At 47.3% G+C, this 492,444-nt stretch overlaps 1 protein-coding gene, 1 non-coding gene and 1 pseudogene across 5 annotated transcripts; all 3 read left to right on the top strand.

The window, feature by feature from the left end:
- The first annotated feature begins 10,126 nt into the window (after positions 1-10,126).
- On the top strand, positions 10,127-10,233 carry LOC133047915 (U6 spliceosomal RNA). The gene has a single exon (XR_009690917.1). It is a non-coding gene; the product is annotated as a U6 spliceosomal RNA (small nuclear RNA).
- Positions 10,234-68,817: 58,584 nt separating this feature from the next.
- Positions 68,818-68,901, top strand: LOC133047856 (U6 spliceosomal RNA; annotated as a pseudogene).
- A 34,117-nt stretch (positions 68,902-103,018) lies between these two features.
- Positions 103,019-403,360, top strand: ZBTB7C (zinc finger and BTB domain containing 7C). Of its 4 annotated transcripts, none has more exons than XM_061130872.1 (4): positions 103,019-103,190; positions 247,994-248,055; positions 388,466-389,668; positions 400,849-403,360. In XM_061130872.1, exons 3-4 carry the CDS (start codon positions 388,482-388,484, stop codon positions 401,498-401,500), a joined length of 1,839 nt encoding a protein of 612 aa, XP_060986855.1. In that variant the 5' UTR covers positions 103,019-103,190; positions 247,994-248,055; positions 388,466-388,481; the 3' UTR covers positions 401,501-403,360. The 4 variants fall into 4 exon arrangements, with proteins under 4 accessions (XP_060986855.1, XP_060986856.1, XP_060986858.1 ...); XM_061130874.1 differs by lacking the exons at positions 103,019-103,190; positions 247,994-248,055 and adding exons at positions 364,135-364,178; positions 372,861-372,922; XM_061130873.1 differs by lacking the exon at positions 103,019-103,190 and having other exon boundaries at positions 247,927-248,055.
- The last annotated feature ends 89,084 nt before the right edge of the window (positions 403,361-492,444 follow it).

Here is a 492,444-nt window from a genome sequence, read left to right as displayed (position 1 = left end):
CTCCAGGAGATCTTCCTGACCCAGGGTTCGCACTTGTGTCTCCTGCATTGGCAGGCAGATTCTTTACCACTGAGCCCCAAGGGAACCCATGGAGTCTACATCAAACTGTTTTCTGAAATCATCCCCTCTGTGTCCACTGCTGACACTGTCGTCCGTGCAGAGCAGGTTCTATAACTTGTGGGTTCAGTGTAAAATGCAGGGTCCCAGCTGGGAGTGGGGAATCAGTCTGCCTTCCTATGGGCCTCCACCTGCCCAACCCATAGGTAGATGGGCAAACCCTAAAAGAGAACAGCCAAAGAGAAGCTGGGTACCAGCGTTGAAGGTGAGCGAGGGCCCCCTGCTGAGCCGCCCCGAGATGTGCCACAGCACGGCCAGCCCAGGGCAGTGATGGTCACTGCCTTGTCCTGTCTGGAGAGGCCAAGGGGCCTGCGCTCAACCTTGAGCTTGACTTGGTTTTGGCTGGGGAGTGGAGGGCAATATAGAACATGACCCCTCTTCCTCCCCCACCAATGTGATGGGGTCAAGTGATGAGGGTGTGGAGGGTGAAACTGAGCGGAGCCTGAGATGCCAGGGTCATGGGGTGCGTGGTGAAGAACCCACCCTGGGAGGCAGCAGGAGGTGGGATTTCACAAGAACAGAAGCCCCAAGTCCTCAGCACATTCTTGGTTGTTTGTGGACTGTCCCACAGATTCAAGGGGGAAAAGATCAAGAATTTCAAGATGGTACGCTTGGAGCACTAAACCCCTCATGCAGGGCCCTTTTGAGTGGAGGGCCCCGGGTGACTGTTCTGGTCGCTTGCCCATGAAGCCCCCCTGCCCTGCATGCATGCCCTAAAACATAGACCCACAGAAGTTATCTAGGAGTGGTGCCCACCCCCTGATGGCATTTGAAAATGTGTCAGGTGCATAGTGTAACCATAGTGACCAGGGGGCGCTTATGGAATTTAGAGGGCAGGGATCGGAGATGCTGGATGTCCCACTATGCCTGGAACAGTCCTGAGCCAAATGACAGTGGTGCTCCCAACAGAAGCACGGCCCGGGATGCTGCTGTAGCCTCTGGTGCACTGTTACGTCCACCCCGGGTTCCTGTTCCAGGCCCCTTGCCTTATTTGCTTCGTAGCTGTTCATCCCGAGTCTCCTCTGGTCTAACCCTGGGAAGCTGAGCCCACGGCTCCTCTATGTCTCCTTTCCTTAGAGTCCTTGTTTCGTTTCATTGTAGTTGCTGACTCAGACGCCGTCTCCTCATGGCTGCAACCACATGGAGGCTTCAGTGGAGAGGAAAGAGCCCTGGACTAGAGGCGGGCTGCCCCAGCTCCAGCGCCGTCCTTGCCACCCACGACCTGGGAGGACCTGGTGAGTCATTTCCTCTCCTGAATCCCCAGCTCTATTCTGCCATCATTAGAGAGCCCTCAAGTGATTCTCTGAAAACAACCCTTCAACTGGCACCATAAGCTTGATAAACGACGCCACATCCTTGCCTTCATTTGCTCTGTCTTTTTGCCTGTCCAGTCTTGAACTGAGGGCATAAATCATCTTTCCTTTCTCCAGGACACACATACCTCTAGGTGGAGAAAGGAGATGGTAAAGAGACAGGGCCACAGATTAGCATTCCTACCTGTCCTTTCTTTTAGGATTGTGGTTAAAATATATGTAACATAAATTTTGCTATTTTAACCATTTTAAAGTGTACAATTCAGTGGCATTAAGTACCTTCTCCATGCTGTATGTACTTGCCACATCCATGTCTGGAACCAAAAAATAACTCCTTATTTCTCCCTCTCCATAGTCCCTGGCAACCACAATTCCACTTTCTGTTGGCATGAACTTGCCTGCTCTAGGAAACTTATATCGCCGGAATCATATCGTACTGGTTCTTTTGTCTCTGACATACTTCATTTTGCATAAGGCCTTCAGGCTTCATCCATGCTGCAGCATGGGTCAGAATTTCCTTCCACTTAACAGCTGGATAATAATTCCATTGTATGTACAGACCACATTGTATTTATCCATTCATCTGCTGATGGACATTTGGGTTGCTCATCTGCTCTTTTTAGAGAAAAGTGTTTCTGGATGACCCTGTTTGAATCTAGGGGAGTCCAGAGAAGAACAAGGGTTGACTCCAAGTGGATGGGATCTCACAGGGGTGATGGAAGCTGGGAGGAGGCAGGAGGACAGAGGCATCGATCTGGGGGGCTCCAGGACAAAGGGCCTCGGCTTCAGGATGCAAAAGGGGAAGGGAGTTGTTGCAAGTGGAGGGAGTGGGTTATGCACAGAGACCAAGGATGTCGTGGGCCAGGCTCAGTGAGGGATGAGGGGGATGAGGAAGGAGGTGAATACGTCAAGGGAAATAAGTGGAGAGATGTGATAGCAACTCTCTTGCCCTTGGTTAAAAAAGGAAGGGCAGGAGGGAGAGAGAATGAGAATAGAAGAGAAGTAAGAGGGAAAAGGAGGAACGTCCCTGGTGGTCTGGTGGCTAAGATTCTGAGCTCCTGACGCAGGGGGCCCAGGTTCCATCTCTGGTCAGGGGACTAGATCCCACATGCTGCAACTAAGACCCAGCGCAGCCAAATAAAGAAATAATTTTGAGAAAAAGAGGGAAAAGGAGACAATATTTCTCTCAAGTGGCCAATATGGGTGGAGAGGAAGGAACCAGGGCATGGGAACTGAACTGTCAATAGGAGGCTCAGGACAGGACCAGGTCCTACTCTGCAGGGCCCAGGGCAAAATGCAAATGCAGTTAAAGGTACTGAAATGCAAAGCTTTTTCCTTTCTTCTGTGCTCTCTCTCAATTCATTTTTATTTTTGAATTTGCTATTTCATGTCATCATAAGAGAAACATTTAAGTGATTAGTATGACTTTTGCTATTCATCTTTATATTGTGCCAGTTTTTAGTCATTTGCTCATTCATCATCTTTTAATTGGGATCAAATATACATAATGTAGCACTTACCATTTTAACCATTTAAGTGCACAGTTCAGTGGCCTTCAGGACATTCACAGTGTTGCACAGCCAACACCATCATTCACTGTGAACATCTTTCATCTTACAAAGCTGAAACTCTGTACCCCTGAATACTAGCTCCTGACTGCTCTCCTCCCAGACCCTAGCAACACCGCTCTACCCTCTGTCTCTATGAGTTTAACATCTCTGGGTTCCTCGCTCATCCACGGGTGAACGTGGGTTAGACACATGGGTTATCTCCACCTTTTGACTATTGTGAATACACAAAGCTGGTTTTAAACGTAAATATAAAAGCATTTGGGGGCTTCCCTGGTAGTTCAGCTTGTAACGAATCTGCCTGCAATGCAGGAGAACCTGGTTCGATTCCTGGGTTAGAAAGATCCCCTGGAGAAGGGATAGGCTGCGTACTCCAGTATTTTTGGGCTTCCCTGGTGGCTCAGATGGTAAAGAATTTGCCTGCAATGCAGACCTGGGTTTGATCCCTAGGTTGGGAAGATCCCCTGGAGGGGGACATGGCAACCCTTGCCAGTATTCTTGCCTGGAGAATCCCCATGGGCAGAGGAGACTGGTGAACTACAGTCCATGGGGTTGCAAAAGAGTTGGACACGACTGAACTTGTCAGTCCTTTAAGTCCTTTAAGGAAGGACTTAAAGAGAAAGGAATTTGGGTTGCCTTTTCTTTGTATGTCATTGTTTTCAGCAGAATTGGTTGACTAATATAGAGATGTAACGTGGAAAAAAAAAATGGATATGATTTGTTCTTTGGTCATTTGTGTTTCTTAGAATTGCCATTGTTGTCTTTCTGTATTTGAAGCAAGTTCTGGCTCGAATGGAAAGAGTGGCCTCTCAGGGCTGTTGTAGCCATGCAGACATGGCATGTGAGCACAGAATTCCCACGGGCCCGTGATACATGGGAGTTCAGCCAGACACAGAGAGGGGACCAGCTGAGCGTGTCACGGAGCTGCGCAGTGGGTCCAGCTGACACTGCATGTATATGGGAGCAAAGAGCAGCGGACACAGACTTAGCATATCTCCTCTCTCATGCCCCGTCTCCATCACCCCGTAGGTTGCTACTTATAACACACAAGTTCAAAAACAAAGTTACTAAGAGTGTCAGGACAGCTACAGCAGAACATTGAACCAAGTGTGAAATCTGTTATGAACTGCACGCATCCAGTGCCCATGATGCTGGTCCTGGGGAGGATCCGGTAGATGACATAGTCTAAAGGAAAAAAGGCAGAGAAAGGCTGGAGGAAAACAGTGGCCAAGGCTTTCTTGAAGAGCCCCAAATAGAAACAGTGAAAAGCAGGAAGACAAGCAAAATGAAATGATAGCCAACAGTTTGCAGTAAATAATGGAGGCAGAAATACTTCCAAAATTATATGGAAGTACTCAAAATCTGTGCTTCCTAAGGCCATTCAGTGTGGTCATGCCCCACAAAGCTCAGTAAACCCTGAGTCTGTCAGGGCTTTGTTCCTGAGCCCAGGAGTGCTGAAGAGGGGATAGGGTTATGTTGAGTATTTTTTGTTTAACAAATGTGTATGTAAGTTATATTTCTCATTACACACACGTGTGTATGCATGCATGGTCGCTTCAGTTGTGTCCAATTCTTTGTGACCTGATGGACTGTAGCCCGTCCTCAGGATGCTCCAGGCAGGAATACTGGAGTGGGTTGCCATGCCTTCCTCCAAGGGATCTTTCTGACCCAGGGATTGAACCTGGCTCTCTTATATCTCCTATATTGGCAGGCAGGTTCTTTACCACTGAGCCACCTGGGAAGCCCCTTGACAACCTATGGAGACTGCTTAAAGCTCTAGATAGTTGCAGAGAAAAGTACTTGGGAGGCATGGGCTGTGTTTTCTACCTCTTTTGCATAACTGGTGATACTTGGTTAAGACACATACTAGGTTGTTGGTAAATTTCTTACTGAAGGGCTGCGTACGGTTAGGGGAGGAATTTGGAGTGAACCTGGTGGGTGGTCCTGCTTATTTTACCTACATTTAAAGTTAGTTTTGTCTGCAGAACTACAATGCTATTCTCACAGAATTATTACTAATTCCTTCATGTAGGCCAAATAAACATTCTGTGTTGGAATTTCTCCTATTGTCTCTTATCTTCTTTCATTTTTGTGATTTTTCTTGTTTGTTGAGATGTAATCTGCAGATGGGAAAATGCACAAATTTCAGGTGTACACCTTGACAGAATTTTACATGGATGTGTATCATCAGAGCCAAAGTATATTCCAAAGTGGCCAGATTTACACTCTGCCAGCAGTGTGTGAGATTTGAAGTTGCTTCACATTCTCACTAACAGTATTATCAGTATTTTAATTTTAGTCATTTCTATTGGGAGGGGCAAAGTGTAGATGTATCTCTGATGCATAATGATGTCGAGAGTGCCTTTCTGTATGTCTATTCTGCATGTTCATTATTTTATAAAAAACATTGGCTTGTTAACCTTTTTCATATTGATGATGGAGCTCTTTATATGTTCTGCATATTAGTCAGAATATATACATATCTTCTCCCAATTCGGCCAACCCTTTCACTCTATTTTATCCTATCTTTTGATTAAAAAATATTCTTAACTCAATAAAGTAAAATTTATCAATGTATCCTTTTATGGTTGGTGTTTTTTGTGCTTTATTAAGAAAAATTTGTCTCCTTGAATAAAATGAAAAAACTCTTAACATTTTTCTCTAGAATTAATGTTTGTGTGTGATGTGAGGTAGTTTGCATAATTTGTGAGGCAGAAGTCAAGGTTAATTTTTACATATGGAAATCCACTTGGCCTAGCGTTATCTTTCCACCACCCAGTATTAATAGTAGTAATGCCTCCGTCATAAAGCAAGTTAATGGTTGTGGAGAACTGTTTCTTGGCTGTCTGTTTTACTCATCTGTTTATCTGTAGTTTTACCTATAGCATGCTGTTAGTTACTATAGAATTATATTAATTCTTGCTATCTAGTACCCCTAATTCTAGGTAATCACTGACCTGCTTCCTTTCACTATAGTTTGCTTTTTCTAAAAGTGTATATAAAGGGAATGATGTAGCATGCATTCTTTTGCTTCCCACCTCTTTCACTCAGCAGAATGTTTGTGAGATTCATCAATTTTGTTGCCTGTTTCAGTCATATGTTCCTTTTAATTGCAGAATAGTATTTCATTGCATGGATATACAGACATTTGCTTATTCTTTCACCTGTTGATGGACAGTTGTTTTTTCTAATTTTTTGCTATTACAAATAAAGGAGTTACAAACATTTATATACAAAAAAAGTACATAAAGTTGGTTTTGACTAAAAGATCACAGAAATACAAATGATATATTAAAACATTAGGAAGTACAGTTTGCTCTGTGTTCTTGCAAAAACTACCTATAATACATGTTTTTTGTTAAATGTTCACTCTGAAAAAATTATTGAGTGAATGAATGTAAAAGTGAAGTGATAAGAGGAGATAGCAACTCTGTCAATAATTAGGGTCTAAGTTTCCTCAGCTTTAAAATAAGCTTGAAACTGTTTTGTGCATTCCAATTTAAAATTCTATGATCCAGTTAATATTCATAAACTCAATTAAGACAGTCACAGCTTGATAAGAGGCAACAAAGCACAATTATGTAAACTGGTGATTCATTTGCTGCTGCTGCTGCTGCTAAGTCATGTCCGATTCTGTGTGACCCCATAGACGGCAGCCCACCAGGCTCCCCCATCCCTGGGATTCATTTGCTACCAGATGTTAAACCAAACAGTGGGTGGCGCACTTTCCTGCAAACAGAAGAAGTGGCAGGTAGAGAGTAGACACATTAATTCATTTGATCAGGAATTACTAAATGCCTATGGGAGTCAACCCGCTTGGCATGCTGTGTGTTAAAGTAACTTGAAGTTATTAATGTGAAGACAAGCTGGGGACAAGGCCTTATTGGACATGATGACATTAAGATTCCTGTAAGATTACAGGAGAGACTCAAGTGTCCAGAGAAGGAGTGGCCTCCCTGTGAGCCAGAGGGAGGGTCAAGATTACCTAATTCCTGCTTGTCTACAGCCAGAGTGGGTTTATCTTCTTCTTCTTCACTCTGTGGGAAAGATTATGGAAATTTCAAACCAACTATTCACTCAGCAAAATACTTCTTGACTACCTATTAAAAGCCAGGCGTGAAAAAAAAAAAAAAAAAAAAGCCAGGCATGGTGCTAGGCACTGGAGATACAAAGGTGAACAAACGTAGTCCTGTCCCCAAACTGCTCAGATGGTGATTGGAGACCATTGTGGGGATGGAGGGCAATGCAGTGTGGCAGTCTTGGTTGGCAGACATAGTTGCCTGGTACTTGGCTGCCACCCACTGCAGCTGCCTTTTCTAAAGAGTGATGGTAAGTTTTCTATTGGTTTGCATATGGCCTCAGCATCCTTCTTGACACAGCAATCAGGTAATCACTACCCATCAATCAGAATTGGCACAAAAGATGGAACCTATTTGCTTCTGAGGCAACGAAGGCTATAATAACACCACACACACTTGCTATGGGCGCCCAGTTCAGTTTAGTTCAATTCAGTCGCTCAGTCGTGTCCGACTCTTTGCGACCCCATGAACCGCAGCATGCCAGGCCTCCCTGTCCATCACCAACTCCCAGAGTCCACCCAAACCCATGTCCATTGAGTAGGTGGTGTCATCCAACCATCTCATCCTCTGTCATCCCCTTCTGCTCCTGCCCTCAATCTTTCCCAGCATCAGGGTCTTTTCCAGTGAGTCAGCTCTTCGCATCAGGTGGCCAAAGTATTGGAGTTTCAGCTTCAACATCAGTCCTTCCAATGAACACCCAGGACTAATCTCCTTTAAGATGGACTGGTTGGATCTCCTTGCAGTCCAAGGGACTCTCAAGAGTCTTCTCCAACACCACAGTTCAAAAGCATCAATTCTTCTCTGCTCAGCTTTCTTTATAGACCAACTCTCACATCCATATATGACCACTGGAAAAACCATAGCCTTGACTAGACGGACCTTTGTTGACAAGTGATGTCTCTGCTTTTTAATACGCTGTCTGGGCCCAGAGAAGCAATTAATTAGTGCTTTTGGGTGAAATTTGGGTAAGAAGTCACTGAGTGAATGACAAATCAACTGGGCCTCAAAGACTGAATAGATTACTGTCGGTTGAAGACTTCCAGGCCTCCTTTCACTCTGTGCACTGTGGATGACTTATTTTGCAACTGGGAGAGAAGGTAATAGCCCCTGGGAAACATGACTTCCTTTTTGGTAAAGGTGGGGCCTATTCAGGGTTCCTTAGATTGGGGCCCTGATGGGAGTAGCAGACTCCTAGGAGGGGATGGAACCTTGAGGTGTAGTGTGGCTGAACCAGCCTGTTGGAGAAAGTCCAGGTTGTTGGCCCAGCCATTGGGTTTTCTTTGGCAGAAGAATGTCCAGCCTCTTCATGTAGCTGGTGCCAAGCAGGCTAGGCATAGTGAGCTCATGGTGTTTCATGAATCCTGGAGCTGGAGACTGAGGGTGGAGGGAAGTGGAGGGCTGGAGATAGTTCTAATGGCTCCAGGCTTGCAGCAGGCAGGGCTTTGGCCCAATGGAGACAGGAAATCTTCTGAGCTTTCAGACATTGTGTCATATGAATGTTTATTTGGGAAGAGGAAGCCATCCAGGGAGCACTGGTGCCCATCACCAGCTCCTGGGAGAGAAACCCAGCTGGTGCATGCGTTACACCCCCCACCACGTGCCCATGGAACACATAGACACACAGACGCTTGTACCCTCATCACCCACCCCCCTGCCCCCCACCTGTGCACACAGGTGAAGTGAGTTTGCCCATATTCAATGAGAAATAACAGAGCTCACCCGGATTGTGCCACAAGGGGCCTGACTCTCTGGGGCAAGTCCTCTCCTGCCAATCTTTGGTTTTCCCATCTGTAAAATGAAGAAGGGAAAACCTCTTCAACCTCCTGAGAAAACAGAGAGAGAAGAGCTGTGTAGAGCAGAACAACTCCAGCCAAACGATGAGTAATCTTTGTCCTCATGACCACACAGCGGACTCCCTTCTTTATATTCGGCCACCTATCAAGTCCTGTGGAGTCTTTCGGGTATCTAACAATCATCACCTCCTCTCTGTCCCCAGTACCTCTGATCTAATTTACATCTTAGTTACGGGCACCTGACCCACTGTGCTAGCCATCTCACATCTCCCTGCCTCGGTGCACCGCTCACGTTGCTCTAAGGATGGCTCCGGTTAGATACTTCCTGTCCCCCGGTCTTTCAGACCTCCTCCTGGCCTCCTTGCCTTCAATCTCAAATTCCTCCTTGATCTTAAATTACCCAGTCTCCCAGTGGTATCTTCTATTTTTGCCATATCAGTCTTCTATACTACAGCTACACCATACTCCTCCTTTCTTGAGCAACTTTGCAGATTCTTAACTGTACATTTCCATTTATTCTGGGATGTGCTTTTTTTTTTTTTAAGTACTCATCATATCCATGTATTTGGAAAAAAGCAGTGTAAGTTCCAGATTCATTAAAGATATATATGTGAAACCATAAACACATGGGGAGAAAATATGGGTGAACATTTGTACATCCTTTGTAATCAGAAAGGTGTTTCTAATATGACAAAGTCATAGAGTAGATAATGTCTTAATCAAGTTGCAGGAAGTGAATAAATAATCAGAGTTTAAAATGTCTATACATCAAAATAAGGCTTTGCTGGTGGCTCAGTGGTAAAGAATCTGCCTGCCAATGCCGGAGACTCGGGCTTGATCCCAGTGAAGCCTGTGGGTCCTAGAGCGCGTGCTCTGGCAACAGGAGAAGCTATCACAAAAAGAAGCCAGCTCGCTGAAACTAGGCAGGAGCCCCTGCTTGCCACAACTAGTGAAAAGCCCACGCAGCAATGAAGACCCAGCACAGCCAAAAATAAGTCACTAAGAACCAAACAAACTTCTATACATCACAACAAGCCACAACAGAAATGCGTAGAAAGGGTTTGGGAAGTCATTAACACATTAGTCAATGTGGTTATTTCTGGGGAGAAAAGTAAATTTCTTCTGTTTTGTGGATGTGATGGTAGATTGAATTTTTTAACCTGGTATAATTGTGATCGTTAGAAATGTACAGAGATGATATATTCCTTTGTAATCGAGAATATTAAAGACATCAATACCAACAAAATTTAAAAGCTGTGCTCACTTTAGCGGCACATGTACTAAAATTGGAACAATACAGAGAAGATTAGCATGGCCCCCATGCAAGGATGACACACTAATTCATGAAGTGTTTCATATTTTTTTAAAAGAGCTAATGGAAAAGTGGTAAAAATATCTGTAATATATGAGCCAGTCAAGGGATGAATATCCTCACTATGTGAAGAGCTGTTACAAAAACAGAGGGGAAAATGAACAACTCATTAGGAAATGGGCCAAGTGCACAAATAAGCAATTAACAAAAGGAAAAATGTTTATGGCCAAAAATCTTATGGAAAAATATCAGCCCCATTAATAATTTAAAAATTTAAATTAAAACAAGAAGTTTGGCAAAGATATCTAGATTGATACATTAAAAGAAAAATAATTGATCTTTGCCAAGCTTCCTGTTTTAATCTACATTTTGAAATTATTAATTAGGCTGATATTTTCCCATTTATTTACTCTCTATATAGTGAACTCTTAGACACTCTTAGGTACTGCAGGAATGCACACTGGTATGTTATTTTGGCAGGCAATTTGACAATAGTTATCTAATCTTTAGGGCTTCCCAGGTGGCGCTAGTGGTAAAGAATCTGCCTGCCAATGCACGAGATGCAAGAGACGTGGGTTTGGTCCCTGGGTCAGGAAGACCCCTTGGAGTAGGACATGGCACCCCAGTCCAGTATTCTTGCCTGGGAGATTCCATGGTTAGAGGAGCCTCGTGGGCTACAGTCCTCTAACCGTAGGCCACAGAGAGTCAGACACGACCGAGTGACTGAGCACATACACGCATCTAATCTTACAAATGTGTATATATTTTGACCCAGTAATTTCATTTCCCACATTTATTCTCAAGAAATAATTAAGAACAATCCAAGTGGGACCACATCAATGCATTGTCATTAAAGTGGCAAAAATTAAAGTTAAGAGAGAATGTTAAAAGCAGCAAGGGAAAGGCAACAAGTCACATACAAGGTTATCAGTTGATTTTTCAGCAGAAACTCAGCAGACCAGAAAGGAGTGGCATGATATATTTAAGGTGATTAAAGGGAAAATTCTACAACCAAGAATACTTTACCAGGCAAAGCTCTTATTCAGATTTATGGGAGAGATCAAAAGTTTTACAGATAAGCAAAAACTAAAAAGTTCAATCCTACCAAATTAGCTTTACAAGGAATGTTAAAGAGACTTCTCTAAGTGGAAAATAAAAGGCCACAACTAGAAACGTGAAAATTATGAAAAGAAAAATCTTATAGGTAAGGGCAAATGTAAAGGTAGTAAATCAATCATGTACAAAGCTAGTAGGAAGGTTAAATGAAGAAAGTAAAATCATTTGTATCTACAATGAACAGTTGAGGAATACACAAAACAAAAAGATGCAAAATATGGTGTCAAAAAAACAGTGATCACAAGGAGATAACAATTGAAATGCAGGTTTGTTAAAATGCATTGAAGCTAAGTGATTAGCAACTTAAAACAATCGCACATGCACACACACATATATATAGACTACTATGTATAAACTTCATGGTAATCAGAAGCCAAAAATCTATAATACACACACAGAAAAGAAAAAGGAATCCAAACGTAACACAAAAATAGTCATCAAATCAAAAGGGAAGAAAGTAAAAGAAGAAAGGAACAGAAAAGAACTACAAAAGCAACTCCAAAATACTTTATAAAATGTCAGTAAGCATATATATCTCAAAAGTTACTTTAAATGTAAATTGACTCAATACCCCAGTCAAAAGACATATGGTGGCTGAATGAAAGCAAGACAAGTACATATACTACCTAAAAGAAAGTCACTTCAGATTTAGAGACACAAACAGACTGAAAATGAGGGAATAGAAAAAAGTATTCCATGTAAAGGTAAATTTATAAAAATTGGAGTAGCAATACTTAAATCAGCTGAAATAAAATTTAAAATAAAGACTATAAAAGGGACAAAGAAGGACACCATGTAATGATCAAAGGATCAATTTAAGAAGATATAACAATTCTAAATATATATGGACTCAACATAGGACTACTTAGTATGTAAGGCAAATATTAATGGATGTAGGAGAAACCAACTGAAACACAATAATAGTAAAGGACTTTAACATTCCACTGAAATTGATGGACAGGTCACCCAGATAGAAAAACAACAAGGAAAAAGTGGCCTTAAATGACACATTTTATCAGATGGATTAATAGATACATAAAGAACATTCTAGATACATATAGAACATTCCAGCCAAAAGCAGCAGAATACACATTTGTATCAAGTACATATGGAACATTCTTAAGGATATGTTAGGTCACAAAACAAGCCTCAATAAATTTATGAAAACTGAAATCATATTATGCATCTTTTCCAACCGCAACACTTATAGAAATCAACTATAATAAAAAAACTGCAAAAAATGCAAACACATGGAGGCTAAACAATATGTTACTAAACAATGGATGGATCACTGAAGAAGTCAAAGAGGAAATTAAAAAATAGCTGGAGACAAATGAAAACAAAAACACAATAGTGTGAATCTATGCGACACAGCAAAAGCAGTGTAAGAAGGAAGTTTATAATGATCCAAGCTTACCTCAGGAAATAAGAGAAATCTGAAATAAACAACCTAAGTTTATAGCTAAAGAAAGTGGAAAAAGCAGAACAAACAATACCCAAAGTTAGTAGAAGGACATAAATTACAAAAATCAGAGCAGAAATAAATGAATTAGAGACTAAAAAAAGAAAAAGAAAAAAAAAAACCTACCAGTGAAACTAAGAGCTGGTTCTCAGAAAAGATAAAAAAAAAAAGTGATAAATCTTTAGCCAGACTCATAAAGAAAAAAAGAGAAAGGGCCCAAATCACAACAAACTGTGGAAAATTCTTAAAGAGATGGGAATACCAGACCACCTGACCTTCCTCCTGAGAAATCTGTATGCAGGTCAAGAAGCAACAGTTAGAACTGGACATGGAACAACAGACTGGTTGCAAATCGGGAAAGGAGTACGTCAAGGCTATATATCGTCAGCCTGCTTCTATGCAGAGTACATCATGCAAAGTGCCAGGCTGGATGTAGCACAAGATGGAATCAAGATTGCCGGGAGAAATATCAATAACCTCAGATATGCAGATGACACTACCCTTATGGCAGAAAGCAAAAAACTAAAGAACCTCTTAAGAGGAGAGTGAAAAAGTTGGCTTAAAACTCAACATTCAGAAAACTAAGATCATGGCATCTGGTCCCATCACTTCACGGAAAATAGATGGGGAAACAATGGAAACAGTGAGAGACTTAATTTTTTTGGGCTCCAAAATTACTACAGATGGTGACTGAAGCCATGAATTAAAAGACACTTGCTCCTTGGAAGAAAGCCTTGATCAACCTAGACCACATATTAAAAACCAGAGACATTACTTTGCCAACAAAGGTCCATCTAGTCCAAGTTATGGTTTTTCCAGTAGTTATGTGTGGATGTCAGAATTGGACTATAAAGAAAGCTGAGCAGTGAAGAATTGATGCTTTTGAACTGTGGTATTGGAGAAGAGTCTTGAGAGTCCCTTGGACTGCAAGGAGATCCAACCACTCCATCCTAAAGGAAATCAGTCCTGAATATTCATTGGAAGGACTGATGCTGAGGCTGACGCTCCAATACTTTGGCCACCTGATGCAAAGAACTGACTCACTGGAAATGACCCTGATGCTGGGAAAGATTGAAGACAGGAGGAGAAGGGGACGACAGAGGATGAAATGATTGGATGGCATCACCAACTCGATGGACATGAGGTTGAACAAGCTCTGGGAGTTGGTAATGGACAGGGAAACCTGGCATGCTGTAGTCCATGGGGTCGCAAAGAGTTGGACACGACTGAATGACTAAACTGAACTCAGAAATGAAAAAAAAAAGAGAAGTTACAATTGAAATCATACAAATGCAGAAAATCATATGAAATTACTACAAACAACTATATACCAATAAAATGGACAACCCAGTAGAAATGGACAAATATTCAGAAATGTGCAATCATCCAGGACTGAATCAGGAAGAAACAAAATATGAACAGATCAATTATCAGTTAAAAAAAATTGAACCAGCAATTAAAAAAACTCCCAAGAAGCTAAAGTTCAGGACCAGAGGACTTCTCAGGTGAATTCTACTAAATATTTAGAGAAAAGTTAACTCCTATCTTTCTCAAAATATTTTAAAAAATTGCAGAGGAAGGAATACTTTCAGACTCATTCTGTGAGTCCAGCATCACCCTAGTACTAAAACCAAACAAAGATATCACACAAAAAAAGAAAACTACAGGCCAATATCAGTGATGAGCATAGATTTAAAAAAATTCTCAAAAAATACATCAGGAAGCTAAATCCAGTAATACATAAAAAGATCATACATCATGATCAAAAGAGATTTAACTTAGGGGTGCAAGAATGGTTCAATATCTACATATCAAAAATGTGATACATCAAATTAACAAACTGAAGAATAAAGTCATATGATTATTTCAACAGAGGTAGAGAAAGCCTTTGACAAAATTCAATATTTATTTACTATAAAACCTCTCCAGAAAGTGGGCATTGAGGGAACATACCTCAGTATAATAAAGACCATGTATGGTAAGCCCAGTTGACATCACAGTCAATAGTGAAAAGCCAAAAGTATTTCCTCAAAGATCAAGAAAAAGACAAGGATGCCCACTCTCACCACTTTTATTTAACATAGTATTGGAAGTTCTAGCCACAGTTATCACATAAGAAAAAGAAATAAAAGGAATCCACACTGGAAAGGAAATATTAAAACTGACACTATCTGCAAATGTTGTGTTGCGTTGTATGCCCAGTCATGTCTGACTCTTTGTGACCCCATGGATGTAGCCCACCAGGCTCCCCTGTCCATGGAATTTTCTAGGCAAGAATACTGGAGTGGGTTGCCATTTCCTACACCAGGGAATCTTTCTGATCCAGGGATCAAACCCACTTCTCTTAGGTCTCCTGAATTGGCAGGCAGATTCTTTATCACTGTGCCCCCTGAGAAGATCCTCCTCCAGGGTCTCTTCCTGACCCAGGGTTCAGGAAAAGTGGACAGATACATGTAAAAGAATGAAATTGTAGCATTATCTAATACCATATACACAAAATTTCAAAATGGATTAAAGACCTAAATGTAAAACTGGATACTATAAAACTCTTAGAAGAAAAACATAAGTAGAACACTATTTGACAGAAACTGTAGCAGTATTTATTTGGGTCTATCTCCTGAAGCAAAGGAAATAGAAGTGAAAATAAACAAATGGGACCAAGTTAAACTTAAAACCTTTGCATAGTTGAGGAAACTATTGATAATATGAAAGGACAACCTACTGAGTGGAAGAAAAATTTGCAAATGATATGACCACAGGGGGTTAAAACCCAAAAATACAAACAGCTTACACAACTCAATCTCAAAAAAACACAGAACCTGACTTTAAAATGGGCAGAGGGACTAAACAGATATTTTTCCAAAGAAAACATATAGATGACCCACAGGCACATGAAAATATGCTGAACTTTGCTAATCATCAGAGACACGCAAGTCAAAACCATGATGAGCTATCACCTCATACCTGTGAGAATGGTCATCCTCAAAAAGACCACAAGTGTTGTTGGCAAGGATGTGGTAAAAGGGAACCCTTATATACTGTTTTTGGGAGTGTAAATTGGTGCAGCCAGTATGAGCCATCAATTCCAATCCTGGGTATACATATATATATGCAAGAAAATGAAAAAACTAATTTAAAAAGATGAATGCATCTCAAAATTGACAGCAGTCTGATTTATAATAGCCAAGATATGGAAGTAACCTAAGTATCAACAGATGAATGAATAAAGAACTTCTGGTTTACACACACACACACACACACACACACAAATAAATACATGCACACATACACACACAGTGGAAAACTACTCAACCATAAAAAAGAATGAGATTTTGACATTTGCAACAACATGACTGGACCTGGAGGATATCATGCTTAGTGAAATAAGTCAGTCATAGAAAGACAAATACTGTAGGTTATTACTTATGTCTGGAATCTAAAAAATGAGATAAACTAGTAAATATAACAAATAAGAAAGAGACTTACAGATATCAACTAGTGGTTACCAGTGGAGAGAGGGAAGGGAGGAAGGGCAAGGTAGGGGTAGGGGTTTAATAGGTACAAACTACCACATACAAAAAAAATAAGCTGCAAGAATATGTTATTTGACATATAGCCAATATATATAGAAATATAGCCAATATTTTATAGCTATAAATGGAGTGTCATCCACAAGACCACTAAGTTGTACAGTTAAAACTTAATATATTTTTAAAAATTTCTTGTATTTTAAAAAATTAATTAATTAAACTTTTTGGCTGTGCTGGGTCTTTGTTGCTGTGTGTGGGCTTTCTCTAGATGCAGGAGGGTGACCTACTCTCTGGTTACAACGTGTCAGCTTCTCACTGAGGTGGCATCTCTTGTTGGCAGCAAGAGCTCTAGGGTGCACCAGCTTCGGTCGTTGCAGTTTGAGGGCCCTAGAGTGCAGGCTTCGTAGCTATGGAGCACAGCTTAGTTCCAGCATGTGGAATCTTACTGGACCAGGGATTGAACCAATGTCCCCAGCATTGGCAGGCAGATTCTTAACCACTGGACCACCTGAGAAGTCCAAAACTAATATAATATTGTTAATCAACTATACCTCAATTTTAAAAAGTAATAAGTAAGGATATGCACAAAGATAAAGCTCTAAGGATGTTCACTGTAGGGTTGCTTGTAATAGTAAAAGCTGTGGATCAGACAAATTAAAACAAACAATTTTTAATCATAAAAGTATTGACTAGATGAATGTTTGTTGATTTCTAAAGAGGCAATAAATATTGCCAAACAAAAAAGCAATTTATAAATAATATGTGTAATATGAATTCACTTGTGTGAAGCACCTAACAAATACACACAGAACACTGAAATGAATCTGGAATAAAATCAGTCCTAGCCTTCAACCAGAAAAAAACATTTTTTTTACCTAATACTTACTAAAGAACGGCAAGACAGTTAATTGAGCTACTGTAGTGGGGAACAGAGAATTCAATACAGAACTGAGCTTAACTCCAAGCACAGCAGAGAGCTGGGGATGTAGACACGGGGTCAGTGGGTGGGAAATGACTAATAGTAACTTGATTACATATTAAGAGTAAGGGCATTCTTGCTAAACTGGCCTAATGGGCTTCTTGTTAAAGGCAGACCAAGGACTTAGATATCAAGGATGGGGGATGAAGGACTTGATTAGATATCAAGGATGATCAGATATCAAGGCTTAGCAAGATTCTTGGCTAAAACTGGACTCAGCGGACCAAGGTCAAGGCTTCATTGAGAAGAGGGCTCAGAGGAGCCTGACTAAAGATTGGTCAAGGAGGGAGTCCTTGCAGGCCCACGTGAATGAGATCCTGCTCCATCCTTGAGCTTCAGAAGGCCCTGGGCTTTGGAGTGTCTTCACTGAGATTGTCAGAATTCCTACCTGGGCCTGGGATCAGCTAGGCACATTGCCCCCAGCCCAGCCCAGAACCTGTGAGTGCTCCAGACCCTGTGTCTCCCCTTCAAGCACATTTTGACGCTTCTGTCCCAGGCATGGGAAGGGCTCCAGGACTTATGTCTGGAGTCATCCCTGCTAAGCCCAGACTCTGGTTCTGGGAGGGTGGCCTGATGATGGATAGCTACCCCTGACCACTGTAGTATTTGTTTTGTGGATTCATGGGAGATTGGGTCCCCCAAAAGGTGCAGACATGCTGATTTGGAGTGACCCATATAGATACAGGAGGAGTTTAGGGCCCTGGGCAACTGATGGTCCACTGCTGGCTGTTCGGCTTGAGCCACGTGTAGGGGTTGGCACACAGCTCTCATTCTTATGTAATCAGGCCATGGTCCTGCTGCTGATCTATATACCCAAGGGTTGCAGGTCTGGTGGCAGGCATCCTTGACCCCAGATGTCCCTACCCTGGCACGCAGACCAGTCACCCAGCACCTGCAGGAGGGCCTTGCCATGGGTCAGCCTGTCCTCCAGCAGCAGCAGTGGCCATTTCCTCTGATGGCTTTTGAGACCACTTTTCCCAATGCCTATGGGCTTTTCTCATCAATGTCCTCTCTTACCTCCAGCTGATGTGGTATGATGTCACGTCTTTTCAGGATGTATGAAAACATGCTGGACAAGGGTTGAACATTTCTTGCATAAATATTCCTCGCTTCTTGCTCCACCCACAGGCTCCTCATGTATCCTTCCCACTGGGATCAGTCTTTAGAAAGCAGGACTATTCGTTTCCTAGGACTGTTGTGACAAATTATCATAAACTTAGTGTTTTATTCTCATACAGTTCTGGACTCCAGAGCCTTGAAATCAAGATGTCAGCAGATTTGGTTCCTCCTGGAGACATTGAGTGAGAGTCTGATTCATGCTTCTCTCTCAGCTTCTGGGTTGCCAGCAATCCTTGGTGTTCCTTGGTTTACAGATGGGTTGTTCCAATCTCTGCCTCCGTCTTCACATGGCGTTATCCTCTGTGTGTGTGTGTCTGTGTCTCCAAATTTCCCTTTCCTTATAAGAATACCCTTTACTAGATTTTTGGGGCTTCCCTGGTAGCTCAAATGGTAAAGTGTCTGCCTGCGATGTGGGAGACCTGGGTTCGATCCCTTGGTCGGGAAGATTCCCTGGAGAAGGAAATGGCAACCCACTCCAGTACTCCTACCTGGAAAATTCCATGGACGGAGGAGCCTGGTAGACTACAGTCCATGGGATCGCAAAGAGTTGGACACGACTGAGCAACTTCACTCCACTTTACCAGATTTACGGCCCACCCTAATCCCATGTGAAGTGAAGTGAAGTGAAGGGGAGTCGCTCAGTTGTGTCAGACTCTTTGCGGCCCCATGGACAGTAGCCTACCCCAGGCTCTTCCGTCCATGGGATTTTCCAGGCAAGAATACTGGAGTGGGTTGCCATTTCCTTCTCCAGGGAATCTTCCTGACCCAGGGATCGAACTCAGGTCTCCTGCATTGTAGACAGACGCTTTACCATCTGAGCCACCAGGGAAGTCCAATCCCATGTGACCTCACCTTAACTTGATTACACCCGTAAAAGCACCTTATTTCTAAATAAGGTCACAGTCACAGAATCCCACTTCTGACAACACTGAACTGGGGCTTCCTGTGTAGCTCAGTCAGTAAAGCATCTGCCTGCAATGCAGGAGGCCTGGGTTCAATTCCTGGGTCAGGAAGATCCCCTGGAGAAGGAAATGGCAACCCACTCCAGTATTCTTGTTTGGAGAATCCCATGGACAGAGGAGCCTGGTGGGCTACAGTTCATGGGATCGCAAGAGTCGGACATGACTTAACACTGTCTTTCTTTCTTTTTCACAGGTTCCAGGTGGTCTGAATTATAAGAGGACACTATTCAACCCAGCATATGGGGATCTGGTCAATATTCAAATAGGTCACGTTCTTGGAATGCAGTGGTTATAACCTAAAGACTTTAAGAGAAAACAATGGGTGGAAGATGTGTTGTTTTATGTTTATACTGCTACTGCTGCTGCTAAGTCGCTTCAGTTGTGTCTGACTCTGTGTGACCCCATAGGTGGCAGCCCACCCGGCTCCTCTGTCCACGGGATTCTCTAGGCAAGAATACTGGAGTGGGTTGCCATTTCCTTCTCCAATGTTTATACTATGTAATCCCAAATGGTAAACTTAGCATGATCTGGAAATGAGTGATGGCTCACATTTTCCAGCATAGGCTGGGTAAGAGGTCCTCATCAACAAAGCACAGAAATAACTTTTGAGAGTAGTTGGAATCCAACGTTCACAGACTGCAGGGTGAATGATGCAATGTCATGAGTCAGTGTTGTAGCGGAACTGCCGAGGCAAGAAGAGCTGTGGCCTTCAATACAAATAGTTCTGAGGAGCCCGGTGTCCTGAGCAACTATGTGTTGATACATTTTCTCAAAGTGGGAGCTAGGAAATTAACTGAGAACAGTGCACTTGGCAATAGTGAACAGGAAAGAAAATGAAAAAGTGGTTTTGGGATGTGAACAGGAAGAGGTAATAGTTGGACATTATGAAGAACTTTTATATGCACCGATGAGACAATAAACAAATACCTCTTCTTTATCCATTATAATAAATCTCCATCATTAAATCACTATACTTCATGTGGGCCATGAATTTTGTAATTCATTTTTAAAATAAAATTGTTTATGTAGACAGGCCATGGACTGGGAAAGGTCAGTTTTCATCCCAATCCCAAAGAAGGGCAAAGCCAAAGAAGGTTCAAATTACCGCACAGTTGTGCTCATTTCAGATGCCAGCAAGGTAATGCTCAAAATCCTTCAAGCTAGGCTTCAACAGTACATGAACCTAGAACTCGCAGATGTACAAGCTGGATTTTAAAAAGGCAGAAGAACCAGAGGTCAAATTGCCAATATTTGTTGGGTCAGAGAAAAAGCAAGGGAATTCCAGAAAAACATCTACTGCTTCGTTGACGACGCTTAAAGCCTTTGACTGTGTAGATCACAGCAAACCATGAAAAATTCTTAAAGCGGTGGGAATATCAGACCACCTTACCTGCCTCCTGAGAAACTGATATGCAGGTCAAGAAGCAACAGTTAGAACTGGACATGAAACAATGGACTGGTTCAGAATTGGGAAAGGATTATGACAAGGCTGTGTATTGTCACCCTGCTTATGGAGAGTACACCATGTGAAATGCCAGGTTGGATGAAGCACAAGCTGGAATCAAGATTGCCAGGAGAAATATCAACAACCTAGGTTACTTCCATGCAATATCTAGATTGCTTCCATGTCCTAACTATTGTAAGTGGTGCTGCAATGAACATTGGGGTACATGTGTCTTTTTCAATTATGTTTCCTCAGGGTATATGCCCAGTAGTGGGATTTCTGGGTCATATAGTAGTTTTATTTCTAGTTTTTAAAGGAATCTCCATATTGTTCTCCATAGTGACTGTGTTAGCTTACATTCCCGCCAACAGTGCAAGAGGGTTCCCTTTTCTCCACATCTTCTCCGACAGTAATTCTTAATGTTATTTTTGTTACTTTGCTGAAAATCTGAAATGATCTCAAAATAAAAAATTAGAGAGAGAGTGTGTATGTGAATCTAAAGAGACTGAATCAAATGCCACCCTCTCCAGGAAGTTCCTCTCAAACAAGATTGCATTTTGTCCCACCTATCTTGTGGTAAAATAGACTATTGGTGGTGGTTTAGTTTCTAAGTTGTGTCCCAACGTTTGTGACCTGATGGACTAGCCTGCCAGGCTTCTCTGTCCATGGGATTCTCCAGGCAAGAATACTGGAGTAGGTTGCCATTTCCTTCTCTAGGGGATCTTCCCAACCCAGGGATAGAATCCACGTCTCCTGTGTCTCCTGCACTGCAGGCAGATTCTTTACCAATTGTTTTCTTGCAATTCTCTTTAGCCCGATTTCCTTACAGGCTCTTTCCTCTTTCTTCTCTAGAGGCAGCACCACAGAATAAGTTGCCGATTGGATTCCTGAACTTACAAACCTGGGTTCCAAAGTTGCCTCTGCTACTTCCCAGCTTCAGAACCTTGCTCATTACCATTGCTATTGATTTCAGACTTCTCATCTATGGTGGGTGTGTGTGCTCAGTCGTGTCTGACTCTCTGTGACCCTTTGGACTATAGCCCACCAGGCTCCTCTCTCCATGGGATTTTCCAGGCAAGAATACTGGAGTGAGTTGCCATTTCCTCCTCCAGGCGATCTTCCCAACCCAGGGATCGAACCCACGTCTCCTGTGTCTCCTGCATTGAGGGCAGATTCTTTACCACTGATCCACTGGGGAAGCCTCTCATCTATAAATGGTCATAACAGAATGCATCACGCACAGTTGTCCTGAGGAACACATAACAATGCAAGGAGCACTATAAATGTTAATTCCTGCCTTTTCTTTTCTCTTGAATCAGCCTCTTAACCACCCTTGGGATACAGATAAATCAGTTCAGTTCAGTTCAGTTGCTCAGTCGTGTCCGACTCTTTGTGACCCTATGGACTGCAGCATGCCAGGCCTCCCTGTTCATCACCAACTCCCGGAGTTTACCCAAACTCATGCCCATTGAGTTGGTGATGCCATCCAACCATCTCATGCTCTGTCATGTCCTTCTCCTCCTGCCTTCAATCTTTCCCAGCATCAGGGTCTTTTCAAATGAGTCAGCTCTTCACATCAGGTGGTCAAAGTATTGGAGTTTCAGCTTCAACATCAGTCCTTCCAATGAACACCCAGGGCTGATCTTTTTTTAGGATGGACTGGTTGGATCTCCTTGCAGTCCAAGGGACTCTCAAGAATCTTCTCCAACACCACAGTTCAAAAGCATCAATTCTTCTCCGCTCAGCTTTCTTTATAGTCCAATTCTTACATCCATACATGACTACTGGAAAAACCATAGCCTTGACTAGACAGACCTTTGTTGACAAAGTAATGTCTCTGCTTTTTAATATGCTATCTAGGTTGGTCATGACTTTCCTTCCAAGGAGTAAGCATCTTTTAATTTCATGGCTGCAGTCACCATCTGCAGTGATTTTGGAGCCCAACAAAATAAAGTCTGCCACTCTTTCCCCATCTATTTGCCATGAAGGGATGGGACCAGATGCTATGGTCTTAGTTTTCTGAATGTTGAGCTTTAAGCCAACTTTTCCACTCTCCTCTTTCACTTTGATCAAGATTCTCTTTAGTTCTTCTTTACTTTCTGCCATAAGGGTGGTGTCATCTGCATATCTGAGGTTATTGATATTTCTCCTGGCAATCTTTATTCCAGCTTGTGCTTCATCCAGCCCAGCATTTCTCATGATGTACTCTGCATATAAGTTAAATAAGCAGGGTGACAATATACAGCCTTGGTGTACTCCTTTCCTGGTTTGGAACCAGTCTGTTGTTCCATGTCTAGTTCTAACTGTTACTTCCTGACCTGCATACAGATTTCTCAAGAGGCAGGTCAGATGGTCTGGTATTCCCATCTCTTTCAGAATTTTCCACAGTTTATTGTGATCCACACAGTCAAAGGCTTTGGCATAGTCAATAAAGCAGAAATAGATGTTTTTCTGGAACTCTCTTGCTTTTTCGATGATCCAGCAGATGTTGGCAATTTGATCTCTGGTTCCTCTGCCTTTTCTAAGTCCAACTTGAACATCTGGAAGTTCATGGTTCACATACTGTTGAAGCCTGGCTTGGAGAATTTTGAGCATTACTTTACTAGCCTATGAGATGATTGCAATTGTGCAGTAGTTTGAGCATTCTTTGGGATTGCCTTTCTTAGGGATTGGAATGAAAACTGACCTTTTCCAGTCCTGTGGTCATTGCTGAGTTTTCCAAACTTGCTGGCATATTGAGTGCAGCACTTTCACAGCATCATCTTTTAGGATTTGAACACACAGCACAGATAAATATATGAACCCAATTCTCAGATAATTTCTGAAAAAATTTATTCCAGTAATAATATTGACAGTTTACAATGTATTCCTCTGTGCTTGATCCACAGTAGCTCCTTAAAGAATGTCATCCACGAGGTAACACTTGCCCACACCTTTTCTCACCCGGTCATTCTAACGTCCCTAAGGTGAAGAAGAGTTCCTACTTGTATCTCTGCTCTACATATTTGGAAATGGATGCACTGAGGAATTGAATAAGTTGCTTTTCTACATTACATGGCCGATAAAGAGAAGAGTCTGGCACGAGCCAGTGAATCCTATTATGTATGGCAAAATTGACAGTTCCACTTCTGTACAGACAAGTAAATCGCAAATGAGTCTCACAAAGTGTACTTGATTTCTGTCTGTGCACGTTACCCTGCTTACTCTACCATTCTGAAATGACTTTGTGTTCATTAATCTTTTAATGAGCACCTATCAAGTGTGAAGTGTACAGAGGATACCAAGGTGGGTAAGGAGCTTGAAGTCTTGTTGGAAAAAAGACAACTGAATAAAAATTGTGAACGCAGTGTAACAGCTGTTCCATTTAAAAATATTCCGTATTATCACTAATGCAGACCAGTCACATCCTGATTGCCCTTAAATTTATAAAATGTTTGCCTGTGGTGATTAGGTTCAGAAGCCCTGTAGCTCACTGTCCAGAACACGGACCCTTCCTCCATAGCTCATGACATGAAAAGCCATTCAGTGATCCCCATCTGAACATCTGCTCTGAGCCAGCTGTACCCAGAGAAGGGAGGAGAACCTTTCTGATTTAGAGGCACTTCTAATTTAGTACCCACATCCCTCTTTTTCTTAAACAAAACATCCCTTTCACTGCCATGGCTGCCCTCACCCCCTGGACTGAATTCCTATTGTCTGTAGGTGTCTCACAGGGCTCACATCTCCCAGGTTCACCCTAAATGCACCCCCATGCTTCTGGCTTTAGCTTGACCATATCAGCTGGGTCAATAGCCTTCCAAATGGCTGAAGACCCTTTAATGAAAGGAAGTGAGGCAGACAACCTAATTTAGCAGGGAGACAGACAAGCTAATTTGGGAGGGCAAGGGCTCCCAGGGCTGCTTAAAGCAAGGATGTTATTTTGCTTTAGCTACTTGGAAGTCTGACATCTTGCATCTAAAGTTCTTAGTTTCCACGACAGACTTCTTTAGATTTCTTCAAACTGCCTTTGAACAGTTTGGATAAGCTGGTTGTTCAAACTGTCAAATGAATGACATTTTCTTATTAGGAAAAGCCAGGCCTCTGGCCAGTGTAGGCTGCACACAGCCCTACGTATCAGCTCTTCCTTTCATGTTTTTGCCTGGCTTTCCGCTGTCACATCCCATTCCAGAGCCTTTCCCCCTTTTTTTTTTATTACACCAAAGTGGTACCATGCAATGTGCATTTATTACACGAATGAATGAAACGAGGACAATTCCTCGCGAGCAACACTGGTAAGAAGCGCCAAGCAAAAGGTTCATTATTTTCGTGAATTCTGTGAAGGATGTCATCGAGTATCTTCAATAGATAGTCAGACGCTCCGCAGACAGCAGGAGTCCGATGGTCCGCTCATTCGTCTCTGGATAGGATGAGAACAGGAGGGCGGGATATGCTTTCTCGTCTCTCCTGGGCGCCAAGCACGGCTCAGGAAAGCGCAGCTCCTCAAAGACTCTGAGGACAGATAACTTCGCCGCCCCTGAAGGAGGAGGTCCGGAGAGGATCGACTGAGCTCCGAGGGTACAGTTGCAGACATCCCGCCTGCCAAAGCGAGCAGGGGTTTCTATGTTAGCCGGGAGTGAGGAAGGCGGGGTGGTAAAAAGGCAGAGCGTCCGTGTACCCCAGCCTGCGAGTGGTCAGAAGGTCTGCTCCAGAGTCGCCACGCCGTCGCTCCGGGACCAAGACCCCCTCCTCTGTCTTCGGATGGGCCCTTCGCGCTGTCCATCACCGCTCGCCGCCTCGCTGCCTTTCGCACCCAGATTCTCCGGCTGGTACCCTATTCGCGGAGGCGGGCCTCGGAGAGACGAGGGTGGAGCCAAGTCCTCCCAGGGCCCGCCCCTTGGCTGCGAAGCCGGCTGATTGGATGCTTCGGAAGGCCCGCCCCCCAGGCAGTCCAGGGGAGGGACCGGCGGCCCGAAGCCGGTCCCAGGCCAACGCGGTACAGCGTGCGGGGTACACTGGCTGGCGAGGGGTGGTGGTGGGGGTGCTCCCCACGCCCGAGCGCCTTCTAGGGCGGGGAGGCCCGCAGGGATTTGGGAGCCCTGGAGGGCTGCGTGCCTGTGGTTTCTCGTTGTCGGAGAGGTGTCTTTCTGAGCTCGCTGGAATTCGGAGAGCATTAGGGAAACTTCAAGCCCCCCACGCCTTGCTCCCTAAGACTTTCGGTTGGAAAAGCAGCTGCTGAGTTGTTTTATTTCCTCCCCCACCCCCACAATCGGACTCTGTAAAAATAGCCTTGCGCCGGGGCCACCGAGCCAAGCTCCGCCGCCCCGCTGTCCCGGGCCGGGTGTGGACCTAAAAATACCCGGCGGCCTGGAGCCTGTGCTCCGGGTGCGGGAGGGTCCGGCCGGGCCGCAGAGGGCGTCTGGAGACCGGAGAAACGGCGGGCGCCTGGCCCCTCGCCTCGGCCGGGGCTGTCCCTTTAAATCCTGGAGGAGGCAAAGAGAAAAAAAGGAAAGAAAGAGAAAAGACGAGGAGCCCCAAGCGGAGGGTGGCTCTGCCCGGCCCCCCACTCCGCCCCCCGCGCCGCGTCCTGACTGCCGCCCGCCGCCCCTGCGGGTCCAGAGCGCCCCGCCCGCCGCCACAGTTACTGTCAAAATAGAAATTAATTGGAGCCGAGGAGGAGGTTGGGACGCTGCAAGTGCATGTGTGGCAGGGCGGGGAGGGGGCGCAGGGGAGGGGGCGGGAGCCGGCGGGGGGCGACCGCAGACATCCGGGCCCTTTAGCCCAGTGCGCACCCCGAGCCGGAGGCGCGGACAGCGCGGGCGCGGGGCGCGGGACGCGGGGCGCGGGGCTGACAGCCGCGGAGGCGCGGGAGGCGGGGCGCCGGGAGGGCGGAGGCGCGGCGCGGGGAGGGAGGAGCTGCCGCGCGCCCGCCACCGCCGCTCGGCTCCACACCGCGGGCGCAGCCCGGCCACGAGACTCTGACAGCCGCGCGGCCCGCGCTGCTTCGGCGCGCAGGGACAGACGGACCGCAGCGGCGGCGAAGGAGGACGCGAGGACCGCGGCCCGGCGCCAAGTGCGGGAGACGCGCGGGTCGGGCGGCGCGCAGAGGTGAGTGGCTTCGCGTACCGAGCTGGGGCATCGCCTGCGAGGGTCGCGATCTTCCCCGCACCTCGCTTGTGCCGAGGCGGGTCGGGGGGTCGCGGGGCTCCCAGAGGGGTGGCTCTACATCGCTGGCGCCGGGGAGTGATCTCCCGAGCTGTTGCTAGGAGGCCGGCGGTCCGCGCGCCCCGGGGCGCCGGCGGGGGCAGGGGCGCCCTCGGCGCGGCGGGTAGGAGGCGGGGGGCTGCGGTGGCTATTCAGGGGCTCCGTGCGGCAGCCATGCAACGGGAGGAGGCGGGAGGAGGGGGGGGAGGGAGGAGGGGAGAGCCAGCGGAGAGCGAGCCAGCGAGCGGGCGCCGCGCCTCCTGGCTGGCACCGCGGCCCGGAGCGAAGTGGCGCGCGGGGCTGGAAGGGAACTTCTGCGGGCGCATGCTGTCCCGGGCTCGGCGGCGCCTTCGGGCTCGGGCGGGGCGGGCCTGTCGACAGCCACAGGTGGTTTCTGCCAAAAGTTTTACCGCACTTCTGCCGGGAAGGCGCGGGAACGTTTTGGAGAGTGGCGGTTTCCTGAGACTCTGGCACTCGCATTGAGCTCTTACCTTAAAGATTAGGAAAGGGACTGGGAAACCTGGGACCCCGCATCTCACGATGCGCCTCCAGGACTTCGTAGAGACGCCTGCTCGAGGTGGTGTCTTTGCAGGACCCTGAAACCCATGCTGCTGTCCATTTGGGAAGTTGCGGGAAATGGGCGCACGCAACGGTTCCTCCGCGTCTGGGAAAAGTTAAGCGAGGGCCAGTCCGCTATCTGTTGCCCGCAGAGGTCAGCCCAAAGTCTCTTCCCAGAGACGCGCAAAGGAGCCCGGTACGCCTTCGCTCCTGGCCTGGCTCATCTCCTGCTCCTGTGAGAGCTAACCGTCTTCCGGCCGCTGTGTTGCTTTGTTATTAGGGCTGCTGCTCTGATTTCTTTAAGAAGAGGGCCAGGAGGAACCCAAGAAAAGCGGAGCGGCAACAACTCTCGTTTCCTTTTAATCCAGCCGCGATGGCTGGTACCCAAGCCGAAGTGTGGAGGGTCCGGGACCGAGGGGAAGCAGGAGTTGGTGGCGTGTACTGCCTGCCCAGGGAGCCTCGCTGGATTGGGGTTTCTGGGGCCTCTGGGACAGAAAGAGGGATGACGGTGGGAAGGGAAGACCCTCAGAAGAGGAAGCTGTGCCTTGGTCGGCTCTGGGAGAGAGGCTCCTCAAGAAGTCCAGTGGTTTGGCCCTGTTCCTCATTGGCCAGGTTGCTGAATCCAGGGCAGCGAGGTTAGCACCACCCGGGTAGGTCCGTTCCTGGCCTGAAAGAAATCATTATCCCCAAAGAGTCTGATACCCGCGTGTTGCAAGTCCGTACAGAACTGCATGGGAGTTGGAAACACTCAGTCCTTCATTCTGGCTGGTCCCGTTCCCACTCTCTGTTCCCCCCAGCCCCACCAAGTACCTGAGCAGAAAGCACGCCCTTTGCTGTGAAGGAAGTCACAGGATTTTGGAGCTGAAAGAGGCCCTAGAAATATTAAGAGCGCTCATTTTTGCAGATGAGCAGACTCAGGCTCAGGGAAGGAGAGTGACCTGCTACAGTGTTAGAGGCTGGGGGAGGCTAGAAATGACATCAACCTCCCAGAACAGGGTGGAGAGAGTTCCTTCAGCAAGGCCTTGTAGAGCCTGAGATCAGAAATGCCACCCCCACACCCCAAGCCCGTCATGGGCTCATTATCTGGTACTTTCTATATCCATGTTTGCCAGCTAATTTCCTGCCCCCTGTCCTTGGCTTAAAAAAAATCAGAACTGTCACTGCAGATTTCCACTCTGACACTATCCCAACTTTCCCTGCTCCCTCCTCACCCCAGATTCCTCCAACTCCTTTTGTAACATAATGTGGCTTGATTAGCCAAGATGAGTTTGCAGCTTGTCTCACTGCGAAGCACCCACTTTCCGTAGGATGCCAGAACTCTGTTTTCCTGGTAATTAGGTTTTACAGATATTTTTGAAAGGGAGCCCAATTCTGGATCAATTACACTTGGACACAAATGCTGTGCTGTTGTGGATACTAAATGAGAAAGATGAGCAATTATCTGGGGGTGTTGGAATAAATGTTGTTATGAGTATTTGACACAGCTATTAGACATCAATGAGTGGATTTTCAGTAAATGTTTTTTACGCTGTATTTTATTGAGAAAACAAAGTGTCTTAATTAAAAAGAACTGCAAGTTGGCCACTTAAATTTTAGCCACTTGTTTCTTACCAGTGTGTATGGGCGGGAAGGATTTGAGTGGTAAACATTTAAGAGGACTTTCTTCTCCCCAGACCTAAACATTCTAGGGCCATACTTATTCTTCAGACTAAAAATGTCATGTACAGCCCAGCAGAACCATATTAAATCAAAAAAATTCTGGATGTGCTGTGTGTCAATCTGTATTTGTCAGAAATGACTTGCAAGAGAGAATGTTTTGTAAGTTTTATGCTTTCAAGGGCATGAAATATCAAGAATTCAAGGCTAATGCAATGTCACTGAGCATAATTCTTCTCTCATGAACAGAAAAGAATCAGTGTCCCCAGAGTTGTGCTTGGGGCTCCTGTAGAGGACACCAGGAGTGTTTAGACCGTGTCTTTTCACTTTTACTGCATGCTAACCTCATAGGTGCCTCATCGTTCAGAGTTCAGCTTTTATTCATCTTACAGTGGGGACACTGAGGCAGAGAGAGGGGAGAATGTTATCCCTGTAACTCCATTCACTGCATTAACATACACTGAGTGTGCAGCTTGGGGTTTCTGGGCTGACCTGGGTGAAAAGAAAAAGTGAAAAGTGAAAGTGTTAGTCACTCAGCCAGGTCCGACTCTTTGTGACTCCATGGACTGCAGACCACCAGGCTCCTCTGTCCATGGGGTTCTCCAGAAAAAAATACTGGGGTGGATAGCCTTTCCCTTCTCCAGGGGATCTTCCCGACCCAGGGATTGAACCTGGGTCTCCCGAATTGCAGATAGACTCTTTACCAACTGAGCCACCAGGGAAGCCTCTGGTGGTGAAAGACCGGGGTGAAAGAGGCTCCCTGATCATATAGAGAGCCCCTCGCCTCTCTCCAGCCCTGCAATTCCCAAGGGGTGTAAGAGTGTGGCAGGGTTACAGTGATAATTCATAGGTGGCCACTTGCTCCCGAGGGGCCCTGAAGGTCTTGGTTCCCCACCCCCACTGTGGGTGAGCTGATTCCCTCCCTCTTCCAGCAGGCTGTGGGAACTTGGGCGAGGAGGGACCAGCTGGCCGAGGCTGGGGCGGGGGTGTGGGATCTGTGCTGTGGACGGCTGAAGGAGTCCAGGCTATTTATAACCCTCCTCCCCTCCTGGGAGGAAAAGACTCAAGGGTCTGGAACCAGGCTCGGCACCGACTTCTCCCCTGGATAGCTGTGCCCGCTGGGAGAGAACCTGCCGCCCACTGCCTGGCGGGTGTTGGGAGTGACCCCTGACCTGTGTGGAGGGGCACTGTAGGGCTTCTGGCAGCTTTCAGCTGTTCCGGGGGACCTGGGATACAAGCATTTCCTAGAGCTATGGTGTGGCCACTTTTTCTCAGGCACCCCCTATTTGCACAAAATGAGGCACATTCCAGAAACCTCGAAGGGCGGAGCTTAAGAACTCGCTCAGGTCGGGGGTAACTGGCTTCTGCAAATAAGGGCAACAACGAGTTTTATGCCGAGAAGATTCTGAAAGCAACAAATTAGACACGGCCCTCTCTGACCATGCGCTGTGGCATTTCTGTGCACTGCTGATTAAGGGGGTCGGAGTGTTTTTCCTCCCCTTGACCCCTTCCCCAGACGGGTCCCCAGTGGTCGCCATCCCCTCCCAGTCTTCGAGCCAACCCCAAACACCTGTGTCTTCAAAGACATGGTACCTGCCACCCCACCAATTACAACTTCATTCCTGAGACTGGGCGTATCTTCTCCCTGGGTCAGTGGAGGGAGGAATGGGGCTGGGGGCTAGCAGAGGAAGCAGGCGGGACACTGAGCTCATCTCTCTGTTCGTTCATCCCTCGGAGTGAATGAGTCCACCCTTCAGAACCAAGTCGGGCGCTCACAGCAGGTTTTACCAGGCAGCCCACCTGGAGAGGTGGGTGCCGGGCAGCTCCGGCTGACGGTGGTGCCCTGCAAGCCTGGGGCAGCTTTTGGGAGCCGGGCTTATGTTGTTCATCTTCACACCCTCAGCGCCCACCCCAAGGCCTGGGCACGGAAGTGTTTGCTGAACCACGCTGAGGGCTGGGCCTGGTGGACAGGCTTGCTCCTTTGCTGCCCTCCACTGTGCTCCTTGGTGCTGTGGAGGGGGTGTCAGGAGGACCAGGACGGGGAAGCAGAGTGTGGCTGAGAAGAGAGGGGGTTCCATAGACATTTTGAGAGCCCCGAGTCAAGCTGATTGGCCCTCCGCGATGATGGGAACCCAGTCATCAATTCAACTGACAGCCATTCAGTCCTTCTCTATGGGCACTCATGGCGCAACCCAGCCTCACGGACCCTCATGGAGCCGCAGGGGGAATCTCCTGTAGTGGGGTAGGGGGGCCACTCGTGTGTCCCCCTCCTGTGGGCTCTCTGGGGTCTGGCCCCTGCCTTCCTCTCTGACCATCCCCCCGCCTCCACCCCGTACTCCAGCCACCTAGCTCTTTTTTGTTCCTTCAACACACGGAGCTCATGCATTTCTCTTTGGCTGTTCTCCTTGTCTACAGGGCCCTTCCTGTAGATCTGCCTACAGCTGGCTTTAACCTTGTCATTAGATCTCAACTGAAAGAGCCCAGTAATGGATTCTTTATAGCGCCCCAATCTGTCTGGGGCATAATCTTGGTTCTCCTTTGGTCTACTGTCTGCCTCCCCCACTGGAATATAAGCTTCATGAAGACAAGGAGCTTGTCTGATTTGCTCCCCAGGTATTCCCAATGGCAGAACAGTGCCTGGCAGTGGCTGAGAAAATAGTTGGAGAATAGGTGGTAAAATAGCATTAGTGCTAGAAGGTATACGAAGATGAATCAGCCAGGGGCCCTGCACTGGGAATCCCTTTAGCTTAGAGGCAGATATAAACCTTGTTCATACTCACCCTGATGTGTGGCAGGAAGGGAAGGTGGCATTCAAGAGGTACAGCCCAGGAGGCCTGTGGTCAAGCTGCATTAATCCTGATTTGACAAGGATGGTTGGCTTAGGCGGAGGGGTCTTCTTTCCAATGGTATGAACTCGGGCAACTGACCCACCTCCAGCACTGAAGTTCCTCTCATTTACTGACTGCCACCCCTCTCTCTCTTCTATTTATTTACTTCTTTGGTGAGCAAGAGTTCCAAGCATAATGCCATCCTTGGAGAGTCAGGAATGTTGTGTTTTTCCACCAGCTCCATTCATCTGCAGCCTTCTCAGAACAGCTGTGGACAGCTGGCTGCCAGCGTGGATGTGGGGAGAGCTTCTCTTCAGGGCCAAGGGGGTATACACAGCCCTGCAGGAATGGGGAATTTCATTTGTGTTTCACACCCTGCTGATCTCCAAACCCCACTGAAATGGTGCCTATAAAAACATACATGAGGAAATTAAAAAACTATTAGCATTCAGTTTGCTGCTTATTTTCTGATTATAAAAGCAATAGGGTCATGATAGAAAATTTGGAAAATATGGAAAGGTATAAAATTAAAACAGAAAACTGCTTACAGCACCCTGATTTTAGAATATTTCCTTCCAGTCTTTTTTCTGTATTCACCAGCACACGTGGAGACCTACTTACATATAAATATAGTTAGGATTGAGTGTTATTTCTACAGCTTTGAAAATCCACATAGTTTTTTAGTAAACAGAAAGGTTTCTTTTTCTTGGAAGTTTGGGAGTGATTCACACTCCCACTGAATCACCGATACTTAGAAGAAAATGGATTTTCCAGGTCTCCTTACTGACTGAGAACATTTCAGTAGGCTTTACCATCCACAGTTTGAATTAGGAAATCAGTACCCTTCTGCCCCACTCCTAACACTGGATATAGTTAGAGAGACGTGGTTGTGGTTTAGTTGCTCAGTCGTGTCTGACTCTTTGCAATCCCATGGGCTGTAGCCCACCAGGCTCCTCTGCCCATGGGTTTCCCCAGGCAAGTATACTGGAGTGAGTTGCCATTTACTTCTCCAGGGGATCTTCCCAACCCAGGCCCAACCCAGGGTTTGAATCTGTGTCTTTTGCATTGCAGGCAGATTCTTCACCGCTCAGCCAGGCAAGTCTGGCTAGAAAGGTATTTCTCATTAAGTACCTCCTCTGATACCTTGTTAAGGGCCACTTGTATCAGTGTTGCAAGCTGTCCCTTACTGAGGGTTCTATTACATTTACTAATGCCACAGTGTTCTTTAGAAACATATTTTTATGGTTGTGTTGCATTCCTTCAAGTAATGTATCATATTTTATTTACCATTACAAAACACAAACCATACCCAACGCCCATTAGCTAATCATTCCTTGACCTGCAAACAACAGCAGCAGAACCTTGAGAAACATGAACCAGGATGGTTGGATTAGCGTGTTTAGGGCAGCACTGTTTGGGGGAAACCCTCGGAAGCCCAGCACTGTCACTGCTATGCTTACGGTCCAAAGAATGCCTGGTGGGCAGTGGATGCTCAAGATACATTTTCTGAATGAGTTAAATGCAGAATACTTCCTGAGAGAGCTGAGACCCTGGTTAGGTCTGTCGATGTCAAGGCTTCTTCTGAGAATGAGTTTTGCGGGGGAGGGAGTTCAGGACCCTGAGGAAGAGCATCACCTTCTGGAAAGCAGAGTAGGAAGGGGCAGCTCTCTGACTAACAGTTTTGATGGATTTTTGGAAGAGATGAAGTTTAGATGGAGTCTTGATATAGGAGCCTAGAGACACTTAATTCTGTGAGACAGGAACTGGAGGGCACCCTGGCAGGAGGAAACTCAAGGTCAAGAGAGCCTCAAGGTCAAGAGAACCCCAAGGTCAAGAATGTGGGAACAGGTTGTTAGCCTAGGATGTGGGGTGTTGCCCATCCAGAGAGTAGCTGGAGACATAGATTCTTCCAACCAGCACCTCATCAGGAGCCCAGAACCTACTCCCAGGGGAGGAGGGGGTCCCTGGGGACCACGGGGCTTCCAACCCTGCCTTCAGGCAGGTATTGTCCCCATCCTGCAGGTGAGAAAGCCGAGACAGGTTCAGGGATGGTGAGGAGCATGGGTGTAGAGCTGATCAGACCGGAATCCTATGGCTTGGCCACGTTCCCCTGGTCACTTTGGGCATGTTACTTAACCTCTCTAAGTCTTAGTTTCCTCATCTAGGAAACAGAGATAAACCACTCCATAGGGCTGCTGAGAAAATGGGATGAGACAATGCACATATAGCACTCGGCACAGTTCCTGACCAAGAAGAGGGGTCCCCACGTGGGAGTCACAGTTATTGACTTGGGAGGAGACCAAGGATTCATGTTGAAGAGGATTCAAGACTTTATTTTCTTCTCCTCCACCTCCTCTTCCTCTCCAAGCTACCACTATACTTGAAGGCATAAAAATCCTCCAAGACAGATGACTGTTGGGAAGCCAGTGCTCAGGTAGAATTACTGTCACTTGCAGGGCGACAGGATCTCTCTTCTACTTCCTGCAGAAGGGGAGAAACACTCCTTGTAATCACTGTGGAGACTCAGGCTCAGTGTCAGCGTGGTGTCTGGGGCACACTATCTATCAGGAATGCCTGGCATGGCTGGTCTTTAGAATAGAAAATGGCTGGGCAGAGACTCGGACATGGGACAGGTCAGTTTTGACGACTGGGATAAACGGCTTGTAACCTAGAGCAGCACAGTCTAGTGAAGATATAATGTGAGTCCCGCAGGTAATTAAAAATTTCTAGCAGTCACATTTTAATGTTTTTTTCTTTTTGGAGGGGGGAGGGTTTTTTTGTTTGTTTTTGGTTGCACCATATGGCATCTTAGTTCCCTGACCAGGGATCGAAGCCTTGCTCCCTGCACTGGAAGCATGGAGTCTTAACCACTGGGACCTCCAGGGAAGTCTCACATTTTAAAGAAGTAAAAAGAAACGGGTAAATGAATTTTGGTAAAGTCTTTTGTTTAACTCAATATATCCAAGATATTACCATTTCAACATCTGACACCAGTCACATTTCATGGGGTCTGTAGTCCCCTGGAGACAGGGCGGGGAGCCTGGGGAACAGGTTGTAGGGTCAGTCTGGGGGAGCTGGGGCTACCTGGGGGGCTCTGCATGGCCAGAGGAGGCCGCGTGTCACAAGCTATCCTCTGGGAGGAAATGTGTGAAAAGCAAGCAAATTCGGGAAGGAGTGAAGGGCTCTGAGACTTTTTACCCCGGCCCTTGGAGGGCGAACTGTGTATTCTTGGGACCTGTTGTGCTGTGGACCTCAATTTTCTCATCCTCAAAAGTGCGATTGTATTATCTCAGAGCCATTCTGGCTCTGGTTTCCCTCATCCCTGCAGAAAAGGCATGGAAAGCAAATTTAGCCACTTTGTAAGTTTGAAGTGGGTGGAGGTGGGGCTTGGAGAGAAAGTTTGGGCAACAGAGAATACTGCTGGGCCCCATGTTTAAAAGCATCTCGTTAGAAAGTTCTGTCTGAACAGTTTAGAGAGACGTACACATCTCTCTAAGCCTCTGCCAGAGTGGACAATATCTAGTCACTGCCGTCAAGTTGCATTTGTTTAAAAAGTATGTTTTGGGCATGGAGGGGAGCCTCTGTTAACTGTGTTATTTTTAAAAAGTGGCATGTTGTCATTGTCTTTAAATCCTGAAGCTGCGCGTTGTTCCTGTTCGTCCCAGATGGCTGTGAATGGCAGCCATAAAGGAGGGGAGGGGCCCTGCAGGAAATATTAGAACAAAAAAGGAAATATTTCAGCTCTGTCATAAATGGGCACGTGGCCTGTCCAGAGAGGATGTGGGAAGAGAGAGGAAAAAAGCAGCAGGTGTGTTTGGAGGGAAGGGTGTGTCCGCAAATGTATTTTAAGCTCTTGGAGTCAGAGGCACTGGTTTCATCACATTCTGGGGAGGAGGGATTTGAGGTTTTTATCTGCCTGCCACAGGCTTCGGCGAGGGGAAGGAAACTCTCTCTCCTTTTTAAGGAGTGTCTCCTCTTTTTAAATTAGATTGTCAGTGAGTAACTAGCTGCGTCTACCTGGGGACTCCGTCTTCCCACAGGGGAGCGGGCCTGTGTGCTCTAAGAGCTGGTCCGAGCAAACCCATTCTCCGAGGAGGAAGGTGAGGGGGTCCGAGGCCCTGCCCCTCTCTGAGGTCCCCCAGGAAAGTGGACAGGAGCGCAGACCAGTGCCAGCGGCTGCCACGCGTCCTTTTGGCCACACAAGGGTGCTGCCTCGGTTTTTGTTTTCTCCGTAGTTAACAGATGACTCAGCCGGACTGCCTTGAACCTTTTTTAAATGGGGATTTCTCTTTTATGTTTTTCTAAAGTAGATTTTTTATTACTTTTCCACCCATTGTTTGCTTTGAATTTCTAATTTAATTTTTTCGAATAGGTCAATACTTACATGGTTTAAAATTCAAAAGGTACAAAAGGGTATTCAAAGTGAACTGTCTTTCTCTCACCCCATCTCTTAGTCCCCTTATCCCTAGGCAACCACTTCTACTGGTCTCTTCAGTTTAGAAATGGTGAATGCACATACTGGAAAATACGTATATGTGTATGTGTGTGTGTATGCATGTGCATGTGTATTTAAAATTTTTTTTTATATAAATGGAAGCATACCATATACATTATTATTTCACTTTACATTTACTGAATAGTAAATTTTGACTAGTTAAGAACTTTTTTGTTCTTTTTTACTTGTTTATTTTGACTGCATAAATTACATTATATGGCTGTACCTTGTTATCTAACCAGGCCCTGGTGGATGGATATTTTGGTTGTTTCCAGTCTTTTGCTTATTTAATAATCTTGGGCTTTACCCAATGGTTTTTTTTTTTTTTTTTAATGAAAGCAAACCTTGAGTTTTCTGAATACAGGCAAATTGATAGCATTCTAGGCTTGCTGATATATTGTTCACAAGGTACTTCAAAGAACAAAATTGCTTAATTGTTTAAAGATGAAGAGCAGAATAAACTTTTTTTTCATCAGTCTTCCTGGGAAACAAATTCTGTGATCGACATTATTTAGCTAACGTTTCTTGAGTTCCTACTTTGTGCTGTGTCCTGGGCACTGGGCCAGGCAGTGGGTGGGGGGGCACAAAAGAAGGAGGCTTACAGGATAGCACTCTTGTTCTGGGCCTGGGGTTGAAGTAGGGGTGATTGATGGAGGGAAAGAACTGTTAAAGCAGCACTCTGGGGGCAGCCTTGATGGAGCGGATGTAGGCGCCGTAGAGGGAAGGTTGGGCCCTTTGACTGGAAGTTGGGGCATGGTTTCAAGGAGGGGCTCTGGGCTGACTGGCTGCCTGTGAGCAGCGAGGGTTCCTGCCCAAGCTTGTGGACTGTAGCCAGGCTCCTCTGTCCATGGAATTCTCCAGGCCAGAATACTGGAGTGGGTAGCTATTCCCTTCTCCAGGGGATCTTCCCAACCCAGGGATGGAGCCCAGGTCTCCCGTGTTGCAGGCAGATTCTTTACCAGCTGAGCCACCAGCGAAGCCCAAGCTTGTGGCCCCGTGTCCTTGGTCCTGCTCACCTGCCTCTCTAAGTCACCATCCATCTGCAGGGTCCTCCATAAGGCAGGGTCTGGGACGCTGGCTCAGCCAGGAAGACTGTGTCCTCACTGGGCTTCTTCTGACCTTGAGGAGCTTTGAAACCCCTGTTTATCCCAGGAAAACAGAGAGGTCTGCAGTCTGGAGAGCAAGGGCTGTCCCTGAGGCCAGTCCCTTCTCAGCAAATGGGCAGAGATGGCAGAGCAGCCTGCAGACAGAAGGGATTGGGACTAACGGAGGGGAAATCAACCCCATTGTGTTGAAGGAGGCACCCTCGACCAGCTTGAACTGGAGCCCTCGTGGGCTGTCCCTGTGTGTTTCCAGCTTTGGGCTCCCCTCCTGGATTGAGGGCATCTCCTTTCAGCAGCACTGGCCCCAGTCCTTTCAGCCTGTTCTCTAGGGAGCTCAGAATATTTACCGGAAGCAGCCTGAAGGTAAACCTTTATCAGCAGACTTGAAGGCAACCAACTAAAGTGGCTGAAGAGGTCCAGACTGGCCCTAGAAACTGCCCATCACAAAGAATTTTTGGTTGTGTAGATGTGCGGGTGGGATGAGGGAGGGAAACTGGGATCCCACAGAGAAAACAAGCTGCCTTGGAGCCCCCACTGTGTCTTCAGGGCTTCCTTGTTGGCTTAGACAGTTAAGAACTCATCTGCAATGTAAGAGAACTGGGTTCGATTCCTAGGTTGGGAAGATCCCCTGGAGGAGGGCATGGCATCCCACTCCAGTATTCTTGCCTGGAGAATCCCCATGGACAGAGAGAGGAGCCTGGCGGGCTACAGTCCATGAGGTCTCAAAGAGTTGGTCACAATTGAGCGACTAAGGACAGCACAAGCTCTGCAGAGCATCAGAAGAAGCCCGAGACATGGTATCCCTCAAGGATCTGAAAACCTGGCTGGGAAAATGATGATGTATGTAAGATAGACACAGGCTTAATGCTGAAGAGCTAAGTGATGCAGTCTGTCTTGTAAGAACTGTAAGGCTTTACGGAAAAGAGAGGTTGTCAGCCTGGAGTCGACAGGATGTGAGACATGAGATGAACCTCAGAAAGGGAGCGTGGTAGGAGGATGGACACTGACGTCAGTTTAGTGACTGCTCCACGGCAAACACTGCCCGGGTGTGGTACACCCATTCCGCCCCACAGCAATGTACATTTGGCATTATTATTCCCATTTAACAGAGCTCAGATTTCAGAGCCCATCTTCTGTCTACTGCACCTAAATTGACACTGAGATTCCCAGAGCTTATTCAGGGAGAAACAGCCTGTGCACAGGAATGGTGGTGGGACCCATGTACCCTGTGTCATGTTCTGCCAAGAAGTTGCCTGGAGAATCCCATGGATGGAGGAGCCTGGCAGGCTACAGTCCATAGGGTTGCAAAGAGTCAGAGACCACCGAAGCAACTTAGCATGCATGTGCATGCATGGCACCGTTGTTAAAAATGCAACTACCAGCACGAAGGAATATCAAGCCACTGGGCTCAGGTTTTCAGACATCCCGGAGGTGTGCGTTTGTCTGTTTTCTCATTTGGTAGATTCATGGTTCTGTATTTCAGCTTCTGTGAGAGTCACATGACTTGCTAAGGACTTTGTGACTCACCGTGAAGGATGAGAATTCCACTTTCATTACACTCTTTGTTTGGGCTGTGGGCCTAGTAGTATGTGGGGTTGGAGTGGTGACCGGACAGGAGCAGAGGAAGGGATATGAGGGCTGGTAAATCCTGGCTAATGGTTAGGCTGTGTGATGTGCTGGAAAGCTTCAAGGACCTCATTTCAAGGCCCACGTTTTCATAAGATCCTCCAGTAGATTTCTATCCATCTTTGTAATCTCAGGGTTCTCTGTCCTGGTACTAACATAAATAGAAACCACTTGAACACAAAAGCCTGCCTGTTGTTTTTCTGACTGCCTTTAGCACTGGGAATGAATGAAGTCTTAGTAGGTTTGAATCTCACCTGAAGAAGTTATGGCCATCTTTTTAGACTTCTTGCCCTGACTCTTATAGACTGTGGAAGGCACCCCGAGGGAAGGAAAACATTTCCTGTTTCTGGCTTAGCTCTGATGTAGGATGTGCTTGTGCCCATTTTGCAAATCATCTCGTAAGTCAGATTTCAGCTCTTTTCTGAGAACTTGGAATCTGTGCTCACAAGCTGGGTGGTACGGATGAGAAAGCAGAGGGCGAGATCCCAGTCCCTCTCCTGGCCAGCCATGGGGACACCGATGAGTGTGTGATTGTCTTTGTCTACCTGGAGCCCTGGCATGTTTTCCTAAGGTTCTTTCCTAAGGGCGTGGGACTGGTGAGAAAGATTGTAAAAGTGAATTATTTGATAAACTGATATTTCCACTTACATGATGGAAAACTAAATCACGCTATGTTTTATTTCCATTGCTTTGCCAGAAACTCCTCATGACAGATTCCGATGCACCAGACTGAGCCACCTTGCTGAGCATCACTTATTTGCAGAAGTCATTAGAAGCCATTGTGTAACCAGAGGCTTTTCTGTTCCTTCCTTACAATTTTCAAGATCCTGCGTTTGTATAGCCCTGACAGCACCATTCTGTTTTGGGAATTTGTTACCTCTTTTCAGATTCTGGAGTGCACTTCCCGAGTTTTCTGTTCTTTACTCGGGCATGGCTATTATGTAGGTCTTGAGTCCAGGTCTGAGGTAGTCACACCACAAAAGGACACATCTTTGTACCAGGACTCTGCCTTGGGATACCGGAGTGACCTGGTACCTCTTCCCGCCTAACTTATGGACAAGCTAACATTTTCACCATTGTAAATTGTGACATTCCTGGGGACAGTAGCACTTGCCACAGTGGTAAAGCATTTCAAAACAACACACACACACCTCTCTCTCTCCTCCCATCCCTTCTTCCCGCTTCTCCCCCTCACCTTTCTCTTTCCCTTCTTAATTGGAAAGCGCCCAGCATACTGGCTCTCACAGAGCCCAGAACTCAATAAATAGTATCGATTACTACTAATATCATAATTATCATATTCAAAAGGAAACCATAGCCCACAGTCCCTTTGTGGTCACGCTCGAGGGTCAGAAATCTCTCGTAGCCTGGTGACCCATTCCATTGTTGTTGTTGTTTTAAATTTTTTTTTTATATTCCATCCTTCATATATACACACACAGCACATTAAGAGTCTGTTCATTCTTGGGATGTATGCGAAATTCCTATTCCTGTCAGGAGAATTTATGTGTGGTTTTAGAGGGGATAATCGACCAGTTAGTATGTGCGCACTGATTTTATACACATACGCGTTGCCGTTTACAGCACACATTATAACATCTTCAGTCTCTGCCAAGAATGTGTATTTCTTAGCCCCGTGCATTTGCATATTATGGGTTCATAATTTCAAATAGCTGTAAAGATCTCTACAGAAAAATGTAGTCACTGTACTCTGATGTTCTAAATCTCAATGTAGTAGTAGAACCGGGCTAATTTTTGCCCCTGCTAATGTACCAGCCCTATAATTTTCTCTCTCTCTCTCTCCTCACACACACACACACCTCTGGCTTTACTTCTCAGCAAGGATTTAATAGATGGAAGCTGAGTTATGCTGCCTATTTCCTAGACTTCATTACCTTTCCAAAATATATCGTATACTTGGCACAATGTACTGTGGTCTTATTACAGATGATTAAAAAGAAAAGATTTGTCAAAATAAATGAAGCCACTGCATCTAATCTTCCCCTGGTTTGGATCCCTCGCTGCTCACCCCTCACCCCACCCCGCACCTTCAGTCGTCTGCCGTGTGTCTGGCTTAGCTGCGCTTCTGACACGGCAGAGAGCTCTTCACAAATTGCCCTTTCAAGCTAATATCACCGGAAAATCCAGCCACCCACACCCACCCTCTAATCAGTCATTAGAGAATCTGCCAGTGGCAGCCTTGATTTGACCAAACAAAATAGAGCAGAAGGAAGAAAAGAAACCTACATGTTTTTAAGATCTTAAAAGTAGAAGGCTCTTGAATTTTAAAAACAGTCAAGTGGAGATTTTCTTTTTGAAGTTCAGGAAAAAAAAAGGACGCCAAGTTGAAATCTGTTGTTGTTCAGTTGCTAAGTCAGCTCTGACTCTTTTGTGATCCCATAGACTGTAGCCTGCCAGGCTTCCTTCTGTCCATGGGGTTTCCTAGGCAGGAATACTGGAGTGGGTCACCATTTCCTTCTCCAGGGGATCTTCCCGACCCAGGGATTGAACCCGAGACTTCTGTATTGTAGGCGGATTCTTTTCCACTGACCCACCAGGGAAGTCCTAAATTGAGGTCCGTTATGCCCCATTTCAGTGTCGGGGGAGTTAAATAGCTGAGCCTTAGGCATCTTCCAGTGCCATGGTTGCAACAGAAATGCTGAAGAAGTTCACGGTCATGGGACTGACCTGGGCCATGGAACTGGCCGGGGCTGGGAAGGAAGTCCAGTGACTTTATTCATTGTCTGGTCTGTTTTGCCCTTTTGATGTCCAGTCAAAAAGTAAATGCTGCCCTGAAGACTGGGCACTGTATGCCCTTCAGAATATCTAGAAGGGTTCCAGCTTCCTTGAGTCAAAAAGAAAGTGTTAGTCACTCAGTTGGGTCCAACTCTTTGTGACTCCATGGACTGTGGTCCACCAGGTTCCTCTGTCCATGGGATTCTCCAGGCAAGAATACTGGAGTGGGTTGCCATTCCCTTCTCCAGGGGATCTTCCTGACCCAGGGATTGAACCCAGGCCTCCTGCATTGCAGGCAGATTCCTTGAGCAAGGGGCATCATTTTCCAGGTGCTGAAATGACAGTGTCTGTAACTCAGGTGCTGAGGTTGCTGACCTCAGGGTGCTTATGATCACCTTTCTGCCTCTTGGGTTCTGCCTTCTGTGGCTTATTGTTACTCAGGAATGTCTGCTTTATTCCTGTGTGTGTCTCTGTGTGTGTGCCTGTGTGTGTTCATCTTGAAGATGTCCTGATGGAAACTTTCTTTAGTTTTGATTCAGAGTTTAATTGCAGAAGAATTAAATGAAAACTTAACTTTATAAAAATTCTCTTTTAGAAACATTTTAACAGCTTTATTGAGGTATAATTTATATGCCATAGAATTCACTTTGTTTTAGGTTTACCATGCAGTGATTAATTTTTAACAACATACATATATATCCTACATACACACACACACACACACACACACACACACACACACACACACACATGTATGTCAGGGAGTGTTATATGTGTGTACATACATACACATATATGTACATGTATGTATATACACGTATATGTATGTGTATACATATATACACATACACATATGTATGTGTATGCATGTGTGTATACACATATGCATGCATGTACATATGTATGTGTATGCATGTATACATATGTATACATGTATGTGTATGTATATATATGTATATATATTTGTGTATATGTGATGTCAGGGTTGTTAGTGGGGCAGAGATTGTGGAAGGAGGGGGAAAAGGGAAGGAATCTTTTGTCCTCTGCAGCCCATGCGCTTGTGTCCCCTCCCCTTATCATCTCTACAGAAGGAGCCATGTGGGCAGGAAGTGTGGAGGGCAGAGCAGGCTCACAGGGGGCACACTCTGGGCAGCGCTCCTCCTGATTCCTCTTGGTCCCACCCTGGCAGGTGGGGCTCTTCAGCCCTTGGACAACAACTGTTCCTCCCTGGTCATTAACAGTTCACAAGTGCCGAGGTATTGTCACATCAAAAGCATATTCATTAGCACATTTGGCTAACGCTGTTTCCTGTTCGCACTCACAGACTGCTGCAGCGGATTTCGGAGGTCACCCAGGCCCGTGCCCCTATAGACACACAACCAAATACTGCCTCTCGGGCTGAAGGATGTGGTCCAGGGACACTCACCAGTCAGCCTAGACCTGGGGCCGGATCCTGGGCTCGCAACTGTCCAGGACAGTGGCCCCACCTTTTCATTGCACTGCTCTGTCGGAATGGCCTAACGTGGACAGGGCAAGTGGGCAGGAGCGCGGGTGGCAGTGGGTCATCCAAGGCCCATTTATCTCCTTATAGGCGTCTCATGTTCCACCTCCCCAGCCCTGCTCCAGAGCTGTCTTTTGCTGCTTTAAAGTGTCTCGGTCAGGACGCCCTGCTGTCCTTTTCCATCACCTCTCATCATCTAGGAATCCTGAAAGGAGCAGAGGTCAAGTGAAGAACCTGCTCCCTCAGACCTTTATTCCAGAAGCAGCAATCCTTTGATTATATCTGACAAATCCAAACGAAGAGATTAGGCCAAACAGAAACAGCCATAGCTTGAACTTGGACTTCTGTGTAGAAACCACTGTTGTGTATCCTGGTTGCTTTTTGTTGGTGTGTATGTGTGTTTTAAAAGAAAGTTCTCAGAAAATGATGTTTGGGGGGGGGGGTAGAAAAAAGAGCATTTCATCTTGAAGAATTCAGAGCTGTGCAAAAAAAAAAGCGAGTGAAGAAACCAATTGTATGTAGATGCAAGTAGCTATTAGATACCCAATGTGTAGTGGAAAGGGGAGATCTTATGCTTTGAAAGGCGAACAGTCCCTCCCTCTGATTCAAGGGAATTCGCCCTGCTAGGGTGCTTACTTAGAGGCTTTCCCTTTCAGCCTTTGCCAGCTGGTATGGAGCCGAAAGCCAACTAATGGGGCAGAAAGCCAAGCTTTCCCTTGTGCTGAAGCCAGAGGGGGAGAAGTAGGTAGACAGCGAACTTGAAGAGAGGAGCAAAATCGTGACAGCTAAACAGTGGCATTTCCAGCCGGACAGTGGAATGCTTGAACCTGTAGGAACTAGATGAGCCAAGAGGACAGGGGTGTCTGAGAGCAGGGATTCTCTAATGGGGGTCCCCAGATCTACTGGGAGCTGGTGAGAAATGCAGATTTTCAGGCCCCACCCCACTAAGACCAACTGAATGAGAATTTCTATGCGTGAGCCCAGTGATCTGGAGTTTAACCAGCTTTCCTGGAGGTTTTAATGCACTCTCCAGTTTGAGAATCATAGCTGTGGGAAGAGTGAGGGGTATGTTAAGCCGTGATGGATGGATAACAGCTGAGGGTCAGAGTACTGGTTCTGCATTATTTTGTCAATGTCATAATTGGTTAAGTCATGTCCAGTTAATTTAATAAGGAATTTTATTATCCTCTAGAATACAGAGTTGACTGAATTGCATATCAAAAATCCAATAAATTGGACATTATACTTTGCCTTATAACACGTTAAGCTTAAAATATTTCCATGCATTTCTAATAAAATTTTATTACATGTGCTTCAAAAACAACCCCCAAATCTAATGAGCTTCGCTCAGAAAGAGCATAAAAGAGAACCCAAGAAACAGATTGACTGGTGCTACCTCCTGGCTCTGCCATTTAGCAGTCATGGGAAGTTGAACCTGTTACTTAAGATTTCTGAGCCTCTTTTTTCTTGTGGAGTCAAATCAGGGTGGAAAATTACCTACTTCACGGAGTTGTTGAGAGTAAAGGAGGCTGAGAGTCACCATGCAGGCAGAGTCTAGCGCAGGGCCTTACCACGCAGAGGACTTCCTTCCCTGGTCAGGTGCCCTTTGCCTTCATGTGGTGGCAGTCACCCAGATGACCATGACCTAGCTTCTCAGGCACTTAACGCTAACATTGGAAGAGATTTGGATGATCCAGTCCACTCAGTTCATTTTATTGATGAGGCAATGGAAGCTGGGAGACTTTAAGTTACATAACAAGTTATTTGCAGAAGGAAGGCTGGAGCCCCTGTCTGCTGTAGCCTAGCTTACTGACTTTCTTGACCAGGACATTTGTCCTCACACACTGACCTTGTATCGCATGAAGGTGAGTGTGAGGGCCAGAGAAGGGGTCCTTTGGTCAACTGTAAAGGACTCTGGGCAGAGGAGAAGGAGCCCAAAGGCTGCCAGCTCTCACTCAGGTTGCCCGTCTTGCTTGCCACTCCTGCCTCGGTTTTCCAGGCGTGGAGAGCAAAGTATGAGTGCAGACCCATGGCCTGCCAGGGACTCTGGACCTTGGAGATGGTGGATTGCATGTCTATCCCTGGAGAAGTGAAGTCTCAGAACGGGCGGGTCTAGGAGTGGGCTTGGAACTTGCTGTGACTGTGAGGTTGTTGGAAGGTTTTAAGCAGGTAAGTGCTATGTGGTGATTATAATTTTTTTAATTTTAATTTTTGATTTTTACAATGTTGGGTTGGCTTCTGCCATACAACAACACGAATCAGCCATAACTATACCTATTGTGATTATAATTTTTAAAAAAATCACCAGCAGTTACTAAAAATTGGTCTCTAAGCATCACTCTTGGACTGTGATGGGGCATGATAGTGGGAGGGGCTTTTACTTTTCATTTTATTTATTACTCTTTGTTACTCTTTGACTTTTTTTGACCATGTCTTACTTTTATGATGTGTTTATGCATTAAAAAACTAATTTAAAAAAATGAAGTTCTCTTCTAGATGAAGGGAAAATAAATTTTATGGAGACTATCTAGTGCTTTGGAAAAGATGAAAGAGATAAATTGCTTAGCAAAAAAAAGACACTATTTTTTGACAAGAAAAATGTATCTATGTATAGAAAAAGTCTAGAATAATGAATATTAAAATATTATTAAGATTAACATTTTGGGGGACTTTCCTGGTGGTCTAGTGGTTAAGACTTCATCTTCCAATGCAGGGGTGCTGGTTTGATCTCTGGTTGAGAAGCTAAGTAAGATCCCATATGCCTTGTGGCCAAAAAAAAAAAAAAACAAAAACAAAAAACCCCAAAAACAAAACACAAAACAGAAGCAATATTATAACAAATTCAATAAAGACTTTAATAAATAGTCGATATAAAATAAATCTTTAAAAAGATTAACACTTTTTGTTTTAGCTTGTGTTTTCTGATTTTTCTAGTATGAACATATATTACTTTTGTAATTAAAAAGCCATTGATTTAGTGAAAACACCAAAAGGTGACAGTGTCTTTGATCAACCTGGTGGATTTTCCTTTAGTAAGTATTCGCAGGACAGGCCCACCCTTCCTGTGGTTGTCCATAGTTTCACCTGACATCAGTGATGGGGTCTTTAAATACATCAACAACACTTTTCTGCTGGAAATCTGACTCCAGCTCACTAAGCGTAGGTCTCTCCTGATGTGGAGATGGGATTCTAGAGAAACCTGTGTATAGAGAATCAGAGAGCTCCCATTCACCCATTTAGTGGCTCATTCAGAAATATGTGTCAAGGGTTTTATGAGTGTCAGGCCCTGTGCTGGGCTCTGCAAGGTCAGTAGGCATGAGGCAGCATGGCTGCTTGCTTTCCCCAGCTCTCTCCTTTTCTGTATTGATCCAGTTCTTTGTTTTTTTTTTTTTTATCAGGAGAGTCTCCCTGCTTGCGAATGCAGCTCCAGCTGGCCTCTTCAGATTGGGGTGTGGATCTGGGTGGTCTGGATGATGGAAGCTGTGAGGCCACTCAGGGGGAATACCTGGTGGGGGGGGCAGTCCTGACATCACTACCATTTATTAATATTTTCTCTGTGCTAAGTGCTCACACATATTTTCAATCTTTACAACAACCCTTTGGATGCAAGAAAACCAAGCATCAGGGAAGTGACCGGCCTGGCTCAGGATCATACTCTGGGAAGCTGCCTGATCAGGATTTGAATCTGCATCTTTCCATCTGTCTCTGAGTCCCACTGTCTCCACCCTTCTCTTTTAAGACCTAATCTGTAGAGGTGCGGCCAGCCCCCAGGAGTGCACAAGATCAACAGGCAGGCCAACATACAAACACACATAAACATGTACACACGGGGCGCTGAATATCTCTGGGAATTTGTAAATGATAAAATGTGGTTTTGCCACGTGTAGTTAACCTGCTGCTTTCAGCCTAAAGTCTCCACATTAATCAGACTGTGGGGAAATTATTTAGAAAGTGTGATGACTCAGACAGGGTTGGGCTGCAGTGTAACTTGGTCCAAATAAAGACTAGAGGCAGGAGGAGGCCAGATGAATCCTGTAAACAAGATGAGAGGGGATGGCATTTGATCTCTCGGAGAACATCTTTTGTAAGTAATGATGTGCTTGTCTAACAATCCCTTTGTACCTACTGGTTCTAGATCAGTTATACTAACTGCAGTCATGTGAAATGTGCTAAGGTGCCCAAGTGTTTCTGTCTTCTAGCTCTGACTTTTATGATATTAATGTCTGTCAGTCTAAATGAAATAAGATATTTAAAATCAGTTTGCTAAAGCCAGCTTCTCTCAAGGATTTCCCATTATAGAAGAAAGTAAACAAGCACTGCTATATTTTACAGACACTTAAAAAAAATCAGTTACTCAGCAACAGTTTATTTGTTCTTTCTGTGTCCTGACACACTGCTAGGTGTTGATAATATAATATGCTATACTTGATCTTACGGACATCTTCCCTCAGGAGGGAGAAGACATGAACATCTATTGAAACAAGATGAGAAAATATACGACAGCATCAGAAATTGCTGGCAGACTATTTGGTATTGCAGGTATTCACAAGGACAGCAGGGAGGGTGGCCAATAATGGCAGTTTTGTGGTTGAGGTTTTGAAGCATGGCTGGGATTTTTGACTAGAAGGAAGAAGCAGTCTTAGAAAACAAACATGCACCTCACTAGAACTGACTCAAATATGATCCTTTTTATGGCTGAGTAATATTCCCTTGTACATATATACCACAACTTCTTTATCCAGTCATTTGTCAATTGTCATCTAAGTTGTTTCCATGTCCTACCTATTGAAAATAGTGCTGCAGTGAACACTGGGGATACATGTGTCTTTTTCAACTATGGTTTTCTCAGGGTATATGCCCAGTAGTGGGATTGCAGGATCATATGGTAGTTTTATTCCTAATTTTTTTTTAAGGGATCTTCTTACTGTCCTCCATAGTGGCTGTATCAATTTATATTCTCACCAACAGTGCAAAAGCCCATAATACAGAATAAGAAATATCGTATATTAATGCATGTGTATGGAATCATGAAAAATGGTACTGATGAACCTATTTTCAGGGCAGAATTAGGGACATAGATACAGATTTTAGATGCAGCAGGGGAAGGACAGGGTGGGACAAATTGAGAGAGTAGCATTGAAACATATACATTATCATATGTAAAATAGAGAGCTAATGGGAAGTTGTTGTATAATACAAGGAGTTCAAAGTGGTACTCTGACAACTTAGAGGGATGGGATGGGGTGGGGGGTGAGGAGCAGGTTTAAGAGGGAGGGAACGAATGTATACTTATGGCTGATTCAGACTGTTGTATGGCAGAAGTCAGCACAATTGTAAAGCAATTGTCTTCCAATTAAAAATAAAAACAAACATGTATAACTAATTAGACCAGTATTTTAGGTGAAAACCATGCTTTCTTTCTCTTTGTCAATTGGTACTCATGATATTGATACTCTGTAAGCTGGTTTGTTTGGCAACTTTCTGAAGTTCAGAAAGAGATTTCCTGGAGGAGGCAGCTGGCCATAAGTGATACAACAGTGAGACCCCTGAGTTATCTGTGGATTTCAGGTGAACAAGTTTTCCATAATTTTTGCTACAACTGCCTATTAGAAATAAAAACCCATTCATTTTGGGCATTCATTAAAATGAGGGCTGATTTTTTTTTTTTTAACCATGGCTAGACCTAGAGATTGTCATACTGAGTGGAGTAAGTCAGACAGAGAAGGAGAAATATCATATGACATCACTTATATTTGGAGCCTAAAAGGAAATGATACAAATGAGCTTACTTGTAAAACAGTAAAATACTCACAGACTTAGAGAAGGAACTTATGGTTACCATGGGGGAAGGATGGGAAAAGAGATAGTTAGGGAGTTTGGGATGGACATGTGCACACCGCTAGAGTTAAAATGGATAGCCAACAAGGACCAACTGTATAGCAGAGAGAACTGCTCAATGTCGTGTGGCAGCCTGGAAGGGAAGGGGGTTTGGGGGAGCATGGAAACATGTATATGTATGTCTGAGTCACTTGCTGTCCACTTGAAACTACGACATTGTTAATCAGCTACCCTCCAATAGAAAATAAAAAGGAAATGAGGGCTGGCTTGGTGGGTGGATTTAATACATTTCACTTCGGTCTCCTCTCTAATTCAGACAGTGGGTCTTCCCAGCATGCTCTTTGGTACACCTTATCTTTCTACCAGAAGACGTCCAGTAAATCCAGATTTCTGACTTCCAAATCCACGCTTGACTAGGCTCTCCAGTCTCATTTTCTCTCTGCCTTTGCACGCACTGACCCCAGCTACTCTGCTGTCCCTGCCATGACAGGGAATTTCATGCCCCCTTCTGGTTTTGCTCGTTATAGCCCCTCAACCTGGGATGTTCTTCACTTCTCTATTAAAATCCAACTCATCTTTAAAAATTTACCATACATGCCACCCCCTCTAAAAAGTCTTCCTGGATCGTCCCATGGGAACTAATAGCTCCCACTGCACAGTGGGCTAAAACAGGAGAAAGAGACTAGAGAAGCCGTGTGCTGGGGACCCAGAATGGTTCGGAAGATTTGACAAGGAGAGGCTCTCGAGAGTTCTGGGAGGTTTGGGGAGGAGAGAAAGAACACCTTGAAAGATGATTCTGCGGGTTACCACTTGGTGTCCAGTATCTTTCTTTGAGCTGAAGCAGGACAAGACCGGAATCCCCATTCAGTTACTGTAGGTTGCTGGATTTTGCATCTTTGACGAGTCCTCGCTGAGACTGGGTAATGTGGAGCCCCTGGATTTATTCAGGTTACCGGTTGCATTCTCCCAGCACATCTGTACACAGGCTGTATCTCACCATCCTACACTCAAGGTTCTTTCGTGGGTTTTCTGCTCTTCTGTGACTTGGGTTTTCCAGAAGAGCTCTGATTTGTGGCTTGGAAAATATGATGACTCTGGGGACACCGAACCTCTTCAACTTAGATTGCATTCCCCTCTTTGCCAGGCATCTCTGCCCCTCTGCAGCACCGAACCGGCCAGGGTAAAGATTTGTTGAATGGGTGAGAGAAATAGACCTTGAATCCAAGTTCGCCTGGATGTTAGGGAGGTACATTTTCTTCCCTTGTGGGCTCAGCCTTTACACTCTTTCCTTCTCTCCGTCTCTCCTCTCCACCTTCTCATATCTAGTCTACAAGATGCTTGCTATTGCTGGTGGGTGAGGGCAGGGTTCTTTGATCAAGCACACCAGCTGTAACTGTCCTTGGGGTAGATGGAGAAGTCCTCTCCATCAGAGTTCAACCTGCGATGTGTTAACCAGAGGGTGTGGCCTCTGCTTAGGAGACACCTCTTCCTGATTGCATTAGGCAGGGGCTGGGATGGCAGGAATAATGGGCAGAGTCAGAAAAGAGTGAGGGTTAAGAACCTTGCCTTCTAGTTCAAGCATCCTATAAGGTTCTGTGACTCAACCATAAGGGGTTAAAAAGAGCATACTTGTGGGAGCTCGGGGGTGGGGGAAGGGGAGAACCTCCTCAAGCATCAGGGCAGCTGAAAGGCCACTCTGAGGGAGCTTTGTAGAGACACATGGGCTGTGTGTCTGCCACACTGGCTGCCTGCAGCATTACCGTGTGGGCTGGCGAGGAGTGAGGAGCAAGCAATACTGTGCATGTTTGAAACCACAAATCACGACTCTGCAAATATCAAGGGTTTCCTGTGTATTCTGAAAAGCTAGCTGGAAGAGGTTAAAGGGACTTTTTGTCTGCTTCGGTACGTCCATCTCTGCCCTCCTACCTTCCACTCCCAATGGTAAGTGCTTTCTGGGCAGGCCTACCTTTGTGTAGGGCCCATTTAACACCCTTTACAATAAATAGCACATGCATTTGGCATCGTAATGGGGCCTTCCACCCCCTCTGGCTCTACCTCAGGATGGGATCTGTTACTGCTGGGCTGTGCAAAACCAGTTGGCTAGGATAGGAACTGAAACCCTGACCATAGCCCCTCGTCCTGATGTTCTAATCCAGTGACCCCCACCCCCTCACCAGCCTCAAGAGGTTGTCAGTTGCTTCCTAATTGCCGCACAGGGCACTGTGGGTATACCAGGGTCTACAAATGTCTCAAAGACCTATTAAAAAGGTTTGAGACCTGAAAAGAAATATTCTTTGCAAGTTGAAAAGAGATCTGCAATCCAAAAAATAGTAAGCATGAAATAAAACATCTCCAAAACATATATGAGGTCTGCCGTGACTCACCTCAGCTGTGTGGTCATGGTGGCCACCCCACTCACCCAAGGACGTGCGTGCGTTTGATCAGGCGGCTGCAATGAGGCTGCAGCTGACATATCCCAGTGATGTGATGTGATGTGTCTGTGATGCCTTCTGCCACATCTTCCCCAATTCCGCTCCCGGCTTCCTGGCCACACCCTCCGGGTTCCAGCAGCTTCTCTTCTGGGAATGTGGTGACAGGGAGCAGGGGCCATGCTCCTTTTCCCACTTGGTTAAAGACTCACCCAGAGTGTTTTCAGTCCCCCAGTTCCCTGTGTGCGGGAGCTCCAGAGACCATCTGGCTGGTTTCAGGGCAGGTGATCTGTCCCAAGGCCGAACTGGTCAAACACAGGTCATCAGACTGAGACAATGGGGAAGGTTCATTCTATCCTATCAGGCAGCGGAGGACTTGTCCTGGGGTGGGTGGGCGTGGCAGGAAGCTAAAACCACTTATCAAGCCTTGTTTCCTATTTCTATCCTTCTTCCCTTTACCTCCCTCTTCGCAGTACTTGCCAAATCTTACTGAGTTCACCATCTTTTTGCCTTCTGTCTTTGTCCCATCGGCTCCACTTCTGTTTTTAGTGTTCTAGTGCAGGCCCTTGTGATTTAAAATGAGGTACCGCAAAAAGGACTGAGGCCTCAGATAGATCTTTCTTTCCCACTAGTTCTGACCCCTAAGATTATTCAGCCCTCTGGATTATCTTCCTGATACCTGAGCTTCAAGTCCAGTCCCTTCATCAGAGTGTGAGACCTTTGCAAGCCTGGCTCCCAGAACTTCCTTCCAGCCTCATCCAAATACTACAACTCTGGTGACAGTCTGCTGTTTGCTGTTCCTACCACATGCAAAACTCTTCTATATGCCTTTCTAACCCTCCCCCCTTTTCTGGTGCCTTAGAAAAATATTAAAAAAAAATTTTTTTTAGACCATTCAAACAGCAGAGTATAAAAAGAAATGCAATGAAAAGTATTCTACTATCCTTTAAGCCTCATTAGTTTTTAGAAGATTCTAGTTGAAATAGCATTTTACTAAAGTTTTTGTTTTGGAGGTCTAAAAGGAGTTATTAATGAAAGGAAATTCTATATTGATCTGAGCCTGCTGAGTGTGAGGGCTGATAGATGAATGACTCACGGTCTTCTGAGACTAATGCAATTATATCCACTTTTGATTATGTTACAGAAGTCCATTGGGATGTAATACCTACATAAAGTTCACATCTGGCCTAGCTAACTTAAGGAGAAAACATTGGGTCAAATTTGAATTCCTGCTAAACAGTGATTAAAGTATTTTCACATCTCTACTTTCACACCTTTCAAGATGCAGAATATACCTCGAGTAAAGAATGGGGGAAAAGAATGTTAGCACTTGGTCAGCTGCATATTTTATCATTTTGGGCAAATTTTAATTTAAATGTTATTTGTAGAACTGAACTGAACTGAATACTTAATATGGCAAGTCACCTGCATAGCAATAACAACAATGTGTTTTCAAGTCAGTCATGTGATTTCTGAACTATATTCTGTTATTGGTTTTGGTGTTATTATCCTTCTTTTGTAGCTTGGATAACGCAGAGTTAGTTGAAAGAAAGTAAAGGATATTTAGGTTTCACTTAGGTAGGAGGGAGTGTCATCACAGAGGATGTATGATACCAGGTGGTGGGTTTTGAAGGGGCGTTGATACAATAGTAGCTGTCAGTGATTTCACTTACTTTGTTTAAAGTGAAGAGATTTATGTACTCTCTTATCATCAAAAACAGAGTGAAAAGTAACCACAGCACAGTTAGATTAGCAATTAAGAGCTGCTTGGCCTCCTTGTTATTTGTCATCTTTCAGTTATTTTTACCAAATGGTTTTACAAATTTGTTATAAAAAATAACAGTCCCCTGTTCCCTTACCTCCATTTCCTCCTCTCTAGAGGCAACTATCTTCAGTTCTTTCTCTTAAATTATTACACTTATGCCCATATTTCTAAACAACATGCATAAATGGCCACTTCTGTTTTTTCGGTTTTAGGCATTCTCTATTGGCTTCCTGCTACTAGAAGGTGAAAATTTAGCTCTTTTGCTGCACTTGCCCTCCAGGTGTATAAATATATTTGTCATTTGTATTACTGTTACCAATTGAATCATATGTCTGTTCACATTGTCATGTGACTGGCTTACTTATGGGTGAATAATAAAATTGACATTGAGGTTGGCCATATGATTAGCTTGATCAATGGAATGTGAATGGAAGTGATGTATTCCACTTCTGATCAGAAGTTTAGGAGCCATTGCATGGTGTGGGTGGTTACTTTTCCCCTCTGCCAGGAAAATGGACATGTCTCATTAAGGGGCTAATTCTTTAGCCTAGATCCTGTAGTGAAGGAGACGTGTGGTATAGTCATAGCTGACCCACAGTTGTGCTTCAGTGTTACATGAGTGAGAATGCTTGGAAACCTTTGAGACTTATCTTGTCACTGCAATATACCCTAGTAAAATCTGACTGACACCCCTCCCTTATCTTCCTAAAATATTTATATCATAAATATTGACTGTTTACATTGTTATGATTATGTAAGTGCTCTTTCCAGGTGATGCATTTAGTATTTCTGTGATGCTGCTCCTTTCTTGAATCATTCTTTGTTTTCCTAAAGTTGATCAGTGCATTATTTTTCATTTGTTTATGATTTCATATTTTTATTACTAATTAAATTCTCAAACCCCATCTGTTGTTTAAATCTCTTCTCAGAATGTTTTTTTTTTTTCCATTCAGAAATCCCTGTTTGTATCTCTGAAGGGCTTCAAAATGGACTGGTTGATCTCTGTGCCTGGTGCATAGCTATCATCTTAGGATTACCTTGAGATTCCCTTTGACTTTCTCTTGTGTTGGATTTTCTGTTTCCCATATTCCATGGCTTACTGTTTCTTGGTTTACACCCCTGTATTGGTAGATCACATCCTCTGGTAACTCCCTAAAAAGAGGTATATGGGATATAAATTATTTGAAACTTTGTATGACTGCAAGTATATTTATGCAGTCATCACACTTGATTACAGTTTGGCTGGGTATAGAATTCTAGTTAGAAAATCATTTTCCTTCAGAATTTTGAAGATATTTTCCAATTTTCTTTTAGGTTTCTGAAACTATTCTGATACCTGATCTTTTACATGCCCTGTTTTTTTTTGTTTTTTTCTTTCTGGAAGGTCATAGGGGTTTAAAATTTTTTTTGAAGTTTAAAAATTTAAACTTTAAAATTTTTGAAGTTTAAAAAGTTTAGGGGTTTTAAAAGTTTTTTTGTATAAAATTAAAAACCTTTTAATTTTATAACAGTTTTAGATTTACAGAATTACTGTGAAGATAGTATAGTGAGTTCCCATGTACTCCATACTTAGTTGTCTTTGTCTTGAACATCTTCTAGTAGTATGGTACATTTGTCCACATTAAGTAACTGATTTGGATATACTGTCTTTTACTAAATACCATTCTTCATCACATTTCTTTAGTTTTCTTCTAAAGTCACTTCCTCTTCTAGGATCTCATATGTGATAACACATTACACTGAATTATCATATCTACTTAGTTGCCATATCTGACAGTTTCTAAGACATTTTTGCTGACCTTGAGAGTTTTCGGGAGCATTGGTCATATAGTTTTGCAAAATGTCCCTTAATTGGGATATATCTGAACTTTTTCTCATGATTATAGTGGAGTAATGTGTTTTGGGGAAGATCACAGAAGTAAAGTGTCACTTTTATCACATTAAATCAAGGCTACATACTATCAATATAACTTACTATTGATTTTAACTTTGATCATCTGACTTGAGATAGTGTTTGTCAAGTTTCTCCATTTTAAAGTAACTCTTCTTTTTTTCTTCCTTTCCATAATTTTCTCTTTGAACGAAAGTCACTATGCATAGTCCATTCTTAAGAAATAGGGAGTTACATTAATAAATTATTTAAAATTTTCCCACATAGGAGATTTATTTTTTCTCTTCAGTTTACTCAATAAATTATTTATTTATATTACTATGGACTTATTTTATACTTTGGGTTATGACCCAGTACTACTTTATTTTGTTGCTTAAATTGTTCCAGTTTTTGCCATTGGGAACTCTTTCTGTTGGCTCTTGTATTCCTCTGGCATTCCCCCACTACTATGTGTGTCCTAGCAGTTTATTAATACTCTGGCACTACAAGATGCTCTAGGCTCATTTTGTGTATTTTCTGCCTCAGTCTTAGAACCATCCACTTCTCTAAGGAGACCTAGCTCCTTTTATTGAAGAATGGTATTGGAAACTAAGATCTGGGCACTAGTGTGATCATTGCTTCAGTGGTGTCATTTCTTCTGGGCCTTCTCAGATAATAGAGCAAGGAGATCACATGCTCAGTTGCTCAGTCATGTCCAACTCTTTGTGACCCCATAGGCTGTAGCTTGCCAGACTCCACTGTCCATGGAATTTTCCAGGCAAACATACTGGAGTGGATTGCCATTTCCTTCTCCAGGGGATCTTCCTGACCAGGGATCGAACCCACGTCTCCTATGTCTCTTGCATTGACAGGCAGATTCTTTACCACTGCGCCACCTGGGAAGCCTATATATATATATATATATGTGTGTGTGTGTGTGTGTGTGTGTGTGTGTGTATTTCATATATCTGTATCTATCTATATAGATAGGTATAATAAACTGAGTATATATACATACATATATATATGTATATATATGTATATATCTATAAATGTTTCTGTATTAGGTAAACATGAGTTCATAGTGATGTCTCCAATACTAATCCATTACCACATGGATCATTCTGCTGCTGCTAAGTCACTTCAGTCGTCTCCGACTCTGTGTGACCCCATAGATGTCAGCCCACCAGGCTCCCCCGTCCCTGGGATTCCCAGGCAAGAACACTGGAGTGGGTTGCCATTTCCTTCTCCAATGCATGAAAGTGAAAAGTGAAAGTGAAGTTGCTCAGTCGTGTCTGACTCTTAGCGACCCCATGGACTACAGCCTACCAGGCTCCTCCATCCATGGGATTTTCCAGGCAAGAGTACTGGAGTGGGGTGCCATTGCCTTCTCCGATGAATCATTCTAACCTTTGCTTATTTTAACTGTCCATTCAAATAGTGAGAAACCTGGCTCCCACCATATGCCATTCATTTATTTAATATTTAGTTCCTTTATACATGTGTAATAATTTCAGAGTTGTCAACCTATATTCTTGTGGGAAATAACTATCAGTTACAGTTCTTATGTACAGAACATGTGTACAGAGTCCAGTTCTTATGTACAGAAGAAGATCACAGAAGTGAAGTGTCAATGTCATCACATTAAAGCAAGGCTACATACTAGCAGTATGACTTATTACTGATTTTCCTTTAGTTTTATAGTTTAAGGAACTTTAGTTCCTTAGTTTCCTTTAGTTTTATGTACTTTGCTTATATTCAAAGTGACTTAGGTCAGCATTTTATTTCCCACCCCCTTCAGTTAACTCGTTTTTATATGTAATGCTTTTAGATTCTAGTGTCATATTCTGAATTCTACCCTAGGATATCTCCTTTTTCTCATGTATTAAAATTTCATCTCTGTGCTGTAATGTTCTGTGGATTTTGACAAATGCTTGATGTCTTGTTTTCACCATTACAGTATTGTACAGAATAGTTTCACCATCATAAATATCTCTTGCGTGTCACATGTTTTACCCTCTTTCCCCTGACCCCTTGGTAATCACTGATCTGTTTACTGTCCTATAGTTTTGCCTTTCCAGAATGTCATATAATTGAAATCATGCAGTATGTCGCTTTTTCAAGTTGGTTCTTTCATTTAGCAATATACATTTAAGATTCATCCATACCTTCTTGAGGCTTGGTAGCTCATTTCTTATTGTTGCTGAGTAATATCTCATTCTATGAATGTGCTACAGATTGTTTATCCATTCAGTTATTGAAAGACATCTTGATTGCTTCCAAGTTTTGGCAATTAAAAAAAATTTTTTTAATTATTTACTTATTTAGTTTCATGGGGTCTTATTTGCAAGCCTGCAGAATCTTCACTGAGGCGTTTGAACTCATAGCTGTGTCATCTAAAATGGGGTCTAGTTCCCTGACCAGGGATCGAACCCAGGCCTCCTGCATTGGGAGCACAGAGTCTTAGCCACTGGACCACCAGGGGAGTCCCCACTTTTTGGCAGTTTGAATAAAGCTGCCATAAGCATTCACATACAGGTTTTTATGTGGGCAAAATTTTTCAGATAAGTTGGGGTACACCTAAGAGGATTATAATATGATTGTATGGTAACATTATATTTCGCTTTGTAAAATAGTTGCCAAAATGTCTTCCCTAGTGACTGTATCATCTTGTATTTTCTGCACCAACCACTGAGTTCTTATTGTTCCACCTTATTGACAACAGTTGGTATGGTCAGTTTCGGGGTTTTAACCATTCTAGGGTATGTAGTGATATTTCATTGTTGTTTCGATTTACAACTTACTCATCACAAATGTTGCTGAGGATCTTTTCATACACTTCTTTGCCATCCGTATGTCTTCTTTGGTGAGGTATCTGTTTGCCCATTTTTAAACTGGCTTGTTTGTCTTCTCATTATTAAGTTTTAAGAGTTGTTGTTGTTGTTTTGGTATATTTTGGTATAGAAGTATTGGTATTGGGTTTCCATGTTGGCTCAGTGGTAAAGAATCTGCTTGCCAATGCAGGAGACGTGGGTTCAGTCCCTGATCCAGGAAGATCCCACATGATAAGGAGCAACTAGGCCCATGAGCCATAACTATTGAGCCTGTGCTCTAAAGCCGAGGAATCACAACTACTGAGTCCATGTATTGCAACTACTGAAGCCCGTGCACCTAAAAGCGTGTGCTCTGCAACAAGAGAAGCGACTGTGATGAGATGCCGTGAGCCACTGGAGAGTAGCCCCCGCTCACTGCAGCTAGAGAAAAGCCTTCACAGAAATGAAGACCCAGCACAACCAAAATAAGTGAAAAAAATTATATATATAAGAAGTATTGGTATTACAAGTTATTATTTGATATTACAAGTCCTTTCTCAGATATATGTTTTGCAGATATTTTCTCCCTTGTCTGAGGAGACATTGGGAGAAAGACAAGCAATCTGGGGGTTTTCTTTCATGGATCACTAATTTTTAAATGGAAGAAAGTTCAACTTAGCAATTGTTTTCCTTTCAAATATCTGTGCTTTTCAAAACTTTTGCTATTGGTGTCGTATTTTAAAGCTCACCAGCAAACCCAAGTTCATGGAGATTTTCTGTTGTGTTTTCAACAAGAAGTTTTATAGTTTCACATTTTAAATTTAAGTCTGTGATTAATTTTGACTTTTCACGTGAGGTGTAAAGTCTATTTCATTTGGAGAGTGGACCTTCTGAACTGGATTTCTAGTTATCTTTTCTTCTTTCTATCTCTTTGTCTTTTTACTTTATAGGACGTTTTCTCAACTTTACCTTCCAACCCTCTATTGGGATTTAATTTGTTATATTTTTAATTCATAGGAATTCCTTTTATGTTGTTATTCTTTAAATGTTTTTATAGCAACCTATTTTATGATTCCAGTATTACCTCTTTGAAGAAGTTCATGATAGAATTTTGACACTTTATTCAGTTATCTGGCTATTCTTGCTTATCTGCACACATTTAAGAATTGCAATGCAGGTGGGATTTGATGACCATGGGTTTCACTGGAGAAAAATCTGGCTGGACCTTTCTCTTATGGCGTGTTAAGTGTTATGCGGTATTTATTTTTATTTTTTAAACTGAAGTATTGTTGACATACAATATTATATTAATTTCAGATATCCAACAGAGTGATTCAACACTTGTATACATTATGAATCAATTACCATGCTAAGTCTAGTAACCACTGTCACCATACAAATTTATTGCAATATTATTGACTATATTCCCTATTCAGTACACTACACTCCTGTGACTTGTTTATTTTACAACTGGAAGTTTGTACACCTTAATCATCTTCACCTGTTTCACCCAACCCTCATCCCCCTGCCTTCTGGTGACCACCAGTTTGTTCTCTGTATCTATGAGTCTGTTACTCTTTTGTTTCAGATTCCACATATAAGTAAGATCATATGGTATTTGTCTTTCTCTGTCTAACTTATTTCACTTAGCATGATACCCTCTAGGACCATTCATATTGTCACAAATGGGAACATTCCATTCGATTTTATGGGTAATATTCCATTGTATTAATATATGGATCATATATCAATGATCATATATATATATATATATATATAATATCTTCTTTATCCATTCATCTATAGATGAACTCTCAGGTTCCCCTATATCTTGGCTATTGTGAATAATGCTGCCGTGAACATTGGGGTGCATGTATCTTTTTGAGTTAATGTTTTCAGAAGTGAACTTGCTGGATCATACTGTAGTTCTATTTTTAATTTTTTGATGAACCTCCATACTATTTTGCATACTGGCTGTAGCAGTTGATATTCCCACCAACAGTACACAAGGGTTCTCTTTTCACCACAACCTTGGCAGCTCTTGTTTTTTATTGTCGTTTTGATGCTAGCCATTCTGACAGGTGTGAGGTGATGTCTCAGTGTGGTTTTCATTTGCATGTCCCTGATGAGTAGTGATGTTGAGCATCTTTTCATGTGTCTTTTGGCCATCTGTGTGTCTTCCTTGGAGAAATGTCTCTTCACGTCCTCTGCCCATTTCTTAATCATAGTGTTTATTTATTTTTTTATATTGAGTTGTATGAGATGAAGTCCTTCTTAAATCAAGATGTCTTTTTTTTTTTTGTAGTCAAGTTGGGGTCCTCAGAAGGCTCATCTTGCCTCTTGCCTGGAGAGTAGCATCCTGAGGGTTGGTGCTCTGAGTTCCTAGGGGAGAAGGGGCATCAGTAACCAGAATGCACGTGAATGTTCTTTAATTCCTCTGTTTTCAGCAAAGCAGGTATATGTCTTCAATTCTGCCTGGTGTATTCCAGTCCAGAAAGCCTCTGTTTATTTCAAAATATAGACCTCCATTTTCTTCTGGGCTGGGCAAAGGGCCATTGCTAGTCAGGGAAAGAACCTGGGACTCTAACTGTTCCCCAAACAGGTTGCCAACCAGCCTTCCTTGTTTTATCCCTCACTCCTTCTCTCCTCCTTCTTTTTCTTCCCCCCAGCTAGGAATTGAATCTATGCCCCCAGCAGTGGAAGTGTGGAGTCTTAACTACTGAACTGCCAGGGAAGTCTTTTCCTGCTTTCAAGAGCATTGGTACCACCAGTTTCTGAACTCTTAAGGGGCTTTTGCTGTTTAAATTGGGTTGGTACTCAGTTTCCCCAACAGCTGACTTAGAACTCAGCTTCTAGGGATTCCCAGGCCGTTCACCACTTGTTCATCTGATTTCCGGCTTCCAAAATTTTGTTACAGAAACAGACTTACAGACTTAGAGAACGAATTTATGGTTACCAGGGAGGAAGTATAGGGGGATAGTTAAGGAGTTTGGATTGATATGTACACACTGATATGTTTAAAATGGATAATCACCAAGAACCTACTGTATAGCACATGGAACTCTATTCAATATTATGTAGCAACCTAAATGGAAGAGAGCTTGAAAAGAACAGATCCATGTACATGTATAACTGAATCACTTTGCTGCACGTCTGAAACCATCACGACATTGTTAATCAACCATGTGTGTATTAGTCTCTCAGTCATGTCTGTCTGACTCTTTCTGACCCCATGGACTATAGCCCACCACGCTCTTCTGTCCGTGGGGTTCTCCAGGCAAGAGTATTGGAGTGGGTTGCCATGCCTTTCTCCAGGGGATCTTCCCCACCCAGGGATCGAACCCAGGTCTCCCACATTGCAGGCAGATTCTCTACCATTTGAGCTACCTGGGAAGCCTAATCCACTATATTCTAATATAAATATGTTTAACATCTTACATTTTACAAAATATGTTTAATAAAGTTTTACAAAATATGTTTAACATCTAAAAAAAACAAACCCAGTTCTGTTACTTTTTTCTCCTCTTTGGTTCTTCCCATCTTTGTCTGTTTATACTAACTTAAAAAAAAAAAAAGATGATTCCAGTAGGGTTTGGGGAGGAAGCAGAAGTAATAGATGCGTATGTGTAACTCGCCATATTTACCTGGTAAGGCTGACATTCAAGCCCAGCATCTGCTCTGATTTGGCCGGGATTAGGCCATAGCATTTGTTACAGATTTTAATATTATCCCTGTCCAGACGTGGTTTCTCCTAGTCATCCTTTCGGGTGAGTTCAGATGTCATCCTCCGTGCCCTGCTTTATTGTGTTCTTCCTTCCACCCCCACCCCCAAGAAAACTTGGCCATCTCTTCTCCTGAGCTCACATAGACTTTGCATTCATTGCTCTCACTGCATTTTCTGATGATAATGTGTATATCTGCTTCGCCCTTTGGGGCCAGGAGCTTTGGAGGGAGTGGGAGGGGGCACCTCTTGTTTGTCTTCAGAGCTCCATCACCGATCCACTACTCAGACACCGAAAGAATTACCAAATGTTTGGTGCATGAACAAAAGTGAAACCAGGTGATTAGTGGGGTGATGCTCTGGGGGTGGGCTTGGCTGGAGGCACCCCCCATCCCCTGTGACCTGCATGCAGGGCTGGAGTGGGATCCCAGGCTGGGTGTCTGAGGGCTTCATCTCAGCCCTCTTTCAGGCCTTGGATTCATTCTTTCTTTTTCTCAGCCCTGACCTTTTTCCTGGAGACTTTATCCATGTGCCTGAGTTTGCGAATAGAAATATTGAGAACACAGTGGGGCTGGGAGGCGCCGCTGCATAACGATCTCTTCCCTTTTCAGCGTTCCTGTGCACCGTGCTGGGTGGGGGCCTGGTGCAGTCAGGAGGTGTCGTTACCCTGTAACTGACGCGCAGGGCAGTTGTCTCCCTGAGGCAGGCCCAGAGCATCAGCAGGATGACAGCAACATGTACAGAGCCCGGCCCCCTCGCTGGACAGACCTTAGAGTGACACAAGGCCGGGAGTGAAGCTGAGAGGGGTTCTACGCCCCACACGGCAGCGGTGCAGAGTGGCAGCCTCTGGGGCTGCAGGCCCTGGGCTCTGCCGGCCTCCCCAGGCCGGGGCTGCTCTCCCCGACTCTGATAGAGGTTGGTGGGGGGCACCCAGATTGTCACGGCTGACTGACAGCCCTGCTTCTAGCAATGGCGCCTGGCCTTGGGCTGATTTCAGGCAACCAGGGGCCTTTCCTCGGCCCCAGATGTCATGCCCCTAAATGGTAATTAACCAAGTGCAGCTGAGTCACTTGGGACACCAGAGTTTCGCAAATGAAATGCCTTTTCGGTCACACCTGCAGAGAGAGACTAGAAAGGCCTGGAAGCCTCTCCACAATGATTCCCTCTACATCATTGTCCTAGTCATAGACTCGAGGACTCTTTTGATACTCAGCTTAGAAGTAGGGTAATAAACGATGACTTCTTTGGGTCAAGACATTACCCTGTTTAAAATACAAGGAGCCTTAAGAACGCATTGAACCAGTAGCCATCACTTAACGTGGATTAGTTTAATGTACTCATTAAACTGCTAGAACTAGAGATTTTAGACTGCTTCAGCTTCAGAGCTTCTCAAAGTGTGCTTCCCAGACCAGCAACATCAACATCCCTGGGGAACTTGTTAGAAATGCAAAGCATCCGGTCCCAGCCCAGAAGTGCAGAATCAGAAACTCTGGGGTTGGGCCTCAGTCACCTGTGTTTTACCTGCCCTCCAGGTGATTCTGATGCACACTTCAGTCAGAGAAACCCTGCTCTTCAAGATTAGGAAAGTTTAAGAAAGCCCCAGATGGTGAGGAACTTGCCTGGGGTCACTAAGCTAGTTGATGGCAGAGCTGTCATTTTCAAATGACAATTGGTTGCCAGGATCTGGGGAGGAATTAACATTTATGGAGGGCTCTCTCTGTGCAAGTCTCATAGCAGGAGTGCTATGCTTATTGCAATCCTGAAAACTGTCCCCAGGTTGTAGAGGAAGAAGTCAGTAGGGGACAGAGACAGGATTTCAATCCTGATCTTTTTGTTGTTTGTCTTCTGCAATTACACTTGTTTTGTGGGTACATGTGCTCACATGTAGATGGTGGAGATCCTGCTGGGTAGGGGTGAGGCACTCTAAGTGGTCCCGTTGGCATTCTGAGGATGCTCTCCTCTTGAGAGTGCTTCCTACTTAGTCCCTTCCCAGCTTCGTTTCTGGCTGGGTCCTGACTCTAGTCTGGAGCAACAGGATGAGGGGGCAACAGGCCCCCTACCCCCAGCCTTTCTCACCCACTGTGTTTCCAGCTCGGCCTGGAAATTTGACTTCCTAGTTGAGCTCCTGCTTTTAAGGGTCGTTGCTGTTCAGGGGAGGCCAGAGCCTTACCAGTGTGACCAGCACACCAGGCAAAGGGTCTGGGGTGAGGGAGGGGTTTCCCACATCTGGGATGGGAAGCCAGGCTCCTCCTGAGTTAGAGCCCAGGGCAGAGAAGACTCTGAGTGGGGTGGGAGGGGGAGCACAGGCGAAGCCAAACAGAAGAGGAAATTAAAGAGGCTTGAGCCTCCCTCCAGCTTCCTTAGCTGCATTTTTGGCAGGGATTGGCAAAGCTGGCCTGTCTGTAAATTTCCAGTCTGTCTGCTCATTGTCTTGCCCAGAAATACCAGATAAAAGAGACTGTGGAATGAGGAGTGAGGAGCTTGGGTCCCGCCCTCAGGATATTCCACCAACATTAACTCTCTTTCAGGCCAGCACCCAACTCTCGCCTGGTCGTTGTGATGGGCGTTGTGATGGGTGGATTAGTGGAGGGACAGGGGAGGCATGTCTCCATAGCATTCCTCACTGCTGGCTGGATGTCTGTCCCACTGACTTTCTTGTGCCTGAAATTCCTCGGTGAGCACCGTTCCATTGAGTGTCCCGTGGTCTCATATTAAAGTAGAATGCCCAAGAAAGTGTAATACTTCATACCTTGCTGGTGGATGACTTACTAGGTTCTAGTTAAATGGGTAAGGGGTCGGGGGAAATGGACCAGGTGATCTGAGTGGAGGCTTCTGGGAAAGAGAGGGACTACAGGAAGAGCACGTAGGATGGCCAAAATGGCTTCGCTGTGCTCAGATCCACGTCACCTGGTGCTGCGAGAGGCTCGAGATGACAGAGAGGGGACTGCCTTCGCCAGGGACATTGAGGCAGTGGGGGACAGAGCCAGCCAGACCTGGCCTGTTAGAGCTCTTTCTAGAGCCCAGGGTAATTATGGGTCATTTTATTCCTCACTCCAAGCCTCTTCTTTTCATGAAGAGCTCCTACAACTTGTTTAAATCTCTCTCTCAAGGAGAGGCGATCTTCCCCAGGAATTTGCACTTAAGCTCTGTTTGTGTGCTCATTAACCGTCTTCTGAAGGAATGGATGCTGAGGAAGGCTCTAGGAAAACAAAGATGGGGAGAACACTCCCCTTGTCATTGTGACGTTCACAGCCCAGTGGGCAGCGCCCAAAGTCAAACACAAAAGCTGAGATACAGGGCGAGCAAGGGACTGTCTGGGAGCTGGAGAGGGGGTGCCTCCGGTGAGAAAGAAGCGGCCCCCAGCTCTTCCATGGAAAGCTGGAGTTGGGCGCTGCTTGAGCTGGGAGTTGAAGAGTGAGGAGGAGTTTGCTAAGCAGATGGAGGGGTGGGAGTGGAGAGAGGTAAGGGCATTCCTCTTAGAGGGGACATCTTGGGGGGAAGGGGCATAGCTCTTCCAGAACCTGCAGATATGGTTGAATCACAGTTACTGTAAGAGTGTGTTTAGGGGAGGGCTAAGAGACAGTCCAGATATGGGGTCTGGGCCAGGCCATAAAACGCATTGAGCATGGCTACGCTAATGAGTTTGGACTTGTATCCCGAGGGCAATGGCTCCCCATTGGAAAGTTTGTTAGTCAATCAATGCTAACTGTCCAATAAGCAACCCCTACACGTTAATGGCTCACCCTTAAAGGTGTGATTCTACTCCAGTGATGTCTGCTGAGACCTACAGAGTCACAGTGGGAGAAAAGAGAAAGGTAGAGAAAGCATGCTGACTCCTAGCACTCCCAGCCTGGAAGTGACATGTAGAGTTCCACTCTTACCCTGTTCAGTTTGGCCAGAACCAGGCACATGGCTCCAGCCTAACTGCAAAGGAGTCTGGGAAATGCTGGGAGGCACAGGCATGCCAGGAGAGTGCTATGGTCTGAGGTGTGATTTGGGAGGTTCACTGTGGCTGCAGATTAAAGGGCTGCAAGCTTGGAAACAGTGCAGAAGGCTCTTCTAATTGTCTGGTGACAAGACTCTCCCTGCTCCCAAATCTCTGCAGACTGCAGCCAGCTGAGCCTTCAGCTGGGAAGAAAGATGAGTGGAGACAGCCACGAGGGAGGCAGATGGCTTGGGGGTGATGGGAGGTCAGCGATGGGCCTGTTGATGGATGCAAGGGGTAGGCACAGATAGGGCTGCAGGGCTCACGTTGGGCCTGACTGGGCCGGGGATGTTATTCGCGTCTTCAGAGTTCAGGGCCTCCTGCCTCCTAACCCTTCATTCACAGCTCTCTGGAACTCCTTACTTATTATTTGTGGGGTGAGTGAGCACGTGGTGAATGGAGCCATGGGTGGGCGGGAAGGGGCTTGGAGAAAGAAGGGAGTTGGATGGAAACATCCCTGGGAAAGAGTGGCCTTGAATGGCCTGTTTTCCAGTGTGATGGCATTTCTCTAGGGTTCCTGAGCTTCAGTGCCACCTCTGACGTGTAGTGCACACTGCCACTTTGGAAGGACTGCTAGGTATTTTCAGAGGAAGCGTTTGCTCGTTAACGTCTGCGTATCTGTGCTCATTTTAAACCCAGTGCCTGGGTGTGTCCCCACTGCCGTCTTTCACTGGTGATACCGTGGTGACAGCAGGCCTCCTGCCCTGCCTTTGCTCTCCTGGTTGCCCTGTCGGATGTCAGGCTCTCGTGCCAACCTAAGGAACAGATGTCCCAAAGCTGGTAGCAAGGAGGAGACCTGAGTTCTGGTTTGAACTAGGCAGCTAACTTTCTGGATGATCTTGCAAAGTCATCCTGTATTTCTGGGCTTCAGTTTCTTCTGTTGGGTGGGCATGGAAATTTTAAATGAAAGATTTTCAAGCTCTGCCATTTCCAGTTTTACAGGATGGAAGCTGAATATCCCAAGGGCTGAGAAGGGATACCAGGAGGCTTCTTGGGAGATTCCAGAAGGTGGTCTGGGCTTGGGAGAGCTCACTGGTTGTTCCTGAGGCTGCAGAAAATGGTGGTGTGGGTCTCATGTGTAGGCCTCTGCCTTCTCTTGCCTCTCTGGGGAATGAACCTCTTTGAGGAGTGGGTGAGAGCCACAGACCATTTCTGCAGAAAAGCCTGTGGTGTGCACAGAACCATTCACCATACATATGTCCTCTTTTATGTTTAATTTCCGGGGCTCATGACCTCCCTAAAATGCAGCTTGGCTACCTGCCAACCTTTATCTGCTTCGTGGGTTCTTGGTTCATTTTACAAATTCAGTGTTTGCTCCTAGGCCAAGCTGGGGAAGAGCTTCAGGAGTCAAAGGAAAGGCTTCAGAGGTGTTTTCTCTGACCTCACAAATGACTGGATGAGGCTGGTCCAAAGAGAGGCAGAAAGTCAGTGCAAATGTAGATGGTGATAACTGGAGGCACTTAATAGATGGGGTGTCTGTGTGTGTTTGTCTGAGAGAGAGGGGGAGAGAGAGGGAGAAAAGGAGAATGTGTATATATTGGCATTCTTGCCTTGATAACACATCTTCTGGGAGGGATTCTCTAGTCTTTTGTAATTAAGCTTTTCATTTTGAGATAATTAGAGATTCATATGCAGTTATAATAGAGAAGGCAATGGCACCCCACTCCAGTACTCTTGCCTGGAAAATCCCATGGATGGAGGAGCCTGGTAGGCTGAAGTCCATGGGGTCGCTAAGAGTCAGACATGACTGGGCGACTTCACTTTCACCTTTCACTTTCATGCATTGGAGAAGGAGATGGCAACCCACTCCAGTGTTCTTGCCTGGAGAATCCCAGGGACAGGGGAGCCTGGTGGGCTGCCGTCTATGGGGTCGCACAGAGTCGGACATGACTGAAGTGACTTAGCAGCTGCAGCAGCATGTAGTTATAAAAAATAATACAGAGGAATCCCTTGTGTATCAACCTAGTTTTCTCCATTGGCAATATCTTATAAAATTATAATACAGAATCACAATTAGGATATTGATACAATCAAGAAGCAGAATATTTCCGTCACTACATGGGTCTCTCCTGTTCCCCTTTCATAGCCACGTCCACTTCCCTTCTCTACCCGATTCTCTGCTTAACCTCTGAAAACTAATAAACTGTTCTTCATTTCCATAATTTTATCATTTCAAGAATGTTATGTAAATTTAATAATATAGTGTAAGTGCAACTCTCTGAGACTGACTTTTTTCACTCAGTGTAATTCCCTGGAGATTCATCCAAGCTGGTACATTTACCAGGAGTTTGTTCCTTTTTATTACTGAGTAGTGATCCATGGTATGGATGAACCACAATTAGCTTAACAATTCACCCATTTCAAGGACATCTGGATTCCTCTTTGACTCACAGATTATTTAGAAGTGCACTGATTTTGTTTCCAAGTGTTTAGAGGTTTTCCTGTTATCTTGCTGTTATGCTTTCTAGTTTGATTCCCTTGAGGTCAGAGAACACACTCTATATGAAATAGAAAATGAATTCTGTATGAAAATTCAGTTCTTTTGAACTTATTTAGATTTGTTTTATGGCCTAGGATATAGTCTATCTTGGTATATGTTCTTTGAGCACTTGAGAAAAATGTACATTCTGCTATTACTGGGTAGAGTATTCTGGAAATGTTGATTAGATTTTGTTGGCTGATGATGTTTTTGAGTTGTTCTGTATCCTTGCTGATTGCCTAGTTATTTTATTAATTTTTGAGAGAGGAATGTTGAAATCTGAAAATGTAAGTGTGGATTTATGTTTTTATTCTTTTCAGTTCTATCAGGTTTTGCTTCACATATTTTGTATCTCTGTTGTTTGATGCATGTGATTTTAGGATTGCTATGTCTTCTTGGTGGATTAACCTTTTATCATTATATTATATTCCTCTCTGTATTCACTTCAGCAGCAAGTATGCTAAAATTGGAACAATACAGAGAACAAGGATGACACACAAATTTGTGAAGTGTTCCATGTTTTTGTTAATATGATTGTGATCATTCTATCTATAATAGTGTCAATAATAAAAATAAAGTTAAAAATACTCCTCTCTGTCTCTGGTAATTTCCCCCCTGAAGTCTAATTTATCTCCTATTGATATAACCATTTTTCTTTCTTTTGATTAATGTCTATATGATATATACATTTGCATCTTTTTATTTTCAACCTACCTATATCATTTTACTCAAAGTGAATGTCTTATTGACAGAATAGTGATTCATGTTTTTAAACTGGTATCTTTAGATTATTCACATTTAATGTAATTATTTATATTTTATGCAATTTTATATTTTTTGTTTGTTCTGTCTTTCATTTTTATTTTCTTTTCCCCTTCTCTTTCATGTGCTACCTAAGCATTTTTAAACATTCCAATTTGACTTACCTATAATATTTTTCAGTTTATATTGTTTGTATAGTCTTTTTAGTGATATGTACATTATGTGTACATGACTTAACATGTCATTCTGGTGTCGTCATTTTACCAATTTGAGCAAAATATAGAAACTTTACCTTCCTTTATGTCTTTTTAACCTTCTCCTGATTATAAGGTGATAGTCTGAAATATTTCCTCTACATATATTTAAAACCACATCAGTGTTATAATTTTTGCTTCAACCATCAAATATCACTTAGAAATTTAAGAGGAGGAATAAATCAGTTTTGTATTTACCTACACTTTTGCTTATGTTCTTCTTTCATGATATTCAAAGATTTCTTCAATCATTTCTTTTTTTCTTTTTTTTTCCTAAAGAACTTCCTTTAGCCACTCTTTTAGGGGATAGGTCCATTGGCAACAAATTATCTTAGTTTTCTTTCATCTCAGAATAAATTTATTTCCCCTTCATCCCTAAAGGATATTTTCATTGGATATAGGATTCTGGGTTGATAGTTCTTTTCACACTTGAAAAATGTTGTTCTGCTTATTTGGGTCTCTGTGGTTTCTGGCGAGAAATCTGCCATCATTCTAATTGTTTCCCCATATTGGTAGGTGTAATTTTTCTAGTGCAGTTTTCAAGATTTTTTTCTGTGTCTTTGTTTTTAGAAGTTTGACTGTGATGTGTCTTGATGTGGATTTATTTCAGATTATTTCATTTAAAAATTCTTTCATCTTCTTGAATCTGTGACTTTCTCTAAATTTGAGGGATTTTTATTATTGGGCACTTTTTCAGCCCACTCTTTTTCTCCTTTTGGACTTCAGTTATAAGAATGTTAGTCTTTTTGTTGTTTTACTATAGATGCCTGAGGCTTTGTTTGTTTGCTTTTTCAGTCTGTTTTCTGTTTTTTAGTTTGGGTAATTTTTTTTGCTCTGTATTGCAGTTCATTGATTCTTTCCTCTGTTCTCTCCATTCTGCTACTGAATCCGTTAATTGAATTTGGCATTTCAGTTAATGTATTTTTCAGTTCTAAAGTTTTCTTTGGTTCTTATTTATATCTTATATTTCCTTGTTAGGTTTTTGCATTGGTTTCAAACGTGTTCATAGTTGCTTGTTGAAACTTTTTTTTTTTGGTCATGCCACATAGCATGTGGGATCTTAGTTCCCTAACCAGGGATGAAACCTGTGGCCCCTGCATTGGAAGCTTGGAGTCTTAACCACTGACTTCCAGGGAAGTCTCTGGGACATTTTTTATAATGGCTTCTTTAATATCTTTGCCAGATAATTCTGACATGTCTGTCATTTTGGAGTTGGCATCTACTGAATGTATTTTATTCAGTTTAAGATTTTCCTGGTTCTTTATGATAAGTGATTTTAAAAATTGAAATGTGAAAATTTTGGGTAATATATTTTGAGACCTTAGATCCTACTTAAGCCTTTCACTCTGGCTATTTTTTTTAAAAAACATGCTCCAGAGGGGAGTTTGGGAGCACGGCCTTATTACTGCCAGGTGGAAGTTGAAGTTCACTTGACCTCCACAAATTCCTTTCTGGATTGGAGGGGTTGGGATGCCTAGTTACTGGTCCCCTTGTGACCTCCAGTGATACCACAGGGGTTGAGAGTGGTCTTTTATGCTGAGCAGTAATAAAAGGTCTTGACTTTCCAGTAAACCTCCTCTGACACTACTCCAGCAAGGAGGGGTTGGGATGTGTCGTTACTGCTGGGTGGGAGTGGGAGTCCAGAAGCATGGATGGGGGTGGGACCACAATTTTTTCTGCAGTGTTTGGCTGGATTAAAGCAATTACTGTGTACCAGTTTGTCTTTCTCAGCTGCCCCTTTCCTAGCCTTTTGGCTAGAAAGAGCACGCTTTTGTGGGAATTTTTCCGTCTATGCCCATTGATATTTCCAAGTTGCCGGCATCTTCAGCTCCAAATCTGGGCTACATGAGGCCAAAAGAAAACCCACCATCCAGCAGCCTTACCTTCTTGTCTTCCTGAGGCCCCCAGGTTCCAAGGTCCCCAGCCAGTTGCTCTTCTTTATCTTTCAGTTTCATGTTGCGTTTGTTTTATGTATGAAATTCAGGGTTTTTAGTTGTACTTAGGGGGATGTATAGGGTAAAGTGTGTTTATTCTGTCTTCCCAGAAATGGAAATCCTCTCTACTTCCTTTCCTTTATTACTTTTTAGGATTATTGAGAATGTGGTATTATGTGTTTGGGAAAGTTTTAAACAGTACAAAATGGATGGGTGAAGATTCCCCTTTCAATTCCTGTCTCTTGGAGCGGCCATATGAGTCTTCTACCGCAGACTGTCACTGTCACCAGTACTTGTACATCCTTTTCAGGAGAGTCTGTGTGTTTCTCCTTCTATACTTGGTAGTGACACCAATTTAAACTCCATTAACCATGAGAGAGCAGTTATATACACTCTGGTTCTGTAGCTCTGTGTATATCTAAGCGTATTTGCCAACCTAATATGTGAAAAACTGGATTGCATTGTAGTTTTAATTTGCATTTCCTGCCATTTGTGAGGATGTGCATCATTTCAGATGTATAAAATGCATTCGTGTTCCCTGCTTTGTGGACAGACGATTTAATTTCTTCTTTATTGTACATTTCTCTACTGGGTTCCTTCCTAGAGACTTGCACATGTTTGCACATGCACATTATTTATGTAGCATTAGCCCAATGTCTGTCAGCTATGTTGCCAATATTTTGTTCTTATTTTTTCTGTTTTCTTTTGACTTTATTGTATTTTGTGGTATTAGATACTTTAAAAAGTTTGAACTCAGGTATAGCATTTTATTTTTAGCATTTTAAAAAATGGCATTTGGATTTGGGTCATGTTTTTAAAGTTGTTCCTCGTTCAAGATTATTACAGATACTCTTCCATACTTTTCTTCTAACTCTTTTCATAGTTTCATCTTTTGTTAATGTCCTTGATCTTTGGGATCCTTTTTTTCCCTCCAAATCATTCCTGAGTTGTCTCAACACAATTATTTGAAAAGTCTATCATTTCCCCAGTGGTTTGAAATGCCACCTTGATTTTCTGCAGGTCTTCTCTGTGTAGATGCTTATCTGCTTTGTCAGCAAATTACTGATGATGGCTGGTGGTCTGGGGTGTCTGTGCTGAGGTCCTCTTGGAGCCCTCTGCAAGGAGAGAAACACTTCTGGAGAGGGTTAAGGAACAAGCATGTCTGATTCTCCCCACCTCGGACTGCTGTGTGATTTGACCTCATGAAAACGGGCTGAGCCTGTTTCAGGGTCATTTTCCAACCATCTTGCCCCATGATGGTAGGAGTTCGCCTCTGTCTGCTCCTCTTGTGAATCACTTGTCCTGCTCCTTTCTTAAATATCTGCTACATCCACCCCTCATCCCTATTCCCCTCTTCTACCCTGGACATCTGTTCACTTCAGGCCTTCACCATTATAGCCTATTTTTTGAGAACCTGCCTAAATGTTTGTTTTAGTTATCTTTTGCTACCAAACAAATCAGTGCAAAGTTAGTTGCTTGAAACAGCGCACATTTATTATCTCATAGGCTTATTATTTCTGTGAACCATAAATCCTGACACATCTGAGCTAAGTCCTGGCCTTAAGGGCTCTCATGAAACTGCAGTCAAGGTGTCCCCCAGGACTGGGTTCTAATCAGGAGACTCAGTGGGGGAAGAATCCATTTCCTTTTTCATGTGGTTGTTGTAGCTGTGGGATTCATGGACGCTTGCTTCACAAAGCTAGAAAGGGAGAAAGAGTGTCTCTAGTGTCCAGCTACTATCAAAATGGAGCAAAATAATGTATTGTGATCACCAAAGTGACATCCCATCATCTTTGCCAGATTGCACTGGTTAGAAGTCAGTCGTGGGTCCCACCCACACTCAAAGGTATGATCATCTGCAGGCAGGTCTCGTGGGATGCCCTTGGAATCTGTCCTCCACATGGGTAGTTTTCTACTCTAATCCACACTTCACTGTGGAGCCAGTTTAGTTTTCCTAAAGCACATCCCCTACCTTACTAGTCTTCTGCTTAAACGTCTGCATTAGTTAAAATTCAGATTTTCTTATATTAGCATTTAAGTTTCTCTCCAAGGGCTATCTGGCAGTTATCTATCAAAATGGCCAGTGTGCAAAGCCTTTGACCCAGACTGTATCCCAGATCTCTACCCCCACGTGAGTGCAGGAATGAACACACAAATGTAATCACTGTGGAGTTGTTGGAAATAACAAAAGATTGGAAACAATCCAAATGGGAGGGGCTGGGTGAATACTTCACTGTACATCCAATCAGTGGAATGCTACACAGCCATAAGATGAAGGAGGCAGCCCTTTATAAATTCAGGTAGTGTGATCTATACCAGTGATTCTCAGAGTATGATTCCTTGACCAGCAGTATCACCTGGGAGCTTAATGGAAATGTATGACCTCAGGTCCCACCCTGGACCGACTGAATGACAGACCCTGAAGTGAGGCCCCACAATCTATGTTTTAGCAAGCCAGTGGGTCATTATGATACACACTCCATTTTGAGAAGTACTGGTTTACAATATATAAAATTAAATGGAAAAGGTAGAAAGGTATTTTATATATATATATATATATAGTGCTACTATTTGTGCATGAAAGGCAAAAGAGGTATCTATTTTCTTGTGTATGCATAAAATATCTCTGTGAGGGTACATAAGAAACTGCTAACATTGGTTGCCTTTGAGATGGGGAATAGGATAGCTGGGGGCAGGGATGGGAAAGTGACTTTTCACTGTACATCCTTTTGTACCTTTTGAATTCAAACCATTTAATGTGTTGAAAGAAAAGTGAAGTCACTCATTCGTGTCCGACTCTTTGCAACCCCATGGACTGTAGCCCACCAGGCTCCTCCATCCATGGAATTTTCCAGGCAAGAATACTGGAGTGGGTTGCCATTTCCTTCTCCAGGAGATCTTCCCGACCCAGGGACTGAACCCCAGTCTCCCGCATTGTAGGCAGACGCTTTACCACCTGAGCCACCAGGGAAGCCCTTATGTAAAATATTAAAATACAAAGGCCACATCCCTCAGGCCTCAGTTTACTTCCTTAGCTTTCTCTCTCGCCTCTCACGTGGCCTGTTCACACAAGCCAAACTTGCCTCTTCACTCTCCCCTGGGTTAGGGTCACATTTCCTGGCCGTCGGCCTTTGCTTTCTTCTCTTCCCCCAACTGGAACTCCCTTTATCTTCTCTGCACAATCAAAGCCAACTCAAAGGTCAGGCCCAGATGGTGCCTCCTTTGAGGGTTTGCCTGACCCCTGCCCTGCAGGCAGGATTAATTGGCCCTTCTCTCTGGCTTCCTCAGCCCTCTCTGCTGCCCACTGCCCAGCTGTCTGCTTTAATAGATGGGTGACTCTCTGCAGGAAGGGACCGGGCCTCACATGCCATTGTGTCCTCAACGTCCAGCACAGCCTGCAAGTTGGTACCTAAGAAGCTTTTAGTGAATAACTGAGTGAATGATGGACATGGAGATGGGGGCATAGGGACACAGGGTGGCCTTGACAGTAGACAGACCTAAGAGTGGGGATTGTCCAGGGAGGAGAGGAATGAATCTGGGCAGGAAAGTTGGGGAGAGACTGCAGGGAGAAGCTGCTGGTGACTGGGCTTTCCACCAGCTTCGGCTGGGGGCTAAGCCATCATTGGGCCTTGAAGGGTGGGGTGAGGTGCCCTTCACCTGGGGGCTCATGGGATTTGATTCATTTTATTGGAGGGGGGAGTTCTTTTAAAAGGCAGGATGTGTGTCTTAAAAAGACCTTACACAGACTGGCAGAAGGGCCAGTTGCCCTCCTAAAAGGATTATTCTGACTTCAGCCAAGTCGAGGTAAAGCTACTTTTCAGTATTAAAAAGAATATGCCCCCCACCCCCACGCCACACTCTCCCTAACCTCCCTCCATCTTGAGAAAGCATCTGACATTTCCTGCACATTTTAACTTTCTAACCAAATAATGAAATAATCACATTGGCTTCTCAGTCACAGGATTCATTTTCTCTCATTCCTGGGCTTCAAAATTCATCTCATATTTTAATCTGTTTTGAGCTCTTTTCAATTGCCTTGGAGATAGAGCCAAAGGTTTCCTGAACTCCTGTTGCCTGCAGTTGTTTGGTTTCGGTTCCTGTGGGGTATTTTCTTTAATAATGTGGCCTGTCTTGCAGCAGTGGCAGGAATTCTAGGGGAGTCAGGCCTAGACCTCACACTTCATGGCTCCCTGACAGTCAGTGAATGCCCCTATTCCAACTCTGAGCATCTCATTTTCTGTCCTCCTCTTGCATGGCACTCTCCCTTCTCAACTGTATCCATGTTTAAAAGCCCAGCCTCAGGTAGAAATTGTCTCCTGATTACTCTAGGCTGCATGGTCCTTCCCTCTGGTAAGCATTAAATAAACATGAAAAACACAATAGCAATAACAAGCAGCATTTTGGAGCCCAAATATCTTTTATTTAGTGCACCTTCTGGGCACTGTTATGGATTAATTCATTTGACCCCACACTGCCCTCTAAGGTAGTATTAGTTTTAGTGTCTCCATTATTTTGATGAGTTGCTGTTTAGTCACTCAGTTATGACCGACTCTTTGCAGCCCCATGGACTGTAGCCCGCTAGGCTCCTCTGTCCTTGGGATTTTCCAGGCAAGAATACTGGTCTGGGTTGCCATTTCCTTCTCCAGGGGATCTTCTTGACCCAAGGATCAAAACTCTTGCACTGCAGGTGCAAGAGCCCTGAGCCACCAGGATAGACTGAGGTTAAGAGAGATCCGATGACTTGCCCAAGAGCTGGAACACCCTGAAGGTCAGTTTCAACCAGTTGAACTCTTGGTTTTCCTGTTTCCTGTGTGCATATTATAGCTTCCCAACCAGACAGCAGGCCATTGGGGTGGGCGCTGCACCCTTCCGGATGCTGGGTGAGGTGATGTCATTGTGAATACTTGGGGGTTGTCAGAGCTCCGTCTTATGAGAGACAAGAAAGGGCTCTGATTTGGAGCAGGAGGCAGGGGGCTGTCTGTACCTTTTTTAGAGCCATTTGGGGTGGTGGGCAGAGTTACTTGAGAACTTACCCAAGCTTCTTATTTTAGTTAGAGATGTAAGGGAACTTGGTGATACAGGTGACAAGACTTCCACTTGGGGCTGTGAAACAGTATGTGTTGCAGGATTGTTAGAGAGAGTTGGGCGCCCATCAAGGAATACCCTGTGACTCCAGGGAGAGATGGGCTCACTAGCAAGGGTCCCCCCTTAGGAATACAAGAAAGACCCCTATGTGGGAAGACCTTGGCGATGGGGAGGGACCAGTGTCAGCTCTCTGTCCCAGAGGTTCCTCTTGGGCAGTGGGGTCTGGTGCTCCAGTTGGGTTGTTTTTGTTCCATAAAGATGACAACCCCAGGCAGGCATTTCACATCTTCAAGCCTCAGTTATCTCACCTGTAAAAGGGGAGAAAATACCCAAACCTGCCTTTCTTGTGGGACAGCATTCGAAAAGGCAAATGGGAACATGCCCATCAGGGGCAAAAGTTTCATGGCAGGTAGAGCTGGAAGACATGGCTTCCAGCCATGTCTTACATGGCTGGCGACAGTTTCTCTCTGTGTCTCTCCTCCTGACATTGTCTGATGGGCCTGTGTCCAGACTTTGAATCTATCTAGCTTTAGCTTTCTGTCCCAGGCACCTCGAATAAATCATCTGGGGCTGTATTTTCCTCCACATGAGGATTCTGAGTCCTACCTGGGCAGCTGAATCCCTTGGATGCTTCTGATTACCGCCCCCTCCCACCTCCCACCCCCAAAGAGGTTCTGATCCCATGATCCCAGATGCATCCTGGGCTTAGTATTTCTTAAGAGCTTCCCCCAAATCCCAGCGTGCCCCTGCTTTGAGACCTGCTTTCCACATAATGCAGCACAGGGCGTGAATGAAGGCACAAGAGAGGAGAGAGGATTCATCAGAATCTCAACATTCCTAGTAAAAATTTTTTGAAAATCATGTTTAGTAGATGCTGTGATATGTTTTGGAGGAGGAAATGGCAGCCCACTCCAGTGTTCTCGCCTGGGAAATCCCATGGACAGAGGGGCCTGGCGGGCTATAGTCCATGGGGTTGCAAGGAGTCAGACATGACTTAGTGACTAAACAATGACAACAACTTGATATGTTTTAAGCCTGATTCTGGATGTATTTTTGCAAGGTTAGATAAAATTAAATGAGTACATCGAAATTGTATATTTAGCAAAAGACTGTGCGGGTGTGTTAGCATGAATCCCCTGTGGGATCTGAGAGCTGGGACTCTGAAGTTGCTGGGACACCAGGGTAAGCAGCAGACCGGAGCCAGGAAGCCAGGTTACCAATGCCGGCCTCATCACTCTCTTACACTGTGAGTCTGAGGAAGCGTCCTCTTGTGTCTCATGGGACTATTCATGCCTATCTCACAGAGTCATTGTGCAGGATGAGTTAGATCATTCATGAATACTTTCTGAGAAACTAAGACCTCTATAGGAATGAAAATATAGCATGAACGCCATTGTGTTCTGTATTTTGTCACCTATGAGTCTCTGGACATCATTCCTTAGGAGGGCTGCCTGACATGGGGAGACCAGATGTCCCAAATTTGTGGTCTCCCGCACCGGTTTACCCCACCATGTGCATTCCAGACCTCATCCACTCCTGGCACCATTTACCAGCCCTTCCCCTCCCCAGTTCCCGTCTTCAAATTCCATCACCCTCCACTGGCTTCTTCCCCTTCGGGGAGAAAACTATTCCTCCATCCTGTGGTAAAAAGAAAACACACCTGGGACCCTCGGGGCCCTTCTTCCTTCCCCCTTTACCATACAACTAGGTTTCTAGGACATGTAAGTCATGGCGAGACCTCCCTTTTCCTCTCAGAGGTCACGCATTTCCCATGGCCGCCAGCCACTCCATCCTTGTCTACCTGATGTCTCTGCTGTAGATGCGCTGTGGACCCTTTGGGACCCTTTATGACCCTTTATGTGGACTCTTTACATGTGCCCTTTATGACACATTCTCCTTCCTCTAGCTCCCTCACATACCCCCTTCACCCTCACCCTCACCCTCAACTTTGCCTTAAGATCACCTAATTTTAGGGATTCCACTTCTGAAATACTTCTCACACCTTTAGACTCCCCTCAGTGCCCACCACTACTGCCTTGGTTCAGCCCTCCTCTCACCTGGACTGTCTCTCACCCGGGCTATTGCTCCAGCCTCTTAAGGCGTCCTGACCTCCCGCCCGTCTGCCTCTGTGCTCGAGAGTCAATTCACTACAAAGCCCTCTGTACTATGCTAAGTCACTTCAGTCATGTCTGACTCTGCAACCCAATGGGCTGCAGCCCGCCAGGCTCCTCGGTCCATGGGATTCTCCAGGCAAGAATACCGGAGAGGGTTGCCATGCCCTCCTCCAGGGGCTCCTTCCCGAGTCTCTGGTGACTCTGCATTGGCAGGTGGGTTCTTTACCACTGGGGAGTTTCCCTGGTGGCTCAAATGGTAAAATCATCTGCTTGCAATGCTGGAAACATGGGTTCAACCCCTGGGTCGGGAAGATCCCCTGGAGAAGGAAACGGCAACCCACTCCAGTACTCTTGCCCGGGAAATTCCATGGATGGAGGAACCTCGTAGGCTACCTTCATGGGGTTGCAAAGAGTCGGATACGACTGAGCGACTTCGCTTCTTTACCACTAGCACCACCTGGGAAGCCCCTTGTGCTGTGGCCCTTGCCTACATCTCTTCCCACTCTTCCTTTCACATTTGCATTCATTCCTCAGATCTGTCCTGGTGTGTCATGGCTCTGGGATTTTCCATATTTCGTAATATATCCCCGTAAAACCTTCCTGGCCTACCACTACCCCAAACCTCATGCTGGAGAAATGTTCATCTTATAAATCCCAGCTTAACTGTCAGATCCCTCAAGGAGCCTCGCCTGATCCTCTGCTACCTCCCCCTGCGGGCTCAGCCTCACCTCAAGCCCTGAGCCCCCGCTGCTCAGCCTTGCTGCTCTCAGCCTCTCCTCACTCTGCATTAAGCACACAGCGTGTGCTCCTCAGACCTGGGAGCTCCTCGAGAGACAGCTCCGTGCCTGGCGCTCTCTCTTTCGAACTCTTGCTCTCAGATTTGCAGAGTCTGGGGCAGAGCTGGCACTTGACAAACGTTTGTATTACAATCGAGTTGACTGACATGCAAGGGACAACTGGAAGCATCTTGACAAGCCACAGTGACTTTGGAATACCCAAGGAATGGCTTGGGTATTGTGCCTGTATTCCAATATTTGGCAAAGTAGTTATCCTCACCTGGGATCGATTCATTGATTCACAGTTTTTGAGGGTCGTCTTGACTTGTCCACTCTCCACCACAATCTGCTCTATGCAGACAGCAGGGAGCTTCCTCCAGAAAGGCCCCATTCTGAACAATTCCAGGTACCCGCATCCTGGGATGGTATGACTGGACCTGTGGAAGCAGCCACAGCACTGCAGCTCTGAGCCAGGGAGCAACTCCAGTGTTCTGTGCGCGTTTCTGGATTCTTTTTCCGCGTCTGCATCCCCTGATGATGAGGCCCCTCCAGAAGGGCAGAGGTCTCTTCCCCTGCCCCTCCCCCACCTCCACCTCAATACAGATTGGTTTTTTTTTTGCTCCTGTTTCCTACCACCCATGGCTTCCTTTCCAAGGTCTCTCCCACCCTTCTCTCTTGGGGGAAAAAAAGGAAAGGATGGCTGGTTAGAGTCACAAAGCATCCTCACAGAACTGACGCCATCAGCTTTTGATGGGTTTCAAGGGGCCGCACTTGCAGGGCAGGCCTTCTCTGGCCTCCTTTTGTATCCTTGAACTGTTGTTAAACTCATTCTTGAAATTTTCCTTTGTACATTCTGCCTGACTCACTCTCGCAGTCCTATATGGTGTCCCGTCATGTTGCCATCTCTAGAAAACCTTTAATTTCAACTGCCTGTTACAGCTAAAAGTGTGTTATGTTATAGAGTGGAGTGTTGTTATATACTGTGAGATTGTGATATTATATATTGTAATAATGTCTGTTCCCTGTCATTTTCTTTGAAAATCACATTTCAATCATCTTCAGAGATTTTTCTTTCTAAACTGGCTTGGAAAGCTTTCCTTTATCCTGGAGTGAAAATGACAAAGACCAGAAGAAAGCTTGGCTTCTCGCAGGGGAGGGAAAGGCATGAAGCTCGGGTGTAAGAATGTCAGGCACCAGCCCTGGGGGGCCGTGGGTGTGTGTTTGTGGGTGGGTGGTCATCAGCTCTCTGTCTCTGCCCTGGATTGTCCGTCCTGTCCCCCTTGTTGTGGGGTGGGGTCGTGAGTTCTGGCCAGTAGAGTGTGGACAGTGTGCTGGATTTCACCTCCCAGTTGGAGCATTTAATGACCAGCTCAAGGCACTGCAGGACAGGAGGGTTGGCCACATTCGAGAGCGTGGCTCCTGCCGCAGCCTGGAACCCTGAGTGGTGGTGATAAGCCTGATCTGCAGTGGATGGTTGTTGTTACCACAGCATGACCTGGTTTAGCCAGACTGGCCCAGCAACTGGTTCTATGCCTAGAACAGTCATGCTCTGTGACAACAATGTAAACTGTGTGTCATGTGATTTGGGCAAATATGAAAATGAAAAGGGTGAAATATAGACATCTCTGTCCCAGGAGCGTAAAACACACTTCCGCTGTCTCAGGCCACGGAGATGTTGGGGGCTGTTTGTACTGCCGGCCTCTCTGACTGAGGCAGGAAGGCGGCGAGGACCAGGGCTCCAGGGGTTGGTGAGGGCACCGTTTGAGTGCCAGTCAGACCTGCCCCGGAGCCCCGGCAGCTCAGATTTCAGCAGACAGTCAACTCCGTGCCGTGGGGGGTGGGGGTGGGGGGCAAGGCTTGTCCTGTGTCCCGCGTTCTCGGGGGGCATCTGTGGGGATCCTCTGTGAGCCAGAGGCTGAGCGGGCGTGTTTTCTCCTTGGAGCTCTTCTTTGTCTCGGCTTCATTGTCACCTTTCCTGTGTGACAGCGTCAGGGCTCTGGAGAGGCAGAGGTGAGAAAGTGTGAGCGCTGTGTCCCGCTTCCCAGCTGTGCTTCTCGGAGCAGAAGCCACAAGGAGGGGAGACCTGTCCCTCGGACCCGGCGCCCTCCTCCTCTGTATCCCCCACCCCTGTTGCTCTGGCCTCCTCTCTGAGCAGCTCTTCAAGTGGCTGTTGCTTCCCCACAGAGTGTGTATGTTCTCTAGCCCTCCTGGGACAGATCTTCTAGGGTGTTTCAAGGTGACAATCTGGTGATCCGGTGGATTCATTTCAGTACATACGCTGCTGCTGAGTGCGGGCTGCCTGGGCGGGTCAGCGTTCCTGGACCAGTTATTGATGCTTCCTGTGCCCAGCTCTGAGCACAGTACTAAGGGGTGGGAGCAGGGCCCGGGGAACTCAAGACTGTGGCCTGGCGCTGCCCCTAGACCCTTGCAGTTTAACTGGGGAGGCAAGGCTGAGCCAGCGGAGGGTTCAGAAGTGTGTGTTAGGAACTCTGGTGGAGATCCAGGCCATGAGAGGGGGCCGAGGGGATGGCGAGAATGCTCCATGGTCTGGGATGGTCCGGGAGGCCCCAAGTCACTGTCCTGGGGCTCAAGTTTCCCCATCTGTCCAGGAACGAGGGCGGGTTTGTGTTTAGATTGTCTGATGATAAGATTTTCCAGGAAAGCCGGTTCAGCACCGGCCCCCCTGCTACAGATTCGGAGTCTGTGCGTCTGGAGTGGGGCTGGGAACCTGGCTCTTTATTTCCTGTCTGACCTCCCTTCTCCACCCCAGTTCTGCCTGGGAGCTGGAATGTTGGGGGTTTAGCGGGGGCAGGCTGTGAAAGGTGTGGGGGACTTCCAGGGGGGTCTTGGAGATGCCGAGCTCCGGGTTGGGAAAGTACTTACCGCAGCTGGGACGGGTCACTTGGTGGGGGAGATGAGGACATTGTTCAACTCTAGTCGGTTGATGAATAATTTGCCCACCTAGGTAGCTGCACCGGGGAGGGTTTGTTGACCAGGGTGCCCTTTGGAGGAGGGCTGGAGGCAGCCTGTCTGCCGCTGCGGCTTGTGTTTAGCCTGGACGTGACAATGTGTCAGGCTGCTGGGGAGGCTCTCTGAGCCAGCTGGTTCTGATTCTTTAGACCAAACTTGGGAGTTGGGTCCCCACGAGGGACCAATGAAACGGGTAGCCCCGAGTGGGCCCGAACCTGTCCGAGTTGGAAAACGCTGCTAATCAATTCAGCAAACCCAGCAGGGTGCGCAGAGGACCCCGTTCCTGGGTGGTTCTCAGACTTCCTGCGTGTCCTGAATTGCCTGGCGGGCTTGCTAAAAAGTGTGCTGGGCCCACCTCCAGAGTGTCTGACATTGGCTTGGGGGGGGGGGGGGGGTTGGGGGGTTGGGCGAGAATTTGCATTCCTAAATTTGTGTTGCCAGGTGCTGGTTGCTGCTCCCAGGATCACACTTTGAAAACCAATGCCAAATTCTCAACCCACTAGCCTGGGAGTGGGGGTGGTTTCTACAGACTCAGGACCCAGTTGCTCCCTCCTCCCCAGGGCATTTATACTCCAATCGGGGACCCAGTCCCACCCACCCAGATCAAGGGAAGAGGAGATAGTGAGTGTCAAAGCACTGAAGTGATTCCAAGGTGATGGGGGCACCAAGAAGGTTGGGGAGAGGGAGTGTGCCGTGGGGGAGAGAGGCGTCCTCAGCAGGGAGGTGGTGAAGGCGGGCAGACCCGGAGGACTGTGCTGGGCCCTGCACATGTGTGACCTGGGAAGGCAGTGGCGCCCCCTGGAGTTGTGCCTTGTGGTTGCTCTGACAAATGAGAGGGTCCCTGGAGCTGGGCCAGTATGTAGAGGCACAACCTGGGAAGCCCAGAGTAGGTCAGGGGCCAGCAGAGAAGCCAAAGGCTGAGTGGATTCCTACTAGGGGCAGGAAGGGGGAGCCGGCAGTGGAAGATCTGAAGGGCTCGGGTGAGGAGTTCAGACTTTATTCCATGATGAACTGGACACGGATCAACAGTAGTTTGGCTCCCTAAAGCAGACATCTGGAAATTGAGTCTTAACTTTTGAAAAACAGATTTTTTAGTAGTAGAAGCTCATGGCAAGTCCGTGTGACATGATTTCAAGGCTGAATTGCAGAGCTTTCTCTGTCATTTCCTCTCCCTACTCATCCTGCCCCCTGTTTCTTCCTCACTGTCCTTGAAATTTCACTATTAGAGATTATATCCTTTTGTTCAAAACATCACTCTCTCCAAGAGGCTCATGTTAGCTCAGTCGGTAGGGTCGGGAAGATCCTCTGGAGAAGGAAATGGCAATGCACTCCAGTATTCTCGCCTGGAGAATCCCATGGACAGAGGTGCCTGGCAGGCTACAGTCCATGAGGTCTCAAGAGTCAGACACGACTTAGCAACTAAACCACTATCACCACCACATTTTAGGTCCCCTTAGAAGAGGTTGACACGGCAGTCCTTTTCTCCAAGAATCAATGGCAAGGGACATAGGACAGGTTAACTTTGATGGGTGTGGAGGCAGAGACATAGTATAAAGTCCAGGTGTGATCAGAGAGGAAGCAGGAGACACAGCGGGTTTAGGGAAAGTACCGTGAGGCTTTCCCTAGAGAATGGCAATGAGAGCGTTCTCTGGGTGCTATGAGGCAGGAGGCCCAGATGCTGACAGCATGGGAAGGCGTCAGCGTGCTTGGCAGGCTCACAGTGCATGCGCCCACGCTCAGTTGCTTCAGTCATGTCCAACTCTTTGCAGTCCTGTGGACCATAGCCTGCCTGGCTCCTCTGTCCATGGGATTCTCCAGGCAAGAATACTGGTGTGGGTTGCCATACCCTCCTCCCAGGGGATCTTCCCGACCCAGGGATTGAACCTGTGTCTTCTGCTTTGCAGGTGGATTCTTTACCCACTGAGCCACCTGGGAAGCCTGGACTCTCAATAGCTCTATCCAATTTCTTTGGTCCCCCTATCTCCTCTCCTTTATGTGGAACATTGAGAGGAATGTACTACATTTCAGACCTAACCCTGACATACTAGCCTTCTCCTCGCCTGCTTAACTGGAGAGAAGGACTGAAATTGGTGTCAGATTTGCAGTCAGGAAGGAGGAAATAGCTGTGTTTCTCAAGTCATGTTTCCAAGTCCATTGGATACCTATGCTCTGGGTGGGAAGAGCAAATACTAGTTGTATTTGGGGATGACGAGAAGTTGAGGAAATCTCAGGTGAGTCCTTTTGCCAGAGGATTAATTGCCTCCTTATTTTCCTATTCCAAAGTCAGGTTTTTCCAAGTAAGATGGTCTGTAAGTGGGAACAGCGTATATAGTGCATATAAAGCTCCAGCAAGAACCTGTCATGAGCAAAGTCATTAATTGTGTTCATGTTGAGATTGATTATGTCAGCTGAACACACCTGTTTGTAGAAAGTTGGAGTTTTGCTCACAGGTGTGACTTACACAGGTGTATTTCCAGGCAGTCCCATCCCTAGACACTGCTTTTATAGAATGCCTGTATCTGACAACTGGAGTCTCATTTCTGCTACCAATTGACTGTCTTTTCTCCTACCTAATTCACTGAAGGAAGGAAGATTTGGAAGGCCCAGAAAGTGGCTTGAAGCGCAGATAAAGCCCTTTTTGTGGGGCCAGGGAACACAAGAGGCCCAGCACTGTGCATCTGTCTCCATCTCTCTCCCACCCATGCTGTGATGGAAAATGCAGGCATGGCCGTTTGAGACTGAGCACTTCCAGGCTGTGTGACGGCAGTGGGCAGGTCATGCAGCCATTAATGCTGACCTGAAGTATCATAGAACTGAGAAGATGTCCATGAAGCCCCTTGGACCGTGCTGGGTGCCCTTTCTTTGCACCTGGCTCTGTCCTGCTCCCTGTGTTGTCACAAAGGCCTGGTCCTTCGAGAAAGGCCTGAGTGCATTTCCTGGAAGCACCTAGATTAGGTCGTTAAGTGGTTTTAGCATCAAAGTTACAGATTTGGTGTAAACTGGGGGACAGGTACTCTTCTGTAGCCCTGCAGAGGGTCAGAAGCTGAGCCCAGTCTGTGGCCTGCCTACCTGCCCAACACTTCTGGTTACAGAGAGCCTGAAGAAGTTCTTTTCAGTCAGCAAAGCTAGGAGAAGTGGCAGTATTAAAGGAGGAGGAGGGTTTCTGAACAGCAGAGGCTGTGCTTTTAGGCAATGCTGGGTGCCTCTGTGGTGAACAGAACACTGCTTGGAGTTAGAAGACTTGGACACCACTGTCAGCTATGCCCCTTGTGGTCTATGTGATCATGGGTTTGAGCTCTCTGCACCTCAGTTTTCACATCTGTACATTGAGTATGACTATCTTTTCCTGACTTCCAGGGTAGCTTTGAGGATCAGGAGGTATAGGATAGGAAGCTCTGTGCAGACAGCAAGACACAGCAAAGGCACAGGATTATTGTTATATCAGTTTCTATTTCTGTATTGCTTTTAGGCTTCCAGAGAACTTTCTCATCTTTTCTTTTACTTAATGTACAACAGCTGTGTGAGGTGGGCAGGGCTGATGAGAGGACTGTCATATACAGATGTCTAAGGCTGTTTGAGGGCTTCCCAGGTGGCGCTAGTGTTAAAGAACCTGCCTGCCAATGTAGGAGACATAAGAGATGTGAGTTTGATCCCTGAGTCGGGAAGATCCCTTGGAGGAGGGCATGACAACCCACTCCAGTATTCCTGCCTAGAGAATCCCTCGGCCAGAGGAGCCTGGCAGGCTGCATCCATAGGATCGCAGAGTTAGACACGATTGAAGTGACTTAGTATACGGCACACACAAGTCTGGCTGATGGTTTGTCAGAGGTACCCCGAGAGCGTGAGGGTGAGGAAAGCCCGGACCCCAGTTCCCCAGACACAGTGGTCAAAGCTTTTTAGTTTACCTCCTATGTTGACATCACTTTGCTCACTTGTTTACACATCGCTTCTGTCTTTAACTTTGGTCTCTTCTGCTCTTCTCTGAAGTTTAGCTCCTCGCGTGACACTCTCTGAGGCGTGTTTTTATCTCCTGACATGCTACCAGATCCTGGCCTGGGGCTTCCTAGCAGAGGGGACCCTTGAGCTGGACCTGGCAGGCCAAGTAGAGGTCAAATAGAGGTGAGGGAGGGGGCTGGGCAGAGGGTGGGGCCCTAGCCCCCCAACCTCGGGCCTGCCAGGGCCCCTCAGGCTCACCTGTAGGGGTCAGCCCTCGGTTCTGTCTCCTCCAGACTCCCTCCTGCTCTGCCAGACAGAAATCCGCCAGTGGGTAGCATCCTGGGTCCTGTGCCCCAGCCTGAGCTTGTCCTGCTGCAGAGGTGGAGCCAGGCTGGGGCTGGCAGAAGGAAGGGGAAACGGTTCCCAAGCCCAGTGACTGCTGCTGTGAAATCTTAATCATTTTCATCAAAGTTGCCATTTAGCTTGTCTTTAGATCAAAACTGACTTAACATATATTGTGCCATTTGATTTAAAGCAACATCTCTGCCAGGAATGGATGAAGGGCAGGAAAATAATGTCTCTCAGGATGCAGCTGGGAGTCCGGAAACCCCAAACCACGTGTCATGTCCTCTTAGATCACAGTCCTGCTTGAGAGCCCCTCCTTAAGCAGAAGTAAGATGCTCTCTGCACTGGGGAAGCCCTTTGGCTCCCAACCTGGTGGGATGTCCATGCGGGAGGAGCAGTTTGTTAGGTGGGAGATGCACAAAGCCACTCCTTTATGTCCAAGGAACTTGTGGCCCTCTTTTGCTGGCTGCTGGTTTTATCCTCCTCGCCAGTCCCTCCCCCCATCACCAACAAGAGTCTGAGAGCTTGTGAGCAGCAGTGATGCCCAAGGGCTTCCTGAGTCCATACCTGGAGTGAGCCCCATGGTCAACAAGAAGGAAATGTGACCCATGGCTTCTGTGGCAAATCAAGTTTACATCTCACACCAGTATATGGTAGGAGGTGGGCCATGTATGCGTACATGTCAGCTGGTTCAAATCTATGGGGGAAATATTAACGGGAAGAAGTAGGTCGTGAATGGTTGGGATGGGAGGAGAACTACATTCTATAGCCCCTTGTGTCATTTCAATTGTGAATGCCGTGAAGGTATTTCTGTTTGTGGTGGGTGGAATAATGGTCCCCAAAGATGTCCACCCCCAACCCCCCAGGACCTGTACGTGGCTTAAGAGTCTTTGCAGATGTGGTTAAGGCTATGACCTTGAGATGGAGAGAGGAGCCCGAATTATCCAGGTGGGCCCAGTCGAAACACATGAGTTCCCCAACAATGAGGTACCATGCCTGGCTGCAGTCAGAGAGGGAGACGTGACAATGGAAGAACAGTGAGAAAGATGCCACACTGCTGGCTTTGAAGACAGAGGGAGGGACTCACAAGCCAAGGAATGCAGGCAGCTTCACAAAGCTTCAAAATGTGAGGGAACGGATCTTCCCTTAAAGCCTCCAGGGTGGAACACAGCCCAGCTGACACGTTGGTTTTAGCTCGATGACACCCATGTCAGGTTTCTGGCCTTCAAACTGTAAGATAATAAACTTGTGTTAAGTTGCAGAGTTTGTAATCATTTATTGTGGTGTTCATGGAAAACTAATATGTACTCAAACCAATGAATAAAACAGTTTTGGCTAGAAGCCCACAGTCTAGTTGGAGGGGACATGCACAAAGGAAACAGCTTTCAGTGCTCTGCTGGGTGGCGCAGACTAAATACTGTGGAACCCATCACTCCTGGAGGACTGTGGGAGTACCTAGGATGGCAGGCTCTATGCTACATGCAGGGACCAGTGAAAAAGACCTGGCTGCTGCCCTGGGCTAGCTTCATGGGAAATTCTGCCGTATCCCCTGCTCCTGAAAACTGGCCTCCAGGACGAGTGCAGCATGTGCCTTCCCCCACCCCTGTGGCCTGCTGCGCAGGGTATTCTAGGTGCTTTGTTATCTTGGGCCCGATGGACTGGACTTTCCCTCCTTCCCCTGCTTCCTGCCAGTCATCCTGCCTTGAATACCTCCAGGGTGGGAGAACCCACCACCTTGAGACTTGTCTGTGCTCTGAGCTTTCCTCCTAAAGCACTCACCGTGGGCACCATTTATTCAGCATCACTGAGGACTGGATGACTCTGGGTTTCTGCTTTGGGAGGTGGGTATTCTGCCTTCCCTCATGAGACCATGCGTGCCCTCATGCATCTGCTGTAGCGTTAATTTGTTGCCCACTCATCATCTTGACAAGACCAAATACACTCCAGGGACACACTAAAACCTGTTGGATGAAGCAGCTATGCAGTGCATCAGGCGGGGCCAGGCAGGCATTAGGAAGGACGCAAGAAACAAAAAAGGATGGAGCCTTGGTCTTTGAGCCAACCCCGGTGGCTCAGCGGTAAAGAATCCACCTGCAGTGCAGGAGACGCAGAAGATATGAGTTCGATCCCTGGGTCACAAAGATTCCCTGGAGGAGGGCATGGCAACCTACTCCAGTCTTCTTGCCTGGAGAATCCCATGGACAGAGGAGCCTGGCGGGCTATGGTCCATAGGGTCATAGAGAGTAGAACACGACTGAAGAGACTTAGCGCCGTCACATGCATTAAGAGAAAATGTATCATTGTTCTATTCTTCTGGTTCCTCTGTCCACACCCATTTTATACAGGAAATGAAGGGAACCCTGACTTCCTCCTCTAGTCCTCCCCCCCCTATCACATGTTGCCAGAATGCTGTTCATCTTCCATTCGAAGAAGCTGCCACACTCAAGGCTGCATCGAAAGACCCCTGCAGACCCAGCTGCCCTGTCCCTGCTTCCTTCTGCCCGCAGTGTCCAGTGTCCTGGGACCTGTCTTTGCCTTTCAAGGCTCCCTCTCCTGGCCGATGTCTGTGTGTGTCTGAGCAGAGGTGGCCACGGGCACACCAGGTGACACATGTACACGCGGTCACTCTTGGAAACCTGCCCTCCCTGAGGGAGTGATCTTGCCACACACCTCAGGCTCTGCAGGAGACTTAGAGCAGTGCATTCACGCTGGGAACACATGAGATGCAGTGTTTCATGTGGGGAGACGGCAGGGTCCCCTAGAGCAAAGCCCACTGGAGCCACCACCGTCCTTGCACTAAGAATCTGAGAGGGTCGGCGGGCATGTGAAGAGACTGAGGGGGCACGTCTGGGAGCCAGGCAGTTGAAAGGATTTGTTTTTTGTTTTTCTAATTTTGCCTTTATTTTTTTTTCCATTTATTTTTATTAGTTGGAGGCTAATTACTTTACAATATTGTAGTGGTTTTTGCCATACATTGACATGAATCAGCCAAGGATTTACATGTGTTCCCCATCCTGAACCCCCCTCCCACCTCCGTCCCCATCCCATCCCTCTGGGTCTTTCCAGTGCACCAGCCCTGAACACTTGTCTCATGCATCCAACCTGGGCTGGCGATCTGTTTCACACTTGATAATATACATGTCTCGATGCTGTTCTCTCAGATCATCCGACTCTCGCCTTCTCCCATAGAATCCAAAAGTCTGTTCTGTACATCCGTGTCTCTTTTTCTGTCTTGCATATAGGGTTATTGTTACCATCTTTCTAAATTCCATATATATGCGTTAGTATACTGTATTGGTGTTTATCTTTCTGGCTTACTTCACTCTGTATAATGGGCTCCAGTTTTATCCATCTCTTTAGAACTGATTCGAATGTATTCTTTTTAATGGCTGAGTAATATTCCATTGTGTATATGTACCAGAGCTTTCTTATCCATTCGTCTGCTGATGGGCATCTAGGTTGCTTCCATGTCCTGGCTGTTATAAACAGTGCTGCGATGAACACTGGGGTGCACGTGTCTCTTTCAGATCTGGTTTCTTCAGTGTGTATGCCCAGGAGTGGGATTGCTGGGTCATGTGGCAGTTCCATTTCCACTTTTTAAAGGAATCTCCACACTGTTCTCCATAGTGGCTGTACTAGTTTGCATTCCCACCAACAGTGTAAGAGGGTTCCCTTTTCTCCACACCCTCTCCAGCATTAATTGCTTGTAGACTTTTGGATAGCAGCCATTCTGACTGGTGTGTAATGGTACCTCATTGAGGTTTTGATTTGCATTTCTCTGATAATGAGTGATGTTGAGCATCTCTTCATGTGTTTGTTGAAAGGATTTGAATTCAGACTCCTTGGTTGTTGACTCTTTCTAAGCCTCAGTTTGGTCATTCGTAGAAGACAGAGCTGGACTCAGACATGGAATGACACGGGGATGTACAGAGTTGGGGTTCAGTTTTAAACCTGCGCTTGCCTTCTGATCTGGTCCCAGTGGTAACGTCAGCTCCGACAGTATATGGTCCTCCCCTTTGGGAAGACCAGATGCCAAAGCAGAAATGGGTGCCGGGGTGGGGTCGCGGTGAGGACTGACTTGACTTGTCCCTGGGGGAGGCCTGGCTCTTGGTGGTGGTTATTATTTTGCAAGGTTCATGCTGTTTTACCGTCTTGGCTCATTTCCTTACTGCCATGCTGCTCCCTGGGTCAGACTCAGCAGGGCTGTGGTCTGCAGAGGCCCTTTCTCAGACACCTTCCAGGAAGCATCTTGGGTCCGGTCTGTTTGGCAGGCAGGGCTGGATACCTGCCATGACGCTAGCACTCCTTCTCAGCCTCCTCAGCTCCTCCATCTTTACCCAGGTTATTCATCACCTCAGCTTCCTTCCTAGCAGCCTCCCACATCAACCTGCAGGCCTCCTCTGCCCCATTTCCTGCCCTTTTCTTGCCAACTTCAGCGTTTAGTAAACCGTCTCCCACCTTGGTCTCAAAGTGGCTTTCTTTAGTGTTTATTTTTTTCTAGAAGCTTCCCCCTTCCTCAGCCTGGCTTTTCCATAAGCTTTCAGAACTGCCCACCTCCAGGCTTGAAAACTCTGAAATTCCCTTTTCCAACCAGAACCTCCAGGCTCTCGCTGGTGTCCTCCCGAAAATGAGTGACATGGGCACCCAGTCATGCACGGAGCCGAAAGTGCACATGTTCAGGGGGTGTGACAGGTGGGTGATAAATGTGGAGCTGACGGGCCCAGGTGGGAAGCTGGGTGTGTGCTGGGACAGTAAGAGCTTGTTGGTGCATATCTGCTCTGACCTGGGACGGAGGGACAAAGACAGAGGGCCTCGAGGTTTTGCGGCTGCCTTGTAGAGGGGTGGGGGTGGGGAAGGAAGAGGAGGCGGGGCCAGGGAAGGAGGGGCGTGGCCAAGGATGGCTGTACCAGAGGTTTCTGGTCTAGGGATGAACCAGCATCTGGTCTAGTGCCCATTGATGGCTTCCTCTGAAAAGAAAGCCTCATTTGGGGAAATTATAACATCACTTATGAGAAGCTGCAAGACAAGGGCATGTTGAAACTTGAGGATCAGTTTGGAGAAAGGAGTGACCCTAGGGATGTACGGAGTTGGGATTGAATTCTAAACCTGAGCTTGCCTTCTAGTCTGGCCCGTGTGGAAATGATAGCAACTCCGATGATCTCTAAATGCCCCCTCTGGGAAAACCAGCCAACGAAGCAGCAATAAGTGCTGGTTTACGTGTGCAGTCAAGCCACAGATATTAATACTTCAGTTATTTGGAACTCTGCCTGCTCTCACCTCTGCTTTCCAGGACATGGATCGCAGAGTGAGGGACAAGTGCCTCTAATCAGTGAAATGGCTGAAGCCATGGCTCCTTATCCTGAGACCACCACTCCACCTGACCCCTGGCTCAGAGCTCCATGGTCGCCCAGCCCATGGGGCTGCACTTTAGAAGTGAGGAAGCTTCTTAAGGCAGCCGTCATTCCTAGCAGGTAGTATGACCTCTGGGAACCTTACTGTGGGGAGGGGCAGATAGAGGAAGAGAGAAAACTGGAACAGTAGGGACAAATCTCCTGACATAGGAGAGCCATCTCATAGAGATGCCAGAGGGCCCTGAAGACAAGGTTATGTTATTTTAGCACCTTGGCCACTGTGAGTGCTTTGTGGAACAAAGGTGGGGAGAGATGTACACAGACAAATGTCAGGTTTTCTTCCTTGCCGCAAAATGAAGAGAAGCGTATAAACATTTTTTGAAAAAAAAAAAAAAAAAAAGCAACTTGGTGCAGTAGGGCTAAAATGAAACACATTTTGTTGCTTAAAGGGATGATGTTTAGTTGTCTAGAAATCCTTGTATGTGAAATATCTTGTTTGTATTGCTAGAAGAACTGTAAACGGTTATTCCTGCTGGTTTGATGGCGTATTCGGACCAAAAGAGACCATGAGATTCTATAAATCCATTTTTAAAATTTAATTTTATTTATTTATTTTTGACCGTGCTGGGTCTTTGTTGCTGCACGGGCTTTTCTTTAACTGTGGCAAGTGGGGGCTACTCTCTAGTTGTGGGGCCCAGGCTTCTCATTGCGGCGGCTTCTCTTATTGCAGAGCACAGGCTTTGGGATGTGCAAGCTTCAGTAGTTGCAGCATGTGGCTCGGTAGTGTGGTGCATGGGCTTAGTTGCTCTGTGGCATGTGGGATCTTCCCGGATCAGGGATCAAACCTGTCTCTCCTGCACCAGCAGGTGGATTCTTTCCCAAGACCCACCAGGGAGGCCTCCTATGAACTCACTTTTTAAATGTTTATAGGTTCAGAGATGTGAAGGGGGTCTACCCAAGATTCCATAGCCAGATGGTGGCAGAACTGGGCCTTGAACTTGGTTCACTAGAGTGCAAAATAGATTCAGGGTTCTGGAGAGCAGGCCTGTGTTCAGACACTGTACCTCTGGCAGAAGCAGCGAGATCAAGGCTGGGACCCCTTCCAGCCTCCCAGAGGTTAGAGCTAAGGCCTAGATGGGAGGCTGGGGGCCTGAAACAGCTGCCCAAGGGCAAATTGAGGAGGTACTGCATAGAATGGGACAGGGTCTGGGTCACTGGGTGGGAGTGTTGGTAAGCCAGGAGAGCTGGGTAGAGGTACACAGATAGCCTGGGGGTAGGGTGCTGGGAATGGTGTGAACACGCCCCAAACATAAGTGAGCCCTGAGCATCCCTGGGCTGGACAGTTTGACTCCTCCTCTAGAACGGCCTGCCTCCAGGCTTGTCAGAAAATGGTTTGAAAGGCAGCCTACAGCCCTGAAGTGCAAAACAAAGAAGAAAATGCCAGGCACACCTTGTGATCTTGTGGGAAAGAGCTCCTAGAGTCTGGATTTTGCTTTCTTTCTATTTTTTTGTAAGAGAGGCCGAGAGGGCTCAGAATCCGGCCTGTCCAATGCAAACCCGGGGAAGCATCTTACTGCACATCTCTCCACAGACTTTCAATTTTTACTCTTAATAACTGTAAGCTCGGGGTTACCAGGGTCTCCCTGTTGCTATAGTGAGAGGTGGCAACACCAGCCTTCCAAAGAGCTGGACCCTTGACTTAGAGGAAGAACAGAATCTGGGTTGCTTTATTTTTGGTTTTGACTGAGGTTTAATGCACCATTTTCTTGCCCTCCCAGTGATGGCAGTTTGTGCTCAAAATATATCAAACCTCAATAACAGAATAACTGAAGATTTGGGGGAGTGGACATCTGAGAGTGTATGGAAGGTAAATTTTAAATTACAAAAATGATAAAACTTCACCAAGAACATCTAGAAAATGACAAAGAAATGAAAATACATGTGGTTATAATACCGTAACACAGCCTTCACTGTCCTGAGCTGTCATCTTACAATCAGTTTTCTTAAATGTGCATTTGGCAGAGTTGAAGATGTAGTGTGTGTGTGTGTGTGTGTGTGTGTGTGTGAATAATGGGCAGTCAGCTTTTTCAGTTAACATGTCATAGGCATCTTTTGTGCTGCTGTGTTATCTCAATAAGCATCATTTTTATCGGTTGGGTAATATCACATCATTTTGTAAAACACTCTTCTACTTTTCATCTTATTGGTCTCCCTCATGCCATCTCTGTTACAATTTTACTCCTTCTCTGATTTGGATAACTGGCCTGGCTTATCCCTGTCTCCATCCCCCCTACACACACACACACACACACACACACACACACACACACAGACACACACACTAAGATTTCTTCCATTCTACAGCCTTGCTAATCAAAGGGTGGTCCCAGACCAGTGGCATGGACATCCCCTGGGAGCTTGTTAGAAATACAGAATCTCAGACCTAAACTGGGACCCACCAAATCTGAACCTGCATCTCTATTCTGACAAGATCCCCAGGTGATTCCTAAGCACATTGAAGCTTGAGAAGCACTGAGCTGAAACACATTCCCCTGTTCCAGGAAAGAATCCTGGCCAGATGCACAGCCTGCAGAGAGCAGGCCAAATGGAGAGTGAGTGGGGAAAGGCCAGGAGGACAGGGTGGGCAGCTGTGCGCCAGGAACCTCAGAGAGATCACAAGAAGGAAGGAGGCCTGTGAAGGAAAATCTATGGAAGATGCAAGATTGAAAATCGAGAGCTCAGTGGGCTAGGAGGGGCAGGAACACAATAACCAGCCCCAGCTCACTTCCACTTTGTAGGGGAAGAAGCTGAGGCACAGAGAAATGAAGCTGCTTGCCCACAGTCAGCAGTGAATAGGTGGTTGAGCTGGAAGACCAACCTCATTCCAGAGCCCACACTCTTAACTGCTCTGCAGTGCTGTGGAGGGTAAACGACAGGAGGAAGAAAAGAATGAAAACTTGTTAAGCTCCCACAATGAGCTGGGGAGTTTTTCACTTCCTTACATTTAACTTTCTTACATATATACTTACATATAGACTTCTCTGGTGGCTCAGACAGTAAAGCGTCTGCCTACAATGTGGGAGATCCAGGTTCAATCCCTGGGTCGGGAAGATCCTCTGGAGAAGGAAATGGCAACCCACTCTGGTACTCTTGCCTGGAAAATCCCATGGATGGGGGAGCCTGGTAGGCTACAGTCCATGGGGTCGCAAAGAGTTGGACACGCATGAGCGACTAAACTTTAAACTTTACATATAACAATCACGACAGCCTTTGTTTTTTCAGACGTTTGTTTATTTTTGGCTGCACTGGGTTTTGATTGCTGTGCATGGGCTTTCTCGAGTTGCAGCGAGCAGGGCTGCTCTCTAGTTGCAGTGTGTGGGCTTCTCACTGCAGTGGCCTCTCTTGTTGCAGAGCCTGGGTTCTAGGGCGCAGGTTTCAGCAACTGTGGAGCACAGGCTTAGTTTACCTATGGCATGTGGAATCTTCCTAGACCAGGGATGGAACCCATGTCCCCTACATTGGCAGGTGGATTCTTAACTACTGGACGACCAGGGAAGTCCCATTACAATAGCTTTTGGAGGTGGGTATTCATACCCCATGTTACAGACGTGGAGGTCTGTTTGTACCAGTGATGAACAGTTCCTGAGTTCACATAGTTACTAATAGCTGAAGTCAGGATTTGAGCCTAGGACATTTTGGGTCCCACTGCGAGACTCTTTCCAGCTTGCAAACTTCATTCACAAGGTGTGACGCTGGTTTCTCCACTCAGAACAGCTTCTTTCCTTCCCCTTCTCTCTTGATTTTATTTTTTTAGCCTTGATAAAAGCTTAACTTAAAAAATTTTTATTGGAGTATAGATGATTTACAGTGTTATGTCAGTTTCTTCTGTACAGTAAAGTGAATCACTTATACATACATCCACTCTTTTTAAAGATTGTTTTCCCATATATGTCATTACAGAGGATTGAATAGAGTTTCCTATGCTGTACAGTAGGCCCTTATTAGTTATCTATTTTGTATGTAGTAGTGTGTATACATCTGTCTCCCAATCTCCAATCTCCCAACTTATCCCCCATCCTTTCCCTCCCGGTAACCTAAGTTTGTTTTCTACATCTGGACTCTGTTTCTGTTCTGTAAATAAGTTCATTTGTACCATTTTTTAAAAGATCCTACATTTAAGTGATGTCATTATATTTGTCATTCTCTGTCTGACTTACTTCACTCAGTATGACCATCTCTAGGTCCGTACAAGTTGCTGCAAATGGCATTATTTTATTCTTTTTTATGGTTGAGTAATGTTTCATTGTGTATATGTACCACATTTTTTTTCCCCCATTCTTCTGCTGGTGGACATTTAGGTTGCTTCCATGTTCTGTGTTGCTGGTTATTGTAAATAGGGCTGCAGTGAACACTGGGGTACACATATCCTTTCAAATTATGGTTTTCTCCAGATATTATACCCAGGAGTGGAATTGCTGGACCATATGATAGCTCTATTTTTAGTTTTTTAAGGACCCTTCATACTGTTCTCCATAGTAGCTGTACCAATTTGCATTCCCACCAGCAGTGTAGCAGGGTTCCTTTTTCTCCACATCCTCTCCAGTTGGTAGAGTTATTGATGATGGCCATTCTGATCAGTGTGAGGTAATACCTCACTCTAGGTTTGATTTGCATTTCTCTAATAATTCAAGATGTTGAGCATCTTTTCATGTGCTTTTTGGCCATCTGTATGTCTTCTTTGGAGGAATACCTATTTAAATCTTCTGCCTATTTTTTTGATTAGGTTTGGTTTTTTTTTTTTTTTTTTAAATATTGAGCTGCATGAGTTGTTTGTTTAATTTGGAGATTAATCCCTTATAGGTTACTTCATTTGCAGATATTTTCTCCCAGTCTGTAGGCTGTCTTTTTGTTTTGTTTCTGGTTTGTTTCCTTTGCTGTGCAAAAGCTCTCAAGTTTAGTTACGTCCCATTTGTTTATTTTTGTTTTTATTTTCATTACTTTAAGAGGTGGATAAAAGAAGATCTTGCTTTGATTTATGTCAGAGAATGTTCTGCCTGTGTTTTCCTCTAAGAGTTTTATAATATCCAGGCTTACATTGAGGTCTTTAATCCATTTTCAGTTTATTTTTGTGCATTGTGTTAGGGAGCATTGTAATTTCAGCCTTTTATATGTCACTGTCCAGCACTGCTTCCTGAAGAGACTGTCTTCTCTCCATTGTATATTCTTGCCTCTTTTGTCAGAGATTAGGTGACCATAGGTGCATGGGTTTATCTCTGGGCTTTCTGTACTGTTCCAGTGATCTACATTTCTGTTTTTGTGCTAGCACCATACTGTTTTGATTACTGTAGCTTTGTGGTATGGTCTAAAGTCAGAGAGCCTGGTTCCTCCAGCTCTGTTTTTCTTTCTCAAGATTGCTTCAACTATTTGGGGCCTTCTGTGTCTCCATACAGATTGTAGCTTTTTTTGTTTCTAATTCTGTGAAAAATGCCATTGGTAATTTAATAGGGGTTGCATTGAATCTGTAGATTGCTTTGAGTAGTATAATCATCTTGACAACATTGATTCTTCCAATTAGAGAATATGGTATACCTCTCCATGTCTTTGTGTCATTTTTTATTTCTTTTATCTGTTTCTTAGAGTTTTCTGAGTGCAGTTCTCTTGCCTCCTTATGTAGGTTTATTCCTAGTTATTTTATTCTTGTGATGTGATGGTAAATAGGATTGTTTCCTTAATTTCTTTTTCTGATCTTTCATTGTTAGTGTATAAGAATGCAGGAGATTTCTGTGTTTTAATTTTGTATCCTGCAATTTCACCAAATTCATTGATAAGCTCTAATAGTTTTCTGGTAGCATCTTTAGAATTTCTGTGTATAGTATCATGTCATCTGCAAACAGTGATAGTTTTATTTCTCCTTTTCCAATTTGGGTTTCATTTGTCCCTTGATTTTAAAACTGCACCCCAGGTCAGGGGCACATTCCTCTTGCCTGTTCATAATGGGAACAAACACAGGGCAAGTTTTAGATGTTTTTCCAAACCTTAAACTTGTGAAATGCTTACAGCTAGAAGGTACCTGGTTGAGCATTTAATCCAACTGCCTCATTTTACAGTTAATGAAATTGTAGCCCAGAGAGCTCAAGTGGCTTATTTGAGGTCAGACAGCCATCAAGTTATAGATCTGAGACTCTCACTCATGCTCCATTTGTGACTCTGAGCTGAATTTGCCTCTGGTGTCCTGTGTGTTGAGGGGTCTGTTCACCACCGAGCCTGCCAGCACTGAGCTGTCAGCTTGCTAGGTCAGTGCAAGTTCAGCCTTTAGCTTAGGCAGGAGGATGCAATAGATGAACCTCCATTAAAAAAAGAGAAAAAACCCAAAGCTAACTAACTAATAAAAATAATATCTGCTTGTTAAAAATCCAAGCAACGTGTCTGCAAACACTTAAAAAGCAGCCCCTCCCAGTCCTCCGCAGCCCACTCCCCAGGGGTAACCACTCAGTGCTGCCTCCAATGGCTTCTTAATTCCCTGCCAGCCCCTGGGTTTTATAGGATCCATGCCACAGCAAGGCTATTTTTAACAAGCATCCTAGGCTTCAGGGGGTTGAGAAGAGGGAAAGAAAAAAAATATTCTATTTGTGTATTTTTAATCCATGTGCATTTGAGCAAGCAGTGGCTTTCCTGTGCCTGCCGCCAAGGGTTTTGGGCAATTGATTAGACTTTCTGGGTGCAGGGCAATCCTGTCTCTCTCCCTAACAAGGCTGGAAGGCCAGGGAGAGGTTCAGGTGATGTTTCTGGGACTGATGGCTGTCTCAGCTGGCTGCCTCCTGCTCCTGCCTGCCTCCAGCCCCTCTCCTTCCCGGCAGCCTTGACAGTCCTGGCTGGGTCTCCCAGAGCAGTGGAGGCCTGGGAACCTGACTCTTTGTGCCAGCTCATATTTAGAAATGTCTCCAGCCAGAGGTTGGCATCTGTCCCACTTGGGCTCTGGGCAGGGGGTACAGTCACATGTGCTGCCTTCGGGTGGGCAGATTCTGAGTGGGCAATGGCCTGCTCTGAATATAAACACACTCCTTTTATGCTGAGTAGCTGGCATCTGAGCCTGTGCTCCTGGGCACTGGGTGAAGGCGAGAGCTGGTAGCCGGATGGGCGACAAGGAGATGGAAGAAAGATGTCACAAGGCTTGAACTGGGCAAAATGGTGGTGGAGGAGGAGTCTCAGCTCCCTACCCCCCACCTCCAGGACCCCCCCCCCGCCCAGTTTTATGCACTCATTTTACAGGTGCCCAGAACATTGCCTGAGTAGGGAACCTGCAGCCCCACGGGGGTGGGGAGCAGAGTAGGCCAGACAGTGCCCCCCATCTGGGCCTCACTTTCTGCCTTGTGAGTTCCCCAGTCTGCTGAGGGGCGATCCTGGGAGGCCGTGGGGGTGGGGACCAAAGTGAGGCTGGATGTGGGGCTGCCTATGGGCTCCCTGTCTGTGAGCTCCCAGCCCTTCAGCCTCTCCAGATGGCACCTGCAAAAATGTGACCCCGGGTGACCGCGAACATTCTACAATTTCTTGCTCACCCTGCTTTCTTTCCCATGATCGTGCATGACAATGTATGAAATAGACCAACCAAGCCCAGTCTTAAATAGTGCCCCTTGGGTTACGATCAGCATGTCTCAGCCCTGTCAAAGCTCTCCTTTCTTTTAAACAGTTTCTTTAGGAAGGGGCATTCTGGTTCATTCACTGAGACCTTAGGTACTTAATGAACATGGGTGAAGTGCTACCTGCAGCCCGCCAGCAGCGGATGGAGGCTTTGAGACCTCATACGTGGCACCGCTCCACCCCTCCGTGGGCCCGCCCTGCGGATCACGGTGGCTTGCTTACCGCATTCAGCTCTCTGGAGAGGAGCCTGCCTTCCTGCAGCTGAACCTGCAGAGAGAACACAAATGCAGCAGCAGAATTTCCCTCTTACATGCCTGTGTGCTTCAGTCGTGTCTGACTCTTTCTGAACCTATGGACTGTAGCCCGCCAGGCCCCTCTGTCCATGGGATTGTCCAGGCAAGTATACTGGAGTGGGTTGCCATGCCCTCCTTCAGGGGATCTTGCCAACCCAGGGATCAAACCCTGTGTCTCTGATGCCTAGTCAGTGCCAAGTGTGGAAGCCCCTAGCATTCCCCACCTCGATCTGCTCCATCTTTCCTTCCTCTTCCCACATCTCAGGGGAAGGAAGCTCCAAGCAGTGGTCAAGAAGGCTGAACAGACATTTTCTTTATGTCTCCACAATAGCTGAATGAATGAATGAATGAGTGGATAAGCAAATGAGCAAATGAATGGAGGAACAAATGGAAGCTCCATCTCTGCTCCAAAGGAACTTCGAATTCGAAGGGGAAGAACCATGCCTGCCTGTAGCACGGTAGCGCTGTGGGACTGAAGGGGTCCCTGGGGATTGGACTCACCCCCGCCCCCTCCACTCTTCTTTTTATGGGAAAGGAAGTGCAGGGCTGCCATGCGGCAGACCTCAGAGGTCAGAGGATGGCGAAATCGCCCAGGGTGAGTGAGATCTGGAATTGAGTGCAAGGCTGCCCTACTTTCCCTCTGCTGCTGCCCTGAGTGTCCCTCGTCCTTGGGAAAAATTGCCTTTTCATATGGTTGGGAGGGGATGGCACAATTTTTCTTTGAGGGTTAATTGTTTTGCTGACAGCACAGATAATTAGGAGTGAGAATCCCGGAGCGAGGGCGACAGCACCATCTGCTGTGAATATGTTTCAGCCCCACCTTGCAGGAGGGCTCGAGAGCGCTCCTGTCCCCACCCTCCCACCCCCAGCAAAAATTGATCGTGCTCTGGCTGTTTGCTTCAGGAACTGCAGCTACCAGGTGATCCTGTAGCCCGCTGGGCAAGCTGGTGCCCAGCTTCGAAAGGGTGGGCTTCTCCCCGCTCCCCCAGGGCATCTGGCATGCGTGCACAGTAGGGCTCACTTCTTACTAGGTAGAACAAGGACCCCGCCCCTGCCCCGGGCTGCCGGAGACACAGAGCGGTACCCCCAGGAGATGACTTTCTGTTCTTCCTGTAGCCTGATGTCTTGAGTTCTGGTCCTCTGCTGAGGAAGGTGGGCATGTGGGTCTGCAGTGAGCTCGTGGCTGACATTGGTGTTTGGGCCATTTTTTCTGTTTAATTCCATGGATTTGCCCCCTATCCTGGGTTTCCTGGCCTTTGACCTGTGCTGCTTGTTCTAGAAGGAGCTCAAACTGCCTTGTGTTGTGGGATAAGAATTCCCTAGGTGTGACTTCCTCCAGGAGAAACAGAGCAGCTTTGGCATCAAGCTGAGAATCCCATCATCCAGGAGCATCTGAGATCTTTCTTTGCAGGGGGTAGAACTTCGGGTAGTTTGTTTTTTTTTCCCATTTTAATTATTTAGGAATATATCACGTAAACAAAAGAGCACTGACCTGTTCATATGCTTTTTGAAGGTAATACCAATAACTGCTTAGTTCTTTCAAAGGGGCATCTTACCCCCAGTGCTGCCTTGTGCAGAAATGTCTCGGGGCCAGAGCTGCAGAGTCGGGTCCCCTGGAGCCTCAAGGTTGGCACTCTGCCCCTCCTCCACCCCAAGCTGTGGCTATTTATCACAGCAGCTTCCTCTTCTCCTGAGCTGCTCCTGTCAGCTAGGAGCCCCCACATTCCTTCCTTCCCTATTTATCGCTTTGGTCTCTGTGCTGTCTTCACCTAGACCCGCCTCGCAGGGGAGAGACCACAGGCCTGACCCTTCTCCTGTGTTCATCTCTTCTCCCCAACCCCCCATGCCTTTGTTCCCCTCCCCCTCCCCACTCCTACTGACCCCCGCCCCCTGACACGGTAGGAAATTAACTCAGGTCTTAAGAGCTTGCTGGAAAGAATGATAACTGGGGGTCAGAAATTCTAGCCTTGACTCTTGCTACCTTCCTGTGTGATCTTTAGTGAGACGCTCAGCCTTTCTGTGCTTTTGTTTCCTTATCTCCAAAGTAACCTTTAAAGAGGATCCCTTCACATCACTACTGTGAAACCAAATGGGTGTCATGGATGCAAAAGCAGCTGGCAGGGTATAAATTATGATACGTGTGTAAGACATTGTTGTTAGGCTGAGAGCATCCCAGGGACTCCAGGGCCCTGCCTTCCTACCCTCATCCCTGTCCATGGTGCTTCCTCTTACCTGCAGCGTTGGTGGCCCTGGCGGATGCTCTCCACCTGCCGCAGCCCATTCTCTGCAGTGGGTCCACTGAGGCCCAGAGGAGCCCAAGGTTGGCGTGGAGCTCGGAGTCACAGCTGTCTGGGCAGCGCCCCCAGGAGCTGGAGGTCATGCCTGGTCAGAGGTCCAGGGATACAGCCAGTGTGGCCCCAGTCTCCAGAGTCCAGAAGGTCTGCACGCCAGGGCATGGCTGCTTCTAGCTGGAGGCCCTGACCACCTGCCCCCACCCCCCCACGCCAGAGGGTGAGCTGTGGTCTTGGCTATGAAATGAGGTCACTCAGTGGGGCAGTGTCTGTGTCCCTCTGCAGCGAGGTTTGCAGAGTACCCTTGTCTCTGACTCTGAGCAAAGGACTGTGAAAGGAGGCTGCAGGTTGGTGGCCTTCCCGGAGCCCCCAAACCCACAGCACACTGGAAGCCATCCAGGGATCTGGGCTACAAGAGTTGAAGACTATCCCTGGTAGACATAGTCTTGTTCTTTGTGGGTTTCATTGGTGGAGGGAAGACACTCAGGTCCTTCTTCTTTCTCAGGCAGTGGGGTCTTTTGGTGGGGAGGAGCTGAACTCTGAATGGTGGGTAGGATGATTTCAGGCAGGTGAAATAAACTATGCAGAGGTAAGAAGATAAGAACAAATGTGTGTGTGTTTGGGGGGAGGCATGCATGCTGGTAGGTAGGGTTGGTGGGTGGGACATTGGCAGTGAAGACCCTTGCTGAGGTAGTCTATACAGTCATCTGGAGTTATAAGACCTAATAATAAAAGAGAAAGAGAGAAAGAAGGATGGCTGGAAAGTTCTAGAACAGTTAAAACTTGGACCTGTGTCTCTGGCCCTGGTAGGTCATCGGGCCTCTGTTCTTCCTGCAGGTCCCCACTCTGAAGCAGCTGGGCGCTCAGAAGGCCACACCACCCCCAAGGAGCAGGCCCAGCCAGGAGAAGGTAAGGGATGGCGTGGAGCCCTCCAGAGCCTGCAGAGTGAGCACCATCTGCAGCGCGTTGGACCTGGAGCCTCCAAGGCAGGACTGCGTCACCAGGGAGACTCAAGAGGAATTGATACTTCGGCCCCCAGTGACATGTACACGGTGTAATGACAGGTAATGAACCTGAGGTTCATCAATCCTTTCTGAATGATGTGGCAGGTAGGAGAATATATCAGCCTGGAGTAGACATACAGTGTCAACTCTTGGGAAGATAACTATGCAAACAGAGCAGAGTAAGGCCTGATAAGATGATAGATGGATGCTTTATAGTTATTAGTTTCTGCCCCAAGCGCTTGCTGGAGTTAGCACCAGAAGATTTAGCATCAGGCAGTTTCACTTACTATACCTTGTAGGAAGGCCTGATGCCATTATGGATGTATCACCTCCTGTTTTAAGACCTCAGAGTAACAAATCAAGGAGTCATTATTTCCCATAGCTCCTTTGGGAAGCAGCAGGGTATGGATTCTGGTGGGGAAACAGAGGCAGCAAGACAGGCAGGAGCTCTTTCCTGTATCAGTGATACCTGAGGGACAGACCTGGGTTGGATCAGATTTCTTGAATGACGTGAGGTGATGGGTTGGTATTTCTTGTTAAAAAGGAAGTAGGGACTTTTTGGCTTCCTTCAGCACTCCAAAGATGCCAGGGCAAGTAGCAGATGATCAAGGCTGGCTAGGAGAGGTCATGAGTAGGGGTCTAGAGAGCTCAGGAAAGGGCTGACCGACACTCTGGGTCTAGCAAGTAATTGGAGGAGGTCAGCCATAGCAGAAAACATTGAGAAGGTCCTCAGAGCCTAGTGGGCAAAGCCCTGAGGCTGGAAGGAGCAGGATCCAGTGGGATGGAGACCCCAAAGATGAGTTCTGATCTGATGGAGGGCCTGTTCCCATTGGTCATTTGGTGGAGAACCTGTTCCCACTGGCCATTTGGCCACTGTATCATACCGGGTATTACTCTGGCCATTTCCACCATGGGTGAACAACAGGCTAGGGTGGGAGCAAAAATAGCTTGGGGCCTTGGGAAACTGACCAGGGCAGGGGGAGAAGGCCAGTGGCCTGGGGCAGGAGGCCCAAGGGGGTGGGGCAAATTCCATTCCTGTGCAGGCCAGTGTCAGGGTCCATGAGGCTAGCCAAAGGGTGGGGAGGGGCAGAGTATTAGGACTTCTGGGTGGCCTTGTTCTAAATCAGGCAGAAAGAATAAGATGAAGAAGGAATCCAGAAAACAACCCAATTCTAGGAAATGGATCAGCTTCAGGCACCAGGCAAGCCCGGGACTTGACTTCTGTCTATATGAACAAATGGAAGGGGAGTTGAGCTTTGGTGGGGGTCCCAGCAAGGATAGTCAGGGGTCTGGCTAGGCCCAGGGGTACTTTGCTAGGGAGCTGTCGTCTTCATAATTTCCTGGGGCTAGCTGTGTCCTCAGGCACCCTAGACCGTAGGGTACTGGCCCTGGGCTATGCTCAGACCCCCGTCTCTCAGTGGAAGAGATGGTCTGTGCATTTTCAGCTTGGCTGGGGACCTGGGCAGGGCTAAATCTGCAGGGCCTTGTGATGGGAAGTAATGGGGGCAGAAGGAGGCAGAAAAAGCCCAGCCCTGCAGGTGGGTGTGTGTGTGTGTTAAGTCGCTTTGGTTGTGTCCAACCGTTTGTGACCCTATGGACTGTATGCAGCCCGACAGGCTCCTCTGTCCATGGGATTCTCCAGGGAAGAATACTGGAGTGGGTAGCCATGCCCTCCTTTAGGGGATCTTCAGGTGGGTGGGTGAGGAGTTCTCATGTGTACAGCCTTAAGAAGGTAAGGGGCAAAATACATTCTGATTAAGTCAAGAAAGAACAGCAGATTGAATCTATCAGAAGGTTCTTAACCTAGTTTCCCAGTGTTTACCAAGTACCTGTTTTGCACTCTGCACCATGCTAGTGCCAGACAAACAAAGATGCATGAGGTGTGTCTGCTCCCAGGGGAGGGAATAAAGCGCAGAAGGGAAAGCATGGGAGTAGAGACAGATCCCGGATTCTGGGAGCCTTGGGCTCCTGTCTTCAAAATGGGTGCAAGACTTCCTCACTCATAGGCTGGTTGGGAGAATTAAATAAAACGAGACATGCACAGCACTTAGCACTGCAGCTGGCACCATAATAAGTGATCAATCATTCAGTTTGCTTCCATTGTTCTGCTCTTGGAGGAGCTCACGGTCTGCAGGCAGGAGGGAGTAAAGAGGCCTGGGAGAAATGCATCAGAATTCCCAGGGCTTCCAACTGGGAAGCGAACTGGTTTGAAGCCGGACACGACCGAGCGACTTAACACGCTTGAGGCCTGGGCTTTGAAAACCTGGTTCTCAGCATTCCTCTGGTCATGGAAAATGTGGTTTAAGGTGGATCCAAACACTCAGAAATGGTGACTGTGTGCGAGTGCTTTGGCAGTGGCTGGGCCCGGAGATGCTTTCTGGGCACTGAGTAGGGTACAGGGTGGGAGGGGTACATCCAGGAATTTACGGAAACGTTGAGAAGAGAGGACGTTCTCAGAACACTTGGAGAGTCTTGCCTTCTCGGCTTCCAGCACTGCCCTCGGGAGTGGGGCAGGGTGAGATGGGTACAGAAACTGAGACAAGACTTGGGACCTGGAGAGGGACTGCCCAGAGAGACCGAGCATGAGCCACACACACGGTCGTAAACTTGAAGCAAGTGAAATTAATTGTAATAATGTCTCCTTGAACTCAATGTGTTCAAAGTATTATCATTGTAACATGGAGTGAATATAAAGATTAGTAACAAGATAGTTCATGTTCTTCTTTCTGAAGATAGTCTTTGAGGTCCAGAGTGCATTTGGTACTTCCAGTGTATCTCGGTTTGGACCAGCCACATTGCAAGTGTTCAATAGCACCTGTGGCTTGTGGCTACTGTACTGGTCAACCCATGTCTAGAATTCAGAGCATCTTGTTCAGGGGCCAGGTGTATCCTGAGCTAAACAGCAGGATCTACTATTCTGTCCTCTTCTCATGATACTCTGACATGAATTCTTAGGGAAACTGGCTTGAAGAATCATAGGTGTCTTGAATTACTTGTGCTGGATGGGAACATATGTCCTGGCCTGGCTGTGGACCTCGCTAGCTAGCCTCGGGACACCACCACTTCCAGGTCCGGGGCCGACCCCCGGCAGTTCCCAAAGCTCCCTGAGCTTCAGAACCTGCGTTGGGAGTGGCACTGAGAAGGTCTGTTTTACTGGGTAACTGTGATGACTAAAGAAAATGATGATTACTCGGTGACATTTCAGGCCAAGAAATAAGCTTTTTATTTTGAGGACTGATGCTGAAGCTGAAACTCTAATCCTTTGGCCACGTGACGCAAAGAACTGACTCATTGGAAAAGACCCTCATGCTAGGAAAGATTGAAGGCGGGAGGAGAAGGGGACGATGGCATCGTCGACTTGATAGACGTGAGTTTGAGTAAACTCTGGGAGTTGATGATGGACAGGGAGGTCTGGCATGCTGCGGTCCATGGGGTCGCAAAGAGTCGGACACGACTGAGCGACTGAACTGAACTGAAATTAAATGAAAACCAAGTGGTGTTCTCCCTATGGGCTAAGTTTGGCAAAAGTTTCCTAGTAGGATTTTCTATAGTTCTGTCCCTAACCTTTCTGTTGTATAAGGGCCATGCGTTTTCACAGGGCAGGACAAAGGGGCAGGGATGAGCCTGCACCTTTGCCCAGGGTGGCGTGGCGGCCGCCTGTGGCCCTCCTTGTCCAGAGCCGTGTAGTCGGTCACCTGGAGGGGGCAGGCCCTGCAGACAGCTTGCAGCTCTATGTCAATTCTGTCGTAGGGAATTCTGGGGTCCCCAGACTTCTAATTTTAGAGTGCAGACACTTCTGTGGTGCTGTGTTTCAGCAGGCTGAGGGTTGCTGGCCACCCCAGGACCCATTACCTAAGCCATCCCAAGTGTCTTGGAAGCTGACCCAGGCACCCTACTCCAAAATCTGCCTGTCCTTCTTCCCGTCTCTCCCGTCTCCCAGTCTCTGCCTTTGAAACAAAGATCCGTCCCTACCTCACCTGCCTCCTTTCTTTCCATGGCCGTAAAAATACAGGTTATTCTCCTTTAGGGCCAGAGAGCCAGGGTCATAGATATGGCTGCTCTTTCAGGGCTTGGAGGGGTATTTTCCTTTATTACTCTGTGAATGACATCTACTCCAGGCACTGGTTTCCAGCAGCAGCTGAAAACAGTCATTTCTCTGTATGTGAGTTCACACAGCACCCTGGCACAGGTCACTGGCATAGGGCTAGCACTCCACAAAACCAAATTCCCCTAAACCCAGCCTCGTCTGAACACTGGGTTACATAATTCCTGCCTTTGGGGTTTTTCTGAGACACAAATGAGATAGTATGTGTGAAAGTCCTTTGTAAAGTTATAAAATGTTATTGAGACTCTTAATTCCCTCCTTGGGGTGTTTTCTTGTTTGAGAGCTGGGTGTGTTCTAACCATGCCCTCCCACTCAGCATCATGAGGGAGGCTGGGTCAGCATCACGCACTGTCCTCTCGCCCGCAGGCCCAAGAGAGTGCTCCCCACCTGCTCCTCCCCACAGCAAAGGCGCTTGTGAACCAACCTGTGGTCTCCTGTGTGTCAGGGGCAGGTTTCCCTGGCATCTTAATTTGCCTTCAGCCTAGTGTGTGGGGTCTTTAACTCGTTTCCCCAAGTGTGGAATCTATCCTCAGTTATTTGGAATGTTCACCTTCTGTCCTTCCTGGGCCTGAGGGGAGAGAGACCTGGAACCAAGGAAGTTCCGTAGGGTCCTCTTCACCTACCTGGCTTGGGTTTGGTGAGGATTCTGCGATGGGGAAGGAGGTTTGAAGAGGGTATCTGTTGGCAGGTCCACTGTCCTCAGGGCTGATATGGAGGGAGCAGGACCAGGAGGTGCAGGTCGGTGATGCAAAGAGTAACCGGGTGTCAGCCGTGCTGGAATCAGGGCAAAGTCTGCAGATGAGTGGGAATTCTCCAGCCCTGCGGACTGAAGCAGCATTTTCAAGGTTGGGTCAACATCTGATAGTCTGTGGTTGCGTCAGTGGTCCTTGGATGCTCACCGCAGTCATCTGTGGGTCCCCTACTGCATCCTCACTAGACATGCGCTTCCTCCCCCAGGGGCAGCTGGCTTCTGCTTCCTGCTTCTCTCCTGGGGCCTGAGCTCTCCCCGCTGTCAGGAATCCTGAAGGAGTCTCCAAAGCAGTGTCACGGTGACTTAGCATCTGTTTTAAAAGGTAATCAATCTATGGCATATGTAGGGGACAGCAACGATGGGGTGTCATAAAATCAAGCACCTGGAGATAGAGAAATAGTCTAGATTCTTTCTAAGTTTGCTCGTGACCCTCTGCACACCTCTCAACTTCTCCAGGCCTTAATGCTCCTATCTGTTAAATGGGCATGAGAAAGTGCGCCGCAACGATTTAATGTTGTTGCCAAAAAAGGAAGAGGCACTGTGACTCTTAATCACCAAAGATTTGAGAATATTATGGCAACCCCCCCTTTTCCTCACCAAGCCTAGCAGTGTGTAATTCTCTTCAAAATTAGTCTCTTTATTGCTTCCTGGGGGCCCATTGGGAACGGCTTCTGATACATCACCTTAAAACATTGCAGCCGGGAGAGGCAGAAAGCCACGTTGTCCTTGACTGACAACCTTCATATGAGTACTTTAACAGTTTTAATTTTTCATGATTCCTCTGATAAAAATAGTGCCTGACTAAAAACAAATACATTTGTATTTTCCATCTCCTTAATTAGTTTCTAATTTGGGGGTTCTTATTAGCTTAAAATCATCTCACTGAAATGGTCCTTGGATGATAAAAAATGTGAAAACCACAATCAATTCTAGAGAGATCTTGCTATTTAATTATGCTGATTGGAGCACTAGAGACCCCTGGCAAAAACGAACCTCTCAGAATAAGCTTGATTTGTGTAATTTGGTTTTTAAAATTTTTGGATGCATATTTATCAAGTTCAACTGTGTGTTCTTGTTCTCCTTGAAACTCTGACTCATCTTCTAAGGGATGGGCGGAGGAATCCATGGGCTGTGGAGACCCTGGGACTCCAGCTAAGTCCGTGGAGTTGCTGCTAAGGCCTGGCCTGAAGGGAACTCCAGCTTGTCTGGTCATTTAAAAGTGTCTTTTCTTTAAAAAAAAAGGGGGGGGGGGTCAAAGGTCACCCAGAAATAGCCTAGGGAAGGATAAGCTGATAAGCGTTTTGGAGTTTGATGGTAGAGAGAATCCCCCATGAAATCTCGCGTTAGAGATTATCTAGAACCAAATTCTAGAATGTGATATGACTTTGCAGCTTCTGGGAGGACCAACTTGCTCAAAAAAGCGTTCTCCAGCATCCAAACCCATGGATCAATGCTAGCTTTGCTAAAAGTAGGCAACCAGCTGCTACGTAATGGAAGGGACACAGAGCACCCAGCACATTTCCCACCATCAAACCGCTCCTGCCTGTGACTCGAATGACCAGCTTATGCAGGAACTGGAGGGATTTGGGAGAGCCCGGCACTGGGAGGGCGTCCCCAGATCCAGACCGAGAGGGCTCCTTAGGACAATGCCCCAACTTCTCCAAGAAGAGGTCAAGGGGAAGTAAAAGGGGGGCGTGAGGGAATTGTTACAGATTTAAAGTCGTTTAATAGACATATTGATGGAGCACACTGTGTGGATCGAGTTTGAATCCTGACCAAGTCCACCTTGATTCTCTCTGAGAGAATCAGTGTTCTCTCAATAGGAGGTTATTCTAGTCTCTCAAATAGGAGATTAGAGACGGGCTGGGAGTTAGAGATCCAGGAATTACTGTTAATTATTTTAGGGTGTGTGATACTGTGGCAATGTTACATACTGAAGTATTTACAGATGATGTCTGGGATTGTCTCTAAAACATTTTAGATTTAAAAGAATGAAGCAAAAACAGATTGTTGAATATTGTTGAAGCTGGTTTGGTGGTTGGTGATGGGTACGTGGGGATTTATTGTGCTTTTCTATTTTCTGTGTATTTGAAATGTTCAATAATAAAAAGTAAAATAATAATGTCCTTATTGACTGGCTGAACCCTGAAATTTCACCATTAGAGCTTTATTCATCTAACTGAAGCCTTTCTTTCTCTATAATGTATAGCTTCTCCTAGAACATGATTTATACCCTTTAGAAAAATAACAGTGGTTAATAGAACATTTCCCCAGTTTGGGATTTTGTAGGTATCCCATGCAAAAGGGTTCCAGGTAAGGTAAATTTGGAGAAGGTAGTATTGAACAAAGCCAAACAGGTTTCTTCAGAGCCTTGATTATACTGTGAAAGTGTTAGTCTCTCTTTGTGATTCCATGGATGGTAGCCTGCCAGGTGCCACTGGAGTGTACAGACATTCCCTTCTGCAGGGGATCTTCCTGACCTGGGGACTGAACCCAGGTCTTCTGCACTGCAGGCAGATTCTTTAGCAACTGAGCCACCAAGGAAGCCCTGACTGTACTGTGAAAGTATGTTAATACATGCTGTGTCTTGAGTGGGGGTAGGCTATAGCAATGCTGCGTTCCCTTCAATAATACATCACGTGCTTCAGAGCAGATAGCAACTTTCAGCTCCTCTAATGAAAATCAGGAAGGTCAGAAACCTGGGTTCGAGAGCTGTTTCTGTTTACTAGCTGGTGATTGGTCAATCACTCAAACTTTCTGAGCCTCAGTTTTCTTACCTAATAGAATGAGCTTTATATCACCTGCCATTTATGTTCCAAGAGTATGAAAAGGCTTCATATAGAATAAAGCCCAACACCAAAGGTTAAAATGTATGATTATTGTTTGGTGCCATTTTCTGAAACTTGATCCACAAATGTTTGTTTGGAGGCTCATGGCTCTGTGTACAGGTGTGGTCTAATATCACCTAAAAGTATAGACTATCCTGGGTGTCATGTGCCTCCAAAGGTAGAGAAAATTTAAAAACAAGTTCTCTGCCCTTTGGGAGCTCACGATGAAACTGGGGGAGGGGGAGTGACAGTGCTGAGATACACAGTGACAGGGCAAAGTCATCTAGCCATAGGGAAAGATGAAAGGTTCAGGTTCGGAGGAAATGGGGCATCACTCTTGGCTGATGTAGTCTTTGAAGGCCACCTGGAGGAGGTGGCACTTGACCTGAGTCTGAAGCCTGGCAATGTTCGGACGGGCCATGCCTTTGTTGTTTGTGGATCTTTCCTTTGGAATACTTGCCTGTCTTCCGCCTCCACGTGTCTACAGGCTTCAGCTGAGCAGTCTTATCTGACTTGGGGGCCCAAGTCTTCCGTGTCCAGACATGGGGTCATGCTCCCCCTGTCCGGCCTTCCACCCACTCCCATCCTCTTCTCCTCTCCATCTCCGCCCCTTTCTTCTGTCTTCCCAGCAGAGCTTAGAGCAGCCGGGATTACTCATCCCGTCCACGCTCACTCACTCCTATCTTTTCAGTAAAAAAAAAAAAAAAAAGAAAAATCAACTATGGAAACAAAGCAATAAATTATGATTCAGAGATACCCTAGCTTCTTGTGGAAATGTTTATTATCATCAGCAAATCATTCCTTAGGGCACAGAGAGACGACGGCCTGAGTGGAATCATGCAAAAGGTGGGCAGCAATTGCTCCAGTAAAGTTGAAGGATTTGAGGCACCCCGGGAGCCAGTCCAGTTTCTTGGGTGCAGAGAGCTGGGAGGGGTGGCTCTGACTCCTCCCGGCGGGTATGCATGGTGTTACTTGGGATGGATAGCCATCAAAGACACTTGTTAGCCAAGAGCCCACACTGTCCTTTCACTTGCACAGCAGAAATGAATGAAAAGGTCCTAGAAAGGGATGGGGCTGTGCTGGATGCTTCAGCACGAGGGGGCCTAGCTCTGTGCCACTCGAGGGTTCAGAGACAGCCTGGCCTTGTCCTCCAGAGTCCTGCGTGGACAGAGCTCAGCCCACTGCCGGCACATTTGAAGGCTCAGAAAGCTATTGTTAGTATTGGTATCTGGGGAAGGACCTACTCAGTGCCTGGCATGAAATCGGCCCCACTGTGGATCTTCCCTGCAACCGTACACCTCAGCTGCAGGCCTGCGGCGCTGGGTTCTGGCTCTGCCACTTGGGTCAGGGGACCTAGCCTCCCTGAGCCTCAGTGGCCTCAAGGGTAGGATGGGGCGACCACGCCTCCCTCCCTCCCAGGACGGTCTGTAGGATGAAATGAAATGACCCAGAGAGAGCGCTTGGCCTCCCCTTCTTCTACACTGAGCAGTAATAAGACACAGGACAAGTTGCCCCAGGCCCCAGTTTCCTCATCTATTAACTGGAAATAGTTAGATTGCCTGTGCTGACGACATCATTTCACTCTGAAGATAGTTTAATGGGCGATGAATGTAAAAACAGTGCAAGAAATATAAAGAGTCAAACATTTAGAAAAATGTGTTCATGTGTATTCACACATGCAAACCCACATGTACAAAGTGTCCCTTTTCAAAGGACAAAAATCTCAGAGTGGCAAAGTGTGACCACAGGTGGTCTGGGGTGGGCGGGAGGTGAAACGTAGCACACGACTCCAGACTGGTTTGTCTTGTGCTTTTTGGCCGTTCCACTTTACCAGAGGCCTTTGGTCCAATTTTCTGGACATTGCTGCCCCCAGCAGAGCGGGCTGTGGGAGAAGTGTGTGGGACCAAGCCTGGCAGGCCTGGCGTCCAGCTCGGCTTTGGAAGTGCCCTCTGGGACCCTGAGCAAGTCATGGAATTGCTTCCTCAGACACAAAGCAAAGATTAAAAACTGCCAGCCACACGACATCAAGAGGCTCCAAAGGGATGATTGAGTTAAAGCCTTTCTAAGTTGTGAAGCAGTGATGACCAAAGAAGAGGCCACCTTCCTTATGCCTGTCTGCCGGCCTTCCTAGCCCAGTGCACCATAGATTCAATAACACTTGTTAATTGATTACTAGGCATCTTGCCATTGCAGCTGCTTTGGGGAGGCAGTGGCAATTATTTTTGTGTTAGAGAAATACTCCTTGAAGAAGCTTCCCCTGACCCTGACCTTCTGCTGCTTTTCTGGGTCAGGGGGAATATCTTCTCCCTGCTCTGGTGGATAACAGTCAGGTGGCCGTTGGTGCTGAGACCAGCCTTCCATTTACCCACTTATTCTAACTCACTTTGTAACTCAGCACTCACTCTGGGCATTGATTTACAGCTAATGGTTCCTCTTTAAATGAGTACTTGCCTGGAATCTTTCATGAGTCAATGGAGGTGTTATTGACCTGGCAGCCAGGTAATGAGTCCTGGAGTGCCAAGTATTTTTTTTTTTTTTTTTGCCAATATTACCCCTGTTTCCCCCTACCAGTCACATAAAGAACCCTCCACAAATACACACTAATTTTATTTTCAGACTGCAAGGCATAAAGAATGTAGGGCTGAGTCAGGAGATAGGAGCTCTCAGCGGAGCTTTGATGTTAACTCACTGTGTGATGTTGAGGACGTCCCTTGACCTCTCTGGGCCTCAGTTTCCCATCTGTGGGATGGTGCAGGGCTGGGAGGGGAGTTCTTCCACTGAATCTCTGACTAGATCCACCAGACCAGCGATGTATGCAGTGAATGGAGAGATCTAGGTTTGGACTGTTGTTGTTCAGTTGCCACGTAGTGTTTTGACTCTTCATGACCCCATGGACTGCAGCATGCCAGGCTTCTCTGTTCTTCACTATTTCCTGGAGTTTCCTCAAATTCATGTCCATTGAGTTGGTGATGCTATATAACCATCTCATCTGCTGCTGCCCTCTTCTCCTCCTGCCCTCAATCTTTCCCAACATCAGGGTCTTTTCCAATGAGCCAGCTCTTCGCATTAGGTGGCCAAAGTATTGGAGCTTCAGCATCAGTCCTTCCAGTGAATATTCAGGGTTGATTTCCTTTAGGATTGACTAATTTGATCTCCTTGCTGTTTGGATTACAAAAATAATAATTGCTTTGTATAAGAAAATGGGGCTTCCCTGGTGGCTCAGAGGTTAAAGTGTCTGCCTGCAGTGTGGGAGACCTGGGTTCGATCCCTGGGTTGGGAAGAGCCCCTGGAGAAGGAAATGGAAACCCACTCCAGTATTCTTGCCTGGGAAATCCATGGACGGAGGAGCCTGGTGGCCTACAGTCCATGGGGTTGCAAAGAGTAGGACATGACTGAGTGATTACACTATAAGAAAATGAAACAATATACCCGTGTTTGAGTAAGTGAGGGAAATTGTGAGATACCCCCACCCCACCCCAGAGATCATCACTATCAACAGTTCAGAGAAGTTTCACATCCATATCACTGTCTGTATTTATATTGTTGCCATGGATTTGGAAAAATAGATTCATATTACAGAAAGATGGGATCAAGCTATATATTATGTTCTGCAGCTTGTGTTTTTACTTAATATAATCTTTTAAAAACTGCCCATACACATCACTCTAGTTTTTTATACTATTGTCTAATATAATATGGATATAATTTATTAATAGGCTAAAATTAATTTCACTTCCTTGGTGGACGTCTTGGTGGTTGGCAGTACATTTTAATGGGTGTGATGGCTGGCTGCCCCCTCCTACTCTGGGAGGGGTTAGAGGGGAGCCTGGGAGGGGAAGGGCTCGCTTACACAGCCTAAGCCACCATCCTAAACTGAGGGTGCTATCCTCTCTGCAGAATTCTTCTCCAACAAATACTATGGCTGAGCAGGGCCAGGGCACAGGCATCCACCCCAGAGTGGGGGGAACCAGGGCCATGCTGGGGACACACCGAGGAAGGCCTGGAGGGCTTCAATTCTAATTCTAATTGAATTAGAATATTTGAATAGGTGAAGCATTTTCTACAGTTCAGAAATCAAACTGACTGATGCCCACAGGTATGCACCAAGATTGCATGCTCCCCCTGTCGCCCTCTATAGGCCATTTATATAACTTCTAGGTTTATTTTTTGTGTTTTCCTTATGCTAAAATGGAGAAATTTCAGTAGATTCTTGGCTTACCACTTTACCATACAAAAGATAGCCTACTGTATATTGTGCACCTTGCTCTTTTTTATTTCCTTAAATGTAGTTGAAATTTCTCCATATTAGTACACAGAGCAAATGCTTCATTTCTTAAAATAGCTGTGTAGTATTCCACAGGATACATGGACAGTTTTTTTTTGAACCAGCCCCCTATAGAGGGGCACTTGGATCATTTCCAGTTTTCTTTTTGCTGTTAAAGACAATTCTGCAATCTGATGTCAGTCTGAACTATTTTATTGCATGTGTGTGTTTTAAATTGCAAACCGCCCCGAATCTTTTCTAGACATAGGTAAAGTATGCATTGTTTATAAACAGATAAGCCAATAAGACTTTGTTCCCTGAGTCCTGTGCCATTGCTCTGTCTTCCAAGCAACTGTCCCCCAGCCCCCTAGCATCCCCTAGTCCCCAAAACATCCGCCAAGATGCAGTGTCCTTTGCCTGCCGACTTGGACAGTTAGAAATAATCTTTGCTCTCATTTCCTCTGGTGGTTTCAATGAAGACTCAACCTAGGGCCCGAGAGACTGGGAATCTCTAGAAAGGTTTCTTGAGGTCCTTAGTGCAGTGGAAGAGGCATCCTGACAGGTTAGATGGTATGGATTAAGGTCCTGGATCAGCCATTGATGGACCGAGTACAAGTGGATGGATTCTGTACAAGTCCCCTCCCTCACGCACAGCAAAGGGCCCAAACTCCATGCCTTTCCTCACATGTTGTGGTTCTAGGAGCAGCCTAATGGCATTAAGTACAGTTTTAAAATCCTCAGGTCCTGGATAGCAGTCAAGTGTCACTTTCTCCTCGAGGGGCCTTGTATGGGTGATTCATCACCATCCTCAGTGGCTAGAGCAGTTTCTTTAACGTGACATCAAAGCTTAGATGACGATGGCTTGTACATGATAATAAAATGATGCCCACCTACAGATTCCCGTTACTCAGAAGTACATTCACTGGGCTACAGGTTTGTGAAGACCTTTCACTGCTAGTGCATGAAAAAGGGATATTTCACACACGGTTCACATTAGTACTGTGATCTAGCTTCCGAGTGAGTAAGAATCAGTGCAACAGCCACCTGCCACCTGAGAGCCCATGTCTATTATATTACAAGCTGCCATGGCCCCACCTTTCACTGCGATCTTATCTGATCTGATAAGGTAATAGTAATAATAGCTTACATTTTCATTATATGGACTCTTCCCCCCAGGGCTTGGCCACCTGCAGTGTCTTTTCTGTGGTCTGTTCCCATCTGGGGTGAGTCCTAGGTGGGTGGGGGCCTCACACTGAGCCTTGTCCCAGGAAGGAGGTTCTGGGCATCATTTTTCAGTGACTCAGTTGGCAGCTCAGTCAGTCACTCAGTCCAGTGTTGCTGTGTTTCAGTTCAGTTCAGTTCAGTCGCTCAGTCGTGTCCGACTCTTTGCGACCCCATGAATCGCAGCACACCAGGCCTCCCTGTCCATCACCAACTCCCGGAGTTTACTCAAACTCATGTCCATTGAATCAGTGATGCCATCCAACCATCTCATCCTCTGTCGTCCCCTTCTCCTCCTGCCCCCAATCCCTCCCAGCATCAGAGTCTTTTCCAATGAGCCAACTCTTCGCATGAGGTGGCCAAAGTGTTGGAGTTTCAGCTTTAGCATCTGTCCTTCCAATGAATACCCAGGACTGATCTCCTTTAGGATGGACTGGTTGGATCTCCTTGCAGTCCAAGGGACTCTCAAGAGTCTTCTCCAACACCACAGTTCAAAAGCATCAATTTTTCGGCTCTCAGCTTTCTTTATAGTCCAACTCTCACATCCATACGTGACCACTAGAAAAACCATAGCCTTGACTAGATGGACCTTTGTTGGCAAAGTAATGTTTCTGCTTTGTAATATGCTATCTAGGTTGGTTGTAACTTTCCTTCTAGGGTGCCCACACGGACCTCCTGACCTGGGCCCCACGCCCTGGGTTCCCTCCTCCTATAAAGAGCATCACGGTCCTCCACACCTCCTGCTTCAGCCCTCCCTGTGCCCCTGTGACCTCCATGGTCAGTTCTGGAGTCTGCCAATCCCTCCATTCCCATCACCCTCCCCGGACTCGCCCAGAAATCCAACTCATCTGCTCAGATATGCTCATCTGACCTGACAGCACCCTGCTTAGACCCCCTAAGTGCCTCTTGCTGCTTCTAGGATAAGGGTTGTTGTTCAGTCTCTAAGTCATGTCCAACTCTTTGCAACTCCGTGGAGTGCAGCTCGCCAGGCTTCCCTGTCCTGCATCATCTCCCAGAGCTTGCTCAAACTCATGTCCCTTGTATCGGTGATGCCATCCAACCATCTCAACCTCTGTCCTGCCCCTTCTCCTCCTGCCTGCAGTCTTTCCCAGCATCAAGGTCTTTTCCAAAGATTTGGCTCTTTGCATCAGGAGGCGCTTCAGTCTCAGCGTCAGTCCTTCCAATGAATATTCAGGGTTGATTTCCTTTAGGATGAACTGGTTGGAGCTCCTTGCAGTCCAAGGGACTCTCAAGCATCTTCTCCAGCACCACAGTTTGAAAACATCAATTTCAGATTCTTAGCAGGGCCCACAGGTCCCGCTCACTCATCTGCTTTCTCCTCCCACGCGCCCCCCTGCCCCGCCTCTTCTCTTGGTTTCTAGGACAAGCCATGCTCTTTTCTGCTTCACGTGGCACACACCTGCTTTCTGGGCACTGGCGTCCCTCCCCTTCATGGTTTTACCCCTTGCACACCCATCAGAGAGCAGCTAGGCTGTCCCTTTGCTGACCCTCTGGGCTGGGTCAGCCCCTCCTTAACCGTTATCAAGGTTGTAAGTAAATGCCCAACAGGCTTTTAAAATCTGCCTCCTCCCTGGAGGATAAACACCACAGTGCACAGATATAGAAGGAGTGGAATGATTGAGGGAAGGTGTGAGCAAGCTGTGTCCTGGAGGGCAGGGACAGGGGATGCAGTGAATACAGGATGTCCAGTGGATGTTATCTTTATTGAGACAACATCCAAAGAATGATACAGTCGTGGACCTGCAGGGGACTTTAGAGGTGGTCTCAGGTCCAGGGTGTACAGACTGTGGAGAAGACCACAGGCTCTGGAGTCAAGCTGCCTTCCTTCTTGCTCTTCAGCAAGTTGCTTAACTACTCTGAGCCTCAACTTTGTCATCGGTAAATTAGGGATAATACCTTTTCCAGAAGAACATTGTGAGGATTAAGTGAAAATTAAATGAGAAAACCTGTGCAAAGTGCTTAGCACAGTGCCAGTCCTGGGCACATATTGTCCATTATTATTATTACAGAAGAGAACATCGAAGCCCAGAGAGGTTGGGTTAGAGGTCTCCTGACAAGGTCACCCCGCTTGGTTTTCTGGACTGGCCACTGGACTGAGCTGTCAGAAGCATGGGCCCAGTCCTTGCCCTCCGGAGGTTCTCGGTCAGATTGCCAATGACACAGTGGTTCTCAATGGAGCCGTTTTGACAGTAAGGTCTGCAGACATTTTTTGTTGTCACAGATGTGGGGAGGGTAGGTCCCCCTGGCACTTAGTGCGTAAAGAATGGGGATGCTGCTACACATCCTATGGTGCATCCTCCTCCTCAACAAAGAAACCCAAAATGTCAGTAGTGTGGAGTTTGAAGAATCCTAGGACAGCCTTTAGAGGAGGGCCCCAGGGTGGTAAGTCCATCAGAAACTGACCTGATGAAAGGCACCCTCTCTAGAAAGAGCAGGAGGTACCTTTAAGCCTGTATTCAGGGAAGAAAGCTCCCTTGTTTGGGGCTGAGCAGGGATGGAAGGCTGCAGATGGAACTTAGAGGCAGGTAAGGGTCAAAAGAACTACCTGGGGACTTCTCTGGTGGTTCAGTGGTTAAGAATCTACCTTGTAATGCAGGGGACGTGGGTTCGATCCCTGGTCGGGAAACTAAGATCCCACCATCTTAGCCTGTGGGACGCAGCTACTGAGCACGCGCACTAGGGAGCCGGTGTGCGGCAGCTGGAGAATCACTGTGCCGCAAGGGAAGATTCTGCCTGATGCAACGAAGACCTAGTGTCCCGCAGCTAAGACCTGATGTAGCAAAATAAAGAACGAAAGCAAGAATTGCAATTGACTTTAAAATGAAAGAGAGAGATGTGCTGCTTGGAACAAAGAGAAAATATAACAGGGACAGTCTGATCTTATGTGTAAGGGGTTCGGGCTGTTTCTCTGAGTGGCTCTTTGCCTGAACCCTACAGACACTGATACCCGCCTTCCCCTGTTTGTTTTCCAAAGGGCCTTTGGCTTTTGTGAGGTTTCCAGCTCTTGTGCAGAGATGTGGCTCCTGCTGGGGCAGATTTGAGCCCAGACTTTGCAGGGCTCCCCATCTGCCAGCGGCTCTGCGAGCAGGCTGCTGATTCCGGCTGCCCTTGGGAGGTGTGAGGACTCAGGGTAAGTGTAAATCACACTCCATCCAGTTTCCCCACCCCCAGCCCAGCACTATTTTCACCTAGGAAAAGTCTAATAAAAATGCATTCCAAGTCCTATTCCTAAAGGAGGAAGGATGGGGAGGAGCAGGGGAGGGAAGCCAGTCCAGCACAACCTTGATTAAATGAATCTGAGCTGCAGGGCTTTTCTGGCCTTAGAAGCAGCCCCAGGGCCCCTGGAAGCAGGTAGTCCTGGGTATGCGCTCCATGCTCCAGGCGTGTGGGGCAGCCTGGATCCCAGCCTACCCTGAGAGGTAGGGGAGTGCTGTCTGCTCATCTTGGGGTTGATCAGGCTGCAGAGGGGCCTCACCTCAGTGGAGGATGCACCAGCTGGGGATTTGCATAGGAGAGCAGGGGGCAGGAAAGAGGTTCATGAGCATGAAGCACTGTAGGGATCAGGGCAGGAAACCAGACCAGTCCTCTCGAGCAGTGATTTGCAACCCTGGCTGCAGGTTTGAATCACCTGGAAGCTCTGGCTACCCCTTGGACGGATGACAGTAGTCTCTGGGGGTGGGACTCAGGTGATTTCAGTGGGAGCCATGGATTCAAAGCTTCCCTGGGCTCTGACACTGGCCACATTGAGACTCAAAATGAGGGCCCATGGAAACCCTGGTTGGGTTGCAGGGGAAGGCCTCGTCATGGGGGGAAAATCGTGGGACCGACAGACTCTGGGTGGAGAACCAGAGTCACCTGGCTAGCCACACAGATGACCAAGATTTCCAGCTGCAAGAGGGTTTGGGAAAGAGTGTGATGACCCAGAGGAGGCGGCTGCCCAGAGCCAGGGTCTGAGGAGCAGGGCCTCTGCAGGGCAGCAGGATGCTATGTAACCAACTGTAGAGTTGATCGTAGATGTTGCATCGTGGATATTTGGATGTGTATCTGGTCTTTGCTGCCGGCCTTGGAGGTCACAGGAGAGCAGCGGCTGGGTCATCACTGTGTCACGATTTGGTCACTTCTCACCTGCTCCCCTGTGACCTCTCAGGCCCCAGCATCCTCATCTCTGACATGGATGATCACAGTTGCTTCCTGATTAGGGTCCTAGCCTCTGTCCCCAGCAGTCTAGCCAGAGGGATCCTTTGAAATGTGTCAGTGGGCTCCTCCTTGTCTCAGAAACTTCCAGTGTCTCCCCACGTCACTCAAGGTCCAAGTCCTCGGAGTGAGCTGCAGGGCCCCCATTTCCCCTCCTGACCCCTCCAGCCACTGGCCTCCTCCCCGTCCTGGGCCCTCTCGCCTCAAGGCCTTTGCCTGAGATGTCCCCTTGGCCTGGAGTTCAGCCCCCAGACATCTGCAGGCCCCCCTCCTCCCCCTTCTTCAGGCCTTTGCTTGAATGTCGCTTGCTTTGTGAAGTCTTCCTGGACCACCTGCTTCCTGTCTCCTGGATTTTCATTTCTCTCCATACCTCTTCTATGCTGACACTATATATTTTGTTTAATGTCTATTTCCCTACACTAGAATGTGATGTCTGATAGGGCGGAGATTTTATCATTATTATTATTACATTTGCTGGTGCAAACCCAGACCTGGAATAGTATTTAGCCAGCCATGGATGCCCAGTATATTTATTTTCTTCCTTGTGGACCACTGATGCTTAAACCTGGTTTAATCACAATCTTTGGCTGATAACATTCCCTCTGTTAGTCCAGGCATGGTCTGATTTTATTTAATTATGTAGTTATTTAGTTTTTTTTTTTTTAGTTTATGTAATAAGCATCCAAGAACTCATCACTCAAAGCAAAGCAAGGATTTGACAAATCTACATCCAGACTTAAGATCCTGCCTCAGGCCTTCCCACACGAGGTCATCACCTTCCTTAATCTTTATCATTCTGCTTTTCTTTTTACTAATTCCATTGCATCTAATCTATGTGTATTCCTAATAAATATATTTTACTGTAGTTATTTTTAGCCTATTCAAAACTTATTATGTTGTATATAATCTTCAAAGTCCTTCTCACTTAATATTATATTGTTAAGATCCACTTACATTGTTGCATGTGCTGTGGTTTATTCCTTTTGACAACAAAAAGTATTGATGGAATGAATATCTGACTATGTCTCTCCATGGGGCTTCCCTGGTGGCTCAGATGGTAAATGACCTGCCTGCAATGCAGGAGACCTGGGTTCTATTCCTGGGTCAGGAAGATCCCATGGAGAAGGGAATGGCAACCCACTCTAGTATTCTTGCCTGGGAAGTCCCATGGACAGAGGAGCCTGGTGGGCTACAGTCCATGGGGTCACAAGAAGTTGAGTACGACTGAGTGACTAAACTACACACACACACACACACACACACACACACACACACACAATAGTGCCAGGTTCCTAATAACACTAACATTTCTGGAGTGTGTACAAGGCACTCTGCTAAGTGCTTTATTAACCCCACTAAACAGATGCAAAACTGACACACAAGAGGTGAGCAACTGGCGTGAGGTCACACTCAAATGGCTCAAGGGGTGGAGGCAGGATTTGAACTTGTATCGTGTGCCTCTAGAGGCCTCACTGCTGCCCCTACACCAGGTCATCTCTCAGTAAACAAGGGGGTGAGCTCACACTTATCACTGCTGCCAGCCCTTTAGGAACCCCATTTAATGACTCACTTACAAATCGACATTCCACACACACACACACACACGCACGCACGCGTTCTGGAATTGCTCACAAATGCTTGTTAATTGACAGGCAGTTTTTAAGAGGAGAAATAGACTTCTGATGCTTACCAAGATTCGTCTGTCTGTTTCTGCCTCTTTCAATTCATCTCTTCTGTATTAAAGGAAAGCACCACTGGCCCTTGTGTTTACAGGACCTGGGGGGAGGGATGCTCAGGACCTATTAACAGGCTGAGCCCTTGGGCTTGGATCCCAGGAGAGGAGAGCAGGCTGGGGCTGTGCCCTTGGTCCGTGGGGGGAAGGCACCTGCTCAGGGCAGAGTTTATCTCTTCCCACACCAGGACCCTGGGGGACTGCAGGCGCCTCCCTCAGCTGGGCATGCAATGACCTGAATGGGCAAGGGCTGGCTGACCCTGTCAGGGGTTTCCAGCCATCCACTCCTCTTCTTGGCACTAGGAGCACCCACTCAGGGGTAAGATCTTTTCACATTAGGAGCAAATGGAGGGCTAGGCATAGGATTGAGCCAACAATAGAGGCCGTTCCCAGAACGACTGCCCCTGCCCTGGGGTACACACAGCAGGGTCAAGGTCAGGTAGATGAATGGACATTGTGCCAGCTTCCGTTCTGTACCCAGTGTTGGGCTCAAGTGAGCCAGGTTTGACCACAGGGAGGATGGGCCCCAGACTTTACCCTTCCAGATGAAGAATGGCCTGGCCAGCATGGCAGCGTTTGTGCAGGCCTGTAGCTGGTCTGGAACGGGCTGCCTGGGCCTCGCCTCGTGGATCAGCCTAGGGAAGGCAGAGGGGCCTCTCCAGGAACCAGAGAAGTGGAGGAAGATGGAAGCCTCACGCAGCGAGGATGTGTGAAGCAGGTGGTTCCAGACCAGCCTGGAGGGAGGCGGGAAGGAAGGAAAGTGTGTTGTGACATGTTCTACTCCCTGGTGTCCACAGGGGGCGACAGAGAGCAGAGACAGATAGCTGGGCTCCCCTGATAATAAGGTCACCCCCAGCCTCAGTTTCTTCTAAGCACCTGTAGGCCCGGAAGCCTGGAAGTTGAGTGCAGGTGTATGGCACTTCGGAAGAGGGTGGGGCCTCGTGCTGGTGCCCGTGCACCTTGGTGAGACCACCTGGGGTGGGTGGCGAGGAGGGAGGCAGTCTTCCAGGAGAGGGGAGGGACCGACTGAGCTCAGCATGCCCTCTCACCACCCAGGCTGCACACTGGCATCGCCCCGGAACTTCTCAAACATGGAGGCCCCCCCCCCCCCCCAGACCCGTGGAATCAGAACGGATCAGTCTGTTTTAAAGCCTCCCCAGATGATTTCCTCTTCATCCAGGATCGAGAACCACCGGGTCAGACACTCCGCTGGCACTTTGATTGCAGGTTTCTTTTCGGTAGCTGTAGGGGCTGGGATGTTGACTCACTTCGTCTGTACGATGGTGATGGTAGCAGAGAGTGCTGACCTCGGGGCTGCTGCGAGGATGAATGGAAACACTGTGTATTAAGCTTGGCACGTGGCTGTCACCTAGCAGGAGACTATACCATCAGCTCACAGCACCAGTGCTTTGCAGATGGGCTCTGCACTTGGCATCTTCAGAGCTGGACCTTCAGGGGCATCTTCATCTGGGGTCCCCAGGGGACACAGGACTTTTGGGGAGATATTGTGTTTCTGGAATCTAAAGTCTGGGTGGAGCTGGCCTAGTGGCTTCGGTCAAAACAATAGACACTGACTTGTATCAGTTCCTGCGTTCAGAAATGATGATGTCGCCTGCTCCCTAAAGGGGTTAACCTTGGTCATGATGTCCAGCTAGGGACAGGGCTTTAGCCAAACGTTTTGGACAGGCCAACGTTTGTGGAGTGTCTTTTATGTGCTATGTGTGTGTATGAGCTCAGTCATGTCTGACTCTTTGTGACCCCATGGACTTAGCCCAACAGGCTCCCCTGCCCATGGACTTTTGCAGGCAAGAATACTGGAGTGGGTTGCCATTTCCTGCTCCAGGGGATCTTTCTGACCCAGGGATCAAATCTTGAGTCTCTTGCATCTCCTACATTGGTAGGCAGATTCTTTACCACTGTGTTATCTTTGTGCAATATGTGTTCACATTTATTGCTTTACACAATTCTCACAGCAACTGTGTATGATGGATACACATATCCTCATTTTGCAGAGGGAGAAACTGAGACCCAGAGAGGCCTGGCACCTTGCTCAAGGTCACACAGGAGTACCAGGTCTCTTGACTTTTTACCATATCACAGCCACCTCCTGGCAGGTATAACCTGTGGCTTCCTGCCTAGGCAGACACCCATGCCTGACTTTAGTCAACTCCTGTTTCTGGACCCAGACATGGAAGGGTCATTCTTTGGACAATTCTGATTCTACTTCATCTGCGAGGAAGGGAATAAATGAGTACAGGAGTGTTTCTGGAGTCCCAGTGCCAGCACTGTATGTCCCCGGTGGTTGGTGGTGGCAGCCAAGGTGTGGGTGGGAAGGATGGAGAGTCCATTGTTAGGTCTTTAGGACTGGACAATCAGGGATGTGAGCTTCCCGGCGCAAGAGGGGTGGGGTCAGCGGGGGTGGCTGATCCTCCCTGAGGGGGCTGGGCTGGGGGCTTTAGGCACTTAGGTTGTCCTCAAAGCTTCCCCTCCATCCACAAGACCTGTCTCCAAGAGTTTGTTCATCGACTTCTTTCCATTCTGTGTTACACTCTGGAGGAGGAGGTCATGAAGCTAATTGAGCCCCACTAAGTGTCAGAGCTGGACAGAAGTTCACCCAGCCTGGACTCTGGACCGCTGGATGGAGCAGAGTGGGGATCAAGCTCTGCAGCACCCACCCCGAGAGGCTGACCCCTCAGGCCCATTAGGAGCTGCCGTTCCACTGGGAGTATGGGATTTGGGGCTGGTTCCAGTCTACCTTCTTACTTCCCACTTTGCTTAAAGCAGGAAGTGTCTTCTTAGGGGTCCAAGGCTTAGTAAAAGGCACAGAGTGGGCTCCTGCACTAAGATAGGGATCTTTGCACCAAGCAAGGCAGGGCTGGGGGCTGGGGGCTGGGGAGGAGAAGAAAATGGCATGACCTTGGACACCATGGGCCCTGGTGAGGATAGCCTCCACTCCATTATAAATCTGAATTCCTGGTCCTCACCAAATTATAGAGAACCTTTGGTTGTTTCCTTGCATCCTGACAGGGTGGTTAATTTTCAGAAGTCCCTGAATCCTATGAGCCTCGTTCAGTATTGCTGGTCCAGATTTTCCCCCAGCAAATTTCCAGCTGTGGACAAGTGCCGGGTGTTTTTCTCAGCTCCCCGGTACCTGTTGATGCAGAAGTCTCTGGGTTCCGACTGTCTCCACTCTGCTGGCTTCTGCAACCACACACATTTTGTCGCAGCTCTAATTGGTGCTCTTGGAGGCATTCCCCAGACAGATGATTTGGTGGTGTTGACAGACCCAGAAGAGAACAAGAGAAGGTTCCCTGTGCCCGGTCACCATGTCCTCCAGAGAGGACTTCGGTCATCCCAAGCGGCTGTGTAGATTCCAGGCAAGGAGGGGGAGCTGAGGGAACCGTACCACTAACAGCCCTGTCAGGACTCTTCCGTTGGCTGCAAATAGTGCCTGCCCGCCTGCCTACGTGTGAAATCCCAGGAGAATGGCTCATTAAAAAGGAGGGCCAGCGCTTTGTGTGGCCTGTAGGCTGAACCCTTCTTCCAGCCATCAGGGGTCTCTGGAGGGGTGGGCTGACTTGGAGAAAAGGGGGCAACTGTGGGCTCTTCTTCCTCCAGCCTCCAAGGAAGCTCAGCTGGAGACACCTTTCTGATCGGGGACCCAGTGCTGCCCCTACCTGCCACCACCCATCATCCCCTGAACTAGTTCCAGCGACTCTCAGCAAACTTGGTCATTATTTGTAGTGACCCTCCCACCTGCTTGTCTCTCCTCTCCCCCCAACACTGGGCTCCATGAAAAGGGTTGCCAGATAAAATATGTGATGCCCAACTAAATTTGAGTTTCAGGTACACAATGGAAAAAAATATTGCACAGGACATGCTTGTACTAAAAACTCATTTATCATTTATCTAAAATTCAAATTGAAGTGAAATTCAAATTCAGATTTAATCTTGAATTTTTGTTTGCTCAATCTGGCAACTTCACCCACAAAGACATCTCCTAACAAGGGGGCTGGGTCCAAGAGGGGTGATGTATGTATTCTGTGACTTCCAGTCTCTGTGGGACCAGCTCTACTTACCGAGGCCCTGGAGACAGTATTCTTAATAAGATGTAGGCTTCCAGTGCCACTAGTGGTAAATAAAGAAACTGCCTGCCAGTGCAGGAGACATAAGAGACACAGGTTTGATCCCTGGGTCGGGAAGATCCCCTGGAGGAGGGCATGGAAACCCACTCCAATATTCTTGCCTAGAGAATTCCATGGACAGAGGAGCCTGGTGGGCTACAGTCCATGGGGTCGCAAAGAGTCAGACACGATGGAAGCGACTTAGCACGCATGTACCATTCAGTAAGTCTGGAGGAGGGCTGAGGCTCTGCAGTTCTAACAGACTTCCAGTCCAGTGCTGTTGGTCCAAGGACTATACTTCGAGTAACAAGGAAAAAGAGCAGTGATTGCAGGCTAACCACAGGTTCATGGGGAAGTGAGGGGAGGTGGAGTGGGAGATGGGGGTTTGAAAACATTGCTGCTTGGAGTTTAGTCCTCAATTCAGAGTTAATTTATCTGGCTCAGGACCCAAGCAAGGGACTTTAACTTTTGTGTGTGTGTGTGTGTGGTAAAAAGTGTAACAAATTTTACCATCTTAACTGTTTGTAAGTGTACAGTTCATAGTGTTAAGTATATTCACTTTATTGTGAAACAGCTCTCTAGAACTCTTTCATCTTGCAAATCTGACACTCGTGTCTATTAAACAACAACACCCCATTCCCCTTTCCCTCCAGCCCTTGGTAGCCACTTTCTGTTTTTATGAATTTGACTGCTTTTAGATGCCTCATATATAGTAATACAATCTTTGTCTTTTTGTGACTGGTTTATTTCAATTAGCATAATGTCCTCAAGATTCATGCATGTTGTAGCATGTGATAGAGGATTTCCTTCCTTTTTAAAGCTGAATAACATTCCACTGTGTGTATGGATCACATTTTACTTATCCACTTATCCATTGGTGGACATTTGGGTTGCTTCTGGCTCTTTGCTATTGTGAATAATGCTGCTAGGAACACGGATGTGCAACTTTCTCTTTGAGATCCTGCTTTCAGTTCTTTTGGGTACATAACTCAGAAATGAGATCACTCAATTATATGGTAGTTCTATTTTAAATGTTTGTAAATTAATGAATTTGAGGAATTCGCCATCCTCTTTTTCATAGTAGTTGTACCATTTTACAGTCAACCAATGATGCAGAAGGGTTGCCATTTTTTCCATATCCTCTCCCCAGGTGAGTCGAATTCCCAGGCAGGCTTGAGAGTCACTTCCCTGGGCTCATTCTTGGCAGATTCTCTCTGAGTTTTCCTAGGTATAAGATGAATTCATTCCACTTTAGGGGGTCCTGTTCCTGTGAATGGTGCCACAGCTGGTCTGGGAAAGAGAAACCCTGTCTTTGGATTCACAGAGTGAGTACTGTGTGACTTTGGGCAAGTCATTTAACCTCTCTGAGCCTCAGGTCCACACCTATAAAAGGATAGGGGAGTATTAACTATAACACAGGGAGGATCAGATGGACCATCCTTGCAAGAGCTTCTTGGATTCATAAACAGCCATGGGAATGTCAGATGAGATGACAGTAGGAACTGAGTGAAGAAACTCAAGCATCTGTGGTTGGGAAGGCTCACATGGAGACAGCTAACGCTTACTGAGGCACCCCTGCCCCATGGCATCATTGGCAGAGCTTCCCTGTTCACCGTCACCCCAGCATCTCACCCAGTCCTGGCTTTGTGTCTAACACACAGCTGAGCAATGATGTCTGAGATACTGTCCTGGCAGCCTGTGGCAGATGAACTCCTAGAGACAGGGAGAGTAACATGATCAGAGCTGACCGTTATGGAGTACTTATGTGCCAGGCGCTCAGGTGAGCTCTTAATTTTTTAATTCTCCCAGCATTGCTGTGAGGTGGGTGCTGTTATTACCTTTGCTGTTCATATGAGGCACAGAGCATTTAAGTAGCCTGCCCAAAGTTCCATGGTTAGAAAGCAGCAGAGCTGGGATTTGAATCTAGGCAGTCTGAGTCCAGAAAATAGGCTGGTGAACATTGACCTTTATAAATAAAGAGCCACAGGTGTGTAAAACCATGATATAAAGAATCATCACTTGGCTGCCTGCTGGAGGAGCAGAACTGAGTGGTGACCCGGTGGGTAACATGATTCATTGTGGCGTGGGGTGACCAGGCAAGACCAGGAGGACAAGCGTTCTGGGGCAGGGTCAGGGCTGGGAAGGGTGGGATGGACATCCACTGCCTAGACAGCCTCAGGGAGGTGCTATCTGGGATCTGGGATGAGCCTGAGGGTCGGGCAGGGAAGTGGGCCAGCTGGTTGCAAGACCCAGGAGGGACTGGGGCTCCAGGATGCGGCCAAAGCCTGGGCATGTGGGTTGGATGCTACCTGAGAGCTCCTTCGATGCCCCTGACAAGGGTCAGGTCAGGAGGTCAGACCTGGCTCTGTAGAGGAGGAAGTCCTGATGCCATCCTTGAGCAACGGGCAGAAGCTGGACAAGCAGATGGGAGGTTACTGATGCCCTAAGAAGATGGGCGAACTGAGGCAGAAGTACAGAGATTCTTGCCTTGACCTGGAAGACTAACTCATTGGGGAAGTTCAGGAGTCAAAGCAAGCTTCTTGGGAAGAAATCTTTGGTCCAAGTTGGCTGCTTTTTCTACTTGTCTTATTGATGAAGAAAAATCAGAATAAAGGCAAATATTAATGAATAATTTTTCTGTACATAAGCCTTGCATGCCTTTTGGATCCCTTCTGCTCCCTGGCTTTCCCTGCAAGGTACCAGCTAAGACCACAGATTTGGTGTCAGTCACAGGTTAGTTCGAGTCCCATCCCAATCACTGCATAGCTGTGTGTTCTTGGGCAACTTACTTGACCTCTCTGAACCTCAATTTTCTCATCTGTTGTATAGGGGTTGTCTTGAGCATTGTAGGATATTTAGCAGTATCCCTGATCCCTCTCTTCTAGATGCCAGTAACACCATCCCAACTCCTGAGTTGGTGACAGGCAAAAATGTCTTCAGCAATTGCCAGATGTCCCCTGGAGGCAAAATTGCCCACAACTGGCAACTGCTGTCATAGTCCCTGGCTCCATTTTAGGCAGGAAAGTGTGAAATTCCATTTACTCTTTTTTGATTCATTTATTTGATAGTCATTTACCATGCAGCTGCTATGTGATGGACATGGGGAGGGAGGTTCAGTGGTGAGCCAGGCAGTTCACGTGTCCTCAGTGGCTCCCGCCGTGGGGAGGGCGTGGCTGCTGCCGGAACACACTGATGACATGTGTAATCCTGGGTTTTTCTTTGGAAAACAGGGGCAGGAGGGCAGGGAGGTGGTCAGAGATATCTCTGGGCTTGACCTGCAGGTGCCAGAACTTTTTCCTTTCCTGTTGTTGATGGAATGAATCTGGGAACCATTATTAAAGGTTGTTTATGACATAACTGAGGGCCCAAATTGGCTGAAAAGATGTGCACTAATTTATCATACCGGGGGCAGGCAGTTCCTTCGTGCTGACACTTGGAGCCAGGCATGTGAGGCCTGCTGCTGTGTCTCCTAGAAACAGCAGTGCTGTAGAGAGAGGTGGGCTTACCAGGTCACCCCACAGAATGAGTTGCTGCTACCAGCCCGAGTTGCCGAGTGTGATGTGCCCACACCTTGGTCTCCCCGGAGACCCGGGCTGGGTGGGAAGCAGAGGAAGAGAAACTCATGGTCTTTGAGGCCCAAAAACCTGTTTTGAAAGAAAACTCGGGGAAAGTAATTTGCCTGCCCAAGCTTGTAGGCTTGGGCGGACAGCACCTTTCCTAGGCCTTCTGAAATAATGCTGCTTGCCATCCTTTGAAGAAAAAAAGAAACGAAAGAGAAAAAAGTCTGACCCTCGCTTAGAAGAAAGAAAGAAAGGCTGTGTGTCCCAACAGTAGCCTTTCTTTGGGAGTCTTGGACGTAGCTCTTTTTTCAACTTGAATCTATTTCTTATAATTCTGGTTTTAAAATCCAGAACTTCATGAACAGTCTGGAAAACAGAAAGTGGCAGGAATGATTTTCCTTTGTTTGGAGGGAGTGGCAAGAATGGGAGGAGAAGGGGACAACAGAGGATGCGATGGTTGGATGACATCACTGACTCTATGGACATGAGTTTAGGCAAGCTCTGGGAGCTGGTGATGGATAGGGAAGGCTGGTGGGCTGCAGTCCATGGGGTTGCAAAGAGTCAGACATGACTGAGGGACTGAACTGAACTGAACTGAAAAAAACCTCCTAGTAATAATGACAACAGCTGTGATTAAAGAAAGGCAATGGTGGTGGAAAGTAGCAGCGGCGTTTTGAGTGCCTGCTGTGTGCCAGGTTGCTTTGCTTTGCAGCTCATTGCAGATCCTTGCAAGACAGGTCTCACTGTCCCAGGTCTGAGCTGGGAGACGGAAGTCCAAGGTTGCCCATCTGGCACGTGGTGAAGCCAGGATGCAGATCCTAGTCTAGGAAGAAATGAGAAAAACCAGTATAATGTAGTGAATTTTTAACTCTAAGATTAAATTAATCTCTCTTCAAAGGGTTGTCCCTTATTCTGAGATTTACATCCTTCCAGTATTTTTGGTAATAAAATGCACTATCTTGTATTCATTTAGCTATGCCACATGGCTTATGGAATCTTAGTTCCCTGACCAGGGATTGAACTTGGGCCCTCAGCAGGGAGAACACGGAGTCCTAAGTATTGGACCACCAGGAGTTTCCCAATGCACTATCTTTCATAGCTATGGAGACAGTAGATGTTGCCTACATGAAAATTTGGTACTCTCCCCTTAAAATCTTTATTTCCCAGGTTTGTGAAATTTCTAAGTCTGTTCAGTTTGGAAGGTGGTGCTCTGCCAGGAACAAACCTAGCTACCATTTTCTCTGAGGAGCAGCCACTGTCCCCACTTCTGTGCTTCTCTGCCTTCCTTAGATTTTTGCTTAGGGTTGTGGATTTGTCAGAGAGGGAGAGTGAGGAGGAGGAGAAAGCAGGAAAAATGATAAGTGACAACCCTTAGGGCAGTAGTGATTTTCTAAGAAAAGATCGTAATTCTGTTGAAAATTGCTGGAGAAGAGTGCGGTCCAAGTAGGCATATGCAAATTATATGCAAATCACACACAGCCCTCCTATTTTATAACCTGGATGTCCCCCTTGGGAAAATGCTAATGGAGACTAGTGGTCTCTGGCAAGCCTCTCTTGCTGATCTCCAGGAGTCTGGCCCTAATTAACAAGTATTTTCTTGGCAATGTGGGGCTCCAATGATCTTAATTTTCATCCTCTTTCCCCTTCCCTCATCTTCATAGCCTATGGCCGAGCCTCAGAGGGCTCTTCTAATTCAATGGCACATGTTGTAGGGAACATGGCCAAAGTCCTGACCTGGAAAGTTCTAGAATCCTCAGTAGACCTTACTTTTTATAGGGTTCCTGGGGTCCCAGCCCAGCTGACTGTGAGGGAAGGGGCTGCTTTAAGCATTGGCTGGCAGACGTGAGCACGCATCAGAATGATGTGGAGTGCTTGTTTAAAATACGCATTGCTGGACTCTACCCCAGGGTTACAGATTCACAAGGTCTGGGATGGGCTGGAAAACTGGCATTTTCATTAAGTTACCAGACCACAGACCTAACTATGACTGGCCTAGGGTGACTCAAAATGTGGTCCCCGGGTAACAGGTTGTTACCAGTCTGTCTAGAAATTAAGAATGAATATTTAGAAACTTTTCTTGAAATGTGATATTGCTACAACATCTAAGCACATGATTTTTTTTCTATTAATTCATTTTTATTTTACTTCCTGAAATTATTGGTCTCTGATAGATTAAGAGTTAAAAAAAAAAAAAAAAAGGCAAGTCTTTTGCCACAGATAGCAATTTGGGAACTCTGGCCAAGAGGGGCAAGGCACTCTGGGGGCAGTCCCTGGCTGGCAGGAGAACTGGAGTGCCCATCCAGAAACTGAGGCTCTGGGCAGGCTGGGCATGCAGTGGACTAGCTCCAGAAGTGTTTGCCAATGTGTTGGGGGTGGTGGGAGGCTGGGGGAAGGACAGGGTGTTGGTTGTCATGGTGACTGGTGGGGTGGGGGAGAAAACTGGCATATAGTGGCTGAGGGCTGGGCATGGGCACTGCGGAGACTTGTCCTGCCCTAAATGCCAGTTGAACCCCTGTAGAAAAACAATGGCGAGGGTGGAGTTAAGCAGCTGGCCCCACTCCAGACCCCTTGCCCTCTCTTGGGGATGGGTGGACCCGGGGGCAGGGAGTGGGGAGGGGGCTGCACTGGTCAGAACCGGCTCAACCAGAGTGCCTTTGTTTGCACACAGTAACTATGTGTGCGTGTGCGTGCATGGCCTTTCACAGATGGCAACGATACATTGGTTGGTGTCTCACAGGTACCTCTTGCTTCAGGCAAAACCAGCATCCAAAAGCTTCAATGTAGAAAAGGGGTAGGTTGGCGGAGGGTTTAAAGATTAACTGTAGGAGACTCTGCTACATAAATAATTGTACCAAAAAATGTAGTCTCCACACGGCATCCCTTACAGCCATTTGCGTAAAGTAAGGGATACCTGTTCTTACAGAGGAAGATGGCAGAATCTAAAGGTGGGTACGACTTTAGATGGTAACTTGTAAATTGCTTGGAAGGCTCTAACGGCAATAAAGGCCACCATAATAAGCAGTTGCAGCTGGATGGGATCCGGCCTGAGTCTGGGACTTGGCAGCCTGTTTCATCGTTGCCCCTCACCAGCCCCCTAGCCTGGGGCTGGTCCTTTTCAGCCAGGAGAGAAAGTTTTGTGATTCTGGCCTGCTGTCTTTGTAGATAGTATTTGACATTTTATGGTGACAGTGTGAGAAGTAATTAGTTGTCTTGTGCCTTTGGGTGTGCGAGGAGGCCACTGGCTCTCCAGGCTCGGAGTCATAGAGTGCGGAGCCTGAAGGGGGCTTAGCATTCGTCAACCCCTCATTTTATAGGGTGGAAACTGAGGCCCTGGAGGCCCTGAATCCGCCCCAAGTGGAGCTTGTGTTAAGGCAGGCAGTGGGCCTATTGTTGGAGGCTTACCATGTAATTAATGGGGTTTGGAGCAATTACAGGGACAGTAAAGCCCCTCGTTTGTTTCTTGTGCCAGGCCTGAGATTCCTTAGGAGGGTGGAGCGGGAGGGTGGAGGGAAGGTGGTAAGAAGGTGGCAGATAGTTGGCAGATCAGCTCTTGCCAGGCCTGCTCCGTGGAACCGCTGGCTTACGTTTTTATACTGTGCACCTCGGAGGATTCCGGCACACCGTGTATATCAGCCCAAGATGCCCCACCTAGTTTTTCTCTGGGGCTAATTCTTGTTGGCTTTTAATGTTGGGCCGTAAGGAGCCTGCTTTTCTATTTCTTTTTTTTTTTCAAGTGAACACCAAGTAGGAAATCGTGAACGTTGTCATCATTCTAGGATGGGGGTTCCTGCCCCTTCCTGGGCCCCGGGGACAGTTGTTGAGGCAGAGCTGGAAGTCACTGACTGGGGAACGGAGTGGGGACCTGGGGTGATGAGAAGATCAGCACAGCTGAACGCTTGCAAGCTGTGGGATTCCGTGTCAGGCCCCTGAATTCACCCATTCATTCAATAAGTATTTACTGAGCATCTATTATTTCCCTTGTGGCTCAGCTGGTAAAGAATCTGCCTGCAATGTGGGAGACCTGGGTTTAATCCCTGGGTTGGGAAGATCCCCTGGAGAAGGGAACGGCTACCCACTCCAGTATTCTGGCCTGGAGAATTCCATGGACTGTATAGTCCATGGGGTCACAAAAGTCAGACACGACTGAGCGACTTTCACTTTGCCTACTTTGCCCTGATTCCTGGAGGTTGCTGGTCTTCTGCAAACTCCCCCTGCCATGACCTGGAGCCTGAAGAGTGGGGGTTAATGGCCACCCATGGAAAGGGTCAGTGGGAGACCCTGGGAGGCCGGAGTGCCCAGGGAAGGCTGAAAAGAGGGGGCATCTTTCAGGAGTCACCCAACAGCATGCCCACGAAGAGAGCTGTCTGTGCAACAGAGGGTGCTGTCTTTAAATAAATTTCTTGTGAAAATGTGTTTTTGAGTTGTTGTCCCCACAGGGCCAGTGTTCAAACTTGGCTTTCTGTTGGAACTACTGTTTGTTCACAGAAATTTTAAGTGGTGAAAACCTTGGCGCTGCAACCATGGTGACACCCCGGAGCTCAGGTTCTAGTTTTCTTCTTTCTAGAATGTGTTCCTGAGAGTTTCTTTTTCAAAAACGTGGCTGACGTGGGGACTCCATAGCATCATGGTTTTCTTATTTGCTATCTGTGGATTGGTCATCCATGCCTGTGCCACTGTGTGCTGGGAGCCTGGACCGGTGACCTCTGGGCCTCAGTTTCTCTATCTTAGGAGGCTGCGAGCACTTGTGATGGGGGACGTGGCCTGGCCTGCGGTCCCTCTTATAACTCACTTTGTGTGTCCCCACTCATTTGAGTATTAGCTCCTCCTGGCTTCCAATGAAACACACAGTATGGTTTCACATTTCCCACGTGTCGGTGTTCTCCTCACTCGCATCACCAGGAGGGGTGCACCGCCTCCTCCTCTGCCTTGTCCTGTCTCATGGTGCCAGGCACACGGAAGGTGCCCTGCAGACACTCAGCTAATTGAGCAGTCTGTCTGTAAAGCCACGGTCTGAGGGGTATTTCCGAGGGTAACCTTTTTAGTTTGCCCACAGAGCCACCACACTCCCATCCTCTGAGCCAGGAGCATTCGGGGCGGGTCTGTCCTGCTTGAATCTGAGATTCCCCAGCAGGTCTTTTACGGTTTCGTTTTGGAACCGTAAGCTTCAGCCTCTTTAGATGGTCTCAGGCAGTGACGGCCAGGTCACCCAGCAACAGCCATTCAGATAATTACACGGGTTTCAAATTGTTCACCACTTTACGTCCTCAAAGCAATTTCAGAATCAATTTGAGGTTTGACAGGGAGCCGGTGGAGGCCTTGCCGCCCCGGGATGGTGCGCGGGGCCTGCTTAGCGCTTGTTATCATTCCAGCGGCAGGATCCGAGCACCTGGGGAGCAGGCCGCTGTCCTCTCTTGCAACTCGGGGAAGAAAAATCAATCAATCAATCAATGAGCGCGCACCTAATTAAAGGTAACAAAGGCTCTGGGCTCTTCCTCCCTCCCCGCGCTGTCAGGCCTGCAGAGCGCCAGAAGGAAAACCAGCCTTGTCTCAAGCAGGATTCAAATGAAGTCCCGGTGTCAGAAATCAATCTAGCAAGACTATCTTTTTTTTAACAACAGGTCCCTACCCCATACTGGAGTGGAGAACCCCTTCCGAGGTGCAGCCTTAACATGGGTCTAGATAGCTCCTCAGCTCTCAGTAGAATAAGGACCCTAGGCCGCCCCTGTTTCGTGAGCAAGGCACCCTGACCCCTCGTGCGCTGGAGAACAGTAGGAGAGGCAGCCTGGCATACCCTCTGTGCCAGCAGGCCCTGCACACGGGGGCCGCAGAGTGTGGTGGTCAAGGTGTGGGCTCCAGGGACCAATGGCTTGGGTTCCTTCCTGGCTCTGCCACTCAGCACTGCAACCCCCACCCTGGCTGGGGAACCCAAAGCTGGTTGCCCCAGGATCTTCATCTGCAAAATGGGAGCAGTCATAGCTCCCATCCCTGGAACTGTGGAAGGATTGCACAAGTTACTCTGTGTGAAAACAACACCTAGCCCAGACTAAAGTCTTGCTATTCTTATCACAGAACCACTTTCCTAACCAGCGACCGGTAAAGCCACTCTTTACTTTGCAAGGAGAAAGATAAGTTTATTTTTGGTTCTACTTTGCAATAGGAAGATATAGGCCCAGAGGTGAATTAACCCAGGTCACAAAGCAAAGTGGATGTGGAGAGAGCCTGGGATCGAGGCCCGGTCACCCCCTGGTCCCAGTCTCTCTGGGGTCTGGTCTCCAACCTTCTAAGGAACCTTGCTGAGATCTTTCACCCCAATCTCTAGTCTCGTGGCCAATATAAACTCGAAACATCAGCCCTGTGTTAAATTTTGTATTTTAACTTCTTATGCAGTAGGAATGAACTTGCAGAATTTCAAGAACTTCTCTTGGGTCAGCCAGGTATTTGGGGAGGGCCCTGCTGTCTCAGGGCTTTCTGAAGTGGCTCAGTGGTAAAGAACCCGCCTGCCAGTGCAGGAGGTATGAGTTCAATCCCTGGGTCGGGAAGATCCCTTGGAGCAGGAAATGGCAACCCACTCCAGTAATCTTGCCTGGAGAATCCCATGGACAGAGGAGCCTGGCGGGCTGCAGTCCATGGGGTTGCAAAGAGTCGGACGTACTGAACTGAGCACAGCACACTGTGGTCACACCATGTGGCATTATCTATTCAGTCTGTACTTCCCACCGACCCTGCCTTGCAGATCCTTGGGATTAAAAGGATCATCAGAACGTCTGAGACCTTGTCCAAGGCAGGCTGCGAGTCTATGGTCATTACCTTTTGTTTGGGAAACCTGAGAGTTGACTGTTAGGGCTAGCTTATCTTCTCCCCCTCCTCCAGTCTAATGAGAGAGCAGGTCATGAGCTAGATGCAAGCTGTGTCACTGGGTACCCGGAAGTCAGGAAATTCAAAGACAGGTTTCCACAGTGGTTGTGGATTGGTCCTGTTGCTCAGGTGCAGGTTGAGGGCCTCCAGTGATAGGAAAGGTGAAGGTGAGGGGTGGAAGCTTTGGTGAGCTGGGTTATGTGTGCCGTCCTGCTAGCACAACACTGCTTTTGTTCTCCCATTTCTTGCATCATTCCCAGCACCAGTGAACATGAAGGGAACACTAAGCTCTAAAAACAAGACACTGTGCTTGGCTTGTGGGCTCTGGGGTTACCCAGGGAAGTGGATCCTGACGCACCCAGACCAGAGGGTACATTCACAGGTTGAATCTGCAGACAGAACAGTGAACAATAGTGGTTCTCGGACACCGGCCGGGGTCAGAGCTTTCCTGGGACTTGGTGTCGCTCTCAGCAAACTGGAAGTCAGTTTTGCAGTGTGGTTTCTGGAAAGGGCCTTTGTGGAGGGATGTCGAGAGGTTCAAGTTCATATTCAAGCATCCCCATCCAGCCTAGCCACTGCTAGTTTACCAGCGATAAGGCAGACATCGATCTGGCCGGACTTCACCAGCTCCCTGTTATTGAACATGCAGCGAAGAGAAAAATTATTATTTTACATGCTGGCATTAGTGCTCTCCTAGGGCAGAAACTGCTTTCACTTAAGAACTACCTTGATAGGTCATTTGGGTGAGAGATGAGGCCTTGAGGCCATGAGCAGAAAGAGAAAAAATAGAGAAGTCCTCTATAAATACAAGCAGAAATTGTGGGAGAGGGAGAGAGGGAGGGTCCAGGTTGGAGGCTGGGACTGAGTTCAGGGAAGTGGCGGAGGGAATGTCAGAGAACAAGAGATGTCTGCTCTTTAGTTTCACATTCCTGGTGACAGTGACAGGGTTAGTCCCTCAGTCGTGTCCGACTCTCTGCGACCCCCTGGACTGTAGCCCACCAGGCTCCTCTGTCCGTGGGATTCTCCAGGCGAGAATACTGGAGTGGGTTGCCGTGCCCTTCTCCAGGAGATCTTCCCGACCCAGAGATTGAACCTGGGTCTCCTGCACTGCAGGCAGATTCTTTACCTTCTGAGCCCCCAGGAGAGCCCATGGCCCTCCCCTCCTCCTCTCAGCTTTGTCTCCATTGGTGTCTGCTCCTCGATGACCGGTGTGTGTGCTGAGAGCGGCTGGGCCTCCTGCGTGGGGACGACAGGACAGAGAGTCCTCAGTTGGCAGAGGAGGGGGAGGAATTCTGTTACAGATCTGTGTGGGGATAACGAGGAGTCAAGGGGGGCAGGTCAAGAGATGGCAGAGGGAGCCCATCTTTGCGAGATGGGATGAAAGCTGCTTTTCAGATGTTTTCTGAAGCATTGGCTCTTTATTCCCTTAGGGCCTGTCCGTCAGGGTGCTGGCTGGTCTCCAGGAGGGTCGCTGGGGCCTTCCTCTCAGCTGGGGGCCACAGCGAGCACTTCCCATTGCTGTCCGCATCCCCGCACACCACCCCAGTTCTCCTAAGCCAGCAAAGACAGAGAAATCAAAACAGAGCCTCACCACGCAAAACCAGTGTAAGCTGAGATCTGCTAGAAAACAGCCAAGGCTTCTCACCCGGCATCATCCCGGTCAGTCTCTTTTCCCACAGTCTCCAGGAGAGCCGGCTGTCCAGTCTCTGCTCAGATGTTCCCAGGACCAGGGCTTACTGGCCTGTAGGGCAGACTGTCCCACTCTCAGACAGCTCGCTGTCACAGGGTTCTTTGTGAGATTCAGGCACATTCTGTACACCCTCCTGACCCCCACCTCCCCGCGCACCTCCCCAGCTGCTCATCATGTCTCGGCACTCAGACCCGCCTTCTGCATAGACATGGCTCCCTGTGGCTGCGACCAGCTACCGTGTCCTTAGAGTCCTTTTCTGGCTCAATCCCTCATGTCCCTCCCCCTTCCTCATCTGTCTTGGGTGTCTGGGTGCCCAGCAACAGACTGGTAATAGCATTCCTTGCTCAGGACAGGTAAGTAACCTTATCAGGTCCTTGGAGGGCATTGCAGTGGATGGTCACGAACGTGATTTTTTTTTTTTTTTCAATTTTCTGAAAACTTCCTAAAAGATAGGCTGTGCCCAGCCTGCGCCCTCTCTGAGGTGTGTCCTCAGCTCAGGAACATCACTGTTTGTGACAACATCAGCTGTCCCGTGGGCTCCTGACCTGTCCCTGGCCTGGCGATGCCCCTCTCCCCACCTCGCTGTGCTGCTCTGGGCTCCCTCTGCCCATCTGCCAATTTACAACAGCCTTCCAGGGCTAGAGGGTGGACAGAGCAGGCATTGCTTAAATCTTATGGCTTGAAAGAAACTGGGGTGGCTTCCCCTACCTCTGCCCCTGCCCCCCAACATTTTCACCCCCCTATTTCCTTTCTGGATGTCACTCATCCCTCGGAATTGTTCCTGATCCTGCCCCACCCTCCTCCAGCCCTGCATCTCTCAGGGCGCCTGCGTGCGAAGTCACTTCAGTCGTGTCCAACTCTTTGCGACACCAAGGACTGTAGTCTGCCAGGCTCCTCTGTCCATGGGATTCTCTAGGTGAGAATCCTGGAGTCAGTTGCCATTTCTTTCTCTAGGAGATCTTCCTCACCCAGGGATGGAACCCTGGGCCTCTTATGTTTCTGCATTGGCAGGAGGATTCTTGACCACTTGCTACACGGCTTCAATCCCTGGTCTCTTTCAGGAAGCCTTCCTGCTTAATATCTGCCTGGAGCGTAGAAAGAGCCCTGCCTTGGGGCTGTAAGACCAGTGTTCTCGTCCTGGCCCTTCCGCTCACCAGTGGTGTGGGCTCAGGACTTCAGTAGCATCAGCTGGAAAATGAGATTGAGTTAGATGTCCAGCTCTGACAGCGTATGGTTTCTCCTCGGGGCAGAAACATCTGGTTTTCTCTGCTGGAGCCCATATACTCCCTGCCGGTAAAATCCCATTTCATGAAGTAGACGGGAGTCCAGGTGAAGAGGACGGACATAAACCTGAAACTTGTGAAATATCGAGCCGTGGATCTGCAACTGGCCTGCACAGTCAGTATCACCGCGGGGGCTTTTAAAACATCCGATGCTCAGGCCCCACCCCCGGAGAGTCTGATTCCCTTGGACTGGGTAGGGCTCGTCTTTGTTTGCAAAGCTCCTCAGGTGACCCTGAAGTCTAGCAGAGTGAGGGGCCCTGTTCAGGGCCTGCTGCCAGCTCTGCTGCTTGAAGTGTGGTTGTGGACCCAGCAGTGCCGGGGGTGGTTAGACGTGCAGAGTCTCGGGCCCCACTCTAGACTCCCAACCAGAAGGTGCATAATAGCAAGGTTCCAGGAGACTCCTACGCTGTTTAATGTTTGAGGAGCACGGCTTTCACCCCATAAGTGGTCTTTGAGGATTCCCTTTGCCTATAACACGGGCTTCCCTTGTGGCTCAGCTGGTAAAGAATCCGCCTGCAATATGGGAGGCCTGGGTTCCCTGGGTTGAGAAGATCCCCTGGAGAAGGGAAAGGCTACCCACTCCAGCGTTCTGGCCTGGAGAATTCCATGGACTGTATAGTCCATGGGGTCCCAAAGAGTCAGACACGACTGAGCGACTTTCACTTTGCCTATAATATATACGTTACTTTTTTTCATTGGGTTGGCCAAAAAGTTCATTCAGGGTTTTCTGTAATAGCTTATGGGAAACCTGAAAGAACTTTTTGGCCAACCCAATAAAAGCAGCCATAAGTCCATTCTGGGTGTGGGTGTGGTTTTGGCATAAAAAATTTGTATCCAACGTCAGTTAATATTGATGTATTATATCTATAGATACACTACCTATGCTCTATTTTCAGTTTTCAAAGGAACCGAGCTCTCTTCCCCTTCCCCCAGGGTCTTTGCACATACTGTGTTCTGTCTGGTGTTTCCTGTCCTCCTTCTAGACTCTGTCATCCTCCTTCTTGCCCAGCTGACTCCTCCTCACCCACAGCTGGACCTAGTGGGACCTTTTTGTCGGATCCACATCCTTGTCCACCCCGATCTCCCATCTCATCCATCTCTCTTCCTGTCTTTGTTGAGCCCAGCAATGACACCCCTCGAGTGGTCCGGTTGGTGGTGGTGGTGGGGAAATGCAGCCTGGTGGCGAGGAGATCCAGCTTCAGGATCCGCTTTATGTCTTCACCTCTTTTGTTATGTTCCTCATTTTCCTCATGCTTTTGTGAGTGTCCACCTCGTGGGGATCAAATAGGGTAAAGGATGCTAAGATGCTTTCTGAAGTATGAAGGATCTACAGATTATATAAATCATGATCATTCTCATCAGTGTTGATGCCAGGGAGTGGATGCTCCAGGGAGCGGTGAGAATGTGATGAGTGAGGAAAACACAGACCCTTTGCTCTGTGACAGTGGAGATGCATTTCTGTCCCCAGGAGTGCTGAGCACTAAGTGCTTAACGGAGGTCGCTCTGCAAAGGCCCCGGAGAACCTCGCCCTCTTCCGAGTTCCCTCTCCCCCCATTCCCATTGCCAGTGGTCGCTCTCCCTGGGGCAGGGCCTCTGGGGGACTGAGCACCCTTGTCTGTGCCTTTAGAGGAGGGTAGAGGGGCAGCTGGAAGAGGGGAGCCAGGAAGGCCTCTGTGTCCTCAGAAACCACATGGCAGTTCTGAACTACTCAGCCCAATCTGCAGAGCAGAAATGCACACGTGGACAGAATGACTTCTTTTGTTCTTCTGCTCTTCTTTCCTGAGGGCAGCTTCTGATAAGGGCCCAAGTGCTGGAGGACAGATCTTCAGAGCTCAGGAAGGACCTGGAGACCTGGGCGCAAGCAGGGGAAAGGGGCCCAGACAGGACCAGCGACTGGGAGTTCCTCACTCCCACCCTGGCCCACTCTCACTGCGGCCTGGCCCTGCTCAGGGACGCGGGTGCCCCTGAGGGCTGTGATGGAACCAGCCTGTTGGGCACCTTGGGCCATGACTCCTTGTCTCTGGGTCTCAGTTGCCTTGTTTGCAGATGATGAATGTGGGGCTAGGATGGTCTTCAGAGTGCCCCGGCTCTGAGTGGTGAGGGTGCAGCGCTGGTCTGGGTCATCAGCCGAGTGTGGACCGTGGAGATTCCCTGCAGGTGGGGTTCCCAGTCTGGAGGTGGCTGCGAGGGTAGGAGGAGGGCCTTAAACAACCAGGTGTAGGACGCTGGGCAGCCCTCCCAGCCCCAGCCATCTCCCCCAGGGAAGAAAGGCCAGTGCCCTCAGAGGGACGAACAACGGCAGGTCTGTCCCCAGCTCCGGGTTATAGCAAGACAGACAAGGCAGCCTCATCCCCCAGCTCTTCCCTTGATAGTGGAGCACTTTGTGACAATAAAGAAAAGAGATGGAGTTTGCATTTCGTGGCTTACCAGAGGTATATAATGTGCGACACCAGCCATACCAAAATTAAGGCACATATTTTCATTCAGGACCACCTCTGAAGCAGCGGAAAGCCCGACTCAACCCAAGTAACATTTTATCCTCGTAATGAGCGTGTAAACAGAGGAGGATTCATGAAGTTAATGTTTCTGCCTTCCTGCAGGGACATTAGCAGGCATTGATTTTCGGCTGTGATATATGCCACTTGCAATGGCTTCTGACTGAAGGGGACAGTGCTATTTGGGAGTCCGCGAGGTTTAAAACGTCCACGATTGCCTGGTCCCTCAGCAATGCCAAGTGCTGCTCTAATAGCCCCTCATTTGTTGGAGTAACAGGGAAGTGACTGTGAATGCCTGCCGTGTCCAGACGGACTGTGGGCTGGCTCTCAAACCACCGAGCACATCCCTATCCCAGAAGGGATTTCCTTAAGTAGGAGGGTGAGCCCAGGCAGAGGGACAAGCAGGGAAGTAGGAGACTGTAAACGGCAAGTGCCTGATAGAGCTTCTCTCTGGGTGGGGGTCGGGGGGGATGGAGTTGTGAGGAATAGGATCAGGGACATGACTGCAGGCCTCCTACCACAGGTGCAGCATCTTATTTCTAAAAACAAAACCCAAAGGCAAACACAGCATGATAATAAGTTGTGATGATGCTGTTGTTCAGTTGCTAAGTCATGTCCAATTCCTTTGCAATCCCATGGATTGTACCCCGCCAGGCTCTTCTGCATATGGGATTTCCCAGACAAGAACACTGGGGTGGGTAGCCATTCCCTTCTCCAGGGGATCTTCCCGACTCAATAGATCAAACCCAAGTCTTCTGCATTGGCAGGCAGATTCTTTAGCACTGCACCGCCTGGGAAGCCCTGTGATGATGCTAGTGGTGGGTTCAAGGATGTTTGTTATATGACGCACTACTTATCAGTTTATTTGGAATATTTTTATGATCAAGTAAAAATGTAGAAGAAAAAAGCAAGGTACAGAGTAGTTTGTGTAGTAAACCGCTATCTGTGAAGAAAAGATTTCCCTTGGGACTATGCCGGCAGACTGCAGGGTGTCCCTCAGAGGACGTAGGCAACAGAGGTCCCTTCTGCGCACATTAAAGGAGAGAAGCTTTTTTTTTTGCTTTCTGGATGTTGTGTGTGCTCAGTTGCTTAGTCCATTCCAGGCTTCTCTGTCCATGGGATTCTCCAGGCAAGAATACTGGAGTGGGTTGCCATTCCCTTCTCCAGCGGAATCTTCCCATTCCAGGGATCGAACCCGAGTCTCCTGCTTGGCAGGCAGATTCCTAACCACTGAGCCAGCTGGGAAGCCCCTGGATGTTGTATTATGCCCTTTAATACCTAATTTTAAAAAATAATATGATTATATCCCCTAGTTAAGAAAAGACTAATATGCAGGGGAGAGGGGAAAAATAGAAGAAATTTTAAAGGAAAAAAAAGAAAGGAAAGTGATTCATGAGATGCTGTAACTCAGCCTGTGCGCTCATCAGGGAGGTTTACCTGAGACCCGTAGAGGCTTCCTGGTGAGGAGCCCCTGGCCTGCAGCTTCTTGAGGGCACAGGAAGGCAGCTTGGAGCAAGAGACTGTCTGCCAGGCTGCACAGGGCACATGGGAAACCCTCTTCCCGCTCCTGCCCTGCAACAGCCCTGGGCCCCCCAGGAATCCACCAGGCTACTGCTGGGCTGGTGGTCTAGCATGGAGCTTAGAACGGAGTAGGGGAGGGAGGGAGGGGGGTGGTAAGGTCCGGGTGACAGGTTCTCTTAGGAAGGAGTCCCAGCCCCAGCGGGGTCCTTGGTTGGAGGGAGCTCACTGACCTGGACACAGCTTCCTTTCTGGGCACTATCTGCTGGGTGCCAGTGGAGGGAACGGATCAATGCAGCTCAGCAGATGTGACTGACACCTGATCCCCAGGCTGTGACCCCCAACTGGCCCAGTGCAGCACCCCTCCCTGGGATTTTCAGGTATTCAGAAGTGGATCCCTTTCCCACCCGCCTCGCCCCACCTAGCCCCTCAGCCCTTGACTTTTTCCTGCACCTGCTGGCAGAGTTGGGGCTCAGAGGAGTGGTCAGATGGGGTGGGGCATTTCTTTGGGAGTGGTCTCAAGCCTGCCATCTAGAATTTAACTTCCTCCTGGATTCGAGACTGCTTTAGGCCTCTTGAACCATTCCAACCCCAAACTGGGCCAAGTGCCTGGAAGGAACTCCAGGAAGATTTGTTGAATTGAACTTGATCACTGAGAGCAGCTGACTCCCTCGAGCAAAATCAGTGTAGCCTGAATCTTCCTGGGCTTGGGTCCCAGAAGGCGAGCAGGGAAGGGAAAAACTTCTACTGGCGGCCATCACTGAATCCCCCCACCCCACCACCTCCTCACTTACACAGAGGAAGCGTCCTGGAAGGAGCAGTGGACTGGAGGGAGCCTGGGTCCCTTTTAGTCACACAGGACACTGAAAATTGTCCCCCACACTGGAGTGGGGGGAATGGTGATAGCCATCATGCAGGACAACTGCTTTGGCCCCTGGACCTGCCGAGTCAGGGTCTCCTGAGAGCTTATTGGGATGCATATTCTCAGGACCCACCCTGGACCTGAAGGAACATGGCTGGGGCCCAGTGCGCTGTGTTTGCCAAGCCTGCAGGTCGTCCTGAAGACTCCACATCCAGTGGAGTCTGAGACCTGGGCTTCTCCCCAGTGGAGGAGGAGGGCAGGGCCAAGTTGGGTTGAGAGAGTTTCCTGAGTGAGGCTGACCTTTACACTCAACCCTAGAACACCGTTTCATCTGCCAGTTTCACCATGAGGAGCAGGACGCCTGAACCACGATGTTTCCCACTGCCGTCCTGTGACAAGCTTGTGGTGGGTGGAGACCAGGTCTACGGTCTGCATTCCTATTCAAAGCTGGCTTAAGTAGTATCAGTGAAAACCATGATGGTTAATGCCAGGGTGATGAGTGAAGGGGACATTACAGACTCTGAAGGGAAGGGTCCGAGTTGAAAATCTGGAAACCAATAGCTCACTCAACAGACCTGTGGAGCAAAGATAACCTTTCCTGCCACACTCACGGAGCTGCTCTGAGATCAGCTGAAATAACTGCCTTGTGGGCACTGAAGGGGGGGGGTCAAAGGCTCTGCGTGGGGACACACAATGACCAGGGAAAGGCCAGCCTTGCGGAAGCCAGAACCCAGGCAGGTCAGCGGAACGTTTGCCCTGATGGGAGGGCCTCCTCGGTGGAGAGTTGGCAGGGAGCTGAGTCCATCTCAGCAGGCGGAGAGCCATCTGCCTCGCACAACCTCGTTGCAAGTGGCCTTGCTCCGGGCTGCACCCAGCTCCTCGGAGGAGCAGGGACAACTGGGAATTGTGCTGCCTTCCCAGCACCCGCACCGGAGGAGCTGGCCTGGGGCTCCTGTCAAGGGGATCGGCGTGTGGAGGCCTATGTTATAATGTGAACCAACCTAGGAACAGCAAAAACCCACCTGGGAACAGGGCCTTCGGGGGTGGAGGGAAGTGTGCAGGATTAATTTAATTAAGTCCTGCTTTGGGGACCAGGCTAAATTTAGCCGCTGCCTAGGCTGCTGGTTTGACTCCTTCCTGCCACTCCCTCCCATCTGCCCATCGTGAGTCCTGCAGGTGATTAATTCAGAATTCCAGCCTGGGATGCGCAGACGGCATGTGTGTGCAGATTGCTTAGCCCCTGCCCCAGCCTCTGCTAAGGTTTTCTCCTGGGTCCCAGGGGCTGGTACATGCTGAAACACCGGAGCAACGCCCACCCTTCTCCAGGAGGTGGACGCTTTGTCCCTTCTAATGACTCCTGCAGTGGCCGTAGCTCCTTGCCAAGAAAGCACAGCTACCAGGGGCCTGACTCTCTAGCTTGTTTCATGTCATTGTTCTCAGGGGAGCTGAAAATGTGGATAAATGGTAGTAGTGTTCTGGACAGAATGACTGATACTGCTTCACTGGTGTGCCTGCCTCTCTTAGGGGGTAGGCGAGAGGGCCTTTTGCTACCATTTTCCTTCCAATTCTACACTCTTCCCCTTTAATGATTCACACTTGGTCTCTTTAATCTTCCGACTATTTTTTCTCCTGATTACCCTCCTCTTTATTTGGGGCCATTCTGAAGTTTATTAATATCTCCACCAGATTGAAAAGGAGCGTCAAAAAGAGAAGGAGATGAGATGGGAGGTGATGTGACTACTAATAAATACCAAATGATGATTTATGGCTTAGAACTTCTTTTGTTCATTTACCAAATTGTTATTGAGGGTCTACAGGCATTTGGGGCTTCCCAGGTGGTGCTAGTGGTAAAGAACCCACCTGCCAATATAGGAGACATAAGAGACGTGGGTTCGATCCCTGGGTCAGGAAGACCCCCGGAGGAGGGCATGGCAACCCACTCCAGTATTCTTGCCAGGAGAACCCCATGGACAGAGAAATCTGGTAGGCTACAGTCCATGGGGTCACAAAGAGTCAAACGCGACTGAAGCGATTTAGCGCGCGTTCACACACACACACACACACACACACACACACACACACAGGCATTTGGAAAAGACCCTGATGCTGGGAAAGATTGAGGGCAGGAGGAGAAGGGGGCAACAGAGATGGTTGGATGGCATCACCAACTCAATGGACATGAGTTTGAGAAACTCCCAGAGATAGTGACGGACAGGGAAGCCTAGAATGCTGCAGTCCATGGGGTCACAAAGAGTGAACACGACTTACTGACTGAACAACAGCAGGTATTGTGCTAACACGGAAGCTGCAGTACTGAGCCAGATACACTTCCTACCTGCAAGGAGTTGGCCATCTAGTGAGGTTAGACACGAGGAAAGTCAGTTACAGCTGGGTGATATGTCAGCGTAGTGCCAGTGTCAACACAGTGCCAGCCTCTGGGTGAAGGATCAGTAATTAGCAGCAGGCTTGGTAGTAGCAGTTGATTTCAATGCTTCATGCCATGAGCTAGGCGCAGTGGTTGAAGTCACTAGAGAGCTTTCTTTTTTCCCACTTTACTGTTTTTCATATAGCTTCTTGGGCTCTTTTCTCCAGTCCCTGTATCAAATCTTGAGTAGGTCCCCTCGAATTTCTGGTCACAGCCAGGTAAAAGAGCTTCATTTTCAAATATTGAAAGTCACCCCATTTTAAAACTCTAACCTCCATCTCTTATTGCGTGTTCAGTTCCAGCCTCCTTGTCTACCCCGCCTCCCCTTAGGTCCCCGCCCGGGTTTGGCATCTGCACGGATGGTTATCTTTTCTCTCTGCTTCCCCCTCCTCTTCCTTCATGCCAGCTGCTGTTTCTGGTCTCCCCAAGATTGGCACAGGAGGAGGGGGGTTTGGGAGGATAAGTCAGAGTCCTCTGTAGCTGATTCTGGTATAAAACTGGGCCCCTCTGGGAAGTGGTGCCTGAATATAGGCTGTTTCTCTTCTACCTGATTTGAGGGGTGTGAGCAGCTTGGAGACGCAGTGGCTCGTGGTTAAAAGCTTTGGAGTCAGACAGGCCTCGTCCCAAACCTCATTCTGTCCTCACTAGAGGTATGACCTTGGGTAAGTGACTTAAGCTCTCCAGTCCTTAGAATGAAATGATATGCCTGCTTCCCAGAAGGATTATGGACGTGCTTGGTGATGGATGTACAATGATGGAGACATTGTGAGTGTGTACATAGCAGGTGGTATCGAGTTTTCAGAGGCTGAATACCCTTTCTAGAGTTTTCCATAGCAGAGGTCTGGCATCCTCAGGTCTGAGTTAGCCCTGCCCCCAGACTCCAGCAGCCTTGACCAGTGCCCCCTCACTGCTGTTTTCCCTTTCCAGCCCCCTCCTCACCCACACAGGGAGACCACTCATTCGTCAAGAGCACTGGAAAATAACTTTGACCGCAGTGATCAGAATGGCAGTGGTAATGGAATGGCGCCATATTTTGACTAGTCCTAGGTCTATGAATATAAAGGATTGTAGAGCCCTTTCCACATCTGGAGTGCCACCTAGACATTAGGATGGTTTCTGCAACAACCAGGTCCAGAAGCCACTGTCCCAGTGAGTGAGGAGGCCATAGGTCTCAGGAGAATGGGTTTCATCCAACTTTCTCCTTGGGTGTTTTTTTTGGGGCTGTTGTGGTAGCTTCTGAGTAGCTATCAGATTTTAATCCCCTGGGAGAAGAAGCCTCTTTATGGGAATAGATGTTGTCGTTCACAAAATCCAGGTCAACCAGACAGAGGGAGATTTGATGGTCTTTGCTTTTCCATTCTTGGAAGTCAACTCCCCAGCTCCCCTTGTTACCTCTCTCCCTGAGTTTGTGGGGCCACCTAGAAGTGCAGTTGACAGCAGCTGGTGTAGGAGATGGCCATTTCTATACAAGTTTGGCTAATTTCTGGCCTAAGGCTGCTAAAAATACCCTGTTTGAGGACCAAGATACTTTTGAACCAAAGCCTTAAACTTGGTGGCAGTATGCTCTTACTAACGCTGGCTGGACCATCGGTCTGAGGGCTCCGGTCTATTTTTTCCTGAAAGCAGGAGGTTCTGTAGTGACTACTGTAGAATTCAGGCTTGGGAGATGATATCAGACAGCCAAGGTTTTTGACCCTCCAAAAGGATAAATAATACTTGAGGAGCCTCTCGTTTTAGAGGGTCTGGAGAATGTTCTTTTCACAATTTCTACAAAGTGATAAACATGATATGTTGGTTTGGGCCAGGGATTTTGATATTTTCAGCCACTCTTTCCAGACGCCTACATGGAGGCAGAGGAGGGCACCCCCAGTAAGGAAGGTGGCAGGGGAGGGGCGTGAGAGCCCAGTGGCACCCCTGCATGTTTTTGCCTTTGCCCCCCTGGCTGCAGCCCCCTGGAACATGGGGGAGGGGTGTCTCATTGCAAGCACTCCCTGCAAAGAGAAGATGGGAACTTGCTTTCCCTCAGTGGGAAGAGCTCACAGGCCTGGGAGATGTTGACTTACGATTCAGCTCGGGACACGTTCATTTTCTTTTAACGATAGACCCTGCCACCTGCCCAGGGAAGGAAGTACAGGCTGTCCCCAGTGTCCCCCTGTGTATTCCTAATGACCATCACAGACACCTCAGGGGAGCAGTTGTACTCAGCAGTCCAGGGTAATTAGGGTCTGCCCTGCAGCAAGTGAATCAGAGAGCAGGGCACACTCTCCACGCATGCCACCACCTGGCTTGGAGGTTGCAAACCCCGTCTACCCACGGGAGTCATTGCCTGCCTTCTCCCTCACACAGAGGTTTGTTACTCTCAAGGGCTTGGGCAGCCCAAAGGGAACAAGGTTGGACAGATTTCCCAAGGGCCCTGGCACTGGCCTTTGAACCTTGGAGCACACAGCCCCAGCCAGAAGCCATTCACAGTCCTGTGGATGGTTTAGGTCTCTTTCCTCCACCTTGTGAAAATATTGATAGTTATCATTCATTGAGCATCCACTACATGTTAAGTTCTCTAAACGAATGATCTCTTTGAAAGCACACAACAGCCCCATAAGGAGGTACTAGCATAACTATTATAACCCTATTTTCACAAGTGTGGAAACTGAGCCTTAGTGAGATTAGGTGACCGAAGCACATGAATCATCTCTTGATACTGCTGTATAGACATCAGGTCCATTCATTTTCACTGCTGTATAATATTTCATTGTTTGATATCACATTGTATCTGTCTTGGATGGTAACTACTGTTAACAGTTAGTGTACACACTTCTAGCACTTTTTCTATGCTCAAACATGCACATAGGTCCACGTAAGGCTGGATCCATAGCTATGTGTATATGTATATGTGCTAGAATGTAAATTCCACTTAGGTAGGAATTTTTTGCTTTTTTTGATTGTTATTGTCTGCAATGCAGGAGACCCAGGTTCACTTCTTGAGTCAGAAAGGTCTCCTGGAGAAGGAAATAGCAACCCACTCCAGTATCCTTGCCTGGAAAATCCCAGGGACAGAGGAGCCTGGCAGGCTATAGTTCATGCATTTGCAAAGAGTTGGACATGGCTGAATGACTGTCAGTTTCATTGTATCCTTAGCACTTAAAACCAGCAGCAAGTGAATCAGAGAGCAGGACACATTCTCCACGCATGCCACCACCTGGCTTGGAGGTTGCAAACCCCGTCTACCCACCGGAGTCATTGCCCGCCTTCTCCCCCACACAGAACCTTGTTACTCTCAGGGGCTTCATATCATATGAATCAATCACATGAATGATTTGCATATGTAAATACATAATTATGTTTTGTGCTGTTTAAAAAATCATACTCCATCTTCTATAGGTTTCTGCTTGGTTTTCTTTGCTTAACTGAGTAATTTTCCCTGACAGTACACATAGACCTGCTTCATTCTTTTCCATTGCTGCATAACACTTCATAGGTCATCAGACCATTCTCTTGTTGAAGGACATTTAGTTGCATCTGTTTCTTTTGCTGTTCCAATGCTGTGATTAATATCCTTGAACTCTCCTGACACACAAGTGTGAGAGACTAGAAATGCAGAACATACCTGAAAGTGAATTAGCTGGGTCTTAGGAGACACATGTCTTCATTTACTTATTTGTATAGCACTCATTTGCCCTTCAGTGCTTTTTTTATAGGTATGAGGTAAAATTTATTTCTTGAAAGACTTTGTAAAAATCATGTGTCCAAGCTTTTACAAAATTGAAGGAAGGAATAGACAAAAACAAAACAAAAAACCCTGGTGACATGAACTAAAACAAGAAATAGAAAAGAATGAGTTGATCCCTGGATAAACTACTAATCTTGGGGAAAAGTATTTTCTTATAATTCTGCGTGAAATAGAAAAGTAGTAGCTTACATATGACAATAGTTATTAGAAACCTTTAACACAAGAGGCAAGAACTGGTCCACACACTCTGCTAGGATAGATTATTTCCTAAATTGTTATGAGGCTTAGGCAAAGAAACTCTCTTGTGTCTCAACAGAAGTCTTGGACTCATCATTGAGAAAATATCCATCAGCCCAGTTCCAGTTCTTTTTTAAAAAACAAAACCTAATTACACTCCTAGTAACAATATGTGAACATCCCTACTTACCCTCATCAATGGCTGGTACTATGCAGCTGGTAGGAAGTGGCATCACAGTGTTGGACATGACTCAGATCATGAACTTCTTATTGCAAATTTCAGACTTAAATTGAAGAAAGTAGGGAAAACCACTAGACCATTCAGGTATGACCTAAATCAAATCCCTTACGATTATATAGTGGAAGTGAGAAATAGATTCAAGGGATTAGATCGGATAGACACAGAGTGCCTGAAGAACTATGGACAGAGGGTTCGTGACATTGTACAGGAGGCAGGGGTCAAGACCATCCCCAAGAAAAAGAAGTGCAAAAATGGAAAATGGTTGTCTGAGGAGGTCTTACAAATAGCTGTCAAAAGAAGAGAAGCAAAAGACATAGGAGAAAAGGAAATATATACCCATTTGAATGCAGAGTTACAAAGAATAGCCAGGAGAGATAAGAAAGCCTTCCTCAACAATCAATGCAAAGAAATAGAGGAAAACAATAGAATGGGAAAGATTAGAGATCTCTTCAAGAAAATTAGAGATACCACGGGAAAATTTCATGCAAAGATGGGCTCAATACAGGACAGAAATGGTATGGACCTAACAGAAGCAGAAGATATTAAGAAGAGGTAACAAGAATACACAGAAGAACTATACAAAAAAGATCTTCACGAGCCAGATAATCACGATGGTGTGATCACTCACCTAGAGCCAAGCATCCTGGAATGCGAAGTCAAGTGGGCCTTAGGAAGCATCACTACAAACAAAGTTAGTGGAGGCGATGGAATTCCAGTTGAGGTATTTCAAATCCTAAAAGATGATGCTGTGAAAGTGCTGTACTCAATATGCCAGCAAATTTGGAAACTCAGCAGTGGCCACAGGACTGAAAAAGGTCAGTTTTCATTCCAATCCCAAAGAAAGGCAATGACAAAGAATGCTCAAACTACCGCACAATTGCACTCATCTCACACGCTAGTAAAGTAATGCTCAAAATTCTCCAAGCCAGGCTTCAACAGTATGTGAACCAAGAACTTCCAGATGTTCAAGCTGGACCTAGAAAAGGCAGAAGAACCAGAGGTCAAATTGCCAACATCCGTTGGATCTTCAAAAAAGCAAGAGAGTTCCAGAAAAACTTCTACTTCTGCTTTATTGACTATGCCAAAGCATTTGACTGTGTGGATCATAATCAACTGTGGAAAATTCTGAAAGAGATGGGAATACCAGACTGCCTGACCTGCCTCTTGAGAAATCTGTATGCAGGTCAGGAAATAGCAGTTAGAACTGGGACATGGAACAACAGACTGGTTCCAAATCGGTAAAGGAGTGTGTCAAGGCTGTATAATGTCACCCTGCTTATTTAACTTACATGCAGAGTACATCATGAGAAACGCTGGGCTGGATGAAGCACAAGTGGAATCAAGATCGCTGGGAGAAATATAAATAACATCAGATATGCAGATGACACCACCCTTATGGCAGAAAGTGAAGGACTAAAGAGCCTCTTGATGAAAGTGAAAGAGGAGAGTGAAAAAGTTGGCTTAAAACTCAACATTCAGAGAACTAAGATCATGGCATCTGGTCACATCACTTCATGGCAAATAGATGGGGAAACAATGGAAACAGTTAGACACTATTTTTGGGACTCCAAAATCACTGCAGATGGTGACTGCAGCCATGAAATTAAAAGACACTTGCTCCTTGGAAGAAAAATTATGACTAACCCAGACAGCATATTAAAAAGTAGAGACATTATTTTGCCAACAAAGGTCTGTCTAGACAAAGCTATGGTTTTTCCAGTAGTTATGTATGGATATGAGAGTTGGACCATAAAGAAAGCTGAGTGCTGAAAAAAGCTGATGCTTTTGAACTGTGGTATTGGAGAAGACTCTTAAGAGTCCCTTGGACTGCAAGGAGATCCAACTAGTCCATCCTAAAGGAAATTAGTCCTGAATATTCATTGGAAGGACTGATGCTGAAGCTGAAATTCCAATACTTGGCCAACTGATGTGAAGAACTGACTCATTTGAAAAGACCCTGATGCTGGGAAAGATTGAAGGAGGGAGAAGGGGGAGACAGAGGATGAGCTGGTTGGATGGCATCACCGACTCATGTCAATGGTCATGAGTTTGAGTAAACTCTGAGAGTTGGTGATGGACAGGGAGGCCTGGCGTGCTGCAGTCCATGGGATCCCAGAGTTGGACATGACTGAGCGACTGAACTGAACTGATGCAATGGGTGAGGAGTGGCATCACAGTGCCTTGATTGGCCAGTGAAGTTCAATCAACAGTTTCCACTTTTTTATTTTTGTTGTTCAGTGGCCAAAGTTGTTTCTAACTCTTCATAGCCCTGTGGACTGCGGCATACCAGGCTTTCCTGTCCTTCACCATCTCCCTGAGTTTGCCCAAGTTCATGTCCATTGAGTCAGTGATGTTGTCCAACCATCTCATCCTCTGTTGCCCTCTTATCCTTCTGCCTTCAATCTTTCCCAGCAAGAGGGTCTTTTCCAATGAGTCAACTTTTCGCATAGGTGGCCAAAGTGTTGGAGCTTCAACATCAGTCCTTCGAATGAATATTCAGTGTTGATTTCCTTTAGGACTGACTGGTTTGATCTTGCAGTCCAAGGGACTCTCAAGAGTCTTCACCAGCACCACAGTTTGAAAGCGTCAATTCTTCAGTGCTCTGCCTTCTTTATGGTCCAGCTCTCACATCTGTACATGACTACTGGAAAGACCATAGCTTTGACTGTAATATCCAGTGATATGTATCTTTTAAACATTTCTTTTTTCAAGTACATAGTCAAACAATTGATGTATATATTGATCTTTTAACTAGCAACCTCCCTATCTTTTTAATTCTAACACAGTGCTGTCAGTTCTTTTCGATCTCCGTAGAGGATTATGTCATTCAAATAGTGGTAGCTTTGTTTCTTACTTTCCAATTTGTACGGTCTTTATTTCTTTTTCTTGCCGTAATGCACTTAGCTAGGGATGTCCAGTGCAGGGTTGAGAAGAGGCAGAGGTCATAGACAGCCTTGTGTGGTTCCTGATATTAAAGGGGATGCTCCCAGGATGTCACCATTAAGTGTCATGGTTGCAGTATTAGATGGCCTTTATCAGGTTAGGGAAGCTCCTTCAGCTCTTGGCTTGCTAAGATTTTATTCAGAAATAACTGTTAGCATTTTATCACATGATTTCCCCCCTCTTCTGAGATGATTATATGATTACTCTCTTTTAATCCATTACTCTGGCAAATTACACTAGCAGTTTCTCTCTTGTTAAGCTACTTTTCCCAATTCCTTGCAAAAATTTAACTTGATATATAGATATATAATGATATTTATTTTAAAAATATATTTCTATATTTGATTTATTATCATTTTTATCCTTTTTTGCATCTTTATTCATGAATGGAATTGGCCTGTAATTTTCCTTTTTCAGATTTTCCCAGCCTGAAGTTTTCATTGGCCTCACAAAATGGGTTAAAAATAGGCTTTTTTTTTTTTTTACATTTAAGATTATATAGATGTGAAATGGTTTAGTCATTGCATGTTAGATAGGACTTGCCTGTAAAACCATATGGGCCTCTTGTTTTCTTTGTGGGAAGATTTAAAGTTACTTATTCAGTATTTACTGATTATAAGACATGTCAGATTTTCCATTTGTTCTAAAATTCATTTTTGTAGTTATAGTCTTCTAGGAATTTGTCTATTTTACTTAAATTTTCAAATCTATTGACTTAAAGTTCTTCATTATTTTCCTTTGATCTTTCAAAATCCTTCCAGTATCTGAAGTTAGCTGCCCCATACTTTCTTTCTTGATGTTAATTGATTTTATTCTTCTCTTTCCACTTTTCTATTCAGTTTCACGAAGTCTTTTAAAGCGACATCTATTTGCTTTGTTAATTTTCTCTTTTGTATCTTTGTTTTCTGTTTTGTTGATTTCCTATTTTTCTATTCGTCTCTATACATTCTTTGGTTTTATTCTGTTGATTTTTCTAATTTATTTCTTTATTAATTGACTTCTTTTTATAATATAAGAACTTAAGACTCTATACTTCTCTCTAGTGCTGAGAGCTAAGTTGCTTCAGTTGTGTCTGACTCTTTAGAACCTTGTGGACCATAGTCCACCAGGCTTCTCTGTCCATGGAATTATCCAGACAGGAATACTGGAGTGGGTTGCCATGCCCTCCTCCAGGGGATCTTCCCCACCCAGGGACTGAACCCTCGTCTCTTCTGCCTTCTACCTCGGCAGCTGGATTCTTTACCGCTTAGCACCACGTGGAAAGCCCCATACTTCTCTCTACATACCGCTTTATCTGCATCTCATAAATCTGATAGAAGTATTTTTATTATCGTTCAGGTCTATGTATTTAAAAACTTTTTATTATAATTTTCTATTTTTAATATGATTTTTAATATTTGTATTTTAGTTTACTTTTGTAACTGATTTCTAATTTAATGACAGGAAGATCAAAGAACATGGACTGGTCTTTAGAATCATTTGAAATTGCTTTATATCTCATCAGTTTCTAAAATTGTTCTGTGTGAGCCCAAGTTGTTCTCTAATTTGAAGACTTTGAATTTAAAAAACTTGTTAATTAATCAAAGTTAAAAGTCCAGAACTTCTCTATTCTTGCTTATTGTATCTGTTTGGTATGTCAGTTACTATAAGAAGAGTTTTAAAATTTCCCACTTTAATGCTGTGTTTGGCTCATTTCTTTTTGTACATTAAAAATTTTTTTCTACACATATTTTGAGGCTATTTTATGAAATATGAATTTAGAATTATTATTATATTTTCCTGAGAGTCGAAAGTTTTATTTAGAAATACCTTCATTGACCTATTTGTTGGTGGTGATCACTCTCACTTTAAGTTTTTTTTGATAATGTCTTCATTTCATCTCCATTCTTAAAAGATACTTTTTCTGGATGCACAATTTTATGGTCTAGTCATTTCGGCACTTTGAGGATGATTTCTATTATTTTTCTTCCATTGTTTTATGTCTGGGTACCTTGGTGGATTCTGCGTGCTGCAGTCCATGCCATTGCAAAGAGTCAGACACGACCTAGTGACTGAACAGCAACAACCGTGGTGGACCCAGCTGACAAAGAAGTAATGTGCAATCCTCCCCTCTTCCCTGAAATACCCCCCGCCCGGCCCCATCTCCGCCTCCTGACACACACATAGACATGCACTTGATCTTAATGTCCTACACCTGGATGGTCAGGATAACAACAACCACAACCCTACAAAACAGTATTACTGAGCCTCGGCTTCAAACCAGGAGTCATGAAGGGCAGTCTCTTCTGTAAAATGAGAGCTACAAGTACTTGTTTATCAACTCAGGGAATCCTTAAAGACATGTACATCTTCCAAGTGCCAGGAGTGAATAAACAAAAAATTCACCCATGAGAAAGTGGAATCCCAAGCTGATATCATACTCAAAACAATTAAAATTCTCTCATTAAAGAGAAACCCTTGCATTGAAAAAAGAATTTTCTTTTTTAAAGAAAGGACAAAATCCAGGTATCTGCAAGTTATAAGACACACATACAATTTAATGACACACAAAAATTAAGAGCCAAGAGTTGGAAGGGAATAAACAGTACAGATGATGAAATAAAGCTGGTATTGCAATTGTGTAACAATGTAAAAAGTAAGGAGAAAAACATAGATAGAGAAGATCATTGTGTAATGATAAAAGGGACAGTCCACTAAGACAATCATGAATTCTTATGTGCCAGACAACATAGCCCCCCAGAAAGGGAAGCAGAAACTGAAAGAATGGGAAAGAGAAAAAGACAAATTCATAGTCATTGTAGGAGATTTTTAGCACATCCTGTAGAAATAGAAGATATAAACTTGTAAGGTTATGAAAGGTTCAAACAGGACAAGTAACAGGCCTCAACCAGTGGATCTATATATAAAACCCTGCATCTTACAAATGGAAACTATGCTTTCTTTTCAGTCACACATTTATAGAAACTGATCATGGACAAGGCCACTAAAGAAGTCAGCATCACACAGACCACATTCTCTACCACCATACAATGCAACAAGAATTCAGTGATAAAAAGCGCTTCCCTCCACCTGTCATGGATGCTGGCGCCATGAGCAAGGCTCAGAGGAGGGCAGGGTAACCTACAGGCAGGATGAAGGCTGGAGGGCATGATATTTCTTAATAGAACTGGACAGCATGTGTGTGCCCCTTTTGTTCATGACATGAAGGATTACCTGATGATGATATTTATAGCCTACATCTTCAGGGCATGCTCAGTGGTCTCCTTCGCAGCTGACTGTCTCAGGGTGAGGTAGCCAGGAGAGCTCTTATTATACTCATTTTACACATGAAGGAACAGATAAATAGAGAGACAAACTCACCTACCAAGACACTGAACATTTTTTTAAAAAGCAAATTGTGGAGCTGAGGCTGAATTCGTGCCTCCTAACTTCAGATAGGTTGCTCTCCGCAAACAGCATGAGCTGTGGTTGATTCACATTCAGCTTCAAATCTCACCAAACTAAGGTTCTTGAGAGCAGGCCCTAAACCTATTCAGTACTCTGCCATGCCTGGTGATGGAAGATTGCAGTACCTGCTTGTTGAATGAATGCAGAATTAAATTATTAATTTCTACACGGGTATTTGATTTTATTTATTTCCAAATAGTTCATGTAATAAATATCCATTGTTGGGAATTTGGGGGGAAAAGGGAGAAAGAAGAAATTAAAATCTCCCATAATCCTTTCATTAAATATTTTATAAAACATATTTTGGTGGCTGCACAATAAGTATATACATATTCCACATTTAGGCTTTCCCTAAATTTTCCCTATTATAAATAATCCTGTGACAGGTACTACTGCACATTTTCATTATTTCCTGAAGATAAATTCCTAGAATTGAAATTACTAAGTCAAAAGAAATGTAGTTTTTAAAGGTTTTGATGAATATTTCCAGATTCCCTTCCTTAAAGTTAAACTAATTCGCATACTCCAGTGTAAGAAAGTTTCCATTTCTGTGCACCCTCATCAATATTATTTCTCCTTTTTCCTCCTTTTAAAATAAACTTTCTATTGAAGTTTTACATACATAGAAAAGTATGCAGATACCATAGTTTATAGCTCAAACCAGTATCTAGATCATGACCTAGCACGTTATCAGGATCCCAGAAGCCACCTTCCAGTCATTTTCATGCTACCAAGGGTAACCACTCTCCTTAGTCTTGAACTTTGTATTTATATAAGTGGAATTGTGTAGTATGAATCTTTTGTGTCTGTCTTATTTCACTCAACATTATGTTTGGGAATTCATCCATATGCCTATGTGTAGTTGCAGTTTGTTCTTTCTTGTTTCTGAATTGTATTTTATTATGTGACTGTATCATCATGAATCCAACTTACTGTAGATGGGTATTTGGATAGCTTCTAGGTTGAGACTATTACAGTCAGCACTTCCATGATCACTCTTAAACATGTCTTCTGGTGAATGATCATAAGCATTTCTGTTAACTATATTCCTAGGACTAGGATTACTGGGTCATAACACTGTATGTGTGCTAAGTCGCTTCAGTCTTGTCCGACTCTTTGCGACCCTATAGACTGTAGCCCTCCAGGCTCTTCTGTCCCTGGCATTCTCCAGGCAAGAACACTGGAGTGGGTTGCTGTGCCCTCCTCCAGGGGATCTTCCCGACCCAGGGATGGACTCCATACCTGTTAAGTCTCCTGCCTTGGCAGCCGGATTGTTTACCACTAGCACCACCTGGATCCCAACACTTAGTACTTTTAACTTAAAAAACTGCCTAGTAAAAATAAAGCTTAAATAAGCAAATAATACCTAGTGGAGAAATTTCAGACCATCTGGGTGCTGAGTGTGATTTGGGCCTGGAGTCTTTTCCTAGATTTCTTCTATCATGCCTTGTTGGCACTGCTGGCCCAAGTATCAGTTCAGTTCAGTTCAGTCACTCAATCGTGTCCGACTCTTTGCGACCCCATGAATCGCAGCATGCCAGTCCTCGCTGTCCATCACCAACTTCCGGAGTTTACTCAAACTCATGTCCATCGAGTCGGTGATGCCATCCAACCATCTCATCCTCTGTCGTCCCCTTCTCCTTCTGCCCCCAATCCCTCCCAGCATCAGGGTCTTTTCCAAAGAGTCAACTCTTCGCATGAGGTGGCCAAAGTGTTGGAGTTTCAGCTTCAGCATCAGTCCTTCCAATGAACACCCAGGACTGATCTCATTTAGGATGGACTGGTTGGATATCCTTGCAGTCTAAGGGACTCTCAAGAGTCTTCTCCAACACTACAGTTCAAAAGCATCAATTTTTCGGTGCTCAGCTTTCTTCACAGTCCAACTCTCACATCCATACGTGACCACTGGAAAAACCACAGCCTTGACTAGATGGACCTTTGTAGGCAAAGTCATATCTCTGCTTTTCAATATGCTATCCAGGTTGGTCATAACTTTCCTTCCAAGGAGTAAGCGTCTTTTAATTTCATGGCTGCAATCACCATCTGCAGTGATTTTGGAGTCCAAAAAAATAAAGTCTGACACTGCTTCCACTGTTTCCTCATCTATTGCCCATGAAGTGATGGGATCAGATGCCATGATCTTAGGTTTCCGCATGTTGAGCTTTAAGCCAACTTTTTCACTCTCCTCTTTCACTTTCATCAAGAGGCTTTTTTCCCCCCCATTTATTTTTATTAGTTGGAGGCTAATTACTTTACAATATTGTAGTGGTTTTTGTCATACATTGACATGAATCAGCCATGGATTTACATGTATTCCCCATCCCGATCCCCCCTCCCACCTCCCTCTCCACCCGATTCCTCTGGGTCTTCCCAGTGCACCAGGCCCGAGCACTTGTCTCATGCATCCAACCTGGGCTGGTGATCTGTTTCACCCTAGATAAAATTTTGGACTTAAGAGGCTTTTTAGTTCCTCTTCACTTTCTGCCATAAGGGTGGTGTCATCTGCATATCTGAGGTTATTGATATTTCTCCTGGCAATCTTGACTCTAGCTTATGCTTCTTCCAGCCCAGCATTTCTCAAGATGTACTCTGCATATAAGTTAAATAAGCAGGGTGACAATATACAGCCTTGACGTACTCCTTTACCTATTTGGAACCAGTCTGTTGGTCCATGTCCATTTCTAACTGTTGCTTCCTGACCTGCATATAGGTTTCTCAAGAGGTGGGTCAGGTGGTCTGGTATTCCTATCTCTTTCAGAATTTTCCACAGTTTATTGTGGTCCACACAGTCAAAGGCTTTGGCATAGTCAATAAAGCAGAAATAGATGTTTTTCTGGAACTCTCTTGCTTTTTCGATGATCCAGCGGATGTTGGCAATTTGATCTCTGGTTCCTCTGCCTTTTCTAAAACCAGCTTGAACATCTGGAAGTTCACGGTTCATGTATTGCTGAAGCCTGGCTTGGAGAATTTTGAGCATTACTTTACTAGCATGTGAGATGAGTGCAATTGTGCGATAGTTTGAGCATTCTTTGGCATTGCCTTTCTTTGGGACTGGAATGAAAACTGACCTTTTTCAGTCCTGTGGCCACTGCTGAGTTTTCCAAATTTGCTGGCATATTGATTACAGCACTTTCACAGCATCATCTTTCAGGATTTGAAATAGCTCAACTGGAATTCCATCACATCCACTAGCTTTGTTCATAGTGATGCTTTCTAAGGCCCATTTGACTTCGCATTCCAGGATGCCTGGCTCTAGGTGAGTGATCACACCATCGTGATTATCCGGCTCATGAAGATCTTTTTTGTACAGTTATTCTGTGTATTCTTGCCACCTCTTCTTAATATCTTCTGCTTCTGTTAGGTCCATACCATTTCTGTTCCTTATCGAACCCATCTTTGCATGAAATGTTCCTTGGTATCTCTAATTTTCTTGAAGAGATATCTAGTCTTTCCCAGGCCCAAGTATGCATAACTCTCAATAAATAGACTCTTGGGTTGAGGCTCATATGTAGAAATGGAGATATTTGTAAATGTGGTCAGAGTTGGGGGTGGAGCTCATCACATAGATATGCAGGTGACTGTTAACAGAGATTGGGGTGTTCCTTTTGGGGACTTTCTGTTCCAGGTATATTTGGGTGGATTGGAGCAGACTATGTAAGGTGTGAGAAGCCAAGACAAAATGTTGGGGAGTTTATTAAATAGGCAGTGGGTTGTCATAGAAGGCTTTTGGGCAGGTGAGTGCCTTCACAGAAGCAATGTTTTGGAAACATACTGGAAGGTAGCCCGAATCCAATTAATGCCCTTTGCAATGGCACTGCGAGAGGAACTGTGGGACTTCAGGGAGGGGAGCAAAGAGTGTCCTCACCTCTGAGTGAAGCCACAGGAGCCCAGGAACCGTCCCAAGGCCACACTGAAGTGGGCTGCCACCCTCTCTGGGTTCCGCTATGCCTAAACCGCCTTTTCTGCCTAAACCTGCTTTTCTGGCTTGCCCCAACACCCTCTAGCAAGTGCTCTGACTCTGTCCTCCTGCAGGGTGGGAGCTTCCTGGGGCAAAGACCAAGTGTGCCCAGAATACCCTTCTATTCCCAGCACCTAGTATGGTACCTGGCACATAATAGATGCTCAATAAACCTTTGTGTAACGAGGAACATTCCTCTGTGTCATACCTGCGTTCCCCCCTCTTCCAGGCCCTTTCCAGTGACTCACATCTGCTTGTCTCTCAGTCCTGGATTTTCTCCTAGCCACTGCCTTAAGAATTTCTCTGTTGTCTTTCTTCAGGGCTCTTGAACTCTGTGCGAGGTGAGGGTGTCAAGGTAAAATCAGCGCAGAACCCTTCCAAGAGTTCATTTCTCCCTTCCTTCCTACTTCTGTGAACACGGGCCTGGCTCAACAGCCCAGCACTCGCAATGTCTGTGTTTTGTGCTGCCCCCTGCCCCCATGAAGCTAGAGTAGGGAGGCTACCTGAGGCTCAGGACGGAGGTTGCCTTCATTCTAGCAGCTGCCAAGTGCCGGCTATTTGGGGGGAGTCACCCCTGGTCTTCCCACCACCCCCCTACAAAATGCAGGCGGTGCTGTTATCAGAAGATAGAACATGCTGGGCTCCAGGTGGTCTTTTGTCTTCACTTTGTTTAGGTGCTTTTTTCTCCAGTGGAGCTTGGACGTGATTCACTGGCGATAAACACTGCCACGTCTTGCTGGATCCGCCTGCAGCCAGATGTGAGGGATGCTGGCCCTGTCACAAGCTTTGTGTGGAATCAGCGTGGCCTCTTTTTTCTTTCCTTTTTTTGCCATGTTGACCATGAAATGACTTCGGGGAGGCAGGGAGCCTGAAGCATAGAGGCAGGCTGATCTGCCAGCCGTCACTTCGGACTGGAGAGAGACCAAGACCTGTGAGGGCTGGATGTTCTGGATTTCCTTCTAGGGCATTCTTTTATAACAGTGGAGTGGGAGCCGCTCACTCAGAAAGCAGTCATCGGTCTGTGTTGTGAGGAGGGGGGGTGGGTGGGGGCCGTGTCTCTGAAGGGCTGCCCTCTGGCCCTGGGATGGGTCACACCATGGACTTCTTCCCTCTGAGCACACACACGTGATGATGTGTGGGCCCCCGGTCCCCTTTCCAGGCAGGTATAAGGGCTCTGTCAGTCTCAAATCACTTCTGCTGTTCACAGCAAGATTCTCCAGTTGATGTATTTTAAAAAAAACCAAAAGCATAAACAAATTCAAAACCACAACCCATTAGAGTTCCTCAGGGACCGCCTGTGAAGAACTTGTTGGCAGCAGAGGACAGTTGATTGGTACCTACTGCTCCATGGCAAAGCAGCCCCAGATACAGTGGCTTAAAGCAAGCATTGCTCACGGCTCTATGGTCGGGAATTGGGGCAGGACTCCATAACGAAAGCTCTTCCTTCCTCTGTTTGGGCCGCTCAGTTGGAGCTGAGGATCCAAGACGGCACCCCTCCCTGGTCTGGTGCCCTCACGCTGGCTCTTGGTTGCAGCCTTGGGTCTTCTTCATGTGGCCTGTTTCTCTTCTGATGGTCTCCATTCTCCAGGACCTCTCCCTCTGTAGCAGAACAGCCTATCTACTTTACACAATGATGGGGACCCACCTCTGGGAAAGTGGAAGCTGCCAGCCGCTTCAAGCCCAGAAGGTCACTTCCACCACATTTTTTCTGTGTGCCAAAACACAGCACAGGGCCAGTCCAGATTAAGGGGTAGGGAAATATCGCCCACCTCTCAACAGGAGGTTGTCATGGCCATCTTTGGAAATTACCCATCAGGGGGAGACACCTAAAGATGACTTCCTGTAGCCATCGGCACATGTGAGTCCATATCCTTTTCCCTGCCCAACTCCTGCTCTGCCTGGCCCCCGGTGTCCTGAAGGAGAAGAAGCTGTCACCTGGCAGAAAGGAGGTTGATTTAAAAAAGAAAAAAGGCTCGTATGCTAGTTTTGTGATTATAAATTGTGGAAGCAACCTCCAGAATTGCCAGGGAGCAGGGCGGAGCCCAAACACCCCTTTCCCACATTCAGGCGTGTCCTCACCTCAGCCACTATTGTTCTTAGTTTCGCAGCCATAAAACTTGCACCTCACATATTTGTTAAACAGCTTATCGGGAGTTCTAGCCTTTCTCAGAGGAGCTGTAAACTTTAATTTCTCAAGATATAAGTAGAATCACTGTTTATTTTGCACTTTGATTTGAGGCAGAAAATCTTAAGCTTGCGAACATACCTGAGCCCTGTTAGGGTCGTTTACAAAGCTGGAGGAAAAAAAAGAGAGAATAGGAATAAGAAGGGCTGTTTTTCGTGAGGCACAGGAAGAGTTTTCCCAACATGAGAATCCTGGAAGTCACCTCGGGTTATAAAAATCCGAGGGTTTTTTTTTTGTTGTTGTTGTTCTGGTGATCCTGTACCTGGCCATGGTTGCTGCTGTTTTTTTTTTTTTTATCATCTGCCCTATCCTTGTCCAGTTCCTCCAATCTCATCTGTCCTTCACACCTCCTTCCTCTGTATTCTGAGTCCAGTTCCAGGATCTCATACCTGAGATGTTTCCAGAAGCAAATTTCCAAAATTGAATTGGCCTCTGTGGAGAGAAAACAGATCTGTTTGTCCCTGTTGCTTAATGTTCTCACCATAATGCTGCTTACAGATGACTGGAATTTGAAAGACTTCTGTTTTTATTCATTTTAAACATGGTATCCTTAAGAACCGAGGGCAGAAATCCAAGGCTCACAAGGGGTGCTGCCACTATGTGCAGTTTACTTGCTTCTTGGAAGATGGTGCCAAGCATTCTTTCAGGTCGTTTAAAGCTAGGAAAGCACGTCAAATGTAGGGGAAAGAAAGTATTAAATACACTCCCCCCACCCCCTCTTTGTATATATAATATAGTGTGGCTTGGGGGTCAGGTTACCCGAGTGTGGTGACCCCAGCTCCATCAAAAAGGAACCCTGTAATCTTGGGCAAGTCCCTTGACCTCTCTGGGCTTCAACTTTTGAGCTTTAAGTCAGTGATTTGATTCATTTTAACAAACTCTGGGTCAGGCATTGTTCTGGGCATCAAGCTTAGAGACCGAGCAAGGCTGTGTCCCGCCTGCAGGAATTCAGCGTAATGACTTCTGAAGCTCTGAGATATTCAGCATTTCCCAAATAAATGTACGCCCTGATGCTACACTTAGTAATACAAATAACCCTGGTCGTACAGTGGGAAAGCCACACAGAGAAAGGGTCTGTTGCCTTCCAGCAAAGCGTCCATGTAGGAAGACTATCACGGTATTAGTCATTAGCATTCATCTATGTTTTTGCAAGATTTGTTTATGAAAGCACTCTACCAGTTCTGCTAGGGCTGGTTTGCTATCAGTTAATTAATTGGTTAATTTTCCATTGCTAGAGACCAGACTTTTCTTTTAATTAAGTTACTCTTTTGCTAACTTGTGACTCTTTTCCAGCAATAAGTACTCCTTATAATTAGGAAGGATAACTTGGGTTTCAAGTTGGAGATGACAAGGGCCCCAGAGCAAGTCTCTGTGAAAGGAAAGGTTAGTGAATAGACAGCGTGTAATGAGAGCCAGGGGTGCGTGGTGTGGTGGGCGGTAGTGAGGTGGGGGATGGTGAGGACAGTTTTGCAAATAGTTTCTCGGCCAGGACAAGAGCAGATGCCTAAGAACTTAAACACCCAAAGACAAGAGTCAGGGTCCTTACTTGCTGGCTCCCACTCTTTGCCTTCTTGCCAAGGGTCCAATGACTGTGACTTAGACTTGGAGGGAGAGGAGATGGTGGCCTGGACCACATCAGTGTTAGGAGAACGGAGACAAGCGGAAGGAACTGAGATTTACTTTAGAGGCACACTCAACAGACTTCACTGATGGGTTGGGTGTCAACAGTGGTGAAGGTGGATAGACGGGCTGAGGAGGAAGGGGACGAGTCAGGGATAACACCCCAGAGTTTTTTGATTGATCTACTGTGAGGACCATGATGATACTTACAAAAAGGCTGGGAAGGTCTGGGTGAAGTATCAGCATATTTGTTGTTGTTGTTCAGTCACTTGGTTGTGTCCAACTATTTGCCACCGCACGGACTGCAGCATGCCAGGCCTCCCTGTCCTTCACCATCTCCCGGAGCTTTCTCAAACTCAAGGCCATTCAGTCAGTGATGCAACCCAGCCATCTCATCCTCTGTCATCCCCTTCTTCTCCCGCCTTCAATCTTTCCCAGCATCAGGGTCTTTTCAAATGAGTCGGCTCTTCACATCAGATGGCCAAAGTATTGGAGTTTCAGCTTCAGCATCAGTCCTTCCAATGAACATTCAGGATGATTTCCTTTAGGATTGACTGGTTTGATCTCCTTGCGAGTCCAAGGACTCTCAAGAGTTTTCTCCAACACCACAGTTCAAAAGCATCAATTCTTCGGTGCTCTGCGGAGCTTGGAATGCCAGGTGAATCACACAGCTGGAGTTGGTGAAACCAGCAACTGGTTGCAACACTTACAAAAAAGGTCAGGTGGAGATGGCGATGTCCGTGAACCTTTGAACCTAACTTGCTATTATAATGCTGTTTCTGTGATAAAATAAGATTTAAGTTCAAAATACCCAATTTAAGAAATACAGCTTGGAGAATAACTGTTTGGAAACTGGGGAGTAACTGTACACCTTTTTACCCAGGGGCCATCTGGGATTGTTAAGAGGTAGTTTGGTGTAGTAGAAAAGTGTCAGATTGAGTCCTAAAACACTAGTTCTTGATCCAGCACTAATCCACATGTACTAATACCCCATGTAACTAAGAACAATTTACCCTGATGCTTTGCCCATCTGCTTCACACACTGATCATGAGACAGATGGGTGGAGGTGTTATGAAAAGGACAACATGCCATGGAATTTACAGAAATGATCATTTTATGCAGGATACAATGTGTGTTTCTTCAGGGGACAGCAGTGACAAAGTGGATTATTTCCTTTTTTGATAGTTTCAATGTTCTCCTATCTTAACAGTAACACCTGCTTATCATTCTAAAAATGGAAAATACATGAAAATAGAAAGAAGAAAATTACCTGTGTTTTCACAACTCTGAGAAAACCATTCACTATTCTGGCATATTTCCTATCAGTAATATTTTTATGGAGGTTTTAAAAATTAGACATTATTTCAAGAATGTAGAAATGTACAGAGAAATTACATAACTGTTATCCATGTACCATGAACCATAATTAATGAATCTTAATATTTCTGCCATATTTGATTTGAATCCTTTCCCTTTTTAGAAATAATATGTTGTAGATAACCATTGACACCCCATTTTCACCTTTTCCTTTCAATTCTTTTCCCTTTTTCCTAAAATATAACAGCTATTGTATACTTTTAACTAATCTGAATGTGAAATGAAATTTCATTGTTGTTTCAAACTTCACTGGTAGCAATCTCACTTTTTGCCACTTACAAGTAAACTGTTTGAAGGGTCTTTATCCTTTTCCTACTGATTCCTACTGCCAAGTTTGCCTCTATCTATGAGTTTCTTTCTTGGATTGCTATTTCTTTTTGGCTTAATTGTCCATTCCTGTAATAATAATATATAAGTCTATTAGAGGACAAACTTATGATTACCAGGGGGAAGGGTGGGAGGAAAGGATAATTAAGGAGTTGGGGATCAACATGTATAGACTGCTATATTTGAAACAGATAACCAACAAGGTCCTACTGTATAGAGTAGGAAACTCTGCTCATTTTTGTGTGGTAGCCTGGATGGAGGAGAGTTTGGGGGAGAATGGCTGAATCCCTTTGCTGTCCACCTGAAACTCAGCATTGTTAACTGGCTATACCCCAGTGTAAAATAAAAGGTTTAAAGAAGAAGTAACATGTAAGTCTATTACTTTGTTTTCTAACAAGTCTTGATATAACAATAGAGCAAGTCTTTCCAATTTTTTTTCAAAATTCTCTTAGCAATTCTTGGCCCTGTATATTTCTGTGTGAGTTTTGTGACCTCTGTCACAGAGCACAAAAAACCTTGATGGTAATTTTGAAAAATTGAAATACAATTTATGAACAATTAAATTTCACTCTTTTAAAAGTGTAGAATTCAGTGGTTTTTTAAAATATATTCACAAAGTTGCAAAATCATCTCTACTATCTAATTCCAGAACATTTTATCACCCCAAAAGAAACCCCACACCTATTAGCAATCACTTCTCTTCCCCCACCGCTTGCTCCCAGGAAACCACTAATCTCCTTTTTGTCTCTGTGGGTTTGCCTGTTCTCCACACTTCATATAAATAGAATCATACAGCATTTCACTTTGCATAATGTTTTTAAGGTTCATCCATGCTGTAGCAGGAGTCATACTTCATTTCTTTTTTATGGCCAGATAACATCTCATTGTATGGATATACCTACCATATAGGTTTATCCATTCATCAGTTGATAGACATTTAGGCTGTTTTCACTTTTGACTTGTTATGAATAATGCTACTATGAACATTTGTGTGCAAGTTTTTGTGTCAACATATGTTTTCATTTCTCTTGGCTATAGACCTAGTAGTGAAATTACTGGGTCATATGGTAATTCTATGTTTAACCTTTTGAGAAGCTTCCAGACTGCTTCCCAGAGTGGTTGCACCATTTTACATTCTATTTGGTGTGAAGTGGTAACCTTCACGGCATTTTGACTGAAACTGCATTGGTTTCCAGATTGATTTGTGAAGAATTAGCCCCACAATGTTGAATGTTCTCATCACTGGGCCTGGCATGTTTTTCTCCAACTGATCAGATCTTCTTTCATGCCTTTCCTATCATCTTGCTAACTTTTGGCTTTTGGTGCCTCAGGAACAATGATAGCTTCTTAAATAATGAGATTTTTGTCTCCCCCCCCCACCCCTGCCCCAGTTAGTATGCTTTGTTTTTCTTGTCTTGTTTTACTGGATAAGACTTCAGATTTAGTGATGAACGATAGTGGCACAAGTGGTAGTGGCAGCCTTGTTAGGTTCCTGACTGTAATACATGTAAACTTTCACTGTTACATATGATGTTTACCGTTAGGTTTTTTTTTTACCCATAATTTTTTTTTTTTTCAAACAATATAATTTTATTTTATTTTTTTTTTAATTGTTGAAACATTTATTTTAGAATAAAGTAGTATTTGCATAGGCTTTGCTAGGCTAGTTTTTCATTGTCGTTCTAGCTACAGCAAATGCTCTTTCTCCAAATTAGGCCAAATTAGAAACAAAAGAAAAATTCTGGGAAAACAACATTTAACAAAATTAACCTTGGTCAGCAGATACATTCAGACTGCAAATATATGGGAAAATGCAGTTAAAATACCTAGGTAGATCACAGTGAAAACCACAAAGTATGATGTGTTTATTTGAAATAAACATTGCATTGTTTGTTGTGCTATCATATTTTGTTTTGGCCTTTTAGCTTTTAAAGATATTTAGTGCTGAAATTTTAAAAAGGCTTATGACAAATGAAAGAAAATTTTATGGCAAATAAATGTAACTCATTGTCCTGAACTTTCTTCCTCTTCCTTCTTACATGTCTTGATCAATACAAATTCTTCTTTTCTAGGGGCAACACCTCTCTAAGGTAAGACTACACAACATGTTATAACTTTTTAAAGAAATACTTTCATCAGATTAAAGAAGTTCTTTTCTCTTCCTTTTTGCTTAGTTATCATGAATAGGTATGGAATTTTATCAAAAGCTTTTGTTTCAGCATTTACTAAGCTGATCTTACTTTTTTCCCTCTTAATCTGATAATGTGGCATATTATATTAATAAATAGATAGTGAACATTCTTATACTTATAAGAATCTGTGGTTGACCCTGATATAATTTTTATTCACTGCTAAATTAGATTTGAGAATATGTTAATTAGGATTTTTGTATCTATTTTCATAAGTGATACAGACCTGTAATTTTCTTTTAGTGTTCTACCCTGCAGTTTATTAAGGTTATACCAACATTATAAAATAATTTTAATAGTTTCTCTCTCTTATTTAATTCTTTGAAGCCATTTACTTTGGATGGAGATTAGCTATTTCATGAAGATTTGGCAAAACTTGCCTACGATGCCTTCTTTGACCTCTGACTTTGAGGGGACAGTCACAGATTTCTGATTCAGTTCAGTTCTTTTGTGGTCATGTATGCTTACAGATTTCCTTCTTCTTGAATCAGTTATGATTATTTATCATTTTTTGAAAAGAATGTGTTTTTCTAACTTAGTTAATCTTTTCTCTTTTGATTTATGAAATATCTACTGTTTTTCACAACAAATCCTCATTTAAATCGTATTATGATTTTTTGTATGTCTTTTCCTTTTGTTCATTCTTGCCAAAGATTTGTCTTCCAAAGAACTAGCTTTAGGTTTTAGTAATTTGTTTTCTACTTCATTACTATGTATTTTTATATTTATTATTTCCACTGTTTCTTTGTGTTTAATTTATATTTCCTTTACTAACTTTTTGAAGTGAACCTTTAACTCAGTTATATTTATCCCTTCTTTATCACCTGTTTGTCTAAATTTATAGTGTCATATCAGTTATCTTATTATTTGACTAGAATGTATTTTTTTATCACTTTATTATCAATTTCTTCATCTTGCTTTGTTTCAAGTGGTCCTTTTTGGGTTTCTTAGATGGCAATAGTGGTAAAGAACCCGCCTGCCAATGCAGGAGACATAAGAAATGTGAATTTGATCCCTGGGTCCAGGAAGATCCCCTGGAAGAGGGCATGGCAATCCACTCCAGTATTCTTGTCTGGAGAGTCCCATGGAGAGAGGAGCCTGGCGGGCTACAGTCCATTGGGTTGCAAAGAGTTGGACATGACTGAGCAACTTAGCACAACACACAACAGTATTTGGCAGGACTTTTTTCTCTTTCTACCCAGTATGAGAATTTCTTTTAATAGGTGATTTTAATCCATTTTATATTTCATTTACTGATATTTTTATTACCTTTTCCCCCATATGTATGTATGTGTGTTTTAATATATATATTTTTGTTTGCTTTTCTCTTTTTCTCTTTCTTTTCTCTTGTTAGACTCATCACATTTTTGCTATTTAGTTTTCCTCTGCTACTAGTTCAAAAGCTATAGGTTGAGTGGATTTGAGGTTTTTTATTTTTAAGAGATAACCCTTTACCTTTACATCATGCAATCTTAAGTATATAGTATTTTCTAACAAAACCTAAAGTTATTCAGTCTCTTTCTATGTCTCTTGAACAAGAAAAGGCCCTTCATTGAGTTTAACTACACTTGGAATGTTCTCTCCTTTCTGAACTTTGCTACTATTGTCTAGAAATTTAGCGCCCTTTTCTTTCAACTACACACAAAATCAGTAATTTAAAACAACAAATAAATAAGTCAAACCACCTTTTTTCAATTGCTGTGGTTACCATTTAATTTGTTTTGCATTCTGCTCACTTTCCTTCTGCTGAAATATGTCCTCAAGTGGTTTTTTCAGTGAGGGTCTGTGTGATCAACTGATTCTCTTAGTCTTTGTATATATGAAAAAAAATTCTACTTCTTTCTTTTTTTTTTCTGCTTTCTTTCTTTCTGTTGAATTTTTATTTAGCTGGGTATAGAATGTTAGAATAAAATTTCTGTTTTTCTCATTTATTGATAGTATTACTCATTGACTCCTGATAGCTATTATTAGATTATTAGATATCTATTGTTAGAAAGCAGACCTGAGTGGGTCTGCTTTCCTTCATAATTATGTTTCCTTCACAAGTTAACTATATGATAGCTTTAAAGGTTTTTCTCTTCATCTTATGCCTCACTTTTGCCACTTCACGTCTAAATGAGAATTTATATGTACATACCCTGCTTATGACTTTCATTTATTTATTTTTTTTGCTTATGACTTTTAAATAACTTATTAAAAGTGTTTTTTAATCTGACAACTATGATATTGAAAACTGCTTTTTTCATCTGGTAATTCTAGTTGCTTCAGATTTAGGAAACTCTTAGCCATCATCTTTGTAAATATTGCTTTTCAACTGTTCATTCTATTTGCCTCTTCAGAATGCCTATATATTAGACTGATTTGTCTTTATATTTAGAAAAATTTTAATCACTCTCCATATTTCCTTCTGGATAAATTCCCTAATGGTTTCTTCTAAAAAGTAATGTTACAGATGAACTTACTCACAAAACAGAAACAGACTCACAGACTTAGAGAATGAATTTATGGTTGCCGGGGGGAAGGATGAGGGGGAGGGATAGTTGGGGAGTTTGGGATGGACATGTGCACACAGCTGTATTTACGATGGATTACCAACAGCACCTACTGTATAGCACATGGAACTCTGCTCAATGTTACATGGCAGCCTGGATGGGAGGGGAGTTTGTGGGAGAATGGATACCTGTATATGTATGGCTGAGTCCCTTCACTGTTCACCTCAACTATCACAACATTGCTTATCAGCTATATTCCAATATAAAATAAAAAGTTTAAAAAATATATATATATATATTCTAATTTACTAATTTTCATTGTAATAATGTCCAATATGGATTTCATAATTCATTATACTTTATTTCCATGCCCCTAGTTTTAATTATCAGCAATTATTGAATCTTTTCCATATAGAGCTAGTTTTAGTTTATTTTTATCTGCTATTTTTGGTAATTCTTTTCTTTTTATGATTGTTATTCTCTATTTGAGGTTACTAAAACATGCTGTTTAAAATTTGTTTTTCAGATCTTTCTATTATTTTTATTTCATCTTGAGTCAGTTTATCTCTCAATTGTGGATTTTGTCAGTTGTCTCTCTCAGCATTTTTTTTCTCTCTTTGTTTTCATTGACAAGCTATTTTTCGTCCTTTTCCAGTGCTCACTCTTCTCTGTTTAGTAACTTTGTCTTTGCCCCTACTAAGTTACAGAGCCTCCGGTGCAGTCTTAGACCTATACTGACCTTTACTACAGATCACTCACTGAGCCTGCCTCAGATCCTGCAGTAAGGCTGTGTTTGAGTCTTAGAATTTCCTGAAGCACTTAGCTTCGTGTGAAATGTAGAACCTGAGAGTGAGCAGAGCCATCTCTGAAGAGCTGCCTCTGTGAGCATGAGATGAGCGCCTGCCCCTGGTTTTGAGCGATGACTTTTGCCCCTTGACTTGTATAAGGAGTTTTTACCATAGAGGCTGAATTTCTGGTAGCTTCTTCTTGCTGCTAGACCCCATGTCAAACAGGCCACTGCATCAGCCCTTCTCACTACATGCTTTCCTGTTTCACCTCTAAACCCTGCTTTTGAATATGGCTCTTAATTTTTGCTTAAAATATTTTAGGGGGTGTTATCAGGGTGACTTTACACAAAGCATGAACTTACAACATCCTCTTGAGTGGAATCATTGCCAGATATTTTCCAATGTCTTTTCTATACATAGAGGTAATACTGTAGATAAAGTTGGTTTGGTTTAGTTGCTTTTACTTATACTATATTATGGGCATAACCTTAGGTCATTATATACTCTTTGTAAATACTCATCATATAGTCATTGTTCTCTGCTTGTTTAAGAAGTTTTTCTTTACAGATAATTTTTAAAGCTTCTAGGTAGGCTTATTTGTAATGTGTTCATATGTAGATGAAACCTAGGAATTTTGTCCAGTTTGGCTCCTTGCCCATGAGAACCAAGGTAATCCTCTGGCCAGCATGGAGGAGGGAGCCTCTATGATCACAAATGCTCCAAAATCACAGGGTTCTCTTTAAGAATTTCCCCCGAGCTGCCTAACTAATGGGGAGGAGGGGAAGCTCTGAACCCCTGAAGCTGACTTTGGAGACCACTATAAGATTTAAGGACAATAGTTGCTCTTTCCTCATCAGCTTTGGACCAACCTAATGAATCTTCAGTGCAAACCAGAGGCCTCCAGGACAGAGGCTCAGAAGGAAATCACCCTAGGAATAAAATATTGCCAGAACCATCTACCCTTCGAAGTGACTTCTGCCTTAGTGTTGTGGGCTTCCTTCCCTCAGCTCCCAGGAGTCCTCTGAAAGTCTTTGGATGTGGTCCTGGCTCATGTGTGCCCATGATCTCAGCTGTCCCTGTAATCTGTGAGTTGAACATCCTTATTGTGGATTCCATACTTTGATCATGGTCCTTTTGGCCTGCTCTCGCTATCTCAGTGCACATGGTGCGGAAGGTCCATGCTGAACTCTTTCTAAACAGGGACTTTTTCTTATCTACCTCTTCATTCTCAGCTTCCAGCCTGGTGCCTGATTATATTTATCTGTATAATTTTATATATCAATATTCATGTCTAGTTCTATATTCATCTCTTTTTATACCCATACCTACATCTATATCTATACAGTAAGTCCCCTCCAAACACACAAGTTTCCTTCTGAGAGTATGTTCAAAGGTCCAGTTTGTTCATAAGTCTAAGATTCTCCAGGCGAGAATACTGGAGTGGGTTGCCATGCCCTCCTCCAGGGGATCTTCCCGACCCAGCGATCGAACCCACATCTCTTGTGTCTCCTGCATTGGCATGCGGGTTCTTTACCACTAGCACTACCTGGAAAGCCCATCTATTTCTACACCTATACCTATATCATCTATATCTATATCTGTCTTGATAAGCACTCCTTCCTTGACTTAACTTAGTCAGTCTCCTCCAAGCCCTCTTCTCAACTAGGCCTTGACTTTGACCTGCCCAGACGAGTTTTAGCAAGTATATGCAGCATACTTTTAAGCCAGTGTATGCACCCATTCTTCTTTTTAAATTTTTATTTCCCTATTTATTTTTGGCTGCACTGGGTCCTCGTTGCTGTGTGCAAGCTTTCTCTAGTTGCAGTGATCCAGGGCTACTCTCCAGCTGTGGTGCACAGGCTTCTCCTGTGGTGGCTTCTCTTCTTGCAGAGCATGCGCTCTAGGGCACGTGGGCTTCAGTAGTTACGTCATGTATGCTCAGTAGTTGTGACACACGGGCTTGGTTGCCCCGAGGTATATGGAATCTCCCTGAACCAGAGCTCGAACCCGTGTCCCCTGAGTTGGCAGGCAGATTCTCAACTAGGGAAGACCATGAGGAAAGTTCCTCCACCCACTTGGATTTTGATTATCCTTACTAGTTGATCAAGTTCCTCATCTCCCACTTTTAATAGCAAAGGTAGAGAGCTCCCCTGTGCTTGATATCAAATCACATTTCTCTTAGTAATTTCCATCCACTGACCCCTTCACTCTACTTCTTGGCTATGGATCCCCAGATCTCTTTGCTCAATTCAGAGTTGAGTTTAGCTCTATACTAAAGTCTCTCCCCTTCAGTACAGTAGCTCAACTAAAGTCTGTCTTGCCATTTTTAATGTGTCAAAGTGCAGACTTTTTTCCTTTAGTCTTCTATACCCATATTGTGAATAAATTGCTAAGTGAATGAGGTGAACTTGGAGCAATCCTCGTAGCTGTGAGAAGTATCTTATTGGACTTTGAAATTCAGTGCCTGAAACAAGTATGTGGCTTGTTATTCTCCAAATACTTCACCTCAAACTTGCCCTTGTCCACTTATGGACATCATCTCTTAAAAATGCTGTACACAGTTGCTGAAATGGCTGATATGTTTTGAATGCAGGCCTATGGAGAGTGCTTGCATTTGCATACGTGAGATAGAGATATTTAGAAGCTAGAAATCTAAAAGACCTTCCCACCAGCAAACCGCACCATGATGGGCTCAGAGGAGCTTTTGGAAAGAAGCCAGCATGAGTGGGAGTGTGAAGGAGAATTTGGTCTTCCTTCGTTCCTCTGGGCTTGGTTACCATACTGATAAAAAAAGAAGACCTAGTTGCAAAAAGACTTTGCTGTCAGAACAAAATGCGTTTTGAATTGTGTAAACTCCAGCTGAGGGTGTTGTGCCAAGCCACACTTTATTCCTGCTGATCAGGTTTAGTTGAATAGATCTGTTGAGGGGGCCTGTTGTCAAGCAGTGCATGTGTGGTTTATCTAATGGGATGAAAGGTTGTCAGGGATCGGTCAGTTGTTGACAGTGAAGAGGCAGGGAAAAGAAAAGGAAAAGTGTTCCCATCCTGTGGCGTCCATGGTGCTGAGGGGGTATCTGATGGGTTTGGCCAGAAGGAAATGGCCTTGTGCCTTGATCAAATTTGACGTCTTTAGAAATTAATCATGTACCATAGAAGCAGGTACCAGGATATTCACTGCAGCCTTATTTGAAGCATCGAAAAATGGAAAATAACCTCAAATAATCTAAATGTCTCTCAGAAAATGAATGGTTATACAGTAAACTACCATGCAGTCCTTTACAAGAGTGAGGTGGATCTCATTAGACAAAACAGTAGTTTGCAAGCATCATTAACCCGATGCCCTTTTTTATACCAAATGTCTTGGAGTCTGAATGAAATTCATGGATACATATAAGTAAATATACCTACACAGAGGATTTAAAAAAATCCATTCTTTAAACCTAACTGTAACATAAGAAAGAGATGAAAGTACCTTCTCATAAAATTGTGTGTATTTCACCGTCGATGCTCAGGCAGGACTAGACTAGGAAACAGAGTGAAGTGGTCAGAAGTTTGCCCCACGTGTAGAGCCACAGACCGTCCTGAAGCAGGGGTGAGATTTATTTCAAAATGGTGAATAACTCCTGCTAAAATTATGAAAAAACCAAAGTAGTTTCTCTACAGTGCTAGGATGTAGGGCAAGACTTGGCTGTGTAGGACTGTGGGTGCACTGCACCCATACTGCCAAACATCTAGAGTGTGGCAGTACCCTTGTTAGGAACCTTGGGCACCTAACACCTGCTCATTCTATAAATGAAGAGACCAGTGTGCAGAGAGAGGAAGGGACTTGCCTGCGGTTAAAAGCAGAATGGGGACTGGAACCTAAGCCCTTTAAATCGTACTTATTTATTAAGTGCCTCCTGAATGTCTTCTGCACTGCCATGACTCAGTCTTGGGAAGAACACTAGTCTTGGGATCAGAAGTCCTGGGGATTAGTGAGTCCTAGTCCTGACAGACCACTTAAACCCCTCTGAGCATTGTTTCATTTTTTTTTTTCTGAATCATTTCTTTACTTTGAAGGAATCTCAAACTATAAAGAGTTACAAATATAGAACAAAACTTCCTCCAAGCCAGACCATGAGTAAGTTGTCACCTGAGGCCCCCCCCACCCCGAATATATTAGTGCATATATCCTGCAAACAAGGACCTTCTCCTACAGGACCACAAGCGAGCCACAAAATCAGGAAATTAAGTCTTGATATGTGGCTATTATCTTCAGACCCCCATCAGACTTTGCTCATTGTCTCCATAATGACCTCTTAGGAAAAGATCCAGTTTGTAATCACGCTTGGCATCTCTAACAGTGTGGGACTGTTTCTCGGTCATTCCCTTACTCCATGGTTTGGATGCTTTGGGCGAATACAGGCCGGTTATTCTGGAAATACCCCACATGGAGACTTTGTCTGATGTTGGCACGCTTAGATTCAAGAGGTACATCTCTGACAGGACCACTGCAAAAGTGATGCCACGTCTTTCTATCACCAACTTTAAGTGAGATCTTAGCAAACACTATTCATTTACTGCAGCCTCACCATGGGCAGTACCTGGCTAAGTGTCTCATCTGCAGGATGTCATTTAGTTCTCAGTGTTCTAGAGACAAGCAAACAGTGGCCCCAAGAGGATCAGTAACTTGATAATCAGAGATGAACCAAAACTTAAATTCAAGTCTTCAATTTCCAGGAATATATTGACTAATGTCAGAGAGAACCAGAGTCAGAGCCAGACGCTAGTTCAAGTGGTTAAGACAGATTTTATTCAGAGGCTATTATAGTAGGGAAAAGAGACTTTCCTATAGAATGGAGCTCAGCTGCAAATTTGACAAGGACAAGTGGGAGTGCCCCACCAAGGAGTGAAGGTGAGTGGATGGAAAATGACTGAGGGAGGACATCAAGGGTAGGGGGATTTTTGCTAAACTGACTTCATAGGATTCTTGCCGTGGGCTCATGCAGGCTTATCAAGGGCAGGGCCAAGGTTGAGGCCTGGTCACGAAGAGCGCTCAGAGGAGCCTTGACTGAAGTCTGGCAAGAAGACTCTTTGTCCCTATACACTGGCCTTATCGAATAACTTGCATTGTGTTGTATGTTTATATTTTTGATTTACCTACACATTCATTTTCTTACTTGCTCAAGTCAGTTAATGATCAATACGCCCTTTTAACAGATAGACTCAGGCTCAGAGAAGCTATAAGCTTTAGTGCATCAACGGCAGGGCTTGAACTGGGCCCAAACCTCCTCAGTTGTCAGGGCAGGGACCATCCTTCAATTGGCTTTGGCAATGAAACTGGGCAAGAATAAACTCGGCAGGTTTTAGCCAGTTGGGATTGAGAGTCTGGGCACAGCAGAGCACAGCAGATCAGTTGAGCAAAAGACAAGGATGAGTTGAGAATGAAAATGTGGGCTCCCAGCCTCAGGAGCCTGGGGCAGCCAGGCTCAACCCAGCGTGGTTTTGGATGTGCTGAAGAGCTGGGTGGAGAGGAGGTCCCTTTCTCCTCCCAAAGTGCCTGTAGGCAGTGCGAGGATGCAGGAGGTGGGGCTCACACTAGGATTCCGCTTAGTGCTTCTGGGACCCTGTAGTCAATTAGACCTCCCCTCTGTGAATGGAGATTACTGGCACCCTGCAGAGAAATTCTGTAGTCTCAGAACTTGTCAGGCTTCCCGCAGACGTCCACATTTGCATTGGCATCATTCCCCTTGCTGTACCGCCTTCTCTAGGTTCCAGCCTATGGCCTTGTCCTGTCCTTGCTCCATCTCGGGATCCCAGATGCTTGTCACAGGTTGCGGAGCCCCCAGGAAGGATGAGCAAGTAGCCCTTAGTCTCAGAAAATGGTTCCAGACTAGCAGTGTCAGCACCAACTGGTAGCTTGTTGGAAATGCAGATTCCTTTTAAGTTCCATCCCAGTCCCAGTGAATCAGAAATTCTGGGGTGGGGCCCAGGAGTCTGTGTTTTTATTTTAACAGGCACTGCAGGTTATTCCAATGCGGGTTCAAGTTCGAGCCCTGGCACATTAGAGAGAAGGGGACAGAGACCATGTGCCTTAAATAGGAGCCCAGAGATGGGCTTCCATTCTCCCAGTCGCTACCTTGGAGGAACTGTCTCCGCTTTACCATTTCCGGAGATCCCTAGTATTTTGTCCTTGAAGGACACACAGACATGGCAGGACCTTGTGTCCTTGTGAGGTGCAATTGGGGTGGGGGCTGCATTTTGGACCAAGAACCTTTTAGCACCCTAAGACAGACTGGCAGGAATTCTTCCACTTAGAAAAGAGGTTAGAGATTTTCTGTTTATTCGCTAAAACATCGCTCCTGCTTTGGAAAAACACAACAAAAGAAAACAAAAAACTGGTACCATTTTGCATTGCTGGATCAGACGGGAGTTCCATAGTCCCAGGAGCTGGAGGTCCTGGTACCGCCAGACAGCTTACCCTGAATTCGTCCATTTCTAGGATGGTGACAGCCACTGTACTGCTTTCCTTGGAGTTCTGGACCCTCAGGGATCCTCAAACACCACCCTCGGGTTCCTATGAGTTATCATTCAAGTTGGAATGAAGTGAGAGAAAGACCATTTTATAATGCTTCATATGTCCAATTAAAAGATTATTTTTTTATTTGGAGATTCTGTCCTTCCTACTTTGGGGAGTTAAAGTGTCTTTTAGGAAACAATAGTGTTACTGGGTGGTTTACAGAAGACAGAGTAGACACTAGGTGGGTTTTAACGTTGCAACTCGGGCCAATCTGGCACCCCTATGTCAGCACTCCTATTTTTGTTTTTTATGCTCATTAATTTAATCTGAAAGTATACAGTCTCCGGCCCTAGTCCAGTCTTCCCGTTCCCTGCTCCACCAGACAGGTTACGTGAGATGCCCAGGTCACACAGCCGTGTCTAGAAGGCAGGTATCTCCTCCCACGGTCCCCTCTCCAGAGAGGAGGCGCGCACCCTCTCTGAGCCCTCCGAGAGGTTTACCCTTTCTGTCTGCCGCCTTCTCACCTGCACCCTGCTGTCCCTTCCACTCCCTTCGTGGTTGTCAGGGTGAATTGAATTGAGATAACTGGTGGATAAATCCTTTACGAAGTCAAAGTCGTCGCCCTTTCTGCTCACTCACAGGCACAAGCCTTCGGGAAGCGCCTGCCACACGAAGCAGTTAGTCACAGTCCCCGTGTGAGCACACCAGTTGGTGGGGGGCTGGCCGGGTTAGGGGAGGGCGATGCCAGGGATACTGTTGCCATGGTGACTTGGTGGTAGCCCTCCCCAGCCAGCTTCCCTAATCCCAACCCCTGCAGCCAAGCTTTGCGAAGCCCTGCTTTCCAGCACATGGAAAAGCTGTTGCTCCACCTCTGTGAAGCCAGGCTTGTGTCTGACAGCTGGAACCCAGCCACTCGGAAGGTCCTGGGTCTCGCCGGGCTGGGGGACCCAGGCGAGCCTTGCTGGCTCCGTGAGGCTGTGCGGTGACACAGATCCAGCTGTGTGAAGTGACAGGCGGCGAGTGCTCCTTCCTTTGTTTCTCTCTGATTTATCCCAGTTTTGTTCTTAAAGGTGGTTTGGTTCTTGGTCATTTTCAACAATGAGCAGCTCAGCCTTATTCGCCCTATGATTACAGCTCAGCCTTTGACGGTAATTGATGTTAGCCAGGCTGGCTAATGTTATATCTTACAAAGATTGGCTCATTAATTGACTGTAGAGATGTCACCCACACACCGGAGGTATTAGCAGTCATCAACATACAGGAGTGCTGATTCAGCAACGGCGGAGCTGCAGTTTCTCTTCAGTTCTTGAGGCCGAAACCCAGCAGTGGGATTCTAAAGCTACAGGCACAGATATCTATAGGGGTTTGAATATGTTTGCCTAAATAGTTCCCCCTCAAATATTTTATCAGATCTTAATGCTGCTAGCCACTGATGAATGTTCCCATTTCTCCACAGTCCTACCAGCACTTGATTTATTAATTCCATTTTTTTTGTGTGTGCTAATTTATAGGAATGAAGTGATGTACTATTACTTTGCGTTTGAGGGGGCTTGAGTGGTTTAATTTGCTTAGCTTTGATTGCTAATTTATTCTATATGTTTATTATTTGTATTTCCTCCAGTGTATTATCTATTTATGTCCTTTGCTCTGCTTGGTAGAGTTTTTATTGTCACCCTGGAGCCTCGTGGACTGAACAGACTCAGTTCCCCAGCATCCAGAGCACCGATAGCCCCGTCAAACTGCCATGCTGCTCATGCCCCGAGGCTCTGCTGCAGAAGGCAGAGGGGCGCCCAGCGAGGACAGGGAGGGTATTTTAAGAGTGTCATTGCGCTCAGCTGCATACATCCATTAAATCCACTTCTGATGGTCCTTTATTTTCCCTCTGAAAAAAATGCAGGGGCGACTAGGTTTCCTCTGAGTCTGTTCCAGTCCACTCATCCTTGGCTCTGTTCAGTGGGCGGACGCAGAGGTGAACGTGGAATGATGCTGTCCTCGGGGTGCATGGACGTGACCTGCCCCCCCAGCTTTCTGTGTTGGAACTGTGTATGTGGTGCTGCTTGCTGGGGACCCAGAGGGCAGGGAAAGGCCATGTGAACTGCTGCCCTCTGGCCATGGAGGGTAGCCCTGAAGAACAGGTAAGACTTGGCCAGCTGGAGAGACCATGAAAAGGACTTGCTAGGTGGAGGAAAGCTTCCCCAAGCACAGGTGGTTGTGGGTTGGTAAGGAATCAAGTCAGGCCCGAAGATGGGCTTCCCATGGGAGCTGGGACAACTCTAGGCTGGGGAAGAGGAATGGGTCTGGCCACACAGGGGTGATCCATGAGTGGGGCACTGAAGGCTTTGTGGTCCATGTGTTGGAAGAGAATTGGGAAGGCGCCATCAAGGTCTCCAGGGGGACCAGCAAAGGCTCTGGGCTTGTAGTTTCAACATTAGCAGATACTGGCTGCCGGGTGTTGTCAAGCTTTGGGAGTGGTCCAGAATGTACTCTGTGGTCTTGGCCTTGACAGAGCCTAGGAACCACCCAGTCCAGTCCCATATCCCGGGAAATAAAAGCTAGTGATGTCCAGTGAGAGGGACCTGAGTTCTGCCTGGCGTGCTTGTACTGGGTTCATGGTTATATGTTTATGGGTCCCTGTCTGTTGGGTATGTCCAAGGGAAAAGGAAGGCTGAGGAGTGTTTTTGTGTGTGCTGGTAATTTGAGGTTCCCATATATGACGTGGTTCTGTAGCACTCACCCTGAAACTCTAATGATGCCATTTTCTCACATTTTCACATGGCCCACATGATCCAGGTATTGCCTGATGTTTCTGTTAGAGGGTTTCACATGGATGAGCGTCACCTCCTCAGTGAGCGAGTAAGTGCAGGTCCCTCATAGTGTTCTCCTCAGAGTCCCCACAGGGCCTGCCTGGAAGGTAGAAACTTAGCAGATGTGCAAAATCCACCTATTGCTTGATTACGGGCCACCTCTCAGGGCCTCTCACCCTTCGCCTTCACTCTTCTGAGGGACTAGAAGCGTGATTGACCGTCTGGAGCCCGAGAGCGGGCACCAGGACCACACCCAGCTCTGCCGTCCTCTAGCTCTGCAGCCTGGAGCTGGCCGCTGTGTCCTCCTGAGCTTCAGCTTCCTCGACGGTAAGCTGAGAGTGGCTGTCAGATGGGAGGAAGGCTGCCTCAGGGGCCTTTGTGTTCTCACGCTCTTGCATACGCTTGTGTGACTTTCCTGGGATAAGAATCCTAGCCCCGTGACCAGAACCCCCCAGACGGTGCCAAAGGACAGAGAAAATGGCGTTTGTTCCCTCTGCATTTCCCTTCTGCCCCTCTTGCTTTGCCCACCCCCTCACAGAACCCAAGATGGCATTGGTCCAGGTTATCCTGTCCAGACCACCCACTCCCAAGAAAACAGATCTCAAGGATGATTCGGCAGAGGCAGAGCGGATTTATGCCCCAAGTTCCTTTTCCTGACCTGCACATCCTGCTAAAGGGAGTGCTTGGGGAGGCCCGTGGCACCCAAGCTGAAGCCACCTGGCATCACTTCCCAAGGAGAAGTGGCAATGAGAGCTCGAGGTCCACGTGAAAGCTTTGTGTCCATGACGTGACAATGCTCTGTGATGCTGGGAATGGATCTAAGGAGAGGACTCCTGGTAGACCTCTTGGGTGGGACTCTGAAAGTGAAAATGTTAGTTTCTCAGTTGTGTCCCATCCTTTGCGACCCCATGGACTGTAGCCCACCAGGCTCTTCTGTCCATGGGATTCTCAGACCAGAATACTGGAGTGGGTTGCCATTCCCTTCTCCAGGGGATCTTCTAACCCAGGGATCGAACCCAAGTCTCCTGCACTGCAGGCAGATTGGGTGGGACTCTAGGGTGGGAATAGGAAGCATCCTTCAAATGAACTTTTATTTTGCAAGACCCTGTCCTATGAGAAATCAGATCTCTGAAGCCTGTGACTTAGTGCTGTCTTTCCTACGCAGTTCTGGCCACTCTGGGCCATTATTATTGTTGTCTTTGTTGAGTCGCTAAGTCGTGTCCTAATCTTTGTGACCCTATGGACTATAGCCCACCAGGACTCTCTGTCCATGGGATTTCCCAGGCAAGAATACTGGAGTGGGTTGCTATTTCCTTCTCCAGGGAATCTTCCCCACCCAGGAATCGAATGTGTGTCTACTGCATTGGCAGGAGGATTCTTTATCATTGAGTCAACAGGGAATTCTGGGCCATCATTACACACCATGGCAATAATCATCACCATGATAATAACAACACTACATTGGTTCAGTCTCTTAACTTGGAAATAAATAAGCCAGCTGATCTAGTGTGAGCTCCAACTCCAGTCTCCCTACCCCATCATCACTTAATAATGATTATGGAGCCTCCCCTGGGCAAACAGTGCCCTGCCCAGCACATGAGATATTAAATCCACCTAGAAGCAGGATATAATAATGCTGACCCCGCAGGGATGTTCCAAGAATTAATTCCTGTGGGCTCTCCATTCCACTCTTCTCTGACATATTCAATCTTAGGAACCCAAGAGTTGGTGACGTTTATACCATGAATTAAGACATTCTGCTGTTGCCCCTGGAACTCTTCATTACGATCCTGAGTCGATCAATGGCAGAGAGGAATACTATTTATTAGTTAAGTGGATGCTATTGAATTCTTAATTTAAGTGGCTTTTAATTCAGTGTTTTACTTGCTGTCCTTCATTTTGCCCTTGCTCATACGAATTTGCCCATTAAAGCCCAGTGTGAGGCCACACTGCTGCTTTTTATCATGATTTTGTTTTTCGGGAGAGCAGTTTTCAGCTGGGAAGAAGGCAAGATTCTTGGAGTGGACTGAGAGGTCAGACCTCTGAACCTAGAACAGACTTCTCTGCTATCTGCTGGGAGGAAGTGGGCAATCAGGGAGTGGGGTGAGTGAGTCAAAACTGCCTTCCAGATAAGGGTCTGCCATTAATGTGGCCTTCACTGATGTTTCTCGCTTTGGTTTTCCTAGCTAAAAAACTTTACTGACCTTCTTTCACTCAGAGATGAGTCAGAGAAATAGTAAGTGGGAGGTGTGGAGCATCTCCCAGACCAGAAGGAAGCTCAGACTGGCTCCTGCGTGGTGGCTGTCCAGGTCTGGCTTGACCCTCTTCTGCTGGATACCCAGTGATAGCTGATGATGGCCATTCCTTGTTGCAGTGTGTGTTGTGGTTCGTACCAGTTTTTTTACAGGTTAATTAATTAATTTGGCTGTGCTGAGTCTTAGCCGTGGCATGTGGGATCTTTAGCGGCAGCATGCAAGATCTTTTTAGTTGCAGTATACAAACTCTTGGTTGTGGCTATGGGATCTCGTGCCCCAATCAGGGAACGAACCTAGGACCCCTGCATGGGGAGCATGGAGTCTTAGCCTCTGGACCACCAGGGAAGTCCCTTAGCAGCTTTATTGAGATATAACAGGAACAAAATAAATTGCACGTTTAAGTGTATAGTTTTATACATTTTGGCTTATGTATACACCTGTGACATCAGTAGTGTAATGAAAATAATGAACTTGTCCTTCACCCCAAAAGTTTTCTGAGGCCCCTTTGTAATCCTGCCCTCCCACACTTTCCTGTCCCCAGGGAAGAGGGGATGCTCTGTGATAGATTTGCTTTCTCTCACTATACAGTATTTGCATTTTCTAGAATTTTATATAAATAGAATCAGAGAGTATGTACTTTTTTTTTTTCTGGTTTCTTTCACCCAGTGCAATTATTTTGAGATTAATCCATGTTGTGGCATGTATCAATAGTTTATTCATTTTTATTGCTCACTAGTATCACACTATATGGATATATTGTAGTTGTTTATCATCTGATGCACATTTGAGGTGTTTCCAGTTCTTGGCTATTTTAAATACAGTTCTATGAACATTCATGTGTGAATATTTGTGTAGGCATGTGCTTTACTTTCTCATGGAGAGAAATAATGTAATGACTGCATTACAGAGGTAAGTGTATCTTTAACTTTTAAAGAAATTGTCCAAGCTGTTTTCCAAAGTGGTTATACCATTTTCCACTCCCTCCAGGAGTGTCTGAGTGTTCTAGTCATCTCACATCCTCCAAAACACTTGGCATTCTCAGTTTCTTTCTTTTTTTTAAATTTTAGTCATTTTAATGATTGTAGTGTGGCACCTTATTGGTTTTAATTTGTATTTCCCTTATAAGTGATGATAGTGGTTATCTTTCCATGTGCTATTTGACATTCATATATTTTCTCTGATGCAGTGTCTGTTTAAAATTTTTCATATTCTGGAGGAGCTAGTTTTTGTCCTTATTACTGAGTTTGGGGAGATTTTTTATTCCAGGTAACAAGATCTTTATTAGAAAAACAAGTTGAAAACATTTCCCAAGTCTGCAGCTTATCTTTTCATTCTCTTAACAATGTCTTACAAATATCAGAAATTTTAAATTTTGGTAAAGTCCAAGATTTCAATTGTTTCTTTTCTAGATAGTACCTTTGGTGTCATGTCTAAGGCATCTTAGCCTAACTAAAGGTTACAAAGATTTTCTCCTCTGGTTTTCTCTAGAGATGTTGTAGTCTTACATTTAGGACTGTGAAACATTCTGAGTTAGTTTTCGAGTTAACTTTTGTACATGGTGTAAGGTGTCTATCAAAGTGCTTCTTTTTTGCATGTGAGTATCTAATTGTTCCATCGTAATTTGTTGACAAGACTATCCTTTCCCTACTGAATTATCTTTGTACTTTTGTCAAAAATCAGTTGTTCATATATGTATAGGTCTATTTTTAGACTTTCTGCTATGTTCCAATGATCAATTTATCTATCTTTGTGCCAATAGGAAACTGTCTTAATTATTGTATCTTTCTAAGTCTTGAAATCAGATAGTGTCAGTTCTCTAACTTTGTTCTTTTTCAAAATTATTTTGGCTATTCTAGGTCTTTTGCATTTTCACATAAACTTTAGAATTTGCATGTTAATCACCTGCTGTGTTAATCACCATGTAGGATTGCCTTGAATCTATATATCAATTTTGTGAGAATTGACATATTAATAGTCTTCCTATGTATGGTATATTTCTCCATTTATTTAGATTTTTAATTTCTGTAAGCAATGTTTTGTAGTTTTCAGTGTATGGATTTTATACATCTGTTGTCATATTTATTCTGAAGTGTGTCATATGTTTTTATATGTTGTATAAGTAGGATTAGTGTTTAATTTCACTTCCAATTATTTGAAATACAATTGATATAGAGGGAGAATGTAGAAATACGATTATATTAGTATATAGAAATACAGTAGATATTTATATGTCAACCTTGCATTTTATAAACTTGTTTAGCTTTTTAATTAGTTCAGGTAGCTGTTTTGTAGATCCTATTGGATTTTCTACATAGACAGTGATGTTGTCTGTGAATAAAAGTAGCTTTCATTCTTCCATTTCAATTGAGATGTTTTAAATTTCTTTTTGCACTGGCTATAACCTTCAGAAATCTTGAATAGAAGTGGTGAAAGTGGACACCTTTGATTGGTTCTGATCTTAGGGGGACAATATTCAGTTAGTCACCACTAAGTAGAATGTTAGCTATAGGTTTGTTTGTCTTGTAGATGCCCTTAGTAGGTTCAGTCCAAGTTTACTGATAGTTTTAATTTTTTTTTAAGGACATGTGGTAGAGGTTTGTCTCATGCTGTGTCTATTCAGATGATCAAGTGGTTTTTCTTTTTTAGTTTGTTAATATGATGACTTACACTGATTTTTGAATGTTAAATCAACCTTGTCATCTGAGATAAAGGCTTCCCATGTGGTGCTAGTGGTAAAGAAGCCGCCTGCCAAATGCAGACATAAGAGATGCGGGTTCAATCCCTGGATAAGGAAGATCCCCTGGAGGAGGGCATGGCAACCCACTCCAGTATTCTTGCCTGGAGAATCCCATGGACAGAGGAGCCTGGTGGGCTATAGTACATAAAGTTGCAAATAATTGAGCATGACTAAGCACGGGCACAGGCACAATCTGAGAGCAATACCTCTTGGTCATGATGCATTATCTTTTTAATATTCTGTTGAATTCTCTTTGCTGAAATTTTGTTAACAGTCTCGGTATCTTGTTGATGTGGGACACTGGTCTGTACTTTTCTTTAGCATCTCAGTCTGGTTTCGGTATAAGGATAATGCTGCCTCATACAACGAGTTGGGAAGTATTTCCTTCTCTTCAGTTTCCTGGCAGAGTTTGTGTAGAATTGATGTAATTTCTTCTTTAAATGCTGTGTAAAATTCACCAGTGAAACCATCTGGGGCTAGAACTTTCTTTATGGAGAGGTTTTTAACTTTAAGTTTAATTACCTTAATAGATTTGGGCTCCAAAATCACTACAGATGGTGACTGCAGCCATGAAATTAAAAGACTCTTACTCCTTGGGAGGAAAGTTATGACCAACCTAGACAGCATATTAAAAAGCAGAGACATTACTTTGCCAACAAAGGTCCGTCTAGTCAAGGCTACAGTTTTTCCAGTAGTCAGGTATGGATGTCAGAGTTGGACTGTAAAGAAAGCTGAGCACCAAAGAATTGATGCTTTTGAACTATAGTGTTGGAGAAGACTCTTGAGAGTCCCTTGGACTGCAAGGGGATCCAACTAGTCCATCCTAAAGGCGATCAGTCCTGGATGTTCATTGGAAGGGCTGATGCTGAAGCTGAAACTCCAATACTTTGGCTACCTGATGTGAAAAGCTGGCTCATTTGAAAAGACCCTGATGCTGGGAAAGATTGAGGGCAGGAGGAGAAGGGGACGACAGAGGATGAAATGCTTGGATGGCATCACCGACTCAATAGACATGAGTTTGAGTAAACTCCGGGAGTTGGTGATGGACAGGGAGGTCTGGTGTGCTGCAGTTCATGGGGTCACAAAGAGTCAGACACGACTGAGCGACTGAACTGAATTGAATAGATACATTGGCAATTAAGGATACCTCTTTCTTCTTCAGATTCTGCTTCATGTTTTCTTTTCTTTTTTTTGACTTGAGGTATAGTTGATTTACAGTGTTGTGTTAGTGTCAGGTGTAGAGCGGCTTCAGGTTTTTTGAGGCTCTATGATGATTATTTTTTCACTTATTACCACTGGTTTATTATAAAAGATACAACTCAGGACCAGTCACATGGGAAGAGATGCTTAGGGAAGGAATGTGGAGACAGGTGCAGAGCTTCTTTGCCCTCTTGACACTGACCGATGTCTCTTGGTGGGACACAATTACCCCTGATTGAGAACCACTGTTGAGGCTCTGTTATTAACTGTGCAATGATCCAGGATTGCTGTGTCCTCTGATAAACTGATTTTTTTTTTATCATGATGAAATAAACTTGTTTAGTAATAGTCGGTTTTAAAATGTACTTTGTCTAATATTAATATAGCTACCCCAGACTTTCTTTTAATTAGTATTAGCATGGTATATCTTCTTTCATCTTTTAACTTTTGTTTATTTATTTTTAAAGTGGATTTGTTTAGGCAGCATATAGTTTAATCTTTTATTAGCTCTTTTAATAATCTCTGCCTATAGTGTTTTTTTTAGCCCCTTTATTAATCTCTGCCTATAGTGTTTGGACCAATTATATTTAATGGGATTATTGACAATTAGGTTTAAATCCATCATTATATTTGTTTTCTACTCTTCCCAACCCAGAGAAGGGAAAGGCTACCCACTCCAGTATTCTTGCCTGGAGAATATAGTCCATGGGTCACAAAGAGTCAGACACAACTCAGCAACTTTGATTTTCACTCTTCCCATCTCTTCATTTCATTTTTCCTGCTTTCCTTTGGATTACTTTTTATGGTTTCTTTTTATCTCTGTTGTTAACTTCTTCTCTATAACTCTTTGCTTTGTTACTTTAATGGTTCCTCTCAAGTTTACAAAATCTTTAACATCATACCCTACCTTCAAATATTATTATACCACTTCATATATAGTATACAAACCTTACAATAGTACATATCTACTTCTCCTGGCCTTTATGCTAATGTCATGCATTTTATTTTTGTGTGCATTTTATAACATATTGTTGGGTTGGGCCAACAGTCCATATAGTTTTCTGTAACATTGCTACTTTTTGTATAAATACTCAATTATTTTTTAAAAATACGGTTATAAATGCAGTGACCTTTCAGAGCACTCTAACCAGTGCCCTGTGAACCACGTTGCTGGTCAGTCACTCAGTCGTGTCTGACTTTGCGACGCCATGGACTGCAGCATGCCAGGCTTCCCTGTCCTTCACCATCTCCCAGAGTTTGCTCAAACTCATGTCCGTTGAGTCAGTGATGCCATCCAATCATTTCATCCTCTGTCGCCTCCTTCTCCTCCTGCCTTCAATCTTGCCCAGCATCAGGGTCTTTTCCAGTGAGTTGGCTCTTTGCATCCAGGTGGCCAAAGTATTGGAGCTTCAGCTTCAGTGTCAGTCCTTCCAATGAATATTCAGGGTTGATTTCCTTTAGGATTGACTGGTTTGATCTCTTTGCAGTCTAAGGGACTCTCAAGAGTCTTCCTCAACACCACAGTTCAAAAAGTATCAATTCTTCAGCACTCAGCCTTCTTCATGGTCCAACTTTCACATCCATACATGACTATTGGAAAAACCATAGCTTTGACTATATGGACTTTTGCTGGCAAAATAATGTCTCTGCTTTTTAATACACTGTCCAGGCTTGTCATAGGTTTTCTTCCAAGGAGCAAGCGTCTTTTTATTTCATGGCTGCAGTCACCATCTGCAGTGATTTTGGAGCCCAAGAAAATAAAGTCTCACTGTTTCCATTGTTTCCCCATCCATTTGCCATGAAGTGTTGGGACCAGGTGCCTTGATTCCAATCTGGCCAATGGGAATAACACTACTCTTGCTCCAGTGAGTGTCAGATACCGTTACCTCTAATTCTTTTGGGTGGTTCGTCCCCTGGCTTTGAATGTTTTCCTCACATACGTGTACTGATCAGCCCTCATGCCTACTTGATGGGAACTCTCTGCAGATCTCTGGGGTTTTTTTCTCTCTGTGTGTAACTCTACTTTCGATACTCAAGCCTATGACCTTTAACTGCCTTGGTCTCCTTGGATTCCAGCTCTGTCTCCTCAGCTCAGGGGGAACACCAAGCTCTGCCTCAGTTCCGCCTTCTTGCTCAGTGGCCTGGCTACTCTCTCAAGGCTGTAATTGGGCAATTGGATGATTCATGTCACCTTCATTGCTTGATGTCCAATGTCTTAAAGCTATCGTTATATGTATTTTGATTATTTCAGGCAGGCAGGCCAGTCTGGTCCCTGCTTCTCCATATTGTCTGGAAGTAGAAGTCTTCCCTGGGCTTTGATTACTTTTGAAAACATTTTTGCATTTTTCTTATTTTATCCTGACTCTACCCTTGTCATGTGAGGTATTTCTTATTCTCACTTTAGGGATAAGGAAACTGAGGACTGGAGAGAAAAAGTTGCTTTCTGAGTGTTATGTATAGAGTCAGTGGCAAGAGAGGGAAGTCTGAATGTTTCTGGCATTCTATTATACTTTCTGTACAGATTGTTCCAATTCATGACTCCTCTGCAGTGCATTGTTAGCACATAGTCTGATGAAGAAATAGTAGCTCAGGAAAGTGAAGAAATTTTGCCCAAGCTCCACAGCTTAAAATAAGTTTTGAACCTACAATTGAATCCAGAGTTGGTAGTGGTTTATAATACAGTGGCCCCCATTCTTCTGAATATTAAGTGTTCTTTTCACTTATTTTTAAAGGTTTATTTGTTCTTGCATTAATTTATTATCTTAACAAACATTTATTGGCTATCTTTTACATATCACTTACAATGTTAAGTTCTAGATAAAAATATAGGTAAAAACAAGCGTGGTTGTCCCTGCCTCCCAGCTCCTTAACTATAGTTGGGAAATTAAAAAAGAATACAAATAAATGCTATAAACTATTTTATTTAATAGGTTTGTTACTTTTCTCCCAGACATTTTAGTTTTGAACACGTATCACAGTTTTAGTTCAAGCAGGTCACAAGGAAAGAGGCTTAAGCAGGTCAATTCTAGATTGTCCCACAGAAAAATTTTATAGGAAAACGAAATGATTAGGTTATCACCCTTAGACTGGATACAAGAAAAAAGGATTGTTTCCAGATCATTAAGTTCTGACTGACAGTCAGCTGAGTGGGTGGGTAACTGGCTTCCCAGAAGAGGTCTTAATCTCATTAAAGTTTATCAGAAAATTGCTTAAGCATTTTATCAAAGCTAATTTCTTCCCAGAAGGAGGCTGGGAATTACATCATGCGAAAAGGTTCTGTCCCATCGCAGGTTTGGGACTTTGTTTCTTTATTAGGAATGTGTACAGAACAGAGTGAAGGAGATGAGGGTTGGGTGAATTCCAATTGGGGGCAACACCACAATGATCGCTAACCTTGTGTGAGTGGTTATTATATGCCAGGCACTATTCCCTTTGCTTGGCAGATATTAACTCATTTAATTCTTATTATTCCCAAATTACAGAGAAGGAAAGTAAAGCACATAGTTTAAGTAACTTGCTCAAGTTCTCACAACTAGGATGTGATTTTTTTAAAATACGTCAAGAAGGTGTCATAAAAAAGTTTGGGGAATCTGTTCTCCAGGTGGGTTGATGAGGAGGAAAGCATTCCAAGCAGACCTGACCACCACCACACCCATTCTGTGCCATCAAGCCATGCTTGTCATCAGAGATGCAGAGGGTCTAAGCTCATGGGTCTGCTTGCCCCACATGCCGGATAACCAGGACATCCACTTGAATTTGTGCCTTGTGGTTAGAAGGTGGCTGACTCAAGTCCCAGCTGTGTTTTCAGACCACGTGTTGTGGTTTGGGCAGAGTGGAGACCTCCTTCCACCTAGAAGCTCTTATAAGCAAAACTGCTGGCCAGGGCAAAAACACTTAAATTTAGCTCATCTGGTCTTCCGTAGGTGACATGAGTGGTGATGAAGGTCATTTTCGCTCTAGCCTGAGTGTTCGTTTTTGTTTGTTTGACATACCTCTGCATCTTTGCCATTAGAGCCCACTTCAGAAAGGTAATAGTGCAAGCTCAGTCGTGTCCGATGACCCCATGGACAGTAACCCGCCAGGCTGCTCTGTCCATGGAATTTTCCAGGCAAGAGTACTAGAGTGGGTTGTCATTCCCTACTCCAGGAGATCTTCCTGACCCAGGGATGGAACTCACATCTCTTGCGTCGCCTGCAGTGGCAGGCGGATTCTTTACCGCTGAGCCACCGTGCAGAGAGGGAGTGTTGAAAGTTGTGAAAAGAGGGATCCAACTATTGTAGTGTAAATACAAGTAAAGATAATAAAGTTTTACACGAATATAAATTGCTAGTTCCTGCAGGTTTGTCCCAGGCACAGGAAGAGCCTTTCAGAATCTAACTTGTTAGAAATTACAGAAGCTTCTGAGTGGAAATTTAAAGAGATCATTAAAAAAAATAGTATTACTTATAACTCACTATAAAATTCCACTAACCTCAATCCAACTACTGTATTATTTTTTCATATTATCTCCTAAATGTACATACACGCTGGGCATTTTGTCCATGGTACATACCTACTATTTTGTATTCTGCTTGTTTTCAGTGACCAGTGGATCATAAACATTTTTCATGTTTCTGCATAATTATCATTTTAATGGTCACATAATATTCCATTGTGCTGAGGTACTGTAATTTATTAACTCATTCCCTTTAATGTTGGCCATTTATATTTTCAGTTTGGGGCTTTTATAGATAACACTGCAGTGAGCATCTTCTTGCAAATAGCTTTTTGCAGCTGTTGAATTTCCATAGGAATAATTCCTAATAGAGGAATTACTGGTAGAGGACAGGGACATCTGTATGGCTCTTTCTCTGTGTTCTGAATTGCTTTCCAAAAATACTATTTAAAACAGTGTCGTCACTCTGGAATGCACCTATTAGTTTCATCTCAGCTACAATAGTGTTAGCAAAAGCATTTTTTTGGCTAATTTGACTGATAAAATGTTATTCCAATTTGCTTTAATTTACATTCTTTGCTTACTAATGAAGATTACTCTTTCTCCATGTGTTTGTTAATGTTGTATTGAATATCTGTGAATTATGTGTTCAATTATCTGTTATGGTTTTGGTGTTTTCTTATAAATTTAAATTGGCTTTTTATAGACTATCAGTATTGATTATTTTTGCCTTGTCAATTCAAAATTTACCACCAGTTTGTTGTCTTCTTTTTAACTTCAGTTTTCATTATAGAGAAGCTTTAATGTATGGGAATAGTCAATCTCTTCATCTGTGAGTACTTTTTATTTTTCCAAAGAAGGGATCTTTTGAGTATTTTATATGTATTTCATTTAATCATTTATTCAGCACAGAATTATCTAGTGCCTTTCATGGGCCAGATATTTTTTTAGACTCCAAGGGTATGAAATTCCCATCTTATATATGGCCATTATATTCTGGTGAGGGGAAAGACAGTAAGCAAATACATAACTGGTATGTCAGGTAGCAATAAATCTTAAGAAGTAAGTGAAGAATGATAAGGGAAAGATTTAGTGCTCAGGAAAGGCCGCTCACAGTGACATTTGACCACTATAAATAGGTATCATTTGAGCAGAGACCTGAATAAGTGACAGTGGGAACAGCAAGTGCAAAGGCCCTGAGATGGGGGACATACATAGCTTATTGAGGAAACAGGGAAGCCCTGTGTTTGGAGTGGAGAAATGTGGGAGAGAATGGGGGAAAACGAGGTTGGCCCCAGATGACATGGGGCTCTTGTAAGGACATTAGATTCAATCTGAATGAGATGGGAAGCCACTCAAGTTGAGAGAGCATGGTAGGGATAAGTTAACCTGACTTAACAGCTTAACAGGATCACTAGGTATTTTTGTATTTGAATCATTTTGGCTGATTTAATTTTCTAGGTATATAGTCACATCATATACAAGCAATATTTTTGTCTCTTCCTTTTCAGTAGTTATTTCCCTTATGCTGTCTTTCTCTCTTTTTTGACAAGAACTTTCAAGGCAATGTTAAATAATTACATTTTTATTAATGATTTTGATAACATGATATAGTAGGCATCTTTATATGTTTGGAATTTAGAGAAATTAATTATAATTTCGTTTAAATATAGATGCTGTGTATTATTCTCATTCTGAAAGTTTTCTTAGAAATGATGGTTGAATTCTATAAAATATCTTTTAGCTATGTATGAAAATTACAGGATGTGTTTCCTATTTAGCATCTTGATATGATGTAACATATTGATTGAGCCCCTCGTGTGAAGCAATTCTAGCCTGCAGCCTTAGGATAACCCTACTCATCATGGTGTAATCTTAGTATATTGAGTGTACAGCTGTTCTTTCAAGACTGTCCTATCTGTGCTCAGAGTCAGCTCAGCCTGGCACCCTCCATCTCTGACTCAGTCCTGGCCCTGACCATGGTTGAGGGGAGTCCTGAGCCAGAGATAGCCAGACAGAGACTGGGGGAGTAGAAACCTGAAATGCACATCCTAAAGTGAGACATGGTGTTCCATCCTTCATTTTAATTTTATCAAACTAGGTATATCCAGAGTTTAAAAGAATCAACTAGTTCAGTGACTTCTTACAAAAAATAACAGTCCTCTCCCCATGCTACCTCATTTCCCAGAGACAACCCCTTCTTCCTTTGCCTGCTGTATTTCTTTCAAAATTTTAATTTACCTGTCTCTAAGTAATATGCTGTTAGTTCTAGAAGGTCTTGTAGGTCTTCATATGACTGTTCAACTTCAGCTTCTTAGGCGTCAGTGGTTGAGGCATAGATTTAGGTTACTGTGATGCTGAATGGTCTGCCTTGGAAATGAGCCAAGATCAGTCTGTCATTTTTGAGACTGCACCCAAGTACTGCATTTGGGACTCTTTTGTTGACTATAAGGGCTACTCCATTTCTCCTAAGGGATTCTTGCCCACAGTAGTAGATATAATAGTCATCTGAATTAAATTCTCCCATTCCTGTCCATTTTAGTTCACTGATTCCTAAGATGTCGATGTTCAGTCTTGCCATTTCCTACATGACCATGTCCAACTTACCTTGATTCATGAACCTAACATTCCAAGTTCCTATGCAATATTGTTCTTTACAATATTGGACTTTACTTTCACCACCAGACACATCCACAGCTGAGTGTCAAGAAAGAAGTTCCTGCTTTGGCCCAGGTGCTTCGTTCTTACTGGAGCCATTAGTAACCGCCCTCTGCTCTTCCCTAGTAGCATATTGGATGCCTTCTGACCTGGAGCTCATCTTCCGGCATCATGTCTTTCTGCCTTTTTCATACTGTCCATGGGGTTTGCCATTTCCTTCTCCAGTGGGTCACGTTTTGTCAGAACTCTTCACTATGACCCGTGGGTCTTGAGTGGCCCTGCACAGAATGGCTCATAGATTCACTGAGTTATGCCAACCCCTTTGCCACGACAAGGTTGTGATCCATGAAGAGGTTAGGACAGAGGAGTCTGGTGTGCTACAGTTCATGGGATCACAAAGAGACGGGCACAACTTAACAACTAAAAAATAATAAGTAATATGCTTACATTGCTACTTTTTCATTTTTTAATTTTAAATATTATTATTTATTGACTTTCACTGTAGAAGATGATGATGTAGTTCTCTCTACCCTAGATCAACAGTGAAACACATATTTGCTCTACCTGCATCCTTAGTTCATAATTGTGGTTAGATCAATATACACTGTTTATATTATTGTGGTGATGTATGCTGGTTACACCTGAGCTATGTAATATATTATATGATTCCCTTTTGGAACAACTTTTTAGTTTTCTCTGGACTTAATGATTGTCTTTAGTTTTGTTTATGTGTTTGTTTGCTTAGTTTTCTATGTATTTGTCATTAATTCAGCCCAAAATGTTCCCTTAGCTGAATAAATACCTTTCCAGTCCTTCAAAATAAACAAACAAAAGAGTAATCTATCAATTTCCCTTGTGGCTCAGTTGGTAAAGAATCACCTGAAATGCGGGATACTTGGGTTCGATCCCTGGGTTGGGAAAATCCCCTGGAGAAGGGAAAGGCTACCCACTCCAATATTCTGGCCTGGAGAATTCCATGGACTGTATAGTCCATGGGGTCGCAAAGAGTCAGACACGACTGAGTGACTTGCACTGTCAATTTCATCTACTTATAGAAATTTCTTTGCAGACATTGGACCTGTTCCATTCTTGTCTGGTTGCTCTCTGATACACAGCTATAACTCTGGGATCCTCATGCACCATCTTTTTAAGGAGTCCCTTACCCTTTCCTGTTTGAACTCCTATTTCCTGAATCTAATTTCGTCTTCCTTCTTGGTATGCTCCCTTGTTTTGATAGAATGCATCCTTTAGCAGCTTCATGAGAAAAGGTGCTTGAGGTACTTCCTTCTTCTTTTCTTCCATCTTTTTTATTTAAATTTTTTTACTCTTAAACATAATTAATCACATAAAAAATTCTTAAAATTTGTACATGGAGTTTAACACATAATTATAATGCAAACACCCAAGAAACCACCATCCATATCAAGAAACACTAGGAACTCCTTTCCTCCCCTGAGAGATAACTATTAGCCTTATTTTCGTGGTAATAATTTCCTTGGTTTTCTTTTGCCAAGGATGTTTTCATCCTAGTCATTTGAATTTGCCTGGTTTTGAACCAAATAAAAATGGAATCATTATATGAATAGAGATGCAAAAATTCTCAACAAAATATTAGCAAACCAAATCCAAAAATTTGTGAAAAAGATCATATGCTGCAATCAAGTTGGATTCATCCCAGGGTCACAGGGATGGTTCAACATATGCCAATCAATCAATGTGATACATCACATCAACAAAAGAAAGAACAAAAACCATATGATCACCTCAGTAGATGCAGAAAAAGCATTTGATAAAATCCAATATCCATTCATTATAAAAGCTCTTATCAAAATGGGTACAGAGGGAACTTATCTCAGCATAATAAAAGCTATTTATGACAAAACCACAGCCAACATAATACACAATGATAAAAAGCTAAAAGCTTTCCCACTGAAATCTGGAACAAGAACGAGGATCCCACTCTCACCACGTCTATTCAACATAGTGTTGGAGGTCCTAGTCAGAGCAATCAGACAAGAAAAAGAAATAAAAGGTATCCAAATTGGAAGAGAAGAGGTAAAATTGCCATTATATGCAGATGACATGATACTATATATAGAAAACCCTAAAGATTCCACACAGAAGCTACTAGAACTGATGGATGAATTCAGCAAGGTGGCAGGATACAAGGTTAACATACAGAAATCCGTTGCATTTCTTTATACTAACAATGAAATATCAGAAAGGGAAAGTAAAAAAAAAAAAAATCTCTTTAAAAATTGCACTAAAAAAGACAGAAGTATAAGGAAAAAATAAATAAGTTCACCCTTATAAGTGGAAAATTTAAGCACACTTCTCTCAATAGTTGATAAAATAGGCCAAAAAGTTAATAACCTAATGGAAGACTTGAAAAAATTAATCAACATGCTTAAAAGTTAATCAACATGCTTGATATAGTGGCTGTATACAGAAAGTGGCTGTATACAGAACCCTGTGCTCAACACTTGAGAATACATATATTTCTCAAGCACACATGAGTAATTCACCAAGCCAAACTTGTATGAGGTCACAAAACAAAGGTCAGTCCATCATGAAAAAGCAATATGTGGAAAAAGTGTATGATGTACTACTAACTCTTATGTTAGCAGGTAAATAAACATATGTATATACCTGTATTCACGTGATGTGAAAGACCTGACTCATTTGAAAAGACCCTGATGCTGGGAAAGATCGAAGGCGGGAGGAGAAGGGGATGACAGAGGATGAGATGGTTGGATGACATCACTGACTTGATGGACATGAGTTTGAGCAAGCTCTGGGAGTTGGTGATGGAAAGGGAAGCCTGGCATGCTGCAGTCCACGACTGAGCAACTGAACTGAACTGATACGTATTAGCAGGCATAAAGTATTTCTGGAAGACTTAACAAAAAACTTCACAGATTTTTTTTTTTTTTCCTGAGGAAGAAGACGGGTTAGGATTAGACAGAGACCTAATTTTCATCATGTATATGTTTATTTTTTAATTTTTTCTAACTTTAGTGTGTCTTCCTTTTTATTAGAATCATAAATTAAAAATATATTTAGGTAGTTGTAAGAGAAAGTTTTAAGAAAATGCAGTTTTTACAAAACAATTTGCTGCCATATACAGTAAACTGCTGTAAGCTTAAGGAAAGACCAGTTTGCTGTGGCTGGCTGGAGTTGCAGGAAACTCCAGGAAGAAGAGATTTTTACTGGATCTTGAGATCTGGGTAACATTCGAATTGGGAGAGAGAGGTAGGACACTCTAAACCTCTGGAGGCAGTTCCACTGAGACTCGTGTATTGTGATCAATGACCCTGGAAACTGACACATGGAAGGGACCCTCACTGGCACAGATTGCTATTAGAAGCCATAGAATGGAGACAATGGCCAAGGTGGATGAAGCTGATGCAACAATCCTCAAAGGAAAAGCTAAACCCACGTGGGAGTTCCAAGGTGGCAAGTCCAATAAATGGACTGCTGTTTCTTCTGAGCCCACAAGCATCGTTCCTTCTCTCTGCAGTTGTTAAGATAATTGACATTTCCCTTTATAGAAGAAGCACAGGTGAACATCAGCCTCTCCCAGAAACCATGAAGACTCTTTTGAAGATGACACCTAGACCTTGATTTTCAAAGCTATCCATTTGGTTGTGCCTGGGCTTCTGAGTACAGATAAATGTTTCACAAGTATCCTTAACTACTAGAAAGTATGGGGGAAAGCAGGTGGCATCCAGCCAGTTAGGACAAGGCTGCTAATATAGGTGGCGAAATAGTGCTGGCTGTTTCCAGTGCAGCTATCTTCCCATTAGAATATCCATGGGGATCGAGGAAGGGAAGGAAGGGGGTTTTATCTTTATTAGAGCTTCTCTGTATTAGAACTTCCATCCTGGCATTCAAAGTCCTTCACAATCTGTTTTTCTTTCCCATTCAGCATTCCCCACTGCCCCCACCTCCTGTCTCACTTCTTTGCCCACATGCCTTGGGTTGTGTTTATTATTGTGCCATTGTTTATACCCCCTACACCCAACCAGTCAGCTAGGGTGGGGAGTGGTGGAGGTGTACAAATGATAACAGCATTAACCTGTTCTCGATTTATTTTACATCTTTACTGGGATGCTGGAATAAGACTTGAGAGGTACACACATGTGAAACTGGTAAGAATTGTAATTGGTTCATGATTGGGAGAAAGCATGGACTTTCCTGATAGCTCAGTTGGTAAGGAATCTACCTGCAATGCAGGAGACCCCAGTTCAGTTCCTGGGTCAGGAAGATCCACTGGAGAAGCCTAGGCTACCCACTCCAGTATTCTGGCCTGGAGAATTCCATGGACTGTATAGTCCTTGGGGTCGCAAAGAGTCAGACACAAGTGAGTGACTTTTACTCTCACTCTCCCTGGGAGAAAGAGTGGGAAGTCCCACTGAATTAAGTAGGAGGCAGGAGACCTGAATTTTAGTTTCAGTTCAGCCACTGACTTAGTATGTTTCTAATCATGGCAGAGTGAGTCATAAGGCCAGTTCATATTCAAGGGGATTAGACCCCCTCTTGACAAACAAAACAAAACAAAACAAAAAAAACACTTTCCTTGGAAGAAAAGTTATGAGCAACCTAGAAAGCATATTAAAAAGCAGAGACATTACTTTGCCAACAAAGGTCCGTCTAGTCAAGGCTATGGTTTTTCCAATGGTCATGTATGGATGTGAGAGTTGGACCATAAAGAAAACTGAGCACCGAAGAATTGATGCTTTTGAACTGTGGTGTTGGAGAAGACTCTTGAGAGTCCCTGGGACTGCAAGGAGATCCAACCAGTCCATCCTAAAGGAGATAAGTCCTGGGTGTTCATTGGAAGGACTGATGCTGAAGCTGAAACTCCAATACTTTGGCCACCTCATGCGAAGAACTGACTCATTTGAAAAGACCCTGGTGCTGGGAAAGATTGAGGGCAGGAGGAGAAGGGGACGACAGAGGATGAGATGGTTGGATGGCATCACCGACTCGATGGACATGGGTGTGGGTGGACTCCAGGAGTTGGTGATGGACAGGGAGGCCTGCCATGCTGCAGTACATGGGGTCGCAAAGAGTCGGACACGACTAAGCGACTGAACTGAACTAAACTGACAAATGTCAAAGAATTTGTATCCATTTTAACCTACCACATTGTGTGATCTTTATGGAGGCTACTGTCCCATGTACCATGGTAGATATTTTCCTACTTTTTACGTCACTTAAGTCTCCTGACCATTCTGAGTTAGGTTTTGCTCACTCTTCATGTAGGAAGACCAATCGAGAGATTCTCTGTAACTTGTTCAGAGTCACACAGCTAGTGAACTATGGAGCTGAGATTTGAACTCATGGTTATCTCATTCTAAAGCATCCTCCTTTCAGAACATCACTCTGGAAAGAGAAGAGAGCTAGCTCCTGTTGGCACTAGAAGCGTTGGCATGGTGTGAATATGAGGCTCCCGTGCTCAGGCCATCATGGGCATTGTATCAGGGACTGTAACCACTGCTGCTGCTGCTCAGGCCAGCAATCATGTCCAACTCTGTGCAACTCTATGGACTATAACACGCCAGGCTCCTCTGGCCATGGGATTCTCTAGGCAAGAATACTGGAGTGGATTGCTATATCCTCCTCCAGGGGATCTTCCCGACCCAGGGATCGAACCCGGGTCGCCTGTATTGCAGGCATTGTAACCACAGCAGTGGTATATTTTCCCCAGGCTCAATTCCCCCACCCCTAGGGGCATGGCTTGATTGCTACTGAGATAGGAAGAGGAATAACCTTCAAAAAATGTCATAGCTGTTGAGGACACACCATAAACTGTTTAGAACCAGCCAGGTCCTAGATGGCAGATGAGTCAACTTCAACTAGACTTTAAACCACCTTATCACAGATCAGCAGGCTAAATGACACAGTTAACAGTGCCATGACAGTTCTAAGGCTAGCCATAGAAGGGCAAAAGCGGGTGGTGGCCCAGTTCCTGGAAATCCCCACCCCTTCTTCAAGATAATTGGAATAATAATCCCACTCGTTAACCTATGAAATTACCTAGCCCAGAAAAACTAACCACCCAATATTTGGGGGCCTCTTCCCTCTTGAGATGCATTATGCCCCCTCTGTGGAGTGTGTTCCTTCCAGGGCCATTCTCAGTTTCTGAGACAGATCACATTCCATCTGTGGAATGTTGTTTCTGTTCAGTCACTCAGTCGCGTCAGACTCATTGCGACCCCATGGACTGTGGCATGCCAGGCTTCCCTGTCCTTCACCATCTCCTGGAGTTTGCTCAAACTCTTGTCCATTGAGTCAGTGATGCCATCCAACCATCCCATCCTCTGTCTCTCCTTTCTCCTCCTGCCCTCAACCTTTCTCAGCGTCAGGGTCCTTTCCAATGAGTCAATTCTTCGCATCAGGTGGCCAAAGTATTGGAGTTTCAGCTTTAGCATTAGTCCTTCCAATGAATATTCAGGATTGATTTCCTTTAGGATGGACTGGTTTGATCTCCTTGCAGTCCAAGGGACTCTCAAGAGTCTTCTCCAACACCACAGTTTAAAAGCATCAATTCTTTAGCGCTCTGCTTTCTTTATGGTCCAACTCTCATATCCATACATGACTACTGGAAAAACTATAGCTTTGACTACACAGACCTTTGGAATGTCCTTATGGAATGTACGTCTATGGAATGTATATTTCTATCTCTAAATAAATCTTCATCCTCTTTACTGTGGCTCACTCTTGAATTCTTTCCTATGTGAAGCCAAGAACCCACACTTGGTGGCCTGTCCCAGGGACCCACTTGAGACCTGGGATGTAATCATCTTCTCATGCCCCACTCTTTCCTGCAACACTATGACTTTCACCCCCTCCCCTCTTCCAGCAGCTCTTAGGATTCTCTGACATGACCGTTGGCATCCTTCGCTGTGCCCACCTGTGCAGGGAGACAGACTGTAATGAGCCTCCTCCAGGTCTCCCGGCTCTGCATCCCGTGGCAGCCTTCCTTCTTTGCCCTGAGTCCAGATGAGGTCACTCTGCGGGCGCGGCCTGTGGAGGTGGCACACGCTAGTGTGGCCGGGGGTGATGGCTCCATGATGCTCGTCTCGGGCTGGCCTCTGGCAGGGACCCACTGGCAGCTCACGTCCCTGCACTGGATCTCCCCGCATGCCCATCCCCTCACTGGACTGGCGGGTTCACTTCAATTCCCTTCAGCAAACATGTTATGAGTACCAGCCGTGGCCAAACTCTGTCCCACCCACAGAGACCGCATACCTGCCATGGTGCTGGGAAACTAAGAGAGTCCTGAAGCATCAGTTTAATCAATTTGGTTTAATTTTAAGGGGGAAATTAAAGGGTCCTCCCCTGAGGACCAGAGGGGAGAAGGAATACACAGAGATTTAACCGGAGAGTCAGAGAGCCATGGTTTAAGCTCAGCTAACTTTCTATCCAGTCCACGGTTGCTTTCCCAATGTTCTGGTTCCCACTCCGTGCGGCTTCTGGCGGGGTCGGGGCAGACATTCCCAGAGCACTTGTATCATGAGTCAGCTGAGGGTCCTTGACTATGGGACCATCAGGACTCCGTGGTGAGGAGGTGGGGAGGAGGCTTCCAAGCCTTCTTTGGGGCGGGGGTTGTTTGATGAGCCTGTGAGAAGGAATGTTGATTCCTGCCCTGAGTTTCTCTTTATTGCTAATCTGCACAAAGAAACGTTAATGATTTTAATTACGGGGTTGGGTTAATACATCATGTAAATGATTTTATTTAGAAAATGCAAACTAATCCCCTTTGCAGAAAGACTCTGTCTGTAGACCCTCCCATCTGCTTGCCTGGCTGGGTGGAGGGAGGCTGTGGGGGTGAGAGCTTCCCAGGCTGCTCCCCACTTCCTGGAGGCAGAGCTGGGCAGGCAGCGATGCAGGACACATGCCCCACCACGTGGAGGCCTGAAGGGAAGGCTGGCCCTCGGGGCCCGCAGCGGGGCGGGGCAGCTCCCCAGACTGAAGGCCTCTGCAGGAGACAGTCTCAGGGTGCTGAATGCCCTCCCCTCTGCCCCCCCTCCCCTCTGCCCTCCTCCTTTCTCCCCCCCTCCCGTTTTCCCCCACTCCCTGCTACGGACTCTTGGACACTTCCCGCCAACAGAGCTGATTATTCCTCAATTTGTTCCAACCTGAAAATAAAGACAGATAAAGTGAAAATATTCCGGGAACAATGCCAAGCCAAAGGCATTAAATTATTAAGCGATCTCTATCTGAGTAATGGATTTATGCCCTTTAACAACTTTAAAAGAAATATAATGTTTTTCAATACCCTCTTTTAGGGAACTTCTTATAAATGAACTGTCCATTTTATTAGTATTAAAGGAAATGGGGATTGAATCAGAGCTTCGAGGGCGGGTGATTATCTGCAGATTTCTCCTTAGAACTGGGGAAATTAACAGCATGGACTAATCCACACTTTTTTTTTTTAAAGGGCTCTTTACACGACACTGTACAGTAAATTGGAAAATGTATAACTATCCATCAAAGTAAATCTTGGGAATAAAATAATTAGAAACCACACAAGCATGGCCAAGGAAGATTGGAGCTAAAATTAGACTGTGTGTGGCTGTTTCTGGATGTCACCAGAGTGGGCGCTGGTGTCAACGGGGCAGGAGGGGTGGGCGAGCAGGAAGGAAGTTGGAGTCGGGGCGAGCTGCCCAGACAGGCTAGGGGGTTTGGGGGGCATTTGGGGGGTGGCAGTATGGAGGGGGATGAACAGGGCATTTTGACTACAATCTGGCAGCTGCCTCGTTCTCCCCTGTCCCTTCCCCTGACCCTGGCTGTCTTTACCTCCAGTCTGGCCGGCTCTTCGGGGCTGCTGTTTCCAGATGGCCTGAAGCTCTGTGGCCGCCCCTGTAGAGCCAGATGGATTCCTTCTCGGAGGCGGAGGGGATAAAGGAAGGGGAAAGAAGTATCCTTGTTGTTAAGCCTAGAGTATGTGTGTGTGAGTGTGTGGAAGTGAGTGTGTGTGAGTGTGTGGAATGAGTGTGTGTGTGTGGATGTATGTGTGTGTGTGAGTGTGTGTGTATGTATGTGTGTGTGAGTGTGTGGAAGTGAGTAGGTGTGTGTGGATGTATGTGTGAGTGTGTATGGATGTGTGTGTGTGAGTGTGTGTGGATGTATGTGTGTGAGTGTATATGGATGTGTATGTGTGTGTGTGTATGTGTGTGTGTGTGTATGTGAGTGTGTGTGTGTGTGAGTGGAAGTGAGTGTGTGTGTGTGGATGTATGTGTGTTAGTGTGTATGGATCTGTGTGTGTGAGTGTGTGGAAGTGAGTGTGTGGATGTGTGTGTGTGTGTGTGGAAGTGAGTGTGTGTGTGTATGTATGTGTGTGAGTGTGTATGGATGTGTGTGTGTAAGTGAGTGTGTGTGGATGTATATGTGTGTGTGTGTGTGTGGATGTGTGTGTGAGTGTATGTATGTGTGTGAGTGTGTATGGATGTGTGTGTGTGTAAGTGAGTGTGTGTGGATGTGTGTGTGAGTGTGTGGATGTGTGTGTGAGTGTGTGTGTATGAATGTGAGTGTGTATATGAGAGTGTGTGGATGTGTGTATGGATGTGTGTGTGTGTAGATGTGAGTGTGTGGGCGTATGAGCACATATTAGTGGAGGCATAGCTGTGGAGTGTGTGTGTGCACCTGTGGGTGTGCACGTCTGTGTGTGTGTCCAGTGCCCTCTGAGCCGGAACCTCCGTCTTTTACTCCTGCTCAGAGTCTCCTGACTCCCGGCCTCTGAGGCAGGCTGTGGGTGGGCAGTGGACGGCACTGCTACTCACCAGGGCTGCTCCTGCCCTTCCCGCCTCAGTCTCCCCTTGGCAGCCGCTGTCAAGACAGAGGGTGGGGTGGGGTGGGGCAGTGAGGAGGGGGCTGACCCGCGAGGAGGGGGCGGAGGTGAGCGAAGCACGGAAGAGGCCCTGCCTCCCCCCTCCCAGCCCCCCACACCCCCTCCCCCGTTATCAGAAGGCCCGCAGGCCCACACCCTCAATCAGGCAAGGGCCCGGGGTCAGCCATGCCAGTCAGAGGGCGCACAAGGGCCTGGGGTCGGCCGTGCCAGGCAGAGGGCGCACAAGGGCCCGGGGTCGGCCGTGCCAGTCAGAGGGCGCACAAGGGCCTGGGGTCGGCCGTGCCAGGCAGAGGGCGCACATGGGCCCGGGGTCAGCGTGCCAGGCAGAGGGCGCACAAGGGCCCGGGATCGGCCGTGCCAGGCAGAGGGCGCACAGAGCCCTCTCCTCAGGAAGCAGGCCTGGGAGGGATTTCCTCTCAGACTCAGAACGAACTCGCCCGCGGTCAGAGCCAGCAAGTGGCCTTGGAAATCTTCTAGCCCCCTCCTCCCAGAGTACAGATGAAGAAACCCAGGCCCGCACAGGTGGAACACAATGAACACCTTGGGTAGTGTGATTGTTGCTGCTACTTATTGCCTGAGGCCCTACTTTCCTGGCTGGTCCTTCTCCCTGGGCTGAGGAGCCACACACTTGGAGAACACTGCCCACCCATCCACCCTTGCTTCCTGGCAAGCTCTTCACTCGTGGAGAGGCTGGAAGCATCTTCTGGTTCCCTGAGGGGCCCTCTGGCACCTTCTCAGCGCTCTCACCCGTCTCCTTGGTGTATGTCCCTCTCCTCCCGTGGCTACAGCACAGCGCCTCGCCGGGTTCGCCCTCCCTCCTCAAGCCAACTGTTCAAACTGGGCTTCATCTATGGAATAAGAAGCTGTGTCCATAACTGTCCCCCTCGTCAGTGTTTCATCTCAACTCCTATGCTCTCATTTTGAGAAGGAGGGAGAGGAGAGGGAAGGGGTACCCTTTCACTCGCCATGTCTGCAAGTTTTATAATACTTTCCAGGTAGCATTTTTCTTTGTGGCTTTCTAAAAAGTATATTTATTTACTTAATGTATTTGGCTACACTGGGTCTTACTTTCAGCATGTGGGATCTTTAGTTGTGGCACATGAACTCTTGGTTGTGGCATGTGGGATCTAGTTCCCTGACCAGGGGTTGAACTCAGGACCCTGCTTTGGAAACATGGAGTCTTTGCCACTGGACCACCAGTAAAGTTACCTCTGTTTTTTTAATACTTTTTTCTTTTCCTGATTTTCCTATTTCTCCCTTTAGTTACTAGAAAGCAAAGACTAGTCTGATGAAAATCTGATGGCCAAGCAGGGTTTAATAAAATGGAGCCCCTGTTTAACTATGGTCTGAAAGAATTAGCCAAGAATTAGGTTTCAGGCAATAATAATAAAAATAATAAACAATGTAAGTATTGACACTGTTAGGATAACTTGAAGTGCCTGTGGCATGGGGGAAGCTAGGAGCAAACAGACTGATGCAATCTGAAGATAATTCATGGTGTTTGGAAGAGGCCGTTACAAGTAAGACCATGATATGTGCCTCTCCTCCTTAGTGACTGGTAAAAGAAAAGTGAAGTTGCTCAGTCAGTCATGTCCTACTCTTTGCAAACCCAAGGACTGTAGCCTACTAGGCTCCTCTGTCCATGGAATTTTCCAGGCAAGAGTACTGGAGTGGGTTGCATTTCCTTTTCCAGGAGATCTTCCCAACTCAGGGATCGAACCCATGTCTCCTGCATTGCAGGCAGATGCTTTACCATCTGAGCCACCAGGAAAGCCCTGGAGATAATTTATAAATCATCTTCAGATTGCATTGGTCTGCTTGCTCCTAGCTTCCCCCTTGCCACAGGTACTTCAAGTTATACTAACAGTGTCAGTACTTACATTGTTTATTATTATTGCCTGAAACCGAATTCTTGGCTAATTCTTTCAGACCATAGTTAGTGACTTGAGAACTGGTCAAAAGAGGGATGGGTTGAGCTGGTTCACCCACAAACTCTCAGAAATGTAAAGGCACCTGCCCAAAACAGTGGAGCTAGCATCTCTCTCTTCTCTGATTGTACACGGAACACTGTGGCCTTTTAATTCCCAAATGCCTGTCCAACCTCCTGGCCTAGACAGCTGTGCTTGGGCTCTTCTGAAGGTGGCTCTCCTCGGATCTGAAGACAGAGAGAGTGGGGGCTGTCTCTGTGCTTTTGGGGTGCAGAGTGGAGTGCTAATGATCTGGACGAGGACAGTCACTCTCTCAGGGAACACAGACTGGCCACTCCTCTGGATGAAGCCCCGTATGGCACCTGGAAGATGGGAAGGTATATGACATCCATGCTTTGTCCACAGGTACTTCCAGTGAAGGTGGGGAAGGGGTCACGCACATACAATTTAAAATCCCCGGCCCTCAGTGTTAAGGAAGGGGTTGGCTTGAGGCGCCTCCATAGTCCACCCCTTCCTGCCCCGCTCTTGTTTAAAAGCCTTTGACTGAGATGTACTTCCCCTTAACAGAACATGTCAATTGGTATGTTCGTTTAAGGACTAAGAGATTGGGAGCAAGTGGGAACAAAGATGGGAGAAGAGAGTAGCCATTTGGGATTGTCAATCCCAATCACAAGCCCAACCTATATTCTGCTGAAAATGTTTCATATATCCATAAAATGAAAGTAGTTGCCTGAGTTAATAAAGTATATGGGATCCTCTAATGATTTCACTATAATTGCCCTTTACTGTGTAGAGTATGTATTAGTCTCTTTGTGTGCTAAGTCTGACTCTTTGCGACCCCATGGACTGTAGCCCTCCAGGCTCCCCTGTCCATGGGATTCTCCAGCCAAGACTGCTGAGTGGTTTGCCATGCCTTCCTCCAGGGATCCTCCTGACCCAGGGCTCAAACCTGCATCTCTTCTATCTCCCGCATTGGCAGGTGGGTTCTTTACCAGAAGATCCACCTGGGAAGCCTGTTAGTCTGTTGAGCTGTTACTTATTGAGCATTTACTATGTGCCAAGCATTGTGCAAAGTGTGTAGTTTTTTAAACATTATCTGTAATCCATAACAGCTCTGAATAGTTTCTGTGATCATCCCTGGTTGAACCTGACAAGGTTAGTTGATTTGCCCTCAGCCAGTCAGCAGTGACTGACCTTGATACCAGCTCTTACTGGTACTAAGACTTGCTGTGATTTAAAAATTGGCTTACTCAACAGAGGCCCTCATAACTCAAATGTTCTGGAAAACCGTTCTTACCATGGCTGCCTCCGGTGAAGTACAGAGGTGCCCTGGGAACCTGACACTGTGTGTGGCCGTTTGCTCCAGGGCGGAGGCCGGCAGGGTGTCCGCTGTCCTCCTTTGCTTTCTTCCCTCTCTGTGAGGCCATCCCTGTGGCCCCAGCATCTACTTGCTGCTTCTGTCTACGCTCTTGTGCTGATGGCAGCTCCTTCCTCCCGTCATTTGGTTCGCCTCAATTTTGTTTCATCAGATCTAGTGTTTTGAGGTTTCTTCATTGATTCTAGGTTTGTGACTCTCATGGACTTTCGTGGAGTTGATGGTAGGATGCTGGATGAATAGGTTATTAGTGTAAATGCATCTGGGCCCTCTATCACTTAGAAAACTAAGTTAGCAATAGAGACCATAAACAACAGTGGCTTAAATCAGGGGTCCCCAACCTCCAGGATCTAATGCCCAATGAGCTGAGATGGAGCTGATGTAATAGTCATAGAAATAAAGTGCACAATAAATTTAATGGGCTTGAATCATCCCCAAATCATGCCCCCTGCCCCTGGTCTGTGGAAAAACTGTCTTCCATGAAACTGGCCTCTGGTACCAAACAGGTTGGGGAGTGCTGACTTAAGCAATTTCAAAAAAATATTTTTTTCCAGTAAAGAAAGCTGAAAAATAGGCAGTTAGGGCCAGCATGAAATAGTCACAGTTATATGGGATTTTTATCACACCATTCCACCATCCTTACCATACCATCTTCATGGTCCAAGATGGCTGCTACAGCTCCACCTAATGTGACTCTGACAAGCTTTTATGTGAACCCCTGCGTTTCCCTGGTGGTTCAGATAGTAAAGAATCTGCCTGCAGTATGGGAGACCTGGGTTCAATCCTGGGGTTGAGAAGATTCCCTGGAGAGGGAAATGGCTACCCACTCCAGTATTCTTGCCCAGAGAATTCCATGGACAGAGGAGCCTGGTGGGCTGCAGTCCATGGGGTCTCAAAGAGTCGGACACGACTGAGTAACTAACACTACATGAACCCCCCAGAAAATTGCTACATTTATCCTATTAGCCACCTCCATCTGTAAGGGTGACTTGGAAATGTACTTTTTTCAGGTAGGTAAGTCACCCAGGTTTCTAAGTCATAAGGGGAGAATGATTGTTAGGTCAGAAAACAGCAGTCTCTAAATCAGATCCTCTCCCTGAAAATCCCGTTTGCAAAGACTGAAGAAGAGAGTAAGAAATGCTCCCATTTTATATATGCAAAAGTTGAGGCTAAACAAGTTTAAGTGACACCATCATAGCAGCAGAATGGGGACTAAGTTCTGGGACTCCTGGTCACTTCTCTGGCTAGCTCAATGAGGAACTAAGCCGGGATGCCTTTCCAGAACTCCTACACACACACATCCACATGTGTACATATGTGTGACAAGGCTCTGTTGGTGAAATAACTCACTGCAGTGTGTTCAAGTGGAAAAACTGTTCTAGAACCAGGACCCTTTTCCCCTGCCCTCTCTCCTGCAAAAGCTGGTTAATTGGATACCTCTTAAATGTGTGCTGCCTGCTAATTTGCTGACTGGTGGTGTGGGAGAGCCAGGGAGCCTGGGGTTGAAGCCCTTGGGTTTCTAGAACAGGTTAATGATGCTGATTAGAGAGGGTGTGGTGGGGAAGTGCCTTACTTCCTATCCTAATCCTGCTGCCTCTGTTGGTGTCTCTGCTGGGGCAAAACCATCACTGCTGGGTCTCCAGGCTGCTCTGACCCTGCAACCCTTCCACAGCCCCAGTGTAAAGCCATCCTCCGGCTCTTCCCTCGGGAAGCCAAGAAGTTCTTTTGTCCAGGAGCCCAGTTGTAATCACATGCAGTTACTGGGCTGGGATCTTCCTGTCAATTTAGTCTTCAGAACTTTTTTTTTTTTTAATGCACTGGCACAGAGCCTGGACTTGGGGTTGGCTATCTCAGAATGCAGCTCAAGGCTGGCATTCTCAGGGGCAGGGCCCTCTGGACCAAGATGTTCTAGCTCTACGTCTGCCTCCTCCCCTCCCCTTTTCAGGTTTCTAGCTGCTTCCCTTGGAGTTCTTTATGGTGCTGAGCCCAGGGTGTGGGGTTTGCAGAGCTGGTTGCTTGCTAGTTCCCATGGAGGGATGAGAAAGCTGAAGGAGACTCTTTCTCATGCTCTTCTCAAGTAGAAGGGGCTGCTTGTAAAGTCTAGTAATGGTTCCGAGTCAGTCACATTTATATGTATTGGAACAGGAATAGTCCCCTGTGCCCTGTGTCTGCGTGGGAAGGCCCTCACCTTCCCTCAGAAACCTGGGGTTCAGAGAATTGCCCTGGCTGGGGTAGGGGGTGGGGATGGAGGGGTATCCAGGACCGCTTTGGGTAAAGCCCCTGCTTCCCCAACCCTGTTTTTTCTCACCTGAGAAATGGGGATGATATCAGGACCGCTGGCCTTAGCTACATCCTGGGATGGGTAAGAGGAAACAGACATTAAATCTGTACAAAGATGGTCCTAAATATTGTGCAAAGATGATCCTGCTCTCAGCACACTCTTTCGTCATCCTCTCTTTGACTGCAGTCCCCTGCTGGGCAAGCATCTCACACGTCTCACACGGTCATCCAGGTGGCGAGTTGGCAGGGGGGGCAGGGAGCAGACCCTAGACCCCAGCCTGTTTCACAAGTCAAGGAAGGAGCCTTGACTGCATCCTGGGCTCACTGCCTGCTTGCTCGTGGCAGGGCAGAGGGAAGAATAGAGGAAACATACAGTAGGGACACGAGGGAGGGGTGGGATTGTGGGGAAGACAAGAGGAGGTAGGGGAGGTAAGAGGTACACAGCCAGTAAGTGGTCGCCTTGCCAGTTACCTATGTGCAAGGGGAGTTACTGTAGCCTTCTGTGCCTCCATGTTCTCCACTGGAAAACAGAATCAGTGGTAATATTTGTTTCACTGGATTATTCCAAGGATTCAGTTCAGTCAGTTCAGTTGCTCGGTCATGTCTGACTCTTTGCAACCCCATGGACCGCAGCATGCCAGGCCTCCCTGTCCATCACCAGCTCCCAGAGTTTACTGAAACTCATGTCCATTGAGTCAGTGATGCCATTCAACCATCTCATCCTCTGTCATAGCCTTCTCCTCCCGCCTTCAATTTTTCCCAGCATCAGGCTTTTTTCAAATGAGTCGGCCCTTTGCATCAGGTGGCCAAAGTATTGGAGTTTCAGCTTCAACATCAGTCCTTCCAGTGAATATTCAGGACTGATTTCCTTTAGGATTAAATGAGTTAAAAGCACTTAGAAAAGTACATGACACTTATAACTTCTCACTATCACTATTGCTGGCTCTTGGTGGGTTTATTTTCCCACATAGCGGGGCAGAGGCCCTCTGAACCTGGATTTAAGGCTGGATTGTGGATAAGAATCTGAAAGTTGGGATCCTGGGTACCTGGGATGTAAGGATGGCATGCAGGTGAAAGTCTGAGCTCTGTGGTTGACCCTTGGCAATCTCGGTTATGAGCTATGTCCCTCTCATTCAGTGTGGTGTCCAGCACTCAGGTGCTCAGTAAATATTTGTTGCTTAGAGTTCTCCTTGCTCTGCCCCCATGTGTAGGGAGGAAAGAAGGCATTGCCATCATCTGAGCTGGAGCCTGGTATTGCTGAGCAAATTCAAGGATCACACCCCAGATGTGGGTGCTGGGATTGCAGCCTTGGCTCACTAGCTCTTGGCCGATGTGTATTAATTCAGCTCCTCTCCACCCTGGCCCGTGTCTGATTTGGATAAGATCCAAATAGCGCTTGCTCTAGACCAAACCAGTCTGAGTGAACCTAATGGTGCTGATTTCAGAGGGAGCTGGGCTGGTGGCTGAGTGCAGGCGCTGGTTTGGCAGCTTTTTGAGCAGATCTCCCATACATGAACTGCGAGAGGCAGAGCCTTAGCCTTCTGGTCCAAGAACAGATGGTGTCGGGTCCACCAGGCCCCTCAGCAGCAGAACATAGGCCCGGTGAGAAGGCCTGAAGGCTCTGCACCATGTCTGTGGGCCTCAGAATCTCGTGGGACAGGTGTTGTCCGGTACCTCCAGCTGCCAGGCCATCTTCCAGGCATCAACAGGCATTTTGAGGGCTTCCTCTTTACCCCCTCTGCCTCAATTCAGTCAGGCTCCTCCCATCTCCCTCACTCATCCCGCCCTCCCTACTGACCCCAGTTAACCCAAACGAGGACCTGATCGAGTCACTCAGCTGCTCCATCATCCCTCCCACTTGTGGCTGAGGAAAGGGGGGTGCAGTGGGCTGGACCCCTGCTCAGAGGTCTTTCTTCCCCCGTACTCCCACTGGGCCCACCTTTTCACCATTCGAGGTGCTCCTTCTGCAGATGAAGCATCACCACGTGTTAAAACGCAGCCTCTGAGCAGGTCCACGTGGGCGATGCGATCCTCAGTGTGGATGGGTACAGGAGCTCGCCGTTACTGCCCGGGCCGGGATCCGCGCCCCGCCACATGCGGGCTGTGTGACCCGCGGTGGCCTCACCTGGAACACAGAGATAAGAGTAGTGTCCGCCTTTCAGGGAGGCGGTGAGGAGTCTGTGAATTGCCGTGTTTGGGAGCCGGGGGCTGGGGACCCGAGTGCAGGCCGGTCTCTTGCTAGATGCTTGCGATGTCGTCATCACTATAGTTTCCTCCGTGGACTGAGGCCAGATTCCACCAGGAGGCTGAGACCATGGCCTCGTCCGGGAAAGGCAGGAGCCGGCAGTGTGTGCAGGGTAGCAGGAGGGAGTGGGGCTCAGGGCAGCTCTACCACAGACGGTTCACTGGGAACTCGCTACAGCAGCGATAAGCTGGAGACCCCAGGCATCTTAACCCAGCCCCCCAGTCAGGGCCCAGGCTGGCGGGCCCAGTGAGGTAGTGGACTGGAACAGCCTCGGGGCAGGGGTGCTATTATTGCCGAAGGAGGATGGGGTGAGCTGGCAAGCTGCAGTGGACCCCAGGGATGGGAAGGGCCCTGCCTGGGGCATGTTGGAGGCCCGAAGGGGCGGTCAGGAGAGCCCCAGCTGCCTGGAGCAGAGACCTCCACTCTCAGCACCCAGACAGCGGCCTTCAGAGTACAGGCTGGCTTCTTGATGGCTGGAGGACCAAGGGCAAGGGTATAGGGTGCATGGGCGATGGGCCCAGGGCAGGGGGCTGTCAGGTGGGGAGCAGAGGCCTGAGTGAAAAGGGCAGAGGGGAGCAGATCCAGGATGAGGAGACTTAACAAAATGCTTTAAGGGAATAAAGGGAAAGTGTGCTTTTAATTTAAACAACAATAGTAACAACAACACTACTAGCAGAGGCCTTGGTGAAACCAGACCGCACTGTGTCCCCTGGTTGACCTGCGTTAGAGACACCTAGGGCTGGTGCCCCCCAGCTCTCACTCACCTTCACCCATTTGCTCCTTGACAAGCCTGTGTTGCAGCCGTCTCAGCCCCCCTGGGCTCAGGCCTCTGTCCTGGAGCAACTTTCATTCTAGGAGAGGCAGTATCAGCTCTGGGTCTCAGGGATATTTCTGACAATTGTGTGGAGGATAAAGGGCAGTGGAAGGGAGGACAGGAGAGTTTGAAGGCAGAGTTTAGAGTCTACCTAAGAAGCTCCAATACTTTGGCCACTTGATGCAAAGAGCTGACTCATTGGAAAAGACCCTGATGCTGGGAAAGATTGAAGGCAGGAGGAGAAGGGGACAACAGAGGATGAGATGGTTGGATGGCATCACTGACTCAAAGAACATGAGTTTGAGCAAGCTCCGGGAGACGGTGAAGGACAGGGAAGCCTGGTGTGCTGCAGTCCATGGGGTCACAAAGAATCAGACACGACTGAGCAACTCAACAACAATGAAAGAAGTCTGGGGAGGAATGGTGTATGGGTTTGTGCTGGCTGCCATGACAAAACCCCACAGCCTGGGGGCCTCAAACAACACTAGTTATTCTCTCACAGTTCTGGAGACCAGAAGTCTGAGGTCGCGCTACGGGCAGGGTCGGTTCCTCCTGAAACCATCAGGGAAACTCTGATATAGCTTCCTGGACATGCACCAGCCTGTCCGATGTATCAGATTCACAGGGACAGGAAGTAGAATGGTGGTGGCCAGGGGCTGGAGTACGAGGGACTGGGGAGTTAGTATTTAATGGATGTAGAGTTTTGTTTGGGAAGATGAAAAAGTTCTGGAGGTGGAGGGTGGTAATGGTTGCACAACAGTGTGGATGGGCATGATGCAATCCCCTGCTTCCCCTGGCTTCAGGTATTCTGCTGTCAATCTTTGGTGTTCCTTAGCTTGTAGAAGCACCACCCCAATATCTGCCTTCATCTTCACATGTCCCTGTGTGCACGTCTGTCCCCAAATGTCCCCCTTTTTTATTGGATTGGGGCCCACCCTACTCCAGTATGATCTCACCATAAAGAATTACATCTGCAACAACTCTATTTCCAAATGAGGTCACATTCAGAGTTACGAGGGGTAAGGAGTTCAATATGAATTTTGTGAGTTTGGAGGGACACGATTCCATCCACAGCAGATGGGGAGGGTCTACTGGCAGAGGGAACCAGGGGATGGAGAGGAGGGTTGGATTCCACAGGCAACCAGTACCTGGGCTTGGTAGACTCAGGGCGGACAGGCGTGGGACTGACTGAAGGAGAGGATGTTTTACAAGGACCCCTGTCTTCATCCTCACTCACTCTGGAAAATGAGCCCAAGGCTTGAGAGATGAGTCTGGCCTAGAGACCTAGGTTTGGGGGTTTCTAACTCATGCCTTTGTCCCCGAGGGAGCGAGTGTCAATGACCAGCCACTGATATTTCCTCCTCCCTCAGTCCCTATTGGCAGTGTAGCTGTTGCTACTCCTTTTGCCTCCCAGCCCTAAATGATTCAGTTGGTTATGTAACTTCAGTTACATCAGCCGACACTCTCTCCACTGCAAGACCGTGAGTCTTGGAGACCAAGACCGCATTTTCTACCCTCCCCAGGCTTCTCCTGTGCCAAGAAAATCCACAGAAGAACTCTTCCTTTTTAGTGGCTGACTGGAGAAAACACATTTCTGTTCAGCACCAGAAAGAACTTGAAGATAAAACTGCCTGCAATGAAATCAGTTGCCTGCTAAGGTAGTGAGTGCCCAGTCACTGGGAGTGCTCCCACTCAGGATAGATGACCATGTGCTAGGGGGGGTCCTGTGGCGGAATCTTGCACTGAGTAGAGAGTTGGCTTGGATGTCCCCTCATGATCTGTTAATATCAAGATGGAATAATGATGGTGGGCTTTTTTTTAAAACCTAGATCTCAGGGGAGATTTGCTTATTAATCAACTTATATTTTATGCTGTGCTCACTTCAAAAGAAAAACAAAAAAACTGGTGACCTTCTGAGATTTCAAAGCACATAATAAGTATGATAAGGTAACTAACGTTAAAGTGGAGACCATATAATCTAGCAATTCTGTCTCTGGGTGAACATCCAAAAGAAAGCAGAGACTTGAACAGATACTTGTGCATTCATGCTCACAGCAGCATTATTCACTGTAGGCAAAAAGTGGAAGCAACTGAAATGTTTGTCGATGGATGAATGGGTAAGCCAAATGTGGTCTGTATAGACTGTGCATACAATGAAATGTTATTCAACCGTAAAAAAGAAGGAAATTCTGACACATGCTACAATTCAGATGACCCTTGAACACATCATGCTAAGTGAAACTTGCCAATCACAGAAGTACAAATACCGAATGACTCCACTAATATAGTTATCTAGGGTAACTATAGCTTCCTGGACATGCACCAGCCTGTCTATCAGATTCACAGGGACAGGAAGTAGAACAGTGGTGGCCAGGGGCTGGAGTAGGAGGGACTGGGGAGTTGGTATTTAATGGGTGTAGAGTTTTGTTTGGGAAGATGAAAAAGTTCTGGAGGTGGAGGGTGGTAATGGTTGCACAACTGTGTGGATGGGCATGATGCTACCAAACTGTACACTTGAAATGGTTACAATGGTAAATTTCATGTTATCTATATTTTATGTTATCTATATGTTAACTACAATAAAAAAAAATGACTTAGAGAAGAGGAAGCCACCAGCCTTTCCGGGTGGGCGTTGTGCAGCAGGTAGCACACAGCCCCTCGGGCACTGCCACCCATTCCCTGCCCGCACACGATGCCCGCTCTCATGGAGGGACGGGCTGGTGCATGTCCAGGTAGCTCTGACTCACCTCGTCCTGCATTTGCCCCACACGTCGTCACAGCTGTGCATCGCGGAAGACATTTTTCTTTCCAGCCCTGCATTTTGACAGCTCCATGGAGCCACTCACCCTTGGAATCTCAGTCTGTTCCTACCCGTGACATGGTCCATTAGCCAGCGCCCTTATTGTTTAAGCACCAGTTATCCTGGCCCAAGTTCTGGGGCAAGTTCTTTAAGCCCATGGGATGCACTGCTTTTAGCTCAGAACAGTCAGAACCAGCACCCAAAGGAGAGGTTAATAAATTTGAGTCAAGCGTATAGTTTCTCTGCCCTGTTCTCTTTACTATCATCTAAAATTTAGTAGTTTTCTTTTCAGATCTGATGGAGTTAAGGTGTTTGCTTCACTTATGTCAAGAGTAGTGAGGTGCTGGGACTTCCCTGGTGGCCTGGTGGCTAAGACTCCATGCAGGCTGTCTGGGTTCAGTCCTTAGTCAGGGAACTAGATCCCACATGCTACAACTAAGACTCAGTGCAATCAAATAAATAAATAAATTTTTTAAAGGAAGAGTAATGAGGTGCTGGTGAATGTAGAGTGTTCTCATGGGAGTGCCCTCAGCAGGCTTTGCAGTCAGGACCATTGTGTCTTCCAGTGCATGTGGGAGAGGCCAGTGAAGACGGTGACTCCCAGGGTGAGAGTGGACCCACTCAACATGAGCGTAGGATATGCTGGTCCAGTTGTGATCAGGGCCCTCGCTGAGGGTTCTTCCACAGCACGCTCTCCTGGCTGGGTTGACTTCCTGACACTGGTGGTTTGGGAATAGGGAAACCAAAGTAAGGCACCATGTCATTGAAAACAAGGTCCTGGAGATGGAGAAAGTGAAGGGATACTAGGATTTAGGCTCACAGCCAGATCACAAAGCCATCCAGGCCTGGTCCAGCATTACCCACCACATGAGCCATTCAGCAATGAATCATAAACTCACTTGGCCCTTCTCTTCTCTTGGCTTGGATTTTTTTTTAATTAATAAACTTGATTTTTAAGAGCAGTTTTAGGTTCACAGCATAACTGAGCAGAAAGTGCAGAGACTTCTATATACACCCTGTCTCCACACATGAATTATTAACGTCCCCCACTTGAGTGGTTCATGTGGTACATTTGATAAACACAACATAATCACTCAAAGTCCACAGTCAACATTTGGGTGCACTCTTGGTATTGTACATCCTGTGGGTTAGGGCAATGTATAATGACATGTATTCACCATTGTATCTTACAGAATAGTCTCACTGCCCTAAGAACCCTCTGTGATCTTCCTGCCCAGCCATCCCTCCCTCAGACTCTTGGCGACTGTAGATTACTTTAGTCTCCAAAGTTTTGCCTTTTTCAGAATGTAGTATAGTTGGGATCATACAAGCATGTAGCCTTTCTAGATTGGCTTCTTTCACTTGTAGTTTCCATTTAAAGTACCTTCATGTATCTTCATGACTTGGTAGCTCATTTCTTTTTAGTGTTGAATAGTATTCCATTGTCTGAATGCACCGAAGTTTATTTATCCATTTACCTACTGAAGGACCTCTTGGTTGCTTTCAGGTTTTGGTCATTACGAATAAAACTGCAATAAACATCTGTGCTCAGAATTTGTATGAATATAAGTTTTCAATTCATTTGGGTAGATTCCAAGGAGCATGATTGCTGGATTGTTTGATAAGAGTTTGTTAGGTTTTCGTTTTGAAAATACTCTCTATTATTCTCTAGGATGTCATTTCACTTTCTTTAAAAAACTTTTTTTTCATTTATTTATTTTTGGCTGCCTGGGTCTTCGATGCTGTGCAGTCTTTATCCAGTTGCGGTGAGTGGGGGCCACTCTCTGGTTGCTGGGCACAGGCTTCTCATTGCAGTGGCTTCTCTTGCTGCCGAGCACAGGCTCTAGGCACATGGACTTCAGTAGCTGTGGCATGGGGCCTCGGTAGTTGTAGTCAATGGGCTTAATTGCCCCTTGTCATGTGGAGTCTTCCTGGACCAGGGATCGAATCCATGTCCTCAACACTGGCAGGCAGATTCCTAACCACTGAACCACCAGGGAAGTTGAAGAATTTGTTTACTTTTGTAAGAGACTGCCAAACTGTCTCCCGAAGTGACAGTACCATTTTGCATTCCCACCAGCAATGAGAACTCCTGACTTCCCATATCCTCTCCACCATTTGGTGTTGTCAGTGTTTTGAATCTTGTGATATCTCATTTTTGTTTTAATTTGCAATTCTCTAACGACATAGGATGTTGACCATATTTTCATATGCTTTGTTGTGGTTGATCAGTCGCTAAGCTTCATATGCTTACTTGCCTTCTTTGGTGAGGTGCCTGTTCAGGTCTGTTGCCTAGTTTTAATCAGTTTGTTCATTTTCGTATTGTTGAGTTTCAAGGGTTGTGTATTTTCTGCAATAGTCCTTCATCCTATATGACTTTTGTAAGTATTTTCTCTCATATTCTTTTGACAATGTCTTTCACAGAGAAGAAATTTTTAATTTTAAACAAAGTCCAGCTTATCAGTTATTTCTATCATGGATTGTATCTTTGGTGTTCTTATTTAAAAAATTATCACCATGCTCAAAGTCATCTAGGCTTTTTCCTATGTTATCTTCTAGGAGTCATAGTTTTGCATTTCACATGTGGTTGATGATCCACTCTAAGTTAATTTTTGTGAAGGGTGTGAGATCTGTGGCTAGATTCATTTTTTTTGCTTGTGGATGTGCAGTTGCTCCAACTCCATTGAAAAGACTTTTTCCTTGTCTTGTCTTTGTGTTAGTCACTCAGTCGTGTCCAACTCTTTGCGATCCCCATGAACTGTAGCCTCTGTCCATGGAATTCTCCAGGAAAGAATATTGGAGTGGGTAGACATTTCTTTCTCCAGGGGATCTTCCTGACTCAGGGATTGAACCTGGATCTCCCGCATTGCAGACAGGTTCTTCACCTTCTGAACCACCAGTATTGTCTTTGCTCCTTTGTCAAATATCAGTTGACTGTATTTATGTGGGTCTATTTCCGGGTTCTCTATTCTGTTCCATTGATCTAGTTGTTTATTATTTCCTTGATACCACTTTGTCTTGATTCTTATAGCTTTATAATGCATCTTGAAGTCAGATAGTGTCAGTCCTTGAACTTTATTCTTTTCCTTCTATATTGAGTTGGCTATTCTTTGGCCTCTCACTATAAACTTTATGGATTTTTAAAAACAGCTTAACTGAGATATAATTCATTTATTATGCAATTCACCCATTTAAAATATATAATTCAAGAGTTTTTAATATATTCACACAGTTTGCAACCATCACCGCTGTCTAACTCCTGAACATTTTCATCACCCCAAAGAGATACCCTATACCCATTAGCAGTCACTCCTCATTCTCTCCTCCTCCAGCCCCTGCCAGCCACTTAATCTATTTTCTGTCACTATGGATTTGCCTCTTCTGGATATTTCATGTAAATGTAATCATGTCACATTGGTCTTTTGTGACTGGCTTCTTTCACTTTGCATAATGTTTCCAAGGTTCATCCACATTGTAGCATGTATCAGAACTTCATTCTTTTCTATGCTGGAAAACATTCCAGTATTTGGATATACCACATTTTATTTATCCATTCAACTGATGGGCATTTGTTTCCATATTTTAGTATTTTGAGTGATGTTGATATGAATATTCCTGTATAAGCTTATGTGTGGACATATATTTTCATTTCTTTTAGGTATATACCTAAAAGTGGAATTGCTGGATCATATGCTAACTCTGTATTTAAGCTTTTGAGGAACTGCCAGAATGTTTTCCAAAGTGGCTGCACAATTTTACACTCCTACCAGTAGTGCATGAGGCTTCCAATTTCTCCACATCCTCGCCAATACACGTTATTAGCTGACTTCTTGATTCTAGTCATCCTAACAGGTGTGAAGTAGTGTCTCTTTGTAGTTTTGATTTGCGTTCCTGGGCTGATGTTGAAGCTGAAACTCCAATACTTTGGCCACCTCATGCGAAGAGTTGACTCATTGGAAAAGACCCTGATGCTGGGAGGGATTGGGGGCAGGAGGAGGAGGGGATGACAGAGGATGAGATGGCTGGATGGTATCACCGACTCGATGGACATGAGTTTGAGTAAACTCCAGGAGTTGGTGATGGACAGGGAGGCCTTGTGTGCTGTGATTCATGGGGTCGCAAAGAGTCGGACACGACTGAGCAACTGAACTGAACTGAACTGAATTGATGTTGAGCAAAGATGCTTATTGGCCATCGGTATATCTTCTTTGAAGAAATGTTAATTCAGACCCTTTGACCATATTTTAAAAATTGGGTTGTCTTCTTATTTTTGAATTCTAAGATGTCTTTATACATTATACACAGAATTCCTTTATAGGTATGTGTTCTGCAATTTTTTTTTTTTTACATTCTGTGGGTTGTGTTTTTACTTTCTTGATGATATTCATTGAAGGAAAAAGTTTTAAATTTGAATAAGTATGATTTATTTTTTCTTTTGTCACTGGTGCTTTTAATGTCATTGTTGTTCATTTGCTCAGTCATGTCCAACTCTTTGCAACTGCAGCCTGCCCGTCTTCCCCATCCTTCACTATCTCTCGGAGTTTGCTCAAGTTCATGTCCATTGAGTCGATGATGTCAACCAACCATCTCATACTCTGTCACCTCCTTTTCCTCCAGCCCTCAATCTTTCCCAGCATCAGGGTCTTTTCCAATAAGTTGGCTCTTCGCATCAGATGGCCAAAGTATTGGAGCATGTCATATGACAGAATTTTAAAATGAATTTTCTTGTGAACTTTTGGTAAATTTGTGTCATGCTAACTCAACTCAAATTTAAGTTTGTCAGGGGCAGAATTCATGGGAAATTCATTGTTGTATCGGTCCCAGTGCCTGGGCTTGATGATTGATTTAGATCTGGCTTGTACCTGGAGTCAGAATGCAGATACTCACCTCATAGAGGTTTCCAGACACCAGCCAACTGCCTCCTAAGACTCTTTAGACTCTGTGCAGCGCATTTTGAAGCTAAGGACGAGTAACAGGTGCCAGCGTGGTTCATCCATCCCCTTCTCAGCATCAGAGGGTTAAACAATCTTGCACTGGCTGAAACCTCTTTTTTTGTCTATCTCACTCTGCGATATCCATCTCTGTATAAACACATCCAGGAGAATATTTTCTATTTTGCCTTATGGGCAACAGCTGCTGTTTTTGCCAGGCTGTCATCTATTTAGTTGTTACTTTTTCGACTTTATTTTTAAACAGTATAGCATGGAGAACAGCAACACGGAGCGTGGGACAGATGGAGAGCAAATCCAAATAACAGACTTCCAGAGCCACGCTAATACGAGTGCCGGGCGTGGGGTGGGGGGATAAAACCAGATTGCCGGATGGCTCAGAGCAAACAAATATCAATAAATCACAAGCTACGTGGGGAAAGGAGGAGCGGAGAAGTGAGTGGCCCCTTGAGCCATCCTTCCGCCAACAAGAGTCTGGGATGGTGAGAAGCGGGTGGATGAGGCTGAGTACCCAGAGCTTCCAGATCAGGCCAGGTAAGAAGTGCTAACAGAGCCCTCCTGGGGCAGGTGACAAATTCCACATTGGGTAGGTGGAGACAGTTACGGAGCCTGCAGGAATTATACAGAAGTGAAGCCACATCTCTCTTATCTGGGTAAGGCTGCAGGCTCCAAGCCAACTGTTTTCCCCCTCTTCCTCTCCCAGGAAATAAGGAGGAGAGAAGTGAGTTTGCAGATTGGTTTTTTTTGTTTTTTTTTTTTAAAGAGGAGAAGAAAACTCATTTATTAATTTCCTCCAGAGCAGCCAGCCTTTGAAACAAACCAAGGCCTGAGATACCAGCCTCTGTGGTCCCCGGTGGCCACATCAGTGGACGGTCCCCACAGTGGCAGCTGCACTTGACCCCTTTCCAAAGGTCACTCTTGTTTACTTGTCTTCTCAAAAAGGACTAGGTGCTGGTTCAGGTGCCTTCTTACCTTTGGGGCTGACTTTCGATGCATTAACCTCTTTACTGGAATTCTGCTCCATCAGCTAGGCCCCTGGGCGCAGGGACCTAGCCACCCGAGGCCAGCTTTAGCCCTCACTTGTACCCTGACTGGTCCTGCTTTACTCTCTTCCTCTCTTCCCACTGAAGTCCTGCCCCTGCCCTTGCCCGCTCCAACTTCTTGGTAAAGTGCTCAAATCTGAAATGAAAAGGGTGCAGAATGTTTACATGGGTCAACACTCTCATAATCAGAGCATGGTCATGTGAGAGGACATTCCAGCCCTCCGGAAGGCTCCCTCTTGCTCTTTTCAGTCGGTACCCTCTCAGCAATAAACACCACCATGGTTTCTATCATCATGCAATAGTTTGCGGTTTTGAACTCATATAAATGGAATCCTGCAGTACTCACTCCTTTTATATTTCACTTGAAATTATATCCACAAGATTCATCCGTTTTTAAGAATATGCCAGAGGTTCATTCCCATTTGTTGCTGTGTGGTATTCATGGTGTGACTGTACCACAATTTACTTACCCGTTCTACTGCTGATGGACATTTGGGTCACTTCTGGTTTAAGAATATTTTGGAAAAAAGCTTCTATGAACATTCGTACTGATATTTTTTAGTGTACATAAAGATTGTTTCTGTTGGGTATGTACCTAAGAGTTCAATTGCTGAACTCTTTTCTAGTATATATCTATTTAACTTTTGTAGGTATTACCAAGCACTTTTTTGAAGTACTAGTTTATAGATTTACATTTCTATCAGAAATTTAACAGTTAAGTTGCGCCATATCCTCACCAGCACTTTGGTATTTTATTTTAGCCATTCTGGTTGATGTAGTGGTATGTCACTGTGCTGTTATTTTTGTATTTGCATGATTTTATTTATTAGCTACTTTGGTATCCTTTTTTGTGAAGTGCCAATTCAAATATTTTCCCATTTTTTTAACTGGCATGTCTGTCTTTTTCTCATTTGCGGTACTATTTTCTATATATCAGTTCTCTGTCATGTATCTTTTCTCTATGGTTTGCCATTTTACCCTCTTAATGATTTTTTAACTATGTTCTTCATTTTAATAAGATCTAATTTGTCGGTCTTTTTGCTTTTTGTTAGTGGTTTTCCTATCCTGTCTTGAAGATATTCCTCCTGTGTTTTCCTTTAGCAGTTTTATTGTTTTACCTTCCACATTTAGATCTATAAGTTCAGTTCAGTTCAGTTGCTCAGTCATGTCCGACTCTTTGCGACCCCATGCACTGCAGCACGCCAGGCCTCCCTGTCCATCACCAACTCCCAGAGTCCACCCAAACCCATGTCCATTGAGTTGATGATGCCATCCAGCCATCTCATCCTCTATCATCCCCTTCTCCTCCTCCCCCCAATCTTTCCCAGCATCAGGGTCTTTTCAAATGAGTCAGCTCTTCACATCAGGTGGCCAAAGTGCTGGAGTTTCAGCTTCAACATCAGTCCTTCCAATGAACACCCAGGATTCATCTCCTTTAGGATTGACTGGTTGGATCTCCTTGCAGTCCAAGGGACTCTCAAGAGTCTTCTTCAACATCATAGTTCAAAAGCATCAATGCTTCGGCACTCAGCTTTCTTTATGGTCCAACTGTAAACATCCATACCTGACTACTGGAAAAACCATAGCCTTGATTAGACAGACCTTTGTTGACAATGTCTCTGCTTTTTAATATGCTGTCTAGGTTGGTCATAACTTTCCTCCCAAGGAGTAAGAGTTTTTTAATTTCATGGCTGCAGTCACCATCTGCAGTGATTTGGGAGCTCAAAAAAATAAAGTCAGCCACTGTTTCCACTGTTTCCCCGTCTATCTGCCATGGAGTGATCGGACCGGATGCCATGATCTTAGTTTTCTGAATGTTGAGCTTTAAGCCAACTTTTTCACTCTCCTCTTTCACTTTCATCAAGAGGCTCTTTAGTTCCTCTTCACTTTCTGCCATAAGAGTGGTGTCATCTGCATATCTGAGGTTATTGATATTTCTCCAGCAATCTTGATTCCAGCTTGTGCTTCCTCCAGCCCAGCATTTCTCATGATGTACTCTGCATCTAAGTTAAATAAGCAGGGTGACAATATACAGCCTTGACATACTCCTTTTCCTATTTGGAAGGAGTCTGTTGTTCCATGTCCACTTCTAACTGTTGCTTCCTGACCTGCATACAGTTTTCTCAAGAGGCAGGTCAGGTGGTCTAGTATGCCCATCTCTTTCAGAATTTTCCACAGTTTATTGTGATCCACACAGTCAAAGGCTTTGGCATAGTCAATAAAGCAGAAGTAGATGTTTTTCTGGAACTCTCTTGCTTTTTCGATGATCCAGCAGATGTTGGCAATTTGATCTCTGGTTCCTCTGTCTTTTCTAAAACCAGCTTGAACATCTGGAAGTTCATGGTTCACATATCGCTGAAGCCTGGCTTGGAGAATTTTGAGCATTACTTTACTAGCGTGTGAGATGAGTGCAATTGTGCGGTAGTTTGAGCATTCTTTGGCATTGCCTTTCTTTGGGATTAGAATGAAAACTGACCTTTTCCAGTCCCGTGGCCACTGCTGGGTGTTCCATATTTGCTGGCATATTGAGTACAGCACTTTCACAGCGTCATCTTCCAGGATTTGAAATAGCTCAACTGGAATTCCACAACCCCCACTAGCTTTGTTCGTAGTGATGCTTCCTAAGGCCCATTTGATTTCACATTCCAGGATGCCTGGCTCTAGATGAGTGATCATACCATCGTGATTATCTGGGCCATGAAGATCTTTTTTGTACAGTTCTTCTGTGTATTCTTGCCACCTCTTCTTTATATCTGCTGCTTCTGTTAGGTCCATACCATTTCTGTCCTTTATTGAACCCATCTTTGCATGAAATATTCCCTTGGTATCTCTAATTTTCTTCAAGAGATCTCTAGTCTTTCCCATTCTATTGTTTTCCTCTATTTCTTTGCATTGATAGCTGAGGAAGGCTTTCTTATCTCTCCTTGCTATTCTTTGGAACTCTGCATTCAATGGGTATGTCTTTCCTTTTCTCCTTTGCTTTTCGCTGATCCATCTCAAATTAATTTTTGTTTGTATATACAGTTGACTCAGTGCCAATCATTCTTTTTTCACTGAATTTCAATGGAGATTTTGTCATAAGTGGTCCTATATGAATGAGTCTCTTTCTGGACCCTATTCATTGGCCTACTGTCTGTCCTTGTACCCATACCACCCTGTCTAAATACTGGAACTTTATATTGTAGTCTTGATATCACACAGTGGAACTTCTCCAACTTTGTTCTGCAATATTGCCTTGGCTAGTCTAGATTCTTTGAATTTCCATATAATTTTAAAATCACTTGTCAGTTTTTTCACACACACATACACGAACACATGTGGGCCAATCTGCTGGGACTTTTGTTGGACTTGCACTGAATCTGTAGATCAAACTGGAGAAAACAGACATCTCAAAACTATTGATCCTTTCGTTTCCATTTGTTTAAGTCTTTGATTTCTCTTGGGCTTCCCTGGTGGATCAGATGGTAAAGAATCTACTGACAATTTAGGAGACCCAGGTTCAATCTCTGGGCTGGGAAGATCCCCAGGAGAAAGAAATGCCAAGCCACTCCCATATTCTTGCCTGGAGAAGCCCCATGGACAGAGGAGCCTGATGAGCTACAGTCCATGCAGTCACAGAGTCGGCTGACACTGTCATTTTTACTTTGATTTTTCTCACACTGTTTTATACTTCTCAGTATAGATGCTATGCCCATATTTCATTGGATTTATTTCTTAGGTATTTAATTTTTTTTTTTTTTTAAGGTCTCACATTTTATTTTTTTATTTTTTTTACATTTAGAAAATATCTTTTTTTTTTTCCAGGTATTTAATTTTTTGAATGCTATTGTAAGTGGTATTTAATTTTCTTTTTAAATCTTGCATTTGTTTATTTCTAGTCTATAGAAAATACAATTGATTTTTTATTATGGACTTGTATTTGGCAACCTTGCTAAAAATTAATTTACTAATTCAGGTCTTGTCTTAACCAAACTATAAACTAACCGGGAAAGGACATCCCCCAGTGCCTTCTGCAGAATGCTGCCCCTCAATAAATGCTCACTGACTGTCCTGAAAAATCTTCCTGCAGCAGGAAGAGAAACAGGGATGTTCTCTGGGCCCTGGGGACCCCTGGTCATTGGTTCCTAGGCAGGTATAAACCCACTCAAGCTTGCTCCTCACCCCACCCTCAAGCTGAGTAGCTTTTTCTTGTTTACCATCCCTTGCCACCATTACCTCTTTGCTTAGTGGCTAGGAGAGGTCATGCAGAGGCCAAGTGGAAATCACCGGTGGGACCAAAGGAGATGAATTTACACAGCCTCTCTTTCCCTACAGAGATCATGCCTGGCTTTCTGTAGGAGGCTCTGGCCTGGGCTGGGCTCTGTGGGCAAAAGGGTGCACTGACCCTGAAAGAGTGGGTGCGTGGAGGTCATCTGGGCCTTGGAACACCCAGAACAACCACTCACCAAATATTCACAGGGTCCTAATCTGTGCAGCCCTCTCCTTGGTCCTCAGTTTGCACGGGCCTTATCTTCCAGGATAAGGCAGCAATGCCCACGCTACCTGGAAAGGAGGAGAGGTCCTTAAACTGAAGTAGGAGACCTGGGGTTGAGTTCTTGCTCATCACCAGCAAGCTCTAAGCCTTCTAACACATGCCTTCCTGCTCTGCATGGGCCTTGCCTCCCATCAAAGTTTTAAGGGAAAGTAGTCATGCTCTACAGTGGCATCCCACTCTGAGGCTTTACCTTAGAGACAGTCCAGAAGGGAACACTCCCAATCAATGGTCCAGGAAGCACAGAGCTAGTGAGAGCAGTGTGCATTTAGCTGGAAAGAGCAGTGTGGGCCGGGGTTGGGAAGGTTTATGGGGAAGGTTTATAAGGAAGGTTTACAGAGTCTTGAGTGTGAGAGTGGGTATGGGATGACTGGGGAGGTGGAGAGGAGGGGGCTACCCCCCCCACCCCAGTGTGTCTATTTTGGGGGGACCCTATTCTGGGTATTCTCTCTCCACCAGAGAGTATGACCTCATGGAGTAGTCACTTGGGTATATATAAATCAGGGATAGAAAGGATGCAAAAGGTGGTGGGCATCTTGAAGAGAATGGGTGAGGCCCATCGGTGGGGGTCCCCGACTACGGATAGGCAAGGAAGGCCTCACACTGTGGCTGACAGGTTGGGCTGCCTGGTTCGGGCCCAGGGGGTGGTGGTGGTGGTTTAGTCGCTCAGTCATGTCTGACTCTTGTGACCCCCTGGACTGTAGCCCGCCAGGCTCCGCTGTCCATGGGATTTCCCAGGCAAGAATAGGGGAGTGGGTTGCCATGTCCTTCTCCAGGGGATCTTCCCAGCCCAGGGATCAAATCCATGTCTCATTATGTCCCCTGTATCACAGGCAGCTTCTTTACCACTAGTCCTGTTCTTTACCACTAGAACACATCCCACCTCAAAAAAAAAAAAAAAGAGAAAAACAAATTTGTATATCTGAATCACTTTGCTGTATGTCAAAACTAACACAACATTGTAAATCAACTATATGTCAATAAAAATTAATTAAAAAAAGAAAAGCAACTGCCGGCAACTCCATAGAGCTGCTGCCCCTGCTGCTGGCACCATCAGAGCATGTTTCTAGAATCAGGAGATAACAGAGTCTGCTCATCCACATCTCAGAGCATCCTTAAAATGGACTCATACTGTTAGCCTTATTCTCAGCAGCTTCTGGGTTTCCCCAGGTAGGGTGGGTGCAGCCCAGCTCTCCCAGAGTAGCTCGGGGAAGCGCGTAGTCCTCGGCCAGAGAGGATTTCAGTGTGGCCACCTCCGCTGCTCCTTGTCTGAACTGTGAGCTAGGACTTTGGCTCTGCTGAATTACAACCACCCTCGAGGACACGCTTTGGGTGGTTTTCAGCCACTTGGGCACATGGACTTTGCTAGAAAGGTGGGACCGGAGGGAGGGCCTTGGACAGGAAAGGGGTGAAGGCTGCCAGACGGCACCAAAGCCAGACCCCTATGCCCTAACACACCTGCTCCACAAAGGGCCTGGATCGGTGCTGGGGCGGCAGTGAGTGTGAGCAAGGGGCGCGGGCAGGCGACCCTGGGTCCCAGGGGAGAACAAGGCCAGGGGCGCGGGCGGGAGGCGGCGCTGAATGCCCCCTATGCCTGAACTCCACCCCCTGCCCCGTGTGCTGGGTGCCAGGCACTGTGGAGCCTCTGTGGAGTCTTTGTGGGTGCCTTTGTTTCCTGGGCGGGCTGCAGGTGAGAGGACGTTTGGCAGTCACCCTCAACCTCTGCCCGGGCCGTGCCAATGTCAACAGCGTAGTCAGTGATCAGGGTGGGGAGGCCATGACAAAGGGCACCCCTCCCCCAAGTGGGATCTGAGAACCCGGTGGGCCTGGCAGAAGTGGGCACGCCCACTTTCTCAGCATCAACACCCACCTCCTCAGCCCAGTGCCACCCTGCACCCCGCCCAGCTGGGTTTCATTTGTCCACCTCATCTCTGTCCTCCGCTGCCAGGCTGGGCCCTTCTCTGCCCACTCTCCCTACTGACTTACCTGCTGTCACCTGGAAGGTCCCACCCTGTCCCCCTCCGTCTCCATCTCAGCCCACCCCAGGAGCTCATCTTCAGTCCTTCTCAGCCTCCCCAGGCCTCAGCAGCCCCCATGCTTACTCCACAGGTGGATCCCCCAGATCCCAGGCTGCCCAGTTGATTTTGGGGCTGTCTCTGTGCACATGTGTGTTGCTCCCCAGGGACCACAGGGCATGGAAGGCAGAGTGTTCCCCTGTCCAGCCTCCTTCCCAGCCCAGCACCTGATGGACAAAGAGGTCATGTATGTCCACAAGCGCACTGGTATGGGAAGGAAGGACGTAGTCCTGCCCGTAGTATCACCCACTGGAAGTCCTAGGTCCACGGACCCACCTGTGTAACTTCTAGGGAGACTGGGACCTTGGCGAGCAGGTCCGCTCTAGAATGAGAAAGTGTGTCAGTCACCCTTTGCAACCCCATGGACTGTAGCTCGCCAGGCTCCTCTGTCCATGGAATTCTCCAGGCAAGAATACTGGAGTGGGTAGCCAATCCCTTCTCCTGGGGATCTTCCTGAACCAGGAATTGATCCCAGGTCTCCCGCACTGCAGGCGGACTCTTTACTATCTGAGCCACCGGGAAGTCCTCTGGGATAAGGAAGCAGTCAAATCACAAAGGGAGATGGGAGGCTGGGGTCTGGGGGTGCCTCGCACCACCAAGAAGGGCAGAGGGAGGATTGATACAGAGAGTCCAGGTGACACCTGGGAAGTCTGCCGCAAGCTGGGCTTTTCCCGAGGAAGAATGGAACAAAGGCTGCTGGGAGGCGTGGTGTTAGGAGGTGTGGTGTCCGAGAGGGATGTGGGCCCAGGATTAGAGAGAGCTGCCTTTTATTTATGCGGCTGGGTGGTGGGGACACAGGTGTTTGTGATGTTATTTTTTATGCCTCTTTGTATGTCTGGAATATTTCATCACGAATTTTTAAAGAAAGAGGTGCCTGAGGCCAAGACTATGGAGGTGGCTCTGGAAAAGATGCAGGGAAGAGGCTTGGGGAAAGGCAGGACACCTGTGAGTGCAGATGGAGAAGCAGGGCTCCACAATAGGGAAGGAGGAAGAGATGCTTGGAAAATCCAAGTCATGAATCACTGGGGCTCTGTCCAGACCTTGCCAGAGTGTGGGCAGGGTCGAGCCAGGGTGGTGTCGTCATGGGAATGGATCGCAGATGAGATCTGATCAGGTTGACCAGGATCTACAGAAGCATCTCTTCAGTGGGCCGCCAGCCTCCTGGGTTTTCAGCCGAGGCTTATAACTGCTTCCAGGCACTCAGACACAGCTGTCAGGGGAGGGTGGGAGTTTCCGGTGTTGTTGTTGTTGTTATTTTCAAACAATCATTCTAAAGTAGATGAGTCTTCTTTATAGCATGCCTGGGTTTCAGACTCTGAATCTCTGAAGAATGGATAAATGATGCACTTTGTGGGAGGAGAGGGGATTGCAGAGGGGGAATGATTCACTTTACAGAAATGGCTTAAATAACAATGCCTTTTGTGGGCTTAAATGAGATTTGAGGTGCTTGGCTGCTTAGACCCAATCTTATATGGGAAACAGGCCAGGTGCCATGGCCTACTTTGCTGTGGGTGTGTCTCCATCTGTGTGGGGCCCAGAGGGCAGTGCCCAGGGCAGTGGTCCTGTCCTGCATGGGCTAAGAAGAGCCACTAACCACTGGCCTCTCCCCCAGGGAATGAGACCATGTCTGTGGCTTTTCAAGGCTACCCAAGGGAGAGTCCACCTACTTCTTGCCCACCCACAAGGCTGCATGGACCCAGCGCCTTTATTAGATTGCTGTTGCACAGAGTCTGAGCCTGGAGGAGGGCAGATGGCTGGTGGCAGCTCTGGGCCACACTTTGTGGGGGGCACAGTACTTCTGGAATGACTCAGTGAATTCTAATCATATTGACAAGAAAACTGTAATAACGCGCTAGCCAGTGTCCTCTGCTCTAGATTTACACCCGGTACCTGTGGTATTGGATGTTTCAAGCCTGCCTGCTTGTGGTTAGTGTGGTGGAGTATCTGTGAGCCTGATGTTGATAAAGAATCTGTCTCTGTGGCAGGGATTAGATTAGACATCCTTGTCTTGCTTGAGATCGGCCACTTTGGGCCATCTGCCAGGGCTGCATATTAGAGTGGATCCTAGAATGTGTCTGGGTGGGATTTTCTGACCTGTGGACTCAAGGAGGTTTGCAAAAGAGACCAGGTGGAAGATGTGGATGATTTGGGGTAGCCTGTGCCTGTGACAGGTTCTTGGCTGCCTCTTCATCACCAAGCTGCTCTGCAGAGTGTCTGGGAACATTGCTGTGTCTACAATGCGGGGGTGTTGCTTGCTGTGGACATCTGGGTACCATACTCAGGTTGAGCAGGTAAGAAAGCAACTTAAATGGGAGTGGGAGCTGAGGACTGTTAACAAGAGTGGGTATAACTCACTAGAAGCTCCTGGACTGCAATCAGAGGCAGCATGAGCAGAGGACAGGGGTCTGTGGATCCTGAATTGGGCAGTACGCTAGGAACTGGCTGCCCTGGAGGGGGTGGGCAGGGCAGCCGAGTGTGCCCAGGGCTCTGGAGGGGATCACAGGCTGCAGTGTGTGAGGCAGGGTGCCGTCTGGTTCACGGGAGTGAAAATGCCACCTAGAACAGCCCCGAAGGAGACCTCTGGTTAAACACGATGCCTTGGCATCTATTTACCTCAGCCCCCTTTCTAATCACCCCTCCACCCATGGCACTAAAGAAAATGACAGAGCCTGATGCCCCGAGGACCGTGAGAGCAGGGAGGAGCAGAGAGCAGGTGAGAGATGTCGTCAGCAAAGATGTGGAGGTGGAAAGTCTATGGATGGACAGTTGCTCACTGAGCAGAGAGATGAAACCCAAGGGTGGGTAGTGAGAAGAAATCTCGAGAAGCAATCATTCCACCCCCTGCCAACCCTCAAGCAGAGCAGAAATGGGAGTCACATACTTCTGAAGGTAAGATGAGGAATGGCTTTGAAAACTTGGGAACTGGCTGAAAATTTGTGTGAAGAATCCTTACACCCAGAGCCCCTCCTGTAAACCTCCCTTCTCTGCTTTGGCCAAAGACTAGAAGTTTCTTTTCAGAAGGATATGATTCAGTGAATTTCTGGACCCTGAGACACTGTGTGCAGCTGAGAGCAGGTTTGCACACTAGACTCAAAATGAGAGCATTTATTTAAAGACTACATCCCAAGTGGTGAGACTTCCAGCTCCTCTCTACTCTCTGCCCCAGTGTCTGTCCCCCGAGCAGAGTGACTGGAAGGTTCCTTTGCAAGTAAACTGATTGGCCCAAAAAGAAAAAATTCTATACATACGGTATATATGAGTAGGTATGTATATGTGCATATGGATGTGTGTTTATGTATATGTGTGTATATGTGTAGATACATATGTGTACTCGAGTGCATATACACACACATGCGTATGTGTGTGTATGTGTGTGTATATGTATGTTTGTGTGTGTATACATACAAATATATGTTTGTGTGTATGTATCTGCATGTTTGTGTGTTTATGTATGTATATATTCCCCCAAAGAAATGACCAGATTTCTACCTAATCACCCATAGAGAAATCACTGACTTTTTAGTGACTTGCTCTTAACTATTAATGCTGGTCAAGGATCACCTGGCATTTGTGAAAAGAAAAATCTGTAATATATGAGATCAAGAGAGAGGGAAAAAACAAATAAACTGGACGGGGGGAAAAGGAGCTGAAGGAATGAAAGCCAAGTCTAGGAGCGGAAGAAAACTTCAGTAAAACTATAATTAATGTCCTCAGAGAGATAAGAGGAGATAAAGCAACCATAAAATGAGAATGGGGGTTATAAAAAAGGAACATGCAAAGAATAAGGAAGGACTCTAAGAAGTTAAACATATAATAGCAGAGTTTTAAAAATCAGTGGAAGATTTGAAAGGTGAGTTGAGGGACTTTCTTAGAAAGTAGGAAAAGAAGACAACAATGTAGGAAGTAGGAAAAAAATAATTAGGAGATTTAGAAGCTCAGTCCAGCAGGATCAACAGTAAGGGTTCCAGAAAGAGAGAACACAGACACTCGAGGGGAGGAGATTATCGAAGAAGCTGTGTGAGAAAGTCCGCAGGACTGAAGGACACAGGCTTCCGGGCTACATGGAGGGTCGCAGTGGATGCAGAGACTCACCAGATGACCTGTTCTGGCGGAGCTCCAGAGTGTTAAGGACAAAGTGAGGCTTTATACAGCTTTCAGAGTGGAAGAAAGTAGATTGCATACAAACAGGACAGAACTCAGCTTTCCAACAGTGTCTCTGGAAACTGGAAGACATGGGGACAATGCCTCCAGTCTTCCAAGGGCAGGTGGTTTCCACGTTTCTGTTCACAGCCAAACAGACTCTCAAGAGGGAGACAGAATAAAGTTGGTTCAAATAGGCACGGTCTCAAAGGGCGTACCTTTTACACACCTGTACCAATGAAGCAGGCGGGTGTATCAAAATGAGAATGGCATGTACAGTAGCCAACGTAATGGGTCCCCAAAGATGACTGCATCCTAATGCCCAGAACCTGTGAAAATGTGGTATTCCGTAGCAAAAGGGGAGTTAAGTTTGCAGAGGGAATAAAGACTGCTAACAGCTGACCCTGAGATGGGGTGATGATCCTGGGTTATCCCTCCGGGTCCAATGTAATCACAAGGGTCCTTAGAAGCAAGGGAAGGAGGCAGAGGAGCAGATGAGAGTCATGATGTCCGGGGAGGACTCTCCCAAGGTCGCTTGGCTAGGAGATGGAGGAAGGAGCTCTGAGCCAAGGACTGTGGGTTCCTCTGGAAGCTGGAAATGCAGACAGCCTCTTGAAGCTCTTCTCCCCCAGAACCTTCAAAACGAAGGCTGCCAACATCTTGCTTTAGTCCAGCGAGACCCATTTCAGACTTCTGACCTGCAGAACTGTAAGGCAGTACATCTGGGTTGTTTGAAGCCACTTAGTTTTCAGTAATGTGTTACAGCAGCAATGGACACTAATACAGTGTGGGATTCAGGAAGCAAGGAGTGAGAAGTCCCAGGGGACAGCTGTGCAGAAGGCTCAGGTCCAGGCTGGACTTGGAGCGTGGAGAACTCTGGGTGGGATCACGCCTGGAAAAAACCAAAAAGGAACAGACAGATTGCACTCAACTGTTTGGAGAGGGATTTGAACAGTTCTGTGTGTGTGTAAATAAGCATTGTATGCTCAGTCGTGTCTGACTCTTTGAGACCCCATGGACTGTAGCCTGCCAGGTTCCTTGGTCCATGGAGTTCTCTGAGGACTGGAGTGGGTTGCCATTTCCTTTTCCAAGGGATCTTCTCTACCCAGGAATCAAACCCACCATCTCCTGCAGCTTCTGCATTGGCAGACAGATTCTTTACCACTGAGCCACCTGGGAAGCCTGTAAATAAATGTTAGGTGCATACAAAGCCATTTTTAATATTAGAGAAAATGTCAGGGAAGAAAGGAACATCACGTGGCTTATCCGTGAGCAGTGGCTGTCCAGTCATCATAGCGTAAACACTGACAATTGATTTAACCAAGATGGTGGCATCACTCTGTTGGGAGAATGGAGAGGACAGGAATGTGGGTTTAGAGGAAGTGGGATTGGGGGCATAGGAAACCTCATCTTCCTTTCTGGGGCACTAATAGATAATATCTAAAAATGGAAGTTCTGTAAGTGGTTATATATAGTGTGTGCTCTGAACTGTGGCCCTCCAGAATTCAAATATTATATCCCTAACCCACTGTTTGGAGTAAGGAAGTAACTAAGGTTAAGTGAGGTCATATGGTGGAGCCCTGATTAGCATCCTGATAAGAAGAGACCCCAGAGTACTCACTCTTGACTGTGTGAAGACACAGCGAGGAGGTGGTTATCTGCAAGCCAGGAAGCAGGCTCTCTCAGAAACCAGACTCGTTGGCACTTAGACCTTGGACTTCCTAGCCTCCAGGACCATTGGAAATACATTTGTATTGTTTAAACCACCCAGGTCTATGGTGTTCTGTGGTATGTTTGAAAGTCGTAACATGCTGACTAATACAGCATGTTATTTAGAAATATGTCACTAAAGACCATAGATCAGTGATCAGTGATGTGTGCTCAGTCATGTCTGACTCGTTGCGACCCTGGGGACTGCAGTCCTCCAGGCTCCTCTGCCCATGGAATTTTCGAGGCAAGGATACTGGAGTGGGTTGACAGTTCCTACTCCAGAAAAGACAATAAGAAATAGCTAAATAATTGAGAGTGGTTATCTCTGGGAATTGGAAATCAGTGTGGGGAGGTCTGTAGCCAGGAGTGCTGTTTTTCATTGTTGGGTTTTATTACTTTTACTTTTTCAAGTCTTGTATATGTGCTAAATTTTTAAAGTAAAACAACAACAACAAAAATGGAATTTATTGGCTTAGGTAAGTATAAAGTTCAAAAACAGAGTGATCTTTAGGAATAGTTTGATGGGATCTCCAGCTCCATTTTTCTGCAGCTCAGTGCTATTCTCTGAACTCTTTTATAGTAGCGAAACAGTTGCAGCAGCTCCAGCCCTTACATGTACCTTCAATATCTCTGATGATGGAGCTTCTCCCCAAGAGCTCCCCAGGAAACATGTCCTGCATCTTATGTGATAGAACTTGTCCCAGTCACCATAGCCAGGGAGCTGAACTGAGCTGATTGGCTTAAGCCAACCATAACCCACCTTGGAAATACATTGGCTTTGAGGTGCAAGTGGTAATCTGGGAGGAAATTGGTGTTCTTCTGCCGAGAGGAATGATGAAAGGATGATGGGTGGCTCAGAGTAGCAAGTGTCCAGTACAAATGTGTTCCTCTGGACAATATCTCTTTGTGAGATGTAGGTCCCTCCTAATTCTTTTGATAGGTTGGTTGGTTGGTTTGGTGGCATTTAAGTTAAATGTTAACTTTTGCTCTGTGTGACTCATGAAATAGGGAAGACTGGACATAAAGAAAATGACTTGATAAGGGAGGTTAAAGGGGGCGTCCCATACCATATAAGGGATGTGGCAACATGAAAAAATGAAAGGCAGAGGTGAGTCCAAAGCCCCATTCTTCAGGGAAGTGTGTACTACTGTCATTTAGTTGGACACAATAAAAAATTTCAGCCTCGAGTGATTGAAGGACAAGTCCCAGACAGTTCCCTGACTTCACCTCTCTTCCCAGCCAGCCTACCACAGATGCCGGAAATTACGTCATTAGAAACTCATCTCTGTGTAAGAAGTTCCCATGACTGTTGGGAGGGGGCTACATTTGGCTATTGCCTGTCGCTAAAGCAGAAGGCCTTAGTTTGCCAAATCCTTCCTGGACAGCTGCAGCGGGAGGAGATTTGGGGTGTGGGAGGGAAAGAGGGGAGAAGTATCCGGAGGTGGGGGGGCACTCAGCACAGGTGTGGAGGTGGGAGAAAGAGAACCAGGTGAGGACTAAGATTGGCGGGGGGGAACAGCACCAGTCCTTAGTCCCTGGAGTGCTAACCTTAACCTGAGTCCTGAGAAGTGGTGTACTGGACACTCCCTACAACTCAAGTTAGCCAGCTTGCCAAACTCATCAGCTCACTCCATCTCTCTGACTGATGTCCACAGCTGGAGGAACACTTGGGGCAGGAAGGCAGCTGTCCAAAATGTCCACCATGTCTGCTCCCACCAGCTGAGCTGAATGCTTTCCTAGAGGCAGCTGGCTTACTTCCCAAACCTGTTTATGCCAGTGGAACTTGCTATTGTAATTATGCAATTTAATTAAGTATTATACAAACCAATTAAATCCCATTGCAAAAAAAAAAAAAAAAGAAATTGTTTCAATGAAAACTCGGTTGAAAATTTGGAAAGACTCAAAAAAAAAAAAACCCAGTTGATTTTATTTAATAAAAAAATGCTTTTGAGTTAGATGTGGATGAAACAACTAGGAAAGGTTGGGGAAATATTCATGAAATTGAGGGAGACTTTTGCACTCAGATTATTTTGCAAGTGTATTTAGCGTCTCGTTCCATTTAAGAAAACCATACTTAGAAATAAGTGTGATTTATGCCAGAAAGACAATCAGAACAATTACATACAGGAGATGTGAAGGTAAAGAAACATCTTGACTTTACATCCAAAGTTCAGTGAGTGAATACACAAACATGCAAGATGCTAAAATGTTTCAGCTCACTGACTAATCATCTCAGCTAAGAAGGCTTCCTGCATAGCTTATTTGTGGTGGGCTTCATCTCCTGGACATTCCTCCCACTCTTCTGACTCAGAGGCTGGTATGCAGGGCGAGATCACACTTATGAGCCGCAGATGCTTAGTTGGCCGGGTTTCCCAAAACTGGCAGAATTGGGAGAAGCCAAGGAGAAGCAGAAAAAAAAAACAAAAAACTGAGGATGGCTTCAACCTGGATCAGCCCCTCTGCTGCCTCCCAGCTGTTACCCAGCGGCCTGAGCAGTAGGTCCAGCCTGCCTCCGCAGACTATCCCCCCCCACCCCACCCTGAGAGAACAGGGAGCAGGGTGATTCCATACATGAGATTGAAGCTCAGAGGCAGCTGCCGTTTGGGTTCTTTATCTGCCCTCAAGGCTGCAACTGTGGCCTCTCTGCACGCACCTCCTTCTCCAGCCACACCTGGTTATGCTTGACCACTCCCACCTATGCCTGTTTGCTAAGAGTCTCTCTTTCTATACTGCCCTTTTGCCCTGACTCTTCATATTTCCCCCCTTCCTTCAAGCTTCTGCTTACTGTCTGCTGCCTCCAGGAAGCCCTCCCTGATTACCCGCTGAGCTTACTGCATGTTCCACCCTTCTGCACTTAGCCTTGACTGCTTTCACATCTTTCCAAGATGCGGGGCAATTTTAGGTGCCGAGGAGAGGTTCTCACCCAGGTTCAACCCAACGCCTCCCCTGAGCTATAAAATTGGAGTTCTTCTTGAGACCCTTTCTGGATTTTATTTCAGACACTCCCACCTCACAATCACCACCCTGTAGGACTGCACAAATTTCACCAGTAAAGCCCCCACAATGGACATAGAGATTCAGGAGTATTTGTCCTGAAAAATTGATGTGGGAGAACCACGAACTTCCGAAGGGCTGTAGGACACTAGGTCCCGTCCCTGGGTCCCCAGTTCTCGAGGAAAAGTTGCAGTTCAGTTCAAGTCTGTTTCTTTTAAAAAAAAAACCTTTAAATCAGAGACTTCCTGGGGTGGGGGCAGGGAGGAGTAAGGCTGGGAGGGGCTGGAGAGGAATGACACATGATGGCACCTCCCTTCAGAGCGCTTGAGCAGGTGGGGAAGATGGCCAGTGCCTGAGGAGCTGGAACGGTGATGCACAAAATGCGGCGGGAGGTGGGATGTCCGGGCAGACTTCTTACAGGGGTGAGAGCTGGGGGCACCTGAGGGGAAATCAGAGGGTGGGCCTTCCAGGTGGGCGGGTGGCCAGGACGGTTCTTATACTTCACACAGATGTACGCAGTGCTTCCGGCGGCCCTGGTGCGCCTGGGGGCCTCTGTCGGGATGGTTTCTGACGCCTCCTGGGAGGGGAAGCTGGGTGGTTGAGGACACATCTTTTTCTAAGTCGTGCGGTGGGATTTCCAGGGAAAAGTTCTGACTCAGCTTTCCCAGGCCCCAGAGGTTGGTTGACACTGCTGGAGGGACACGTCGTGGTTGGCCTGGGACAGCCACTTTATGCCTACTGTCCCCTGGTAGCTATTAACAGTGTCCCCTTTCATTCTCAAAGTGCCCTTGTTTGGACAATAAAAGGGAGTGTCTGTGCTGGGCGGGGGAGTGATGCGGTCCCGGGGGAGCAGGGGCTGCAGGGGACAGCTTTGGGGGCAGCCTTCACCAGGGGCTCCCCTTCTGCTGTGGGGGTCACCCGTCCCCTGTCCAAACACCTGTTACACCACCCGCACTGCCTGGATCCTACGGGCATTGGATGTCACTGGCAGAGTCTTTCACATCATTGGGATGCAGAGTAAATGGTGGAGTTTGAAAATAAAAAGCCAAGTAAATCCTTTCCCGGGGTAATCAGTTTTTTTCTTCCATCTGAAAGGGGGCTGAAAGCATCTTTTTCTCTGGGAGAAAGAGTGCTAGTTGCTCAGCTGTGTCTAACTCTGCGACCCCATGGACTGTAGCCCACCAAGCTCCTCTGTCCATGGAATTCTCCAGGCAAGAATACTGGAGTGGGTTGCCATTCCCTTCTCCAGGGGTTCTTCCCGACCCAGGGATCCAACTTGGGCCTCCTGCATTGCAGGTGGATTCTTTACTGTCTGAGCCACCAGAGAAAGCCTGATATTAATTATTCCTATCACACTGGACACCAGGTGAGATAGAACTTCCTGGAAAGTAGGTTTGGATACAGGGAGGAGCATGAGTGATAGGATGCAGGGCACCAGGAATAGGACAAGGGCAAGACGCACACAGGCAGGAAAAGCCACCAAGGGGAAGCCCGTGGTCACCGAAGACAGAGCAGGCCCGCCTCCTGGTTCCGCCGTGTGGAGCTCCGAATGCTGCCTTTGCCAGCCTGACGTCCGTCCCCACGGGGGCTGACGAGGCAGCCTTGCTCCCAGGGCACTCCGGCTCCCCTCCCCACACACGTGCCCACACCAGCCTCGAAATCCCAGCCCCAATAGGCAGCAGAACCAGGCCAACAGGCAGAGTGGGCAGCCCACGCCTCTCCAGACCCCATCAGCCAATGAAGTCAGGCCCAGAGAACCTTCTTATTAAACCCACGAGGCTCCCTTCTGCCCCTCGGCCCCTGCGGGGATTCTGCTGCGCTGAGATGCCTTCTTCACGAGCCCTGCAGACATGAAGGCTTTGTCACGCTTTCTTCCTTGTATTACAGAAAGAGAACGTTTTTCCCCAGATTTGAACCGTTTTTCAACATTCAACATTCAACATTGAGTATTCTCTATCTTCCCCCCTGCATCCACTCAAGTTCTGCTGAGCTTTCACCATCCTGCCTCACCAGCCAGAGAGCGTTGGGAAGACCCCCTCAGTGGGCCCCCGTCTCCTTCTTACCCTGGCGGTGTGGGCAGGGGGATCCTGGGGGTGGGAGTCTGGACAACCTTCCCCTGCTTCCTCAGGCCAGGATCTGCTGGCAGCCCTGGCTCAGATTTGCCCAAGCCCAGGAACACTTCCCTGAGGCCAGACAAAAAAGAAAACGTGTGTGACTGAGCAGTCGGACTGGGGCTGGGCAGCCTGACCAGAGAGATTAGGCCTTTGTTCCCTGGACAGGTTCTCTCGCCTCCCCTATCCCAGGCCCAAGCTCCCAGCTTTGGCTTTGGCTCTCTGGGCTCAGCCCTTTCTCCTCCTCAGGTTGTTTTAGGGTTCTAGGCCAAGGTCACAGAAGTTCAGACTTCCAAGGGGGCCATCACCCCCCAAAGCAATGACTGAAGAGGATTTGGTTGCCTTGGAAGACACCATTCTCCAGTGACAAGCTCACACTTTCCCGTCCCAATCCCCCCACCTCTCTCTCCTTCTCTCTCAATCAGAGCAAACCAACCTGGTCTGGTGCCCTGCGGGCTGGACCTCAGCGCATGGGTTTCCCCGAGGTGCCCGCATGTAGGCCCCGGGGCCAAGGGCCACGCTACTGCCCTGCAGGCTGCTTGACAATGACCACACACACAAACACACACACACACACACATTTTTCAGCTCTTCCAGGGAAAAGCAGGGAAATGTCCATTTGTTGAGTGGGCTCTCAACGCCGAGCAACATCGCATGTGCAGGTTCGTCTCGGGGAAGCCCCTCTGAATGTGCTCCCAGGGCTGAGAAAGTGGCCTCTGGACCAAACGCAAGGTCTCCCCCAAGGTGTGGGGGGTGCTGCTGTTCATTCCGTTCAGCAAATACTCAGGAGTTTGCTGGAGGAAAGGGAGGCTTACCATCAGATTCTTCCCTTTTGTGGGGAAATAAAGAGGCGTGCAAGTCATCACTGTTGAATTCAAGGAATGTTTATCGAGCACCTACTATATCGGTTGTTGGGGGTGGAGGAACAGAAAAAGGCTGGGTGGAGTCTGGCTTGTGGGCATGGACTGGATCTCTGTTTGACTCCCTTCTGGAGGGCAGTGGCTATGACCCTGGCCCAGCGCACGTGCTCAGAAAGAGTGAGTTAAGGCTGAGTCACTGCCTGGCAGGCAGAAGTGTCCTGGTTGCTGGGGTCCATGGCTCTGTTTGCCTCACCAGCTGCCGGGGTGGGGGCTGGCGGGGGGGGGGGCTCCTGCTGGCCTGCCCTCTTGGCTTTCCCAAACAGTCTCTAGCACTTTGGACAGACGTGGTTGTACTTCTAGTTGGAAAGACCGTGCCGGTCTCTGGACCTTCCTCCAAGTCCCCAGCGTGGCACCTGGTGGCCCAGTGGGGCTCAGTGATGGGGGTGGGTACTAACTGGCCTTAAGTATTGTGTTTTGGGGTTGATTGTTTTTTTAACTAATAAACTAATTTTTTTTAGAACAGTTTTAGGTTTATAGAAAAATTGAGCAGAAAGTGTAAAGTTCCCATATACCTTTTTTCTTCCCCTCCCTCCAAGTGTCTCCCACTATTAATATCTTGCATTAGTGTGGTACATTTGTTACAACTGGTGAACCAATATTGATACGTTATTGTGTTTATTCTTTTATTGAAGTATATTGTGTTTTCTTCAGGTATGCAGCAAAGTGATTCAGTTTTACATATGTATATGTATATATGTGTGTATATCTATATTTTTTTATTCTTTTCCATTATAGTTTATTAAAAGATATTGAATATAGTTCCTTGTGCTATATAGTAATTCCGTGTTGTTTATCTATTTTATATATGATAGTGTGCATCTGTCAATCTATTGATATATGTTTATTAACTATAGTCCATAGTTTACACTAGAGTTCACTCTTTGTGTTGTACAGTTTTACGGGTTTTGACAAATGTATAAAACCATGTGTCTACCATTATAAGGTCACACAGAATGGTTTCACTGCCCTAAAAACACCCTGTGATTCACCTCTTCACCTGGACTGTCTTCCCTCTGGCAACCACTGATCTTTTTCTTATCTCCATAGTTTTGCCTTTTCCAGAAGGTCATATAGTTGGAATCATATAGTATGTAGCACATTCAGATTGACTTCTTTCACTTAGTAATATACATGTAAGACTCCTCAATGTCTTCATGACTTGATAACGCATTTCTTTTTAGCACTGAGTAATATTCCATTGCATGAATGTGCCACAGTTTATTTCTCCATTCACCCACTGAAGGACATCTTGATGGCCTCCACTTTTGGCAATTGGGAATGAAGCTGCCATAAACTTCTGTGTGCAGGTTTTTGTGTGGACATAAGTTTTCAACTCCCTTGGGTGAATACTTAAGCATGTGCTTGCAGGATCCTATGGGAAGAGCATGTCTGGTTCTGTAAGGACTAGACAAACACCAGACAGACTGTGCCATTTTATGACCTCAGGGTGGTTAATTTTAATATTAGCAGAAAAGCAAACTGTAACCCACATAACACAGCCTCCGAAGGATCCTGGGAAGAGAAGCCCCTGCCTCTCTGTCACCATAGACCTCAGCTGACCCACCCTAGTGTCAGCTCATCACCCCAGGCGTCTTCTCATCGGGTGCTGGGCTGCCACCAGCCCAGTAGCACTTCCCATGGGAGTGCAGTCAGCTCTCCTGCATGTGCTGGGCTCGAGCTGGGAGCTGGCACTTAGCAGAGAGCACACAGTCTGCATTCCCTGATGGGGCTGACCTCCCAGGGAAAAGCTGGCCTCACCGTCCTCACCAGAGAACATAGATGCCGCACCTGATGCCAGGTGGGTCCCACTTGCTCATTTCATCTCTGCTTCAGCCCTGGGAGGTAGGAGGTCAGAGCCATTATTCTGCCCATTTTGCTGGTGAAAATCTAAGGCAGAGAGAGGTTAAGTCACTTGTCCCAGGCCACATAGCTGGTCAATGGCAGGGTCAGTCTGGCTTTAAACCCCAAACCATTATGGCCTCCTGGGAGCTGCTAGGCCCTGCAGCAGAGACTAATGACCTCCCTGTCCCCTGAGAGCAGCTCTCACAGCCTCTACCCTTCCCTGTGAGGTAGAGCCAGTCACTTCAAAGTCATTCCCAAGGTGGGGTGGGGGGAAGCTGGAGTCCGCCGGCTGCCATCCAGCGTCAGACAGCCCCCTCCCAGCCCCGTGTGCTTGCTGAGGCTGCTATGGGGCTCAGGGTGCACGGGACACACAGGAACCCTCCCACCACCCACTGGGTGTGTGCAGGCTCCAGGCTGGGGGTCTGGGACTTGTGTTCTGCTTCTGGTCTTGTCCTTGGTGTGACCTGGGGTGAGCCATTTGCCCTCTCTGGACTCAGGTATCCTGGTTGTAAAGTGAGGGATTTATAGGGTTCCTGTAGCATGGACATTTGATGTTTTTCAAAAAGCCATTAGAGACCTTGAGAAGAATAACACCAATTTTCTATCACATGCTGATTGTAAGTGCTGTGGCAGTTCTTAGTAGAGAGAGGTTAGTGCTGATTTAAAAAAAGAGAGAAGGAAAAAGATTTCATGAATTTGCGTCAGTTCTCAAAGGCAGCATCTCTACAAAGGTGCTAGCGAGAACAAGGGTGTTTATCCATGAGCAGAAAGGCCACAAGGGGCCAAGGTCATGTCCACAGCAGGCTCTGACCTGTACCCCGTCTGGGGCTTCCCCCTCTCGGGTGTCCAGGGCCAAACATGGCCTGACCCACAGGCACTGTTTCATTCTGGGCCTAGACTTTCACGGTCCCCAAACCATGCAATCCTCTGCCTGGTCCCTTCTGGTTGACATCATGCAGGTGAGATTTCATAGGAAACTCGCAGGCCTTGAGGGAACACGTGGGAAAGGCTCTGAGTCCTAGGACTTGGTTTGAGCAAGGATGTTTGTGAGCTGGATGCTTCTGAGAAGGTCACTCAGCTTCTCTGGGCTTCCATCTTCCTGGTTGTACAGTGTCATGGGGGTAGTTTGCAGGCAGGGACCACACCTTCTCTGGTGTGCATCCCCACAGGTAGCAAAGACCCTGGGATACCACCAATGCTCAGTAAACAATTAACTCTATCCAACCTGCCAGACAGGTACGTGACTGCCATTTTTTAATTTTAAAGCATCACACAAGTGTTAGCTAATATTAATATTCGCGTTAGTCGTGTCTGACTCTTTGCGACCCCGTGAATGGTCGCCTACCAGGCTCCTCTCCATGGGATTTCCCAGGAAAGAATTGGAGTGAATTGCCATTTCCTTCTCCAAGGAATCTTCCCGACCCAGGGATCAAACCCTGGTCTCTAATGTTAGTACGAGCATTAGGCTGTTAGTCTCCTAGTTCCGAGTCACACTTTGTCTTCCTGTTGCTTCTGAAAGCCAGGAGCAGTCAGAGAAGAGGGCCTAGATGTTTGTGGCCACACGTTTGCAGACATATGTGGGCCTGCCACCTTCTCAGTGTCTATACGCTCCGGGAGGAGAAAAGAAGGGATGAGGGTGGAGAAAGGGAGGGAGGTCGGACTGCACAGCCTGGTCAAGGGCCAAGCGTTTCTCCACATGACAGCAGGCTGGAGCCAGACCCCTCGGCACCTTGACCCCTGGTTCCGTGTCTCCTCGGGGAGAGCCAGGCATGCACGCCCTGCAGAGGTCTGGCCCTTGACAGACAGCACCCACTGATCATGGAGCCAAGGGCTGGGGAGACGGAGCCTGGGTGATGATGTCCTCTGGCCCGTTTCCAGCCCTTCCTGGAGATTCGAGGAAACAAGTCATTAGTCTGGAGTGTTCCTTAATGAGAGCAAGGCAGCCAAATTGTTGGGTTTGAGAGCCCCCAGGTCAGGGTCGGGGAAGGCACCTGAAATCATTAGGGACCTTTTGTTGGCTGAGGGGCCATGAACTTGAACCTTATTTCTCCAGAGGTGAAGGGGTGCCCAACATTTGGGAGGATGGATGGGGTGAGGGATGGGTAACTATTAACTTGGAAAGTTGATAGCGTCACATTCTCACTGCAGACCATAATTGGGGGAAGAGACCTTCGTGATCACTCCCTTAACTAGCAGAGGAGAAGATGAAGGCTCAGAGAGGGAATGAGGCTTGTCAGGAGGTCCCGTCAGACTCTTCTTGTCTCACAAGCCTGGATTTTTTTCAGGTCTTTATTGAACTGACTTTGTTACAGTATTGTTTTGTTTTCTGTTTGGTTTTCTGGCCACTGTTGAACTTGCACCCCTGCACTGGAAAGTGAAGTCTTAACCACTGGACTACCAGGGAAGTCCTAAGCCTGGATGTTTTCTCCATTTTTTTTTTCCCCCTCATGACATTATTTTTTGAGGCTTAATGCACGTTCCAAGAAAAAAAAATCAGGATACAGAAAAAAAAATTATCCATGCTATTTATTCACTCTCACTCACAGAAGCTGTTAGCTCTAATGACCTTTCCAAATTAATAAAATCTGTAAATGTTCGATTGTTTATTGCACACATTGAGTTACACCTCTAAATGGCTGGAGGGACCCGCTCGCCCGCCTGGAGTATCTAGCTCGAGGGTTCTGTAGTCAGCTGGTATGCTCTGCACCCCGGCCAGGGAGCTGTGCCCGGATTCCCTGGGAAAGGAGGCCCGGCCCGTTTTCCCTCCCAGAGCTTTCAAAAAATGTTAGTGACGATCCTGGTCCAAAGGTCCTTCCAGGGAATTTAGGGGAGAGACAAACCCTTCAGACATGAATACAGAATCATTCCCAAACAAGTGCTCGATTGTGTCTTTGTGATGTTCGCAGGACTTAGACCCACTAGAACGAGTAGGATTCGGTTTGGCGGAGGCCACAGGAAACGGCTTTCTCGGCAGGGAGCATGAGGTGAGAAGGAGCCCATGTGCCTGGGAGAGGAAGCTGGTCCTGGGTTTGGTGAATGGGATTGGCTGGGTGGAAGGGGTCCCCTCTCTGGGCGGTGATGGGGTTTGGACTCTGCGAAGTGGGCACGAGGAGATCCTGTTTCTTATGCTCAGACACCTCCACCTGTGATGATGCTGCGTGAAAGCCATGTTTGCAAGCCATGGGTTCCCTGGCCCAGAGTCACACAGCCCAGTTTGTCCTTGAGTGAGAAAAGCTATGTTACCACAGGATGATTTTTTTTTAAGTGTGGTAAAATATGCGTAACATTTACCATATTAACCATCTTTAAGTGTATAGGTTAGTGGCATTGTTTATTCACATTGTCGTGCAACCATTGCTACCATAAGTCTCTAGAATGTATGGTTTCATCTTCATCTTCCCCAAATTAAACTCTTAACTCCCCATTTCTCCCCTCTCCCCAGTTCCTGGTAACCTCTCGACTCTACTTTCTGTCTCTATGAATTTGACTACCCGGTGAGTGAAGTGTGAAAGTTGGCTCAGTCTTGTCTGACTCTTTGCGACCCCATGGACTGTAGCCTGCCAGGCTCCTCTGTCCAAAGAATTCTCCAGGCAAGGATACTAGAGTGGGTAGCTGTTCCCTTCTCTTGGGGATCTTCCCAACTCAGGGATCAAACCCAGGTCTCGCGCATTGCAGGCGGATTCTTTACCGTCTGAGCCACCAGGGAAGCCCGGATACCCATATGAGTAAAATCATACAACATTTGTCCGTTTGTCTTATTTTCACTTACCATAATGGCTTCTAGTTCATCCGTGTTGTAGGATATATCAGAATTCGCTTCCTTTTTAAGTCTGAGTAACATTCCGCCATATGCATGGACCATATTTTGTTCACCCATTAGTCCAATGGACTCTCGGGTTTCTCCCATCTTCTGCCTATTGTGAGTGATGCTGCTATGAACATGGGTGTGCGAGTATCTAAGTCCCTTGCAGGACGATTTTGAGCTTTTAAAAACAAATGCTTGGGGCTTTCAAATCATCAGGGGTGATCAACTGACCCTCACTGCTATCACTCCATGAGGAACAGATTGTCAGATTGCTGTTTCCCATGTGTGAAGACTCTTGTGCCTTGAGCAGAGCTCTTCATTACCCTCTGCCAGGGACACAGATTGCAGGCTGGACTCTGCGTGCACGCGGCCTTTCCCCACGCCACACTCAGCGGCTTCCGTCTGCACGCTAGCCAGTGTCAGTGACTCTTTGCCTTCACTTCTTATCCTGAAACGCATCAGTCATGTTGAATTTGTCCCGCACTGAGGTAGCAGATGCTCTGCACTCTTGCTTGGTAAGTTCTTTCACCTACCTTCTAAAGTGGATTTAGTCATGATCGTAAAAGCCACGGGAAATCACACAGGCACAGTGCTCCCTTCTGGTCCTGTGTCCTCCCCACCTCCTCCAAAAATCTCTCCGAACGCTGCCGAAGAACTAAAAGACATCCTGTCTTGAAGCATCACTACTGCTGGCCATTAATTGCCTCTACAGAGCCCAAACTCACCTAAAACACATTAAAGTGGTGACATCCTCAGGCAGAAAGGCAGGAGAACGCACAGTTCAGGTTGGCATTGTCATTAACTCAAGTCTTTGGTGTCAACTCCCTCCCGCACGGAATGTCCTGCCTGGCCCTACAGTCAACCTCTGAAATGCATTTTCTGGCCTTTGTTGGTTTGTGTCAGCTCTTGAACATTATTTAAATGTAGTTTGGGGCCCATGCATGCAATTACCATTGTGTTATTATTCAGAACCAGATTGTTAAGATTCAGGCAGCTGTACAAGGAGATGCCCTGTGCTGTGAGGTCCAATTTAGGAGGGCCTTCCGAGCTGGCGCGCAGGGTTGCTAGGCAACCCCATGCTACAGAAGAGGAGGCCTCACTCCGAGTGGGAAGAAGCCCAGCGCCTTCAGGGAATTGGAGGCAGTGGTCAATCTGAGACTGGCATGGCGCCGGGGAGGGGGAGGGAGGCGACGTGGGCCGAACCCTCGGCCAGAGGAGGGGGGATCTTGCCAGGGGCGCCCACCCAACTAGCACGCAGTGTTCCTGGGAGGGGAGAGTGCTGCTGGGAGTGAGAACGCAGAGAAGGTGCAGAAGCCAGAGGTCGGCCAGGAAACTGCTGAAGGATACCCAGAGCAGATGCTAATATGCTTCTCCATCCCTTTCTTCTCTTTGCAGGAAATGAGCAGGTTTGCACAGAAACTGCTGGCCTGAAATTTAAGAAGAAGACGTGGTCGCTTGTGAGTCTGAATTTTGCTTTCTTCGGTCTGTGGTTTGACAGTGTTCCTGGGAAGTGGGTGGGTTTCCCCGTTTGGGGAAGGGAACGTGACCTGGACGAAGTCGGGCTTTTGGTTCTTCCAGAAGGTGCCTCTGGCTGGGTGGGACTGGACCCAGGGACGGAAGTCTGTGAAGGCTCATGGTCTGAGCCCTGGCTCTGCCCTCGGTGGAGGGTGCGCCCACTGGCTCATGATAGAGAGCAGTTCCATTGGGGTTGATTGGTGTGTGAGGAAAGCAGGACTCCTTTGGTATGAGGATGACGTGGTTTTTTGTTTTTTGTTTTTTTAATTTTTCGCCCTGTTTGTGGGGCCACAAACAGTTTGCACAATTCCAAGTTTGCTGCTAGGGTGATATTATTTAAAACAGTAAATTCTCATACAGGCCATTTAGCAGTGTGTTAAACTGAGAGCAATCATATGACCCAGTCCATTACTCAATCTGGGAATATTATTAATTCGCCAGACGCCTGGCACTATCTGGTGGCTCTGAGAAATACAAGAGAAGCTGCAGGTTCAGGCTCTGTTTTGGAGGAACTGTCGGTCCAGTGTGGGAAGAGAAGATATCTGCCCATGGAACCATGAAAGAACTTTATGAAAGGGCACGCATCCTGCTCTGGTCTGGATGGCACAGGCAGAAATGCTGGTGATGGGAGGGCTTAGGGAAGGCGTCCTGGGAAAAGGGAGACCTGAGCTGGGCTGATGGAGGAGGGAGGCTGTTCCAGGGAGAAAGGAACAAGGATGAGGCCCCAGGATGGGAACACCCAATGGCCTATGTGGAGGATGTCATAGACATGGGTCTAATGGGGAAAGGAGGAGATGCTCGTGACACTGGGCAGGGCCCGATGGTATAGGGCTTGAAATGCCTTCATGAATGGTCCACAAAGAATCAGGATAGCAAGAATCCCTGATCTATGTAAGTAAAATTAAGTTTCTGCCAGTTTATGACTCGTTACGTGGAAAAGACTATATGGGTTTTTCAACAAGTTCGAAGTTGTATTCAAGATTAACGTAGACACTGGGTAGATTACAGGAAATTCACATTGGGGATACTCCTTGTATCTCAGTGAGAGAGAGAGAGAGAGAGAGAGAGAGAGAGATTCAACCTTCTCCAGACAACTGCAACTGAGGGTCATGAGACCATGATGGGGATACACCCAAAGCAGCAGGTGGACAGTCACCAGGACAGTGTCCCCCATGTCCACTTGCTTTTTCCAGGAGCTGCTTCTCATGCAGGGAGCTCCAGGCACTATGCCCAGGGTGAGGAGCAGCTGGGGTATATTTATTTAACAAAGGTTAATTGAATTATTTCATCCAAGCAAGCAGAGGACACTTGCTTGCTCTGAATGTCAAGAACAACCAGTATTTATGTAGTGTTGCCAATTTGCAGCACGCTTGACGGCACTGCCTCGTCTGAGCCTCACAAAGGCTCTGTCAAGCAGTGCCGTTCTGCAGACGAGGAAATCGAGGCTCAAAGTGGTTCAGTATTTCATTCGAGATTGCTCAGCAGGTGGAGCTGAGATTCATAATGACTTTCCACTGCACGCTGCTGTATACCTCCTGCTCATTCGTCCTGGGGAAGAGAGTTGTGCAGTCTTACCAGGTCTGGCTGTGGGAACTCTGTTCCGAAAGGTCACCATTTTGCTGTGCTGCCTTTCATGGGATGTATGGTATCAGACTGGTGGTTTTGACTGGGCAGGAAATTGGTTATGGTTCTGCTCTCAAAGAGGAAGGCTCATGTATGCTTCTACCACCAGGGGCAAGCCTCTGGAAAGATACAGGAAGGCTGCATTTGATTGACCTAGGTTGGGTTCTCTAGAAGCAGAACCTGAGACAAGGATTCAGGCACATGTGATGTAGCAAAAGAGAGTGTTAGGGAAAGCTTGTAAGGGAGGCAGGAAAAGAGGCGGGGTCAGGAAGGAGGAGCTGAGCAAAGGTGTATCAGAGCAAACCTCTTCTTGATTGGGTGCCCAGCGGGGAAAAAAGGGGTCTGAGTGGGGCATTGGTCACATTTACTACCCTGCCATGAGCATCAGTGCTGTGAAGATAGCCAAATGTAATCTTCACCTGACCTGGCAGTAATTTTCATTGCATTTTAAGAGTATCGATATTAAAATAGAAATCGATGGTGTCAAAGTCTGTCTTCACTGAAATAACTATGTGCTTTTTTAAACTATAATTTTATTCTTAATAGGTAATACAGTTCCATGGCCCTAAATGCAAAAGTATCAAAAAGTATGCTGTGAAAAATCTCCTTCCCACCTCTGTTCCAAGCAGCCTGACTCCTCCTCTGCTGACAACTAATATTACCGAGATTTCGGGTTACTTTCTGATAACAGTCTATACACACCAACAGTGGTACGGTTTAGATTTCAAAGTTTTGATCAGTCCGATTGCAGTATAGTAAGACACCACCCACTTGGTCCTTAAGAATCAGCAGAACTGCGTCAGTTCCAGAATCGGATAAGCTGAGATGTACCTTTTATTTGGAGAGAGAGCATTTCATCAAGTCAGTTCTCAGTGAAATGTTCAAAAGATGTAAAGCCTTTATAAACATTTCCAAACTCCTTAGAGTTACTATATAAACAATTGATATAAGAATTGAACATTGTTATTTCCTCATTAACGCAGATCACCAATAAAGAGCTTGAGATGCTGTGTTACAGCCCTTGAAATTCCCAAATATTTTAAATAATGTCAACTTTCACGAAATTCACTCATTCAAATTGTTGCATTTATCACCTTATATTATTTGCGTATCATTTGATGACTTACTGAAATGTGTATTGTTTTCAAAGTGTGTTTAGGTCTGCTGCAGTGTCAGTGCCTTGTGAGTTCTCACTGTGGTTTTCTTTTATGAATTGACTTTACTACTAATATGTAATCTGGAGACACTTTCCTCAACATAGGAGTGGGTCAGTGATAGCATAGGCTCCATTGTTGGTGAGCTCCCTGTTCGAGGAGGTGTTGAAAGAGCAGCTGGGTCATCTGTCAGCAAAGTCACGAAGGAAGTCTGTCCTCCAAGACAGGCAGGTTTAGAAGACTTTTAAGTTGCTGTCATAGCTGTCTCTGGTCTCCGTGGCTTCGTTATCCTTATTTCCTTAGAGGTCATTTACCTCGTGTGAAATGCAGGCTGTCGGGCTCACACTGCACAGTTACCTTCTGAATTTTTGTCCCACAGATTCTATGCCTGTAAATGTCCACATGGAACTTCCTTTGTGGCCTCGTAGGCCTGGCATGTGTGTTTTCCTCTTTCTTGCTCTCTGTTGTGTTTACACTCTCTCTTGGGTCACAAGAAAATCCACTAACTTGTATCTGACCTGTTCAAGCCCCAAGACAGGTTTTGGTGACACCTCCACAAGGCAATGAAAAAAAAAAATCTCATTTCTGTCCAAGAAATAGAATCATTATCTTGATTGAAATAATATCTTTCCTCAACCTGCAACCAGATAAAGCATCAAATTGGTGGAGTTTCCTTATCACTGCACAGAGTTAGCAGGACCCTGAATAATGGCCTGTCAGCAACTGCTGGGGGTGGGGGGTGGTGTTCTGTGAGGCAGGGGCCACAGCTCCTGGACTGATGTGGGTTATGTGATGTCTGGTGTAAAGTAATTCCATTAATGACAATTATTATTATAGTAACAGAGAAGGTACTGTGGTGCCTAGAACTGGGAAAGCAATAAATGCAACTGCTACTATGATTATGGTGGTGGTGTTTCATTAGGCAACATCTAACGCATATGGCTTCCCTGGTAGCTCAGATGGTAAAGAGTCTTTCTGCAATGCAGGAGACTCGGGTTTGATCCCTGGGTTGGGAAGACCCCCTGGAGAAGGAAATGGCAACCCACTCCAGTATTCTTGCCTAGAAAATCCCATGGATGGAGAAGCCTGGCTGGCTTGGCAGGCTACAGTCCATGGGGGTTGCAAAGAGTCGGACACGACTGAGCGACTAACACTTTCACTTTCACTAATACAAACGGGCAATGGAAGGAGTGCCTGAAAGCTGTAGATGATTTAGGATGTAGACTTTGGGGATATGACTGTTCTAGAACCCTGTGTTCACTGACCTGAGAGTCCCAGGACTGCAGTCAGAGTAAGGGGGTGATTGGGTCTTAGTTTGGGGTGAACAAGCAGAGGTCAGCAAACCAACATCTTTAGGAAGAAAAATGGAAGAGCCGTAGACAAAGAGGCAGGGGGTCTGGGTTCCAGCCCAGACCCACCACTGTCACCATGCAGTTGGGGCTTTGGGGTTTTGGGCTGCCTCCCATTCAGACAGGGTTACATGGAGGTATCAGGAGAAGGAGGCAAGGCGATGTGTGTGCAGAGTCCAGGGCACTGCCTGTTCTAAGTGGCCCTGTTCCCCGTTCACTGAGAGGTACAGCTCTGCTATCTCCCGGGCATTTTTGAGGGCTTATTCTGTGACAAATGTATTCTAACATTTTACACGTATTAACTCACTTAACCCTCCCAACACTCTTACACATTAGAGACTGCCTTTTACAGGTGAGGAGAAGAAGAGAGGTTCAGTAACTTGCCCAGGGTCACACACACAGTCAGTCAGTGATGGAACAGGGATTTAAAGCCAAGCAGTCTGGTTGGAGCTCTTGAAAACTTAAAACAGGACCAGATAATACAGTTCAAACCTGTGGGGCTTTTACCAAACCTTAAACAACTAGCATCCTGTGATAGGGAGAAATAATAATAATAGTGATGATGATGACATCTTCATGATATCCCAGGAGGCATAGATGTGGTTCTTGTGGCAGAAATGGGACACAGTGGAATTCTAGCCAAGGTTCCTGATCTTGGGCCCTGATAACTCACATCCTCTTTTGGCTTGGGATCCGGTCAAGCTGTCCCCAGCTGCAAGCGCACAGTAGACCACCAGCATATGTGGGACCTGCCCCCATTGACTTGTTCCAGTCTGGTCCACCCCCCCATCTTCCTGCAGAGCCCTCCCAGGCCCTGGGGGCTGTGCTGTCTGCCAAGACTTCCCCGGAAGAGGGGACCATCCCCCCACACCCCACCCCACTCCTGCTTCACTCCCTCTCTCCCCAGGCACATCGAAAGTGAAATGAAAGCCCATATCTTCAGAATCTTATTTTCAAGAGGAGTGCTGGCCTGCCGGTGAGCGTTCCTGATTACCATGGTAATCACCAGCTGAATGGAGTGATTTTATAATACATTTCCATCAGAAATATGAACAGGTGTGCAAGGGAAATCAACATTTATCAACAAGATAGGTCTTGTGAGATTAATAATGAATTTAGGATGACTCAAGGAAACAAAAGGGAGAAAGAAAGGATTCCTCCTTTTACTTGCAGTCAAGATCCTTCCAGCCTTATCTCTGACCATTTCCCATCTCATCTCACTCCCACCCCCACCTATGAGCTTTTCACTCACAGTTCTCCTTGCCCTTCCCTCTCCTCACTCCTTTCCAGTCCTTAACCATCTGTCAAAGCCCAGCTCCTCCAGGAAGCCTTCTTTGGTTCACTCAGCCTCCAGGAATCTCGGCTTTCTCTGGCCCTTGGCAGCCCCTTACTGGGTCTGTGTAGCCTCCCTCACTCCCCAGTCAGCTCGGAGGACCCCCAAGGGAACTATATTCATCCATCCAGGTCAACAGGCACAGACCCTGCTGAGCCAACTCTTATCAGCTGGGGGCTCTGGTTTCACCCATGGTTCTCAAGGATAATGAGCCTCCACTGAGCGAAGACTCTCACTGTCTTCCTCAGGGCCCGATTAACACCACCACCATGATACCTCTCAGTGACTCTAGAGCTCGGAGTGCTGAAATCCAGACTGTGTGTTCCTGCGAGATTCAAGGAATTCCTTGGCATTGTGGTCCTTCTTCCAGAGATGAAGGTTGCAGTGGGGAATCCAAGGAAGCTTGCAAAGCAGTTCTGAGCTCTGAGCCTCGGGGTCCCTGAATCATCACTTTCCTCCCTCCCATACAAAAATCAGTTCTGGTTCTGGATCTGGGAAACCACACCCCTGCAACCAGGAGGGGCGTTCCCTCTCTACTGAGGCCACCCTAGGCTCCAAGGAGGCATAGGGGGTCGAGGGGGGCTGGTGTCTAGTGCTGGGTGGGGTCGAGGAAGAGGCAGCCTTGCCCATCTGGCCCTGGACCTTCGTCCTGGGCCCACAAGTGTCTCAGACCCAGCACGTCAGGGTTTGTCGTTGGTGTGAGCAGGAGACCAGAGGGACTTGACAGAGGCCTTGGCATGAAAGGCCTTCTTCACTTTCAAGAAGGACAATGCATCAGAGGCGTCGCCAGGCCCACTCTGATGGCATGAGAGGCATTAGCTAATATTTTGATTTTAATAGAATGAATAATAAAGAGCCCGCCTGTCTCTTGGAACTAATTTTGAAGAACGGGTTCTGCCACACGTTCCTCTGGTTGAATCAGGCTCCGAAAGAATGGATAACAAAAGGTTTAACCAAAAAGAAAAGGCATTCCTCCACCAACTTTTCTCTCTTTTAATGCCCTTCTTGTCATGCGTCTCAGTTAACAGTAACTTATGAAAAGATGAAATAGAGTTGGAACAGGAGGCCCTGAGCCTCAGAAGAGGGCTCGGGCGGCAGCCCTTGCTTTTGTTCTGCAGCATGAATGGCTTCGCGGTGGGTCCCGTCCCTGAGCCGGGTGCGTGGGCCTCGAGGGCAGACATGTACGACAGTCTCCGGGTGGGGTGGCGGCAGGGGGGTGCCTGGCCTCCCTCCACAGGTGTCTGCTGGAGGCAGGGGCTGGCGGGAAGCAGGAGGCGAACTCAAAGTGAGCGATTTGAAGGGAGTTGAGTCCAAAGGCCTGTGCAGGATATAGGGGACCCCCAGGCCCCAGTGCAGGGCCCCGGGGCTATTGACACTGCGACTGAAGGGGCTGGGGCTGCGAGGGTGCTGTGGAGGGGACCGCCTTGCTGGGCCGTGACCTGAGGGGCCCCTGAAGACAGAGAGACAAGGCATCACACAGCCAACCTCCCTCTCTCCCTCCCGGCAGGCTCCTCTGGGGCCTCCGTTAGCTGAGCCAGCAGGAAGGGGGTCAGAGGGCGAGCGGCCATTGCTGCAGTCTGTAGAGGCACGGCCTCTGGGCAGAGCCCAGTGCCAGGGGCAGAGTGAGCCCAGAGGGGCAACTGCGGACAGCAGCACAGCGCCTCTGTCCTCGTGACATCCCGGGGGCAGAGGGGAGGCCCAGCATCCTTGTCAGGGTCTAGAGTCTTGGGGTCGATTTCAGGGCCTCCAGGGAAGTCCCCAGCCGCTTCTCCAGGGACCGCCATTCTTTTCACCAGAACATACTATCGCCGCGGTTCTGCTGGAGAGAGGTGCTGGGGCCATGCTGAATCCACACTGAAATGCCCCGTCTGATGCCTCACCGCAAGGAGCTCCGGCAAGAAAGCCACCAGGAGTGGGCCCTGAAGGAGACACTAGCTGAAGAAAAGTGGGGGTCAGGGCCAGAGCAAAGGACACAGAGGCTCAGCCCACCAAAGCCTCGCCTGGGACAGTGCTGGTCTGGGGTCACAATCCTGCGAGAGCCTCCGATCCCCCCACCATGGCTGTCAGAGCCACAGGCAGCTCTCAGCTTTGCTCCCCGCAGAGCTCAGGGTGATCCTGCCCTTCCCACGGCCAGCCAGCATAATCTGAGAGCGAAGCCTGGCCAGCACAGCATTTCAGGTGTCCAACAGCCCATGAGGTGGGAGCACAGACAGAGATGTGAGGCTCTTGCTCAAGGCCACACTGAACCCAGATGCTTGATTTCTGAGCTGCCCCCTGGTCTGGCTGCCTGCCCAGGGTCTTCTGGCAGAGGAGGGTCTGCACCTGCAGAGACGGGAACGTCATCCAGTGTTGGAACTTCCAATTAAAATCATTTTATTAGGAAATAATTTCAAGTGAAAGAGAAACTGCAAAAAATAAAAATAAGACCCTTACATCTTTGTATTCTAGACCTGTCTATTGTTAGAAACTTACCCCATTCCCTTTATAATCTTTGCTTTCTCACTGTATCAACTGTATCACTTGTATCTCTCTTTCTCTTTCTCTCTCACACACACACATTTTGTCTGAACCACTTGAGGGTGTTACCCCTAAATACTTCAGTATGTGTTTTCTAGGGATAGGCGTATCCTCTAGCATAATCACAGTATGGTTGATCAATGTATGGAACATGAATGCATACTTTTATCTAATTACCAGCCTACCTGTTGTGTTTCGATTTCATCAGTTAAGCTCATGATGCTCTTTATGGCACGACCCTGTCCACTGAGGATCCTGTCTAGGGTTGGATGTTGCTGTTATGTCTCTTTGGCCTCGTTTAATCTGGAACATTTTTGCAGCCTTTCTTTGTCTTTTAGGACTTTGAGATGTGTAAAGAATACCAATGCTCCCTTACTTTCCATAAAATGTTCCTCATTTTGGGTTTGTCTGATGTTTCCTTGTCATTAGACTCAGGTTATGCATTCTTGGCAGACGCCTGCCTGCATTACCTTGGGCTCTTCTCAGGCAATCACACCAGGAATCACTCGCTGGTCCCCACTGGTGATGTTAATTATGATCTGCCAGTCAAGGTATTGCCAATTTCGCCACTATATGAGGATCATTGTTTTTTCTTCCTTAAAACTAGCATGCAGTCTATAGGAAGACTGCAATTGTGCAAGTCCCTATTCTTCATGGATGTAGTATCCATTGATGACTCATGCCTGGTCCCATTGTTAACACGATGGTTGCTGCAAATCAATGCTTTTCCAGCTTCAGCATTACCTCTGTATTTACCAGTTGGCCCTTGGCTTTCTACCATAACAGTAGAATTTATTTGTGCTGCAAACAGTATACATTTACTATTGTAAGCAATAAAGTGTATTTATTTGTCTGTCTGGTGAATTTCAGTTTTTCTAAGAGTTTATTAATATTATTTTTCACTGTACTCAACTATTTTGGGGATTAAGCTGCCCCAGAGTCGACTGGTAGAGGAGCTCCTCTAAGTTGACTCCCATGATATTTTGATATGTCACCAGTCCTATTATGGAGCACTTTCTTGCTCTTGCTCTCTGGCATAACAAGAGGTTCCAGGCTCATCTTATACCTGCCTGGTGCTAGCTCTGCAATCAATCATTTCTCTGAGAAGCCTTGCTTCCTTTTAGTGGAGAATGGTATTAGAGGCCAAGATCTGGGCTCTGGGTGTGCTCACGGCTATTGATTGTCTTTGCTTCTTGGCCCTTTTAAGGGATAGAACTAGAAAATATAAGTATGCATAACACATAAACATAGATTTCATAATACATGTATACACATATGCACATAGACATGCATATGTATTTACATATTCATCTGTGAGACATTATGAGTCCACAGCAGTAATTCCAAATCCAATCTGCCTCCACAGGGTTGCTTTTTGTCTTACCCCATTCCAGACTTATATGTCTTTCTTCCACAGTGAAAACTCAGGTTCCCCCAAACCATCAACACATTCACTCACTCGCTTAATCCTGTGTTAAATCTAAAATAGCATCAGAATTGTTTCACTGACCCTGCTACAGTCAACAAATCTTGTCCCCTTACTCCAACCCATCTCTGCTGTTAGATTTTATTTATTTTTTCAGTTTTCATTAAAATTAGGGACTTTCCCTTCCCATTCTTATTGATGTAATTTTGTTTTTTTAAAAATAGGTTGGATACTAACATACTTTCAAAAATCAAAACCACACAAAAAGGTATACCAGGAAAACACTCTCTCCTGTGTTCCTTCTACCCCATCTCCCCCTGGTAGGAAGTCAACTTAATTGTTTGATATTTACACTTCTATTTCTTTCTATAAAAATAAACACTTTTTATGTGTTTTGAAATTTTCCCTTCTTTTTTACACAAAAATATAGTATATTATATATGCTTTTTAAACACTTTGCTTTATGTATTCAGTCTCCTGGAAAACACTACATACCATTCATAGAGGTCTTCCTCATTCTTTTTTATAGCTGCATAGTACTCGGTGTATGCATACCATAGTTTATCCAACCACTGTCCTATGCATGACCATAAAATGACTATAAATAATGCTGCAAAGCTTGTGTGTGTGTGTTGGAAGTGTATCTTCAGGGTAAATTTCTCAGAATGGGATTACTGAATTGAAGAGTAAATGTGTATAGAGTTTTGTAAGATATTTCCAGGTACCCTTTCATGGGGTTGTGCCAGTTTGCATTCCTACCTGTTTCCTCATAATCTTGCTAAAGAAGATACTGTCAAGTTTTGAAACTTTTGCCAATGTCATGAGTATGAAATAGTATCTTAGTGTAGTTTTAATCCGCATTTATCTTTATGTGTGAAGTTGAATATTTACATATTTAAGGATATTATTTATATTCCTTTTGTAAGTAGTACATTCTTTTGACCATTTTTCTATTGCCCACTTTTTTATTGGGATTTTGGTTCTTTGTACTTCAATTCATAACAGCTTTTTAAAAACATAATAGTGATATTAAATCTTATCTACAATATATGTAGCAAATATTTTCTCCCCATTTATTGTTTATCTTTGATTTTACTTAAGGTGTTTGCCATATAATTTAAGAATTTTTATATAGTAAAATTCATCAACCTCTTACAGCCTCTGGATTTTCAGTCATAGTTGGAAAGCATTTTCCTACATCCATGTGGAAATATCATTTTTGATGGCTATATAATATTTACCCACAAAGATAAACCACCATTTTTATATAAATGCTAAGATGAATTGGAGTTCCTAAGCAGATGGGGCAGAGGGCAGAAGAATGCAGAGCGGGGAGTAGCTTGAAGGTTGGAGGTTTGACAGCTTTGCACCCTCTTGGTTTCGGGATGCGGACAGAGGAAAAGTGATCCCTGCCTTGCAATCATGCAAGGAATCATGTCTGGCCCCCATGACATGCTCCAGTGTCAAGACACACAAAAGAGGGCTGTGGGAATTTCAGAGGACTGACAAGTCCTTTGGGCTGGACACAGAGACACTGGGACAAGGTTGGGAACAGGGTGAGGCAAATGCATTTGGCAAATTTAAGGAGGCCTCATTCTCAGAGTTGCGCAAGTGCAGGGCTGGCACCTGGGAGTGAGGGTCTCCTTAAATTTTGTTCCCTGAGCATCTCACCTGCCTCCCCTGGTCCTTGCCCATCTTTAAGGGAGGAGCAAGACTTGAACTGGGCCTGAGTAAAAGTAGAAGCAAATGAATGGGGCCAGGGAAGTACTTGGCTGAGCCAGTAGGAGAACCATGCTCTATCAGTTGTTGTTGTTTGGTTGCATTCAACTCTTTGGGACCCCATGAACTGCAGCATGCCAGTCTTCCCTGTTTTTCACTTTCTCCGGGAGTTTGTTCAGACTCATGTCCACTGAGTCGATGATGCCATCCAACCATCTCATCCTCTGTTGCCCCCTTCTCCTCCTGCCCTCAATCTTTCCCAGCATGAGGGTCTTTTCCAATGAATTGGCTCTTCACATCGGGTGGCCAAAGTATTGGAGCTTCAGCTTTGGCATCAGTCTTTCCAATGAATATTCAGGGTTGATTTCCTTTAGGATGGACTGATTTGATCTCCTTGCAGTCCAAGGGACTCTCTAGAGTCCTCTAGCACCACAGTTCGAAAGCATCAGTTCTTCGGTGCTCAGCCTTCTGTCCATCAGCTATACTGTGCTGTGCGTAGTTGCTCAGTCACATCTGCCTCTTTGTGACCCCACGGACTGTAGCCCTCCAGGCACCTCTGTCCATGGGGATTCTCCAGGCAAGAATACTAGAGTGGGTTGCCATGCCCTCCTCCAGGGGATCTTTCTAACCCAGGGATCGAACCCAGATCTCCCACATTGCACATGGATTCCTCACCATTTGAGCCAGCAGGGAAGCCCTAGAACACTGGAGTAATTAGCCTGTCCCGTCTCCAGGGGATCCTCCTGACCCAGGAATCGAACTGGGAATCTCCTGCATTGCAGGCAGGTTCTTTATCAGCTGAGCTACCAGGAAAGTGGTCTGGCCAAATCAGAAAGTGGCATGATGGTGGGAAGGTGGTGTGGCAGAAGTCTGGATTTCATTCTGGTGTTGGAAACCCACTGCAGGACTTTAAGAAATTCAAGAAATTCTGCCAAATTGGGGGAAGTGGGGCTAAAAATCATCTCATCCCAGAGCAGATGTGAAGATTATATAAGATAATCAAAGTAAACACTTGCTGTTGGCACAGGGCCTGGAATGGAGTGGAAGCTCAATAAACACGAGTTTCCTGTGTGTGGAGGGCATCTACTGATTTTCTTAGTCAGGTTTCGAGTCTAATGCCCTTGACACCATGGGACTGTTCAAATCTCAATGTGGAGGTAGAAAATTATAGCAAATAAACCTTGAAGGAAATTAACTGTTCACCTACCTCGGGAAGAGGGAGATGGGATTGTTCTAGGCAGCTTCAAGGCATCTGCTTTACAGAAATGGAAACTGAGGCCCAGCAAAGGTCTCACAGTGTATTAACGGCCCACAGTGGGCGAATGTATTCCCACACGTCCCCTCAAGACAGACACAGATGCTCGCTCCCCCTGTGCCCTCAGCCCACCCTCCCCCAGCCCTGGAAAGCGCAGGAGCTTGTGTGCCAGAGGCTCTCCCAAGAGCCCCGCCAAGTGTTTCCTCCCTGGACCATTGCTGACCGGAAGGGAGGCAAAGCTAGAAGGAGACAGAAGACAGGGCTGGGGGACAGCAGGCGGCTCCGCTGCCCTCTCCACCTCCAGGCCCCAGCCCTGGGGGGAGGGCTGGCCGAAGGACCCCAGGCCTGTTGCTACTCCCCTCCTCTTCCCGGCATCAGCGGAGGCCAGCCCGTTCCCCGCGGCCCCATGTGTCCTGTCAATCAAGTGTGTGGGAAAAATAATAAGTCTGCAGCCGCATGGCTGGAGCTCGTCCTTCAGAGCTCGCTTATCTGCTCTCCCCAGGGCTCCCGCTGATTGAGGCCAGGAGGTTGGCTGAATCTCCCAGACCACATTTGAGGAGGGAGGGCAGGCGGATGCCGGTCCCACTCCCAATTCTGCATCAGCAAGGCTCTCCCCTCCGGCCCTGTCAGTGCTCAAGCTCTCCTGAGAGATCTAAACCCTCCTGGAGCGGAGGCCCCGCCAGCCCTTCCTCCTGTCCCGCCAGGCTCATGGAAATCGGCCACCCTCTGACCTGCCTCGTGGAGCTTAAGCCAAGCGCCCACCTCAGTCTTCCCACCAGGGGGCTGCCTCAAGTCTGTCTTGAATGCTTCAGCCTCTGTCCCTGGCCCGAGGCCCGTCTGTCCTTAGTGGCCCAACCCAGCGCCACCTCATCCCAGGCACCTTTCTCCACTCCGGTCAGAACGCACGTCCCTCCTCTGCCCACAGCCTGCACACGGAGGTTTCAGCGTCTTGGGCAGGATTTGCCATGTCTGTCTTTTATCGGAGGGACGGTCTGGCCCTTTCAGTATGAAGTGCCTAAGAGCTGGGGCTGTTTCTCAGTCAGCTTTGAATCCCTCCTAGTGCTAAGCACAGGGCATCAATGTTGACCGAACCGCAGAAACGCGAGTAAAAAGACCACAGTCTTTAAAGACAGGAAGAATTAACCTTGAAATATGGCTGGACATTTGCTGAATGGCCTTGGGAAAACCACTTAACTGTCTGAGCTTCTACTTGCTGGTCCGTTCAGTGGGACAGTCACATGTGCGCATGGACGGCGTGGGCGGCGTGCCCAGCACAGAACTTGGTCCCAGTGGGCGCACATCCCCTCACTCACAGATGCTCACCGTGTCTCCTGTGTGCCACGCTGCAGGGCAGCCAGAGGGCGACAGCGAAGGCTTGAGTGCACTTGTGCAAAGTGAAGTTGGGAGTCCGCTCTGGCCAGCCTGTGCTGGGGCTGGTGGGCCAGCAAGCACTCCCACTGTGGGGACAGTGGTTTTTTCCTAGGCCTTTCCAACCAAACAGTTGCTGAGATCAGCTATCAGATGGATGATTTCTGGGGTATTTCTGATAGAGAAGAGGGCCTGGCCTAGGCGAGGAAATGAGGGCTGAGAGGGAGAACGTGAATGTGAACGGACGTCGCTCAGTCGTGTCCGACTCTTGGTGAGTCCATAGAATTCTCCAGGCCAGAATACTGGAGTGGGTAACCTTTCCCTTCTCCAGGGGATCTTCCCAACCCAAGGATTGAACCCAGGGAATGAACCCAGGTCTCCTGCGTTGCAGGCAGATTCTTTACCAGCTGAGCCACCAGGGAACTCCAGGAAGTGAGGGCTGAGAGGGAGAGGGGAATTCAAAAAGAAACAAGAGCTCTGAGTTCCTGACCTCATGGAGCTGGTGCCGTGTCACACCCAGCACTCTCCAGGAGTGGGTGAGAAGACGGCCAAAGCGGGCCTGGGTTCCTCCTTCGGGGAAACCAGGAGCCAGCCAGCCTGGGGTAGGAGCCCGGAGACTGGCTTTGTCCTGCTCTAGGAACCAGGCCTGGGAGCTCTGTAGGCAGGGAGGGGGTCCACAGGTACAGGCAGGGCTGGGGGAGAGCAAGTGAGACCCCAGGCTATCTTCAACTGCGGCCACGGGAGCTCCAGGCCTCAGGCCCAGGAAGGTCGGGCCGCTGACCCGGGTCCTAAGACTCCTCGCCCAGTTGAGCACGGGCTGTGTGCAGAGCCTAGGGTGCATTCCCTGCGGGATTAGGAAGTGAAGAGTTCCCACCCTGATGGGAGGCGGGCGATCTTCCAGTGGGAAAGCACCACACCCAGCTCCCAAAAGAGATGCTTTGGGATCAACCACAACAGGCTTCTGCGGCCACGTGCACGCAAGTTTCCAGTCACCCGTCTTTGCAGAGAGGCTGGGCACAGAGGGCTGGGGTGAGCCCAGGAAAGGCTCTGGGAGAGGCATCCGTGGAGTCAGGCCTGCAAGGATCCCGTAGACGTGTGCCCTTACTTACTGTGCTGAGGTGGCCGTCTCCGAACATCCGAGGACCAGCAGGAAGAACACCCCCCTTCCTCAATCCAATAGCCAAACCACAGGAACCTGAGCACATCTGAAAATGCTCATCTCTGAGGCTGCCCGCTGGTTTGCTGTGCTCTCCTGGTGGGAGAATGTTTCTCTTTCCTCCTGAGCCTCTCTGCCTCCCCTCAGCCCCACATTTTTCATGTAGATAGACCACCAGGCCCCAGCTCTCATCCCAGACTGCCTGTCCTTCTCTGGAGAGGCTGCCAGGCCCACCTATGCTTAATAAAGCCCTCTCTCCATTGATGGGCCCAGGTGCCCCCGTGCAACAGGAAGACTACATCCTAGTCAGTCAGGGTGGAGGGGGGCTGATCTGGCATCCACCTGGTAAGACTGTGCCCCTGTTCCCCTCCTTGCTGAGGGTACAGGGGAGGCAGCTAGGGGGTGAGGAAGCCCCATCACTCCATGTGCGGGCAGAGACAGCACCTTGATGGCTGACCTCAGCTTTCATGGGTTTCTCTGGGGGTTTCTCTGGGGGAAGGTTGCCTTTGGGATGAGCAGAGTTTAAATGGGGCTTTCACTGAATAGAGAATGGAATGACATTTTAATTGCATATCTGACAAGTTAAGAGAAATGAGGGGTGGGGGAGTAGACGGAGCCAGGGAAATACAGAGTCCTTCCCTCCAGTCTCCCTCATAACCGGGAGAACAGACAATTTGAAAGTGAAAGTGGGCATTATTATAATTATTAGAGGAAACAGGTATAAAATGAGACTTTCCTGGGGAACATGAGACTTCAGGGGCCACTATAATTGGCTATATGTCCTCTCCTCCATTTTCCCCGTGATAAGAAAGAAAGAAAGGCTCCCTGACCCTCTCTGGGTAATTAATGGGTTGTATAGCCCCGAGGATATCGCTTCACCTTTTTGGCCCTTGGCTTCCTCATCCATAAATTTTATTCATTCGTCTGCACATGTTATCTTGTGCCCTCCACATGCAAGGCATAATGCCAGGTGCTGGAACTTCACAAGGGACCATGACAGGGCCCTGGCACTAGTCCAGCATTCCCAGAACTCTGGGGTCCCTGCCCCCTCCAGAGACACCACTCCAGCCCACGGCGTGGTACAGTCTGGTTTGGGGGAGCCGAAGGAGTTCAGTGCCAGTGGAGTCACGCTGTCTCTTCAGCCTCACTGGTGAATGGTACAGGTAATGGCCAGGAAAGGAGCCTGGGAGGGGAGAACATCGCGCCCATTTTGTGAAAGAGGAACCTGAGACTCCAAGAAACAGGTTCCTGCGCTCGGCAGCCCACAGGCAGGAGGTGGAGGAGTTGAGATTCAAACCCAAAGCCGCCTGACCGGCAAGCCCTTGCTCTTCCTTTGCCCTCCCTCCCTCTACCGTCTGCCCCTTGCTTGTCCCTCCTGCCCCTCATGCCAGCAGACTCTGTGGCACAGGCGGGCCCCCATGGAGACAGGGCAAGAGCCCCAGAGCAGCGGTCACACACGCCAAGGGCTGCTAAGGGGGTCTTAGCCCAGCCACTTCCCTTCCGTCCTCTCAAATTCCATAGCTGGGAAGCAGACCCACTAACACCTCTGTTTCACATCTTCTAGAGTGAAGAGGGTGGTGAAGAAGGGTGCGATAAATATCATGATAAATACAATGGAACAGCTTGGAGAAAGAGGAAGGTCTAAGAAGCTATTTTTATGCCTGATGCCAAAGACACAAGACCCCATTCCTTATGCAACTTCTACTAAAATGTCAACTAAAAAACTCTCCCAGATGGAGAAATGATTTGTCCAAGGTCTCACAGGACAGATGACTAAACCTCAGGTCTTCTCTCTCAACCCAGTGCCCTTCCTCTAAAATATCTGTCCCTCTTTTCTTCATAAGCACCTACCAGCTGGGTTTTTTTTTTTTTTTTTTTTCATTTATTTTTATTAGTTGGAGCCTAATTACTTTACAATATTGTAGTGGGTTTTGTCATACATTGATATGAATCAGCCATGGAATTACATGTATTCCCCATCCCGATCCCCCCTCCCACCTCCCTCTCTACCAGCTGGTTTTTATATTTAAAAAATCATCAGTGAGATTAGAGAGTTTAAATAATTTTAGTGAACATTTATACTTCATGGTTTTCCTTATTGGTTCAGAGGAATTCTTTGTATATTTTCGGTTCACACCGTGTCTGTTATACATAATGCAAATACTTTTCACTTAGATTATTGACTTTTAACTTGTACTGTGGTATCTTTATCATAGAAAATTTCAAGCTTTAATCATGTCTATCATGTTTTCCCCCATTATGGTTTGTGTCATGTTTAGGAAAATCTGCACATTGACCATGTATTTGTCAAAAACAAATTGACTGGAGCTTCAGGATCAGAGGGCCTCCCTTGTGGCTCAGATGGTAAAGAATCCGCCTGCAACGCGGGAGACCTGGGTTCGATCCCTGGTTGCAAAGATCCCATGGAGAAGGGAATGGCTACCCATTCCAGTATTGTTGCCTAGAGAATTCCGTGGACTGAATAGTCCATGGGCTTGCAAGGAGTTGGGCACAACTGAGTGACTTTCACTTTCACTTTTCAGGATCAGAAAGTTTTGGTGTAGAAATCCAGAAAGTAAACATTTTCCAAGGGCCTCTTTGCAGGAGGCCTTTGACCAGGAGGCCCTGGATCTACTCAGCCATCATCTTGGACACCTGACCCAGCACCTAGCTCTTGTGCCAGGCTCTGTTTCCCACAGGTTGAGGTCTGGCTGATAAGCTCAGTAAATCTAATATTGACCGGGACAACCCCAGGAGTGTGTTTTCCTGGTCACCAAGGCCAAATCAAGACATAGGGGCTTGTTTTTCCTTTCTGTGGCCCTGTCCTTCTCCCCTGTCTCTTCCCTACACTCTGAAAGGGATCTGAAAATCTACCAAAACTGTTTTATGTGGGTGGGGACCTTTATCTGACTGTTGCTGCTTTTGTGGGAAACTTTTCACAGAGCTGATACAGAAAATTATCTTTTCAAACATACCATTCAGTGTAATTTTATAAGATCTGCAGTAATTATTGTAGCATCTTCTCCAAGAAACCTTGAAATCCAGTGATTGCTGTGTCATAAAAGAAGCAAGAAGCTTGGGTAACCAGAAAGGGACTATTAATCCTGTTGGGGCTCATCCTTACTAATTAATTGTTTCTGGCGAAGGGGGAGAAAGATTGCTTTGAAAAGCTTCTTGGAAGGCCTGAGAGTCCATTGGCACGTGTGCACACACACACACACATGCACACACATACTCAGCAATGTAGTGGCCTGCATTTAACACTTCCAAACAGGTAACCCAGGCATTTGGGGCTTCCCAGGTGGCACTAGTGGTAAAGAACCTGCCTGGCAATGCAAGAAACATAAGAGATGTGTGTTCAGTCCCTGGGTTGGGAAGATCCCCTAGAGGAGGACAGGGCAGCCCATTCCAGTATTCTTGACTGGAGACTTCCATGGACAGAGAAGCCTGGTGGGCTACAGTCAATGGAGTCTCAAAGAGTCGGATACAACTGAAGTGACTCAGCATGCACACACAACCCAAGCATTTAGATCTGCACTGAATCTTGCTGCTTTTGGTGTTCCTGTATCATAGGAACACATGCTCTTTGTTGGCAGAATTGAGTAAGGGTCCACTCTGAAAAGAAGAGGCAAGAAATGAAGGCCCTGGTAAGGGAGCAGCTGGCAGGGGAAGGAGCCGGGCCAGAGGCTCAGAATAGCTGGTCCTGGCGCCAAAGGGTGAAAAGGGCAGAGGAAATGGGTAGGCTGGGGCCCGTGGGAGGGGCGGCCTGGGCTGGGAGGGTGGTGTGCGGCTGTGGCCTAGAGATCACTGGTCCATGGGAAGTTTTCAAAGTAGAGATTCAGGCGTGGGTGGGAGGCCTGGGAGGGTGGAGTAAGGGTCTGGACTTTGCCTCCGGCCAAGGAGGGACCGGACACAGCGCTACCTCCGGATGGCCATTGTGTGGGGAGCCACACTGACAGCTCTGGTGGAAGGGTGGGATGCGGCTCAGCAGGGCCGGGGAGGCAGAAGGCAGGCGCCAGGCCAGGGCTGAGCCGACACCAGACCCTCCTGCCGACGGGAGGAGGGGGCTGTCTGGGCTGGGCAGTGGGGACACAGCGTGAAGAGCTTCCTCCCGTTCAGTGAGGACAGGCCCACTGAGCCTCCGCCTGCTTGGCTTTCAGAGGGTGCCCGGCGTCAGTGACCGCGATGCCTGAGTCCCAAAGGGTTTGCTCCAGTGTAGACGGTAGATTCCAGGGCTGCTTCAGCAGAACCATCACCAAGTGTTTTTTCAGCACCTACCAGGCACTGCGCTCTGGACAGGCTCTTCAGAAAAGAAGCGACCAAGTAAAATGCAATAAGCAAATGTAGGAAAGATAAAGTCAGAGCCTTTGCACTGTGGTTTCTTTTTTTTTTTTTTTTTAACTTCCAGTCCAGGTGGATTTATTAGTCTCTTTATGTTTTTTTTTTTTTTGCACTGTGGTTTTGATTTGCATTTCCCTGATGATTAGTGATGCTGAGCACCTTTTCAATCTGGGAGCCAGTTGGAATCCCAGAATCTCGGGACAGCAAGGAGATTTTTCAAAGGGCTTGGATCCCACTCTCCCATCCTTGCTACCTCTGACTGAATGTGGGGGTGACAAGGACTCCTTGCCCACTGAGGTCCTGCCTTTCACGTCTGGGCAGCCCTGTGTGCTAGAAGGAGGCTGAGCCATCCCCTGGGAGTCAGAAGTGGGCTCCAGCTCCACCGAGGGCCCCGGGTCCTCATCTCCAGAGTGGTCAGCACCGCCCCTTACCTGTCTGCCCCCCAGGGCTGTGGTAGCAACATCTCACACTCGGGGCTCTGGGTGTGCTCTCAAAGAGCTTGACTTGCTCACCTGCCTCCCCAAGCTGCAGTGGGAGCGTGAAGTGAAACAAGCATGTGAACACTTCTTCATCCTTGGCTCTGTTTCCTCCAGCGAGCTCTGATGTCATCTGCACAGAGCTCTGCAAGGGAGCTATTAGGGCATTTGTCTTCTTTCTTTTTTTTTTAATTGAAGTATAATTGACCTATAATATTATATTAATTCCAGGTGTACAACCCAGTGATTCGATATTTTTATATACTATGAAATAATCACGAAAGTCTTATCATCTGTCACCATGCAAAGTTGTTACAGTCTCACTGACAGTATTCCCTATGCACTACACTATATCCCTGTGACTTATGCATCTTATAACTGGAAGTTTATGCCTCTATGTTTTCCTCACCTGTTTCACTCATCTCCTCCACCCTGCTCCCCTCTAGAAACCACCTGTTTTCTTCTGTAAGTTTGTTTCTGTTTGGTTTGTCTGCTTTTAGATTCCACATGTAAGTGAAATTATATGGTATTTGTCTTTGTCTGACTTATTTCCCTTTTGCCTAATACCCTCTAGGTTCATTGATGTTGCTGCAAATGGCAAGATGTTTTTTCCTTTTATGGTTGAATAATATTCCATCGTATGTATCTGCACCACATCTTCTTTATCCATTCATCTTTTTTGACGGACTCTTAGGTTGCTTTCATACTTTGGCTTTTGTAAATAGTGCTGCAGCGAACATTGGGTGCATATATCTTTTTGAATTTGCGTTTTCATTTTCTTCATATAAATACCCAGAAGTGGAACTGCTGAATCATACAGTAGTTCTGGTTTTAATTTTTTTAATGAAGCTCCATACAATTTTCCACAGTGGCAGCACCTATTTACATTCCAGCCAGTAGTGCATGAGCATTCCCTTTCTCTACATTCTTATCAACATGAGGATGTTATTTCTTGTCTTTTTGATGACAGCCATTCTGACAAGTGTGAGATGCAATTTCACTGTGGTTTTGATTTGCAGTTCCCTGATGATCAGTGATGTTGAGCATCTTTTCATGAGCCTGTTGGCCATCTGGATGTCTTCTTTGGAAAACTGTCTCTTCAGGTCTTCTGATCCTTTTTAAATTGGATTTGTCTTTTTTTGATAATGAGTTGTTAAGACTCTGTCTCACTTTGTAGGGGAATAAACTCAGGTGCAGAGAAGTTGAGTGGTATGTCCAAGGATATGTATCCAGCCTGTGATGGTGAAGCAGAGACAAAAAGTCTCCTGGTACCGCAGCCCTACATGCTTCCCACCCAGTGCCTTGCCTCTCCCAAGGGAGACCAAGAGACAATACCAATCAGAGGGCTTGCAATGCCATTGCATTAAACTCTTCCCCCCATGACAACTGGGGGAAACATCACAGTTACCCTTTCCTGAGGACCTGCCACATGCCAGGCAGTTGGTCTCACGAGCGAATCCCAGAAGCACCCTCCCAACAAACGGGGCAGTGCACGCTGTGATTCCAAGAGAACCACTAACATGGCTCCCAGAAAGCTAGAAATGCCCTGGAAGTTGCCTGTTTTGTCTTTTAAAAGCAATCCAAGTTTTTCATTCTCCTCCATAATCATCTCTATTTTTTTTTAATATAGAAAGGACACATTTTCCCCCAAAGAGTTGAGTAGAATTGAGTGTCAGAAGATCTGCCACGTCGTGTGCTGCGTCTCTTGAGTAGCTCCACCACACACCCAGGTTACAAGTCACAGGCACGCCTCGCTCTGGTCCTGAGGACAGCCCGCAGGCAGTGGGCATTGTCAGATCCACTTTACAGATGTAGCGCTGGGGCTCAGGGTGGTTGAGCCACCTGGCCTAGATCGGCTAGAAGGTGGCAGCCCCAGGACTCTAGTGCAGAATGCTTTCCATTGTGCATGCACCCTGAAAGACAGTGACCCCCCAACATAGCATGGTACATCACTTGATGTAGATTGAAAAGGACCTAGCAGAGCTGAAGAGGAATCACTGGGGAGTGGGAAGGCTTTTAGGGGAAGCTGGGGTGCTAGCTGCATGAATAATGCCCCAGGTAGGAAGGTGATTGCCCAGCTGGTACCACAGGGAAGGGAAGATAGTGGGGAGGGGGTGAAGAGTCTATGGGCCCCAAATTGGTGGCAGGGGGCTATTGAACTCTGGCTGGGCCGCCACTTTTCTCCCCAGGGGTGCAGTACTCCTTAGGGTCCATACAAGGCCCACCTTGGCCCCCTTGTGCCAAGGCAGTGCTGCCCAGGCGCCCAGAGGTCTCAGGGTCCACCTCTTGCCACCTTTCCCTTCTAGAGAGTCCGCTTTCTCCCCCCACCACCACCCCAGCCAAAAACATTGCTTCTTTGGTCCCCTTAGTAACACTCAGGACCCAACGAGGCCTTTCGTGAACTTCAGTAGCTGGGGATGCTAAGCCTCCAAGGCCTGGCCCTCGTCAAGATGATAGCCCCACCCCCCAAGCCTTCATGCTTCCATAACCTCCTGGTGACAGAGGCAGGCCAAGTCCTTGTGTCCTTTTGGCCGGTGAGAGATTGAGGGCCTAAAATGTTGATGGGTCAGGCTTGCTGTTGAAGAGAACTGGCTTTGCAGGCAAAGGACAAATGTTGTATGATCCACTTGTATGAATATCTAGAACAGGCAAATTCATAGAGACAGAAAGTAGACTGGAGGTGAGCAGGGATTAGCGAGACAGGGTGAGGGTTGGAGGGATTGGGAAGTTATTGCTTAATAGTTATAGAGCTTTCATTGGGGCTGATGGAAAAAATTTCAAAATAGCGGTGATGGTGGCACAACACCATGAATATAATCAGCTCACTGAATCATGCCCTCGAATGGTTAAAGTGCCAACTTTTATCTTATATATATATTTTACCACAACTTTAAAAATAAGTATCCTCATCAAAAGAATGCAATGAAGGAGCCTCAGTCCACCAATATGAGGAAAATGTAATCTGCAGGGGTGCCAGGCAGGTGTACCACAGACCTGGCTTTGAATCCAGGCCCCACCAGCTACGAGCTCTGTGTCCTTGGGCCAGCTTCTCACCTCTCTTTACCTAAGTTTCCTCACCTGTCAGATGAGGTGATTGTGGGGATTAGATGGAAAGGCGTATGAGCGCTTGGCACGGAGCAGTACAAATCTCTGTGAAGAGTTGCTGTCACGGTTACGAGGATTGTGTTCATCGTTATTACTAAGCAGCTCAGGTTCACAGTCAGGGAGGGGATTTGTGTCGGCTGGTATCCAGGGCTCTATTTGGAGGATAGTCTTGAGGGTAATGAGAGGCGTGCGGAGGGAGAGGGCTGCGGTGGGGGTGGAGGTTTGGAAAGCTTGTTGTGTAACAGCGGTAGGGCAGCAGGCTTTGTCTCCTTAGGTGTCCCGACAGGTTAAGGCAAGGGTAGAGCAGGTCTTGATGAGGCTATGGGGTAAGGGTTCGATCCCTGAAAGGCTAGGTCCCCACTCTGCCCTGCTTTGCTCCTTGAATACACACGAGGCCACAGAACATGGGCGACTCCGTCCCTGGACACCCAGCGTCTTCTCTGCAGGACAGGCTAAGCTGGCGTGTTAGCCTCCCGCACAGGAGTAACTGGAATCGTGTGACTTTTCGCCCTGGACAAATCTGTTCAGAGCTGGGAGCCAACAGGATATAGGGTGCTCATCCTCTGAACCACTGTGTGACCTTGCACCAGAACCTTCCCCCTGTGGATCTGCAAAATGTCCTCTGTGAAATGAAGGTTGGTGAGGAGGATCCCTTCCACCAGGGACACTGGGATTTGTTTGTAGGTAAATCGTCAAATCGGAAGGGTGATGCCATCACCTGATTAGCAACAGAGTTTATGGAATTGTTTTAAGATTTACTTAGAAGCAACAGAGCTCCACTTAGCTTTTTATGCTCTGTGTAAAGTTTTGGACTAGTGCTTGGCACATAGTAGGTGTTTAATAAATGTCCTGAGTTTCTTCCATATACAGAGCTTGGCTGAGCTTCCTGAAAGATCCAGAGATGGTCACAGCCCATTTTCTGCATTCGGGGGGCTTCTCATCCTTTACTTAGTCATACAAGGCAGCCCCTCGTGAAAGAATAGGCAACCTGAAAGTGCATCTTCCAAGGGCATGGATGTAAGTGCTGGGGGGTCCTGGGTGGGGGTGGTCAGGAAAGGAGGCAGAGGAAGGGGCGAGGAGGACAAGGAGAATGGGGCAAGTGCTTGACTTGGACCATAAGTAGGCAGAGAGAAAGAGAGAGGACCATTCTAGCTGGTGACCATATGTGTGTGTGCCCATGTGCATCTGTGTTTGCCTAAAATGCACAAAGACGACTCACCCCAGAGTGGAAGGTGTGGGCCTTCGGCTCCCCTAGGCAGCATCTTACTTTGTGGTCAGTTGTGTCGCCCATGGCAGTGAGCAGGCATTGCCCGCCTTGAGCACAAGGAGCAAGCCCTTGTGCATAACCCAGGGTGTAATTAATTTAATTATTTCAAAAGCCCCTTTGGTATTTCACAGGGGTCATGGCCCTGACTGTGGGCTTGAATACAACTGCAGCAGGTTTCAATAAAATCATTTAATGTAATTTGATTTGGTTTTATGTACTTGGAGCCGGTGCCTCTTGAACTCAGTATGAAAATTATTGTAGAATAAAAATGCATATTAGTCCTCAAGCCCCGTGTCCTTGGACTCTCTTCAGGGAGCCTGCAGTGCTGATCACAAAAGCAAATCCCCGCCCCAACCTGGCAGGAGCCCCTGCCCACTGCCCCACCGGTCACCTCCAGCCTTGGACAGTGTTGATGCGGGCCGTGTGGACCGTTTAGACAACTTCCTCACTTTGGGAAACACTTCCTTACCTGATCGTGAAGTGAAAGCATTTCCATTTTGCTTGCATGAAAGAAACTCAGAGAAGTTTTGATTGACCTTGGTCCCAGCTCACTGGGATCTTTTGTTGTTACTGTGAACTATTAATAAATTCATTGGAGATACCACACTGCAGTGGGTTGAACCTCAGCTCTGCCCCCAAAGAAACACATGAACTTGGACAAGTCCCTTGACTTCTCTGGGCTTTTGTTTCTTTATCTTTAAGTGAGAGGGCTGGATGCCAGCTCGCAAGGCTCCTTCCAGCTCCACGAGTCATAGTCCATTAGATTGCTGACCTTCCTGCATCAGGGAGCCTGTCCCAGGGTGGAGTCCTACCTCATTCCTGCTCCACTAAGGAGGGCTCTGAGCCCGCCCATGGAATGGTTGATGAGGCTAAGCCCTGCACCTCCAAGGAGTGGTTCTCCCCCACATTCCAACAGGTCAGAACAAGTATGGCTTTCAAGAAGGGTGGGGGGTTGCAGCTGAGGAGGCCTAGAAAGCTTCTGGCCCACCCTGTTGTTTTACAGATGAGGGAACCCAATTCTAGTCTCACAGCCATAGCTGTGGGTAGCAATGGTGTTCTGCCACATGGACAGCCATTTAAAAGGGTGGAGATTGTGCCCAGGCCTCCTTTTCCAACTGCCCTTAAAATTCCTCTTTTTCCTATAAGGGCCTCCCCAGTGAAGCAAATGCTGACACCCTTCCTGGAGCAACTGCATACCCCTCAAGCCCAGTGACTGCTGCCTTGATCCTGGTGGGAGAAGGCTGGGGGCGGGGTGAAGGGGGGGAGCTTGGGGAGGAGGGGGAGATGTTCAGAAGCACCCCCACCCATGCCTGGGATTCCACCCTTAGCAGTTTATTTGTTCTCACAGATGCTAAGGGCATGCCCCTTCTCCCACAACACTTCCTCCTGACCTTGGAATTGACTCTGAGCTTGGATCCCATTGAGTTAGTGGTATTTTTTTTCACATTTAAGTCTTATCTCCCCAGAGCTCCCACATGGCAGACACTGAGTCTGTCCTTTCCATCCCCCTGACCTTCTCCATGCCTCTCATTCACTGAGAGGCACCTGTTTTGCTCTAAGAACTACCCTAGACACTCTCCTGACATTACCTCATTCATTTCCTGCACTGACTCTGCAAAGTGGGCACTGTTTTACTGTTGGGGGACTGTGGTTCAGAAAGGAGAGGTAACTTTCTCAAGATCACACAGCTACTAAATGACAGGGCTGGGATTCAAACCCACATCTCACTCCCAAGACTCTTGCACTACACCAAGTGGCCTTCCTTGCCCATAACAGGTGCCTAATAGATCTTTGATGACAGATTCTACTCTATTTCCCTTTGCTAAATGGCAAACCCCCACCCAGGGAGATAATAATAATATTCAAATTGTTACTTGAAATTAATACTGATATTATTATTTATGAATGCAAGAGACTCCAGTTCGATTCCTGGGTCAGGAAGAGGTGCTGGAAAAGGGATAGCCCACCCACTCCAGTATTCTTGGGCTTCCTTGATGGCTCAGCTGGTAAAGAATCTACCCACAATGCAAGAGACCTGGGTTCAATCCCTGGGTTGGGAAGACCCCCTGGAGAAGGGAAAGGCTATCCACTCCAGTATTCTGGCCTGGAGAATTCCACGAACTGAGTGGCCAAGAGTCAGACACGACTGAGTGACTTTCACTTTTACTTTATGTGTGCAAGTGTGCAAGTGTGCTAAATCGCTTCAGTCGTGTCGGACTCTTGGCCACCCCATGGACTATATAACCCACCAGGCTCTTCTGTCCATGGGATTCTCCAGGCAACTATTATGTGCCAGGCACCAAAAGTCACAACACCCAGGAGGTGGGTATTATTATCTTCACTTTACAAATACAAAAACTGAGGCAGAGAAGTGACTTAACTAAGGTCACCCAGGAAATAAGTGAGCGGGACTTCAGTCTAGCCCTGACTCAAGATCAGCCCAGCCCCATGCCTACCTCATGTAGTAAGATCCCCAGGTGCACCGGGGTCCTCTGTCTTTCACAAACCAACCCCTCTCACCCGCGCCCCCCGCCCCCCACCTCCCGCCCGCGCCAGTTTCAGGTGGAAGGTGCTGCTGGAGGCAGGCCCAGGGCTGCTGGGGGTGGCAGAGAAACCTGCAGCTGGCACTGCCCTCCACCCCGCTGATAGCTGAGCCTGGCTGGCTGGCTGCCTGGCCTACGTTGGGCCCTGGCACCAAGCCTTGCAAGGGGATGGGCGGGCGAGTGGGGTTGGGGTGGGAGTGGGATGGGGCGACGAGAGCGGGGGTCCGGCTCCGCGTTCTACTCTCGCGGCCCTCGGGCCCCCTCCGCAACCCCCAGCCGCCCCCGCCCCCATCTCGTGTCAGGGCAGTTCCCGCCCGGGGCAGGCGCCGGCCTCTCCAGCGTTACCCGCCGGCAGGGGAGGCGCCGCGGCCTCCAGGAGAGGAGGGCGGGTGACGAGGTCGGGCTAGGGCAGGGTGAGAATGCGGAGGAGAGGCCCGAGGGAAAGAGGGCGCCGAGAGGGGCGCGGGGAAGGCAGCGCAGAGACCCTGAGGGATGCGGTGGAAGGGAGGGGCCGAGCCAGCCGGGTAGCCCCAGAGGACGGCGAGGACGCGGGGGACGGGGGCAGCCGGGGGTGCAGGATCGCAGAGGGGACGGAGGGGCGGGGCGCCGGGGGAGGGGCGGGCACACCGGCAGGACCTGGGAGGGGGCGTCGGTGGGGCGGGCGCCGAGTCCGGAGGGCTTGCGGCCGGGGCGGGGCGGCTGTGGTTGCATCACGCTCCGATTCTGATTTCTCAGGGATCAGACCGGAGGGGCTGGTGGGGAGGGAGAGGTGGGCGAACCAGTCTGAACCGGCCGGGTAACTCGAGGGGCGTGGGCTCCGCGAACTGGGGTGCTGCCCCGCGCCCTCTACCCTCACCACACGGGCATTCTTCTGTGAATCCGCACCCCCGTGCGGCCCCACCCTCTCTCCTGAGTCGCTCTCCCCCTCCCTCCCCTCCCCCTGTGGGCGCCTCCCAGGAATCGGTTACCCGCAGGGAGGCGGCGAGCTCTGGCCCTTAACCCTCCCACTCCGACCCCTCCTGCAGAATTCAGGTTCTGTGCTGCCCTCTTTGTCTCCCCGCACCCCACCCGCCCCAAACCCCCTAAAGATCCCTTCAGAGTTCCCTTCTTTCTCTTGCACCTGGCCCGGTGCCCACAGGCTGCCCAGGCCCCTGCTGGCAGGGAGGGAAGACCCAGGCAGCCTCAGCAAGGTGAAAAACCTCATCCTTCTCTAGCGCCTGCATTTTGCACAGATCCCTGTGATGGAACGCCACCCCTCGACTCCCACATAGTGACTTGTGGGAGGACACCAGATTGGAGGAGGGGGGTATTTGGGGCACAGGAACCCTTTAGGGGATCTCTCGGGTCACATCCGGAAGGGAACCACAGCAGTCCCCCTTGTCCCTGCCCTGCCCTGCCCTACCTTTTCCCTATGGCCAGTTCTTCAAATTCATCCCCAAGGCTACTGGTTCTTTTATTTCCAGGGGGCAAACCAGGAACCCTCCCTGTGGCTATGGAGAACTTCCTGGGTTGCTAGGCTTGTGGTTATTTATTTTTTTTTTTTACAAGTTTGGAGCTCTTTGACCAAGATTGCCACTGTCTGTACACCAGAGATGTTCAGTTCAGTCGCTCAGTTGTGTCCGACTCTTTGCGACCCCATGGACTGCAGCACGCCAGGCCTCTCTGTCCATCGCCAATTCCTGGAATTTACTAACTCATGTCCATTGAGTCTGTGATGACATCCAACCATCTCATCCTCTGTCGTCCCCTTCTCCTCCCGCCTCAATCTTTCCCAGTATCTGGGTCTTTTCAAATGAGTCAGTTCTTCGAATCACTTATGACTATACAGTGGAAGTGACAAACAGATTCAAGGGATTAGATCTGATAGACAGAGTGCCTAAAGAACTATGGAGAGAGGTTCATGACATTGTACAGGAGGCAGGGATCAAGACCATCCCCAAGGAAAAGAAAAGCAAAAAGGCAAAATGGTTGTCTGAGGAGGCCTTAACAAATAGCTGTGAATCGAAGAGAAGCAAAAGCAAAGGAGAAAAGGAAAGATATATCCATTTGAATGCAGAGTTCCAAAGAATAGCAAGGAGAGATAAGAAAGTCTTCCTCAGTAATCAATGCAAAGAAACAGAGGCAAACAATAAAATGGGAAAGACTAGAGATCTCTTGAAGAAAATTAGAGATACCAAGGGAATATTTCATGCAAAGATGGGCTCAATAAAGGACACAAATGGTATGGACTTAACAGAAGCAAAAGATGTTAAGAAAAGGTGGCAAGAATACACAGAACTATACAAAAAAGATCTTCATGACCCAGATAATCATGATGGTATGATCACTCATCTATAGTCAGACATCCTGGAATGTGAAATCAAGTGGGCCTTAGGAACCATCACTATAAACAAAGCTAGTGGAAGTGATGGAATTCCAGTTGAGCTATTTCAAATCCTAAAAGATGATGCTGTGAAAGTGCTGTACTCAATATGCCAGCAAATTTGGAAAACTCAGCAGGCCACAGGACTGGAAAAGGTCAGTTTTCATTCCAATCCCAAAGAAAGGCAATGCCAAAGAATGCTCAAACCGCACAGTTGCACTCATCTCACACGCTAGTAAAGTAATGCTCAAAATTCTCCAAGCCAGGCTTCAACAGTACGTGAACCGTGAACTTCCAGATGTTCAAGCTGGATTTAGAAAAGGCAGAGAAACCAGAGATCAAATTGCCAGAGATCAAAAGATCTCTGCCAACCAGAGATGTTACCTAAGAGATTAAAGAACAGAGGATCTTTAACAGAAGTGGACCAAGGGCATTCTCAGTCCAATTCTAGGTTTTTATGGATTGAGGCCCTTGAGACCCAGAAAAGGAAGAGACGTGTCACACGTATCCTTAGAGATGGAGCTGGAACTCTGACCTCACCTCCCAGCTTCAGCCCAGTGTGCTTTCACTGTAGGGGGGGCTTCATGTTGGGGACCTAGCTTAGCACCTGTGTGGCAGAGAGTCGATGCTCAGTAAGTACTGGTGAGGTGAATGAGTTAGCCCTCAGTGAGGAAGCTGGTGAAACACTTTGGGAAGAAGTGAGAAGACCATCCCAAAGGCTCATGGGCTCAGGGCTCCAGTTCCTTCTCAGGAAGAAGTTGTCCCTGAGAAGTTGTTACCTTCTCTGAGAGTTGTACCTTCTCTGGGGTAGTTGTCCCAGTGGTGACCGCCATTAGGAGTCTGGCATCAGCTTTGGTCACTTCAAGCCCAGTCATTGTGCCCAAGGCAATTGTGGGTCTGGTAGTGGATCTAAGCATGAACCAAATTGGCAACTCCAAGTGAGATTTATCCTGTGACTTTTCCATTTACTGCCCTCGGCCAATATTGGAACAGGTTGCAAAAGACTGAGGCGTGTCTGTTCCTGCAGGGGCTCTTGTCATCCTGGGACCCTGCCAGGCATTATGTTAGGAGACCACAGCTCACAGATTCTGAGCCTTGGGACTGGCGGCCCCTGTTCTCAGCTCTAGGCTGCCCTGAGCTCAGTGGGATCTGTGCTTCTCCCCACCTCTGGGGTCCTGCCTGCTGAGCGTGGCTTGTGAGTCGGGGGGTCGGAAAGATCAAAAGTTGGAGAAATTCAAGTCAGCGCTAGACTACTAGTCTCAGTTTCAACTAAGTATTTGGAGAGGAAATAGGATGAAATGAATGACGACTAGTTTTGGTTATCGTAGAAGCTGATGAACTTGAACCTGACTGATTTGGAACTTAGGAGAGTTAAGCTTAGCTGTGGTGAAGTTCACCTTTGCACTGTCTATGGACACAGAGCCTGATGACTGAGTTAACAGTGCCCACATCATTTAGAATAGGAAAGAAAGTGCATGTATATGACTTTCTCTTGATGAAGAATTTATAGCAGGTCGGCTCTATTCATCTTGGTAAACATTTTATTTACAGACAGTTATTGGGCACCGTCAACATGCCAGGCCCTATGCTAAGTGTTCTGAAAGTGTTAATTTGTTTGAATTCTCGTAAGAACCCTAGGAGGTAGGAATTATCATTCTTCCCATTTTACAGACAGAGAAACTGAACCTGGTCATTGGAACATCATCAGGATTCACTCCTGGGCAGACTGGCTCTAGAGTTTGTATCCTTAATCACCACATGTGCAGATATTTCATATGCTAGGACAAGAGGAATTGGAGAGGGAAAAAAAAAAAGCATAGGTCATGACCCCTATCCTTTCCAGATGCTTCTGGCACAAATTAAGTATTCAATAAATGGGTCAATTCATTAAGTGATGGTGAGGACATGGGGTCAACTCCTTGAGGGCAAAAGGGACCTTGACTCTTACCCTTCTCCCAACCCCACTCCAGTACTTGTGCATAACAGACATGGAATAACCAAAACAATGCAGGAACAGAGGGTGAGCAAGGTCAGCTAGTTCTGCTCTGGGTGTTTTCAGATGAAGGGACCGTCCTGTGAGGGGGAAGGGATGTGGCTTCCTGGTCTGGTGCTCCCTCCACACAGCACACGGAGGGCCAGGTGAGTCGGCGGAGGCTGTGCCTGGCAGTCGTCCCTTGGCTCTCCTTACCATCCTCTGCCCGTGGAGTCAATCCTCTTCTCTTCCCAACAGACAGGGTGAGGGGTGTGGGGACCCTCACTCTCCCTGTCTGTTGAATGAACAGACATCCCTCCTGCTGCCACGTCGATAATAACAACTGAGGGTCTTCCAGAAAAGGGTCCAGGAGCCACGAGAAGGCAGAGCTACCTGCAGCCCTTTGGAATTCTATGGCGCTTCCTGAAGACTCACAGATGGAAGGGCCGAACAGGGCCTTCGTGTTCATCACCCCCTCCGCCTCCCAAGACCCTCGTTTTACAAATGAGAACAGTGAGGACCTGGAAGGAGGAAGTACCTGGCCAAGGACACAGAGCCCCGTAGCAGCAGAGCCAGGGCCGGAAGCGGGACGCCTGCCTCCCAGTTCAGACCTGCCCCTCGATGCATGAACCTGTGGCTTTTGGGACGCACTGTGCAGTCCCATGGTCCATCCGTGGCCTGTTAGGGCCAGAGTTATGAGACGGCTCGCCAGGACTTGTTTGCCTAATGCTCTCGCAGCCCTCCCCAAAGGCAAACCTCCTGTCGTTTTGTGACGGGTGCCCTTGGCAGCAACCAAAACAAATCCACCAAAGCAAAGAAGGGGAGTGGGGCCGGTGCACTGGGGTTGGGCTGGTATTTGCCCCTGGTGGGAAGCTGGGCACACAGAACTCGTCAGCCTGTCAGGCCCAGATACCATCTCGTTCCTGCTTGGCACGGGTTTGTCGAGCCCATGAGTTCCTCCTTGGCAAAGTCCTCAAAGGGAGAAGCAGCAGGACTGTTCCCCGGGCACTGGAGAAGCTTGCCAGGTGTCTGCTCTCCCCTCCCATCCACTCTGGGCCCTGTCTTCGCCCCATGACGCCTCTCTGCTGACCTCGAGGGGCATTGGAATTTCTCCCACAGGATGGAGCACACACTCTTGGGGGTCCTGCCGTGGCCCTGCTTTGGTTTGGGGCTGCAGAGGTGGGCTCTGAGCTGGGAGTTGATGTGTTTGACATGTTCATGTGGCACTTCATATGTGTCAGGGGCTGTTCTGAGCACTTTACACATGTTGACTCAGGTAATCCAGCCAACAGCTTTACAGATGAGGAAACGAGGCAGAGAGAGGCTCAGTTCAGTTCAGTTCAGTCGCTCAGTCATGTCCAAGTCCTTGCAATCCCATGGACCGCAGCCACGCCAGGCCTCCCTGTCCATCACCAACTCACGGAGTTTACCTAAACTCATGTCCATTGAGTCTGTGGTGCCATCCAACCATCTCATCCTCTGTCATCCCCTTCTCCTTCTGCCTTCAATCTTTCTCAGCATCAGGGTCTTTTCAAATGAGTCAGCTCTTCGCATCAGGTGGCCAAAGTATTGGAGTTTCAGCTTCAACATCAGGCCTTCCAATGAACAGTCAGGACTGGTCTCCTTTAGGATGGACTTGTTGGATCTCTTTGGTGAGTCCAGACCTCACTTAAGGTCACAGAGGCGAGCCATGCTGGAACCAGGATGCAGAGTCTGTCTCCAGAGTTCCTGTTCTCATTGAGGATTCCAGGCTGCTTTTCTGCCTGGGACAACTAGACTCTTGCCATTCCAACAAGTATACAGTTTCAACCAATCCGGCTCTCCACTTCCTCATCTATAAAATGGGGATGATGATATTAATCATACATTAATGCTTCAAATAATGAGAAATGTGAAGGGCTACACAGACTGGAATGCAGGTTCTTCTGTGGCCACATGTCAGCTGAGGCCGATTCATCCCACTGTTTACTTGTCCTCCATATATCAGTGGACTTTGGAAGCAATGACCTTGTGAGACCAATGATTTTCCAAGGGGAATGCTGGATATCTTTGCCCGTAGTGACCTTCCCATGTTCAGGCCCAAACCAGACATACTGTCTATATGTGTTTTTTTTTTTAATTTCTATTATTATAGTATTTACCTGGTTCTTGCTATGAATGCCCCTGTTTATTGAAAAACTCTTCTCAGTGAGTACCCCCAGTTATTATCTCAGACAAGAGGCATGTAAAGGAAGCCCGCTGAGGTCCCCGGAGCTCTGCTTGCTCAAACTCCGTGGCTCCTTTTGCCCCCGCCCACCCCTTGGAACCCCAGCATGACCACTCACGACCACTAATTAATTTCAGGTAAAGTTCTGGCTGGTGTTGAGAAAATGCCATATTCCATCCACCCCAGCACATAAGGCTGGGAAACCCTCCGAGTGAGAGGTTGAAACGGTGCCTGCAAAACCGCGGCTGAGGAGGCCCCTGAAGGGCCCGCTCTCCCCGTCCCCAACCTTGTTCTCTCCTCTCCACTATCCAGCAACAGCCCACACCAGGAAACAGGAATTTTCTAGGCGGGCATTCAAACTTCATGTTAGAATTTTACAGTCCCTGTTGATTCTAATATCTTAATTTTTCCTAGTCAAAACAAGGAAAGGAAAAAAGGTATGATGGTGAAAACAGGCTTAATTGGAGTTCAGGAAATGTTATAAGGCTTTTCATCCAGTGTTTGGACAGTGCTTGATGTTCTTAAGAAGGCATATAGAATTAACTTTGACCAACTGTAGCCACTCACACCTGGGGTCAACATCAGCCAATGGAAAATGAATAGTGGCGCATTCATCACAAGGAGACAGCAAGGAGATAAAATGATAAGCTTTTTTGTACACTGTACTTTTTAAAAATGCTTTCTTTTACGTACAAGATTTAACTTGATTTTCACGAAGATCCTATAAGGCAGGATTTGTCCATCTGACAGACGGGCAAACTGATGCCTGGAGAGGGAAGTAGCAAACCCCAGAGAATAAGAAAGCAGAGCCCCGCAGGGCTGGCATATTGCCCCCTACTCTTGACTCTTGGCATCTTGGTTCCACATCTAGGGCTCTGCTGGATCAAGCACACAGATCTCACCAGGGTTCATCTCAAGCCTGGCTGCCATCTTTGCTCTTACTTGCCCTGTGCCTCATTTTTCTTTCTTACTTTCAATGTGTGTTTATCTTGCATTGCAGGCATTCTTGTAAGCTGGCTCAAATCCTTCGAAACAAGACAGGTTGTAAATGTACACATTCCTACACAGGATGTCCTTGTTAATCATTTCATAAAGCCTCGCATGGATGAGGTATTTGTGGATTAGTCAATAGCTTCTTTTGTAACCTTAGACACACCCTGTTTCCTTGGGGGTGAAGTGAGGGTGTAGGTCTGCAGGACCCCTGAGGAGCCTTGCAGCTCTGACGGTCTGAATATGCTTTTATTTCCAGCCTTGTTAGTCCCATAGTTCAATTCAAGGTAAAGAAGGATCTAAAAATCTGGTTTTTCTAGTATAGCCCTGTTTGCACTGAACCAGTGGCTCTCAGTCTGGGTAGAGGAGCAAAACCTGGAACCTAGGAGCATTCCCCTTCCCGCACTGAGATGACTACACCATACCAATGTTACAGCGTTGAGACAGAAATAATTTAACGTTTCCGAGAAACAAAGCTCGTGTAACATAAAGAATGTTAGAGGTACAGCGAAACCTCATTTATTTGCCTACCTCCTCTCTCTGGGACACAGCCAAGAATCTGAAAGGAAAATAAGACCATGCTGAACCACCAGAAGAAGTCATTGAGTACATGCTTTCATACTCACTCCCTGAGGCCCACGTCACGCAAGGGCCGATTTGCTCTTGTTTTATGGCCAATTGTAACAGGCTTGGTTTTCTAGTTTCAAACCTATATGGGACCGGATAGAACAAATGAGAATATGGGGTAGAGTTCTGTATTGACTCCTTCCAGGAGTCAGCGCTGGCTGATGACTGGCACTGCCAGGGGAGGGTTTCTTTCGCTTCTGTTATGCAAACTTTTTCCGATTGTTTAAGCAATTCCCATGAAAAGACTAGGACTTGAGCATTTAGCAGTGACAACGTGGCTTGCTTAATCTGAGTACACAGATGCCAGCCAGAGGCACCTGCAGGTGAGACTTGAGATGAGGTGGCAGAAAGTACAGGGATGGGGGTGGGGGGGCAAGGGCACCAGGGAAAATGCTCACCATAAAATGGCTAGAGAGGAAAATGGGGTGAAAATCTGCCTTTATTGTAGGATAAAATCACCCTTCACACAGGGGAGTTTCCTTGATACATGGATGTTACTTTCAGGATCAAGAAACACAAAGTTTTATTCTCTGAACTGAAAGAAAATGTCAGGCCCAGGATGACTGAAGGCGGGGGCAGGGGAGTGAAGGCTCTGGAAAGTGTATGGCATGGATTTTGGAGGCTGCCATGGACGATGAGCCTGGCTTCTGGGACGTGGGCACCAGTCACACCTCCTGGGAGCTCACTCTCTCTGGTCAAGCTCAGCTCTCATCCTGCCCTGGAGAATAGCCCCAGGACTCTGAGTGCGGAGGGTTGCCCCACCCAGAAGAGAGTGTCCCTCTTGCCCGGGGGATCCCGGGTTCACTGGGTCATTTGTGAGGGGATCGTCTCACCCTCCCAGGGCCTGGGATCGGCCCAGACTGTTTCCTCCTGGTTGTTCAGCTGGAGCTCCTCATCCCTGGTTACACCTGCTGGTGTCAGCATCATGCCTCCCTGACCCCTGCTACCTTACTTGGAACACTGGCTGCAGCCTCTGCCCCGAAGGCCTCTCAGACTCTGTGTCCAGCTTTGGCCTCTGTACTTGACAAGACTTATATGCTTCTCCATTATAGGTTTTTCCACCCTTGACCCTGAATCAGGGCTGTGACCCTGTCCACCCCCACCCTCCTAGTTCCATCCTAGGGGCTGGCTGTCTCTCTTGCACTTCATGTGTCCCAGGCCCTAGGGCTTCCAGAATCAAGATCAAAACCCAAGAGAGGGGCGGAGCTAAAAGGACCATGGATTTTAATCGAAGGGGCATACTCCTATCTTCACCTGACCCTGCCAGGAACATTTTCTGGGGTAGTGAGCTTTGGCCTCAAAGACTATAGCCAAATTTCAAAAAGACATGGGCCATACCTCTGATTGTACCCTGGAGTGACTGACTCAGGGGGACTGAGTCACTTACCCTGGCCACTTTCTGGTGGGGCTTTTGTAACTCTAGATTTGGGTCATTCATCCCTATCTTGGTGCTGCCTGACGCATAGCTACCATCCGTGTGACCTTCCTCCCTCCCTTCCTTCTTCCCCTGTCCCTCCATCACTCCCTTCTTCCCTACTTCCTTTCCTTCTCTTCTCCCCTCTTTCTTTTCTTTTGACCTGGGCCTTTTCCATGCCCCAACCATCAGGCCCAACGAGACAGCCAACCCCTGCACCTCTGTGCCCTGCATGGCCCAGAAAGAGACAGAGAACTGAAAAGAGCAGGGGTGCCGTCTAGCCTTCCTCCACTCACCACTGACATCAGGCAGGTTATCTAAACCTCCTTGGACCTTAGCACCTGTATCTGTAAAAGGGATCCCCCTGATACCCTGGAGGCTCATTGTCAAGGATGGAATTAAAATGACTCTACAGCCTTTTGTGTACTGTCTGACTCAGATGCTCAGTCAATGGGAGGTATGACTATAATTACTATTAATACTACCAGCACACTTTTTTCACAAGTATTGACAATAAACCTGGATAATTTCAAGTATATTCACTAGACTATTCCTTTAAAGGAGAAGAGAACAGTAGGGCCAAGCTACTCAGGGTCCAGCCCTTTTGTGGAAGACAGAGATGGGGTGGATTACTGACCACACGACACGACTGCTCTCAAAGGCTGTCTAGAGCCCTAGCTCCATGACCCAGCCCGGCTGGCTTCCGGTACCCACTGTTCCACTGGCGGCTGTTTGCTCTGGGGCTGGTGACTTCACATCCCAGGGCCTCTATTTCCTCTCTTGTAAAACAGGAGGTATAGTGCTGCCCGAATCACCAGCGCTGCTGAGAAGTAAACAAGATATTGCTTGTAAAGCACTTAGCACAGTGCCCGACACCCACTAAGTGCTCGAGAAGGGCTCACTGTGATTGTTTTCAAAGGCGTCCCGTCTTACGCAAGAGATGGCTCTGGAAAAGTTGTGAAACCAAATCCCATTTTCCCACTGACTTTGTCACTTCACAAAAAGCTTTATCTTTGCCTCTGATCATTCTTGGAGGGCAGTGATCTGAACACCTCAGCAGCAGGTTTTCCAGCTCCTCCCAGCTCCACCAGCTCCACGTCACGCAGGAAGAAAGAAGAAAACAGGTGGCACAAATAGTAACTCTTTACTGGGTCTATTTGCTATCTATAGATCTGTTCTATCGACTGCTTATCAATCATTTATCGTTAGAAATCATCTATCAATTGTCTACCATCTACAATCATCTATCAATCAATTTATCACCTACCTACGTATCTACCTACCATCTACCTATCTGAGAAGGACCATCTATAATTATTTCGTCTCTTTTTACCATGGGTAAAAAATATGTGTGTGTGTGTGTGTGTGTGTGTGTGTGTATGTGTAACTCAGGAACAAAGTTTGTATTTCAGCTGACTTTAACCTCTCGTTTTAATTTTGCTTTGAAATTTGGAAGGGGAGTGGGATCAGTTAGAAACCTTTTTGAAAATCTGAACACACTGGGCTGTCTGTCCTGAGAAAGAGCATACTCAGATACTCTTGCAGTTTTTTTCTTATGGTCTAGCTGAGGGGTTTAAGACCCACCGAGATACCCGGTTAAGGGCCCTGCCCAGCTTTCCTCTGGAAACAACCCCTGTCCCCATAGCAGCAGGTGTCTGGCCAGGGATGCTCTCAAGTCCCTCAGACTTGAACTCCCTAATTCGGCCCCAACCACCTTCTCGCTTTATCTTTCCTCTTGCAGCATCCACTGCTCTGGCCAGTCTGGCTGGCCTTTGTCTCTTTCCTTGGCTGTCACCTCACCTTTGTCCCACTGCTTCCCCACCCATTTATTTACATCTAACCCGAAGTTCAAGTATGTGACGATTTCCTTTGAACCATAGGAGGAAGGTTCTCGGAAGGTGGCGAGCTTGAGAGAGGAGAGGCCCCGGTTTTAGAAGCAGAAAAACAGTGAAAAGCCCTGAAACGTGAGCTTCTTGGGCAGCTGACATCAGAGCTGGCAGGGAGAGGGAGACAGAGAGGGAACCATGCGCCGGGCTTGACGGCTTCCCTCCTGCCTGGTTGGAGATTGGGAAAGCCCGTAGCAGCAAAATACCCTGGCTGGTAAATAAGACATCCCTGAGTTCTTATCCCCAGTCTGGCATTGACTAAGTGTAACTTTAGACGGGCCACAGGTCACTTCGACAAGTCCAGCCTCCGTTCCTTATCTTTAAAGTGAGATTGTGGAAATACTGGCAGCTGCTGTGGTGAAACTGACACTCTTGAACATTGCCAGGTTGGCCTCAATGTGCAATATTTTTTTGGAAAATGCAAATTAGTGCTATATATTAGGAGCCATGAAAATGTTCATATACTTCCCATCCTTTCTCTGAGAATCTAAGACAACAATCCAAAATATGGGGGATGTTCATTCATAAGAATGTTCATACTAGTACTACCTATAATATGGAAAAGCTCCGAGTGTTCAAGAGGACGGAGTGCTTATGTATGCGATATTGTGTCCGCTCGCTGGTGCTCTATGCAGCTGTTAAAAATGGTTGATGTAAAGAATCATGCTTAACGTGCGATCTCTGCTCCGCACCCCCACCCTCAGCACACACCCAAGGACCTAGGTGAGTGACAGTGTCTGCACAGCACTGGCTCTCAACCCGGGGCCACTCGCCAGCAAGGCCAAACCAATCGGTTACCCGCCAGCACTGCCTCTATCCCCTCAGCGTGGAAGCCCCAGCATTAGTGAAAATGGAGACTTGGGGTTTAGATTCTGATTCAGTGGTCTGAGGAAGGGTTCCAGGAATCTACGTTGCAACCAGCAGTCCAGAGATTCTAGCAGAGGATCGGAAGTCCATCTTCTGAGTGACAGCACCACGCTCCAACCGCTGCAGTCCATACTCACCTGCAGAACACAGTGCAGGCTCTTACACCTTTTTGTTCTTCAAGGGGGGCTTTCCTTGCGGCTCAGCCGGTAAAGAATCCGCCTGCAATATGGGAGACCTGGGTTTGATCCCTGGGTTGGGAAGATCCTCTGGAGAAGGGAAAGGCTACTTACTCACTCCAGGATTCTGGCCTGGAGAATTCCATGTAAATGTAAAGTGTTTACCAAGGACTTTACTGGTCCTAGAATTCACTGCCAGGTGAGCCTGCTAACTCTAACGGGCAGATGGCTACTTAAGGTAGGCCTTGGGATATCCCAAACAACATGGACAGCCTCAGACAAGGGTCTGCCCTAATGTTTTCCCCCCGTTATGATTAATGGGACTTAACCTTCTGTCTCACTCTGATTTCTCCCACTCTACTCAAAGTCCAAAAATATTCTGAGCTACCTCATGCACTTTTGCAGGATTAAAAGTGATTTTTAACAGTGGTCTTTGTGACCTGGGTTCAAATCCTGGCTCTGAGCTGCCATTCTCTAAAAGGGGAATAATAATATAGAGACTTCATAGAATTGTTGCTGAGGGTTAAAAAAAATGATGCCTTAGTGCTTGCAGCTATTATGATTATCATTATTTTCCTGTCCTTGGGGGTTAACAGTGAGTCTTTTCTCTGATGTGGTCCTTGTGGGAAGGCAAGGCCCTTGTTTTGATCTCCATCGTGACCATTCAGTTCTGCCTTGTTCTCCCATTCATCCTACAGACCTACCCTTGACCTTAATGAAAATGCCAGCTTCAATGAGTGAAGGTCACTGGGCTGACCATCCAGCCTGGTTGGCTTGTCTGGCCCTCAAGAAGGATCGTGGGCTGTGCTAACCATTCTCAGCACCACCCCCCCCCCCACCCCCGGCAATAGTACCCTGACCAGCACAAGGGGAGGGGTGAGGCCACCCCCTGCCTGAGCACCTTGGGACCATTTAGGGCAGACACTTTTCTGGAGGGTGTTGGAGCCCTGTTCATGGCTTCATCCAACAGAGAAGGGGCTGGTGTATAGCCCTTCCCCAGCAGTCATCCAGCCCAGCTGCGGGCCCCTCTACTCACCAGTCTCCGTGCACAGTACACCCACACGAGCGTGCCCGCGCACACACAGCCCTGCATCATCTTCCCCATTCCTGTCACCACCCTTCCTCCTCCTGGTCAAACACCAGCTAAGGGACAAGTGGGCATCCATGTTAATGCCCAAGGGTATCAACAGTCTGATTGGGTTAGGCGGCCTCCCACATTTGCAGGGACCCAGGAAGGATAGGCCAACTTTCACCTTATTTACCAAAGAAAATTTGGGTCGAGGCCAGAGTTTGTAGCCGGTATAGCTTGCACCTCAGCTGCCTACGCTGCCTAGACCCACAGGGGCCTGTCTTGTAAGGGTCATTTACTATTAGGTAAGTTAATTGTTTCTCGAGGTTGAGATTCTTAGTTCCTTTTTTTCTCTTCCTTTCTTTCCTCCTTTCCTTGTGTTCTCTCTGTCTCCCTCCCTGCCTTCCTTCCTTTCTTGCTTTTTTTAGTATTCTGTGCATAAATATCCCCTTAAAAAAAAAAAAAAGACACTGCTAGAAGCACAGAGTTAAGCCGTCTCCTTGCTCTGCAGTTAAGACTAGGTGACTGTGCTGGGGAAGACAGTGCCGGGAACACTGGGCAAGGAGTCAGCCGGCTGGGGTTACATGCAGCGTCTTCACCACTGTGCCCAGTACGACCTCGGGCAAGTCACCTCCCCACCCCCAACCTCACTGCCTCACGGTCTGTGGGAGCTAGAAATCCGGCTCTCCCGGCCCCTGGGGGGTGGGGATCAAATGAGGTGAGAGGCCGTGGGCGACAAAGAAGGAAAAGACGAGGGACAAAGACTTGGCCTCACCCAGCTGACTTCATGGTAGATGGTTATCTGCTCATTGTCTCTCCCCTACTGGAAGATCAACTCCATGAGGATGGAGACGTGACATGTGAAGGTGTCGCGTGATGTGTTCGCCTTATAGCCACGGCCGAAGCAGTGGGGGCCACGGGGAGGCAGTCCGTACACACCTCGGAAAGGAAGGAGGCCGGAGGGACGGAGGAACGGACGAGGGGCGTTGCCTCCCCGGCCGGAAGTGTAGCCCCTTTCCGGCCACTGCCCCCACCGGCCAAGCCCTCCTCCCTGGACGCCCGCCCCTGGCCTGCTGCGGCGGTGACAGGCCCAGTCACCCAGAGCACCAGCTGCTCTGCTGAGGCTCGCGGGCCCTCCCCTCCTCCCGAGGGCGCCGCACAATACAATCTTCCGGGAGGGCGAGGCCCCAGCCCCGAGCCGTGAGCCCAGCTTGGCCGGGTACTTCCCCCTCACTTCCCCGGAGACAGCAGTTCCGGCACCCGGGCACCCTGTGCTCAGCCTGAACCTCCTCTCAGAGGCCCCCACCCGAGGCCAGGACTAGCCCCAGCTAGTCTCCCAGCCTACCTGAGGAGGCGGGGAGGGCTCCCAATACCCGGCCACCCTCACTGGGCCTCACCTTCTTCTCCAGTGCCCACTGGACCAGGCAACCAAAGGCCAGGGGCTTCCCCAGATCACCTCTGTGTGCTTGAAGAAGTCAGGGAGTTAGGTCAAGGTGACCGGCCAACTGCAGTGGGTCCTGGGTGTTGCATTTGCCACACTAAGACCCAGAAGCAGAAGTGAGTGCAGCTCTGGCCACGGGCAGATTCGGATAAACTTTGTGACTGTATAAGCTTCGCTTACATTCAGTCGTGGCTCCCTCTCTGTTCTCGATGCTCAAGAGCCGATGAATTGTTATCTCACATTGGCATTCTAATACATGTGAATAAAATCTGATCTGAGGATCAAAGTGATAGAGCTGCGTGATGACAGGGACATCCTTGTGAGCATAGTACAAACCGGGGAATTCAGAGGAGTGAGGACTCCGCTTGTGGTACACAGGAAGCTGGGCTGTGTTGGAAGAGGCCAGGTGCGTCTGAAGCGGCCCCTTTTTGCTCCAGCCAGTTTAGTTTTCCTCAAAATTTAATTAAATGTTTAATTAGACATTTGTTGAATACCTAAGAAGTGCAAAGTCGGATGTCAGGTGAAGCTGGTGTTTAGTGAGGCAGTTGGGGGTGGGGGGTGAGGACTGTCCGCTCCAGTTGGGGGGAGATGGGTGGGTCGTGGCCACTGAAACACTTAAGAGAGACTAGGGGTCCTGCCCTGTGGTGGTCGCATTGCCTCAATGTGGTGGGATTATGGGTCACCTTCTCATCTGTTTTTTCAGCTATATCAATATTCTCTTTCAAATTATATACTCATATACATAAGTTTTTATAAGAATATTAATCTCAGGAGAGTTTTGCATCTCTGATTTCAAAGAGCTCCATTCAGCCGCTCACTCACTTTTTAAGCTAAGCCTCAGTTTCCTCATCTGCAGAGTGGGACTCAGGGTCACTGTGAAAGCCAAGCAGCGTGATGGGTGTAGAAGCCATGGACACCCAAAAGCACTGCACGCACAGGCCTCCTCAGAGGTTGGGCCCTCAGACGTGGTGAGTCGGGGGAGCATGGCTGTTGGCTGGTAATCCCCAGATAAAATCAGCCCCGACTAGGTCTCCTGCTGGTTCACTTCCGTGTGGTCCTGTTTCCACGCTCGTGTGGCAGCCTGTGCAGAGGTGGGGAGGGGTGCAGGGGGAGGAGTGCTCAGGAATGTGAGAATGCCATAGTCCTCATGAGCTGATTCGCATCAAGAATCAGCCGGGGGCCAACAACGGACGCGAAACCTTCCCGAAGCCCTTTCGCATACCTGACAGCCAGGGTTCTCGCCTTGTTTATTTATTGGCACCTACACTTTTATTCTCTGAGGATGAAAGACAGACTGGCTGCTGAGTGTCGACCTGGTCAGGCTTCTGGTCATCATCTCACCCCTAGTTCCCCCGCAGTGAAGTCACTCAGTCATATCCGACTCTGCGACCCCACGGACTGTAGCCCACCAGGCTCCTCTGTATTTGTCAGGAGGCTAACCTGTATCAAATCTGTTTTTTGTTTATTTGTGTTTTTCAGGTATGTTTTTGTTGTTGTTGTTGTTTAATTGCTAAGTTGTGTCCAACTCTTTGCGACCCCTTGGATGGTAGCCTGTCAGGCTCCTCTGTCCATGGGATTTCCCAGGCAAGAATACTGGAGTGGATTGCCATTTCCCTCTCCAGGGGATCTTCCCGACCCAGGGATTAGACCTGGTCTCCCGCATTACAGGCAGACGCTCTACCCTCTGAGCCACCTGGGAATCGTTCCCCCGTACAGAGGATGAAGATGAGGATGGGGGAGGGCGGGTGACACCTCCAGGGCCACGCAGCCTGCCAGTGGCCGAGCCAGGACTAGAGTCAGTCCTCCTGTCTCGTGGATCTATGGTTTTCTCTATAAGCATTTTTTTCCCCCAGTGTATTTGTCAGGAGGCTAACCTGTATCAAATATGTTTTTTTTGTTTGTTTGTTTATTTGTATTTTTCAGGTATGTTTTTGTTGTTGTTGTTGTTTAGTTGCTAAGTTGTGTCCAACTCTTTGCAACCCTTGGATGGTAGCCTGCCAGGCTTCTCTGTCCATGGGATTTCCCAGGCAAGAATACTGGAGTGGGTTGCCATTTCCTTCTCCAGGGGATCTTCCTGACCCAGGGATTGAACCCAAGTCTCCTGCATTGGCAGGCGGATTCTTTATCGATAAGCCACCAGGGAAGCCCAACTATATACAGTGAAAAAGACATACAGCGTCCCCAGCCCACAAGCAGCCTCTGTTCCAGTGGGAGGGATGGTCAAATAGAGTTCAATGTAAAGTGGAGTCGCTCAGTCATGTCCAACTCTTTTCGACCCCATGGACTTTAGCCCACCAGGCTCCTCCGTCCATGGAATTTTCCAGGCAAGAGTACTGGAGTGGGTTGCCATTTCCTTCTCTAGGGGATCCTGACCCAGGGATCAAACCCGGGTCTCCCACATTGCAGGCAGACGCTTTACCGTCTGAGCCACCAGTTCAATGTAAACATGACATCAAATATAAGCATGCAAGCTGCATGAGTGCTTTGACTAAGGGTCAGAAACAAATAATGGGGGAGGGGGCGGGTTTTCTAATTTATCTGTGGTAGTCAAGGAAGCCTTCTCTGAGGAGGTGACGAATCTTCATGACCTGAGGTAGGAGAGGGCAAGGCAGGCCAAGGAAGTTCCCACAACAGGAAGGCAGAGGAACTGGTGTGTCTGCCTGTGACTGGAGGATGGGGTGGGAGGTGGGGGTGGGTGTGGAAAGACAGGCAGGGATTTCTCTGTGCCTCGTGGGCCGTGGAGAGCCATCTGGACCACATGTTAAGTGCTCTGCGATGTGACCAGAGGCACGTTTGGAGATTACCTGGGCAGTGCTGGGTGGAAGGAGCAGGACAGGAGTGGGGGCAGGGCGGCCAGTGAGGGGTCCTCCCTGCACAAGTCATGGGCAGAGGGGTGATGGCTAGGGTCGTGGGGGAGGAGGCAGGAAGAAGGCAGATCCAAGATCTGCTTTGGAGATCTGAGTCTTGCACGTGGATGACTGGCTGGAGCAGGATTGGGGGGCAGGCGGCGAAAGGAGGGAGGCAGCAAGGGTGACTCTGGGTTTCCAGCTTGAGTAACACTCAACCCCGGGGCTGTGTGCATCCTCTAGGGAAGACTCGCTCTTGCGCTTCACCAAAGCCTAACCTCCATCTCAGCCTCCTCCTGGCCAATAACAGCCTCTCAGTTCAGTAAGAGCCATTACTCTGCCTGTTCAGCAGATGGGGAAACCAAGGCACACACACCAGCAAAGCAAACTGCTCCTTAGGGAGCCAGTTGTACGAACCAGACAAAGAGCCAGAATCCAAGCCTGGGGTCAGCTTCTGGGCAGCAGTGTCCAAAGACCCAGGTGTTATGTCCAGTGGTTATGATTTATCAAGCCATGTGACCTCAAACAAGAGATATGGCCTCTCTGAGCCCTACTTTCCTCATCAGTAAAGGGGAGAGGATGAAAGGACCTATGTCCTAGTGTGGCTGCAAGGATTAAGTGAGGGGCTAGATGCTCCGTATCTGGCAGTGATTAGTGTTCTCAGATGACACGGCCTGTCTCTGTGTCCACCTCTCTACACACGTGTATACGGACATTCAGTAAGTGTGCATGCCCAGACAGAAGCTGTCTGCCTGCCTGCATCACAGCTGAGGATCGGGCACCACTGAAGTTGCAAGTTGACGGTAGCCAATTTGCTGCCTGTGCTTCTGTTTAGCCTTCTGAGCCATTGCTTGGTGGTTGGAGCAGGAGCTTTCATCCGCCCTGGAACAAGAGTGTGTTGTGGGTTTGGAGGCAGATGTGGAAGGCAAGGCGTCTGTAAGCCAGCCTGTTTCCAAGTGCTCTGACCGACCTGACCCAGGAAGGGGGTGGGGCGGGAAGGAGGGGGAGAGGGGGTGAGTAAGAGGGAGGGGGCAAGAACCACCTCCCCAGAGGAGAGGCACAGTAACAGATCTAGAGTCTGGCCCGCCCTGAGCCCCTTCTGTGTGGCTGTGGGAGCCTCTCTCGCCAACCCCCACCCACCCGCCAAGACTCCTTTAGGTTCCTGTTCTCAGGAGGCAGCTGGTTTGGGGGCTGAGAACAGGGGAGAGGCGAAGCTGGAGGGGGGGCTGGGGCAGGGCTCCCCACTTTTTGCCCACAGCCCTTCCGAAAGGGCGGGTCCCAGCCTAGCACGCACACACAGTGATTAAGGGGGAGGGTGCAGTGACATCCACTGTCCACCGAGGTACCCAGCCAGTGGGCTGGACTGTGGCCAGCTCTCCCCCGGGGCTCTTGGCTGCAATACAGTCAGCCCTGGCACCACCCACTGGCCTAGTCAGACACTCCTTCAGGTCCAGGGGCCAGAGCCCTGCTAGGAGGAGCCGCCTAGGGGTAGGCTGGGCTGGGCACGCAACTCTCCGCCACCCCTCCCTGCAGCCTCCTTCCTCCTCCCCTTCTGCCCACATCCAGCTCCAGCTGGGTTTGAAAGAGGTGCTCCAATCCTCCCTCCCTCCAAAGCAGGCCCTGCCCTGTACTCTCTCCTTTTAGCTGGAAGTTGTATCCATAAACTGGGTCTCCCTTGTCAGCCTGATGGTTTATCCCCTGGGAGAACCCCGTAAACCCGGCCAGCTGCCCTGTCCCCTAGCCGTCACTCCCGCCCCTGCTCACAGCAGCACAAACTTCCAGGCCCAAGGGACCACTTCCGGGAGCCCTCTCCCCCCACCCAGGAGTTCTATCTTCATGACTGCAGGACCCGGTTCCTTAATGGACCCCGAAGAGTGCTCTGTGGACCCTGCCCCACGCCGATGAGCCCCCGGTGCTTTATCTCTTCAGAAGACCTGAGGCTCCGAGGGTGGCACCCCATGGCGCCCCACCTCCACCCAGGCCGCCAGAACCAAACCTCAAGTTGTGGGCGCACAGCCAACACCTCTGGATTGATCCTGACTCCATCCAGGTCATGCGTTGGCACCTTCACCCACGGTGCCTGGGAGTGGAGTGTGGAGTTGCGCTTGATTGGGTATTTCATTAGCGCCTCTGTGGACAAAGGGATTTGACTTTTCATTCTTTGGTTTGGGTGTTCCGGGAGTTTTTGATAAAAAGCTATGGAGTCATCCAGTCTTGGAAACTGTCCACCTGCTCTGATTAAGCACCTTCCCTTCTGACCTCAGTGCCCGGTTCCCTGACTTCGCACCCCCCCCCCCCCATCCCTTCCCCTCCCCTTCCCTCCCCTGCCTTCCTCAGCCCTCCCTGGTTCCAAACCTCTCTGCCCCGCAACAGGCTGCTATCCGTGACCCCCTACCATACAGAGAAGATCTGACAAACTCCTTCCAGCCCTTTGTAGGGACTCTTGCCCCGAACCCATGGGTATTTACAGTTTTAGAACTACACAGAGAGAGAGACCCTTCCTGCCTTCCTGAAGCAAATTTGCCTGCCTGGAGCAGGCTCTCTGCTGGGGCGTGGCCCACAACGGGATGAATCATTAACGCTGGGATTTCAGGCAGGGGGCACCTGCTGGAGGAGGCATTTAAGTCTGAACCATTCTTCCTGGCATGCTGCAAACCCTCTGTCCCATCCTTGGCCTTCATCGACTGATGGATCTTTGGGGTTTACCTTTGGCTTTGGGGTGCTTTCGTGTTGGTGGTAGAGGTGGTGAGGTCCAGGCCTCTCTTTGGTCTCATTTCTTTCCTGCTGATTCTCCATCTCACACCGGGGAGCTGGTCACCAGGGAAGAAGTATTCCCCCCACCCCCACCCCCTGCTCCTCCCCCACTTCTGAAAACTGCCAGCCTAGGTACCAAGGAGTTCATGAAGGTCCCGCCCCCACCCCACCAAGTGAAGGACAGTTATTGGGGAAGACGGCTGACAGCAGCAGGCGCCTCCTAGCTGGCAGTTTTCGAAAAGGGTGTGGTGTGTGGTTTCAAGGAACAGTTTGGGCAAGGGCGCCCTGCCACACCTCTCTGGGATTGGTGGCTGGCCCACCCCAGATGTGGACTGTTGGGTCTCTGGTTGGCATTTCTGACTCAGTCTTAGAAAGGAGCAAAGCCAAAGCCAGTCTGGTGATACTGTGTTTGTTGTTGGGGAGGAGCAGCCATAGGCACCCCCGCCTCAGGCCTCCGGACTCCCTCTGGGCCAGGTTCCCCTGGGCAACCCAGTGGAGGGTTCTCTGCCTACTTCCTGCACCTCCCTCTTTGTCACTTGCCACTTGAATGCTTGCTGTGCAGTGTTTTATTTGGTAAGTTACACTCACGACCCTTTAAAGAGAAAACATATAATTCCAGTAATTTTATTGGGCTCAGGTTTCAGGCAAATGGGAATCAAATTGCCTCTAAAAATAAAAGACATGCAGAAGTGGGGGGGGGGGGGGGGGTAGACAGTGACAATGAAAAGCCACCCCTGATTTGAGATTAAATGGTAAGGCATTTTGTGAAATATTAGAGAAAAAAAAACAGTGAGACCCAGGAGGAAAGTGGGGGGCGGAGAACTCCCCCATCACCCTGCTTTCATTTTTGCATTCCCTTTGAGGAAAGGGCTTACTTTGCGTATCACAAAGTGAGGAGTAAAGCGCGACTGGTAAAATTGGTCCCGGTCCGAGCTCAACAGTACAGGTGGACGAAAAGGGGCTGCCTGCCAAATACTTCTGGTTGGAGGGAGGGGTGGGAGTGCTCTCTCAAAACCACTCCTGGAATGGCTTAACTCGCCCTGCACGAATCAATGACAACCTCCCGCCGGCTGCGGCAGGCTCCCCTGAGCTGCGCTGCCGCGTGGATTCCCAGCCCGGGACCCTGGCGGCGCTCAGGACACGACCCGGGCACGAGCGGCGTCCCCGGGGCGGCCAGGTGGGTTTGCCGCGGCCTCGGGACCGGACCGGACCGGACCGGACCGGAGCGGGCGTGGGATGGGCTCAGGGCTTTGGGCAGGCGGCCCTGGGTGGAGAGGGGTGGGGATTGGCGGGGGTTGGGGGTCGGGGGAGGCCCCTCGGGCGCCAGGCGGCTGCGTCCCCTCTCCAGCCGCTGCGGGCGTTCGCGCTCCATCGCGGGGACCCCTGGCCCGGGTGGCGGCTCCGACTGGCGCTCGCGCGGCTCGGGTGGCTGCGAATGAGAGGAGTTTCAGAACCGCCCTGGGGCTGGAGCCAAGTGTGCTGGGGCCCCCGCGCTTATGCAGGGGCCCGCGGCGAAACGCCGGAAAGAATCAGGGACTCGGGGTGCAGCAACTCTGCTCGCGATCCCCTCGCCCGCCGCCCTCGCGGCAGGTTCTGGGGTGGCCGAGAGGGGACAGCGGAGTCCGAGCGGCACTTCGGAAGGCAGTGGCCGATGAACACTGTTAATTTCAATACCTTGCTCCCCGCCCCCCCCCCCAAAAGCTCGCCTCCTTCCAATATCAGGCGCAAAACTTGGTTGGGGATGGGGGTGCTGTGGAAGCCAAGGCAACTCCTGGCAGAAGTCAGGACAGGGGCAGGAATGAAGGGGGGAATTGGCACAAGTCGCTGGGCAAGCCGGAGGGAGTCCAGCCGCGGTCCCTGGGCTGAATCGCGAGCAGAACAGGGTCGGTGGGCGTCGGTGGGCATAGAGCTAAGCCGGAGTCCCCGAGCTCGCTCGCGAGGCGGTCGGGTCTGCGCGCTCTGACCCCCCTCGCCCTCCCGAGCGCCGGGTTCCCTGCAGCGGCCACCGGCTGGCCTGGGAGGGACTGTGGAAAGAGCGCGCACCGCTCCCCAACCCCCAACAGCCCAGCGCGGTGCCCTTTTCGTGTCTGTAGTGAGGGCTCTGAGGGTCGTCGGGTCTGGTCGTCCTGGTTTCTGGCCTCTGCTGTCCCGGCTGGGGGCCTCTGCCCTCTTTCTTAACCCGGGGACTCGGCTCTCTGGGCACAGGAGGCAGCCTCGTCGCCGCGGTTCATTGGCCGACTGGGGGCGTACCCCTTCCAAAGCCCTCCAAATGCAGAAGTATGAAAATGTAAAGGAAGTGGTTGAAACAATCAGGCAGTTTTTCTCCAGAGTCAGAGAAGATTGTGTGGAAGGGGAGGGAGAGGAAGGGCGAAGGCCCTGCCAGGTTCAAGTTTCAGCTCCGCTCCTTCACCCGGTTTTAAGTCCTGGGGATTAGAACCTCCTCTGGTTAGATCCCCAGGAAGAGAAAGTAGCCCAGTGCCACCCTCTCCCCTTAAGGCCCAACCTGGGCTGAAAGGGAAAAAAACCCTGCCCTCCTAAAAGATGACTGAGTCAGCCTGTGCTCTGTCGTCTGGGCCTGATATTTGGAACTGTTTCCTTAGTTCTCCCAAACTATCACCCAGGGACGGCCCCCACGGCTCTCATCACCCCCTTTTCACAGGAAGGGGCTGGAAGCCCCAGGGGCCAGGTGAGGCCAGCGCTCCTTGCACAGAACCACCGGCCGCTAGTGCCACCTAGGCCCAGAGGCCTCCAGTGTGGTTTCCAGAACTTCACAAATCCGATAGACTGGGGTTCCGCCAAACACCTCGCGGGACCTGCTGGGAGATTCGGAAAGAACTCCGTCCTGAGCCGCCGCCGAGGGTCCGCCGATACTGATGAATGAGGCTTGCACAGAATAAGCAAAGCCTAGGGCGCAAGCAGGGTGACTTGGAGAGACGGCAGGGAGAGCCAGTGTGGAAAATGAGAAGAGGCGCTTTGGCAGCCAGAGAGGTCGCCAAAGGCTTCAGTTAAGAGGAGGCACTGGGGCAGGACCCCGAGGGAGGGAGACAGAAAGAGCACAGGCCTGGAGGTCATAGAACCTGAGGCTCATCCTGCTGTGTCAAGACTGGGAGATAAGCCAGAGAGGTTCCCGGCAGGGAGGAGAGGGAGGGGACATTCAGAGACCATCGTCCATGTACCAGGTCCTGTGCTTGGCATACGTCGTCTCCTCTAACCTGCACAGCACATAAGTTAGGAAACGTTAGCTTCACTTTGTAGATGAGGAAACTGAATCTCAGAGGGTTAAGTCAGCCACCCAGCTACTTGGTGACAGAGCCAGGAATCCAAGCTACCCCTTCGACCACCCATCTTTTAGAATGTTGCGTTTTAGTTGAGGAGAGAGGACTCCATCGCTCTGGTATAATTGTTGTACAAAAATAGTATGTGTTACATCCAGTGTTCACTTTCTTGAACCTGAGTTTCTTTCCATTCAATCAGTTGGTCATTTATTTAGCAACTGTTAGGGAAGCCTGGCGTGCTGCAATCCATGGGGTCACAAAGAGCCAGACACCACTGAGCGACTGAACTGAACTGATCTGATATGGTCTACTGTGTGATTTCCAAGCACCATGCTAAGTGTCTGGCGTACATTAGTGAGGGGAATCTGACCTGGTCTCTGGCCTCTGTCAACGGGAATAGTATTTGTAATAGTGCATCCTTTGGTGACGTGAGCCCGGCAGGGTCAGACACTGGGAGAGGAGAGTGGGCGGTGAGTACTGAGCGAATGAAATGAGACAGTATGTGGGGAGGTGCTCCAGAAGCACGGCCACGAAGAAGGAGAGGCAGCAGGAGGCCTGGGGGAAGGAGAGGGGTGGGCGGTTGAAATGATGAGTATCCCCAAGCTTCAGTCATGAGGACTGGTCCTTGGCTCCAGGAGACATCATGGTATGCACAGAGTGCCCGTGAAGCTGATTGAGACCCTGCCATTCAGATTATTGGTTTATCATTATGGGTTCTGAGATGAGACTTTAGTTTTGGCACATCCCAGCTGGAGATGACAAGAGCCCCATGCTGGCACCTCTCTGCATCCGTGCCAGCCGGGCAGAAAGCCACCCCAGAGCATCATCCCGCTGCCCCCACCCCCGTTCCGCAGTGGCTGGGATGGCACTTGCCATCCTCTTAGAGCTGCAGCGGGAGCGCCAGTCCCCGCATCCTACCACTGGGGAAGCTTGTCCGTGTTCACAGCACTTGGTAGCGAAACCAACACTAGAACCCAGGTCTCTGGACTGTCCAGAGCTCTCAGAGCAGCTCACACCCTCCTGCCAGGGTGTATCAGGACTCAACTGAAAAGCTCGTGCTCTCTCCACTGTATCTCCACTCACAATGCCATTTCCCCCATGTTCCTGTCCGTCTCCGTTTCAGCTGACCTGACATATCTGTCCTAAAAAAATGGTTCTCAGATGAATCTTTGAGAGCCAGAATGGCCATAAATATTCCAGGACATTTGGCCTGTTAACTTCTTCCATCTTGGATGGTGTAATAGGCGTAAGAGAACCACCTTAAGAATTAACTCTCACTTTTGTGAGGAAGGTGAACTGATAAATCTTGTCTGGAAGCTAAGTCACTCTGAAGAATGCTCTGGGGCCTGCCTTCTTCGGAACTGATACCCACTCTTCCGGGGAGGATGGTTTTCCTCTTCCTTTTTTTTTTAAAAAGAAAATCTCTTGGGTTTGAGGTCACGAGATCATATTATGCTCGTTTTGATGTCATGGCGCCAGAATAAAGGCATTTTCCCCCCAATATTGAGAAGATCGGTCCGGTCAGAGCGGTGAGCCCCTGCCTGGCTGTCCTGTGTTTACCGCGATTGCACAGGTGGATAATTGCATGGGGATGTCTGTTTGCTCAGCGCTTGCTCAGCCGTGCAGCCCTACAGGTTGGGCCAGGGAGAGAGCTGTTCAGTTTATTTTCCTTTGGCTGGGAACTGCGGAGATGAATAGAGGGAGGGGAATCTAGGGTTGAGAGATTGTTGCCAAGAGCAATTTGGAGTCTCCTTCATATTAGTCAGAGATTGTGTTTTTTCCCTTCTGAAGCTGCTCGCTTCATAGTAACTTCCACGAAGGATGTTTTTCCATCTTTGTGCGCGTGTTCTTGTTAGTTTTTGTTTGGATTTTTAAGTCTCTGGACTTCTCATGACTTAGCAAAAAAAAAAAATTGATGATAATAACTTGGAAAGTGGAGTTTTGACACGAACCATTTGTATTATACATTGTGCATGTCGTTGCTTAATACATTTGAATACTGAGAGACCCTGAGATACCACCATGGAGAAAGATGAGTAATTTCTTCAAAGGGAGGGTTTATCTCCAGTGGCTGACTTTCAGAGTTGCAGCGTAATTTAACTTTTCCTGTCTCCATTTTGAGCCCATGTTCAGAAAGAGCAGAACGTGTGCTCTCCTGTCTCACTCCCTTCTGTTCCCTTTGGGAGGCCCCCTCCTCCCGGGCCTTTGCTTGGAAGGGGACCAGCCAGAGTGGGCCTCCTTCCCTCTCCTCGTCCCCCGGTTCCCCTCCACCTGCAGGAGGCCAGCGAGCCAGAAAGAAGGGAGCTTCCCCTGGGGTAAGAGCTCTTTCCCAGGGGTGACCTGGCTCGGGTCACGTGAGGTGCAGGATGGGAAAGCTGGCACAACCGAAGTCTGCCCTTCCTAGGCCAGAACCCCAGGGTGGGATGTTCTTCATCACTCAAAAAGTGAGTTTATCCTCCAAACAAATTGTGTAGAGCAACACCGAGACACCACACTGGAAAAAATTGCCTAATAATAGAGTACATGGTCAGTGTCGGCGTTTTCAAATGAGATACAAACCAGAAGCAAATGTATATGTGACCTTCCCAAATAATGTCATAGAACTGAACTTGGCCTACGGGAGAATTCTGCCTTGCCTGCAGACACACATGTGCACATATGTACGCTCACAGCTCTTGCTTTTTTGGCTGTGGATTCTCGCTGGTAATTCTGTTGTTTCTGGAGCTAATGGGTTGATTCATTGGTTTTGTGGAGCTACTGGTAAAAGCAAGAGGTGACAATGACCGCAATTCCTGTTTCCTTTAAGCCTTAGGGAAGTCTAGCAGAGGATGCCCTCTAGTCAGCAAAACCTAAACAACAGGGACTTTTCTAAGGTTTGTTTTTCTGTTTTGTAGCAACTTTATTGAGATGTAACTCACATACCATACAGGTCACCCACTTAGAGTGTACGAGTCAATGGTTTTTAGTATATTTACAAGGTTGTGCTACCCTCACCACCATCAATTTTAGAATAGTTTCATCACAACCGAAAAGAATCCCATAACCAGTAGAAGTCACTCTCCATTTCACCCTGACTCCCCAGGTCTAGGTCACCAATCATCTACTTTCTGTCTCTAAATATATTTGCCTGTTCTGGACATTTCTTATCAGTGGAATCATAGAACATGTGGCCTTTTGTGATTGACTTCTTTCGCTTCACATAATGTTTTAAGGTTCAACTGTACTGTAACATGTATCGCTATTTTACTTCCTTTTATTTCTGAGTCATGTTCCTCGTATGGATATATCACATTTTTAAAATTCAGTCATCCCTTGATGGATAGCTGGGTTGTTTCCATGTTTGGCTCTTATCAGTAATACTGTGAACTTTTGTGTGCAAGCCTGTGTGTGTGTGGCCACAGGTTAGCATTTTCTCTTGGATATATATCTGGGAGTGAAATTCCTGGGTCAGATGGTAACTCTTTTGGGAAACTGCCAGACTGTTTTTCACAGTGGCTGCACATTTTACATTCCCATCAGCAGTGTGTAAGGATTCCAGTCTCTTGATGTCTTTGACAGCATTAATTGATAATATCTGCTTTTTAAATTGTAGCCATCCTGTTTTCTAGGCTTATATGCTCAAGGAGGCCACAGTCAGGAAATATTCTGGAATCCATGGTCACGTTTGCTTGCCATACCTATAGTGAGATCCGTTTATCTCAACTTCTTGATCATCCTTCCCAGCCTGGTGTTTCCCCCGCACATCACAGACCTCTCACCAGGTTTCTGCTCTCAGTCTCTGTGGGACAGTGCGGGGTCCCGTGGGGGACGCAAGGGTCGGTGCTCTCATTCTGTCTTACAAGGAGTGCTCCAGAGAGCCCACTTCCTCAGCCCCACTTTATCCAGATGCAGCTGCGGATGGAAAGGTAGGCCCGGGAAAAGGAAGAAATTGACCTGAACAGAAGTGAGTGTGACATCCATTGGACAAGCTGTCCAATGTGCAGGGCTCTGGTGGAGGCTCGACTAAGATCATGACTTTTTTATTGCATTAAATGACCCCTTTCGGACCACAAATAAAACTGTTAGAGAGCTAACATCTTAACCAGGTGGCAACTCAAGACCTCTTCATTCCATTCTTGTTTGGGCCCCAGCTGCCAGCAGGATCCACTGATTCATCCAAAACCACTTGGTGTGGCTGGGCGCTCCATTTCTCAGTGGTATTTCAGCTGCATAATGAAATAGTCTTTTGCCCCATTGTCGTACCTATGGGACTGACTGGAGTCACACTCTCGACAGAGATAAATGTGAGCCAAGTGGTACAGTGGGACTCACCTAGTTTGAAAGACTGCCAAAGATTACAAAAAAATTACCCTTTTACCAGAATATGCTAGAATCGCTGTCAGTGTCATCAAGTTCAATATAAGCAAACCCCAGCACCAGAAATTAATTCCAATAACTTCTTGGAAATCATTGTCAGGCAGCTGGGATCAGATCTTGCTACTAATTTACTCTTCACCTGCAAATGAGTGCTTAATCCAGCAGTGCCTAAACCTGACGCCTGTCATCTGTGAACCTTTTAAAGATTATATGAGCCAGGATCCCACCAAAGAGGTACTGAAGTAGATGCTCAGCAGAGGGGACCAGGTACTTGGAGGTGGTTGTGATGGAGCCTGAGAACACAGTTTGACCTCTCTCGGCCTCGGTTTCCTTGCTTGGAGTTGGATTAGACGGGTATCTCCAAGGGGATTCACAGAGCTGATTCAAGCAGAACAGTTCTGGGTGCATCTGTTTTTGCATGAAACTTTATTTGTACAAGGGGGTTTCTGCTGCTGGAAAAAAAAAAAAAAATGCAGAGAGCCCTTGAGTGGATGGTTTCTGAATTCAGTTATGACAATTCTGAGTGTCACGTTCTCTGAGGACAATTATCACAACTTCTTGGAGGAAGATTTAGCTGCAAGTGGCAGTTACTTGATAAGGGAGTCGTGCTCTTTGAGGGCCCCCACTGCCTGGCTGGCTGTGTGCACAATGGTGACAGGGTAGAATTTGACTTGGCAGCCCTTTCTTCTCCCAGCCCCCTTGGTGGCATCCCTACCCACCTCCCTTGAAGCCCCCAGAGCTTTCCTCCCCTTCTACCGCTGTTTCTAGTAGTGGCCCAGAGTGTCAGTCATTTGTTCATTCATCCATTTAGCCATTTCCCACACACCTCCTATAGATGACAAATTGCCTAACACTCTGTTTCTATCCTCGAATAAAGTGCCAGCACGTTTTAACCAGAGAGGCAGTCTAACGCTAACCCCTAGAGGGGCCATTTCAGGGCTCCTTGATTTGGATGGAGGGTTTTAGAGAGGCCTGGATTCATGACACATGGGGAGGGCGGCCTCACCTCTTACCCTGTTTTCAAGCTCTGCTCCCCACCCTCCCCCACTGGGGCTCCACCCTCAGCAGGCAGCTCAGAAAAGTGCTTCTGTCACCCCTGGTCTCAGCCAGAGACGTGCCCTCCTCCTCAACATCCGCCCGCTCCGGAGAGGCGGCAGAGGAGGGGAAGGGAGGGCTGGTTTATTTGGAGATCCAGCCCTTGGCACCCACCCCAACACCCCTGACTGGACAACTCACCGGACAGCTGTGCCCGAGGGACTGAAGTAATCGGTGTTTATTAAAGCTGTTGGAGGGTGGGGGAGCAGGCTGGAGCGGGGGGGACAGTCACGGATCTGCCCCCTGAGCAGAAAGGCCAGGTGAGGCCCGGAGTCCGCACCCGCCCTGCCTTCCTGGTGAAGACACACACACACGCTGGGTGACATGAGAGCCACTGCTCTGGAATGATTTGAGAGAATTATTTTTTTCCCAATGAAAGAAGAACCTTGAAGGTTTATTTGAATGGGGATGAATGTCTCCCTGGCCTGGACCTGCAGAGAAGGAGAAATTCTAGAAGGGTAGAACTTTCAATAAAAGGAAACAGGCTTGATCCGCCTCCCGCTGACCTGTGGGGCCTCCTCTGTTGGCAGCCTAGCTAGAAGGGAATATGTTTGAGGCAGTTTCCTGGGCACTGCTGTATCTTCTTTTGGATGGTGTGTATGTATAGGGGTGTGTATGTGTGTATCTTTGGTGAACATCCCGCTCTAAGAGTATGGACTGCCTATGCTTTGGGGTTCTCACCAGGTGATGGAGACCCTGGGAAACCATGAAGACCCCCTGAGTATATGTTCCGCTGCTAGTTTTTCCTCATTCCCTTTTAGTGATACTTGTGCAGGACAGCGAAGCTTCTTTTCCTGGTCCTGACATGCTCTTCTTCCACTGTTCGGATTCTTCCACCTGCATGGAGCCTGTCCATTCAGAAGTCACTCTGTACTCCAGAATCACCCCACCCACCCAGCCTTCTAGCACCCCTTCAGGACTTCCACTGCGTCCTCTGTTTCTGATGATCTGACCCGGTTGTCAGGAGATAGTCAATCTGATTCACACCAAGGTATACAAGACGCTATCTACCGTGTTACCCACTTCGTGGGGTATCTGTCTTAGAAAGAAGACACTTACATTTCTCCCAGTGCGGGGCAGGGGGGGTACTTCAGGTGAGAGAATAAAGCACAGTACCTCTGGGCAGAGTGTGGGGGCACTTTTTGTGGGAATGGGGACCTCTTAGGACCACCTTAATCAGCGACATCATACCTGATGCGGACTGGGCACAGACTTGGCCCCAGGGTGGTGGGGGTTTGGGGTGAGAATGACCAGAATTAGGGCCTCCTGGAGAGGACTGTCAGCTGGAGTGCAGGGCAGGGAGAACCAGGGACTTCTGAAAGGACAGGCTAGGCTAGACAAGGCCACAGGCCAATGTTTGGGTGGGTGGAGCAATTTCCTTCTGGCCAGTGGGTTTTTTCAAGGTGACACTGGACCCCAGGAAGGTTGGGGAACAAATGGAATGAACCCAAGGATGGAGCGTAGGGGCTGCCCTAGGGGACGGGGCCCTGGGCCCCTGGCTGTCCTGGTGCACACCCAGCGTGGGACCTCTGCCCCCTCCTCCCTGCCTTCTCTCTGGGGCTCCCCTCTGAGAGGCGCTTCCCTACCCGCTCCCTCTCTGCCCTCCCCCTCCTTCCAACCTCCCTCCTGTGGTGTACCCTCTGAGTGAACCTGGCCTCCAGCTCTTGGAAGCCTTTCCAATAACATGGTGGTGAACTCTTTGCAGACCAGGCAGAGGAGAGGGCTGAGCGTCAGCCAACCCCAGGCCCACGCTGGGATAAAAGGCCAGGCCCAGTGAGCCTCCTCTCGGGGGAGCCAGGAGAGGTTGGGTGGGGCCTTGACCATGGCCAGTGAGGCCATGGCAAGTGATGCCTCATCAGTGAGGACAGAGGCGACCCCTACCATGTGCCAGGCCCTGTGCTAGCCCCAGAGAGGATGCAGATGCAGCTCTCTGACCCCTGCCCTCCCAAGATTGTCATCTGTTTACCCGGTTAAGACCAGAACTTGACAATGAAACAAAACTTGACAATGAAACAAGTCTATAAAAGTCAAAGTCTCTGCTGATTAGTCTGGGGAGATGGTCTGTTCAGAGTCAGAGCAAGGGATGAGGGGCAGAGGGCTCAGGGGAGGCTTCTTGGGGCGACACTGAGCCTGGAGCGAAGGTGGAGCCCCGTGGCACAGCCTCCCAGGCTCTGCAGTCGGGGAGGGCCCGGCTCAAGTCCTGGCCCTCATTCACAGGCTCTGTGGCATTGGATGAGTTACATAACGTCTCTGCGCTGTGGCTTCCCCGTGTGTAAGATGGGGATGGAAGCTCACCGGGTTACTATGAGGACCGAGAGAGAGCACGCCTCGTGCCTGCCCCTCAAGGGGCTGGCCTTCACCTGCCGGACAGGACAGACCCTGATGCCGTGCCAAGACCTCTTCCCAGCACGCGTCCCAGGTGACGTGAAGCTGGACGGGGGCATCTCTTTGGCCAAGAGCTCCTGTGGGGGCTGGATCTGTCTGAAATTTTAACAATCAACTGAGCAGCCCCCTGTGAACGCAGTGGAGGCATGACTCCACAAACAGTTTTAGGTGGCTTGAATAAAAATCCACTGGTCACGCTGGGCAGGACTGGGCTCTGAGACCTGCTCTGATGGGGGACAGGGAGCTCTGATGGGGTCTTCAAGTCCCTGGTGTCAGGGTGGGTAGATTAAAGATACAGTTATGTTGGTATATTTATTAAGACCAGTCTATGATAAAATCCTGGCCTGCTTTTAGACTAAGTCAGTTTACTAATGAAAGTGAAGAATTCCAGTTGATGGTGTTATTCACCATCATTATTACCAGGTATAAAATCCAGAGCAAGTAATAATAGGGGAGGGTCAACATGAGAAGTAATAAAGGAAATAGAAGACATCAGTGTATAAAGTTTAAATGCCATCCTTTGAAGAGGTCAAATGATACAAAAGTGATGCTCTCACCAAAGAATGGCCTGGCCACGTGGGCACAGTTCCCCAGAAAACCCGCTGCTCCAGCCATGGCCCTGTGCTGGCATACCAGGCCCAGCTCTCAGCAGGCCCTGCTGGAATCGCTTGCCTGAGACACACTAGGGGACAGGTTCGCCACGTCACACATTCTTAGAAGGCACTGCTGGCTGCAGCAGTGCGGCCATGCCATGATAGAGGGACATCTGCTGGAGACATGGGTTTGATCCCTGGGTCGGGAAGAATCCCCTGCAGCAGAAAATAGCAACCCACTCCAGGATTCTTGCCTGGAAAACCCCATGGACAGAGGAGCCTGGTGGGCTATAGTCCATGGGGTCGCAAAGAGTTGGACACGACTGAGCACTCACACATTTCCCCCAGGGCCACACTCTTGCCATAGTGCTTGACTGCTCCTCACAGTCCTTGGGTCATTGTGGCCAGCAGCCCCCATCTCGCTTCCTCAGCCTTCTGTGATCTGAGTCCCAGGATGGAAAAATTGAGAAACAAGTTGCTTTGAGTGGTGATGTCCCCAGCACAGAGGGATGTCTATACACATATGACCAAGGGGGCTTCCCAACAAGGTGGCCAGTGGTCAGTATATCAGGGATGTCTGCAAGGCAGACAAGAGAAGGCATGCTGTTCAGGGCTGGGCAACCTTGCTCCCGGGGACACTGTCTCACCCAGAGTCCCGTTCAGGAGCGAGATCTCTTCTGTGACTTCCACAGCAGGAGGCACCAGCTGGGTGAGACTCACTTAGATCCGAGGTCCAGTGTCAGCTCACCCACTCTCCAGCCAGGTCACTGTGGACTTCATGGAATCTCTGAGCCTTGGGTTATTCATCTGTACAATGGGAAAGTTATAGCTGCCTTTTGAGCTGATGAATGAATTAAAAACCTAAATTATGGACTGTTTTTAGCCTATATTAACCATCATCTTGAAAACAGTTTTCTACTCAGCACTTCCATAGGGCAAATTTCTGGGCCCTGACACCCCTGCCCAGCCCTGCTGAGAGCCTCTCCTTTTCCCAGTGGCTCCTGTGTTCTGCCCGTGACCAGGTATTTTTCCTGCTACCACCATGGAAAGCTGAACGCTTACATCAGTAGCCGCCACTCCTGCCTTGTCTAGGCCCTATATTTCCTCCTGGTTGTCCCCATATTGGCCACTTGTTTCTACTGGAGCAGAGGGGCTGGGATAGTGGGTGTTGGCAAGGGGCTTTCTCCTCGACTAATGTTAAAAGCCTTCCTGTCGATTTCCCAAAAGATGTCATTGTTTTTCCATCTTCTAAGTCACCCGTGCTCCTTGACAAAGTTAAGCTGCTCCTGGGCTGGCTCAGAGAGCATGTTATAGACACCAAACTAAAAATGTGAGGATTCCCACTGTCTCAGCTAGTGAGGGTGGGTGTCACGGCCTTAATCCCAAGGTCCCTGGACCAGCCAGCCAACACCCCCAAACCCCTGCATCCGTGTGCCCCAAAGACCCTTGTGGTCCTCACACAGTCAGAAGTCCTATAGCTGGTCCTGTTGGCCAGGTCTGCAGGGGTGAGCATGCAGACTCTCCCATCCCGCAGGAGGCTGCCTATAGTAATGATTCATGTGGTCAATAATAAAATAAGCAATAAGTTAGTAGTAACTAAAGGAGGGCATGGCAACCTACTCCAGTATTCTTGCCTGGAGAATCCCCATGGACAGAGGAGCCTGGTGGGCTACAGTCCGAAGAGTCGCAAAGAGTCAGACATGACTGAAGCGACTTAGCACACACACATGCAAGTTAGTAGTAAAAGCATCTGAAAAAGGAAATTAGCAGGCAAACACTACGGTTCTTCAAGGTGATAGGCTGCATTTTGTTTGGCTCTGGGGATTCTGGTGCAGAGTCTATTTCAGCAGGTACTTTTGAAAGTAGCTTCTGATGAGGTATATGTCACCCACTGTCTCCTACATGTTCTCATGGGGGCAACCATTCCCACCTCCTCCCACCCCAGCCTCGCCCTAGGGGCTCAGACAGGCTGCAAGCTTTGCTTGGCTCTTCATTGGCTTTTCATCAAACCTGCAAAAGTTCAACATGACTAGGGAGAGGTCACTGCACCCCGAAGGAACAGATGCCAATTAAAGGAGCTCAGTTTGCCTGAAGACTTGGGGAGCCACTATCTAGCCTGTGATTCCCAGGTCATAGGGTTAACATGACAACTAGAATGACTCCTTACAGACAACTTTTCCTTAATTGGCATTTTTTTCCTGGCTGGCTGAGCCCTGCAGGAAGGAATTCTCTCACTGTCCCCAGGCTGGGTCTCCCCCCATCCATCAAGGACACGAGAGCCCAACATCGTACATAAAATATGAGAGAGACAACTCTTCCTAGTAATAAGCAAGTCTGTAATATGTATGTGTTTGTGTTTTACAAGTTAATTAATAAAAACTTCCGTAACAATTCCTACGGAGAACTGCATGTTAAAGCTGTATCTTAGAGCATTTATCGCTATATCCACTGTTCTTTCAGCACTCAGAGGCTAAAGTACAGAATTAAAGCTGAATTTAGTCTATGAATTATATTCAGCATCATAGTCCCTGCTTATCCAAGGCTGAGGGCCTTCGTCAGCCGACCAGGAATCAGTTTAGTGTGAGGATGTTAGTCAAGGGTGCCCTGGGGATCCACCCCTGCAGGAGGCTGAGGGAGGGCGGGGGCAGGGCAGAGGCAAAGCTGGTGCTGAAGCCTCGGTCATCCCCAGGGGCTCCTCTGGAGCACACCTGGCCTCTTTAGGCTTGTCCCATGCCTTTATAGAGCCCCTCAGGCAGTCCTGGGATGTGGGTGTCTCTGGGTGACCACGCATTTGGATGGCCTGGCAGCCCAGGCCACCCTGGCAGGGTAATTCTAGGCTGAGGACTGACTGCAGCCCACTCTCCTAGCAGCTGGGCTGCCAGTCCTCCTTGAAGGGGGACCCAGTGGCTCACATCTGTGCCCTCCGCAGCCTGCATCTGGCTCATCTGTCACAGTTTGTAAACTCCCTGGGGACAGGATGTGTATCCTGTTTAGCTCCCTAGCATGGAGCTGAGCACAGGACAGGTGATCAGAAAGCAGTCAGTGATCCCTGCAGAGGTCCAGCCTTAGGTTTGCTGGAGGCCTCAGTCCCTGAGCACCGATCACCCAGGCCACAGCTGCCAGGCGGGAGATGCTACAGCTTACGGTGTCAGCTCCTCTGGACAGAGCCTCAGGGACTGGTTCCCCTGGGCTGTGGATGCACACTGCTTCCTTCTGCAGGGAGTCAGGGTCTGGAAGGGAATATTCAAATTTCCTAGGGGTGGGAATAAGACTGTGTGAGTCACAAAAGTTGTTCCCATCTCCTCTGTTCACTCATTCATTCATTTACTGAGCATCTCCAGTTAAGCCAAGACACAAGATATGGGCAGTTTTCTCCCTTGTGAGGTAGATTGTATGTACAGCTGAATGGGAATCCAGGGTTGTTAGACCCCCCTGGACCCTGGAACCCGCCCACCTGGGAAAATCTTGCTTATGTTCATTTGGCCTCTGGTTCCCACAGGCCTGGAGTGGCTGGTTCTCTGCCCTCACCTGGAATGTCCTGCCCTGACCCGACCACCCCCTGCACAGTGCTGCCTGTTTCAGATACTTCAGCAGAGCGAGTTGTAAAGTGTTAAGTCAGCCTTCACTACCCTTAGTTGCTCTGAGCCCTCTTGGTAGAATTGCCTGGAGTCACATGGCTCCAGACCACCTGCTTAGAGGCCTCTTGTCCAGAGAAGTGTGCATGTGGGCAGGACGGCACTTATGGTCCCTGCCCTACACCCCTCACATGCCCTGCTCCAGAAGCTATGCGCCGATAAAGTAAAGATGTGATAATCACTATATCTTCACAGGAGAGAAAAAGCTACTAACAATCAATGTAACCTAAGAGAGGAGAATGGTGATATCAATTGTCAGCCGTCTACTCATAGGATATCGTAAACCATGAAAATATTGTAAGCCGCAAAGGCAGATAATGCATAGCAACATGGAAGTGGGATCATGAAGCTTCGTTAAACGAAACAGAACAAAAATTGCAGTGCCCACCTGACTGTTCCTCCACTGAGCTGTGCTGGCATCAGTTGGTCATGTAGATCCCAGCTTCCAAGCCAGATCTGATGGCTCCAAACTCAGCTTGCCCAACTGCAGGACCCTGCCACCTACTGCAGCAGGACAGGCAAGAAACTCTGTCACTGCTGAAAGTCACCTGGAGCACGGTGTGCACCGGCCCAGGCAAAGGGCAGCTCTCTGCTACGGCGCAGTGAGAAGGCCACCTTCCTGGGGACACCACGTGCTGGCATAGCCCTCTGCTCCTCTCTGCTTCCCTTTGGCACCAAGGTCCCTCCGCCTCTCCTCTAAGCCCTGATTTTACGGACTCGGTCCTGCCTCCTAGGCCAGGTGGAGGCTCACAGCATCAGTCTTGCTGTCTCTCCTGCCTGTCCCCAGACCTGTAGGCCAAGCGCTCTCATTCAACCCAGTGCTTCCATATGAATTACCACCCACCAGTTCCACACACAGCTAAGTCCAGAATCCCATTTGTATAAATGCGATTGCAAAGAATGCAACTCAGAGGGAATGAGGAAATGGAATCAGGTGTATTGCAGCATGAACATGAGGGGGGAGAGGGGTCTAGTGTGTGCATTTTTTCAAATGGTCCTTTAATATTATGATACAGTAAATACATTTATTTTTCTAAATGAGCATTAACCTAACCTTAAAAGGAAAGAAGGGGGGATGGAGCAGTTGTAGAAGACTCTAGAAGGTTCAGGATACACAGCCAGGGCAGCTGGTGTGTGCTGAGGATGAGAAGGCTCTGGCGACAGTGGTGGGGTGCTGGCTGACTGTAAAGATACAGACATATGAGTACCCGAGAGCTGTTTGTATAAAGATTTTGCCACCAGCTGGGTGATCCACCTCCTCTTTCTCTCCTAACCATCATTCCTGGATCACGGACCCTGCTGACTGGCTGGATCCCTGTCTCCCAGGGTCGCTCTCTTACCTGGAGTGGCCAATGGGAAAGACAGTGCCCCTGGGCCTGACTCTCCTGGAGATACAGCAGTAGGAATGGGAGGTGTCTGCACCTCCCCCTCCAGGAAGAGTCTCAGGACCAGGGACAGTTCTGCCAGGGACAGGAGAGTCCTGGCAGAGATGCCTGCAATGCCCATTTACAGCCTCAGAGCCCCACCCCCCACCAAGCCCATCCACCACTGCAACTGCGTTCCTTGCTTTCCAAGCCAGTGCTCCAGAAAGCGAGAGTGAACACTTACCGTGTGCCTTCCTTCCCAGCAGCAAGTCAGGGAGGGCCTGGAACACAGATTGTGTGTGTGTGTGTGTGTGTGTGTGTGTGTGTGTGTGTGTGTGTGCGCGCGCGCGCGTGCAGTAGTGCCTGACTCTTTGCAACCCCATGGACTGTAGCCCTCTAGGCTCCTCTGTCGATGAAATTTTCCAGGCAAGAATACTGGAGTGGGTTGCCATTTCCTACTCTAGGGAATCTTCCCATCCCAGGGATTGAACCTGAGTTTCTTGTGTCTCCTGCATTGGCAAGCGGGTTCTTTACCACTGTGCCACCTGGGAAGCCCAGATTGTGTGTGCCTGGTGCCAGAAGTCCTCAAGTGAATCCCTGATGGGTTGATGGGAGGATGAGGCTCAGCACAGGTTAAATCTCCTTTGCTTCCCCCCACCTGTTCCCCCAGCATCCAGGCCCACAGCCCGTCCTGCCAACCCTGGGTGCAGCCTGCATGCTGGACCTGTGTCTTGTCCACACCTCCAGTGCCCCAGCATCCTCAGCTCTCATCTGAACTCTTGCCTCTCAAGCTCTCCCAAGTATTCGCTCTCTCAAAATCATCTTTGGAAAACATAAATACAATCTGTCACTCTCTAGTTTCAAACTCTCAGTGGCCCCTCATAGTAATTAGGTTGAATTCCAAACTCCTTACTATGATCTAGAATAGAAAGTTGCTCAGTCATGTGTGACTGTTTGCAACCCCATGGACTGTATCCTGCCAGGCTCCTCTATCCATGGAATTCTCCAGGCCAGAATACTGGAGTGGGTAGCCATTCCCTTCTCCAGGGGATCTTCCCAACCAGGGATCGAACCCAGATCTCCCACACTGCAGGCAGATTCTTTACCATCTGAGCCACCAGGGAAGCCCAAGAATACTGGATTTAGTAGCCTATCCCCTTTTCAGGGGATCTCCCTGACTTAGGAATCGAACCGGGGTCTCCGGCATTGCAGGCGAATTCTTTACCAGCTGGGCTACCAGGGAAGCTATGACCTAAGACCTTGCTACTCAGAGGGTGGTCCCTGGACCAGCAGCTTGGACACCTCCCCACAGGAACTTGATAGAAGTGTTGGAATCTCCTTCCAAACCCACTGAGTCGGAATCTCTGGGCATAAGCATTTGAGAAATATTATCCTAAGGTCCCCAGCAAGATCTATCCTGCCCTACCCCTTTGACCTCACTTAGGACCGTCGCACTGCAGATTCAGGAGGCCCTGTCTTAGTCCCCAACAAGTGGAGTACCCCCACCACCCTGCCCGTCACTTACAATTCTATCTCTCTGTTTCATTTCCTTCAGCATGCTCAGGCCCATCAATGAGATTATTATCCATGTTTTTGTGATAGTGTATGTCTTCCCACTAGAATGTAAGCTTTATGTAGATAGGACCCAGCCAATCCTGCTCTCCATCCTGTCCTCCCAGCCTAGAACACTCCTCGGAGAGCAGGAAGGACCCATTCAGACCAACACACATTTGATGGACCCGTGCAGGGTGCCCTGAGCTCATCAGGAGTTTATGGACAGGCTGGGAGGTTTTCCCACCCCCACCCCCAGTCACACATGAACGTTCATTCAAACTGTGGGAGCTAATACTAATGAGAAATGCCCTCATTCCCCAAGCTCACTTGGTTGGAAAATGAGAAGGAAAGGGAGGTGCCTGGTAGTTTCAAGGAAGGAATGCATGGAACGTAGGGCTTCCAAGAATGTGGAGCTGGCAGTGGGAACGAGGAGGCTTGCCCACTGGGCTTGTGGTGGTGTTCTGGCTCCTTTCTCTCCTGGTAGAAACAACCAATCTTCAAAGATTAAGATCAGGTGCCAGTGTTCTTTATCATCTCAAGCTAGATGAAAATTAGGCAATGGGAGGAAAAAAAAAAATACCCTTTAGTACAAAGCCATGGTTCTCCAAGTGTATTCCCTGAACAAGCAGTATCAAGCATCACCTGGGAACTTGTTAGAAATGCAGGATCTCAGCCCCCCACCCTAGACTTCCTGAATCAGACACTCTGGGGGTGGGATGCAGTGATGTGGGTTTTAACAAGCTCTGAGTGAGGCATCTGGTAGGCACTGGATTTTGAAAAACTGACATAATAAAAGTAAACCTTTATTTTAAATACATAAAATAATACATTTATCATAGAAGATTTTGAAAATCAGAAAAGGATGAAGAAGATTAAGGCAGCATTGATTCCATCACTCAGAAATTACTCCAGTGAAAGTTACCGATATTTTGGTGTATCTTGTTTCAGCCTTGGTTAAAGTGTATTTTTTTTTTTAATTTAGCCAAATTGGGTTATTCTGGACATTATGTTGTTCTTATTATTTTGCATTTGAGCTGTGATCACTTCCTAATCATTCATAGACAATCTCATTTTAATGCCTTCATGCTACTCATTCACATTAATGTACCCTCAGGCTATATATTTGGGTAGTTTTCAAATTCTCTTATTGTAAATAGCATTAGAATGAACATCCTGGTTCCAGTTTTTAGGATAAGATGCTAAAAAAGGAATGATTAGGCAAAGACTAACTATTTCAGGTCTTTTGGTGAACATCTTACTGTTTCGAAAGTTTAAAAACATATGTATGTATTTGTAAAACATATGGGGAAAAGTTAATATATTAACCCTATAAAAAGAGCTTCCATAAACCTTAAGAGAAAAACATAACTCTCAGCAGCATAAAAGGGGGGAAAGGAACTGACAGTTCACAAATGTAGGACTATATATGGCAAATGACCAGTTCACATGTAAGGCAAGGCTGAACCTCAAAACTAGTGAAAAAATTCAAGATAAAACTCTTGAGATGCCACCTTTTTTTTTTTTTTAAAGTCATCAATTTCACAAAGCTTTGTTTTTTTAAAAGAAAATTAGAATAGCCAGAGCTGGCAAGCAAAGGTGCAGTGAAATGGATATTTCCATCCATGTCTTCTGTAAGGAATATAAATTGGTAGTGCCTTTCTGAGAAGTTGGGTCTGTTTTAGTAAATATTCTTATACTTGGACAGCTCATTAGACGTCATAAAGGTTCCATCCGTAGATAATATTTCGTGGGGTGAAATGCGTGAGATATTTTGTTTTATAGTAAGAGTTGACTCAAAGCAAATGATCAGAGGTCCAGGCACTGTTATAAGTACTTAGAAGTGCTTGTTGAACCTTCAAAATCATCCAATGAGCAACTATACATTATTTCTGTTCTATAGGTGAGATACGAGACCAGAGAGGCCAAGTAACTTGCCTATAGCTACACAGCGGGAAAGTGGCTGAGCTAGGACTGGAACCCATGACTTTCCTCCTAATACCTACGTGCTTACCCACCATGGCAGACTGACTGTCAGTTCTGCAGAAACTGAGAGACTGGGTGGTCCTCTCTTGTCCATTAGCTTGGTACTCACTCATTCCCTCTCTTACCTTTCATCTCCTGACCTCGACTATGGGTTCTGCTCAGTCCTGCCTCTAAGACTTTCTCTTCACTTTGAAGCATCTGCATTTCAGATAATGATAAGGAAAGACTTGTGATTTATAAAAAGGTGGAAACTTGCTTTGTCTGTGAAGATATTAGTATGTTCTGGTATAGCCTATTTTTCTGAAAAATGTACTTGTAGTTTCTCTGGCTGGTGGATTCTTGGAGTGAGGAGAGGCTGTTGGCTAGGTTCATAGCCCTCATCCCTCTCCCGGCCAGTTGCATTGCTGGAATTTTCAGAAAGATAAAAATGAAGTCCTTTCCCAGGTCACAGCTTTTGCTCAGGTGCCCAAGTATATGCTAACAAAGAATTAGAAAGCAGAGCTGCTGCCCTTGAAGAATGGAATGTCCTTTGGGGCATTTCCGACCTCCTCTCCTGCCATGTCTGGGGAAGAACTGGATGGTCCAAGTGGATGCAGGCCCTGTGCTTTCTCTGTTCAGATGTGAGCTTCTGGTAGGGTTAATCAGGGAGGCTTACTGGAGGAGGTGTCACTGGAAGGGGACCTTGAAGGAATTTCAACAGCAACAGATGAGGAATGACAGAAGGAAACAAACAGTGGTGGCAGGTTTCAGGTATCCTCGGAAAGTGAGCGTTCCAGTTTGGCTGGATGAGGGGAGAGGCAAGACCCACCCAGGCATATAGGAAGGGCCCCTGTGGCAGAGGGCTTCGAGGGACAGGCCGAGGGGGTTGGACGGTGTCTTCCTGGTCTTTGTGTCCCTGTTCCCAGCACAGTCTGTGCCTAGGAATGGCTTATTGTTTGTAAATGAACGAATAGCCAAATCAAGGAGGTGATGGAAGACACCGAATTGTTTGAGCTGGGAGTATCATGATTAAAGTAAAGTTCTGGTAGAATTACTGAGATGTTGCTTGGCTTTGTGGATGTGAAACGGAGTCCCAGGCAGGGTGGTGATGGACAGGTAAGCTGATGCTCCATGGGAGGGAACTTTAGGACATCGAGACTGGAAGAAGGAGACCCGTTGGTGCTGGCCGAGGCTGTGGCCTGGGGGAAACCACTGGCAGGTGAGCGTCCATCCAGTTGCGTCTGCAGGCATCTCCGGGAGGATGGCCATGCCCCCTTGGGACCTGCCCACCCAGCCCTCATCCAGGGGCTGTGGAGCTCCGGTGGGGATGGTTTTATTACTGCAGATTTGGCCCTGGCCCCTGCCTGGGTTCCAAGTCCTTGGTGGGCCGTATCTGTGAGGCAGCTTCTGAGTGTGCAGGCCCTGGGACCTCAGGGTGGGGATGCACAGTGACGCAGGCTGGGAGGAGAAGCAGAAGGGCTATCTGTATGAGGGTCCTTTGCCAAGGCTGGTCGGTTGTGCTAGAAGAATTGGTTCCAGGGTGAGTGCCCTGCCTCTAGCAGACCTAGAGGCACAGAGGCCCGCTGGCTCTCTGCCATCCATCCCCCAGTACTGTCAGCTTCTCACTGTGTCCCAGCAACGCAGAAGCCATGCTTGTTCGGCATCCCTCCTCCGCACACTGGGCAGGAAGAGGTCCGTGGACGTGTAAGGGGCTCTGAGCACCAGCTAGGAGGAAGGTAGTACATGCAGAGAACAGCGGCATAGATGAGTGGTCAGAGCAGGGACCTCTGACAGGCGGCAGGAATCAGGAGAGGCTCGGCACCCGGCCCGCTCCGGGGAGCTGCCTGAGAGACAGTTGCCTGAGAGAAGCTGCAGTGAAAGGAGCAACAGAGATGGGACAGAGCTGGCTTCTGGCCTGACAACCCCTCTCTTTATGTCTTCTCAGGGCTGGAGAGAGACGGTGTCCTCAGGATTGTGTCTGGAAACCTTGGGTGTGGCTAAAAGGGAGGCTTTCTGAAAGCCACAGCTGTTAGCTTCCGGGAAGAGGCTACTGAGAAATCTTGATGTTTTCATGTATTCAGTAAACAAATGCATAGAGCAGGCATCATTTGCCAGAATCCATAGATAAACTAGCCTCCTTTGCTGCCCTCAAGGAGCTGGCCGTCTAATGGGAGAGGTAGCAGGAGTCGTGCTGACGCCCGGCCTCTGAGCTGGACTGCACCTTGAGCATGGTGGGGCCTCCCTCCCGCCAGGAGCTGGGACGCCAGGGTCTCTGCCGCTGTCCTATTGAGTTGCAGGGCAATGGACTCTTTCCTTTACATTTTTCTTTTTATTTAATGTAGTATTTGATACATGCAGAAGAATATCTGCCGTGCGTGTGTAGGCCGTGAAGAAAAATAAAATAAACTCCTGTGAACCCGACTTTCAGTTTCAGACATAAAATGTGACCCAAAGTACTAGAGCTCCTTAGCCTTCCTCCACGGCATCCCCTTCCTTTCTTCCAAAATAATTATTATCCAGAACTGTGGGCTCATCATTCCCTTGCTTTACTGATGGTTTTACTACTTACATGCGTTGTTGTTCAGTTGCTAAGTCATCTCTGACTCTTTGCAACCCCATGGACTGCAGCACGCCAGGCTCCTCTGTCCTCCACTATCTCCTAGAGTTGCTCAAATTCATGTCTATTGAGTTGGTGATGCTTCAGTATCAGTTATATATTTAGTTATATATTCAGCTTCAGCATCAGTTATATAGGACACTACAAATGTTTGCATTTCCTCAAAAAATTGAAGGTAAAATGACCATATGACCCAGCAATTCTGCTTCTTGGTGGATATCCAAAAGATTTGAAAACAGGGACTCAAACAGATGCTTGTGTATGAATGTTGATAGCAATATTTCCAATAACCAAAAGAGGGAAACTAACAAGTGTCCATTAACAGATGAACCAGTAAAAAAAAAAAAATATATATATATATATATTTGGATATTTTTCTGTGTGTGTATATACATATGTACATATATGCATTCATATATATATTTCAGCCATAAAAAGAATAAATTCTTGTTATTGTTGTTCAGTTGCTCAGTAGTGTCTAGACTAGACACTACTGGACTAGAGCATGCCAGGCTTCCCTCTCCTTCACCATCTCCTGGAGTTTGCTCCAACTCATGTCCATCAAGTCAGTGATGCCATCCAACCATCTCATCCTCTGTCACCCCCTTCTCCTTCTGCTTTCAATCTTTCCCAGCATCAGGGTCTTTTCCAATGAGTCAGTTGTTCGCATCAGGTGGCCAATGTATTGGAGCTTCAGTTTCAGCATCAGTCCTTCCAATGAATATTGATTTCCTTTAAAATTGACTGGCTTGATCTCCTAGCAAGGAGATCTTGGACAGCATCCAAGTGACTCTCAAGAGTCTTCTCCAGCACCACAGTTCAAAAGCATCAATTCTTTGGTGCTCAACCTTCTTTATGGTCCCCCTCTCACATCCATACATGGCTACTGGAAAAAACCAATCCTTTAACTATACAGACCTTTGTAGGCAAAGTACATTACTACAAAGACATTCTCTACTTTTTAATACTCTGTCTAGGTTTGTCATAGCTTTTCTTCCAAGGAGCGAGCGTCTTTTAATTTCATGGCTTCAGTCGCCATCTGCAGTGATTTTGGAGCCCAAGAAAATAAAATCTGTCACTGCTTCCATTGTTTCCCCATCTATTTGCCATGGAGTCATGGGTCTGGATGCCATGATCTTCGTTTTTTGAATGTTGAGTTTTAAGCCAACTTTTTCACTCTCCTCCTTCACCTTCAAGAGGCTCTTTAGTTCTTCTTTGCTTTCTGCCATAAGGGTGGTGTCATCTGCGTATTTGAGGTTATTGATATTTCCCCTGGCAATGTTGATTCCCCCTTGTGCTTCATTCAGCCCAGCATTTCTCATGATGTACTCTGTGTATAAGTTAAATAAGTAGGGTGACAATATGTAGCTTTGATGTACTCCTTTCCCAACTTGGAACCAGTCTGTTGTTCCATGTCCAGTTCTAGCTGTTGCTTCTTGACCTGCATACAGGTTTCTCAGGAGGCAGCTAAGGTGGTCTGGTAGTCCCATCTCTTTAAGAATTTTCCACAGTTTGTTGTGATCCATACAGTCAAAGGCTTTAGCATAGTCAATGAAGCAGAAGTAAATGTTTTTCTGGAATTCTCTTGCTTTTTCTATGATCCAACGAATGTTGGCAGTTTGATCTCTGGTTCTTCTGCCTTTTTAAAATCCAGCTTGAACATCTGGAAGCTCTCAGTTTCACGTACCGTTGAAGCCTAGCTTGGAGAATTTTGAGCATTACCTCACTAGCATGTGAAATGAGTGCAAGCCATAAAGAGCATGAAGTTCTAATACATGTTTAACATGGATGAACCTTGAAGACATTATACTAAGCGAAATAAACCAGTCACAAAAGGATAGATATTGTATGAACCCACGTATATGAAATATCTAGAATAAGCAAATTCATAAACTCAGAGAGTAGATTAGGGGTTCCCTGGGGCTGAGTGGAGGAAGGAATGGGGAGTTATTGCTTAGTGGGTACAGAGTTTCTTTTTGGGGTGATGAAAAGGTATTAGAAATAGTGGTGATGGTTGCCCAACATTGTGAACGTACCTAACGCCACTGAATTGTATACTTCAAAATGGTTGATGTGGCAGCTTTTATGTTATATATATTTGTTCACAGTTTAGGAAAAAGTTATTGGCAGTTTTGCCAGTATTTGAACTTTACATAAATGAAATCAAACTGTATCTCTTCTGATTGCTTCTTTCTCTCAATATTATGTTTCCATGATTCACCCAGGTGGGTGCAGCCAGCTGCAGTTCATGCATTTTAACCACCGAATAGTCTTCTGTGGTGTGAATGCACCATAGCCTATTTATCCAGTTTGAGGTCAGTGACATTGGAGATGGTTGTGGGTTTTTCTGCTGTTAATAACAATGTTTCTGAGAACATGTTGTCATATGTCCCCTAGAGCCCCTGTCCAAGAGTTTCTCTGTGTTCTACAGCTAGGGGTGAGATTGCTGGGTTAGAGGAGGCGTTCGTGTTCATAAAATGATGCCAGTCTGTGTTCCACGGGAGGGAACAGTCATCCATCTGTTCCTAGTTGCCCCATGTCCTCCCCAATAGAGTTATATTTTCTTGAGCTCTTTTCCTGCCCGATAGTCCTGCCACCTGTAAGTTTACCTTCAGACCCACCTGTATGAGATCAGTCCCAGGACTATGATGTCTTCTGTCAAGGGCAGAACTATTGCCTCTAGATCGCTAGGTGTTGGGCCTCAGGATCTCAAAAGTAGAAAAGGCCTTTCATGGGACAACACAATCCTCACCTTCCAGACAGGTGAACAGAGACCTGGGCTCCGCTGGTGGTGCAGTGGTAAAGAATCCACCTGCCAAAGCAGGAAACATGGGTTTGATCCCTGGGTTGGAAAGATCCCCTGGAGAAGGAAATGGCAACCCACTCCAGTATTCTTGCCTGGGAAACCCCCATGGACAGAGGAGCCTGGTCTATGGGGTCAAAAAAGAGTCGGACACAACTTAGTGACTAAGCAGCAACAACAGAGACCCGGAGTGAAGAGAGACTTGGCCTGATGTTTTCACAGCCACCTCCTGCCCTGGTGTAGTCCCCGATGACGGGACGGGAGCATACCTTGCATGGGGAGCAGGCAGAGCAAGTTGTTCCGATATTGTGGGGCTGTGTTTACACTACCAGTGGCCAAAATGCAACCTGAGATGGAATCTGTGTTGAGGGCTGAGTTTGAGGATAAGATGAGTTCATCATTTGCACATGTTCCATTTCTAGAATACCAGACCTCGGGATTTGCATGGCTTTCCTCTTGACTTTTGAAGACAGACACACCCTAGGTCAGGAGGTGGCCTCCGATGAAGGTGAGCTGAGGCGCTCCCTGCCCCTTGCCTCCTGCCAGCCCTGTGGGAGAGAGTGAGTTCTAGGGAGGTGCTCCAGTCTAAGCTGGTTCAGAAACCAACTGAAGTTCAATTATCTCCTGTCCAAGGGGTGCTAGTGGTGAAGAACACACTTGCCAATGCAGGAGATGTAAGAGACCAGGGTTCGATTCCTGGGTCATGAAGATTCCCTGGAGGAGGGCACAGGAACCCGCTCCAGTATTCTCACCTGGAGAATCCCAGGGACAGAGGAGCCTGGCAGGCTATAGCCCATGGGGTCACAAAGAGTCAGACACGACTGAAGCGACTTAGCATCCTCTGTCTAGCTTACCTTCTTGCCTCATCTCTGGCTTTCCCAATAACTAACGATGATGGTTCTTCCTTGCATCTGGGAGTTTTGCTTTTCCATGTCCGTTCACAGCCCTGGGAAGAGCAGCAGATCAGAGAGGATGATCTCCATTTTGCAGATGAGAAAACTGGGGATTGAAGGGGATCAGTGCAGTTAGCTGGTGTCACAGGTGGGTCCACTGGCCAGCAGGTCCAGGACCTTTCCCCCTATGTCACAGTCCCGTCGGCCACAAAATGCCCAGTCATAGGAGTATGGGAGGCATGCCTTCAAGGATCGCTCAAGAGATACCACCCTATCAGCCTCCTGGATTTGGGAGCGCAGATTTCCCATGATGGACACTCAAAGGTGCTCCACATGTAAAGGCCAGGTATCATCCGCGTGGACACTTCCTGTCACCTCCCCTAAAGCGCCAAACCCACATAGCCTGTGAGACCACACAATCATTCCATTCAAAACTTTTTACATTTTGTGTAAAATTTTGTTTACATTTTATGTAGACAATGGAAACAGGAGGAAAATCTTCTAAGACCCACTACTAAGAAACGGGTAAGAAACAGACGACTTAATCCTCTGATAGTCTATTTTCCTTTTTCTCTCTTTATACAGACACACACACACACATCAGGTTTTTGCACATACATTTTGCAAACTTTTTTTTTCTCAACTAGCTATAACGACCTTCTTTTCCTGGGAAAAGCATGCATAAACTTAAACTCTTTAATTATAAAAGTAACACATGTCCATTGTTGAAAGAAAGTGGGGGATGGGGGAAGGAGGGAGGGAGAAGAAGGAAGGAAGGAAGGAAGGAAGGGAGAAAGAGGGAAGGAAAATAAGAGAAAGAAAATCACACTGTTGTGATCCTCTCAGTTCCTGTTATTACTATGAATTTATATCACCCCAGATATTTTTCTGTGAACATATATTTTGTTAAACAAATGGGATCTTTCTGTCCAACACTGTTTATACCTGTCACCACATAGCATGTTACCATGTCAGTAAAACACTTGTCTATACTATTTTAACGATTGCAAGTCATTTCATTGCATAAATGTACAATTACATATTTTATTTAAGCTTTTTCTGTTGGACATTTAAAATTTCTCCCATGGCATAACAATACCAAGTTTCATATTAGGTAATAAAACTGTTGCACATACTTAACTATTAGGTTAAACAATGAGAAGTAGAACTGCCGGCTCGACGAGAATATACCCAATAATGTTAGGGCCCTAAATTGCTAACTTGCCTACCAGGAAAAATTGTGTATTTGTGATTACTCTCTCTTTTTCTTGACTGGCTATGCCTGAGTTTCTTCTGTTATTTATTGGTATCTATGTGTGAGTGTGTACATATATATATATACACACACAAAACCATATATATTTTGTTTTCTGTTTTGACAAGATTGGTCTAAAAATGAATAAGTATGGAAGGTCCATCCACAAGAAGGCCACCTCACCTCTGTCACATCTGAGGTTAAACAGGGCACACCTCCTACACCCTCTTTCTACTGACCCCCACCCAGGGCTCCCCCCTGCCCTCCTCACTTGGACCATCATGACAAGATCAGAATAGTCTTGGATAGTAGCTCACCTTGGGTCACCAAATATTCAGGAAAGGGGAAAAAATGCCATCCAAGGATCCTTTTGAAGTTTCATATTGGCTTTTTAATCCTTAAAACAACTGCTAATTTCTCAAACATCATATAAATTTATTCCGCTCCTTGGAGAAGAGTAAAATTAAGCAACCACTGACATTTCCTCCAACCCAAATATTCCATTTCGTGTCCATGTAGGACTTTTATGATCTGATGAAGCTGGGCCTGTTTTCTGTTTCAACTCAAATTCACTTATGTTCCCTGAGCACCAGGGGCCGTGAGAGGGGCTGGGGAGGGGGACACAGGCCTGAGTCAGGCCCAGTGTTGGCCTCAGGGTGGGAGTAGGGGAGAGAGACAGACCCAGACACCTGTAAGTATAGTCGGTTTAGGATGCAAGGGGGCACAGAAGAGGGAGGAATCCTTGGGTCTCAAAGATGAGGGTCCATGAGCTGCCAGAACACATCTGGCCAACAGAAGCCGGTTTCCCCCTGGATAGTTCACAGGTTGATAGGTTATTCTGTGAAACTCCAATCGAACCTCACACAACATGCTCGTTGATCCTAGTCCTGTCTGTGGAGCAATGGAATAGGCCTAATTTCTCTCCTGCCCGACAGCCCCATCAGATTGCTAACAACAGACGTACTGCGCTGCTCCCCTTGCCCGTCGAGCATCACCTCCCCCTGACCGCGGGACCCCCTCCTTGGGCCTTCCTGTCCAAACACGCCCTCCCCAGGACAGAACCCGCAGGCAGACCCTGGCCTTGGCTTGGCGGCCAGGCAGGTGATTACAGGTGTTCTCAGGCTGCCTGGCTGGATGTCATGGTTTACCCCGCCCCCCTGCTCGCCCCCCTCACCCAGGAGCAGAAAGGCATTCAGAACCGTGTATCCTAGGAGGGCCCAAGGATGAAGCGAATTAAATCTCAGGGGTTCTGACGGGAAAAGGAGTGATTAAGAATCGTAATTAATAATTTGACGCAGACAACGAGCCTGACAGCAAGGAGCCGCCTGGCACAATTGTTTCATGGGTTTTGCCTTATTATCAGCCTCATAACTTAAGCCTTCCTCTAGATGCACTAATTAGGTAATTAGCTCCCTAAAGAGCATGCCTCTTAAAGCGCACTGCCGGCTGGATAAAGGTGCCAGCAACGGGAAGCTTGTGGAGCTCTGCTCTTCAAACCAGGTAACGGGGGCAGGGCAACCGGGCTATGGGCAGCAAGTGCAGCTGTGACCAAGAGGGTCACAAGGTGTCCACCGTCTGGTCGGTGTGGTGTAGGACTGTGTCAGGCCCAAGGTCTGTGTGTAAAAGACACAAAACTTGATGGTTCTCATCCTTGCGAGGCAATATTACTGTGCCCATGGATGATGATGGTGGTAATTATATTCAATCAATTCAGTAGAGCAGACTATATAATAGAAAAGATCACCAAACTGAAATTAAGGATCTATGGTTTTTCCCACCAACTACTTACCATGAATTTATAGTGACCAGACTTGCAACGATGGACTGGTTCCAAATTGGTCAAGGCTATGTATTGCCACCCTGTTTATTTAACTTCTATGCAGAGTACATCATGCAAAATGCCAGGCTGGAAGACTCACAAATTGGAATCAACATTGTCGGGAGAAATATCAACAACCTCGGATAGGCAGATGTGCTGTGCTAAGACCCTTCAGACGTGTCCAACTCTTTGCGACTCTATGAACCATAGCCCACCAGGCTCCCCTGTTCATGGAATTCTCCAGGCAGGAATACCGAAGTGGGTTTTGCAGATGATATCACTCTAATGGCAGAAAGTGAAGAACTAAAGAGCCTTTTGATGAGGGTGAAAGAAGAGAGTGAAAAGGCTCGCTTAAAACTCAACATTCATAAAACAAAGATCATGGCATCCGGTCTCATCACTTTATGGCAAATAGATGGGGAAAAAGTGGAAACAGTGGCAGATTTTATTTTCTTGGGCTCCAAAATCAGTGTAGACAGTGACTGCAGCCATGACATTAAAAGACGCATACTCCTTGGAAGAAAAGCTATGACAAACCTAGACAGTGTATTAAAAAGCCGAGACGTCACTTTGCCAACAAAGGTCCATCTAGTTAAAGCTGTGGTTTTTCCAGTAGTCATGTGTGGATATGAGAGTTGGACTATAAAGAAAGCTGAGTGCTAAAGAATTGATGCTTTTGAATTGTGGTGTTGGAGAAGACTCTTGAGAGTCCCTTGGACTGCAAGGAGATCCAGCCAGTCCATCCTAAAGGAAATCAATCTGAATATTCATTGGAAGGACTGATGCTGAAGCTGAAACTCCAAAACTTTGGCCACATGATGTGAAGAACTGACTCATTGGAAAAGACCCTGATGCTGGGAAAGATTGAAGGCAGGAGGAAAAGGGGGCTACAGAGGATGAGATGGCTGGATGGCATCTCCGACTCAATGGACATGAGTTTGAGCAAGCTCCAAGAAATAGTAAAGAAGAGGGAACCCTGGCATGCTCGCTAGTCCATGGGGTCGCAAAGAGTTGGACATGACTTAGCGACTGAACAACAATAGTTAAGCCACTTTACCTCTCTGTGCCTCAGTCTCCCATTCTGGGAAATGGGGCGATCCCTACAGCCTGCAGTGTGAGGCTGAGCGCAAACTCCAGGAGAGAGCAAAGGACACGTGTTTCCGTCCATGGGATCGCACAGAGTCGGACACGACTTAGCAACTGAACAACAAATATTTGAGGGAAAGGTTTTGTTTTTATGAGAGGAAGAAGAGGTAACATCTGTGTGGGCATAAAATCAACCCCCCTAGGAACATCTGAACGCCTTTGGGAGCAATGTATGACAGGGGCTGAACAGTTCAACCAGCCAGTTCTACGGCTATTCTCTAGGTAACTAACTTGTTCTTCATGTCACTGGGCACCTGGAGAGTCTGCTGAGCCGAGCTCCTTCTTAACCTCCAGAGATGAACCTAGACTCCATCCTCATTTGCAAACAACCCCCCAGGGGGAATGGGAGGCGGTGCAGGAGGGCTCCCAAGTTGGGGTAGCCTGTGACTTGCTTCTGGGGAGCACCCGAACGGGCCAGTCACCGCAAGCGCTGCCCAGTCCCCTGGGTCCTGCCCAGCCCAGCCTAGCCTCTGGGCCTGCCTCTGGCCTCCACCCAAGCTGCACTCCTTTCCAGAAGTATCTGCAGGCTCTTCTTTTCCTCCCGGCTGCCTGAAAGGTGTTGATGACCTCCCGGAATCTTTTCAGGGAGCCCACTCTGCAAGCTCCTCCTGGACTTGCTGTGTCAGCGTGTTTTCTCCCCTGATTCCCGGTCCTCCCCCTCCCCCTCCCCACCTCTTCCCACCCCTCCTCTCCATCCTCCCCCTCTTTTTTCCTCCTCTCCTCCTTGGCCGTCCTCCCAACCTCCCCTCCTCCCTCTCCTGACCCTTTCCACTTTTCTCTCTAAAGCTCCCGCCCCACATTCTCCACCTCTCCTCCCTCCTTCTCTCCTATCCCTTTGGTAAACTTTGCATCCTGGTATTTAAATCTCCACTCATTTCCTGGTTCAGCTGAGGCTCTGATTCCAATTATATCACCTTCATCCTCGCAAACAGACAATTCCGGGCAGTCTGACTGCTTGCCGAGCCCACTTATATAACCATCCCCCCCACCTCCTCCCTGTCCCTCCCTGGGACCCTGCAACCTGTGCAGTCTGGAGGTGGGTGACCAGAGAGGTCCTGTCTCCCCACGACCCCTGTCCCCAGATCCTGCTCCTAAGGCCACGAGGGTTTGTTCCAAGCTGGTGGGTCTCTGGGTTGAGCCAATACCCATACCCATCTCCACAGCTTGCCTGGGGGATGTTTTTGTGGCCGCTTTATTGAGGTATAACTGAGACACAATAAACCGTGTATGTTTTACAGTTTGATAGGTTTTGCCGGGGAAATCATCCCTACAATCAGGACAGTGAACAAAGCCTTTAGCTCCCAGGAACTTCAGCCCCTTGGCAACCCTCCCTCTGGCTCTCCTGGGGCTCCCCACCACCAGCCTGGGGACTAGTTCTCAATCTATACCTCCTTCTAGGCGGTTTCAGCTTCTTGCTTGGACCACTTTCTTGTCATCCTGCTCACATAACCCGTTGCTCAGGATAACAGGGTTTCCGCCCCTCATTTCTTATTACAGCTGCAGGCCTGCCTTGCCCGCCTGTGTCCACCACGCCTGGGATGCTTCAATTTAAGTAATGCCCTCTTCCTTCTGTTGCCACTTTCAGAGATGCAAGGTTCCCTGGGAGGAGGCACACATTAAGTCTGTACCACCTGGGCACAGAGGAGTTTGTTAAGTACTTTCTGAAGGTGAAATGCTGGGTAGAGGAGAGGATTCTGTTGCAGGTCAGCAAAGGCTAGAAGTGTGGAGCCCAGACAGAGTCCTGTAGCCCCTGATGCCGGGGGGTGGGGGGTGCTGTGGGATGGGGTTTGCCAACAAAGCCAGGGTGGGGAGAGGAGCAAGCAGCTTCCTGCCCCCAGCACCTGGCTCTGTGCCCGCCTGGCACACAGGCAGGAGCCCGGCCATTCAGTGAAACATTTCTCATTTTCCCAAAGCCTGGTTCAGGTCACAGGATGCTATCAGGATTTTGGTTATTATTATTATTTGGTTCTAAAACATGACCCTACAAAGAATCTTCCGATTGAGTTCTTAATTCAGGGCCCCTTCTAAATTAGCATTAGAGCTGCACAAGAAGACTTGCAATGGCAGGTGTGCTGGGGGCCAGCCTGTACCCGCCTGTGAGCGCAGGAGCCAGTGGTTAGGTTTTAGGAATTTTGTAAGCAGTTGTTCAACACAGCCGTCCTTGAAATCAGCTGTGGTATGGGTAGGCACGCCGTGGGAATCAGCACAGTCTGCACACCAGCACCACCGCCCGTCCCCCCACCTCCCACTGCAGCTCAGTTCAGTTCAGTTCAGTCACTCAGTCATGTCCAACTCGTTGCAACCTCATGGACTGCAGCGCAGCAGGCCTCCTTGTCTATCGCCAACTCCCAGAGTTTATTCAAACTCATGTCCATTGAGTCGGTGATGCCATCCAGCCATCTCATCCTTGGTTGTCCCCTTCTCCTCCCACCTTCAATCTTTCCCAGCATCAGGGTCTTTTCAAATGAGTCGGTTCTTCACATCAGGTGACAAAAGTATTGGAGTTTCAGCTTCAGCATCAGTCCTTCCAATGAATATTCAGGACTGATCTCCTTTAGGATGGACTGGCTGAATCTCCTTGCAGTCCAAGGGACTCTCAAGAATCTTCTCCAACACCACAGTTTAAAAGCATCAATTCTTTGGCACTCAGCTTTCTTTACAGTCCAACTCTCACATCCATACATGACTACTGGAAAAACCATAGCTTTGACTAGACGGACCTTTGTTGGTAAAGTAATGTCTCTGCTTTTTAATATGCTGTCTGGGCTGGTCATAGCTTTTCTTCCAAGGGTTAGGGTTATAGAACCACAATCCCTCCTTTATTCAGGAGAGCCAATTGTTAAAACTTCCCAGGTCACCATTCACAGCACTGGAAGAAACCTTGGCGATCCAAGTACAATACCTCCCCAGCCCCAAGTCATGCTCTGTAGCAATACCTCTTCAGGGGGCATTTGGAAAGTGTGTGCAGAAAGCTTGTTTGGGGTTGTGCTCCTGGGAGGCACCATGGTATTAAGGAGGCCAGGGCCATGGACCCCATGTGTCCATCAAGACCTAGCTCAATCCCACATGCCCTAAAATTGTATTGAGATGCAATAGTGTCTCTGTAGAGAGCAGTATTCCCACCTGGGAAATCCTAGACAGAGGAGTCAGGCAGGCTACAGTCCATGGGGCTGCAAAGGGTTGGACACGACTGAGCATGACTGAGCGACTATACAGCAGCTGCAGAGAGGCATTCAGACTCCTTGCCAGCTCCTGGCTTTGTAAAGGAGGCTCCATCAGATTGTGTCAGGAGCCATGTGTGGGGGTGACGAAGGTGAACGGTCCTCAGCTCTGCCTTCCCATAGGCCTGCAGTCACTTGGCTCTGTGAAGGTCTGCAGTGGGCCTGGGAACCAAAGTTGCCCATACCCTAAATCCCATTCCAGACTCTGCCCGCGTTGGCAGAATTGGGGGCCAGAAGAAAGGACTTGTCTTCTGAGGAAAGGCTGGAAGTGAAGTGGAGGGGGGCCTGGGACCTTTGAGAGCACTCTCAACACTATATCGCCCCGTGGGAGCAGGCCCCCGTGGAGCACGGAGACTTTCATCAGTGTGCTGCCAGCCTGGCGGGCACTATGGGAGGTGGTGTTAACAGACGTCAGGGCTGAATTATCCTGAGACAGCTGGGTGTGGCCTCTGCTCATATAAGCTCCACACCCCACCACCCTGAACTTCAGGGCTTGCCTGCCCAGGGCCCAGGACCCCTGTGGTGTGCCCTGGCAGTGCATGGCATGCCCGCACCCTGCTGGATCACCGCCTTCACTTCCGCCTGGGAAGAGGCCCACCCAGGGAAACTTGAAGCTTGCCTCTTGTGGAAGATGGCATGTGCGGGCACTTAGGTCCCCATGTTACTTACCCTTCTTACATCCTTCTAGCAAACAAATAAGAAGGGGAAAGCATCTTGTTACAACAATTACCAGGGACCTTTTATATGCCATGCACTGACTGGATTTTATACAAATATATTTCACATACCATGTGATTTACCGATTAAAAGTGTACAATTCAAAGTTTTAGTATATTCACAGTCACCACAATCATTTAGTATATTCACCATCACCCCAATGATTTTTAGTATATATTCATCACCTTAAAAAGAAACCTCATTCCTGTTAACAGTCACTCCTCAAGTTAAGAGGAAAGGATCAATGTTTTCTGAATTCCCCGATAGCCCCTGGTAACCACAAATATACTTTCTATCTCTATTGATTTGCTAATTCTGTTTATTTCACAGAAATGGAAGTGTACCATGTGTGGTCCATTTCTGACTGGCTTCTTTCACTCAGCGTGATGTTCTCAAGACACATCCATATTGTAGCTTGTGCCAGTGATTCATTCTTTTGTACTGCCAAATAATATTCCCCTTTGTGGATTTACTGCATTTTGTTATTCGGTCACCAGTTGATGGGCATTTGGGTTGGTTCCACTTTGGGGCTCTCATGAACGTTCATGGACAGATTTTCTGTGGACAAATGTTTTCTTTTTTCTTGTGGATATGCCTAGGAATCACTTGGTCAGATGGTAATTTACATATATTTTAATCAATTTGCCCAATTTGCCAAGGCAGCTATTATAATCCTTGTTTTATGAGTCAAGGAGCCAGGACTCTGGAAGGTAAAGAAATTGCTCAAGACCACAGAGCAAGGGAGTCGTTCGGCTGGCTTCAACCCAGGCTCGTGACTCTGTGCTGCTGGGTTAGAACCCCTGCAGCCTGCCAGCTGTCTCTTCTCTCAACTCACTAAAGCTTGATCCTTTCCTCTTTCCCCGAGGCCTTGGTTGTTGAGGGAGTCTTCGTTGTTTTTCTATGAATCTTTCCCTTCCTGGAGGGGCCAGACTGGACCTCTCATTTCTATTTCTGGGAAGGTGCTTTTGCTTTTAACTATTTATTTTCAGCTGTGCTGGGTCTTCGTTGTGGTTCTCGGGCTTCTCATGGCAGGGGCTTCTCCTATTGCGGAGGACAGGATCTGGGTGCACCGGCGTAGTGCGCAGCCCCTCGGCTCCGGATTTGTGACTCCCAGGTTCTAGAGCACAGGCTTAGTGGCTCTGCAGCATGTGGGATCTTCCTGGACCAGTGATAGAACCCCTGTCCCCTTCGTTGGCAGGCAGATTCTTAACTACTAGATGACCAGGCAAGTTCAGAATGTACTTTTCTGAGCTTTGGAAGTTTTGGTCTGTTCTGTGACCCACTAGGACCCCAGCATTTTCTTCTCCTGTATATACATACAGGAGATACACCTGATACTTGCCTTTCCTGTCACTCTTCTTTATAAATTTAATCTGTTGAATTGGGTTGTAATATAAAACCACACAATGGTGCCGTGGATTATGCCTGTCTTTTGGAAAGCTGCCATCCCTTCTACACATGTCCCTGATCTAGTGAGGAAGGCTGACCATGTGGGATATAAAGGCTGGACCACATATAGTACACTTCCATTTCTGGGCTCTGCCTGCCTTCATCCTCCACTGAGAGACATCGCACTCCTTGCATGCAAACCTCTGTCTGCTGAGGTTATCCTATTCTATTTTCCTGGTTTTGATAACCATTCTCAGTTGTGTCGGGGTAGTTACCATAGATGATAACTCTTTCTATCAAGCTCTATCTACTTTTTCCAAGAAGACTGGGTTAGCTGACCTTTCCAGCCAGTATTCTTTGAGCATCTATTAATACTAGGCTGGAGTGTGTTGTTACTTTACCATTCATGCATATCTTTTGGATGATGGGGTGATAATAACCAAGGAAACATTTTCCTCTTGTCATCTTTTGCTATCCTATGGTTTGATGGTGAATTTTAGGATTGTTCTTCAGTGCTTCAACGTCAGAAGTTGTCAGTATCAGAAGTTTTCTTTTTTGTAAGTTGTTTTTTAAAGGCTGTCTTGTTGAGCTCACCTCTTTATTTATTTATTTATTTTTCAAGATAGAAGCTATTTGTTTGCAAGTTTCCTATTTCAGGAGGAGCTCCTGGTATTAGACATGCAATCCTAGACAAGCAGCTGGTGGTTACCTGGGGCTTCCATGGCCAGGGGTGTCAGTCAGACAGCGGGAGGGAACCAGCTACTCTCAGATGACTTGGTGTGGTGGGGAATTAGTCCCACATTTGCAGAGTCATCTAGGGCTCAGTTCCTTAAAGAATGAGCAAGGGGCCAGACAGTCAGGCTTCAAATATATCCTGAGCGCACACCTACAATGTGCCTCATTTGGGTGGTACCGCTCACAAGCTCTGACAAGTTGCTTCACCTCACTCTGCCTCAATTTCCTCATCTGTAAAATGGGCATAATAGTAGCATCCACTCAACGGGGTTGTTATGAGTGTTAAATGAATCATTATGTGTAAACTGCTTAAAACAGTGCCTGGCACAGATTAAGTGCTTGGTATCAGTTAGCTACTTGGAAAACCAAAGCTTAAACTGTCCTGTCCGATACAGTTGTCTCTACCACAGGTGGCTCTGGAGCACTTGAAATGTTGACTAAGTGGAGATGAGCTTGAAGGGTAAGATTTAGTGTGAAAAGAAGAATGTAAAATAATCATAATCCCTAAAAATATATTGACCATATGTTGAAATGATAATATTTTGGATATGTTGGTATCTAAATACATCCTTAAAACGACCTTGTTTATTTTTACTGTTTACATGTGGCTACTAGAAAATTGTACATTACACACGTGGCCTGCATCTGTGGCTCACAGAGGACGGTGCTAGTCTGGATCAATAAAGAGTAGCCAACAGTGACTATCCGCGTCTAGAGCCTTCAGTCTGGGAATGCCCAGTGTCAATCCTGTGCTGCCAGCCAGCTCTGAGAATACCCACTGTAGGAGGCCCGAGGAGGGAGGAGGGAGCTCGGATGAGGAGAGAGGCCAGGGACTGGGCAGGCCTGCAGGCGGCCTCCCATCCCATGCATCAGCAAGGAGGCCAAGAGCAGAGGAGCTTCCAGGATGCTCTGCACCAAGATGTGGCAACAGATCAGAGCGCTCTGAGATGGTGCACGCAGAGGCCAGGACACCCTGTGCCCTGCCCGTCCCCATCCTGGGCCAGGGAGGGCGGTCCCATCCCCCGCCCCCACTGCCCCGACCGCGGGGGCCCTCCTCCGGGGCAGGTTCCCAGACTTGCTCATCTGCGTCCCCCTTCCAGGGCTCCTGCTTGATTTGCGACCTTGTTTTTCCAAAGGCAGCGCTGCCTCCCCCTCCCCAGGTCCCCAGGGGGTTGCTTCAGCCTCCATTACCAAACTCTGTGACAAGAAATGCGGCCCCCTTATTAAAATAATGTAATGTCTAACTAAAATAGAAACCCCAGATAACAGTTTTTGATGTTTTAATGACTGGGCTCATTAGACAGACTTCCCACTTAAAGTGTCTGTCTAGCAATTAAGGCTAAAAAAAATCATAAATGATGACCACACCTTCTGTGGCTTAATGGTTACTCTGAAGGCTGGTCTTATTATCTCGGTGATACAGTCTGTGATAAAAAAGAATTTAAGATACTCTCCCAAGATTTATTTCCCCATTAGCAAGCTGGAGGAGGAAGGTTAAGAGTACTCTTAAGGTCAGAGCTGGAAAGGGAGCGGGTGAATAATAAGATGCCTTGAAATTCCCTCCCCAGAACGGGCCTCCCCCTCACCCCGTGGGGAGGTCCTGAGCACAGAGGGGTTTAACTTCTGCCTGTCACAGGCAGTCTGTGAATTGTTACTCCGAGTGACCCCAAGCAGTTTATTTAGTTAATTGTCAAAAGCATGCAGGCTGAATTGTAGAATCACCTACTTCCATGTAAATGATTTTCAATCCTAATCTGCTGACGATAGAGGAAAAGTAGAAAAGGGAACGCTTGATGAGAAAAACCTGGGAGAATGTGTCCAACTCCCCCAGACCCAATGTCCTGGATATGGGGGCAGAGGGAGGAGTGTTGCTGTTGGTGGGAGAAGGAAATCACCACTGAAAAGTTTGCTGTTGCTGAAGAAATGGGAATATGGGTGCCCCCTCCCAGGAGTGCCTGGGGGTTCAGGCTTCTGAAGGAGGAACATGAGAAGGGCTGCAGTAGGCAGTTTAAAGGAGACAGGAGTAATTTAAAATGAATTGCGTTGGAAGTCGGTATGAAAAATCTACAAACAGTAAATGCTGGAGAGGAAATTCTCTTCCATTGTTGGTGGGAATGCAAACTGATACAACCACTATAGAGAACAGTATGGAGATTCCTTTAAAAACCAGGAATAAAACTGCCATATGACCCAGCAATTCCACTACTAGGTGTATACCCTGAGGAAATCAAAGTTGAAAAAGACACATGTAACACAATGTTTATTGCAGCTCTATTTACAATAGCTAGACATGGAGAAGACTCTTGAGAGTCCGTTGGACTGCAAGGAGATCCAACCAGTCCATCCTAAAGGAGATCAGTCCTGGGTGTTCATTGGAAGGACTGATGCTGAAGCTGAAACTCCAGTACTTTGGCCACCTGATGGGAAGAACCAACTCATTTGAAAAGACCCTGATGCTGGGAGGGATTGGGGGCAGGAGGAGAAGGGGACGACAGAGGATGAGATGGTTGGATGGCATCACCGACTCGATGGGCATGAGTTTGAGTAAACTCCGGGAGTTGGTGATGGACAGGGAGGCCTGGCATGCTGCGATTCGTGGGGTCGCAAAGAGTCGGACATGACTGAGCGACTGAACTGAACTGAGGACATGGAAGTGACCTAGATGTTCATGGACAGGTGAATGGATAAATAAGCTGTGGTACATACATTCAATAGAATATTACTCAGCTATTGAAAGGAACACTTTTGAATCAGTCCTAATGAGGTAGATGAAGCTAGAGCTATTATAGAAAGTGAAATAAGTCAGAAAGAGAAAAGCAAGTATCGTATACTAATGCATATATACAGAATCTAGAAAAATGGTACTGATGAGCCTATTTGCAGAGCAGCAGTGGAGACACAGACATTGAGAAGAGATTTATGGACAGGGCTGGGTAGGGGGAAGGAGGAATGGGTGGGAGGTATGGAGAGAGTAACACGGAAACGTACATTACCATATGTAAAAGACAGCCAATGGGAATTTGCTGTGTGTGTGACTCAAGGAACTCAAACCAGGGCTCAGTCACAACCCAGAGGGGTGGGGTGTGGAGGGAGGCGGGAGGGATGTTCAAGTAGGAGGGGACACGGGTAAACCTCTGGCTGATTCGTGTTGATGTTCAGTAGAAACCAATGCAATACTTTCAAGCAATTATCCTTCAATTAAAAATAAATAAATTTTTTAAAAAGTCTGTATGGGAGTGGAGACCTTTGGCCTTGTATTAGGCTTGTTTTAGGTGATGAATGATATTTGCAGACAGAGGCCATTAGCAGAGCCATTGTACCTGGGCGGGTGGCCCGGGAAAGGCTGCCTGCCGCCTGAGATTGGATGGCAGAAACAACCAGGCTCCTTATCAGAGGGGCCACCTGACTCCCGCCCCAGTGGGAAGGGTTGATGGAGCTGCACTCTGCCAGTTCATTTTTAGGAATCACACGGTCACCAAACTTTCCCAGTCCCTCAATTGAGTTTGTCACCCTGTCCCCCCTCCTGCCCCCCACCCCGCCCCCCCATAGAACAAGTAGACTTGGGGGATTTTGAAGGTGTGTATCTGGGGAAGAGGGGGGTGTGGGCAGTCACAAAGTTTAAGCTAAAGCCAGAGAGAGGGTGGAGTCCACTGAAATGCTCTTAAAAGATGGGACCTCCTCAGACAGGCTTCACTCTGAATGGGGAAAGCCCAGGGGGCCCGTGGTCAGACATGGGAGGGGTGTTCTTTCGAAAGCTTTGAACCGTTGACGATTATTTTGGAGGCATCTGTTCTGGGCCAGGTATCGTGCTAGGATAAATTGTATGAAATATGAGACAGCATTCTTCACATTTAATTTTCTTTGGAGACTACTCAGTGTCCCTTCCCCAAACCACTTATCAGAGTGGTGTTTTCATTTACCACTAGGACCTGCCTGGTCATTAATAAAGCATTTTAGAGGCACTCACTCTAAATAACTGAGAGGCACGCAGTTATTCCTGGCAGCAGTCCTATAGGAAGGATAACTGTTATTCCCATTTTATTGATGAGACAGAGTAACCAAGGCAGAGTGTAATAGGAGTTTTTAGATGCAAATGAGAAAAAACCCAACTCAAACTGGCTGAAGTGAAACAGGATATGGATTGGCAATGATCTCTGGGTAGGGTCAGATTCAAATACCCCCGCAACCAGGTCCAACCACCTCAGGACATGGGTTTCTTTGTCTCTTAGCTCTGCTCCCCACATGGACTGGCTTCATTCTTAGGTCTGCAAGGAGGCAAGATGGCAGCAGTAGGGATAGCCCCACAGCCTCTCTAGCTCAAGTCCAGTAGAAAAGAAGAAAACACCTCTTGCTGGTTGTTACAGTTGGAGCCTTAGGATTCACTCAGCAAGCCCGACCAGTTGTCTTAATGTCCATCGCTGAGTAGGCAACACTGATTCACAAGCTTCATGATCATACTGAGATTTAGCCTTTCCACCGCAGGAGGAAGCCTCTCGTCAGCTGTCCCATCTCAACAACAGAAGTAGTACCCTGGTCCCCAAACAGCCTGTTGGACAGGGAGATGGTAAAGAGGGAGGGCAAGGTGCTCTCTAACATTGTCACATCCTGATAATTATTTTAAAGGAAGAAAATAAGGATAAAGTCATGCCAGAGCCCAGGAAACAATCTGTGGCCGCCCTGATGTCATCAGGAGCCCCATTTCCTTTCTAAGTGCCCTGCCCAGGAAGTGCATTTGCCATCAGATAACTTGGCATTTCAGAGCTCTCGTGAAAAGTCGCAACTCAGCTTGTGACCTGTCTTTAAGAGATCAGGCCTGTAGTTCAGTTTCCTCTCTCTCTCTCCTTTGTTTGCTCTCCTATGCTCTCTTAAATCAAAATCCCTCCTCATTGTTTATTTTCCAAACAGATGTTCACAAGGGGCACTTTCTCCTTCTGCTGTTTCCTACAAAAAGAATGTAAGCATATTTGTTGTTGTTCCGTTGCTCAGTCGTGTCCGACTCTTTGCGACCCCATGGACTGCAGCACACCAGGCTTCCCTGTCCATCACCATCTCCCAGAGCTTGCTCAAACTCATGCCCGTTCAGTCGGTGATGCCATCCAACTGTCTCATCCTCTGTTGTCCCCTTCTCCTCCTGCCTTTTTCTTTCCCAGCACCAGAGTCTTTCCCGATGAGTTGGCTCAGGAACTTCTATAAAGGGATAGAAGAACATTCATGGAACCAGGGACCTGAGTCCCCAGTAAAGGCAGAGCTGCAGGTGCTATTGGACAGTGACAGAAGTTTCTAGAAGAAAGTGTAGCTTTGAGGAGATATTGGGTGAGGGCCTTGACTGCAGCCCACCCGCCTGATTGAAAGGTGGCTTCTGTGGTTGCTGAGTTCCGCATAAGGGGTTTCCAGCTGTTTGTCAGCTCTCAGGGCTTTTCCCCATCTTGTAGAAGCCAGCCATCTGCCCCTCAGCTGTGGTCTGCAGGAGGACACCTCAGCAAGAAGCAGTCATTCATTCATTCCTTCTCCTAGTTATCAATTACTGGGATCCCCACTGGTTGACCCTACCCCAGAACTTTCCTCCTGGCTCACTCTGCCATCTCTTGCTTTGACTGCCAGACCTCTGGTCAGAATGAGAACGTAGGCTCTAAATTGCTTTGTTTTCAGAAACCTCTGCTCCGCCTCTAGAGGACATGGCAACACCACTACCTCCCACTGGTCATGGGAATTCAAGGGCTCTTTATTTTTGTCCAAACCCAAGCATTTGGGGAGTATTGAGATAATCTGCTACGTTGCTTAGCCAGCTGAAGTTCAATTATGCTCTGTACTAAGAGGGTAGTGGGGGAGATTTTTGCACCAAAGTTACCTGCCCCAGAGTGAGAAGAATAACCTAGAAATGCCTCACCAGGTTGAAAAGCACTGTGAAGTGCGGTTGAAAATACAATTACTGCCTCTCTGGCAGGGCGGCTAATGTATGGGCATAGTTGGATGCTGCTTTTTATCACCTTGACTGCTGTTTCCCCAGAGCGGTATCCAGGTGGAACCATTCTGCTCCATGCTCCCTTTTTCGTTTCAAAGTGTTCAATTTTAATGAAACAGATATGAGGTCAGGGAACAGAAGTCACTTAAGAAGTAACTGCATATGCAAACCACTGTGTAACTCAATGCAATTGAAAATGCAGTAAAACTTTGATTAAGTGCACCCCAAGTAACCAGAACTCTCAATTAACTAGGATTTATTCTTGAACATTCTACTTTTAGGGGAAAAAGCATATGATGGGGGTAGGGAATCTCATCTCAGGGATTTTTTTTTTCAGCTTCTTCCAAGGTCTGCCTGGACTCCACTTTCTTCCTAAAGTCCCTTTCCTTCTTCACTTCCATTTAAAAGCCCTTGTGATGGAAACTGATGTCAGAGGGATGACGCTGAAATGCATAATGTCAGTTCAAACTCCCTTATTTTATAGACAAGGACCCTGAGACCCAAGGGGATGAAGTGACCTGCCCCAAGACACACAACTGGTGGCTGCCAGCAGCTAAGTCCCTTAAATGCTAGTCAGATGCTGCAGCTGTGACCCGCCACCATCCTCAACATTAGCCGCCTAATCTTTATAGTCCCCCCAGTGACTCACATAAACTGAAAGCATGAGGGGGAAATGAGAGGGGCCCAGCACCATTGTCCAAGCAGCCTGACCGCATTGTCCGTCGGGTCCAGAGCATCTGACTTCAGGACAGCAGTTGGACAGTAGCCAACACAGAATGCAGCGCTATTTAAAATAGTCATCTTTTAGATTTGGTTAGAATCAACAAGAAGCCTATTAAACTTTAAAAGCCCTTAAAAACACACACACACAAACTTTAAAAGTAAACTTTAAATTTAAAAGGCAGGGGTGAGCCTGGCCTTGCTGCCTACTGGGGACTTTGGCCTTCCCAGGACACCCTGTTCCCACCTCTTCTGTGAAGTCTGGTGTCTGCATCTGAAGGAATCCCCATCCCTGTTTTATCCTCAGAGCTGCCCTTAAGACTAGCCTCGGCACAGGCAGTCACTTATGCAGCACAATTGTAGGGTACCAGGAGGACAGTCTCTACCTGCTCCGGCCTCCAATACACAGTTTTTCATGATCAGCCTTAAAAGTGTCTGAAATTCCACTCTGAGTCATGGAGTGGGGCCTTTGTGGATTTCAGGTGATCCGGGCCAGTCCTGGGCCTGTATCCCTCAGGTACATTTCTTTCCTGCTCTTGTTTTGCCTCCTGGGGACTGAACCCAAAGCTGCGTTACCTGGGCTACCTTGCCAGTGAGTTTCTGGCTGTGTTTGACTCAGGGCGGGAGGGGAGGCGGGAAGAAGAAGCCAGGTGTCTCCTTCGTTCCCCCTGCCCCTCTCTAAATCTGGTGACATCTCCACTGTGCCCGTGTCCTCTCTGTGGCTCCTGCACCCCAACTCCCAAGTCCCCCCACCATGGTCCTGGCACCTACAGGAAAGCTCCGAGTCAGCACCAATACCCTCTCCACTCCAGTTGTTCTATCAGCTTCCTGCTGTTGGTAATCATGACTTCCCTCACAGAACTGAGTTACCTGGTCCCGACTGGTCCCTGTCCAGTACAAGATCCTCGTATTAAAATGCAAGGCTCTCAAACACCTCCAACCACAGTGTTCAGTGGAGATCAGCTATAGATCATGGGCTTCCCCCAAAGGGCAAAATTTGACTCAGTCATCTTTTGCCTAGAGCCTATAGTTAGTCAACCCCAAAAGCCAGTTAAAGCAGGCATCGGAAACCAGAGGTATATGAATACCTTAAGTATTTTAATTTACAGAACATGTGCACATTTCTTCATCAATTTCTTGAGGTTGGTCAAGGCCTTTTATTTGTATGTGGGTCTAGTGGTTGGCATTCCCCATTGTTCTTCTTGCATAACCTTCACATACCCATAAATAAGGCATCTTGGGAGGTTTCTAAAATGGATTTATTGAAGTAAAGAACTTAAAGACAAATGGAAACATAGTATAAAGTCCTTCTAGGTTTCTGGTTGGCTTTCCAGTATTTTGTTATCTCATCCACACTTACCTCATTCAACAGCATTTTTTTTTTTAATGACTCACCTTTGAGTCTGTCACTTTAGTTTGCGTGTAAATATCAGTTTGCTTTCTTTTTGAATTTCTATCTCATCAATTTCTGTTCTATTTAATTAAGTTGTGAAATAACAATAACAAACACAACTGGCATAAGCAGGTGTGGGCACAGGATAGCTGCCCCCTTGCAAGGCCTGCAGCTCAGCTGATGGGCGCGGGCTGTCTGGGCTGGCCTGAAAAAGGCCTGCTAGCCCAGTGTTCAGAGCATGGAGGAACAGGTTCAGTAGGCTTACCGATGGGATGCAGAGTCTAGGAAGTGGAGGGGACACTCCTGTAATTTCAGGCACGGCTCCATGGCTGGAGGTGTGCACCCAGCCATGGAGAAACAAGCGCTCGGGCTGATCAGATGGACGGTTGCCTCACGATTGTAGTATCAGTGTGTTCAGGATTCCCAGAACGGCTTCTGCTGCCAAGAATTGTATGATTGGCATCCATGCCCGGCTTGGGTGCCAGTGTTCCTTCCTCCTAGTCTTTCTCTCTCCTGGGTCACAGCTCGACCCAGGACTGGAGGAGATGGGGGGTGAATGGAGGCTCTGGCCTGAGTGTGAACACCGAGCACTGGACTCTGCCCAGTGGCTGAACAGAGACCACCGAGTGGACCCTAAGTTACCACCACTCACCTCCTTCCAGGACTCACAGTGGACAAGGGGACAGAGTCTTCCTGCCCAGAGGGGACCACACAGGCTGAAAGACACAGAGGATCATTAGGGTCTTGTTTGGAAGACAGACCTCCAGCCTGGCTAGATCCTCTACTCACTGTGATTCAGGGCGAGTTCCTCCCCTGGTGAGCTGAGGCTGTTTCTACACCTGCAGAGCGAAGGCGTTAGACCAGGTGGCCCTGAGATTGCCTCCAGCTCCCACATCCAGTCCGTCTGCGGGCTCTAGACAATTATTCCTGCCCTCCGAGCGCATGCAGTCCAGAGCCATCCATGAGATAGCCACGAACTACCAATAGCTGTGGAGCACTTGAAATGTGGCCGCTCCAAACTGAGGTGCCCACAAAGGTAAAATGCCTGATTTCAAAGGTTGAGTACAAAAAAACAAACTTCACATGCCTCGTGGTTAGCATCTCTTGAAACCATCATATCCTGGACATCCTGGATTAAAATACATCGTTAGAGATTAACTTCACCTATTTCTCTTTACTTTTTAATGTGGCTACCAGACAATTGTAAGTTGTGTGTGTGGGCCACAGTGCATTTCTCATGGAGAGCCTGGCTGTGGAGAGAAGCCACTTGGAGAGATAAGGGGCCCCCCAGGGCAGTGGCTGCTGGAGCTCAGAGAGGAAGGAGCTTGGTGGGCTGGAATCTCCCAGCCAAGACCAGATGGGGTGGGCAAGGTGGGCCTGATTCGGGTAACAGAGAAGCGAGAGTGTGAGTCTCTCTGGCCTGGGCTAAGCTCAGGTCGAGAACAAGAAACACTCATTCTGCAACCAAGAAGCCTGCTTGGCCAGCCTTTCTGGAAGTTAAGGCTTTGCAGAGGGGCCAAAGAGGGCTGAATCTTGAAAGGCAGGCCTAGGTCACAGGAAGCATTGATATCCCCAGCCTCTCTCATGGCCCCTGTTTCCTTTGATCATCTTTTTTTTTTTTTTGGATGCCCTGCACTGAGCATACTCAACCTAGCTAGGCCTTCGGAATGAGCAGTGGCTCAGAGAGAACTCAGTTCCTTCTTCTTGCCTTGCTCATCTGTTGAGGCCAGTTCCCTATTCCTCACCCGGGGACTGACATTGTTCAGGAGTATGTGGAATTGCACTTAGAACATAGCAGGTGTCACCGCAAGTAACTTGTAATACCCTGGGCGAGAACTCTGTTTGATCGAGATTCAGAGCCCGGGATTTGAGCCAGGTAGGCAAGCGCCAAAAACCAAGCAGCCCAGGTTGCCACCCCGGCGGCTGGTGGAGTGCCAGCACTGAGAGCTCACCGCGTCTCCCCCGGCCCGTCCCGGGCTCACGGGGACAGGGCCTGGGAGTGGACACATGCGTGCTGCTGCCTCGCCTTCCCCTTTGATGGCCTGAGGAAATCTGAGGGCTTTCCAGGTGGCTCAGTGGTAAAGAATGAGCCTGCCAATGCAGGAGATGCCACTGGAGACTTGGGTTTCGATCCCTGGGTCGAGAAGATCCCCAGAGTAGGAAATGGTAACCCACTCCAGTATTCTTGCCTGGAGAATCCCATGGACAGAGGAGCCTGGCGGGCTACAGTCCATGGGGTTGCAAAGAGTCGGACACGATTGAGCTCGCACAGGAAAGGGTGCGTGCCGTCTCTGGAGGTGGGTGTTTTTCCGTCGCTGTCTGTGACTGCATCCCACCCTGTATGAGCCCTCCTGAGTGCCAGCTTTTGGCCCAGGTCGGGGGCATGGAGCTGCCCACTGCACTATTCTGCTTACTGGCCATGCTCCACCGCTTGCACCCAGTTCTAGAGCACAGAACTACCCTTGATGGTTCAGTCCTGGAATGAGAAGACTGACCTTCAGAGTTAGGGATGGAGAATCTTAACTACCTGCTCACTAGACGCACTTGGGGAGTTTTAAACTCTACCCTGGCTTGGCTGCACCCCTGAATCTGATTAATTAGGCTGGAGAACCAGGCAGAAGTATTTTTTCCAAAGCTTTGAAGGGTGAAAACAACTATTTAGGTTTAGGAAAAAATTTTATCACTTTGCTACTCCAGGTGTGGCCCTTGAACTTGTAAGCTGATTAGAAAAGCAGGCTCTGAGGCCCCCTCCCCAGACTTCTCAGATCAGAATCCACGAGTTAATGAAGCCCCAGGCGGTCAGAGTGGACAGTGCAGCGTGAGAGGCGCTACTGTTTCTCGCTGTGTCAGAATCACCTAGGGGAACTGGGGAAACTAAAAAACCCAGGGCCCTGCTTCCTGAACCTGCCTCTTGAAGTCCGGGTAAAGCATAGGAATGCTTGTTCAACCAGCAACCTAGATAGTTCTAATTGATTGGAATAATGGATTTAGGACTAGTCTCTCCTAAGCACTTTCTTCTGTCTGTGATTTGTAAAGCAGACCCAAGGAAACTGCATGCATACCCAGTGAACCATTATTTCAGCCCATTGCTGGGCTTCTCCAGTAGCTCAGCGGGTAAAGAATCTGCCTGCAATACAGGAGACCCCAGGTTGATTCCTGGGTGGGGAAGATCCCCTGGGGAAGGGATAATCTATTCACTCCACTATTCACAGGCTTCCCTGATGGTTCAGCTGGTAAAGAATCTGCCTGCAATGTGGGACACCTGGGTTCCATCCTTGGGTTGGGAAGATCCCCTGGAGAAGGGATCGGCTATCCACTCCACTATTCATAGGCTTCCCTAGTGGCTCAGCTGGCAGAGAATCCACCTGTGATGTGGGGGATCTGGGTTTGATTCCTGGGTTGAGAAGATCCCCTGGAGGAGGGCATGACAACCCACTCCAGTATTCTTGCGTGGAGAATCCCCATGGACAGCGGAGCCTGGAGGGCTATGGTCCATGGGGTCGCAAGGAGTTGGACATGACTGAGCGACTAAATACAGCACACCTACAGTGGTTCCCACGGCCATCAAGTTAAGGTCACGTCCTTAGGCTGGCGTTGAAGAAGCTCCGTAATTTGACCACCTGGCCATTGCCAAGTCCACACCCACCTTTTTTTTCTATCCATCCTTCACACCAACCAAAAGGAAACCAGGTGATAACACTGAACACATCTCCTGTGTTCATTTTCTTGTTCCTTTGTTTTGGGGGCAGCTCATGCTCATGCTTATTCACTTTGTTGTGTCTGACTCTGTGTGACCCCCTGGACTGTAGCCCACCAGGCTCCTCTGTCCATGGGGTTTTTCAGGCAAGAATACTGGCGTGGGTAGCCATTCTCTTCTCTAGGGGATCTTCCCAACCCAGGGATCGAACCCGTGTCTCCTCTCCTACGTCTCCTGCATAGCAGGCAGATTCTTTACCTGCTGAACCATCAGGGAAGCCACTTTGAGGGGAAGTTGTTTTTAATAGACCAGCTGCCTAGCCCCTTCTCTGCCTAAAACTTACCCATTGCTAAATGTTGTCCATCCTTTAAGGCCAGTTTCTCTGACAGCCCAACTTCAAAGCAGTGTGTCCCTCCTATGAGCTCCTGTTGGGCTAACTTTGTATCTACCACTTCTTTCTTCTTTAACCCTACTTAGCACTGTAACTATGCATGACCTAGGTCTCCTTTGATTTATGGTGGATGATCAGAGTACAACCCAGATGACGAAGATGATAATGTGCATACTGATCACACATGTTTATTTATTTACATTTTTATGTAAATGTACTGCTTTTAGACTTTTTGAAAGAAAATGGTAGTTTTGAAGAATAGAAAGAAAAGAATGAAGTTAAATAGAAGAAAAGGGCAAAAGCAGTTCATTAAGAAGACAAATCTGGAGCCCTTTGAGCTCCATCAGTCACTGGTCCTGTATTAGCAACACCAGGTACCAACCACTGAGCATCTCCCAGAGCCAGGGATGGGGGTGAGGGGGTGACTCCCCTCAGCCCAGCTGTCAGAGGGCTCTCACAGTTCTGAGTGCAAATCAGAGAAGTGGGCGTATAGCAAGAATAAGAACATAGCCTATTTAAAATGCAAATATAGCCTGAAAAGGGGTTTAAGTCAGCACTGGGAGATTTAGGCTTGGCTCCAAGCGTGGTCCTGGGAGGTCACTGAGCATTTCTGACCTCATAGTTCTCATCTGGAGAATGAGGAACATTGTAGTTGCTTCTCAGAATAGCTGGAAAGAGTTTTTGAGGAAATATATATTAACCCGTTAGCACGGGGCTCCCCTAGTGCTCACATGATAGAGAATCTGCCTGCAACGCAGGACACACAGATTCAATCCCTGAGTCAGGAAGAGCCCCTTGAGAAGGGAATGGCTACCCACTCCAGTGTTCTTGCCTGGAGAATTCTATGGACAGAGGAGCCTGGCGGGGCTATAGTCCATGGGGTCACAAAGAGTCGGACTTGACCAGCACTTTCACTTTCTATACTCACAGTACTTAACAAATGGTACTTTTTATCATTTGCACAACTGGAATAACAATATTCCACTCCAACACAGTGTCGTGAGTATTAAATAAGATGGGACGTGTTAGAGTGTCTGTAAAGTTTGAAACCTGTGGCCCATCGTATATTCGCTCACCTAGCAGATAGTTCTGGTCCTGCCCAGGCAGGGTGAAGAGTTCCACAGATGGGCCCTCAGAATCCAATAAGGCAGGTAAATGATGTTCACACGCATCGCCAAGAGGCAGAGAGGGAAAGATGATTCCTGCCGAGCAGTAGGGGACTCGTCGCTGGTTCCACGTGGACCCGGTCACAGGGGCTCCTTTGTGGGTGAGACAGGACTCTGGAGGCAACGAGAGTGGGCGAGCACCCAGGCGATGGGAGAGCTGGCGTGAGCAGCAGGACCTGCCCGGTGTGTTGGGGGAACAGAAAGTGACCTAGATTGCTAGGAGGCTGGGGTGGGCCTCGGGAACTGTAGATAGGAGACAGGCTCTGCAGTCCGGCTTCTGGGATTCAGTCCCAACTCCGCCATCAACTAGTGGGGTCACATTGAGCATGCTTCTTAGTCTTTCTGTGCTTCAGTATTCTATTATAAAATGAGGCTAAAGTGGTATCTACCTCAGGAGCTTGTTGTGAGGATTAAATGAGATATTATGTGTGGAACCCTTGGAGCATTCAGGGCACAAACTAAGACCTCAGAGAGGGCTCACTGTGGTTTTTACAGATGAATAGCAGTGAGAAAAAAAAAAGTCCAGGGAGAGGGTGGAGGCAAAGTGAATGCTGGGTTAAGGAATTGTCCTCCATGCCATGGGTGAAGTACTAATACCAAGTACTTAGCACTAAGTACTGCTCACTCATTGAAGATGACTGAGCAAGAAAAAGACACGATCCTGGTTTTTCTCCAAAAGGAGCCAGCCAGCAATATTCAGAGTAGACTACTGCAGGGAGAGTAGAGTGGGGACCCTGCTGCCCGCCCTGCCTTGGAGTAACCAGGGGTTCTCTGGCCTCTGATGACCGCTGGCCGAGATGGGCCAGGCACGGTCAGGTCAGCAGCGGGGGTCTGGAGAAGGACCTGGAGAAGGAGCCAGAGCCCTTCACGTGCCTCCTGCCAGGGCCAGCGTCACTGCCACCGGGCAAAGCTGGCCGGGGAGGGAGAGGTCTCTAAAGATGCCAGACACTCCTAAAGGGTCCCAGAGTCTCTCCGTGACCCCCATGTCTCACAATGAGCCCCAAGTCCAGTTGTGCATGGTCAACACTCAGTTTCCCCTGAGGAGATCTACTTTTGGATGCTGTTAACAGGTAATGTCTTTTGAACACTTAATGAACTCTGTTAATCCTCACAATAATCTTAGGGTGTAGGTGTTATTATTATTCTCCCCACTTGACAGATGAGAAAACTGAGGCACAGAGAGGCTAAGTCTATTAGAGTCACAGCAATTACACCGCAGGGCAGGAATCCTAGCCCTGATCCAGAGGCTGCGTTTTCACATCTTCTATCCTTGTCAGTTCACGTTGGTTCAGGAAGTACAATTTGCATCTAACATTCACCAGGACGAACCTCTTTGGTGGGGAAAATTTCACTGGGGGAGGGGTAGGTAGTGCACCCTCTCGAGCTTACCTCACAACGTTAAATGTACCAGGTGGGAAACTGGGTCCCTCCTCTCCCCGCCTCTCTGTCTCCTTTCCCCATTGCACTTCCAGCTCTCCTTCAAAGACTGCTGTCAGCAAAGCCTGTGAACTAGACCTCAGCCCCTTCGACTATGTCATCTTGCCTTTTCTTCCCCCATAAGGCCCAGGAATTGCCCAGACACATGCAGGTCCTTGAGTTCAGCTGAGTTGATTGGAATGAACTCATTCATTCTAAGATGGAAGTTGCTGGTAAGATTGTAAAGAAACCCAGATATGGGCATTTTAATGGGTTTCCCCGGTGACCCAGTGGTAAAGAATCCACCTGCAATGCAGGAGGCACAGGCTCAATCCCTGGGTAGGTAAGATCCCCTGGGGAAAGGAAGTGGCAACCCACTCCAGTATTCTTGCCTGGAAAATCTCAATCCATGGGGTCGCAAAAGACTCTGACCAGGCAACTAAGCAACAACAACAAAGTCTAGGTTTGTCTTGCTCCAAGGGAAACTGGCTGTGGAATTATGGGCGTCAGCCGGCCAGGGAGACTTAGGGGGATGGCAGAAAAGGAGAGAGGGTGACAGAGGCCCTCCCTGAACCCCAGATACCATACCCCGCACAAGCAGCCTCCTCTTCTGCCCTTTTGCTGCCAGATGCTGCAGACTGTAGGCTTTCCAGGTCCTGGAAGCCCATCTTAACCACGTTGTATCAGCGTCTGTGTAAGTATGAGTCTTGAGGCCTGGGGCTACAGTTAGAGTTTGGAGATACCGAGCAACTCACCCGACCATGGCTCACGGCCCACGGTGGAGTCAGCCCAGAGGGCACAGGAGCGGTGAGGGAAGGCTGGCCAGGACCCCAAGAACCACCACTGTGGGCGTTACCCCAAAGCTGAAGCTAGAACAGCTCCTAATTTGACAAATGAAATAAAAGAAACGGTGATGTGAAACCCAGGCATATGCCCACTCCAGGCATTGTGAGGGTCAGAAGAGACCCAGCGTGAGGAGGGTAGCCCGCTGTGATGTGAGGAGGGGTGGCCCGCTGTGACAGGACTGCGTGCGCTGTTTGCTTCTGAGCTCTGCTCCCAGCTGCCAGTCCCTCCCTTTGCCTTCTAGAAGCTGGGCCTGCCCCCAGCACCATTCGCTCCCCTCCTTTGCTGCTCTGGGGCAGGGGGCCCAGGCCCTCCTGTTTGCCTTCTCAGTGCCACACTGGAGCACACTGGGGCATCCACCCAGGGGTAAGAGGCAAGGATCCTGGACGCAGAGGAGGCTTCATACTCACAGAAGTTTCTGGAATGGTCAGGTATAGAGACCTTGCAGAGCAGAGACTTTACTTTGCCAACAAGGGTCCATCTAGTCAGAGCTATGGTTTTTCCAGTAGTCATGTATGGATGTGAGAGTTGGACCATAAAGAAAGCTGAGCACCAAAGAATTGATGCTTTTGAACTGTGATGTTGGAGAAGACTCTTTTGAGAGTCCCTTGGACTGCAAGATCCAATCAGTCCATCCGAAAGGAGATCAGTCCTGAATATTCTTTGGAAGGACTTGATGCTGAAGCTGAAACTCCAATACTTTGGCCACCTGATGTGAAGACCTGACTCACCGGAAAAGACCCTGATGCTGGGAAAGAGTGAAGGCGGAAGGAGAAGGGGACGACAGAGGATGAGATTGTTGGATGGCATCACCAACTGGATGGACATGAGTTTGAGTAAACTCAGGGAGTTGGTGATGGACAGGGAGGCCGGGCGTGCTGCAGTCCATGGGGTCACAAAGAGTCGGACATGACTGAGTGACTGAACGGAACTGAGAGGTCTTGCACAGGCACTTGGCAGGAAGTGAGGGAGGGGAGAGGCTTCTGCTGCGACAGTCCTAGCAGTCAGCCTAGCTGAGTCTGAGTGCCACAACTCCCCATTCACGGCGTGAGATTAGAGCTCACCAGATCCCTCACCCCAGGATGATGCCTTCATTTCTTCAGGGATGAGCTAAGAGGGAAAATGAGCTCCTTGGAGGGGATGCCGAAATAAGGCTTTTTATAGTCTTGTCATCAAAAGGGACAGTGGGGTTTCCTTTCACTGGCACAGTTTACAATCAGGGGGACTTCTTCAAGTTCATCTTTTCCAAGGCTCTGAAATGTATTTTGCTGCTAGAATGGTTGGTAAAGCCCCATTACAACAAATTCTATTACAGAGAAGCATTCTGTTCTAGTAGAGAGATTTCCATGTCCTGGCAAACAGCCTGCAGAGATGGGGCCCTCTTGATGGGTGGGAGGCAGTGTTCTTATAACAGGCTCCTCTCTTCTGCTCTCTGATGCCAGTGGAGAAATAAAGTTCTCTGGGTCTGGTTCTCTGAGGAGGGGCGGGGCAGGTAGAGCGCAAGGGGTGGGGGGAAAGCTGATCCCAGACCAAGAAGTACTTACAGACTTTTTGTTGTTTGGCCGCAACAACAGACCCTCAGGATATTAGTTCTGGAGAGAAGCTTGGAAATCAATCATTTGGAGTACTGTTTTCAGATCATAAGTGGCAGCTTATTATGGGTCATTTAATCAGTCTAGTGGGTCATAATACATCAGCTTAAATATATATGTATATAACAGATTAGAAAATGTTAATGTGCGTCATACATAAAGTAAATATTGCTCAATCAAACTTTTCTTTCAGTTTTATATACACTCAGATTTAGATCCTGGTCATGGAAAACAAAATATTATAATCAGTTATAGTTGAAAAAAGTTAAAGAAACAGTGGTTTTGTCCACAAATACCTGCCTTTTTTTTCCAAGAAAATTGAGTTTCAGGGAAAGAAAGCCACTTGTCCAAGATCATCCAGCTCCTGAAATTTGAATCCAGAACATATGGACTGATTTCTAGGCCAGGCCTAATCCTCCACAGTTTCATGTATCAAATCATTTTTGTCAGGGGCAGTCAGAAGTAACCTGCACTAGTACCTGGGCAAGTCACTTAATCCTCTGAGCCTCAGTTTTCTCATCTATAAAATGGGTCTGTACCCACCCAGCAGGTGAGGAGAGTGAGGTTGCATAAAACCCATGCCCAGCCCATGGAAGGAACACAGAGTATGCTGTTTGCCTATATTTTCTCTTTCTTTCCACATGTCTGGTCCTGGTAGTCAACTCCCCTAATTAATACCTCTCCACAAGCAAACAGCCCAGAAGGAAGGTGAAGAGCTGAGACTCTTTGCACACATCTCCTTCTTTCTTAGCCAGATTCTAGCATTTCTTTGAGCTTGCTGCTCCTCTGCTTAGGGCCTGAGTGACAGCTCCTTCCATCTTGGGTCCCTGTAGGTAATGAACATGATTGCTAGGAATGTAGATGGGTTGAGAAGATTCCAACCTAACAATCTGATCATACTCAGAGGCCATTGTCAAAGATTTTTACCTGTAGTCTCACCTGCAGAGGATAATGGTGGGTCAGACCCCACCTCTTACCCCAACTGTCTCACTCTCTGTTGACCTGTTAAAAGGTTCGGCATGTTGGAATCTTCTCCAAGCAGGTGGTACAAGGGGATGACAAATACTTATGTAGAAAACAAATGCCTGTGGCGACTGTTTTCATTTCCACTCACTCAGAATGCCTCAGAGCCCAAACCATTGTGATGCTCAAAGGGTGAAGGACCAGTTTTCTTCTCTAGTATATAGACCAGTGGTCACATTAAAAAATAGAAGAAATAGATGACATTAATCTTAGTGACATATTTTATTTGACTCAGTATATTCAAAATATTATCATTTAATATGCAATTCATATAAAAATTATTTATTATTTATTCTCTATTTTACTCTGTTTTTGTACTAAGTCTTCAAAATCTGGTGTATATTTTACACCCACAGTTCATCTTCATTTGACTCACTGAATTTCCAGGGCTCAGTAGCCACATGTGGCTGGTAGCTTGCATGCAGGGCAGTTCAGGCAGAGAGTCTTCTGCAAACATGTCTGCATGCGTGTGTGCTAAGTCACTTCAGTCGTGTCCGACTCTTTGCGACCCCGGGAACTGTCGCCTGCCAGGCTCCTCTGTCCATGGGATTCTCCAGGCGAGAATACTGGAGTGGGTTACCATGCCCTCCTCCAGGGGATCCTCCCAACCCAGGGATCGAACCAGCATCTCTTATGTCTGCTGCTCATTCAAGGGCCACTTCTTCTAAGGTGGTTTCAGTCCTACAAGCCCCACCCAGCAGGCTGGACCCCTCCTTTTTATTTGTTTGTTTGTTTCTGGCTGTTGCTGGACTCAGGCTTTCTCTAGTTGCCACGAATGGGGGCTACTCTTCTTTGCAGTGTGTAGGCTTCTCTTTGTGAAGGCGTTTCTTGTCGTGGAGCACAGGCTCTAGAGTGTGGGCTTCCATTGCTGCGGCTCATAGGCTGAGCAGTTTTGGCACGCAAGCTCAAGAGCGCAGGCCCTGTGGTTGTGGTCCACTGGCTTAGTTGCACCGCAGCATGTGGGATCTTTCGGGACTAGGAATCAAACCCGTGCCCCTGCATTGGCAGGCAGATTCTTAACCACTGGACTACCAGGGAAGTCCATTGACGCCCTCCTTTCTGCTGCCCCACTATTACTGTTTACACATCTTTATCCTCAAATATTACCCTTGAGAGAGCGTGTTTATTTGTACATGAGGCTGCCTGGGCCTCTCAGCTGTGGCTTCTCCAGGGACAACTGGACATCCGCTTGGGATCTGGCTCCCAGGAGAAGACTGCAGTAATGCTTATTAGGAGGCTAAACAGAGGATGAGTGCATTAAAGAATGCACAGATTCCAAATAGGGGAAGAAGCGGGAAGGAGCTCGTGAGCGTGTCCAGGCTCCCAGGAGTGGCAGAGGCAAAGAGGATGGTGGGGGGAACGTGGCCTCTGAGGTTGCCCTGGCCTCATGGACTCTGTAGCTGTGTGTGCAATCAAGATAGGGACTGGCAGAGCCCATATCCACTCGCGTGTCAGGACAGCTTGGTCCACGTCCCAGGGTGCTACCTCAGCCACAGCCTGCTGTCACCTCCAATGTACGTCCAGGTGAGCTCGTGTATGGAGATTTCTGCAGAGCTTCGAGGGATGGTGCAGAGACCGTTCCTTCCCTTCCAGATGCAGAAGCTGAGGCCCACAGGCCTAAATGACTTGCCACGGCCAGCAAGAGACAGAATGAGGAGTGGAAGGAGACCTGGGAATTATAAGTTTCAAGCCCTCGCTCCTTCCTCTCATGTGTTAATCTGAGCCCTGTTGGTGGCTCCCTTCACTTCCTCATGCACGTCGGTATCTGAAGTGTATGGACTGTCACTGGGGTCTACCAAAGGCTGTAAAGAGGCGTCCTCCATGGAAAGATAGGGTGAATCCCCAGCTGCTCATTTACTGGCAGCACACTTAAGGGACACTCAGGCACCTGAGAGTCACACGTCTGTGCCTAGGAATAGAGCTTTTGGGTGCTGGATGCAGGGCAAGGGTCCCAGAGGTGCCTGAAGTGTTTAGGCTGACAGCACGCTGACCCAGAAGCCCTTATGCTCCACGGATGGCTGATCCGATCCAAGGCTGTCACCTTGTAGCCAATGGAAACATTGAGATGTCACCTCCACACCATGTGCTTCCAGAGAAACCACTGGAATGGCAGTGGGCCCTGCACCTGTGTGGTGACAGCTCCCTGTTTGGGGAGGAGGAGTTGTGTCTTGAAGATAGCTTCATGGTATGGCTGACAGCAGCTTCGATGGTCCTACAGGTGGAAGAAAGATAAGGGAGGAGCTTGCCTGGGCCCCGTAACTGCTGGGTGCTCTCTGCTGCCCGCAGACCTGACTTTCTTGCCAGCAGAGGTTCCTTTGCTCCGTCTCCTTGGAAGCAGAACTACAGACCCCAGGCAGGAGTCCTGGGGGCTGCATCCTGCCCCACAAGATGGAACCACTTGGTACCATGAGGGCCCAGTTGTATCGCTGGCCGATCAGACAGGCTCGAGCTTACTGCCCCCTCTCAGAGCAAAGGCATTCCATCAGGCCTGTGGGCCCTGAGAGTCTGGCCCAGGGTGGGCCAGCTGCCATCTCCTTGGACTACTGTGGTTCATTAAGGCCCAGCCAGCATCATCCACCCTACTGAGTGAGATGTTGAGGAGAAGCTAAAGTAGTCAGGGAGGGAAAAGGTTAGGAAATGGAATGACAGGCACCCCCTGATCCCACTACGGTGGAGCTTATCTCCTCCAAGAACACACTTATTCTGACCCTTGTAGAGTTGTTCCCCAAGATGCTTTGAACCTCCAAGATGGGATAATGGGCACTTTCAGAATGGATAAAAGGTAAGGCTTTTAAAAGCTGGTTTGTTTTCCAGTTTTTAAAAGCTGGAAATGTTTTCTTCCATCCGTTCATTTCACAAATATCGGTGCCTATCAACATGCAAGAGACTCTGTGCTGGCTTGCATGGAACCCCCACAACGTGGAACCCACACAACAGGCGATGAGTCTTGAATTATATGTGATGAACTTAGACAGCCTTTGGCATGTTGGCTTTCAGCCACCCTTCACATCCTGACACATGTGTGACCCCCAACAGGGCAGATAATCTACTCAGGTATCAGCTTCCCTACCTATAAAATTGGAATAACTGACCTTTAAGTTCATTCCAGCTCTAAAAATTTAATTCCCCTAGCAATTCCACTCCTGAGAATAGACCCAAAAGAATTGAAAACAGGCTCAAATAAATCCCGTTTCATATAGCAGTATTCACAATAGCTAAAAAGTTGAAACAGTGCAAAAATCCATCAAAAATTAAATGAATAAACAAATTGCACCATATCCATACAATAGAATATCATTCAGCCATCAAAAGGAAAGAATTGCTAGTACATACTACAAGTCAAACAAACCATGGACACATCATGCCAAGTAAAAAGAAGCCAGACACAACAGGTCACATATGAGTCTAGTTATATGAAATATTCAAAATGAGTAAATCCATAGAGACAGAAGCAGATTGGTGGTTGCCAGGAGCTGGCAAGGGCAGGGAGGCAGGGCTTAATTGCTAAATTGTTATGAGGTTTCCTTTTAGGACGAGGAGTGGGGTGCTCGCTTCAGCAGCACATATACTAAAAATAAGGTGAGGAGTGGGTTTCAGAAATAGATGGAGGTGGCAGTTGCATAATACTGTGAATGAACTACATGCCGCTGAATGTTTACTTTAAATGGTTAATTTTCTGTCACATGACTTTTAACTCAATTAAAAAAAAAAAAACCTCTATAATTCCTAATATCCATAGCAAGTACATCCTGTCTCTTATGTCATACTCCCTGGGTATAAACTAGGGTCACCGTGGAAGTAATAAGCAAGAGTATTTCTCCGGTTCTTTCTGCCACTCTGGGTTTCTTGCGGCTGAGCTTTCAGCGGGTCTGGGTCTGTGCTCACCACAGCCCTCTGCCTGCCCTGGAGGGTTGCATGACTGCTCCTGTGTATAGCTGCTGACTCACTGTCCCCGCGCTGGGGCCTGCCGCACTATCCTGCATGGCTGGCCCGCTGCCGCCTGCGGAGTGTGGGCCAGGGGACAGATGCCAGGTTGAGGGGGTCCTGCTACCTACCCCGAGGGCACCCTGCTAGGGGTCCCACGAGGCTCTCTGCAGAGGTGGAAAGATCCACTTTCCTGCCTTTGTGTTGGCACCTGTGACATAGGCCCCCGTGGCTCTGCATTCTCATCTCAGAGATGCTAGAGACACAGGCCCTAGCATGCACTCTCTTTTTAGAACTCCTTTCTTAGTGCAAAACCTGGTACTTTGTAGGTGCTCAATAATTATTTGTTAAGTGAATGAATGAACAGTTGAAAGAAGGGATATTGGAATCTTGGGAGATGAGCCAGAGGGCCGTCTTAGCGACAAAATCCAGCTGCACCCAAATCTCCCATCACCTCCAAGCCTGAGGGAACCATTTGAGGGTCCAGCTTGTGGCCTTCAGCTCCATCCACTCACGTTTGGTGGGCAGCTTGCCCCTGCAAACAACAGATGCTTGGCTGCTGGGTGCCCAGGCCCTCCCAGATGGGCCCTGGCACACTCTGACTCTGGGTGGATCAGCTTGGGTGGATCAGCTTCAGTTCAAGCTGGATCTGCCGTGGGAGCTGGAGAAGATCAGGGATGGAAAGTGTCTTGTGGTGAATCTGCCCAGCTTCTCACGTGGGCACCCCAGGGGAGGTAGCAGGGCATCGGGCAGGGCCTGAGTGCTGGTCCTGCCTGCTGGGAGGTGGCAATGGTAAGGCCCAACTCTGTCAGGGAGGATGGTGGACACAGAGTGTGGCCCAGGGCCTGGGCGCCCACAGCTGCTCGGTAAATGGGGTCATTGCTGTCACAGTCAGTTCTTATACCTTCAGCAGCTCATCACCCACCACCTTCACGCAGGCCTTTGATGCTGACGCAGCTGAACTCTCTGGCATCCTGTACATACGCCCTGACTGTACTTTCTCACCCCACTTCTCCGCTTGTTCATTCATTCATTCAATGACTTGTCTCAAGCAGCTGCTCCATGCCAGGCCCCATACCAGGTTCAGGTTCGCTGGGTCTGTGGGTGTGCCCCCCACGTCCTTCCTCATTCCGCAGTTTGGGGTGTTTATCACAGGGACCCTCGGTAGAGGTAGGAGGCTTGGGGTGGATTAGGGGGTGCCATGTCAGAGTCACAAGCAGAATGTTTCCAAGTGCCGCCCACCTCCTTCTCCTAATTGTCACCCCCACTAAGAGAGGGGTATTGGGAACAGATTTCCTGTGCTAAAATGCTCTTGGGCACAGGCCCAGAAGAGCTCTGGGATGCTCCAAAGCACTTTGGGAACTTTTTCAACTTTTAACTTTGGATTTGTTTGTGCCCTGCTCAAGCTGTGGGAGGATGACACTCCGCATGTGGGCAGCCCTGATGGTTACCTGGTTAATTCAGCCACACTAAATAGTTCAGGGCCAGACCATTTACCTCCAGGTGGGCCTGAAGTGTGACCATCTACTTTGTCTCAGCTGACTGGATAATTATCAGTTTCTCCTTTAATTCTGAGTTTTGGGAACACAGCCTTCAGCAGTGGGTCCCCAGTGAGCAGGACACAGACCTCAAGAAGTCCTGGAGGGACAAGGACTTGCACCCATCCCCTGATTCTTTGCAGGAGTGTTGATGTGTCCAGCAGTTCCTCCCCACTCAGAGGGGCTGGGTGCTCGAATCCCAGAGGACAGAGGGAGAATTCTTCAAACATTTGTTCTGGAACAAAATTTTTCAAAGTAGCTGCCAGTGTGCATCCATAGACTTTCTTTTTTTTTTTTCTTTCCAATATTTTTTTCAACTAGTCAAATTAAATCAAGGAGGAGATTTTAGTTAAGTACTAACCTGGCTTTAAATACTCGATGTATATGTGACAACCTGTGACTAAGAGACCAGCTAAACTCCTTTCTAGTAAAGACAATGGGGGCAGTATGGGGGAAAAATGTATAAATATTGTTAAGTGAAAAAAGGCAGATTACAAGGCAGTTTATAGTGTATATTCCCATTTTTAAAACACCTGTATGTGTAAGAAATGTAGATATCACAAGATGTGAATGGGGCAGACCCCAAATAGCCAGATAGACAGTGACTTTTATTTTCTTCCTTTCCTTCTTCTGTATTTTCTAATATTTTTAGGAATGAGCCTTTATAAATAAGAAAAAAAGGGGGGGAGGAATTTTTTTTCACTTTTTCCCCTACATAATATATACATAAATTTCTTTCCATTCTGTTCCAATTGCCTTCACTAGGAAGAACCTTGGGTGCTCTCTTGGTTAGAGGCAATCAGACACACACACTCACACACACACACATACGTAGGATGCTAAGGAAAGGTACTTAGCCAGGTTAGTATTTAGTTGAAGCTTCCTCCTTGATTTAGAATCAAGGTAAAGAATCTGCCTACAATGCAGGCAACCCAGGTTCATCCCTAGGTCAGAAAGATCTCCTGGAGAAGTAAATGGCAACCCACTCTGGTATTCTTGCCTGGGAAATCCCATGGATAGTGGAGCCTGGGAGGCTACAGCTCTTGGGGTCATAAAGAGTTGGACACGACTGAGCGACCGTTTCAGTTTTTCCTCCTTAATTTGTTTAGATTAATGGAAAAAGTGAGTGTGGTCAGGGCTGGAGGTGGGGACAAGGAGGTTGTAGGGACCCCATGCCCTGGGCTCCTGTGAGTCCTCAGTGGAGCGGTGCATTATGGGACCCCTGGCTCTGACCTGCAGGTCCAGGGGGTGCCCCGTGAAACCATCACATTGTGCAAGTCGCCATCCCAAGGGCTCAGTGGATCCGTGAGGACGCAAGTCCATCAACGGCTTGAACTAGGCTCCTGCCAAGCCCAGAGCCCTCACCTGCCCCTGGGGTTCTTTTGTCTGCTCCACTTGGGAAATCAGCCACTTGGGCAACCAGTATTTCCTGAGCCTCAGCCATGCTCTCAGCAGCCAGGCGGTGCTTGGAAAGCAGGGAGCATCTGGGGTTAGTGTCCCAGATAGAGAAAAACTGCTCGTGGCCCGTCCCTGGGGAAATGCCCCCTGCGCCCGCCCTCCTCTGAGAGCACTGCTCTTTCCCAGGCCCCTACCACACCGAACTCTGCGGCTGAGTGCAGGGAAGCTGCTACTAGATTGTCAATTCCTTCGTTCACTCTTGGAACCTCAGTCTTCTCATCAGGAAATTAGGACACGTTTACATCACAGAATTGTGAAAATTAAATCAGGTCATGGGAGTAGACGACCTCCACAAAGTACTGTGACAGAAGCAGCTCACTCAGGGGTGTCCTGACCCCTAGGCCCTCCAGAGGACCACGCGTTTGCCTTCCATTCCTGTAGCAGCAGGCCCAGGGACTGCCAGTGGCATCGAAGGGGCTCAGTAGGCATCTGCTGGATTTGCCTGAGCCTGCCCTGGGGAGGAAGGAGAAGAGGACAGAGAGCAGCTCCTCCCTTCTAGTTCTAGTGCCAGGCGCTGTCTTAAGTACACGTAGATGGATTATGTGTTCAGTCTGCCGAGGACAGCTGGGGTCCCGTGTTTCTGATTTCTGCAGGTGCTGGAGGATTAGCCAGCCCAGCAGGTGGGGCCACTCTAGGCACCTCCATTTAACCTGAACACTCTCCCATTCAGATGCAGGGAGGGGAAAACCGACACTGGGAAAAAAAAAGCCCAAGGGATTTATCCACCCCTCCTCCAGAAGAACTGGAAGCAGGCCTGGGATTCTCACTTTCCTAGAAGCTACAGGTGAAGCCCCTAGATCCCATCCTGGGAGTGAGGAACTGGGGGTGTAGAAAAATCAACTCAGAACTCGATGATGCTCACTGACCCCGGCCAAACCCACAGTAGAGGAAGGAAGGTTGCTACTGGGTTTCCTGGAACCCCAGACCCCAAACAGGTCCCTGGAGGTTCAAGCTCGTGCCTGCTCCCCTTGCGCTGGCTATTGCCACTTTGACCTTGCTTCTGTCTTCTTGTCCAGGCACCGAGCGCGAAGCCCCTCCACAGTGCCAGACAAGAATGCAAGGAGCTGCAGCTAAAACTGGAGGGTCCCTTTTATGTCCCTTGTCACCCAAAGAACCAGGTGGGCATTGGAGCGGGAAGAGGTAGGTAGAATGACTAGGTAGAAACCAAGACTCTGTTGTGTGGGCTAGGTACCGGTGTAAACTATGGCAGCACTCACACTGACGAGGCTTGGACATGTGTTTCTTAGTGATGGTGCCTGTAGCACTGTGGGTGGGAGAAGCAATGCCTAAGATAAAGCGCAGAGGCTTGAATGCTGTGAACACTGCAAAACACCTTTTTTCTCTTCTCCCTCTTCCCTCTTCCCTCTGAGAGATGACCTATTTTGATGCTGGCAAAGATGTGAGTTTAATTAACTAGCGGGGTCTAAGGGTCAAGGGAAATTTGAGAATTTAAAAAACAGGGGGCCAGTATGTTAATAACTATGTGACTCACCACAAAAACCTCATAGAATGGGAAGGACTTGGAACAGCAGGAGACCGGGGTCTCAATTCCTTTGACAAGCAGATGTCCTTGACGGTACCATTTCCCAAGTTTGCTTCCCAGGCTGCAGAGCTCTGAAGCCTTCCTGCTAAGAGATGCTTTGATTCTGTTTTCTGCACTGGGTCAGGGGAGCATCTTTAAGGATAGGCTCTCCATCTTCTCTCCATTCTATCACTGGGAGATTTGGGGGCTGGGAGAATCGGGTTGCTGTGTCCCAGCCCAAGTTCTGTCTTTACTTGATCTCAGGGTCTCATGCAAACCGTCCTCTTTATACAAGGGTGGGTGCTTATCCCCTCAGGGTGCGGGGATGTTCTCAGCCGCTGTGCTCTCCTGGGGGGTTCTCTGGATGCCCCCTGGTACTCATCCTTTTATATGACAGGCACTCGCTGAGCTGGCCCACTCCTGGAGGGCTACAGGGCCACCAAGATAGGGACCATCCCTCTCCCTGAGAGCCCACATTCCAGGGGCAGTGACGCCGGGCTGCTCACTGCAGACTGAGCTGGGGTCCTCAGACGTAGGGGCCAGGCCTTCATCTCCGGAGCTCACAGTTCCCTTGGGAACTGCAGGAAATGAATTCAAGCGAAGGGAAAGAAGGGAACTGCTAGGAGGAGACGGAACATGATCCAAGGACAAGGTGCCGGGCAGAGCAGGAGGCCGGGCCAGGGCTGAGCCACCCACGCCAGCAGCAGGATGGCCGGGCCGGGCTCTTAAAGACAGTTGGGTGGGGAAGCAGGGGCGGAGACCAGCTGGACAGCCACAGCCAGACTTAGCCCTGCGAACAGGGAATTGCAAGGTCTCCTTGGGTGGGGAACGGGGAGGAGAGGCCTTCTCCCTGTTCAGGTTCAGGGCCTGTTTGAATTCCCTGGCCCAGAAGAGCAGCCCGCTGGGAGCCTGTCTGTTCCTGCCTGCAACTCCGCGCCTGTCCCAGCTCCAGGGACTCTTCTGTTCCCATTGTTTCCGGCACCCCACACCCCAACCCAAGAATAAAGATAAACACCCCTTGCCCATAGCCCCGCCTGCCCGCCTGCCCTCCCCGCCCCGGTGACTCAGGCTGGTGGCCCAGTGGCAGGGGCCCTGCTCGGCCTGGCTCTGCTCAGCTGCCTACATCTGCTGCTGATTTCCTTCTCTGAAGCAGTAGTCCTTTATGTCTCTTCGACCTAAATTAGGGTTGTTGTTTTTTTTTTCCCCCTTAGGGTGGGTTTTTTTTTTTTTCTGGATTAAAAAAAGTGGTACCTTTCTCCCCCTGTGGTGTGCACATTATTATAGTGTCTGTTTGCTTTAGAGGGGACAAGAAAGAGCGTGAACTTGGACAAGTCCAGTTTAATTGTGATGTACGGCTGCCCGAGGTCTCCTGTCCACTCTGGCCAATTCTGAGCCAAACCAGTTTTCCATGGCCAGACGGGGCCCGGTTTCCACAGCGTTTCCTGTCAGGAAGTTCCCCCGCCCACTGTGCGCTGTTAAATGGATCCTTTTCATTCCTTTTCCTCTTATAAACTTCCCTTTCAGGTCATCCTGAAGGGAGAGTGAGGATGTGGCCGGCAGGGGGAAGGGAACCCCAGGCTCCGTTTGCCAAAGGGAGGAGGCTGGCAGGACCCGGCCGGGGTCACACACCTGGGGTCCCAGCCCCAGGGAGAACCGTAGGGTGACTGACTCCTCTGCAGAAGGGGCTCTGCCTCAGTTCCCAAACGAGGGAGTTAGGGGCCCCCTGTCCACCCTTTCCCCCAAGAGGAGGTGGTTACTGGTGAAGTGGGATTTGAGGAGTAATGGGAAGAGTACCCCATCCTAAAAATACCTCCCTCCTTCTCCCATCCTAAAAATACCTCTGCCACAAACTTCCCACGGAGAGTGAAATTCTACCTTTCCCATTTCGGTCTTTGCTTGTTTGCTTGTTGCAAGCGCCTTGAGGAGGCACTAATAAGGCTTGGCCAGCTCACCCCCCTGCCTACATGAATCGAGTGTGGGAAGCTGGCTGCCGGCCTTCAGGAGCGGGACGTGGGAAGGCTGGGCATCCCTGGGGAAAGGTGAGCTGGAGTTGGGCGCCTAAGACAAACCTGGTCAACAGGAGTGACTGTCCAGGGACTGGCTGGGGAGGAGGGAGAGGTAACTTTTCCTTCCTTGTCCTGTAAGCTTCATGTGTCAACTCACTTGATCCTTGGATCCATTTTGTACAGTAAGTACCTTTCCCCTGCTTGGGGTATTCCTACCCATTTTACAGATGAAAAGTGTTAGTCACTCAGCTGTGTCCAACTCTTTGTGACCCCATAGACTATAGCCTACTAGGCTTTTCTGTCCCTGGAATTCTCCAGGCAAGAATACTGGAGTGGGTTGCCATATGAGGAACTTGAAATTCAGAGAGGCAAAGTGTCACATGATCCTACACAGCTGGGACTAGAGATGGTGACTGATTCTAGACATCAGATGCCTTCCTCACACACCTCAGGCCGTCTCCAAGGGACATCCATGCTTCACTCATTCATTCATTATTAAAACTTATATAACATGAAAGTCACCATTTAAGGGTATTATTCAGGTGCATCAAGTACATAGATTGTGTGCAGCTGTTACTGCTATTCATCTCCAGAACCTTTTTTATCATCCCAAACTGCAACTCCACAACCATTAAGCAGTAGCTCCTCATTCCCCACCCCTCAGCCCCTGGCAGCTACCATTTTGCTCTCGTCTCTGTGGATCTGTCAATTTCAAGTACCTCATTTAGGTAAAATCATACAATGCTTATCCTTTTGTGACTGACTTATTTCACTTAACATAATATTTTCAAGGTTCATTCATGATGAAGCATGTTCCAAAACGTCATTCCTTTTTATGGTTTTTGTGTGGATATACTTATTCAGTCACCTTTGATGCATTTGGGGTGGTTTCCACCTCTTGGCTATTGTGAATAATGCTCCTATGAACATGGGTGTAAAAATCTCTCTCAGTAGTCCTTGTTTTCAATTCTTTTGAGTTTATACCCAGAAGTGGGATTGTTGATCATATGGCAATTCTATGTTTAATTTTTTGAGGAGTCACCGTACTGTTTTCCATAGCAGCTGCAACATTTTGCATTCCAATCAGCAATGCACAAGCATTCCAATTCCTCCACATTCTCACCAACACCTTTTGGTTTCTTGATAGTAGTGTGAGGTAGTATCTCATTGTGATTTTGATTTGAATTTCCCTAATGATTAGTGATATTGATCATCTTTTCATGTGCTTATTGGTCATCTGAGAACATCTTTGGAGAACTGTCTAGTCAAGTCTTTGGCTCATTTTTGAGTTGGGTTGTTGTGGGGTTTTTGTTTTATTTTGGTGGTGTTGAGTCATCCATGCATCTTTACTCAGAATTACAGATAATCAGGAATTTTTCAGAGACTCTTAGGTCATCATTTATGTTCATAACAAGGACCTGAGTTAGCTGCAGTGGCTTTCTGAATCAGTTAAACAGTATGTATAGTGTTTTTGTATAAAGTGTGTTTTATTGCCTTTGCGATATCTTAGAATCCATAGTTCTCATGAAATTTTCATTCATTTATCATGCTTGTACATTACAATGTACCAGATACTGTGCTGCAGGCATTAAAGGAGTATGACATGATCCCTGCCCTTAAGGAGCTGCTGGGAAGAAGCAGTTACAATCAAAATGGCATGTGCACATTTTTTGGACCAGAAATCTCGGTGTACATGAATGGGAATTTTTGGTGCACAAGGCTGGGCTATGAGACACGCTGGGAAAGGGGAGAATGCAGGCTCAGAAGGAAGCTAAGGAAAGAATCAGCACAGAAACATCAGGAAAGATGAGGGTGGCGGGGAGGGTCCCTGGTATCTGTCTTCTTATCCAGAAACTGTCATGATGGCATGTTTGCATCCCTCCCTCCATCACGCACAGATGCCTGTCCCCCTTTGTAGCTGCTCTGGGCTTCAAGTTGGAGGCAGCCTTTTAAGGGAGTGACAGGGTGAAGGGATGGACTCAAAGGGGAATCTCTGACCTGACCTCTTGGTGCTGTTTCAGTGCCGGGGGGGTTCCCCTTCTCCAGGAACACAGTGTGGGAAGAGGTGTGGCCCCACGCTGGGACGGGGTGGGCTCTTCCCAGCACTGCTGGGTTCTTGGCCATCATCCACTAAGATTGTGGACAGCCTTACTCCTCCTTTTCCTCCTGCCACCTCTATACTTTGACTTGCAAAGTAGCACCAATTCTTTTCTCAGGTGGCGCCATCCAATGACAGTGTCTTTGTGACTTTGACAGCGAGAGACCAGGTACCAGTCTGTAGCCAGGGGCTTGTCGTGCCAGATCCTAGTGGAGATAATTCTAGAACCGAGTAGGCAGCACCAAACCTTGTTTTCTTCTAGGATGTCAGGGCCCAAAAGTATGCCATGCCTCACTCTCTAGAATTGAAACTCAGTGTGGACCTTGGTTCAGTGCCATATGCCTCCTAATGCCTGGCCCATACCTGGTTAACATGTGTATGTTGAGTGGGTGAAGCAGTGAGTCCCTGTCTGCCTCCTTGGCATCCCCTTGAAGTCTTACAGACCTGGGTTTGGGTCCTGGCCCTGCCAGGTGCCCTGGGTGAGTGAAGTCACCTCCGAGAGCCCCCGTTGCCTCCCCTGTGAAATGGGGCAGCCATCCCAGGAGCCTCACCCGGAGCCTGACACATCCCTTCCCTCTCTTCTTCTCCACCAGGGGCCAGACCAGACTCCCCTGAAGAAACTGCCCAGCCACTAACCCCTTGAGCCTTTTATCACATTTTTTGCCTAGTCTCCCACCTGGGCTCAAATCCTACCCCTCATTTGTGCCTTTCCCGGAGACAGTGAACACCTTTCTGGCTCCACTCACAGGGCAGTGGGGAGGCCTTCCGGTTAAGAGTCCCGGAATTGGAAGGAACAGAGTCCAGAATCAGTCACGTGCAGCTCAAAGCCTCACTCCTGATAACAGAGGCTCCCAGATGGGAGTGGGGGGCGGGATACGGTGGGAGCGTTCAGAGCACCCCGACCTGCTCTCGTGGGCCTCCACTGGCCACAAGGTGGGGATTTCTCCAGCGTGAATTCTCACAGCCGCCTGCCCTGTTCGGGGTAGACCCTGGGGGGTGGCCCCTTTCCACAGTCTGGGGCTGACAGAGGGCACGTGGGTGAGATAGCTGGAGGGCACCCTTGCAGCCCCCTGTCATCCCGTCAGATGCACTGTGGGTGGGCAGAGAAGAGTCAGAAGGATCTTTCAGGGGAGGGGGTGTCAGCGGGGCCCTGAGAATAGCAGGGAGCCGACAGGACGCGGAAGGGCAGGGCCTTTCCAGGTTGGAGCAGGAAGGACGGGAATGGGGAGAGGCGTGCCGCCCACAGAACCTCGGGGACAGGTGAGCCCAGCCCTGAGGAGACAACGTGTCCATCTGTTCAGCCAGTGAGGCAACAATGGTGTGTGTGAGCACCGTCTGCACCTGGCCCTGCCCTGGGCGGGGATACAGAGGTGGGCAGGACACTGTGTGCCCCCTCGGGAGGTGGGTGACCTCCTGATGGGCGCTGCATGCCCTCGGGGGGGCGGGGGAGGGCGGGAGGCAGAGCCTCCTGTCTCAAGCACAGTGCCCCGCTGGCCCCTCCCGCTGCGACGGCCTCAGTCCCCGCCTGAGCGGACCTGTGAGCTCTGGCCCCAAAACTCAGGCCTTGCGGTTGTTGTTTGCTGAAGCCAGGAGGGCCCTGAGAGGCAATTCGTGCCCAGAGATGGCAAATTTTGGAGAGCAGCTGACCCCTGCGCTCCTTCCATCTGAAGATGCCAAGACCCCACCCCAAAGGCTCTGATTTGTAGGTCCTAGGTGGAGCCGCATTTTTAATAAGCTTCCAAGTGACTCTACGGTGGTTCTCAGCCTTGTGCACATGGAGAGGCCCTGGGGAGTTTAAAATGGAGTTTAAAAACACCAATGCCCAGGCCCCATCCTTGGAGAGTCTGGTTCAACCGGTCTGAGGTTGGGGTCTGGACGCTGGTGCTTTTAAGAGATCCTGCAGTGATGTAACATGGGTTAGCACCCACAGGACTCATGTGAAAGGACCACCAATTTATCCAACTACCGCACATTAGTCAGAGTTCTCCAGAGAAGCAGAACCGACTGTGTGTGTGTGTGTGTGTGTGTGTGTGTGTGTGTGTGTGTACAGAGAGCAAGAAGAGGAGATTTATTTCAAAGAATCAGCTCATGTCATTGTGAGAGTTGGCAAGTTCAAAATCTGCAGGACAGGCCCGCAGGCTGGAGACCCAGGTTAGAGCTGATGTTGCAGTTCAGGCCTGAAAGGGTCGGAAGGCAGAATTCCCTCCTCCCCTGGGGATTCCAGTCTCTTTTCTCTTAGGGTCTTGAACTGATTGGATAAGGCCCACACTTATTATGGATGGTCATCTGCTTTACTCAGAATCTACTGATGTAAATGGTAATCTCATCTAAGAAATACTGTCTAGACTGAACTATCTAGACTGGTGTGTGAACAAATATCTGGAAGCTGGGGCCTAGACAAGTTGATACACCTCAACTGAACTGTCACCTACTTCATTTTGCAAAGAAGGGAACTAAACAGAGCGACTTATCCGGGGCCTCATACCTGGTTCTTCCATTGCACTTTTATTTGTCATAGACTCAGGGATTGTCAAACCTTGAAGAGACCATGAAGTTAGTTCAGCTCGTTCACTGACAGGGGAAGCTATGAGTCAACAGGGCTGACCACTCTTTCCAGGTAATGTATCTTGCCAGAGAGGAGCTGGATCTTAATCCCAAGACATCAAATGACCTGCAGCTACTCCTTCCTCTCCTCCCAGTTGCAACATAGTAAGATAGCAAAGAGAAGGACGTTTCTGTCACCATGTAGACGAGCCCCGCCTCTCTCCCTAGGCCCCAGCCAGAAGACTCCCTCTTCAAGATCTTGGGAACGGGGAGGGGACACTGTACACTGACACCACCTGTCAGTAGGGGGGAGGGTTGAGAGGCCCCCCGTGGTTGCTGACTCCCTGCACTTATACCCAGGCCCCACTAGTATCTATAATTTTGTGGCTGCTTCATTTGTGTTCCGGTTTGCACACTTAATGTATCATCCACAGAGACAGTCTCTGCACGCCCACCTTTTGTTCAGCATTAAATATGGCTTGTGAAGTGGAGTTTGCTTTCAATCAAAGCCCAGTTGTGGTGGTTCATCTTGTTATGTCACCCCCACTCCTGGCCCTAAGGGCTTCAGAGCACCCATGTCAATGGGGTGTGCAGACCCTCTGAAATATGCATATGATGTTGGCCAGAGATTGTGATCCAGCCAGAGTCTGGATGCAGCAGGCTGTGGGCAGACGGAGGACTCCAGGGACAGGGCAGACAGCCAGGGCTGGCAGGGCCATGGGTGCCACTGGGCCAGGCCCCAGGGACTTCCTGCAATAATTATGGGGCCTCAAGAGGTGCATGGCATGGAAACCGAGGATTCGGCTGGCCCGGAGATGACGCCTGGCCGGCAGATAAAGGGGAGAGCAGACTCTGCCTGCTGGAGACAGGAGACCCTCAAAGGCAGGGATGCCTCACCCAGGAAGCTTCCATACGCGGGCTGGTTTCAGGGAGAGGGAGGGGGCAGAGGAAAGAGCCGCAAGTCCTGCTGCTGAATTGGCTCCAGGGGTGCGTGCTTAGTCACTTCAATTGTGTCCGACTCTCTGCGACCCTGTGGACCATGGTCTGCCAGGCTCCTCTGGGATTCTCCAGGCAAGAACACCGGAGTGGGTTGCCATTTCAACTCCAGGGGTGAGGGATGGATGAAAAGATGGGCTGTCCCCACCTGCCCTCCTCATGTGATGACAGAAAGCTAGAGTCTGAATAAGATCACTTCTCAGAGCCCTGGGCAGGAACCTATGTTGTGTGGTAGAGGCGGCCCATAGGCTGGGGGCCCAGGGACCCAGGCGAGGCCCCTGCTACTCCTGTGACCTTGAGGAGGCTGGCTCTAGTTGGAGCTGGGCCAGGAGGTCAGGCCTCCAGACTTGTATCCCAGAGGGCTCTGTCCTCTGTCCCAGAGCTTTCCAACATGCCACCCAATACTGACTCCTCAGCCCTCCCATCGGGTCCTAATTCCCACACAGGCTTTCACAGTGAAGACCTCCCCCAACCAAAACGGCATATCAGATCTTGGCAGCTGACATCTTTGACCAGGGAGTCCTTTTTGGGAGGGAGGATAGTTAGTAATACCCTCAGGAAGCCGGGATTATGAGCCACCCATTGTGGCTTTTGCCTCCCTATAAATTAGACTGTCCCCTGCCCACTTTCCCTTGCTCCCATTCATTCCCTCCTCCTAGAGAGACCACCCCCTTTAATCCCCCTTCCTCTCCCTGTTTCTATCACTGTTCTTCCCCTTCCCAATACCTTGCATGGCCAATGGTGTGGACGGTGGGCTTAAGTCCCGAGGGTCAGGTGCCCTGGATCCTCTGTGGGGGTGAGCAGTTGTCCTGAGGAGCTCACATGTACTGCTCTTGAATAATCCAGAAATCCTTGAAAACTTGGGTGCAGGGTAAAAGGGGCGCTGGTGGTTCCCACCAGCAGAGCTCCTCATTAAAATCTGCCCTGGTGGGAATTCCCAGTGGTGGGAATGGCGAGCTGGGTAGCATCATTTCTGGGAAGAGAGAGGTACATTGGGGTGTTGAGAGCTTAGTGAGGTGCCCTCCAAGCACCCCATCGCAGCAGCTACCCACGTGTGGGGCCAGCCCTTCTGCTTCCCAGGAGACTGGGCCACCTTCTCATCCTTTGTGGCCACATTGCTCAAATTTCCAAGATAATTATCCAGCCTTGTCTTGACAGTGACACAGAAAGACCTGCTGAAGAGGACTGGATTGCCAGAGATAAATATCACTACTGTCACCATCCTTATTAATGAACATTTAAGAACCTGTCACTCACAAAATACCATGAAAGTTCTGGGTTGTATGGAAAAAAAAAAAGTTTGACATGATTATGCTCTGGAGACCCTTACCTTCCAGTCCTATAGGCTTTAGTTTTCTCAAAATCTGCAAAATGAGGGTGTTAAACCAAGTAACCCCACACCCCCATGTAACTCTAAATCCTTCTCTGCTCAGTGGGCATCACTGAAACCTGGACCACAGCTGGCCGTGGCAACTGCCCTTTTGCTTATTTATATGACCCATGTTGCTGCCTCTCCCTCTTTCTCTCCTCTCGCTACACCTCCCTTGGCTCCCTTTTCTCCTTGTCTTGATTTCATTAACCTGCAATCCCCTGCTTCTTCCCATCTCCATCACATCTGTCTCCTCCCCTTCTGCCCCTCCATGCTCCGTCAGAGTCAGAGGCAGAGGGCTGCCCCCTCTCAGGGTTGCCAGGGTTGACCAAGCCACAGGGACAACAGGAATTCTTTCTCGGCGTTGACTGAGGCAGGGCCTCTCAAGGGTGTCGGTCAAGACTGTAAGCCCTGCATAGTGTGTCTCGAGAAGCTGAACCACATGATCACGAAAGGCAGAGGAGGCGGGAGGTTTATATAGAAGATGGAGATCATCTAGGTGACCTACCATCCCCCTCTGCCCAGACCCAGGGGAGTCCCAGAATATGGGACTTCCAAATTCTTCAACCAGGAAAGTCCTGGGAAAACTAAGATTAATTGGTCTCACCTTGGGCTTTGGGTGGTGGGAAGCAGGGAGAATAACCTTCGAGGTGAGGTTGGTGTGTTATAATCCTTTCTGGGGTCCTGGCAGACAGAGTCACAGACTCCTGCCCACAGCAGAGAGCTGAGCGGAAGTGGCAAAACAAGGATGCCCTGTGCCCGCTGTGGTTCCTGGTGCCAGAACCAGCACCCTGGTGTGGCTAAGAGTGAAGCTGCATTGTCTGCCTAGGAAGATGTCTCTTCCCCCTCTCTGGGTCTCAGCATCCTCAACTATAGAAGATCCCATCCAGCCCCGACATCCTAGAAGCCATCTTAAGGTGTATGCAAACCGAATTCCCAGTTCCTTCCACCATCATCCCAACTGTCGGATGCTGGATGTTGGATGCTCTCACATGGAGCCCTTAGGATGGAGCAGACCACTGACTCACTGCACGTCCTGGGACTTGAGACTTTACCACTCCTGGTTCAGTCTCCTCATAGGAAAATGGGAGCAGACATAACCAGCTCACAGGGTCATTGGAAGGATTCAAGGAGGTAATACACATACAAGAGCCCACTCATGACCTGGCACATAGTAGGTGCTCAGGAAGTGGTGCATGAAATTAAAACTACTCCCATGTGTCTAACTTGCTCAGGGTTCAGGGGCTCTGTGGGTGAGGTGGGATGTGAGGTTTAGACATCGTGGACCAGAGTGGAATCCTTTGTGATGGATGCTCCCAGCTTACCCAGCTCCTCCTGGGAGAGGACGGGAGGGAACATCTCCCAGGGATGGAACCTCTTCACAGGCCACGATCAGACTCTCTCCTCACCTTTCAAACTGGGAATACTCAGGAACAAAAAGGGGTGTCTCACAGCTGGCTGTGCCTGCTATGTTTTGAGGTGATAGCAATTGTCAAGCACAATTGTGCTGTAGGTTTTTAGAGGAAATTCTTCTTATCCTGATCCATAGATCGTTTAATCAGAAGAAATAAGATGCTCCCGTTTTCCCCTTGGGAATTTAATTCATGCAGTTTTCTGGCTGAGCGTTTTGCTCTCCTTGGCAGCATGTGAGCACAGGGGCACAGTGTGTGGCTGGGTGACGTTGCTAGAAGGGCCAGGCATCCCCAGCATTTGCTGCTTACTGAGAGCTTTATTATTTATGTTCCTGGGTCATCTCTTCCTCCGGAAAGTCAAGCCGATGCTGACCACTTCCAGATGACGAGGCCCATGGGTGCTCAGTGAGTCACTCAACAAACGTGCCAGATGCCTGCTGGTGTGAAGCTCCATACTCCATCCTGTGCTGGGTCGGGAGGAGCAAACCATTCTCACTGTCAAGGAACTCACATTCCAGTCCTGGGGGGTGGGAGGCTCATCTTTTTAAAGATGAGGATCCCTTTCTGAAGCTCAAAGCATTTCGTGGACCTCTGCCTGGCTCCTGTAATTCAGTAATGTTTTTATGTGTCTTCGGGTTGAATCTGTCACAATCCCGTCTGCTCGCATTTGAAAACTGGCCAAATGTGTACTTGTGCAAAATAGCTTGCTCAACATACTCATGGAGTAGGGGCTTCTTATGTGTCTGAAGACCCTCCGCCCTCATCTCCAACAGCCTGAGGGACTTAATTAATGAATGTTCAGGACGGTTGGAGGGAGACTGGGGGCTCAGACTATTGGAGAAGGTGAGAGCCTCCCTGACAAAGGACAGGAGGAAGCCACGGGCTCCAAGCTTGGAGAGCACAGAGCAGCGGCCTCCGTTAGAGACCATGGGGAATGTCGGGGCGAAGAGAAAAAGGAAGGGACAGAACTTCCTGGGGGATATAACTAATCCAGCTTTGTCTAACCCTCCTGTTGCCTGTTTTAGGAAGCCTTCGTCACTACCCTTCTTTCTGATGAGCTTTGCATCAGGAGACACATTGTTCCTTTTATAATTTTAATAACCAAAGCTTTGTAAATTGCCTATAGACATTTTCAAGGTGTCCTGCTCTCCTCCCTGGGTGGATAGTCCCTCAGCCTGTGGAGGCCAGAGCAGGGTCACACTCCTGTCCCTACCTCGTCCAGTCCCACCCCAGCCCCTCCTAACGCCGTGGCTGCTTGGCCAGCACCTTTCAGGCACCTGGGATTGGACTGGGGACACGCTTCTCTCCACTCCTGGCAGCCCCCTCGCCCCATGCGTTATGGGGATTCCTGATACCCAGAGCTCATCCTGCAGCAGCCCCCTGTGGTCTCTCTACCCCTATCCTGACCCCCACCCTCAGCACTTCACGTCCGAGTCGCTTCTGCCTCCTCTCCCCCAGGTTGATCACAGTCACACCCACTTTCCAGCTGCATCTCTGCGTGGTAAGAGCTGGGAGAGAGGGAGGGCAAGCGCCTAACCTCAGGAGGAGGTGGTGCCTGGGCCAGGTCTGAAAGTATGAGCTGAGATAGCCCACTAAAGGTAGGGGGGCGCTGAGGAAGTTGACAGGCAGCAAGGCTTCGGCAGCAGGGGCAAGGTGGTGGAAGCTGGGCATGCTGGCTCCGGTTGTTGGAGGCAGGCAGGGCCCACATGGTGGATCCTGGCACCTGTACTGGGAGCTGGTGGCGAGAATTGATTCTCTTCTGAATAAGCGGCGGCAGGAATGGGGAGGAGAGCACAGGTGATGAAGATGGTGCAGGGAGAGCACATGATGTTGGGAGCAGGGGATCGAGAGAGAGAGAGAGAGAGAGAGAGAGAGAGAGAGAGAGAGAGAGAGAGAGAGAGAGAGAGAGAGATTGAGAGGTGGTCCCAGCCCAGGTCTGGACCAGAATGGCTAGCGGTGGCGGCAGGCAGAGGATGGACTCCCGGGCCCCTGCTCAGTCAGCTCCTGACTCCTCTCTCTTTCAATGACTGCAGCCTATTTGTTTGTTTCTTCCCGCTTGTGCTTCCCCCGCTGGCATGAACTCCCCAGAAAAGCTAAAAATGCATCTCATCTGACCCAAATCAGAGGGTGGATGAGCCGGGGCTTTATTACACACTGGTTAAAACGGGTCTTGTGGGAGAGGATGGGCTCCGTTATAATTGTATCTTTGGTCACCTCCACCCACCCAGCCAAGAAACTGGTGGGGCTGCCTCTGTTTAGACACCGTTTTACAAAAGGGCTCCCCTCCTCCCTTAAGCTCTTTTGGGTTAGTCTTGAAAACTCAGCCCACTGGCCTGGGAAAGAGATGGGAGGAAGGAGGGAGCGGAGGAAGGGTCGTGTCCTCCCACCCGGCTCCTGTAGGGAGATTAGCCTGGGCGGGTTTGGAGATGTGTCTCTGGGGTCTGGGGTGGCAGCTCCAGAGAGACTGGGGGTGGGAGCAGGGCTTCTTAAAAGCAGTAGCAGCAACTCCCTTGGCAGTATTCCTCTTTATGATTCTCGAACTTCTAAATTGTTCTTTGGGCTGAGGCGTACCATCTATTTAGAATTGAGCATCAGAAGTGGGGGCTGTTAACTCCAGCTTTGAAAGGAATATTTTTGGAAAGGGTGTGGAGCCAGCATTCAGTGGCATTAGTAAGAAGTAACAGCCCTTTCCAGGTCCTCCTCCCGCTCAGTCCCTCTGGGAGACCCCTGGGGTGAATCATGACCGTGACTCACCGTGGAACACTTGGGAATGTTCACGAGTGCTCCCACGTGGATGCTCCAGTGTGAGCGTGAGCTGTGGATCTCAGGTGGTGGGTTTGCAGGTATTCTGTGCAAGTTAAGTTGTTTGCATGCTTATAAGGCTACTAGTCAAGCAGGAAAAATCGTGCATTCATGTCCTGTAGCTTTTCAGTTACACACTCACCTTCTCTTCACAAATAGGAAGTCAGAAAATGATTGTTGGTCTCACCCTTTGTTCCCAGACCTCACTAGGCATGATAGGAGGTATGGGGAAGTATAAACCACATATGTTGCTTGAGGAAGCAAGATTATATAAGATTAAACAACACTGTGTGTGTGTGTGTGTGCACGCATGCACGCGCTCACTCAGTTGTGTCCAACTCTTTGCAACCCTGTGGACTGTAGCCCGCCAGGTTCCTCTGTCCATGGGATTTCCCAGGCAAGAATACTGGACTGGGTTGCCATTTCTTTTTCCAGGTGATCTTGCTAACCTAGGGATCGACCCGTGTCTCCTGCGTCTTCTGCATTAGCAGGCAGATTCTTTACCACTGAGCCACTTGGGAAGCCCAAATAAGATTATATGTGAAAAGCCAGTAAAAACGATAAATGGGCAAGGGCCAGGGATAAGGTCCTAACTCCTGAGGGGTGGGGGGTGGTGAGAGGAATGTACATTAGTCAGCTGTTGCTGTGTAACAGAAATGCTCCCCAACTTCAGCAGCTTAAAACAACACTAAACACTTATTCTCATGATTTTATAGTCAGAAATTCAAGAGCAGCTTAGCTGGGGAGATCTGGCTCAAGGTTTCCCATGAAGGTATAGTCAAGATATTGACTGACTGGGATCATCTTAACTTTGATTAGGGTTGAAAGACCTGCTTGCAAGACGGCTCACTTAGTGGCTGGCAACTTGGAGCTGACTGTTGGTGAGTTCTAGTTCTTCCTCGCTTAGACCCCTCCACAGGCTGCTTCTGTATCTCCCAACGTCAGCAGGAGCACCCAGAGAAAGCAAGGCAGAAGTGGCAATGTCTCTTGGTTTTGGAAGTCCCACATCATCACTTCCCTGGCCACACCAACCAACCCCGATACAGTGTGGAAGGGAATTCACAAGGTTTGAATACCAGAAAGTGAGGTTCTTTGGGGGCCATCCTGACATATAATGAAAGAGATGGAAATGGGAGCAGGGGAGCAAGAGAGAGAAAGAGGGAGACACGGTCCCAGCCCAGGTCTAGACCAGGACCAGGAGGCCTTCAGGCTTGCTTTAGGTGACAGATGAAGGGTATTAGGCAAGAAGTGAGACTCAACCATAGTCTTGAAGAGACTGTGGACAAGAGACATGGACCTGGAGGTGTGGCAGCTTAAAGCCACAGGCACAAGGCTGGAATGAGCATGCTGTGTTTGGAGGGCAATGCACAAGCCAGCTTTAAAGAGAGAGCACTGGGAAATAAAGTCAAGATGAGACGATGGAAGACTAGGATGGGCAGACTGGAATGGTGGGATCTCTTAAATAAAGGGAATCATCAAGAGTTCTGCAGTGCACAGATGACCAGATCCAGGTCAGGAGGCTCAGCCTCTTCCTGTCTGGGTGCCTTGAATGAGTCCCTTTAATCCTTTAGCGCTCAGTACTCACACCTATAAAATGGGAATGATGACTGAGTTAATAACTGTGTAATAGGTGCTGACTGGAAAGCAGTCGGGTTTTGATGATCATGAAGATCATCATTTGCAACCAGACCTTCCCAAGGTTCTAGAAGTTCAGAAGATGCCAAAACAACCTCCTGGCTCCTTCTCCCTGTGTTCTGTTGCTATATGATAAATGCTGGACTAACCAACATTGACCTCCTGCGGCTGAAACTGTGGGCTCTTCTACTATTAGAAAATCCACTTCTCTGTATAGCCTGCCTTTCTAGCCACAGGAACAGTGCTGTGTCATAGGCAGATTCTAGTCAGAGCGTAGGCCACTCCTAACATCCTACAATTGTATCCTATAGGACTTGATGGCAGCCAAAGCCTGTTCTCATTCAATTCTTATCTGATCCTCACAACCATGAGGTAGATGGCCCAGTGTCATTAACTCCATTTTACAGACAGAAAAACAGATCAATTAGTTGAAAGGCCCCAGAACAAATCAGTAGTGATTAGACATTACAAAAAATCCCAAAGAGTTTTGTGAAAGAAGGGAGAGCATTTAATCACTCAACATTTTTAATAGTAATGGCTTTAATATTCAAATACCTCCAAAAAGTACATATAGGAAAATAAATTACCTTCTACCCCTCACTGGCAGCTCTCCAACACCATCTCAGAAATAACTAGTACCCAGTTTTTAATGTGTCTTTCTAAAGATAGCCCATGCATCTGCCAAAAAATATGTATTTGTGGTCATCTTTTTCTTTCCAAACATGGTAACAAATCACACTCTATGTTGCAGTTGAATCTCAAAGCTATTTTTCATACATCCACATACAGATATGTCTCATTCTTTTTAATGGTTGCATAGTACTCCATGGTGTATCCAGCTAGCGCTCCATTGATGAACATTGATGCTTCCAGTCTTTGGCTATGGGAACAATACTGCAGGAATTAGCTTTGTACCTACATTAGTTACATGTGATAATGAAACCAATATTTATAAGGGAAATTTCTTGATCATCACAGTTAAAATCTCTCTGTAATTTTTGTATCTTTAATCCTGAGTGAGATTGACCATTTTTCACATATTTAGAAGCTACTAGTACTTCTTCTTCTGGGATCTTGTTCTTCTTTTTTTTTAGCTAAAACAGTTTTTGCAATTTTCCAGCAAGGATAGGTCTTTTCCTGATTTAATATAAACTTTTGCTATAAAGGAAATTAGCCCTTCATCATATGTTTTGCAAATATTTTTCCCAGCTTATTTATTTCTTACTTAGAAGAGCACTTCCCTTTGAGATGATAAAACAATTTCCCGATGTTTTTCATGATTCTTTTAAAAAGTTTTAAAATCGTTGCTGTACCCATCATTTCTTTTGGTATAAGGGGTGGGAAAGGGGTCTGGATTTTGTTTCGTTTGTCTCCTACATGATTGGCCAGTGGTCCCCATCCTATTTATTGAAAAAGCCATCTTAAAATTGAAATCCCACCTTTACTATTTGCTAAGTTCACATGTATATAAATGTGTGTGAGTCTGTTTATGGGCATCTTCTTGATCTGTCTCTCTGTTCATGATCCAGTATCAAATATTCTATTTTTATGACTTTATAATGTGTTTTCATATCTGGTAAGGCTGGTCCCCTTACTCCCATTAGTCATCTGTTTTAGAAATCTCTTGGCTATTCTTTAAGTGCCTATTTTTCCATGCGAACTTTAGAGTCAGCTTATCTAATTTCAGTAGAAATTCTGCTTGTTATTTTTATTGGGACCATATTGCATTGATTGAACTATTTAGGGGGGAACTGGAGTGTTTACAGTATTATAGCTCCCTATCTGAACACAGCTATACTTTCTATTTAAAGAGTGCTTCAGTCATGTTTTAAAACTCTCTTTGTATGGACCTTGCACATTTCTTATGAGCTTATTCTTAGGTGTTATATCTATTTTCTTTGCCAAGTAAATGGGATCCTCTGTGTTTTTGAGCTTGTCCATTGTTTGTATAGGAAAGTATCCAGTAATATCCTCTGCAAATAATGATGTTTTTCACCAACTCTTTTCTAACTCTTTAACCTTGTATTTCTTCAACATTTTTGATCTTGAGACTTCAAAGAGGGACCAGACTTCCAAGATACGAAGAAATTGCTGAGCCCGTCTGGCACTTTTTTTGGCTTTTTTGAGCTGGGGACTGAGGGCTGGGGGAGGGGTGGGGGACTCTTGTCCCTTGAGAACATTTTCACTGTAATTTATGGTAGTCTGGGGACCAAAACTCTCAGCACAGATGGGTGATGAACGCTGGTGGTCGGGAGATGGGGGGTGGGATAGTTAACTTTGTGAGGTGCTGACAGTCAGACGCCCTCCCAGAGGCTGTGAAAGAGTCCTGCCCTGGGTGCTGGCGGGGCCTTGTGGACTTGTGGGACACACTTGTGGCTGAGCCAGTGTGGCGGAGGGAAGGACCGCTCTCATCCCCTGAGACGTGCCCTGGAGAAACAGACACAAGGGAGGCGGGACTCCAGGGACTGTGCTCAAAAGCGGGTGTTTGCTGTACATCCTCAAGGAGTCCTTCCATCACAGCTGCCTGGTGCTGGGGTTCTGCCCATACATCCACCCGCTGGCTCCCACATCCCCAGTGTCCCAGCCCACCCCAGGGTCCTTCTTGGTCCGTATTTCTCCTTAATATTTTGCTGTGGGTTATTCTTTTGTGTGTGCGTGTGTCAGAGGCTCAGTCGTGTCCGACTCTTTGCAATCCCATGGACTGTACCCTGCCAGGTTCCTCTGTCCATGGAATTCTCCAGGCAAGAATACTGAAGTGGGGGGTGCCATTCCCTTCTCCAGAGGATCTTCCCGACTCAGGGATCGAACCTGCGTCTCCTGCCTCTCCTGCACTGGCAGGTGGATTCTTTACTGTCTGAGCCACGAGGGAAGACTGTGAGTTATTCTTACTGCTCAGGAAAGCCAGAAGCCCCTCAAAATTAGATGCAAGGTCTTGTTTAGAGCCCCGCACAGCATGAAGCCCCAGTCAAGATGTGGCGAGTGGTCAGTGTTTGTGAATTGATTCCCATTCTGTGAGTAAACCACTTGTGACAAGAGTTTCCACTCACATCCTAATTGCCCTTTCTTTGGGGACGGCTTCTGGAACCCAGCAGCCATCAGTTGTGCAGTGGGCAAGCGGGAAAATTACAGCCGAGGAGGGGCTGGGCTCAAGTGTAAATAAGAAACGGAAATGCTTGGACTTTCTCAGTGCAATAAAAGTTCTATATAATAATATTATATGGAACTATGCAATTACGCCCGAAAATTGCAAGCTTCCAGTTTGTCCTCCCAGCCAAATGCCAGGCGGTTCTCGTGGCGGATGGCGTCTGCTTGGAAGAAAAGTGCAAGTTTTGAGGCAAATCTGAGGTTTCACTTCCTTTAGAAAACACAGGCAGGGGTGGGGTCGGGAGGCCATCCGGCTGGGCTGCTCATCCGGGCCTTATCTCCAAATCGAGGTGGACGGGGCAGGGAGGTCGAGGTGGGTCTTAAGAGCTGAGGTGTAACTAGGACATCTTACACCTGGACGAGGCCTGGGAGAGTGATCCTGCCCTCCTCTGCCCTCGGCCCCCTCCCCCCGGAGCTTCTCCCCACCCGGTCCCCCTCCCCCCGGGGGGTTTGGAGCAGGCGAAGAGGCAGGGGTGTGGCTCAGAGCAATGGGGCAGATGATACCCGATCACAGCCCGTTTCCAGCTACCCTGCCCTGCCCTGCCAAGAATGCCGGTTGCTGACCCCTCCTCAGACGCAGCGCCAAGCAGATTTCTCCCCATCCAGACACCTCCCTGACTTCCTGCCCCCGGCCTCTTACACAGGGGTGCGGGTGCATCTGAAGCCTCCTTCCCTGCCATCGCTTCCTCAGTGGGGTCCCCGCCCTGACCCCAACAGAGCCTCCGCCCCAAGAGGCCCTGCCCTCACCTCTGGGCCAGTTCTGAACATGGCTTCTTTCTCTCCGACTTTTCTGTGAGTTCTTTAGAATTCCATCTATCCCTCTCGTCCCCGTTTCTGCAGCCCCAAATGGGTAAATTCTGCTTAGGAAATCTGGGGCCCAACAGCTTGGGTTTGAGTCTCACCTCTGCCTCAGTTTCTCTGTTTGAAAATGGGTTTTGCAGAGTAAAGACAAAAAGAACCTGCCTGCAATGCAGGAGAGCCAAGTTTGATCCCTGGGTGGGGAAGATCCCTGGAGAAGGAAATGGCAACCCACTTCAGTATTCTTGCCTGGAGAATCCCACGAACAGAGGAGCCTGGAGGGCTACAAAGAGTCACAAAGAGTCATGGGGTCACAAAGAGTCGGACACAACTGATTGACTGTCAAGTGCAAGAATCTACATACTACATTTAGGTCAACGACTCTCACCAAGCGAAACACCCAGCACTCGTGGTACCTCTCCACGGCTAGTTTAATCTCCATAGCTAGCTTTGTTCTGTTGATAGCTGGAGGAAGCTCAGAAGCAACCCTCTGTCTCCATATGTCACATCTCTGGCAAGCTGGGTGCCTGTCCGTCTCCCACGCTCCCCACACAGGGCCTGTAAGATTGTTTGTAATGAATAAGGGCACATTCTGGGGAAGCAACTTCCAGACCCTGCCCTGGCCACTGCCCTGGCCAACTTCCAGACTCCATGCCTGTCCCTGGCCACTGTCTGAGAGCTGGGAAGATAAACCCAGGAGTGGGCCTCCTCGCCCTTCTTCCAGGGCGTGGAGAGGGAACATATCGTACATCTTTCATCAACTGGTCACGTGTCCATCATCCTGCCTGGTGTGGTCAAATGCTAATCCCCTCCTGACTTTGCAGATAGAACACTTGTGCTCTGAAAGGCCAGTGTGTGTGCACAGTCATTTCCCTGTATAACCTGGCAGCATCTCTGAGACACCTGGGGTGAGGTTGGGGGTGTGGGAGACTGAATCAGGAAGTCCACGGTCGGGTACAGCAGCCCCAAGACTGCAGAAGCTGAGCTGTCATGCCCTCAGAATCCAAAGATCCACCCTGGAACCTAAAGATTGAAGTGGGTCAGCTGGAGGATGCCATAGCACCAGCAAGGGACCTTCACAGCCTCCTGGTCTCACATAAAAGAAACTGCAGCTCAGAAAGGGCATGTGGCTAGTCCAAGGTCACCAAGAACTCAGCTGCAGAGCAAAATTGTCAGTGCAGACTGGAATTGTACCTCCTCCCCCAAAGCATTGTCACCACCTCTGCCGACTGCACACCTGGGCATGTCTCAGCACCCCCTCTTCAGGCCCTTTCCCAGAACAGAGCTCCAGGCCTTTCTCGGCTCCAGCCCTGGCCCTCTCACTTGGAGCGGCTTCCCTTCTCCCACCGTCAAGTTCAGCAGCAATGGGCAAAGTGCAGTGCGCCCTGGGCGCGCAGGTCAAGGTGGCCTGAAGGCAGGGTGAGCTCCGGCTGGCCAGCTGTGAGGCCACTTTGGTGCCTTTTAAAAGAAACACTAAAAATGTATCCCCCAGAAGGGTTCAAAAAGTGGGGCTTCTTAACCTGCTCCAAGCACAACTCCTTGAATAGATCACACAGTCTAAACCACTCCCACTCCTCTGCAGGAGACAGCCCCTTTGGGCAGAAATGCTAAGAGAATAGGGCTCCTGGGGGGCTCCTGTGTGGCCCCCGCCTCCCCACCCGCCATGAGCTTGCGGCTGTGGGGAGCACAGCCCACCAGCCTGCCAGCAGGGACACCTGGAGAAGGCAGAAGAGGCAGCTGGGATTCTGAAACTCAGTAACCCGGGGCCGAGTGCTGTTTATAGGAAACAAGTGATTTATTTTATTATCCAAATTTTCAGCGGTTTAATAAGGTTTAATAAGCCTCCCAAGGAGTTTTCTGGCTCAGGAAATCGCCTGTAATAAACACAAGTAGTAAATCCTTTATTCAGAACATAAAGAGGTGTGCAGTATTTCTAAAAAGAAAACAAGTCTTTCCCCTCCACCCCGCCCCGCCTCTCTCTCTAATAAATAAAGGATGAATAAATGATTAAAGAACAACCGTCCGAAGGGATACCACTTATTTGTCCAGCCCAGGCTCCCACGGCCAGCCTAGGCAGCGCGGGGGACCCTCCCCACGGCAGCTTCGGGTGATCTCAGCCCCCGCAGCCTTGCTCCAGGCCACGCTGCCCTTAGACAACCCAGTCCAAGGGGCACAGCAGGGGTGCCCCCAGAGTACGGCCTCAGGGAGTGTGTGAGCTCTGCAGTGTTATTGCTGGACTTTGTCTCTTGACCTCGCTCCACTTTTGTTCCTTCGTCTGTAAAACGGGTGTCGTGCAGGCTTCACCTGCCACCATGAAGATGGAAGTGCTTTGAAAAGTAGTAGTAATAGTGAAAGTCACCCAGTCGTGTCCGACTCTTAGGACGCCATGGACTGCAGCCCGCCAGGCTCCTCTGTCCAGGGGATTCTGCACGAAAGAAAACTGGACTGGGTTGCCATCTCCTTCTCCAGGGGATCTTCCCGACCCAGGGATTGAACCCAAGTCTCCTGCATTGCAGGCAGATTCTTTACCCACTGAGCTATGAGGGAAGCCCCACTTTGAAAAGTAACAGGCTCTAAGCCACCCCTTGAGGAAGGGGATGGGAGCAGAGGCCCCAGCACGCCCACTTGGAGTTGACCTAAATGCTGTGAAGAACAGGTTCCTCTGAAAGTGGGAGTGTTAGTCACTCAGCCATGTCTGACTGTTTGTGACCCCATGGACTGTAGCCCACCAGGCTCTTCTGTCTGTGGAATCCTCCAGGCAAGAATACTGGACTGCCATTCCCTTCTCCTTCACTTTCACGGGATGCTGTGAAGAGCAGGTTCCTCTAGGGTGAGATTAAACAGCTCCGACACTCAGATGCCCCGGCCCCACCCTGGGGACCAAAGCCCAGGAGGACGCTGCCCCTCGTTGATTGTCGCCCATCACTCCATCCACCCTCTGGGGTACCGCCCAAGTCTGTCCCGAGTGTGTGTCTCATCCCTACAGAAACGTGTCCTGTATCCTCCCTCCAAACTCCCACTCACTGGGCCCCTAGACCTTGTTCTGATAAAAACCAAACCCGTGTGGGATGTGGAGGTGGTGATGATGGTGAGGGTCAGGGTGAAGAGAGATTGATGCCACAGGAGACAGTGGGCAGGGCGTGGGTGACAGGTCAGGGGGTCTGGGGTCTCTGTCACTTTCTTACCTTGTTCTGTGACCTTGTTCTGTGACCTTGGGTGAGTCAGTTCACCAGCATGAGCTTAGGTTTCTCACCAGCACGTGGGCCAGATAATTCCTTCTGTACCCGGGGATCCTGAGAAAGTGTATAGAGGAAAGTGGGTGTGCCCCACAAACATGCAGCATGGTAAGTCAGGGGCTTCGGACAGCAGTGAGGCAGGGACTCGAATGTCTGGTCTCAGGAGAAAAAGCTCAGGCCCCCCAGGAGTCGGGATGTGGGGAGAACCCGTCTGTGTGGGGTGGGAACACAGGAGTGCCTGCCTGCCAGGCTGGCCCCTGCACTCTCACATGGTGTCCTGTGAGTGGAGGGGTCAGGCATTGGGGGGGGGGCAGAGAATGAGGGGACAGGACCATGTGTGGCAGAGAGGGCGCGCATTCCAGCTGTCAGAGAGCATCTGGCACGGCCGTCACCGTTGGCAGAGGAGGGAGACCCAGAGCTCATTTCACAGAACCCAGGCAGCTCCAAGCCCTGGGCCCGAGGCTGAGCTGGGGACCGTGGGCTCCAGGCATGTCTTGGCAGGGTGGCAGAGCAGGTGGGGCAGCCCTCTGCCGGAGGTGCTCCGGGAGGCGGGGCGCAGGCAGTTGAGGAGGCCCTGCCCAGCCTTCCAGCCCACATGTCTGGCCCCAGCCTCTGGGGCATTCCAGGGCCGAGGGGTGTGGCTGCCCTGCTTAGGGGAACTGCCAAGGGCAGGGTAGGGTGCGCCCAGCAGAGCTCCATGGGGCCGGCCAGCTGCTCGGGCCAGGCCTCCCGCCCTCTCCTCTGCCCTGGCCCGCCAGCCCCTTGTAGGTTTCTGTGCCTAAGAACCTGCTCAGAGGAGACAGCTAGCTGCTACCCAGCCTCGTTCCCAAATCTGGAAAAGAATCCATGTGTCTTCTCTGCCCCTGCAGAACCCCACCCTCGCCCTCCTGGAGACACTGATTCTGCCAGGCCTGGGCAAGGGAGGGGCTAGAGGCTGGAGAAGGGGGCAGGGCCACTCCCAGGGCGGAAAGAGCCTGCCAGCCGGGGCCGGTCCACCATGGGGATTTGGCAGATGGAAACATCACTCTGGGCCCCAGATTTGCTGACCTGAGTGCGATTCAAGGAGGCGCTGGATTTGTGCATCACAACAATAAAATTGTCCTGAAAGTCACATCACCGAGGCAACCATGGAGGACAGGAAAGAGATGGAATTGGAGTAGAAATCAAGCTGTGTGACTTGGGGCAAGTGACTCAGCCTCTCTGATCCCCGTCAAATGGGAATCGTAATAAGGATGAAATGAATAGATAGAAATACTTTATGAATGATAGGGTTCTGTTCAAATATGTGTCCCTAAGGCAGAGGATTGGGGCTGCCCACCACCTTTTGTAGGGATTTCCCTGGTGGCTCAGGTGGTAAAGTGTCTGCCTACAATGCGGGACACCCGGGTTCAGTCCCTGGGTTGGGAAGATCTCCTGGAGAAGGAAATGGCAACCCACTCCATTATTCTTACCTGGATAATCCCATGGACAGAGGAATCTGGTAGGCTACAGTCCATTGGGTCGCAAAGAGTTAGACACAACTGAGTGACTTCACTTTCTTTCTTTTCTGGTAAGTCACCTTTTGTGACTTCAAGCCTCTCCCCACTGTGCATTCGAACCAACCTCATTCATTCAGCATCTCCCACGTTCCTGCTTGATAGCAGCCTGGGAATAATACAGACATATAAGAGACAAACCCTGCCCTGGAGCAGAAGAGAGTCATGCAGTTACTTCCCCAGTTCCCAGATAAGCAAACTTGAGAGCAGCAGGAGTGTATACAAAATTTACCCATCCCTACATTTCGTGTTCCTAGTAAAACCAGCCCTAGAACATGGGGCACCTACCAGCCAGGCAGCCCCACACCTGGCTGGGGGCACAAGCTTGGGCATCAGAGCATCTAGCTCTAGTTCTAGCCCTGACCCTAATGTGCTGAGTGACCTTGGGCATCAGCTCCTCTCTGTGCCTCATTTTCTTCATCTGTATAATAGGCATAAAGTTTCTACCCACCTTGCCTGCCTCTTTGGGTTAGGAGTCCATGAGACAGGACATATGGAAGGACCTTGGATGATTATGATGTCCTCCACATGCCAGGGTAGCCCTGGGAGTGTCTTTGGGAGAGGTGATTAAATAGTGTGATCTCTGCAAAACTATACAGAAAGCAAATTGGTTCCTGATATGATCCCACCTCCCTCTGCCGCAACCCCTATTAGGACTCTGGTCCCACCTGAATGTCATAATTGCCAGCAGTGGTTGAGCACCTCCTCTGTCCCAGTAGCACTGGGACATTTGATCGGCCCAGCAGAGTGGCAGGGTGGACATTATCATCATCCCCACGATTGGACAAGGAAACTGAGTTCAGGAGGGTGATACTAAGTCCCTGAGGCCAGGAAGTGGACCCAGGACGTCTGAAAGCAGGGTCCTCACTCTCCACCTCCCAGCAGAAACCCCCTGTGGTCAGATGGCCGTCAGCCAACTTCAGGCACATGCTGGCTGAGAGCAAGTTCTTGTGAGAGCCTGCTCAGTACCCAGGTTCAACACACTTTCAGAGGGGACTCTAGAGATCCAAAGCTTTCCGGATCCAAATGCTATGGGGCTGGTCCTTCCTGTCTCTCTGCCCAGCGAAATCCTCTCTAACCTTCACAGCTCAGAAAGTGCCCCTCCTCCTGCAAACCGCTTGGATCCCCCAGCCCACAGGAGTCTGCTGTCTCCCTGTCCTTATTTCTCATGTGCCCTCCGTCCTGAGACCCCGTGGCCTCCATGGGTCTCAGGCCCCTGGTGTACACCCCTCAGCTCTGTCTTTGATTAAATCTCTAAACCTCTGACAGGTGGGGTCCAAACCCTCACCCCCATATGGACTTTGTAGGGGCAGCATGGTAAAGAGGAATGAACATGAGCTTTGGGGCCAAATGCATCCAAGTTCAAATCTTGGCTCAGACACTGTGTCTGCCATCAGGCAAGTCACTCACCCTTTCCACACTCTTTATCTCTAAACTGGAGATGATGATAAAAATGTGTACCTTGGGTGAAGAAGGATTAGAAGTTCAATGGCAGACACGTTACAGGCACTTGATTAATGGTAGCTGGTATTGATTGTTATTAGAAATGTTGGCTTGCTTGCTTAAATGATGGGGTTATTAGAATAGGACACAAATGAAAAGCAAAAATTGAAGTCACACTCAAGAAATTAGTTCTGGAGGATTTCTAGAGCCAGGGTTTTCAGTGCATTTCCATAAGTCCAAGGCTCTCTCTCTCCAAAGGCTCCACCTCCATCTCTCCTCTGTTCCTCTCGTAGGAGCAGGCCCTCCCCTTCTTTCACTGGTGAGTTGAGGGCATGACGAAGCTCCCTGTAGTGGAAGGGGGCAGGTAGAGTATCTGAGGCAAGTGATATTCTCATGTTGTAATTGAATAAACCTAGGCCAGAGCTGCGAAATGCTGCCCTTGCCAGACAGGCTATGTGGACACACCTTGGCTTCTAGAACCTTCCACTGAGGCCCAGGGGAGGCTGCGGTGGGCTTCATATCCTCTGGAATGGGGACCGCACCTGTACCCTTCCTTCATTTTCAAGCGTCTCTTTCCCCCTTTCTGTCCTCCCCCTTTATTTCTGGGCTCTATATTTTTTCTAGCCCCTTCCTACCAGAGGTTCGTATGTTGCATCAAGCCTCTCCTAACTGTTAAGAGGTTTGGCTTTGCTTTTTGTGTGTGTGTGATTTTCTTTCCTGAGCGTGTTATTCTTGGAGACAGAGTACCTTCGCTTGGGCCATGGGCGGGAGGGCCCGGGTGGGAAGAGGGGCTGGACGTGGCAGTCCCTCTGGAACACTGCCGTCTGCAGACCCTCCAGGCATGGGAATCCCACGGTCACCAGGGAAGCTTCTAGAGTGCAGAGTGGGGGCACTTCTTCCCCAAAAGTTAATAAAACAGCAAGCCATAGCTCCCCTTCCCCTGCTACCTCCTGCCAGGAAAAACAGCCCCCCCTCCCAGCTCTATGATTACATCCATTCCTCCAAGAATGGACAAAGACTCCAAACCATGCCACGGTGAGAAGTCACTGCTGGACAGACCAGCCTTCAAGTCCAGAGTCACCCAGGCCTACTGCCCCCTCCTCATTGCCAGATTCACTTTGTGCTTCTAGCTTCTCAAGGTCGTGTGTACAGGTTTGCTAAGTCACTTCAGTAGTGTCCAACTCTTTGCGACCCCATGGACTGTAGCCCATCAGGCTCCTCTGTCCATGGGATTCTCCAGGCAAGAATACTGGAGTGGGTTGCCATGCCCTTCTCCAGGGGATCTTCCCAACCCAGGGATCAAACTCATGCCTCTTATGTCTCCAGCATTGGCAGGCAGGTTCTTTACCACTAGCGCCACCTGGGAAGCCCCTCCTCACAGTCATGACTCTAGTTATCAGATTTCCCCGGTCCATCCAATGACAAGATGAGAAAAGAGAAGCTCAGAGAGGTGGTGGGGCCTCTCAAAGTCACATAGCTGTGGTTCCTGACCCCCAGGCCCTAGCAGACCTGGCTCCCAAAGCATGGGAGGCAGGGCATGTCAAGTCAGGTGGTGCGATCCATCGCTTGGAACGCTCAGGTGAGACCCTGACCACCCCCATCCCATTCAGTAGGTTCCAACTCCTCTATTTAAGAACATGAGGATAAGTCTAAGGAATTGTGGGAATTTTTCCTGAAAAACAGTTCAAAAACAATTTTGTCTTTAAATGAATAAGCCCTTGGCAAGCAAGAAAACTTGCCTGAAAGAACTAATTTCTTGAGGTCTTACTGATTTGGGCTCTTAACAGTTGAAGGGGAGTTTCATTCACAAATAGCATTTTCAGAGGAGAAGGGTCCTCTGAGGGTCAGGACCCTGCTACCAGTAGGGCAGCTTTGTGGGAATTAGAAAAAGATATCATTTTCTCAATACATCTACTTCCATCTATCAAACCAGTGTCATAATATACTGATTTTGTTAGAAGATAGCATTTAACTGCCATTGCCAGAAAACATCCTGATAAATATCACAGGTCTGTAATGTCTATGAAGTGAATAGTGCCTCTGGATAGCCTGTTGTATCATCTGTTATCTCCCTGGATTATCTATTATGTTATCTCTTGGTGTATAACAAATTACTCTAAAATTGAGCAACTGAAAACAAGAATCAACATTTACTGTCTCCCAGTTTCTATGAGTCAGGAATTCAGAAGCAGCTTTGCTAAGTGGTTCTGAGTCAGTGTCTTTCATGAGGTTGCAGTCAGGATGTCAGGGGGCTGCTGTCATCTGAAGGCTTGACTGGGGCTCCGTGACCCCCTGAGCCCCACAGAGGGACCACTGTGTGGTGGTCCCTCACACAGCTCAGCCCCCCGCCATGTGGACCTTCCATAGAACTGTCCTGATGACACGACAGCTGGCATCCCCCGGAGCGAGTGATCCAGGAGAGCCAGGCGGACCCAGCAATGTCTTTTATGATTTCGCCAGCATTTGGTTTTGTCACTTCTTGTTACTTTAGCCGTTCTAATAGGTGTGCGGTGCTATCTTATTCCTCGTTGGTGTATGTTGCTCCACCTTTTTCAGAGTTGTTATGTCCCTGTAAGCTCTTTTAGAACAGAGCCCTGCTCAATCTGCTCTCTGTGTGTCCCCACACCCCAGGGGAGTGCTGTGCACAGAAAGAAACCCAGTGACTATTCAGGGAATGAATGCTTGGCCTGCAGGGTCTCTGGCCCTTTTTAAAAAAGGCAGGAAAACAGCAAGGCCTTTGCTCTAGGAAATGGCTTGAACACCTGCCCAGGTGAGTCACTCAGGGAAGACTAAGGCCCTCCATCACCCATAGAGAAACAGGGAGGAAGGGGCAGAGCACCCAGCACCCTAACACCCCACTGGGTCCCTGGTGCCTCCAAGTCACTTGGGGCTCACATGGTGGGCCTGACACTTCTCCCTTGTCCCTTTCTGCTGCATCTGCCTTCTCAGGGCAGAAACATCCAGAAGATGAGTGTGTGGGAATTCCCAGAGCTCTTGCCACTGGGCTGTGGGGCTTCCAGGCTTTGTTTTCCTTTTTCTTTTCTCCCCACTGTAACTACACCCAGGGAAGGGCCAGGCCTTGGCTAGGATTTATCTATGGGCCATGACCAAGCTTTACCCAGAGTAGCAGGTCCCTCCATGCCCTGGCATTAAAAATAAGGTGGCTTGTTGTCCAAATTGAATCTGTTCTGCTCCCTGAAGGGAGGGGGGGTTCCTGCTGTCCTCTGCCCGGACCCTCTCCTTCTGACCCCCCCCTTCCTCCTAGCAGCTATCACTGGCCACACACTGTGTTTAATGTATAGATAATCCTGAAGTATCTCAGAAGAGGCTTCTCCCCACAGGGATATGTTTCCCTGAGAGTAACAGAATACTGACATGATAAATTAGCTAACAATGCACTTGAATTTAACACTGAATATAACTTGAATTTAACACTGAATATAAATATTTATCAAATGGCTCAAGATATACGTATGTAGGAGGTCACTGTTTTTTAAAAAAACCAAGAATGGCAAGTGAAGGGAAACCTCATCAACTAAGAAGAAGCCAGAAGTTGAGGTTAGAAGGCAAAACACCTACCATAAGGCCCCCATTCCCTTGCAAAAAAGGGGTCACAAAATTGGTTTAAGGTTTCTAGTAACTGTGTCAGTTTGCTAGGGCTGTGATAACAAAGTATCACGGAGCAGGGCTTAAAGAACAAGACTGATTTTCGCACAGTTCTAGAGGCTGGATTTAGTCCAAGATCAAGGTGTCGCAGGGTCCATTTCCTTTGAGGCCTCTCTCTTCAGCTTGCTGTCTCCACCTCCGTCCACTGCCCCCTCTGCCCCATGTCCTCACGTGGTCTCCCCTCTGGGGGTCACACTGGATGACAGCCCACTTGTAGGACCCTGTTTTAACCTTAATTACCTCTTTAAAGATCCTACCTCCATACACAGTAACATGCTGACATCCTGGGGCTTGAGACTTCAACATGCTGGAGCTGGACCTGGGAACAACTCAGCTACCATGAGCAGTCTGGTTGTTGGTCAGTCACATCAGTAACCAAAAGCAGCAAAATGGGAGTCTGTGACAGGAGGCAGAGGATCTGTGAAATAAACCAAAGCGTTCTCCCAGCGGGAGCCCTGAGTCATGAGAGAAGACTCCCCCTTTGGCCCCTGACCGGCAGACGTGGTGTGAGTCAGGAGTGGCCCCCATTCCCGCAGCACAGAGAGCCTCGGAGTCTCACGTGGCCGGCCGGTCTTGCTATGGGACTTGCACATTCCCAAAGTGGAATTCGTGAAATCGTGCCCAAAAGGAGATTTCATAGCCTTCGCTAAAAGGCAGGCGCTAGCTGCCCAATGAGGAGCCCAGCACCCAGGGCCTTTGGGGCCCTGGGAAGAGCCCAGTGGTACCTTGAGAAGGGGCACTTGGGAGCGGGGCTCTGAGTGACAGGTGAGAGTGGGGAAAGCTGAGGAAGAGGGGGCGGCTCTCTAGCAGAGGAGGAGGGAGGGGAGCCCCAAGCAAAGGCAGGGGTGGGATAGGAGAGCACCGCCTATGCCCACCAGCCTGGCCTCCCTGGGCCAGGATCCCAGAGCTGGCGTCCCCTCCAGGTGCCAGGTCCTCTAACTCAGTCTCCCCGTGTGTGTCCCCGCAGGGCTCCGGCTGAGAACATGGCCAATGGCATTGACGAGCTGATCGGCATTCCCTTCCCCAACCACAGCAGCGAGGTCCTCTGCAGCCTAAACGAGCAGCGGCATGACGGGCTACTGTGTGACGTGCTACTGGTGGTGCAGGAGCAAGAATACCGCACCCACCGCTCGGTCCTGGCCGCCTGCAGCAAGTACTTCAAGAAGCTCTTCACGGCCGGCACCTTAGCCAGCCAGCCCTACGTCTACGAGATCGACTTCGTCCAGCCCGAGGCCCTGGCCGCCATCCTGGAGTTCGCCTACACCTCCACGCTCACCATCACCGCCTCCAACGTCAAGCACATCCTCAACGCCGCCAGGATGCTGGAGATCCAGTGCATCGTGAACGTGTGCCTGGAGATCATGGAGCCCGGGGGGGACAAGGAGGACGACGATGACGACGAGGAGGACGATGATGAGGACGAAGAGGAGGAAGAGGAGGAAGAGGAGGACGACGACGATGACACGGAGGATTTTGCTGATCAAGAAAACTTGCCTGACCCCCAGGACATCAGTTGCCACCAAAGCCCTTCCAAGTCGGACCACCTCTCGGAGAAGGCCTATTCGGACACACCCAGGGACTTCCCTGACTCCTTCCAGGCCGGCAGCCCAGGCCACCTGGGCGTGATCCGGGACTTCTCCATCGAATCTCTGCTGAGGGAGAACTTGTACCCCAAAGCCAGCCTCCCCGACAGGAGACCCTCCTTATCTCCATTCGCCCCGGACTTCTTTCCACACCTCTGGCCAGGGGACTTCGGTGCCTTTGCCCAACTGCCGGAGCAGCCCATGGACAGTGGGCCCCTGGACCTGGTCATCAAGAACCGCAAGATCAAGGAGGAGGAGAAGGAGGAGCTGCCCCCACCCCCACCGCCGCCCTTCCCCAACGACTTCTTCAAGGACATGTTCCCGGACCTTCCCGGGGGGCCACTGGGCCCCATCAAGGCGGAGAATGACTACGGTGCCTATCTCAACTTCCTGAGCGCCACCCACCTGGGGGGCCTCTTCCCGCCCTGGCCGCTGGTGGAGGAGCGCAAGCTGAAGCCCAAGGCCTCTCAGCAGTGCCCCATCTGCCACAAAGTCATCATGGGGGCGGGGAAGCTGCCGCGGCACATGAGGACCCACACCGGGGAGAAGCCATACATGTGCAACATCTGCGAGGTCCGCTTCACCAGGTGCGCTGGGCTGCCTGTGGGGGCGGGGCGGGGAAAGGGGCGGGGCGGGGCCGGAGTGGAGGCGGGGCTGGGCGGAGCGAGATGGACCGCGGGCGGGACGGGACGGGACGGGAAGGGTTAAGGGCCACTGAAATGGAAAAGGATCCAGGTCACTGGAGGTCCAATGGGGCCCTAGCCGCACAGCAAGCTCATTGTCATAGGTGCTGGGCATTACCAGGCACAGTGATTTTCAAATATTTTCTCATATTACCCTACTAGGTGGAAGGCCGAGATACGAAGTAGATCCCAGCAGAGCCGTCTGGTTAAGCCGGAAGTAGGGAAGCTCCCACTGTAGACCCAGGGAAGCCAGTTTGAAGGTCCCCAATGGCGTGCAGCAAACCACTCCCCCCCCCCTCCACCTTTTTACTTGGAGCACGATCAGCATGTCAGGGCCTGTCCTGAGTGGATTCTGCAGACCACCCCTCCCACCACATCCTGGAAGTCAGGGAGGGCCATGGCCTTTGTCCGCAGATGAGTGATCCTTCACTAATCAGTAGCTAATCAGTCACTTATAAGCCCAGCTGGGAAATGGCAGAGCTGGGACTTGAACCCCAGTGAGACCCCCCCAGAGGCCCTTTCAGTCCTGTATGGGGTCAGACCTACAGGATGTGCCTCCTTTTATGATGTCCCCCTTGACTGTCCATGTTAGCAAGAGGATTAACTTTATGCTGTTATGAAAGTTGAAATTTGAAATCAGTACATGATAAACCTTTCATCTTGCCTGGACAGTGTTCCATTCAGCACTCAGGTATTATATACCTTCCCTGCACAGCAACTTTTGTGATCAAAACTGACTGGTGGGATCCTGTGGGGTCTGATTTGTCCAGGGCTAGGTTTCGATGGTTCTCTTTGGGGGAGATAAGGTCTGTTGGTATCAATGGTGGCCACTGATGTGAGGCTGACCTTCCCAGCCATGTCCACGGTGGGGAAGTGCCGTGCATTAGGGCTTTGTCATTTCAGCGTGTCTGTCTGATGTGGACAGATCCTGGTGGGATCTGCCCTGGGACAGTGACTTCATAGTCCAGGTCTTGTCCCCACACTGCCACTGTCCCCACCAAAGAACCCACCTTGAGAAACCCACACTTACTCCAGTGGTGCTGCTGCCAGCCCATATCCTCTTAGCAGTTTAGCTTTGGGAATTGCTGAGAGCTCATTCTTTTGATTTTCCTCAGTGGGACCAAAGCTTCAGTTTCGAGGTCAGAGTGCTATATTTTGAATCAGGTAGATAATCAAATCAGGGGCAATTCTTTGGGGGGAAAAACAAGATGAGTCCTGCTAAGTCACGAGACTCGCTCTCTTTGGTGGCTTGAAAACTCTATTTGAGGTTGCCAGGGAGGGTCAGGGAATAGATGACAGTTGTGGAAACAGCTCTGCAGGCTCTTCCAGTGACTGCTTCAAAGGACAACTCTGATTGTTTCTAAGGTGGCCTTGGGTCCCCTCGCAGCTGCTTCTGTGAAGGAAACTCCAGCACACTCTCCCAGCTGCTCCAGGCTGACAGTAAATGGAGATTTTCCAGGTGTAGAAGGGCAGGGCCCCCCATACATGGGGTGTGTCCCTTTCCAGCCAGCAATGCTGACCTCAAGTGCTCACTTCTCTTATTGCTGCAGAGCAGTTAGACCCAAAGTCCCTAAGATTCACCCCCTCTCAGGTGCCCCTCACGAATGGCCCTGCCACTCTGATGTCACCCCCACCTCCCACCCTGCATTCACCTTAGATCACAGAGCACCTGAAAGGCTTCACAAAAGCACAGGGATAACAAGGAAGACAAGCCAGAGCCCAGTCCAAATTCAAGTGCGGTTCATGCGTCTGGAGCCAGGGCCTCTAGCAGTCTGTGCCTCCAAGCCCAGCCCCTTGGGAATGACTTTAAGACGTGGACAGTCTTCACAGGCCAGATCCAGAAAAGCCAGCCCCTGAGTCCTGCCATCCAGGCTCCACCTCCTTTGCTTGTCCCCTGAGCAGATGGCGGACACTGGGGACACCCCTCCCTGCAGGGGAGACCCAGGACTGTGACTTCAGTGGGAGGTGCTGCATCGCAGGGGACTGCAGGGGATCCTGCCCCTCCCCCCGCCCCCCCCCAAGTCCCCATCCCCCTTCCCTCCCCCACTTTCCTCTGGGTCTTTCCCACAGTCCACTTTCCGTGAGGACCTTGCGGGGCTGAGTCCCTGCCTTCCCTAGGGAAAGTTTTTAACTCGGTCAGTCAAGACAGTCAGACTTCTCACCCTCTTGACACCAGAACATCCTCTGCATGGGCCTCCTGGCCTGGCCTCCATGCTGTGTTACATATGAGGGTCGCATTCCAGACCCTCCCTCCCAGCGCATTCCTGCTGATCACTGAGGGTGGCCTCTGTGCCTGCCTCGGGCTCACCAACCCCCTCCAGGCCAGAGTAGCCCTCCAGCCCGGGGCCCTGGCCTCCTTCAGATTAATCCTGCTCAGCCATCTGGGTCCCCAGGCCTGTTTCCAGCTGAAGCAGCTCCATTCCCACCTCTATTCGTAGCTCCCCTCACTCTGTTCCCACTGGGCGCTGGCCCTCCTGAGAAAGACCAGAAAAGCTCTGAGGACCACCCCCCCCCCCCAATCAAAGCAGAGATACTGGGTGTTGGGGGAGGTTGGGGACTCTTATTTCTCACTGTGGGCTGTGGCTGGACATGATGGACACCCCCCCAACACCCCTCCCCATCACATTCTTCAGAATCACTGGTTCCTTGCTTCCCTCCTGCCTCCTCCCCAGAGCTGCCCTGTAGGATTCCTTTCAAACATCAGAGAGCCTCAACCCTGGCCGTCCAGGTCGGGGTCAACCCTGGCTGTCCAGGTCAGGGTTGCCTGTGACTCTGGCTATAGCCAAGTCCCCTCGCAGCCTTTCCGTGGGGACCCCCTATGCAGCTGACTCCTTACAGCCACCAGCTGTAACCCCACCCTCCTTCCCCAGCTGGAGACTCTTCAGCTCCACTTACAGCCGCAGCTGCTGCCTCTTTGACTCAGAATTCCCAGCTTCCCTTGCAAGGCAAAGCCACTCGCTGGACTGAAGCCCAAGAGGGAGAGGGACCCGGGACCTGCTGCCCTCATCTCCTTCTCTTGGACACTACTTCCCTTTCTGGGGCCTGAGTCTTTGCCTAATTACAGCTGAGCTTCTGCTCTCTGGCCAGGTCTCCTTCCCTTTCTTCTTGATGCTGACCCACTTTCCCTCCCTCCTGGGAGTGACCTCTCTCCGCAAGGTGGCCTCTTGGCTCAGGCTCTGACTTTCTGCCTCCAATGCCCACTCCCAGCATGTTCACGCCCCATGGGAACATCATTCCTCGTGACTTCAGCAGCACAGCGTGGCAGAGAGGCCTTGGGTGGGGGGCCTTCCAACAGAGCCCCTTCTGCCCCCAAGGTCCCACTTGCTGCTCTTATTCTATGGGTGTCCAAGAAGGGCCTGAGGCCTCCCACCAGCATGTTGTCTATTCCTTGGTATCAGGAACCTCACCTCTGGGTTCCTGATTTCAGCCAGATTTCAGCCAGGCCCACGGTTGTCCCACCACTGGTTTCCCCAGCTCTGAGATAACCCTGGCACCCCAGAAAAGGCCTCAGTGGCTTCAAACAGACTGTGTATCTCTGGCCCCATGCTGGCCCCTCCTAGCTCTGACCATCCTATGGTCATCTGGGCTCTGAGCCCTCTGTCTGTGCCTGAGTCTATGTGTCCACTCCCCCAGCCTGGTCCAAGGTTGCTGCTTTCTTCCTGAGGATGGCTGGGGCCTTTGCCAGCTGCAGAGACATTTCCTGATGAAACCAGTCCCGTGGCTCTCACTTGGGAGAGAGAAGAACTCCAGGACTTAGGGCAGAGGCAGTCTGGACCAAAATGCCCCTGACCCTCCTCATCTGAAAGTCTGGAAGCCCAGGCCAAAGGTCGGGACTCCAGGGGCCACCAGAGGTGCCCTAGGATGGGTCTTGAGGCGTGGGGAGCACATGGGCCAGGGAAGATGGGAAGGTATTAGTCCTCTCTGCCTGTCCTCTAGGATGCTGCTGTGCTTGGAGGGGCTTTTCTCTGCCCACCCACATCACAGGGTCCTCCCGCTCCTTGTTGCTCCAGCCCCAGTCATCACCACCAACTGGGCCTGGCCCTGAACCTGTGAAGGCTTCGGAAGACTCTTGGTTCCTCCTGTCCTGCCACATGGGTCCTTGAGTGCAGGCAGCCTGTCCAGGGAACCCCTAGAGAGCATAACTGGGCAGTGCCCCCTCCCAACCCCCCAGCATCCTGTCCGCAGCCTGGCTTTCCCAGGTGGCTGGAACCGTGACTGTGAGGTCAAGAAACTGCCACACTTGAGAAGAGACCAGTCCCCATGACAACAGAGGTCTCACAGAGGCCCTGGAAAAGGATGGGCAACCTCTGTGCCCTGGGAGTCAGTCTCTGATGCCCCATGATTCCCCCAGTCTCCACTGAATCTCCTGTGGACACCCCGTAAAGCCTGCGACTTTTACCCTCCAACCCCAATACCCAGTGCAAGCCAGCTGCTGACTGCTCTGTAGCCCGACAGCTGTCAGCTCTCCAGGCAAGGCCAGGAGCCTGGCTGCTGCTGCTTTTTTTTTTTTCCCTGTATTTTCTTTTTAGTTCTCCCACTGCTGGTAGCTCTGGGGACCTTATTAAGATAATGTAATGTCATTACCAGTGGCAGCAGGAAGAGAAATTTCCTCCGACCATCAGGTTATCAAGAAGTCTGGATGGGTGGTGCTGGGAAAGCATTCTCCTCCCTGGGAGCCTCCAGGACCCAGGACCCCTTCCTTCCACTCAGGGCAATGAGACCACAAGTTCTGGCTCATCTTTCTCGACGAGAAGCACTCGGAGCTGGAAGGGGGACTGCCTACCGGGGCTTGCGTGGCTGTGACTTGTGCTGGCTCCCCGGTGCAGGGTTAAGGGACGAGATGGCAGACCAGGGGACAGGGCAAGAGAGGAGCGTGTCAGATTTGGACTGGGGAGCTCTGAGAAGCGGTCCCACACCGGCAGGCCATGGCCATGCCCACCCACTCACTGTACATTCAGTGGTCAGCACCAGGCAGAACTCCAGAGCATCTGGTGGGTTCTTATCTGAGCAGGTTCTGGTACCATCTGGGCCACGTGCTGAACGAGGAGGAAGAGAGCAGGGGCTGGCGGGCAGGGAACACAGAGCCCAGTGTCTCTGGGGGGCTACGGCCCCTTGGACAGGGCACGGTGATCAGGAACTCCAGCTTCGGGGTCTGGATCTGCCTCTGACTAGCTGTGTGACTTTGGCCAAGCCTCCTCCCCTCTCTGGGCTCAGTTCCCCCAACACAAAGGGGTTGAAGCAGGTGCTCCCTAAGTTCACACCCAGGTTTATGACCCCATTTATCACCCAAGATCAGGAAAGCCCTGGACCCATTACGGCACTTCTCTATGCCTCCACTTCCTCCCAAGAATGATGGAAATTCCGACTTCATGGGCTTTAGTGAGATAAGGTATAATTACCTGCACAGTTATGCCTTCACCGGAGCTCATGATTAGTTCTGGCAAGAATGTCCCTGAGCCTGGGTCCCTTTTTTGCATTTTCTGGGGGCCAGTGCTCCTTGCCCATGAATCTGCTGCTTCCTGCATCATCTTGCTGTCTAGGCGCCTAACAAGACAGGTCCCCAGGAGCCAGGGACAGGACAGTGGCTCTGCAGGCATGAGGGGCAGCTAAGGAAACCACACACATGGTGGCCCTGTCCTGGGAATAACATGCCTGGAAAACAAAGGCAGCAAAAGCAGTCGCTGGACAAGTGTCCCCATCTGCCAGGAGCGCCTGTGTGGCTGAGTGGGGGCCACAGAATGCAGACGGGCAGACCCGGCGCCCAGAGCTCAGGACTTGCTGGGCGGGCAATGCTCATACGTATGTAGCTATCAGAGGGCAGGAGAAGGTGATGCAGACACGTGGTCCTCTGTGGCTCCCTCCTTGCTCCTTGAGTGACCTGCCCAGGGCTGCAGTGTTCAGGTGCTTTGGAAAGTCAGGGCAAAGAATGAGACCTGGGTGGAGGGGAAGGTATTATGAAAGATTGCACCTAAGTTTGACCTTGAAGGATCCTGGGGATTAGGAGCAGTAGACATTTCGGGCAGGGCAGTTTGCAAGGGTGAAGGCAGAGCTGAAGGACGAGGGTGCAGGGAAGAGGAGGGCGGGAATGAGGGGCTCATGGCTGGGAAGGAAGAAGCGCATCTATGCTTGGACATCTGGTGGGAACCTGAGGATGGAGTGTGGTGTGTCGAAAGATATGCACAGAAGGGGGAGGAGCCAGGGCTGACCAGCATCCATCCCATAATATGGCAGTCTCTGAGCCAGGGGCACTGGCAGTCCAGCTCATGCCAGCAGAGATGCAAAGATGCAAAGCTGGCTAGAGCAGGGCCCACTAGGGGAGCAGAGTGTCCATGTGGTATGTGGGTGCAATATTGTGAGGTATGCAATACTGTGGTATGTGGGTGCAATACCATGACCACTGTGAGGAGGGACAGCAGACTAGCAAAGGAGAGAGGGTGATTCTTTTTTCCAGCTTTGTTTATATTTGACATATAACACTGTGTATATTTAAGGTGTACAACAGTGATGATTTAATATGCATATATATTGTGAAATGATTACCCTCAGTCATGTTAGTTAACACACCCACCACCTCACTTAGTTACCTTTTTTTTGTGCTGAAAACATTTAAAATCTATCCTCTTAGTAACTTTCAAATACACAATACAGTGTTGTTCACTATAGTCACCAAGGGCTCCCAGATCTTATTCCTTTGTAACTGGAAGGCGTGAGCTTGTAAGGCGACTTCAAAGCTATGCTAAGGGTGAGTTAGCACAGAGGCCAATAGACAGGATTGGGCGCCTTGGAAGATTTTAAGGGGAACCCACCAGACTCCTAGTCCTGAAGGAAAGTGACTAAGAGTTCAGCTGCTGAGAGTCAGGCTAGAACATTCCAGCTTCACTCATGATGCCCCTGCCAGCAGACAGAGAGAAGAGCCATGATATATGAAGCCAGCCAGCCAGATTCAGTATTAGCCCATTATTACCAAGATGCAAACACTCTCAGAACTCTAAAGGTCTTCCCTGGTGGCTCAGATGGTAAAGAATCTGCCTGCAACGCAGGAGACCCAGGTTCAATCCCTGGGTCAGGATGATCCCCTGGAAAAGAGAATGGCACCCCACTCCAGTATTCTTGTCTGGAGAATTCCATGGACAGAGGAGCCTGATGGGCTACAGTCCATGGGAGTCACAGTCAGATACAACTGAGCAATTAACACACACATTGAGCCTCCCATTTTAGAGGTCAGGAAACTGAGGCCCAGGGCAGCTAAGGACCTGGTCTGGTTCTTGGAGTGTGCCGAGCCGGGGCCCAGCTCTGCCAATGCACTTGCACATCACATCCATGTGGAAAGGCCATTACTGAAATAAGGAGGCTGGGCCACCTTAGAAAGCCATTCCCTCCCTGGAAATGGGCTGGGCAGGATCAGTGTTTTCAAGGTCCTGGGAAGCATACTGCTAGCAATGCAGGTTACTCGGCCCCTGATTCAGACACGCTCCGGTAAACTAAACGATCGCTCATTTTTTTCCAGGACTAACTTAAGAGCTCCGTCCACTCCCCTCCCCACTGCTTGCAGGAAAAGTCTCCCCTGGGGACAGTGGCTCCTGCCCAGGCCGAGCTGCTCCCACAGCTTGGCCCAGCCTTCTGGCCCCGGAGACAGAAGGCTGGCTGCCGATGCCCTGGTGTAACTGTCTGGGCTGCACTTTTTGAGGCAGCCCCTACAGGCCTCAGGCTGGGAACACTCCGTATGAAAATCCTCCAAAGAGCCTGCAAACAAACCCCGCCCAGTTAGCCCTCCAGGCCCCTCTGCCCCTCACTGCCTGGTACCTTTGGGAAAGCTCTTTGACTTCTCTGAGTCCCCAGCTCTTCTGGGATCCAAGTGAGGAAATTGATCCAGGTGTGTTGAATTAAGCTCATGCAAACCCAGGTTCCTGGTCAATAGGAACTCATGTCTGGCCCTAGGTTCAACTCTGCACAGAGAAGTTAAGTAACTTGCCTAAAGGTCATCCAGCAAGTCAGTGGAAGATCTGTAGCTGGAAGGGGTTCCCACACCCCTAATAGGGGCCCCCATCCTGCTCTACACCTTGCTTGTGAATAATGACCTTCCAGGGCCATTGAGATGGTATATTCGCCTACCCCGAGCAGGCACTCAATGAGACAAAGTTACAGTCACCTTCTCAGCACTTCTCACACAGTTGGGCCAATCGCTGCTGAGGTGTGATTTATTTTAGATGCCCTAATGAAAAGCTCAGAAGAAGCAGTGCATATTTAAAGGAGGCCCTTGACATCTGAAGATTTACCACTTGCATTGTCCACTATTTGAGGGTGACCCTCGGGCTTGATACTATTAAATATATATAATAGTAATTTTTTTTTTTTAATCGACCTTATAAGGTTGCAGTGAGGATTGAATGAGAGGATGTATTTAAAGCCCCACTGATGACTCTCCACCAGGCCCTGAATCTCCAGGATGGAGTCTCTCAGCCAATGCTGAGCACCGAGTATCAGTATCTCATCAGAACCTGAGCGAATGTGTGGGGTCCCAAGTCACAGTCCCCAGCACTGTACAGCATCCCTCCAGGGGTACAGATAGCGCTTTGCACCCCACCCTTCTATGTTCACACAGCCCACAGTGCAGGACTGAGGACAGAGGCCTGAGCTCTTCTGGTCCCAGCTCAGTCAGACACAGCTTAGGGACTTCACCTACCTCCCTGGGCCACCGTTTGCCCCCAGCCAAGTGAAGGATTAACCTAGGCAAGTGGTTCTCAGACCAGCAGCAGCAATGGCTTCTGAAAGCTTGTTCAAAATGCAAATTCTCTGCTCTTTCCCCACAGACCTCCTGACTCAGGCAGTCTGGGAGTGGGGCCCAGTCCTCCGTGTTTCATCAAACCCTGATAATGGCTCATTACGTTTGAGACCCACTAGCCTAGACGCTAAGTCCCCTTCCTGCTCCAAAATCCAATCACCTGGATGAAATGTGGATTACGGAGACCCTAAGAGCAGGATGCTGGTGGGGGGAGGGTGCATGAGATGTCACAGGAGGGTACTCACTGTGCAGTTGTGGGCAGCTGGTGGGTTGTGGGCAGGGCAGGGACCCGGGGGGTGGGGGGTTCTGGTGTGTGGAGAATACCAACCCTCCCTTTCTCCTCGCTGCCCGCCCCACTCTCCACCCTCTCCCCCCAGGTGCCTGCCCGCCTTCTAGAGACGATCCATCCTCCTGATCCTTCTCCCCTGCTCCCCCCTAGCGTGCTCATGAAAGTCCTTTTCTCTCCTGCTCTGCCCCTGGGGAGCTAGTCAGAAAAAAAACGAGAACCAGTGAGACCTCTAGTGGCCAGGGGGACACCAGGCGGCCAGGACCCGCTCCTGCTGGTGTCCTGGGCTGCTGCTGAGTGTGGTTTAAATCTGACCACTTTAGGGCGGGTGCCTGGGCTCCACATCTGCTCCAACCTCAAACCCGAGCCAAAAATGACAGGCAGATGCTCCACCCAAGCCACACCTGCATGGAGGAGGTGGGAGTCTGGACACAGCTTCCTGGCCTGAGGGGCCTGGTCAAGGAAGGCGCAGAAGGCCGCAGAGAGTTCTCACGGCTCCACTGACTCCACCTCGGCCAGCCTGAAAGGCTCCTTTAGCTGGTTTAGGCAGCATTCAGTCTTTACAAAAACAGCCTTGAGATGTCAGTCCTCCTTTCAAGACCACCAGGAGGTGTGTGGAATCCAGTTCAACACAAACCCAAATTTCTGTGCATCATCTCTGGACACCAGGAACTGATGTCTCATGCGAGGTTCAGCTCTTGTGCAGAGAGGTTGTTATTCACCTAAGGTCACTCAGTTAGCGGTGGGTCTGCAGCTGGAGTAAGGGGCTCCCCCACATCATAGCTTACCTCTGAATAATACCACTTAAACCCTGAAAAGCTTTGCCCTGGCTTAGGCTGCATTCTTGTTGCACCTGGCTCTTTTGTAAACCCTGGAATTGTCTGCAGACAAAGAGGAGAGCCCAGGGCTGGAGCTAAGAAACCACAGTGCAGGAGACTTGAACAACGTGTGCCTGGTATCTGTAACTCTCAGATTAGTGCTGAGGACAGGCAGGTCTCAACAGCCCAGGGGCTGAACCCAGAGGGAAGACCCCGTTGCCTGGAGAGAGTGGAGCTGAAAGTGTGATCCAGTATCAGAAGTGGCTCCCGCTTGGAGGACAATGAAAGATCGCTGACTTTCGGGGGGCCTATGGCCTATGGCCCCCCGAAAGTCTATTTTCCAGTGTGTGAGACAGGCCCTGACGGAGTGGATTCTTCATTCTCTCTGATCTTATCTCTAAAAGGTGTTCTGGAGTGACAGAGGCCTTTCAGAACCCAGCTCCCACTCTACTCTCCAATCCAGGGGAGGAACCACACCTGTTTGGAGTGGTGCAGTAGTTGAAGGTGGGCTCCCCAGGCGGCACTAGTGGTAAAGAACCCACCTGCCAATGCAGGAAATGCAAGAGATGCAGGCTTGATCCCTAGGTGGGGAAGAGTCCCTGGAGTAGGACATGGCAACCCACTCCAGTATTCTTGCCTGGAGGATCCCTTGGACAGAGGAACCTGGCGGGCTACAGTCTAAGGGGTCACAAAGAGTCGGACACGACTGAAGCGACTTAGCACGTGTGCATGTGCACACACACACACACACACACACACACACACACATACAGTGCTGCTGCTGCTGCTGCTGCTAAGTCACTTCAGTCGTGTCCAACTCTGTGGACCCCACAGACGGCAGCCCACCAGGCTCCGCTGTCCCTGGGATTCTCCAGGCAAGAACACTGGAGTGGGTTGCCATTTCCTTCTCCAATGCATGAAAGTGAAAAGGGGAAGTGAAGTCACTTAGTTGTGCCGGACTCTTCATGACCCCATAGACTGCACCCCACCAGGCTCCTCCGTCCATGGGATTTTCCAGGCAAGAGTACTGGAGTGGGGTGCCATTGCCTTCTCCACACACACACAGTAGTTGCAGGCAAATTTTAGCCAGGGTCCCATTCCTGGGGGTTGACACCACGGCAGTAGGGAGCCTTGGCTGGTTCTGGAGGGAGGGCAGCAGGGGTTTCAGGCAGGGACTGACTCCGACTCTGCGTTGCAGGCAGGACAAGCTGAAGATCCACATGAGGAAGCACACGGGGGAGCGGCCCTATCTGTGCATCCACTGCAACGCCAAGTTCGTGCATAACTACGACCTCAAGAACCACATGCGCATCCACACGGGCGTGAGGCCCTACCAGTGCGAGTTCTGCTACAAGAGCTTCACGCGCTCCGACCACCTGCACCGCCACATCAAGCGCCAGAGCTGCCGCATGGCCCGGCCCCGGCGCGGCCGCAAGCCCGCGGCCTGGAGGGCCGCCAGCCTGCTCTTCGGGCCCGGCGGCCCGGCCCCGGAGAAGGCGGCGTTCGTGATGCCCCCCGCGCTGGGCGACGTGGGCGGCCACCTGGGCGGAGCCGCCGTGTGCCTCCCGGGCCCCAGCCCCACCAAGCACTTCCTGGCCGCGCCCAAGGGCGCGCTGAGCCTGCAGGAGCTGGAGCGGCAGTTCGAGGAGACGCAGATGAAGCTGTTCGGGCGCGCCCAGCTCGAGGCCGAGCGGAACGCGGGGGGCCTCCTGGCCTTCGCGCTGGCCGAGAACGTGGCCGCCGCGCGGCCCTACTTCCCGCTGCCCGACCCCTGGGCCGCGGGCCTGGCCGGCCTCCCTGGGCTTGCCGGCCTCAACCACGTGGCCTCTATGTCTGAGGCCAACAACTAGGCTGGTCCTCCTCCACCTGGCTCCTGCTTTCCCGTCCCCTCCCAGGCCCACCTGCCCCATCGATGGGTCTGAACTTTTTATTTCAAAAGGAAGAAAAAATAGCAGCAGCAGTGGTATTTTCCGGGCCTCCTGAGGCAGTTGCCTCCCCTTTGCTGGTGTCTGAGATGGGCATCTCCTCCCAAAAGGCCTGGCCTCTCCCTGGCTGCCTCTCCCCACCCTCAAAGAGAAACTCACAGGGGCCCATATCACAGCGGGGGCCCCAGGCCATGTGTCCCAAAGTACCTGGGAGCTGTGAGGGTCTAGAAGGAGGAGGTGGCTTGGCCAGAGGCAGACCGGATGGAGCAGGGAGGAGGGTAGGGTCCTGAGACACGCGCCCTGTGAGCCCTTCGGCTTTGTGGTGGAGTCCCTGCTAACTCTGTTCCAATGGGTTCATTCTCCCCATCTCCAGTGGTCCTGGGACCCTTAGAGGAGATGACCTATTGGCAGGGAGGCCTCCTGGAGTCAGGAGTGAGGTTCCTGGAATCCAGGCCCATTTTTCCCTCCCTGTCCTGTGACCTTGGACCGCTTCACCCTCTGTACCCCAGTTTCTCCCTGCTGTGAAAGAGGGCTGGTGATTTCATTTCCCTCTCCCACCCACCCACATGCTCATATCTGCCCATCCCTCCAAAGAGAAGCCTTGCGAGAGCAGGAGCTTTGCACTCCTAATGTCCCTGGTGACACTATTTTACTGGACTTAGTTTTATCACATCCATCTTTACATTAGCACAGGTGAGAAATGTGGCCACGCTAGACAGGGTGACAGAGGAAGAGGGCTTGGGTGGGGCTTGTCCACAGCCCCCAAGCAGCTTTGGGTAACTCCAAATCCTACCTCCCCTAGGGGCACATCCAGAGACGACCACCTAGCATGGTCCCCACCTCCACATACCCCTGGCAACGCCATAAGGAGTCTTTCAGGACTCCTGGGGCCAACACGGAAGGACAGGGGCCACCTCTAAACACCTGGCTGTTGCCTCCCTCCATCTGATTCCCAGAAACAAAGCGCCCAGTAACCCAAGTGTGTGTTCACTTTTTGGTTGTGGGCTTCTTGGGGCTTTGGCATTGCTGTGTTTGAACACCCACAGCCCCTCCCTGGCCCCCCGGGGAGGAAGCCGGGTGTGCTGTGTGGGGAATCAGAGCCTTGGCTGCAGGACGGGCGTGGGGGGCTCTGTGAATGAGGGCTGTCCACCCCCTCTCCCGGGCTCTCCGGTGGGCAGCCGTCCTGAGAAGGAAGACAGCTGGAGCCTTCCTGATCTCTCCGCTTTCCTGCCCTTCCCTCCCTTTTCTTGCTGAGTTTGCTTTTGTTTCTCAGTAGCCCAGAAGGGAGGCGAGTTCATCTGGGTGGGTGGGTGAGGGCTGGTGTCCCCAACCCTGGAGCTGTGGACACAGAGACTTCGGCTCTTCCTATCGCCTTGGCTTCTTCCTGAGCAAACACACACACAAAAAAACAAAAAGGCCAGAGAAGACCACAGACTCTGTCACTCTCTCAGCTCCCCCACTCTCTGAAAGAAACCCCTGCCTCCACACACCACCTCTGGCCCTTTCAGCCAGAGGGAACTGTTGCTGACACCCTGTGGTCCTCGGATGTCATCTGCTGGGCAGCCCCTCTCAGATTCCTGTCTCCATTTCCTCCCTTCACTTCTGGGACCCACCAGCCAACATGCCCACGTCCCCTCTCCTCAGTCAAGGGAGTGGGGCTGACCCAAACTTCAAGAGAAAACAAGGGAAGATGAACAAATTAAAATCCAGTGGTGTTGGGGCTTTTGTTTTTATTTTGTAAAGGTAATGACTTCTTATAAACTCAATTTTTCAGATGACTGGTTAGTTCTTTTTGTTTTCTCTTGGTTGCAGTTTAGAGTTGTACATTGTAAAATATCCAAAGATGTCGAGTACTGTATGATCAAGAACTTGAAGCAAATGGGTCGTAGGGATGTTTGTGTTTTGTTCCCTTTTTTTTTTTTTTTTTTCTCTTTTGGATGTTCCGATTTCCCTGTCTGTCTGTGGGAGAACTTTGGAAGTTTTTCTATTTATAACTTTTTTTATGTGATTGCTTTATGTAAAATGACACTCAACAAGGTTTGCCTTAGTGATACAAGGGACAATCTTCCATAACTTTGGTCGCACGCTGCATCCCATCAAGAAAAAGTCTCAGCTAATTTTCTGGCCTATTTATTAAACAGTATTAACTGACTGGATGAAATGATATTGAGAGTTGCACTTCTGTGAGAGGAGATAGCCACAAGACAATGTGCAGACATTTGTGGCTTTAGAGTTTGACAATTGGGTGTCACAAACTTATAAAAATGTTGAAGACACCTTTATATAAAAAAATTACAAATCTTTGACCCTTATTTAATAACATGAGGGACAGCGTTTTAAGTAAAAGAAAGCCACAGCTACTCAACTCGCTGGTTCCATTGATTCCCCTTTGCAATGTCTTGCAGGTGTCGGGGTGGGGGCTTTGAATGGGGTCAACTCTACTCAGAACCCAGAGCTCAGGTCGTCAGTGGTCCGCTGCAGTTTTGATTCGTGAGGCTCTGCTGGATCATAAGCTTGTGGGTATCTGTGACTCCGAGTGTGAGGTATGTGTATGTGTGTGTTCACACGTGCAGATATAGCCTTTGGTGTGAGAGCAAGGGAGAGTGAAAGGGGTGCTAACCATTTTAACATGACAGTCCTACCAGTCACCTAGCTTGGCATCCAGAGCAACCTGTGGCTGGCCTTGCTACCATCTCAGCCTTTTCCTTTTATTCCCTGGCACTGGCATTGGACTTCTTCTTTATTCACCTGATTGTCTCTCCCAAACAGGGAACATTAGACCCTGAAGAAGATAAGGGAATATAATGGGGTCAACCCTACTCAGAACCCAGAGCACCGACTCTTGGAGTAAAATTGATCTTGAACCGCATTTTCTATATAACCAAGAGTTAACCTAGAGTTGCTTTTCTGTCTTCAGATCCCCTTTCCTGGCGTGGTAAGCACTCTTATAAACGCAATGCAGCATTTCTCAGTACAGGGAAAACAACAATCTGGGTTTCAGATCCAGACTCCAAGACATGTGTCCTCAGGCTGATCGCTTTCCTACCTTGGTCCTCACTTGCCTCATTCGAATAGGAAAAGAGATTGAGTTTCTCCAAGAAACTCAGGAACTTAGAGCTTCTCCAAGTTTTCTACCCAAATTAAACACCCCTCAGCCAAGGGGGCCTGCCAGTTGGGAGATTGCGAACTGAATTTTAAAGAAGTAGCCTGAAGCAACCTTCCCCATAGTACAAAACTCCTCTGAAGTCTCCTGTTGTGGCTTTGAAATTCACGCTTTTGCATTCTATTACACAAGGGGCTTCCCTCGTGGCTCAGTTGGTAAAGAATCCACCTACAATGCAGGAGATCCAGGTTCGATCCCTGGGTCGGGAAGATCCCCTGGAGAAGGAAATGACAACCCACTCCAGTATTCTTGCATGGAAAATCCCATGGGCAGAGGAGCCTGATGGGCTACAGTCCATGGGGTCGCAGAGTCGAATAGGACTAATGCAACTAAACCACAATACAATAGGTATGCATTTGTCTTAATTTTAAAATACCATCTTGAACATGACTTGCCTTCCCTCCAGGATCTTCCAGTAAAGTCAATGCCCCTTGGCTGCCTTGCAACTTGGAGAGGCCCAAGCGCGTGGCTGACTGAGGACTTGAGGATAAACCTGGCCCCGTGCGAGGACTAGGAGGGCAGCTGCTCGTCCAGATCTGGCTCAGCTCGTGTAGTCTAGCATCACTGGGTCCCCTTTCTGGGGATCGGTGTCCACTGAACGCCAGAGGTGAACAGGGGGAAAGGATAGGGAAGTGGGCCCACTGGACCCTGACTTCTGGGGGCTCCTGAGCTCATGTGAGTGAAGTGGCCTCTAGTCCTGGCCAGTTAGGTGTCTCACAGAGCCACGTAGGACCTGGCAGGCTCCCTGATGTGCTCAGAGTGTGGGGGTACAGACAGCAAAGGGAACTTCGGTAGACAGGGAGGGCCAGGGAGGAGGCCGAGGCCACTGAAGACAGGTCAGAGAAGCAGGTGCGTCTTAACCTGGAGAAGAAGGTTTAAGAGATGTTAGAACAGGCCTTGGACCTTCTAAAGTTCTGTTAGGTAGAGACTGGATCATACCAAATGTTTGGCCAAATCAAACCAATAGGGGAGAGATTCCAGGAGACAGCCAGGTGCCCAAGCAAAGGAAGACGACTTCCTACCACATGGAATTGTCCTAAAGGGGAATGAGGTCCCTTGTGAGGGAGTGAGCTCTTGGTCACTGGAAGTGTTTAACCTCGCCTTCCAAGAAGCAGAGATTTCTACGTGGAAGGAGGGCTTTCTGGATGGCCTGTCCCTTGGGTCACGCCATCTGACTTATGAAAAGGAGAATATCTATCCTCATGGAAGAAGGTGGTACCAGGAACAGGGGGTGACGAGTGAAGAAGATAAGTTGGGACACCTTCACAAAACTCAGTGTGGGGACTTATGGCTGCCTGCTAGCCAATCCCCCCCTACCCCCCAGTGACCTGGACTCAGTGAAACAGGACTCAGTGTAGAAAAGGCCCTGATTGATTGTGAAATCCCTGACGTGCGACAGGAGAACAGTAATGAAGCAACAGGAAGTTAAGACTGTCTCCTGTCTCAGGCCTTCATCCGAGCCCAGGGCCCGCCCTTCCCAAGGGGAGCAGAGGTCCCCGCCACACCCCGCACACCTCTGCGCAGACCCCGCTTCCTCCTCTCCTGGGACCTCACCCTGGCACTTCCTGCCTGTGCCGTTTCCAGAAACGGGGGTAACTGGGTTTCCCCTTGCACTTTCCCCTCTGAGAGCCGGCGGAGGGAGGGCTTCTGAAGGGACAGTGAGAGAGGGACAGGGGTCTCCTCTGTCAACCCCCTCCATCGGAAGAGGCTGTCCGTCAGCCCGCAGAGGTCCCGCAGGCGGGGAGCGCGACCCGCACGCAGAGGCTCCGACGCCACCCCGCCCCCCGGGACCTGGGACAGCTTCTAGAACCAAGGATGTGTGTATACGAGGCCCCACCTCCCCGTCCCTCCGGGACCCTCCCCTCTGTCCAAACCCTGAGCGGAGGAGCCACGCGGCAAACGCGACTCACAGGCTCCCTCTTCCGGCCCCTGCAGCCCCTGCTCCCGATCAGGATGGAAAGAACGGCCCCAGCAAAGCAGGTCAGTCCGGCTGATCCCGAGGGATGGGCTGGAAATCAGACCAGTGGGCAGATAACCAGTCTGCTCCAGCCTCACAGCCGCCCCCCTCCCCTCCCCTCCCTGCGTTGGGCACCGGAGGGGAAGGGACGGGGGACGGGAGGCAAACAACAGCTTCTTTCCTCCCTTCAGGTTTGAAGCACTGAGGATGGAGTCAAATACGCATTTCCAGCAATTGATGGGGAGAGAATTCCCTGGGGAAGGTCCTGCTCATTCTCCCTCCTCACCACACCCTGGTCAGGGATGGCTGTGACCTTGAGGGGCAGCGCCACAAGGCCCAACCAAAAAAAAAATGGGCCCAGAAATAGCCTAATAAATAAAGACATCTCAAATCTGGACAATTCTGGAAAACCTCAGAACTGATCACTTTATCTGCACCAGACACGCGTGCACACGCACACACACACAGGCACACACACACACACTCTCTCTCTGTCACACTCACACACACATACACAGTCACACACACACAGAGTTATCACACTAATGATACACAGGCTGATGTCATTCTTCCTTGTAACAACAGGAGACCCAGCAGTGCACCAATGAGACCTGGCAAAGGTTTTCCCCACCAGTCTCCCTACTGGAATATTTGTAACGCACACCCACATTTCCATCCTTTTGGTTCCTCTATTTAACCACGAACTCTGACCCTGACAACTAGAGCAAAAGAATAAACAAATAGGTTTCTGGAATAAGGAAGGAAGATAGGGTGAATCAGATCCCGTTCCGGTGTTCCTCTAAAAATGAATAAATTAAGGGCAAACCCTCTGAGTAACATAAGTCTTTATGCCCCTGGGAGATACTTACCTCCACTGGTCAGCTGGCTCTTAGCCTGTGGGGAACACGTCATTATCCCTATTTGTATCAATCGTGGTTCTTAGTCAAACACCAGACCGCACCCCAGATAGCTTAAGTAGAAAAGGCTTATATTAAAGAAAATTAAGTCCTTAATAGAATCTCCATAAAGGCCAAACAGTCAGGCTTGTGGGGCTGCCAAGCTCAGTTGCACAGGTTGCATACTGCACATGTCTTTTGAGCTACACCATTCACACCCTAGACAGGGTTGTATAATTCATTGTTATACCACGTACTAGATTTCTACATCATAGCAATTTCCCAGCAGATGGCAGTAAAGTGTCCAGATGTGGTGCCCTTGTCTAATTTGCACAAAGTCCATGGCCTGAAAGCCAGGAACCCAGAACCACACTAACGCGCACTGTGGCCAGTTGCTCCAGCAGAGATTTGATGACTGCTGCTGCTGCTCATGGTGTCATGATGATAACAGGCCCACACCCCACAGCTCTCCTGACTAACACCAGGCTGGGGACACTGGGACTTGCCCTGTGGTCCACTCTTTACCACCATTCTCCCTAGAAAATGGATTCTACTCTTATGCAGTTCCTCCTGTTGCTCTGGTCCTGATGCATCTGAAGGGAGAAGCTCAGACCCCATGCCTCAGCCTAGATGCAGGCTGACCAGGAAGTAAGCTTCTGGCTTCCACCTGAGAAGGAAGGATTCACAATGCAAATTCTCCCAACAGAAGAAAAATTCCAGTAATGCCAGGTGGCCTCAGAACCTCACATGTCCATGCAGTATTTTGCAGATGAGGGGCCCAAAGCTCCAAGCAGCAAAACTATGAGAACAAGGCTACCGAGTGAGCCCTAGCAGAGTTGGGGCTGGAGGTTTGGTCTGCTGACTCCTGGCCACTGTACAGCTCTCTCCCCTTAGAAGCTGAGGCCCAGAATGAGGGAACCGAAGTTGGCTTAACCAGAGCTCCTACTGGCAGTTTCCTCCAGACACCTCAGTCCTCTACAGCGCTGGTAATCGTCACTCAGTTTCCCCCTCCCCGAGCCTATGAAACACTCAAAGTTGCCTTTCCAGGCAATAAGCTTGGTCAGCACCAATCTTTGTCCCCTCTGCCTCTCACAGCGGATACAGCCATCTCTGCTTTCTCGTTCCATCCAGGGGCCTGGAACTTTAACCCACACTTCTCTGCTTTGTTACTGAGAAGTCTGCTCCGTGCTGAGTCTCCCTCCTCAGCATGGGTTTCCTAATTTAATCCTCATAGCAGAGGCTGAAAGTGTGTTTTTAAGAAAATGGTCTCCTGTTTTGCCATTCCAACATCACTTCTGTAGGAGCCTCACTCTGAAATACAAAAGCGCCTTTTCATTTCCTGGTGGCTGGGATGTCCTACGTAGGTGGTGTAGCAGTTGCGGGGAGAGAGGGTGGCTGAGCAAGAAAGAACATGCAAAATGTGCCACTGTGGACACCCTAAGGGATACTACCTCACTTTCTCCTCCAGAGGGCGCTCCTGGTGTCTGGAAGGATTAAGAGGCTCCCTTCCAGTCTGCATTTAGGCCCCGCCCCCTGCCTTTGTGGGGCGGGGCCGGAGGCGGGATACTTGCTACTGAGCATCCTGGTTCAGCCTCAGGTTTTTGTTTTTGTTTTTGTTTTTGTTTTGGTTTTGGTTCATAGAAAGGAGGTGATAACAATCTACTTGCAGGGCTCTGAGAGGGCCAGAGGGGCCATGGGGAACACCAGCCCCACCTGCCACTTAATAAATGCTCAATCCACGCCCATCTCCTTTCCTCATTCTTCTGTGACCCAGCAATAGCATTTGTTAAAAACTTTTTTGGATGTGGACCATTTTTAAAGTCCTTATTGATTTTAGCTCAGTCGGTAAAGAATCCGCCTGCAATGCAGGAGACCTGGGTTCAATCCCTGGGTCGGGAAGATACCCTGGAGAGGGGCATGGCAACCCACTCCAATAGTCTTGCCTGGGAAATCCCATGGACAGAGGAGCCTGGCAGACTACTGTCTGTGGGGTCGTAAGAGTCAGACGCGACTTAGCGACTAAACTACTACTACTAATGAATTTGTTACAATACTGCTTATGTTCTATGTTTTTGGTTTTTTGGCCATGAGGTATGTGAGGTCTTAACTCCCTGACCAAGATTCAAACCCACAACCCCTGCACTGGAAAGTGAAGTCTTAACCACTGGACCACCATGGAAGTCCCAAGCATTTGAAATAATTGTGCTTATTTGTGTTTCCTTACATATTTCTTTTTGTTTTATTCTTCAAGTGGAAAAGGAAGGAAGGAGGGAGGAAAGAGAGAAGGAAGGAGGGAGGGGAGGAAGGAGAGGAGCAAAGCTGCACACATTCCTTATCCCAGTGATTATCTGAGTTGTTGTTTTGGATAATCTGATGATGATGGTTAATCAATTGCCAGTTCCTGTGGGGAAGGCTGGGAGAAGGAAGTGACAAGGACATCCTCTTTTTAAATCAGAATGATTGAGCTGGTAATTTCTCAGGGTTTGCCTGGCATGTAAAGCTGTTTGAGGACACCCAGGGAGACCCACTCAACTTGGCCAGTGTGATTACATGTGGCTGGGCCTCCTCTCCAGAGGCTGCTGGGTTACAGCCCAACCTGCCTCAGCTCCCAGAGCACAAGCAGGGACCACTGGAGGGTTGACAGCATCTGGCAGCCTATATTAGGGGGCCGCCTGGAGCTGGTGTACAGAAATAAGAATATGCAGATTGTGACCTGCTGAATTCGGAGGTGAAAGCCACCCACATGGGGATGGCAGGGAGCTCCCTGGGATCGGTTTGATTGAAGGTGCAGTTTTATTTATAAAACACTTGGACAAAGAAAGTAAAGTCACAAGATTTATTGCTTACAAATCCCAGAAGTGGGGCGAGGGGATGAGTTGGGGGATGGTTAATCCTCTGTGGTGAGGAGGAAGCAAGCACCTGGTCTTTAAGAGGTGGTTGGGGTGGAGGTCACTGACTTTCCCCAATCCAAACGCAACCCCAGCAAAAGCGAAGCAGGAACTTGGGGCAGGAATCTTCAACTGAGGTTCTTATCTGAATGTCCAGACTCTGGGTGTGAGTCAGATTGTCATGCTGTAAAATGCCTAGGCAGCAGCTCCAAAGAGCTGTGTTCTCATCACACACACACACACACACACACACACACACACACACACACACACACACACCAGTGTGGGGTAGAGAGTTGAGCAGAGACCGCTGTGCCAGGAAAGAAGGAGTCGTGATTTCAGAATCGGATGCTGAAGAGTTAGGTTTGGAAAAGTGGGAAGGGTTGTCAGTCCTGCCCTTTGGCCTCGAAGCCAGGCAGCTGCCCTGGCCCTGTGTTTTAAAAGGGCTCTCCCTGGGGCATGGAATCTTAAAAGCTGATGGGGATGTGCCCATTCTAGATGGTTCATGCACAGGGGATTGGGGACCCCTCAATTCCCTGTCCAAACAGCCTCAAGCCTGCTCCCAGTTCCTGCATGGACCTCTCCCCAGATCTTTCTTTCTGGGGGCAAGTTGCTGCTCCCTTAAGCTGAGGACAGCAGAGGTGGCTGTTTGTTGGGGAGGTTGGGGAGGTTGGATAGAACTTAAACATACGGACTTAAATGTTCACATGCCAGACATCTCAGCATGCAAGACGGAACCATGGTGGGATGAGACGCCTAGCCCTGCCACCTCCCAGAACCCCAAGAAATCTGAGACTAACTGGAACCTGGCTTCCCAGGTCTTTGTGAAGCTATGCTTGTCAGAGTAGAAGGATGCAACATAGTTTATTTAACAACTTTTCTCTTGACTTCTGTGTTTCAATCTTTAGACACATGACACATGGCCCTCTGTGCTCTCAGCGAAGCCCTGCGAGTGTTAGGGAAAGACTGAGGTTGGGGTCTAGCTGTTGTGGTCACTGATGCCCCACAAAGGAAGGACGTGGGGTGTGAAGTCTGGCGGGGGCAGGGGCCCTGACACTGCCTGTGCATTTTGACTTCACGTGAAGTCGCCTGCACTTTATTGAAGAAGCTGGATGCACTGGGGTACCAGCAAGCAGGGCTTTATTTCCCCACTACTTCTTTCACCCCCACTCTGCTGATCACCCCACATTTCTAGAAGGTTCCATATGTTTTCTGGTTACAGTCGGGTATAAGAAAAGTCTCACTTTCTGTTGTCTAAACAGTCCAGCCCAACCCCGCACCAAAGCTTCCATGTCTGTCCCATCACTGCAGCTCTCCTACGTTCCTTCACAGAGTTCAGGCCTGAAACAGGCTCAGGCTCCTGCAGTGGGGACTGGACAGGGGCTCCCTTACCCTATTTCGGCAGCTGTAGCGAAACACCGCAGACGAGGGGCTCATAAACAAGAGAAAAGTGTGTTTCCCGCAGTTCTGGAGGCTGGAAGTCCAAGATCGGGGCACTGGGAAGCTTGGGTTCTGGTGGAGGCTCTCTTCTGGGTGGCTCGCTTCTGTCTTCCTGCCATGTCCTCACATGACAGCAAGCAGAGAGGAAGCAAGCTCACGGATGACTCTTCTAAGGGCACTAATCCCATTCATGGGGTTTCCACTCTCATGACCTCGTCTAACCCTAACCTCCTCCCAAAGGCCCCACCTCCTAATACCATCATACCTGACTAGGGTTTCAGCATATGTGTAGGGGAGGAGAGAACAGAAGTGTTTAGGCCCTAGGTCTCCACTCCTTGCACTATGTCCTCTCATGCCCACTAGCTACTGTTCCTGGCTCCTCTAGGGTGCAGCAGAGAGAAGGGCCGCCGGAGAAGGGCAAGGTCTCAACGCTAGTGAACCTAGGAGTGGGGTTTTATTCTTTCCCCAGCTGGAATCTCCAACCTGACATTGTTCCCCTGATGGAAACGAGGCTCCTCTGGCTGATTTCCTACAACACCTATGCATGCATGCATCCGTGCTAACTCACTTCGGTTGTGTCTGATTCTGTGTAACCCCATGGACTGTAGCCCACCAGGCTCCTCTGTCCATGGAATTTTCCAGGCAAGAATGCTGGAGAGGGTTGTCATGCCCTCCTCCAGGGGATCTGCCCAACCCAGGAATCAAACCCATGTCTCTATTGTCTCCTTCATTGACAGGAGAGTTCTTTACCCCCAACGCCACCGGGCACCCCACAAACCAGCCTGAGTCCAGATGGAAATTCCGCCGGGGAGGACAGCTTACACCCCTCCCACATGCCACTTGGAGTTGCACTAAATATTCCTCTGTCTGAAACTGTGTCTTTTCAACTGTATGAGCAGTCCTGAGTCCCAGCATTGGGAAACTCCACGAATGGGGCAGACAACAGAAAGTTTCTGCACATTTCTGCAGGCTCTATTTGTTGTCTACCTGGACACTGAGACGTTCTGACCTTTAAAGTTCCCTTCCAGAAGGCCCTGGTGAAATTTAATTATAGCCTCCCACACTTTATTTTATTTGAACATCAAAGACAAGTGCCTGTCTAATCTTTATAGTGAGACATATGAAACAGAGCGTCAACAGAAGTACTACATGCAAGGACTTGTGTAGGCTATTCATTCTCTTTCCAACACATCACTCAGAGTGCTTGCAGACAAGCCAGGGGAGACTAACAATGAAGCAGAAAGGGAATTTACTTAAAGGATATTGCAGCTCAGAGGACTGACAGGAAGCTGGAGAGACAACTCCAGAAAATGGGGAGGAAACAGAGGCAGGCCATTAGCAGCACCACCACGAGCAGCCGGAGAAGCTGCCACTCCATGCATGTCGGCTCGTCTGGGCATGTCTCTCTTCCCAGATGCAAATTCCCAGGCAGGAGCACCTTGTAGCCAGGCTACAGCACAGGGCCTCCAACAAAAGGGATGTTCCTGGTCCTCTTAGCGCCTGCTCATTCTACTATTCATTTATGGAGGCGTCTCCCCCCCTGGAAGAGTGACTGCATATAGGATCGCTGAGTGTCAGAGGTCCTGGGCAATCATGTGCTTGGTCTCAGAGCAACAGTCACAGCTCTGTTACTCTCATCCATTCATATGAGAAAAAAACATCATTGTGGCTTCTGATTTCAATAGCAGGTCCAACCATGGAGTTAGAGTTTCATATTCCAAAGTCACTTGTTTATGATTAGAGGGTTTTGGAAAGTTTCCCTAATCATTTATTATCTTCAATCCTATTTTTTCACTGCTCAGGATAGCCTGCTGAGCGCCCACGCATGTAAGGATGGCCTGATGGGGTTACTAGAAATGAGGAGACATTTTCAAGCCTTCTTCGGCCAACTGATTCTCTGTGCAACCTTGAAAAAGTTACCTCAGCTCTCTAAATCTGTATTTTATGAAAATGAGGGAGTAGGTAGAATGATCCCCAAGGTCTCTTTCCACTTTCACTGCCAGGTTCCTTGTTTCTGTTCCAAAGAACATTTGGAAAAGGGGTAATTTCCCAATCCAAAGCTGTCCCCATCTCTTTTCAGGTTTGAAGTTGCCCAGTATGCAAGATGTGTATAATCTGAGGTTGTGTGAAATAAATATTATTGACTCCACTCTGGGACCAAAATAACCCACTGGGGATGCCACTCAAGTCAAATTACCAAACAACATGCAGCATTGCTTCCACTCTTTGTCTTTGCTGCATGGGAAAGTTTGCTAACTAGTCTTTTTGCAGACATGCATGCGTGCATAGAGACATGCAGGCATGAACACACAGACTCACACACGCCCATGTTATCATCACTGTGGCTTAGAGCAGCATATGTGGTTTATCTCTGCAAAAGGCTTTCTTTTTTATGAGTATTGCTTTAATAGAAAACACAGAACAATTTCTTGGGCTTTCTCTCTGGTCACACTCCATATTTTGACTTTATTCTCTATGTTGGATAGGTTGCCTGTCTGGAGATGGGCCAGTTGACATCTGTATACAGAACAGAATCTGGCCAGGAAAGTCCAGACCCCAGACAACTGATTTTCTCTGGGGAGACCATCCTGTATCTTTACCTCCAGACTCCTTGCTGTGCAGGAGGTGGGACAGGGGAAATCGGGGTGGGATGGAGTGTGATGAAAAGTGCCTTTGAAGTAACAGCCAAGGGAGCCTGAGCATACATCGTATCTACTTTCAAGTTTTGTCTGCAGATAAATTTCCATGACCAGAGTCAATGCTGTGCATTGATTTATGAAGGGAGACCAACTTTCCAGAAGCCCTAAGGGTGCTGTTGAGACAGTGCTCCTAGAAATGTAGGAGGGCAATCAGGGGGCAGGGAAGTGGGCATGCCTCTTTTCTCAGGTGCACGAACAGAATTCTTAGTGATGAAAAGCATACTCACAAACCACACACGTTATTCTGTATAAAACACACAGATCTTTATTTCATTCAATTCAGTTCAGTTTCTCAGTCGTGTCCAATTCTTTGCAACCCCATGGACTACAGCATGCCAATCTTCCCTGTCCTTCACCATCTCCCAGAGCTAGCTCAAATTCATGTCCATTGAGTCAGTGATGCCATTCAATCATCTCGTCCTCTGTCATCCCCTTCTCCTCCCACCTTCAGTCTTTCCCATCATCAGGGTCTTTCCAATGAGTCAGTTCTTCACATCAGGTGGCCAAAGTATCAGAGCTTCAGCTTCAGCATCAGTCCTTCCAATGAATATTCAGGACTGATTTCCTTTAGTATTTTTATCACATTATTGATCAGAAAATCTGTTATGAGCTTTTTAAAAATCAACCCCCAGCATGGTTTTCTGAGGATCTCTGTGATGCTCTCAGCCCAGTCCTTGTAGCAAGTGGAAGGTGAAGATAACCGCCCTGCCAGGGCAATCTCATGCCCTTCCAGACCACCTGGGGGTTAATCCAGAAGAGAAGGATCAAGCAAAAAGAGTGGGTGTGGTGGCAGGGGCCAGGGACAGAGATAAGGAAGAGCAGTATAATCCAGTCACCCCCAAGTGCGGGGAAACAGAAACAACCAGTCAGCTTCCTGGGATAATATGTGCATTTCAACAGCTCAGAAAAGAAAAATTCATAACCTACTTTCCAGCATAAATTCAGCTGGGATCTTTCCTTGCGTAGAATTTCATGGGGAATTTCCATGCTGGTTCAGTGGTTAAGAATCTCTCTGCCAATGTAGGGGACATGGGTTTCATCCCTGGTCCAGGAAGATCCCATATGTCCCATATGGGACAGCCAAGCCCTTGAGTCACAACTACTGAGCCCAAGTGCCTAGAGTCCGTGTTCCCCAACAAGAGAATCCACTGCAATGAGAAGCCCATGCACCACAAGGAAGAAGAGCCTGGGTTCACCATAACTAGAGAAAGCCCAGGTGTAGCAATGAAGACCCAGCACAACCAAAAATAAATAAATTAGTAAAATAAAGAAAATCATGGAAGTTTTGCCTTTGTATGTCCCCAGCTTTTGACCTATTTGGGATCACTCATATATAAAGGAGCTAAAGATTCCACTTTCACTATAGGTCAACTATGATATCTTGGGCCAACATTTCCACTGAGATCACTTAGAAGATCTGGAAAAACATTTTTTAAAAAGTAAAATTGCTTGAAGGTATCAGAAAGCAACAGAGGCAGAAAGAATTTGGGGAGGATTATTGCTGTTATTTTTCAGTAGCTAAGTTGTGTCCAACCCCATGAACTACAGCAAGCCAGGCTCTGCTGTCCTTCATTAATTCCCAGAGTTTGCTCAAATTCATGTCCACTGAGTCAGTGACACTAACTAACCATCTCATCCTCTGCCACCCACTTTTTCTTTCCTAGCATTATGGTCTTTTCCAATGAGTTGGCTCTTTGTACCAAGTGACCAAAGTGTTGAAGCTTCAGCATCAGCCCCTTGCAATGAATAATCAGGGTTTATTTCCTTTATTGACTGTTCTGCTCTCCTTGAAGTCCAAGGAACTCTCAGAATCTTCTCTGGCACCATAGTTCAAAAGCATCAATTCTTTAGCACTCAGCCTTCTTTATGGTTTCAGCTCTCACCTCCATACGTGATTACTGGAAAAACCACAGCTTTGACTATAGGGACCTTTGTTGGCAAAGTGATGTCTCTGCTTTTGAATATGCTGTCTAGGTTTGTCATAGCTTTTCTTCCAAGGAGCAAGCGTCTTTTAATTTCGTGGCGGCAATCACTGCCTGCAGTGATTCTGGAGCCCAAGAAAATAAAATCTGTCACTGCTTGCACCTTCCCCCCATCTATTTGCCATGAAGTGATGGGACCGGATGCCATGATCTTTATTTTTTGAATGTTGAGCTTTAAGTCAGCTTTTTCACTCTCCTCTTTCACTCTCATGGAATTCTCCAGGCAAGAATACTAGAGTGGGTAGCCATTCCCTTTTCCAGGGGATCTTCCTGACCCAAGGATCATATCTTGCATTGCAGACAGATTCTTTTACATGTGAGCCCCCAGCAAAGCCCACCCTCATCAAGAGGCTCTTTACTTCCTCTTCACTTTCTGCCATTAGAGTGGTCTATCATCTGCATATCTGAGGTTGTTGATATTTCTCCCAGAAATCTCGATTCTAGCTTATGACTCATCCAGCCCAGCATTTCTCATGATGTACTCTGCATATAAGTTAAATAAGCAGGGTGACAATAGACAGTCTTGTCAAACTCTGTTTTGAATTTTGAACCAGTCAGTTGTTCTATGTCTGGTTCTGTTGCTTCTTGAGCAATACCCAGCTTTCTCAAGAGACAAGGATGGTTGTCTAGTACTCCCATCTCTTGAAGAATTTTCCTAAGTTTGCTGTGATCCACATAGTTAAAGGCTTTAGCATAGTCAGTGCAGCAGTAGATGTTTTTCTGGAACTCCCTTGCTTTTTCCATGATCCACTGAATGTTGGCAATTTGATCTCTGTTTCCTCTACCTCTTCAAAACCCATCTTGTACATCTAGAATTTGTTAGTTCATGTACTGCTAAAGCTTAGCTTGAAGGATTTTGAGCATAACCTGGCTAGCATGTGAAATGAACACAATAGCATGGTAGTTGGAACATTCTTTGGCATTGCCCTTCTTTGAGATTGAAATGAAAACTGACTTTTTCCAGTCAGTTCCTGTGGCCACTGCTGAGTTTTCCAAATTTGCTGACATATTAACAGCATCTTCTTTTAGGATTTTAAGTAGCTCAGCTGCAATTCCATCACTTCTACTAGCTTTGTTTGTAGTAATGCTTCCGAAGGCCCACTCAACTTCACACTCCAAGATGTCCAGCTTTAGGTGAATGTTGAGTTTTATCCAGCTTTTTCACTCTCCTCTTTCACTTTTCCAGGCAAGAATACTGGAGTGGGTAGCCATTCCCTTCTCCAGGGGATCTTTCTGTGGTTGTGGTTATCTGAGTCATTAAGACCTTTCCTGTATAGTTCTTCTGTATATTATTGCCACCTCTTCTTAATCTCTTCTGCTTCTGTTAGGTCCTTACTGCTTCTGTCCTTTATTGTGCCCCCTTGCATGAAATGCTCCCATGATAGCTCCAATTTTCTTGAAAAGATCTCTAGTCTTTCCCATTCTGTTGTTTTTCTCTATTTCTTTTCATTGTTTATTTAAGAAGACCTTATCACTCCTTCCTTTTCTCTGGGACTCTGATTCAGCTGGATATAGCTTTCCTTTTCTTTCCTCAGCTATTTGTAAAGCCATCTCAGACAACTACTTTGCCTTCTTGCATTTCATTATCTTTGGAATGGTTTTGGTCACTGCCTCCTGTACAATGTTACGAACCTCCATCCATAGTTCTTCAGGCACTCTGTCTGCCAATCTAATCCCTTGAATCTATTCATCACCTCTACTGTATAATCATAAAGGATTTGATTTAGGTCATACCTGAGTGGCCTAGTGATTTTCCCCACTTTCTTCAATTTAAGCCTGAATTTTGCACTAAGGAGCTCATGATCTGAGCCACAGTCAGCCCCAGTCTTGTTTTCCCTGATTATATAGGGTGTCTCCATCTTTGGCTGCAAAGAACATAATCAATCTGATTTCAGCATTGATCATCTGGTGATGTCCATGTGAGGGAGTTTAGAAGCCACTTAAGAGGAAGGGTCTTGGTAAAAACTTCAGATTTTGGTTGAAATCTCTAAAACCTACACCCCAGGGGTTGAATAAATGAAAAATAGACATAGCATTCACAATGACTAAAGTAATACTGAATCCCTAAAGGAATTAGGATGAGTTACTCTTAGCCTAACATCTAAAAGAAGTAAAAGCAAATTCTCTTTGAAGGAAAACATTGTTCAGAATCTCAAACTGACTTCTGCTATTTCATATAAGATGTTGAAACAAGACTTGCAAGATGTTGAACAAGACTTTCAAGAAGGCAAAATCTGAAGAGTTGAGGAGTGAAGCAGACAGACAATAAAAATAAACTCACAAAATATCCAGATTTGGGAATAACTAGAAAAAGACTATAAAGTAAGCATATCAATATGCCCATAGAATTAAATAACAAGATAGATAATTTTGGCAAAAATTTTTAAAAAGACTCAATTGTTAAATCTGTAACTAAAACTATAATATATGAAATTAAGAATGTGTGTGATGGAAAGGGTTAATGGCATATTACGCTTGGTTGAAAAGAAGGTTAGTGAACTGGAAGATAGATAGAAGTAAACGTCCAGTTGGAGTTCAGAATCAAAAGAATAGAAAATATTGAAAAGACAAATGGCATATATTAAAAAAATCCAACATATATCTAAGTAACATCTCAGCAGGTGAGGAGAAAGAGAATAGGTCAGAAGTAAGTTTTAAGAGATAATTATTGAGAATTATACAAAATTGATTAAAGAAGTTAAGCTACAGATTCAAAGAGCTTGGGGTAACCAAAGAAGGGTAAGTACACATACACATACATCTAGACACAGCAGAGTAAAATTGCTGAAAACCAAACACAAAGATAAATCTTTAAAACATCCAGGGTGGGGAGAAAGACATACCTTTAAAGAAGTAACAATAAAACAGACAGTTGACTTCTTAACAGAAACAAAGTAGCCAGAAGTGAACAGACTAGTATCTTCAACATAACAACCAACCTTGAATTCTATACTCAATAAGATACCCTCCAAAATGGAAGCTGAGATAAATTCATTTTCAGACACTAAAGGAGAGGAATTTTTTCATCTGTAGGACCACACTATGGGGAATCAAGGGGAACTTTTCAGGGAAAAGAAAACGATCCTGGATGGAACCATAGAAATGCAGGAAAAAAACAGGAGGACCAGAAAGGTTATATTTGTAAGTAAACCTAAATATGAAATAAAACATACATCACTTTGGAAAAAACAAAAGGAAAATAATTGGAATTAAGTTGTTCTAAGATCTTTGCAATGCTTGGGGATAGTGAAAAATGTCGATTTATATTAAACCTGGGGATGCATATTTTTCTTTCTAAGGAAATCAATAACAATCATAAAACACTACATAACTAAAAAGTTACTAGGGAAGAAAATAGGATAACAAAAAATAACTAGAAAACACAATAGACTTAAAAGTAGAAATGGAGAGCTTTAAAGCAAAATAAAGTCAGTTACAGAAAATTTTTAAAGTTAAGATTTTTGCACATTTGCATCTTGGTCTATAAATTTTGACTATCTCTTCCATATCAGTAAAAATGTAGTTGTTGTTGTTCAGTTGCTAAGTCGTGTCCGACTTTTTTTGACCCCTTGGACTGCAGCATGCCACGCTCCCCTGTCCTTCACTATCTCTTGGAGTTTGCTCAGATTCATGTCCACTGAGTCAGTCTAGTAAGCGTGGGATCACACTAAAGTGTGATAAGTACAGTATGGGTAAATTTTGGAAGACTCACTCTGATAACTATTAAGATTTCCAAAGCTTCAGTAATTGTCAACGGATGATTGGTGCAAAAATTGACAACTAGACCAATGGGGTGACAGAGGATGAGATGACTGGACAGCATCACCAACTCAATGGACGTGAGTTAGAGCCACTCATGGAAAACAGGAAACAGTGAAGGACAGGGAAGCCTGGTGTGCTGAAGTCCATGAGGTCGCAAAGAGTTGGACATGACTTACTGACTGATCAACAAGACCAATGAAACAAGAGAGATTTCAGAAAGAGCCATATATGTATACCTGACTGATAACACAGGTACACTGCAGAGGAGTGAGTGAAGCATAGACTTTTAATATATGGAGTTGGGTGAATTGGATATTCATAAAAAATAAAAAAGTTGACTCTACCTAAAAAAATTCAATTCTACATGTAAAAGACCAAACAAAGTCTCTACAAGATAAATATAAGAGAATACCATTATGACCTTGAAATAGAGAAAGATTTTTTTTTAACATTCCACTAAATGCACCAACCATAAGATAAATTAATTGGACTGTATTAAAATAAGTAACTTCTGTTATCCAAAGACACTATTAAGAGAGTGAAGAGAAGCCACAGAGTTGAAGCTATTTGTTACACATATAAGAGACAGAGGGCTTATATCCAGAAGATAAAAAGGACAGACAACTCAGAAAAATAAACAGGCACGCTCACAAGACAGTATCACAATGGCCCAAAATATGGGGAAAAGGTGCTCAACCTCTCGAGCCACCAGAGTGACGCAAATTAAAGCTACACTGAAATGCCACTATACAAATACCAGAATAGCTAAAGATTTTTAGACTGACAACCGCACGTGTTGTATGGAGCAACCGCACTCAAACACTGCTGATGGGAATGTAAGTTGGCCCAATCACTTTAGAAAACTGGTAGTAACAACGAAAAATCAAAGGCATGCAAACCTTGTGACCCAGCATTTCCACTCCCAGCTAAGTGCCCAGCACAAGGCATCCACGTGTTCACCAAAATGCATGGACATTCATAGACAACATTCTTCATAGTTGACGGGAACTGGAAAGAACGCAATGGCAGAATGGATAGATAAGATTGTGATAAATACAGCAAAAGCAGACCAAAGGAGGAGAAGGGAAGGGGGAGAGAGAGAGGAGGGACAAGAAGAAGTGGATTTAGGCAATGAAGGCAAGGTCTGGTCTCGAAAATATTTTGGTGGCACAAAAAAGCAAGTGAGATTTGAAAACAATTTAAAATAAGCAACTAAAGCTCTTCCGTAGACCCCAAAGTCAGTGGTGCTCGTACCCAGAGGAGGGAAGACTTCTGTGGGTAGACTGTCAGAGGTGAGCTCCGACAGACAGGAAGGGGCTCTGGAGTGCCCAGAGACATGCGGGATGTCCAAAGGCAATTCCAACTCCAGTGTGACAGGGGTTTCCCCCCGCTCCATGCCTGCCCACTGCTGTTGCCTCCACTGAGGCTCTCCGCTCACCTGGACCATAGAACAACCACCCTCTAGTCTCCCTGCCTCCTCAGTTCAGTTCAGTTCAGTCACTCAGTTGTGTCCAACTCTTTGCCACCCCATGGACTGCAGCACACCAGGCCTCCCTGTCTATCGCCAACTCCCAGAGTTTATTCAAACTCATGTCCATGGAGTCGGTGATGCCATCCAGCCATCTCATCTTCAGTTGTCCCCTTCTCCTCCCACCTTCAATCTCTCCCAGCATCAGGGTTTTTTCCAATGAGTCAGTTCTTCGCATCAGGTGGCCAAAGTATTGGAGTTTCAGCTTCAGCATCAGTCCTTCCAATGAATATTCAGGACTGATTTCTTTTAGGATGGACTGGTTGGATCTCCTTGCAGTCCAAGGGACTCTCAAGAGTCTTCTCCAACCCCACAGTTCAAAAGCATCAATTCTTCAGTGCTCAGATTTCTTTATAGTCCAACTCTCACATCCATACATGACTGCTGGAAAAACCATAGCTTTGACTAGGTGGACCTTTGTTGGTAAAGTAATGTCTCTGTTTGTTAATATGCTGTCTAGGTTGGTCATAACTTTTCCTCCAAGGAGCAAGCATCTTTTAATTTCATGGCTGCAGTCACCCTGCCTCCTACCCATCATGCATCTCTAGATCTTGACTTCAGTGGACACCTGAGGTGTCTTTCTGAACTGCACACTGGTGAGGTCACTTCCTGCTTCCACCCCTTCAGCGTGGGGGATCTAGGGACTCTGCTCTCCCCTGGCAGCTCCTGCCCAGGCTCTCTCAGCCTCTCTGCTTCTGTTTCTGCCCGCTGGGCTGTGATGTCCTTCTCCCCGCCGCCCCCTGCTCCATCTGGCAACATCACCTCACAGTGAGGACTCAGTCCAGCACCACCTCTTTCATAAGCCATTCCTGACCTCCCAGGACCTCCCAGGAACAGGAACCACCCCTTCCTCAGAGCCCCTTGGGGGTACCCTGTCTACATTTATTTTACCTGGTCCCATACCTTCCCCATCAGACTTAGGCTCCTTGAGACCCTTCCAGTTTCTTCTCAGATTGACCCAAGGCCTGGTCCCAAGGAAGGGCTCTATACACACCGAATTAGTAAAAATGCCAACTTGGACGTGCAAAGCACTTCTCCACTTGCAAGCTGCTTTTATGTGTGATTTCGTTTGAGGTTCCCAATAAACCCACGAAGTTACCTCCATTTATCAGGTGAGGACGCTGAGGCAGAGAAAGAGATTGAGGACGTGGTAGTGGCCAGCTGGGGAGGGGGAGAGAACTCCTGCCTGCTCAAGCCTTGTCCAGGATGCTGCCCTGAGGATAATGGCTCCTCTCTTCCAGGAAGCCCCTTTCCAAGCCACTAGGGGCCTGAACTCAGCTTCCCAAACGGTGTGGTCAGCCCTTCACAAAGATTGTCAGAAATCATTCTGGAACATTTATTTGCCTCGGACTCTCTACCACACCCAATGTCTCCTCCTCTGATGACTGAGCCTCTTGCCACCCTGAGAGACCACACAGAGGATGGACCCAGGCCCAGGTCATGGGCACCAACACCAAACCAGCAGGAAGACTCCCCTCCGCCCTGCTCAAGGGCTGTCCTCCCAATATCCCACAAGTGCTGCCCGATTTCTGTCACAACCTGGCCCCGGGTACTAACTGCAGTGAAAGGGACATTTCAGCTGAGAAAGCAGGCCACACAGCCACAGGTCAGGAATCTGTCAGAGTCCTCCCTAACTCTCCCCGGAACTTTCCTCCCTCTGCCCTTCTCCCACCTTCTTGGAGGGACAGGGAGGTGGTCATGGCAGGAAGCTCATTTCTCTGTCCCCTCATCATCTACCCCTCCCCCAAGCTCCATCCAACACACATGCATTCCACAGGCCTTCATGGTAAATTTTATTGTCAAGCCACACTGGCTTCCTACTGGGCAGAACTAGCCCTTGTCAATGATCTTGTCCCCAGCATCCTCAGTACCTGGGACCCTGCAGTCAGTACAGCCTTAGCTCAGGTGACCAAGGCCCCTGCCCTGAGCCCCATGTTTCAGAGGGTCCCACTCTGGCCTGTCTCTTGCTGCATCTCTCTCCATGAGTCAGGAGTCCATCAGGTAGGGTCAATGTCAGCTTCATTGGTCAGTACACCCAATTAAATTTGAATTTTAGGTAAACAGTAATTTTCAAGCGTGTGTTGGGAACGTGTGTGTGTGTGTGTGTGTGCTTATGTGTTCAGTCACTTCAGTCGTGTCTGGCTCTTCGCAACGCTATGGACTGTAGCTCAGTAGGCTCCTCTGTCCATGGGATCTTCCAGGCAGGAATGCTGGAGCAGGTTGCCTTTTCCTTCTCAGGGGACTTTCCCAACCCGGGGATTGAACTCTTATGTCTCCTCCTTCGGCGGGCAGATTCTTTATCACTAGGGCCACCTGGGAAATCCATGTGTTAGGGACATACCATAGTAAAAAATTGTCATTGTTTTTCTGAAATTCAAACTTAACTAAGTATTCTATATTTTAATCTGATGAATATGGTAACCTTACAACATGGTCAAGGGGATGTAGCCACCTGGAGCATGCTCTGGGTACCTGGGGTCCTAATAAAGGGCCCAGAACCCACTCCCAGGGCCTCTGCAGTTTCCCCTTCCTGCCTGGTCCCACCAGCCTGCTGGGGATGGAGTTGTTACAGCAGGCTGGATATCCACACAAGGACATCCCCTCACAGGGAGGTAGGGAAAGAAGGGGGTGGACCACAGGCCAGGGGCCATTTGTACTTCTGTGCTTGCCCACCAATGCCAGGGGCAGATCTGCCAGCCACCCAGCAAAGCTGTGCCATCTGCACCTGAATTCTTCTCCATCTCCTGCTACAGAAGCATCCAGGTGGGACAGTGGAGTCCCTGAGTATGTGTGTGTGGTGGGTCCCCCGGAAGGAAACCTGTTTCCTGGCTGGGGTGAATCTCGCTGTAGTGGTGGGCTTCCTCAGGCTCCGCTGTCGAGTCATCAGTTCATTGTTCAGGAGTGTATCCGGGATCAGGGGCACAGACAGCCTGGGAATTTAGTGGCTCTTCCTGCCAGGAAGCCAGTAGGCTCTGGTAACATCTCTAAGCCTCAGTTTCTTCAAAGGTAAAACCGGAAGAGTTCCTACCTCTTGTGAACTAGATATGATTGGGGGAAACTAGAGATAGTAAAAAGATGAGTGGTTGCCAGGGGTGGGGGCAGGGTGGGGGGAAGCGGAAGGAATAGGCAGAGATCAGTGGGTTTTTAGGGCAATTCATCTTCTCTGTATGATACTGCGGTAGTGGAGACATGTCACTATGCACTTGTCAAATCCTATAGAATGTATAATCCGAAGGTGATGCCTGGTGTTAACCGATGACCTGTCGGTGTAGGTTCATTGACTGGTAAACCACTCTGCTGTTGGGATGCTGAGCAGGTGTGAGGGCCTTGGGGTATATGGGAAGCCTCTGCACTTTCTGCTCAATTTTGCTGTGAACTAAAACTGTTGTAAAAAACAGTAGTGTTAATTGCTCAGTGGTGTCCAACTCTTTGCAACCCCATGGACCATAGCCCGCCAGGCTCCTCTGTACATGGGATTCTCCAGGCAAGAATACTGGAGTGGGTTGCCAAGCCCTTCTGCAAGGAATCTTCCCAACCCAGGGATGGAACCTGGGACTTCCTCACTGCAGGCAGATTCTTTACCGTCCGAGCTAACGAGGAAGCTGTTTAAAAAAAAAAAAACTGTAAAAACTAATTTATTAATTAAAAAAAAAAAGGTATGAACATGAATGCATCAGTCCCTAACATATTTCACACTCAGACGTGTGCTGAGCGCCTACTAGACGTCTGTATTTATAAGGTAAACCAAAACGAGAAAACGAGGGAGCAAGGGAGGTATTTCTTCCCCAGCTGTACACTTGGGAGAAATCTCCCACCCACGCTGGTCAGAGACACGGGGTGTCAGCGCTGGGGGGTTCGCCGCAGTGGCGGCCGGTGACGCGGGTTCGGCGCCGCCCCACTCTGTCCCCGACCCCTGAGCGGAGGAAGGAGTCGGGGGAGCCGGACGCAGCGGGCTGGGCTTGAGGCGGGGTCGTGGGGAGGAGACTGCCCTGTCAAAGGAGGGCAGGCTCAGAAGTACACGGAACCCCCTAGGCGGCCCCGCCGCCCGGACCCCTCAGAGGAAGTCCCGGGGCGCTCAGCAAGGAGTCCCGGTGGGCGGGGCGAGGGCGGGGCGACGAGCGGTGGGAGGGGCGGGGACGGGAGGGGCGAGGGCGGGGAGGGAGGGCGGTCGGGACGGGGCGAGGGCGGTGGTCTGGGGCGAGGACGGGGCGGGGCAAAGGGCGGGGCGAGGGCGGTGGTCGGGGGCGGGGCGGGCGGCCAGGGGCGGGGGAAGGGAGGAGAGAAGGCGAAGGACTCCGGAGGAGGCCGGCCGCCGCCAGCCCCGCCGCGCCCCCGTGTGGCCGCCGCGCGCCGCTGCGCCGCACGGGGAACAAAGCCCGAGGCTCGGGTGGGGGCGGGGCGGGGCGGGGCTCCGGGGCTCCGGCTCCGCGGCCCGGTCCGCGGGGCAGGCTGGGAGAACCCCGTTGGAGGACAGACGTCCCAGATAAAAGGAACGGTGACTGCAGACTCGGATTGTGGCAGATTAGCCGGAGGGAGCCAAGCGGGAAGGGGAGGGGGCGCTGTGACTGCCCACCCACTGGGAAGGACCATCCCCACACAGGCTCCAGTCCAATCGCCGAGCGGCTGGCCGTTCTCCGACTCGGGTCCGAGCTGGAGCGGGAGAGAGAGAAGGGTTCGGCAGGGCAGTGCTTGGGCCGAGCGGAGAGTCGTGGCCCGGACGCCCCACCCTCTAGGCCTGGGTTGTCTGCCGAAGTTAGCGGAGACGCGGAGGAGTGCAGGGAACCGGTCCTGGACCCGAGTCCGGGCCCCTTCACCGCCCGGCCACACTGCGCCTCGTCCCCGGGTCCTGGCCATCTCCTGCCCTCAGGGGAGGCGACCCTTGCCCAGCGCCTCCTCGGGAGGAGGAAATACCACGTCAAATCCCAGATGCATGCAAAACAAAACATCCACTAATGCCGGACCTGGAGGGCGGGGTGGGGGTGGGGGTCGCCTCAAGGACCAGAGAAGCAGATACCGACCCTTTTGAGTCTAAGACGCTCCGCTTTCAGAGACACAAGTAGCTTGTTGGTCAGCTACCTGGGCGAGCGCGCGCACACACACACACACAAACACACACACAGTGAAATGGGCCTCAGCAATCAATTGGAAAGGGTATTAACCCATTCCACACAGCCTTCAGCCAGGGTGGGGGGGTACCATCTTCTGGTTATTGCCAGAGTGGCCTGTGGCCAGCCTTTCCACCGCGTATGCTAATGGAGCACCCACTGTGCGCACTGTGTGCGTTTTATTCCGCGCCATCCAGTCCAGGGCTTCCTTCCTGAGCTGGAGTGGAGGAGTGTGTTCACCCCAAGCCTAGGTCAGTTTCCCTTCAAACCTGCCCCCTCCCCTGCTCCCCAGCTTCTAGCCTCAAACACAGCCCTCTTCCTCTGGCGGTTGTTTCCTCCACAATTACCACCCACGTCTCAGCGATGGCTACTGAGGCTGCTTGAGAGCTTTGGATGGAGGACAAGCATGGAGTCATTATCTGTTAATTAAATACAATGATTGTGGTGCTTTGCATCCTCCTGTGGACCCAGACATCATGCCTTGGGTTAAGAAATAACTTTCCTGATGACTTGGTTTCTTGGGGAAATTCATCTTGATTTATATATTCTAGACCAAGGCAAATTTTTCTATAAAGGGCCAAGTAGTAAATATTTCAGGCTTTGCTGGCCTGTACATTCTCTGCCACAATCACTCAGCTTTTGGATGGGAGTGAAAGAAGCCACCGACCATATGTAATGCATAGGGGCGGAAGTGTGTCAATAAAACTTTATTTACAAGAATAAGCAGGGAGCTAGATTTGGCTCCCAGGCCACAGATTGTTTTAGACCTGTGTTATGTATTTTGGCATCATGGCTTAACGGAGCAGATGAAGTGAGTGGAAAACACCTCAGCTTGGCCTCAAAAGAGCTGGGTGGCAAGGCCAGGTCTGAAGCTAGGTGACCTCTGAATCTGTTTATCCACCTCAAAAGAGGGTACTCCTGCCCACACTGGAATGAGAGAGATAACTCCTGACACCCCACTATCAGAGGTCTGTGATGTGGGCTGAAACTAGCCCTGAAAGTTAAACACTCGTGAGCACTTTTATAAACCCCAAAGTGCCCTATGCATATAAATTGCCTACTGTGAGTCTGTCTATCTTTGGGCCAAATAACATAGGGGGAGTTGGGAGGGTCTTACAGTGGCTGGCCTAGGAGCCTGTGCTTGTCTGGGTAGGTTCACACAGACGCTAAAACTTTGGAATATTACCACCTGCTCTCTTGAATTTTTCGAACTGTTGGTCAGCAAGCTGGTGCTTTTGCACAGCTCTTTAACTGCCTGTTGACTCAGACAGTAAAAGAAACCACCTGCAATGCGGGAGACCTAGGTTTGATCCCTGGTTGGGAAGATCCTCCAGAGAAGGGAATGGCTACCCACTCCAGTATTCTGGCCTGGAGAATTCCATGGACAGAGGAGCCTGGCGGGCTACAGTCCATGGGGTCGCAAAGGGTCAGACATGACTGAGCAACCTTCACAGCACTTTAATTGCTCTATGACTTCAGTTTCTACTCTTCAGACTCAGTTGGGCTGACTGCAGCGGCCGGGCAGAAATTCTTTCCAGAGCCAAGACTGGGATAAGCAAGATCACCTTGTGATGTGACACAAGGCGTTGGGGCCTTCTGGCTGGACCCACCCCCTCCTGCTGGGTCCTCCATCCTGCCCCGCCGGAGGCTCTAATAGGAGGAGAGAACTGGTGGCCTCTGTCGCATTTCTCCTCTTGCCCAGGACTGGGTCAGGCACTCTGTCCTCACCAGCATTTCTGAGAACCAAGCTGGTGGCCTCGCTGCCCTGGGCTGGGCCCCGGAGGCTCAGGGTTTAGGCTCCATGGGCCTCTGGGCACTATTCCAGGGGCCTCTGTGTCATTTCCTGGCGACCTTCAAGCACACAGAGGTTGTTAGGTGGGAACCCGGCTCGGCATCCAGGCGTTGGCCTGGAACTGGCGTGCTCACCCGTCCCAACCCTAACCTCAGAGGGTGCTGCCTTCCTCTCCCGATGAAGACCCTCGGTTCTGGGCCAACACACTCACTTTACAGCCGGAAACCGAGCAACCGGAGAAGGGAGTGCCAGCCCTTCCAATGAGCGACATCCGTACTAGACTCCTCCACTGCAGGCAGCTTCTTATATCGAGGGTAATTACTTGATTTATGGCTTTCCCCACCCAACTCTTCCATACCCCCCTGTATCATCAGGAACAGCGTCTTGGACACGCCCCAGGGAGGCGGGGCCCGCTTAGGGCCCGGCTTTGGGGCTGCGGGCAGAGCCTTGTGGGAGGCAGAGGCTCCCCGCAAGAAGACGGGGTGCTGTCCTTCCTCCCAGGGGATCAGGGCAGGCCCCACAGTGAAGGGAAGGAGAGGATAGGGCAAGAAGTGGCGTCTCCCCAGCCTGGGCCTGTCTGCTCATCCCCTCCAAAGGGAGGTGGCAGGATGTTTCAGCCACTGAGGGACCCTGCAGGGTCCAGCCCTCAAGGCCTTGGAGCAGTGACCTCGTTAGGCATTTCCAGCTTTTATGATCTGCCAACCAGGCCCCCAAGTGACGCAGACCAACCTCCCCTTGCTGCCTGTTCTGTGGGTGTGGACTGTTCTCAGCCCCTTTGGAATGCCACTGCCACCCGCACACCCTTGGCCAGGCCACAGGCCCCAAGACACAGGTCAGGGCGCTGAGCAGGGGCCACAGGGAGAGGGGTGTCCTAGAAGAGAAGGGGAAGACAGAGGAGATGAGGATGTCACCCAGGAGGCTGGAAACAGGAGCAGAGAGGCGGAGAGAGCTCAGCCCTGGGGAGACAAGACAGGGGGCTTGAAGAGTCCAAAACAGCTGCTCGGTGCCTCACCCCCCCCCCCCGCCCCTGCCTTTGAACCCCCAGAGTCCACCTGCCTTCCACCTGCTGCTCCCTCTCTGTGGGCCTTCTTCAGCTCAGGGTCTTGCAGAACCACCGTCTCCCTCCACACACATGACTTACGCATCTGGGTGACAAATGACTAATGTTGAATTCAAATCCTGAATCAGACACTGCATGACAGAATGACCTGAGGCAAGTTGCTTGCCCTCTTGGAGCCTTGGATTCTTGGAAAAATGTAAATACCATGAAGGGCGTCTTCTTCACTTGTGAGCCAATAAATGAGGCAGTGCCCAATGCCTGGCCCAGAGGAAATTCAGAAAAGGGTGATTATTATTGTCACTGAGCAATGGAAACAGGCTACAGAATATTCAGGCCTCCCCACTGCCAGTTTTTCCCCACAAATCAGTAAGCAGAGAGTCCTGCCCAAACTAGCCATCTCAGAGGCTGACTAGGAAGTGCAGGAGCCCCTCACCAAAGAACTCCACATGTGACTATTAGAAAGGGAAGTGACATGGAATTTGAGTTGCCATCGGTCTAGCCCACTGGACTTTGGACACTTCAAGATATTGTTTTCCCTGTTTGAACAAATGACACAGTTGAGGCTTGGAGACTGTAAATAGCTACTCAGAGTGACACAGCCACTGGATAACAGTCACAGTTTAAAGCAGAGTACTTTACTGCTCAAAGCCCCATGGCTCATTGACCTCTACATTTCTAGTGTTTTGGACTCAGTTATACAGATTTGTGTTAATTCAGCATGTGTTCAGAATCCCTGCTCCCTACGTGACCCTGATCCAGGTAGTCTCTACATGCAGGAGAGGAAGAGATAGTTGGGAAGAGCAGCTAACACAAAACTCTTCACACAAATGTATAAAACAGGAGCCATACAAATCATTTTCTCCCTGGATACAATAGGGTATAAGTTTAAGGTATAAGTTGATGTAACAAGATCCACTCTCCCAATGGCTTAAATATAATGCGTTTCTTTTCTTTCTTTCAATTTATTTTATTTTTGGCTGTGTGAGGTCTTAGTTGTGGGATCTTGGTTGTAGTGCACAGGCTTCTCTCTAGTTGTGGTGCATGGGCCCAGTAGTTGCTGGGGGGGAGCGGGGTCGGTGTGTGGGCTAAGTTGCCCTGTGGCATGTAGGATCTTAGTTCCTCACCAAGGATCAAATCCACCTCCCCTGCATTGGAAGGCAGATTCTTAACCACTGGACCATAGGAGAAGCCCCTAAATATGGTACATTTCTCTCTCTCCTATGATCATCTAGAGATGAGTGGCCCTGGCCCACAGGCTGCTCTGTTATACATGGACATTTGGGTATTCAAGTTCTGTCCATCTTTTTCTCTGCCGTCTTCCAAGGCAGGAATTCAATAGACATGGACTCAATAACCTGGAGTCAATAGAAATAACTCAAGAGATTTGAGAACCAGGATGAAAAAAACATGTATTTTCACAGGCTTCTAAATGTCATGTAGCATTTCCTTCGATTATGAATGTGGCAATAAATCACTGTAATAATAAGACCGGGGACTTAGTTGCTGATAGAAATCCTATAGATATTCATATCATATTACAATGTTATGGATGCCTCAAACCATCACTTCCTGTTCATTACTGTTTCAAAATTACAGATGCTATCAGTCTTGCCATTAGATTTTATTCCTTAATGTCAATAAAAAAGCACATTTTTACTCTACCACCAATTTGTATGTGTGTTTTTTTTTTAGTTATTTTGACACCCACTTTTAAATACAATTGGTTTCTTGTGTAATCTTATGTATTTTATTTTATGCATTAAAAAAAATTATCCTGGTAAAATCCACAGGCTTCACCAGGCTACTAGAGGAGTTCATGGCACAGAAAGTTGGCGGACCCCTGCCTGGGGGAGTTGTTCTCATAGATGTGGTCAAACCTGAGTCACTGTGCGGTTGTGCTCCAGCACTTGGAAATACAGAAAAAGAAGAAGAGGACGATAAACAGTTTCCTTCTTAGGTGAGGGAGGCAAAAGCTGCCCATGTCACTTTGCTCACATTCTGTTGGTGAGAACTCGTTCCTGTGGCCACTCGGAGCCAGCCGCAAGAAGAGCGCAAGGAGAAGGTCTGTAGTCTGGGGACTGTTTACTGAGACTCTGATCATATGGGGGGAAGGAAGAAAAGTTTGAGAGGTGCATCGTTTGGGGTTTTCCTATCTGTAAAAGCAGGAGATGGAAATATTAATAGAAAACAGTAGTTGCTTCTTTTTGGACCAGTTAATCTCTGTTTTCAAATGAAATCACATAATACAGACCAAAGCAGGGTATTTTGGTTAAGCAGGGTGGAGGACTCCGGGGCCTTGCCCGCCTGGCCTGTCCTTGCCCCCGTCCCTAAAGGGCATCCCTGAGGCACCTGCTAAAAACTCCAAGGCCAGAACAGCCTGCCGCTCCTGTTCTGAGGTCTGAGCCCCTTCCTGCCCTGCCTTCTTCTGCACAGGCTGCATCAGACTCACAGCGAGGGCTAGGGGATCTTCCAAAACAGAGCCCCGTCTCTGTGGTGAGGTAGGAAGGGCAGGGAAGACCCCAGGGGAAAGGATTCATCTTGAAAGAAAAGTAGAAATGAGAGCAGCCAAAAGTGAGACAGATGCGTAGGCAAAGGGGCTGTGTGCTGAGGAGGGGGCCACCTCGAGGGACCAGCGCAGCCCAAACCTACAGCCTCGCTCCCAGCAGCCCTGACTCCCTGGGCTCAGGCCTCCTGAATAGAGGCAGCAGCAGGAATGGAACTTCTTTCTGGAAAATCTAGAATGCTCATCCTGTGGGGCCAATATGTGAACCAAAGGTACTACTTGATTTTGTCTCCCACGCTTATCAAGCTCCTACTTTGTATCAGGTGCTAGGAGAGGCTTTCATTCTGGCAAGGAGAGACAAGATGTGAGGAAACATGTGATGAGTATATTAAAAAGCAAGCAGTTATTAATGGCTTTGCAATTGATATGAAAAAAAAGTCATAATAGTTAGCATTCAGTAGTGCTAAAAATCCCAGCAGTTGGTCTGAGGAGTATCAGTGAACACAGGAAGAATGTATTAATAGTATGTGTTGAGATTACTAAACACTTTTTTTTTTGGTTGTGCTGAGTCTTTGCTGCGGCGGGTGAGTTTCTCTGGTGGCAGTGAGTGGGGGCTACTCTCTAGTTGCGGTGCGTGGGCTTCTCATTGCGGTGGCTTTTCTTGTTGCAGAGCACGGGCTCTAGGGCACCTGGGTAGTTGTGGTACATGGGCTTAGTTGCTCTGCTGCCTATGGAATCCTCCCTGACCAGGGATCAAACCTGTGTCCCCTGCATTGGCAGGCAGATTCTTATCTACTGCACCACCAGGGAAGCCCCGAAACACTCTGAAAAGGCAGAATTTGAGTCAGTCCCATCTTTCAAATTTTAACTCTACCATTGCCTACTGGTAGGACTCACCCCTCGGACTCAGTATCCTCATCTGTGCAAAGTACCGACCTGGTAAAATTTCTGTGAACATTCATGAGATAATGCATGTAAACATTTACTATAAAATCTAATATGTTGAGTACCCAGTACATGTTTTTGTTATTACTATTATTATTATGAACTCAAGCTAGGAGTCTTCAGTTAAACAAAATTCTTGCAGAGAAAGCTTTCAGAGCTTCCTGTAAACCACTCTGACAAGGGCAGAGTTTTGAGCTTCAAACCAGAGAGCAGAAAGAGCACAGGCATCACGTTTAGTTCCGTGGCCCCTTGTTGCTGGCTGTTCGTGCCTTCATTCTGTATTCCCATTACTAAGAAAAAACAAACTTCTCGATTCCATTTACATGAACTATCCAGAAGAGAAAAATCCCTAGAGACAGAAGTAGCTTGGTGATTGTCAAGGTGCTGGGGAGAATGAGGAGTGGGAGAAACTGCTTAAAGGGTGTGAAAGTCACTCAGTCATGTTCAGCTCTTTTCAACTCCATGGACTGTACAGTCCATGGAATTCTCCAGGCCAGAATACTGGAGTGGGTAGCCCTTCCCTTCTCCAAGGGATCTTCCCAACCCAGGGATCAAACCTGGGTCTCCCGCATTGCAGGCGGATTCTTTACCAGCTGAGCCACCAGGGAAGCCCCTAAAGGGTATGGAGTTCTATTCCGGATGGAAATGTTTTGGAACAGGCTGGAGGTGGTGTTTGCATAGTATTTTGAATGTACTAAGTGCCACTGAATTGTTCATTCTAAGATGATTAATTCTATGTTATGTGAGTTTCACCTCAATAAATTATCAAAAAGTCTCCTTCAATTGCGTAAAATGTATTTAATTGAGAACTGTTGAGGACTTCAGTTGGGATTGCTCTGCATGTGTTTATAAAGGTGTTTCAGGGATATAGATTAGTGATTTGTATGACCAGCTTTCAGTCCAACGAAGGAGGCTTTTATGTTTAAAAAGAATTAAATATGTGATTTCTGCCCAGAAAATCCAGTGCATCTTTCCAGAGACCTTTCTTTCAGTCAGAATTGCCCATGGCTCCCCTAGTCTAAAAGACTCCATCCAGATTGCAAACACCAGCACAGAGAAGGACCAGCAGTGAATATTCCCACTGCTTCCATGACTGCCATTGGGAGAGTTGCTGGTCCTGCCCTGCCCAGTGGATGCTTGGCCAACACTGTAAGAGTAGCCATGCTAATAGTATTACTAACAGTCATCAGCGCCCTCAGGCACTAAGACCCCAAATCCTGGGTTCTGCTCCAAGAATGCCACTCACTGTTGACACTCCTCTGCACTCAGCACTGTGTTTGCAGCAAAATCCCTAAGCTAGAGATGCTGGGTCAGGAGGGGTTTCCAGCGCCAGCCTTCCCTACAGTCTCTAGGCCCAGGTGATGGGTATATATGCAGTCTCCCCTTTCCTCATGCTTGATAACCTTAACTCCTGTCAATCTTGCCACTCCTCTCTAGCCGCCAACACACACCTTAGGAAGTAGTACAATGGACAGTGGTGATTTAGCCACAAAAGGCTTTACTATACTCTTTCTCCCAGGGCACTGGTGCCTTTGCAACTCTAGATATTCACAAATACAGACTATCCCCTGCAACACTACTCACAATAGCCAAGATGTGGAGACATCCTAAATGTGCATTGACAAATGAGTGGGTAAAGATGTGAAATACAATGAAATACTACTAAGCCATGAAAAAGAATGAAATAATGTGATTTGCAGCAACATGGATGGAACTAGAGATTATCGTACTCAGTGAAGTCAGAAATAGAAAGACAAATACCATATGATACCATTTATATGTGGAATCTAAAATATGGCACAAATGAATGTATCTATGAACCAGAAACAGACTCACAGTCAGAGAGAACAGTCTTGTGGTTGTCAAGGGGGCCGGTGGGTAAGGAAGGAGTGGACTGGGACTTCTGGGTTAGCAGATGCAAACTGTTACATGTAGAACGGATAAATAGCAAGGTCCTACTGTAAAGCATAGGGAACTATATTGAGATAGACCATAATGGAAAAGAATATTAAAATGAATGTATATATATGTACTAAATTACCTTGCTATGAGAAATTAACACTACATTGTAAATCAGCTATACTTCAATTTTAAGTTTTTTTCCTTTAAAAAGAGAATATCCCTTGCAAGACAACCTCTACTTCAGCTTAGACCAAGAAGCAACTGGCATTCTCTCATTAATAATACAAATAATTTAAAAATAGCTAATATCTATTGTGTACCATGTGCCCTTGTGGCTTAGCAGGAAAGAATCCACCTGTAATGCAGGAGATGCAGGAGACATGAGTTCGATCCCTGGGTGGAGAAGATCCCCTGGAAGAGAAAATGGAAACCCACTCCAGTATCCTGGCTGGGAAAAATCGCATGGACAGAGGAGGCTGGCAGGCTATCGTTCACAGGGTCACAAAAAGTCGGACACGACTGAGCACACACACACGAAACAAATGCAAGTATGCGCCAAGCTCTCTGCTATCTCCCAACAACCTGCGAGGTGGGTATCATGATTGACCCCATCCTACAGCTGAGGATGTGGGGCTTTATCATTCATCCTGGTGACACACACCAGGAAAGAGTTACTTGACTGCTTTACGCACCTGCCTTTGGAATACATCTCCTGGGGAAGACAATTAATAAAATGACTTATTTTATATTTCTAGTCTTGTCACCCATATGAATTTTTTCTGTTACTCTCCATTAAGTAAGTTTAGAAAATACTGGAGTAAACAATGGTTACAAGCTGGTAGGAATGGGATTGGACTAAGAGTTGGAGACCTGAGTTTTAGTCCCAGCTCTGCCAGTATTTTGATGTGTGAATGCAAGAGAAATCCTATGACATAGCTGAGCCTCCGTTTCCCCATCTGTAAATGACAAGTGAGCTGAATATTGTGTAGCTCTTTTCTGACTCTAAGATTCTAGAAGAGAGAAAGATTAGGAGCTTGGGATTAGTAGATACAAACTGTTGTAAGTAGGATGGCTAAACCACAAGGTCCTACTGAATAGCAGAGAGAACTCTGTTCAGTATCCTGTCATAAATCATCAAGGAAATGAATATGAAAAAGAATATATATGTATAACTGAGTCACTTTACTGTACAGGAGAAATTAAACATGACATTGCAAATCAACTATACTTCAGTAAAATTTTAAAAATTAAAAAATAAAATTCTATAATTCGGCAAGCCAGCCGCACTTTAAATCCCAAATCACCAAGGCAGGACACTGTGTGTGCACACCCATGCATAAAGCATTGCAGGAGCAGCCGTTTGGCTAAGCATCCATTTATTCATTCCTTCCAGACGGCTTGAAGGGAACCTCTCAGAAAAGATTAGCAGCTTGAAGCAAATGACTGTGAAATCCCCGCGTGAGCCAGATGCACTTAATCCAGGGCTGGTTATTGGATCGCTTCTGATTCATCTCGCTTGTCTGGTCTTAATTTGCTTGTTAATGGCTTGTCCTCTTTTCCCCTGCTTCCTGCTATTGTCCATTCTTGTTCCTTTCAGGAATCGTGGTCACCAAATGTCACTCTTCCATCCGGAGAGATGATGCTAGCCTGAGGAGACCCTAGCTCCTCACACTTGTCCGGCTTCCATCCAGGCACAGAGTGGTAGAAGTCTTAGCTGGCTACAGCAGCTGACATTTTATCCTCTTCTTGGGAGCCCAGTATTGAAGGATTTAGTGGAACTTTAAAGTTTAGTGAATGGTATCCACATTGACTGCTTGTCCATCTCTCATGATGTGACTCTCACTATGGTAGAAAAAATAAAAGCAAATATTTCAAGTTTGAAAAACTTGTAAAACCAAGTGTTGATGAAGGAATGATGAAATGAGCACTATTAAAAGCCATTGATGGGAGCGTAAATAGGTATGCTCACTCTGGAATACAATCTGACACAACAAATCAAATGTTTTAAAATGTGCACATGTTAGAGCAAGCCCGTGCACCCTATTAGAGAGCTAAATTCCAAGAAATGATCATAGATGGCAATATTTAGATATGAGGCTGTTCATCAGAGCATGTTTGCCCTGGAAAAAATGTTAGACGTGAAGCAAATTTCCAAGAACAGGGGTTCAAAAATAAATTATGGTACATCCATTACAAATCATTTTGTAGAAGAACATTTGATGACATGAGACAATGCTCATGAAAATGCTATGTGAAAAAACTGGGTTAAGAAATGGTACGTGTATGTTATGTATAAATAAAATCTGTATGCATGTGAGAGTGTGTTATTTAAAAACAAAACAAAGCAAAACAAAACTAGAATATACACCCAAATGTCATAGTGTTTATTTCTACATGGTGAGATAATCCATGATGTTTATTTTCTTTTTTACATCCTTTTAAAATTTAACTTTATGAAACAGGAAAAAGACATTTATATATACACATATAACTTCTTAAAAACACACACATGTAACAAAGCTTTGTGACCCAGGTCGGCAGGTGAGAGAAGGGCAGGCCAGGTGTAAGCATTCTTTCTAGGACACCCATTTATTTCCTTCCGGCCCCTCTTCCCTCAGACTTTCTGCTCCTCATTCTTCTACTGAGAAGCCTCATGAAGCCTGCCTGGTGGTGGCTGGACCTCTGAGTCAGTCTAGCAGAATCCTCAGCTATAGACCTGTTCCCCACCAGTAAATCAACCCTCCCTGGGGTCCTGGGAGGGCTGATCATGCACATCTCATCCTATCGTGCTGATAGCTTGAAACTGGCCATGATGGAAAAGTTTACACCAAAGCAATTGGCAAAAGCTACAGTCGGGGCTTTGTTCCTGGACACTCTGGGATGGAACCTGGTGATCTGTGTTGTAACAAGCCCCGCAGGTGATTCAGACACACATTCAAGTGGGCAGTGGGCAGGACATGCTTAGGCCCCAGGAAAGATCATTCATACCCCCAGTGAAGTATGCCATATTCTGAGCTATTTCTCTCTCTTCTCTCTTGTGCTCAGTCGCGGACGACTCTTTGCCCACCAGGCTCACCTGTCCATGGAATTTTCCAGGCAAGAACACTGGAATGGGTTACCATTTCCTCTCCAGGGGATTTTTCTGACCCAGGAATCTAACCATGTCTCCTGCATTGCAGGCAGATTCTTTACCAACTGAGCTACAAGGGAAATGCAGCTTTTCCAAACAAAGAGCTCCCAAACTTACTGGTGCCAACCAGAGAGGAAAATTCTTACACAAATCAGGAATGCCCCACCCTCTCCCATCCTCCAGCTTTCTGTGGGGAAGAGGGTATCTAAGAGCTCTAGAGCCCCAAGAAAACAGTATGCTGCAGCCCACTCCCATACATACATCTGGATTAAAATGATACAAAAGGAAGTCTACCAATATTCACATTTTTCCACATTGAAGGAAAGGTTAAATACCAAAAGTTTATTAATTCTCCACCTTTTATTTCAGCCTGCTTTTCTGTTTCCCTAGGTAATGCCTTGTTTTCCTCTTGGCTAATCAACCCAGTACAGAACTGCCTTGAAGAAGTGACATAAATTCTCATTCAAGGCTTCCCAAGCAAACCTTGGCAGCTCTTGCTCCCCAGACACATCCTTTCTGCATATTTCAAGGAGGTGGTGAGGACAAAGGGTCCGTTCTGACACCAGTCATTTGCCTTGGGGAGCTGCTGAGGGGCTGCAAGCAGGAGACACTTTGTTCTGGCTTTGATCTGACATGTCACGGGATGGATGGGACTTTGGGACATGCATGTGACCAATGGTTGGGTGGGCAGCCACAGAGCAAACCCAGGCCCTGGCCAATCAGGATGAAGGCATTTTCTTCCTCTTCCTCCTCTGCAAATCTTTCGTAAAACTGGATGGTCTTGGGATCTATTAGTCTCCCAGCAGTCACCTCCTGGCCATTTGATCATCACCCATCACCTCTTATTCCGAAGGCAGTCATCCTTCCCTCCACACTCACAGAAGAGAGCAGTCCTGTGAAATATCTTGCACACAAATAAAATCACTTGCCTTTGGCTCTGTTATGCATGGCAGGTTTCGGGAACAGCAGATTTGCTCTTCTAATTTGCTTTGGCTGCAATTAATATTCAAACTAGGTGGCAGGGAGCAGGGCAGAGCCTGGCTTTAATGATCTGTCACCAGCAGAAAACTGAGAGCAGTCAGCAACTGGAACCATGCCCTGGGGCTGCAAATGGCTGGCTCAGCTGAAGCAGGACCTGACCATCCCCGGCGACCTGCCCATAACCGCCACCCCACACGCAGCCCGGGACCAGGGCATCACCCTTCTCCTGACAGTTCTCAGAGACCCCTGGGCCCCTGGGCCTCGTGCGAGGGGAGGCCAGGGCTCACAGACAAGCAGCCAGTCCCCCGCAGCTGCAGGTCTTCTCACGTGGTGCTCACGGCCACGTCACGTGGTCACAGGCAGGCACTTGGGAGTTTCAGGACATTGGTGCCAGTCTTTGTGGATCTAGGAAAAATGTCAGCACAGACATAAGGGTGAGAGGCCTTATTTTGAGTTAATGTATTGTAGTCTATTTTTAAAAAGAAAATGATCTTCACACTTCAGAATTTTATGATGAATAGCAAACTATTCATAAGCTGCTCCCTTTCTGCCAATGAAATATCAGAGGGTCACATGCCAAGGTGAGGGAACTAAAGGATAGAGACCGTGTTCTGTGTCTTTGGAGACCCTGGGCGAGGCACAAGGGAGTTGCTCGATTCATGTTGGGAGGATAAGGACCCCAAGTCCCAGTGGGCTGGAGGAATGTCTTCCTTCCAACATGTCCCCAGAGTGAGGAGCTTGTGGCAGACGAGTCTGGTGTTCCCCCAGTGCCCTTCATCCCTCCTCACTGTGCGGGTACCTCCGCTCCTCAGCATCCTTTCGGCTCTCACAGCGCTCACCCCTGTCTCTTTCTCTTCGAGCCCTTACCTTAAGAGTCTGCTCTACCCACCCTCAGAGTAGGTACTGCCTGAAAAGTCCTCATGTCAGCTTCTAACCAATGATGGATGGGTCCGTTGTCTATGAAGACTCTGGATTTCCAGCCTCGGTGGGGACATCCCTGAGACACCCCTTCATTGGGTTCAGGCTGAAACATGGGACTTTGCCTTACTTGGTGCTTCATTTTAACAACAATCTATAATTCTACACTTCTCTGACACCAACTGGCTGTCAGTTCAACTCTGACCCTTGCTACCGGGAATTAGCGTAAACCCCATAGGTTAAGGATTCAGTCCCATAAGACTACCCACACTTCAAATGCCAGATGCAAGCAGTGGGTCCCCAGGCTACTCACACTTCTGCCTGGAAGACTGCAAATTCAGGGCTTCTCATAACCATCACCCCGCACCCAGGTTCAGAAATTCCCTCAAACAACTCAATTAACTGTAATTATGATTATGAGTGTCTGCGTGCTAAGTCATTTCAGTTGTGTCTGACTCATTGCAATGCCATGGACTGTAGCCCACAGGCTCCTCTCTCCATGGGGATTCTCCAGGCAAGAATCCTGGAATGGGTTGCCATGCCCTCCTCCAGGGGATCTTTGTTAGCAATCGAACCTGCCTCTCTTACATCTCCTGCATTGGCAGGTGGGTTCTTTACCTCTAATGTCACCTGGGAAGCCCAAATATGATTATAGTTTATTTCAAATGGTCCAAATGAGCAGCTAGATAAAGAGGCACATAAGACAAGGTCCAGAAGAGGCCAGAGAGCGTTAGCCTCTGTCCCCGCGTGGAGTCAGGGTACAACACTCTCCCAAGACATCTATATAATTTTTTTTAATTTTTCACATATTTATTTTTTGCTACACTGAGTCTTCATTGCTGCACTCAGACTTCTCTCTAGTTGTGGCAAGCAGGGCGCTGCTCTCTAGGTGCAGGCTTCTCGTTGCGGTGGCTTCTCTTGTTGGGGAACACAGGCTCTAGAGTGGGCGGGTTTCAGTGGTTGTGGCTGTTAGGCTCTGGAGAACAGATTCAGTAGTCGGTTGTGATGCTCAGGCTTTGTAGATCCGCGGCATGTGGAATCTTCCCCCGCCAGGGATTGAACCCATGTCCTCTGCATTGACAGGTGGATTCTTTACCAGTGGACCACTGGGGAAATCTCAGGACATCTACATATTAATCAAGCCAGAACCTCACTGTTCAAAGGGTTTCATCCAAGTTTCATTGATTAAATCATTGGCCATGTGTGATTGAGCCCACTCTCTGGCCCCTCTCCCTTCCGTGGAGGCAGGGGATGGGGCTTAAAATTGTAATCACGTGGCTCGTTCCTCTGGTGACCAGCTCCCATCCTGACAGCTACCTAGGGGCTCTCCGAGATTCCCCTCGTTAACCAAAGCTCAAGTATGGTTGCTAGGAGGTCCTTATAAATAACATAAGACACTCTGGTCACTCAGGAAATGCCCTGAGTTTTAGGAACTCGATGCTGGTGTGTGGGGGATGTTGGACAGACGAAGATAAAACACTGTTATTCCACCACCCTTGATTCCCCTCAGCTCCCCTACCAGCACCCCAGGGTGCCCTTCCAGAGTAAGCCATGTGCACACAAAGCCTCTTGCTGGGGATCCAACACCAGAAAACCACACCCACACTAAATACAACATTGCTTGATTAACCCTCAAGGCTGCTCACAGGCATTCCCTCACCCATTCATTCACTCATTCAACCAAATGTGTGTTGATTTGTGGGGACCTGGACTTGGAGTGGTAACCGAGTCAGCCACGATCAGGCCTTTGTAGGGCTTACAATCTACCTGGGAAGACTGGCGCTACCGGGTAACTAGTGTGTTGTTTGCTTGGCTATCGTGAGATCCTGGAGGGCTTATGTAAAGCCACTGAAGGCTTTGGGTGTGAGGGAGGGGTGGGTGAAGTCAAGATCATCAGTGCTACTTTTCGAAGAGAGCCCTCTGGCCTGGTGAGTGGATTGTGAGCAGATGCAACAAAACATTTAGAACGTTTCTGCAAGGGTGCAGGGCCTAGAGGATGGTGCCCAGGACCAGGTTAAAGGCCATGAATCAGGCAGGGTTGAGAACAAATTAAAAGATAACCCTGGAACGTACTCACTAGCTCAGAAGACCAGAGCTCCTTGTGTGCAAGAGAACCAAACAGCATGTGGACATAACCACGTCCTAACCTGGGTGCCTCTGAAGAGTTAGGAATCAGATGAGAGAGTAGTGGGCCAGAGCTGGAGTAGACAGGGAAGGCTGCATGGAGGGGCACTTGAATACCTTCAAAGATCTGGGAAGTATTTGGATTGGCCTAAGGACTTGTTCAGGCTTCCCAGGTGGCACTAGAGGTACAGAACCCACCTGCCAAGGCAACAGACACAAGAGGCGTGGGTTCGAGCTCTGGGTCGGGAAGATCCCCTGGAGGAGGGCATGGCAACCCACCCCAGTATTCTTGCCTGGAGAATCCTATAGACAGAGGAGCCTGGAGGGCTACAGTCCATAGGGTCACAAGAGCTGTACACGACCAAAGTGACTTAGCATACATGCAAGGACTTTTTCACACACTCAAGACAGTGTACTGGGGTCAGGGTCCAGATAGTCAGAGGAGTGGGACTTTGAGGGAGGTGTCATTGAAGGCAGCCAAGTGTGTCCCTAGTTAGACACCTTCATGTCAAGGAGGAAAGAGTCCTGTCCACTCAGAGGCCATGAGCAGGACAAGGGCAGACCAGCCAGGAGTCCCTCCAAGGACCTGGAACTTTTCTCCTGGAAAGGTGGGACTCTGCCAGCCAGGCCGCCCTGAGAAGTCTGACTCCCAACTCCGCCCCCCCCACACCTAGACCAGAAGACTGGGCTGGGAGCAGTTGTCTCCAGCTCCTGATAAGTGCTAATTACAGTGTAAAATATCTACTCCAGACTCCCTTTCATCTCTGAGGAATGTGACAAAGATCTGGAGGGTTTTAATTTTCCTCCAGATCTCAGCATTTCAAAGTCAGAAAAAGAGAGGTGGAGAAAGTTCTCTCTTGTGCAGAGTAGAGGACTGCTGTGCCCAAGAGACCAGCCCCTTGTCCTCCTGATCACTCAGGGCCCCGGGCTGCTCCCGGGGGCAGAGGATGGGATTCCTGGGCTGTGTGCTCTATGGCTGGTATCTCTTGCTAAGACTTTTGGCTATTCGTTTGCACAACCCAAAGGCGATTTTCCTTGGCAAACCCTGGAAATCCAGCCCAACTGGGGACTGGGCTTCACGGAATTCAGTTCAACAGTCATTTATTGAGCACTTACTCTAGGATTAGCTCTGGGGACAATCATTTATTGAGAGCCAACTTTGATAGGCGTTGCACGTCTATTTTTCCCGATGCTCAGGACAACCCTACAGGGTGAGTGTTGCCAACAGGTGAGAGGAAAACAGAACCTGGAGAGGTCACCGGCTTGCCCAAGGTCACAGTCAGTGAGTGCAAGTGCCAGGACCTCTCCCACTCTGATGCCCAGCCCGCTGTCTTTCTGTTCTTCCCGTGTTGTGCCCATTCCCTGCCTTCAGATGCCTCGGTCACCCATGAGGAAAAGTACAGATGCAAGACAGTGACTAACACCGTGAAAAGCAACAAACTGGAAATGCTCAAAATGAGGAAAGGAAGAAAGAAAGGGGAAAGGGAGGGAAGGAGGGGGCAGTTCTGGGCATGGAACTTCCTTTTTTTCATAATCAATTCTCTTGCATTCTTATGAGAAAGGGTAAATACTGTTCTCTTTATACCTACAGCACATAATACCGTAGCACATAAAGACAAATGGGCATTCATATTGATACGGTGTAGGATTTGAATTATTTTTTGGAACCTACTCTAAGCCCAGGCTGTTTTCTCTGGCATACAACTTGTAGAGAAGAAAAAGAACCGTATACACAACAGGAGGCTTGCTCACTGCCTTGGCAGTATCTTAAAGACAATCCCCACCACCCTCGCTGATCACACTTCTCTGATGCTCTGATGGTCCCCAAACTGCCCAACCCTACCTCTGCGGGCACCATCTTCCTTCTTTCCACAAGGGAACTATGCATCCCCTTGTCAGTCCTGATCCTCTCATCCAATCCCCTGACTTTCACCACTCTTTGGCCTTGTTAATCCCATCGCAGTTCCTTTCTCAAAAACCAGACATCCATAACCAGCTTCTCTCTCCCCAGTCCCTTTTCTGTTTTTCTCAGAAAACATCTGTCCCATCTCTCCTCCCCTCTCCCTCTTTCCTCATTCTCTCCTCCTCCTTGCCTCCTCCTCTTCCACATCTTCTTGCTGTCTTTCTTAGTTCATTGCATGTGTCATCTCCAAAGAGCCTTCAAGTCAAGGTTGATAAAGCTAAGCGCTTACTAATAATACTCTACCCCTAGGGAAAATGAGATTAGACATGATAAAAAGCCAGAGCCATCAGCTGTGGACTCCTCTGACAGGACCTTAAAGTTTCCCCCAGCATATGTGCTCAGTCGCATCCTCTTCCACCTAAAATTAAGTCTGCGTGTCTTCACCCACCTTTCTGGTATGTACCAGAGTGCAGGAATAAACAACACTCAACCCGCTTCACTGCTCTCACAGGTAACATACTAGAAAGCTACCCCCTCTCATATATGCCCAGATATGACATTTTCGTGACTATGAAGCAGAGGCAATTTTCCATGTATCAGTTGGATGTTATATGTTAAAACACATTTTCTCCATGAGATTCAATCAAGTTATCTTCCTTCAGGTGAAAATATAAAGCCTGTAAACATTTTAATTTTTCTTGAGTTGGTTCTCATGCAAAACTAAATAAATACGGAAAGCTTGCTCACCACTAGTATTTGGTGTCAGAATGACTTTGACTCCTGCCTCTGCTGCTTACCAGCTGTGCAACTTTTAGGGTGCTTACCTACTCTGTGAAAAGTGGAATTCAAAACAACCACCTCATGAGGCTGTCTGAGCAGTAAATCAGGTAGCGTGAGACACCCACTGTGGTAGTTAATTTTATGTGTCAACTTGGCTGGGTTTTGGTGCCCAGATGTTTGTCAAACATTATTTGAGTGTTCCTGGGAGGGTTTTTTTTTTTTTTTTTTTTTTTTTTTTTTTTTAAGATGTGATTAACATTTAAATCAGCGGACTTGGAGTGCAGCAGGCTGCCCTTCACAATGTGGGTGGGCCTCATCCAATCAGTTGAAGGGCTGCCCTTCTCCACCCCTCCAAACCAGAGAAAATTACAATAAAAGAACTGCCCTCCCCTGACACCAAACCAGAGAGAAATCTCCAGCAGACAGCTTTCGAGCATCATCTGTGACACTTGCTCTTCCTAGTTCTACAGCAAATGGCATTTGGACTGAAACAGGAACATTGACTCTTCTGGGTCTCCACCTGCCAGTCCACCCTTTAGATTTTGGACTGGCCAACCTCCATAATCACGTGATCCAGCTTTCAGCTCCTCATAATTAAGCTCTTTCTGTGTATATATACATCCTACTGGTTCTGCTCTGCTGGTGAACCCTGATACACACACCTAGCTCAATGTCTATAACAAATACCTAGTAATACTCTGCAGTATGCAGATTTTAAAGTCCTCATCCTCAGATTTATCTGGTGGTTGGATGGATTTCAGTTAAGCTTAATGGGCACACTCAGTGGTAAATGATGAAATGAGAAATCAGGAAGTTTTTAATTGGCAAATGGATCAAATTTGTAGACTGAATTGCTACTTGAATTCCTACCTGATTCCTGCTTGTACATGCAGCAATTATTTAGATCCCTATACATTGTCAAAAGCACATAAATGTGTGGCTTGACAACATATCCTAAAGCAAACACATACATAATGACCTTCAGGTCAAGAAATGACACTGTCAGTGGTCTAGAAGCTCCCTTGTCCATCCCATACTAACGTCTTCTCCAGGGTTCTCCTGGCCTCCCCATAACAGAGGGCATCACTACTAAATCCTTGCATACTGACTTCCTTTCACTCAGCGTTACATTTCTGAGATTTACTACATTGTCAAGTGCTGTGATTTGTTCCTTTTTAGTGCTGTATACTATTCTGTTATATGAATCAACCCTATTTGATTTCTCCATTCTACTGCTAATGAACTTTCAGCATGAAAAAAAAATGCCCTAAATTCAGAAAATGTGGTGTGCCATGGTCACTTTTTAAGTAGACACACAAATCGGGAGGCCATTGAAAGGTTATACATGCACCTGAAAATACTGATATAAAACCAACCAAAAAGATCAACTCTGATCTATCAACACATGGATCAGCCGAGTCTGAAATACTCCTATTGACCTGAACCAGGTTTAAAACTAACCAAAACATGTGAAAAACTAAGGGACGGCTTTTTATGAAGTAAGCCACAAATGAACAAACACAAAAGCATAATAAATTCTAGTAAAGAAGCAATTCAGCAGCCAATGCAGTTGTACTATAGAGTATGCAACTTTGTACTGTTATCTTTATGCACCAGACACTTTATGGAACACTCTGAGAAGGGAGAATCACAGAAGTAGATATAAGGGAACCATTCATAGTCACCCTAAGCCATAGAAGCTTCTAAGAGCAAACCCTGAAGCCACCCTGTAAAGTGCAGAAAGAGATGGAGTTCAAGGCTGGAATTCACATCTATGATCAGTTCCCCTCCCTGCTTCAGAATAGCCAGCAACATTTGCCCCAAAGTAGGTGGTGACTGAGATTTCCTCAAGCTTGAAGTCAAAGCTCTCATGACTCAGATTTCCCTGGTGACCTAGTGGTTAAGATTCAACTCTTCCACTGCAGAAGGCACGGGTTTGATCCCTGATAGGGAAAGATCCCAGCATGCTGTTCCGTGCAGCCAAAAAAAATCAAACAGGGCTCTTTCTCATCACTCCATTCCCTGTAAACCTATGCTATTACTGAAATAAATCAAAACCCCCTTCTTACTTTAATTATCCATATTATTTTCTACTAACATTTTTATTCCAAAAAATGTGTACAGGGTTTCTGGTGCATTACAGTCCAAGCAAGTTTTTATGGACTAGCCTGGCAGGGTTATTTATACATTAGGATTCGAGGTTTCAGGATTTTCAAACAGTGTTTGTGGGGAAGAGACTGGGAGATTGTTTCTACTTCACACCAGGGAAAAAGGGAACCAGTATTTCATGAGCAACTGCTCAGTGTCCAGCCCATGTGTAAGCCACCTCATTTAATCTTCATAAACCACCATCTTCGATCCATTCTGTATTTTTTTCTAAATTTCACAGTTGAGAGAAGGAGTCTTAGGGGAAAATGCTTGCTCATGGTCATGCAGCTCATATAATCAGTAAGCTCTTGTTAAAATCTGGACTCTGGACTCCAAGCCTGGGGGATGATTCAAATCTGCTACCTACCAGGTGTAGACTTGAGAAATCACTTGACCCTCATGGGATGGGGATAGTCATGGTCCCCTCTCCATGGGATAATATGTGTAGGTACTTAGCATAAAGCCTGTTGCCAGAGAGCACTTCCTCCAAGCAAGCAGCTCTTGTTAAACGGCAGAGCCAGGACGTAAACCAAAGTGAGCTGACTGCAAACACCCCAGAGGAGTAGCCGTCCCTCTGCTCATGACTCTGCAAAGCAGACAGGGCTCAGCCAGAAGGTTTGTCCCGGCTCCACACACGTCAGCTGAGGCTTGACTGGGGGAGAGGATCCAGTTGACTTGGCAGCTGGCTTGGCTGGGTCTCTCTCTCCAGCAGAGTAGTCAGACTTCTTCATGTGACTTTTCTAAGACTCTGAAAGCAGAAGTGCCAGTCTCTTAAGGACTAATTCTGGATTGTCACAGGATTTCTTCTACTGAGTTCTATTGGTCAAAACAAGTCACAAACCCAGCTCGGTTCCTAATGGAGGGCAAACAGGTTTTTCTGTTTGTTTTTTAATGCATTTCTCAGCATCACTCACAGCTAGCAGAGGGCAGTTCTGGCCGGTGACATATAGGTGGAAATCACCAAACTGTTACCACACCAGACTTGGGTCAACTTACCCACAAGAAGTGAAGGCAATCTACTGACGCTGGGTTGTGGCGAAGGAAAGTACAATGTTTACGGTAAGGCACCAGACAAGGAGTCCAGGGCAGCTAGTTCTCAAAACCCCCAAAACTCCTAGGCCACCGTTTCTGATGGGAGCAGCAGCATATGAATGCAGGAATGGAACACTGGTTGGCATCCTTCTGCAGACAACCCACCACACAAAGGCTTGAGAAATGTAGAGGGCACGACTCCAGTGTGGCTGGACATCACAAGAAGAGACATTTTGGAGGCTCTGAGAAAGCGGAGAATTCGACAGGCCCAGAAAAGGAGTGAGGTTTGAACAAAGACACAAAGCAAGGTCCCGTGATGCAGCTGGGGACGTGCCCACCTGACCAGCTCTGGGGCTTGTGGGAAGGGAGCTTCACTGGAGGCAGGAAGGGTGAAGGGAGCGTTTGGCATTGTAGAAGGGTTTGAAAGCTAATCTGAGGCATGCAGATCTTATCCTGTGGGCAGTGGGTAGACACTAACGTCCTCTAGGTGGAGAGTGACATGCAGGAAGCCGTGTTTTGGGAAGAGTCGACTGTCTGTCTGGAAGGGTGGGGGAGGCGGGGGACTGGGGTGAGGGGTAACGTGGGCTGAGGAGAGGGGAGATGAGGGGGTTATCTGAGGGAGGGGAAAGCAACTCCAGCTCCTGATTCTCTGCGGGTGTTCTCACATCTCATCTGTGGTTGCCCTGGAGGAGGAGAAGGAAGAGACAGGCCCACCTAGGCCCCTGTGATCAGGAACCCACACCCTTCAGGGAGAGGAGGTGTTCTCAGTCATCAGAGGAGGTTTGGCCCCATCTGTCTTCTCCTCAGAAATCCCAGTTTGCGGGGAACCATCTATCTGCCCTCTGAACAGGGCACTAACTCCTCAGCATTGAGGGAGGTCCCCAGACCCCAACTCCTCCCTCCTTTTACAAGCCTTCCCACCAGAAAACATCCCTGCTCAGACTTCCAAAGACACCCCAGGGCTCCCTGCCTCAGACCTAGGCCGCCTAGGACACCTCTGCTGTCTCCTTCCCCCTGTTGTGACTTTGCCCGTTTAGAGCCCAACTACAGCCCTTCCCCTGGGAAGCCAGCGGGCACCCACCCACCTCCCAGCTCCATGCAACCCCCGCTCTGCACTCCTGCCCCCTCACGCACTCAGCGAACCACAGCACTGCCCCGTGTGCCCTCCCAAGATGTTGCCTGTGAAACTATCTTATCAACACAGCTATGGAGGAGGGCAGAGCCTGTATCTCGCTCATGTCTCTTTGCCTCACAGAGTCAGAGCAGTGCTGACCACACAGTTGCTCAGTCATATGTGACTCTTTGTGACCCCCAAGGACTGTAGCTCACCAGGATACTCTGTCCATGGGATTCTCCAGGCAAGAAAACTGGAATGGGTTGCCATTTCCTCCTCCAGGGGATCTTCCTGACCCAAGGATTGAACCTGGGTCTCCTGCAGCTCCTGCATTGGCCAGTGAATTCTTTACCTCTGAACCACCTGTGAACCCACACAGAAAGTACCCAACATAAAAGTATCTCACTCTTTTCATGGGTTGACATTTCCCCCTCCAGGGGATCTTCCCAATCCAGGGATTGAACCCAGGTCTCCCACTTTGCAGGTGGATTCTTTACTGTCTGAGCCACCTGGGAAGCCCAACATAAAAGTAAAGAAAAGGAGCTATTCGGCTCTCTGCACTCTGCATGACTAGGGCACAAATTCTTTGACAAATGGCAAAGAACAGTTTGACACTTAGGAGGCACTCTGACACTTAGAGTTAGGGGACCTCACAGTAAAGCTGAGACCCCCCTGGCCATCAATAATAATAATACCTTTTATCATTATGACTGTCATGAACCTTCCTTAGCCCCAAAACCATCAGCAGTGCTGAAGAACACCCTCCTCATTTGTAGTTTGTTCACAGTGGCCATGAGTGTGGAAGATGGATGTCTAGGCGGGGTTCCCTAGAAGCTGAGCCTGGGACAAGGGTTTGGTGCCCATGGTTGACTGATTGAAGGAGTGCTCTCAGAAGTGAGGGCAGCAGGGCTGGCTGGGAAGGAGCTCAGCAAGGAAGGATGGAGTCTCCAGTGGAGTCTAGTCCGGGCCTGATCCCAGTGCAGGCCTGGAGAACATACAGGGCAAAATTAGCTCCAACTGAAGTCAAGATGGGGTACCCAACTATTCTGTTGCCTAGCACTGTTTTGTTTTAGCAGTGAAAATCCTTAATGCCAGGAAACCCTTCGGTTTTGGGCAAACGTGTACCGTGAGAAGCCCAGTTTTGTATTCCAAGTCAGTCAGTCCTCAGCTCCGGGTTGCTCCGGAGCAGGAGAGCAGAGCCCCCATGCAGGGTGGTACTCATTCACCCCGAGGGCCAGGCTCTCAAGAAGGGGGGATAGTGCACCAGCCCAGGGAGGGGGGCTCGTAATGGCATCCCAGCAGAGACAAGCCCCTTTCGCATCTCCCTGCCCTGCACTGTACAGAGGGAAACAGCCCTGGGGCCCCCACAGAGCCGGCTGCCCTCCAGAGCCGGCTTGTGCTGATCTGAGAACACCTAATAGGTTTCAGACAAACCCTGTTGGCTTCCTGGTTGTTTGCAACTCAATTAAATTAACAAATTGGTCTCTTTGCCCAGAGTCTTTCCACCGCCTGTATTTTAGCATATGTCAGTCAGGGCGGCCCAGGGACTCCAGATGGCTGCCAGCTCACTCTACAGATCTGATGCCAACTCATCACTGGGGAAGCATGTGTGTGTGTGCGCGCGCGCATGCACACAGGCCCAGAGAGGGAGACACAAGTGCGTGTGCACACACACACGCACACAGGCCCAGAGAGGGAGACACAAGTGCGTGTGCACACACACATGTGCGTGTGCATGTACACAGGTCCAGGGAGGGAGATACAAAGCCATAGTGAGGAGGGATAGAAAAAGAGGGGGTCAAAATAGAGAAATTGGGGGGAAGAGATAGGAGACAGGGGAGCCCAGGTTTTTCCTCATAGTTTAGCCAGCAGGTGCCAAGGACTCTAGCCTTCCTGTGGAGAAGTCCTCTCCTTCACAGGGTGGGAGGTCCCTGAAGAAGACCCCCTCAGCCTCCAGGTTCTCTGGTGAGAGTGCTGGATCTCAGAGTGTTGTCCCTGGACTAGCAGCATCAGCCTGGCTTGGAAACTTGTTAGAAATAAAGGTTCTCGAGCTCCACCCCAGACCCCCTGACTGCAAAGCTCTACAGGTGGGACCCAAGCATCTGTGTCTTGACAAGCCCTCCCGGTGTGCACACTCAACTTTGAGGACCACACTCCTGAGGCTACAGTGCTGGATCCTCCTGGGAGCAGAGCTGAGAGGGCTCCAGCACGGTAAAACACTCTCAGTCACAGCCACGGCTGCTGCCTTCCACGAGGAGGGAAGAGGGTGGTCTCGAGAGCATCTTTAGGGTCACTGGAATGATACCTCTCTAGCCTTCAATTAGATGTAGGAATTGGGGAAGCAAGAAGAGGAGTCAGAAACAGCCTAGAGGAAGAAAAAAGGTAACCTGGAGAAAGTTGTTCTTGATCAGTTGCTTAGTCATGTCTGACCCTTTGCAATCCAGTGGACCCGGTAGCACGCCAGGCTTCCCTGTCCCTCACTATTTCCTAGAGTTTGCTCAAATTCATGTCCATTGAATTGGTGATGCTATCTAACCATTTCATCCTCTGCCGCCCCCTTCTCCTTTTGCCCTCAATCTTTCCCAGCATCAGGGTCTTTTTCAATGAGTCCAACACATCAGGCCAAAATGCAGCATCAGTTCTACCACTGAATGTTCAGGGTTGATTTCCTTTAGGATTGACTGATTTGACCTCCTTGCAGTTCAGGGGACTCTCAAAAGTCTTCTTCAGCACCACAATTCGAAAGCATCAATTCTTCAGCACTCAGCCTTCTTTATAGTCCAACTCTCACATCTTTACATGACTACTGGAAAAACCATAGCTTTGACTATCTGGACCTTTGTCGACAAAGTGATGTCCCCTGCTTTTGAATACACTGTCTAGGTTTTTTCATGGCTTACCTTCCAAGGAGCAAGCATCTTTTAATTTCATGGCTGCAATCACCAGGGTGCTTAAAAGGGCCAAAACTTCAGTTGCTCTGTGACAACTCTGAGGTAGCAGGTCTTCATCTCCTGTCAGGCAGGACCACAGTGGAGAGGAGGCCCTCATGGGGGTTAAGCCTGTCCCTAGCTTCAGCCACATTTGGTAGAAGGTCAGTTTGGAGATTCACTGTAAGGTGCTGCCTGGATTCTGCTGGGAGTGGGCCAAGGAGGACAGGAGGGGAGATGGGAGAGAAATTGCTGGAGTTTTCAGAAGACCATCATCATTGTTCAATGGGGATATTGCTCTTCTGGCTTCTGAGGCTGGAGTCAGGGGTGAATGGCTTGGTGTGGCCCTTGGGGAAAGGCCTGTCTCATTTCAGCAGGTGTGGGTATTGAGTTTGGCCCATGTGCCTGGCTTGGGATAGGGCGATCAGTGACCAAAAAGCCAAAAGTCTTGAGGGTTCTAACAGATAACGTTAGAAGGACCACCAGCTGGGTGGAAATACCAGGGCAGACATTATCTGCTGGGGATTGCATGAACTGGAGATAAGGCCCCATCTAGACCACACAGCAGCCATCAGACTCCAGCCTGTGGTGAGTGCCTAGAAATGTAGCCGGCTGCCACCGGCTGGCCAACTTCTCAAGGAAAGCTCCAGAACTAAATGGAGGTACAAGCCGCAGGTCCTGGAAGAGAAGCTATAAGAAACTCACATATTGCCGGGGTATCCAGGGGTGATCTGTCTGGGTTGGCAGTGGGGAATGGGATTGTAAAGGGTCTAGGACTCACTCCTTCGTGCAGCAACAGGGGGCAGTGTGGCATTTCACCGCAAGGAGCACTGTCATCCGATTCATCTAAGATAGGTCTTGAAATTCCTCTGCATTCTGATGCCTGTTGCCTTCTCTTCTCTTTCAAAGGCCAGCTTAAGGCTGGGCTGCCTGTGTGCATTCTTACTATAAACCCCCTGCCTGCAGGTTTATATAAAATATTTATCCTCGCTATTCGGTGCAGCAAAACTGAAGACTAAAAAGTGAGATACCCAGTGCCCAATCTCTGACCAGAAGGTGAGGGTTTGGAGGCAAGACAAGAAAAGTATTGTCCAGATGCTCGTAGGAAGGGCCCCACAGCTGGGGTGGTGGGCCGGGAGGGGTTGGGGGGGGCTTGAGTGAGCAGAACTCCTCACAGTCTGTATTTATCAGGGAAATCCTTGGCTTTGGCCTTGAGTAGCAGCTGCAGCTCTCCTCACCTTTCCTCCTTCAGACATCTTCAAAAACCCTGATGTTTATTTCTGTTTGGGAACAGCAACAAATGGATGAAGGAATGTTGCAGATGCCGCTCAGCGTCCTCCATGAGGCTCAAAGCCCCCTTTCTTAATTTACAATCCCTATGTCTGGGCACCAGTGGGAGTCTCTTGCGGTTGGAAAACCAGAGGTCTCAGGATACCTGCACACTTTACAAAGTGGCTGTTTTTGTTTTCGTTTTAAATTTTCAATTGAAAAACTATGGTTACTTTTTACTTATAATTTTTTTTGTATGATAGCGATTCAAAAAAAAAAAAAAAGAGTAGGTACATCGTTTTAAGGTTTTAAAACACAAGAAAAAAAAAAATAAACAAAAGAAATAATTTGTGTAGAGAAATTATCATGTATACCAAAATGTTCGCTCTTTTGCTTATTTTAGTTCTGTTTCTGTCGGTGGTGCTAAACTCTGAATGCATCAGGAGCAAATGAATTTAATACTGGGGATGCTTGAAACCTCCTTCTCTGCTAATTAACCTCCCTACGAAGTGCCTATTAGGACTGGCCCATGAGCTGTAGCCCTGATGGACTTTTCCATTTTAGCAGCCGAATGAAGTGAGTGGGGGTGGAGATTAAGGTGGATTAAAGGATTACATTTTGGAATACTTAACAGAATTGAATTTGGGATTGGGGTTAATCGCATGGTCCTGTGAAATCGGGTAATTATTTTAGTGAGAACCCACTTAATTCAGTGGGAAAGTGGCTTCAGGTTTACTAAGCATTTGTATGTGTCAATATCTTGAATGTGGAATTGACAAGAGTTGGCTCTAGTAAAGGCCTTGTGTGGGTTTGGTTTTTTCCTAACCCTATTGATTACCTTGATTTTCAGCAGTGTTTTCCTGTCTTTTCTAAAGTTGGAAACAGGAAATGATATTCTGTAATATATTTCCCTCGAGCACAGCCATTCATTACAGAAGAAAGAAAGAAAAAGAAAGGAAAACCAAAACACATTGTTCAAATATAATTATGGGAGACACAAAACCCTGTTCCGTTCAGTTCAGTTCAGTCACTCAGTCATGTCTGATTCTCTGCGACCCCATGGACTGCAGCACACCAAGCTTCCCTGTCCATCACCGACTCCCGGAGCTTGCTCAAACTCATGTCCACCGAGTCAGCGATGCCATCCAACCATCTCATCCTCTGTCGTCCCGTTCTCCTCCTGCCTTCAATCTTTCCCAGCATCAGGGTCTTTTCCTAGGGGTCAGTTCTTTGCATCAGGTGCTTCTCACGGCGTGGAAGAGCAGGAGCCCCAGGCTCAGGAACCCTGATGGGGAATCGGCTGCAGAGCATGAGGGACCCAGGGCAGGCTCAGGGTGGGTCTCATTCCTTTGTGTGTCCTCTGGCTTTGGCAGTGTGGGGGCTGGTAATGTTGAAAGCTGCTGAATCGGGTGCCAGTCTGAGCCCAGGTTGGAGGCTGCTCTGCCCAGTGGGGGTGTACTGGGTCAGGCGTCTGGCTTCCTTCCAGTAAGATGGAATCGACCTGGCGGACATCAGTGCCATGGGATGGTGCCTGGAAGCAAGGACCTTCATGGAGCTTTGCAGGCCCCCCAAGCCTGCTTTCCTGGAGGTCTGCAGAGGCGCAATGCCCAGGACAAATCCAGCCCTTCTAGACGGCAGACCCCACTGCTAACCTGAGGAGGCTGGTGGTGACGTGTAATGTCTTCTGAGAGGAGCAGCAGCATTGAAAAGCCCAGAGTTTTCGTTCTTGGTAATCTCACCCTAATGTTCAGTCCTTGGTTATTTTTAGCCTATTTAAATTCTTAATGAAATTCTGCTTAACTAAATATATGCATATCAAAAGCATCTTAAAATATTTAAAATCTAGACCATTTTCAAAGCACTCATCGAATTCACTGTTTAGCACTAGTTGTAAACAACTCAGTCTAGTCTGTCTTTCTATAAACCTGTTTTTTGCTTCTTTCATATCTCTCAGTGGCCTTGCCACAGAGTAGTTTTGGTTTTAAGGCATGGAATCCAGTGTCGTAAATAAAGGAAGAGCTCCAAGGCTAAAGGGTGGGAGTAGGGTGGGAGAGGGCTGGGGTGGTGGGTGAAGCTAGCCATCCCGGTCTCCTTTGACGGTAAGGTTGCCAGATAACATAGAGGGCACCCAGTTAAACTTGAATTACAGATAAACAACGAATAACTTTTTGTACATATATGTCTCAAATATTGCATTTCCATTTTCTTTGCTAAATCTGGCAACCCTAGATGTAGGAGGATTACAGGTGATTCTTATTTCCTCTTTGGACTCTTTCTCTATTGGCTAAATTATCTCATGAACAGGTATTACTTTGGCATCAGAGGGGAAAAAAATCCTAATTCTACACTTTCTAATTTCTGAGCAAATGGTTGTTTTACTGCTGGATAAGCCCCAGGAAATGGACAAAGTAGAGACATTGGGATACTAAGCAGCACGAGCTCCCTGCTAGCACTCCTATCAGGGTCCAAGGCCCCCAGTATTTGCATCATCTTCCTGTCATATGTCCTTACCTTCATGTACCCGTTACTGTCACTTCCAATCTCCTTAAAATGCTATGTTCCTTCCCTCCCTTCCCACTAAATCCATTAAGAGCTTCTGCACCCTGAGTCCTTAGACTTTTTACATCTCTTCTGTCCATCAAGCCTTTCCTGGGAGAGAGGGCCCCCAGCACCACTGTCTGCTCGCTTCAGCATCTTTGCTACCTAAGACATCCACACCAAAGGGTTATATATAAAATGATGTAGACACCAAAATTTATAATCTTACTATAACGTTCAACCCTTGCTTATTTTTGACTTATTTAAATTCTTAATGAAATTTTGTATAACTGTGTATATACATGGACTTCCCAGTTGGCTCAGCGGTAAAGGATCCACCTGCAATGCAGGAGCCTCAGGAGACATGGGTTCAATTCCTGGGCCAAGAAGATCCCCTGGAGGAGGGCACAGCAACCCACTCCAGCATTCCTGCCTGGAATAATCCCAGGGACAGAGGAGCCTGGCGGGCTACAGTCCGGGTATCAAAGAGTTGGATACAACTGAAATGACTGAGCATATACACTCATAAAATCTTGGATATAAATAGTCATTTAAAGAAATAAAATGTATTTTCCCTAATTACGAAAGCAATGCAAGCTTAGAGACAAATGAGAAAACCCAAACTAATTCTCTCATAGTGTAATCATTACATATGTATCTGTCCAATATTTTTGTATTCATATTCATGTATATACTCACATGCATATATGCACACACATATATGTTTTACCACAAAAGAAAGGCATGTATGATTTTGTCTTCCTTTCTTCATTAAGCAATGCAGAATTAACATTTTCTTTAATCACTCCCTTATTGTTAAGCATTTAGTTTGTTTCCCATTTTCTCTGTTACGAATAATGCTTCCATAAAAGCTCTTGTTCATCTACCTCGGGCCTACCTATCTCTGCTCTATTTCTTGAGTGAAAGTGTTCTTAGACAGGAATAGTTGGTAATGCATGCTTGTAAGGCTTTAAATATTTAGCTCAACCATCCTCTGGTGAGTCTGACCATTTACACTCTGCCCTAGAGAATGTTGGTGAGAAGAAGGTGGGATCCACATTCCTCTTACTGCTTTTCATGCCAGTCACTTAGCGGGGAGCTCTTCCCAGGGAACTCCAGGTAAATCAGTATTTCTAACCAATATATTCCGCTCTAGCTCTTAGGTGCATTCATGCATCAATCCTATGAATTTTTTTGAGCCCCTACTATGTGCCAGGCACTGTTCTAGGTGCTGGGGACACGGCAGTGAACAAAATCAAGGGTCAGCATCCACTCTTATCCCATCCCTTATGAAGTCCCTACGTCATTATCACTCTAGGGAATTTTCACACATCCTAAACTGGATGCCCAGCTCTGCAGTATGTGTGAGGGACACCGAAGTACAGGGTGGACCTTTGACCTCTGGGAATCTGCCATCTACTTGGAGGACATAAGCCCAAACCACCCAAACAAAACAAAACAACCGAACTACCAACCCCCACCACACCCCAACACACACACACACATACGCAACTACTCTGGGGAGAGGATGTACAGCATGCTGAATTGTCAGGGACAGGGGAGGCCAGTGCTGTAGGAATTCAGGAAAGGTGTTGTACTTGTTAGTAACTTTCCAGATGCATCAGGGTCTCTGGACAGTCTCTTGTCTGGTACCTTCTGCATGAAGATGCTGAGAGCCCGAGGAGAGGGAAAGAGCCAGGATGTACATCCTTGCTTGTGCCAGGGGCATGCCTTTGTCTGAGACTGGATTTCTTTAGGGCCAAAGTCAATTGGTGGCTAAAGATAAGACAAGAAGCAGAGCATTGAAAACGTCTCAGAAATTTAAAAGAAGGGTGACCATTTGGGGGTCACCTATTCCACAGGGCCGCAGTCCGTAACTGCCACTTCTTCCAGACCATGTTCCAAGTCTGCTTTGGGAAGGCCAGGTTTCTAAAGCCTTTGTAATTGCTTAGGCTTGAAAGGTCACACAAAGGAGTCTGGCCTTCAGTATATGCAAGAAAAAAAATAACGACCACATAGCGACAACAAAGCTAATTTGAATGTTTCCAAGGCTGTTCCACTCCACCTAGGTGTGAAAGGAAGAAATGTAGGTCTTACTGAATTAACATGTGTAAAAATTTTTTTAAGTTCCCCATCTCATTTGAAGTTGTACACATACAGCATGTTTTTTAATAAAACCAAATACTTTTAGCTCTGCTATTAAAAACTAAAAGCAGTCCATTGCTTGTCAGCCCTAACTTCTCCCTCCCCAGAAGCAACCAGTTCTATTCTCTCAACTGAGATTATTTTGGTATTTACACTTATGTCTCTAGATAACATCCCTGTGTGTGTCCTCAATCGCTTAGTCATGTCCGATTCTTTGCAACCTCATGGACTGTAGCCTGCCAGGCTCCTCTGTCCATGGGGTTTCCCAGGCAAGAATACTTGAGTAGGTTGTCATTTTCTATTCCAAGGGAATCTTCCTGACCCAAAGATGGAACCTGTGTCTCCTGCATTGCAGGTGGATTCTTTACCCACTGAACCACCTGGGAAGCCTATACCTGTATTGTACTTTTTTCTTTTTCAGTTTTAGGCATTATCTAATGACTTCCTATTATGGATATTTAAAGACTCTGCTCTCTCTCCTGGTCACCACCCCCTACTGCAACACATACTTTCTTCCCAGCCCCTAAACTCTTAGTCTGATAACACTGTAATTGGGTCAGATCAATGTTTATTCTTTACTATGAATATGAAAGCTACCCACAGTTGAACCAGGTACTACACTGTAACTACATCTCTCTGCTGTTTGTTTTCACTAGAAGAGTTATTTGGTTTTTTCATTTGGGCAACTGTGAGTTTCATAATTCAACCCCAAATTCTGCAGCAGGTCGTCCATGTCTTCTCTCAAGAGGATCAGACACATCTGTTTTTCTAGTGATTATTACAAAGCACCTCTCCCAGAGCCTTCCAACCTACCTTGGCCTTGACTGGCTGCTTTCTACCACTGGTGCCCGTCTCTCCTCCAGCATCTCCCTTCCCCATCATCTGAGGCTTCCCTTCCCCATCCTGAGTTGGCCTTTGGAGTTCCAGCAGCTTCGGCCTTCCTATAGGTTTACTCCCTCATTTTGGTGGAGCACATCCTCTAGCAGCTTTCAGAGAACAGTGCATAGGAAAGAAATTCTTCAGACTTTGACTATGTGAGCTCTTTTCTTTCACATTTAATGTTTTATTTTTTAATATCCATGGCTAATATTTCCTAGGTAAGCCCATGTTTCTCCAAATATGTATTTGGGAAAATACATATTCAACAAAATATCTTTTATCTTGTTATCCGATTACTGAACGTTTCTGTTATTTCATTTTATTTCTTCTTTTAGTTTGCATGTCCCTCCTTCAGCTTTACTGAGACGTATTATAACACTGTGCAAGTTTAATGTATACAATATGAAGATTTAGTATACACACACATTGTGAAACCTTATTACCAGAAGGATAGTTCATACAGAGAAATGTTTTATTGGTTGTTTGAATTGATTCCCTTCTTGCTTCCAGTGTTGCTATTAGGAAGCCCCCCACCACCTGATTCTTAACTACTTTATACCTGATTTTTCTTCTCCTTAAAAATGGTAGAGTTGCTTTAATCTGGTGTTTGAAAATTTCCAATCATGTATCTTTATGTTGGCTCATCTGGGCACTCATGACCTTTCTAATTCAGAAAATATCTCAGGTCTGGGAAATTTTATTGAATTATTTCTTTGATTTTTTTCTCTCCTTCTCTCCTTTCTCTCTCTCTCTCTCTCTCTAGAACTTCTGTACTTGACTATCAGAACTCCTGAACTGATTTAACTGTCTTCTCTTTTCTGTACAAGTTTTCATCTCTTTTACTTTTCTTTGTGGGAGATTTCCTCAATTTTAACTGCTTCTATTTCCAATTTCCAAGAACTCTTTGCGCATATATATATAAAATAGATATAATCTGTTGTATTATCTCTACATACATATTTCCACATAAATGTAATTTTTATAGCTATTTAAATAAATAATGGGTTAGGGATGGGTGGGTTTTGGTTCTTGTTCTAAGTGATAGAATGTCCAAGCAACTTTATTTTCAATTTGTTATGTCTCTATTGTTCATATTAGATGATTTTTTTAGTGCTCTGATAACCCTTCGTTTATCTGTTTGTATATATCTCTATAATGATAATGTATATATTCTACTATGTGCCAGGCAGTGCTTTAAGGATTTCACAAGTACCATCTCATCTCACATAGTCATCTCAGTAGTCATGTACGGATGTGAGAGTTGAACCATAAAGAAGGCTGAGCATTGAAGAATTGATGCCTTCAAATTGTGGTGCTGTTGAAGCCTCTTAAGAGTCCCTTAGACAGCAAGGAGATCAAACCCGTCCATCCTAAAGGAAGTCAACCCTGAATATTCACTGGAGGGACTGACGCTGAAGCTGAAGCTCCAAAACTTTGGCTGCCTGTGGCAAAGAGCCGACTCACTGGAAAAGATCCTGATGTTGGGAAAGACTGAGGGCAGGAGAAGGGGGTGACAGAGGATAAGATTGTGGGATGGCATCATCGACTCGGTGGACCTGAGTCTGAGCAAACTCTGGCAGATGGTGAAGGACAGGGAAGCCTAGTATGCTGCAGTCCATGGGATTCCAAGGAGTTGGACACGACTGAGTAACTGAATGACAACACTCTCATCTCATCCATTTGAGGTAGGGATATTGTCATCCCCATTTTATGAAGAGTTGTTCATGTTTGGGGCCGGGGACAAAAAATCTTATGGGAAGCTCTGGGCGATCGGTGAACTTGTCAACAGTAAACTTCACCTTGGTGAGTTTGAGCCTTTTCCCTGCAGAACCACCCTATTAGTATCTGTAAGTTTTTCCTTGGGGGCTGATCACATTATCAGAGGAGACTCTACCAAGCTCCTGTCTAAAGGGTCTTCACCCTTTAGGTGAAGGTCTGGCTGCCTGACTTCTGGGAGCCGAGAGGGAAGATGATGGCTGGGGATTCCAGAATCGCTTGTGCCTGCCTCTCTGGGGCCAGAGACCCTTGGCAGTGCCCTCCTCTATCTTTTTCCAGAACGAGGAAGAGGCTACTGCCTGGCTGTGCAGACTTGGAAAGGAAACCGAAGGTGTGACTGCTTCATAAACAGAACTTGCAGCAGTTCTCCTAATTTTATCAGTCCTCAGCCCCACTTTTACTTCCAGAAGTACACGGTACTGCCAGGAACTTTGGGGAATTCTATCTTACAAACCAAGCTGGTTTTCCACATGCTGTACTGTTGGCTTAGGATTCAACTTTCTAAGTAAATTACCCCTTATCTAGCTGCTTTTCTGGTTTCAAATTTTGCTGCTGCCTCCTACTCTCCCATTTCCCCCATTCACATAGGTCTGTACCTTAAAAAATATCTCTTTGGTAGCATTTTAATGGGATTTCAGTAGGGAATGAAATCAAGCATGTGTGTCTTTACACAAAACGCCTTGCCTTTCAACTTCCCCCTTCCTTCTCCCATCTGTCTATTCTCCTACCTAGAAATCTCAACAGTGGAAACAGAAATGCCTAAACTTTGTCGTAAGCTGTAAAGCATCACATTTAGTGGGAGGATCTAAAAAGGAGTGAGGAAGGATGGGGAAGGACATGATCTATGTGTATGTGTTAGAAAAGTACGTTGAGCATAAACATGTCATCTTAATCTTGATGCTTTTATAACACACATCTTAGAAAACAGGGCTGAACAATGTCTTGGTTTATGAAAATACAATTCTTTCTTAAGGATTATCCTTCACTAGGATTTTATTTTAGAATTTTCAGGGAACGATGAAATTTTCATTTGGATCCAAAAGGGGTATGAATTAAAAAAAAAAAAAAAAAAAAAGAGTTGGTGGGAGGAGCCTTCCCTGGCGGTCCAGTGATTAAGACTTGCACTGCAAAGGGAGCAGATCTGATGTCTGATCAGGTAACTAAGTTCCCCAAAAAAGAAATAAAAAAAAGGCAGGGGTAAGTGCCAGATTAAAGAGTTGGCCTAAGCACTGTGCAAATAAAGATGTCGGCACTCTGACCTGTAGCTTCCCAGGCTGGAGACCTTTCAGGATAGACCACAGGAACACGAACACTGGAGCTCTCCCCCTCCTAGGGCAGGCCTCAGCCAGGTGTCATGAATCTTTGCTTATCTTTCTTTGCAGGCTTTTTGTCACTAATATATTTCTTCTTTGATATAATGTAGACTAAAGTCAGTTCCTCTAAAACAGTGGCTCTGAACCCTGTGCAGCAGAGTCACCAGTGGAACTTTGAAAAAGACTCTCAGACATCATCTGAGCCCCCCCTAAATCAAGACTAGCTGTGGGCCTGGGAACCACTGCTGGGGAGCAGCCCCATGGAGGGGCTCAGAGGGTCCATGAACTTCTGGAAATTATGGGCAACGTGAAATCTGACTTTTTTTTAAAGAACCATAGCTTTTGTCATATTCTCACAAGGAAACTTTTGGCTACCCTGCATTATAACATTATATTTCATGACATTATGTAATTGGTTGTTTGCTTTCTGTTTTGTTTTGTTTAGTTGCTAAGTAGTGTCTGACTCTCTGTGACCCTATGGGCTGTATTCTGCCAGGCTCTTCTGTCCATGGGATGTCCCAGGCAAAAATACCAAAGTGGGTTACCATTACTTTCTCAGGGGGTCTTCCTGACCCTGGGATCAAACCCGTGTCTTCTGCATTGCAGGTAGATTCTTTACCATTGAGCCACCAAGGAAGCTCACTATATTATATTTCATGACATTATATAATTCTGTGTTTGCTTTCTATTTTATTCACCATGATAAAGGTAGAAACTAGTCAATTGTTAGAGTCCCAAAACATAAATAATTATTTTTCCAATATAAATAAATATTGGTTAAGTGAATAAAAGAATGAATGAATAAAGAGCATTGGTAAGCTCCCCTGCTCTCCAGTGACTAAAATTCCTCTCCAGAGCATAGGGGCCCTGGAAGCTCTGGATGGAAATGAACTGTTTATGGAGATTTCACAGGGATGATGTTGGACTGGATCCTAGGTGTAGACACAGGAGTCAATGACACCTGTGTCTGAGTCATTTGCAAACTCTCCACTCTCAATCAGGATGCTTCAATGGCAGTGGATATTTTTGAACAAAGAAGAGCTCGGACCCCTCTTATGGTATCTCTCCCAGGTTTTATTTTTACCTCTCTGGCCTTATCAAATGGCAGAGCGGACCCTCTGTCTCTTAAAGAACAAACAAACAGCTCTTCCACAGACCCTGACTCCATGATTGCTGAGCAAACATCCATGACTGCAAGGATTTATCTCCTAAGAGCACTTAGCGGGGATTTGGTCCCACGACGTGGGAGGGCTGTCTTACAGCCTCGGCCCCAGAACGCTATTCCCTGCCTCCAGACCTGCAGGAATGCTTTCTGGCAAACACTGGAAGGGGCGTGCAAGAAGTAGGGGGGAGGAGTCGAGATTTAGTAAGAGAACAGTTCGATTTAAGGGCTTCTATGATAGGAATTTAACCATCTAAGAATATCATTCTGAGAGGCCCAGGCTCCTGTTGGAGACCCGAGAATGCCTCAGAGTGGGCAGGAAGAACATAACCATGATGCTTCCGCCTCCTTTTTTCTTAGTTTCCTCTTGATGCTATCACAGCTGAAATCTTTTTTTTTTTTTTTTCATTTATTTTTATTAGTTGGAGGCTAATTACTTTACAATATTGCAGTGGGTTTTGTCATACATTGACATGAATCAGTCATGGAGTTACATGTATTCCCCATCCCGATCCCCCCTCCCACCTCCCTCTCCACCCGATCCCTCTGGGTCTTCCCAGTGCACCAGGCCGAGCACTTGTCTCATGCATCCAACCTGGGCTGGTGATCTGTTTCACTTTAGATAATATACATGTTTCGATGCTGTTCTCTCAAAACATCCCACCCTCGCCTTCTCCCACAGAGTCCAAAAGTCTGTTCTCACAGCTGAAATCTTACTGCCTTTAGCCAGCTCTCAATGCCACCATACCTCGAAGGGACCTCTGAGGTGACAAGGATCGTTTGTGCCCCACAGGGCACGCAGCGCTGGTGGTGTAAATGGGGGAGGCTATTCAACTTGGGATGGAGCCGCTCCTGGTGGAACTGAGACAGAGCAAAAGGAATTGGGGCAGTGGACGGCAAAGGTTTTCTAAGACAAGCCAGCATGTGGCACATCTGGGCATGTTGATGGGAACTGGTTAGTAGTCACCTTGCAATGGTAAGGGTGAGAAAAAAACTGCCTCTACAAGCTGATGCTTAAAAAGAGACCTATGTGCAGGGATTCCTTTTCTGCCTTTCTCTCCCTCTCTCCACTCTGACCCTTTTCTGACATTTTCCTCTTAAATATAATCCTTTGGAGGAGGCAGAATTCTATGCTGGCCCTCCAGATTCCTGCCCCCTGGTTTATATGCCATGACTAATCTCTTCCTTTTGCTTATGGGTTGTTAGGATTGACATTTGCTAAGTGTAATGAAGTCTGCTAATCAGGTGACCTTAAGTTAATCAAAAAGGGATTATCAGAATGTATAGATATGGATATACATATACGTGTATAGTTGAATCACTTTGCTGTACAATAGAAATTAATAACATTATAAATCAACTAGACTTCAATAAAAGAAATTTTTAAAAAAAAAAAAGACCACTCTGGATGGGCCTGACTTAATCAGATGAGCTCTTTAAAAGAGGTTATTGAAGTATCAGAGATTCAAAGCAGCAGAGATGCTCTTCTGATGGTCTTGAAGAAGCAGCTGCCATGCCCCGGAGAGCCCCATAGGACAGAATGCAGCTGGTCTGTAGGCTCTGTAGGGTCTTAGTCCGACAGTCACGAGGAACTGGATCCTGCCAACAACTGGCGACCTTGGAAGAGAACCCCAGGCTTCGGCTGAGGTCACAGCCCAAGCAGAAACTTGAACCTGGTGGCACCTTGAGGAAAGGACCCAGCTAAACCATAACAAGACCCCTGCTCAATGGAAACTAAGAAATAATAAATCTGTATGATGTTAAGCTACTGAATGTGTGGTCACTTGTCATGCAGCGATAGAAAACTAATATATCCTGAAAGCTCACTTTTATTTAAGTTAACTGGTGTTATGATCATGAGTGTGGGCATGGTAGGGAAGAGAGAGGCTATATATCAGACTCAAGCTAAACTGCTGGTATTTGGATCCTAGAACCACTTGCAAACTGGGTGAGTATGGGCGAGTTACTTAACCTCTCTGTGCCTCAGTTTCCCCATCAGGGATGATGTTAGTAACAGTACCTCATGGTTCATGGTGAAGAATGCATGACACATAGTAAGTGCTCAGTAAATGACCATCTTGCTATTACACTTGGATCAAAAATGTGGCAGGAAGCTCAGACAATACTGACAGTTCCAAGAAAGCAACTCCATATAAGAAACATCATTTTAGAGCCTTCTCTTCTGGGCTTCTGACCTTGGTGTTACTATCTCTCCATTAGTCTTAACTGTCAGATCAAACATTACCTTTAAAAAGTATTTTTGAAGCATGTACAACTCCCCAATAGTTTGGCTGCTGGCCCAGGCCCCGAGCATCCCTGAGAGGGAACTTTTCTTTTTAAACTATGATATAGAACACGTGAGGCTTCCCGTGGGGCTCAGTGGCAAAGAATCAGACTGCCGAGGCAGGAGACATAGGAAATACGGGTTAGACCCTGGGGTGGGAATATTCACTGGAGGAGGAAATAGCAACCTACTCCAGTATTCTTGCCTGGAAAATCTCATGGACAGAGAAGCCTAGTGGACTATAGTCCATGGGGTCGCAAAGAGTAGGACACGACTTAGTGATTGAGCCCACAGCGCGCACATAGAACATTGGAAGGATTCAACTGGATAATCAATCCTCAAAGTAAATACAGTGAATTCCCAGTTGTTCAAGGTGAAATTGGTATCCAGGTCCTTAGTAGTTTCATTCTATTCCAGCCCTGGAACTGATGAATTTCTAACTTAATGCCATTACCGCAGGGCAGGCTGGGCAACTGAAGTCTACCCCAAATGAGGGAATTTCACTGCATAGTAACAAACTCACTAGAAAGAAGGAGTCATGTTGTCAGTTTTGTAAGGAAAAGAGGAACTAAAGCACTTGGCTAAGAGAAGTTTTAAAAGTTGTGAAACCTGTATGCTGATGCCCATATCTGTCCCTCATCAGGGGACATGTGACTCAGCCTTTCTGGATATTAGCTTCCTCCTCTGTAAAATGAGAGGGCTCCTTTCCAGAGAGATGGCAAAACACATATTTGCATCACCACTCTCTCTGAAACTCGGAATGAACAAAGGTGAAAACAAAGAAAAAACTCTTCAACCATGATAAATGCTAGGTAACGGCCACAATCTCACAATACAGATTTAAAAAACAGTCATTCATTCATTCTTCATCCATTCAACACACTGTTAACGAATGCCTCTGACGCACAGCACTGTTCGAGATGTCAGGAGCCCTAAGAGCCAGATATAAAGAAAACTGATCCCAAAGAAAGGAGAACACCAAGGTCTTGACACCTTTCCCCTCTAATTCAAAACATGTACAGATTAAGAAATGTAATTAAGAGTGTTCATAGGGGCTATGTAAGTAAAACATTTAATCTTGCCCCTTAAAGAGAAGTCCAGTCTTTGCCCTCAGCTCCTGGGAGGTAATCTCTAAAGCTGTTGGAATGTCATGCCTGATTGGAATGTTTTTGTTTGTCTGGGGGCCTTGGGTCACTTCAGATAGTCTAAAACGATGTGATTGAAGGTGGGGGATTTGGGTCACATGGTATAAGCTTAACCTCCAGAGGGACTGGAGGCTGAGATCAGCCACACGGGAGTCAACGATGCCCATGAGACAGCGTCCTAATAAAACCCTGGACCCTGAGGCTGGGGTGCACTGCCCTGGCTGGCAGCGTTCTGAGTGCTGGTCACACGTGACTTGGAAGGGCAGCCCTGTCCCCACCGCCACTGGAAGAGGACGGCTGGAAGCTCTGTGCTTGGGACTCTCCTGGACGCCGCCTGGTGCACCTCTTCCCTTTGCTGACCTTCATCTGTATTCTTCTGTGGTAATAAACCATCAATCTAACTGCTCTCAGTGAGTTCTGTGAGGCCTTCTAGTGAATTATGGAACCCAAGAGAGGTCTGGAGGACCTGCAAACTTGAAGCTGGTGTTGCAATTGTTAAAGTGAGGGTGGTCCTGTGGACTCCTGCTCCATCATGCTACAGGATCCGTTACTGTGGATACAGAATAAGGGGACAGTGAGCAGGACCCAGAGGGAAAAGGGAATGTGTGGGGCCCATTGCTTGGGGCCCATTTCCATGACAAAGAAAGGCCAGGTAGATGGGGCTAAAGAAGAATTCCAAGGCTGCCGTCCTGTCATCTCATCCAGTTTCCTAACTGAGAACACCCTTCAGGATGACTGACTGGTCCCAAAGTGAGGGAACACCCCAAACCAAAAGAAAGCTCCTATTTCATGGGATGCACTACCTGCCAATGAAGGGGAGACAGTCACAGTCCACTGGGCTCCTTTCTACTGCCGTTCACTCCCCAACCCTCCTCGCAGGCAGAGGATCTCCCTCAGAGGCTGCCAGTGACCCACCTTCCCACTCAAATTCTAAGTACTCCTACAATACCACTTCGGAAAACAGGGGAGAAAGTTAAGGATAAACCATAAGTAGGATTCTCGGGCAGATATGGGCTGGAATAGAATGTTCTATCCGAAGATGAATAATGTGCCTGTCTGCCCCCCTTCCCGTCTTCTCCCCCTTCTCATTGATACTACAAAGAGAAAAGAGGAGGACATTGGAAGGAATATATCAGGTACAAATCAGATAAAGAATAAGAGAAGAATCACTCCAGTAAACAACACGTTTTAAAATAAAACTTCTCTGTAGCATTAAAACCAAAAAGTTTATGAAAACATGCTCAAGAAGAGATAATACTACAGGATGATAATAATAAAATCTAACATCTATGGAATATTTATTATGTGCCAGACAGTGTTCTTAGTGTTTTACATGTATTAGTCATTTAAAACTCACAACAATACTACTATTATCCCCATATTATATACAAGAACATAAACAACTGTCCCAAGTTCACTGGTTCGTGGGCGAACTGGGCTTCAGCTCAGAGAGCTTACTCTTTGCCTCTGTGTTACACTACCCGAAACATTTGAAATCTTTTAATCAAATAGACCGCAATGAAAACCTACAAAAATTCCAAAAGGAAGAAGCTCTGTTGGTTCCACTGACTGACTGTAATGAAATAGTATGAGCCAGTAACCCTTAGAGAATCATTTTCACTACTCTATGGTAATAAATTTTAAAATCTGACCAAAATGGACAATTTCCTAAGGAAATATAAGTGATTCAAAATGAATTAATAAAAAGAAGTCAAATTCAAATGAGCAACAACAAGAACAAACACAAGGGGATACATTGGAGAAGGAAGCTGTCAAAGTGCCAGGCTGGAGAGTTTCATGGGTGAGCACTTCAAGGAACAGATTAATTTTAACACTATTCGAAGATTCCAGAGCATCAGCAACTAAGAAAAATTTTCTGTCCCCACCCCCCACCCCACACAAATATAGGATTACAGTGATGTTAAAAGCTGATAGATGTGGCAGGTGCACATGCTTACGTTTGTACACAGACAACCTGTGTATTAAATGAGATGCTTTGAGCTACAGATAATAGAAGCCTTGAGTAAAAGTGGCTTAAATGGCAAGACATCTGTTATGAAACCTAACCAAATTCCAGGGGTACCTATTTTCGTTATTGGGTCAAACATTTAATGAGGCCCTTAGAGACCACAGCCCCAGGGGTGCTGGCCTCAGAGGTGGAGCTTGACAGGTGAAGGTGAATCAGTGATCCAGAGCCAATTTCAGGTGACCTCTGTGGGCCAGACTGCACTTTGTACTCTGCCCACTCGGGTGCCAACCTGCTGGTGCCCTGTTCTCAATGAATGGGGAATTCGTGTTGTATCTGTTTTTAAATATTTTGAATATAGCCTCCTAATATGGTGGCACTAGCTGTAAAGAACCCGTCTGCAAATGCAGGAGACGTAAGAGACGTGGGTTTGATGCCTGGGGCAGGAAGATCCCCTGGAGGGGGAAAATGGCAACCCACTCCAGTGTTCTTGCCTGGAGAGTCCCATGGACAGAAAGGCCTAGTGGGCAACAGTCTGCGGGGTTGCAAAGAGTCGGACATTTCTGAACAACTGAGCACATTTGAATATATCAAAGATTTTTGGAAATTTAGTATCCTCTAAAATTGATATTTCAAATCAACGCGGGGAAATATGGCTTATACAGATATCTACTTCATTATTTAGAAGAAAAGGCTCATTCTTATTCATGAAGTGTTCCATATTTTGGGGGCTTCCCTGGTGACTCAGATGGTAAAGAATCTGCCTGCAATGCAGAAGACCCGGGTTTAATCCCTGGCTTGGGAAGATCCCCCGGAGGAGGGCATGGCAGCCCACTCCAGTATTCTTGCCTGGAGAGTCCCCATGGACAGAGGAGCCTGGCGGGCTACAGTCCATGGGGTTGCAAAGAATTGGACACAACTGAGTGACTAAGCACAGGATAGCCAAGTGTTCATTAACAATAATTCAAAGATTAAAACATTAAAGAGAGAGAGACCATAAGATTACTAGAAGAAAACAGCAATGAATTATTTTTATAATCTTGGAGTGAGAAAGGAAACCACAAGCAGTAAAGGAAACATTTGATAAATTTGACCATTTTGAAAACTTGAATATCTTGTATGGGAAAAAAAGGACATTCTCATAAAATCAAAAGTCAAAAAAAAAAAAAAATCAAAACATAAAAACACTGCTAAAACTTATTTATAATACATTTGACAACTAAGGGGCTAATTTCCTTTATATAAAAATCGATGAAAGCTCTTACAAATCAAGACCCAATATTTAGGAAGAAGTTTACCACATCATGAACAACTTTTACACAAATGCAAATAAAATAAGAATGGGATTTTTTTGGCATTAGTTAGGGTAGAGAAAAATGGGTATAATCATATGTCTGCTAATATAACTTTTTAGGAGGAAAATTTGTCAAGTCTAGTAAAACTTAAAATATTTATACCTATTGGCAGAATCATTCCTGGCAGTATCATTTGTAGCTTCACAAAATTGAAAACAGCTCAAACATCTGTTTATATGGGATCAATCAAGCAAATTAGAGTACATTTATTAATTCAACAAAATGTTGATCCTATGCCATCTGATGAAGCTTGCATTCTTGTGGAAAGAACTACATTAGCAAACAAGTAAACAGCCATACAAGGTTTGGGATAAATGCTTCAAAGGAAATAAACATGATGATGTTTCATAGCAAGAGCTGGCAAAATATGACCCATGGACCAAATCCAGCCTACCTCTTTTACTGTATAGTTTGTGAGTTAAGAACAGTTCTTAGGCTTTAAATGGTCGGGGGGAAAATATCAAATGATGAATACTATTTCATGATGTGAAAATTATGGGAAATTCAAATTTTAGTGTCCATAAATAAAGTCTTATTGGAACATAGCCTTTCCTATCAGTTTGCATATTATCTGTGTTTTTTTTTTTCACTGCAGTGGCAAATTTGAGTCACTTCTATAGAGATTATCCCACAAAGCCTAAAATATTTACTTATCTGATCCTTTGCTGGAAAAATTTGCTAACCCCTATTTTAGAAGAAAGTCATGGAGAACCCAAGAGAAATGAAAACATATGTTCATGCAAAAACCTGCACATGAATGCTCACAACAGTGAGCATTATTCATAAGAGCCCCAATGTGGAAACTTAAAGGCCCAGCAGCTAATGAACGAATGAACAAAATGTGATAGCTGCCTACCCTGGATCCATCTGATTTTCTTTAAGGCCTTACCCTGAGTAACACTGTGTCTGCCCCCAAAATACATTCCCTGCTCCCTCACAGGGGCAAACATGTGACAATTTCTAGCTATGAGACCTATGTGGAAGTGTGTTGGGGATTTCTGAAAGGTTTTATTTCCTCCTCATCTAGATGACAGGCTTTCTTCTTCTTGGCTTCCTTTTTCTTTCTTTTTTTCAGTATTTGATGCCTTTTATTCAACTTGAAAGTCTAAGCCAGTTACAACTTTTATGTGAAAAATAGAGAGAAGTTCAAGGGTCACCCTGGGACCTGGGGCCATGGCAAAGCCCTCGCTCCACTGCGGTTCCCCTAGGAACCCAAACTGGGAACTGCAAGATGAGGGCCAAAGGCCAGAGGGAGGGAGGCTGTAGGACCCATGAAGGGGAGAAGATGGTAACAGGGGCTAGTGTACCTCTCTGCAGGGACCCAAAGAGGCTCCAGGGAGAGCTGACAGGTAGAACCAGAGGACAGAGGTTACAGATTCAACCCAATGCCCTCACATTCCCAGCACTGTCCCCCAAACAAAACAGGGGCCTCCAGAGATAGCAAGCGCCCCATCCTATCTACACAAGAGCCGCTGGGAAATCCAAGCCCGCCCTGGAGGATGTTGGATAAGATGACCTCTAAATCTCTTGTCTTCTTGAGAGTCTTAGAATTCTTCCTCAGGACAGAAGAGAAGGCAGGGGCCTGGGAAGGTGGGAGAGCCCTCGAGAGAGAGGCCTTCGTGGGTAAGTTGGGCTGGGATCAGCAGAGAGGCACTTGGAGGCCACTGCAGGGACCTCCTGACCCAAGTCATCCCATCTGCCCCTCTGATTGCCGCTGCCCTTGCACTCCACACCCATCACCTTGCACAAGTCTTCCCAGGAACCCAGGGAGGACAAGGGTGCAGAGAACAGGATGTGGAGTGGACAGAGCTAAGGAGGGAACAGCAAGGCAGAGGCAGAAGTCCTGGCTGGGAGCGTGAACAGGGTGCTCACCATGACAGGCTCCACGCTGAGCTCTTTAAACACGTGGTACCCAATTTTACCCTCAAAGTCTCTCGACAAGATTGTGCTGCTGGCACCCAGGGCTCCCTAGATCTGGAGGAGGAGACTGAGGACAGCGGGACCCTGCAGGCTGTGTGTCGGTGAGACCGCTGAGGAAGAAGGAGGAGAGCTCTGGGTCCAGCAGCGCTGCAGTCGTTCTGACATCTTCCAACCTCAGCTGCAGCATGAGCCAGCCTTCCTTTCTCTTTATTATGCCTGGACAGAGGACAAGAGGCAAGAGACAACAGCCATCAGGTACCCACGGCTAATCAAGAAGATGAAAGATATGTGCTAAGGATGGGAGAACAGAATGAAGTCACTTGGGAGAGTGGGGACCCTAGAGGGCCACTGCATCCGTCCTGGACTGTTTACCTCTGCCTTTGTTGTGATACAAGAAAAACAATCCTTTTTTCCTTAATGTCACTGTAGTGAGGTTACTCTCATGTGAGGCTACATCCCACTGCTAACTGATATAGTAGATTAGAAAACCAAGGAGAGGGATTTCCCCAGTGGTACAATGGTTAATAATCCACCTTCCAATGCAGGGGACATGGGCTTAATCCCTGGCTGGAGGACTAAGATCCCCCCACGCTGCAGGGCGACTAAGCCCTTGTACTGCAGCTAGAGAAGCCCACAGGGCAGTGAAGATGCAGTGCAGCCTAAATGAAAAGGAAAAAGAAAGAAAGAAAACCAGATGGAGAAAAGGAAAAGTCAGATAGCCAAGAATCCAAAAAGTGTGGCATCTCAGAGGCCAGGGGTTTGCACCAAAGAGGGTCGTTTGCTGACGATTATAGAATGAGTCAAACGCAGGAAGGGCCTTCTAAGGACAAGTTCAGCAAAGCCAAGCCCTGAGTGAGATGGTGAGGGTGTCAGGGCAGCTCTATGTGGAGTCAAGGAGGCAGAAGTCAACACATTCATCATGTTGTTGACATGAATGTTGAAAGCTACTGGGATGATGGCTATGTGAAAAGAAAGAATGAGAATCAGACGCCAAAGAGTTATGTAGGAGCTGAGAAATGGGTCCCATAGAGGAGGACGAATGTTGCCTATAAAGAGAGTAAAAGCTGGCCCCCAGATAGGGTCTCACCAATCAGTCTTGTCCTGGTGGTATCACAGTTTGTTTCCATTATATCTATAGTTGGCCAGGTGCTCAGAAACAACACCACTCTCCTGATTAATAAAGTTAGACCCAGAAACCCATGTGCCTATTGACTTAGTGGGAAATATGCCTTTTCTTGGATCAGCACACTTGGAATTATGTCTGTTCTTCTTGGCCCCCTTTACCTCGTATCCAGGTAACTGGGAAATCAAATCTACAGACAGAAGATGGTTTAATGAGCCCAGCACTAAAATGAGAGCACTCCTGCTTAGATTAGTGTGCTTTTTCCAGAGTGGTGGTTCAGATGAATCCCCTCCTTCCTCTTTTTGTCTGGCTGTGTGCACATCTCAACTCTGGTCCCCCAGTCTTTCTTCATACAGAGCCCCTCAGGGCTGCCTAGGCTATGGCCTTCCTCTCGCTGTGATCTGAGTATAAGGCTATCCACTGGGCAGATCTGATGCAGGTGTGTCTCTTGTCATCTCAGTAATTATTTAGCTATAAATATATACAAATATATTACATTATTTATTCTTTGCCTAGAGAATCCCATGGACAGAGGATCCTGGCAGACTACAGTCCATGGGGTTGCACAGAGTCGGACACAACTGGAATGACTTAGCATGCACAAACACGCACTTGCGAGCTCATGGACTGTAGCCTGCCAGGCTCCTCCATCCATGGAATTTCTGAGGCACTAATACTGGAGTGGGTTGCCATTTCCTAGGCCAGGGCATCTTCCCATCCAAGGAATCAAACTCACATCTCCTGCATTGGCAGGTGGATTCTTTACCACTGAGTCACCTGGGAAGCCCATATAATTATATAGTTATGCATTTATATAATGTATTATATGAAATATCATATAATTAAATATAGACAGCTATAGCTAGGTGGAGAGACTTCTGTAGTTTGTTATTCTCATCTATCGTGATTAGTACCATTTCACTTTCAAGCAATAACTGTTAACCAGGTAAGTCCACCAAATCAGGGACTGTATTACTGATATCCCTATGAACCAAAGGTGAATGTGGATAATCATCACTTTAGCTCTTCCCAAGTTGACTTCATAGTCTTCAAAGAACAGCACAACTCCAAATGGTGGCCCACACTTCTCCCTAAACTTCCAGGAGCCAGAGGGAGCCCTTGGGCGGAGTACCAGCCTGCCTATGCTTGTGCCTGTTCCTTTCTGAGCCTGCTGGACATGGGATGGTCTTCCCTGCAGAGCAGGCAAACATTTGACTGGTGGCTGATGCATGTACTAGAAAATATGGCTACTCAACTCACGGGCTAGCATTTGTTCACATTGTTTTCAGGGAAAGTAGGAAAATATTCGGAAAAGGTGAGCAAGATCACAAGTAATATCCTATTGTCTGTCCCTAGGCACAGTTCTGCGCCTTTGATCTGTGTTGGCTTCTGCTTTGCAGCCCTGCCCTAGTTTGAGCACCTCCTTTTCAGGAGCAAGATGCCTGCCAAGGAGGAGGGTGGTCCTGAGGACTGGAAGACCCCAGAGAAGGGCAGTCTGAAGGTAAGTTTGGAGGTGCCAGGGGAGCAGTCATCCGATTCCTGAAAGGACCACTGGGAAGTCAAGTTTTGCCTTGATGTAAGAAACCCTTAGACTCTCTGGAGGTAGGAGGGCTTATTTGGGGGAGGAAATGGGCTGCCCGTGGAGGTTACCCCAGAGAGAAGTTGTGTGACACTGTCAGGAGGAGTGTGGAAGGAAGTCTTTTACTGGCAAAACATCAGACCATAGGACTTTTGAGGTCCCTTCCAACACTGAGGCGCAAGATTCTACGGCTCGGTACTATAGAAATTTACCTTATGTCTTCTGACCATTCATTGTTTAAAAACCTTCCCAATTGTAATCTTGAAAGGAATAGAAAGAAAAGTTTTGGTTGAATGTAAGTGAACACAGAATATCACAGTTTTAGAGGTAGATCTTTAAGCGCTAGGTATATTTGGCATTGAAAATAAAGAGCTGCCTTGCTACATATGTGCTAACATGGAACACCAGTCAAGAAATATTAAGTATAAAAGGAAAGCAAGAGACAACAGTATATATGTATATATATACACACTTGTGTATTCACGGAACAACTCTGTGAAGATACCCAAAAATCTTATAACAGCAGTTGTGTCTCAGGAAAACTGAGGGGTTGAGTGTGTGAAAGAGAATCACTTTCCACTGGAATTGGGGGGCGGTGTTACTTCTGTCCAATGTGCTTGTATCAGGCCTCCGAGGTGGCTCCAGTGGTAAAGAACCTGCTTGCCAATGTAGGAGACAAAAGAGATGTGAGTTCAGTCCCTGAGTCAGGAAGATCCCCTGGGGGAAGGCTTGGCAACCCACTCCAGTACTCTTGCCTGGAGAATCCCGTGTAGCCAGGCGGGCTACAGTCCATGGGTTTGCAAAGAGTCAGACATGACTGAAGAGACAGCATGCACAGTATGCTAATATTACCTATCAAAATAATAATAATAACGATAAACTTTAGCCGCTTTACTAAGAAAACCCAGTTAGTGGCAGGTGCATGGGGCTCTGAAAAGGCAACCTTTGAGGATCCCAGGGAGGTGAATGGTTCATATATAAACATAATTCATCCCTACCCAAGTTTAGAAATCATCTGTGGAGAATTCCAAGTGAGAGCTAGATGAGTCTGAATTTAAGCCGCCCTCAAGTGGATCATAAAAATGTAAAGGGTTTCATGAGTGTTGATAAGTAAACAAGCGGTCTAGCCTTGGTCCTGAGCATTCTCCTCAAATTCTGGTACTCCCAGATGAGCAGTCAGGACAACCAGGTGGGGTCCTCACTCTGCCACCAGCCAACGTGTGACCCTGGGCACGTGTTCCTCTCAGCCTCCTGGAGAAGCAAGGAGCTCACGTGTTCATTACATCATTCGCTCTGAACCAGGGTGTGTGTGGAAAAACCACTGCAAGAGCAATAAAAACCGAAGTCTGGTCTTGGGAAATCAGAGAGCATATCAAGGAAACCACAGCAGAGCTGGGCTAAGCCTCGAGAGAATTACCATATCCTGTTTTCTGTGAGTCTCGACAGCATCTTTACTGGGTCCCGTGAGTCACCAGATCTCTGTCCTGCTCTTTCCTCCAGGAACCGCTCACTGCACAGATGGTGCTGGGATCCTCGCGAGCCTCGCTAGGCGGTAAATCTCTTCTCCAGCGCGAATCCCAGTAAGCATATGCTTAATTAGGCAGGGATATACCGGACTTCCCCAATACAGATGATGAAAAGCAGTGGAGGAGATGGCTCATTTTCATCTTAAAATTTTGTAAAAGAGATATATATGAAGTAAGGTGTGTCTAAATTAAGGAAAGCAGTTTTGTTAACCTTTGAATTTTTATTGTACACAGTCACCCTTCAGTATCCATGGGAGATACTGGTTCCAGATAGCCAAATCCACAGCTGTTCGAGTCTCTTATATACTAATACAAGGTGTGGGGACAGTGGGGCTTCCGTATCTGCAGGTTCCACATTGGTGGATTCAACCCACTGTGAACGTGGGATGCGTAGATACTTAGAGCCAATTGTACATAACTTTAGAGAACTTAATTTTAGCTAAAACATCAGCCTAGATTTTCTTCTGCTTAATTCTCTTTCATTCTGTTAGATTCCTCTTCTTGTTTAAAATAAAAAGCATATCTTTAAAATGTTTATTGTATTCATTTATTTCAAAGGCAATGCATGGTTTTAAAAGAAATGGAAGACAATGTTCATGCGCTCAGTAGCTCAGTCACATCTGACTCTTTTGTGACCCCATGGACTGTAGCCTGCCAGGCTCCTCTGCCCATGGAATTTTCAGGAAAAAAAAAAGACAATATCAAAATGTACAACATAAAAAAATAAAACTCAAGAAGGAAAAAAAAAAAGCTATCATGTTAGCAGGTGGGTCAATTACTCAAGTTACATTTGCGCATGTTAGAAGTGTAGTTTCACTGTGCTTTGAAAACGCTCTGGTATTCCTTGTGAGTGCCTCCCCTCTGGATGGTGGGAGCCTTTGAACAGTATTCCCGGGTCCTCTGGTTAAACACGTATTTTTGATGTACAAATTCAGACTTTTCAGAAACCAGTTCCTCATGAGGCAACAGCTTCTTGGACACTGGAATGATCCGTTACCTGAACCTGGTGCTGCTAAAGGACACATGCCCCCACCCGGCCTCTTGGGATGATGTTCTAGCATCCACTGCTGAGGTTTTTGAGCTTGCTTCTGTGGTCCTCTGACCCTATCAGCCTTGTTGCACTCTCTACCAAGGCACGTGGCTTCACGTGAATCCTTTGTTTGCTGCAAGCTGGCCATGGAGAACCAGGAGCGTGCAGTTTGTCTAACCGCGCACCCCCTGCTCAGCCTCTCTGTGGGCTTGAAACAGCTATAGGTAGGGTTTTTCCTGTGTCGCATCTGGGAAGGAAACTGCTAGCCCCAGTGGCCTTGGGCTCCCTAAAATTTATTTGGATGTTTTTAAGTATCTGCCTGGCATAAGTGGTAAGGGGAAAAAAAGATCAGTCTCTCTCTGCTGTTCTCTGTGTTTGAGCAGGAAAGGTCTGTCTTTGTACTCCCTGCTGCCTCGATATTATATCCTTCTTGTCCCAAAGTCAACCCATCTCGGTGTTTAGCCATCATGGGCAGAGATGGAAGTTTCTTCTTTCCACAGGAGAGTAGACTGCATGCTCTGAGCCCTCCTGGGTGAGCCCCTAGTCTGGTTAAACAGGAGCTATCAGTTCAGTTCAGTCGCTCAGTCGTGTCTGACTCTTTGCGACCCCATGAATTGCAGCACGCCAGGCCTCCCTGTCCATCACCAACTCACAGAGTTAACTCAAACTCATGCCCATCGAGTTGGTGATGCCATCCAGCCATCTCATCCTGTCGTCCCCTCCTCCTCCTGCCCCCAATCCCTCCCAGCATCAGGGTCTTTTCCAATGAGTCAACTCTTTGCATGAGGTGGCCAAAGTACTGGAGTTTCAGCTTCAGCATCAGTCCTTCCAATGAACACCCAGGACTGATCTCCTTTAGGATGGACTGGTTGGATCTCCTTGCAGTCCAAGGGACTCTCAAGAGTCTTCTCCAACACCACAGTTCAAAAGCGTCAATTTTTTGGCGCTCAGCTTTCTTCATAGTCCAACTCTCACATCCATACATGACCACTGGAAAAACCATAGCCTTGACTAGACGGACCTTTGTTGGCAAAGTAATGTCTCTGTTTTTTAATGTGCTGTCTAGGTTGTCATAACTTTCCTTCCAAAGAGTAAGCGTCTTTTAATTTCATGGCTGCAGTCACCATCCGCAGTGATTTTGGAGCCCAGAAAAATAAAGTCTGACATTGTTTCCACTGTCTCCCCATCTATTTCCCATGAGGTGATGGGACCAGATGCCATGATCTTAGTTTTCTGAATGTTAAGCTTTAAGCCAACTTTTTCACTCTCCTCTTTCATTTTCATCAAGAGGCTTTTTAGTTCCTCTTCACTCTCTGCCATAAGGGTGGTGTCATCTGCATATCTGAGGTTATTGATATTTCTCCCAGCAATCTTGATTCTGGCTTGTGCTTCTTCCAGCCCAGCATTTCTCATGATGTACTCTGCATATAAGTTACGAAAGCAGGGTGACAATATACAGCCTTGACATACTCCTTTTTCTATTTGGAACAAGTCTGTTGTTCCATGTCCAGTTCTAACTGTTGCTTCCTGACCTGCATACAGGTTTCTCAAGAGGCAGGTCAGGTGGTCTGGTATTCCCACCTCTTTCAGAATTTTCCACAGTTTACTGTGATCCACATAGTCGAAGGCTTTGGCGTAGTCAATAAAGCAGAAATAGATGTTTTTCTGGAACTCTCTTGCTTTTTCGATGATCCAGCAGATGTTGGCAATTTGATCTCTGGTTCCTCTGCCTTTTCTAAAACCAGCTTGAACATCTAGAAGTTCTCGGTTCACGTATTGCTGACGCCTGGCTTGGAGAATTTTGAACATTACTTTACTAGCACGAGAGATGTGTGCAATTGTGCGGTAGTTTCAGCATTCTTTGGGATTGCCTTTCTTAGGGATTGGAATGAAAACGGACCTTTTCCACTCCTGTGGCCACTGCTGAGTTCTCCAAATTTGCTGGCATATTGAGTACAGCACTTTCACAGCATCATCTTTCAGGATTTGAAATAGCTCAACTGGAATTTCGTCATATCCACTAGCTTTGTTCACAGTGATGCTTTCTAAGGCCCACTTGACTTCACATTCCAGGATGTCTGGCTCTAGGTCAGTGATCACACCATTGTGATTATCTGGGTAATGAAGATCTTTTTTGTACAGTCCTTCTGTGTATTCTTGCCACCTCTTCTTAATATCTTCTGCTTCTGTTAGGTCCATACAATTTCTGTCCTTTATCAAACCCATCTTTGCCTGAAATGTTCCCTTGATAGCTCTAATTTTCTTGAAGAGATCTCTACTCCTTCCCATTCTGTTGTTTTCCTCTATTTCTTTGCATTGATCCCTGAGGAAGGCTTTCTTATCTCTCCTGGCTATTCTAGGAATTTGCAAATCTTGTTTCTCCTGACAAAGTCTGTCTCTCAAGACTTTTACCATGCCGTACAAACCTATTTTGGATATCGAAAGCAAATTATTAACTCTTCTTTTTTCTTATGATAAGAATACTACCTGCCCCCCACTCTTGCAGCTCTTCTCCTTCCCCTTAACTCAACACAGATGGATTTCATAGGCTGGGGAACATCAAGTGTTCATTAAGCAAAATTAAGAACAATTAAGCAAAAAACAAAAACAAAAACCCCACAAACCCCACATTAGTCAGATACTTAGAAATATTACTCCAGTTACAAAACTTTTAATGTGCAATGTTTCTGGTGCTTAGTAAAACTGAACATTTTAAAAAACAACTCATGTTTATATAAATTAAAAAAAAATTTTTTTTGCTCTATATAGTATTAAGGGTATTGAATCTTTGCTTTATTTAATGCACAATGTTTCTCTCTCTTTTTCAAAATTTAGAGTATAGTTGCTTTACAGTGTTGTACAAGTCAATCAGCAATATGTGCACAAATGTCCCCTCCCTCTTGGACTTCTCTTCCACCCCACTCCCCACCCCACTCATCTAGGGAACACAGAATACAGAGCTGAGTTTCCTGTGCTGTATCGCAGGTTCCCACTAGCTGTCTGTTTTACGTGTGGCAGAGCACATATGTCGATCTTAATCTCCCAGTTCATCCCTCTTGACCCCCTCTCATGCCTATGTGTCCATTCTCTATGCCTGCATCTCTATTCCTGCTCTGCAAATAGGTTCATCTGTACATTTTTCTAGATTCCACATATCTGTGTTATTATATGATATTTGTGTCTCTCTTTCTGACTTACTTCACTCTGTAATGTACAGTGTTCCTAGAAAATGTTTTTTGGTCTTATGTTTTATGTAAACAGATATATCATTCTTGCATTTACATTTCTTTCATAATTTTATGCTTAGAAAATCTGTCCCAAGACCATTTAAAATGTCCATTTATACTTCATTCACATTTTTAATCACTAAAACTCATATGACTTTATTTTTTTCAATTTGATATATTGGGAATTTATTTTAGGCTACAACGTAAGGTGAAGGTCTAATTTGATTATCTATAGCCAATTTTTCCAAAATCCTTTGGTGACTATTCTAGAAACATAAATATATATGTTGCTGTATTTGCTGCACATGCATTTGCTTATGCTTTTTTATCTCTTAACTTCTTTTAAATGGCAAGCATATACATCCTCTTCTATCCAAATGAGTGGTTCCCCTTCTGAGTAATCTCTTTAGAAGATTACATAACTATTTTAAGGGTGCTTCCCCTGCCGGAAAGTTTTTTGCTGATTTCCTTTGGAAATTTTTTTGGGAAGCAGCTTTTGAGCCATATAGAAAATCAGTCTTATAACTTAATAATGCTTTTCTCAAACCTGAAATTGCATACTGTGGCTTGATTTGCCAGATGACGTGGTTCCAAATAACTCCTTCCTATTCCAAAGAGAAAATACACATTTGAAGCACATTGAAGATGGGTAGAAGGATGGACCTCAGTTCTTTTATGTTTGTTTTAAAATTAGTCTTATGATTTATAGTTGCATTTAATTAGATATGTGTATTTGTTGTTGTTTAGTCACCAAATCATGTCCAACTCTTTTGCAACCCCATGGACTGTATTGCCCACCAGGCTCCTCTGTCCATGGGATTTCCCTGGCCAGAAAACTGGAGTGGGGAGCCATTCTCTTCTCCAGGGGATCTTCCCAACCCTGGGATCAAACCTGGGTTTCTTGCATTGACAGGCAGATTTTCTACTGCTGAGCCACCAGGAAAGCCCAGATATGTTTATACATGCACACTAAAAAGATTCAATTTTCCTGCCTTGCATTGTTGGCTGTAACTATAAATTAAAATCCAATCTGATAAAGAGAAGCATAAGAAAGAGTCATGTACCCTTGGGGGGAAGATGGTCTAATAAAGATACTGACCTCTAAACAAAGTTGAGGATGAGATAGTTGGGTGGCATCATTGACTCAACGGACATGAGTTTGAGCAAACTCCGGGAGACAGTGAAGGACAGGAAAGCCTAGAGTTCTGCAGTCCAAGAGTCAGACATGACTGAATAACAACAACAAGTGAATATGGTGGATGAGGAAAAGCTTCATAGTCCGATTCACTGAACTTTTGAAGCGTTGATTGTGCAACCACCAACAGTGACCATGACTTTTTTTTAGTACAACTTTGGCTTAGGAAGTGCTTTGGCACTTCTGGTCTTCTCAGACCAATCACTGAGCTGGTCAAAACCGGTTGTTGTATAAAATCCACTTTTTGTTGCACGTCACAATCCAACAGAGAAATGGTTTGTTGTTGCGTAGAATAAGAGAAGATGACACTTCAAAACGACAGGTTTTTTTTTTTTTTTCCTGTCAGCTCATGAGGCACCCACTTATTGTATTTTTTCATGTTTCCAATTTGGTTCAAATGCTGAACGACTATAGAATGGTTGATGTTGAGTTCCTCAGCCCGTAGGTGTAAGATCAGCTTCAATGATCCTCTCACCTGGTCATTGTCAATTTCCGATGGCCAGCCACTTTGCTCCTCTTCTTCAAGGCTCTTGTTTCTTTTGCAAAAATTCTTGAATGACCACTGCACCATACGTTCGTTAGCAGGTTCTGGGCTAACTGCATTATTGATGTTGTGAGTTGTCTCTGCTGCTTTATGACCCATTTGGAACTCAAATAAGAAAATTGCTTGAATTTGCTTTTTGTATAACATCATGTCCATAGTCTAAAATAAATATAAAATACACAGCAAGTAATAAATCATTAGCAAAAAAAAAATAAAGCAAGAAATGAGCATTAAAATGATGTATAACACAACCACTTGTATTTAAGAATGTATTCCAATATTAATCAAATGACAAAGTTCAACAATGCAAGAACATAATTACTTTTGCACCAGCCTAAGAGATTTGAATTTACCAATGGGGTAACGAAGGATTTGTGGAACAAGATGAGCTCTATACGTCAGTAGTAAAACCCATGGTTCCATTTAATTTTTTTTAGGGTTCCACACATGTCTAACAACAATGTTGATTGAAGAAAACAAATGCCGAAACTGATATCCCTCTGGATTTTATACATTTCCCAATTTTCTAACTGCTACAGATACTGCCAACAGAACACGCTGAAAGACTGCCCCATGAGGAGAGGTGTCAGAACACACCACAGGATAGGATTGCAAATTTCAGTGATTACAAACAATTAAAGTGGGCAGCCAACATGTAATTTTCTTTTTAGGCATGGACATAGAATGAGAAACTACTTACTGGGTTGGAATAGATAGAGACAGAGCCATTTCCCTTTGTGTAAAAATCATACTTGATCAAGTTGAGATTAAAGCTAATGTGTCCTCCTGCATTAGCTTTTAAAATTGAGGGATGTGGAAATTAGTGGAATTAAACTCACAGCTGCATTAGTTGCAAGTAACAAAAATTTCCATTTGATCTTGTGTAAGCAGAAAAAAGGAATGTTTTGGTTGTGGAAAAATAGAAAGAGTTGAACATCCAAACAATGGGAGAGGCAGGGAGGCAATAGAGCCTCCAGGAACAATTGAAATCGTGGCCCCAAAATGACCAGAACCACCTCCCTCTGTTCTGTATTTGGCTTCTTTCCACCAACTGACTTCATTCTGTCTCACTGCAGACCGTCCTTCTCCCTGTGTCAGAGTGGATGACTGTCCTTGGCTCCTGAATGTTATCATCAAAGACATTGCCTGTCATATTGTTTTTAGTTTGAAGTTCAAAAATCCTGCTGGAGGAAGTCACTGCACAAACTCAGGGGCACTGTTCATACCATAAACATTGTAGATTTCAATAATTTCCTCACATGCATGCATGCTAAGTCACTTCAGTCATGTCCGACTCTGTGCGACCCCATGGACAGCAGCCCACCAGGCTCCTCTGTCCACGGGACTCTCCAGGCAAGAATGCTGGAGTGGGTTGCCATTTCCTTCTCCCAATTTCCTCACAGATGGCCACAAAAAGAGTCCTGAGGAAGGGACATCTTTCTAATTCCCACAAAGTTGCTATATGGGCTGGTAGTGGTCCTAGGTAGGGTTCTGATGGCCACAGATGAAGTCAGATACTCTTCACCTCCAGGCCAATCAACTGTGGCCGTAGGATTGAGGTAATCTAAGAATATGGCAGCCTTGTGGGATCCTCTTCACTGGAAGAGGAGCAGTTTGGAAAGGAATGTTATGGGCAGGCAAATACTGATAGTCATTGTTCACTATACCACGAGAGCAGTGTTGTGAGTCTATTGTACATTTTCTCTCTCTTTTCAAAGTATTTCTAGGTCCTTTTCTCTGATAGGTCAATGACTGAGGCTCCATATGTTCCCAAACCTAGGGCAAATACTATTTGTTGAAAGAATACATGCATCAGTTCATTTTTTAGATGGTTAGTCTAAGCAGGCAACATCTTCATCGGATTGATTGACTTATTTTCTTTGGTTTTAAACGATCATATAAAATTCTAACTAGGTAGCTACCTTAGGATGGTACTTTTGACTCTCTACCTCCGTCTCTTCTTCACATAGGGAAAGTTCTTTGTGCCCAGACCTCTTTCAGAAAGGTGTTGTAAAGCCACAAGAGCAAAATTAACAATGTGAAAGTGTAACATAGGAAATGCAATAATATGTGCTAGAAAATTAAGATTAATCTTCAGGCATTATTTGGTAACATCACTTCCCTCATCAGAAAATGACAGGTTCTTCTTACTGATTTTGCAATCCAAGTAAGATCCCTAATTATAGGCTTTTATACTTCTATCAGTTGGCTCTTAGAAAATAACCGTGATGTGGCCATTGTTATGGGGGAATTAAAAACAATAACTGGTTAAATTTCATAATCCTATATCACATAAAAAATGTTAGACTAAGGGTAGATAAAAACTTTTCTAGTTCCAACTCATATTGTTTTTGTCATCCTGGACTTGGGTACATTGACGAAGTACATTTTCCAAATAACTCCTTTGGTTTCTTCAACTTCATTTATCCTACTTGCATCATTTTCCACTTTTTAATCATATTAACATTATTAATGGCAATAGTTATTTACTGAATCTTACAGGTAATATTAATAGCTATTTCCTGAATATTTTGATGTGTCTGAAGATACGTTTACTGTGTTATTCCAATTAATTCTCCCCAAAATCCAATCTGATAAGCACTGTCATCATCCCCATTTGACAGAGCACGAAAAAAGGCACACGGACAGAAAATTGTGGAGCTGAGTGTGTCTGATACCAAAGCATGTGCTTGTCTGGCTAAGTGATGAAGCAAAATCCCTGGTAAATTGTTGCTGGACAACATCATCTTACAGTTTTAAAGGCAGGTTCTATGTCATTGCCTTTATAATTTTTACAACTATTATCATGTTTTGCATATAGCAGGCACTCAATAGGTGCTAGCTATTTTAATTTCTTTATAGCCATTGACTTGATTCTCAAAACCCAGAGGTATATGTCTTAATTATTATCTCTGTCTTGTTAAACTGAAGCAGATAAATCAAAGTGATTTGCCCAAAGTGGCCCAGTCAAGGTAGAGGCCACGTCTTGACCTTCCCCACCATGACCTTCCCCGTCACCCCCTGCCCAAGTGTTTGTCCTACAATGTGTTCCTCTGGGACCCTGCCCTTGAATTCAAAATATGTAGGCCTGTGCTTGCTGGTTGCAGACGCTCTCTTGACACAGGGCTCAAGCCTGTGAGTTTTTGCTCTAATCTTCTCCCAATGAGCCTATTAACCATCCTCCAACCAGGAGGGTTTTCTAAAAAATCCATTGGTCTTACTTCTTACTATTGTTTTTCAAACTTTCCATAACCTATCTAACTTCTGTCTGTTTGATATAGGAATTTCTAAAAGAGGTAGGTTAATGTTCTACATTCGGGTGGCAGATTTGTCAATTTCGCCCTATAAATGTATCACTTTTTATTTTGTGTAGTTAAAAGCTACATGATTAGTAAACATATGTTTATGAATATTGTATATACTTTTAAGATTATTACTTTTATTGTTATATGGCTTCCCTGGTGGCTCAGATGGTAAAGAATCTGCCTGCAATGCAAGAGACCCAGGTTCGATCCCTGGGTTGGGAAGATCCCCTGGAGAAGGATATGGATACCTGCTTTGGTATTCTTTGCCTAGAGAATTCCAAGGACAAAGAAGCTTGGCAGACTACAGTCCATGGGGTCACAAAGAGTTAAATATGACTGAATAACTTTAACTTTATACCCCTTATCCCCATGTGGAGTTCATGCTGTAAATTTTCTTTGATGTTATTGCTATTGTCCTTGTTTTCTTTTGGATAGTATTAGCATGGTATATATTTTTTCCATTCTTTTATTAACATTTTTAATATGGTTTTGTTTACGCATGTCTTATAAGCAACATACAGATGAATTTTTAAGATCCAATCTGATAATTTGTCTTTTATTATGTGAATTTAATGCTTTCTATATATTAAAATTGTTAACATATTTGTTTCTATCATCTTAATTTGTTTTCTGTTTACTATATTCTTCTTTGCTGCTTCTTCTCCATTCCACACTTCTTCTGTATATAGAAAAAATTTTCTATGTTTCTATTCTTAAATCCCCTTTTTGAGAAGTTAGAGATACTATTTTTATTCTTTAAAGTGATCATTCTAAATATTTAATTTGTACATATTTAACTAATTTTTTTAATATTTCTGTCCTTCTTTAAAAATGATAACATGAATACATTTTAGCTATTGCACACTGTGCCCACAATATTCTAATTAATTTACCCTCCCTTTGTTATGTACAATCATTTTTTATTCTTGTTGTAGTCAGTACTAGTGAAATTTATGGAAACATACATCCTCACTTTGTACTCACCATTTTTCCTTGTACAGGCATACTTCATTCTATGGCATGTCATTTTATTGTGCTTTGCAGATATTGCATTTTTCACAAACTGAAGTTTTGTGGCAACCCTTACACAGCAATTCTATTAGCAAGTCTTTCAGTGCCATTTTTCAGCCCACATTTGCTCACTTCGTGTCTGTGTCACATTTTAGTAATTCTCACATTATTGCAAATGTTTTTGTTATTATTATATTTGCTACGGTGATCTGTGATCAGTGATTTTGATGTTACTACTAACACTCATTAAAGGCTCAGATGAAGGTTAGCATTTATTTTTTTAGCAGTAATGGATGTTTAAACTAAGGTATGTATATTGTTGTTTTAAGATATAATGCTATTGCACACATAACAGACTACAGTATAGTACAAATATAAATTTCATATGCACTGGGAAACAAAAGTATTTATGTGGCTCAATTGTAATCTCCCTTTTTTGTAATGGTTTGGAACTGAGCCCATCATACGTCATTTGAGGTATGCCTATATTTCAAGACTTTGTTTCACTTTCTTTGAATGTTTTCTTCCTTTTCTTCACTAAATTAAAAAGTTTAAATGTTCTCCTTTAGTGAGGATTTGTAGGTAGTAAAGTCTCTAAGATTATTTGGGTGTGTCTATATTTTGCTGCATCTTGAATGACAGTTTGTCTAGGTATAAAATATGGGCTCACCAAATGTAGTTTTTTGCATTTTGAGGATATTATTCCATTGCCTTTTGTCCTGTATTGTTGCCAATAAGAAACCTCTAGTAGTCATTTATTTTTAGGTGATTTATCTTTATCTGAAACAATTTAAGTTTTTTTTCATTTATTTTAATAGTTTGCAGTTTTACTTTAAAGCATCTAAGTGTGGATTTAATTTTCTTTCTCTTCTTTGGTATTCCATACTTGTAAACCAAAAACTTTGATCATGCCTTAATTTTGGTAAATTTTCAGTTACCACATCTTATTGTTTCTCCTTCATTCCCTGCATTCTTCTCTTCTGGAACTTTTATTAGATGTATTGTGTAGTTTCTCAATTTATTCTCCACATTTCTTAACTCTTCTTTAAAACTTTTTATGTCTTCTGTGCTGCGTTCTGAGAAATTTTGTGATAGATACTATCATCAAATTTACTAATTTGTTCTTTAAAAGTACTCAGTTGCTTATGAGGTTTTAATTTCAAAATCTGCATTTTTATTTTAAATTTTGAATCAATTTTTTGCTACATATAACTGTTCTTACTTTTGCTTGTTTGTTTTCCTATCTTTCTTATTACGGATGTGATTTTAGCATGCTGAAATACTTATGTTTAAGTCTTCTTTAGAACAGCCTCTAAAATACATTTCTAACGGAGCAAATTTGTATTTTCATTACTGATTATGATTATAGTCTCCTTAGACTTAAATGTCTTCAAATGCCTTGCAATAATTTTAGTTTGGAAATTCATTTTGAGAGGGATATTTGTTTTTCTTTCTCTTTTCCCTATTTCGCAGGTTTGTGGTTGCTTCTTATGTTTTCCCCCACCCTTACCCCGTGTCTCAATCTAGGTCTTAGAAATGTTGGTCTTATATATATGCAGGGGCTTCCGAGGTGGCTCAGCGATAAAGAATCCACCTACCAATGCAGGAGACGCAGGAGGTATGGGTTTGATCCCTGGGTTGGTAAGATCTCCTGGAGGAGGAAGTGGAAATCCACTCCAGGATTCTTGCCTGTAAAATCCCAAAATCTCATGGACAGAGGAGCCTGGTGGGCCCCAGTCCACAAGGTTGTGAAGAGTCAGACACGACTGAGTGACTGAGCACTATATATATATATGTATATATATATATATATGCAGTTGGGGATCCTGCCCTATAACATTACTGAGGATGCTTCAAATCCAGTCACCAGGCCAGTGAGCTGCTTGTTTTTGTTCCTGGCTGTGTGTCTGTCTCCTCCCTCCCTAGACTTCCCTCCTGCCTTTATAAACGCTGTAAGCTCACACATTGGTCAACAGCAATTTTTTTTTCAGCTTCCCTTCATGGTCAGGTAAGTGCTGCTGGCTGCAATACTCCATTGCATGTGCAGCACATTTGGTTCTCACTATTCTGCAGAAGTGGAACTCCTTACCATGGCTGCTACCTCTAGACCCAAAGCCCAGCAAGCTGTGGCTTCAGCCCGTTTTATTTCTGGATGTTTCTATTTTGTTTCTGGGTCATGGAGATTTTTATCTTGTTTTTGAACCTGGTTATGTTGTTTTCATTTCATTTTTTATAGCCATCTATGACTGCTATAATTTGGAGTAAAATGGAGGCTTGAAAATTTGTCATCTCCACTGAAAATTTTAACTCCATCATTTTACAGTAAAGGGGGAAGGGACATTCCTCAGATTGAATACTAGTGTGTGCACTTATTTATTTATGCTTTATTCCATAAATAATTTGAGGAATTTTTATATAACACATATAAAATAGTAAAATATAAATATTCTTTAAGAAAAATAAACTAGAATTGAATATTAAGATTGTGTGCATGTTAAGTCACTTCAGTCGTGTCCGAGTCTTTGTGACCTTTTGGACCATAGCCCACCAGGCTCCTCTGTCCGAGGGATTCTCCAGGCAAGAATAGTGGAGTGAGTTGCCATGCCCTCCTCCAGGGGATCTTCCTGATTCCAGGATTGAGCTCACGTCTCTTATGTCTCCTGCGTTGGCAGAAGAGGTGGTTTTTTTTTTTTTTTTTTTTTTTTTTTTTACCACTAGTGCCACCTGGAAAGAATAGACTACTAAGATTAGGAGAAAAATATAAAATTCACATATTCACATATGTAGAGTATAAGGTCCTCCATGTTGAGCTGTACTCTGAACTTCCAGAAAGCCAAAGGGAACAAACACAATTGATTATGTAGTTCTCTCTTTCCATGAATAAAACCCTTGCCAATTACTTGAGAGAAGTAAAGTTTTTTTTCTGGCAACGAATTCTAAAACAAATGTCTCCTGTGTGCATTATCTACTGTGTCAGTTGCAGTAGATGATGCAGACAAAGACTAAACCTAAGTTAGGAAGGCTAGTCTCCCAGTGAAATCTCAAGGTATCATGTTCTTTCAGTTAGCAAATGGCAGAGCTGAGACAAACTCAGGAATGAATCTTAGTCAAATGTTCTTCAAATCTCACCATACTTCCTCCTCTCTAGGGCTCTGAAAGATCTCCATGTATGAACTATGGGTTTGATCACTTAGGCTAGCATAAAGCAAGAGGCAAATTCTTTTCTTATTTTATTCTTTTTATTATTATTGCAAATGATAGAAACTCCACTCAAACTAGCTTGAGCCAAGCAAAATGAAAGGTTTTCCAAAAGTTTTATTGAAATCAAGCAATCATTGTAAATGAGGGAGGGTAGATCTGGTTATAGAGAGAACTGACCGTTGGGAATCTCTCTGCTAGGAGCTTCTCTCCATGTTCTCTCTGCTTCTGTCTTTGTGTTGCCCTAAATCTTTTTTTCTCTCCATGGGCAGTGTAGGTTGCCATGCACGTGTGCATGTGTGTTCAATCACTTCAGTCATGTCTGACTCTTTGTGACCCTATGGGCTGGAGCCCACCAGGCTCCTCCTCATGGGATTTTTCAGGCAAGAATACTGGAATGGATTGCCGTGCCTTCCTCCAGGGAATCTTCCCAGGGTTCGAACCCAGGGATCCAACCCACATCTCTTTTGTCTCTTCCATTGGCAGGCAGGTTCTTTACCACTAGTGCCACCTGGGAAGCCTGATGGTTGCCATGTTGTGTTAGGCACCCAGTCATGTCCGACTCTTTGCAGTCCCATAGACTGTAGCCCACCAAACTACTCTGTCCATGGGATTTCCCAGCCAAGAATACTGGAGTGGATTGCCATTTCTTTCTACAGGGGATCTTCCTGACCCAGGGGTTGAACTTGGGTCTCCTGCATTGCAGGCAGATTCTTTACCTTAGGCAGCTGCAAACTTCCAGCTTCATAACCAAGGAGGAAAGACAGTGTTTCCTCAATGGCACTCCTTGGCACTCCTTGTAACACTCCTTGGGAAGGACTGACTGGTGTGGTTTACATCACGTGCTCATCTGTGGGTCTCTATGGACATTTGTTAAGCACTAACTATGTGCCAAACCCTATACGAACACCTTTAGGCAGATTAGATTATTTAATCTTCAGAATAACTCTGTGGGAGAGGCAGAAGTCAAATAAAAGATAATCATTCTTCCCTACATGTTTTTGTCTAGTCTTTGGCCTCTCAGTTCCTTGATCCTTTACCTGCAACGATCTTACTCTCCACCCCACCAAGTCACATATCCCCAAGGTCATACCTTAAACTTTGTCTTCACCGATAACTTCATTATCTCAGTTTCATGTGTCCTACTCTCTAATCACTATGTCTGGAACCCTGATCTCCAAATCTCCAATTTCACTGGATCCTCAGACCCGCTGGTCCTATCACCTTTTACTGTCTTTCAACCCTTTTATCCCCCACGCCTTCCATCATGTACTTAATTATCTCATTTCCTGGCTTAAAAGCTATGATTCATCATTGTCCTGTTTGAATTCCCTCAGATGACCCTCAGATAAGAATTTGAGTGCAAGCATTTGGGAAGTGATCCCAGAAAGCATTGGTAGGGATATATGAAAGTCAGACATGAAAGGGAAGGAAGTGAATAAAGGGTGTTTTTTGAGCAGGTATGCAAAACACTCATCAAGTTATTCCCTCCCTGCCGTACTCAGGGGCAAGGAAATGGGGGTATCCCATTCATCACTGGCTGAAGATTACTCCTGAGGGCAATGGCTTCCCAGCACTCCTGGCCTGTCTGGAACACAACGGGAAGTTTTCAGATGGAGAGTTGCAGGTGCTTGGTGTGAAACCCAGCAACATTCACTGTGATGGGGACCGTTGAGAGTGGGCAGGACAATGATGACAGGTAGAGTCCTTGTGGATTTGCCCCTCCCCAACCTCTGATTAAACTGAGCAGGTAAAAGTGGTTGGAGAAACGCATACAAAGGTGCCAAAGGGTCTCACATTAAAATGTTCACCAGCATCAAGTGAGCCCTTAGTTAATTCCCACTCCTAATCTCCAAAACATCAATTTCAAACTTTTTCATCTCCTGTCAAACCTGCAGAATTCCCTTTTGTCTCCTAACATTTGATTCTTCTTGTTCCTATTTCACTAAGGAAATACATGTTATCAGAAGTGAGCTTCCACCTTCCCCACCACGGCACCCAAATACCTACTGTCTATGCATATGTCCTGCCTTCTTTTCAATTATAATAGACTAGTATTTCTCAGCCCTTCTTTTCATTACTACACTCCTTAAAGAGTCTTTTTAGATATATTCGTCCCTAACTATGCCCCCACATGAAATATTAATCCTGTAGATACTCTGTATATCTGTTTATATACTATATGTATGTCTGAAGTCTGTACATAAAAAGAGTAAGAACCAGTGTTCAGCCTCATGTAGAATGTATGCATCAGATGGACCATCCATGCTGCCATTGTACATGAAACCATCCACTGTACACCAGGTCCCATCCACTCTCACCAGCTTAAGGACATCATTCCCACCACTATCCTCTCTATCCTGTACCATTAAATTCCTCGTTCTACTAGATCGTTCTTTTCAGCCTATAAAATCTTTTATGTTCCATCTTATTTTCCTTTAATCTGCAACTCCCTTTATTAGTCTGCCCCATTTTTCTATTACTCTTTACAAAATAATTTAAAAGACATGTCTTATCTTTGCTGTCCTTACTTTCTCTCCCCCATTCTATCTTTAACCCATTCCAATCAGATTTTCATCCCCATGGGTTCACTAAGCCTGTCATTGTCATGATATCAACATTCTCCACTTTGCCATGCCCAAGGTCATTTCTCAGGCTTATATTTCTGACCTGTTATTAATAGTGACATCACGCACAGTG

This window comes from Dama dama, chromosome 27, assembly GCF_033118175.1.
Source record: "Dama dama isolate Ldn47 chromosome 27, ASM3311817v1, whole genome shotgun sequence".
Taxonomy (NCBI): Eukaryota; Metazoa; Chordata; class Mammalia; order Artiodactyla; family Cervidae; genus Dama; species Dama dama.
This window is presented reverse-complemented; position numbering and strand designations above follow the sequence as displayed.

What these genes read in the sequence shown, in the direction of transcription:
- ZBTB7C (XM_061130872.1), top strand. Translation starts at nt 388,482, where the DNA reads ATGGCCAATGGCATTGACGAGCTGATCGGCATTCCCTTCCCCAACCAC. An exon ending in TGCGAGGTCCGCTTCACCAG is followed by an intron (nt 389,669 to 400,848) that starts GTGCGCTGGGCT and finishes TCTGCGTTGCAG; the next exon opens with GCAGGACAAGCTGAAGATCC.